This window comes from Drosophila melanogaster, chromosome 3R, assembly GCF_000001215.4.
Source record: "Drosophila melanogaster chromosome 3R".
Classification (NCBI taxonomy): Eukaryota; Metazoa; Arthropoda; class Insecta; order Diptera; family Drosophilidae; genus Drosophila; species Drosophila melanogaster.
The window spans coordinates 25,630,698-26,168,093 of record NT_033777.3 but is presented as its reverse complement, the minus strand read 5'-3'; the positions used below and the strand labels follow the sequence as shown (position 1 = coordinate 26,168,093).

General features: G+C 41.4%; 76 protein-coding genes, 25 long non-coding RNA genes and 5 other non-coding genes across 193 annotated transcripts, besides 4 other annotated features; 51 read left to right on the top strand and 55 right to left on the bottom strand.

The window, feature by feature from the left end:
- Positions 1-16,597: 16,597 nt before the first annotated feature.
- Positions 16,598-16,659: a mobile genetic element.
- A 14,286-nt stretch (positions 16,660-30,945) lies between these two features.
- Positions 30,946-34,940, bottom strand: CG6142 (uncharacterized protein). The gene is made up of 4 exons (NM_143209.2): positions 34,832-34,940; positions 31,905-33,110; positions 31,559-31,845; positions 30,946-31,504 (listed from the first exon to the last, which is right to left on the bottom strand). Exons 2-4 carry the CDS (start codon positions 33,097-33,099, stop codon positions 31,136-31,138), a joined length of 1,851 nt encoding a protein of 616 aa, NP_651466.1. The 5' UTR covers positions 33,100-33,110; positions 34,832-34,940; the 3' UTR covers positions 30,946-31,135.
- Positions 34,941-37,419: 2,479 nt separating this feature from the next.
- On the bottom strand, positions 37,420-61,226 carry Cipc (Clock interacting protein circadian). Of its 3 annotated transcripts, NM_001276054.1 has the most exon segments (5): positions 37,420-39,090; positions 43,437-43,659; positions 50,451-50,644; positions 59,217-60,509; positions 60,752-61,226. In NM_001276054.1, coding segments are annotated over 2 exon segments (795 nt in total). In that variant the 5' UTR covers positions 43,621-43,659; positions 50,451-50,644; positions 59,217-60,509; positions 60,752-61,226; the 3' UTR covers positions 37,420-38,479.
- Positions 40,226-41,435, bottom strand: CG14556 (uncharacterized protein). The gene has a single exon (NM_143207.3). It carries the CDS (start codon positions 41,365-41,367, stop codon positions 40,363-40,365), a length of 1,005 nt encoding a protein of 334 aa, NP_651464.2. The 5' UTR covers positions 41,368-41,435; the 3' UTR covers positions 40,226-40,362.
- Positions 42,671-43,285, top strand: lncRNA:CR46060 (long non-coding RNA:CR46060). Its single transcript, NR_133455.1, has one exon. It is a non-coding gene; the product is annotated as a long non-coding RNA:CR46060 (long non-coding RNA).
- Positions 50,688-59,214: a mobile genetic element.
- An 8,156-nt stretch (positions 61,227-69,382) lies between the features above and the next one.
- Positions 69,383-91,502, top strand: dysf (dysfusion). 3 transcript variants are annotated; one of them, NM_170258.4, is made up of 11 exons: positions 69,383-70,018; positions 71,527-71,905; positions 79,747-79,928; positions 82,914-82,984; positions 83,933-84,022; positions 85,903-86,202; positions 88,358-88,542; positions 88,621-88,727; positions 89,133-89,286; positions 89,412-90,622; positions 90,859-91,502. In NM_170258.4, the coding sequence occupies exons 1-11, from the start codon at positions 69,949-69,951 to the stop codon at positions 90,870-90,872; spliced, it is 2,763 nt and encodes a 920-aa protein (NP_733137.3). In that variant the 5' UTR covers positions 69,383-69,948; the 3' UTR covers positions 90,873-91,502. The 3 variants fall into 3 exon arrangements, with proteins under 3 accessions (NP_733137.3, NP_001097936.1, NP_001097935.1); NM_001104465.2 differs by lacking the exon at positions 69,383-70,018 and adding an exon at positions 70,042-70,071; NM_001104466.2 differs by having other exon boundaries at positions 89,412-91,502.
- lncRNA:CR44319 (long non-coding RNA:CR44319) lies at positions 74,372-75,244 on the top strand. The gene has a single exon (NR_125266.1). It is a non-coding gene; the product is annotated as a long non-coding RNA:CR44319 (long non-coding RNA).
- A 5,013-nt stretch (positions 91,503-96,515) lies between the features above and the next one.
- Positions 96,516-97,716, top strand: lncRNA:CR44950 (long non-coding RNA:CR44950). Its single transcript, NR_125265.1, has 2 exons — positions 96,516-96,689; positions 96,827-97,716. It is a non-coding gene; the product is annotated as a long non-coding RNA:CR44950 (long non-coding RNA).
- Positions 97,717-105,082: 7,366 nt separating this feature from the next.
- On the top strand, positions 105,083-106,826 carry CG14551 (uncharacterized protein). 2 transcript variants are annotated; one of them, NM_143205.2, is made up of 2 exons: positions 105,083-106,133; positions 106,446-106,826. In NM_143205.2, the coding sequence occupies exons 1-2, from the start codon at positions 105,865-105,867 to the stop codon at positions 106,780-106,782; spliced, it is 606 nt and encodes a 201-aa protein (NP_651462.1). In that variant the 5' UTR covers positions 105,083-105,864; the 3' UTR covers positions 106,783-106,826. The 2 variants fall into 2 exon arrangements, with proteins under 2 accessions (NP_651462.1, NP_001262982.1); NM_001276053.1 differs by having other exon boundaries at positions 105,855-106,133.
- Positions 106,801-108,598, bottom strand: Trmt61 (tRNA methyltransferase 61). 2 transcript variants are annotated; one of them, NM_143204.3, is made up of 3 exons: positions 108,346-108,598; positions 107,833-108,291; positions 106,801-107,157 (listed from the first exon to the last, which is right to left on the bottom strand). In NM_143204.3, exons 1-3 carry the CDS (start codon positions 108,512-108,514, stop codon positions 106,832-106,834), a joined length of 954 nt encoding a protein of 317 aa, NP_651461.1. In that variant the 5' UTR covers positions 108,515-108,598; the 3' UTR covers positions 106,801-106,831. The 2 variants fall into 2 exon arrangements, with proteins under 2 accessions (NP_651461.1, NP_001303484.1); NM_001316555.1 differs by having other exon boundaries at positions 106,827-107,157; positions 108,346-108,586.
- Positions 108,599-108,826: 228 nt separating this feature from the next.
- On the top strand, positions 108,827-109,674 carry RpL34a (Ribosomal protein L34a). 3 transcript variants are annotated; one of them, NM_001202366.1, is made up of 3 exons: positions 108,827-108,859; positions 109,043-109,114; positions 109,177-109,674. In NM_001202366.1, exons 2-3 carry the CDS (start codon positions 109,050-109,052, stop codon positions 109,598-109,600), a joined length of 489 nt encoding a protein of 162 aa, NP_001189295.1. In that variant the 5' UTR covers positions 108,827-108,859; positions 109,043-109,049; the 3' UTR covers positions 109,601-109,674. The 3 variants fall into 3 exon arrangements, with proteins under 3 accessions (NP_001189295.1, NP_651460.2, NP_733136.1); NM_143203.3 differs by having other exon boundaries at positions 109,040-109,114; NM_170257.3 differs by having other exon boundaries at positions 108,827-108,874; positions 109,040-109,114.
- Positions 109,675-109,870: 196 nt separating this feature from the next.
- Tcs6 (Threonyl-carbamoyl synthesis 6) lies at positions 109,871-110,747 on the top strand. The gene is made up of 2 exons (NM_001170272.1): positions 109,871-109,941; positions 110,005-110,747. Exons 1-2 carry the CDS (start codon positions 109,907-109,909, stop codon positions 110,303-110,305), a joined length of 336 nt encoding a protein of 111 aa, NP_001163743.1. The 5' UTR covers positions 109,871-109,906; the 3' UTR covers positions 110,306-110,747.
- On the top strand, positions 109,871-110,747 carry PIG-P (Phosphatidylinositol glycan anchor biosynthesis class P; the record flags this gene model as incomplete). The annotated part of the gene is made up of 2 exons (NM_143202.1): positions 109,871-109,941; positions 110,005-110,747. The coding sequence occupies exon 2, from the start codon at positions 110,271-110,273 to the stop codon at positions 110,745-110,747; it is 477 nt and encodes a 158-aa protein (NP_651459.2). The 5' UTR covers positions 109,871-109,941; positions 110,005-110,270.
- Positions 110,744-111,464, bottom strand: CG14543 (uncharacterized protein). The gene is made up of 2 exons (NM_143201.4): positions 111,312-111,464; positions 110,744-111,247 (listed from the first exon to the last, which is right to left on the bottom strand). The coding sequence occupies exons 1-2, from the start codon at positions 111,435-111,437 to the stop codon at positions 110,786-110,788; spliced, it is 588 nt and encodes a 195-aa protein (NP_651458.1). The 5' UTR covers positions 111,438-111,464; the 3' UTR covers positions 110,744-110,785.
- Positions 111,465-111,546: 82 nt separating this feature from the next.
- On the top strand, positions 111,547-112,437 carry Sld5. Its single transcript, NM_143200.4, has 3 exons — positions 111,547-111,713; positions 111,774-112,227; positions 112,286-112,437. Exons 1-3 carry the CDS (start codon positions 111,603-111,605, stop codon positions 112,405-112,407), a joined length of 687 nt encoding a protein of 228 aa, NP_651457.1. The 5' UTR covers positions 111,547-111,602; the 3' UTR covers positions 112,408-112,437.
- A 218-nt stretch (positions 112,438-112,655) lies between these two features.
- On the top strand, positions 112,656-113,857 carry Cmpk (Cytidine/uridine monophosphate kinase 1). The gene has a single exon (NM_143199.3). The coding sequence runs from the start codon at positions 112,758-112,760 to the stop codon at positions 113,517-113,519; it is 762 nt and encodes a 253-aa protein (NP_651456.1). The 5' UTR covers positions 112,656-112,757; the 3' UTR covers positions 113,520-113,857.
- A 108-nt stretch (positions 113,858-113,965) lies between these two features.
- Positions 113,966-115,273, bottom strand: Vps2 (Vacuolar protein sorting 2). The gene is made up of 2 exons (NM_143198.2): positions 114,865-115,273; positions 113,966-114,804 (listed from the first exon to the last, which is right to left on the bottom strand). The coding sequence occupies exons 1-2, from the start codon at positions 115,175-115,177 to the stop codon at positions 114,347-114,349; spliced, it is 771 nt and encodes a 256-aa protein (NP_651455.1). The 5' UTR covers positions 115,178-115,273; the 3' UTR covers positions 113,966-114,346.
- A 563-nt stretch (positions 115,274-115,836) lies between these two features.
- Positions 115,837-118,363, top strand: Exo84 (Exocyst 84). 2 transcript variants are annotated; one of them, NM_143197.2, is made up of 6 exons: positions 115,837-115,904; positions 115,965-116,120; positions 116,177-116,507; positions 116,562-117,334; positions 117,394-117,923; positions 117,979-118,363. In NM_143197.2, exons 1-6 carry the CDS (start codon positions 115,865-115,867, stop codon positions 118,162-118,164), a joined length of 2,016 nt encoding a protein of 671 aa, NP_651454.1. In that variant the 5' UTR covers positions 115,837-115,864; the 3' UTR covers positions 118,165-118,363. The 2 variants fall into 2 exon arrangements, with proteins under 2 accessions (NP_651454.1, NP_996299.1); NM_206576.2 differs by having other exon boundaries at positions 115,965-116,123.
- Positions 118,183-126,358, bottom strand: gro (groucho). 10 transcript variants are annotated; one of them, NM_206575.3, is made up of 14 exons: positions 126,193-126,358; positions 124,715-125,099; positions 124,485-124,579; positions 123,721-123,784; positions 123,468-123,650; positions 123,058-123,090; positions 122,431-122,625; positions 122,267-122,365; positions 121,502-121,558; positions 121,185-121,361; positions 120,849-121,120; positions 119,925-120,598; positions 119,659-119,858; positions 119,195-119,596 (listed from the first exon to the last, which is right to left on the bottom strand). In NM_206575.3, the coding sequence occupies exons 2-14, from the start codon at positions 124,748-124,750 to the stop codon at positions 119,489-119,491; spliced, it is 2,193 nt and encodes a 730-aa protein (NP_996298.1). In that variant the 5' UTR covers positions 124,751-125,099; positions 126,193-126,358; the 3' UTR covers positions 119,195-119,488. The 10 variants fall into 10 exon arrangements, with proteins under 10 accessions (NP_001247309.1, NP_001287539.1, NP_001262981.1 ...); NM_001202365.2 differs by having other exon boundaries at positions 122,431-122,619; NM_001260380.2 differs by lacking the exon at positions 121,502-121,558 and having other exon boundaries at positions 118,183-119,596; positions 122,431-122,619.
- Positions 126,359-127,085: 727 nt separating this feature from the next.
- Positions 127,086-127,854, bottom strand: E(spl)m8-HLH (Enhancer of split m8, helix-loop-helix). The gene has a single exon (NM_079789.3). The coding sequence runs from the start codon at positions 127,768-127,770 to the stop codon at positions 127,231-127,233; it is 540 nt and encodes a 179-aa protein (NP_524513.1). The 5' UTR covers positions 127,771-127,854; the 3' UTR covers positions 127,086-127,230.
- Positions 127,855-130,074: 2,220 nt separating this feature from the next.
- Positions 130,075-131,056, bottom strand: E(spl)m7-HLH (Enhancer of split m7, helix-loop-helix). The gene has a single exon (NM_080505.3). It carries the CDS (start codon positions 130,929-130,931, stop codon positions 130,371-130,373), a length of 561 nt encoding a protein of 186 aa, NP_536753.1. The 5' UTR covers positions 130,932-131,056; the 3' UTR covers positions 130,075-130,370.
- Positions 131,057-134,046: 2,990 nt separating this feature from the next.
- E(spl)m6-BFM (Enhancer of split m6, Bearded family member) lies at positions 134,047-135,183 on the bottom strand. The gene has a single exon (NM_079788.3). The coding sequence runs from the start codon at positions 135,108-135,110 to the stop codon at positions 134,898-134,900; it is 213 nt and encodes a 70-aa protein (NP_524512.2). The 5' UTR covers positions 135,111-135,183; the 3' UTR covers positions 134,047-134,897.
- A 3,175-nt stretch (positions 135,184-138,358) lies between these two features.
- E(spl)m5-HLH (Enhancer of split m5, helix-loop-helix) lies at positions 138,359-139,240 on the top strand. Its single transcript, NM_079787.3, has one exon. The coding sequence runs from the start codon at positions 138,442-138,444 to the stop codon at positions 138,976-138,978; it is 537 nt and encodes a 178-aa protein (NP_524511.1). The 5' UTR covers positions 138,359-138,441; the 3' UTR covers positions 138,979-139,240.
- A 4,274-nt stretch (positions 139,241-143,514) lies between these two features.
- On the top strand, positions 143,515-144,273 carry E(spl)m4-BFM (Enhancer of split m4, Bearded family member). Its single transcript, NM_079786.3, has one exon. It carries the CDS (start codon positions 143,601-143,603, stop codon positions 144,057-144,059), a length of 459 nt encoding a protein of 152 aa, NP_524510.1. The 5' UTR covers positions 143,515-143,600; the 3' UTR covers positions 144,060-144,273.
- A 693-nt stretch (positions 144,274-144,966) lies between these two features.
- On the bottom strand, positions 144,967-146,271 carry E(spl)m3-HLH (Enhancer of split m3, helix-loop-helix). Its single transcript, NM_079785.4, has one exon. The coding sequence runs from the start codon at positions 146,072-146,074 to the stop codon at positions 145,400-145,402; it is 675 nt and encodes a 224-aa protein (NP_524509.2). The 5' UTR covers positions 146,075-146,271; the 3' UTR covers positions 144,967-145,399.
- Positions 146,272-147,017: 746 nt separating this feature from the next.
- On the top strand, positions 147,018-147,615 carry lncRNA:CR43644 (long non-coding RNA:CR43644). The gene has a single exon (NR_074062.1). It is a non-coding gene; the product is annotated as a long non-coding RNA:CR43644 (long non-coding RNA).
- Positions 147,616-148,784: 1,169 nt separating this feature from the next.
- On the top strand, positions 148,785-150,067 carry lncRNA:CR43643 (long non-coding RNA:CR43643). The gene has a single exon (NR_074061.1). It is a non-coding gene; the product is annotated as a long non-coding RNA:CR43643 (long non-coding RNA).
- Positions 150,068-150,623: 556 nt separating this feature from the next.
- On the top strand, positions 150,624-151,580 carry E(spl)m2-BFM (Enhancer of split m2, Bearded family member). Its single transcript, NM_079784.3, has one exon. The coding sequence runs from the start codon at positions 150,732-150,734 to the stop codon at positions 151,386-151,388; it is 657 nt and encodes a 218-aa protein (NP_524508.1). The 5' UTR covers positions 150,624-150,731; the 3' UTR covers positions 151,389-151,580.
- Positions 151,581-151,606: 26 nt separating this feature from the next.
- On the bottom strand, positions 151,607-152,578 carry lncRNA:CR45040 (long non-coding RNA:CR45040). Its single transcript, NR_125264.1, has one exon. It is a non-coding gene; the product is annotated as a long non-coding RNA:CR45040 (long non-coding RNA).
- On the bottom strand, positions 151,607-153,373 carry Kaz-m1 (Kazal-type protease inhibitor m1). 2 transcript variants are annotated; one of them, NM_001276051.2, is made up of 2 exons: positions 153,068-153,373; positions 151,607-153,005 (listed from the first exon to the last, which is right to left on the bottom strand). In NM_001276051.2, exons 1-2 carry the CDS (start codon positions 153,276-153,278, stop codon positions 152,746-152,748), a joined length of 471 nt encoding a protein of 156 aa, NP_001262980.1. In that variant the 5' UTR covers positions 153,279-153,373; the 3' UTR covers positions 151,607-152,745. The 2 variants fall into 2 exon arrangements, with proteins under 2 accessions (NP_001262980.1, NP_524507.1); NM_079783.4 differs by having other exon boundaries at positions 152,642-153,005.
- A 3,152-nt stretch (positions 153,374-156,525) lies between these two features.
- Positions 156,526-157,201, bottom strand: E(spl)malpha-BFM (Enhancer of split malpha, Bearded family member). Its single transcript, NM_079782.3, has one exon. It carries the CDS (start codon positions 157,129-157,131, stop codon positions 156,715-156,717), a length of 417 nt encoding a protein of 138 aa, NP_524506.1. The 5' UTR covers positions 157,132-157,201; the 3' UTR covers positions 156,526-156,714.
- A 3,819-nt stretch (positions 157,202-161,020) lies between these two features.
- On the top strand, positions 161,021-161,592 carry lncRNA:CR45039 (long non-coding RNA:CR45039). The gene has a single exon (NR_125263.1). It is a non-coding gene; the product is annotated as a long non-coding RNA:CR45039 (long non-coding RNA).
- A 478-nt stretch (positions 161,593-162,070) lies between these two features.
- Positions 162,071-163,048, top strand: E(spl)mbeta-HLH (Enhancer of split mbeta, helix-loop-helix). The gene has a single exon (NM_079781.3). The coding sequence runs from the start codon at positions 162,201-162,203 to the stop codon at positions 162,786-162,788; it is 588 nt and encodes a 195-aa protein (NP_524505.2). The 5' UTR covers positions 162,071-162,200; the 3' UTR covers positions 162,789-163,048.
- A 364-nt stretch (positions 163,049-163,412) lies between these two features.
- lncRNA:CR45038 (long non-coding RNA:CR45038) lies at positions 163,413-163,816 on the bottom strand. The gene has a single exon (NR_125262.1). It is a non-coding gene; the product is annotated as a long non-coding RNA:CR45038 (long non-coding RNA).
- Positions 163,817-165,629: 1,813 nt separating this feature from the next.
- Positions 165,630-166,893, bottom strand: lncRNA:CR45037 (long non-coding RNA:CR45037). Its single transcript, NR_125261.1, has 2 exons — positions 166,733-166,893; positions 165,630-165,937 (listed from the first exon to the last, which is right to left on the bottom strand). It is a non-coding gene; the product is annotated as a long non-coding RNA:CR45037 (long non-coding RNA).
- Positions 166,894-167,332: 439 nt separating this feature from the next.
- On the bottom strand, positions 167,333-168,243 carry E(spl)mgamma-HLH (Enhancer of split mgamma, helix-loop-helix). Its single transcript, NM_079780.3, has one exon. The coding sequence runs from the start codon at positions 168,149-168,151 to the stop codon at positions 167,534-167,536; it is 618 nt and encodes a 205-aa protein (NP_524504.2). The 5' UTR covers positions 168,152-168,243; the 3' UTR covers positions 167,333-167,533.
- A 1,217-nt stretch (positions 168,244-169,460) lies between these two features.
- Positions 169,461-170,473, bottom strand: E(spl)mdelta-HLH (Enhancer of split mdelta, helix-loop-helix). Its single transcript, NM_079779.3, has one exon. The coding sequence runs from the start codon at positions 170,360-170,362 to the stop codon at positions 169,841-169,843; it is 522 nt and encodes a 173-aa protein (NP_524503.2). The 5' UTR covers positions 170,363-170,473; the 3' UTR covers positions 169,461-169,840.
- Positions 170,474-171,097: 624 nt separating this feature from the next.
- CG43116 (uncharacterized protein) lies at positions 171,098-172,215 on the top strand. Its single transcript, NM_001260379.2, has 2 exons — positions 171,098-171,341; positions 171,563-172,215. Exons 1-2 carry the CDS (start codon positions 171,202-171,204, stop codon positions 171,918-171,920), a joined length of 498 nt encoding a protein of 165 aa, NP_001247308.1. The 5' UTR covers positions 171,098-171,201; the 3' UTR covers positions 171,921-172,215.
- Positions 172,216-172,356: 141 nt separating this feature from the next.
- On the bottom strand, positions 172,357-185,081 carry Nf1 (Neurofibromin 1). 5 transcript variants are annotated; one of them, NM_001014668.2, is made up of 18 exons: positions 184,746-185,081; positions 184,359-184,502; positions 183,875-184,259; positions 183,678-183,819; positions 183,028-183,621; positions 182,645-182,966; positions 182,030-182,582; positions 181,438-181,975; positions 179,791-181,382; positions 179,128-179,734; positions 176,719-179,074; positions 176,409-176,663; positions 176,249-176,344; positions 175,605-175,694; positions 175,084-175,286; positions 174,835-175,021; positions 174,610-174,775; positions 172,357-173,527 (listed from the first exon to the last, which is right to left on the bottom strand). In NM_001014668.2, exons 1-18 carry the CDS (start codon positions 184,800-184,802, stop codon positions 173,520-173,522), a joined length of 8,295 nt encoding a protein of 2,764 aa, NP_001014668.1. In that variant the 5' UTR covers positions 184,803-185,081; the 3' UTR covers positions 172,357-173,519. The 5 variants fall into 4 exon arrangements, with proteins under 5 accessions (NP_001014668.1, NP_001262978.1, NP_001262979.1 ...); NM_170253.2 differs by lacking the exon at positions 172,357-173,527 and adding an exon at positions 174,103-174,429; NM_001276050.1 differs by lacking the exon at positions 175,605-175,694.
- A 276-nt stretch (positions 185,082-185,357) lies between these two features.
- On the bottom strand, positions 185,358-198,014 carry fid (fire dancer). The gene is made up of 5 exons (NM_143196.3): positions 197,803-198,014; positions 197,158-197,253; positions 195,052-195,587; positions 190,017-190,427; positions 185,358-189,949 (listed from the first exon to the last, which is right to left on the bottom strand). Exons 2-5 carry the CDS (start codon positions 197,231-197,233, stop codon positions 186,797-186,799), a joined length of 4,176 nt encoding a protein of 1,391 aa, NP_651453.3. The 5' UTR covers positions 197,234-197,253; positions 197,803-198,014; the 3' UTR covers positions 185,358-186,796.
- A 3,131-nt stretch (positions 198,015-201,145) lies between these two features.
- boss (bride of sevenless) lies at positions 201,146-206,100 on the bottom strand. The gene is made up of 6 exons (NM_080709.3): positions 206,051-206,100; positions 204,479-204,652; positions 203,705-204,175; positions 203,196-203,645; positions 201,615-203,074; positions 201,146-201,553 (listed from the first exon to the last, which is right to left on the bottom strand). The coding sequence occupies exons 2-6, from the start codon at positions 204,528-204,530 to the stop codon at positions 201,296-201,298; spliced, it is 2,691 nt and encodes an 896-aa protein (NP_542440.1). The 5' UTR covers positions 204,531-204,652; positions 206,051-206,100; the 3' UTR covers positions 201,146-201,295.
- Positions 206,101-206,407: 307 nt separating this feature from the next.
- Positions 206,408-208,815, bottom strand: CG14540 (uncharacterized protein). The gene is made up of 3 exons (NM_143194.2): positions 207,680-208,815; positions 207,499-207,622; positions 206,408-207,431 (listed from the first exon to the last, which is right to left on the bottom strand). The coding sequence occupies exons 1-3, from the start codon at positions 208,616-208,618 to the stop codon at positions 206,653-206,655; spliced, it is 1,842 nt and encodes a 613-aa protein (NP_651451.1). The 5' UTR covers positions 208,619-208,815; the 3' UTR covers positions 206,408-206,652.
- A 3,008-nt stretch (positions 208,816-211,823) lies between these two features.
- CCAP-R (Crustacean cardioactive peptide receptor) lies at positions 211,824-244,595 on the top strand. Of its 2 annotated transcripts, none has more exons than NM_001382065.1 (7): positions 211,824-212,440; positions 226,445-226,837; positions 242,191-242,326; positions 242,390-242,587; positions 242,779-243,039; positions 243,124-243,409; positions 243,501-244,595. In NM_001382065.1, the coding sequence occupies exons 2-7, from the start codon at positions 226,469-226,471 to the stop codon at positions 243,814-243,816; spliced, it is 1,566 nt and encodes a 521-aa protein (NP_001368957.1). In that variant the 5' UTR covers positions 211,824-212,440; positions 226,445-226,468; the 3' UTR covers positions 243,817-244,595. Both variants share the same exon structure in this region, with proteins under 2 accessions (NP_001368957.1, NP_996297.3).
- On the bottom strand, positions 236,078-236,693 carry lncRNA:CR34024 (long non-coding RNA:CR34024). Its single transcript, NR_048496.1, has 2 exons — positions 236,501-236,693; positions 236,078-236,419 (listed from the first exon to the last, which is right to left on the bottom strand). It is a non-coding gene; the product is annotated as a long non-coding RNA:CR34024 (long non-coding RNA).
- An 864-nt stretch (positions 244,596-245,459) lies between the features above and the next one.
- CG14546 (uncharacterized protein) lies at positions 245,460-247,052 on the top strand. The gene is made up of 2 exons (NM_143191.6): positions 245,460-246,095; positions 246,194-247,052. Exons 1-2 carry the CDS (start codon positions 245,597-245,599, stop codon positions 246,859-246,861), a joined length of 1,167 nt encoding a protein of 388 aa, NP_651448.2. The 5' UTR covers positions 245,460-245,596; the 3' UTR covers positions 246,862-247,052.
- On the bottom strand, positions 247,048-261,072 carry kumpel (kin of rumpel). 5 transcript variants are annotated; one of them, NM_143189.4, is made up of 11 exons: positions 260,965-261,072; positions 259,902-260,547; positions 257,908-258,067; positions 250,928-250,993; positions 250,822-250,873; positions 250,692-250,759; positions 250,476-250,630; positions 250,168-250,417; positions 249,727-250,107; positions 249,493-249,662; positions 249,090-249,422 (listed from the first exon to the last, which is right to left on the bottom strand). In NM_143189.4, exons 2-11 carry the CDS (start codon positions 260,429-260,431, stop codon positions 249,158-249,160), a joined length of 2,097 nt encoding a protein of 698 aa, NP_651446.2. In that variant the 5' UTR covers positions 260,432-260,547; positions 260,965-261,072; the 3' UTR covers positions 249,090-249,157. The 5 variants fall into 5 exon arrangements, with proteins under 5 accessions (NP_651447.2, NP_651446.2, NP_733129.1 ...); NM_170250.3 differs by lacking the exons at positions 249,090-249,422; positions 249,493-249,662; positions 249,727-250,107; ... (3 more) ...; positions 250,822-250,873; positions 250,928-250,993 and adding exons at positions 251,126-251,394; positions 251,451-251,623; positions 251,681-252,061; ... (3 more) ...; positions 252,924-252,975; positions 253,033-253,098; NM_001144639.3 differs by lacking the exons at positions 249,090-249,422; positions 249,493-249,662; positions 249,727-250,107; ... (3 more) ...; positions 250,822-250,873; positions 250,928-250,993 and adding exons at positions 253,254-253,535; positions 253,595-253,782; positions 253,839-254,222; ... (2 more) ...; positions 257,168-257,219; positions 257,326-257,391.
- Positions 261,073-261,327: 255 nt separating this feature from the next.
- On the top strand, positions 261,328-265,248 carry asRNA:CR43259 (antisense RNA:CR43259). 2 transcript variants are annotated; one of them, NR_048494.1, is made up of 5 exons: positions 261,328-261,432; positions 261,527-262,022; positions 262,088-262,124; positions 263,484-263,875; positions 264,882-265,248. The 2 variants fall into 2 exon arrangements; NR_048495.1 differs by lacking the exons at positions 263,484-263,875; positions 264,882-265,248 and having other exon boundaries at positions 262,088-262,384.
- Positions 263,916-265,451, bottom strand: CG31089 (uncharacterized protein). Its single transcript, NM_170249.2, has 3 exons — positions 265,254-265,451; positions 264,461-265,186; positions 263,916-264,399 (listed from the first exon to the last, which is right to left on the bottom strand). The coding sequence occupies exons 1-3, from the start codon at positions 265,395-265,397 to the stop codon at positions 264,004-264,006; spliced, it is 1,266 nt and encodes a 421-aa protein (NP_733128.1). The 5' UTR covers positions 265,398-265,451; the 3' UTR covers positions 263,916-264,003.
- A 470-nt stretch (positions 265,452-265,921) lies between these two features.
- CG31091 (uncharacterized protein) lies at positions 265,922-268,191 on the bottom strand. 2 transcript variants are annotated; one of them, NM_170248.3, is made up of 3 exons: positions 267,336-268,191; positions 266,555-267,280; positions 265,922-266,488 (listed from the first exon to the last, which is right to left on the bottom strand). In NM_170248.3, the coding sequence occupies exons 1-3, from the start codon at positions 267,498-267,500 to the stop codon at positions 266,105-266,107; spliced, it is 1,275 nt and encodes a 424-aa protein (NP_733127.1). In that variant the 5' UTR covers positions 267,501-268,191; the 3' UTR covers positions 265,922-266,104. The 2 variants fall into 2 exon arrangements, with proteins under 2 accessions (NP_733127.1, NP_001247307.1); NM_001260378.1 differs by having other exon boundaries at positions 267,336-267,539.
- Positions 268,192-268,349: 158 nt separating this feature from the next.
- Positions 268,350-270,618, bottom strand: Mco3 (Multicopper oxidase 3). Its single transcript, NM_143184.2, has 2 exons — positions 268,814-270,618; positions 268,350-268,746 (listed from the first exon to the last, which is right to left on the bottom strand). Exons 1-2 carry the CDS (start codon positions 270,602-270,604, stop codon positions 268,504-268,506), a joined length of 2,034 nt encoding a protein of 677 aa, NP_651441.1. The 5' UTR covers positions 270,605-270,618; the 3' UTR covers positions 268,350-268,503.
- Positions 270,619-270,919: 301 nt separating this feature from the next.
- Positions 270,920-272,272, bottom strand: Sodq (Sodesque). Of its 2 annotated transcripts, none has more exons than NM_143183.2 (3): positions 271,954-272,272; positions 271,391-271,615; positions 270,920-271,326 (listed from the first exon to the last, which is right to left on the bottom strand). In NM_143183.2, exons 1-3 carry the CDS (start codon positions 272,212-272,214, stop codon positions 271,000-271,002), a joined length of 813 nt encoding a protein of 270 aa, NP_651440.1. In that variant the 5' UTR covers positions 272,215-272,272; the 3' UTR covers positions 270,920-270,999. The 2 variants fall into 2 exon arrangements, with proteins under 2 accessions (NP_651440.1, NP_001247306.1); NM_001260377.1 differs by having other exon boundaries at positions 271,391-271,612.
- A 795-nt stretch (positions 272,273-273,067) lies between these two features.
- CG5913 (uncharacterized protein) lies at positions 273,068-274,599 on the bottom strand. Its single transcript, NM_143182.4, has one exon. It carries the CDS (start codon positions 274,522-274,524, stop codon positions 273,160-273,162), a length of 1,365 nt encoding a protein of 454 aa, NP_651439.2. The 5' UTR covers positions 274,525-274,599; the 3' UTR covers positions 273,068-273,159.
- A 224-nt stretch (positions 274,600-274,823) lies between these two features.
- Lnk lies at positions 274,824-279,552 on the bottom strand. 6 transcript variants are annotated; one of them, NM_170247.2, is made up of 4 exons: positions 279,029-279,552; positions 277,816-278,439; positions 276,060-277,376; positions 274,824-275,645 (listed from the first exon to the last, which is right to left on the bottom strand). In NM_170247.2, exons 2-4 carry the CDS (start codon positions 278,314-278,316, stop codon positions 275,292-275,294), a joined length of 2,172 nt encoding a protein of 723 aa, NP_733126.1. In that variant the 5' UTR covers positions 278,317-278,439; positions 279,029-279,552; the 3' UTR covers positions 274,824-275,291. The 6 variants fall into 6 exon arrangements, with proteins under 6 accessions (NP_733126.1, NP_001287537.1, NP_001287536.1 ...); NM_001300608.1 differs by having other exon boundaries at positions 276,027-277,391; positions 279,203-279,552; NM_001300607.1 differs by having other exon boundaries at positions 276,060-277,391; positions 279,203-279,552.
- Positions 279,553-279,863: 311 nt separating this feature from the next.
- On the bottom strand, positions 279,864-286,110 carry SppL (Signal peptide peptidase-like). Of its 6 annotated transcripts, none has more exons than NM_001170269.2 (8): positions 285,819-286,110; positions 282,775-282,975; positions 282,265-282,712; positions 282,074-282,214; positions 281,596-281,787; positions 281,075-281,528; positions 280,863-280,983; positions 279,864-280,796 (listed from the first exon to the last, which is right to left on the bottom strand). In NM_001170269.2, the coding sequence occupies exons 3-8, from the start codon at positions 282,554-282,556 to the stop codon at positions 280,728-280,730; spliced, it is 1,269 nt and encodes a 422-aa protein (NP_001163740.1). In that variant the 5' UTR covers positions 282,557-282,712; positions 282,775-282,975; positions 285,819-286,110; the 3' UTR covers positions 279,864-280,727. The 6 variants fall into 6 exon arrangements, with proteins under 6 accessions (NP_001163740.1, NP_651437.1, NP_001287535.1 ...); NM_001300606.1 differs by lacking the exon at positions 282,775-282,975 and adding an exon at positions 283,839-283,992 and having other exon boundaries at positions 280,023-280,796; positions 282,074-282,199; NM_170244.2 differs by having other exon boundaries at positions 280,530-280,796; positions 282,074-282,199.
- Positions 286,111-286,666: 556 nt separating this feature from the next.
- Tsp96F (Tetraspanin 96F) lies at positions 286,667-295,194 on the top strand. Of its 3 annotated transcripts, none has more exons than NM_079776.3 (5): positions 286,667-287,078; positions 291,368-291,562; positions 291,970-292,149; positions 292,220-292,435; positions 292,855-294,560. In NM_079776.3, the coding sequence occupies exons 1-5, from the start codon at positions 287,013-287,015 to the stop codon at positions 293,002-293,004; spliced, it is 807 nt and encodes a 268-aa protein (NP_524500.1). In that variant the 5' UTR covers positions 286,667-287,012; the 3' UTR covers positions 293,005-294,560. The 3 variants fall into 2 exon arrangements, with proteins under 3 accessions (NP_001262977.1, NP_524500.1, NP_001262976.1); NM_001276048.2 differs by having other exon boundaries at positions 292,855-295,194.
- A 229-nt stretch (positions 295,195-295,423) lies between these two features.
- CG5890 (uncharacterized protein) lies at positions 295,424-311,940 on the bottom strand. Of its 3 annotated transcripts, none has more exons than NM_001370037.1 (7): positions 311,871-311,940; positions 311,121-311,532; positions 300,635-300,994; positions 299,881-299,950; positions 299,571-299,641; positions 299,307-299,501; positions 298,302-298,556 (listed from the first exon to the last, which is right to left on the bottom strand). In NM_001370037.1, exons 3-7 carry the CDS (start codon positions 300,788-300,790, stop codon positions 298,359-298,361), a joined length of 690 nt encoding a protein of 229 aa, NP_001356889.1. In that variant the 5' UTR covers positions 300,791-300,994; positions 311,121-311,532; positions 311,871-311,940; the 3' UTR covers positions 298,302-298,358. The 3 variants fall into 2 exon arrangements, with proteins under 3 accessions (NP_001287534.1, NP_001356889.1, NP_001163739.2); NM_001300605.1 differs by having other exon boundaries at positions 295,424-298,556; positions 311,121-311,940.
- A 2,164-nt stretch (positions 311,941-314,104) lies between these two features.
- CG5886 (uncharacterized protein) lies at positions 314,105-316,462 on the bottom strand. Its single transcript, NM_143178.2, has 4 exons — positions 316,290-316,462; positions 315,774-316,174; positions 315,520-315,666; positions 314,105-315,277 (listed from the first exon to the last, which is right to left on the bottom strand). Exons 1-4 carry the CDS (start codon positions 316,359-316,361, stop codon positions 314,350-314,352), a joined length of 1,548 nt encoding a protein of 515 aa, NP_651435.1. The 5' UTR covers positions 316,362-316,462; the 3' UTR covers positions 314,105-314,349.
- A 340-nt stretch (positions 316,463-316,802) lies between these two features.
- Positions 316,803-317,684, top strand: CG14545 (uncharacterized protein). Its single transcript, NM_143997.3, has 2 exons — positions 316,803-317,061; positions 317,131-317,684. The coding sequence occupies exons 1-2, from the start codon at positions 316,903-316,905 to the stop codon at positions 317,404-317,406; spliced, it is 435 nt and encodes a 144-aa protein (NP_652254.3). The 5' UTR covers positions 316,803-316,902; the 3' UTR covers positions 317,407-317,684.
- Positions 317,685-319,639: 1,955 nt separating this feature from the next.
- Positions 319,640-319,996, bottom strand: lncRNA:CR45657 (long non-coding RNA:CR45657). Its single transcript, NR_125260.1, has one exon. It is a non-coding gene; the product is annotated as a long non-coding RNA:CR45657 (long non-coding RNA).
- A 459-nt stretch (positions 319,997-320,455) lies between these two features.
- Positions 320,456-320,855, top strand: lncRNA:CR45656 (long non-coding RNA:CR45656). The gene has a single exon (NR_125259.1). It is a non-coding gene; the product is annotated as a long non-coding RNA:CR45656 (long non-coding RNA).
- Positions 320,856-321,015: 160 nt separating this feature from the next.
- On the bottom strand, positions 321,016-321,316 carry lncRNA:CR45655 (long non-coding RNA:CR45655). Its single transcript, NR_125258.1, has one exon. It is a non-coding gene; the product is annotated as a long non-coding RNA:CR45655 (long non-coding RNA).
- Positions 321,317-321,775: 459 nt separating this feature from the next.
- lncRNA:CR45654 (long non-coding RNA:CR45654) lies at positions 321,776-322,416 on the bottom strand. Its single transcript, NR_125257.1, has one exon. It is a non-coding gene; the product is annotated as a long non-coding RNA:CR45654 (long non-coding RNA).
- Positions 322,417-323,715: 1,299 nt separating this feature from the next.
- Positions 323,716-324,176, bottom strand: lncRNA:CR45653 (long non-coding RNA:CR45653). The gene has a single exon (NR_125256.1). It is a non-coding gene; the product is annotated as a long non-coding RNA:CR45653 (long non-coding RNA).
- Positions 324,177-325,215: 1,039 nt separating this feature from the next.
- Positions 325,216-335,864, bottom strand: alpha4GT2 (alpha1,4-galactosyltransferase 2). Its single transcript, NM_143177.4, is given in 2 exon segments — positions 325,216-326,222; positions 335,352-335,864. Coding segments are annotated over 2 exon segments (1,188 nt in total). The 5' UTR covers positions 335,846-335,864; the 3' UTR covers positions 325,216-325,528.
- Positions 326,225-335,348: a mobile genetic element.
- Positions 335,865-336,194: 330 nt separating the features above from the next.
- Positions 336,195-336,519, top strand: Mst57Da (Male-specific RNA 57Da). The gene has a single exon (NM_080167.4). It carries the CDS (start codon positions 336,218-336,220, stop codon positions 336,443-336,445), a length of 228 nt encoding a protein of 75 aa, NP_524906.1. The 5' UTR covers positions 336,195-336,217; the 3' UTR covers positions 336,446-336,519.
- A 660-nt stretch (positions 336,520-337,179) lies between these two features.
- On the top strand, positions 337,180-337,374 carry Mst57Db (Male-specific RNA 57Db). Its single transcript, NM_079775.5, has one exon. The coding sequence runs from the start codon at positions 337,190-337,192 to the stop codon at positions 337,310-337,312; it is 123 nt and encodes a 40-aa protein (NP_524499.2). The 5' UTR covers positions 337,180-337,189; the 3' UTR covers positions 337,313-337,374.
- Positions 337,375-337,865: 491 nt separating this feature from the next.
- Sfp96F (Seminal fluid protein 96F) lies at positions 337,866-338,033 on the top strand. The gene has a single exon (NM_001170267.2). The coding sequence runs from the start codon at positions 337,883-337,885 to the stop codon at positions 337,982-337,984; it is 102 nt and encodes a 33-aa protein (NP_001163738.1). The 5' UTR covers positions 337,866-337,882; the 3' UTR covers positions 337,985-338,033.
- A 362-nt stretch (positions 338,034-338,395) lies between these two features.
- Mst57Dc (Male-specific transcript 57Dc) lies at positions 338,396-338,773 on the top strand. Its single transcript, NM_079774.4, has one exon. It carries the CDS (start codon positions 338,410-338,412, stop codon positions 338,638-338,640), a length of 231 nt encoding a protein of 76 aa, NP_524498.2. The 5' UTR covers positions 338,396-338,409; the 3' UTR covers positions 338,641-338,773.
- A 4,109-nt stretch (positions 338,774-342,882) lies between these two features.
- lncRNA:CR44949 (long non-coding RNA:CR44949) lies at positions 342,883-344,388 on the top strand. Its single transcript, NR_125255.1, has 2 exons — positions 342,883-343,007; positions 343,065-344,388. It is a non-coding gene; the product is annotated as a long non-coding RNA:CR44949 (long non-coding RNA).
- A 7,131-nt stretch (positions 344,389-351,519) lies between these two features.
- On the bottom strand, positions 351,520-352,615 carry CG14354 (uncharacterized protein). The gene is made up of 2 exons (NM_143176.2): positions 352,102-352,615; positions 351,520-352,046 (listed from the first exon to the last, which is right to left on the bottom strand). The coding sequence occupies exons 1-2, from the start codon at positions 352,534-352,536 to the stop codon at positions 351,585-351,587; spliced, it is 897 nt and encodes a 298-aa protein (NP_651433.1). The 5' UTR covers positions 352,537-352,615; the 3' UTR covers positions 351,520-351,584.
- A 2,344-nt stretch (positions 352,616-354,959) lies between these two features.
- Positions 354,960-356,183, bottom strand: Acam (Androcam). 2 transcript variants are annotated; one of them, NM_001170266.1, is made up of 1 exon: positions 354,960-356,183. In NM_001170266.1, the coding sequence occupies exon 1, from the start codon at positions 355,448-355,450 to the stop codon at positions 355,004-355,006; it is 447 nt and encodes a 148-aa protein (NP_001163737.1). In that variant the 5' UTR covers positions 355,451-356,183; the 3' UTR covers positions 354,960-355,003. The 2 variants fall into 2 exon arrangements, with proteins under 2 accessions (NP_001163737.1, NP_476988.1); NM_057640.3 differs by having other exon boundaries at positions 354,960-355,555.
- CG17770 (uncharacterized protein) lies at positions 354,960-356,183 on the bottom strand. The gene has a single exon (NM_143175.2). The coding sequence runs from the start codon at positions 356,103-356,105 to the stop codon at positions 355,611-355,613; it is 495 nt and encodes a 164-aa protein (NP_651432.1). The 5' UTR covers positions 356,106-356,183; the 3' UTR covers positions 354,960-355,610.
- Positions 356,184-356,318: 135 nt separating this feature from the next.
- Positions 356,319-356,998, bottom strand: CG5024 (uncharacterized protein). Of its 2 annotated transcripts, none has more exons than NM_143174.2 (1): positions 356,319-356,998. In NM_143174.2, the coding sequence occupies exon 1, from the start codon at positions 356,887-356,889 to the stop codon at positions 356,392-356,394; it is 498 nt and encodes a 165-aa protein (NP_651431.1). In that variant the 5' UTR covers positions 356,890-356,998; the 3' UTR covers positions 356,319-356,391. The 2 variants fall into 2 exon arrangements, with proteins under 2 accessions (NP_651431.1, NP_001163736.1); NM_001170265.1 differs by having other exon boundaries at positions 356,356-356,998.
- Positions 356,999-359,414: 2,416 nt separating this feature from the next.
- lncRNA:CR45652 (long non-coding RNA:CR45652) lies at positions 359,415-360,050 on the bottom strand. The gene has a single exon (NR_125254.1). It is a non-coding gene; the product is annotated as a long non-coding RNA:CR45652 (long non-coding RNA).
- A 1,082-nt stretch (positions 360,051-361,132) lies between these two features.
- BG642167 lies at positions 361,133-361,649 on the bottom strand. The gene is made up of 2 exons (NM_001043293.3): positions 361,564-361,649; positions 361,133-361,430 (listed from the first exon to the last, which is right to left on the bottom strand). The coding sequence occupies exons 1-2, from the start codon at positions 361,625-361,627 to the stop codon at positions 361,174-361,176; spliced, it is 321 nt and encodes a 106-aa protein (NP_001036758.1). The 5' UTR covers positions 361,628-361,649; the 3' UTR covers positions 361,133-361,173.
- Positions 361,650-370,315: 8,666 nt separating this feature from the next.
- lncRNA:CR43847 (long non-coding RNA:CR43847) lies at positions 370,316-371,503 on the top strand. Its single transcript, NR_074060.1, has 3 exons — positions 370,316-370,533; positions 370,666-370,896; positions 371,022-371,503. It is a non-coding gene; the product is annotated as a long non-coding RNA:CR43847 (long non-coding RNA).
- A 1,404-nt stretch (positions 371,504-372,907) lies between these two features.
- On the bottom strand, positions 372,908-373,246 carry lncRNA:CR43634 (long non-coding RNA:CR43634). The gene has a single exon (NR_048493.1). It is a non-coding gene; the product is annotated as a long non-coding RNA:CR43634 (long non-coding RNA).
- A 426-nt stretch (positions 373,247-373,672) lies between these two features.
- On the top strand, positions 373,673-374,028 carry lncRNA:CR43633 (long non-coding RNA:CR43633). The gene has a single exon (NR_048492.1). It is a non-coding gene; the product is annotated as a long non-coding RNA:CR43633 (long non-coding RNA).
- Positions 374,029-374,790: 762 nt separating this feature from the next.
- On the top strand, positions 374,791-375,494 carry lncRNA:CR43632 (long non-coding RNA:CR43632). Its single transcript, NR_048491.1, has one exon. It is a non-coding gene; the product is annotated as a long non-coding RNA:CR43632 (long non-coding RNA).
- Positions 375,495-375,709: 215 nt separating this feature from the next.
- On the top strand, positions 375,710-376,452 carry lncRNA:CR43631 (long non-coding RNA:CR43631). Its single transcript, NR_048490.1, has one exon. It is a non-coding gene; the product is annotated as a long non-coding RNA:CR43631 (long non-coding RNA).
- Positions 376,453-377,622: 1,170 nt separating this feature from the next.
- On the top strand, positions 377,623-378,275 carry CG31093 (uncharacterized protein). Its single transcript, NM_170243.1, has 2 exons — positions 377,623-377,684; positions 377,753-378,275. Exons 1-2 carry the CDS (start codon positions 377,639-377,641, stop codon positions 378,142-378,144), a joined length of 438 nt encoding a protein of 145 aa, NP_733122.1. The 5' UTR covers positions 377,623-377,638; the 3' UTR covers positions 378,145-378,275.
- A 363-nt stretch (positions 378,276-378,638) lies between these two features.
- Positions 378,639-380,097, top strand: CG31380 (uncharacterized protein). The gene is made up of 2 exons (NM_170242.2): positions 378,639-379,647; positions 379,772-380,097. The coding sequence occupies exons 1-2, from the start codon at positions 378,642-378,644 to the stop codon at positions 379,981-379,983; spliced, it is 1,218 nt and encodes a 405-aa protein (NP_733121.1). The 5' UTR covers positions 378,639-378,641; the 3' UTR covers positions 379,984-380,097.
- A 698-nt stretch (positions 380,098-380,795) lies between these two features.
- CG4960 (uncharacterized protein) lies at positions 380,796-381,765 on the top strand. Of its 2 annotated transcripts, none has more exons than NM_001300604.1 (1): positions 380,796-381,765. In NM_001300604.1, the coding sequence occupies exon 1, from the start codon at positions 380,872-380,874 to the stop codon at positions 381,394-381,396; it is 525 nt and encodes a 174-aa protein (NP_001287533.1). In that variant the 5' UTR covers positions 380,796-380,871; the 3' UTR covers positions 381,397-381,765. The 2 variants fall into 2 exon arrangements, with proteins under 2 accessions (NP_001287533.1, NP_651429.1); NM_143172.2 differs by having other exon boundaries at positions 380,796-381,560.
- An 8,023-nt stretch (positions 381,766-389,788) lies between these two features.
- CG4956 (uncharacterized protein) lies at positions 389,789-390,826 on the top strand. The gene has a single exon (NM_143171.2). The coding sequence runs from the start codon at positions 389,865-389,867 to the stop codon at positions 390,771-390,773; it is 909 nt and encodes a 302-aa protein (NP_651428.2). The 5' UTR covers positions 389,789-389,864; the 3' UTR covers positions 390,774-390,826.
- Positions 390,827-390,895: 69 nt separating this feature from the next.
- CG17195 (uncharacterized protein) lies at positions 390,896-391,818 on the top strand. The gene has a single exon (NM_143170.2). The coding sequence runs from the start codon at positions 390,913-390,915 to the stop codon at positions 391,762-391,764; it is 852 nt and encodes a 283-aa protein (NP_651427.2). The 5' UTR covers positions 390,896-390,912; the 3' UTR covers positions 391,765-391,818.
- A 38-nt stretch (positions 391,819-391,856) lies between these two features.
- On the top strand, positions 391,857-392,806 carry CG17196 (uncharacterized protein). 3 transcript variants are annotated; one of them, NM_001276046.2, is made up of 2 exons: positions 391,857-391,944; positions 392,014-392,806. In NM_001276046.2, exons 1-2 carry the CDS (start codon positions 391,888-391,890, stop codon positions 392,716-392,718), a joined length of 762 nt encoding a protein of 253 aa, NP_001262975.1. In that variant the 5' UTR covers positions 391,857-391,887; the 3' UTR covers positions 392,719-392,806. The 3 variants fall into 3 exon arrangements, with proteins under 3 accessions (NP_001262975.1, NP_001163735.1, NP_651426.1); NM_001170264.2 differs by having other exon boundaries at positions 391,857-391,983; positions 392,059-392,806; NM_143169.3 differs by having other exon boundaries at positions 391,857-392,806.
- CG17197 (uncharacterized protein) lies at positions 392,725-394,760 on the top strand. Its single transcript, NM_143168.4, has 2 exons — positions 392,725-393,636; positions 393,715-394,760. The coding sequence occupies exons 1-2, from the start codon at positions 392,813-392,815 to the stop codon at positions 393,761-393,763; spliced, it is 873 nt and encodes a 290-aa protein (NP_651425.2). The 5' UTR covers positions 392,725-392,812; the 3' UTR covers positions 393,764-394,760.
- CG17198 (uncharacterized protein) lies at positions 392,725-394,760 on the top strand. 2 transcript variants are annotated; one of them, NM_001300603.1, is made up of 2 exons: positions 392,725-393,636; positions 393,715-394,760. In NM_001300603.1, exon 2 carries the CDS (start codon positions 393,763-393,765, stop codon positions 394,660-394,662), a length of 900 nt encoding a protein of 299 aa, NP_001287532.1. In that variant the 5' UTR covers positions 392,725-393,636; positions 393,715-393,762; the 3' UTR covers positions 394,663-394,760. The 2 variants fall into 2 exon arrangements, with proteins under 2 accessions (NP_001287532.1, NP_651424.3); NM_143167.2 differs by lacking the exon at positions 392,725-393,636 and having other exon boundaries at positions 393,695-394,760.
- A 10,228-nt stretch (positions 394,761-404,988) lies between these two features.
- LpR1 (Lipophorin receptor 1) lies at positions 404,989-426,746 on the top strand. 10 transcript variants are annotated; one of them, NM_001104464.2, is made up of 13 exons: positions 407,772-407,891; positions 408,809-409,302; positions 413,609-413,749; positions 418,705-418,824; positions 418,951-419,067; positions 419,869-419,991; positions 420,861-421,087; positions 421,702-423,114; positions 423,212-423,410; positions 423,552-423,728; positions 425,569-425,702; positions 425,779-425,940; positions 426,082-426,746. In NM_001104464.2, exons 2-13 carry the CDS (start codon positions 408,918-408,920, stop codon positions 426,112-426,114), a joined length of 3,231 nt encoding a protein of 1,076 aa, NP_001097934.2. In that variant the 5' UTR covers positions 407,772-407,891; positions 408,809-408,917; the 3' UTR covers positions 426,115-426,746. The 10 variants fall into 10 exon arrangements, with proteins under 10 accessions (NP_001262973.1, NP_001262974.1, NP_001097934.2 ...); NM_001276044.1 differs by lacking the exons at positions 419,869-419,991; positions 423,552-423,728 and adding an exon at positions 404,989-406,852 and having other exon boundaries at positions 407,416-407,891; NM_206573.2 differs by lacking the exon at positions 418,951-419,067.
- An 882-nt stretch (positions 426,747-427,628) lies between these two features.
- LpR2 (Lipophorin receptor 2) lies at positions 427,629-469,367 on the top strand. Of its 9 annotated transcripts, none has more exons than NM_001104458.2 (12): positions 427,629-427,849; positions 428,472-429,039; positions 445,538-445,678; positions 454,133-454,252; positions 457,947-458,069; positions 458,577-458,803; positions 459,881-461,278; positions 461,609-461,807; positions 462,059-462,163; positions 466,433-466,569; positions 466,639-466,785; positions 468,068-468,870. In NM_001104458.2, exons 2-12 carry the CDS (start codon positions 428,484-428,486, stop codon positions 468,107-468,109), a joined length of 3,195 nt encoding a protein of 1,064 aa, NP_001097928.1. In that variant the 5' UTR covers positions 427,629-427,849; positions 428,472-428,483; the 3' UTR covers positions 468,110-468,870. The 9 variants fall into 9 exon arrangements, with proteins under 9 accessions (NP_001097928.1, NP_001097930.1, NP_001097926.1 ...); NM_001104460.2 differs by lacking the exon at positions 457,947-458,069 and adding an exon at positions 454,438-454,557; NM_001276041.1 differs by lacking the exons at positions 427,629-427,849; positions 428,472-429,039; positions 445,538-445,678 and adding exons at positions 447,977-448,128; positions 449,471-449,696 and having other exon boundaries at positions 468,068-468,246; positions 468,487-468,870.
- On the bottom strand, positions 429,405-430,067 carry lncRNA:CR46102 (long non-coding RNA:CR46102). Its single transcript, NR_133454.1, has one exon. It is a non-coding gene; the product is annotated as a long non-coding RNA:CR46102 (long non-coding RNA).
- Positions 433,109-442,210: a mobile genetic element.
- Positions 469,368-480,723: 11,356 nt separating the features above from the next.
- On the top strand, positions 480,724-482,858 carry CLS (Cardiolipin synthase). Of its 4 annotated transcripts, none has more exons than NM_001276040.1 (5): positions 480,724-480,843; positions 481,228-481,779; positions 482,111-482,326; positions 482,392-482,527; positions 482,594-482,858. In NM_001276040.1, exons 2-5 carry the CDS (start codon positions 481,279-481,281, stop codon positions 482,707-482,709), a joined length of 969 nt encoding a protein of 322 aa, NP_001262969.1. In that variant the 5' UTR covers positions 480,724-480,843; positions 481,228-481,278; the 3' UTR covers positions 482,710-482,858. The 4 variants fall into 4 exon arrangements, with proteins under 4 accessions (NP_001262969.1, NP_733116.1, NP_651418.1 ...); NM_170237.2 differs by having other exon boundaries at positions 481,080-481,779; NM_143161.2 differs by lacking the exon at positions 480,724-480,843 and adding an exon at positions 480,945-481,112.
- A 184-nt stretch (positions 482,859-483,042) lies between these two features.
- RpL27 (Ribosomal protein L27) lies at positions 483,043-484,471 on the top strand. 4 transcript variants are annotated; one of them, NM_001276039.1, is made up of 2 exons: positions 483,043-483,135; positions 483,578-484,471. In NM_001276039.1, the coding sequence occupies exon 2, from the start codon at positions 483,592-483,594 to the stop codon at positions 483,997-483,999; it is 408 nt and encodes a 135-aa protein (NP_001262968.1). In that variant the 5' UTR covers positions 483,043-483,135; positions 483,578-483,591; the 3' UTR covers positions 484,000-484,471. The 4 variants fall into 4 exon arrangements, with proteins under 4 accessions (NP_001262968.1, NP_651417.1, NP_001262967.1 ...); NM_143160.2 differs by having other exon boundaries at positions 483,043-483,069; positions 483,578-484,087; NM_001276038.1 differs by having other exon boundaries at positions 483,043-483,076; positions 483,578-484,087.
- Idh3g (Isocitrate dehydrogenase (NAD(+)) 3 non-catalytic subunit gamma) lies at positions 484,314-487,249 on the bottom strand. 4 transcript variants are annotated; one of them, NM_001104452.2, is made up of 7 exons: positions 487,071-487,249; positions 486,896-486,973; positions 486,049-486,828; positions 485,803-485,989; positions 485,663-485,738; positions 484,711-485,036; positions 484,314-484,621 (listed from the first exon to the last, which is right to left on the bottom strand). In NM_001104452.2, exons 1-6 carry the CDS (start codon positions 487,125-487,127, stop codon positions 485,006-485,008), a joined length of 1,209 nt encoding a protein of 402 aa, NP_001097922.1. In that variant the 5' UTR covers positions 487,128-487,249; the 3' UTR covers positions 484,314-484,621; positions 484,711-485,005. The 4 variants fall into 4 exon arrangements, with proteins under 4 accessions (NP_001097922.1, NP_001097923.1, NP_651416.1 ...); NM_001104453.2 differs by lacking the exon at positions 484,711-485,036; NM_143159.3 differs by lacking the exon at positions 484,314-484,621 and having other exon boundaries at positions 484,930-485,036.
- A 294-nt stretch (positions 487,250-487,543) lies between these two features.
- CG4743 (uncharacterized protein) lies at positions 487,544-488,852 on the top strand. The gene is made up of 4 exons (NM_143158.2): positions 487,544-487,703; positions 487,756-488,022; positions 488,086-488,501; positions 488,614-488,852. Exons 1-4 carry the CDS (start codon positions 487,608-487,610, stop codon positions 488,726-488,728), a joined length of 894 nt encoding a protein of 297 aa, NP_651415.1. The 5' UTR covers positions 487,544-487,607; the 3' UTR covers positions 488,729-488,852.
- CG5039 (uncharacterized protein) lies at positions 488,565-489,411 on the bottom strand. Its single transcript, NM_143157.3, has 3 exons — positions 489,195-489,411; positions 488,936-489,121; positions 488,565-488,880 (listed from the first exon to the last, which is right to left on the bottom strand). Exons 1-3 carry the CDS (start codon positions 489,315-489,317, stop codon positions 488,854-488,856), a joined length of 336 nt encoding a protein of 111 aa, NP_651414.1. The 5' UTR covers positions 489,318-489,411; the 3' UTR covers positions 488,565-488,853.
- Positions 489,412-491,022, top strand: CG4730 (uncharacterized protein). Of its 3 annotated transcripts, none has more exons than NM_143156.4 (3): positions 489,412-489,498; positions 489,557-490,566; positions 490,628-491,022. In NM_143156.4, the coding sequence occupies exons 2-3, from the start codon at positions 489,557-489,559 to the stop codon at positions 490,794-490,796; spliced, it is 1,179 nt and encodes a 392-aa protein (NP_651413.1). In that variant the 5' UTR covers positions 489,412-489,498; the 3' UTR covers positions 490,797-491,022. The 3 variants fall into 3 exon arrangements, with proteins under 3 accessions (NP_651413.1, NP_001262965.1, NP_001262964.1); NM_001276036.1 differs by having other exon boundaries at positions 489,547-490,566; NM_001276035.1 differs by having other exon boundaries at positions 489,412-489,509; positions 489,663-490,566.
- Positions 490,880-502,285, bottom strand: Lgr3 (Leucine-rich repeat-containing G protein-coupled receptor 3). The gene is made up of 11 exons (NM_170236.2): positions 502,105-502,285; positions 500,852-501,281; positions 498,620-498,901; positions 498,377-498,557; positions 497,936-498,220; positions 497,280-497,351; positions 496,220-496,291; positions 492,536-492,607; positions 491,973-492,416; positions 491,650-491,924; positions 490,880-491,590 (listed from the first exon to the last, which is right to left on the bottom strand). The coding sequence occupies exons 2-11, from the start codon at positions 500,937-500,939 to the stop codon at positions 491,064-491,066; spliced, it is 2,298 nt and encodes a 765-aa protein (NP_733115.1). The 5' UTR covers positions 500,940-501,281; positions 502,105-502,285; the 3' UTR covers positions 490,880-491,063.
- On the top strand, positions 491,316-492,317 carry lncRNA:CR45225 (long non-coding RNA:CR45225). The gene is made up of 2 exons (NR_125253.1): positions 491,316-491,592; positions 491,652-492,317. It is a non-coding gene; the product is annotated as a long non-coding RNA:CR45225 (long non-coding RNA).
- Positions 502,286-502,453: 168 nt separating the features above from the next.
- RASSF8 (Ras association domain family member 8) lies at positions 502,454-506,299 on the bottom strand. Its single transcript, NM_143154.4, has 5 exons — positions 505,608-506,299; positions 505,087-505,460; positions 504,224-504,944; positions 503,846-504,156; positions 502,454-503,784 (listed from the first exon to the last, which is right to left on the bottom strand). Exons 1-5 carry the CDS (start codon positions 505,677-505,679, stop codon positions 503,439-503,441), a joined length of 1,824 nt encoding a protein of 607 aa, NP_651411.1. The 5' UTR covers positions 505,680-506,299; the 3' UTR covers positions 502,454-503,438.
- Positions 505,431-506,382, top strand: asRNA:CR45208 (antisense RNA:CR45208). The gene has a single exon (NR_125252.1).
- A 425-nt stretch (positions 506,383-506,807) lies between these two features.
- Positions 506,808-515,003, top strand: Tnks (tankyrase). Of its 2 annotated transcripts, none has more exons than NM_143153.3 (7): positions 506,808-507,502; positions 509,897-510,679; positions 510,744-512,624; positions 512,685-512,842; positions 512,907-513,199; positions 513,268-513,424; positions 513,485-515,003. In NM_143153.3, the coding sequence occupies exons 1-7, from the start codon at positions 507,307-507,309 to the stop codon at positions 513,560-513,562; spliced, it is 3,546 nt and encodes a 1,181-aa protein (NP_651410.1). In that variant the 5' UTR covers positions 506,808-507,306; the 3' UTR covers positions 513,563-515,003. Both variants share the same exon structure in this region, with proteins under 2 accessions (NP_651410.1, NP_001262963.1).
- asRNA:CR46101 (antisense RNA:CR46101) lies at positions 509,820-510,701 on the bottom strand. The gene has a single exon (NR_133453.1).
- Positions 515,004-516,219: 1,216 nt separating the features above from the next.
- On the bottom strand, positions 516,220-530,251 carry jigr1 (jing interacting gene regulatory 1). 8 transcript variants are annotated; one of them, NM_001347754.1, is made up of 6 exons: positions 530,022-530,251; positions 521,351-521,412; positions 520,441-520,757; positions 518,982-519,208; positions 518,597-518,909; positions 516,220-518,530 (listed from the first exon to the last, which is right to left on the bottom strand). In NM_001347754.1, exons 4-6 carry the CDS (start codon positions 519,193-519,195, stop codon positions 518,047-518,049), a joined length of 1,011 nt encoding a protein of 336 aa, NP_001334702.1. In that variant the 5' UTR covers positions 519,196-519,208; positions 520,441-520,757; positions 521,351-521,412; positions 530,022-530,251; the 3' UTR covers positions 516,220-518,046. The 8 variants fall into 8 exon arrangements, with proteins under 8 accessions (NP_001334702.1, NP_001097920.1, NP_651409.1 ...); NM_001104450.2 differs by having other exon boundaries at positions 517,697-518,530; positions 520,441-520,595; positions 530,061-530,251; NM_143152.4 differs by having other exon boundaries at positions 517,844-518,530; positions 529,565-530,251.
- Positions 516,537-517,522, bottom strand: lncRNA:CR45917 (long non-coding RNA:CR45917). The gene has a single exon (NR_133452.1). It is a non-coding gene; the product is annotated as a long non-coding RNA:CR45917 (long non-coding RNA).
- On the bottom strand, positions 516,597-516,696 carry mir-92b (mir-92b stem loop). The gene has a single exon (NR_048488.1). It is a non-coding gene; the product is annotated as a mir-92b precursor RNA (primary transcript).
- Positions 521,494-521,588, bottom strand: mir-92a (mir-92a stem loop). The gene has a single exon (NR_048486.1). It is a non-coding gene; the product is annotated as a mir-92a precursor RNA (primary transcript).
- Positions 530,252-537,396: the final 7,145 nt, after the last annotated feature.

Genomic DNA, 537,396 nt, shown 5'->3' with positions numbered 1-537,396 from the left:
AGGCGATTACCATAATTAGATAATCCTGCTCAGCTCTATAAAATTCAAAACTCATCGCTCGACACAACACCTTCAAATAAGGATGACAGGAAGTGTGTGTCAGGGATTTCCAGTGCTTAAATATTTACACAATGAAAACGATGCCCACAGAAAACCGCAGCTCTCCCCTCTGTAACCCCTTAAAAAATCCCACAGGTGACAGGATGCAAACTTTGTCTTAGCAGCCACACATCAGGCTTAAACATTACCATCAACTTTCGGTGTTGGGTTTCCGCTTTCCCCTTGGGCACTTAAACACCTACTTAAGTGCTCAGGCAGAATTTTCACAAATTCCTCGTAAAATTTTAATTTCATCACGCATATGCAGGATTTAAGATAGACTTTTTCCAGCATGAGCATATGTGTTTCTGATCTGAATATTTAATCTACACTTATAAGTTTATGAGAAAGTGTTCACAATCAAACTGTATTAGTTATTAGTTCCTTAACAATTTGTTTGTTGTAGTTCGAATATTAAATTTTAATCCCTGTGGCTCTAATATCAATCATATTTTTACTAAAGAATCGAATGATATACGAAGCGTTTACTTTTCATATATCAACAATCTGCTGACAAAATGAACGAAGTTCTAATGAAATATTTTTCCACAATGCTCAAACTCAATCCCATATGAAGTTCTTACTAGTTTTCAGCTCAGCCAGCTATTAAATCCCGTTCCGACATTTTCCTAGTTTCCCAGAGATTTCCCCGAGGCATCGGGCTGTTTTCAGCGTCGCCTGTTTGAGTATCCAAGTGGAGAGTGGGTCAGACAACAGAGGGTAAACAAAATTGTTTTGTTATGGCTCGGAGTTGGATATAAAAAACTGAAAAAGCGGCGCAGACAAACAAACCGATAATCATCTCCAGTGTCCCATTTTTTGCATACCCATAAAAACTTTTATTTATTTTTTTCACATAATGTAGATCGCATCAGGACTTAAAAGTTTTTAACAAAATTTTAATCAGTGCCAAACCGTATTGGCCTGGCCTTGTAGTTAAGCTTAGTTAAGTGAGTCATTCCGAAATTTTAAGGAACTTTTGCAATCCGTGCTGCATTTAAATGCTGCACAAAATATGCATGACATGGAAATTAAAAGCAAATATTTGAGAATTCTGAGCAATTTGCATGCCCAACTGTTGAATTTAAATATTCACTCCACTCTGCAATTCATACGTCTCATATATACAGTAGGAACAAGTATAAAGTTTATGACCAGCTTTGAGCTTTTCTCTGTTACCATTGCCATGGGTGACATTTTAGCTGACCACGGGTAAATGAGGGAGAGTTTAGTACCAGTGAATTGCCTCAACAATTATTAAAATGGCTGGCAGAAGTCGCCCATATGCACACACCGCAGAATATACTGAATATTTGGCAATGTACACACTGACTAACTTTGAGTGTGAGGAGGGTTGAATTTACTTTTGCTACGTGACTATTCGTAATTTTTTCTGTTCACGCTGCGTATACGTAATGCGAAGCGAACTAACCCATGGCATTTGCAACTGCCTTGGCCCCTTGGATGGTCCTCCCGCCTGGATCTTTTTCCCCTCGTCGTGGTCCTCCCCTCCATTGTCATTGTTTGTATGCTAATGTCACCCGTCTGTTCTTGGGGCTCTTTTCGCATTCTCATATTCATTATTATGCTTTTTATTATTTCTTTGTTTTTGTGCTCTCAAGCACACTTTTTTTTTTCTATCACGAATAACATCTGCTATAGCACGGAGTATAAACAGATGAATTAGCCGCGGAAAATTACATGTGACAACGCACAGCTGAGTTTGAAAACGAGCTTGACATCCTGGGGAGAATTTCAAGTTGATAGCTGTTCAAGAAAGATTTCCCACTTGTATTATAAGCTCTAAAGTTAAGCTAACAAAATGTTTCTTAAAATTTGGAAAAAGGTAAATTCAAATAAACTTTTTACCAAAGTATGTATATTCCTCCATACAGACCTTCAGGTGACAAGCTGACATTATTGATCTGTGTGTGATTGGAAATGAAAACCTTTCATGGCAGTCACAAATCGAATCTTCCAATGGCTTTATGCTTATTGCCGAGATTCCTTTCTCCTTTCGTTCCTTCTGTTCGATGAATAGCAGGATTGAGGCTTTTGAGCCTGACATTCAGCTTTTGGTTTGCCAGAGGATTTCATAAAGGTTTATGAAAGGCATCTAAGGTAAGCCCATTTGGCATTGTTTGCTTACACAACAAGTTGGCACCAAGGCACATTTGATTTCTTAACGAACGGAAATGTAAAAACATAAATCCCAATTTTCCGTCCATATTCTTACTAAATATGTATATAAATGGAAGCTTAAACATTAAATAGCTTTCTTCTTAAATATATCAGAAAATGCTGAACTATGAAGCAAGACGATGATTTGCAATACATAAAAATGCAAATGGCGTGCCAAATTGAAAGTTTACCTATAGAATGACGCGCTTGAGTAAATCTATTTGGTAAATGTGTTGCATGCACCATATACTTTGTATACATTTGAATGTATAGATAAATCGCTGCACGTGCATTTCAGTGTTTTTGTGAAGGAATTGCCAGGCTAAACTTTTGCATAGTTTTATTGACTTCACTTGCCAGGCATTTCTCTTGCCAAGAGGGCCAAAATGTTTAGCACGTGATGTCAAAGCCCGCAGCTGAGTGGTATACTCCACCCACACTCCCAATACCAAATCGCTCATACGCAGTGTGCACCCGAGGTCCTATCTGTTTGTTCGACTGCCGGTCAATTTGGCTGCTTGTCAGTTTTCCCGGACTGCTTCCATTGCAATTTCCCCATCCGGCGGACTTGTCTTCCATTTCCGTGATGCGCTTTTCGCCTACGTAATTGTGCGTGCAAACGACAATGGCTAAAACCCGCTCTAAGTCGGCCTAAAAGAGCCGCTGCATGCAGTTCACTCTCTGGCCTATTTGAGCACTTCCTACACACCGCACAACACTTAATTGCCTGTTTCCCTTGCGAGAATGTGCGGGGAAATGGACACACAAATGACCCGTAGGCTTTTCTTCAGTTAAAGCTAGAAAGGATAAACACTCAAGCTAATACCTTCTAAGGAGTTTATTGCATACACGAACATAATTTTTCTTGCAATTTAAATTGTTAGTATTAATCACCATCTGTTGAAGTGTTCTTCTGTACAAATCAAAGTCTGCCGCAGTCTTAATCAACTCGCAGATACATCACCTACAGAATCCGACTTGATTGCTTTTCACTGCAGCCATTCGATTTCAGCGAAATCCACATTCGATTCTACATTCTACAGCCAGTTCACTTTTCCGCTGACGGCCAATCTAACGCACGTCCTGGTCATAAAGTGCACCGCTCACTAAGCCAATTTTAGAGCGTTTATAATTGAGAGACGCCACCGGTGGTAAGGGATAAAAATAAGAGATACTACGGACTGAAATAAGATACTAAAATGAGACATGTTTAAAGAAAGTTAGTTGAAAACTCAAAATGTTCGACCACTGATTAAAGATATTAAGATTTTTGTACTTGGGACTCTGAAGATACGGAATCTGTCCTACGAATCTGTCCGTTCTATATCCACTTATCATTATATAGGTATACTTTGGAATGCCGCATTGCATCAGCAACACAATTGCTAAAGTTTTTCCGCTGCATCGCTTTTTGTGGATAGTTCATTGCCGCAGAATGAACATGGAACTTTCTTTCAAGAAATTAGCAAAACAACATTTTTTCCTAGGAAGGAGAAAATGTTCCTTGAACTTTCACTTGAGATAAAGGTGTAGTAGTTGCTAAGACTACTGCGTTACTTGGAAGGGCTGTATAGCACACCTTTGTTCTTTTGGCAGCAAAAGAGCGGAAACGACATTCAATTACACTAGTTGAGGAAACGGAAGTTGATGCCATTCTCAGCCCAGTAATGTTTACCTATTGCCTTATCTGTTTGCCCAGCTCTCCATATTATTATTGTCCCATTATATTTGGTCTTTGTCGATGACATCTTAACAGGAGTTGGAAGGACAAGTATTGTCCTTGCATATCAAGCATCTATGTGCAGTCGAAGAAGCTTCTCTTAGTCAGTTTCTTGCTAACATTGTGGCATTTAATGTTTTAATGTTTTAGCCAATCCCTCCTCAATTAGGACTTTTAATTGATGTTCTTTCATGTCTACTTTAATTTGTTCTGCGGACTACATTAAGAAAATTTCCTCATTGTCCCATTCAGATGGCTTTTAAGCTAATTGACAAAAATTACGATGTCCTTGGGAATATTAGGGAATGTTGCTGTCGTTACATTATACTTGCTAATTCATTTAATTAAATTGGTATTCTTGTTATAAAGAAACTTGTTGACAAATTGTTAACTCTATGGGAAGCTATGGAAATCTTATAATTATTTATACCTTAAACCGTGTGCAAAAATTGTATTTTCTTAACTAATTAAAAAGTAGTAAATAAATTTGTCTTGGTCCCTAAATGCAAAAGACTTAGAACTTTCTGTGAACAAGAAAGAATTTAAAATGTTGTTAAAAACGCCAAAAGTTGTTTCCATCAGGCAAAGCTTTTGTCTCAAGACGTTCCAAGGATCTTTACGGTGTAAAGTTTTTCAATTATCGCCAACGTCAAAAACAAGGCAATACAAATACAGAGAACTAAAAGGACTTAATAAGGAATATAAATAAATTAATATTTCTTGGCATTGTACAAAACGGGTGCCAATGATTGGAAAATAAAAAGTCGGATATAAAGCTGGAAAGCATATGAGTTCTTGCTTAAGTTTCGTAGAATGGGCTACATCAGGCAAGGTGTAATACAGAGAATAATTTTACTTACATTACTTTAGTCATTTTATGTAGGCTGTAAAGTGCCCTTCATAAAGCACGTAATTTATTACTTGTTAAGAGAAGTACGAATGCCTGTACTGTCGTTTTTCTTCCCCTCGTTGTATTTCGAGCATTTCGCCATCTTTAAGGACAAGGATGTTAAACTTTTACGCATTTCTGGCATCACCAACTGCCAACCACTTGAGTCTCGTTCATGCGACCACAAAAAGTTAAGCGTGTTAAATTTCGCAGCTTCTCTGCTTTGAAGCTTTTGAGGTTTGACGGTGTGTTGTTTTAAATTTGTTAGTCCTGAATCACTTTAAACATGAACTAAACTGGAACAATAATTTATGATATCCTTCATTGTAGATTCTGCATTACCAGCGGTTATACACATGCATTATTTCACCCACCTAATCAAAAATGCGGCAAATTAATAAATTTCGCATTAATTCAATTTACAAGCTTTTGTGGCTTACCATAATACATTTTTAAAATGCAAGCTCAACAAAAGCTGGTTGCTTGTTTATGTCTGGTGTACGCATAATATTAAACCAATTTTAGTTAATAAAAACCACAGCCTGAATGCAAAATATTCATGTTGTTATGAAAAAAATGGAATAAGCCATTCCATTTCATCAACAACCGATGGTATACATTGTTATCAAAAAGAGAAGAACTGAAAATGGACACCATTCATACGAAATGGCTTTAATTTTATACTTTTCATATATATGAAAATTCAAAATTCAAAAAACTAACTAGGAATTAAAATAAAATACTAGAAAAAGAGCCTCTTTTTTTCTTCGTGCATTAGTCCTGATCCGGAGTTGACTGACTCTGCTGTCATTTCTAGCAGACTGTGCACCTTTCAGGTCCTTTCTCCAGGGGCTTCGACTTGTGGCATAAAGTTTGCGACCACAGCAAAAGTGAAGCCTGCCTGAATAGAGCCCACTCTCCATTTCGTCCTAGTTCTCTATTCCCCGCTCCTGGCACTCCTGGAAAAGTTTGATTAAAAGGCCAACAGAGCAACTCAAGTTGCAACGGAGCTCACCGGTCTGGGTCACAGCCCAATTCAAAAGTTGGGTGAGGTGGGAGATTGGTTTTATTTCGGGCACGTAGTCGGATGAGGGAATTTGCAATTTGAGTGCAGTGGCTGATTCAACTGCAGGTGAATGGAATGTAAATGTGGTTCGCACTGGGAATCGGTTGTGTGCGAGGTAATATAAGGCCTTATAATATAAGGTATATAAGGAGGTATATGGCCTTTCGCTAGTCAATATCCAATTTGAATACTTGGACAAGCTAATGGGATAGTTCGTTTTATTTCAACAAATTTTTATTTTTCACTACATTTGCTACAAATTTTAAAACCAATTTTGGCAAAGTACCTTTCATTGAATTAATGTAATGAATTTATAGAGCATGCATTCGTCATTTGCCCAGAGGCCAAAGTAAAAGGACAAAAAGAGAAAAACACGGAAATGAAAAGTAAAATCGTGTTGCTCATGTCGCCCTTTGGGCATTTCATGTGTAATGTTGGGTAAATTAAAAAAAAATTTGCTAGTTAAAATACAATACTATCACTTTCTTTCTTATTTATAAAGAATTTTCTTTAGCTAAAGCTGTAAATTCTCGATGTAATGTCATGAAGAAAACTAGGAATTATTCAATGATTTAAGAAAACAAATTTCATTTTGTTTTAATATGTATATTTCTATTTGTCCTTATAGTTCGTAGGTTCTAAGAATATTATTTTTCATTATCAACAAAAACGTTCTGTCAGTACACTGTTCTTTGTGCAACCATTTAAAAAAATTTGCAAATTTTTATTGAAGCTGGCTGAAAGTCCAAGCCTAACCTAAATACTGCGTCACATATAAGCCTGCCATTTCTAGGAACGTGATAAAATTCATGGCAGGTCAAGTGGAAAAGCGAATGTAGAGGGAACCGGGCCGAACCGAAACCCAATTCATAAAGCAAGCCCAAAACCGTCTGGCCATCTCAGGCTGACCGTAAAAACTTTCTGCTGAAGGCAAAGCAAAACAAAACTGTGGCAAAAGCATAAAACACAGCAAGAGGCATAAACAAACAGAGCGCAAAATCATAAAGCGTACAAGGCAACAGCAAAATTTCCAACTTTTGTAATCGAGACCCCTTGATGGTGACAGGACCAAGCTTTCGAAGCTGCTGTAGTAGTAGTTGTGGAAAAAAAAATAAACAAAAATATAAATATTTTACTTGTAGTTCCTCGGAGCAAACACCAACAAACTACAGCAAGCTAACGCAAACTAGCCGAAAAACAAGCAACAGCTGCCAAATGGGAAACAATCAAGCCCAGAGCAGAACCACTAAAATATCCTGTGAAATTGTTTCCCAGACACTTTCCCCAATCCTGGCTTGCCGTAGTTTCGGCTGGAGACTTTTGACTCATCGTACGCCCAGATCCTCTGGCATCATTATTCATTTTCGGTTGAGTAGAATTAATGAGCTGACCGAGCTAAAGTGGTGGCTTATTCTCTCTCATTTTGAAGTGCTCAAACGGAATGAACTCGTTAGTTGACCTTAAATGGAGCTCGAGTAACAGGGAACTGGTATTAGTTTCCCGCCAGTACAGGGCATAATTGAATGAAATGCGAACAAAGTTATGGCCATAACAGGATTTTAAGGAATCGAAAGGGTCAAGCCCCGCACTTGTCATTGTCATTGATTGGGTGCAAATCGATTCCATGTCATGGAAACTGGGTCACGATGAGCAAACAAACAGTAAAACCCAGACAGCAAAGAACAGTTGAAAACACTTTTATCCATTCAGTTACGGCTGTTACGAGTTCAGGCCATTCAACCCAACAGAAGCCGACGAGCAATTTATGTGCCGTGGTTAATACTTCGGTATATACTATAGGTTTTCGTTTGTTGTCGCGGTTACGCCCGATTTTGCGAGCAATAAACGCGTCAACCCGAAATTAAGAAAGTAACAATGAATAGAAAAAATGTAGGAAAGTATTTAGTATCGAATGTACTACTTTTTATTTGTTGCATCTGTATCTGCGCGTTACAAATCGTCAAACGATACCCTAAACGCACTTCTATGTATCTTGACTTGAACGAAGTCCTTAATGTGGAGCATGTCAATTGCATCATTAATAATGACAATGTGGCAGATGGCCACTGGCCATTCCGCATCCTGGCGTCCGCTCATATATTACGAAACGTGTCCAAGGATCCGGTGTGTGTACATCTTTGAGTAATGGTTGGAACATGCAGGACGAAAATCTTATGGTGAAGTGGAAACTGGTGTTTTGCTAAAATAATTGTTTCACTAGCTTCTTGATATCGACCATTTGGCAAGTGGCCTAAGAATAACCCTTGAAAATGTGCACTATCTGAATGAAGCTTTATTACATTTCGTCTTAAATGTGTAAAAGCTTTCACATTGTTTTTCCATGTCGTCTGACAGAAGTTAACAATAACATTATAAGGGTGAATACTTGCAAGGATACTTGCAAAACGCCGCCAAGAATTTAAATTGGAGTACAGCTGGTTAAATTCAGACGTTGAATACTAATATTACTTCGCCTGCCAACGAAGGGCCGCGAAATGTATGCAAACGTTTTCAAGAGCAGAAAACGAGCGTTTGTTGCGTATACGCCACGTGGTCGTAGGGACAACGTAAGCCACCAACGCTGCCAACACATGCATGCCTTTTATGCAGCCAAAGCCATAAATTTTCCTAGCCAGCATGTCGAAATTCTATTTTATTTCCTTCTCAAACGAGACTGATAAAGTATGTGGGAAAAAAACGAATTTATATGAATTTAGACTATACAAAATGATAAAGCATGCTTGCCCTAACGGAATTAAAAAGACTATCTTTTTTAGCTAAACACAATTTGCTAGAGACATATTTATCTTGAAAGACGATAAATATATGGTTTTTAGGGGAAATCACGAAGAGATATAATGACAGCAACGTTTCATAGTCACATCAGAAAACACGTAGAACATCCATATCAACATTAATTGGATTACACCACCAAAAAGTGAGTAACATCCCACCTGCAAACTGCAGCGTCATCATTTCCGACTCGAGCCATTTTCTTGCTCCTTTCAGGCACAAGTGGATCTGAAAAAGTGGCCAAGATGTTGCAAGTATTCTGTAAATCAGTTAAGTTTCTTGCCACACCTCTGCTACATCATACTGGCAAATGATGATGTCACGGAATGTTTCCCCGTCCGGGTTATGTGTTCACTTATGCGAGTACTTGACATTTTCCGCGTCCCCGACTATCAGATGCCATTCCACGACCGACAGATGTCTGCGAATATAAAATGGCTGAGGGCGTGGAAAAGTGTGAAACTGTGCACATGGTCATTTGGCATGGGTATGTCAGCAATATGGGAGACATGTCAACCAACTGGAGCATGAATATTGCACGGTTGAAATTGGCAGAAATACTTTTACAAGATATAAGACAAAATATCTGAAAACTTTGAAAAGAACTTGGTAAATGAAAAATGGTACCTCTTTTTTTCTAAAATAAACTGATTCAAAGTTCCTTTAAGTAAAAAAAAAACTAAAAACTAGCCTATTTTTTAAATATCAATGTGTGGCGTTATCAATAGGGCGGGCAAATTGCTTCACCAGCTGGAATGAAGCCAAATAGGAATCTCTTTGAACAGAATCCGGGGCAATTTCGGCTGCTATGTGCGGTATCCTATTGCCAGATGCTGGCACAATCATAACGAGTAATAAAAGTCTAGCACTGAATGCACTTGAGCCTCAGCTCGGAGTAATGAGACATCACAATGGATATTTTATGCGAGGTGTGATAAATCATGTGCTAACGGAAAAATTGCAAAGGGGTATAATTTAGCACTTCATTTTTATTGTCACTTGCCGTTTGTGCTACTTTAAACTTTAAGCATCTTTATATAAACCCATATTATTTGGCCTTTGCAATTTAAGCTCACATTTTGTTTGTTTAACAAATTGAAAGTCTCTAAGTTGCTTTGAAACTGACCATAACAAGAGAACATTGCCTTACTAGAAACATCCAACAAATTAAAAGATGAAGTTACAAAGTTTGGGGTGGTTAGAGGTTTTAAAAGTTTAATCCTTCGAATGCCTGAAAAGCTTTTCGTTAGAAAATATAGTGTAAAATTGCAAGACTCTAATTGCAATTGAATATAGCAATCCGCAAAAGAGGCGGATGAGTAATTATTACATATCGATTTTTGTTTGTTGGCTTTGTGACAGGTGGCAAAGTGACATTAATTCATATCACCGTGTTTAATTGTGGTCATATTAGTTTTTCGTCGCTGATACTTAAGCAAAATACACAAAAGCTTAGGATATTTTAAATTTAAATTTAAAAGAAGAATAATTATAACAAGAACATTAGTCTAGTAATATTAAACATAGTATTTAAGCACAGTAACTAAACTCCCAGTAAATGAACGCGAGGCTATTAACATAATTAGATAAGCCCTCTTGGATTAAAAAAAAAATGTTACACACAAAGCTTGACAGCACTTTTCAGATAAGCTTTCCAGCAGCTTGTGCAAAAGTATGTAAAAGGGATACACAATGTCAGGGTAAATATGCAAAATGATAACCAGGACCACAGGAAACGGCGTATCTCAACCACAGACTTTGTGGAAACATGAGGCTAACTTTATCCTATCACGCTCGCACAACACTCCACAGCCCCAAGTTGTCCCCATCCTCTGGGCACTAAACACCTACTTAAGTGCTTAGACATAATTTTCGAAAATTCTGTGTGAAATTTTGATTTCTCACGCACACACGGCGCAGAGAATATTTGAGCAAGGGCATTAATTAAGCTTAAGTTTACACGATTCCATTTGGGAAATCCACATGTGGTAATTGCACAAAATTAATAGGATTGTTTGTTTGCGATGAGATGTGCGCTGCTCTCACCTTTAAATTTAGAAAATGTATCATTTTATTTGCTTTGCTGAAAATTAGGTGCGCAGCTGCTCAAAAAGCTTTTTGTTTTTCGACCTCTCAAGGCAGAACATAAAATATAAAATCAAAATATGGTCAACCATTAGGTATGCAAAGAAATATGAAAAGTTCTTATAAACTGAATCCACTTAAAATTAATGTGTGCTGGAAGCTGTTCAGTAATGTCCAGATTTCAGATAATTTTGAAAAATTTTGTTTGTTTAGGGACTCTTAGCAGCAGTGTTCCAAGGATTAAATTGGAACGGAATAGTACAGAATGAAACAAAGCTTCTAGGGAAAACATTTTGTTATCACATTGTTCGCTTTGTCATAGCTGTTGTCTTGACAATAGAGGCTACTCAACTTTCCCTTATCTGATAATAAAAAGAAGCCAGAAAATGAAATAAGTAGAAGTTATACTTCAACCTGGAATGTAAGATTTACGCTGAGACTGAGAACAATGTAAACCATTTTTGGAAGCCAGTCAAATGAGTACTCAGTGCTTTTTATTAACAGGGGAATAGGAAAAGTTAATTAATTTCAGCAAAAGTTAACAAAAGGGGAGAACACATTAATTTATACATTAAATTAATATATAATACACCATACATGGTACACTTTTAAAGTAATTACTTGAAAAACAATAAAACTTATACATATTATTAGAAAATAAAAAATTAAGAAGTCTGACCTTTATGCAATGTAATGTTATTTTGTCTGCTTGTTGTCCAATTTAAACAAAGTGAACAAGAATGCCACAGCATTTAATGGCAAACATTTGCGCAACTAACACCCTTCCCTCCCAGTTTTCCATTTTCCATCTCAACTTGCTGCTGCGGGCAATGTCAGATTGTCAGACAAACATGAAGAGTGGTGGGAGACTGAGTGCACAATGTCACAGGGCCGACAGGGCGTATAATCAATTTGCTGATGTGATAACAAAACAAACTTGAATCTGTATAACAAGCAGCTTAAATATGTATGTGGCTCCAACAAGTCAAACAAGCCAAATATACCGATTGAAATCAACAAATATCATCTTGATTGCAAAATCATTAGCTGATCAAGTGTCAAGCGAATTATTTTATGACCGGGTTGACTTTATAAAAGGAAATCAGATATAAGCAAGCATTGACAAAGAAAATCACAAAGCCACCAAGATCAAATCAAACAAAAAGCGGCAAGCGACCACTGAAAGGTCATGTGAAATAGAAACGGAAAATACTGATAAAATTACTTTGTCCTTTTAACCAAAAGTAACCCATGACTACTATACACGTACAATATATCGTTACATGATTTTCTTGCTTGTCAAAAAAGGTTGGCTTATTTTAAAAAAGATTTCGATGTGGGAGCGCACAAGCTTATTGTCCTTTTCTTTTTAGCCATCCTTCTGGCAGCAATTGAATTTGAGTGTTTTTACCTTGCTTTTGTTAGTGGTGTCGCAAATTGACATTATTGATTTGCTTCTGATTGAATGTGGCAACTTTTTTTGACTGTCTTAACGCCTAAAGTGGCATTAATTTTTAAAATTGTTTGTTTCCATTAGTTTGTTTTAGGTTATTTAAGTAAATTGTTAAGCACAGTACGCGTACCATATCAAAGGCGTTCAAGGGAAATGGGCTTATCAAACAATCAACCCAAATGTAAAAGGGTTAGGCCACCTGGTCCCAAATGAATCCTGGAAAAAGCGTGGCACCCTAAATTAATTTAAAATTCGGCAGAAACATGTATATTTACTTTGGACCCAAAGACACGAAATGCCAGATGAAAAGGATATGGACTGCTTAAATTAAAGCGTGTGGAAAATTTAGATTTTAATTAAACATTATCTTGGTATCACATCAAGTTCAATTAACATTTTCCCAAAAACTTTAATTGCACGAGAAAAAACTTTGACGGACATCCAAACGGGAGTTACATTCCTAATTAATTGGTTGATTCCCACGTGAATCTGACCTTTATTTGGCATTTATTATCTGCTTCCTCTATAAATAAATTATATGAAATCCCCTGCTCAAAATACATAACTGGGCTAAGGATGGCAACTCCATTTAGAATCCTGAATGCTCTGGTTTCCGTTCTCGCAAAGTTAGAGGTCCTTCAGGGATTTTTAGGCAGTTTTATGAGCTCTAATTAATTTACTACCATTATTATAGCTTTGAATCCCTTATTTTTCGCGTTCACTCTGTTTTAAGTGCGGACGCCTTTAAAAATACTAAAACTTGTTCAAGTATTCACGTTGAAGGCCAAAACAAAAATCATTTTACAATCGATTTGAGTAATCGACTGTATTCGACCTGTCACTTTCAGGCCAATTACTCAATCACTTGAATTGATCTGCTTGAAGAAAAACATTGTTGTGTTTTGCTACAGCACTTATGAAGAAATTTTTCATCCACTAGTTGCCTATTTTGTTGATGGCAAAAACTTTATAATACAATTTACAAAAAAAAATTTTAGTAGGAAAAGTTTGAACAACATTGTAACAAACTTCTTGAATAGTTTGTAATACTTTTTAGCTAACCAAAAACATAGAACTAATTTTTATCGCTTAAAATTGTTACTCTTTGGGCTGAATTGATATTCAGTGTCGTAATTACTTTTTGCTGGTAAACATTTTCGCATGCCGCATTGCTTTCCCAACTCGATTACAAAACTTTCGACCAGCTTTTTATGGCAATTTAATTATCACACTAAGCACATTGTGAGCCCGTCTGTTGCAAGTGCAATTTCCGTTCTAAATTTTTGCCAAAATAGCGGAAAACTTTAGTTCGTGTCCCTCATGCCCAAACTGCGTTTTCCTTTTATGGGTTTTCCTTTTCTTTGTTGCAAAGTTTACCCAGGCCAAATAAGTCTAATATCTATTGTGTATAGTGTGTGTGCCCTTTAAATTTAAAAAGTATTTGTCAGTCGTTATATGGTAATATAAAAGAATTAGTAAACTATTTCTTCAGCTATTGATTACAATTTTTCTGCCTTCAATGCTTTAGGGACTAAGCTTAAAAGAAACAACTACGAACAGGTGAACTTGAAGGAAACCCACTCACCTTTCACTCCGTTGAATCCACGACTTAGAAAGCACATTTAATTGTTATGTTTTCCTGGGTGGTTTACTTAGCTCTTCTGCCTGTTGGTCAAGTAAATTAATGGATTCCCATTCCCTCCAGCTCATTCCCAGCACTTTCCCATCGCGATGGTCTGCCTGTTGATGTTTGTTTCCCCCACTTTGTTGCCTTTCCTTGTTCAGCTGCGGTTTTCAGCTAATTGACAAAAAAGTATAAAACCATTTGAGAATGTGGGGCGTGGTGGCGGCTATGGAACTTTCATTTTAATTAATTAAATGACGTTGGAAAATATTTGTGCCTTTTGCTTAAGGGACTTTGTCCATTAAGAAAGATGAGCTTGTGCAAAAGGATATCTATTACAGATTTTATTGTTCCTTCCATTTAATCAAATTAATCGCTTCAAAGATTAAATACACGAAATGTAAATATGAAAATCATTTATAAGTAAATATCATTATAAGAAAATACAAGTAAAACTAACTTTTTCCAACCCAATTCATTTAAGCCAATAAGTGCAGCTCGAATAAATATATTTTATGCTAAACAAATACAATTGGTTCAAGTCGAGCTTTGTAGCAATTTCATGCCATTTTGACAGCCGCCCGGCAGAATGCAAATCCAATAGTTGCAAGCTCTCAGGCAAGCAAAGGCCAAAGGATGCACCGGGTAAATGGCTTCTATATTGCCAGAAATTAAATGGTTTTCAACAGGATATCTTTGGGTGGAGGGGGAAATTTATGCACGGCAGGACCTGGGGTTATACTTAGAAAGGACAATTTACGGCACAGTCATTCTTTGCCCCGGCAACTGTATATTATATTTAGCAGCCACAATATTGCCCTGGCGCAACGGTCTGCAGTTAAGCCAATGAAGTGGAAAGCAGCTGCACTTCCGACCGAGATTTTGTGTGACCATGGTATTTCCCTCCAATCTCTACATCCACTTCACGGCTAAGCTATTTGAATTTTAAAATAATTGCTCAGTCATATTTCATGAATCACAAATAATTCAAATTCATGGTCACTCCTTTGGAAATTGTAAATTTTTTTGCCGGCTGACGTAATTAATTTTACAAGATTTTCTTCTAATACACATTAAAATGTACTCGCACAAAATATCACCTTTGTGAGTTCTTTAAAGGACTAACAAATACATAATTCTTAACAACCAAATACTTCAATGTTCTGATTTTTAACCTCGATTCGTTCAATTTCCGTAAAAATTTAAATCTTTTTATCTGTTCCGCCGTTAAAGGCCAACCCGAGTGACATGAAAAATGATGACTCGTTTTGTATGTTGCTGATGATGAACAAAACACATTCCCCGGCGGAAGCAATCTGCACAATGCAAATTTGTAAGTCAGCTCCAAACTTCCTTTTTCCACCGCCATTTCCTTGATTTTCCAGGCTTGCAAATTATGTGAACTCTTTTTGTGCTGTTCTTCTTTCTTGTAGTCTTGAGCAAATTTCCTACACCTAATGGGAAATACTTATAAAGACCGCAGGTCAGTTGAGGAATACTTTTATTTTACCTAACAAAGACTGTATTTGTCAACAATTTTTCATAGTTAATGAGTTTCTCAGGCCCTTGCCAAATGAGATATATTTACGATTTCTTTGCCAAGTCTACCATATTTTCATGGCTATATAAATGTTGGTAATTTAGCCGTCGTTTTACCTTGTCCTTGTAGCAACTGTCGGGATAAAGCGCAGAGTAGGAAATTAAGTTGTCACCAAGTCAAATCGCTTTATATCCGCTTTCACTCCGAAACCCTGACTTTCTCGACCTGGCTCCACTTCCAAGTTCCCACCCCTTCAATTTCAATTATAAACACTCTGCAAATGGCTTACAGACTTAAGCTTTATGGCCAGAACGTGACGGGAATTGGCGACAAACGGAAGTGGCTGCTTGACAGACCTGGCAAAAAGATAATGACAGTCAATTAAAGTCTCGCTTAGCGAAGGGCTTTGGTTGCAGGCTCATTATATAACATATACTTAAACCATTTCAAGCTCAACTAAATAATTTGTAGTAAGAATATAATAAGCTTTTCTTATAATTTTTTAAATAATACGAAATAGTGCGCGTTTGCAATAAGTTTCTAAGGCATTTAAGAAAGTGTTCAGTTGGTCTTTTGTATTACAAAGGTATTGGCTTTTCCGAAGAAACAACAATGTGAAGCAAGCAGAACCTTCTTAGCACAGAGAAATATCTTGGCTTTTCCTCCTTTTCTATTTGTTTGCTCTGCCACAGCAGCTTGTGGATTTTTCCAAGGGGGTATGAGCAGGTGATGGGGAAACGTCTCCTGCCAACTGAGCAACAACTTTGGCCTTCCTGGCATGTATATGTTTGCTTTTCGCCAGGGAAAGTAAAGGTTTTTTTTTAAGCAGGACTAACATTGCAGCAGCATCGACACCGTTGTAATCCAGTTACGTTTTATGCGAGGCGCACTAACCCCATTGCCCTGAATAAGTGTTAACAGCCTCACTTATCTAGGCTGCAGCTCATTTTCCACTTCTCGTGCTGTATTTCTCGCCGTTCCTCCATCAGTACCTTTTTGCAAAATATATTACTTTGCTCCATTTTGACTTCCCCGTTTGTCCTCTGGTCCGACAAATTGAATTGATGTCCTGCATGTACAATTTTACGCCCTCCGGCGAGGCTATGGCCCAGAAAACCGGTGCGCTTCATATCTCAGAGATACAAAACAAACAAGCAGAAATGCTAAATTTAAGTACCTCGAATATCAGATACCCGTTAGTCAGCTAATCAATAATAAATATACGGACTCATGGCCGGACAGACATTGGCTCCATTAACTCGGCCAGTGATCCGGATAAAAAATATTATGAGAAACTTTCTTAAACTAGCATACCCTACAAGTTAAGGGTATAAATTGCGATTGAAGTTTTTTTTCCAACTGGCTATCATCCAAAAAGGAGCAAATATTGACCGGGCCTAGATTAGCATACTTCTATCCAAGTTTCGGCTTCGCCATTAGGGTCCACTTAATAGTCACATGTGATCTTATTAGCCGTCTCTTGAGTGTTTCCATTAGGCAAATATTGTGCCAGTATATGGACAGAAAACAATGGAATAGGCATTCAATGGCAACAACCATCGATTAACCCAGAACAACACGTACTACGTTTTTATTGAATTGGACGCCCGAGAGAAAAGTTGCAAAGGGGAGAAAATACCTAGGGGGTAGACAGGAAAATAAGAAAATCTATTACCAAAGCAAACAGTGTCAACGAAATGTTCAGATGGGAAACCTGTGGCTGTACAGAAAATTTAAAATAAATGATAGAAGACAGAATCAATTGTGCATTACCAATCTTTAAGATTAATCTGTTTTATTTAAGCCATAAGCTTGAAAAGTGTACTTAAATAATGAACTGTCATTGCAGTAGTTTGACTTCAAATGGAATTTCCGAACTCTTTACTGCTTTCGCGCATTGACAAACGATTCGTGACTCTGTAGTTGCCTTTGAAGTGTTGCCATATTTCTTGGCCACTGCATGCTGGCCATGTCAATTGCGTCATTAATAATGGCAATGTGCCAGATGGACTTCTGGCATCTGGCCCACTTGATGGCCAGCAGCTGTAATTCCGAGGCCTTGTCTCCGGTCATATATTTCAATACGTGACGGACAAGAAGACAGGATTTCTATTGCAGAGTGTCCAAGCCTTTGAGTAATGGCTCGTACATATTGACTTCCGAAAGATTTGCAGACAATGAACTCAACAAACATAAAGAGCAAGGAATTTCGTTCTTTTTTTCCTTCTAAGTGCATGTATATTCAGGTATTTAATACATTAATATAAATAATTTTATGATATCCTTTATAAAATACACTAAATTTAAGTTTCATTCCTTAAAGAACTACATGTAAAATAGAAAGATTTTTAAAAGTTCCAAGCAGCTGAGGGAATCCTTAACTATCGAGACTTCTGTTGGGCTATAAAATAGTTGTGGCCTACTTCTTGACGTTCCCATTAACGTGGATCTATTTAAATATTTAAAATACCATTTACCATGGGGAGCAAACGAGCCGAGGCGTCTGAATAATTCATCATGCGACAATAACAATGGCAAGGATGTGCCCGGGGTATCCTGTCGGCTAAAGTGCTTTGCATATTCCTTAAGCGAACATATCGAAGGAAAGGTCCTAAGCCATACCAGGAGTACGAGAATATAGCGAGATGTGCCGGGATCACTATAAGGCGCCATCACATATGTAAATTAAAGTGCAGCTGGGCGGATTCGGGCAGCCAGTGAATGCTAATTTTCGGTTCGCCCGCCAGCTTAAGGCGCCGCAATGTATGCACACATTTTCATACATTTTCATCAAACGGATAAATCGCGTTTGTTGCGCATACGCCGCGTGGTCCCAAGGAAGCGTAAGCCACCGACTGCGGCTTCTCGTACGAGGTGAGTGTTCGAGGCAAAAGCCATAAATTTCCCAAGCCTAGCATAGCGAAATTCTAATTTACTTCCTTGGCAAAAAGAAATCGTGGGCAGAAGTGAAATGAAGCAAGAAAAGGCTTTGCAGGAAAATAACTAGAAAAACATCAGCATTCTACTGACTGTTGTTGCTTTAAAGAAATTTGAATTTGGCTTATAAGCTAGAATAAATACCATAGAATAGGTAAAAAGGAAATTATAAAAATGGAGAAATCATAAAGTGGGTTCCTAAGAATTTGTGTTCTTTCTTTGTAAATAAGTACCAATCGTAACCCAAATACACAAAGTAATTTAAAAAGCATACGAAACCGTCAAAACCTGTTGTGTTCATTTGCCTTAGCATCTGTCATTCCCAATATAAAATCGGCACAAATAAATCAATTGAAATGCTCAGTGATAAGAAAACCACTAGAAATCCCATCTATGCAATTCAATTTGTTATGTGGCAGTCCCAAAAGGCTTTCATATTCAATCTGACGCCGATCAATGATGTCAATTTCTCACCTGAGTGGCGCAAACAATGTGGAAACATGGAAATCCAATTGCTGCCAAGACACAAACTCGCACATTCAGCATGAAAATCCTTTTTAAGGACGAGGCGGGCGAAATGCGGAATCCGTCAGCCTCACCTGCCAGTTGCCCTCAGCCTGGTTTTTCTTTGCCTTTCGTTTCAATTTCGAAATCTATTTTGTTTCGTGTGAGGTGGCGCGGGGGTAGGTGGGGGAAAAGCTGGAAAATTGTTTTGCACTTTGAAGCGCTTGCCATCAATCCTCAAATGGCTTGCTGTTAAAATGATAAACACGTTTTTGGTCCGGTTGGTAATACCTGGCAAGGTGATGCCTGTTGTTGTGGTTAAGTCGAATGAAACTTGGCAAATGCGGCAAGGGGTTTGCGGTTAAATGGGTTGCAATGTTTCTATTTTCAAATTAAATTAACCCATATAATTGAAAAACCGAATTTGGCCTAAAGCTCTGTAAATGAAGAAATCAATTACAGATGCCACCTTTTCTCTTTGTTTATGCAGTAAAACCATGTGGACAGCCATTTTAAAAACAGTAGATGTGACTCGAAATAATGCAGTATTAGGTTTTCCTGCAAGTATAAGATATTTCAGAAATGAAGCTTCAGCATTTATATTGTTATACTTTGCAGCAGCGCATGGCACTGCAGTCAAGTCAAAGATAAAGAGAACTCAAATCAGATGACATGGCAGAACACAAACGGGATGCGTAAACCAAATGCCACAGCCTGGCCCAAAGAAACTGGCCAGACGGACAGACTGGCAGACTGGCACAGTGACAGACTGACGCAATGACAGCCGCACTGAACAACAAACGTTCCCTGCATTCCTTCAAGCCATCTTGACAGTGAGAAATGTGGCATTGTGGGTGCTCCGTGCTTTTTTTCCTGGCTGCGTGACTCCTCGCTTTGCTTTTTCTGGCAGCAACATCATCATTACGGCACAGAAAAAAGCCACAGCTGTTCCGTGGCACAAGGATCCGCGGGCTAGATGCCACAAGCCATTGGGGCAGGAACAGGGGCTTCTTTTACCGGAGCGATTGAGCTGAAATGTGGCAAATCAGCGCTGCTACCTGCCACACCTTCTTCTCGTTCCCGTGGTTAATGATGATGAGGGCGACAGGTAGTGGCGCTGATGGTAATGTTTGTCGGGCTGTCACCAGCTAGTTGGCATTTTCCAAACTATCAAATAAATGTGGTTTCGGGTGACAAAAGTCTACGAGTCATTCTTGGAACCAAAGAAAGTCTACGTGGAATTTCGTCCTTTTAAACTACTCTATTTAAAATCATATTTGAGCTTTCTTTTACATTTTTATTAAATGATATATCTAAAATGTACTTTAATTCTGTAACTGCGTTGATTGCTCCAATCATGCAACCAATCAGGCGAAAAAGTCGGAGCCATATTTTTTTCCATTGTTTAACCAGCTGTGATGACCGAACAAAAAATAAATTAAGTTCGTAATGCTGTCGAAACATATATATATATAAAATTTAGTGGACATTTCGTGCCGTGGTTTGCGGCAACATTTTTTGCTGCCGTTAGTTGCATCAAATATGCATGGCAAATAACGATACGGTGTTAAACTGAAAGCATGCAAATTTAATTGCAAATAGGGGACAATGAAAATCAGACAGAAAAAACATGTGGATGATGGCAATCAAAATGCACATCATGTTGTCATTTGAAAACCATTTCAGCAAATTTGCTTGTTATGACAGCTAAGTGTGCTAGTAATTACTTTCATATATGTACATATATTTTTTACTTCGTCGTTTCGTTGATTAAATTAGAGGTAATATATACAGTAATTACACATTCAATATTAATCAAATTAAGTTTAATTTATTACAATTAAGGCACCATGAACTAAGAACTTATATATAAATTAAATTCTTTTAATAAAACATGTGAAAAATAAATGAAGTGCTCACGCCCACGTGTCAAAATTCGTAATATGACAAGGATTCTTTTCATTTCAGTTCCTTCACGTTGTGTTTCCTTAGAAAGCCACATAAATACTAAGAGTCTTATCGGGTCTATAGATTGTATAGTCTGTTGCTTCGTTAGCAGCGCTGCCGACTGAATCGAATCCTGAGTTTGCGCAGAAGATATCAAAAGTAAACTATAACACCTTTAACCCGATTACGGTGCCTTAAATTTTCAGCAAATAAGTTTGAAAGCTAAATATATTGAATTATAATATCAAGATAAGCCGCTGATGGAGATTAATATTAAACAAATTCTGAAATCACTTGTTAATTAACTTCCAGTTATTTTTAAATCATTGATACCAGCAATAATTAGTGTTATGTGGCCAAAGGAATATGATATTCCCAGTCCGTGACAGGCATGTGTCGCCACATCCGTATCCAAGGACATGTGTGACTTCAGACTTGGACTGACATATGTCTGTGGCATTATGACCACGGACAGTACGAGGACAAAGCGGGCTCTGAACATATCAAGTGGATGGGTGACAGGAGCACAACCAACTTTGGTTGTCATCATCATTAACAACAGGCGACAACCCAACAACCCGACAAAGGTGGGGCTTTCGGCTGGGAGCCACACAGATTTTAGGAGATAGTGTCCTGGAATGTCTATCGGCCCGATCCATAACAGCTGCCTTTGCTGCGGGTGCTCCCTGAATGGCAAATGCTCCAAGGACCCTGCTCCCCTGACGATAATGTCCTTGTTTCTTGGCCCGGCACTTGCTCACATTGCTCAGTGTCAAGACAGCCCGAAGGAATGCACATTGTACATGATGGGGCCTGTTTGCTGCGCTCTGTGACTGTCGACTGAATCCTTAAATTTATGCCAGCTTGTACGGAAATTTTAACAACTTAGCTTTTAGCCTTCACAAATGTTATTGCTGTTAATTGTCCAAAACATCATATAATGTAACAACATTTGAACAACTGGCAAGTGAGTTATGCTTGCCAAGATAAAGCAAACAATTGTTGAAACTTCGTAAATAATTTCGGTCAGATCACTTTGTACATGAAGCACTATTTGAATCTAAACTAAATTGTTTTGCTATAACCAATCAACACTAGGAATTTATCTTTAAGTAATATATAAAAAACATATACTGAAATAGATTCTGCAGATAATCGTACATATTTTAAAGCCCCCAAGGACTTCTGATTCTCTTCGAGTTATTTTACTAGAAATGCGTGCTTCCAGCTCGCTGCTTTTGTGCAGGTGAGAAATCGTCATCATTGATCAGTGTCAGATTGAATATAAGAACCTTTTGGTCGTGACACATAACAAATTGGGTTTTACTTTAACCTACAGGTAGACTCCGGTTGCAGGTGATTGAACATCCTTGTTGGCAGCATTTTAATGTTTTTAAAGTACATTATTATCTGCAATTAAGTGGCTGAAGATGTAAGCCGAGTAAGCCGGCGATAAGGAAAAATCTAAAGACGATGGGATCCAGTCCATTACAAATCAAAATCACAATGCCCGAAAATGACGACTGGAGTGGGACTGGAATGTCCTTGCTGTCTGGTGGAGCTCTTTGTCATCAGCCTCGTGGGACTTAACGAGCACGTCCCTGCTCTTTGAGGTCAGGGACCCTAATCTGCTTTATGCTCAGCGGCAATCTTGAGTTTGTTCTTCCTCTGCGGAGGTTAACAACGTGAGAATTAATTTAGCTTATTTTCATGCGGTTTCAGCTTGTCTTTTCGGCTCCGGACCGAGTTTTTATTGTTGTCCCGGGACAATGAGTATATAAAATTGAATGAATAATTAATGAAGTTGTGATAACTTGAGACTATTGTTTTTTACCAAAAATTTAAGCATTTTTCAGTCAAGTATTGCTAGACATCTCTTTTGCCGACAAGACATACTGAAAGAATTTAAGGAATATCCCATTTGTCGACTGTTGAATAATTCAGTTGAGCAACTCCACCCCAATGGGGGGGAACCCAACTGGCCTTTGCCGAAAGGTAAACGATATTTTAAATATTAAAATGGTTTAAAGCTAGTTCCAATCAAAAGACCCATCCTTTGCATTTGCTGCTGCCAGCTGGATTTAAGCCAAGAGCGACAGAACATATTTCCATTTCCATTCAACCGTTTCTGCCACAATTACTGGCACATTGTGCGATGTCTTTTGGCCAGATGTTACCACAATCACGAGGCCAGATTGTACTCAGAATAATGAGGCATTACAATGGATTCACTTTTTTGAAGGGCTTCGCCTTATTGGCTGCCAAGAGGATATTTGCTAAAGGACGATGTTTGGCGCTTCATTTGTATTCCAGACAGTGAGAAGTTTGACAATTTCCCAGAAAATCAAGCTCAAGTTATGTTCGCATCTAATTTTAATCAATTCATTTCCTTTGTGGTGGCAGCAATTGTATGTATTTTCAATGCAAAGCTCTTAATAATGATCAAAGATTTCTTGCTTGGCAGAGAAATCAGGAGTTTCGGTACAAAATGCATCTACATATCTGGGAACAAAGTAACGTCCTACAAAGGATGTTGCTATTTAACTATACCGTTAAATCCGAAATTAATTTATGCGCAATCTTTAAATAGATGACATGTTTTGGGCTACAAATATAACAAAAATATAAACAGATTTGTCCTTGACTCGGACCTTGTGCACCCTTGTCAAGAAAGTGAAAGGCGGAGGAGGCAACTCAGCTGATGCCATCAATTGTTTAGTGCTTAATCATTGTGCCTCTTGTCGGGAGGGAAAATTCGTATAATGTGCAGATTATCAAAGTCGATTCACTAATAAATCAATTCAAGTCGGTCGAAAAGAGCACCATTGACAGGCAGTGTAAATATGTGCACTTAGAAAAACGTATTACATAGAGATAATACTATGTCAAAAATAATTACTAAAGAGAATACTAATAATAATCTTTATATTCTCAAACCTAGCCATAAATTATAGACCTGCAACAAGCAAAACCGAAAATATCCGCAGGGACAAAACAGATATTCAATTATGTTTCTGATTTTGACAAATATTTATGCGACCTCTTGCCGGAATATTTTTGGCCATATTAAACCTCCAATCCCGCATAGCTCCCAGATAGCCCAGCCAGAAATTCCAGCACCCGCAGTGCGCCAGTTTTCCTCGGAGCCCCGAGGCTCTCGGCCGTTGACAGCGGCGTCTGTTTGAACATCCAAGTGGAGTGGGTCAGACAACGGACTCCAGGGGATGTTACTTTGCTTTGGCTCAGACCTGGCCGAAATGGAGAAACGTGGAGAACGCAGCGTCATCGCATCTGGGTCGAACTTAAATTCAAAACCTACATTTAATTCATGAAATTTTTCAAAATTGAAGTAAATTTAAAATAATGCATATCGGACAATATACGCTTATTTGTTTTTTTCACATAAATAATTCAATTTTTTAAGCAAATTAACATAAAACAACCACTCAACCACTCTCAACGCTCCAATTTTCAATTGCTGCAGGCTAAAACAAATTGAAACGTAAACTGGGAGCAACAGAGTACTTTTTTCATTTACTAGAAAAGCACGCCTTGTTTCGTGTCGCAAATATTTATAAACATATACTCAAGACTTAAAAGAGAAGCTCTGGTAAATAAAAATTATTTCATATACTATGCTTGTCACTTTTATACATTTAAAAATATTTTCCGCTTAACAAAATGGAAAATGTTGCTCTTGATAAAAAATGTGGTTACCCCACAGGGTTGGTAACATCTTACAGAAGCCAATTTGCATTCAGCGACAGCTTTTTGGCGAATGGTTTCAACTTTATTTTGCATATTTAATTACAGCCTTCAGGTAAATGATTTTCATTTATTCGCACAGAAACCTTACAAATTTCAACACGGAATCACTTTCAGCCTTTTGTTGAGACAGTGTCAAGCACTCGGAACTAATTCCGGAAAATCCGCTTTCATCTCGGGGGATTTATATTTGCACCTCATTTGTATGCGAGTTGAATAAAGATTTATAATTTAACAGCACTTTGCTTTTACTTTTCCTTATTGCGTGGCTCTGGGCAATCGTACTCTAAAGTAATCGATTTAATCCTTAAGCCAGTACACCGTTTCATTTATCGATTGTTAAGCCCGATGAGTGGTAAAGGGGCAAAGCTTAAAATAAGCTCTAATATCTTTGACATTTTTGATCAGCAAATAGCTACGTTACTTATCTCACAGTTTTGGCAAAAAAATAAATATGTATGCCATAACACATCATCACCGTTAGAGGGTGTAAGGACCTCTTTACCGTTTCGCATAAAATTTGCCAAGTGTCGGGGCATTAAAATGTAATTAGGATGCCAGCAGCACAATCACGAAGTGCCAGTAAGTGCCTCAAAATATTTATGGCTGATTCATGTTCAAAGCAGACTCAAGGGTTCAGTAAACTGGAGTGAAATATCCTTTCTCTTCAACCATTATTAACGACCACATAAGCCGCTTCACTTAACAGCAGGCAGTTAATGTCGCATTTACCTGTCGGGAACAACTGCGTCTGGCTGACTAATTGGCCAAATTAAATACTAAATCAGTTTAATACTCATAATTAAAACATTTAATTATAAGGTGTGTGCCATTATGTGCAGCAAGTATCCTAATTTTGACGACTCTTAAGCTAACAGTATTTCTAACAATAATTTATTTTTCTTATACTGTATTCTTTTTCTTTAAAATGTTGCCAGAGTGATTGATTTACAAACAAATTAGGCATCGCACCTAGTTTATTTACCGCAGCACTGTCCAATTTCATTTTCAATCGAACCGCTTATCTGCTGGTGGGTTTTCCTGATTTTCCATTTCCTCAAATGCTCGTTGCTAATTTCCTGAATGCGCTTTTCGTCCGTCTAATTTTGCGTGGTAAAGTCAATAGCCAAAGCCCGCAATAAAATGACCTAAAACAGACACTAAGCCTAGTAGACCATCGATAAAAACACCGGTAATGTCAGCACAATGAGACGGTAGAAAAATCAAATCATTTTCGATAGATGTTTTATTGCGCTGCGAAAACACAAAAAGTGAAAGTGGAAGATAGAAAATATGATTGAAACCTAAACGATAGCCAATCTTATTATTTTTTAAAGAATTAGTTTCTCATTTTAACTAAATATTTACCACCTAAAGTGTTAGGCAAATACATCTCAAAGCCGTTCCTCCAACTTTCAGACCTGTCAGCAACCGCACTTTGCTGATGAAAGGCTTAAAAGGTATGGATGTTGGTCCCGTTTTTCGGACAAAACCCACCCAAAAAAAAGGCTGCATTTGCATCGGGAAATTAATGAAAAGGAGCCGAGCGACGAGTCAACAAAGGACCTACAAGGGTTAACGCCACCTGGGCCCAAATGAAAACAGGACGGATTTGGGCACGTGTTCGTGAGTTGTGGCTACCGTAAACATGCAGCCGAAATCCCTAATTTAAAATACGGCAAGTAAATATTAGCCTTCATGTCAGCTGAGTCAGAAGGCTGAGTTTCGGATTCGAAGGCTTTAGTCCTTTTACTAAGCTAAATACTTTGAAATGTGGGATTATTAAATTAGAATTCATTATTATTCGGATGCTCCTGCATCTGTATATCTGTGTATCTTTAAAATGAAGTAAGACATAAGTCTTTAAATTTGTTGTGAATATTCGAATTTTCTTACGAGTATATCCGATTCAAAAGCAACAGGCCCCTATACTTACGCATCTCAATAAGAGAAGGCTATAGCCATGAATTAGCCATAAATTAATTCGAGTAGCAACCCTGCATGTCGCATGTCCAAATGGCAACAGTCTGAACGGCAAATATGGACACCCGGGACGAATTAAAACAGGAAATTACCATTTATATTGCATTATGTCTACACCAAAAGCAAAGCGTCCGAGCGTATAGCAAAATTTGTTGATTGCCCCAGAGTCCGACGATGGTATTGACCAATTTTCCACACGTCCGCCTATTAATTTAGTCAAATGTTCGCCAATTAGACAAGCGAGTGAGATTGGATATGCTGTTAATCACCCAAAATCTCGTCAAGCAAATCATATGGGTTTTATCATGTGCTCACAGAGCTTTGGCATTTATTAGTCACCAAGGTCAGTCATAAATAATTCAAAAGTAATCCCAGACACGCATTTTTTATGGAGTTAATAAATATAACCATTAAAAGCACCGAAAATATGCGTACGTGTTTGCGGAAAATCTCTTGCCAAGGGTGGGAAAATACTCAAAGGAGTCTCTGCATTAGCAGAGTTTAAAACTCAACAATAAAAGGAAAACCAAATATCCGCAGAGGGTATCAGAATGTTTTGGCTTTGATTTATGGGCTTGGAGTCGGATGGCGCAATTTGCTGACTCTGCTTAAATGTGATATCATAAAAGCAAGATTTTCGTTTCACCAACAAGATAAGAGCCACATGCCTTTCGCAAAATCTTAAAAGGTTTTTGTTCATAAATTAGATTAAAAGTGGTGACATCCCTTTTTGCATCTTCTCTAATTTGTACGCAATTCTAATTAGTTAATTGCTGTTTTTTAGGATTGTAAGAGCTCAACTTGAAGTTTTCAATTATATTTTTGCATTTGAAGCACAATCAATTTCATGGTAGCGTTATAAGCCTATGCCAATCACTCAATCAGCCAGTTTGCCTAAGCTAAACAAAACGCCTTTTTTTGTTGGCCTCTCAATCAAAGTTTTTGTGGAATAGAATGTTCTTTGATGTGGCCGTCGGTGACAAAAACTTTCTCCCAACGCATCACCAAAATCTTTGACATTCCTTTCGACCTTTTGACAGGTGACTGTCATTTCGGTCAGCTGAAAGGGTGGCATTGTTTTCAAAAAGTTGAATTTAATTTGAGGTAGGATGCTCGAGTTTAAAATCATTGAAGAACCATAGGTTAGTATTTCAATCATGTTCGGTTGTGCTCTCAACGTGGCGACAAATTTCGTTTAACCATTATACTCACTTTATTTGAAATCGATACAAACAGCAGTTTCCTCATCTAATATTTTATTTATTTCAAACCTTTCACACAGTCCCGATACCCAAGGAGGCCTCCTTCAACTTTGACTTTCTCTGCCAGAGCTCTCTTCGCCATTTTATGGCTCCGTTTTTTTATTGCCAGCCATTACTTGAATATTCCGGTAGCCTGGTTAGTGCCAGCTCCGATTTCACTTCGATTCCCTGGCGAAGAAATCGATGAGGAAGCCAAGGAGTTGCCTGTTGTTTCAGCCAGACAAGGACATTTCTGGGCCAGGCTCTGGGCTCTGGCCTCTGGGTTCAATGCTCGCCATTAACCGCTGCCAGTCTCAGGCGGCATGGCATTAATGTTTTTCAATTATTTTTATTGGCTTATCATAAATAATAACGCCCTCCTAACCTAGGAGGCCATATTTTGCGAGCACTTACCGCCTTGACGTGTACTTCGCCAAGTTGACTTCGACTTGAAATGCCTCGTAAACTCGCCAAAATTCAGCAGACATTGACGCCAACATATGTTTGGCCAATTTGCCCAAAATCAGGAGAAAACTTTCTGCGAAAGTGTGCAAAGTTTCAGTTTTGTATGGCCCATTTATTATAATGGAACGCAGGACTGACTGCGATTTGGTTATGCAGAAACACTTTGAAATAACTCACCCATTTAGTCACTGTGACAAATTGAAAAGTCTTTCTCTTTATCCATTACACTTTAATGCAATTAGTCGCAACACACCGCAACTTGGGTGAAAAAGTTTCGCTTCCTGTGCGCATTTAATTATCGCGCCAGAATCCTTTTGGATTCTTTTCAAGGACTTCTCCTGTTGCAAGTGCAATTTCCGTGCTAAATATTTGCACACAAAAGCAGGAAACTTTCTGCCAACTTTCCTGCTCCTTTTGCAGGATTTTTTACTGGTGCAAGTTTTTCCTTTCCTGTTAGCGAAACATTTTTAAAGTAACTACTAAGCCGGAACGCCTTACTCGCTTTCATTAAACCTTTGACTGGTCAGTTCCTGAGACCTCACTGGCCGCTCTTAATATTTCTTTTTTTTACCAAGTTTACAACTTCTCAGGTTTTGTTGCATTCTTTGAGGGCTTCGAGCACTTTTGCAAATAAGCCAGGCAAACGATACAAAAAGGACAAACTATGGCAAGGGAAAGTTTAACAACTATAAGAGAAATAGTTCAACTACTGAGTTTTTCTAAAAAAAAATGCATAACTCGGTCTAAGAGGCTAGTAATTGTTTAAGTAGAATGCAATATCGCTCCCAATAAAAGACAAAAAGGAAACAGTTTAGCTGCTTTTACTTTATTTAAAACCTTTTGTCTCCCCTTTCAAAAGAAACCGTCGATGGTCAACGAAGCATGTGAGGAAAATGATTCACTACATAGAAAAATTTGCAATGTAGAAAAAGCTGGTCCTGATTGCACAGTTCATGGAGCATGACATTATATGACCCATTCACTCGGCGTCGCCTTCTCACGTCATGAGATACCTAATTAGATCAGCCATGGAAGATGGGGCAGAAACTCAGTGAGCTGCTTTGCATGCAATGAAAAGATGCAAACGCTTACCCCTCTGCTTTTAAGTGCAACATTTCCAGTCTTATCTTTAAGTTACTCCACTTGAGTGACATCCGTTGTTTTTTACCTCCGCTTTTTACAACAGCAACTTAAAAAAACAGGTATGAAACGTGGGCTTAAAGAGCGCATAAGAAAGACTTGAAAAGCCGCGGGTATAATGTAGGTATATAAGCACAGTAACGCCCTTAAATTTACTTTATTTTTTGGTTTTTTACTGATTTCCCAATTACCAAATCACCTCCTTTTTTTCATTAGGGTTCCATTTCATTATTTCGGTATTTTCGAAATCAATTACCTCGAAAATCGCTGGCACCGGGCGCGTAATTGGATTGTTTTGCGGCTGACAGTGTGTATTGCGAATTCGAGCTGTAAAATGTCGCTTTGTTGACCTATGACCACAGGCACGGGCAAGGCCGTAATTTGAATAGGTGGGCGTATGGCATCAACAGACATCCCGGTCCGCACCCGCAGAAATATTTCACCGCAAATACGCCAAATCTTGCCCACACCAGCGCTCGACAATTCCTGTCTGTTAAGGTTGGCTTAAATATTTAAGCAATGCCAATCAGTCGAAAGAAGGTAAAGGCGAACTTTTCACTTTCAATTTTTCTTGTTTAAAGTATGCATTAATCAAATAATTCCGTTAAAAGGGCCAGCTACTTGCGCAGAATATAGAAGTGGAAAAGCTACAATAGAAGTTGGCTTGGCATTTGTAAATCTTAAAATAATAGAATACCACGGGCCCTTAATGACAAACATTAGCTCCCGCCTACGGTTTAAATATTTAATTAAGCTTATTTCCCATACGCCACGTGGCCATGGCCGCCCATACGAGTACGTACGAGTATGTGACCAGACAAAGTGGGTTAGCTTTATGGCCGGGTTAAGGAACCTCTAAAACGCAACGGTTGCTAGGCGGGAGCTTTGTCTATGCTTCTATTTTTCCAAAGAGGGAGGTCAGCAATTACCCGGCCAGCGGTCATTAAAAACAATCCTCAGCGGAGCACGCAAAGCCATTGGTATTAGCCTCATGCTGGGTCTCAGTTCCCATGTGAACTAAAATATGCCTCTGCGTGACATTACTTATTTCAGTAACACAAGAAGCCAAATTTTGGGTTAGCCTTAGTTAGAGAATATTCAAGGCGGAATTTAGGTGCTAACTTTACCTTACGACGTCCGTTATAAAACGCAAAGCTAAAAACGTTAAGCACGCCATCTCTTACGTTTTTCAAATGTAGCGCCACTGTTCTCTACATGTAAAAAGCGAGACGTCAAAAGTTAAGTTGTAAGGGTTTTACATAAGCTAGTCAACATATAACATCCAAATTTTTATTTAAAAATAAAAAAGGGAAAAAAGTGTATTAATATTATGTGTTCTTGTCTTGTCAATTTAATTTACACCAAAAAGCTTCGAGCCTAAGTTACAAAAGATGCCTGATATGAAAAGTATTCGGTCAAGGCTTTCAAAAGCTTACTAGCCTGGCGCGAAATTTAAAATACCAAAATGCATTACAGCCACAAAAAATCTATAAAATTGTAAAATAACCGATTTCTTTAAATTATATTTATTTGGAAGAGGAATCTTATTTTTTAAATATCTTAGTGGAAACAATAAATTGTTTAAAATATAACCCATTGAGACAATAAGGAACCCCTTAGCTACTATATAAGCTATCACATGCGAACTTAACCTAATGGATTGTGCGACAACTAAATAATAAATAACGATCTTAATGGTAAGTCTATGAGCTCAAGGGAGTGATCGGCATGCGCCAAGCATCCTTAATCATATCCCCCGCCTTTTCGGCGACCATGATCACAATGGCATTGGTGTGACCAGCTGGGACATTAGGTAACACAGAAGCATCAACAACCCGCAATCCACGGATACCGTGGATCCGCAGTTGGGCATCCACCACTGAAGTATTATCCGTTGCAGGACCCATTTTGCAGGTGCCTGATTGATGCTGCAAGCTGGAGCCATATCTTCTTAAGCAGCATTTCCAGTACGCCTCGCTGGCGAATTTCAGGTTCTCGCAACCCGGAAATGGGCGGTCATGGAAACGAGTACCCATCTTCGCCATAGGCTTCGATCTAGAAAGCTTTAGAATCTGAAAATGCCAAGGAAATTAATTATGTTTCGGATTCAAACAGATTAATCCTACCATTTCGATTCCCTCGATCATGGCCCTCACATCATCCGGGTGCTGCATGAAATTGGGTTCCATACGGGGCCAGTGGAAGGGATTGCGACTGCGCAGCGATATTCTGCCGCGACTTTTGGGTCGCAGGAGCACTGGAACCAGACCAAAGGTCTCCTTGCTCTGCAGATCTCCAAACATGTAGTCGTAAAACTCGTCGGTGATGCCCAGCAAATTTCGCATAGTGCCAAAGCGATCTCCACTTAAGGATCCGGCTCCTAGGACCAGTTCCATATCAGGATAGTCCTTTGCTATAGAAATTTCATAGGATTAAAACAAATTTACACATTTGGTCATGATTCATGCGTACCAAATTTGGAACTGGGAGTCCGCACAAAGGCGAATGCTTCAGCTCCACCTGGAATTGTATATGGTCCCTGTCCTGCGAAGATGTACCTAAATATGTCCGAGGGATTCAGCAGTCGAGCATCGTTTACCGTCGAATCATTGACCACGAACACAAGACCATTAAGTGTTATGTGATCCTGTAAGTTGTAACCAACTGGCAAATCCTGCATTACTGTTATGTTGTGCTCCCTAAGATGCTCTGCTGGACCGATCCCGGATAACATGAGAAGCTGGGGACTGGCTATGGTGCCAGCGGAGAGGATCACTTCTTTTCTGGCCCGCACAACGTAGCGTTGACGTTGCTTAACGAACTCCACTCCAGTGGCAGTTTTAGTGATCGGATCAATTATCAGTCGGGTGACCCAACTTTTCATCGAGATATGAAGATTCTTTCGATTCACAACTGGCTGTATAAAAGCCTTGCTCGTACTGCACCTCCTGCCATTTCGGATGGTGGCCTGCGATCTTGCAAATCCCATGAGGTGCTCTCCATTTGGATCGGTAATTTCGTAACCCATTTCCCTGCCTGATTTTAGAAAAGCCTTCAAGAGTTGTGACCTGTAGTCCGTATACTGCACATCCAACTGGCCATTGCGTCCATGATACGGGGATTTATACAGCTCCGGTATTCCAATCCTCTCCGATTTTCGAAAGTATGGCAACAACTCATCGTAGGACCAACCTGAGTTGTTGGCCGCCGCCCACTCATCATAATCCCTTCGATGACCGCGTGTATATAACATAAAGTTGATCAAACTGGTGCCACCCACGCCACGCCCCTTGGGCCAGTTGCAAACGCCTCCCTTTAATCCTTGACAGGCGTGCTCCGTTGGCTCCGCCTTGTATCCCCAATTATATCGAGTCATTTGGGTGAGAGCCGCTGTCAGAGGAACATCGCTGATGAATGTCTCCTGATCACCGGCCTCCAGGAGCAGAACACTCGCCGAGGATATCTCGCTCAGCCGATTGGCCATCACACATCCAGCACTTCCTGCTCCCACGATGATGAAGTCATATTCCGGCAGGAATCGTGTGGTGTCCGGGATCCTATTGTTTAGAAAAGAAGTCTCGAAATCACGAGCCAAATCCACAAGAAGTTGGGACCAGGTGACTTGAATATACCACAGGCAGATAATCAGCACTCCACAGAATCTCATCTTGGTTTAACCTGAAAGGTTGAATATTGCGTTTAAAATAAACAAAAACTGGAAACAGTTTTTACGATTGCATGTGTGTTCAAAATCTATATTATTCTTCAGTGAAACGAATTTTAGTGACAACCTTGTTAAAAATAATCGTTATTTCTTGCGTGTTGTTAAAATGTCAAAAGCGCACTTTTTTAAAAACTTTTTGCATTGCTGCGACATAAGTTTTTTTTACCACATATATATAAACATTGTTTATGACTCTGTTTTTAATAAAAAGTAAAACTTCCTACTCAAAACATTTCAATTAACGTTCAGAAAATAGAAAGTCAGAATATTCTGAGGAAATTAGCATTCCCATGCGAGTGTCTGCGACCTTGAGAACGATTTCACTTTTTTCCTTTTCATGTTCTGAGCCCTATTCACAACCCGATGCACTCCGATTCATCCTGAACGTGTTTTGAGCTCAAGTTCAACAGGTTTTGGGGTTACAAGAAAACCAAAATCAAAAGTGCCAATAAAAATAATGACTTGGCAAAAGGAGCGAAATTCAGTTAATGCTAGCCAACCGGTTCGTGGTCAAAACAAAACTAAAATGAAGAAGAAACCAAATCAAGGCAAACATTGCAAATAAAATCAAAATAAATCGATCGCGAAGACGCAGCAAATATTTAAGCGTTGACCCATAAACCGCACACGGATGTTCATAAAAAAAAAACAATATTGCTCAAAAAATCCTCAAAAAAGGTCGAAATTAAATTACTTTAAGTTGTGGGCGCCAAATGTTTTTTTATGCAAATTATCTCAATTTGGGAATTTTCGAAGCGCCAACAAAAATTGCACAAATGTTAATAAATCATTTCAATTAACCTCAATAAAGCCGGCAAGTAGTTGAATGAGACGATACAGTAGCCAAGTTGAAAACTGGTTCATCGATTGCTTAAAATAAACCACAATAATGAGATTCCACGACTCTGTCTTTGTTCAGTTAAGTTCTATTTCTTGGCCATGGCCTTGTAGTCGGATTCACTCGATCGGTTACGACGATTACAGAACTACTTAAAGCCGGTTTCACTTTGGACACGCCTTCCGAAGGGCGATGTATTCATTAAGGTTCTGGCTATCAAAATCACTCCAATCAATGTGGGTCATTAAGCCGAACTTAATTGGCTGAGACGAACGGGCTAAAGATCTTGATAACTATAACATGAAATTTGTTAAATCTGATTCGAAAAATAATTATGTTTATGAGTAATTAAGTTGACCATTAGGAAGTATTAACAAATTGCGGTTAGGTTGCTCAAAAATTATCTCAAAACGAAATCATCCAGCTAATTAAGTTGATATTGTAATACAAGAAATTTTATAAATTAACTTTTTAAGTTCAGAAAGTGAGAGTAATATATAGAAAATATACGTATATTTATATATATCTTTCGGTAACTAATACTATTGATTCCAAATACCGAGGGTGAACAATATTTTCCATTTAAGCCTGCAACACAGATACATTTCATTAGCCAAAAACCGCAGAACTGCATTTTTTGTCGGTCTAGCAACTTGACAAGTTCTCACAAGAAAAAACCACTTGCTAAATGCTTATAAAGTTTACGTCAGTAGACCAGATTGAAACACACACACACGCACGTTGCAGCACCGATTGTCACAAATTCTCTTATGAAATTCTAAACACGTTTGCCAATGCAAAATCCATGCAAATCGATTGGCTATAGAATGCACTTACGAAATGCTCTGTATAAAAATGGGCCACTAAAATTCACAGATACTCCGGATCGATTCACCTATTCACTTGACGAATGCGCATGCGCGCCCGCTGATGTCCGGCGCTTAAATGAAACGTTGCTGCCCGGCCTGCAGCGTTGAAGCCTATGCGAGATCAAAAAGTAAAAAAGTAAAAAAAAAAAGTTTCAAAAACTGAGTTAACAACACGGGTAGCTGCCGGGCTAGTCGGTCAACGCGCTACGTTCGAGCGATCACGAAAGAAAGATACAAGATACATTTGAGCGCCGATCCACGATGGACCATTTATTTTCAAGTTCATCGGGTGAACTTGCAAATTTTTTTGTCCGATTTACGAGCTATTTTTGGGGAATTTGCTGCATGTTGATTAGCGCCACGCTGATCGAAAGATCGTAAGCCTAATCATGCTGGACAAGTCGATGATCAGCGATTTGTCGCCGACTTATTAGCGCAGAGGTGCGAACGCTCAAGTAGGTGAATTAAAGTGCTTCCGCTGTTTACGGTTTGCGATCTTTGAATTAATATTGGAACCACAATAATGGAACGAGTCATTGGACTGCCCCTGGTGAAGTTCAATGTCAAGATTTGAATCGCAGAGACGCTTTTCCGGCTACGCTAGCAACCTTACCAGATCGTCTTGGTTACATGGGTCTGCTGATCATTAAGATGGCATTCAGGGGATTACAAATGCTTGACCCAGACTCATTTGCATACGAACAACAGCCAAATCGTTTCTTTAATGGGCAACTGAACACATTTTTTTGGCTTTAGCTCGCCCGATTTCGCAGTTACTTTCACAATACATTTTTTATCTAATTTTTGGCGATTTTGGTGAATCGTAAAATCAGTGACCTTGAGTACAATACATATGTTTCTTTTTATAGCTACAATCTGAGCATATGGACATGAATGCATTTTGCATTGCTTTATTCGATATTTGCCCAGCTTTTATGCATATTCATTTGGCATGACTCGGCGGCAAGTGTAAAATAGCCTGGCTCGTTCATTTCTATGGAGTTCAAACACGTACTCCACCAAGTGCTCAACTACTCAAATGGTGACCTGATAATTGATTATGGATCAGGAAACAATACGTCTTGCTAATTAAATTTTAACTGCCAAACAAAGGGTATACATGGATAATTGCAAATCTGGAATTTCCAAAAAGTAATTGCTCAGGGCAGAAAGTGAGACTGCACTTTTTGAGATTTTTGTATGAGATTAAAAAAAAAAAAATTAAACAAACTATCTGCTTATGTGTTGCACATCTCTCAAAAGAACCTTCTCATAATTAGCACAGAATATATGAAATGTTTGCTAACGAATTCACATTTTACATACTTGATTTGCAAATTAGCAAACTCAAATAGTTTCCAATGCCAACGCATAGTGTAAAAATTGGCTCAAGCAAACAAGTAACACAAGTGCATTATTCCCAGCAGTTGTGGTGCCAGTGCTAAAGTTATTTATAGGCCAGCTACTTCAATGGACTCACTACTTATATTATAAATTTTAATCACTTGGACAAACACTCCCCAAACGCACTTCATGAACGACCTTGTCAAGGCAACAAGCATACAAATCTGAGTTGATACAAAAAATGCTGGCGATTTAACGCTCCGCAGCCAAAGACAACAAACGGTGGCTGCTCAGACGGATATCAAATAATACAAATTACCAAATACGAATCCGAATCACGGCATCAAAATAAACCAAATCAACAGTTTCTGCACCGCTTGCCGGGTGGGCAATAAAAACTCTTCAGTGTCAAGTGGGCCGGGTCGCCCAGCACTTGGGCCCCATAAATCACGTGTCTCAAACAGATGAAGTCGTGACCGGAGTGCGTAAAAAACCCAATAAAACAATATAATGCCTGTAAACTAACAATAATAATAGCCCCGCTGATGGAGCACCCGCAATGCCATAAACGCATCACGATGATTGACCAACGTCACCGGCGCTTTGGAAAAATTATGATTTTGCATCTGAGGGCTGAAATTGAGCCGAGTGCTTTGAGTGTCAAGAGTGCGGTTAAAAATAAAATTTAAGAGCCGAGTTGAGACTTGGTCGACGTGCAGACAAGGGTGTACCACCATCGTCATCAAAATCCAAGCCACAAATGACACTCAAAAGGTCTTAGCCAGGCTAAAGAGGGCCGACTTAATTGAATGATCTTGAAACAATTGCTGAATAATTTTATGTCTATTGAGTGGATATGCATTATAACCAACAATTGATAGGGAGTTCCGAAAATGTGTAATCTAGATTTTGTTTTACCTAAGTGCTTCTACATCATTTTATGTCATATTAAACCTTGTCATTTTAAAATGTTTGAATAAACTTTTTAAATATTTCCCACCACTTATTCAGCGTTTTTCAGAACATCCATACCTTCGTGACAAACTCGATGACAGACTCCATGTCAAATCTGTGCAGCCGAGATGGTCTTTGAACGCTTTGATTGGGTGTTATTGACACGACCAAAGTACACACAGCCATGACTTGTTTACTTTATGGTCGGGCTGCGTGTGAGCCAAGAAACCCCAAAAAGAAATAATGTGAAATATGTTTAATTGGTCACTAATTTTATTGATGAATTCTTTTGTTATGAGTTGGATGATTTGTTCCTTTAGGTAGGAGGAATATGCCAGAGAGGTTTATTAAAAGATTTAGAATTGGAAAGATTTGCTTTTAGTTGGTATTTTGGTTTTGCTTTGATTTGTGTTGCTTTGTAGCGTTTTGATAGTTTCGATATACTTAGGCATATTCATTGAAATATATCAGTTAGTTTAATAATACCGAAAAAAATTTACGTATTTTTCTTTAAACCAATTGCTTTGCATATCAATTAATTCTCACTATATCTATTTGTTGTATAAAGCGAAAAGCGTAGTAGGGTTCCATTGATTATGCTGGGGTTATCTAGATATATGTATTAGATAGATTTATTATAAATTAATTCTTGAGTGTAGAGACTGTAAAACATAAAATTTCTTAACGACTACAGATACACTTTTGGACTTTTTGGATTCGTATAAATATTTTCTTTTTTTTTGTAAATGTTAGCATAGCGATTTCTTCATTAAACCTTGATGAATATGTTTGTATATTTAATCAGTACGAATTTTTCAAAACGAAGCCCATTGAAATTTGGATTTCTGGACGTGTATAATGTATGTATTGTGGACAAATTTGAAAATACGTTTAAAAAAGGAATCTATTCGATTATGGTAATAATAAATTAAAGGTATTAAATTAATAAAAATTTTTTATGCATATCGCATATAAAAGCCAAAAATTGTAACAAGGAATTTCAAAAATATAGGCAGCGAAGCATTTACAACTTAATACATTACGTGTATTCATGATATTCGGATTTTACATATATTTTCCATGTAATTTACACGCTCAGCCCAGAAGCTGGCAATATTTCTTGGATGTTGCCTAAAATGTTGCCGCAACATGCCGAGCAATGCGAATAAATACGTCAAATCTTTAAGCGACAGAATACAAATGCTCTGGGCGAATACATAAAAAATCAAATACAATTCGCTATGACTTAAAATTTGTTTTCAAATAAAACTCTTATCACGTCCAGAAATGGGGCCTGTTTTGACTTTTCCAGATCAATTTAGTGGCGCAGCAGCATGTTGCTGACCTTGGCCTCTGCCTTTGGCGACATTTTGTCACGGAATTGGCGATTTTCCGGGTTGGCCAGCACCGAGGCAATGAACTCCGAGGTCTCCAGCTGCAGTTGGGCCAATCGCTTTTGCAGCAGCTTGTTGCGCTGCACCAGCTTGATAGTCTTGATGGCAATGGACAACAGGCCTTCGCTATTCTGGTGGTACATGTGCTGCTCCTTTATGGGATCCTGGCTGTACTCGTACCCACTGTCGCCATCGTGGTCGTCCTCTATCTGGAGCGGCACCTCTCGATCACAGTTTTTGGCCCTGGCCGATCGGTTCTGCTTGCTACTATATCCGCTAGCCGTCGTCGGCTGTAATACTGTCTTGATGTTGTCGCTGCTGGAATGTGGCTGTTGCTGCAGTCCCTGGATCCTGGCATCCGAGTAGCGGTCGTCGTCCAGCTGCATCCTCTGCTCGGAGTCCATCTCCACCTCCGTTTCCACGCCGCTGCTCGTGTCCGTGGAGAAGGAGGACACGCGGGCAAGGATGTGAGGCATCCTGCGCTGTAATCGCGCCGGTCGACGGCGGCTCATCGAGTTCATCGAACCTTTGGCCACTGCAAACACAAAAAGAGGAACAAAGAAACTTAGTTAAGTAGTGAACAAAGAAAAAGCTTGAAAGCTGTACAGTGAATGAAAATCATGTCTAATTTTTGTAAAACAATTAATAATATAGCTAATAATTAACTTTAATTAATTAATCATTTGAGTGTGTAATTCGCAGCTCAAAGCTCGTGAGCGAACTCAGGCAATTTAATAACATGACCTCGTTTTTATACATTGTCTACAAATTGTTGCACGTAAGCGAAATACAATGATTTTAACCCATTTAATGAAGTTTAAAATTAAACTCGTTTCCTGATTTAGAAAAAAAAAAACTAAAAGCACAGCGATTTTCCGAGCCCACGGTGCAGTTGTGTGGTCAAGTGCTTAGCTAATCAGTCGATGTCTACAACATTGTCTGTGTGCATGTGTCTCTGTGTGGGTATCTGGTATGTAAATGTGGTCATCGCGTGTGGGCAAAAAACGTGACCAGCACCAGGGTTAAGCGTTCCGGCGACGACAACGCTTTTTGCACCAATTAGCAGTCGCAACGCTCATTGCAAACATCAGCTGTTGAAAGTCACGAAAAATGAAACACAACCAAAAATATATAAAGCTAAATGTGCCTTACATATAGAAAATGAAATGTAGGTCATACAAACAAAAATATTTCTGCAATTAAAAAATGTAATGAACAAAGAATATATTATAATTTTCATTAGCTGGCTCTACACAATTCATTTGGAATAAGCATGTACACATAAAGTTACAATTCTCTAATGAATATGTATACCTCATATCTGTATGTAAGCGCATAATTCCTGCACACAACGATTGGAAATAGACTGTGTCTATGGTCAGGGTCATGACGCATCTCCTAGAAGTTTACGCTGCACATGGCACTGCACCCGAGGAATCGCTAAAATTGGAACGAAGTCGTTGTCAGGTTGGCCAAATAGAGCTTACGTGATAACGACACCTTGCCCCAGTGCAGCGAAACGTGAGATTGGCTCCGTGAAGGTAGCAGCCAACTAATGACGCCCTCGTGAAAGGTGAAAGGAAATGAGAGAAAGTCGATGACGTATTGTGCGAAGCGGGCTAACACATCATCAGGGACTTCCTGCGCCAGAAACATTTTACGTCCATTTTACGTAATTTATTTTTATTGTTTTTAATACGAAGACCGATTTATATATTTTTATTATTAGTAATTTTTGGTCGAAATAATGGTGCTAATATGAAATATTTCCCTTAACAATAAATAAAGCTATTTTAATGATCAAATTCTAATTGGCGCTGTCTTCAAGTTTCATTTGTGACTTCCGGAACTCATCGGATAGTCTAACCGTCACAGTCAAGGATGATAGAAACTCTTCTGGATCATCAAGAAAATTCGAATGCCGTGATTCGAAAACAGCCATATTCCGATCCAGTTCCTTGTGCAATTCACTCATTAGATTCACAAGATCCTTGACCTCGCCATTGAAATCAGCGATTTCGCGCTTTAGACGACTTTTGGAAAGGCAAGCTGCATTTTGTTTAAGGAATCGTGTGGTGTGAGCGTGGTCTAGTTTTTTTGCATCCGCTTTGGACATCTTGGCATTGACAAGGTAATTGTATCGCTCCTGGCACAACTTCAGTTCCTTGGAAACTTCGCTGGACCAAGCTACATACTTAACGGCTTCAGAATTTAAATCTATAAGATTGCCTTCCATGCAGCGAATCCTTTCGCGCATTTGGTGGATGATTTCGCGGAGTTTCCTATACCTGCAGATCAGTTCGTCTATTTGCAATTGAATGCGATTGTGGGCCTGACGAAGACTCCTGGCTTCCAGCAATTCATTGCCGCACAAAGGTTGGTTATTCGGACAAATGGCTACAGACTTTTCCTTAATCTTAATGTCGATTCCTTGGTTTTTCCGCTGTTTGCACTTTACTTGAGCACCGGCTTCTATTTCTATTTCAGCAGTTTCTTCGCTAATTTCTTCGCTGCACTTCTTAACTTGACGCTTCCTAATCGCTATTTGCATAAGCTCAATCTGTCGAATCAGGCAGTCAATATCGTGTGCCATTTTCACTGGTCGATCATCAGACTGCTCTGAACGATCGAGAATATCCATTTCTTCCTCCTCACCTCCATCATATGAGAAACTGACCTTCTCATCGACGTCGAAGATTTCTAAAACACTTTTTCCACATTTCGAAGTTCGGGATATGAGATCCATTTCGTTTAATGGCATCTTTGCACATTTAGCAATTTCCCCCAAACTTTTAACGTTTTCAAGTTCCATGACTAAGAAAGAACTCTGTTCCTGTTTTGTACTTTAATTTTCATGCGAGTGAAATCAAAAATCTCCTACTACTATGGTTGACAGTTAGTAACTTCATTTGAATTAAAATGGGTTTCTCGTAAAAAACTAACTAATGAAACTAATCGAGTTTTTCGCTTGCGCCTTGGGCTTGGAATAAAAAATTGCAGTTGCTCAACAGAAATTTAAGTTATCTAAAAGATACTTCAATATTAAGAACAAACTATTTACTTAACCCATTTTAAAACCACACTGATAGTGTGTATCTAACATTGGGCTGTATCTAACTTCTATTCACACACTTTAAAAGTACTGGAGTTCTCTTGCCTCGTCATCGCCGCGCCATTGCACGTGCCTCGCTTCGTTCTCTGTGAATTAGTCACCGGTGATGCTAAAATGGAAATAAAATGTTAAATACCTTCAGTGATGGCAGAGGGCGAGGGCATTGGCCAACATTCCAACCCTCCGGCTGCCACGCCCCTTTCGAACGCCGCCTCCCCAGGGAAGGCTGACGAGTTTGGGGGGTTTTGAATTTGTAGCGTCATGAGGCTTGCACGTGGCCTCGTCACACCCATTTTTATTTAAGGCTTGTGTCGGTGTATTTCTTTCAGTTTATTTTTATGTGTTGCTGCAAATTAGCAGGCAGCAACGAGCACAAATAAAAAGGCAGCAACAACAGTGGTGCTTTCAATGAATTCACTTTGGAAATGGCACCAGCAGCAAAGAGAAAAAAAATAGCAAACTTGGCTAAAAGCAAGCGAAGTAAATGTGCAAAACATGTAAATAAAGCTCCGGCAAAAGTGGCACAGCAGCAATAACAACACTGGAGGTTATGACACACACTTATGTGGAAGCCCCGCAGGCCGACGCCCCTGGCTACGTGTGCTTGTGAAATATTTCTTGGAAAATATCTAAGAAAATGTTCGGGCAATTGCACTTGGCTAATGAGTAATCAGTGGGCATCATTTGACTGGGATGTGTAAAATATTCTAAAGACTCTGCAAGTATCTTTTAAATTTCTTTCTAATTGTTGCTCTAAATTTGAGCAATGATCTCCAGAACGCGGTTTGTTGTCTGTTTAATCTCGAATTAATCTTAATAATAATCCATATATTTTAAATCGACTTGATCTGAAAATTTCTATTTTTAGATACTTGATAAACTGTCTTGCCTTCTCGCCTGCTACTCGATACCCATTGCATCCCACTGAGCCCATATCCATTTCGGTGGCAGTCATGCGGCATTAGATCGCTTATATAAATGTGTCAGCCAGATTTGCGAGCCGAGTCTGTCTTACCCAACAGCCAATGCCGGCGGAAGAGCAGCTGGAGCCAATTGCTGACGCAAATTGTTGTGGCATAACACCAAACTCGCGTGCCTTCCATGGAGCAACATTGGCAGTATTAGCATCAATGAAACACCGGAGACCAACACGTGAAGAACCCGATGCGAACCCAATTGTGAACCCATCGCAAAACGCCCATCGCCCATCGCCCATGGCACGTGCATTTGAGCATTCCAGTTCTCTAGTCGAGCCACACATATGCATGGTTATATGGCAATGAGGAAGTGGGAAACGAGGACAGACCTCCGAGAACGGAGGTGGGTGGCCGAGTTTACATAAATTAATTAAACATGACCGAGTAACGTGAGCAGCTCGGCAACTGGCAACTGGGAAATGGACTTGTAACAGTCACAACACCAACGACATCAGCAAATCAGCAGGGGATTCTGAATATAAAGGGTATACCAAAAAAAAAAAATAAAGTAAAACAGATAAGAGACAAGGCGGATATTGCAATGAATATGTAAGGCTATGTTACGTATACGCCGCGTGCGCCCACCGCAAGCTATTGGCACTGAACAAAATTGACTTAAGCTTCTATATATGATAAATTATAAATGAGAGATAGATTTAATTGCGCTTAAATTAATTAAAATTTGAATGTAATACAGTCGTGTGAAACTAATAAAATAAGAATATTAAACCTAACGCGAACTATTGTATTTTCGCTACTACATTTTACTGAGTAATCTCAGTGTTTACTCACCATGGTTGAGCACCGAACTAGCTTGTGTGGCGGCAGCTGCAGATGTGGATCCCACGGACAAGGACGAGGACGATGATGCGGTGGATGCGGTTGCGGATGCTGATGAAATGGCGGCTGTGGCCACGCCATGATGTCGCCGCGTTTCGCGCAGCTGCTTTTTCTCCGAGCATATGGTGGGCGCCATCTTCTTGAGTCTTCTTTTATTTGGCAGCGTGTATTCACACTGAAAGCAAATGAAAGTAGAAGCACAAATTAATTAGCCGCCGCGTTGATTAATTGATAAAACGTTTTAGTGCGTAATTAAGCTGCCGATCTGCACGCGCCGACCAGTAAACAAATTAAAATTGAGTATTCGAATGCAGAGAAACGAATTCCTTTGGGTTCGTTTAACTTTGAGCAATCTGAAAATTATCTGCTGCAGTGCAGTGCGATACTTAAAAGATCTTGTGTTTATTGAGCAAAGGCAGGATATGACGTCGTCATAAATTCGTTTATACTTCGGGGTCGATAAGTACTGGAACCGAAAACTGCCTGGCACCATTATGATTAAATTTTAACAATGAGTGCGTAGGGAATTCCAAATGATAAGGAAAAGGCACCGTCTTACTGAGAATCCGCTGAAGATATATGAATCTTTTAAATTGTACATCTTCCTTGCGTTTCTGTTAATCACCATGAATTGTTTATTTAATCCTCGCTAAATCCAGTTCATTGTTTTCAGCCAGATCAGATTCACTAATACATTAAAACTACATAAATCATTCGAGCCAAACAAAGGTTCAAAGCTCAAGTCAACGTCGTTTCCCTTTCTCAAGTTGACATTTTGAAGCAGTCTGGATATCGAAGCGGAATTTCAGACGAAGCACCCGCCAGCTAAAGCTCATTAGGTGGGCTCAAAATCCTAACTAAAGACCAGCCATCGGCAAAGGTAAACAAACTCACTTGAAGTGGATTTGCAGGGAAGGACGGGTCGGAATATTGATGGACGGGCATTTCGGCGGGCAGGCAAATTTGCTCAAGTGCCGGGAGATGAGTGGAGATGAGCCCCGCCTGTCGGCAGTCAAATTCAAATTGAAAAACGCCCCAAAAACGAGCGGCTGTTGGCGGCACGTGTATCTCTTGAGTGTAATTACATTTGGTAAAAGCGCTCGCGACGATGATGAAATGTTTGTGGCCCTTGATGGCATTTTACCAACCTGTCCCCAAGCCCATTTGCCCTTGTCCGCAATGTAAAATACTTGTGGGCGGCTAAGACGATATCCAGACCCCCTTCCCCTGCCCACCTTCTACGCCACTGACTGTCGGATTCAGGTCGATGTCAATGCGCCAATATGCGCTGAAATTGCTTTTCATTATTTATGCCTTATCCGTCATCCGATAGTTAAAGTCTTAGATGGCTGATCTGCGACTAGGCGTTTGCTCAGTCCACTTAGAGAAAAAGTCGAATCTAAAATATAATTGAAATTTCATTCCGAATTTAAATCTCTTAAATTTGCGCCTGGAAATATAAAACTTCGAAATATTTGGATACGCGTTATTTTATAACATTTCTAATTTATTATCTAACTATCTCTTGCTATATTGAAGATATATATTATGTTAAATAAAAAAGTTGTTATTAGTAAACGCATGCATATTATTATAAATAAATTAATAAGCAGGATTGGTATGCTAAATTTATTTTCTCGGTGCCCATTTGTCCCTTAAGCGGAGCCCGGAAAATGCCTGTAACAAAAGACCAAAATGTGCGTAACAAATACTAAGCCTCAACGAATTGCCCCAGTGGCAAATTTAATGCGGCGCGTGCGGGCCTGAAACGAAAAACAGGGAGGCAGAATCGTAAGGAGGTACCAGGGAAAAAGGACTTCTTCCTGTGGGAAACGCCATGAGCCAGGAAAATGTACAGTGCTTAAAGCATAGAAAAGATTTAAGGCTTAAAGGGAGATTGTGCATAAATTTCAGACACGTTTCACCAGAGACACCTGTAGCTCTGCCACCTGCAAGCTGGAGGTCAAGTCAATCAAGCAACTTTGATGAGATTTCCCGCTGCGTGCCTACAAATTAGCCAATAATTGTTCAACATAACACGCCACAAAAAAACGCCAGGAGAACCAAAAGCAAAAATAAATAAATAAATAAATAAATAAATAAATAAAAAACACACGCACAGTTTGTCAGCTGTCAAAGCAAGAAGTGAAGACAAAACAATGGAATCTGCTTATGCCAATGACTTTTCACACGCCACCAGAACGGAAGGGAAATTCGATTTTGTCTTTTATTTTTTTTTTTTTTAGAGGGGTATCTCTTTGTTCCTTTATGTTTGGGAAATTGTCGTGGCTTTGTTGTGACCGGCGGCTGCAACCCAGACACATGAGCCAGCCAAGTATTGTCAACGCGTAACTGACATAAAATTAGAGTTCAAGGCACTCGTTTTTTTTTTTTATATATATGTTTTTTACAGGAACGTGTGCGCCCGTCTGCAAAGGCGTTGCCATTTTGAAATTTATTTGTCATGCGTAACGCTAAACGCTGCGGGCTCTACAATGCCCTCATTGTTCGTTTACATAGGACGCAGCACTCCCTCTCAGACATTAGAGTACACATGGGTACACACTGAAAACATATTTAAATCGTCCCATAACTCATTTGTTTCGGCAAAGTAAACGAAAATGTTCCGCTCTAAGTACCAAAATTAACAAATTTTCTTTTAAGTAAAAGCCCGTTAACTCTAAACTTAAAGACAATTTTTTGCTGTGCATAAATACTTATAAGCACTCATACATGTGGTTGTCTTTTGTGTGCTCGCTGCGTAAGCGGTTTAAGTTGCACTGGGGTCTCGTTTTACTAAATGTTTAGCTCCATCATCTTCCAATGGCTGCATTAGCCAGGAGGGTCTTGGAATATTGATAACCCAAATGATCCGGCTTTTATTTACGAGGAAAGTGCTCAAGGCAGCTTAGATTAGAAACGCACGCAGGTGTAGATAATATTTCTAATATGTCATACGGGGCGTATACTTAATATTGAGTAATGCTGTTACCTTGCATTTAATTTCGCTTTCTTTTCTAATTGCAAACTCACACGTGTATTTCTATTGTTTTAATCTCTAAGGGGGAATTCCGCACATTTTTGACCTTATCTCACAACTTTACACGCGCGGGACATTTTAAAGACGCCGCAAGCAAACAGAAATCTCATCTATATGTACGAATAAAACTTTCCGCAGCATGTTTACTTTATGACTGTGTCTTACATTTATTGTTTACACGAACCACGTTTGTTTAAGATTTGTGTATTTATTATCCTATACTCTTCCTCTATTTTTCAAAGAGGTACAATCGCTATTTTAGTTTTCTTAAGACAATAATAAGCCACCAAAAGGCTAGGTAATAATTGAATTATACTAAATAATTGAAAGCCTCTTGGTCTCACAACTCAACTTTCAAACAAGAAACAATTTAGTTTAATTTAATAAGTTATTGAGGGTATTTTCCGTTCAGCTAGCCTTAGTTTTATTAGAAGTGCAAAACAGCTCATGTTGGCCCATTGGCAAGTCATCAAAGTGCTAATTTTTCTTTCTTATCTCGGCACATGCGCCTAAAAGCCAGACAGCAACAGTCACAGCACAAACTAAACAAACTGAAAATGAGCCAAAAAGACTATCAAAATGCGTCATAATTGTATTTAGATACGCCTGGAGTTGGAATAAACGTGCCCATTGTGGGTTTGCGCCTTGTTGGGGGGAGCGCAAGTAAGTGACAGGTTATATTCACACTTCTTCTGCATTTCGTTAACGTGATCTAAGTCTAACAACAACAAATAGATGATGAAATTTCGGTAACCCGATTGAAGCCGACGAAAATGGCAATAAAAAGTGCCGATGGCCAACAATTAAATGAGGTACACGTGTGCCAAATTATGACTTCTCGATAGCAAAAATTCAATAACACGCAAGAAATGGCAGGCATAAAACAACGACCCGGAACCATACAAACACATTGGCCCGAGAAATAATGACGGACATTGTCTGGCTTCCATCCGCAGTCCCGAGTTGAGTTTTATCCAAGACCACTAAATAATCATTCGCAAATCTTCAGCTAATCTTACCGCATATATTCTAAGAACCATCCATCATAGGGCAATGTGTGTTTTTCAAAATACCGGCTAGTGATGAAACCCTATTGGAATTTAAAATTCAAATTCGGTAGCCGAAAACTAATAAGACTCTCTCAAGCTCAAAGTCCAAAAACATTACTGAAACACAAGAGTTCCACTTAAAAATTGGTTGAATTTCGATTCTTATTTGGCGCATAATGGACATTAAGCCTTTTGTTTTCTGTTCCCCTTTTGAGACCGACTTAAATTAATCAACAGCCTTATTAGCTAAACGTCTGAATGCCTAAGGCATTCATAAAATTTTTATTGTTAAGCCCACATATCGAAACAAGATCTCCCGAAGACATAAAACATGAATGTGATTGATAAAGGTCGTGCGTCACTAATTGATAGAACGGCATGAATTTTATGCATATCGAAAACCTGAAGTTGTGTCTCAAAAACATAGATGTCTATCGGAATATTTCTGATTTTATTTTTCAACTTTTATTGGACTCCATTATGTCGGCTAATTAGATCGTGGGTAAAGGAGATACACAAAGCTCGTTGATTGTATTATTTGGTTTTGCTTGAATTAATGATTTGCGAACATAAATTTCGTCTTTCAAGAGTGTTTGACGGTTTGACATTTTTCAGCAATAATTATGTTTGGCTCGTTTCATTGGCACGTCATAAAAACGTTAAGCACGGCAATTAACATTAATTAATGACTTTTAAGAGCACGTGTGGCTGATTCTGCCAGGCAACAGGGCGTATACTTGTTGCGGCAAAAACAACTGAATTAAAATCTATTTTTTTGATGAATAAAATGTATTTATATCATAGGCAAAGAATACTTTTACAATTCAATGATAGTTTTTAGCCAATTCACGCTCTACTCAATACGCCAAGCCCACGAAATTGTTCATTCAAAAAACTCAATTAACTTTATTAATAACAAATCATATTTGGCAGGTAAGCCGCAGCAATTATCACGGTTTCTTTATTTCTGGCAGTAAAATAAAACCAATTAAATACAATACTCGTATTGCAACAAATTATTGTTTGACAAAAAAATATTTTAGTTTATTTTAGATAAAATTCCCAAACCAAATAACTTTACTTAATTACACTTTCCAGGAAACTTGAATCGCACAAGCATTTGATTGTGATCATAATAACTGTAGCGCTCGTGATTGATTGATTGATTTAGTCAGAAATCAACTATTCTGTAGATAAGTAACTAGCATGACCCCAAGTTGGCATAACAAAAGAGTGCCCAAAACAGTTCACTGACAGAAGTCAGTAGTCTGCAATGGGGCATCCCCCAGAAAACAAAAAACAAGGGATAACCAGAAGCGGCGCGTGTTGGCCAACTCCTACCAAAAGTTTTGGCAAGGCTTTGTTAAATTCATGTTTGCCTAGTGTCTGTCTATACGCTTTGAATGGCAGTGAAATATAATTCGCTAATGTGGTCATAAAACGAACGGAAAATATATGGCGGAACGGGAGAAGTAAAGACAATAGAAGCCAACCGACATTGAGCGCATATTGCTTGTCTCAGCCGCACGTGTGGCTCATTTATTGGATAAATGTGTATATACATATAAATACATATATAGTATATAGTATATTGGGGATGGGCAGCGTCGGTTTACTTTTCCCGAATCGAGTGTTTCCTCATACAAATAGTGGCGCGTGCACTCATTTACGTTAACATTTATATTTATTAAGGCGTCGTATGTCCCTCGGTATTGGGTCAGCAATTAGTTATATCGCCCGGTAACGAATCAAGTGTTTGCCAGTGAGTTGGCCAAGTGCAAACAGCTGTTGTAGGGCAGTTCAAGAGTCCACATTGATTGATAGCCATCACGCCGTAAGAGTATGTAAAGTACTATACCAAATTAAACGTTTTTTTTTTAATTTCGTAACTGAATAGAAAGAATATTACAGGTGGAAATTCCGTTGCAAACCAAAAAACATTACGTATACGACCTGGAGTGTAAATTTACTCTATATATTTTCCCAACCGAATCGTTTGGCCTATAAATAAACATTAAGTTCTACCGGAAGCGGATAATTTATGGCGTGGGATTTAAATAAATCTCTATGAATCCCACAGTGTAATCCTCTTAATAAGCCATTATCCAAATTAATTATACCATAGAAGATTAGGCAATTAGGCAATTTTTATTGTTATATCTTGGTCTCAAGTTTCACATTTGGCATTCATGAGCGCCGACAGAAGCCGTTAGTATTTTCAGATGTTACAGTTTTAAATAAAGGCCATCCCCACACACGTGCGACCAAAAAACACAGACAAATGCCTAACGACATGACCAAAAGCCAACCGAAAAGAGAATTAAATATTGTAGTTGCCTGAATAAATTAAAACACAGAAAAAATTAACCAAGCACACTAGAAAACAAAGAAGACTTTGTCATTCAATCGCAGTCGAGGGCGACTTAGAATCCGGCTGCGGTAGCCCACTTCGCGATAATTTCACAGACACGAGCCCCACGACTAGGCAAAGGCGAAAAAATTGACATAATGCCTCAAACTTGTGATTCGAACGGAAATAAAGAAAATATTTAAAAATAATATATTTTGAATTTTAATCCAATAATAAAATTTAAATTGTAATTTTGCTCCATGAAGTTATTCATATAGAAAACGACATTGTTATTTTATGGTAAATACACAAGATTTTAATTTTGAATTCATAAACAAATGTTGTATTAGTATATATTGTAATATAGCCCCTTTTCTTACTTTCGCAGGGACTCACATTTTCCCTGAGTGTATTTAGGCTAGTGTGCAGAAGGGAGATAAAGCCGCTCTCCCGTTAATCGTAAACACAAGCCACAAGAGAGCGGCATAAAAACAATGCACACAGACAGCACACAAACACAAGCAAACAGAGGAAAGCTCACATGCCGTTAATGAACTTTTATGCTATATCACTATCTCCCTCCCTCCCACACGCCCACTGGCCTAGAGAAAACGCTCGAGTGGTCGTGTGTGTGTCTGTGTGTTGCTCTTGTTCTTCTGCCTTTTTTTCGCTGCTATTATTTATTATTTTTTTGTGTATATTTTTTTTTTTTTTTTTTTTATTGAATTAACGACGCACGTGTTGCGCCGTCCGAGCTGCGCGCGAGTTAAGTCCGTGATCGAGGGTGGAGCCTTTTGTGAAGATATGATGTGTAAATGTATGAAGGTTTTTAAGTTTCAGCAGATAGTTGTAGTGTGAAGATTTCCAATAAAGAATACGACTGACTTTCTTGAAGTTCAAAATCAGTATGAAGTTTATTGTCAGAGAGTGGCTACTCGAGTCCTCCGTTTTCGTCTTATACATAAGTACATAGGTTCTTAATTGTAAGCATAATGAACATGCCGACTCGGCATGTGGCTGGCTAGCTGGGGACAATGTTGCAGTGCGACTTTTGTGTAATGTCAGCATTCGGCCGGAATGTCAGCATTCGGCCGGATGCGGTGTTCCAGTTGCCGTCTTCCCGGTTGAGTGTCCGATGATTTGTTTAGAGGCGTGGGGGTTTAGGGGGTGGGGTGGTAACTCCTCCCCCCCCAGTTCGAAGTGACGGCCATAGCGAAGGTATGGATGACGCGTAGATTGGTACGTGATGATCCTCGTGGATGTGGACGATGTGTTTCGTTCGTCGGTGCAGCCATAAGATGACTGCTAGGAACGTTACCAATCCGAGCAGAGTGTAGAGTGTCCAGGTGTGCTGTATAGTATTGTGATGGACGGCCAGGATTTTATCCATTGTTTGGGTGGCTTCGAGGTGCAGTTTTTCTAGGCTTAGTACCGTAATAGTGGTATTCCTAGTTACTTTTCGCATGGGGGGAAGATCAAAATCCGTCTGTTCAGGGAACGTGTCAACCGTGCCGTCGTAATCGATACCGTTAATCTGTATTGTTTCGTTAATGTATCTGATGATGGCTGACCCCATTATTGAGAGCTCGGAGCCGTTTGTTAGGGATACCTTCAGTTTGTTCACGTTGAATGCGAAGATGTAACCTCTCTCTGCCTCGAACACGTCGGTGATGGGGCCGGTTTCCCGTACATCGCAGGAACTGTTTTCTCCGTTCAAAAGGTGTTCCAGGCATGTGTTGTTCTGTGGTGTATCAACGTAGAAGTTCTCGTCGCACAAGAATGTATTATCCAGTTTGGGGCATTTACGGGTCATATGAAATTTCTTATTATTAATATTATAAGCTAGGTAATTTGGGGTTATTACAAAATATGTGTTATTTATTGGTAATGGAACTAGTCTGGCGAGGGTATGAAAAGGTTGTTTAAAAATTGGGACTTTGATATTAAAAATAATCTTTTGTTCGTAATTTAGTGTATTCATTTGTAGGAAATTGTATATACTTTGTTCATTTTTGACTGTGATATTTTGTTTTTCCAGTATTGTTTTTATTTTATCCATTTCTTGTTCATTTAGGATGAACTTGGGAATTATATTTATTTTCGCCAATAGCATACTTTCTGTTATGTCGTTTAGGTGGTTAATGAATAATTCTATGTTATAATTAATCCTATTTAAATATTGTATTTCTTCCAGAAGGGTATCTTGTAAGTTTAAGTGTTTGTATATTTTGTTTTGTGAGGTATCAAAGAATTTACTTATCAAAATTTGTTCATTATTTATATGGTCCGTGATATTTTCGAACCGGATAAGTATTTCGTTGTTAAACATTACTTGTTTTTGGAGATTGTCGTTACTGACTTCGGAATTTTTCTTTATATTGTCAAGTTCTTCATGTATTTCTTTATTGTCGTTGGCATCCATGTTGCCGGTAACCACCTTTACTAGACTCCCCAATCCGTTAATCAAACCCCGTTTGTTTCTATATGAAGGTGTAAGGGCTTTGAGCTTTACTTGGGCTTGGGTTAATTTGGTTTTTAAAATTGTGACGGAGTCCGTCAACGTGGAATCGGGGTTAAATTTATTAATGGTCAGATGGAATTGTTCCATACATCTGCTGTAGTCTTGTAGGTTGATTACATGACTAATTATTTTGTACCTCTCAATTAGTAAGGCTTTCCCTAGTTCTATCTTGGCTATAGGGGCGTTATCATTTAAATAATGGACATGGATAGCCTGAGTTGGCACAAGGGTGAACCTGAAATGGTAAGTTAAGAGGTAGTGGGGTCAGTTATTATCAGTGTTGGGTACGTTGTTGCTTTTGTCTTTTTTCAAAACTGTTTTTCGAATTTTTGATTTGTGTAGTTTTTGATTCCTAGCAGTTATCAATGTATGACCTTTGTCGTGTTTGACTTTGTGAATCGAAAACCTGGGTGTAATCTTATTACGTCTGTTTTCCTTCCTAAGGACTAAAGTGTCTGGTTGTAGGTCTACGGGGTCTGTTCGGGTTTCATTTAATTTTAGGGTTCTCCTAACTACGTCATTTGAAAGTTTGTCCGTGATGAGGGGGTACAACTTCTCGCGAAATTCATTTAATTTCGTTAAGTAGTCGTGTTCGTTATTGAACTGGATTGTTTGGTTGAATATATGAGTACGTCCGTTAAATAGTTCAAAGGGGGTATGTTTAGTTGCAGAATGAATAGCGTTATTATATGTGATTAGGGTTTCGGACATTATCTCGTCATGCTCGCTACTGAGTTTCTGTTGTTTCCTGACGTCAAGTATTATTCTGTAAATCTCAGTTAGTGTCGAGTGAAGCCGTTCAACGGGAGAGTTACTAGAGGATTGTTGAAAGGACGTAACGTGTAGGTCAATGTTAAATTGAGTGCAGAACTTATTGAACATATCGCTAGCGAATTCTGCTCCCTGATCATAGATCAGCTTTTTGGGAATACCAAATTGGGAAATGAAATGTTTTAAGGCTTTAACTACGTTAATGCAATTCCTATTAGTTATAGGGTAGGCAGCCGCAAATTTAGAAAATTTATCGATAATAGTAAGGTTATAATTTTTGTTAATAGTATAAATGTCTATATGTAAGATGTCCAACGGTTTTGAAGGTAGTTCGGATATTTGGTAAGTGATCTTTTGAGGTTGTCTGTCGTATTTTAATTTTAAACATGTTTCACATTTTCGAATTAACTGAGTTATTCTCTCCTTCATATGTGGGAAGAACTGTTGTCGTTTTATGTGTAAATATGTTTCATCGATCCCTCGATGGTTACTATTATAGTGATAGTCGGTTATAATTTTTTCGATCTCCGTACTATCAGTAATTTCGGGGAGGAAGATCAAACATCTAATGAGTTTAAATTGACTGTGGGCTGAGAAGTAGGTTTGGTAGGCTTGTTCCACCATTTGAAAAATGTGGTCGGGGGCAAATACCGCGCATGTCTTGTTTGGTTTTAACGACTGCCTAAGAATGCAAACTACGTCGTCATACTGAAAATTGGGTTTACAGAATTCCCTCCTAAGTTTGTGTTTAAACGGGGTCAGTGTGGCGTTATTTGTATCTGGGGTTATTTTGAACAGGAGCTGAATATTAAAATCATTAAGGGGTTTCTCTGAGATGGGGCAAACATTTTGAGGAATTGATAGGGCTTCGTTATGGTTGACAGAGGCCTCTGGTCTACTGAGAGCATCAGCAATTACATTTTGAGAGCCTTTCTTGTAGACGACTTCGAAATCGTACTCCTGAAGCTGGAGTCTCCACCTAACTATTTTAGAATTTGGTTGTTTGAAATTCATTAACCAAGTTAGTGGTTTGTGATCGGTGATTATAGTGAATCTCCTGCCAAAGAGGTAGGGTCTGAAGTATTGGACCGCCCATATAATGGCCAGCATTTCCTTCTCAATTGTGGAATAATTTGTTTCCGCAGCCGACAAGGTTCTACTAGCAAAACATACGGGCCTATCACTATGCACCGGACCTTGGGATAGGACAGCTCCTATTGCGAAATTACTTGCGTCCGTGGTTAGTGTGAAAGGTTTTGTAAAGTCCGGGTATTGGAGGATTGGGTCGTTAGACAGTAAGGTTTTGCAATATTCAAAGGCCTTTTTGAATTCATCATCTATTATGATCGATTTATTGTTTCCCCTTAATTTTTGTGTCATGGGTTGGGTAAGTCTCGCAAAATCTCTGATAAATTTTCTGTAATATCCCAACAAGCCTAGGAAAGACTTAATTGACTTTTTACTGTGGGGACATGGAAAGTTTTTTATAGCTTCGATCTTATTGGGATTTGGCCTAACACCTTCTTGTGAAACGATGTGGCCAAGGAATTCTGTCTCCCGCCTGAGGAAGTAGGATTTTGTGAGTTGGACTTTAAAGTTGGCAGATCTGAGTCTTCCAAAAATAGTTTTCAAGTGTATGAAGTGTTCTTGTAAGGAGGTTGAGAAAATTATTATATCATCTAGGTAAACTAGGCAGATAGTTCCGATAAGGTCTCCAAAAATATTGTCCATCACCCTTTGGAATGTGGCTGGGGCATTTTTGAGGCCAAACGGCATTCTAATGAACTCGTAGTGGCCCCCCTCTACTGTAAATGCAGTTTTGGGTGTGTCGTCGGGATTCATTTCTATCTGATGGAATCCACTTGCCAGATCAAGTGTGGAGAAATATTTGGCTTTGCCCAATCTGTCTAAGATATCCGCGATGTTAGGTATTGGATATCTATCGGATATAGTCTTCTCGTTGAGTTTTCTATAATCGATAACTAGACGCCATTTTTGCTCTCCCGTAGGAGTGATTTTCTTTGGGACGACCCAGACGGGGGCGCTCCACGGGGAATAACTGGATTTGATAATGTCCTGATTTAACATTGCCTCTATTTGTTTTTTGACCTCCTCTTTATGAATGTAAGGATATCTATAAGATTTTGTATGAATGGGGGTGTCGTCCGTGGTTTTAATCGTGTGTGTAATCTTGTTGGTGAAGGTCAATGATTTGTCTTCATTGTAGAAGATATCTAGATAACTTTTGCAAAGTGAAAGTAGGCTTTGTTTCTCTTCAGAGGAGAGGTGATCGACGCCAAGGGCTTGTAACGACGCTGCGGAGTTTTGGGGCTGTGGGGTGTCTGAAGTGATACTGAAAAGTTCAACATTGTTGGCCGTGGAGTATGGCATGCCTTTTATCGGGCTCTCGAGGTACAATAACTGATCCCTCTCGCTATAGTTTGTGATAACGAAATTAGCAATATTGTTTTGGGCATTATAAATCCCGTCTGATATTATTAAGTCATCATTGATTGTAATTGAATCGATGTAGAAGTCGCCCTGTTTGGTTTCCACTGGTAGTGGCAAAATAGTTTTCGTATGTCCAGAGATATTAAATACGTTTGAAGTTGAGTTACTGTGGGTCCATAAGGGTATAATGGTACTTGGGGTTTTTAGATTTAGGTTAAGTAAATCTATTTCTGTTTTTAGGTAAGATAATAAGTCCATTCCTATCAATCCGTCAAAATAAGAGTGGAACTTGAAAGGTAGAAGGGTCATTTTGCCCGTGATTTGGAATTCCGGTGGAAATGGTATAGAGACGTTTTGATATATTTTAAAACTGTTCAGGGCTGTTTTGAGTGTTATGGGCGTATCTAAGGTCACACAGTTCCTAGGGTCGACATATTTTGGGTCGATGAAGGAGTGTGTAGAGCCTGTGTCAATTAAAAACTTCAGGGGGTTTGTCTGGGATAGTTTGATTTTTATAAAAGGAAGCGAGGGGTTGTGCGTGGCTGGGCTTATGTACCCTGTTGGTTTCCCGAGGCCGTTTGCTGAAAATTCGAATCAGGTTGAGGGTTCTCCTCTATATTATTCAAACTATGTGAAGGTGCTCGAAAGGGGTTTGATGTATTGGCCCGGTTGTCCTTGGTGCCGGATTGGGGTGTGCGATTGTGTGAATTAAATGGTCTATTTTGGCCAGAGTTAGAGTTAGAGTTAGAGTTAGAGTAGGGTCCCCTACGGTCATTTCGGTCGTTACGTCCGCTGCGGTAATTGCTGTCGTAGCTATTTCGGTAGGTTTTATTGTCTGATCCATTGGGTCCCTGCTCTGGTCTGTTGGTTCGCTTGTTTTGTGCCCTATATAAGGTCTGCTCTATTTGGCATTGCTCGTACGCCTGTTCAAGTGTAGAAGGGGACTTTATCCTGACGAAAGTCTTGAGAGGTTCCTTCAAACCAGTCATAAAAGCATTGAGACAAACCTCGTTGTAGACAACCTTTTTTGCATCTACAACAGTGTTGTTGTGTTCGCTGTTTTTGAGTATGGAGAAGAGTTGGCTTCTCACCTTTGATATACCAAAGAACAGTTGGCCCAAGGTCAGGTTGTCCGAAAATGTGTTAAGCTCGCTTAACAAGTTGGCCTCGCTTTTCTTGCTCGAGTAGAGGCGGATGAGATTGCTTTTAATCTCATCCCAAACCAAGGGGGTATTTGCCAGTTCCAAGGCTTCGTCGGCCCTATCAATGATTTTGTTCCTGATGGTCCTCAGAGTAAGCAGGCCATACGGTGTTTGGTCAGCTCCCCTGATGAGCATCAGGATTTCTTCTACGCTAGTGATAAACCTGTCCAATAGACGAGGTGTACCATCAAAGGTTGGCAAATGCTCAACAAATGCCATGATATCTTTAGGCTTGAACGTAGTTGAAATTAAGGAGCTAATACCACTGACAGTGGGCGCCAGAGGGGATGGAGTGGGGCGGGCAGAATCGTTTCCCGAGTCCATATTGGGGGTTTGGGAAGATATTGATTTGGGTTCTTCCGAAATCGGGAGAAGGGAGTCAGGACGTCTAACGGGATGTGGGGGCCTATTAGTGTTTGGTGGAACTCCAACAACTGAACGTGTAGTTTTCCTAAGGTTGTAAACGAACTTTTTTGACATTAAATTTGAGGTTACTTAGTATATTATGTATGATTGAAAAATAATGAACAAATTTCTTGTTTACTAGAGTGTATGGGTGTCTGTCTTTGGCTTTATATTTTCCCTTTTATATTCTGCAATGTGATTGGTATTAGTATTTGTTTGATATACAAAATTACACAATGAAAGGAAACAAAATATATCTGTATATGTCGACTTCTTTAGTACATTTGTTTTGGTTATTTTGAATGTGCAATACATGAGCGTAGCAACCCATTGTAGAAGAGTGAAAGGCAAGAACACTTGACGATACTCAAGCGTTTTCCCCTTACCTCGGCTACCCAGACATGGGTGCGCCACTACACATGCAGTGTCGTTGTCGTTGTGGTACGCAGAATGAGCCTCGCTTGGTTTGAAATGATTTTTGCTTATGTTTTGATTTTTCGCCGACGTATGGCAGTGTGCGTTTTGAGTGTACAATGTATTAGAGAGGCTTTGGTGCTTTGTTTGTTTACCACGGTGGCATGGTGATCAGCGTTTGATTCCATGCCAACGAGGCGGTACAGTACGTGGATGTATTGGATTGTAGTTGATATTGTATGCTCACATATATAAGTGTATATAGAGGCTTTGGCGATGCGTTGGCCAGCGTATGTAAGTGCCGATGACGTGATGATCAGCGATAGATTCCACGTCAGCGCGGCAGTACGGTACACTTGCACTCTTTTTTTTTTATAAAAACTTATGACGTTTGGCAGAGTATGGACATACCGATGGCGTGGTGATCAGCGATAGATTCCACGTCAGCGCAGCAGTACGGTACACTTGCACTTTTTTTATAAAAATTATGACGTTTGGCAGAGTATGGACATACCGATGGCGTGATGATCAGCGATAGATTCCACGTCAGCGCGGCAGTACGGTACACTTGCACTTTTTTATAAAAATTATGACGTTTGGCAGAGTATGGACATACCGATGGCGTGATGATCAGCGATAGATTCCACGTCAGCGCGGCAGTACGGTACACTTGCACTTTTTTATAAAAATTATGACGTTCGGCAGAGTATGGACATACCGATGGCGTGATGATCAGCGATAGATTCCACGTCAGTGCGGCAGTACGGTACACTTGCACTTTTTTAAAAAAATTATGACGTTCGGCAGAGTATGGACATACCGATGGCGTGATGATCAGCGATAGATTCCACGTCAGCGCGGCAGTACGGTACACTTGCACTTTTTTTTTGTATATTTATTTATTTTACATTTTTCCTCTCTCTTTTTTTTTCCTGTGTTTGAATATATGTTTGAGTTTCATTTGGTACTTCACAACTTCAATTTTGTTTTATAAAAATTTGTTCCTAGTCACTTTCAGTCGACATCTTGCATATAGTTTGTTTCGTTTCTTACATGTTTACTTACAGGTAGGTAATTATTAATAGGTAGGACATCCTACCGGCTGCGCCAGTTAAGTCCGTGATCGAGGGTGGAGCCTTTTGTGAAGATATGATGTGTAAATGTATGAAGGTTTTTAAGTTTCAGCAGATAGTTGTAGTGTGAAGATTTCCAATAAAGAATACGACTGACTTTCTTGAAGTTCAAAATCAGTATGAAGTTTATTGTCAGAGAGTGGCTACTCGAGTCCTCCGTTTTCGTCTTATACATAAGTACATAGGTTCTTAATTGTAAGCATAATGAACATGCCGACTCGGCATGTGGCTGGCTAGCTGGGGACAATGTTGCAGTGCGACTTTTGTGTAATGTCAGCATTCGGCCGGAATGTCAGCATTCGGCCGGATGCGGTGTTCCAGTTGCCGTCTTCCCGGTTGAGTGTCCGATGATTTGTTTAGAGGCGTGGGGGTTTAGGGGGTGGGGTGGTAACTCGCGCTCTCTTTTCTCCACATTTGGGGCCAAAGCTGACGATCCGCATATCAGCTCTACATATATATTTTGTTGTCTTTTATTTATTTTTTCTTTTTGCCTTCGCCCGTGTTGTTGCTTGTTTATATTTATATATCGGATGGGGCTAATATTTTTTCCAATTTTTTACTGCTTTGTTTGTTGCTGTAATGCGGAACGCGCGCGCTCGAGCAAAAATGATAAATCTACGATTATGGGCGTCATGGGGTGTCATGAATGGAGCGGCCCCCCCGAAACACGCGCAAGAGTTACCTATCAGAGATATAGATATGCTCGGTACCTGTTTAATGTCCACGACTGCCTAAAGCAATTTCCGGTTGGAAATACGCCCAGAATAAATGGGTTCAATAGTGCCAATGAACCGAAGATAATAATAATACCCAGAACTTAAGCTCATTTCGTTGCACTGTTTCTCACTGACTTGAAGTAATCGTAGTTAGGCAAATACAAAGTCTTCAGAGTGAGTAAAAAAAATAAATAAACAAACAGCTGTCGATTGTGGATCACAGCTTGAGCTTGATTCACTTTAGCTGAGCCATCGCTTCTTTTAGTACGCCGTAAAAACCAGCTGCAAAAGTGGCCCAGAAAAATCTCCCTACTTTTCTCTTCTTTCAAATCGCAGACAAAGCTCTATGATTACTTTGTGCTTATTTCAAGAATATTTCACACGATTTGACCGAACTCTTAATGGCTGATGTAAAACCAAAACATATTTACGTAAAGGAAGGAAGTACTTTTTTATCTTAGTTCTTGGAATTCGACAGCACAGAAACAAATAAAGGGCTAACACATCAACATGTTAAAGTTTTGTTTTCTTTAAGTTACACTTTGTTTCCCTTGCGAAAATTGAGTGCGTCTGGCAATATATGTAAACATTGAAAGTCCCTGAAGCCCAAAACATTATTCGAACTTTATGCTTTATATTTCCCGCGAGTATTTGAGGTATATAATAAAACAGTCGCAGAGAGCATTTATTTTTTTTTTAATTTTAATAGTAAGCCGTATTTAAATCTGGTTAACATAAGTTTGTTTCGTAATTTGTAAATTACTTTAAGTACGAGCTTTAAAGGTCACAGTTAGTGAGCTTAAGAAATCAATATTGCGCATACGCCATGTGGCCCGCCGAAATGCAGATGCAAGCGCAGCACAAGGAAGCCCAAATGCCAAAGGACACGCCATGAGTCATGTGATAAGGCCCACGGATCCTGACCTAAATTCGTCCTTCAGAAGGTGAGGCACGAAGCTTGAAAAAATCTCGCCTATACGGGGAAAGGAAATTCAGGGGGGATGCAAAAAAAAAAATACAGAGAACAGGAGGACAACCTCTCTAGTTGGCAGGAGAGCTTTCAGCATCGGAAGTCGGCTGTCAAGTGCAATTTTGTGTTTTTTTTTTTTTTTTTGGCTTTGTATTATTATTTAGCACCGCACGTGTGGCACACAAATGCTGATGCTAATGCCGGGAGATTTATGGCAAACCTTTTCGCGAGACCTGCCGACTTACCCAGACGCTGCGGGAATGATGTTGATGTCGTGTTTCTTCCGCTCTAGATACCCTTAATTTAATGCACCCTCATTGGGAATAATGAACATTATCTTTTCTTCTTATTTTCTGTATTTTTTCGTATTTGTTTTCACACGCTTTTAATCTATTCTAGGTAAGGGAACGTGTGTGTGCAAATTCGCAGACGCCAATGGCAACACGCGCGCCAAACAAAACTTTCGCTTTCGTTGCGCGTGTGGCCGTCACACCACTACACACAGCTACACTCACTCACACGCACACACACACACACACACACAGTGGCACACACGCGCGCTGGCAAACAACAAACACGGATATGCGAATACTCGAGTGCGACTGCAAAATACGTAAACGCTCGTGTTCAGCGCGAAATACAAAGCTCTCGTAGCTTTTCCAGTTTTTTGACCAAACTGCGAGACGAACACCTCGACCGCCCAAAGCAGAATGAACGCGGTCCGACGAACGAGCGTCGTTTTAATAGTAGCTCAGCGGGCACTCACTGCGCACCCCACAAAAGTGGCCAAATGTGTTAGGAAATTATTAAAAAAAAAAAAAAAGAAAAATAAATTTATTTTTGGTTAGATCATATTTTTAATCAAACATATTAAATTCTTAAAACCATATTTAACATTAAATTAGTTCTAAGTTCTAAATTTAGCAAATTTAGCCGATAAGCAACGAAATAATAAGTTGACTTTACTCGCAGAGTAATCAACAAATTACTATAGCTGGCCTTATCTACAGAAAACGGTTCAAATCATTTATTTGCACACACTCATGCTCGAGCATCCACCAAAATAAAATTATTTATAGCATCAGTGAAAAACTGTTGACACACATTCGCATTCAAAAGTCGCCAACGCATCTCAATCAATCGAAAAATGTTGCCGCAACATTGTTGCCAGCAACACGCCCCGAAAATGGGGAATCCCAGGGGAGAGCTGCTTTGCGTTTGGTTCGGGTTTGTTTTGGTCGTGCCTTTCTGGTTGCCTAAATCCGGACCCTCGGGCCAGGCCATCACCTCCCACTTCCACCCCCCTCCCCGTCGCAATAGAAGGCAATTTTGTCGCACGTGTCGGAAATTTTGTTACGGCCGATTGCTTTTGCTTCCTCTCCCTCTGCGCGATGGCTGTGAGTTTCAATGAGTTGTGTTTGCGCTGACGGGTTGCTATATATATATACACAGAGTACGGGGGAGATTCTTAAACCATAAAAAATAGATATAAATAATATAAGAAGTGTTGTTTAAAATAATAAAAGATTCATTTATTTTTGTACAATTTTAAAACCCTAAATGAAAGCTCTGTACTAACGTTCGACATTGCGAGGTCTTGCTGTACAATATGCATATATTTTTTCTGCTCGAAGACCCACTGTCTTGACAGATACATTTTCCGAGCGACCTTTCGCGCTGTTTTCGTAATGAAAAGGCAATTCAATGGCCTTTGGCTGTTGCCGGCGCAGCCGCCTGCGACACTAACGGTAAACGGGGAACGATGGCTGACTTCCGGTTTGGCTTTAATCGTCTGCTGCTGTCGTAAATGGCAGCAAAATCCGAGCAGCGAACAATAAAAGAGAAATTAGCATAACACATGAGACAACGACAACGACGCTCGTTGGAGGCCCCCTTGCGGAACCGCTTCCCCCCGATTTTGCCATGTTCTTTATGTGTGATTTTAATGGGCTCGTGGGTGTCTGGGCCATGGTCGCTTTTCTATTTCAATTGCCGACACGTGTACGCCGCGTAAAACAAAAGGAACACGACCATAAAAGCATCACGCACATGTCTGGCCATTTGCATTTTTTCCGCCCTTAAATTTCTGCACCCAAAGTGCCATTTAATTGCCATGAAGTGTAGGGGCGTGGCCACTCTTTTGCGTCAATGCAAAAGTTCCATAAACGTGGTCGTTATTATGTGGGCTGTCCATCCTATCAAGACGCCCGTTAAATAAAAGTGCGTAATCAAATCTAACGAGTATAGCCCGAACAACACGAATAATTCAACTGATTAGAAATAGACGAAAATAAACTGTACCGAAATAGCCTAAACACAACCATCTTGCCGTTGACATATTTATTGTTTTATTTTTAATTGATAATGGCATTTTAAGTGACAAATTTTATTATCTGTCCTTTAGTATTAAAATAATTGTGCCTAATTACTCCAAAAATAGCTATGTCGTGATAAAAATAAACCACAATATTGCTGGCTAAACACTTCAAAAACCGCAGATTGTATTTCAATTCTGCGGTTAATGATCGTGCGGCGAACACATTTGTTTGTCAACACTTTTACGTTCAGTGTATGCTATTGGATTGCCAAAAATAAAACATATTTGATTTGTTTTTGTCTGGGAATTTCTAGGGAACACAATTACTCAGCGGAAAAGCGGTTATCAATTGATACGGCGGTCAGCAATGATATGTTTTATTTTTAGACATTTCAGAGTATCGAATTTGCAAATGCTTTGACCGTATGTGTGTGTGGGTTGGGTGTGTGTGTGTGTATGCAAGCGTGTTCGTTGCGGTTGTGTGGGTAACAATAACAATAACAGTAACATGCGCCGACCGCTCGGTACTCATGGTGTTCGGTTTTTTATTTGGTTTTTTTGCCGGTTTTTTCTCCCGGCATGTGTCAGATTTCCAATACCCTTTAATGAGGTACTTCAATTTGTCAATGCTATTACAAAAATTAATGTGTTTTTAAAATCGATATTTTCAAGAATATCAACTAAAATTTGCAACATTCAAGGTTTTAGAGAACTTAGTTTAATACTTTAATACTTTTTTACCTAATAGAGTATATAAATAGCATTGTTCCGAATGGATATTGTTCTCAAGTTATTTCACTCCCTAGTGCCTTTTATAATTATTTTTATTCTCCGTAGTTGACTTTTGTTGTTTCCCCACACATGCCCAATGTCAAGGCCTCTTCGATACAACTGTGAAAAGTCGCCGAAAATACGCCTGTAAGTAAATTTGCATACAAATATTTGCATTATACATATGTACATATGTATGTACATAAATAGTCGCTGCTCCAAATGCAGGGTGGGAAATGGTGAAAACAAAAGGCTGCCACGCGCTTTTCTATGGGGAGCAATACGTTGGAACACAAGCCGATGGCCCCCAGCGGATCAACATACAAAAATACATATAATACCCACTGATACCGACAATTTGATAACATTTTGGCAGCGAAAACAAAGTACGCACCTGTCGCAAAACAACTGGCAGCAAAACAGGTTGTTAGTAATATTAAATTATATTTTCATTCATATTTTTAGTTAACTGAAATATATACAGCCATATCTGTAAGTGCAAAACAATGAGTATGCAACCGGAAACCACTTCACATTAATATATTTATAACCAATAACCAATAACCAATGTTATGTACGATAAATTTATACTTTATATTTTTATTATTTTTTTATAACTTTATATTTGTTAGGCACTGTTTTATTACTTAAAGGAGCCCATACATAAAAATCTAAACAGCTTTTAAAGAAAAATCATGTCAAATGGTTCATATTCGTATCTCTTAGAATAAATATGATAATTTCCCAAAAAATACCATATATATTTATTTATAAAAGAAACGATTGAACGAAAGTTGTGCATTTAAAAGTCGCGGGCTCAAGCAGTACGCAAGCAGTTGATTTGAACTTTTTTGTGGCGACCTGCTTGTACGCAGATATTCGACAAAAGCTTGGTGGGTAAACAAAGCTTTCTCTGCTAGCAAGCAGTTTTTCGCGGGAAGTTTAAAATGATTTCGAAGAATTGTTTATTCACAATAGAAGAAACATGTTTATCATAGATCCATTTTATTCAAATCAAACTTTATTCACATAAAGTTAAGAAGTTTCTTTAAAGGAGTTTAAAGTAATATAGTTGTATTGAAAAACTAACTTACATTATACATATATTGACAATTTCTATACGTTATCGCAAACGCAAGCTGATCATTTGCAAATGATTTACAAAATTTCCTGTTGCAATCACCTTGTTAAATTCTAATTACCAGATCAGCAAACCACATGATTGCCATTTGCCGCCGGGCCGTATAAAAGTCAATTGCTAAATTAAAACATTTCAATACGTAATGCTAACAACATGAAATCTGAGACTAGCTGAAGTCATTAAACCTCCTCATCGCCCTGGCGAAAATCCAAGTATCCAACCGCGTCTGAACACCCAACAAACATCAATTTCGCCGCCGGCGATGATCGAAGAAGGGGCGGGATCAGAAAAGGAGGGGCAACCCAGCGCTGCAGATCCCAGACAACAGCAATGTGAAAAACTAATCAAAGCAGAACTCATTAAGCATAGTAAAAAATTATGCTATTGTAATAAAATGGTTAAGGCGAAGCCGAAATCGCGCTGGCAATCGAATTAAACGGCCGATGGCCAAAAGGCAAACAAATTGCAGGGAAATCCCGGCCCTGCGCATCGCGCTGCAAGTTAGTTTTCATCGATAGCGAATTTATTATGCAAAGCAGAAGCGGTGAAAGATCAAAGCGCAGCGATAGCAGATAACACGCTTTGCTGTCCGTTCGCCAGCCTCCAAATGCACTTAAAGAAATTTTAACTGTAACTAAAATTGAACACAAGTTAATGATCAATGGTACTTGGTTTCCTTAGATATGCTACAAGATACCACATACCCAAATATTCGTTTTAATGAAAAATATTTTCATCCATTTCAGCCATTTAACTGGCTATAAATGCGAAAGAATTGATAAATTTGTAATTTTTATGCGAATGAAATTTTCTGTGTGCACCCACCGCTGCTTGGGGATGGGGATGATCCCCGCGATCCCAGTCCGACTAGGCAGGCGGCCCTTTTTGCCGCACAAATAGATTAGTTTCACATGGCCATGGAGCTGGGGTTTCAGGGCGCCATAATGCACACAGAGGGCCGCCAGGCGCTGGCCGCCGCAGAAGTTATGAAAAATTAATAATAATGTCGAATCGATTGATTTCAGAGTGGGCAGGGGCCGGCACCACCGCACCACCGAGCCACCATAGCAAGAGCACCACCTAGACGGCTGGTCGTCGTCGTCACCACCATCGTCGTCGTCGTCATCGTTGAAAGCCGGCCTCCGAGGATCGAGGATCTGAGGATTGTCTTGACCAAGATCCAGGCGACCCCGGGGCGTCTGCCCGGGTATCTTGTTCTCGCTCTCTTTGGGTGTGTGTGGAACTGTAACTAAATAAGAGGAATGAGATAACATAGACTAGGCGAAGCACTGCATACTCTTACTAAGCTTTTTGTACATTTCACATCTTTGATGGCTTATATCAGTAAAGATGAAGTCTGAATACCAAAAAATAAACATATTTCCTACACGAACTCTAAAAAACTCTAAATAATACGGCTCTTGTTTATTAATTTAACACATCATTTTAGTTTTACTGATATATATAAATCAATCTACAATGTATTAGATGTAATAAGATAAGATAAGATGCTAGTTTTGAGTAGTACTGTTACATAAGTCAACCATCACATCGAAAAGCTTAATATACCCTTACCCATCCGCATTGCCATAAAAAGTGAAATATTTTCTGTAAGCTCACTTAGCGCCTCGAGCCAAAGTCGTACATTTTCATCACCCGGCCGGGAACAGGATCAGTCTCCTAGGCGAAGCCACAAAAAGGCAGTTCATAAGCCAGGTTGTGGCCAAGTTCTGGCCAAGTTGTCGTCGCCATCGTCTGGCGGCTGCAAACGTTTTATGGTCTGCGCCCTGGTCAAGTGATGCATTTTTCATGACCAGTTTGTACGATTTCCTTTCCGCAAACGCATCGAGCATTTTCATGTAATTCAATTCTGGATTTTCCCGCTTTGCGCTCCTTATTTTATTTTCTTGTGGGCGAGCATTGGCTCGATGTGTTTACAATTCTATTGGCGCTGGGCCGGAATGGGATATTGGTTTCGAAATCCGAATCGGCTGTGGGGGATATTGAGGACCCAAGACACCGCTGCGTTAACATGAGTTGAGTCTAATGAAATACGACATTTGACTCGTGCTGGAGTCTTGCCTACGTTTTATAGGCGTGGGACTGCTCTGGGCCAAAATAATAAGGAAAAACAAAGGAAGGCTCTAATGGCATACAAGCAAAGTGGAGCAACAGACCAGCACGGGAAGAAAATGTTTTAATTAATCTACCCATATAAGATATTTCTCTAAAAAGAATATACTATACTTTCAGATATTCAATATGATTATCAGCAAGACCAGTTTAGAGATGCTACAATTAAAGATATATAAGTATATTAGATAAATTAGTGAAAGTCATTAAAAAAAAATAGGAACTAAATAAAATGATTATACATTGTATTTCTCTAATGCCAGAATAAATTGTACTTCTTTTCTTTAAGTAGTTAATGAAAAGGGTTATTTTTCTACATTCACGGTACTTCCAGCAATTATTTGGTCAGATCTATTGCCGATCGGTTAAATCAAAAGTACCGAATGCAGCGCGTGCCTGACTGACTGACTTCCGCCATGTCTATCGTTTGACCCAAAACATTTCGATGCGGGATAGAACATTCTGTTACCTTTTTTCCTAGTTAATATTCAAGCCATCTTTCGATAGTCCCGACGTGTTTGAGTCACCAAAAGTGCAACTGAATGACTCGTTCCTGAGCCACGCGACCGCCAAGAGTTCAAAGAGCAGCCGAAGGTCTTAACTACGAGTTGATATATGTGTAACCCAATGACTCATCACAGCTAGTAAGTTTAGCTGTTTATAAAACTCTTTGGATTATAAAAAATCAATTTACTTCCCAATATTTACTTTCTTTAAGAATAATACTGTCAAGATTTTTATATAATTTAAATTTCCCACCACAGTACATTTTTAAATATCATCCATTAAAAGTAATGGACAAATTAAGGCAATAAATTATGCAGAAATATCAATAAACTGTTCCCAATTCGGCAGGGCTGGCAATTAATATAATAATTTGTATTCAATTGTTGGACTCTTGCTGTCTTACACCTCCACAAATCGATTGGACCGAACATTTTTGGCTAATCGAATATTCATTGCATATAACGCACGACTTGTTTATGCTTTGGTTGGTTAAATGGTAATTTCCCTACAAGTTCCATAGCTAAAATTCTTAGCCACCAGGTATGAAAAGCAAAAAAGAAAGACACGAGTCCTGTAACCAAGTCATTGACAGCAATTTGATGTTAAGTACGTCTGCCAATGATTTCGAAAGTCGTGATTTATTCGACTATTTAGGCCAGACATTTCAAGAAAACATAAGCAAAGTAACAAAATAAATTGTTTTCAAACTGTTCGTAACTGAATTATTCATTGCAATGTTCTGAACGAGTAACCCTTTCTTTAATCTACATAGTTCTTCAACCAAATATACTATACTATACTAATAGCACGAGAATCATATAAATATCTTTCACCAATCGTGATTAAAACGTTCTACAATTTCCAATTATAATCAATCTAAATTTTCACATTGGAAACCCCAGACCAAAGTCTTTTAGCTAATCGAATGTAATTAAGCGGAAATTTCTACGACTAAGTTACTCTCACACACACGCGCGTTAAAAATGAGAAATCAAGAAAAATCGAGTAAAATCTGATTGCGATTGGCTCGCACAATTTAAGCCGCCTTTTGTGTTGACCACAAACTACGAAAGTCAGGCCAAAGCGAAGCGAAAGAGGAAAAAAAATTGTAAATAGTTTTTAAACAAGCATAGCCATAGGCAACCAATCAACGAGCAGCTCGACACACACTCACGAACTCAAAAGTATGTGTTAGCCAAATAAATGAGCAGAGTTGCCAGCACATCTTAAAACTGGCCAAAGTGCTGACTAAGCCATCGACTTTACTAGGAAATATGTAAAATATTCACTGATTATATCTGTATTTTCCCCATGCGATTCAAGTTTGGTTTGTTTTATTATAGTATTTATCGGCCTTAATTGATTTATGGCTAATTTGAATAGATTTACAGCTGAGTGGGCAACGAAAACGGGCAAGAGCGCACGCTGTGTGTTTGATTGTTCACATGTTGTTAGTGTTGAAAGAGGCGTCTACAAAATGATCGCTTCGCTGCTTGTATTGGTCAGTTGGCTAAATCGTTGAGAGTGTGCGTTAACTTGTTTGTGAGTAGCGGAGCATGATTAGGCGGAGTGCACTGAACCCAATTGGGAGGGATCTTAAAAAAAATGGTGTTATCCTATTATTACTATCTTATTTATCAGTACATAGAATAAATTATAAAAATGAAATAGGTAAAAATGTGTATAAAATATGTAAATTGATTAACCCTCTTTAAAACGCTATTAAAAAATATATTTAAATATTAAATGTGTCATAAATTATAACACATGCCTAAGCATAAGAAATTTTCTATATATTTTATTTATATTATTTATATTTATATATTTTAAGAAATAAAATCTGTTTATAATTCTTTTCTGGCAGTGTATGATCAGACATCTCATTGGGCGATCACTGCGCTTGGCACCAACACACGAGCACTTCCAAACAGGGACATGCAGAGCCCGGCTTTGGATGTTGGCCAGATCGGCAGACTGGCTGAAACTGAACGAAAGCCACCTTACCTGTTTCGAAATCAAGTTTGCCGCTTCTGTGTCGCTCCGGTGATCCGCACAGAAAGGTGCACGCGCGCATTCAACACGGTTGTGTGGCCCTCGATCCGAGGTTCTTGTGTGATTTTGTGGATTTATACGATCGGAAACGGAACGGATTTGCTTGAGCCCCAGAGACCCAGAGGTGCTGAGCCATAAAGCCGTCGGTATTTTATTAAATTGTGATCGCCAATTGGCTTTGCTCTCGTCGGGCCATAAGTTATTACTTAACACGATAGGTTGTGCGTCATTCGGGCCATTTGATTTGCAAATTATAGCCGAGCTTTTCTGAAAAAGAAACCCCATAAATCTTGATTTAATCAAAGTGATGAATATGCAATGATTCTATGAATACCTATGTAAAGGCCAATACAAAGATTAGGCAATAATCAAAGCGAAAAGTGTGCAATAGAAGCCCCACATTGGATCTAATAATATAAGTAAATAGTCTTACACATACCTAAATAAATAAAATAAATACAAGTTATTCATAAAGTGTCAAACATTGTGGCGGATCGAAGTGAATTATTAAATAATCATTTATGCCAAATGCTATTGGAGCTAGCTCTATAACCAAATGGATATCGCAAATTGAATCTTTCGAGCAGAGAGGTAAGTTGAGATCAAGGTCCATGCCCGAGTGCCCCCCCACCCGCACCCAAATCGTAATTTACCAATTTCATTATTAACTTTGATAGAAATCAATAACAACAAAATACTTAAAAAGCGAGCAAACCAAAGCCGTTAGCCCAAAAAATCAAATGCACACAGCCAAAGTCGCTCACAATGAGATATATCTGTGGAGTTCTTCATTTCATTCAATGACTTTTGGTGGTCCCTATTCAAACAACTCCAAACAAATTCAAGCATCGACTCGATGACACTCCAAACGTCAACTCGAACAAATTTTTTTATCTCCGTCGTCTCTGCTTGTTTCCCTCCTCGGTGATAAGTTCACTTGACAATGAGTTGCAGCAAAGACCCAAAAAGCCAGGCCAAGACGCCGGCACCGCAGACGGTAGTGAATACTCGAGATGGAAATTTGAAATTCACTCAACAAAACTAATTTCAATTGTTGCACTTTTAGGCCGGGGGCCACCAGAACCCAGAAGAGATTTTTAAGATTCTTCTTGGCGCCATCACAAGTGGCCAGGAAATGGTCCGAGTGTGCTTTCAGTTATAAGAAAAGTGATAGTGACCTTTTTCTGTTTTAGCCAAAACAAATTTGGCCAGGAAAAGTTGGGAGCCAGTTGGGAAAACAAAAAGTTGTACAAAAATGTAGGTCACAGCTCTGAAGAATTATTATAAGACCAACTAACTTAGGTGAAATGCTAGTATTGGACTTACATTTAAAGCATTACAAATTTAATATTAAATAGCTTTTATTCGATAGCTATTTTTTTTTTAAGTTTTATAAAGCTTACCTTGATAATAGTAATCAAGTAATAAAGTATTACAGTAAATTCAGATTGACACAAATTTGTTTACACAAAGACATTCAGATTTCCCTTTTCAAGAAAACACTTACAAGCTTCGGTCGCTTCTTAGAAAGCCAAATCATAAATTGATTGATCATTATTTAAGACTTAACGAGTTTCAAATGTGATCAACACAGATCGTAGCCCAACGAGTGTTTAGTATTTGTGTTGTAAGACATTTCATTAACCCCTAGTTACTTATCCGCCATCGCAGAGCGAAACGCCGAGCAAATGCTATAAATCATTTTCAACTCCTTATGCAATCGAAGTGCCCAAATAAAAAACACGTCAAAAGCGCCAACTCATTGGAGGGCATTGGGGATACTCCGAGCACAGCGAGCAATTGTTCAAATAGGCAATAACAATACAAATCAGTTCCTTCAAAATATGCTTTTTGTGCCGCAGACAATTCAAACAATATCTTGGACTATTTCCAACGTATGAAAAAAACAAACCTAATCAACAATTGTTGTTTCATTTCATTAGCAAATCGAAAAGCTAGAGTCTGCAGACTTTCATTAAGATCTACATATTGATTGATATTATCATTATTTCGCATTGTGATTCGCCTAAGATTTTGGCCAAATAACCGTGACAATCCGAGACTCAGTGCTGAAAACGCCTTGTCATTTCTGCTTTTAGAATTGGTAACAAATATTTGCAAACGTGCGATCGACGATATGTATGCGGATAATAAACGTGGCCTAGACAAGGTGACGGCAGCAACCCCGCCCACCCACGCCCTCCAGCAGCAGCAGCAGCAGCAACATCCCCACCAGCAGCAGCAGCATCTGCAGCATGTCCTGCAACTGCAGCAGCAACAGCAGCAACACCTTCAGCAGCAGCAACATCACTTGCAGCACCAGATGCATACGCATCATAACTTCCAGCAGCATGAAACGTCGCCAACAGTGTCGCAGCAGCAGCACATGCAACAGCAGCAGCCGCAGACGACACAACAGCAACATGCAACACAGCAACAGCAGCAGCAACAGCAACAGACAGCCGGCATGTTTACAAGGTAAGTTCTTAGCGCCAACATTCAGTCTTATCTCCATTTTCACACAGCCACGCATCGCAGACAGCGCAAACATGCAAACTTTTAATTTCAATTTGTTTCGCACGCTTCGATATTTGTCAATTCGAATTTGAAATACGGGGCCAAGTTCGCATTTGGCGACAGCGAAACTCCTTTCGGCCCATTCGCTGCCTGGGCCAAGATCCAGACTCCTTTCCATTTCTTCGTCACTGTTTTCCTCCTGGATTTTCACTGCTTTTGTTACTGGTTAGTTCTTCCTCTGCTAATGCACAGCAAGAAAATAGGCAACTAGTCGATTTTTACTAGGTTGCCACAATATTTTATAACCTTCTATAAATCTTTGAATATTCATAGAGAGGTTTATCTATCAAACGTGTTTATTTTGAAATATTTTACTTAAAGTACTTAAAATCTATAGATTATAGAAGGCTAAATTATTAAGAGGTATTCATATAAGATATAGTCTTAATTGGCAACCATTTCGAAAAGAATCCTCTTTTCTCTGTGTACTGATGCTGCTGCTCCTGCTGCCGGTTTTAATGGCCTCTTGTATTGGCAACTTGTAGTTCGCAGTTATCTGGTCCTCGTAATCTCTCCGGTCGGTCTGCGTACCCGTACCCACAGCGCCAATTCGCGAAGAGTCGAAAAACGCGCAAAATTCACTGCCAGCTAAACTGAGCTGAGACGCTGTGCCATTTTATTTAGCTCCAATTAATTAGTGCTTCAAATGTTTTGCCATAAGTTAAACCCGCACAGTGCGATTGACATTACCACGTTGGCAATCGGACGTCCACGAAGACGACGACGATGGGGCACCAAAAAAGGCGTCTCCACACCAGGAGAACACCAGGCACAGAATCCCATGGAATCGACGACAAAGTCGGGAAGATGCCAGTAAAGTTAGCCACATCTCCTGGCTGCCGTTGCTTCTGAAATGTGTAAAACTCACGTGTGATGTTGTTGATGGCTCGTTCTTTGTCTGTTGAGATTTTTCCCCTTTTTTCTTCGCTCTTAGTTGGCAAATATCCTGCCTTTGTGTGGGAGCTTCTTGGGTAGGTGTTGCCCTGCTCATGCGTCTTTTTTTTTTTTTTTTCTTTGGGTGGGAGTCATTTTCCAGACTGTGCCGGATGCGGTACCACCGTCGAAATTAGAGCATTTTGTAGTAGCAGCTCGAATGGACCATTAAACAGGCTAAGCCAGTTGCATAATTATTTTGAAGAGATTTTAAGGACCAACTAATTAGTGAAAACGGTGTGGTATTCGTATTTCAGAAGAGCCACAGAAATTTCCTCTTCGTGAAAATGATTTCTCTAAACAACAGATTGGTGCTCTTCATTACTGGCTTAAATCAGTTCATTCATCTGAATTTTACGTGATCCATGGAACTATCAATTAGCACGTGGATTTGTTGGAATTCCCAGCTATCGAAAACTAAGCTTCAAACTTTTTTCGATCCAAAAAAAAAAAGTTCATTGTTCGCGCGCCGAAGCACGCGCTTCTCGACATTCACAGGCAGAGTTTGTAAAATTTGTGGTTTAGTTGTAGTAAAATCGGGCGGATTTCTATAAATATTTTCCATATGCTCGAACGAGAAATGCCAACAACACGCCTCGCACTGAAACAAACAACCGTTAAACAACGAAAACTATATCAATATGCTCTAAATAATAAATGGCACTAATTAAAACGAAGAAAACCTGGCGTTTGTTGTTTTTAACACATCCAGCCGTAGAGTCAATAAACCTGGCCCCACTCGAGCCACCACAAAAACTAAAAAAAAAAAAAAATTCTACAAATTGAAGAAAAGGTAAAGGAAGCCGAGGAAAAGTTCAGATTCACAGTCAAAGCCAAAGATATGTACGTTTGTGAAGTGCATTTGTCGGATGCTTCCTGAGTGAAACTAACCGAAACCGTTGCGTACGGATTCTGTTTGAGTTTGTGCTCGTATTTGCTTTCGGGCCTGCGCCGTTGGTGTTAATTTTGGTAATTAGCATGCCGCGGACATTTGGCTAAGATACAATTTCGTTCGGGTATCTGTAACACACTGCACGGGGTCTAGCTCTGGTAGCAATTTTATGCTGCTAATTTCATTAACACATTTCACGAGAAAAGCGATCAGCCGAGCGAACCGAGCTATTTGCCCAACTCGGCTATCGGTGCAGTAAACGCTGCACTAGATCTCAGTATGGACAATGCACTGCAAAAGATTCTATGCAACTGGTTGGAAACATTTAAGCCAAACACTTGGCAGTCTATATATGTACCTTTGGATCTTTACTAATAGTATTGGTTCATTTCCAAGCCAGTTTTCTCGCAGTGGCTGACTTCCGTTATCGTCAAATTGTTTAGATCAATATTTGGTGACGCGAGTCAAAATCGATTTCGGTATGCACCCCTATGACCAGGCATTATCTGTCGGATTCGAATTGAAAACCGTACGAAAAGCTGAGCAAATAAGTGCGCCACCTTTGCCGCGGGTTTAGGCCAAGATCGATGGAGCTGCTGCCCTGGGGCTTACCAAATTATTTAGTTGCGGCATCCCTGTGCTAATTGCCTGACGGTAAAGTGCAACGGCAGCAAACCATCAATCCCGAGAGTTCCAAGCCGATGAGCCATTCCATACCATACCAGAGCAGACCAGACCAGACCAGAGACCATACCATAGTTGGGGTAATTTCTGGCCAAGCCACCGCCGGGCACAAAGTATACAGAGTGCCAGCGATCGATCCAAGAACCAAGTCATGGGAAAATTTCCGTACACACACAATTTGGGGCTTGGCTTACGGGCGGAGGAAGAAAAAACTCAGTTTCGCACGCAAATTAAGATAATCGAAAGCAAATGCAGCAACGGTAGCCGCTCTCCATGGTTAAGCTCAGACTAAAAAAAAAACCAAAAACAAAAAAAAGGAAACCTAAAGAAGAAAATCAGCAGAAAGAAACGGGTTTAGTACCCGGTAGCAACAAATCATAAAAATATGAAAAATTATGCGGCGGCGTCGGAGGAGATTCGCAACTCTCAACTCGCAGCTCCCGCAAATGACGATGTCCAAGAGCCAATCATCGAAGTGTGCTTTTGGCAGTCCATCATTAAATTGTGGCTAAGATTCCAATCAAACATACAAGAGCATCGGCATCGAACGGCAGACGGTAGCAGCTTGATTTCATTTCTTCTGAGGCAATGAAATCTCAGCTGCGGTCGCTCTGTGGCTTATTTTCGGTGTGGTTTGCTCCAGAGTGGTGCCGCATTCGCATTGTGGGGCAGAGTGGTGTGGCATGGCGCGGTGGTGGTGGTGTGGCTCGCATTTTTGAAATATATGCGTCAAAATAAACACAGTAGCTGCCCGCCAGACTTCTTTATGAGCTTTTGAGAGCAGTAAATTATATGTCCGCAATTTACGGACACACAAGCTCGTAAGTAAGCTAATTGATTGAGATAATTGAAGGATATAGATTTTGGTGTTTCATCTTAAAGCCGAAGTGTATTTATGGGAGAGTGAAAATATAAACAAGCCACGCATTTTAAAATTACTCTTTATTCATAATTTTATCTAATTCCTAGTATAGTGCAGTATTGCAATTTCGAATTGCCTCACTTTTTAACGGGCTTTAAATGTGCAAAGATACTTACGTCGTAATTTTTAAAGCATTTTATAACCATAAAACCCGAGTGCAGGCCGTATAACACTTAATGCTCACCCGGGGCCACTTTTACCTATGGCCTGGCATATAATTTGGCCAAAGGCCGTTGAGCTGCCCATGGTTATTAGACGGCTTGCCTTTTTGTCCAGCTCTTTTTTTGTGCTAAACGTCGCCGCGATGCTAATCTGTAGGTGTGCGTTTGCCAAAAGGTATCGATTACTGCCACCGACTTACGCAGAACACAACGAGGCACCCGCAAAGTCCTGCCACACAAAACAAGTGTTTGCATCCGAGTGAACAAAAAAATTCCGAGAAATCCTCGAAAGCGAAGCCAAATGGAAAGCATTGTGCGGCGCCTGGGCAATTAATTTGCCTGGATCTTGAATACAACCAAAAAAAAACTATATACCCCGGTGTGGGTTCAGTTTGGGTTTAGGGTTACCCGAAGCTCCGACTTTGGAGCTGCCCGGCGAACTGGCCATCAGTTTGAGAGGTCTGGCATTCATTATACGCCGTTTTGCACTATTTTTTGTTGTGTGCGCCCAGAGATCTGGACAGAATGGCGAAAGGGCGGTACGGAGCGGAGCGGCCAGAAATCATTAGAGCTGCCCGCAAGCTCAATAGCCTGGCCGAACTATATCGTGGGAATATGGCAAATAAACTCGCCCAAATTACACACACACAGCGCTAGAAAGGAGAAAACCAGAGGGGGGAGGACTGCTGGATTTCAGAGGGAGTTATCTAGTCTGCAACCAGACAATTCGCACAAGTCAAGTCAGCAGAGGAGAAGACAAGACGCTCCGGGAAAAAGTGCAATAAAAATTTGCGCAAATTTCGTGTTTCTCTTGGCCTGCAATTGGTATTGACTGACTGACTGACTGGTTGGCTCTGGGACTCGATGGTCTGCCGAGTGGACTGCGCCGGGATCGGGATCCGATTTGGGATCCTCCAACCCGACTGACGCCCCTGATGCATATTAAAACTCGCCTTTGGATTGATACGTGCATGGGGAAAAACTAGACATCATAAAAAATAGATCGAATGATATTATATCGATCGTTTATGATCTTTTTATTTTTTTAAGGGACAGTTTTTTATCAGTTCACCTTGATCTTTTGCCAATCAATATATGTTAGGGCCAAAGAAAACATTAATTATTATTTGAATTTGTAATACTTATTATTACCTTAAATCTTGAATTTATTTATAAACCATATTTTTTAATTTCACTCTTTTCTCTCTGTGTAGCCCTAGCGGGTGGAGTTCAGCTTGGGGTGGGTTGAGAAGTTCAGCGGTCTTGTGATTTATTCGCTGCCCACATTTTTACGATGGCGCTCTGAGGGCTCGGGCCCTCCATAAAAATCAGTCGAAAAGGAAGGATCTGAGCCAGCCCCATAGATGCGCATTTAAAATCCATTTAAGTTAATAGTTTGGCATTATGTTACCCTGTCGGTTTATGTGCTAATTAGTGAGGGATGGCGATTGGCATTGAGATCACAGGAATCGGAATCGGAAGAATCTCAGCCAACAAGATTTGTGCCTAATTTCTGTGGAGCACGTTAAGTTTTCCGTCGCCAGTCCGATGTATTTTTATCTAGTCAGAGGGCCGAGGACCAGAATTCAGGCTGGACCAGACTTGATTAAGATCTTTTCCACTGCGCCAAAGGATCCCCAGTGGCAGATTAAGCATGTGGCTCCAGGTTTCAGCCACCGGTATCCAATGAGAGCCACCAACACAGTGGCCACTGGATGATCCCACAACGCTAAGAATCGTGTTTATGCTTTTAATTAGCAACAACAACTTGTACAGTAGTTGCCACAACGGCGAACGGCCAACAAGTTGGTGCTACTTAGTGCAGATTTCAAGGTAGCGATAGATATATTAAGAAATGTTGACATGTCTCGCTCACTCAGATAAATTTTGATGTAGATTACAGCCGGCAGTTGGGCTCCCCATCCTCCAACCTACAACCTCCACCCGCAACAGCTTTATATATCTGATGTATCTCTCCCTGGCCATTAACACGTTTTTTTGGATTTTTATTTTCCTCACATTATATATATATATATTTTTTTTTTTTTTTTTTGCTTTTCGACCATGCATTACGAAAGGCTGATGGCATTATCATATTATCGCCTGCACCACTGGCATCTTGTTTATGATAAATATTTGAGAAACTTATTAATTATGCCACAAATAGCCAGCCAGATAGCAGATCGCAGAAGCCTTTGACATTTTTAAGTAGCTAATTGGGAGAGGAACCTTCCCAACTGAATGTGTGGGAGGATCTGTGTGGATTAGCTGGGGTGGAATGACCAAAGTTGGTCTTTGCCAGATACCAATCAACAGGAGGTCAAGAGAAGAGCAGCTAAATGGGAGACTTATATTAGAGTAGATGGTATATCCGTTGACAAGTTAAGTTTGGCTTATTAATCACTAATAATATGTACATATATCTGGATGTATTATAAACGAATGTTTTTTCCTCAAAGATATAGAGTTTTTGGATTTTTTAGATTGTCGGTTCTCTGGTTGACCCTTCACCGCAGCCCACACAATCAGACCGCCCAGCTAAAAGACCAAAACATATATGTCAGCCGGAGCACAAGTGAGCGACTCGCAATCGCAGCATTTAAATCAATATTCATTTTAATTGTACAAATCACCTTGACTTAAATGCGCGCCAGTTGGCCAGTGAGTGAGTGCGAGCCACTCGACCACTCAATTTCGATTCTGGGCTCTGGCTAAATCTGTTCTATTATGTATGGTCTATTCGGATTGCGAGTGGCCAAGAGTGAATAGGCCTGAAGCATGAATATATTTTCAAAGCCAGAAGGCGAACGAAGCGTTCGATTTGGTCTCGGATTCTGTTTCTTTTGAGATCTTTTTTTTTTTTTTTGTTGTGTTGTATTTGTTTTATTGCATGCCTCTGAAGCGGTTGCATGCAACTCACAGTCACACGGACGCAGTGAGATTGTTTTAAATGTTAACATGGCCATTTAGAGGCAATAACAGCGGCAAAATGGCAGACAGTCGAACGAGGAAAGCCAAAAAGGCGCGGGCACTTGCTGTTATTACAACAATATTACCAATATTTATCATAAAAAAGGCTTGCAAAATAATCGCCGACAACAACAGCAACAATGGCCCGGCAAGAAAACGTCAGCATAAATAAAAAATACTCATACGCCGCATACGCCGCATGCGCCGCGGCCGCCGACGCCGACTGCATAAAAAGACAAATTTATGATTTATGATTTCAACCTTGTAAATAATATGCTCACAAAATGACACACGGACAGTTTCTGTTTCGAAGTCTCCGCTAAACGCTTTTGCCGCTTGTGCCCAAAAGCAGCAACAACAATTGCGCTGACCAACCTACTTGCACAATTTTTCCGCACAAGGCGCATGTGGCAAGTGTGCCCCACATCAACCACCGGCCGTTCAGCCAACCACTGCACCACCATCGCTGCATCGAACCACAGCCACATACCGCTGCTCGTATGATTTTTAAATGCGCGATGAGTTATTTATGCGAGGTATGTGCGAGCCATCCTTAACCCATTGTGGTCAGCGGATCGAAAGGCAAATAAAGTGGTCTTGACTGAATAAGTACTGATTGGGATTTGGGATTAAAATTGCGTGAAATGTTGTGGTCTTACAATGATTAATTTGGTTATCTTTAAATATAAGAAAGGCTAACTTTATATAATTATAATCCTTAAAACTATCCCATTAAGTAAATAACCAATTTATTTATTAATATTTATTCTTCTATAAACTAAATTTTTATTATCCACGTTTTCTAAGACACATACACTCAAGTTCTGTATAATAAAAAAAAAAGTATAAAATGTTAGCTTGCTCATTTATGTTGTCAGTAAGAGTTACCTGCCACTTTGTGCAAGGCAATTAAATGCGAATAATGTTGGTGGCAATAAATGGAATTCCCAAATGGCCATAACCACTGAGCAATGGGTTAATAAGCCCAAGAGCGAAACGGAGACACACTTGGTGTGGAAACACGCCCGACTGTTGGGCTGTGAAAACACATGCCCGGAGTGGTGCATAGTCTGGTGTTGCACTCGGTCTGTCCACTCTGCGCACTTATTAAGCCGTAGCTGTGAACGAGCCCATATATTCTAATTGTTTAACCATATCCATTTCCATTTCTCCATTGCAGATTCGATGCAAACAAATCGACGAAGGGCGCCTCGAAGATGCGACGCGATCTCATAAATGCGGAGATAGCCAATCTGAGGGATCTCCTGCCGCTGCCCCAATCGACGCGCCAGCGCCTCTCGCAACTGCAACTGATGGCCCTCGTTTGTGTCTATGTGCGGAAAGCCAACTACTTCCAGCAAGGTAAGTTGCAGCCAAAGCCTCCCCGGATCCCAATACCCAACGAAAAATGCATATATGCATGCTGATAATTGGCTGCACGCTGATTGAATATGCATGAGTCATGAGCAGATGGAGATTGCGGCTGTGATTGTGACTCTGTGCAGCCGCGAAGATTGAGACTGCCGAGTGCAGGACCCACCGCCGTTGCACTTCAAAACTGCAATTGCCAAAATGCCATGCACTTGGGGAAAATATGTCTAGAGCTTCCACAAAGTCCGTGTTAACAAAGTAACTAGCTGAAAGTTCTTAGTCGGGGAGTAAGCAATTGATTAGCACATTAGCACGTATCTCTTACACTCTTTCATATGATTTTAATTTGCACAAATGAAATGTGAACGTTATTTAAAAACTGTTTAGATTGCTAAACTTAAGATATTAAACAAAGGTTTGGTATGTGTACCACGTAGAGATCACTTGAGATGTCATGATAGGTTTTTCCTTCTATGACTCCTTATCCAAACTCACCAATTTTTTGGGCAGTGCACCGCCGACTTTCATTTAAGCCGGAATGAAAAACCGCTAGGCGCATGGTTGCGCTTCGGTTTAAACCAACATCATTCATATGTCGAGTGTCCCTCTATCATGCCCCCAAATGCCCGGCTGAAATTGTTTTTGGCCAAGTAATTGCCGCACCGTCTAGGCACGCACCCAGTTCCAGGCGGGCCAAAATTGCTGGGGGCCCCTTGGATCCGCCGATCCTCGGATCCTCCAAACACCGAAGCCTACGGACCCATTCCGATCGGTCCCCAGAGGTCCCATCCTCCTTTAATGCGCATGCGCGCAGGTCAACGCAAGCGCAACCGAACAAGATCGTTCGCTCTTTACTTACCTATTTGCGCTGCTATTTTTTTCATTTTGGTTTTGTTTTTGTGTTTTATTATTTTTTTTTTTTTTTTTTTTGTGGATAATTACGAAAATTGTTTTTCAAATTAGCGTTGTGCGGTACATAGGCCCATAGATAACACACCAGACTGGGGAACTCTTAACTCTCGGCTCGCATCTCAGTGCGCAGACAGAAACGAAACGGAACGAAAAGTTGGAGGAAACCCATGTGAAACTGTTGCAGATCCGTGGCATAGCAGCATCCTGTACCATACTAAGCTACACTATACTATCTCATCGACGAACTCCTCCAACTGCAAACTGCAAAACTGCAAGTCGGGCCAGGCAATTTCACAATTGCAATGGTAACAACGAGCGTCTGCCTGGCATTGCTATAAATATTGCGATAAATCAAAATGTGCGATTTATGTGTTCTACAAATTGCAAAAAATTAAACTTAAGTACTGCTCTTTTCTCCATCTCATTCCTCCGCAGCCCCACATTCCCATAAGTGTGAGAAATAGTCGGCGTTCTGTGGATCTCGTATCTTTGGGTTATTTGGGTGTGCTTTCGCTGCCGCTGTTACTGTTGCTGTTGTTGTTGTTCATTGTCATTGCACCGTTTAAAAGCATTTATAATCACAAATTGTGTTAATATTGGCACGCCATCGAAATCGCTTTGTATCTTTGTATCGCCAAGTTCAATGGATTCGTTTGCTCTCCGTCTGAGCATTGTAGATATGTGGGTGGGTGTGGCTGCTGCGATAGTCGCGATTAATGAAATACATATTTATAAAACGAAATTGAGTTTTCAATACAATGAGATTCTTTACGTTCTTCGTTTGTATGCAAGATCTTGAGCCCGGCGGCTTCGATCTCAGATCGAAGACCGTATAATTGGCCAGCATTTAGTAGTGTCGTGTTTGCTAACGAATCTCACAAAAAAGCCATAAAGCTGTGAAGTGGTCAGTGACTAAAAATAGTTTTCGGTTGTAGTTCAAGGTGTTTAATTCAGGAAGGTTGATTATAACAATTATACGTAAAGTGCAAAATCATAAATGCACATTTCTTTAAATTTCTTTCTAGATATTTTTAAAAATTTTACTTCAAGTTATGTTCTAATTTGTTTCATGTCACACTTGTTTCGTCTCTCGATAAATCATAAATATGCCACTTTGCAGGCTTCTTTTCTTGACGACCTTATATTGAGTTCTGTTCGGCAAGCTAAATATCACTTATAATAAAGCTACATTCCCTTGCCCTTGTATATTGTAGCAAAGTGGAAAATCATTGAGCTGGCCGCCACTCCCCTTTTATTTTTATTTTTGGCTGATTCAGGTACGCTGACGACAGACTTCGTGGCAAAACGGATTTCTGAGTATTTTGCCCGGATAGTGGATAATATTAAGGCCCAGCGAAAATCTGACTGAATTCATGGCCTTTCCGTTCAAGTTCAATGAAATTACCAGTTGCGGTGGCTGCTGTTGCAGTTGCTGTTGCTGCTGCTGCGGCGGCTGCTGCTGCTGTTGCTGTTGCCGTGGTGATTGTAGCCTGATGCTGATTTTGTGGCTGTTTCTCTTCGGTTTTTGTTTTGTTTGCCAGGTGCGGGAGTATCTCGTAGTGTTTTAAAAATAATTGATCTTGATGCTGCCTGCAATGCAGCTGCAAAACAGCAATTGCACTCGGCGATCGCAGCCTGATGTTGCTGTTGCCACTATCGTTGCAGTTGCTGCTGCAGTTGTTGTTGTTGCTGCTGTTCGCTCTTAGTGACAATGACACATTTTCTTTTTGTGATTCACTTGTTTTCGTTAGGCGGCAAACATCGTTGCTCATTGTATGTAGAATATAATCAATGAATTAACAATCAAATGCATCTAACAAACGCCGTCACAAGTTAGAGAGGTATCGAGTCTATTATTAACAGATAGTTTTTTAATTAGCCTGGCTTTTGCATACAAATTACCGCCATGGGAAAATACTCATATCCACTTAGTGAATATTTTTCATCCGTACTTCATACGGATGTGTTGATCGGCAGGGAGCGCCTGCGCAAGACACAAAAGGTCAATTAACTTAATTAGCATTATTTTCATGAATCCGTTTTCTCTTCCCCCCCTCGTTGCAGTTTTCAAACGTCACAATGCGATGCATCATCTCCATCATCAGACAGCAACACCAAATATTGGCTTCTCAAAGGTAAGCATTTAAGTTTTAGTTCATTAATACTCTAGTATAGTTTTCTGCCTTATTTCGTTTTCACTTTCTCGGAAATATTGCCCACAATTCATATTCAATCGGAGCGTAATTAGGAAAGCGATCAGCGTGATATGCGTTCATTTACCATATAACCTCGGCAATTTTCAATCCCGATGACATTTCGATTGGGCTCCCAGGGAACCGAGAGAAACAACTCAATTTAAGCCAACGCGGTGACAACTCAACCGAAAGTTCCCGGGAAAACAACTCTATTAATGGCACAAAAGCTGGCCATATCATAAGTCAGAAATCGTTTTGCTCGCCGCCACTTGCTGCGCCAAAAGCGAGAAGAGGAAATCAGCCAAAAGCCAGCGGGCCGAACAATAAATGCCCGGGAAAAGCCACAGATTTACAGGAGCAGCCACCAGACAAAACCAAAAAAGCAAAAATAAAAAACAAAAAACACAGAAGACAGAAGACAGTAGTCAGTCAAGCTGCCTGGCACTGACTGCTCCAGTCGGGCGAGATTGATCTACATACCTGTGCACACTCGTGACTGAATTAAATACTATAACCACGGTAGGAGTACTACTCATACTCCCCCTTTTCGGCTCTCATCGGGAGCTCTGCTGCGGTTGTCAACGTGGGTTTAGGCCAGGCTTTTGGGCTAACAATTTATTAGTGCTCAGACGCGAAAATGAATTTGCATTTCCGACACAAGATTCAATTTATGCTTTTTCAACTAGGGGGTGTTAGAAAAGAGGTAGCGTGCTAGCATGATAGGGTGTTTGAATGAACATAGGTGCATTTTAAAGTAGGTTGTTATTATTAAAACGAAAATAGAATCCTCTTTATTTTAAGTAAGTTAATATAGATATATTTGGATTAAGAATATTTTGTATTCATTACCAATCACCCTGTATTCACATATACGTATTTGTCTTACAGGCACTCTCCGGCTTCTTGATGATGCTCACACAAAATGGCAAATTGCTTTATATATCGGATAATGCTGCGGAGTACTTGGGCCATTCCATGGTAAGTCTTTTGCGAAAGTTGCGGATTGTTTTGGGCTGGTTTTCTGTTTCGGGGGCCAAAATTGTTACAATCGTTGATACAAATCTCTGACAAGCGACAACAGGCAAACGACGATGCCTGTCGTCGTCAGAGCATGTCATAGTCTCCTAACAGCAGCAGCAGCAACATAAGCGCAGCAGCAACATCAACGATGCAGCAGCAGCAGCAGCGGCAACAGCAAACATATTTGTTGCAGTTTTTGTGCTGTACTAGTTGCTGATGTTGTTGCTGCTCCCGTTGACAAGTTAGCAACTGTCTAAAGACCTAAAGAGACCCGATTCATTGAGCTTATGTAAGTCTGTTGGTTCCTTAAAAACCACAGCTCGATGTTTGCCGTGTTGCCCGTGTTTCAAGCTTTGTTTATTGCACGCTTATACCGCTTAAATAGCAAGGTTATACATGTGGATATATATATATATATATATATGCGACTCTATTTACTTGGCCTTTCACTTTGCATTTGAACCGACGGTTTAAATAAATCTAGCCGACCGGAGCACATGTGACATATCTCCGTTCTACACATAACATAACCGACATTGACAAAGGTACCACAGATTAGGCGACCAGGTGATTGTCGGCTCTTCGATGTCGAAGTCTTCGAGTGCCAGTGCAACGGGGCGTATGTGCAATGTCTGTGCCCCACCAAAATTATGCCATAAATCAGAGCCTGGCCTGTGATCCCAGGAATGGGATATGTTCGTGGCCGAAAAAAAAACTTGATCAGCTGCTTCATATCAAAAGGAAACACTCCACTTGTTTTTTCGCGGCCAGACAACCTTTCATATCAACTAAATGTTGCACTTCCCCCACTCCGCAAGTCAAAAGTTAGACAAGAACAAGCCAACGGCAAGACAGCAGAACCAAAAAAAAAATATGCAGGAAAAAAACACAACTAAGCCAATTGGCAACCATGACATTTGACAGCCTTTTGGCCTTTGTGCCGAGCCTTATCAGGAGTTCGGAGGAGTTGAGGGAGTGGAGAACTGGGAGACACCCACCGGCAGCAACTAAATGGTCAGTGAAGTTCATAAATTCACTCGTATGCCATGTGTTGGCATAATTACGGGCACAATAAAAACGGAATTGGTGTGCACATGGACAGGCCCAAAAGTGGCTTGCCCAACCTTTTAATTTGTGGCAAGGCTCGGAGTTAGTTAGCGGCGGCAAAAGCTGAAAAACGGCAGCAGTAACAGCAGCAGCGGCAGCAACAACTACCAACAGCCAAGTTAATTAACAAACTGCCAAAAATGTCAATAGATCTTGGCAACATTGTGGATGTTGTTGGTGCTGCTGCAGTTGCTTTTACCATTGCCGATGTATCTGCTGTTGTTGGGCATCATAATTTGAATTCGATTTTTGCATATTCCCATAACAAGTTGCCATTGTCATGTGTCATGTAGTGACAGTGGCCATAAATAAATTACAACCACATCGGCTTGCCATTATAAATTGGTCGATCGCTCGATCGCTCTCTCCTTCGCTGTGGCCATAATTGTCAACAATAATAAAAGCTCATGACATAAACGGCCAGCAGGCAACTGGCCACAAACATCGAAGCTCCACAAAACGGCGATGAGCATGCGAATTCCGTCTGACATATCATTAACAAATTACCACAATAGGCTGACTAATTGAAATTTAGATCGAATGGAAAGATACGGATTATATTTAAAAGTATTCCATTTCTAATTGATTTAAGAATTGTGTTAAATTAATAAAATTATTTCCCTTTGCCATTATATCGACAGTTGTTAAGTAGTAGTCGAATACCAGTCGCTGTTATTTTCAGACCAGTGTAAACCCATGTTAACCATGTTCCTTTGCCGTTCTCGTTACAGGAGGATCTGCTGATACACGGTGACTCCGTTTACGATATCATTGACAAACAGGATCACGCAAACATCCAGGCCGAGCTGAATAGGAACGTGCCACCGCAGCCGGGTGGCTCGAGTCAGGCGAGCAGCGGTGGTGCCGGTGGTGCTGGCGGTGCCGGCGACTCAACGTCCAGCAATGGAAGTGCCGCTGGTGCCGGTGGTGCTGGTGGCGCCTCCAGTCTCGAGGGCGAGCATCGCATGTTCCTCTGTCGCATGAATGTTAGCCGCAATGCGCGACGGCAAATGCGTTTCGGCGATCAGAAGGTGAGTGTTCAATACACTGAAAAACATTTAATTTTATTGCTACCGAAAAGTCGACATTTAATATATTATATAAGAAAATGAGTTCTTTGCACCATTTCTTCTTTATTTAATAACCTTTCTTTTAATTATGAATTACAAACTAATTAATTGCTCGCATATTTTTTCTCCGTGCATTCTTGCGTGGATGAGTAAGCGCGTGTAAGTCTCTGACAGAAATTGATGAATGAATCACCTGGGAAGCGTGTTGCGTGTAACACTTTACCACACTGCAGGCTCCTCCGCTCCGCTCCGCTTCAATCCACCGCTCAACATCGACATCTTGCTCTGGCATGAATTATGCATGAGGGCAGGGAAATGGAGATGAAGATGGAGTTGGAGTTGCGAGTTTGGAGTAGAACTCGTACCATGCGTTTGAGCCGTCGGCCAACTGGTCATACATCTTGCCAACGAGCCGGGTTTTCTATAAGCTGACAAACGATGACAGTTGATGGGAAACGGGTGGGTGCTGGTGGCATTGCTGGCACTGGTGCTACAGACCCCATCCCACCTGGTTTCTTAGCTGCTCTGATTGGCCGCCTCCCTGCGCAATGATGATGATGTGAATAAAACGAGGCGGCCATATGAAGTTGTCTTCCCAGCCATCTCAGCCGCAGGTTGAACAAGACAAGACCAAATCTGTCAACGTGTTGAGCGAAGCGTTGGCTGTGGCAGCAACTCTTACCCGTTTTGGTCATGGATGTTGCCTCTGTTGGATCTGCTACCGTGCACCATGTGGTGGTGGGCGGTCGCTTCACTTTTATTCATATCTTCGCCGATCCGGGCCGCGTCCATTTTTTTTCCTCGCTTTTCGCAGATGTGCAGTGAGCAAAATTATGGAGATAAGCCCAGGCGTTGACAGTTGGCTGAAAACGTTTTTAATTAAGTTGAGTGTTGGCAGTTTAATGAGGTGCAGGAAGTGCTGGCTGTGAGATTTCGCATGACCCTTTTCTGAATAAATGTGTTATTCGTTGGCTTAGAAAAGGCAATCCACAATAAGGAAGAAGGTTTAGATGTTACAATATTATATAAAAAGTGGGGAATACTGTTACGCTACTACTGTATCCCATATTTCACCCTGTTAAATGGTATATCAAACAGCTGGGAACTAATGTAGAAAAATAAAACTAATGGAGGGAAAAGACACCAATCACTATGACTGAAAACCATTTAAAAATATCAAAGACCAGAATATTTAAGGAGACCAGAGTGTTTTGAATGTCCAATCCATTTCCAGCCTTGCACAGAACCTAATCTAATCCTAAGCACACTCGACGCTTAAGACCCACATGAACTGAACTGGCGATAACCCGCAAAGTCAAGCCCAGAGCTGCGGAAAATGCAAGCACATTCACTCCCAGGCCGGCACTCGTTAATATGCAATAAAAATGGACCAATAAATAATTATGAATGAGGTCAGGCATAGTTCAGAGCTAGTAACCAGTGTGCCAGACGGCCATACCCCATAGACAAAAGGCCCAAAAACAAAAACTTCGAATTATAAAAAAAAAAAACAAAAGCCAGGGAAAAGAGAAGAGACGGCGACAACGTCGGCAGTGGCGCCTGGTCCCAGTCTAAGGTCGTCTCATTTACCAAAAACCAAAAAAAGAAAAAAAAATGAAGAAAAACAAACCCCACAAACGACTGTGGCGTCTGCGTCATCCGACGGGTTTTTTGGGGGATGGGGAGGTTTAGTTTTTTTGTTTTTTTTGTTTTTTTTTGGTATCAGGATCGTTGGGCTGACTGCATTTGCATTTAAGCAGAAGAAGCTGCGACGGCGGCGGCCCATAAGCCTCGAAAATGCAATTGCAGTTGGGTCGAAATAAATGCAGGCACGTTTTAATTGGGAGACAATGGCTCCGAGTCGACGAGCCTGAGACTGCCTGGTGGGTTTTTCTGTGGAGGAGTTGGCATACAAACATTTCTGTGATTGCCTTTTTTAAATTATGGAATCAGAGTAAAATGTCTATGAAAGAGTCGCCGGCATGCCGGTCCAAAAATGGCCAAAGTAGGTACTCCCAGCTGCCCCACGTTGGGCGCCAATTTTCGTGGGAGCCGATGTCGAAACAAGGGGCAATCTCAGAACAAAGCTAAACGCGCTGAATCTCTGTATTTGCAGGTTGTCTTGGTCCAGGGTCACTATTTGTCATTCCTGCCGCTTTGCAGTCGCAACGAGCCCGTCTTTTTGGCCACCTGCACTCCGATTGCCATGCCCGAAACCAGGGAGTGTGTTGTACAAGGTGCCACCAACGTCTTCACCACCATCCATTCAATGGACATGAAAATAGCCCATATCGATAAAAAGTGAGTAGCGGCGATAAATGTAAATTGATAGCTAGTATTAAAGTTAAATTATGTTTATCGTTGTTTTATAACTTTCAGTGGCGAATTTCATTTGGGCTATGATAAGTCGACTCTGCAAGGCACATCCTGGTACAATCTGATCCACAGCGATAATCTGACGGAGGCGCAAAAAAAACACAGTTTAAGTAAGTGGCTTGGCTTATTAACAAAATAACTCGTTATTTAATTTGATAAGGCTTTAATGCTTTTTATTTTACTCGAAATAATTTATTGCAAATGGTGAATAAAACTGCCTATAATCCATAAAAAAAACTTGTAAAAGCAATATGGTTGCTATTAATATAAAATACATATATAATTAATCTATAATACAGCTTAATTTATTCAAAACAATTCATAAGGCATAGGCTTTGATAAAAACCTTCCTATCGAATGGATTTTTCCTATGAAATTCTAATAAATATATTTAAATTAAGCTTACTTTAAACCAGTTAAACCACAAAAGCCCCAAGACAAAAAACTCTTTTAAGTCGATTTCTATTTATTATACATCAATTCTGAACGATATATGTATTTGTTAACTTTTTCAGTTATCCAATCGGAACAAGATCGCAGTTGTATCCTTCTAGTACGAATGCAGAGATCTAGTGGGGAATACACGTGGGTACACGTGGTTTTACAAGTGCGAGATAGTCCCGACTCCACGCAACAACCTGTTATCGTGTGCACAAACCAAGTACTCAAGTAAGTATACGTATCTTTAATACACATTAAGCCAATCTACACCTTTGATAATATACAGATCAGCTAAAACATAAAATTGAACTTATTAGATGAAAACATGAAAACACTTTATTATATTTTTGCAGCGATCGAGAGGCCTCAATTATGCTGGCCAACTCCTGGCTGTATCACTACTATACCGTCCAGTCGAAGATCCAGTTCGGCATGCCGCTGGACAGTGGTATCCGTGTCCCACCGGGAACTCCCTCCAGCGGCTACTACAGTCCCCATTCATCCCATCCACCGGCCACTCCAGGTGGTGCAACACCCAATTTGGGCATAGCCAGTAGCTTTGGCCCGCACCATCATCCACACCACTCGCACCACCCGCACCACCATCATCACCATCACCATCCGGCGACTGCTTACCATCACCATCCGCATATGGGAACCTATGGTGGAGTCTATCATGCGAAGGCAGCAATCGAGCTTAAGGAGGATCAACCGCTGTTTTGCTTTCAAGAGCCCGTGGACTATAGCCAAGTAAATAGCCACGTTAATCCTCCGAATGCAACAAGTACTCCCAATCCGCCTATCTCCAAATCGTCCACGCCCCCACCGCCCAAGAAGCGGGCTCGAAAACTGGAACCACTCTACTTACACGCCGAACGCTCTCCGGCGGCGGCGATAACTCCGGAACCGGATTGCTATGCCATCCATACTCATCCGGCTGCTGCCTATGCCACCTCATCGGTGGTCAGTAGTGATGCTTCAGTTATATATGCCACAATAGTGCCGACGAGACCGAGGTTACCCAATAAATCACTGCCTCCGGATCCTGCGGATTTTATAGAGCAATGGAACCCCAGTCCACCCTGGTCGGAATCGGCGCAAAAGGCTTCGTTGGATAGTTTTGGATCCTCCCACGAGCTGAGTCCCTGCATCACGACCACGCCCCCCACGCCCACAAGTGCTACACCGCATCAAAGTGGCTTGGGCACCACCCAGACCATAGGACCTGCTTTCAGTTTTGAATGGATGTCAGATCCTTTGGTACCGGTCACGTACCAGCAGTGGCCACCAACTGGTGACCATCATCAGCATCTTTCGCAGCACTTAAGCCAGAGTCAAAACCACCAAAATCCCCTCCAGCAGCAGCAGAACGAGCAGCTTCTACTTGGACAACAGCCGCATCTCCACCAGCAGCACCAGCACTTAGCACTTCATCATGGACGTGGGGAGCACTCCCTGGAGGGGGAAAGTCAGGGGGTGGTGGTAGTGCCACCGATACCCATTTCGATACCGATACCAACGGCCACGGGCCATGGGGATGCCGGCGAACCGGTTGAGGATAGAGGTTAGTATTAAGTGTGTATTGTTTTTTAAGTTTCTGGCACGATTTCCAAAAAACTGCGGCCAATTGGCACTCGATCGCTAAGTAATTAAGGCCGCCAAAACAAAGCCGAGAACTAGTAAAAGGCATCTTAATTATTGATAAGCTATAGGCTTCCGCCAAGCACATGCCACGCTTATGCTAATGCCTCCTCCGCCCTTCATCACATACATACATACATATGTACATGTATCTTGCAGATCCCAAAAATTAGTGACCGACCAGCAAAGCTTGGAAATACCCAGCGATCAGAGATCGGGGATAGGAGATGGGAGATGGGATATCTGCCATGGCGGCCAGGTGATAATCACACTTAAATTAATTGCCACTTGTCATCTTAGCGTTTAAATTATTTTTATCTAACGAAGGAAACGCAAAACACATTCGTTTCCTCGATACAACAGCTAATTTAAGCGATTCCCGTATAGCCCTTTTGTTTTCCAATTCCCATTCTGTATGTGCAATCTTGAAAAAAACAAACACTTAAAAATAAGTATGAGTCTATGAAAATAGCGCTTGGAAATTAGTTTTGCGATTGGCCCGCAAAATACAGAAACAGAAGCGAAAAAAAAAACATAGGCCATGCCAAGAGAGCTCTATTAGTTGTAGCGTTTTCATTAGCGACATTTTTATGGCGCGTGCTTAAAGTTTTTTACGATCATTCGTATTTTTGTATCTCGCGTTCTCGTAACTCCGCAGATATATGTGCATCTACATTTAAATCTAGGTTAATTATATTACTTTATTTTATTTATTAAACACTTATTTATACACATATTTATTACTGTGCTTTCGTATTTTGCCTATTGAATAAACAAACTTGTAAAGTATATTCGTTTGAAGGAAATTCCAGAAGTTGTTTCTTTTTAGTGGGAAGAATAAATTATGTCATCGAAAGGGGGACTGTAAAACCTGCACACAATGATTGTTTGCTTAATGGGCAATTATATAATTTCTATTGCCAATAAACTTGTAAGCGCTATAAATTCCGATTAAGTCGTAAACGTTTAGGTATTTTGAGTCTTATTTGCATGAAAATGTGCACTTTTTCCATTTTTAAATGGAGATTTTGCTAAAGTGCCAATATAAGCCCATTAGGCTTTTAACGAGCCTCACTTGACCTAAATTCCCACACATATCATAAACATAGCAAATATCTCAGCAATGTGTCTGTTGATCAGTGATCATAGAATGATTACCATAATGACGCGATGGGGAAATGTCATGATTTTCCTGGGTCCTGCACTAATGCCTTGCACTCTGAACTACCAGCCGAATTCGAATCATTCGCTTTCGCCCAAAAACTAAACAACGGGGAAAAAAAAGAAAATTTAAGCCTGAAAGCCACTCCCCCCACATCAATGCTCCAAGTTTGGGTAGCATTCATAGACATTTTCAATTTCAAAGTACTCGTACTGGAGGCACCACTTCATGGTGACGACGAACCGCCGTTGAAACCCCCTGAAACCCATGAAACCCATGAAACCTCGATGAAACCTCGGCGACGACGCAGAACAGACGCCAGACAGTTGGATTTCACACACAGGCCCACTCGAGAGTCGCCCGTTGAGGAGGCTGGCTCCTTTTTTCGGCTGCGGCTGCTGTTGCCGAGATCTTTTGGTGATATCCAACAAATATTGTAAGTAGAATGGCCAACAAAATAACCAACAAAAAAAAATAAGGAAAAATACAAAGCAAACAAAAAGGCGAGAGAGCAGTGAAAAACCTAAGCTAAACGGAACGGAACGGAACGCTGACGATGTAGACGCCGCAGCTGGCGCGATTGAATGACTCCTCGTCGTCGTCCGTTGTCGGTTGTCTGAGATACTGACTGGCTATGTGACTGGCTAGCTGGATATGGAAGAAGGCACTTGGAGAAAGAGTCATCCCAATAGGAGCTTATATACAAAAAAGTACTCTCTACTGAACATATATGAGCATTTTCAAAGTACATAACTAAGGTATTTATTCTTGTGCGCTAAAAAGAATCATATCTATATATCTTTCGAATCTCAAATATGTTATATTTAGCATGTAAGTTAGGTTCTTTAAATTCAACGTACGTATTTTTCACATGTTCTATAAATTTCTCACCGTGTACAAGTGAAGCTACAGATGGAGACCTGGGACTGGACGACGACGACACACTTCCAGGCGACGACGTCGGCCAACAGCAGCATTCTCAGAAATATTGGTGTAGGTCACAGTCGCAGATAACATATGGCACTGGGGCGAGGGGTTAGTTGCCACGGTGGGGAGGGGGAGGGTGTGTGCCGCAGTCCTGGCCTCATTGTATGCAAATGTGCCACGATCACCACCCGCCCAGGCCGATTCGATGATCCTCCCGTCCGATGCTCCCCAAATCCATCGGCCACTACTGCTCTTCATGGGTGCCAGAATCGTTTTGTGTGCAAGTTACTCGAATTCGAATTCGCGTTCGCGTTTTCTGTATTTCAGCTTTGGCTGTTTTATTTTTTATACGATTTTTTTGAGTTGTGCGATTTTTGGCATTTTTGCATTTCCTTTGTCCTAGCCAGGGATGCTTATGTAAGCGACAACGGCCGAGGAGACGACGACTCCTGGCTGAGGCTGCAGGAGCAGCACGAGGACTGTTACACATTTCCCCTAAGGCCTTAATATTACCAAATCAAATCGAAAGTTTTAAAAGGTATATACTTTATGAAAAGTGTTTAAAAGATTGTAATAGATTCCCTGTTTTCATTTTGCATGGGAAGATATATGCATTAATCAATTGAACTATTTCTTTTTTCTAAATAACTCTTCATTCTTTAAACATATTTTTAAAGCATGCGCTCCAGCTCCATTTGAAATACGAACTCTTTTATTTAAAAGAAGAATAAGAATGTAAAAAATCTTGGTTGAATTATATTAACTTAGTTACCCGAATATGAAGAGTATTTCAAAAGGTAAACAACGCAAAGAAATTTATAAATAAACGTCGACGACAATGGGAATGCTGAGCGCACAAAACCAAACATTTCAACAGGAACAACATGTAATTTTTTTACCGGCCGACCTCCTCCAGCTCCTCCAAACTCCTCCAGCTCTTTAAGCCTCCCACAATCCTGGCCATATGCAATGCCTTGGCCGGGGTCACGACACTTTTTGTGGCAGCAGCAGCAGCAGCAGCAACATAAACAGTCGCAGGAGCTCAGCGACCGAGTCAAATAGTGGGAGAAGTATGGCAAAAAGTCCCTCCCGAAGTCCCCAGGCTTTTGGCTTATTGTCTTGGGCCAAAACAGTTGGCCCGGCTGGATAGCTTGGACAATTCGAAGACCCTGGAACTGAACCCGAACCCGAACCCAAGCCCAGTCCAAGTCGCAGTCCCAATCCAAAAACTCAAAAGCCAAAAGCAAACCCGAGGCGACTGCCTGGCGTCAAGAGAATGCGTCGAGCTTGTTGCCTTTTGGCTTTGATTTCGCATTGTGGAACTTTTCCTAGGAAAAAATGTTACATGAAATTAATAAATAGGCAAATAAATGTTAAACAGCTGCTGTTTTGTACGTGTTCTGTTGCACGCGCACGGTAGCCATTGTGCTGCACACAGGGTGGTGCCCATAGTGGTGCTGGTGGTTCAGGCTGTGGTGCTGCTGATTTTGGTGGCGATGATGTTGCCCCAGGTATTTGCATAACACCAAGGCGAGCTTAAGGATTTCCAAGCCCGAGGCCTTCAAAGATCCATTTTCTATGGATCTTTCCCAGGCCCTAACCATTTACTTTCTGCAAACTTGAAACCACCTACTAAGCAGGCCCTCGAGGAGATTTCGGTGATTTCGCTGCTTTCGCTCTGCCACTGCATGCCAAATCATTTTTATGCAGTTCACAGCAATTGCCAGCGTAACTAATGCCCCAGCTCTTAAAAGCCAAATATATTCCACTCCGCCCTCACCAAGAGCTATGGATGAAAGTCGTAACTAAATGAAAAAGCCGGGGAGAATAGTTGACCATTAGGATGGCCTACAAGTTAAACGCCAAGCTATAAACCTGAAATACATTTTTATTTGTTACAAAAATTTAAGCCACAGTGGAACTTCAATTTAAGCCATTCACTGCACACTCTTACCATCGTTTGAATTTCAAATGTTAGGAGTGCTATATTAATATGTAAGCCGCGCCAAAACCGAACAGCAAACATAATAATTCGTCTATAATTTATACACAATTGTGGGTAAAATGTGTACAAGCATAATTTACACATAAACAAGCCACAAATCCAATCATCCATTGCACCTAACAAGGCATAGAAGGGGAAAAAGAAGAAGCAGCAGTAGGAAAACCAGCTAGAAAAGAAGAGGACCAGGTGACTAAGAAATTGATCAACGCTGTGGCGGGACATAAACTAAAAGCTTATTTAACATTAATTTCGCCACGAAAATCACAGAGCAATTTTAAACATCGGTTACATGGACTTGTTGGCGCGCAAGGAGGGACTTTGGTTTTTCCGGGGGGATTCCGACGATCCGTTGGAAGCTGCAGTCAACATGCGAAGCTCTGTTTTTCCCCATTCCCCACACACCTGCCCATCGGAGTCCAGTGTAATCTAAGCTGCCATTAAACAAAATACAAGAAAAAACTTACGAAAACATATGCTACATATTACCTCTGCGGGAAGGTGATGCATCTGGAGATGGGGCGAGGTGACGGAAGTAAAGAAGCGAACTGCACCATGGGCTAAATAGTTCTCAAAGTGAGTAATATTTCAAAAAAAGTTGAAAGTAAGAGAAGTGAGGGAATTGTTATTTTCTTCTTTAAACATTATTATGAAAGTTCTTGCATTGCTTTTAATCCCTAAAATTTTTGACCGTTAACACCCATTGTTCATCGACCTGCCCGTGCTGTTTGGAGTTCGGCTCTGTGGCAGACAGCCGGGCCAGCCTTTAGTGGGAGACCCGTGCGCCGCAGAAACATCTCTCCACGCTGAGCAATTGCACCTGCCTGGGCCAGATCTCCTCTCCTTGAAGCCACTATGCTCTGCTCTGGTTTGGTTTTGGTTTTAGTTTTGGATTTGGCTGGCTTTTGGGGCCGCTCCAGTGGGATGGCTATGGAAGATGGCTGGCAAGCGTACCCCGGCAAGCGAGCTACAAAGATTTAGAGCGACATTAGAGCAGTCAATCCATCATGACTGAACATTACCATAAATTACACAGAAATAATTGATTATTACGAGAAGACGGAGCCGAAAGACGGGGCCAACTTTTGCACATGCAACGGCTCCCACCGCAGCCACTCTATTCGCATGTGTGTGTGTTGAGTGTGTGTGTGTGTGGCTTCCCTGTCCGTGTTAGCCATTACACTGGGCCAGACCTCGACTGGGGATCTTTCGGTGCTCTACGCAGTTCGGCCAGCGAACCGATTTAGTTTAAATTACGCTGGGAAGATGCGCGGCGACCTGGTCAACGAAAAGGTAACTCCCCAGTCAAGTCCTCCACTCAGTGGCAAATTAGCGAACTCTGGAGAGGGCTAAAATTCCTGAGCCTGCACCGAAAAAAATAGGTCAAAGTGCAATCCGTGTTTATATAAAGAAATATTATATTTCATCTAGTATTTAAGACTCCTTACTGATCAATTTAGTATTCCTATTATTTATAGTAATAATTCCAGATGGATCGTAAAATTTCATAGGGGATACGTATATATATTTTCTAATATCACCAAAAACATATTTTCTTTTCTTTCTGTGTAGCTGAAGCTGCAATTCTTTCCACAGTCTACTAAGCACTTTGAACTCGCAGAAATTGCAGTCAACATGGAAGGTTTTTCAGACTTATTACGCTCGCTGAATAATTGCAGAATGAAAGCGCTTTAGACGTCGAAATTTAATCAAAGTAAACAAGCAAATATTTGCCAATACTTCAACTGAAGTGATCTATCAGCTGAAATAGAGAAAAAAAAATGTTAGCATTACCGTTTGCCAGCTTAGTTACTTTATGTTTGGCGGCCTAGACAAATTACCAGCTATTTGCTTGATGTTTAAATGAAGTCGAGCTTGCGGGAGTTTCAAATTTAAATGGTACGCCTTTTGGAAATGGGATTTGTGCAAAGTCAATAAAATGTTAACAACGCTATTAAAATATTAACAATTTATTGGGCTTGCCCGGAAAATAACAATAAATATTTCCCTTTTAAGCCTTTTCTAAAACCCAACAGCAACACAAGGTGATTAACCACAAAGTGAAATTTTCCAATTTATACGGACGCCAATGCCAAAGCTTTTTGTGTTGGGCCGCCTTATAAATAGCCATTTTATAATGAGCTTAACAACCGTATGCAAAATAAACCGATGGTATCTGCAAATGAAATCGGAAAAACAAAAATAGAGATACAGATACGAGGACCATTGACGAAGCTACGATGAATCTTTGAATGATTGCGAAACGGCGATAATAGGAGTAAAAGGAAAAGGATATTCGGTCTGTCGACTTGTCAATCTGCGATCGCATTGACACTTGAAGTTTATTATCCGCTGACATTTCAATTCTGATTGAAAATGGTATTCGGACGAGTATGCGGATGGTTGGAAAACAAAAGCCCAACTTTCGATGGGAATCTGCTTCGCCCGATGGCTGATATTGATTGATCGTTGATTTTTTATTGAGTGATTGATACAAAAGAGAAATATAAGTGAGCCAAGCCAAAACAATCGTTTCAATTACAATGGCCCCAACTGTAGAAACTGGATATGTAATTCGAAGAAGTTCAAAGCCCCATCTAGATGAAGCAGCGCCCTCAAAAATATTATTAGGCAATGAAATATGGATTTTCCAAGGTGTTTGCACGCTCGGCTTCAAATCGACTCTGACTTCAACTTTGTCTGGAGTTCAACTTTGGCTCTCCTTCAGCTAAACAAAAAACGTAATGTTCGCCTGCCGTTTCTCGGCTTCTTATCAAGATGCTTTCAATGTTTCGTTTAGGATTTTCATTTGTAGCATTTAGCTGCTCTATAAAGAAAAAAGCCCAGGCGACTCCTCTTCTGGCAATGTCAGTGCTATATGCCTGTGCCCATAAAAATATATATACTACTTGTGGCCCGCTTTAGCCGACACTCGTAAATTACAATAAATTATGTTGAAACTGATTATTCCATACAATTTATGGGGCCCTTTTAAGTGGGCGTGTGCACTTTTATTTTATTGTGAATGATGATGTAAATGATGCTGGCATCGAACTAAGCTAAAACTTTGGATGGTTGGAAGTACGTTGGAGTGAGCTCGGGTCAAATTGTTTTCGGGTGGCTGATGGGTTAATGAGGTTCAAGTTCTTGTTGAGCGGCCAAGTGCACGTAATGGCTCCTAAGATTGTGCAGCAAAAGAAGCTGATTTTGATGTTTTTTTTTCGCTTCGTTTTTTGCGTGTTTTTTTTTTTTTTGCCAAATTTGTGAATGCACTTTTGGCGAAGGGAATTGTTGTGGGAGTGTGTTAACTGCGGCAACAACGAGCTCAGCCTATCAAGGGCCTCAAATCAGCGACTGAGCCAACAACATTCGACTTATAAAACACACACATCATCCCCACCCCCATTATCATCATCGGCGGGAGCCGAAGGATCGGGAATAGCCTTGGCAGCGGCGTAGCAAAAAATTTAATTAAGAAAATCAAGTCACAGGCCCAAAAAAAAAAACGAAAAAAAAAGCTTAAGTAAAGTAAAGCTGCGTTGCGACAACAACAGCGAAGACGCGCTCCAGCTTTCATATCTGATTGAAAAGCGCAAAGAGCAAGGAGGAGACCCGCAGACACAGCCAGCCAGGCACAAAAAATCGAGGGGAACAGCAAAACTGAGCTGAAAACGAGTGCAGCGAAAAATTTGATGCGATTTGGATCAGTGCGACACAATGAGGAGGCCAATGAGGTAGGGACCACCAAAAGAGGCAGGAGGCACAGGGCCATGTAGCGCAGGCATCCCATTTTTTTTTCCTCCACGCAGAAAAATCAGATCATTGGCCAATTGACACTAGCAGATCTACATAAATATATAAAGAAGTACTTCTACATACATAAATATGTGAACAATACTGTGCAATAAAGTACCTACAGCCATACCCATCAACTAGTTTGGTAACTAAACTTATTAAAGGTACTCAGAAAAATATGTGTGCTGTTGTGAATTAAACAAATACTTTCAAGAACTAAAATCTTTTTTAAAGAAAAAAACACTACCACAATTTTAAAGATGTAATTTCTCTTAGTGTCGCTTGGCTGTTGTTTGGTTTTGTCAACGAACGGATTTCAATGATTATTCATTGGGCATGGCAGCCGCAAGCCCGCACACAAGCACACTTGTCTGTGGCAAACAATTTCAGCAATTAGAATATCAAGCTATGCAGATCTTTTTCTGTTGTCTCAGCGATCCGCGGGCGATGCCAGCAATTGACATTGGCTCAAAGGAGATCAAATCGCGCTTGCACACCCAGCCGCAACGAAGATCTGTGTGGCGCTTTAATGACATTTCTGGGGAACAACAGCAACAACAAAAGCAACAGCAACAGCGGCAACGACAACCCCAAGCTGCCCCACCCCCTGCCGCCCCCCTTTCGACTCCAATTTAGCCTGTGTGTGGCAGGCCGAAACGAAAGACTTAGGACACAAACTTGCAAATTAAAGAACATTAATTTTCGCCCAACTCGCGCACAGAGTGCAACAGAGAGATCCTCAACCGAAAACCAGACCGGGAGTTCTACCATTCCGCAGCTCCTTCAGCTGATTGATTACACCGGCCAGCAGGGCACAAAAAAGCCAGTCTGCTCTACAGCCTTTTGGCCTGGGAAAAAATCATAATAATAATGATACATAATAAAAATGGAAAACTTCTAGACGCCATATAAATCAGAGCAAATATGAATTGCTGTTTGTGTCTGACTCTACTGACTGTTTATTTGTTTGTTACTCGCTTTTTGTTCTTTTCACTGCAGTGGTTGTTGTTTCTGTTGGTGCCGGAGTACTCGAGGCTTTTGTCAATTGCTATGGCACAGTGGTCGGAGACTTGGAAATGAGAGAAAGTTTACTGAATTTATTATATATTTTGATTGGAATTTGTGTATTATTCAATAAAATATAAAATATCTAGATGTTATCCTTGTTGCGCACTTTAGGGTACAACTTCGACCAGCTGCTAATAATAATAAAAGACATCGAACTGATCTTATTGAGATGAGAAAGGTTTTAATTATGTGACCCACTGTATTCAATTGAACTGCCTGCATTTCGGCATTGTTCCGCAGCCCTGCTCTTGTAATTCCGTCTGGCTCCTTGCGAGCTTTTGTGATCGCTGCTGCAGTTGCAGTTGCACTGGGAGTCGATTCAGCATCGCTCCTCATATTGCACACGATGCGGAGAGATCCGAGACACAAGGCTCAAGCCCCGAGACCAGACCGACCAAGCCAGACTCAGTTGTCGCCGTTTTGGCCCATTGTCTGTGTGGGAAAAAGCGCGCAACTCTACTGGCTGGCCAAAAAAAAAAAAACAAAAAACAAAAAAAAAAAACAAATAAAAGGAAAACCAAAGAGACAATGTATGCTAACCGATAGTTTTCAATGCCAAATGGTTTATGCATTCGACTGCTCATGGCAATCATAAAGCGAAAATACTTTGGCCGGACAATGCTTAAACGCCGCATAAATTCACTTTAAGCATCTCCCGGGAATCGGATAAGCATATGCGGCCAGTTTAACCCACATCTTGGAGTCCGATTTGCCCCGACTCCGGCTCTGGCTTCGACAGCAAGTCCATTGGTGCCAATCATTATATTTTAACAGCTTGTTTGCTCGCTTGTTTTACAAATTGAAATCGCCAACGAAAATGTTACAATAAATTTAAATAAACACAAGCATTTTGCCGACAACAGCGATTGGGGAATACTTGGTGCCGTTTGTTGCGCCTGCCGTCCGTCCTGCCTGCCTGGTTTTATTTCACTCGATACAGACCGCTGTATCCCGAACCTAATCGCTGCGTTTAATTTACTTAAATTATACTAATGATCTTCAGCTGCCCCGGGTCCCAAGAGCAGAGCAGAGTCTCCGCCGCAGTCGCAGCCTCTCGAGGCAAGTCGGAGTCATTTGTTTTGGCTCGTTTATGGGGGAAGGCGGCTCAATTGATTTGGCCAAAGCAGCCGCCAAAGAGAGCCGACAACCGGAGACCGGAGTAACCGAGAGATGTCCAGGTCCCAGTACCAAAGACCAATCCGATCCCCGGCTAGTGCGAATCCGAGTGTTGCGAGTGTCGCTAGATATGGCCTGACATTTAGATGAAGTGTCTGTGAATCTGAGCCGAGTCGGCGGCCCCTCGATTTCCAGCTGCGTTGGCTCGGCCAAGCTGCTCTTTTGGCCATCTAAATGTCGTCGTGTAATTCCATTCATAAACAAAACTTTAATTTTATTGGGCACTGTAACAAAAAAAGGCATACCAAATAATGCTAATTTATAATAAAACTTTAATTATAATTGTAAATGACTATCAATTGTTAAATGTCATAAAGTTTTATTTGTATAGCCAATTTTTCTAAAATTTTAATCTTGCTTACTGTGCAACTTCAAGTTGACATAGTCTGACTCTTGGGCAATGTGAAGGCGTTGGCTTCGTTTGGATGCCAGTTGGATGCAGCCGGCTGCTGCATCAAAAACGATTATCATAGACCTCGAAATGGCTCAATTAGTTCTCATGGAGCCCCGAGAATTGAGAATTGAGCAGCCTGCGGCTTCTCTGTGCGAAAGTTTATTGATTGGCATTGCATACCTGTTGAGTTGTAGTTTCTGCATAGCTCAAAGTTGTTTTGTGCCAGAGAAACTTTTTGTGCATTTTTTCGGTGTTTAGGATTGAGCACATAAGGAGCATATTCCCCCACTCACTTTCAACATTCCGAGGACACTAAAATCCAAGTCCATGGGAGCCAAGTATGCCACCTAAGCATGCCATTGACACCCATGCGATTGTTGTTAATTAATTAAAAAGAAACACTCATAGGCGATTGCGTTGACAAGATAAAATGGTCGAGCCACACAGATGCAGGCAAATAAAATAATATACATAAAAATGGCAAATGCTCGACTCCAAGCCGAATGCAATAAATTGTGACAAAAAAAAAGCTGGCTTCAAAATCTATATATTGGCTGCAGCTTCAAGGTGCGACATTGACCCTGGTGCCACTATATTTGCTTTTGTGTTTCTCTACTACGGCTGTGTGTGGTACAAATCTAAAGAAACAAAGCTGAAAAAATAAAAAAAATTATAACGTTATCGGGGCAACTACAATAAAGCATTGCATTTAAAAGTGCATAAAATGTTTATTTGAGTTGGAGTTTTCGGTTTTCCACGCCACGACAAATGAACTACACTGAACTACACAATTTTAAAGCTGCAAATATAAATCGCTAAAACGTTATCGAATCTAATGGTAAATTTTGTATGATTTTCAGTTGTTCTTCTTTTCCTTTTAAAGCCCCCAATTTCACTAGTTAAATAGTATTTAAAGCTTTATGTTAACACTAAGCACTGTTTCTAAGTAAAAATTAAATTTACTTTTCATAAAAATGGTGTCTGTATTAAATGCATAACTTTTACTTTGCTGTCCACTGCAATTAGGCAGTCAGGGCCCAACTTAACCTTGCTAAAGCAGTTATTCTTGCCGTTGCAGTTGCATTTGTACGTTGCTGCTGTTGTTGTTGCAGCTGCAGGCAATGGCACTTGCAACAACAGCAACTATATAGAACACAGCTGTGCAAAGCAAAATATAAAAAAAAAAAACAAGAAAAGAACAAATTATAGCCAAGTATTGGTACTTGAGGTAAAAACAAAACGTAGAAACAATTATTGCCATTAGCAAATTGGAAATATTTTCCGCTGTTGTTCGACTTTGCTATATTTTTTTTTTCTCACGGCTCGGGGAAAAGGCTTTCCTTTCACCAGAGCCAAAGCCAAAGCAAAAATCATCATTGGCATTGGCCAATTGGTTTGTCAATAAGCACAATTGAAATCAGCGATCATCTACGTAATTAGCCAGCAGTGGAAAAAGAACCACCAAGTGGTGCTAAAACGCGAGAGGGCGAGAAGAAATGTAATTTGTTTTCACACAACATAATCAACATGATAACCCCGGCCGAAAACGTCTTTAGATTGAGTCTAATGATGATAAACGCTTTTACTGTGAGGTAACTACAGACTCCTGACACCGACGCAAGTCTCTCCGGCTGGCCAACTCTGGATGGCAGACCCGCCAGATACATTTGCTGGCAACACCACCAGCGTAAAGATACAGATACGGAGGCTGAGGACGTTGCGGCGGGTGGTACGCGAATGGTGCTGCCTGGGCCAATAATAAGTCAACATTCCAAGGCGTGTTAAGAGATGCTCGATTAAATGCCTCAATTGTGGCTCATATTGAACACCAACGGGCAACGGGCAACGGGCAATGGGCACTGGGCGATGGGCAACACACAGTCTGAGCCAAAAGTCGACGATCCGGGCAACATCGACACCACACACCACCTGTCCGCAAAAGAAATACGAAAACCAAAAGCAAAACGGGGGTAGACGGAGTGAAAGAAGCAGCGGCAGCAAATAGCACGCCCCCACCAACGGTCAACTTGCAAGTCGGTGGTGCAGTCGGTGGTGCAGTTGGTGGTGCAGGTATTGTCTGCCTGACTTTTAGCACTGCTGCACCGCCGTTGCCGGGCGACTGGGCGAAATCGTTTAGTGTCGTACCTAACTAAGGAAACGTATTTTCAATATCGAAATTATTATTATTAGCTGACAGCAAATCGCAGTTTTCAACTGACTTTCCGCAGTTGTGGCTGTTTGCCGGCTCATGTTGTAATAAATGGACAGGACCCAGATCGCCATATACTCTCTGTATACACTTCGTATGCTGCGCGGAGTGCTAATCAAAACAAAAGGGTTCCCTAAATGTAGTCAGGTTTATCGGGTCAATTGCAAAATTGGGTAAATGGGAATTGCCATATCTCGGAATCGATATGTTTTTAAATAGTTAAAAGAGTGCGGAGTAATTTTATTAACCGTGTTCACACATCGAAATATGCACTTTCAAATATGTGGTATAATTGTAAAATTCTTTTATAAGTATAGGTGGTACGTAGTAATTATTGTTAACTGCAAGCCAATCAAATTATAAACATTGCACAGCGGTTTCTATATTAAGTTACTCTTGTATGTATAATAGCATAAAATATAACATAACATATTTAACGTTGCAGGTTACTAAGGATTGAAATTGCCTTGTTTTCCTAACTTTTTATTGAATTAAATACCTGTAAAAGGGTATCCCCATAATCACTATTCCCAGAACTCACAAAGCGGCACTCGCTGCCATCAATTTTGCGCTCGTCCCTCGCTATCGGAGACTTTGGGGCCGGCTTCTAAAGGTGAGAAACTGGCCATATTGCTGGCGGGCGTAAGGCTGCACCCTGGTAACACACACACTGCACACTACACACACACACACACACACCCATCAGCGGGACCACAGAGCCAGGCCGGCACAATTATATGGCATTTTGCGAGGAAACTTTCAATAAAAATAATCATAAGCAAATGAAATTTATGCACAACTAAGCAGGTGTTTAGTGACGAGTCAAGCGGCGCGGTCAGCGATTGTGATTTCGATTTCGATTTCGGCCAAAGGTGAAAAGTGACGACCCATGAGACTCCCTCCGGAGCTGAATGGTGGAAATTCGTAACAGTTGTCGATTCATCAAACAAGATAATCCCACTTATAATGGCCCAGCGTCTAACAAGGCGAGCTGTGATAAGCAACACGTTGCCATTGTAGCTATCGAATTACCAATCTTCCAATTAACTTACCAATAATGCGGCGTGGACCCTTTAATTTTCCCAATACTGCCAACTCACGCAGTATCCACCGATTGCCCGCTGCAGCCGAGCACAATAGACACATTTTGTTGGCCACAACGGGGGGCTAATCAACTTCAAACGAGAACAATTGCGCCGAACTTGGCTTTTTTGACAGGATCGATGGGAATTGCAAGTGGTTGGATCAGCTTGGTCAGCTCGCAGGAGGCAGGGGGATAAATAGGGCTCCTACTATTTCATGCAAAATGAGTCAAGCTTATAATAAGTACAAAGAGCACTCAGATCTCCGTGGAAAATTCAAATTTGTTTCAATTGTTACAAGAAATCAGGAATATACCCAGGTGTCAGTGTAACAATTATCGAATCCAAAAAGAGCAAGTTAATTTAATAACATTCAGTTAAAGTTATTTTCAAATCTGGTTTTAAATTGCGTATCACAACACATTTAATCGAAAATCTCAAAAATGTAAATTCGATTGAACGTAAAAGGTCATAAGGCAAGACTTTGATAATAAAAAATGAATATTTATTTATTACAAACTAATAGGCTAACGCTTAGCAAATGGGTGGAGTATATGTTTTTCAATTAATATAATATCGTTAGCTAATCAGAGAGGAGCAATGAAATTCAGGGCTTTCAGATCAAAGCGAGCTGCGAGAACTTTGAAGATAGGAAAAACTGAATGACTACCGAGAACCCACTGACTGCCATCGATGCAAAATGATTGAATTCAATATGGGGCTGGCACTTAACATCCATCAAAACACTAAACGAGGAGTATTTAGAACGGCGGCAGCAGCGGCAACCAGTTGTTGCCGGTTGCATGTTGTTGCCGGTTGACATATGAGCAGCAGCAACATCAGTTGCAGCAGCAACAGCGGCAGCAGCAACAAAGAAGAAAGGAACTTTTGCCGCCACACCAAAGTCCGGTGTTTTTCGATGAGAGCGGCTACTACACAGAAATCCTGGGCAACTGGGCAGAGACCTAACAAGCTGCAGAAGCGGCCCAGAATTATGTAACAACCGCACTGGCAGTGGCCCGCAAATTTGCAAGTCAAGAGTCACTGGAGATGTCACTCTGCGCGGATGGACAACTCGGCGACAGCTGAGCAAAGCGACCGCCGTCGCCTGGACTTCTTGGTTCATCGTTTTCAGCGTCCGTTCGCCCGTTTGGTTGTTGAACTTAATCCCAGCATGATGGTGCAACATTCAGCGAGGGTCCGTTGTCCTGGCAAGGTTGTTATGGACGCACATCGTCACTTGTTTGTTTGTTGTGGCAAACACAGCGGATCTCAACCGGATTAAACAGTAAGCAAGCAAAAGCGCTAGACCATCAACATTTGCCCTCCGAGAACCGAAAACCACCGAAGATGATCTCACGACGCGACAAATTGCTGCAGCAGCCGTGGGAGCAACTGCGGTACGCCCAGCACCGCGAGAAGGTCATGTCCGCCCGCCCAGCCATTGACACCCACTCGCCGCGCGCCCACGAACACGTGCAGCGCAAGTGGAAGAAGCAGCAAGTGGAGCGGGAGCGCCAGCAGCAGATCGAGCGGGAGAACCTAAGACTCCTCCAGAAACTGGGCGACATCATGCGCACCAAGCGCATCAACAATCTCTGGCTGGAGCCGCGGCCCAAGTGAGTAGTCTTCTCTAATCAGCCTAAATCCAAATGATTGTTATTTGGTTTTGTTTAAATACGGGAATAGTTTTGATAATGAATTAAAATTTTAGCCAATTTGATAAAAGGTCGAAGTACTTATTACAGATTAATCGGTCGGTAGTCTCCAATACACGAAGCTATTCTCATTTCTCCTTTATTTTTCACCCTAGCAACATAATTATAGTTCAAATTAGCAACAGATTTAATAACCTATTGATCAAAGTAATATGCATTTGTTTTTTTTTTTTGTAATTCCCCATGTAACATCTTCTCACCTGATTATTTTAGTTTTCTTAACCGCGAGAAGCTTTTTGCCACCCGTCCGTACTCCAGCCTCCCGGAAGTGGTCACCATTTACGGAAAACAACCGCCGGGACCACTTATCTATGGCATGCTGCCCAAACCGGCGGTTGTGGGTCGGTGTCCCACCTGCAGCGGCAATCCGGAGCGCACCGAGGTGGCCATACCCGAGCAGCGAACTCCTTGGGCGCCCGAGAGAAAGTCCTGGAACCGGAAGACCCAGGAGCAAGTAAAGCCGCATCGATGCTACCACTGCGGATCTGTAAAGACCAGCGAACGCAAGTACTTCGAGGAATTCTCCTACTCTTACTCCTACGACGAATGATGTAGATCGTGGTTCGTGGGTCAAATAAAAGTAAATTCAAGTTTATTCATCAGGCCTTGGGTATATTTGGTGGCAAAGTGGCGAAGGTGAGGAAGCCCGTGTGACCGGGCAGGGTTTGGGGATTACTGGAGGTCAGGTACTTCTTCACCTCCTTTGGCGCCTTGCTCTCCAAGGCATTTGTTGCCGCCGTCGTCTCATCGGTTTTGGGCAATTTAAGGAACTCAAGATCGATGACGGGCAGCGTGCGCGTCTTCACCACGTTCTCCTGCTGCAGCACCTCCAAGGAAACAATCTCGTTGAAGCCCAGCTTGGTTAGCTCTTGGATGCAGCGCTGCGACTGCTCAATGCAGGGCGAAAACGAACAGAAACGACCTCCTGGAAAGAAAGAGAATGGGAAATCCGGTTATACATTTTTGGTGCCTTTTCTGCTCGACCTCAATTGTAATTACTACATTATAGCTTCTTAAAATTTAAATATATTGGTGGGCAAGCTTTCCCTAACTCTTTTGGTATTGGATATGCCTGACAATTTATTTGTGCCTCCAATACAGTAGCACCCTAGGTTTGGTGCAAACCTGCTGTACATTGGAAGCTCCCATCCGCCTAATGACAAACTCGCCCGGTCAGCCTGCCTTGGCCGCATCAAGTGTCAAAAGCGGGCTCATTCAATGTCAAACACAGTGAAATGGCAGCCGGACTGACTAGCTGACTGGATCTTTGGCTCTTTGGATGGATAACTGACTGACCTACCGACAGTGTTGCAATATAGAAAGCATTGAGGTACCTTTTATCCAATTAGGTACACTTAAGCCCTTTTTTCTTTTTAAAATGGAAGTAAGTTTTTGTTAAGTTATTTTACTATAACTAAAATTTAAGCTGTCTAAACAAAGTTGTCTCCTAGGTACAACTTAGTGTACCAATTTCGACGATTTATTGCATGTATGTGAATGTACCTGGTCATCCCAGTTAACCCAACATATCCGCCTGATTGCCGGATTGCCCGCAAAAGGGCGCTGACAACTAGTTGTCAACGCGATGTTGGCCACTCACCGGACAGCTTCAACGCCTTGAAGGCGTGCGGCACAGCGAGATCGGGCGCGGGCAGATCCAAGAAGACCGCATCGGCCTTTCCGTCCAGTTCCGCACCAAAGCCCAGATTGCAAACGTCCCGGTGATAGACGGTGACGAAGTCAGCGATACCATGTCGCCGGAACTCGTCGCGTGCCTGATCCGCTCGAGCTTCGTGGAAATCGAAGGTGTGCAGGTGGCCAGTGGGTTTCAGTGCTCTTAGAAAGTAATGCGATAGAGACCCCGATCCCGTGCCCGACTCAACCACCACGGCACCGGGTCGGACCTCCAGCTGGTGGATAATCATACTAATATCCGGCGTGTAAATAATCTGTGTGCGGTGGGGCAGTGTTTGTGTCCAGAGTTCCGGCGTCGGCTGAAGGACATGGGCCCAGCCCTTGGAGAGCTCCACTTTACTACCATACTCCACGCCGATGATATCTGGAATAGGAATTGGGATTAGGAGAATCCGTTAAATCTATAACTTTAACTTACTTTCAACTTTTAGCGATCCATAATTGGTCTGAAAAATATGCGGTATTGTTTCGCCCTTTTTGTTCACTATTTCGGGCACCGCTTCGATGGCATGCATGGAACTGACACTCAAATAAAGGATGACCACATCGCCCTTTTCTATGTGGGTCTTGGGTTTCAGAAAACTCATGTTTTTAGTTAAAAACCGTAAGAAGATTTTTTTATTTACAAAATAGCCGCGTGTTTAAGCAATAGAGATGGAAGTTTGGTAATCAACAGGCTATCGATAAGTTTAAGTAAAGTGGCGGGTCAGGGCTACACAAAGTCCAATAATGCATATTTGTACTTTTTGGAAGTTTACATACTAAAAAGTTTAGTAGAACGAATAAACAACTGGTTTTGGTACTAAATAATATATATTGTGTCAGTTAAATGTGTTCGAGATAAATGTTTTGAAATTATCGATAGCAATTAATATCATCAATTTTTCTTCCAGCTCTAGCTTCTCTTCTTCCTTCTTTTGATTTCCGGAGAGGTTTGTGTTTTAATTGTAATGATTATTTTGATTGCAAAAAGCGCTTTAGTGACGTTAATTGCGATGCAAAACTAGACTACCATGTAGTGGCAACGCACTTCTGATGTTTCGTCTTTGTTCTGTTTTTTTCCATGAATTCCTTGGAAATGGTGTTTATTCCGGGTGGTCAATTGGATTCAGAAGCTTTAAAATGGTCCAACGCTTGACTCTGAGACGACGTCTGTCGTACAACACCCGCTCCAACAAGAGGCGCATGTGAGTAGCAGGAGATATGCTGTATATCCCACGATAACTAAGGATTTTCCATTTGTTTACAGTGTGCGCACTCCCGGAGGCCGTCTGGTGTACCAGTACGTGAAGAAGAACCCCACTGTGCCACGCTGTGGTCAGTGCAAGGAGAAACTCCACGGGATCACCCCCTCCCGGCCCAGCGAGCGTCCCAGGATGTCCAAGCGTTTGAAGACCGTCTCCAGGACCTACGGAGGTGTCCTGTGCCACAGCTGCCTGCGAGAGAGAATCGTCCGCGCTTTCCTCATCGAAGAGCAGAAGATCGTCAAGGCTCTGAAGAGCCAGCGCGAGGCTTTGGTCAAGCCCGTCAAGAAGGTTGTGGAGAAGAAGCCGGTGAAGGCTGCCGCCAAGAAGCCCGCGGGAAAGGCAGCCGGAAAGCCAGGTGCCAAAGTCGCCGGCAAGAAGCCCGCTCCCAAGGGCGCTCCTAAAGGAGTCGTCAAGTCCAAGAAGTAACCATTTACCAGAAGGATTTGTTTGGAGCAATGATATTGAACACCTTTTTTTTGTAATAAAGAAACCACAAATTGAAGAAATTAACGTTTTAATTGACAGCTTATTTCCCATTGTTATTAACTTCAAAAACTTAACAAGCGCTTAATTTAAAACATAAATGTGATTATGAAGAATGCTCATTTTTAAACATTTGAATTCTTCAATCAGCTGTTCACGAGATAAACAGCCGGTGAATGCTTCTTCTTCATAAATTGTCATTAACTTTCTCCGTTGACATGTGAGCATTTCAGATTGGTTAAAACTTTTATGATGCCACAAATTGCAAATAAACCAAATGAATCGTAAGTTTAACCATTTAACAAAGAAATAAACATAAATTTAGTAATAAATATTCGCCTCATTAGCATAATAAGAGTGCCGTTTGAGACGCCACGATTGGCCGAGATCGCCTACAAAGTCCTCGGTGTCGACCAGGAGCCGCGCCGGAATTTCGTGAAAAAAACTTTGAGCCTGGAGAACGATGTTCTGGTTGTGCACTTTCAGTCGGATCAAGTGAAGAGCCTGCGCACTGCCATCACCTCCTTCTTTGAGTGCCTGCTCCTGTGCCAGGACACCATCAACCAGTTCGGAGACTCCAAGAAAGAGAAACTAATCCCCGAGAGCAACGACAATGCCGGAACACACTCCAGCTCCGACTCCCCATAGGGCGGTCTATGGTTTCGCCTTCTATATGCTGTTCACGGTCCTCTTCCTCGTATACGTGACTTGGGCGCTGCTGCCAGTGGAGTTTGGTCTGCACTCGTATCTGCCGGACAAGTATTTTGCCGTATTTGTGCCTTTTCTGGTGCTGGTCTTCGCCTGGTTCTTTGCCTTCCTCATCTATCCTGCCATAAATCTATCGATGACAGTGGATGTTGATTCCATTGCCTCGGTGGTGGATCCAAAGCTGGCACTGCCCAAGGGGACAGAGTTCACCTCCTGGTCGCAGTTGCAAAAAGGCAAGGTCAGCCAGGATTCCGCATCAAAGAAGGCCTCTCCAGTGAACTGCAACCTGTGCAGGACTTTCCACCAACCTGTGACACGTGCACCTATTCCACCACTGCGTTTTCTGGACCTCCAGGAAGTAAATACAGCGTATTATAACTAAAAAACTAGCAGGTTTCTTTTTAATCATCCCGACGAAATTCATTTTCTTCGCACGGTGGTCCAGCCGTCTTCCGGTTCCACAAACTCCTCAGCCTGCTGCTTTCGTGCCTGCGATCGCGTCATCCGACCACTGCCGCTGGGAGTTTCCTCGTCGCCCTGGCCCATTTCATTATCGTCCTCCTCGTCGCTGTCGTCCATGTCCTCATCGGATGAGGAGTCCCCATCGATGGGTGTGTAGGTGATCTTAACATCCGGACGCAGCCACTCCTTGCCAGCAGGAAGTTTACTCAATTCAGCCTCTATTTGCGGAAACTGGTTCTGCTGGGCCATCAATTTGTAGCGCAGCAGATTCCGGCAGATCTCCGGAATGGAGTCGTCGTCGCAGAGGGTGTTAAACTCCTGGTCCATCAGCTCCTCCAGGACCTCCACCAGTTCGCCTTGCGTGATATTTTCGTTGGACACGCAGTACTGGTAGGTGTAGTCCATGATTTCTATGGCCACCTACAAAACGGACACTCCGATTAGGTTAGAAAAGAAGACGGTTTCAGGGTATACGAGCAACAACCTGTTGGCCATTGCGTCCGCCCATGCCATGCTCCACCGCCAGCCGGAGATCCTGCCAGTGATTGAAGATCTTCTCTACAATCACTCTAAAATTCTTTTGGAATTCAGTTTGTTGTGCGGCTGCCATCGCATGCTTTTGTGATATCGATAACGGTTAGACGTGCCATTCACACGGAGTAAAAACAAATGAAACAGTGATGAAAAACGTCAACTGTATTACTGGAGTGACATTCCCAACGATTCCCAAAATTTGCGCCAAAATCTGCAAAATAATAAACAAATAAATAAAACCATGTCGGATGTAGAAGACGTGCCCGAAACCCAGTTAGAAATCGATGTCAGCGATGGCGCCGGACTGGAGGATGAGGATGATGACGATATGGAACAGATTACAGCTCAGAAGGTAAGGTAAATCGTAACACAGCTTTTTAATACGCAAGTAATCACATTCTGATATCCCTAGGTTCTGGAAATCATAGAAACCGCGTGGATAAATGAAATGTGTGCGCCGGAGATCCTGCCCAGCCAGACGGACATGCTGGAGCTGATGGTCTCCCAGGTGGCCCACATGGAGGAGCAGATGCGCGATCTGGACAAGAACGATTTCCGAGCGGTGGTGCACTCCATGGAACTGGAGAGGGTGCGCTACATAATGGCCAGTTATCTGCGTTGCCGCCTGCAGAAGATCGAAACCTTCACGCAGCACATCCTCAACCAGGAGGAGAGCCGTGAGCCGGATGACAAACGTCTGTCTCCCGAGGAGACTAAGTTCGCCCAGGAGTTTGCCAGTAATGTGGATGAGTACTTCCACAAAGTAGCCACCCAGTACATGCCCAACCAGCAGAGAGGAGAGGCGGAGCAGAGGATTGTGACGCCCAATCTGATGAGCCATGTCTTTCTTAAGGCAAATGTGGCAGGTAATAACCTTTTGTCATCTAATTAAGATAACCGCTTAACTCTTGTTTTGCTTTCCAGTGCCCGCTGTGATCGTGGGCGTCGATGATGAGGAGGTGGACATGGCGGCCGGCTCCCAGCATATTATTCCCTACCAACTAGTGGCCGACTTGATACAAAACAACCAAGCGCAGCTAATTTAAAAGACTTATTTAGCAGGTAATATACATGATAATAAAAAAAATTAAAAATCAAACTCTGCAAAGCTGCATGTTTAAGGGTACATTTAAAAATGTTGTAGAAGAATATTTAAATTAAATTTAATTTATTTAATATCGAACCGGAAGTAAACTGCATAAAATGCCATTCAAATTGGTTCGCTTCCCGCTAAAGCCGGCGCCAGTGTTGCCGAACGGACGCCCGCGAACAGCTGCGCTTGTGCGTGACGTCACAGGGTGTTACGTTTCCAGTGGAAAACAGTGGTGAGGTGTACTGCAGGCGGCATACACATAAACCACGCATTCAATTTGCCTTCAGTTTGGTTCAGTCGTCAATGTGGCGGGCTTTGGCACGAACGACGTTGAGAGCAGTAGCCAACGATTGCGGTTCACCAGGAGTCGGTCTCGCACCATCAGCGCTGACGCAGCACCAATTGCGACATTCCAAGGCCAGCAATAGGTTCATCACCACCACCTCCACAGCCCCACCACACAATATCGGAATCATGAGCGTAGAGAAGCCAAAGATTGTCTTTGTTTTGGGCGGTCCCGGGGCCGGCAAGGGCACCCAATGCTCCAGGATCGTGGATCGCTTCCAATTCACCCATCTCTCGGCCGGCGATCTCCTGCGCGAGGAGCGGTCGCGGGAGGGCTCCGAATTCGGTAACCTCATCGAGGACTACATTCGCAATGGCAAAATTGTGCCCGTCGAGGTCACGTGTTCGCTGCTGGAGAACGCCATGAAGGCGTCGGGAAAGTCGCGGTTCCTCATCGACGGCTTCCCACGCAATCAGGATAATCTGGACGGTTGGAACCGCCAGATGTCCGAGAAGGTGGACTTCCAGTTTGTCCTCTTCTTCGACTGCGGCGAGGATGTGTGCGTCAAACGGTGTCTGGGCCGCGGCCAGAGCGGCTCTGGCCGGACGGACGACAACCTGGACAGCCTGAAGAAGCGCATCTCGACATACAACAACGACTCGCTGCCCATCATCAAGTTCTTCGAGGGCGCCGGCCAGGTGAAACGGATCGATGCCAGTCCGGATGCGGAAGAGGTGTTCGGGGAGGTGGAAAAGATATTTGTGGCCAGCGGCTTCTAGATTTCCTGTTCATATTCCGGTTATGTGTGTAGTGCTATCCTTACCTTTCATTTGTACCCTCTAAAAAAATACATATATACGCTTGTTAATAGTAATGCATAAGGTACTTTTTCTTCACCCCGATAAGATACAAGATACACATGAAGTTTAGTATACCCAATCAAGGAAAGCGGAGGTACACACACACTTTTTAATATCGAGTAAAAAATGGAGCTAGGCAAAAGTTATTCTGGAATTATATGTTATCTAAAGCAAATGGATTGAGAACTATTTTAAATGTAGGAACGTTAAAGAGCAATAAACAATAAATTAAATCCCCTGTTCATATTATGACATTTAAAACAAGTTTTCTTATTTATACAAGTGCTATGTGATTTTCATTTTTCAAGTGTTTTACATATTTCTATAGTACCCAATAGTACAAATTTAGGAAAGTACTTCTTTTTATTCAGATAAACACAATTTTGCATTTATAGTTAAAGCTGAATATATGTATATACATATATATATAATTTCATGATTTGGAAATTCCTTTTTCTTATTTTATTGAAGACAGGCATGAAACGTACATATCTTTTAAAATACCGAATATTGTATAGCTCTAAAGTAACAAGTATTGCGAATTTGTTTGTAGCTAGGCTGTGCGATTGCAGCACTACCCAGTTCTTTCCATTATAGCTTGTAAATGCTAATTACTCATCGATTTTTCAAACACGCAGGGAACGAAAATCACAAGCATTCTCTTTAATATAACATTCGCTTCTGGGAGATACAAACGGGTGGTGGCTCTTACATAAAGTGGACAGGCAGTGGTTCTTAGTAGCGGCTCAATCCTTGCGCAGCTTATCCAGGCGCGCCTGAAGATCCGCATCGGCATCGGACATGGGCGATGAGGCACCACTGCCACCGGGAGCTCCCGGACCACCAGCGCCGCCACCACTAGCTCCACCTCCGCCGGCGGCTCCACCGCCGCCAACGCCACCAGCGGCCACAGCCTGTGCTTTCTGAGCGCCAGCGCCGCCGGCTATGGAAAGGGAACCGGAGGCGGAAGGAAGGTCTCCCAGCTGTTCGCCCAATTGCAGACCCAGTTCGTCCAGCACCTGGGACACAACAGCATCCGTCTCCTCCTCGTCGCCCTCGTCCTCCATGGCGTCATCGATGGCATCGTTGATCATCTCCTCCTTCATGTCCATCATTTCCGACTGTTTCTCGAAGTCCTGCAGGATCTTCTGGATTTGCGGGAGATTCAGCTGGCGGTTCATGTTCTGCATGGCCTTCGTGACACCTGGAAGATAAGCATAATTGCTTGATAAGCGGGTGAATCAGCCAAATAGCCAATGTTTACCTTTCATGGCCTGTGCCATTGTGTTCTGCGACTTGAGCGTCTGAATTTTGAGGGACACCGCCTGGATGTTTGCCTTCATCAGCATGAACTTCTTGGCATACCGCCGCGTGCGCACCAGATCCTTGGCCATGATCTTCACGGCATCCATTTGACCCTCCTTGGCCATCTTCTTGATATCCGCGATAATCTTCTTCTCCTGCTGCTCCATTTTCATCCGCTCGCGGTCCAGATCTCGCATCGCTTTGTTGAGCGCCCGCTGATTCTTACGCAGCATCTCATCGGGGCTGATCTTCTTGCCGAATAGCCAGTCCATGTTTAAGGATATCTTAACTGCAAGATTTAATTACGAAGAATGACGGAGTTTCCTAAAGATTACTCATCAACCAAAACAATAAGCGAAGGGTGTGCGCGATTCTAAGGTGGCCAAGACGTGTTGGCGCTTACATGCGAATAGTGCTAGTGGGAAGAAGAAGCTTTGCCGGTGCACTCTGAAAGAACTGTTCACACTTCAACTTAGTGAATTAGCAACAGGTGGAAAATAATTTTAATTTATTACAATACAACACACACACATTGTAATGAATAGTATACATATAGACATATGTCTTCTTGATTTTTAACGTAGATCTTTGACGTAGTCGTTTATATTTAAAAGTTCAGTTCGAATAAAAAGTATTCAGGGCTTCAACGCCTAATCATACCTAAGATGAAAATCCGAAATGTAAATGCGAATAAATTTGTTGATCTCTAAAAGGTCTTTGACGTAGCCGTTCAGTTCGAATAAAACTTTTCATAGGTTTTAAATCTTAATTAATCTCCTATTACTTAAAACTAAATAAAAATGTTCTAGATTTATAGATTTATCTAATACCAGGGAAAACTGCAGTGAAAACATGGCATTTTCTATAGCATCAGCAACCTTACAATCGACACCTCATGATGACGCTCGTTCGTTGTGAATGGCTCTGCGTCAGCTGCAGTTTACATTCCAATCAGAATCATGAAGGAGTTCGACGATTTTAATTTTAGCGTTGAGAAATGTAAGTATTCCTATGTCTATTTAGCATTAATCAGTCTACTAATAAGTACAACGTTCCCAGATACCAAGGACCTGACACGAGAATGTGTGGGTGGCAGCGATTTGCAGCAGCGAAAAAAGGAAATCGAGGCCTACAACGAAACGACGGCAGCAACGCTCAAGCAAACATGCAAAAAGAACTATATGGAGTTTATACAGACGGCCAAGGAGATATCACGTAGTTTACGCCCCCCAATATCAATATACATTTATGTTAATATTTTCGCATCGCAGATCTCGAGTCGGAAATGTATCAACTGTCGCACATTCTGATTGAGCAGCGCAATATTCTGGCCACCATGACGGATGGCAAGACTTCCAGTCACCTGAAGGCAGAGAGTTTGGAGGCGGAGAGCACTACGGCGACGGAGGATCTGGAGAATAGCCATGCCACGCGGGCGGTCAAGGAAATGGTCCAGGGCTTCAATGGCAATCTGGAAGGCAAGACCTTCCTCAACGAGGGAGCTCTAATCGAGTTGGACAGTAATGATTATCGACCCATTCAAAGGGTCTTCTTTTTCCTCTTCAACGATGTACTGATTGTCTGCAAAGTGAAGCATGATAAGTAGGTTTTCCTATACTAAAGCATATAGCAAAAACTAATAGTAATATTTTTCAGGCGCTTGGATTTCCTCACCGAGTACGACCCCAAGAAAATAGCCGTGATTAACATTAAGGACTTGGATGGCGTTAAGAATGCCATTAATATCATTACTCCAGATGGTTCCAAGATCTATCAAAGCATCACGGCTGCTGGGAAGACGGAGTGGATAGAGAAGCTCGAAGAGGCCTTCCGCTTTGACCAGCAAAAGAAACCAAAAAAGGGCCAGGCGCCACAGCCTCCAACTCGGGCCAAACAGCAGTCAAAAGCTTCGACTCCGGAGAAGGAAACCACACCCCAGAGTCCCGGACAGCCCAAATCCCTGGAGGATGAGACGCCCGAGTGGCTAAGCACGGCCAGTGAAGAGATTCAGACCCTGGTGGCCCAACGGCATTTCGAGGATGCCCAGGAGCTGATAAAGCGAACCCAGGACTTCTTGCGAAACGAGAACCGAAAGAAGTTGCCACTAGCGGACGCCATTGAAACCAAGGTGAAGCAGCAGGAGCTGAAGCTGATCAATGTGCTGCTCAAGGAGTTGTCCAACAGTCACAATCGCAATCTGCAGATCGCTCTGAGAGCAGCCAAGCGGCCTCTGAAGATTCTCGTAGAGATGGGTCGCTATCGGCAGGCGAGTGCCACTCTGCTGAAGGTCTGCGCCGTCAGTTTGCGGGTGGCGCAACGGGAGGCGCGCAGGAATAATGCGGATATATCGGAACTCTTCTTTTGTGACCTGACGCAGGTGGCCTGTGATTTTCTCACCGCCTTTGAGAAGCAACCGGCGTGCGTTAGCGGTAAGCTTCATTCCTATTTCTGTCTACATTTAAGTATTACTACTATCTAATTCTTGCAGCGCTCGTGGTTTGGTGCAATGCGGAGCTGCAATATTTTGCCAGCCAACTGATAAAGCATTACCTGACCAAGGGAACCTCCCTGGAGTCAGTGGCCAAATGTGTGGAGCGAGTGCGCAAGCCCTCGACAAAGCTCACAGAGATCGGGCTGGACATTAGTTATCATTTGGAAGGTCTGTTGCGCACTACACTCGAGTCGCTCATAGAGGAATCCAAGGAGCGACTGCTGGACTCCGTGGGTCGCACCGAGGAGAGCTGGCAGCCGTACAATTTGCAGACCAAGTCGAACCTGAAGCGTCTGCTCCTGGAGCTCGATGTCTTGGGTATCGATGTGCGAGCCCAGGCGACGGGCGACACATGGATTAATCTCACCCAGTCGACAGTGGTTTTCATCAGACACTTCCTGCAGCTCACCGAGTACTGCGGCTGTCTGGCCAAGTGCGAAACCCTGCTGCAGAGCCTGGAACTGCTTCTTAAGGAGCTGTTCATTGCCCAGCATTCGTTGAAACCGCCCAGCGACATGGCCGTGGATGTAAGTTAGAAAGCAGCTTAAATAAAACCGCTCTCTTCAAGAATGCCATTTTCAGCCCAACTTTGTAATGAAGAACAAGATTTTTCTGGTGGACAACCTGCTGCCCATCGCCATCGACAAGTTTCGACAGATTTCTGGACGCCAGTGCGAGGGATTGCGCGAGTTGCACACGAAAATGTCCCGCCAGCAAGGTGCTCCAGTGCCGCGCCAGCGCAGCGTCTACACCACAGATGTGTTTTAGATGCACGCCGTGGGATTTACTTTCGATTACATATAATTTTTTATTTTTTCGTTTTGCTTCAATTATTTATAATATAATTATATACATATATAACCACAATAATAATAATATTTGTAAAATTAAAAATCGAAGCGTGTGCTGCACTCTATCTCTTGCTTATTACAATTTCGCCGCTCGCATTATATATATAATTGTAAATATATATAAATCGATTCGTTTTCTGTTTTTCATATATATACTCTAAACACTAAACAATTTAGCTGTGTTCTACTTTTCGGTTTCGGTTGTTGATGCGGCTCTCTCTGTGTTGGGTTTAGCTGCTCAAAATATAGGATTTTACACTTGGTTCTGAAGAGTTGAGTTTGATTCACACAATTAATTCCTCGATTTTCTCATTACACATTTTCTCAAATTACATACAAGCAAAGCGGACTGCTCTGAGCTTCTAACTACTGACCCCCAATGCGAGTGAGTGTTTCGAAAGTGGTTTCCGTGTTTAATTTATAATGTAAAACTCTTAACTAAAATGCTTACTAAGTATATTCATTTATAATTATATATATATATATATATATATACCTTTTATGCAAATGTGTTTTGTGTTTTTCGTATGTTGTGTTTGTGTGTGTGTGGTGTGTGTTTGGAGGGACGTTGGGAGGTAAGGAAACTGACAACTTAAAATTACATTTGTTGTTGCATTCGCTGTCTGACTTTTCAGCTAAATTACAAAAACCGCTCACATAAAACAAACTAAAAGCACTCGCATCGTATTTGTATTTAACTCCTTTTGTTCAGCTGGTAATCATAATCTCAACGCTCCTGCAATTGCAATGACTGACTAATTCCACTTATCCTCCTATTTGTTTTTATGTTAAGATGAACGTAGGTAGGTATCGCCGACTTTTTATGTTTCTGTTTCCGGTTTCATTTTGTTAATTTTACAACATACTCGTTTCTGTTGCTCGCATGCATTATCATTTTATTTCGCTCTGGTTCTCATTTTACTTGAATTCTTCTTTACTTGCAATTTGTGTGTTCAACTTGTTGGTTTGTTTTTATTTATTGGACTTAGCTTAGGCTTAGTAGCTACAAGTACGCTTAAAATTTTAGTTTTCCTTTTTCTTGTATATATATTATAGAATTTTCATTTTTGCTTCGCTTTTTGATGCGTTGCTACTGCCGCCTTTCTGCTTTTCTTTTTTTGTTTTACTGCCGATGCTGCTGCTGTTGTTTTTGTTGTTGTTATTTGCATGATTTCGAACATGTTGTAATAAAAACTATACGAGCTTATTACAAAATGAAAAAACTGCATGGTTTTGTGGATTTAATAAATAACTTCGTAGACAGTAGCCTTCTTATCGCCCGAACCCGTCACAATGTATTTGTCGTCAGTTGATATGTCGCAGCTAAGTACGGATGATGTTTCCTTCGACTGAAAAACGTCCAGTATTTTAATTGAGGATTTCCTTTAATATGATAAGGATGTGTGCTTACCTGGAATATGCTGGCACCGTAAGGTGTTCGCCATGCGTTAAGCAGGTTGTCTTTGCCGGTGGAAACGAACCATTTGCCGCAGGCGGCAAAGCGCAGCGACAGAACGCAGCTCTCGTGCAGATGCAGTTGATACTTGTCCGGTTTCGATGCGTGCAGCACCTCCACATGCGAGTTCTCCATACCCACAGCCAGCCAGTCGCCTAATGGATAATACAAATTATGTTATTTCTAGATGATTATATCTCGTAAGGAAGTCGTCATCATACCTGTGGGACAGTAGCCGAGCGAGAATATTTGAGAGCTGAAGTCGTGCTGTTGCAGCTGGCGACCCTCGCGCAGATCCCAGGAGCGCACCGTGTTGTCTAAGCCGCCCGTCCACAGCCTGGAGCCATCCGGACTGATGTCGATGCATGAAGCGCCGTCGGTATGGCCCTGGAACTGGCGCACCAGGATCTCGTTGTGCAGGTCCCACACAGCGATATTGCCGTCGCTGCAGCACGAGAAGCACACCTTCGAGTCAGGGCTAATGGCCAGAGCGTAGCAGGCGGGCGCCGCCGATGTTAGTTCCGCCTTTATGCGAGGCGTCGGACTGGCCAGATCCCAGATAGACAGGTTGGACGCCTCACCACCCACGATCAGCGTACGGCCGTCGGGCAGCAGCTTCACCGAGCGGATGTAGTTGTCGCGCTGCAGACAATCCAGCTGGCTAACTGGATTCTTGTTGCCCGGTTGCGAGATGTCCCATACCTTGACGCAGCCCTTGCCGCCCGTGTACACGTACTTTGTGGGATTAGAGATGGTTACCGCACAGACGACCTCTCCATGCGACAGCGTGTTGATCTGACGGGCGTGCCGCGGAATTCCAACACCCACCAACGCGTCCGGCGGGAACGGCACCGGTTGTAGACTACCCTCGCCGTTCATATGGAAAGAGTATGCACTGCAACGGCAAAATGTGTTTATTAATTAATGTAACCATTTAATTAGTGATAAGACGTTTAACGTTCGTAGAAATAGCGATATTATATACTCCTATCTGTGCCGATTCATACATTTATCATCTCCAATCGACTACATTGCACTTTGCATTTTAATCAGTTGCATTGAATTACTTTAAATACTTAATAACAATGCACGACAAAATTCCTATAGTCTACTTTTCGGACCGTAAATTGACATAAATGACTTACGGCTTTCCACCCGTTAGGGCCGAGGGATGTGGAATGCCATTGGTTCGCACATGGGCGTGCGGATCGTACGGCATTGGTGGCGGTCGTCCATAGGCTGGATCTGACGGTGGACGCTGGTAGGGATCGGCCGGCCTTTGATACGGTGCACCCGGATATCCGGCTGGCGGTGGTCCCTGCGGCATCATTTGTTTAGGATTAACGCCTGGCGCCGGAGCAGCGGCGTTCGGTGTCGGTGTGCGTGCCTTGGCGCCCGGTGTACCCGGCTTTTCCATCTAAATGAACGAGATTCAATTAGCTCTAACACTTTCTGGGTTCGACATTTGACATTTGGCTCACATCTTTTGTCTTGAGGCTGGGTGTGGAACGTGACGAACTGGAGCCGGAGCGTGAGGGCGGCCGTTCCTGCTTGATGCCACTACTGCTTGGCTTCTCCAGGCGCTCGCCATTCAAGCTTTCCCGATCGCGCACCTCCATAGACACGTGCTCGCCGTTGGGACGCGGTGAGTGGGATTCCTGCAAGGCACATGTATGCATTAAGTACTGTTTTTGCATTTGATGATAAATGTAATAGCAAAGGTGTGGTTTTTGTTTCTTTTTTTTTTTGGGGAAATTTGGGAGTGGTTGCATTGAATCTGGGCCGACACTCAACTCACCATTTCATTTGCAACATCTACGACTAAATCTTGATCGCTTTTCTCGCCTTCATCCTCCTGGAAATAATTTTGAAAAAAACACAAAAACAATATAAATCAAAATTCATACAAAAACCCACAACGAACAACAGCAATAACAACAACCACAATAGAAATAGTTAGTATCTAAATTTTAGGCCCTGTTCTGGTTTTCACATCATTTTACATGGTTAACAATTTAAAAACGCAAACAAACCATGAAGTTACGATTAGTGTTCCTTTTTTAAGTAAGACAATAAAATCAAAGAAATAAAACTAGTTAAAAGCATAGAAAATGTATATAGTTTACACATGTTCCACACTACTATTAAAATTTATAATCTAAAACAAAGTAAACCAGTCATAATTATAAATCATCTCCAATTTACATTTACACATTAGCTTTACAATTTGTGGAATATTAGAAACAAAATTCTATAAGTTGAGATACACCTTAAACCAACTACTAGAAATTGAAAACCGGAACAGGCACCATTAGATCGTGATGTTTTTTTTGTCTCTTAAAAATTAGCAATTTAGGTTTTGTTTAGCATGATTTTGGGGTAGAGTGTTAGCAGAATTAGACAACAACAATGGGTAAACTACGGAATTGAGTTTCTGGTGAGTTGAGAGACAGCAACAGCTCAGATGAGATGACAGTAATCGGTTATGGCAATCACCATCAACGCGATGATCTATGATACTACAAGTGTATAATGCTAACACTGAAAAAAGCTCGATACTCACTTGCAGTTTCTCATCTTTTCGACGCTTCGAGTCGTTCTCGATGTCCAGCGGCGAGCGTGTGCGATACTTCTCACGATCGGCCGGCGAAACCGAATTGCGCTGCAAGATCAGCATGAAAATTAGCTTGAAATATGCAGAATTTTGATCTAGGGCGTGGTACTCACCAATCGCTCCTCGGCGGCTGCTGGCCCCTCTAGACCCGTCGGCTTGATGTCCGGCCTGTGGTGTTCGGGCGGTTTGTTCAGCAGACCTTGCGGTCCGTGTGGCAGGCCCATGGTGGCGCCCAGGGCGCCAAACGGATTCAGTGCGCCCATCGGCTGAGGTGGTCCACCTGGCACCTGCTGGGCGTGGATCTGTTGCTGCAATGGAACCATGAGATCGTATGAAATCGGGCGTGCGCGTTGCTGGCTTTCGGAATAATGAACATCGTGCTTAGTGGGAATATGAAAGCATTGAAATGTGTGTACATATGTGTGTAAACACAACAACGACATTAACACTAAATGGTATTTGCCATATTTTTATTTTGTATCAAAATTTAATTTATTTATCTTTCGATTCATAAGCATAAGCAAAGACCATCTGGGGTTAATGGAAACAGCAACAACAATTGGCGGCATTTGAAGCGTTATTCAAATAATATAAACGTTGACAATCAGAAAAGGAAGAGGAGGTAGTGAGGCACTGGAGCTGTTGTTGTAGTTGTGGCAGTGGCACATTCGGCGGATGCAGCGGCAGACGGCAACAGTAAACAAACAATAAGAAATTAACTTGCAACGAAACAAACTTACTAAAAGTTGCTGAATTCCATGTTGCTGCTGATGCTGCACAACGTTGTTTGGATTGGATTGGTCGAATGCGAAATCATAACAAATTAGGAAGTAGAAAAACAAACTCAAATCAAATGCGGCCCAAGGAACAAACTAAACCGAAACGAAGTTCCCACTTAACGGTTGCCACATTTATGATATGTACTGTTTCATATATACGTTAGATTTCTTATTTTTTATACAATTTTCAAGATATTTGTTATTCTTTGAAAGACTGTATTACAAAGTACCCGGCAAACTAAATTTCTCTGCCTTTTCGGTGTGGCAACCGAATTTCCAATCGGCCATGCCCCCATTAGTGTCTATCTGAGAATGGCTGAAACCGTATTGCTGCTGCCGCAGAATCCATCATCCGTCCTCGATCGACTTACCCCAATGATCAGGTTGAGCTCCTGCATGGTCACCTGCTTCGCCCGCTCCACCGCCTGCAGCACTTGCTGCTGGTGGTCGGCCTGAAGGAATGGAAGTAGCTGGTTGATCAGTGTGTTCAGCCGCTTGGCGATCTCGGTCTGCTTGTGCATCTCCACGTTAAGGCCATAGGACATCTCGTAGTACTGAAAGTTGGAAGGCAAGCCGTGGCATTAGCTAAGGGATCTCGATAATTTGCGGATCATGACGACTTACCATAACATAATGGCGCTGCATCTCCGTCTTCTCGTTCGACAGCTTCTCGCACTCCAATTTAATGCTGGAATTCACAGGAAAAGTGATCAACGGGCAAATTAGTTGGACGACGGAAGCGAACTGAATTCAAGAACGCAAGGAAGCGGCGATTGTGGAGCATGGAGCATTGAGTTGCGGCTGGGGCGGCGCAGGTTAATCCTATGACAGCGGCGCATATGGCGCGCCAAACCGGTTTGCTCAGCTTTTTGTTTTACTTTTCGCAAAACGCAGACGCAGCATCCATCCACACTCACACTCGCACACTTCCATACGATGGCGGTTAAGGCTAAGGCTTAAAATGTGATTTCTTTGGGGCATGTTATTGTAAAGGCTTCTAATAGGTTTAACCTCAACTTAATTATTGGGGCCTAATCTCTAATTGCGTATTGCTTAACCCATGAAAACTATGCCATTGGATTATTTGAAAGTGTGAAGAATTTTACTTTTATCTGACATAAATTTGCGATCATAGCAATTTTAGTGGGCCAATAGTTCTTAGGGCCAATATTCAATGTAGTTTTTTCTTGACATAGCAATTACAAAGATGACATTTGCAGAGAGTGTCATTATGATGGCAAATATTTCCTTGCAAATCTTTATAGTAAAGATTTGCCTTGTATTCACAATTATAATGATAAACCTTGTATATCCCTTGTAAATATGATTCGCGTAATGTTTACATATGTAAACATTGCCGTGTATAGAGTATTCCACCGGATACTTGCCTGTGGTACTGCGCCTGCAGGAAGTTGAACTCCTCCTTGATGCGTTCCAGTGTATCGGCGATGGTGAACTTGATTGGACCCTGAGGTGGTGGTCCCTATTTAGATGTGAATAGAGGTGGTTGGTGTTCCGTACGTGGGCGGCACATGGCGCGGCGTGGTGGAAAGAGACATAAACACAATTAGCACGGATTCGGGGGTCAGAGGTGGGACCCACTGTCGGGTGAACTTACCCCGGCGGCGGGGTGGCGCACCGGTGAGGGATACATGTTGTTAGGCTGGTATGTTGCCGGCTAGAGCAAGAGCGATAGTTCCGAGGTGGACACCGATTTGCCGGAGCGGAAGTCCTGCTGCTCCTCCTGCTGCGTACGCCGCTTCCTTCCTTCCGGTTATCCCTGAGCACTCCACTCCTGCACAGAAACTCCTTGCAAAACGTGGACTAATATCTATCTGTTTGCCAGCGTTTTATGGTACTTGTTTTTTAGCTATTCTTTTTCTTCTGTTTTTTTTTTTAATAATATTTTTCGATGGCAGTTGATCCGCTTTATTAGTATTCCCACAAACGGAACCGGCACTTAGTGGCACTCCATGTCCGGGCTACTTCGCATTTTGCATATCCTGCGAATGGAATTTTACAACAACATATTTGCTTAGTTATGCTTTTTCATATTTTTGCACCATTTTTTTCGATACGTTCGCACGCACGTACATACACGCACACACACAGGCGCGCTGAGCCAGCGAGACACACGCACACTAGCACAGGAAACGGGAGCGAGGGTACGAGTGTGAGTGTTTACCGCCGAAAAATCAAGCGCACAGTTGCATGTGGCCCATGAAATTGTTACGCAAAATCACTGTTTGATTTTCGGGGGCCGCTGGACGCACTAATCCGATTGTGCAGTTAACCGGGCGGGATTAATCCAATGAAAATAAAACACTTTTCTTTCGTAAAGGCAGCACACTCCGCACAAACAACATGCGAACATATACAGACAGACTGCAATTAAACAGGGTTGCCATGCCGTTTGAAACGCGCACAGCAGCAGAAACACAGTTTGCACATTACTTTGATGTTTATTGTTTGTTATTTTTCCGCTTATCCGCATATAATTCACTTGCTTGGCCCTTTTCAATATTTTTCAATTGTACAGCCAATATATTTTTTATGATTTGCCCTGGAGGCGGCAACTCTGTTCGGCGATACGGGCACATACATAGAAACCAGCGAGTGGCCAAATCACACACACACACTCACTCACACGCGCGCAGCGCAAAAGAAAAATTATACTGTGTCCTATACAAAAAATAAACAAAAGCAATTAAAAAAGCGAGATAATGGCAGTACCAGTTTTATGCCCCGGATTAGCACGCTTTATCGCAAGATGTTTCTATGTTTTGCACTTAAATCTCTGGTCCATTTTTTACAGTTTCTTCGTTTTCGCCACCGAAAAGTGGGAAAATTATTTTTTGTAACTTTTCGCCCGTATAAAATTGCCTGTTTCTGCCGACCGACCGCGAAGTGTCTAACATTCGTGTATGTGTTGGGCAGCTTTGGCGGCGGCGCTCTCTCGCTCTCTCACAGGCACACACACACGCAGCGGCTCTCTCTCCGGCTCTACTACACGCGCACTCGCTGTACAAACGCGGCTTGTAAATGGCGTTCTCGTCTCAAATATTTTTGCAACAATTTCGGCACGCCGATTTTCACCTCGGTAGCACTTGGTATCCTCGCCGATTGGGGCAGCTGGCAATTGGGTGGCTTTTGGGGCATCGGCACGGCCCGTTTCTATTTATAATTTCCTATTTTCCTATCCGCGACACACAGACCGCGTCGGTCTCAGGTATGCAATTTGCGCTATCGCCTATCGATGTGTCGAGGGTCTGTTATCGCGGGCCACTCGCTTCAGCGGCGCAGTGTTGCATGCGCCAGTGTTAGGAAGTGCCTGCGCTGAAATCGAACTAGTTACACTCTGCGAAATAATAATCCTAATGTTCAAAGAACTATTACGTATTAAATTATTTATTTACAAACACTACGGTTGCAGAACAACTAATTAAATAGATTCCATGCTAACACTCATTTTTTGCCATGATCTTGAAAAAAAAGTGAAAAAAGTTCCGCAATAAATACGTAACTTAGATCTGTACATGTTCTTCAGGTGCAGTTGGCGCGCTTTTTAAAAATGAATAAATAATTATTCAGTTTATTATTATTCAGTCTGATTTGCTATTTTCAATCTTGTGAACCGTTAAGGACATTACCGATTCAAAAAACTTAAAATTATCAGTGCTAGTTTTCTAAAACACTTTTATTTTAATTAAGTGAAATATATTTAATTTATTATTAAATAGATATAAATAAATAAATATAATTTATTTATATTTATAAATAAATATTTATTATTATAAAATAGATTTCACTTCGGTCATTGCCAAAATAGATTTCCATTGTCAGAGCAGAGATATATTATTTGATATTTCCTAATTGGTAATAATTTAATTACCAATAAGGATTCCAATTGCCACCAACTAAGGGATTGGTCCCTTAGATCCCCTCCCAACATCCCAATAAAGTAAATTGTTTTGATATTTGTTTAAATTGGTTTATATTTGTTTTGCTAATTGCTTTTTTAATTTTGCTATTTTGTTGCCATCACAGTTGGGCTATCACAGATGCGTTGTTGGTTGGTTCTTCCATTCCCATTGCCACTCCACCCTTACCTTCCTGCCACTTAACCCCTTGTTTTTACCAGGGGCGCCACAAGGGCTGCTGCATGGGCTGTGGCGAGGGGGCGGGGCTGTCGCAGTCGCTGTGATATCCGGAGGAGGCGGGGCTGAGCGGAGCCTTGTCCATTGAGGAGCAGTCCATCGAGTTCTGGATGAAGTCGGCGGCGGACTGTGCTTCGTGGAATTGCTGCAAGTTCTTGTAGACGCGTCCCAGGTGAGTCATCACCGATTTGCCCAGGTCGACGCTCATGCCAGGTGTGGAGGCCATGACACGTGACACCTCGTTGACGGCATTCATGTAGCCATTCTTAAAGCTGTCCAGGGGGAGGGATTGTTCTTCCTGAGCCACCTTCTTTGGTGTCTTTTGCTGGCGCATGAAGATCACCGCTGACTCGAGCATCTCGGCCTTGTCCATGCGCAGGATGCCATCATCACCTCGTAGCTCGGCGACAAGTGTTTTCAGGTTGTCCAGGCACTTGTTCATGCGGGCACGTCGCTGGCGCTCCAGCATTGGCTTCTTCACCTTCTGGTAGATCTGGGTCTTGGTGGTGTATTCCATTTTTGTTTTGGTAGTAGGTTACGTAGTTTTAAAAATTTTTGAAAAATTTTGTATTCGGCTTGTTGCTGCCTGCTCGACGGCGTAATCGTGAGTGATATTCTGCTCTGCGAGGTCCCGTCCTTTTATACCGCTCCCTGGTCCCTGAAATCCACCCTCTGATACGCACCTTTCCTGCCCTCTCTTTCGCTCGCACGGCTAAACGCCGGTGTTGTTGTCTTTTTCACAAGGAACAGCTGCAACTTCGTAGGACGGAGGACAATCCTTGTGGCTCGTGGCGTGGGAACCGAGCTGAAAGTAAGTTTCTCACACAATTTTTTCTCGTTTGTTTTCCCTTTTGGCCACATGCTTCGCTCCGCTCCGCTTCTCATTTTTTTTCGAGTATAAGGATCAGGGCACATTTTTGCAGCTGTCGCTGTTTTTGGCTGCTCGCATTGCTTTCTGGGCCGGTGTTATTATCCTTAATGCATACTTCACTGCCTCATCCTGTCGTGTTTGGAATGGGAACGTTCATATATGGGTACATGGGATCGAAGCATGATGAGCAGGGGCAGGGGATCCGAACTGCTTGTGCGTGGGCCGCTCTGGCATTGTTATCCTGCCGTGCCATCTACTCGCTTATTGTTTCATCAATGCCAGCAGACGATGATTGTATAAGCCCCTACTCCTGCTCCGACCTCCGAACTGCGAACTCTGAGATCTCCTCTTTCCGTTCCCACAGTGCCCCGTCGACGAGTGTTTATTGGACACAATTAGTGGATGTGGCATATTGGCTTCGTGCCGGGTCGCCTTGGTTGTTCGATCGTTCCATCGTTTGGGCTGTCTGATCTCGGGTTTTTGGGTGGTTGGCAGGGGGACGTGGGTCAAACGGGCGCAGAAAGTGTGCCCCGCGTGCCACACTCGTGGCCGAGGTTGAGTACTCAATGCCCAGGCTGAGGTGAGGTGGGCCTTGTGCCGGAATGTCTACCTATGGGATGCACATAGTTAACTTCCTGCAACCCCCTAATTGGTAATTAGTAATTTTTCACCGGTTAATTGATGTGCACTTTTCAAATATCTTGTCTTATGGTAAATGTGGTTTGTTCAATGTGTGGCTCATCCTAATAAGATTGTTAAAGTAATCATAGGATACAAAAGTTTTCTTTGAATTTAGTTAATAGGAACTTATAATGTCTGGCGTATCTTTCTAAACCCATTTTTAATTAGCTAATATTAAGTGCTTTTGGTTTCGGAATCTTGGGTTTCGCATGCAAGTATGGTGTATTAGAATTCCATTGAGTAAATTTCACTTTCGAGTTAACTTTTATAAACTCTGTTTCTATTAGGAAACTAATCGACCTCTGACATCGATGCCTACCTATGGGATTTGTGTCCCTCCCTTGCAACCGCCTAGGGTATGCTACTTCCTCACTTAATAATTGAGATGGATTTGTATATCTCCCTTACAAATCTTGAGGGTTCTTAATATTGACATTTTATGGGTGGAAAACAACGTCATTGATTATTGTAATGGGGAGGGATACTCTCACTTCTTATAGTATTTTGGGTGTCAGAGGTTAATAATGTGGTATGAATTTGGAATTGAATACACTTACCTATGATTTTACGTAATGCTATTGCAACCCTCAATATGTGATGTAATTTAATTGATTAATTGTAAAAGAATAAATTTTAAGGGATTAAATATAATAGGGTATAATGTGTGATAAGTAATCGAGACGCGTGCTGAAACTCATTTGTATGTTTCTTGACCATTCTTATTGACCTTTTATTGGTGGAAAAATTATAATGCCGCATTTAAGGTTTATAACAATGTATTGTATTGTGCTAAAGGATGTCAAATACTTTCATTTCATAGTCTGTTGACAAAATAGTTACTGAAATAGAATATAAGTAAACACATCGTGCAAATGAAAAATAACGACCATTAAAAATATGAAATTAAATTCCTTTTTATTATTAAATGCATGCTTGACAACTAAGTGCACATTAGTGGAGCATGTTTTGCTATTATGTTTAACTGTTATTGAAACTTGTTATTAATATAGCTCGTTTAGGATAATGATGGGCTTTAAGATAATGAACATAATTTATGGGAAGTCCATTTTTTTACACGTGTCCTAAATAAGCTAGTGCACACGATCGTTTTATTATATTGGACCTTAAAGTTCGCGCATACCAACATTAAATATTTTCAATGGAATCTTCTTCCTATTGGAATTTAAAGACAAATACTGAAGTTCAATATCCCCTATTGGATTGTGCTGTAAAATAGATTCCCCAAATAATAAGATTCTTGTATAATTTCATTTCATATTTTGATTTGTATTTAAGTTTTTCATTTTGTATCTTTTCATATTGTGTTCTTGAGATCTCTTAGCTGGTAAACATTTGTATATATGTAGAGTAAAAAACAGACTTCTGCTCGATTGATTTAAGACAAAAGTTAATAAAGCGTGCCCTATCACAGACTTAACTTAGAAACCTAAAACTTGGTAACGTAACAAATAAATGAGGATCATTGTAAAGCATTTTTTCTAAAGCTGCGGTTCCAATTGCGTGATTGCCCGTCGGGAATTCAGTCCTTCCAAGTAGATCTTTGTTTACCAGGGACGCCACACCTGTCCGGGGCTGCTGATCTGGAGCAGAGACTCGTTGTCGCTGGCATATCCACTGGAAACGGGACTGATGGAGGAGCAGGAGCTGGCACTGGAGTAGGTGCTGGAGCTAGAGCTGGATCCACAGACGATACTGAGTGGAGTGTTGACGGCTTGCGGTTGTTCCATGGGCTGCTCCAGTTGGTTGAGACGCATGCCCAGATGGGTCATCAGTGTGGTTCCAAAAGCCACATCCACTCGGGGAAGGGAGGCCAGGGCGCGGGACACTTCGTTGGCTGCCCGGATGTATCCAGCACGGAAACTCTGTTCGGGATTGGCCGGAACATGCTTCTTAGACTCTTTCAGCTTGCGGAGATGCTGCACGGTGACTTCCAGGATGTCGGCCTTCTCGAATTTGGCATCGCCAGTCTGAGCAACGCACTCGGCCATCAGATCCTTGAGCTCGTCCAGGCACTTGTTGATCCTGGCACGACGCTTCCGCTCCAGCAAGGGCTTCATCACCTTGCGGTACTGATAGGTTTTCGACATCTCGTATTTGGTGGCCATTGTGTGTTTGTTTTGTTTATTTGTTGCGTTTAGGTAAATGGAAGAACGACTTGTTGAAGAACTTCTTCGATCTTTCGGAGGAGGTTATCCTGAGATGTTGACTGCACGACGATTGCGTTCGAAATGTTGCATTCGTCTCCGGTTACCGCTGCTTTTATAGCTGCACGTGCCGCCGCGAGAGCGTCTCGTGCTCAGCGCACGCTGCTCGGAGAAAGAGAGAAGAGAGAGCTGCGGAGCCTCCGAAGAACCACCACCTGCGGAGCAAACTACTTTTACTCAGTCACTGGGACACGATCCTCTCGCCTGCATTTTCGGTGGTGGGTTTTTCTCCACAAACAAGTTTGGAACACACCTGCGGTAAAAATAGTATGAGAAATGTGTTTAAAGCAGCTATAGTTCTTCGAGCGAATATACAAATTTGTTGTTATATACCTAAGAAGTACGTTACGTTTTTAACAATTACTTCAAATGGGTTTCCCTTAAAGCACTTAAATGTCGTTTTATTAAACAAAAAGAAATTAACATAATGTTATACGTTTACACCTAAAAAATTAAATTAGCACACTTCTTAATAGTAGTGATTTTGAAAATATAAACATTATCTAGAACTTTAAATATGTTCTCAGTACTATTGCTATGGCCACTGGTGTTCGGTGTAAGTGAGTCTCGGCAGGGGATGAAGATGCGATAGTGCAGTGGTGGTGGTGCGACGGTGGTTGCACATGCTGCTTCTCTGTTTTCCTTTCCACTGACATTCGAATCGTGGGAAACACTTTGCCCTCAAGTTTCCCACAAGATTTTTCTCGCTCGTTGGTGTTATAAGTTATAATCGGAGGTAGCCCGTGTGCGAGTCCCGAGTCCGAGCTCCGAGTTCCGAGCCCTTATGCACATGGCACAGTGGGCCAAACCGATGAAACACATGCGGGAATTTTGAGGGTGCCTTGCTTGAATGAATTCTTCAAGGCTTTTCCAACTACGTGAAATTTAAGGTTTACGGAATTTACGCATACTGTTATCTACTTGCTAGACAAAGTTTTAGCAATTTCTGTAGGGATCGTGGGAATGCGAGTTTTGGGATGTCGGAAATGGGGTTTTCCAAGGCGAAGATGTGTGCAATTTTGGGACTCGCAGGTTTGGAAATCAGTATCTTACGGATTTTTTGTTGCCTGTTCTCAACTTGCTACGGTTAATTTGAGAACCTCTATTCAAAGTCGTGGGAATGTGAGTTTTCGAATGTGATTTTTGGGGTTTTACCAAACGGAACATGCGTGCAATTTTACGACTTGCAGGTTTTAGAGTAAGTGTTTATGGATTTCTCGATGTGTTTCTACTTGTAAAGAATTTTTACTAAACTATCTGCTATGTTGGAAAGGTACATTTGTTCCTAGAGGTTTTTCTAGGCATATATAGTCCGAGTATAGGGACTTTTGTGAAAGGTGTTTTCTACTTGCTACGGATAATTTTGTTAGCTGCGACGGTGAGTGGGAACCTGAGTCTTGAAAAACATTAAGGTTCGTGAAGGTTGCAGTTTACAGAATATCTATGTATGGGATTACTGTACCCAGATGGGTGAAATAAAGAAATATTTGGAAAAGATGTTCTTGTCAGGTTATGATGTTTAAAAAATTTCTAAAAAAAGAAACCATTTTGTAGTTTGTAGCTAAAAGCATCTAAAGATTGTGACAAGACCCTAAATTGTTTTCAACCAATTTTCGTTCCATTCGAACCACTGTAAATCTGACCGAGCTGCTAGTGCGAGTCACGGGTAGTGCTGAAAAAACTACCACCTGCCCTTTATTTTATTTAATTTTTTCTTGTCCATCGTGGGCCCTACACATATCGCCCTCTCCCTCGCTCCTGCTCTTGTCAATTATGAATGCTGAATTGTAGCTTCTGTTGAACACTTGGGCCCTGGGTTTCGTTTCGGATGGCATCGGTTGGGATCGTCCATCGCTAAGTGGCATACATATACGCGTATGGTATTCCTGCTCACGTCGGGACATCATCATCGTGGGACCCAGGTCCCAGAAAAAGGGATGATTGTTCGATGGATCGACGAGGGACATGCAAACTAAATGACTGTACGGCAAATTGACACACACTAAAGATTAAATGTATCGCATTCGTTAACTATATAAACAATATACGTGGCCGGTTTGAGGAACGCTGGCTGCGGCAGGAAGTGTGTGTGTGCAGTGCACTGCGTGCTGAGAGTGTGCTGAACAACGGGCCGTTACAATTTTTCTGGCGACTGTGAGAAAATTTCTCGAGCTGCACATGGCCAGCTCCGGGCTTTTGTTGTTGTTTTTTCCACTTTTTATTAAGTAGGGGCAACCATTTGGGCACGCATCGGGGTTGGCTTATTGTCAATGCATCGCTATAATCGCTGCTGCTGCTGGGCAACCGACGTTGCTGGCCGTGTAATTGAATATGTGTGCGCATGCTTGGCACGCCAAACGCGCGACAGACGCGGGCAGCTAAAAACAAAAGCCAAAGGGCCCCAACAGAAGCTTGCTGCGCGCCACGCATGCGCAATAAAATCGCATGAAATGCAAAAAAGAAAAACAAAAAAAAAAAAAAATAAATAAATAAAAAGAGTTTAATTTTTTCAGGCCTGAAGCTTGAGAATCGGCGACAGGAAATTATCATTTTGCGCGGAATGACAGGGCGGCGATTATCATTTGCTGCGATTAGCTTTGATGCCCCGGATATGCGGGGATGTTGTCAACTTAAGAGGGTTTGACTTTGATTTGCATTTGGATTCGTTGGAATTTTAATATAGAAAAGTGTTTCTTTATAATCTAATCCTATTATGTCCAATGTGATGGTATTAAAAGATGGTTGATTTAATAATTAGATCTCAATTAGCTACAGTGTTAGTTTGTTAAGGGGTTTCTTCATTAACAAACTTCAATTACTTAATGTCGGAAGGTGAATATAAAAAGGTAACAATCGATCTAATTAACGTGTGTTCAAAGCTTTTTTAGAGCCGTTTTAAGCCGCCTAAAAGATTTGATGAAGCCCTACGCTGACTGATTTTCTATTGATTAGAATCCAATTGGTTACTTTTCCTCCTAACTACCCAACTTCCCACGTAACAAACAGTGACGATTTTAGTGGATTTTCTTTTTAATTTATTTTCTTATAAGCTAATAACGTTTATACTACAACACTAACTAGCTTGAGTTGATATCACAAATGTATTTATTACTGATCATTGGCAACCATCGAGGGTCTCCAACTGGAGAGGATGTCTGAGTGGCATCCTTTGGACTAGTTGGATACTTGTTGCTGGCACGCAATTCGATTCGCACGATCGATCGTCAGCTCCATTCATTCATCGAATGATATGTCTTGTATTATTCATTCATCCATCCATTCAGTCGCTTTGGTCGCATCTAACTACCGGTTTTTGGCCCATGGTGTTGTGGCTTTGGATAATGTTGAGATTGTTGTGGTGCCTGCTGTTGTTGTCATCGATGCTTTGATTTCTTGAGATGTTGCCACTGTTGACATTGCTGCAATTGTTATAGTTCATGTGGCTGCTACTGTTTCGGCTGTTAATGTTCTCGCTTTTTGACAAGTTATTGTAGATATTATTGGCAATTTTTTGCGGTTGCTTCGTGGTTAGTCATTACTCATGTTGCAATTGGTTTTTTAGCTTCTTGAGGTGTGGCTGGTTGACATTGCAATTATAATTGCAGTTGGGTCTTTCAACTGAAGTATTCCTTATTGTATTGCTGTATAGTTATCGACGTTGAAGATGCTACTAATAATAGTAGTTGTTGATGTTTTGTAGCGTTCCTCATGTTGCAACTAACATTGAAGGTGGTTTTGCTCCACTATTTACTATAATTGCGGCTGTTGACATGATAGCAATTTCGAAATCGGATGTTTTGGTTCTCAGCAATGATTCCTTTCAGATTGGTCGTGCAGGTGGTGTTGCTGCTGCTCCTCCGTTTGCTGCTACTGCGAGTGCCAGTAGAAGCTGCCCGCTTCCGTCTCCAAGCAGATGACCAGGTGCTCCTCCAATCCCACTTGAGTTGCCCTCAACATCCTCTCGTTTGCCTGGTTCTGGGCAATCTCCTCCAGGCTATCGTATCGCTGACTGTCGGCTTGTGAGCTGTTTTTGCCAAATCGCTGCAGCATTTTGGCCAATAAGTTCTTTACTTTCGACATGGTTACGACAAGAGTGTAGTATCACTTTACAGATAAGAGTTCTTAGCGCGTTGATTCTCGAATTGCAACTGTTGTGGGCTGATGGCAAGTGGCGCGCTTTTATAGCCCGCCAGATAACCACCACCCAAAAGTCCAACCACCCAACACAACAAGTGCCACATGTGGCGGACACATGTCCAAACTGTGCGCAGGAGCAGCAGCAACATCATCCCAACTATCAGCCCAACGTTCGCCTGCCACGCTTTCAGCGCAAGGAACCACGCAGCAAGCTCAACACGTGCAGGATAATCTCGTTTCCCCCCACTCCGGTGGTGCATCCCTTTGCTTTTTGTTTTTTTTTTTCTCGAACCATCCTCATTTTTTCCATTTCAATACAGAATAAATATTGAGAGCGTTGAGCAGTTGTGGTTCCCATGGATAAGGTTCGACAGCAAAGGGCCTTCCTTCCCCTATCCTGAGCGTATATCTCGATTTTTTGAGGCTAGGGGAAAAAGTATCCCACGGTTCGAGTGGCAGCTGTTTGCAATTTAGGCCACAGCCCCGCTCATTTCGTTGCCTTGGTGGTGGTGGTTGCTTCTTGTTGGTGTTGCTGTTGCCGTTGCTGTTGCCCCTTTTGACACATATTGCACTTGCTGCTGATGTTGTTGCTGCTGCTGCTGCTCCTGCCGCTGCTGCCGAGTTGATTCAACTTTGGTTAATTGCTTCGCCCGCCACGGGTCACGCGTTGGCTTCCCAATCGCTTTCCACCTGATTGATGTTTGCTTTTGGGCCTGGAAAGCTCGGCGGTGGGCCAAACGCGTGGCGGAGAACAAGTGCTGCTCCTCTGATTGGACGTGGGTTGGTCACGTGTGTGGAGCACCGCTGCAAATTTAATCCTCGCCAGAGCAAGGTGCTTTCACTTGTGGTGGCGTCTTTTGATAGTGTTTTAATTCAACTTATATGGGTTCATAATTCTGGAGTGCTTGTTGTCTGTGGGCCAGGGTTTGGGAGTTGGACATTCGGACGAGGGTTGTTAGTTGGCACGAGCTGCAATTGAAGTGGGTTTGTGGTTGATTGCTGGCGGGGAGTCAATTGAGTTTGAATGGTAAGCGATTAGAATGATTGACTGTGTGGTATTGTTATTGAGAGATAATAATAAAAGGGGTATCTTTTCTGTTGAAAATACCTTTTAGATAAGATATGTTGTATAAGAAAGGCATCATATACTTTGCATATTGGACAGAGTTAATAGTACTTCAAAGTTTTCAATCTATAAAAGCATTAGTAATTATAATATCATTTAACAAAAAACAAAAAAAATACAAGAGAAATCGGTGCTTGATTGCAATGTAAAAGTGCTGAAGATCCTCTCCTCCCATTAACTTCTTGGGTGTTTTTCCCATGATGTGTATTATAATGCCAGAACAATCACATTAACACCAGGAAGTGACCATTCTTCACAAAGCTAACTTTGAATTATTCTAAGCATCCCACGGATTGTGGGCTCTGAGCTAATGTCAGCCAACAATTGTCCACTTATCGTCTGGCTAATTTATGGCTGCGCAAACATTTGCCGGCGACATTTACCTGACAAACAAACTGGTGGTCCGGCATACATAAATCCCTCAAAGGATTGGTCCACGAACGGACGACGTAAGTCAGGCGATGGGATCATTGAAATCCATCCAGTGGCTGTCAGTTAGCTGGTCACTGCTACTGGGGATTCTCACTCACCTTGGATACGTTAATGATTTGATTGCCCATTGACAGGCCAAATCCCCACGTCCCCGCAACTCCCATTCACCACTTCAATCAATGACAGACGGCTCGTTAAACTTCTTCTGCGGGTGCGTTCGTTCAATTAGCCCATGTCGTAAAGTACAAATAACTATTGCGTACAAGTTCCACGGAACTTGGATGGCAACTCTGGCTCTGGCTCTGGGCCCGGCCATAATCATTAAGCCCGCCGACTGGTAGCCGGCAATTTAAATTAAACAATCGTCAATGACGGCGACAAGAGTGAAAAACTAAAGTAAAGCAGGCAGTAATCAGTCGGTTTCTCAGTTCGCCAGTCAGTCAGTCAGTCAGTCCGTCCGGCAGTCATTCAGTCATTCAGTCGAGCAGTTTAGTCAATCCGTCAGTGCATCAGTCACTCACACGACGATTGCTACTTGGGCTGATAATAAGCGTCGCGCCGGCGCAATAAATGTGTGCCGACAGATAAATGTGTGCCCTCATCTGGTTGTTGCTTCTGTATATTTACGGCCAAGTGGTTGTCTGTGTGGAGTATCTGTGTCTCGCTGGCTTTCCGTGTATCCGTGCCTGTAATCGTAACCATATAAGCGTCTTAAATGGCAGGTGTGCACATCGCGTGGGAAACACACGACGCGTCTCGAGCGGTTCTCACGATATGAAAATCGAGCAAAACAAACGGAAAGACCCCTCAAGACCCTAACAACGGTGACAGCCACTTTCTCGGGATTCGAATTGGATCTGGGATGGGGATTGGGGTTAGCGTTAAGGGTTGTCAGTAAAGTGTGCATGGGGATCGGGCGAGCATTGGGTCAGGATTTATGGGGCAGCGATGATGGTGAAGGGACCCTAAAAAACCATGACTAGGACATATATCTAAGTGCTTGTTTGTAATGAATTGGATTTTATAATTACTTGCATGAGCAGATGACGAATCCCTAAAATTTTATGTACTTTGTATCCACCTATTTGATTCCTTATTGAGGTATAAGTGTTTGCTATCCATGATTACATCAACCTCTAACATCCCATATTTAGTTTTGAAACTGGCTAAAGGATCTAAACGATCCTCCTTCTTTCCTTTCAGCGATCCAAAGATCAGTAAGCCACAACAAGACAATTACAATTTTACCGAGTTTGATTTTCATTTGCTGGCCCAAACCGAATCAGTTTGTCGCAGACAATTGGGCCCAATTCTGAGCACCACGTTCCCACGTCTTGGCCAGCATTTTACGGTTTAATTGCAGTTACAATGCGTCGCCAGGACCCACACTCCTTGGCTAGACAATTGAAAGGAATAAAACACACAAAGGGAGCCAAGAAAAGCAGCCTGAAAACTCAGTCTTTGCACAACGATTTCCTTGGTTTCCTTTCCCACGCACGCACAGCATAGCAATAAGATTTCGAGATCTTTACGGTGTTCGCAGGTAGCAGGTCCTCCAGCAAGGACCTTCTCCACACTGCTGCTGCTGCGGCTGCTGCGGGTATAAAAGCCGGTGCAGTCGAGGAATCCAGCATCATTCGAGCAGCATCCTGCAAGCAGTTCAGATCAGCTCAGCACATTTCTACAAATCTTCCAAAACAAAAAACACATTACAAAATGGCACCACAGAGCAACAACAGCACCACATTCGTCTCCAAGACCCAGCACTATTTGAAGGTGAAGAAGCCCCTTTTGGAGCGCCAGCGTCGGGCCCGCATGAACAAGTGTTTGGACACCTTGAAGACCTTGGTGGCCGAGTTCCAGGGCGATGATGCCATCCTGCGAATGGACAAGGCCGAGATGCTGGAGGCGGCACTCGTCTTCATGCGCAAACAGGTCGTCAAGCAGCAGGCGCCGGTCTCCCCACTTCCCATGGATAGCTTCAAGAATGGCTACATGAACGCCGTCAGCGAGATCTCCCGTGTGATGGCCTGCACTCCAGCCATGAGTGTGGATGTGGGCAAGACAGTGATGACCCATCTGGGCGTCGAGTTCCAGCGCATGCTGCAGGCCGATCAGGTCCAGACTTCTGTTACAACCTCCACCCCACGCCCACTCAGCCCCGCCTCCTCGGGATACCACAGCGATAACGAGGACTCTCAATCCGCCGCCAGCCCCAAGCCAGTCGAAGAAACCATGTGGCGCCCTTGGTAAATCACCATCACCATCATCATCGACATCGAATCCAGTCTTCCAGCTGAAGAATCTTCTTCAGCATCGACATTGAATCCTGTCTTCCACCAGCAACTTCTGCTGCAACGAATCATGTCTTCCAATTGAATCGTTAACAATGTGATAACAGCTTTACCTAGATCATAAGCACACCTCAAGCTTTATTAGTTTATTAAGGAATTTATTTTAAGAGAACAACACAACAGCTTTAATAGTTATAAAATACAAAACACACAAAAACCTTAATACTTTGGTCTATTTATTTACTTAAATTAACAAAAATCATAGGCCAAAATTCTAATTGGCTTTGTGATTTTCGGCTTGCAGATATCTCATTAATCTAATATGATTTATTTGTTACAAATCTTAAACAAGGAGAAAATATTGAATCAAATCCAAAAATATCATCATGATCATGGATGATCAAGACGAGTGTTGTAGATTTTGCTTAGATTTTAGATTAGTAAAATAAACTTTGCAGAACATTCAAGTAATTGTAATTCTGAAGAGACAATGTCAAGTGAAAGTAATCCCTCTCTGTGTAGATATAAGATTGTCAAGAATATTGTTCTGCTTCTTTGAAAAATAATTACCCTTGTTGAGCAATTCATTAGAATAATTCCACAGTTTTTGTGTAAAAGACACACATTAAGCAGTACCTCCCCCGCCTGATGATCGATCTAAACAAGATCCGTGCTTGACAACCCAGCTGCGACCTCCTCGACGAAGAGTTGAACTCCCCCGGGTCCAAGTAGGAGGTCCTCTGGCCATAAACCCAGTCAAACCCCTAGCCAAGCGACGCCCCCGAGGACCGGAGACAAAAAAAGACACAGACCTGTCTACGCCTCGATCAACAGCTTAACACTGTGGTGTTGCACGTGTTGCAAAGTGTTGTCGAATCTGCATACCCCTCGAGCCCCTGGACAGGGCTCACATATCGTTTTGGGACTTTTTTCTCTCGTGTTTGTCAGCCAGGGGAGGTTCCGGGCCCATCGAGTTAAACCGTCAATTACGACCGCTTTTGTGCCCTGCACGTGCGTGCTGAGTGATGGGCGGGGATCGAGGAACGGGACTCCTTGAGGCTTGGATCGATGATATCCTAAACCAACAATGACAATGGCCACGGCATTCCTGGAACTCGCCTCCCGCATATGCGACACACCAACGCACATACTAATTTGTAAACTAAAAAATAAAATCCAAAAATAAGAAGACATGTCTCGCTGCCTCGTGTCAAGTGCAATGTCTTTGTGTAACTCGATGATCCAAAGGACCCCACATGTGTGGTGCATCACCACACTGATTACTGTCTATGTTATTTTATCATTACAAAACCAAAGAAACCGCCACGTAGGTCCACCAGCTCATATTTAAATTTAAGTACGGGTCACAGATAGAATTCTAATGAAGACTTGGGTATATCTTCTTTGTTGAAAATGAAACAATATAATATGGAAACACATACTTTAAATTACAGCAATAAAGTAGTGTAATCGTTTTTAATTTATAAGGCAAGAATCTATCAGAGGAATAATTAAAAGTGCGACCAAATATAACTATATATTGATAATATATAGTTGGATTTCAAGCTAAATTTTTTCGAGGTCATCAAGTATTCGTATTATCTCAGTTTCTTAGAACCTATCTATCGATTCCTTGTTATTGTTATGCTTACGGTTGTGCACATGGCTCCGACTAAATCCCTATAGCTCAACTAGCCCGTCTGTTCAACTCAAGTGCAGAGATCATCTTTCGTTCTACGGAATTTTTCGCACGCCTCGTTTGATGTTCACGCTGCTGACCACGGAAAATGTAAACGGAAATACCGTAACAGATTCGGGCAGTTAGCACATCCTCCGGTCGGCGTGGGTGTGGAAGGTCCTGTCCGGTGTAACTGGACCTGCGGAAACCGTAGGAGGAGGGAAGGCCTCAATGATCGGTGGGCTTTTCCCGTCGACAATCAAACGCACATGTGTGAAATTTTCACGTTCGCAAGTTGATCACGTTGCCGCACTATCTGTAGTTATGGTAGATATGTACATGGGTTTTGGATGGATAGTTAGGTGGATGGATAGGTGGTTCGAGGGACGTGACGGGGCCGCAGTTTCGATCGTAACACCCTGCTGTGAGCGAAACGAGGTCGTCACGTGTACAAACACCATCATTCCCACCCCCCTTTGAACACTTGGTAGGGAGACAATGGACAGCCAGGGTCAGGTTGATTTTATTTTTATTTTATTTTTTTTTTCCTCTTTCTCCGCTTTTGTGTGCGTCGGGCTAATCCACAGTTTTGGAACCTTAAATGATCGAGCTGAGATAAGAAATCAGTGCACGTGTTCGGCCAAAGATTTCCCTGGAAGATAGAAAAGTGATGGAGAAAAAGAAGGCACCACAGTAGTCACCGAAAACCCAGAAAAAAACCACTGCAGGGGCAGCCAAAATTTAAGACCCCCAGCGGGGCTTTGGTTTCCCATCCAAATGGTTAACTATTTTTATTTGTTTTGCCCCTGCACGTGGGCACACAATAAAGTGCAGAATAAAAAAAAAAACTAACACAAAAAAAAAACCATCAGAAGGAAAACTGGGGGCAATGAGTCAACCGAAAAACTAAAGGACCAAAACACAATTAGATCGACACAATCCGTGCATAATAAGGCCGAATAATGCGGTAGCATGAGTCAACCAAAAACGATACGAGGAACTGGGAGAATCGTCCAGGGCCATAAAGGTCAGTTTCCTGGAAGTAATTCAATAATTTGGGACTGTTGATACAGCAAAGGATATTCAAAAGATTGAAGGCAACTCTTGTTGTGATAAAACACAGGGGATTTTATAGAAATATTCTGCCTCAATATTAAAAAGATACTTTGTAGCTACAAAAAGAGGAGGGACTTTATTGAAATGGCTTTAGCTCTTAATCCCGAAAATTGGTCCAGTTCTCTGCCAGCATATTGTCTTTTTAGAGGACAAAATGAAGCTGTACAAACTTGGAATTGAGACTTACATTTTATGAACCCATTCTATGTTGTTGAAATGAATAATAAATAATATCATATTTATGTTAATTTTTTGGTTTTTACCCAAAGGAGGAGGATTCAATTAACATAAAACACATTTTCTAACTTAAAATATTAACATAATTTCAGATATCCCCAAAATTATAACAATTATATTACTACAAATTATCTTACATTGGTGCTCTAATTTTCTTCGAAGTAAAGGATCCAATAGTATCCACCAATAAAACCAATTATCCCATCCTTTGACCCGCTCATCGATCCATTATAACAACCATCCAGCCAACAAAGCCAACCATATAATCATCATCACCTCCACAGCAGTTCAATAGATCTGAGATCCAGGACGATCTGTTAACGCCAGCCTACAACTTCTCACCGAGGAGTCCTGCTTAATTTGTCCCAACTCACACCGGGTTCCAAATATTTATGGTTAAGTCAGAGGACAATCCATTAAGTACGCCAAAGATATCCAGAGGGAGCCGAGACACAAAAAGCCGAAAGAAATCCTGGGAAACCTTGGCTTCAGCGCCTCACGCGCCATCAACGATCCACAAATAAAAAAAGAAGAAGGAGCCACACAAAAAAGATCAGGCGCTCGCTGTGCGTGTGCTCCTCCAACGATGTACTCGTGGTCCTGCTCCTCCTTCCCTCTTACATATTTTTTACCCATCATAATACGAATCGGTCCCCTGCTAATTGTGTGCCATCAGCAACAGAAATTAAAAGCAACTCCTTCGTCGACGATCCTTGTCCTCCAGCTCCTTTGCCATCTCGCTCCTTCGGGCAACGCCTCGCCTCCACATACAATTTGATAAATTTCAAATTACAGCGCATTAAATGCTCGCAGTTAAGGATTCCTGGTCCCTCGTCTGGGATCTGTGTGCCCCCTACTCCATCAAATTCTACGGATTGTTTGCCTATTGAGCTATTTTATCTTCTGGTTTCGGGCATTAATTGTTCGCCTCCGTTCGAGCGTTGAAAATTGAAAATATTCTCCCACGTTCTCGAGCTGCACACGTGTTCGAGAAATGGAAAACGGATTTCCCCCGCCCCCCGGCTCCATCATTGTCCGTCCCGCTCGCACTGCCTACATAATGAGATAAGTGCACATAAAAACCAAAAGTGATCGGCAGAAAAAGGGAAAAAAACGAATCTCCTTGTCAAAAAGGATCCTTTCGAACCGAAACTGTGGGAACTGGTAGAAAGTCTCGTTTCTCACGATCCTGCAGCAGGATAAAATTGCCCGCACCTTCAACAGGTGCGAGCGGAGCGACACTACATGCCGTCACACTCCGACGCACGCAGGTTAATGCCGATGCAGTCCCTTTTCGAAAAACACACCTGCCGTTTTTGTTGTTGCCTCGCCATGTATCCGCACTGTGTATAGGATTTTTCGGGACACGTATCCTTGTAGTTTCCCACACTCGGTGTTTTGTGACCTGCTCGGCTTCGGGTTTCTCCACGTCCTGGCGAGTATAAAAGGACCCTGGCTCGGAGGATCAGGCATCATTCGAGCTCAACGCTTCGTACAGTACACATCTCAGCTACACAGCAGCTAAACACAAAATTCCAAAACACATCATCATGTGCCAGAACAAGATCAACACCAACAACACCATGACCATCAAATCGAACAAGAAGCTGTCCTACAGCGTGAAGAAACTGCTGCAGAAGATCTTCAAGCAGCAACAGCGCGTCGAGGAGGAGCAGAACCTCAAGAACGCCCTCAAGGCCAACTCTTTGGAGTCTCTGGAATCCATGGAAAACAGCCGCAACGCCGATCTGGAATCCGCCTCCATCTGCGCCTCTCTGGAGTCCTGCGAGAACGAGGCCAACGAGCGTCTCTCCCAGTCCTGCGAAATTGAGGACTACGACTTCGAGCAACTGCCCACCGTTCCCGTTCACTTCGTCCGCACCGCTCACGGCACATTCTTCTGGACCGCCGTCTCCGATTTGCCAGCCGACAACGACCTCGTCGAGCCCCTCTACTGCAGCACCTCCAACGCCATCGCTATCCCCCAGGATCGTTGGGTTCAGGCCTAAAAAATATCAGCGTCCTGCAACCTGCATCCATCATCCGGCAACTATGTCTTCCATTGGATCTCCAGCTTTAATCAACGTCTTCCGTTAATTTTTGAAACCATTCCACAAAAATTAACACGCAAGCCGATCAACTCAACTGAAGAGCTTTACAAAAATTGTGATACATTTTACTTAACAAACACAAAAAAATCAAAATATATATACAATTTAAATGAAATCAACCACTGTTTTTTTTACTTTTAATCATTGATAAATCGTATGAAATGGGCCTTCTCTTAAATCACACATTTGGAAATTGGTAATCTTTACCAAAAATTGTGTTACATTTCACCCAAAAAAAAAATAATTGAATAGGAATCTAAATTCTTTGTTTCCCCCTTATTGTTCCAACAATTTTCCGTTTACAAATCAACACAGAAAATAAATGGGGAGCGAAGTCCTTTCTTAATTGGCATGACTCATTTGAAAAACGAGCGGACCCTAATCCGATTCGATCCTGAACCTTTTTTGGTCTTATTGTTGATCAATTTACCTGCCAGCAGGTAGTGCATATTGACGGTTGTTGTTTGGCCTGTTGATTTGGACCACAATGCCAACCAGTTATCGGGCAGGTAGAGAGGATCTGTTGATTGCCGATCAGATTGGTGGTAAGAACAGGCTCCAATTAGATGATCTGCTTATGGGAATGAATCAGGGTCGAGTCGAAAATGTGTTGCATACATTTGAGGTGATGTTCAATTAAAGGTAATTTATTGGGGCAGTAAACAACATTGGCGGACTGGGACAAGAATGAACAGTATTCCGTTAGGTTTGCATAATATCGTTCAGTTTGTTTATATTTATTAATATAACAAAATAAATATTTTATAAAATTTTGAAATCCCGCAAAAGAAAAACATTGTGTTTTCAATTTAAATCATTTATTTTATTTGGGTAGTGTATTTTTGATTATTCTTTCTCAACTAATCATAAATTAACATTTATAAATTATTTAAAGCTTAATATATGCTAAACAATAAAGAGAGCGCAACGAGATATTAAACTTAGGGAACTTTTGGAGTAGGAAAATAGCGCACTCGAATATATATTCACTGATTGATTGATCAACGTACTTTAGTTATATCACAGTTGAAATTAAACAATTAATTTACAAATTACCATTATCGGAACTAAAACTAAAAGTATTTCAAAACCATTCAGAAATCGATTAGACCTCAATTAACTTAGGTTGATATGATTTACTTTGGAAGACAACGGATCTTGTTGCAGAACGGTCAATAGCCATTTTTTTGGGTTGCGATTATAATATTAGGGATAAGATCCATATTGGGCACGCCCAATTACCAGGGCCTCCAGACGGGCTCAGAGGCGCCGGACTCCTGCGAGCTAACCGACGCCGTCTCGGATAACGCATTGCCATCGACGGATGTCACATCGATCAGTTCGTCCTTGCTGGTCAGGAAGGAGCTGTAACTAATGGCGGCAGCGGCGGCTGCCGGTCCATATCCTCCCAGCAGCGGGAAGGCTAGGCGGCCTGATGATTGCGGTATTTGCTGCTGCTGGTGTTGTTGCTGTTGCTGCTGCTGCTGGAGCAACTGCGTCTGCAGCTCAATTAGTCGCGTCGATAGGAATTTCATTATCTTGCGCCCAATCTCATCGGTTTGCTGTGTCTGCAGCAGGACCTGGGTAATCTGATCGGCAGCATGCACATAGCCGGAGCGAAAGGACTCCACGTGGGCGGTACTGGTTGAGGTGGGTGGGCTGCCAACACCAGCCACTACTCCCTGCAGCGAAAGACCACCCCGCTGCTTGAGTTTCCTCATGTGATCCACGGTCAACTCCAGGATATCCGCCTTCTCCAGCCGGGTGACGTGCTCGCCCTCCTGCTGCAGGCACTCCACCATCAGATCCTTGAGATCGTCCAGACACTTGTTGATCCTGGCTCGCCGTTTGCGCTCCAGCAGCGGCTTCATCACCTTGCGGTACTGATACGTCTTGGACATCTCCATGACCATGATCGATTGGGTTGTTTTATGTTGTGTATTTTAAGGATTGTTCTTTTGTATTTAGTCTCTCAACTGCACATTATCACTACTGATTTTGGTTGGTTTCATAGATTGGTTACTTTTTGACGAGTTTGTTGCGCGTGCGTTGCGCGTTCCACCGATTGCGGTGCGTTCGAGTGGCGGCACTTTTACGAAATGAGTGGCAAACTAGTTCCCAGCCCTACTTTTATATGACAGCCACGCTCTCCCGGCAAACGGGGATCAGGCTCTCCCGGCCACAAAGCTCCCGCATGATCACTCACACACGCTCCCAGGCACTCGGGCCCAAGATCGAGTTCCACTTCGGTTCTTTTCGGTCGCGGATCGGTAGCGGCGCTCGGCAGCGGCACAAAGAGAGGCTACTGTAGGCCATCGATGATGGGGGTTGTACCGTCTGCAGGGGGTACAGTGGGACCATCACCATGGAACTCTTTACCTTCTTAATTATGCTTATTATAAAAAATAAGAAATAATCCATTTTAGCAATGCGAATATAATATCAATATTTTTCATTTCCAATAGTGTTAAATTTGTGTTCTTTATATTTTGCTACAACTATTTTTTATATGACTCTCAAAAGTATGCAACATAATTGTTCAACCAAAAGGACGATTTAAAAATTTGCTAAATTTTAAGACCTGAAAGAAAGCAATTTCAAAAAATATTAATCACTTACAAAGTTAATAAAACTGCAATTATTTTCGTAAAATCTGCTTATTGAAAGTAATACTATTAGTCCAAAATTAGTATTATTAACCGAAACTAGTCGACTTCGAACCAAGGTGCATGCAATGGGAGCGAGCGAGAGCGTGCCCCGCCGCAGATACAAATGTATCTGTATCTGCAGCTTTGGTGCTCTGGCGCGCGTCGTCTTCAATTGATTGCATGGCCAGAGGGAAACTGAGCAGTCGGCAGTCGACAGTCGGCTTTCGGATTGGATCTCATTCTCGGCGACTGCGCGTGTCTCTCAGGCCGCTCCACCCCGCCCTCCATCCCCCCTCATCCATGTCATACTTATTGTCAATGATGACAGTGCTCGGCTCCCATTCGCTGTCGAAGTCCGCTGCTCCGTACCGCTCACACCAACAATGAGAATGAGACACGAGGGAGCCTACGAGGCAGTAGCCTATGTGATTGTGGGTCCCATGGCTCAGTGGATGGGGATGGGTGTTTGTGTGTGTGTGCGGTGTGCCTACTTTACGAGACCGTGGGAAACAGATTTGTCGTGTGTTTCCCACACGTTGGACGGATGGCTGGATTGTGATGCGATCCGATGGATTGCTGAAATGTTGTTGCTGTTGCTGCTGGTTGATTTCAAGCGGGTTGACTGTCAGCCGCCAATGGGGGGCAGTGGGCGAACTGGTGAGGGATGGCTGGGTGGAGGGGCAGCCTTAACTCGCGCAATTATGTCGCATGCTTGGCTGATGATGATGACTGCGACAACTGCACGTGGACAAAATGTGCGGTCTTTTTGGGAGTTTAAAGTAGATTTGAAACAATTTCAATAACAGCAACTATGTTAATTACCAATAAATATAGATCACCCCATTTCGGAAGAATGGAAAATATATATATTTTGATATTTTACTTATAACCGAATTCAAATGTAATCAGTTTTTTTTTTTAAGTTTTCAAATATTTCTCACAGTGCACAACCACCACTATGGCTGGGGCTGTGGGTTGACTTTTCGTTGAAGCGTATCGATTAAGTGTAACAGTTTCGCTATCTCGGCGCATTGGGGGTTCCAAAATGAAAGAAATAAAACTCTTTTTGCATAGTCCGATTACCAACCCTTCGGCATTTGTCGCCTTTCGTAATAAACTTTAACATCCGGTTGTCGTTCTAAGATTCGTTTTTCGCCCGTCCTCCACATATTTCTTTTAATTCGCTGATCTCAGGGCTACTGGTCAGCACTGAGTGTATAAAATGTTGCCTGTTTTTTATGCCCCTTTTTTCACAGCTGCTGTTGGGCCGACTTTATCACCATCGCAGCAATATGACACTTGTGGTTGGACGCCTCGGAGTTATTTTTTGTGGCCGTGCTTTTTGCCTGGCTAAGCATTTCCCATGATGCTGCAGAATCGCTCTGTTTGTTTGTCTTCTGGCCATGACTTCCGTTAGCCGTTTGGCTTGACTTGGCTTGCCTTTCTGCTGACTGGAGCCATAACAATTAAGACTCTCAAGGCATTTCGATGGTTCGCCTTTCAAGATGCCTCAACTTTCAACTCGACCGGCACACGTGGCGTATGAGTAATGCGAATATGCAAAATAATCACGCAGACACCGATGGACAGAAATAGAGAGACCGCAAAACCATTTTCGACTAACCTCAATGCACACTAATTGCTTGTCATATATGCCCGTCTGTTTGTCTGCCGATGTATATATAGTTTTGCACAAAACTTGTTGCCATCGCCAGTCGTGTGAACCAAAAGCTTAAAAGCCAAATAGTTGCTGATGGGTAAAGGCAGTCTTGACGGGTCATCGATTAGCGAATTGCCAATGCTCTTGAGAGATATAATAAATTACATTAAGTCCCCATTAAGATAACTAGTACTAGTCTGTAAATTAAAAAATTTTAAGTAAACATATGATATTTAATATTAATATTATAACAGCAGTTTCCTAGCATATCATGAAAGTCATATCTTCCTGAATCTATGTTCATATGTCCCAAAGACCCATATAAGAGAGAGTATGAATCGCCTAACGACTACCAGAGTCCGTTGCTGAAAGGCACAAGCCCAGGCACAAGCTGGCCTCTGTTGGAGCTGCAATCGCAATCGCAGTTGGAGTCGGTGCTGGCTTGGAAGTCGCGCTACGAGTTGGAGTCTCAGCCGGTGTCCGTGTTGCCAAGTCAGTCGCTTTCAATTTGGCAAACGTGCAGTTCAAAGCCTAGACGCTGATTGGGGGCAAAAGTGCGCGGGCTGGTGGGGTAAGGGAAGTGCTGGTGGTGTTTCAGCCAAGATTAATAGCGGCCAAAGGCAACAGAGTCAAGTCGCGTCGAGAGATCTCTGGTGCGCAAGCGTGCGGTGCACACGCGATTGGCACGAGTTTCGGGCACAAAATATATATATGAAGAAAATTAAAACCCGATTCGTAGCTGAGCTGGCCTAACTAGTTATGGCAGCTAACTCCGATTGTTGTGCAGTGTGGGAACCTGCGATCCGGCAAGGACTTGCTGCCTGAATGAGGTCACGGCCTCATTAGATCCCCCATACCGATGGCCATGCCCATTGCCATGGCATACCCATACTTATGCCATCCGATTCCCATCCCGTTTTCCGTTCCCAGTTCGGAGCGTGTGAACCACAACATGTCATAATCCCCTCGTTGCGACTAGTCCCTTTTAAAATGAACTTATCAGCGCCGGGCTCTGCGAGCCTGATTATAAATGACAACAAACAGGCCAACAAGTAGCAATAACAGCTGCTCAGCCGAAACAAAAATCACATCGAAAGGAAACAGAAATAACAGCGTCAGCAGCAGAAGCAACAACAATAATAGTGCCCCGAAAAAAGCCGAAAACCCAAGTGAAATTCTTATAAGCCCTTTCCCACACTCGAAGACATCGACATCGAACAACGGCGACGCCTGCGCCTTTTGCCTTTGCCATTGCCTTTGCCCTAACCATTGCCAGTTCCCCAGGACGGAAATGCGCAGCGTCTTAGTCCCACGCTCGCAGAAGGGAACAGGTGCTATTCGAGGCCCCTTCGACGACGGCTCTGTGGCGAGCCCTAACCCCTCCTCCTCCCACCGCATCGCCCGAAATCCCGAAGCCTGAAGACCGGACAACAACCCATGTACTACTGGGCTCCGGGCTCTGGGTACCGTGTGAATGTGAAAACAAAGTCAGTCGTGCATAAATGACGAACAGGCGATGCGCACAGTAGTTCTAGGCTAATAACAGGATTATGGATAACTAACATTTACAATTTGGTACCTCCAAAAAATAATTACATCTGATGTAAATATAAAACTTGCAAAAAGAACTACAATGTTTTTTTTTAACATAAATATATATATGCATATAATTAATCCTTTATTTTTTCGCAAATTAAATATTATAAATTGCATATTCCTTTATCAGGCTATAAATTACAATTCCATATATATTTGATAACAATTTTTCAAGCCCGCTTGAACCACTGTGCGGAAACGTGGTTTCATCTACCTGCAGCCAAAACTCATCAAGCGGCCCTTGTCGATTGTACGTGCATGGGAAAAGTACACACACAGAAGACTGGAGCTTGTGGATTCCTGTTGGAATTTATTTGGGAAATACGCGCACATAAAAAGGCCTTAACTCCTCCCCCGCCTCCTCCAGCGGGCTCACCTCTCACCCCGGCCTGGCTGTGGTTCAGTGTTCTGTGTGTGAGAGTGCACTCAAATTTCGTACGGTGCTTGGGTTATAGCCGCTCGTGAGATCAGCCGGCGTACGATTTCACTCTTGACTGGCCATCGGCAGCGCAGCAACTTCGCCTCATATATAAATATGAGCGACGCCGGCGCAGCAGCATCAGTAAACGACCAGCTCTTGCGAGGTGCGCACACGCAACGCTCGCTGTCCACGAAACAACATTACAGCAAGATTCAAGTAAAAGCTCCGCAAAGCACAGCAGCAACATGTATCTGGATACGAAAAACCTGACAGCCAGCAGCACTTCAGCGCTGACAGCGGCCACAGCATCGAACTCAAAGTCAACACGGCGCATGCGTAACGTGTGGAAACCGCTGAGTCGCCTACTGAAAGTGGGTGGCAAAGGTCGCACCGCACAGGCGACCTTGGCCCATCCCAACAACGTGGATCTCAACAACACACAGCAGCAGCAACAGCAGCAGCAGCAGGAGTTGCTCATTGAAGATGACACCAAGTCAACGCCAGAGGAGTCTATCCACAAGTACGGTCTGGAGCTGAGGCAATTGCCCGAGGAGGAGCAGGTGTCCCTCACCCAGCCGCCCAACACACCCACATTGATTAGCAGCGTGCATGTGGACAAGGTCAGCGCCCAGAGCTGCGGCAACTGCCAACACGGACGCAACTGCCAGCATCGACATCACAGCAGCAGCAACATCAACAGTAGCAGCAGCAGCAGCAATATGAACAGCAGCAGTGCAACACAGTTGCCCAGTAATCTCTGGGATCTGCAGTTGCCCCTCCAATACATCAGCACGGACAATGGCACCTTCTTCTGGGCCAACACCCAGGATCGGGTGGACGATGATCTTCTGCACGCCTTGCTTTGCCAGAGCTTCAGTCAGCTGCCCGGAACGCTCTGCTAGTTGTACTCCGCCCACAATCACCTCATCCCATCACTGAATAGATCTCATTCTCATGGGGGTCGTACCCCCCTTATTATTGTAATTTCATTTATTTATTTCCCTGCGCAATATTAACGTTGTTGATGTGATACTAATTTGCATGTAAAATAAAACATAAACAATCATTTTGTACAATACAGATGAAAAGAACATGAAAAGGATATGTTTTATTATTGATTGGGCTTGCGAGGAAGCAGCCTGATAATAAAATCCAGTGTATTTTAGTGTTTTATGGTTAATAGGGCTGTGAGTAGGATTCGTTGTTAATGCAATTAACAGGTTGGACCTTCCTTTGGTGTATTATCACCTTGAGAAGCAATTCAAACTATATAGATCCATCATCTTGAGGATGACTTAACAGACATAAAAAATTGATAATAGCACCTATTCTGCTTTATCACTCTTGGGGATCAGAAAGAAGAACCCGATCTCTTGAAGTACTGGCATAACGGAAGAACGAAGATCAGAGCAAAGGATAACGGAAGCAGTGTTATGAGTGGAACCTAATGAACCCTGACAGATGAGCGGTCTGCCCAGACGGGTTGGTAAACCGATCAAAGGAGATGAAAGGAGTGGTAGATGCCAAACTGGTATCATCTTGCGGTAACTGTCACATCGATGCTCCCAGACTATATGTAAAAGAATTAAGGTTGATTGCAGACAATATCCTGTGTTAATATCCCCAGTTAGGCGCTGACGTCAATGGGACCTGTAAGATGGATCTCTTCAGTGGAAGGAGGATTTTGTATGTGGGTATATCACAATAAGTCATTGATTAAATTTGGCTCATACTCTAGAGGTAACCACGATTGGGCAATAATAACAAAAAGCTATCAGGGGAACTGATAAGCTTGCCCCATTCAGGAAAGTTGGATCCGATAATTATCAACTCAACCACAAGACACGTTGCAAAAACGGACATAAAAAAGAGTTTTGGGACAGGAAACCCGAAAACCACAAGCGCGAAATTTGCGGTTAAGCTATAGTATATTTTTAAGGAAACATTAAAATTTGGATAAACGAAAGGAAAAAAGTTATAAGATCCACAAAGAATAAATAGCTATGCTGAGCAAATGAAAAAATTTGTCTAAGACTATTATTAAAATTTCTTAAACCTCTTCCTAATTACAAATTTGCAATGCTGACCATATCGAATTGTAGCAACTGAAATCCATTTCACTTTCTTCACCCCAATTAACCAGTCGTTTACGCATGTCTCATAAATTCGTAGGGTTGTATTTTCATCGAAGACAAAAGGATGACTTTGACGAACAAAAGATGGTCCTGTTCATTGTTCCGACTTTACGACCGATCCCGTCTAGCATTTCTCTTCGCGCAAAAGACGGAAGAGCTCAGCGGGTTGGGCGCCGGAGACCTGCAGGGCGCAGTTGAAGTTCTCCAGCAGGCAGGAGTTGGCCAACTCGGCACGATACTTTCCATTGGTAATGCACACCGGCTGGTAGATCATCGAGCAGGGCTTGAAGCATTCCTTGACCTCCAGCTTGAAGTTGCCCAACTTCTCGTGCAGATTCTCGACGAACTCGGAGCTGCACCAGGCGGCATCGGTGGCAGCATAGGCTATAGAATCATATAGATTTTAGAGATAGGAATCTTTACTATTTTATTTATATTTTACTCACCCTGCACGCTATTCCTTTCGCGGCGACAGTTGTGGGACAAAAGATTGCAGGTGCTAGCAAACTCCTTGAAGTTCTGGCCATCAGTTCCGCATACTGGCTTGTAGATACTGGGGCAAAAAGTTGGACAAGCGGTATCGTTGGTGGACACTGTATTTCCGTATACACATGCCACCAATGCAAGGCAGCAAAGGGTCAAAGTTTGGCTCATCATTTTGAAGTTGTTTTTTTACTTTCGTTTTTACTTTTTGGGTTTTTACAGACGAATGCGTTCTCTCTGTAGTAGCTATCGATTTCAATTGGTATGACTGTCTGAAGTTTCATTGATTTTTATATATTTTTATGACTCTCTCTAGCTACTAGTAGATAGTATATCAGTTATAGAGTGCTGATAAGAGCGGCTTCTTATCGGCGGACCAAAACAAAAACTCGTTTATGCGGTCTACGAAGTTCTACAAGATACTGGCACTGTTTCGAATAGGAACTGTGTTTATACCCTTAAAGAGGGTATACTTATTATGATTATATGTTGGTTAGATTGTTGCTTATATGTGAGATTTTACAGATTACATTTACACTAATAATTTATGCAGGCTATACGTATCACACCATATATTAAAATTGTATATATAATTAAATTTTGTTTTAAAAATACATTGTATATCAAGAGCAAAGAAATTTGTTTTTGTCTAAGAAAGGGTATCTAAAAGTGGGCTTTTAAATGTATGCTTACCTTCTCGAAGGCAAATTTTTGTTGTCTGCTGTCTGAGAGAAATCTATTTTCATAACAACATCATCAATATTTTCGTTACTATCTTGTTTATTACAGATATCGACGATTCTGTCTGAAAATTTTGATAATATCGGGGAAGAAATTTGTCTATGATGCTCTTATTGCTATGTGTTTGATATCATTGTTTACAGATGCTCAAGTTGAGGTAATGTTTTTCTTTCGGTAGATGACTTATGTTTTTTTTAGGAACTGCGTGGTACTTTTTTCAGCATTCTATCGGATGTTTTGATTGTGCACATAGTGGTGTTTTGATTATGTTATCTCATTCTAATAACTTCATTTCAAACATTGAATAATTATTTTCCGCTCATTATAAAATAGCTATCAAGACCCAAGTCCCAAAAAATTCACCATTCCCTTCACATCCAATAGTTGTGACAAATGATCTTGTTTCTTTCCACACATTTCGGTCTAATTCGGTTACAACATTCTGACCGCCCACATGGTTGCACAGTTCATCGAAACTGCCGATCTCCATGGGGCATAATGGTAATTGAGGCCTCTCGTCGCGCCACACAGAAGACGAGATGGGAAGGGGGAATCCCAATCCCCAGCGCTGGCCAAGGGAGCGTGGTGGCCGGGCCTAATCACCGTTTAATGGTGTTCACACACTTGTTGCTGACGGCGCCCTCCATAGACCTGGCCAAAACCAACAGGCCTGGCCAATCAATGACCGCTAAGCGAATGCTCGTCACGCACGCGAAGGCCGCTCCGCTGGTCATCGAGAATTGGGTACACACGCGTCCATTAAACCCATCGACGAAGACTACGAGCCACAACCCATTCCCATTCCCATTCCCATTCTCACTCCCATTTACAATCCCAGATCCGAAGCTAAACATAAAGAAGCACGGACAAGACAGCTCGGCACAGGATCAGGTTGACTCGGTGCACAGGTATGCAAATGAGCCACGGCCCATCTAGATAGCCATCGGAGTTTCGTCCCCCGGACTCATCGCTATCATCGCCCATCGGCATGAACAGTGTCATCAGCATTATCAACGGCATTCCATGATGGGTTCTTTCTTCCAATTTTCAATTCTTTCGTGCAGACAAGCCTCGCTTTGCATACGAAATTAATTATGTGCTGTCAAAGGCAATTTAACAAAAACTTATATTGCTACTTAATTTACGTCACGGCGCTACCAGAAACTCCTCACTTGAATGGGCATTCGTGTTTCAGCATTAATATAAGGAATAAATATTTCTGATTTTTACAAATACCATTTTTTAAGTAAAATTTTACTCATAATTAAATTTATGAAAAATAGTATTAAAGCTAAATCTGTTATAATTAAATTCCAGTTTAGAAAGAGTATTTAAAGTCTCGAATACTTTCGATTTGTTCTCGATCTTTCTGGTTATTCATGTTGGTCTCTTATTTGATTTTATCCAACTCCTTCGCTTGCTCCTCCTGTGCTGTCGACATCAATTTGCATTTTTAGTGTAGGAGAAATGCGTTTGAGATTGATAGAGAAGGACGGACAGAGTGTGTGAAAGAGTGGGCATCGTGTGAGGGACCTGCGTCGGATTGTGATTCCCTAGCCAATGTGATTATCTTTTGCGGCAACTGTTTTTATGCCCAATTTCAACGTCCGCCTCGAGACGCCTTGGCATGTGATTCGATGTCTTGAGGTGTTGACGTCTACATGTTGCATTTTAATTGTGGTTTTTGGTGTTTGCCTCTCGGTTCTGGAATCTTTCACCGGGTTCTTGGGGTTTTCCCCGCCTGCCGGCCTTTCTCCACTCCCTCACCGACTCATAAATAAGTTGTACGACAAGCGACAACCAGCCCGTTTGCCAGGAGCTGCCGTGAAGTTATGCGCACGACATCCATATTTGGACGCACACAGGTGGCGATGGTGGCCTTAGCCAAGGTGATAGCCATAACACTTGGCTCTTGGCCAACTTGGCTTGCGGCCATTTCGCCGAAGTGCGAGCACATCACACCTTCTGGCCACAATGGCCACAAGACAAGGCTGGCCACAAGGTTGTCCATTTTGGGACAGCGCTATCCGAGGAATTGACTATCTTGTGGAGCGTGGGCTGGTTTCTAGCAGGATGTGCCCGAGTCGCACTTTTCTTCAATGACCCAGTTAGATAGGCATTTTAATTGCGACGAAGTCAATTATAGCATTCCTTCTAAGATTCTAAAAGATCTGGAATTAAATAGAGATTCCTGGACAGCTTGTCCCGATCAAATAACCTACCCTACTCTTACAAAAAAACACGATAAGCAAATTTCTATAAAATCACTTAGAATACTGGTAATGATACTCATTTATAACAATTTTTACTCTTCCCATTCATTGTCTACTTTTTATTACCCAGCTTATATTAGTAAACAATAAACAGATACATCCAACACTCATTGTATATTTAATAATCAACTCTTACTGAGTAGTAAACTACCCCGAATTCATAATCAAGTAATTCGAGTGTTTTCTCTTGTTTATCATTCTCTGGAAATAACTCGAAGTATCTCTGCCAGCGGTGGTTCATATCTGGCACGTTGACTTCGGTAACAATATTTATGCTAGGACAACAAGCGATTCATTCATGTGGTATGCCAAGCGAATCATAACAATCTCAGAGAAGATAAATAAAGTGTTTCCTACTTGTTGTGTGTAACCCAAAACCCAAGCCCAATTATAAGATGAATGAATTTGATTTTGATATTTCTTGTTTTGTATTTTGTACGAGTGTTTTAAAGCTCTTTTTGTTTTATCACAATATCTTAATAACTAATGGAAGCGCTGGATCGCCGAGATTGTTGGGGGAGTTAAAGCCGCTGGTGCTATCACAATGTTTGTAGAGTTCTTAAAGCTTGAAGATCAAAGGTTGAGGCAATGGATTCTTAAGCCTGGGCCCAACGATCCTGGAATTGCATGGAGTAGCACATGGCGGGCTCAACGCTGGCGACTGGCTGAAGGTTGGTGGTCCAGAAGAAGGTGCCGGCGGTGGTGCGAGCGAAGCGAACTGGGACATAGACATCCTCCTCGTCCTCCTGCTCCTCGACAATCTCGAACTCCTGAGAGTGAGCCAATTGGGCCAGCTTCTCGTTGGCGGCGTTCTCATCGATCTCGGCATAGTAGGCCTCCTCAACCTGGGCGTTGCGCAGATTGTCGACGGATTCTAGCGATTCCAGAGATCCCTGAGGCTTCTGCTGCTGCTTCTGTTGCTTCTTGAAGAGCGTCTTCAGGACCTGCTTGATGCTGTAGCTGGTCTTCATCTTGTTGTTGGTGTTGGCGACGACAACGACTTGTTGGCACATTTTTGGTTGAAGTTATGTGGGTAGTTTTGTTTAGAGTGCGTGTTGCTTGAAAGGCTGACGATGTCAGAATGATTTCCCAACCGGCAAACGGACGGCTTTTATAGACGGCCCGGCTCGAAGTGCATTTCCTGTGCGCTCGAGCGACAGAGAGGGCGAGAACGGACCCCTGCCAGCGACACGCACCGCAGACAGGGAGGGGAATACAAACAGAGACAGAAACGGAGTACGCAGACCCTCGCCCTCAAAGAGCCGAGATAATCGGGGCGGAGAACCTGAAATACGACGCTCGCCAGGAGTCGGGGGAAGTTCCAGGAGCAGGTAAAGACGAGACGGGATGAGACGAGAGAAGAGTGCATCGGCAAAGGAAACAAACCCCTACAAAAACTGCAACTGTCCGACGAGTGTGGGAAACAATTTTTCGCTGGCCTCAAAATTTTCGGAAACGTATTCAAGTGCTGCGTGAAATCCCCAGAGGACATGAAAAAAATCACCAACACACTGGCAATCCAGGACACACCGATACGGGGCAGGTGTTCCTTGGTAAAATTTCTCACGACACCGAAGGAAGCCCAGGATCAACAAGGGGATCACATCATGGAAAAGGAGTTGCAAATTGTATTCCTAATGGGCAATCAACATAAAAGCAGGGATAGGGGACCGTTTCTGAGTTTCGAATCCCCAGGACCATTCCCACGCATTCCCACACATTGCTTCGTCCTGGCTCTGGTTTCGTGCATATGAAAGGGCATAAGGGATCTTGGGGTTGGATCTTCTATTTGTATAGGCATCTCGAATCACTTGTTATGGTGTTTTGATTTCCAACTTTCCCACAGGGCTCGATGAATCCATTTACCACTATTCACTAGCACCATCGAAACCACCACCAATAAAATACGGACTTGCCACTTGTCTTCAATTTGGAAACACTCCCCAGGGGTGAGCTGGGAATCTTATAGATATTTTAATTAATTCCCTTTCTTGCGGCCCAAGTGTGCTGAACGTGTGGAGCGATAGGGAGGGTTTCTTCAATATTGTTTCAAGGGAGAGGGATTACCCGATAAGGCGCAGGGAGAAAGTGTGTGCAAAGCGAGCTGAGGGCGAGATACGAACGCGTACTTAGAGATACGTTTTAATGACTTGTTGTTTGGCTAGGGGATCCCGTTTAATGGTTCGCTTTTTATCAGTGCCACTAATGGATCGCACAGATTGCACCCCCTGCCAAGAATAGTTGACTAGCTGTTTATGTGAAAAATCGAATGAAATGAGACTCAAGATCCAAGCTATAAAGTGGGAGTCTTTTGGGGGGATCCTATCCACTATCTGGGAGCCTCCTGTCAAGGGGCCATTGACAGCTTACACTTGGCGGAGGCCTGGAATGATGATGCATCTCTGCCTGCTGGTGGTGGTAATATGATATATGCACTCGAAATCTTTACAAAAAATAAAAGCCACAGACTCAGCTTCACATCCAGTTTGAGTTTGAGATAATGGGCAACGTGCCAAGTGCCCGACCGTGTATACACAACAAACAGTGCATAAAAGCAGGCGGAGGAGCCATTCACAAGGCGGTGGTTAGGGAGGAGCTGGGGGAACCACGAGGGGGTCTGAGGCTGCAGTAGGAGGTGTGCCGGGTCTTTTATGTGATCTCCAAGCGGAGTATGTGTCGGCATCCCAGCAGCCACAGAGCAGAGTCCACTGGCTTTGGCGGATGGCAAACTGGTTTGTGGCTTTTTGGATCTTTACATACACCACTAGAGATGCCAATGCCAGCATGCGTGCACTGTGAAAAATATTCAAATGAAATATGAAAAATATTCAAAAATGTTCAGTTATTTAAAGTGCAAGTCTGATTTGCACTGAACAAAAAGTTATCGCAGACCAACAATAGAAATTATAGTATAACAAACTTACTAATGGTTACAATGGTTACGGATTGCAGCGAATGATCTGAAGTGACAACCCATAACTCTTTTTATCGAGTGTAGAGACATGGACACACATACTTAACACGCGGCTATGACGAACAAATGTGTAAAGCATTAAAAAAGAGATCTGAAAAATACGAAAAAAATGAGAAAAGCTAAATAAAAAAAAAACACAAAAGCGTCGACCGCATCCTAAACAGCGGCAACCAGCGAATGAGGGCCAACGGGACGGACACGGAGACCCGGAGCGGCGGACTGAGCTCGGGCCCAAGCCCCAACCAATCTTTTCAAGTTGATCCCCATCAAGATATTATTTGACAGCAATGAAACGACTGGCACGAGTTTGTTTCCCACGGTCTGGCGTTGCCTTGGTGTGCGTTGTATCTGTGAGCTGTGGTGTATCTGTGGGTTTGCGGGGGGCTTTCAAGTGGGGCTTAAGCGGGGGGCTTTTTGAGAGGGGGCAGCCCCACCGACGACTGCTGACTTGGCTGGCTGCTTTTCGCGGCGCAATAAAGTTGAAAGCGCACTGTTGGATATAAATTAATTCAACAACACGCTATGGCCATACACACTGCTTGGTGTTGTTGCTCTGGGTCTCTGGTCTCCATCTCCGAGTTTTGCACGCTCTCGTGCCCCGCCCCTTACCGCTCCACCCCCTCGGGCGATCGCTCAACTCCGCGGGGGCACTGAAATTCGCGCGTGCGTATGCCATCGACAAAAAAAAAATGAAGCACAAAATTTAAAAAAAAGCAAGCAAGAGAAATAATAAACCGAGAGAAATGAGGTCTTCGCGATATATGTTTTTTTGTATGTGTAGCTGTATCTTTGGATGATTGGGTGTATAAAGGCCAGTTGGTCTTAAGCGACTTGACCATATGCGCTACACCCCAACGAGCATTGCAGAATCTGATGAAATTTGTGAAATAACTACCTTATTATTCCATATTATATTTTCGGAATGGGCAGCAGATTAGGTTTCTGCATTTCAAGCTATAGGGGCACACTCGATGAATTCTATTGGGGGCACGTGCTCGTCCACTGGGTTTCCTCTAATTGCTACAATTGGTATTAATGATTCGAGTTACGACAGTGATTCAGTTGTTAAGCTAGAAAAGTCTTTCAGTGGCGTTTAAAGGCATTTATAGCTACTACATGAAAATTGGAACTTCCGAATTACAATTGGAGCCCCTATACTATTTAGCTTTTAATTTAAGCTAGTTGAATGAATGGATTATATAAATGGATTATATTGTTATTACAAAATATTTCTTAATTTAACGTGTTATCTACAATTGTAGCTAAATTGTTTTTAAAAATCTTTAAATTTTTGAAATATTTTTTCCATATTTTTTATAGTATTGTTTCTTTAATAATCCAATATGAATTACTTCTTAATTGGTTGTTGCAAATATCATGCGACTAACTCACCCCAAAAATGCAACCACCACCCTCTGACGAACAGTTTGACACACTGCCGACCCATAAAATCCAATTAAGCATTTCCGGAGCATTCAGCTTTTTGACATCAACAGTTTAAGTGTCCCGGTCCAGCGGACAAAACGTTTCGGTTAGATAAGTTGTTAGCCGTTTGTGTCTTGGCCCGTTTATCACCGTTGCTGCTTTGTTTCGGCTAACTGTAGCTCATTTCGAATGCGTCGAGGGGCAATCTTAATTTGTCTTATTTGAGTTTGAATTTATATACACATAGTGATCGAGTAGCTGCCGTCTCGGAGCTTTTGTTATTCCTTATTTGTGTGCCAATGAGCCGGGCTCGTGTCATTTTCAATGAACGCCAGCGAGCGTCATCGTCGCCGGCACTTCTAATTAAATGTTGAGAAACCCGAGCTTAGGATCCGAGATGTGTCAGATGCCGGCGGATGGAGATCTAGCATCTCAAGCTGATGAATCACGACGATATAGCGTTAAAAATAAATACCGAATGTGCTAAATGTGTATACATACATATACATATATCGCGTATAGCCCACGAGCCATAACATTTATAGCGTGTGCTGGCAACAGCCATTACGATTGTAACCGACTTTCGCGCACACGTCGACTTCGATCGGTTCCCAGCCCGAAGTCGCTATGGTAATTGTCTACAAATAGAAGCGAGCGACGACCCAAGATCCCCAAGCGAACCCAAAACCCCCAACCGAACTGCAGCTGATCCCCAAACGATCCCCAACCGACAATCAAGAATAATCATGTAAACGAAAAGCGTAATGCTCGTCCCACGAAACCCACGACTACCACGATCCAATCAATGATCCATAAAGCGCTAACAAAAAAGCAAGAAACAGAAACACTGGCCCGTCTCGGGTTGGCCCGATGACGATTCCACAATTATCAGCGTGCCATAAGCTACTGCAAAAGGGTGAAGGCACATGGCAAGACTTGAGACCGAACCGAACCGAACCCAACCGCACCGAATTGAAGCCCAAAAGACCGGACCCCGACCATAGTCGACCATACAAATGAATTGAAATGCAAACATCTTGTTATGGATGGAAGGCATGTGCTCGCCTCGCATCGTATCTGGGATCCCAAGTCGCACAGACCTCTTAAAGGCGGCCCGTCCATCCGTCCGTCCGCTCAAGAAAGACGGTGGACGGAAAGACGAGGGACGAGGGATCGTACAAGACCCCAAGCATGCACAATCAGAAGAAGTCAGGCCAGCCGTCGTCATCGTCGTCGTCGTGGAAATCGGCTGCGAAACAGTTTCCCACGGTATAACAATCACAGCACATACATAAGGAGGGAGGGAGAGAGAGCGAGAAGGCGCAGCCCGCTCAAGTCATTTTATTGCCCTCACATATACAGGCAAAAGTATACAAAAAAACAGAAGCCACCACCACCACTACCACAACCAAGCACCACCAAGCCATCTGAAACCACCGCTGGCAACAGCAGCAGGCCGCGCACGAGGCAAAATGAGTGTCCCGCTCGCACTCACTGTCCAGTTCCCAGGGCGGCAGAGGCTATATAAAGCCGATCCCAGAGCCAGCCGACTCATTCAAAGCTCCGACTTCGTTGCGTGCACACAGAGTCTCCGAGTCCGAATCTAGTGGAACGTTGCGACTGTGGATTACGCGAGTTTACTTTACCCCCAATAAAAAAAAAACAAAACCAAACTACAACAAAATGGTTCTGGAAATGGAGATGTCCAAGACCTATCAGTACCGCAAGGTGATGAAGCCCATGCTGGAGCGTAAGCGCCGTGCCAGGATTAACAAGTGCCTGGACGAGCTCAAGGACATCATGGTGGAGTGCCTGACCCAGGAGGGCGAGCACATCACCCGGCTGGAGAAGGCCGACATCCTGGAGCTGACCGTGGAGCACATGAAGAAGCTGCGTGCCCAGAAGCAGCTGCGTCTGTCCAGCGTCACCGGTGGAGTGTCTCCGAGTGCCGATCCCAAGCTTAGCATCGCTGAGAGTTTCCGTGCTGGCTACGTTCATGCTGCCAATGAAGTGTCCAAAACCTTGGCCGCTGTACCCGGAGTGAGTGTGGATCTCGGCACCCAGCTGATGAGTCACCTTGGCCATCGTCTCAACTACCTGCAAGTGGTGGTTCCCTCGCTGCCCATTGGAGTGCCTCTTCAAGCTCCAGTAGAGGATCAAGCTATGGTCACTCCACCTCCCTCGGAATGCGACAGCTTGGAGAGCGGAGCCTGCAGCCCGGCGCCCAGCGAGGCCAGCTCCACCTCTGGCCCCATGTGGCGTCCCTGGTGATCAACTGGACTCCGGATGATATTCACCTGAATCGCCTTCAAGCGGAAGGCTTCTACAAATTTGTTGCCCCAAAGAGGTGCTGGACTTGAAACCGCACCGAACTCCTTGGAGATCATCAATTGCTGCCCAGGAATAGCTTTCCCAGCAGCCCAGCAGAGCCACCGATCATCTCTAGCAGAGCCTCAAATTTCGGCTATAGAGATGGCTGCTGCTCACTTCTTAAAGTCATAAAGAAATGAAAATAAATGAAATTCCAACTCAAGAATCTCTGCATTTACTTATTTCCCATAGAGCTGATTACTCAGACTTCCCAGACATTTAGTGGGCGTCCAACCGCAAACTAAAGCAACTAAAAAAAAGAAACCCCTTAAAACAAGAAACGAATTGGAGATAAACTCCGTGGTGAACCGAATCGCAGAGCCCACAGCCGGAAGTCGCTGAATATTTTCCCACACTCGGACTATCGTCTGGTCTCTCCGGCTTGGCCTCATTATGCCCCGAGAATTCGGATTGCGAGGGTATGCGGGGCTTTCAGGGGGCATACAACATACATACGTATATCTGCGGGAAGTTTTGCGCCGGCGCTGTCGCAATTAAATAATAAAATAAAGCAAAAAGTCAGTTCTAGGAAACGGCATTTATTATGAGGCCCGCCGAGTGTGAGAACCGCGGCTCCGCTGTCAATGGCTCAGCATTGTGGTCATTGTGTTTCGCTTTTTTTTTAAGATTTTGCTCTTTTTTAGTTTTTTTTTGTTCAGGCTTTGACAGCTTTAACTGCGCTTGACCGCTTGGCACATGCGCGGACGGACCGGCGGTCAGACATTGCAAATTAAGCCCGCGACCGCGACCGTCTCGGCACTTAAGTCTTAAAACTCCAATACTGTATGGGTATGGATAGGGGCTGGGATTGGGGTAGGGGTATGGGGTATGTGTATCGGAGTGCGGTTCGATTACGGAACCTCGGATTCAGCGCCTTTGTCTGGCGGACAACTATGATGATGACTACTTACCAGGTCGTCTCGAGTCTGGGACCGTTCAAGCCGTCGCTGATTGCTGTTAATCTTCAGAAAATGTTATTAGTCACGTAACATTGGCATCGAGACGGCCAAGTTAGCGCTTCTCCGCTTATTTTGTGCTTTTTTTTGTTGTGGACTACAAAACGGCTATTTATAGGGCTCAACGGTAGTCTGCTGAAAATGGGTGATCTATTTTGCGATGGACCAGTTGAAAGGCGATCAGTTCACTCCAAGATTGACTAAGTGCCGCAATGTTGGCCATTGCCGGGGGCTAATTGGATGGCTTCGTTGGCGAAACTGATCTAGAGGGGTTCCCATTCAGCTTGTCGGCTTTGGTTTTCATTTATTGCCGAAACGTGCGTCATTCATAAGAGGTTATTAAATGTGATGTTTGCTGACTTCAGAGTGGGTATCATTTCCATATCTATCTAATACCTGATTAACTCAGGAACAAAAGCCAATGATGACTCAAAATTGGTTTGCTCATAACTAGAATATTTCGTAAATTCTACACTGTAGCTTGCAAATAGCTATTATTAAACAGCATATAACGATTGCAATAATTTTTGAAGATTTCACCAAAGGTTGCAATTATTGAATGATCCCATTCCATGTTTTCGACCTCACCCAACCCACTTCGTATCTTGTGACAGGAGGTACAGTAGAGCCCACACGTCATCCATCACGTGACCTCTGTGTGTCGGTGGACCCCCAATCGCAGGCACCGCGGGTCCGGCCACCTACTTCAGTCATAATACTCCGCACGCCGCTAAGGTTTAATGCAGCCATATTAAAGTAAGCGCAAGACCACCACTTAATAAAAGAGAGGCGGCGGCAAACCGGCCTGGCAATGGGCTGTGCATGGAGGCTGGAGGATGGGACTGGGATGGAGTCGGCACTCGTGCCTCGATCTTCATCCACTCCCATTCCCATTCCCATTCCCATACCCATATCCAAACCCATTCCCCATACGATCCCATACAAACACAACCTGTGGGCAGCTTGTCCAGTGGCAGCAAGAGCGTGTGCCAATGTAGTGTAACAACATCCCATATTAAAGATATTACAGAGTCAATAGCACACCATATAAGTGTGGTTGGGTGCCTCTCCAGCGCTCCAATGCTCCGACGACCAACTCCTCAACTCCCCAACTCCCATACTCCCCAACGAGCATCTCCCACTCCGATCACCATAACCGATCTCCTCGTGCATCCCGCTCGCTCTCGCTTTTTGGTCATAAACCAACTAAATTGAGTTCGTTCAACAAAACAGCGACGCATGCGCCGAACCCCGAACCCATAGTTGTAGCCCCTGAAACACCTCGTACCCCTTTTCCTTCACAGATCACACGGCGCGCTCTTAACGATCGTGTGTCCACAGTCATTACAATGTTGGCCAATGCACAAAAGTCGAAGCTGAAGCTGAAGCTGAGCTGAGTCTGCGACTGAGACACACTTACCGCACGCTGCTTTTCTCTTTCATGTCGATCCATAGCCATATAGCCGCAGCTCGAGTCGGTCGTGATCTTGCCCGTAAGTGGTCTTGTATCTTGAATTCGTAAAAGTACACACACACACACGCATTGAGTGGTGGCCCAGCCAGACACACACACACACATACAAAAAAGGGCAGGTGTGTCGATCGTGTGAGAACCACGTTCCAAACCATTTTCTCACGATCTTCGCTTCTGATATTTAGTTTTTTTTTTCTGGCCACGGTCCCCGGTCTTCAGTCTTCAGTCCCTTCCCCTACCTAAAAAATAAGACCCTTTCTTTGGGCCTCGGTCTTCGAGTGATTCGTATGCAGTTTGTGTATTGTAGTTTTTAATGACTTGGGCTTGCGTTCGAGCTCGATCGCCGGATTGCCGGATTGCTGTATCGGGGGTTCGGTTACGTCGCCGCCATTCGTTCATCATTCATCGGGTTTACCTATAAGATTAAGTATCTTTTGTGCCAGCATTTCCTTTTGGCATTTTGGGTGCGATTCCTCCGCATGTCCCTATAACCGACTTTTTCTTATTGCCCATTGTATGGTATGACAACTGGGCTTGCTTGGTTTGGTTTGGATTGGTGTTGGTCCTCTTATTGTCGAGTCCATAGTTGTGTCGCCTTGATCGGATCATCCAGGAATGGCCTAGGATCGAAAGTGAGCTATAATTTAACATGGCTCTTAAGGAGTGTCCATTATTACACTTTATGTTATCCCAGGGTGGAAGTGACATCCAAACATTGAAGGAAATGATCTTGTTCAGTACATTATAGGGTTTAAGATTACACAGAATTTGCAAGTGAAATACAAATATTTTTAGCGTATTATCTACAAAGGATATCTCAGAAGGATTTAAACAATTTAAAAAATTATAAACGTTTTTTTTTAGTTATTTATAAGCTAGTAACCATAAGCTATAAATCTTATTAATTTCCATAAATAATTGCTGGCACACAAGAAAACAAAAAGGACGGAAATGTAAAATTAAGTATAAACACTTAGGGCTGTTGTGAAGAAGATCTTCTTAAAGATAATCTACTTTCGGCTTTAGCAAGTTAACAGAATTTTAATCAGCTGAAAAATCTCTATAAATTTAGTTCCTTTTTAAATTTATTACACCCCGCCAGCACAGACTAGTCCCAAGCCAATCCTGATACCGATCTCGTTGACTATTCCCTCGATCTGCCCTGCGTCGATTTTTAAGACAGAGGCGTCTGTGAATCGGCTACTGGTCTTGGCACACAGATAACCAAATGATGCTGGGTCAGCCAGATCAGAAAAAAAAAACGAAAATCAAAAAAGGCTCGGGCAGAGCCCATAAAAAAGAAACAACAAAAAAACCGATATCCTGTCCCCGGCTGGAGCTCCTCCATCTTAAAGTTGCCCTAGGGCAAGGCAGTCATTTACCTGATCCGAAGCAATTATGTGCCCATAGCTTACCTTGACCATTGTGCACACGATTTTCTATCCGAGTGGCCAGGGAGAATCACGGCAACAAAAAATTGAGGAGAACAAAGCGAAATCAGGACGGATGCGGGATGAATGATGACTCGATCCCTTTTTTGGTTTTCGGTTTTTTTTTCGGGTTCCTTGCCGGCTCTATGCCCATTTGTTTTCTTCTAAGTCTGAGCGACATTGTCGTAACTCGATTAGATACGCTCAAAGATAAGACTCTAATATTTTCTGTTACCTTCGCTTATTGTCCGCACACGTGTTGGAGTTGCAACCACCAACTGGCCTATAGGCTATGTCCCGGTATCGGTAGCCCCGGCTTTGGACTTTGGACTTCTTTCTTCTCTCGTTCTTCTGCCTAATTCTTCTTGTTTCGGCCTTGGCATTGTTTTCGCTTTCTTTTGTCCGACGATCGTGTATGTGCATCCGTGGGGCGATCGAATAGTTACAGGGGACAGAGAGAGGTGCTATTGCGTTTCTAGCGTTTCCGTTCTAGACCGCAGACAATTGGAAACTGTCTGGACATGGGAGTGTCTGAGCAATTTGCATGTGAGTCACTAGATAGTGGCAGAAAAAGTCGTGATCTTTCAATTTTAGCTATATAATTTATTATTTATTTAGTTATCACATGAACTGCGCGTCCTCATCTAAAGCTTTGTGTGTTTATGGTGTTTACTTATAACTAGGTGGGAGTCGACTGGTGGAAATCCAGTGACTCGGAAGACTTTTACTTTCTATGATCTCTCCTTCGTTTTTTTTTTTTTCAGTTGTGGTGTGAAGTAATCCTATCTACCAGGGACGCCAGACGTTCTCCTCGTCCTCGCTGTCGTCCTCCATCTTGGTCACATCGATGGTGGTCAACAGGGAATGGCTGGTCGAACTGGTATTGGAGTTGGGACTGCCGGCGTAGCTGGAGATTGGCGAAATGGGCACGGAGTAGGCATCCCGATTGGCGATGTGCACGGAGAGTGGAGCGGTCACCGGCAAGACTTCCTTTTCTGCTGGCTGGATCTGATTGAGGCGCTGTCCCAGGTGGGTCATTAGCTGAGTGCCTAGGCTGACATTCATGCCGGGCAGCTGGGAGAGTGAACGGGAGACCTCATTGACGGCATGGATGTAGCCGGAACGGAAGCCCTCCGCCGGAGTCAAGCTCTCATCGCCGGAAGCCCGCTTGTGCTGACGCTGCTGCTTCATCTTTTGCAAATGGGTGACGGTAAGTTCCAGGATATCGGCTTTCTCCAAACGGGTGACGTGCTCGCCCTCGGACTCCAAGGTGGCAACCATAAGATCCTTTAGCTCGTCCAGGCACTTGTTGATTCTGGCACGACGCTTCCTCTCCAGCATGGGCTTCATCACCTTGCGGTACTGATAGGTCTTGGACATCTCGGACATTTGTAGCGACGACATTTTGTGTGTTTCTTATTGTTCTTTTTGTAGTTTCGATGTAAGCTGAGTTCTTTGAGCTCTTGCTGCTCCGACAGTCGAAGTCGTTGTGTGTTGCTAGACCTTCGGTGATCGGCCTTATATAGCTGGCCAGAAACAACCCCCAAAAAATGGGCCAAAGGGATCGTCGTCGTCGTCGTGTGTGCTGGCATTCGAGGAGCAAAAGGGACGGGGACACGCTTCGTGTGCTGGCATGAGGGTTGCTCGGTACCGACCCTTCCGCTTCTTGAGACCGCTCCTTATTGTTCGGGCGATTTCTTATTGTTGGCCCCGGCACCCTTATCAAACGGGCCAGGGAGCAGGATCGCTGCCAGGATCGTGGGAAACACTTTCCTACTCGGTTTCTCACATCGACTCGCTCACCTGCCCGCAAAAAGCAGCCGAGCATGGCCACGGCCATGGGCATGGGAATTTGCAGAGCGAACAGCTGCCGTTTCTAGATTTGTGTGTTATGATTTGACTATGGCATGGCAGGGTGAGGGGCATAAGGATAATGAACTGCTTGCATTATGCCATCTCATCGGGGTCCTCCGGGGTTCCCACGATAGCGGGGACCTCCGCCGGGGGATGGGGATAAGGATAAGGACGAGGCGTTGCGATTCCTCGACAACTTCCTGTTTACCGTTGGCATTCCAAATTGGATCGGGTTCGTGTTTGGTGGCAGAGGAAGGGACAAGGACAGAGGCATCCTGCACTTGTTGGTCGGCTGTTATGATCCTGTGGGAACATTGCTCGTGTGCGTCGAGTGCGCTTAATGCGTGTACGACTTCCCGATCCCCCCGACCCGGCAGGACCTCTGCCTCTCCCTCCATCCGCCATGTAAAAGGGGCCAGCGATGCTGATCCTGGAGCGCTGCTCGCGTGTGGCTCGCTGTGGACACACTTTCGGCTGTAAGTTGCTCGCGTTCCAGGACCTTTGTAATGGATGGATGGTTGGATGGGTGGTGCATTACAGGGATTTGTAAACGGAGTGGGGAGAGTTCAATTGACTTGAATTCAAGTGGACAGTATAACGGTATTTGGTATTTAGAATTATAAATTATTAAAATTCCAAGGAAAATATATATTTTCTATATATTTCAAATTAGATTTTAGAAATATATTTAAATATATCTGATATATCTTTTATATCGAAGAAAGCTAAATAAGAGCTTATAAATTATAATTATAATATAATAATTATATATATTATAACATTTTGTACCTATGTACCTATGGATTATAGCAACCTTGTTTATGTTCATATTCCAAATAATATAAAGCTTTTAAAATTTCAGTTTACGTTCATTTTATTATTCAAATGTTCATGGCTTATACTTAATGGTGTAAAGCGAAAAATATAATTTTAAAACATACACAAAAATTTGTTCTTAATGAGGCTAAGTGGAAGCTCGGTGGGGAAGCTCTTGCAAAGTTGATGAAATAAATTACAATGAATTAAATACATGAATCAGTAAGCCTATGGGAGATCAAATACAAAATACGAACTTAAGAACTATCACAGGAACATCACATCATATCAAATCAACTACCAACTAAATACGATTCTGAGGCAAATGTTTACACTAGACCTTGGAAAACTTGGATTGTTTCTTAATGAAACTGAGTAGTAAAGCTATCAATGTTAATTGGTTGCGTATATATGGAATGCCCTTCACCAGGGGCGCCAGACTTCTTCGCCATGATGAATATCCTCTTCTCGCGGAGACTTTGAACGTTTTTGGTCGGCTAGATTAACTGGTTCTTCGGCCATATCGATGATTTCTTCTTCCTGTTTCATGTCCTTGAGCTGGTGACCCAATTGCTTCATCAGGTGGGTGCCGAATTTGAGATCCAAGCCGGGAACCGTAGAGAATATGTGCGAGACCTCGTAGGCAGCCTGGGTGTATCCGGCCCGAAATTTGTCCAGGTTAACTTGGTCGGGTGGTGGGGATTGAGGATTGGCCACTCGCTGCTGCTGTTGCGCTTTCAGATAGTTGACGGTGAGCTCTAAGATGTCAGCTTTCTCCAGCTTGCTGACCTGTTCGCCCTGCGCATCCATGGTGTCCACGATGAGATCCTTGAGTTCGTCCAGATACAGGTTCATCCGGGCGCGTCTTTTGCGCTCCAGGAGGGGTTTGGTCACCTTGCGGTAATGCTGAGTCTTGGTCATAAATCTCTGACCCTGAACGGCCATTGTGTATAATGGGTTTTGATTTGGTGTGGTGATTGTTTGTAAATAAAGTTGCGATGTTGCGATGTCGCTGCTGCCGCTCCGCACTGCACGGTAGTCACTTGAGAAATGATCTTGCCGCAAGGTAAGCTGATCCTTTTTGTAGCTGCTGGTGCCGTACACTTGCGAAATCGAAATCCTCCCCTAACTGCCACCACGCACTGCGATCACAACGCTCCTACACGCCGACGATCACAACGAAGCATCAATCGGGTCACTCTCTGCTTGTGGCAAGATTCCCTCGGCGTTGCACGTGTGCAACATCAAAAAAATTGGATCGGGCGGAAGCCGCTGAGGCTCTCTTCTTGCACTGAAAACAATCCATATGTGGCAGAGAACAATTTTTAAAATCTATACTTTATATAAACTACTTTTAAAATATACAAGTTTCGAAGCATACTCTTTGGATGTCCATTCTGGAAACCAAAGTTTCTCATGCATCTAAAGTATCTTACAACGATAAGTATAAACAAAGAAAAAATAGTTTTATTGTACTTTAGAAACTTTTATATATTTAGAAATTAATTTATTTTTAATCAAAGCTTCTTTAACCTTGGTCATAATAGTAGAATGCCTTAAAGTTATTTTCAGTGTATTGACTAGGGTCCAATAACACGTTCTTCGGATCTTCGCCCGAGCTAGTAGCGCGCTCTCTTCGGGCGTCTCTCTTCCTCGTGCTGTTGCCGTGCGCCGGCGCAACAGTCTGAAGAAGGGTCTCCGAGGAAGAGCAGGAGGAAAGAGTCGGAGCAATCAACCACCACCACCAGCAGCGCACCACACGCACACACGACATCAGCAGCGACATGACCTCGACCTGCCTGGCAGCCATCCGTGCTCCCTGGTTCCCACTTCCCTCGAGAAAAGAGAGCCGAGCCCCATGCGTGCCGTCCTCACTTAAGCCAAAGAGCCAATCTTGTCGAGGCAATGCCATTGTTGCATATGGGTGTGGGTTTCTGCTTGTATGCGTGCAGGTGCACTGGAAAAAATGTTGTTTTGTAAACTGAAATATAATATTCAGAAATATGCAAAATGTGCATAAATAATATATTAAATTCTGTAACTAAACTATAATTTGCATTACTTTGCTTTAAAAGCAATGCAATCCCGAAGTCTTTATAAGCCATCTTTATAAGTTGCTAGTTTAGAGTTCGAATTTTCTTGCAGTGTGGCCTCTTCCCTTTTGGCGCACAGTCACACAGACCTCATTTCCTCTTTGGCGCGACATTGCGTTACACTTACGGGCACGGAGCACCATCATCAGCAGCAGAAGCAGCAGCAGCAACCACCGCAACAACCACCACCACCAACGGGACGGCAGCATAGCACCACCCAGGCAAGCGGCAAACAGCCGGTGCTGCGATGGGTCGGTCGGTGCATGTGCATCGTGAGAAAGTGTACTGGAGACATTCCCACAAGTATTGGGATTGTGCCGCACTTCTGCTGCCGGTTGCCCGGTTCCTCGGCCTCGGTCAGCTGTGACACTTGTTTGGCGCATTTTGCGAGATTGGGTATTCGGGGATAGGGCCATTGACGAAATCCACCTGCCCGAGGGTGAGTTCCAGTTCAAATCCAAGACCAGGGGTCGCTGCAATCGCAGCCATGAAATCGAGAAGTTAACAAACAGTGCAGCAAGGCACCGGCGACATTTGCTGACATCTGATGGCACTGATTTCGTACATTTCGTTTCCAGTTTTCTTCGTGGGGGAGGTTTCTGAGATCATCAGAGTGGCAATGTTTTGATATGGGTATTGGGACGACTTAAGGAAGACAGCCATATGCAAAAACAGGGATTTCAATTGCGCCAATTTCCATGAGGGAAAGATTTTAAGAGAGAGATTTCAATCTGTTGACAATGATGAATCATCCTACTTTTGAAAGTAGAAGAGGAGGATCAAGGATCATAAAACAAAAATTAAGAATCGTTCCGAATTTTAATCTTTCCCAATAAAAGAATCGTTCCGATACTCAATAAACATTTTAATTGAAAGTATATTCATTTGTTCGATATTGTTGTACATTGATAAATTTGGGACATTAACATTTCATAAATATCTTCAAGTGGCTGTAATTTACAAAGATACATATTCGTTTAATACACATATAGCAACACACACATATACATTTAGATTAATAATAATGTATAGAATCCAGTTCCATTTTTGCGCATCTAGTTTAAAAAAATGTTCTTGTTTAATGCGGATAACGCCAAATACAGTTTAAAATCCATGTGCTAGAAAGTAAGTGTAACGGACTAATTTGCTTCGTTTATTGTTTAATAAGAGGTACAAATGTGTAACGTTCGTAAGTTTTTATTTTGGTTCGATTCATTTCGCTTATCATTTCTATTTCGATTAAAATCTTTGTTGTGCTTAAAACTAAATTATATTTAAAGCGGACTGGGTCGTTTTAAGCTTATTATCGATTAGTTTTTGGTGTTTCGGAAATTTCTTGGAAAATGTGCTGATGAAATAAATTAGTAAGGACTAATGAGAGAGGTGAACTTGGTTTAAAAGTAAAATTATATAGAATAAAAAAAAAAAATAAATGCCATCAGATACATTTGCTGCGGGGAGATTCATCTATAATACAAAGTAATGCAAACGACATGTGCAACATGCCGTCTTCTTAAAGCTTTAAGTTATTCTTGTTCTTGTATTCGTTTCGTTTGATTTTGCCTTTAATCGCTTTCATGGTTAACTCCGTTTCGCCTGGTCGCGGTCATCCTTTGAGGAACTGGTGGACTTGGTGTGCCTAGTTGCAGTTGTGGGTTGCAAGCATTAAAATGTACAATCGGTAATCGTTTAAAAATATTTCCATTCGATATCTTCTTCTACGGTGCTTATAGTATCCTCGATCCACTCCCTTCTACACATACAAATATATACATTCTGTTTACATACATCAATACACGCGTTCATTTCCTTCTTTCGCATTCAGTGGTCATCGCTTCTGGACATTCTATACATACATACATACATATATATATAAATATTCTATGATTTTGTACGACATTCTGTGGGGGTTTTCACGTTCTCTAAAAGCACTTTTTAAGCAGATTTAGGAAACGCATTACTTTTGCGATAAGTGTGGTACGTCTAGTGCGCGGGTTTGTAGTTGTTATTCATGCAGCTGAAAGTAAGACAAAACTTGCATAAACATATCGAGGGAAGAACAAATTGGGGCGAAAGGATATTTGGGGCAAAGAAGCAGTGAAGATTATTCAATTTACTTAGACTTACTTCAATTATCTATTGGCTCGTATAAAATATAGTTGTCAATGAAAATATATAAAATCTTGATGTATTTTCTGTGCCTAGTAATTGTTTTTAGCTAAATTAGCAGCTACCGATAACTAAAGGTTCTCAGCTATTTTAACTTGCATTAGTTTTATATACTCTTGGCATGCATTTATCAGAAATATATTTTGGGTCTTTGTTTTAATTTAGCTATCGTGAATTATTTTTTTTTTGACTGTGTGTTTTAATTTTTGAACAACAAATATTTATGACAACACTACTCTACGCTACAAAAGGTGCTTTCAATTCACCTACATTATGTCGAAAATATGTTGTAAATGCTTCAAGGTACCAGATTTATCATCAATATAATTCTCAAATCTTCAACATCAATTTGCTAATGCGTGTAGGATAAGGTGCATTATCTAGTGTAAATTCATTGGATTTTTTTTTTTTTTGAGATTAACAATTTGCATATTGGATATTGTGTTCGATATTACAAAAGTGAAATCGTTTGGAGTGTTGGGACAATAATTCCATTTGGCAAAGCTTATATAACTACGAAATACATATGTTTCCCAATCATGGTGTTATTTTGTTGCATTGTTTTCAGCTATTCTTATGTTGTCTTAAGTTGCAGTTTGAATATTTTCGTATTTTACTTGTGGAACGTTCAATGTGATGGACTGTCGTTAATTCGATGTTTGGCGCGTGATTTGCTGTGTGAGGCGCGTCGCAGGCTGCTGACGCTGCCTGGGCAATTGTCATAAAAATCTAATGATTCCGATGAGAATGCTATATATCGCAATTGGTGTGATATAAAGAAAAGGTTAAGTTTGAGTAAATACTGTTTGTAAAAATCTGTGTTCATTCAATGGGTCTTGCTATTGAAAAATAAACGCTATAGATTAAAGCAATGAATGCATTACGGTATAGCTTGGGCAAAAGCTAAAGATAAATCTACAGGATACTAACCTTTATCCGTGGGTGATCCCAGGGTCAGGCTACTCAGACTGGAGCTCAGGTTGTATGGACGCGGAGATGGTGGCACCGGCGCGGATTCGTCGCCTGGCAAACAGGTCTCAACCATGGCCTCCAAACAGTTGACAAACAGCTCCGAGGACTCACCCATCATATTGTACTAAAAATCAATCAAAAATAAATCATATATTCTTCGGAATACGCATTTAAAGCACCCACCTTGGTGAAGGGACCAGCAAATCGCCAGAGTCCGCCAAATCCACAACTCTGCAGGAAGTGCAGCTGCTGCTGGGAAGGATCTTCGCTGGCCAGCATATTTTGTATAATGTTCTGCACAGAGTTGAGCACCACTTGGTCGTGTGACACTGACAAAATGTTGTTTATCTTTTGGTCCAGCAGTGAATGGCTACGGTATCAAACATATTAAAATAAAATTTGTCGAAAAACGTTAGAATTGTATAGACTCACATAACTGGAAACACCTTTGGAAAGACCACCGATCCTTCGGCCAAATACTGATACAAAACCCGCGTTTCGCCTTCATCCGAAGAGTACTTGACCAAGGTGGCCAAAACAGTCAGTACCAGGGCTTGAATGGACAGGTCAGGTAAGACCTCGGGATCGAGCAGTACGTTGGACTCGTTGGACACCGACGAACGCGAACCGCGTTCCTGTTCAAATACATATTGATTTGTAATACAATTGATGTGATATTTAATTACACACAGATATGGTAAAAAAGTACTAGTGAAGATGAAAGATCTACGATATATCCGAATTGTGCATTTTGGCAATGGGTATAGTGAACTGGACGGCTTTTTGACTGCCTTCATTCGGTGCCATGCAAGAGTAACCAAAACAAATGACATTACAGCGAAACATTAATGACCTCATTTTAGTATGGGTTTTAGTAGCAAACTTAAACATTTGATTTAGTGGGGTAGTAGTTAGTTAGTCTTAGCTAAGAGATAAGTTTTGTTGAGCAGTACCTGACGTTCTTCGATGCCGGTGGCATTGTTCGGATCTTTGGTCGTCGGCACCGAGAATGAGCGTTGAGTTTTGAACAAAACTCGCGCGTTCTACGGAGTTTAATTTTGTGTTCGGGGTGGTTGTTGATTTTGCACAGTGTTGATGTTGTAGTTTTAGCGGGTTTCGGTAACCAAATCAAACGTAAATCAAATGACAATGTTCATGCGTAGTAGTAGTAGTAGTAGTAGAAGTGGCAGGTGGCAGTTACAAGTTTGGAGTTCATATAGGACATATAGTAATATCGATATTGATGAGAGTTACAAGCACCAATTAGATGTAAGATTCGGCAGGCAGATTATGGCATAAATATGGTTTCAACGAGTATACATTGTGATTTATATGTAACGTTTTTTTTTTATATTCAAATCAAACATAAAAAGAGAAAGAAAAAAATCATTGAACGATTATTAGTTATGCAACGGCTGATCTCAATAGATAGTTGATATTACATAGTAGATGGGATATATAGGATATATAGGTTTGAATATATAAACTCAAATAGATAGCCAAAAGTTACCATAGCAGATGGTTATAACAACTTTTGCACAGCAAATTTCGAACAAGTGGGAATTACAGCTTGGCTGGATAGTTCTTATAAGCTCACCTGAAGAGTGGGAACCTTGTGTTGGCGGGCAAACTGCAAGGCGGACTGATCCAGGATGTCCCAACTTTTTTGACGGCGTGACAGGGGCAGGCCGATCTAAAAGGAATGTCAGAAATGTCATTGATCCCCTGTATGATTTCATTTCTTTTTTTCAACTAACAGCTTGCACTCCGCCGGATGCTTCACCATTTTCCACACTACTACTCAGATCGGCTGGCCAGCGGGGAAGGGCATGTTTTACGTGACATCTGGAACGGACTTCCTCGGAGACAGCCACCAGCGCAGTCAAATAGGCCACACTGTCAGGTGTTACTTCGAACTTGTCCCGATGCAGGGGTTTGGCTATTATGCCCAAGAGCATCGTCAGCACACGAGAGGTGCGTGAGACGGTTGTAGGTGTAGGATGGCGGAAGCCCTGTAAATTATGATATCCGTAGATTAAGAATAAGTTCGGTTAGTTCAAAACGTACCTTAATCAAGTGTCCCACTAGGGCAAAGTGGAAATTGCTGCGGAAGGAGAGGCCGACGGCGTGATCCAGTTGCTTGAAATGCCACTCCAGCTTTTCCCTTGTCTTCATCATGACCTCGGCTATGGTCTCCTTCTTGTCAAAACAGCCCTGTGACTTAAGCGTGTGTAGATTTTGTTCAAGCAGAGCTAGTCCAGCGCCGTACAGGGTAATCTCGTCCAACTGCAGCACCGAAATGGCCACCCAGAAGAGGGCCCGATGAATGGGCGACTCTGGTCGGAGTAGTGGTTGAATGCGAGTTAAGCACATTACTAGAGCCTCGATCAGAATGAGATCGTTGAAAGATTCGAGGGCCTTAACCAGGATGCGTAGTAACTGCTTGACCTCGTGATCGGTAACACTCTTGCTGATGCACCCGTAAACTATAAGGGCTCTAGGCTGTAGCGCTGGATTGTAACAGAAAGCAAAACTGCGAGCCAAAGAGGTCCAGGTGTTGAGCCATTCGCAGTCCGGAACATCTCGCATGCAAGCCTCCATGATTTCCAGCAGGGCATCCGTGATAACCTCAAGCGATGGTAGGGATAAACGCTCTCGATCGGCGGGCAGAGGCTGGGTAACCCTTTCATTTCCTAGCCATTTATCTGTAGGGTGACGGCAGCTGGAGCGGAAAGCGGTAACTGCTGCGGACTTGACCTTGCTGATGCCGAAGAGTAGATAGAACTTGGGCAGTGAGAATTCATCCAGGGACAGTCGGAGTACTCGCTGCGCCTCCTCTGAAAATGAGGGATTTGTGCATGTGCACAGCGAGTGGATGATGTTGATCACTAGGCCATGAGTAGAGGCTCGCATCGACAGGGATCCTGAACATACCAAAAACGTAATGGTGTGGAATAGATATGGCACCGATGTGGCCACATCCAAACAATTGTTGAACGACAACATGAGCAGGTATCGACCAAGAATTGCAATATCGTCCCACATCATATGCTGCTCCAGATATTGTGTGGGATTTGTGCAGGATTTGTCCATGACTCGGCATATTCGCGTTATGACCTTTTTGGACACCAGCTGAACATTCGCTGAAGCGAGAGCCACTGCCGTGTCAGCCATAATCTCCACCTGTGGTGATCCCAAGCCATATGTGATCGATTTGTGCAAAAAGTTATCCAAAACCATGTCGATCAGCTCGGGGATCTGTCCAATTGATCCCCAGATCTTGGCCTGCACTGAGGGATACATTTCCTTTTGGTCAATAGTTAAATTGATGAGCTTGTCCAGAATTTGGGAGACCTTAAGCTTTTTGGAGTCATCGTTGGACTTGCAAAATTTGACTAGGTTCTTTAACCATGGCGTCATGTACTCCAAACACAAATGTTTCAGCTCTATGGTGCTGCGCTGGAAGCCCTGAATGGACTCCTCAAGGAATTCCAGAGTCAGATGCGGTTCATTGGTGGCCAGCTTTTCGCTAACGGATTTGATAAATATGGTATTATTTGAGGGTATGCAAAGTCCTTGGGTCTCCAACAGTTGACCCTCAATCTTTAGATCAAAAGTAGCGGTCAAAGCACACAGCAAATTGTAGGCAGCAGTCCTTAGATTGGGGTCACATGATCCCAGATTGAGTAGCGCCATGTTCAGCAGCGTTCCAGGCACATCTTTTGGTCGGATCTTTTGGTGAACCGTCACGGAGTCCGGCTGACTAAGCTCCCATCGATTTCGGATGTGTATGATGGCTTGAACAATGTTGTCGCAATCGTTGTGAATAAAGCTAAGCTGGCCACTTTCGTTAGTTATAGACAGGGTGAACTGGTTATCGTCCACCAAGCACACCTCCTCAATTTCAGAGGCGTAGTATACATCGTTCAGGAGCACGGAGTGAGCCAAGACCTTTGTCTTTTCGGCAGATGTAATTTGCAATGCGGTGGGACCCACTTTGATAGCCACCTTTGTGTCTTTATGGCTGAGCTTCAGCGCGTTGCTGAATACCTTTAAATCTTCGTCCAAGGAAAGAGTTGCTCCAGGCAATTTCTGTTGCTCCGCGTCGATGAAATCAGTAAGTTTGTTGGGTGACTCCAGGAACAGAAGTTTGCGATTTCCCTTTAATGGTGCCAGAATGCGATCGTGGAACTTGGTATATTCGCGCACCCACGAGTTACAGTTATAGATGTACACAGCATGGACATTTTCGTAGGCTACCGTGGGCAGGACATAAAACCACTTCTGCAGAAACTCGGTGCGGAACCGATTATCTGAACAGGTGTGCGTAAAATCGATGACCACCTCGAAGGGCGAGTGGCAGAATGGTTTCAGAGTGAGTATGACGTGATATATAAGTAAGTCTCCATTCGTTTCTCCAATCCTGAAATAGAGTTAGTTACTAAGTTAAATATGTATAAAATGCGATTCACTTACTTGTATCGTCTTGCTATATAGTAAAAGACAGGATAGCCAGATTTGCTTGTTCCGGCCTGGTAGAATATGTTCATCGACTTGAGGGTCTTGAATTCCTCCTTCTCGTGCATTTGGTGCTTGACCATGATCTCCTCGAAGTTTGTCGACGACATGTCAATGGAGCTCCAGCGTGCATACGAGCTGAACATCATGTGCGAATCCACGGGCTTGTGCTCCGGTGGTCCCAGGTATGCTAGCAAAGTAGCCATCTTGTCGAAGGGCCGCCTTCCAACCGCCTTGTGGTCTCGACTGCTAGACAGATAGTCGCCGATCTTCTCCTGATGCGTCCACAGCAACCGATGCAGTGCCAGTACGTTCGCATCTGAAATAAAACTCATGCTGTGCGAGGTCTGATCCACGGTCTCACAGTCTGATGCAATCTGTATGAAGAATCGCCGCCCAGCTTCAAAGTGATCGCGCAGAAAATCGTTGAAACACAACATGTGCTGCTCCTTGGAGAACTCCACGTGGTTAGCAATGTTTTGAAGGATCTTGGACATTAGCATTAGACCTCGTTTGGCCGAGCTGTGCACTTGTTTGTCAACGATTCCCAATTCCTGTGGGGAAACTGAAAACAAAGCAAATATTAATAAGAGGTATTCTAGAATTTTTCTATAATCTTACCTATGGCGGGATTGATGAACCGCAAGAAGATGACTGTGCCTACAGCACCGATATTGTTTTGAAGAAGATTCGGGAAGCGTTTGCTTAGCACTTGGTACAGGCAATGGCACATGGATCGCAGCTGCGGGGGAAAGCGATCCGACGAGTTGATAATAGCGTCAAACACCTTCTGCGTTAGGGCAATCAAGTTGTTCCTGTGCTGTTCAATATCTTCTGTTGGATCCAGACGAGCTGGATCCACCTCAAAACAGGTCTCCTCCTCCTCATCCAGAAGCGGACGAATTAAAGGCTCTAGTAGCATTTGGAGATAGCTCGCGCCGTATATTTTAAAGCAAAAGGCCATGATTTTGCTGCCCAAAGAATTTCCACGGAAAAGTGTCTGCATGCAGTCTGAGACCTCCACCTCGCGATAAAACATATTCCATAGGAGTGGCGATAACAGGTGTTTGGCGTCGAATAGGGTGACCAGAACCCTAGCCAGCTCGTCCATTTGGGATGTAGTCACCACATTAGCCAAAGCCATTGCTATGGGAAGTTCTCCTTTGTCGCTGATCATTGTAACAAGTTGGACCAGTTGCTCAAATCGATCAGCTAAAACAGTTTCGGCCAAGGTATCGAATTCGGTGCCTTGTTGCAGGATTTGAGTCAACACCTCCATGAAAGCGGCACGCGTTTGCAAATCAGGATTATAACCCAGATCGATGGAGTGCATCAAACCAGAGTCAATGTTGGCACCCAACAAATTAGACATGGCTAGAATAGTGGCATTTCGCAGAGCGGTCAGTTTTCCAGCTGCCATTCGAGGGCGCGGAGGCAATAGTGGGGTATTATTCATTTCCTTCTCCGCCTCGGAGCTATCGATGCAATCATTCAGCAGGTTCATAAATAGGGTAAAGTACTTTAAAAAGAGCGCACTCTTTGCATCCATCAAATCGCCTCGATCCGATTCCTCAGGCTGAAGGGGAAGGCCCCGAAGCAAGGCAGCCACTGCCTCCATGCAGGCTTGGTCTAGATCGCGAAATATGAGGGATGTGTTGGTAAGAATAGCGGCATCCGCCGAGCTGGGCGGTGCAATCTGATGGGAGGTGCCCATCACCCAGTCGGTCAAGTATTCAACCAGTTTATTCCGGAACTTCATCTCCTGGCGAAAGGCGAGGTCGTCGCGTCGCTTCATCATTACTTCCACAAGCTGGCACAATTTTGTCTTGATTCGAATGGCATAAACAGTCATATCCAGGTGGCGAACGTAGCGCACTATTCCTAGCATCATGCCTTCGATGCTTGTAACACCTAAATGTTCCGATGGCGAGGGTTGATCGTTGTTGGGATCCTTGTTGGCTTTGGGATCCAGAATTGATTTCATTATGTAGATGGTGTGCTCGATAAACTGCGTGTTGATGTCGGTCACATTGACGTTCACCTGACCTTGCTGATCGAAGAACTTCTCCACGATGGCTCTAACCTGGTCGAAGAGTATAGGATACAGTTGGGTGGACATCTCCTCGCCCACCAGTTCCTTCACATTTTTCTGAATATTAAGTCCAATTTTTTCGTTGCTGCAAACTAACAGGCGCAATAGTTGGCCCACGAATCTAAATTAAAGTTATAGGTTATATATGGGACATGTTAAAATAAATAAAACCTTACTGTGTTACAGGACAATAGCTGACATCTTGTGGCGGTGCTGGGGGAAGAGTGGATAGTGAAACCGTGCTAGGATGCAGAGAGCCATGTCCAGAACTTGTGGAGCTTGAGTAAAGAGAGTTTTGAGCAAGTGATCCCAAAGAAGCATTGTTCTGTGATTGCTGCAGCAGCATTTGACGACTGCTGCTACGTTTATGAAGGCAGACGCCACCCAAGGCTAATAGAAACCATGTCATATTGGCCCATTCATTAATTTGTTCCTCCAAATCGTGCTCTGAGCTTTGGTGACTCGCTCGCCGCTTGCCCATGCCACGATGGAAAACCTCCGCTTGGCCATCTTCTCCTTTACATTTGGGGTACGTTTGCAAAACCTTGCTGGATACTTCCCAGTTGCGGAAGGTTTCCTCCCAGGCGGGCTGAACACCATGAACACAGTGCTCGATCTTGCGCAATAGGGTCATTATGCGCTTTTGAAGTGTAAGACGGCTCAGCACATTGCCGTGCGTGTTGTCAAAAAAGCAAATGCGAGAGTCCGTTGCAGCTAAAACGAAATTATTATTAATAAAAATATGTATGATGAATTTACCAAACTCACATGTGGACAACTGAGCCAGCTCCTGGTAAATGTGGTAATTCGGCATAATAAATCCGACTGTCAATTCATCAGAACTGCAGCAAATCTCAGCCTCCTCGCATAGTAGTCCAAAACACGATAGCGATGTCAGCACCGCATCTAAATCAACACTCCACAGGTACATGAAGAAAACAACTTCCATCTTAATGTGAGCCTGCTTGCAAATGGCAATCTGACTTCCCACATGTGCATAATCCTTGTGTCGCTGAAGAAAAGTATTCCGACAGATGAGGATCTCGCGTAGCCACTTTAAGACATCAGTGTAATTGGCAATTTGGTGTTGAATGAGCTTTTGCGAGATTGAAAACAGTACTTGGGAGCTAACGTCCCAGAACGTATTGATCGGAGCCTCTGGATTCCAAACCTCTATTTTCTCCGGGGCGTGCAGAGCAAGCAGCGCCTCCATAGCCTCTTGTGCCACATCGGGCATGGTAGTTTGATGCACCAAACTAACTAAGCCGTTGATGAGCTCCAATGTGGAGCTCTGCACTTCATGTGCCACTTTTCCTTGGGTCTATATTACAAAACAATTGTTAAATATGAGACTATTATCGATCAAATTATCAAATAACTCACATTCAACAAAAGCGTGGGATCTGCATGAATTAGCCGTACGAGTAGCAGTAATAGCATTTTGTGGGCGGGACCCTCTTCAGCGCGGGTTAAACCTTTCTGGGTATCTTTAGATTTGAGCGTCAGGGAGGTTATGTAGCGCAGTGGCGTATGGGCTATATAACCCTGGGTGGCCTTGTTGAGCGTATCCGTAAACAAAGCTCGTAGCTCAGCAGAACGGTAGTGAACCACATCCGTTTGCGGCCACCAAGACAATCTCGGTTGGTTTACTATTCGAAAGGGGTTCTTGTTCTGCAAACGGAAGTCAACGTATATGTGAGCCAACCTATAATGGAAAGTATACATGTAAAAGTCAAGAGTTTTATATAGCTACCCAAGTAAATTACCTTAGCAGAGAGCACACAATTACAAAATGGTAAGCCTGCGGCGAGGACAAATTCAGGCAAACCTTTAGAGCCTCGATGTTGTGAGGATTAATCCGGAAACAAGACACCCAGCAGTCAATCATCAGCTCGATATCAGCGAAGTTGTACCCCTGACCGCGCGAAAAGGGCTTTGCTGGATTAAAGAGCAGTGCCTTGAGATCGTTGATAAAGAATTGCACCAACTTGAAGACCACATTATTGGAGTCGGTGTTGTTGATGTAGGTGGATGCTTTGCACAGCTTTACACAGGCAATTGCCGCAGATTCGGTCACCTGTTTGGATGGTGAGTGCTGGCCCAAGCCTCTCTTGATACTCTCGATGAACTGCTTGGCCGAGAAGTCCTTGTCCCGGGACGTGGATTGCGCTGACTTCGAGGCAACCTTTTCCTTGTCCTTTTCCTTCTCTTTCTCCGACTGCTGAAGTTCGTTAACAACAGCCTCAAGGCAAGAGGGATTCAATATCAGCAAGAGCATTTGAAGCGGCCAAACAAGAGTCTTGCTTTTCTTGTTTTCGGTTTTAAAGTACTCTACAAAGTCCATCAGGGGTTCCCAGCAGCTAAACGAAACAGGATCAATTAATGTGACTTTAAAAACGCTTGTAATTCCTCTTACGTTGATATATCTCGATTGGTTCCTCGTTGCAAGTCCTGGAACTCTTGTGGATGGTACTCGATCCAGTTCCAAATAGCCTTCTCCAGCGAGTAAAGCAAGATCAAAGGTGGAGCACGCTTCGATCGAAACTTTGTGATGGTTTCTGGAAACGTAAAACGTTGTTTAACCTTTCCGAAATATTAAAAAAGTTAGTTTACCTTGTAGCAGCTTGGTTAGCTTTATCATATCCATATCGATGTGTTGAATTAATTCTATGTCGTTGTAGTCCGGGTTTTCCTCGGAACAGGATGTCAGCTCTTGAATCCTGGCCGATATGCGATTGAACACCGCCGAGAAGTGATTCTGGGACAAGGCAAAGAGCACCTTGGATGCCAGGGCCTTGAGCTGGGCGGCATTCGGATTGCTGTCGCTCTGGACGTCGACAAACTGGGAGATCTCGCGCAGCAGAAGCTTCACATTCATGGCCTCTTCAAAACGTGCTGTGTCCTTGGTCTGGTTGGTCAGACAGCGTTCCAGAGTGGTCAGTATGATGACCAGCGACTCAAAGTAGCAACGCTCTGGCTCATGGCGATTTTGAAGGGCCTGCAATGAAATTTTTGTTTAAGTAATTTAATCGTATCCTAGCCCCATAAAATAAGGCAACATAGTTTAAGGGTTAACAATAGAGAATGGAGTACTTACCGCCTCATTGACCCTCTGCAGCATCTTGGTGAGACCGGATATGACAAGGGAGAAGCGGTAGCGCGATATGTGGATCAGACAGGCCACCAATTGGTCCTGGCTCATCCTGGCCTGCGTGCCATAGGCACCGATTCTGTTTGGCAGCTGAAAAAGTAAACCATTGATTGCTCAATTCCACTTCATTCATGCGGGAACCGGTGTTTTTGTTATTGTTGCTATCTCGCTCTCCCACGCATTTGATTGAGAGCTCACACTGACAGAGCGGGTGAGGCACGCACACTCGCAAGGTCGCTGTGAGCATGTGTGGGGGAGGAAGAGGCAGAGCAGCAGGTACATTTTTTCGCTTGCGAAAACGCAACTGCGGAAAAGCGATTGGAAAACACTTGCCTGATCCTCGAAACGTGCCAAAAGGGCGCTAGCCCACTCGCCTGGCTTCTGGGTCATCTTGTTGTGGTGTTTTAACAGTTGTTTATGCGTTTTTTACTGCATTTCAGCAACTAAATAGGGCAGCTTTTCGTTGAGCTTGGGGAGTGGCAATTGGTTGAGTGGCATCTTTGTTCGTTATCCTTGGTGTTTTTTTCAGTTCCTGAGACGTTCACTTCCTTCTCTTCCAACAATTTGGATGGTTTGGCTTTACAAAACGGGCACTGTTTCTTTTTTTATGGGAATTTTCTAAGGGCTTACAGGCTGTTATTTGGATGTTTATATTGTGTGTGTACCGCCTTCCATTTCTTTCACAATACCGAAACGCTTTTATAAGTGATAACAATTACATCCTATCGATATATCGCTTATTTTCAAATAGTGATGGCATCAGACCAACTAGTACTGAATTCATTAGGGTGACCATAAGCCACAAGTAAATGCGCGCGCTCACAGGAGCGTTTAAAAATTCCAAAAATATTTGGCCTTCATTTCGTTCTATCTCATTTGATGCTATTATTTTATATGGTCTAAGTGTTCCAATTAGAAATATAAATGATTTTTAAAACAGATTCAGTTCAGTAAGTATTATTAGTTTATTTAATGTTGTTGTTAATGCATTACAAATTATCAATATTAAATATTTCAGATGGTTTTGTAGCTTGGGTTTTGAGTTAATTCCGTTTGAGTGTGCCTGTTTGGCTCTGTGCAAATTATACATATTTTCCAGCAATACTTAATGTTTATAATGTTTCAGCATTTCGAGCAGTAATAGGTTCAAATCGAGTTCTATCTGTTGTAATTTAGTGTTGCGTCCAACGTTAGTTAATATTTATTCAATTGTTCTATTATTTTACGGTATAAAGTTAGTTTAGCTAGCTAAAAAACACATGTACAGTCGCATATAGGTATATATATGTATATATTTGGTTTTATTGAAAATGTTTGCGTTATTTTTCAAATAACCCTTCTTAAGCTGACAAAAATTTGAGTTTAGGCATAGGCTTATGTTACAATCGTCTTATTGGCCGTTTTTGGGAAGTGAGTTGGGTACTTTATCCAATCAATTAAAGTAAATAAAAAAGTGCTTTAAAAAGGTGAAAAATTTATATATGTGGAAAATTGTGAGCTTGCGGAAAGAGTTTCTTAAACTGTTTTGTGTATATATTTTTGATTTTACTTTGCATTCGATATATGTACGGTTTTCTCATAGATTTAAATGCAGTTATTGATATTTTTAGAGGGTTCTATTAACTTTGCAGTTTTAAGGAGTGTATACATGCACGTACATAGTTGCTATATTACTTTGTTCTAGCTGCTTAACTGGTATCTTGATTTTCTCTTGTATAAGTGGTATATGTTGGCTGCAATGGACGTTTGATGATTATTCGCTTCGAAATTATAGCATAAAGTGCTTGAAACTTAGTCTGCAGATAGCGCAAGATACAAACAGATGATCGTTGTAAATAGAATATGCTCGTATAACTAGTAAGATTTGTATTTAGCTTGCGTTGTTTCGTTATCGCATTCGATTCGATTGGTTTCGTTCTTACAGCTAAGTTTTCCTTTGAAATTGGATTTCAATGCAGTGCAATCCTGCGTTCGCGTCCTTGAGCAGGCCTGCTAACAATAAATTAGTGCTGGATAGCAGGACGGGCCTTCCCCGCCCCGCACCGCCAGCCGACTAGAGTAATAGACTAAATTTAACAATTCCTTTGGGGGCATCAGATCAGAGACTACAGCTAGGAAATGGGCATTTGTTTTAGATCAGGGATTCAAACGGGTAAACGGGTACGCCTTGAAAAAATCAAAAAAGCTGCTTGGATTTTGAATGTCCTAAAAAGATATTCAAGTGTTTTTGTAGAGCAACTTAAAATGTATTAGATGCGTATAAAAAAATGTAATTCAAAGTAATTTAACGTATATCCTTTAAATATTTGGTATACATGCTTCGGTCCCAGTAATAGCAAATAAACTTAAGTTTCGTTTCGAATCCCCGTTTGAGAGTTGGGTGCTTAGATGGTCCACACCTGAACCTTCTCGGCCACCACACACCAGCTGGCCCGCTCGTAGTAGGAGCTAACGATGTGCAGGCTGGCCACATGGTGGTTGATCAGTGCGTCCAGCTCGCCCTCGCGGAACACATGGTAGTAGCGGTGGTGTGTGCTGGCTCCGCCCTGGGAGGGGCTGTCCAGGGAGTTGGTGGAGCTGTTCGAGTGCTCCAGGGAATCGTTGGAGGGACGCTGCTGGAGATTCGGTGCCTGGTTTGGCTCCTTCTGAGGTTGCTGCTGCTGCTGCTGGGTCGTCGGTGGTTGGACCTTCAGGGCAGCCATGTTGCGCCTGCGCTGGCCATAGTCCGACATGCCTTCGCCCAACTGATCACCGCCTCGGGCCTCCAGAGCCTCTGCCTCTGCATCCTCATCCTGTTCCTCCTGCTCCTCCTCCTCTGGTATGACATCGTCTTCATCCTCGCGCACATCACTATCCCCATCGTCCTGCAGCAGGTAGGCTGTCTCCGGATTCAGCTGATAGTGTCGATTCCTCTTGTAGTTGAACTTGGAGATCTTGCAGTGCTCATAAACGCCCAGGGAGTAGCTGGACTCGTTCTCCTCCTCCTCCTCTTCCTCACCATCCTCTTCCTGGATGGTGAAGCTGCGGGTTTGGGAGGATAGTGATGAGGTCGATGAGCTCACCGGGGATTGCTGCAGACTTGGCTGCGTGGAGAGGTTAGCAAGCATCAAGCGACGTTCCCTGAGCTCATCCCGGAAAGCACTCAGATCACCATTAGAGCGCTTCTTACCGCCACCCAAGATCTCGGACAGATCGCCCATTCCGATCCCATCCAGATACCGGCACTCAGTTCGATTTGTTTTGTCATCCAGTTCCCGCTGCAGTTGGGCACTCAGCTGTTCCGCGAATTCTGCGCAGTCCTGCTTTTGAACGGCCTCCCTCTTTTCGGGGAGGAGAGGGGCACTATCTGCATTCAGGATTATATCATCTTCGGCATGGGAGCGAGAACTATTGATCTGAAGCTCCCCTTTATGGTACTGCTCCTGCTGCAGACTGATGAGCTGCGCCAAGCTGGGTTCTCCTTCGTCCTGCGAGGCCGAATTGGAGTTCGCGGAGGCGGCTTCTCCTTCCTCACTTCCCGAGGGTACTTTGGCCGATCTTGGTGCACTTATAACGCTGTCTATGGAATCAGGGGAGGAGGGCTCACTGGAATCGCTGTCCAGATCATCGGTGGCTGGATTAAAGAGCTCCAGGGAGAGCAGCTTGGTAGCCAGCGATGTGGTGGATGCTGAAGTAGACACGCCCGATCCCGAAGCTCGCCTAACGATGGGAAAGCTCTGACGTTGTAGCTGTAGAGATTGCTGTTTCCGGAATTTCGGAATGGGTGGCAGATCTCTAATGGCCTGGCGGGTGATTCTACGTACAGGTGGCGATTCCTTCAGTGGTTCCTTTGGCAGCACCTTCAACGGCTCCTTTTTCTCCTTGGGTAGCTCCTTTTGCAGATCAACGTGCTGTTCCTTTTGCAGCTTGATGTGGGCCTCATCGAAGCTGAAACGAGCGGGTTTCGAGGGTGGCGTCAAGATGGCCATGGCAGCGGAAACGGCCGATGTGGATTGAGGCGGAGAAGTCACCGTGCCCTGGATGGCAGCCGGGGAATGAGCCGGAGTGGGAGGGCAGGGCATGATGAGCGGCGACGTTGGCACTGAGTGAGTAGGCGGCAATCGGGAGCCGGGATTCACCCCCTGATCCCGACCAGCAGCTCCCTGCGCCCTTTGTCCATTGCTGGAGGATGAATTGCTCGAGCTGGAGTTAGAGTTCTGGTGTTGCTGCTGGTAGTTCAACTGCTGCTGGTGCTGCTCCGGCTTGGGTATGAATATGACCGAAGCGAAGCTGTCCTCGGACTCAATACTTGTGTCCGATTGCAGGCTGCTGTCCTTGGAGGAGTCGGAACCGGATTCCCGGGAATGCCTTCTAGCCTTGTCACCCTGACCGCCATCCGCACAGGCGGGACACTCTTGCTGGTACTGGCTGCAGTGACAGAGATTGCTCATGGTGCACTCCACACTGCTGCAGTACGTCACAGGTGCCGAAGTCGAGGATGCGGGCAGAATTAAGTGCGACAGGTGATGAACAGGATGGTGGTGGTGGTGATGGTGGTGTTGATGAGCCGTCGCCGCCACTCCCTGCTTATTGTTATTATTCAGCGTGGCGTTTTTATCCAGTTGAACTGGATGCTGGGCAGGATTCGTCTGCGCCTGCGGTCCACTCTTGATGTTTTGGATCAGTTTACTTATGCCCGTCTTTGTCACCCTTTCTAGGCTGCCTGTCGAGCTCTTGATTTTGGTGGTGAAACCCTCACGGATTACCTGCAATCTTTTGGAGAACAGAGCTGATCTGCAGAGGAATGCTTCATTTAGCGAGGTTTGCTTTTGAATACGCTTGCGCACCCTCTCCTTTTCTCTCAATCGATTGCAGGCCATCAGATCCTCGTTAAGGGAACTTTGTTTGCGCAGGAACGTCGGCCCACCAGTGGGTCCGCCAGTTACTCCTCCTTCACCAGAATCACCCGAAGGAGGCGTGGCCGTCGCTGAGGCATGCTGATGGAAATTCCCGGCATAGCAGCCACTCTTTGTGTACAAACTGCTGCTTACCACGCCATTGGAGCCATTCAGGCTACTTACCACCTGAAAGGATTCGGGGGCGGGTGGAGTGGCAGCGTCATCATCGCACAAGGACTGCTTCTGCTTGATGAGCTTTGGTCTTCTGCTCAACGTATTCCCAGCACTTGCCGTGGTGGTGGGTGAATGTCTTCCATTCAGTTGGAGTTGCAGCTGAAGCTGCTGACTCTCCGGATTATTGAGTAGCAGAGCCGCGGCACTGGCTTTAGATTCACCAGGAATCAGAGGACCACCCAGACTGGGAACACTGGAGCGTGAGCGGACAATCTGGCGGGGTGGTGGCTGCAGAATGCTACCCAAACTGCGTGATTTGAGGCCGGCTGATAATGGCGGATCGGGAAAATCCTCAAAGTCCTCCAGGCGACGCAGCTCGATGGGCAGATCCTTGGCATCTTCGTAGTCCAAGCTGCTGTCGTTCTTGGTATCCTTTGACGACCACGAGTCCATGAACCACGCATGCCGGCGTCCACGGGCTAGTTTCTATGGTTTAAGAACATAATAATAATTACAAAATTATCAATTATGAGCGACAGAATCTTTGGTTTACCTGAATGGCCCGGCGAACAAAGCTGTAACAGGATTCCCCCGGCGAAGACGAACTAAGACTTGAGCTATCGCCATCTCCGGCCGATCGACTGGAATTCGTAGAGTCCTCGGTGTAGGCATGGTAAGGCGGCTGGAAATTGTCGTCGTCCTCCTCATCCGAGTAGGAGTAGTTTCGATTCTTTGGTGGCTGCCAGGGTATCAGCACATCCTGCGACTCGAAGCGTCGATGTCGTTGTTCCAGCGCCCACACGGTGATCACAACCCGACCACCGATCCTTAGGATCCTAGCCAATTCCCTGAGTGCCTGGACACGTCGCTCGGTAGTGGCAAAGTGGTGCACCACCGCCAGCGACAACACCGCATCGAAACTGTCGTCCCGGAAAGGCAGTTCCAGATTGTCGCACAGTGCCACCTGGAAAACATAACAATAAGGAGGTTTTCATTAACGCACATTATTCTTTGATATTAGCATTATTGGCATATTTAGTTTTCTCATGATTTTAATAATTTGATTGATTTTTGCGGACATAATGATTTCCCCAGGTGGTAGCCCAACACCACGAAACCAGCGATCCCCAGGGAAGCCATGCCAATTAAGCTGTGTCAAAGATAAGTCCTCGCAGGAGTCTCTTTGTGGGGTCAGAGCTGCCGACATCGTGCTCTTGTCGTTGAAATCGAGTCCTTGCCAGAAACCTCCCACGGGTGCTGCCCGCAAAAGTATGCTATTGAAATAGTGTAAGCTGCAGTAAGCAAAAGGAGATGATGCAATTTCAAGCTCCGGACAGGACCATCAATCGCCTTTGAGAAAGTTGAGCATTCAGGATAGATGGCAAGAAATAGAAAATTTCCATTTCAAAGCGATGCAACCTGATTGAATAATCCACAAGCAGTATCCCTTTCGGTTGGCTACATCATTTGGCAATTAGTAACTTTTCCTCGCTGGAAAAACAAAGTTATCTATGTGGGCGGCTGATTGCAAGTTGGCTTCGACCATTTGTCATTCAAATGTACGCTGGGGGAAAAGTCCTGTTCGTCGCAAGTTGAATAAAACCGGTGCACGTTCAGACATATCCATGCCATTTATATTCATTTTCGTGTCATGGCCAGAACTGATGGTATCAATTACCATCATTGGGATGAAGGGGAGTTAAGCAAACAAAGGTGTATTTCGTTCGTTCAATATAATATCGGGTGATAAACTGCTAAACGCGTCAATGGAGAAATTTAATATCGATTCAAGCTGTTCCAGGAAATGCAATTTGCAGCCAATATAAATTCACAATTTCCTTGGAAATTTCATTGCTCTCAATCCTCGTTTGCGGAATCAATGTTAAATTGCCAGAGCAAATACTAGATTAAATATTGGAAAAAGCTACATACGTATTATGCTCATTTTTCCGATAAAAAGCCATCTTATTTGCTGCAATCTTGTATTTCCGCTTCCTGCTCAACTGTTATCGCAAATTTCTGTGTGTATTTGCACTTTCCATGGATGTGGGTGTGTTCTCCTGCAGAAATAAAAATCCTTGACCCGCCTAGCCTTACACTTTGCCCAGAGTTTTCCGCTTCAGGTGCTGCTGCCAGGTGGCTAGGAACTCAGACTGAGCCATTACAAGCTCGAAGTCTTTCGCAAATATCAATTAACATAAGTGTTTTTCGGCCTCTGAGCTTTGGATGGGCATTGAGCGTCTTGGAATTGCATTTCAATGGCAGAAAATATTATAGTATATTTCGAGAGCTAAATAGGTTGGTCAAACTTCAAATAATGGCTTGCCATTGCAACTCAGCAACGATTTAACTCAGCAACTAAAAAAATTTAACAAGTCTTAAATTTTCCTCCACATACACAATGAGAAGTGAATCATTGTATTTTCCTTGCGGAAACGCCCAGGCAAACAAACGGAATCTCATGCATTTTAGGTAAGCAATCCTTTGTTTTCTGGTTATGAGCATGACTCTTAATGCATTCTGATGCAGCCCCATTCATCTGATCCCCGATAGCAGCATCCACCGCCCACAACATATCCCCAGCACTTTAGTTTCTCCTTTCGATGAATGCGCACGCTGACAGTTTTCCTTTATTTGCAATGTTTTTCTCTAGTGCTCCATACAAATCGTATTTATAGCAGTGGCCATTTTTCACATACGGGGGCTTGGGCTTTTGTGTGTGAACGCGATGTGTGACACATGACGCCTTTGGAATTTATGTTGACGGGTCTTTCAGGAGACGGGCGGAGGAGAGTGTCAGGTGAGAGTGAAACACGTTACGCATACGCCACGTTGCACGCTAATGAGGCCAAAGCGCAGCGCAAAAGACGAAAAGACGGGCGGCATCACTGTGAGCCAAAAAGGAAAATATATAGTATGAGTATATATATTCGTCCTTTATGCAGTATCTCTTTGCGGCTTATTTAAATGGCGCTTTAGCAAAAGAACGGAGCCTCGGGCCGACTGAAAATTGCAGGTTTCACCTGGCCCAGAAAAACCAAGAGCTCTGCACCTGCCATTATTGAGTTTTACTTTTTATGTTTGCGGCGATGGTTTTCCTTTCACCCATTTGTATGCGCCATTTTTTTTTTTAGGGGCGGATGGAGATTTACGAGGATGTCTCGTGCTGTGGAGTGCGATTTTTGGCTGCTCCAGTTGCTCCGGTTTTATTGCTTTACAAAATTATTGAAAATCAGGCCATGCACGAGCTGCAGAAATCAGAAAGTTGCAACTTTTGTGCGCCCGGACCAAGTTAAATTGGTTTTGCATAAAGTTGGCAATTCCGCAGCAAAACTTGCATTCGCTTGCATGTCACGTGCGCATTTTGTGCATTTGCTGTCGGCTGTATTTTAAACACATTAGGCAAATAGCAAATAGATATAAATTCCGATCGGATTCGTTTTGCTATGCAAATTATCGGGCAACAGTGATTAGAAACACATGTGGGCAATCAGCGATGGCAAGGACTAAATGTCAAGGACTCGCCGGCGAACAATAATAATTGGAGGCACCTCAACTTCAGCCGGGTCATGGTAATGTGGCACGTTATTAAATAAATTAAGTAAACGGTGGGCGAAATGCAGCAGCTGCTCCTGCAACCTTGCTGTCAATTCCACGCGAAAGCAATTTAAATGCGAAGAATGCGTGTTGTCGATTACGGCGAAGTGGAAAGCAAATGAAAAGCCCGTTCTTCTTGGGAAATGGTACTCGGTCTGTGCTTTCCGCCTGCAAATGGCACCATAAATAAACGCCCAGCGTTAGTAATAGATTATGGCAAAAAGCATTGCATACCTCAGGCAGCTGGCTATATACCACTATAGCGTCGGTTTCACGCGGCGCAGGAAGGGGGATCGCAATTTATTGTTGTTCCTTGTAAAAGGAAATGTTGGGGGTTGCCAGGAGCGACTGCAGCAACAGCGGGACAAAAGAAAATGGCGAAAACTATGCAGCAGAGTTGTGTCATTGTTAAGCGAATATTGTTCAGGGGGATAAAAACTAAGTGCGCTGTACTTCATGTTCATTATGACATAGCCGAGCGTATCACTTAATTGTGCCCAGAAGTTCGAGGAGTGCTCTTCCACCCCATAAACCTTACAATTTCTGAGCTTAATACATGACATATTGTTAGCGCAATTGTCCCAAAGAATAGTAAAAGCCTTTCAAACTGCTCCATAATAAGAAAAATGTACGGAATAAGGCATTGCTAACAGATTGGATCAGTATACTTTTAGATTTTCCAAGAAACCTTTTTAAATATGAAAAGAGAGCACAAGCATATATTTATAAAATATATCCACAATTTATGAACCCAAAAACGGAAGTCTCTAATTCTCCTAACGACTTTTACAATTTAGCCAAATTAGTTGTCATTTCAGCGTGCATATTAGATACTGGTAAATAATTCACTCATGCAGAATGCATTTACTCATTAAATATAAATCCTAATCCCACTTAGGATCTAAATTAAAACGGAAGCTGCTGCAGCTGGAAGTGCATTAAATCCAATTGGCGATTATGCATCCCTTTTGGCTGCCAACCATGTGCAGTTTATGGGATCCGCCTGGTTAACTGCTCCTCCAAATGACTCGTTTTACGGCACCGTTGTGGACCATTGCAATTATGAGGCACTAAAAACTCCCAATGCAGCAGGCGAGCGGAACATGTGCATATAATACCCAATGATAAGCATAATTTATGCGTTCTGCTAATGGCCAAGTTAAGTGGAGCAGCCGACATTTGAATCTAGCGAATGTTTTACACTTCTGGTTCTCTCACTTCCCCTTTTCCACCTTTTGCTGGTTAAGGGGTAAATGGAAAATGGGTCAATTCTATGGCCAAGAGAACGGAACTTCAAGGAGAACACGACCACAGCAAACACATGCAATTAGCAGCAGGCTGCAATTAGATTGCACATAGACTTGATGAGTTTATGCGGTGCTCATTTTGCGAATTCAGTTTATCAAGAACATACTTAGAAATTTTTGGGTAAGCTTAATCCGAGTTGAAAACGTGAAACGAATTATTTCATTCTGCCCAAAACCAAATTAATGAATTAAGTTAAGAGAAACTTTTAGAAAAATGTTGCTACTTTGCAAATATGAAAAGGGAGTAGGAGTCTCCTATCTCCGGTATATTATACCTTTAAAAATATTGTGAAGGTAATTATACGGATTTTAAAGTAGCGGTAATGACATTAGTTCCATTAAAAAGCTGTATAAGAACGCATATTGCTGGAAAGATTTACATTACTTTAATATGAATGCCAATTTTGGAATTTCATATTTTTTACTTGCGACTTTTGCGATCACAGAGCCTCAACCGCCTCTCAAATGGTCATGGGGACCCATTAAAGATTGGTATAAACCACCCCGAAGGCCTTGCAATCCTAAGGCTCCAAGATGTCCTCTGTATATATACGGCTAAACATTCATAAACAATAGTTACTTATCACGAAACACAACGATTTTTTTCTATATTTGTATGTGAAATGTTATTAGCCGAGGTGGTTAGCTGGAATTACGAGCTGATTTCTATAATAAAGAACTTACCTCGCCGCCCTTTTCGTGGGCTACTTTGCTCAGGCGGTAGCATCGCTCCACGCCAATGGTGCAGATGGCCGGATTGCACTGGGTGAGGTACCTTCCACTGCCGCAACCGACGTCGCAGACCACGGAGCCGGGATCGAGCCCGCTAAGGAAGTGGGCCATACGTGGTCGGACGGGACCCGTTGGCTCCTCACAGTGCTCGTATACATCGTGCACATAGGCACGCTCCAGAGCCGCCGATCTGCCACTGGCATCGCTACTCGAGGGCTTCTCCTCAACGGGTTGTGGTGGTGGCGCAGTCTTTGTTGCCTCGCTGACAGGTGAAATGGTTCCACCTGCTCCGGCTCCTCCTGCTCCGCCCGTCGTTAGTGTGGATGGCGCGGTTGGGGATATAACTGTGGGGGCCAAATCACCCGGTTGTCCTATGCTAGATGCCGCATTTGTTGCAGTTGCCGTTGTCAATTGCTTGGTCATTGTTGCTGCTGCTGCTCCTGTTGTTGTGTTGCACTTGTCATATATTGTCGAGGGGCAAACTTCATCTGCAAGGCATGTAAGCATAGAAGGCGGATGTTAGTGACTGGATTTTACACGATTTATGTGTCAAGAATATGACGCCTAACAATCCCGTTTCAGCATGTAATAGGTTAGGAATGAGGAAAAACTAACTTATGAAAATTTATATTTTCCCACTAATAAAGGTTATAGGTACCGAAATGGAAGCAAACACCTTCAGGAGTTCCTATCTGGCTGATTCTATTAAAAAACTATTTCAGGACGATGGATTTGGTTTCTCGGAAATGTCCCTTTTACCAACTTCGATATGCAAACTGCAGTGTAATTTATAATCCGCCAAACAATTTGTATAATTAGACCAATTGCCTGGTTGAATGCAGACCATAAAGTCAATTACAGCCCGACTCCTTGTTGCATGCCACTGGAAATTTTGCGAAAAACGAAGGTGGACGGCGGTGCATGACATCAAACCGTAAAAATCGTTACAAAAACGTCAGCAAAACCCACACAGACACGGGCGAGTTGCATACCGGATGTGTGGCAACTGTTTTGGGTTAGCATTGTTGTTGACATTTTATAACCATACTTCCGGTGGCACTACGAATGGAAATTTTAACGCCATCGGCGCAAGGAACTGCCCATTGTCAGACCCCATAAATTGCGTTAAAATGCTGTTGCACAAAGGGGAAATTACAACGAGTGGGTCGCGCTCCTGATGGGCTTTATCAGGTGGGTGGGTGGTGGCAACTGAATGTGGATAGTGGGTGACTCGAGGCCATTCACAGGGAGCCACAGCAGCCGGCAGTGGGCGCCAAACGACATTAGTGCAGTAAAATGGAATTATAATTGAAATCAGATTAAAGGCAGTTGTAGTGCCAACAATGACGCAGCATTCGGAGTGAGAAAGGAACTGGGAACTGGGACCACGTATCAACTCATGTCCTAGGGGGCGTTAATGAGTTGGCGCCCATTTTGTGCATGTGTTAATAAGCACTGTAAATGAGTTATAAATGTATTTTATGACATTTTGATTGAATTTATGAGATGGGAAGGGCAACTAGAGAACCAAAGGAGAGCTTGTCATAGTTCAGGCAAGAGAAAAGCGAATACGAGTGTGTATTGCTATGTCATATGATCCTGTGAACATTTAATCTATAAAGGGGGAACAAAGCGAAGTAAATCCAAAACTTCTCGTGAAATTCGCAGACTTTTTTAGTTGGTAGGAGAATAAGACAGCATCGCTGAAGAGCATGTGGCACTTCTAAAAATATTTAACTTAAGTTTTGGTTAATAATAATTTAAACATAGAAAATAAAATATTAAGAATATAATAAATAAATATATCTCAAAGCCTATTAACCCAAATCATACTTAAATTATATACTCGAGAGCGTCCTTAGCTTAGACCCAATTTTAAGAAACCTTTTCTGCTTATGCCTACTCATGCAGCTTATCCCAGATAGCTTTTCTTTCATTTTAAGCCTCCGTTGAGCATGATGAGCACTCATTAACATTGTTTTCGTGTGCCTGCCGTGGCCTAATCAATAAAGTGCTCTCCCATTACCCATACGCCGTGTGGTCCAGGCGGATGCTTACCTTTTGCGGGGCCGTTGCTGCGCTGATAACTCGCATTCAACAAAGCCGTCGAGGACGCCAGTTCCGCTGATAACATGCGACAACAAAGCCGATGGCCTGGTGATATAGATATAGATGATGGGGATATAACGACGGCAACGGAAAATCAATGTGCATGCATAATTTAAAGTCTGTTGCGGCACTTTAGACCCTTCGACATCCACAACCACATCCACATCCACATTGGCTGTTGTTTGCCTGATGATGGGAATAGGGAACTTTGGACTCACGACAACTTGGCGACGCGCGATTATTTTTAGACTTTCGAAACGGGGCACGTTCTCTACGATAATTTGCTCAATTTATTTTTGAAATCTATCATTATGGCAACTACACGATGTAATTGTAATTGTGTTGTGCTTGTTTTTGTTGGCCACTATGGCTAAGGACACGCTCTCCTTCTCCTGGCGCTACCACACAAAATAGGATACACAAAATGCGGGCTCCACGGACTCCTGTCAATGCCTCTGGCATATGACGTTTCCTTTGTGTGCGTGCGTGTGTGTATGAGTGAGTGATTTTGTGTGTGAGTGTGAGAATTTCTTCTTCTTACTGTCACTTTTCACTTGCACTTTTCCTTTATTTCGTTTCATTCGCGGGCCTTACCAATTAATTTTCCATTATCGCCTTTGATTTGAATTTATTATCGTATTGTGTTTAATTTCTAGGACACTGGCACTTGGCGCTTCACTTAAACTTATATATATACATATATAATATATATAGACGAGTTGGGACTTTTGTGTGTGTATGAGTGCGCGTGTGTGAGAGGTCCTGTCTCAGCGTTTATCCCGTTGCGTTATCCGTTTGTTAGCCCTCGTGTCCGTTCTCTCGGAGTCAACGTCGCGTACTAACGTGAAAAGCCCCATGGACTCCAATGCGTTTGTTCAAGGATGTCGCTGCTGCTGCTGTGGATCGCATTGGAAAAGCTTCACCAACTTGACGAAAGCTTTGCGAAGTGGGGGCCACCAGCTGACAGCTGTTCGCAGAGAGGGAAAGTGATGCGGAGAATTGGAGCGGGAGAATTCGCCAGTCTTTGAGTTATGACCGCTGTTCTTTAAAAGGACTTTCACTATTAAATGGAACATCTAGCTTGTTTAAACAGGGCAACCTTATGAATTTTCGATGTTATTACTAACGTTGATTTTTAATTCAATATTAAATTTAACTTTTTAATTTTACCTTTTTGGTAAAGTTGTACGTTTTCCTGCTTATCATATGAAGAAGCTTGGCTTTCAAGTCTGCCTTTTGTTAAAAATCATTACAATTTTAGCATTTCTCATAAATAATGGTCACAGATTATAATGTGTGCTTTAGAGATCTACAACTCAACCTTAACCAATTAACGAAACCAATTATAAATTTTTGAATGAGATTGTGCAAAACCTATAATATTGTATATACAATTTATAATGTCAAAGCCCCATCGCGAGCTCAATGGCTATCCAAAAATAGCCAACCCAAAGCAATTAAAATGACAAAAGAAAGAAAAGCTCGAAACCCGTCTTTGTTTGGTTAACGCGAGTCGTCTTGTCAAATTTCATGAATGAACCCCATAGCGCAATTGAAGAAGTCACAAAGTGAAAAACGGGAAAAGCAACAACCGCAGAGGAAAAGCCACTGCACAGAAATAGAAGTTTCGTCGAGTTGGCCAGTGAAATGTGTCGAAAATAGCAAAGAGCCAGCCACAAAATGGGCGAAAAATAGCTCGACGAACTGCCAAATGGCGCAAACTCAACCTAGATTGCATCCCTCTTCCTCTCGTATATCCTTCTCACTTGCTCCCGATTACTTTTGATGAATGAAAAGCTTTTTGTTTTGACTTTACCGCTATCTGTGAGTCGCGTGGAAAATTGCCAAGTACGTCGGCGGTGGAGGCGGAAAACTCCCGCCAATGTCGGTGTAGTTGTAAAGTAGCGCCATCCTCTGACGTCTCCGCATAGTAAAAGCTTGTGAGAGGGAAAGTGGGGGCTTCCTGGCTTCCTGGGAATGGGTGGCGCTCGTATCTCGGGCGTCACATGTCTTTTTTTGGGCCGCATGACTAATATAGGCAAATGGCAGGCGACTCGCAGGACGTGGCGCACATTTGGCGACATGCCAGAGTAGATACGCATTCTTAAACAATGTTCTCCTATACTTAAAGAAATATTTTTAAGCACTTCAAACTGCTTTTAAGGGTTTCCAAATATTTTTTTTTTTAAATTGTACTTGACTAACTTAGTGATCATATATGGGATATTTTTGATTTTTTAAATTCTTTTAACAGGCTTTTGGTATAAAGTTTTTCTCTCAGTCTCGAACTTTAACTCGAAATGTCTGATTCTGATTTTTACCGGTAGATGGGTTGATGTCGTCACACCGATGGAAACGCAGCTGAATGATTCACCAGTTGGTGTGCAAGGAATGGTTGTTACGCAGAATGTTTCGACAAAGGAAAAACTTTTCTTTTGCCAGATTGAACTTAACTTAGAAGTTTAGAAGTGGAAGCGACTTTTATGATTGTTTTGGGCTATCTTTAGCGTGGGCCAAGACGTCACAGCCGGTGACGCGTTGAGCTTCGACTTGATATTTTTATTGTAGAGACAGAAACACATCCTGCAGCATAATATATGTGTACATATATATAAATAAATAGATGTCCATGTGCCATTTGATGATTTCTCGCCTTTGGGCGCACGCCTGCCATCTAACGAATGTGGCATCATTAGTTTTGTCATAGTCATAAATCATACGCCCCGTGGACCGCTGCGTAGCCGGCAGCACGCCAAGCAGTGAAGGACGAGCGGAATTGCGGCAGGACTGCATTGCTAATAATGTCACGTAGCACAGCTTTTGACAGTCAAGTGTCACACACACTCCAGCCAGAATCCAAGATTAGGCGCTGCTCAACATGGCCAATTATGGGAGGCGGTTACAAGGATCTGTGGTGCCGCAAAAGTTCCCGTCCATTTACATATTTCTTCTCTAATCTCGCGCAGAAGCACAAAATTTAATTATAAAAACTGTTCTGAAAATTATGCCAAAGCATACGCAAGAACATGGCGGCCATACGAAAATAAACAGGAAAATGGCAACGGGAAAAACTCATTTCGCAGTACTATCGCCGCCCGGCAATCAGAGCCAACCGCCCACGAACGAATCCTTATCCTTATCCCAGTCCCTGCCCAAGACATTTCCTTTTTGTGTGTCGGCAAATGAAGTGCAAATTATGCCAGCGGCCAGTGCAGGGAAAAGCGCGGAAAACAAAGCGCTTTTCGCGTTGCCCCAAAAAGTATGCCATCCACAAACCACAGATTGTGAGGATTTTTCGGGGGGATTTCGGGCGAGATTACATGGTAAAGCATAACTTTATTGAGGTTGGCCTGGATCCCTACAGGATCTACCTCCCACCTGTCACCAACCTTAACCCTCTAATGTTTTGCGCGTGGCATTGTCAGCAAAGTCGGCGCCATTTGAAATGGTCGCGTGTAGTCGGTAGTTTGTGGCAACCTCGCTTTTTTTTTGCCGGCCTTTGTGGCGGCTTGATAGCATATCTTGTTGCGCATTTGTCCATGTACCATGGTCAATGTTCTTGCCCCGGCCAGTGTCACCCTGACGTCAGCGTCCTCCTGGGGCCCCCTTCCACACACCCACTCCTCCAAGGCCAAACAAATGGGCGTCCAATGTCGCGTGACGCACAAGGATATCGGGTCCTGTGATTGCCGTCGTTGTTTCGCCTTAGATGAGTTTTCCTATAGCTCGTCTAGCTTTCGCTGTTTGCCGCCCTGTCACGTGTTTGCCCAGCCAATTAGAGTTATAGGCCGATTAAGCAGGAGCAAGAGGAGAAAGTCGCTGAGCTTTCGCAGCTTTCATTTAGCAGGCGCACAAACCGTTCTGATAAAAATATCTGTTGCGATGAAAAAATTACAGGAGCGGCTCGCTTCAGATTGTGGGCAGAAAAAAGGTTCTTGTGATTATATTAATTTGTATCGATTTATTATTTATTTTATCAACTTCAATAAGTTCTTGGTTCGTCAGTGATTCAAAATGTTGGACAGTTCTTAGCTGAATTCACGTACTGGGAGCGTTGACTAGAAGTGCCACATTGTACACTCGTGGGCTAAAACCGGGTGATCTTGTTGTGATCGGGCGAGGGCGGCAGCGAGGACACCGAGGATCGGGAGGGACTCTGCTGGGGTCGAGGTGGAGGACGTTGTGGATTAATGTTGGCATTGGCCTGGCGGAGATTGGCAAAGAACTGCTGGCGACGTGGGCCACCTCCTCGAAGGGGTAACGTGGGAATCTCACTAGGCGACTGGTGGTTCACCTCATCCTGGGAACAATGGCGCATGGCGGGATTCACGCACTCGTAAACACTCTGTAAGAATAGATTTTAAAGTTAATCAGAAAAGTTTCTTGCTAATTTTCTAGGAACCCACCTGTTCCGAGGAGTATTGATTGTTCTGGGCAAAAGCCAGCGAAGTGAGTGAAGGCAGAGCTTGGGCAATATCCGACCGCTCGATACCCCTTACGATGAGGAAGGTGCGTGGTATCAGAATGCCCACCAGTACCGCCCAACCAGAGGCCTGCAATCCCAATGGAATGGCCGCATCCCTCCACTCGTCCCCGAATAAGGATAGCGCTATCCAGGCCACCCAAATTACCATAATTAAAACCGATCCAATGACAATGAGTATTCCCTCGCGATAGTTTCGTTGGGATCTGTATATAGAGGGTATCAAGGCGCCCACACAGCACAGTAGAGCAAAGTCGTAGGCCAACAGTCCCCACAACCATCGACCATAGTAAATATTCTCACAGGACACAGTCTCCGAGGCGACGTGCATCACCACCAGAAGTTGCACGGACATGCCCACTTGGGCCACAACACTAAAGGCGCAAATCACTGCCTGAATATATCCATTCACATGGGATAGGAAGCCACCTTCGGAACCAATTGAAGCCAACATCACGGCGCGACAGAGGAGCAGGGAAAAAACAAAACAGTAGACCAGAGTCATGATGAACACCCTCACCGCGCACAGGGTATTCAGAGTCTGGGCATCCTCGAAGGTCACATGCGAATTGCGCTGCTCACCCACGTATTCAATCGAATAGGGCACAAAGGAGCAAAACACTAAGATGAGGGAGAGTAGAAGGAGAATCGAGGTGGTCGGATTTCCCTCGAAGACATCGCCCAACGAGATGCGCACCACAATGAACACCAGGATGGCGAGCGTGGCAATCAGGCCCAGGATAGCAGCCGTCAGCCCAGTTGCCACCCATGTGTCCATCTTGATGCGCCAGAACATAACGGATTCACCATCGAAAAGGAATGGATATCTCCTATTGTCACCAGCACTGTACTGGCAGTTGAACACCTGACCAAACTTGGTCTTCAGCTCCAAACTGGTGTGATTGTCCCGATTATAGTGATAGTACGTGGTCACATTGGTCACAAAGTTCTGCGACGCAATCTCGCGCAGTTCGGTACGCGATTCACCTGTGATCTTGTCCAGCGTCAACACTTTCTTCTGGTACATCTGAAAGTTCATGGCGGTGCCCAACTTGCGCATCAGCAGCAGCGACAGGATCTCAGCCGTATCATGGGCTTGTCGGTACTCCGAGGTTCGCCAGTCCTCGATGAAGTTCAGGAAGTTGAAACAGCTCTCCAGCACATACAAGTCGTGCTCCTCACCACGCTTACAGTGCTTGGACAGGGATCCGCGCAGCCAGTTCATCAGGTCGATTATGGAGCCGGCAAAGCTCAGGACTCGCGATGGTAACACACTCTTCCCGATCAGGATCTCGTCCAAAGCGGTGGGCGTGGCGTCCAATTCAACGGCGGTGCTCAGGTCAATTTCGTTTTCCATTAGGACAAAAGCTCTGTTTGGTAAGTCTAAAAAGAAAAGAAGAAATTAATGCGTAAGTAAAATGTATCAGTCTTAATCCTTAACTTAAACAATAAATCAAAAGGACCCACAACTTTAGTAATCCTGTTCGTTGTAGTTATTACCCACCTGCCAGAAATTCATCGTCCGTTCTATCGGTGGGCACGGAAAACAGAGTGCCGTTTTCCTTGAAGTGACTAGCTAGCTTATTGCCAAACATTATGTAAACATTATCGTCACTTTTGAAGTGCATGAGGCACATGTGCTCCTGGCGAGCGGCTTCCATGAATTCATTGTACATCTCCAGCGTTTCGGTTGCTATTTCCACGGATGCGATTTTTTCGCCCCAAGGCATTTGATGCAGCAAGTGCGCAACTTTGGGAAAGAGGTGCGCCCGCGTTCCCGGTATTGGCCAGATATTGTATTCCAAGTCCTTGATAACAGACTCCAGTTGTTTGTACAGCTCCCAGTCAACGAATATGCCCATCGAGTACGTCGTGCACTGCTGCAGAAACTGAACTTCTTGAATAAGCAAGTTCTCTGCCAAGCTGGCGTTGTCGATGCTGATGGCGCGAATTCCTGGAATTCAATAAGAAGGATTTGATTTAGGTGCATATAAATAGCGGAATTTTACAAACCAATTTCAAAGTCTGCCATTATAAGATTCGCCTGGTTCACACGATTGATTACGAACAACGCGGAGTCGGGGTCCTTGGTCAAGACACTGAGCACCACATCTCCTTCGAGTATCTTGACAAACTCCTCCTGCTTCCGTATAACCGTTCCCTCATCCGCACTATTGACCGTCAACTGCAGACCATTGAGACATATTTCCGGCACTAAGCTGGCAGTTGTTCCACTGCTGGGTCCCTCGGTTGTGGATGAGATGAGCGGGGCCAGCTGACCATCGACGGAGCTGGAGACTTCATCATCGGTGGTTGATGCCACCGTTGTTGGGGCCCTTGTGGTAATACTGATGGGCTTGGCCTGCTGACTTGTGGGCTGTGGTTTGGTTATTCGAAGGGGAGCGGACTTCTTGGTGGGTGATGTCAGGTCAGCTCCATGGCACTCCAAGACGCAGAACACAGTGACTAGGATGCATAGAAGAGCTGCAGAGGACAACAATGAATTAAATCTTATTCGTATAAGATGGAAAATATCGTCGTCCTTAAATTTAAAGTAACTTTGTTCTGGTTAGCATGGTTGATTGACTAGTTAATTGATTGAATTACTCAATAAAGGAATTCACTTAAACCATATTTGCAATGGAATTTTCTACACAAACTCAAGCTTGAATGGCATTTTGAGAAAAATACAGGTCTTGAAATATTCCCGGAAAAAGAAATCCCCTCAAGTTGCCATTCATTCCATTGCACTTCACTTCTGCCTTACGACATTTACTCAGCACTCACCCACTGGTAATGGCTTTCTCCGTCCAGATTGCAAAGCGTCCATGACCTTCATTTCTAAAGTTTTAAAGGTTTTACAATTAAATACAAAAAATGTCCGTTGATAATTAAGCAATGCAGCAGTCTTTCCTTCAACATGTACTGATAATTGATATCATTTTATTTTTATTTTGATAGCTAGAAGGAAGAAAGAAAATGGTAAGTTGGATATTAGCCAGTGTGCAGAATTGTATTTTTTATTTTTTGCCGGCCACTTCAACCATTTTGCCGACTGCGTGGAGAGTGCTGCACTTTAATCGCATTAAAAATTGTCACACTAACACAGACTTTGTTGGCTTGGCATAGTTTCCACTTTTCCATGTCTGTTTCTTCGTGATTTTGCCCACTATCAGTGCAAAGTAATACGGTGGAAAAAATTTCTGTTTCGCATATTCTCTCACTTCGGGAAAATCAATAGAGGTTTTTTGTGGAAGCCGAATTCTGGAATTTATGGCACTGCACACACTTATTGCACAGATTCACGCACTAGACCCACTGACAGTCAGAGCCACAATAGTTTTGGGCAACAGCAATTGGCAAAAAAAAAAAACAAAGAAAAAACAACAAGGGAACACAAATTGAACGCCTCAGTGATTTTAGGGTCAATTAAACGTTTCTCGTTTTATATTTGTCCAGTGATGTACGCAGCACTCAAACCGTACATATATATTTATTGTTGGCCCACGAACAACCAATTTGATTTGGTAAGCCCCTGTGTTAACGGGTGCAGCATTGCAGTTGCCCGCACAATGCAATTATGTTCTATTCGATTTTTTTTTTGTCTCTATTTCAGTTTATTTTATTTTAGTTTTTCCGTTTTCGAACCCACCCCCTGGAAAACCGAAGGCGGAACACTGATGTGGCAATGTTTTGCACCTGTTTTGGCCGTTTTGTTTTGACTAACTTGGCTGAGGCCCGGCACTCGCTGGTTGTTATGGTTATTGGCTCAAACAGTCACTCACGAAATTGAGTGCTTTCCACGTCGAGTGTACAATTTCCCATAATTATACAAATAAATATGTACACCCCGAAGCCAGTTCAAATATTGGTCATTGCAATTAGCCAACTTGCTGGGCAAAAGGGTTTCGGGTTTCAGGGTGGAATAGGGTGGCCTGTCAAAGGTGCCGATCAGTAATTGCAATTTGGCCAGTCTTACAGTTCGGCACTTGTGGATAGCTTGCACAATGTTTGCTATCCTCGTTGGTTTATCAAAATGTTTTATTTTATTTTATGGCTATCCAATGCAAACTGTTCAGTGGAATATCCTTGAAAACAGAACCGACACTCGTGCCTTGGGCTTTGACATTCGTATGGCACTTTTCCGGGTTTTGGGGCTTTGCATAACACTTTTAATTCACGTCAAACGCAACATCAGTTGAAAAGTAAGCATTTTCATTTGGCCACGTTGCATAAGTTTAATTTAGAGCTCAATTCCTTTAGGGGGTTTAACTTTAATTGCCCAAAAAGCAACTATATGGCCTTATTAAGCTGTTTGGCTTTTTATTTAAATACTCATTTTACTTTGAATAGACGCACCAATATCTTACCGACGGACCACGTCCACGTTTAAACTGTTTTGGCCAACTGAACTAGCGGAAGAACTTGCAGAGCCGCGACACTCGTAAGCCCATAAAAATGCAGCTGCAGGTTAGGGCTAGTGGGGGTGGTCTTAGGCCTTATTTTCCACTCGACTCAGTTTTACCCGGTTGCCGGATGGGGGTGATGCCTTGTTTTGGCCAGCTCAGTTGATTCTTGCTTTGCAGTCAATATAATATGCACTTATTAGTGACACCAATGGGCATTACTCAGCGAGAATCGGGATTGCCAAGGGCCAAATAGGTCAGTTTTATGCTCAATGTAAGCTGTTCACATAACATAAATAAGAATATGAAAGCCAGTTTTAAATTTTGAACATAGTTTAATTGTGATCCTAAAAATGAATTAAATGAATACATGTACGCCAGGTACGATAAGTTATAGTTAATTTGTCGAAACATTTGATCCAATTTTTTTTGGCTTTACATTATCAGAAATAATTTAGGTCATGCCAAAAGTAATATTTAAATAAGTATTAAGGCGATTTCTAGGAATGGGTTCCCCTTCAGTTTGAATGCTCCTTTATCTTCACTCCAGTGGCTTTACTGACCATCTCCGGCGCCTTGGTTGGCTCCCCTTCGATTTAATTTGCGGTTGGGCCGGCTCGTAGTTGCTCCACTTGGATACTTGAGGCCACAGTCATCGTCCTCGCTGCCGGTCGAGATGTCCGAGGAGAGCTGGAAGTCATCCACTTCGGTGTAGGTCTCATCCGTACTATCGTTGGGCGTTTCGATCTCCGTGTCGTCAACCTTTTTATTTTTCTGACTACCTGCGAGGGTCCTAGAGCTCATGGCTGCTGGCTGACAAAGTCCACCGTTTGAATTTTTCTTGGGTATCAAGATGTCCTCGAGACTGGGCAGTTCAGCCGACATCTGACCATTCATATCCTTCACCTGATTGCAGTAGCGCTGGATATTATCCAGGACTTCTTGCACGCCCACATCAGATGATTTTACAACTAAACTTTGCTCCGATGACGACTTTTGTGCAGCAAGAACTGGCTGCTGAGCTTTGCAGATGCTACGATAGGCACTGGAGTTCATTAGGGACTCGTTATGGTCTTTTTTGGCGCTAATAGGCATTTTGCTTTGATTCCTAATCACTTTTCCTGGTTGTTGTTTTAAACTATGCGACGGTTTCTGTGTCAGATTCTGACTGACTGAGGCCGCTGCTTCTAAGTTCGCCTTCGAAAGACTCAGCATTTCCTGAGTGGGCTTTCCATTCATCAGCGATTGATGCTGGTAAAACATTTTATCGTACTCGGATTTCATGCACAAGTACCGAAAGTGTCGCGAATTTTCCTCACCGAAGTAAATTACCTCTGCAGATGCCAAAAAATAGTTACATATTATAAATACCAAATAAACACTGAAAGTAAATAAACTCACTGCTAATGACTTGTTCCTGCAGCTTATCCAGGTTATCGTTTGTCTGCTTCAACTCGCCCGAGAACCTTTCGATTTTGTGGCTCAGATCGCGAAAGTTCTTTGCCAGAGCATCGGATATGGTGTTCTAAAGAAAGTGCATAGTGTATTAACTAATCAACTAAGGAACTTATGCGAAACTCACGCCAACGGCCGTTTTGACAGTCTGGCGGATCAGGTCAAAGAACTCCTCAGGATCTTCCTCCTTATCTTCATCGTCATCGGCGGTACTCACGTGCACCTTGCTCGCCGGAACAGGCTGTCGCCCACGCATCTGCTTCTGATGCGGATGCGGATGCTGATGCTGATGCTGATGCGGTTGCGAATGCTGGAGGCGCTGCTGTTGCTGATGCTTGAGGTGGTTGTGAGTAGTCATCTGCTGCTGCTGGTGCAGCTGGTGTTGCGGCGGATGCTGCATTGCTCCGGATTGCAACTGCATTTGCATTTGATGGGCATGAGAGTGCGGATTGTGCCGGCGCATATTTCCCATGTTTCCCTGCTGGGGCACCATTAGTTCCTTATCGGAGTAGTCGTCGTTGTCATCCATTGGATAGTCGTTCCTCTGGGTATTGCCCTTTTCGCGGTGCTTCATTCGGTATGTCTCCTTCGACTTGGACATGCCATAGCCATTAGGGTTTACCGTGCCTTCGGCCGGGCTAAAATGCGGCACCTTGTTCATCGGCGCCTGACGAGCACTGGCCTTATTGGCCATTTGGTTTCGCCTCGAGGGCATGGCGTTATATGGAGATGGCTGGACATGGCCGGGAATCATTTGCGATATTGATGGCTGCGCCATCGAACCGGGGGCATTTCGCAGATTGGCCGCCGTCAACGGCAGATTGGTGGTGATGTAGTAATCATTTTCGGTGACAAAACTGCGCTGAGTGCGAGCATCGACTTGTCGGGAGCTAATGGTTCCTCCACCGCCAGTTGCACCGCCTGGACCCGATCTCTCAGCCCTTGCTGTTTTCTTGGTCACACCTGCATGGGATATCGCTACCGACTTTACCGGATGCAAGGAATCCATTTTGGAACCATAGACCTCCTCGATTCCCTTGCGACGAATTGGGCGCACCATCTTCATCCAAAGGCTCTTTACTCACCGAAACAAACTTTCGTTGGCCTCGAGTTGCACCAATAAACGCAAAAGCACAATAATGTATAAACTGTATTTGATATATTTTACATCTATTTATGTTCTTTGGATGATTTAGCTAAAATGAATGAGGGATATAGAAAGATAGTGAATGTTATAACACCAGCCTACTGGATAGATAGATTGGATAAATATTACTCGTGTGAATAAACTGAAACATTAACGACATACATTTTCGTCGCATTTCGCATTTATCAAAATAATCAGAAATAATCGTTATTATGGTTATTTGTCAAATTTTGATTCACTTCCTTATACGAAGAGTATGAGTTGTACAATATATACATATTTACCACGGAATGATAGATCTCTGCACCTAAATCGCATTCATATTGATTACTCACTCCAGCGCTTCGTTTCTACCAAATTTATTTTCACACCTCAAACACCTCTTCATTATTCAAACCACAGGTGGTGAGGGAGTTTTCCCGTAAATTTGTTTACCTTTTGCCGCTCAACTAACCGCAAATGGCAATGACACAGAGCAAAGGTTCAATGTTTGCCCGCTTTGCCGGAAATATTTCTTCGGTTCGACGCCAAATCAAATGCTAATGAGCTGCATCTGATTGTGAGTGCGAAAGTGGTTTTGGATACCACTTGCTGTTCGCTTGGAAGTGGTTCATCGTTCAAGAAATTATTACAAATATTTATCCGATTATTTACCTTTGAACCTCCTCGGGCTGCCGTGTATCCAAGGCGAATGATTCGAATGCGTGGCATGGCCACGCTGGAGGAATCCTTAAGTAGGCAACTAGCTTTAAGGTCATGTCTGGACTGCTGAAAATAGACCGCTTAGCCTCAGGTTACAGACACTTAAGACATAAAGGGAATGCAAAGCGAAAGGGATTTAGAAAGGCGCTCAATAAAGTGCTGAAGGACCCTTAAAAATTGGGTCATCTGTCTGTGGGGACGGTGCCTTGAAACGGAAAACCCATGATGCCCATGCCAACTCCTTGTCTCATGTCCTCATTATGCAAATTGCGCATACGACGCGTGTGCTGCTGCCCACTGCAGGAGGCCTTCTCCCCTTTCCGCAAGCAAATCATTTTGTTGACAATCTGTTGCATGCGAATGCTATTAGGAACGAGATGATATCTGTGGGAATAATTTTCATTTAATGTACACCCTTTTCATTTTCTCTTCCCCTAAACGACCCCAAGAACAGCTCATTTAATTCGTTTTGTGTGTACCCTAGTCATAAATATAAATGAACCATGAACGGCCGACAACAGTTGACTATAATTTAAGATCCTGGCCTGCAGTTGAGCCTTGAATTTCCATCCTCTGCATGTGTGCGCATAAATATTGCAACATTCGAGGAAGCAACAAAGGTCAGACAGGCTTTATTTGTTGCAAATGCGCAGAGAAGCTGCCATTAAGCCTTTGAGTCCCATCTGAATGACGTTCATGTTGACATTGTCATGGTGATACAAAAAATAATCACCATTATTAGTTGTTCCGGCCAAACTGACTTGATTGGCCACTGATTCTATGCCATAGACTGTTTGGACTGATTATCAGCAAAATGCCAACTGACTTACAGAGCAAAACGTGAGCCATTCCAAAATTAATATAAGTCATTAGCATTATGCGGAACGATAAATTTTAATGGGACTCGGCATTAGAATTGCTTAAGGCGGAGATATTTCCAAGAAATTTATCACCCAAAAAAGTCGCCCCGCGGCGCAGATAAATCATCCAAATGGTGACCACAAATTGTACAGCTTTCGTAAGGCACATGAAATACGAAATGTTTGCACTGGCACTTCTTTATTTTTAATTGCAGGCCCAGTCAATTAAAAGGCAAGTGAGTGTTGCAGCATTTCTCTCACGCATAAATTTGTCCCCTGTCAACAAGATCCTCAAGACTTTTCATGATTTTCCGAATACTTTGCCACTGCCCACCCATAAAACGTCACTTGCACGATTTAAGGTATCTATTTTTGGTTTGATGGCAAAACATTTAATGAGAATTTCTAAACAGAGCACTTTTCTTGTTAAATTTAATCAGTAATGATTAAACTGAGAACCATTTCTTCTTAAACGAAGGGAAAAAATTGTAAAAAAAATTAATTAATTGAGGCAGACAACAAGTAAAAAGAGAATTAACCAAAAAAATATGTGTATCCATAAAGAGCATTCAGCTATCGAATAGCTAGTGATTGTTCATCTTTCCCGATTGTATTTATATTAAAAAGTACATATATTAATACGGCCGGAGAGTAAATAATTGTACGCCTATTTATTTGCTTAATTTAAGAGCTATTTATTGCTGTTTATTTATTTATAAGTATCCCCGCTGACAGACGAACATGACGAGCGAGAATTTCCTCCTGTTCTCAGTCTTTCTGGGCCGTGTGCTTTATGACAAAATGTTCACAATAAATAAATGCTACAACGAAATAAATTGCCGCTACAGATATCATACAAATAAATTTGCTTATTTATGCGATGCTGCCAAAGTTTCCAACAAATTTTTGCGATTCGAATCGAGTGGCTCATTGGCGTTCTCATAAATGCAGCTGCTGTCGCTTTGTTTTGTTTCGGCTTTTAATAAAAAATTACCGACTCGACTTTGATTGTTGATGATTGTTTTCTGAATTTTGATGGCTTTTTGTCACGAATTCAGAACGCAGCATTTCTTTATGTTGCCCATTTTTTATACGCACTGAAGATCAGTGGGGTACGTGTTTCCTTTTTTTTTCTGTATTTTGCCTGTTCGCAGAAAACTGAATGAACTGAAAATACAATTTTTTGTGGTATTTGGGTCAGCAGATTTTTTTTTTTTTTTTTTGCCTCACTTCACTGGGATCAATTAAAGTCATAAACAATTCGATGCATTTTACAGTAGAGTGCAATGCTTTCAATAGGTATGTTTCTTAACTGAGCGATGCAATTAAAAGTAATATGTTTGTGTCTTGTTTTGCATAGGTATAACTGGTATCCAGCTTATCAGCGCGTTTGATAAGAAAGCTCGCAACCTGCAAAATGTTGCTCAACAATAAGCTTTTGTAAGCCGGCAGCAACATAAACAAAGAACAGCTGGTTTAGCCGGCTAACTGAGAATGAAAATGTGGGGTGAAATCAGGCAGGTCACTTGTCGTGTGCCTTCGTGTTGCCATCGTCGGCGCAGCAGCAACAGCGGCAGCAGCAACACTAGCCGCAGCAACAGCAGCAACATCAGAAGCCGCAGCAGCAGCAGCAGCCCAAACAGGAAAATCCGCACGACGATGCCACACACAGAAATTCAGTTCAATGCGAAATTTTGTTTGAACCAGACGCGAAATCTGTTAACGCCGCGTGGCAAAAATCGCGTTGGCGAGTGCGTAAAAATTGTCAACAACGACAGGAGCTCAAAATAAAACATTAATTAAAAATTAGTGAACTGTTTTAAAATATTAAAAAAAAAAAATATATTCTAAAAAATTATATGAAAAATATACAAAATCAAAAACAACTACTCAAGCGTGTAAAAATTTGTTTTGCATAGAAATCAAGTCAACGCGTGTGTGGATCTCGAGATACTCGCTTGTAAGACAAGATAGTCCGGCTAAACGAAGCTCATCGAAGTCAATCGCCTGCAGTGAAATCGCTGGCCAATTGACAGTGCCGCTTGTTTAACACATTTCTTAACACCGAACCCAGTTGCAATTTGAATTCAAAGTGTAATTTCAATTTCCATTTCGAGTGCACAATATTCAATTGGAATTGCAATTGCAATTGCAATTTATGCCACGGCAAGTAGTTTGAGTGAGTATCGCGCCGCGATTGCGCAATTACTAAGCGCCATGTGCCTTGGACTCCGTGTCCATGTCGCCCTCTTAGCGCTTAAGTATCTATTCAATTTATATATTCGTTCGCATTTAGTTGACAGTGATTAATCTTAACATTTGAATGCGAACCCATGCTAAGCTCGCCAATTAATTTGCTCGCCTGGATTTCAATTTGCGAATGCGACTCAGTTATGCTTGTTACACCAGGATTGCAACTCGCTTTTCGCAAAATTGTACATTTTGTACCAGCAATGCAAACATAACGTTAACATAATTGATCGGAATAGTGGTTGGAATTTCATTTTGAAATTAATAGCCGTGCTGTCATGACCCTTTCACTTACTTTTAACACTTAGTTTGCAGCAACTGTTCTGGGAAATATTTACCACTTGACAGCTGAAGTTTATGTAATTAAAATCGTTAGTAGGCATTTCATTAAATACATAAATTTCGCAGTGGCATTATTAGAAAATTCGTTATGAATTATTTGAAGATTATTACACGAGCTTATTATGTATGCTATCATACATAAATCCTATTTATTGCGGGTGCAAACAAATTAAATTGAATTTCATTTTTTTTTGGCGGATTAAGCACCTATCAAAATATTGTATTCGTAATACGATCAAAAATATTACAAACTGTTTATCAAAGCACAACAAATCTTCGGTTTTTACGTGGAAAAATGTTGAACAAGTTGCTGAAGTTTACATTATTAAAATTCAAATTAAAATGAAAAAAGGGATTACAAAATTTAATTTTATGGCTGCTTTGCAGGTCTAAAATATTTCAGCCATGTCAGCTTATGTATGTAACTTGTGGTGGCCAATTCAACAAAAATGCTTGAATAACATACAAAAACTGTGAACTTTCAGCAATTTTTAATTAATATCAATCAACTCTGAAGATTTATCCAGAAATGTCAAATCGTTTTAAGAGTTTCTGCTTAAAACACTTTAATTAAACATTGCTCGAATTAATTGAATATACGACAGTTATATAAAATTGGGTTCAAATAAACAATACAGGAAAACAGAAAACTAATTATTTTCAATTAAGAACGAAAGCCTGCGTAGTAAAGTAAAGAGCAGGAAAATAAAGCACTCCATTAAATTTACAAAAGTTCTTCTGAGGATAATTACCACAGCTATGCATAGGAAAATAACTTTGTCAGATACGTTTTGACCCATTTAAATTGCCGAGAATGTCCGCAAGCTGTACAAATAAATGTACTTCAACCTGAAAAGACCTCAACTACAGTTGTGAGTTATAGAAAGTAAGCCAGACTGATGTGCATGAATAAACCAAGGCAAAGTCCCCGCAACTTGACATAAAATTAAATTTACTTCGAAATGTATAGTTGACAATTTCTCTCAAAGTGGCGGTTACACCAGCCAACTGGGAAAAAGAAGCGAAACCACCATGGCTGTTTGCTGAAACCGAGCTTTAATGGTGTTTGCCAATTAATAGAGAAATTAAGGCCAGATAAAGTTGAACAAGTGCACTTGTTGGCAAAGAAAAACTTAAGTTCCTTTGTGCTTCATTTGTTGTAGCAGCAAGTGCGGAAGTTGGCGAAATAGCGAGGCACAAAACACACAGAAGGTCGAGTAAATAGAAAACTTTGTTACCCAAAAAAAAAAAGGACTCGTGGTACACTATCAGTGGAAAGTCAGTTATGAGCAGTCAACGCTCAACCGAATACTTGTACAACTTATATATGTATGCATGTACATATGGACAACTCAATTCCCGACTCAAAATCAATCTCTAACCCCTACCCCACAACCACAAGTCATGTATCTTTGTGGGGATATGTGGGTCAGCGGTGTTGATTGTGATTGATCTGCGTTTAATGCCATTTTGTTGTTAGACGGAAGCGTAAAAATGGTCAGCCAGGAGCGATGATGTGGCACAAATCTCTGCCAGAGGGTCCCGCCATCCGAGGAGGAGAACTTTTCTGGTTCTGGTTGGGGATGTCGAGTTGGGGCCAGTCATCCGAGCTACACATGCTCGACATATTTATGAAGTTGTTGACTTGGCCGTGGCCAGCGTTGACATGCAATCCGGCCGACATATGCGGGGTCTCCTTTTACACAATTTTACGAGCTTATAAGTTTTGGACTAAGGCTAATCATGTCCTTGTGTGGCGGTAATACGGCCGGAAAATGCGCATAAATAACATTGCACGCAGAAAAATACTATACCCATTTTCCCTACTTGTATGCTCCCAAAAATTGATCATTAGGAAAAACACTATTTTAGGGAAAGAACATTTGGATATTAGTCAGTTAAAAAGTGAGCCTAGCATGTTTTTACTATTTGTTTGCTGTGTAAGAATATGTTAGGTGAAGTTTGTCTTAGAGTACTCCTTAAAAGATATTGTGTGAATTGAAGCAGAAATCCCTTTCAGCTCCCAAACGACCGTATTCACTTGCATCCCAACCCATTCACGTCAAAAACATTAGGCAAAATGGTGGAGCAGGAGCGATCCGAGCTCAAGACAGCCAGTCCAGATGTATGCAATGGAAGTGCCAGCCATATCACGTATGAGCTCTATTTGCCCAATCCAATCCAACGCCATTCGCATCCCATCCCATTCCATTCCCAAGATACATATTTGCACAGAGATACGTGCGTGTAAAATTGCAAATCGCATTCCTCTAGCTTTGGTTTGTTTCAATTTCCAGCAACTGACATTTTTGATGCATTGATTATGATATTCTCGGTTTTATATTTGTACGTTAGCAGCTGCTTAAGCAAACTTCATAAATCAACACGTAGAAAACCGGGTAAGATCTGTATGGAAGCAAGGCACAAAATTTCCATTTAAAAATCAAAGTTTTTTTTTTTTAAGTCGCGCCCTACTTTATCGAAGAAAACATTAGTTTTTCGAAAGCTATCCATCTACGGAACTGAAAACCTTAAAAAGGGACAATGATTTGCCATTCGTCACGTTCTTATCAGGGAAGAAAGCCCCACAATTTATTTGTATCCATTTACCATTGAACTTCAGGCTAATCGCAACTTTACGTGTTCCACAGACATAAAAAGAGGACCCAAAATAAAAATGAAACTCCGCCATTGATTTGTTGACTTTTCGGGGTTACTTTACACTTCACAAATTTTACATGCCGATGGTTCGAAAAAAAAAAGAAAAAAAAGAAGGGAGGGACTGACATGGGATGGGCCGGCAATAACAGGAAGTTGTCTATAATACGCCCACGCTTCTTGGCGAAACACATACTTTCATGATTGCAGTAAAGATACGCAGACAGACTGTCTATCACTTTTCCCGGGTTTTCCATTTCCACACGAATTTATTTTCGTATGCTGCACCGCTGCCGGAAACTTCAGCCCAAAGTTTATCATCTCCAGCTGAATGTGCCACTGATTTGCTGCCACTCCAATATGCCTAATTGAATCTTCTACATTCTGTTTCGTTGTTCTGCTCACCCGAATGCAGATAAATGTAGCTAATTTATTTATTCAAGTTAAATCGTTTGAGAAATTGGGTCACAATGCCTAGAAGTACACACTGATTTACATTCTTTTAAATGTATCCGCAATGGGCGTTTTTACTGTGGCCACTTAATTTGACACTGGAAACTCAAACAAAACAAAATGGTCCATTTTGGCGAAAAAAAAACAAAATGTTCAACAAAATGACCAGCATAAAACATATGGCTGTTAATTGCATTCTAACAAAAGCCCACATTTAAATACAAATGGTGCTATAAAAACTTAGCCGATTAGAACAGCATTTCTCTTGTTGCAAAATCGCTACAAAAAATATGAAATCACTAATGCGAATTTAATAAAATATTTCAAATAATAATTTGCACGATTCACATTCAATTTGCTATTTCTGCCATTTTTTGTCAACTTAATGTGCCCACGACTTAACTCGTGGGAGCTTAAGCTTAAGCAAAAAACAAAAACCTTCTGATTTATAGTGGCAAATTCCTCAGCAATAAAAGGAAAAAACAAATGTCTTGAAACATGGAGGCAAAAAAAAAAGTTCAAAAAATGCGAACAATGAAGAGCACCGCAAATGTGTGGCTGCTGTGCCAGCTGTCAATGATTTGTTTCAACCATTTCGCCTGCCGAGTGTCTCGTTAAACGCACATAAATATTGTGATTACCTTTAATGTGCTGACTGCCAGTCTGTCCATATCCCAGCAAGGACGACTGTCTGAGCTGTCTGCCGCAGGACTCGCAGACTCCTTTCTGCTGCGCTAGCCACATTTTTAATGATCTGTCGGCTCCGCCTTTCAGCGTCGCCCAAAAGGCTTTAACATAACAATTTACTTTTAATTCAAGCACTCACGCAGCTTAATTATCGAAGAGGCTGGAGGCCAATAATCGTTGCTGACATTTTAACGGGCATTTCATACGTTTTATTGGCCGTGCAATTATGCATGAATCGCTGCGCCCGACGACTCGATAATTTTAAACTGCAATTGCTTCGCCATTTATTATATCCCGATGATGATGATGGTGATTTTAAGCAGTAGCACAATCTGTATATGTCAAATTATATCAATTTATTTTACTTTACATTACATTCAATTGACATGAAAGGAATGTAAAAATATTATTAATTAAAAGTAAACCAACTTTTAACATGAAATGTATGATACCATTTAATATTTGTGTATGTTTAACTACAAGCTTGACGACCCAACTCAATGGTGCTATTACTGCCATTACTCATATTAATCAGATAATTTTTATCACGAGTGGAATGTATGTCCCATGATACCGTTGCCCTTTTTCCATTTTTCTTTTGCTATTTTTTTTTTATCGTCATTAAGCCAGCAGGCTTATAAATAACGTACAAATATTATAATTAATTTTTTTATGTTTTGACAAATAGTGCTTCTTAAATCGTTTCGGAGACTACTCAAAGCCTAACATATAACTAAGCTTAGATAAAATTAGTTCAGGTCAAGCATATTCATTATCCTAATCCTGGCACATTTTTCAAGTTAAGAGCATTTTCTTACCAGCCCGCAGGAGTCAGAGACCCAAATCCGTGCGAAAATGTCACATAAATCTCAGATGGGCCATGGCCAAATTTATCGATGGCCCCCTTTATCGGTGCCGCCAACTGTCTAATTAGGCTTTTAGTAGGACAGGCCAACAAAAACGGGGATGATAAGCGATAAGGCAGACACATGTTAGCAGGTTGGAGTTTTGGCAGCACGTTCTGGCCGTTGACGTTGGCAAAAATGGCAGCGAAACAAAACAATAACAGCTGGCCATAAAGATGATGTTACTCGCACTTTTTTTGGTTTTTCGAAGCGTGGGTTTTCACACCAAAATTGAAATCCGTCCCACGCAACGTGCCAAAAATAGCAAACAACAATATAGAAAGCGCCAGAAGCGAATTGTTTTCATGGTAATTTTTGCACAAATTAACTTGCAGATTGAATATCGTTCATAAATGCTTCCTGCCAACTCTGCAAAACGAAATTTGTTTCAATTTCGCATTGAAACTTTAGCCAAATATCATCGCTTGGACACACATATAATTTATGGAGTTATTCGCACCATGCTCACACTGTTTCAATTGAAAATCAGAGAGTATCAGAAATCGAACACCAGTCAACTTTGTTGCAACTTATTTAAATGCAAAAACTTTTCCCACCCTGTGGAAATGTGGAAGCTGCACTGTGTTTTCACAGGGTGAGTGGCCTTGTGCCAGCTGACTGAATGCTTGAACTTCAATCCTTGACGCTAATCGATGGGAAAGATTGACAAGAGAGTGACTTATGAATTATGAGTGAATCAGAGTGCTCGGAAAAGGATCTGAGGCGCAGGAAGTGAGATTGAAACTTCCCTAGAAGTTGTATACTTATTACTTCGTTCAGTATAACACCAACAAACAAAACTTTCTTTAAGACCCCCAACTTTATACGTACATAATACCATCCGGAAACGTTGCTTATACGCCTGCATGGGTCATTTTGTTTTATGATTTTATTATTCCTTATATCCCAGTCTATATGCAATCCAAATATTGCTCCATAAATAGTCCGCATTACGTGATTCATTTTGTTGACGATTTCGGGAGTCAAATTCGAATCACATTTTATGTTTATGTGCACATGACAGATGAACTTTGATAAGTTTATTAGTTTGACGAAATGGTTGGGCCTCACGGAAAAAATGAGAAATCGCGGACAGAATGTTTGAAACTTTGCATTAGGATATCACCATCTGATAGATTTTTAAGATCATTGTCAAGCCACATAAAAGAAAACACCATCTTGTTGAAATCTACATTTTCGAGAGGTGCTTAAAACAAACATAGGCAAAGTCATGCACGTTTGTCGCCCAATTGTATTTACATCTGGTTGATTGTGTGTGCGGACAAAGTGCTGCAATCAAAGGTGAGACACCTGGCAGCCAATGCAAAATCACAGGTGGGTTGGCAAAGGGTGATGAGCCCACATGAAAGGAGTAAGCGGTAAGCAGCATTTGCAGTCGTCGGCGCGTACGTGCCAGGCATTAGAAGTGCTATTCCCTAGATTTTCGAGACCAAGAAGTCGTCGCAATTATGCTGCTGGCTGGGATGAGGTGACGAGGTGCTCCACTCACCTGACACCGCCAGGTGCTTGCTCTAATGAGAGAGCCCAGGAGTTCTGCTGCCTTCGGTAAAGTTGATTGCCGAAAATGGCATTTGCAGCATCTTGCCAAACGGCGTTTGGGTAGCGGGTAGCGGCGTTTATTGATTTTATTCAGGCAGAAGGGAATCGAGACAAATTATTTTACACTCGAGCGATTTGTGATATGTCTGCGACCTGCCCGCCTAACGCCAACCGCCGAATCAACGCAACGCCTCCCCGTGATTGACAGCATTTCCAGAAATCCCAACATGAAAACAAAACATACACTGGGAAAAGAAAGGGACACTAAAAATACTTTTCGAAACAAGTCGTATACTATTTTTCCTCCTGTTGATTTATAATATTTTAGTTATGGCGGGGCACAGTGAATAAATTATTACTTACCAGGAATGGCCATAAAATATTTTCGAGTGCACTCAAAAATAAAAGACGCTCGGAGTTGCCTTTAAGTTTTTGGCGCCTTCTGATTTCGAAGTTCATTGCTTCAGTCAAATTAAAATGCGTGTTTTGTGCCGCACACCCAGGGGCGCACCAATAATTACAGGGGGCTAGCCGGTGGCCCACGTGTGGCAGCTGATTGAAATCAACGTTGTAGGTGTCAATCTCTGTTTGTGCGTTTGCCAAAAAAAAATATATACTTTTGGAACGCCCGTTGACTTATCTGCTGTTGACTTATTTGCTCATCTGGCCCCGTGCCCAATTTAATTTCCCTTTTGCAAAAATTTTCAATTTGCCTTTGGCTGCAAGTTTTATTTGTGCCAGCAATACATTCGTAATTGCTTTTCATAGTCGCTGCCCAGTGACTTTCTGGACACTTCCTGGCCGCAGCACTTGCTGCAATATTCAGCTTTTAATTAAATACTCGCGCGTGACTTTAATTGTTTGTCCATACGCACGAAGCGACAGTTTTCCAGCGGCAGCGGCAGGTTCGTTGACCAGGCCAAAAGGAAAAAGAGGTCGGGGAAAACCCGCTGACAGCAGCTTCGGTGGTAAGTATTTTGATTAATTAACGAGCGACGGCCTTTGGGAGCAATAGGCACCGAAGGAGCAGAGCTTTCAGCTGTGAGCTCCTATCTCAGGACACCATGACACGCGCTTTACTGTGAATATTCACAGTCAAGCCGCAAACGCAGGACTTACCATCGAGTGGAGCTGCTTACTTGGCCTTTTTTGCAGTAAGGACAGTATGGACTCCCCCTGCGAGTTAGATCCTTTCTATTTCAAAGTCGCCAGATTGGGCGCGATACTTGATGGGGAAACTATAAACTTGAATTTGCATTTTTTCCTGCCAGCGAAATATGGTATAGAATTTGGACAGCCGCCTTCAATACACATTATTCGTGGTCGGAGGACTTAAAAGTATTTTTATACTCGTAGATAATCTACGAAATAAGCTTACTGTGGTCATAAAATTCCAGTTTGAAAATTTGAAATTTCGTTTTCCTTCTTTAAAATTTGTTTTCCTACTCAAAGATTATCTGTCGATGGGCATAAAAATACAGTTTTAAATTTTAAATATATTCGTCCACAGCATTTTAAGTGTATTGTTTAAACATTGGTAGTTAGGAAAAATATTTAAATCGACTGAAAATTGTTTTGAATTGACTTACATCATTCTTTTTTGAATTTCTTATGGATCATTGGTAATTACAATTTCACAAATCAAAAAAGATGCATTCAGGATTTAAATTCTATATAATATTTAAGCCATATGTATAAACACATAAATAAGCCAAAACTTAGACTTCGCATCACTGCCATCATTTTCGAATTTTCTCGGGACTTGCGGTTGTGGCGTTTTCTATTTTCTGCATTTGCGTCTAATTAAGTCAAGTTCAAAATTCTACTTAACACAGAACGCGTTGCTCTCAGAGCAGTTAGCAATGTATGTGCCCTGCATAATTTATACCCAAAGCACGCGGCATATAGCTCACTCTTGACGTACTATACTTCACAGATATAAATGCCCGATGATGGAAAAGGGAGGGAGACGGGGAGTAAGTGAAAGAGACAGACGCCTGGGGCTGTGGTTAAGCTTTCGTGGCATTTGATTTTCATTAGCTAACTAGTAGAACCCATCAACTAAGTGATTTAACTGTTGAACAGCAGTATTTGCGAATACCGAATGCGTTGAGGTTACTCCTTTGGAATTCTTAAGGGCTCAAACTAAATGGAAATTTATTACTACACCCACACAACTCATTTGCCAGGAGAAACAATTACCTGCAGTGCATACCTTGAATACGCATAAATAATAATAATTTCCCAGCAGAACTGCGGAATTTCTTCCTCATTTTTCCCCATCTCAGGTAATTAAGGCCCTCCAGCCACTTTGGCGATTACTTTTACGCAGGAATCAGCAGGAACTGAAGGCAGCATAATTTATTTATAATTGACTTAATGGACTTAACCATTGCCTTTCACTCGACACCCGGTATTTATTTCACTCGAATTAATTATATTCACCAATTTGAAGTGGCGTTCTTCCTATCGCTTGATGAATATAAAAATAAAGAAAGGGTTGTTTCCCTTCAGCCGATGTGGATATCAATTTTCAGGGACTTGTCATTCATGTTTTGTTGCCAAATATCAATCAAACGCTAAGTGTGTTTACACATTCGGGAAACTTGACAGACGACAGGTAGACACGGGGTTAAAAGTATTTATAAATTATTGTATTAACTCATAATAAATGGTATTGTCTTCCCATTTGAGTCTCTGCGTAAATATAGAAAGCATGAAACAAAAAAAATGGCATTCACTCGATGGCAAATGGCTGAGCTGCCCACGCCAGGTGTCAAGGCAACGCGTCGTATACGCAATTCTTTTAGCTTTTCTTTTGTCTGATTGCCAGGCGAGAAGAAACTCATGTCTATGGCTTTAGACTTAGCTTAGCACGCGCCCTTCAAGTTCTGCCCCTCATTTCATCCATAATGTCTGGTCTCCGGCTGGCCGATAAGAAAGTCAAACTTTAAAACATATCATGGACCTGCCCAACTTAATCTCGTGTGGCAAATGTTTTGACGCAATTTCGCCCAGCACATTTTCCATTTACATACATTTGTCTAACTTTTGGCATTCGGAATGGGGCGGATCCAAAAAGGTTGATGGGGCAGCAGCTGACATTCCCTCACCAGAGACTGGCTGCGTCTTCATTGTTTTGCAAACTGTTTTACAGGTGCTACAAATTTGAATATAAATACACAAGCAGCCAGCGCGCATGCTGTGTGCAATAATAAAATAAAATGCCATTCAATGCCGCTCCAGCACTGTGGTGTATTTTTTCGAGCTTTAAAGGCAAGTCAAAATTTAATGTCATCTTTAGGAGAAGTTGTGAACTCTTATCGTATTATTTCATCAAGAAAGTCTGCTTGCCACTTTTTTGAATGGTTGAGTATGTGCAATGAATGGATTCGTTTAATAAAGTGCGCACGTTCTGACGAAAGATGTTTCTTGAGAAATTTTAAAAACAAATAATATTGCAGAAATTAAATTAAAAATGGGAACTTATTTGATAGTCTCTTTAAGCAATTTATTTATTTATTATATATTTAATATATTTTATACCTATAGAACTTTCAGACTTAACCCCTTACTTTAAAATTCGCCAAGAATTTCTTCTCAATGGGCCACAGTGCCTTGGCAGCCACGTTGAAAAGACGAGTCGGCATTTTTGGCCAATGGGGACCATGCCAAGGGGCCGCAAATTTTGTAGACACACACTCACACCCATTTGCCACTACCTCGCTGGCTGCAACTTTTCAATTTGCTCGCCTCGACTATTTACAATTTTGGGGAAAGCAAAACGAAACACGGGTGGAAAATATTTTGAGACAGCCGAACGAGCCTCGATATCCAGTTTCTTGGCTACCATTTCGAATTTGCGTGTGTTTCGGTGTCTGCTTTTCAGTCGACGACGTGCGACAATGCTGTCATTTAGATTTACATTTAGTGGCTACTTAAAAGACTGTAGCGCCTTAAGTGGATTTTCAGAGTCTGATCGCTGCTATCCGACAATGGTTTTCGGATTGTCAATTAGTCTGCTGTTGGCACAATCAAAAGTATCGAATAGGAGACATGCGCAAGCATAATGAAAATAATCCCAGCCATTTTTCCCAATACAATCCCACTGGCAATTATCCTTTGGACACGAGTCACGCTCCATAAAACTGAAATGAAATACTAAACTTAGGTCGTTATGACGCTGATTGCCATGAACTGCAAGTGCATACGGAGAAAGGCACCGCATGCAACGTCCCAGCCATAAACATAAGGCGGAAAAGTGGAAAAAAAAGAATGACCACGGTGGAGTCTTGGGGTGGACCTTGTGTTTTACTGGCCAGGATGGAGTGACCTAATAAAGTTTATGCCGTTTGCCTTTTGTCGCTGCCATATTTTTCGCTGTGAAATCAATTTTTCATTTTGAGGCAGCATGACGACGCCATTTTCCCCTCCCAGGACAATATATGCTCGGCAATTGTCATGGAGGACATTGAAAGTGACTCCGGAGCAGACAGTGTAATGGTTTATATAATGCCGTCCAAAACTGAACAACAACATAACATAAATATGCTGCAAGTGGCTCCCGAAGAACAAAAGCCAGATGCTTTCGACTTTTATGACTCATACGCAACGTTGCACAAAAGTTCGTCCAAAAACAAACTGCAGCAAACAAAAGAAAGTCCTTTGCCAAGTTGGCAACTGAGATTTGCGAGACACAGATAGCACTCAACTGAAGGATCCGAATCTGAATACGAAACTCATGCTGGGACCTTAAAGGCTTAATACTAAGTCCTTGATCCGTTGGTAATCCTGATTTTCTGAGATAAGCTAGCACTGGTGGCAGGATTCACAAATGTCAATTAAAAAACTTGTTTTGTTCAGGCCCTAAAAATGACTTCAATTACATTTGCTGAGAATTATTTCACTTGCTTTAGATTTTCTAACAATTTCTCCTGTCATAGTCGCGTTCCAACCATCCAAGTATACCCTCCTGCATTTCGAACTCGATGTCCGTGTAATCCAATGCCATCAAAGCCACGCGGTGAAACGGATGCTGCTTCTCCGGCGGGATCTCTCGATTATAGAGTCCACCTCGTGGAAGAGCTGCGCATCAGTTTACCTCGAGTCACCTCGAATTTGGAACCCACAATGTTCTCCGGAGGCATTTTCGGCTCCTGAGTTCTTGGTGGGAAGGATGGCTCCTGTTTGAGGAGTCGCAGGATTAAAAGGGGTCCTTTGCGACTCAGTTGTTTTAGCCAATTCCAGGAGTGGTCCTTTTTGCAAAGGCACAAAGTCATATTTTCAACCAAGTTTGACTTTGCAAAGAATGTTGTCCTTGCAAGTATACACTTACTTATACCTTTTAAAAACACATTGATATATTCGATTTTCAAATTAAATCTTTTCAGCTTGTCAATTGTTTTTTAACTGAAAAGCTTAACTTCTTGTAAATGAATTTTCTGAGAACACTTAAACTTATTTGTACAAAACACGTTTTCGCTCTTACGCTACAGACTGCTCATTTTTCGCAGTATACTTAATTCAGGTTCATTGTTGATAAACTTTCTGTCGAAATATCGGAATCCTCTTGAACGCTTCTCTGATTTATTCACAAATTGAATGCAGCTCGACGGCTTAGGCGTCAATTCTAGAACAAAATGCCAACGGCAGTATCCTGAGTCGATTCGGGCGCCAAGAAAAGTGTTGGCTCAACTGACAGCTTACTCAAAATATGTCAATCAAATTCAGCTTTCGCTTTCCTCTTCGCCGCAAAGGTTAGGCCACATATAATGCCAAGAATCCAGATCTGAGTCTAGAGTGAAGCCGCCTACCGACTAGACACTTTTCTGGCTATTTTGCATGCAAATTAAATGCGCATTAACAGCAGCCTGAAACTTTAATACCGAGACGAACTTATGCAAAGCTCAAATGGGTTGATTTGCCAGTCAAAATACTTCAAAGCTTCTTGAGCCATTTACATATGTAAATATCGGGCAAACTCAGCTAACGGGCTTCCCTACTAACAATCGTCGAGTTTATGGAGTAATTACTGTTTTTAATTGTTTCTTGGGGGTCAGTTTCATACTTAGTTATATACAACTTTTAGTTCGATTTTCATGTCTCAACATATTTCATATTTCTGTAGAATATTACAGCCCTCTCACATGATAATTATACATTTACAAAAACATGCGGCATGTGGTGCCGCTCATCTTCCTCCCCCTCGCCTGAAAAAGCCCAGGAAAATGGCAACTAACCCGCTGAGCAGCTGTGCCTGACCAAATTGAATGTGTCAGATGGAAAAGAAGCGACCCAGACGGGTGTTTTTCATATAAATCATTGGCCAAATAGTTGCGTGCTCGCATTAGTGGGCCAAATACCTGGCTGCGGCGAACAAAAGTTTTTGCACATTTTAAAGGAGAACTTATTTGCGAATTTCGGGCACGTCGTTCGAGGGCTGCCCTCAAAGTTGCGGCTAATCAATTTAAAGTTGCAGCCAAAGAGCAACGAACATGGACAGATGGATCCCAGACTCAGGCACATATGCATGCATAAATTTTCGAGAGGCCGCATCAAAGTTGAGCAGCTCCTTTGTTTGCCACCGGCGACGTGACAATGCCATTTTTGGTTTAAATGTCTATTGTTGCCTGCTAATTGCTCGAGTTCCTGTCCCTAGGGTTCAAATCGTGTGCCAGTCTCATCTATTCAATTAGGAACACGTTCTTGGCATGACTTCGCACACGCTTGGTGTCATAAATCAACCCAAATCACTGAACTTAGTTGAGGGGTTAAGCCAAAATGGGTCACGCCTAAATATCCCAATTAAATGGTTTATTTATAGAACAAAAAAATAGAAATTTATTTTTTAAATTAGTATAAAATTCGTATTGGTAAGAGCACTAGTTGCTTTCAAAAGCTAAAACGGCTTCTAATGGCGTCCCTTTGAGTACTTATCCAACTGGGAAGTAATAAAATATGTTAGGCTTATTGCCCTACAGTATCAGCCCGGTGGTATTATCTTACAAGCCATTACTAATTTCCAAGGAATCAGGACGACCGAGATACCATACCCAAGCACCAGTCACCCCTGGCGTATGCGCGATATTAATAACAGGCCGAAAATCCGGCACCTGCTGGGTACCGAAATTTACACACAGAAGCCATGTTAACTGAGGCAAATATTTTCGTATTTTGCTGGGAAAGTACTTAAAGCATTTATTACGCAGCTTTTCATTTCGGATTTATGGGTTTTTAAGCAGCACCCGCTGGCTGAGGCCATATATTTTAAGATATATACACTTTTAAGCACACTTTTAATTTTCGCTGTTAATTTCCCCCTATTTCAGGCGATGCCAGACTGAGGCGCAATCATGCTGCACTTAAGGCTATTCGATAGCTCACTCTACTACACCCTGGCCTCCGCCTCCGAATCCTCGGGGCTGGCGTCCTCCACCTCCACGGAAAGGTCGTTCAATGGCACCCAGGGGGCGGGGGGCGTGGCCGCTGGCGGCGAGTCCCTAACGCCAACCGACGTGGCTGCAGTTAATCTGACATATTTCACACCTGCGATATCACACGTGATGCTGGCGCCAACAACGATAGCAACCACGACAGCCTCGGCCACAATGGTCCAGATCCAGACGACAGCGGCGCCAAGTCACGACTTGGAGACGGGCGGCAACTCCACATCCAGCGACCCCGGCGAATTTGACAATTTAAATTCGTTCTACTTTTATGAGGTGGGTGTGAACCAAATAAAAAAATGAAGAAACGGAAAAAAGTACGAAAATATTCGCACACAAACTAATTTATTTATTGAATTTGAAGCCACAGCTGTACTACTCGCATGCAATTTTGAATTTTAACTTTTGAACAGTAGTACAATAAGTGGCAATTTGTAATACATGTTTTATTCCGCAAAATGCGATTTAAAAATTTAAATTCATTTCACGTTTGGGGAAAGAGGTTTTATTCTTTCGTGGGTATTAGGTGGCAGGGGATACCTTTTTAAATACGAATTAAAATGATTTACGTTGCGGAATGAGTTTTATGGTGGTTGAATATTAATGATGGAGCCAAAAGAATTTGAGATTTTTCTTCCAAAATGCAATTGGCCTTTGAAAAATGGCACTTAAATCCAAACTTTGTTGATCGCTGCCAAATGCCTTGCGTTGTAATAAGTGCTGCACATTTACTAAGAAATACCGATTTTCACACTTCGGACAAGTTTACTTCCTATCAATTTAAAAATAAACAATTTCAATTCGATTCACTTTTATGAGGTGGGTGCGAAAAAATAGAAAGAGTATTGGCCATTTATGCGATTTATTTATTGTGTATGAAAGGCGCAGCTGTGCGATTTGATTTCCATCTTAATCGACTCACTGCAAACAAAATGTATCTACATTACTCCTTATATTTTAGTGTTATATGTACAATATAAAAACCATTAAATGCTGGCAAAAAATGTTTTCTATATAATGCAAAAGCAGAAAGGATCTTTGGAGAGCAAAAAAAATAAAATACTTATTTTTCCCAGAAGCTGCAGCATTTTTCTCTGTAGTTCCTAGCCGAATTCAAACAAAGGATAACTGCGTGGAAAGGGTCACAAAGTCACAGCTGCCGACGCTGCTTGTTGCTTGACGGTACAATTTTCAATTTGCTACAATTTTCCCTTTTCGCAATGGAAAAGCAACGAACTGGGCAAACTTCATTTCAGGCTGACAAGTCAACCAGCCAAGTCGCAGAAAAAACAATAAAACGCCAAATGTCATTTGGCAGTTTGAAATTAAGAAAACCCAAGAAGAGGCGAAAGTTTCTGCCGGCGTGAAGGATTTGCATATTTTTTTTTTATTTTTTTGAGCGTGGCTTGGTAACAGAACACTCTTTATCAATGAGGGGCAATCAATCAGAGGGTCCAGCAGATCGTGACAACAACTTCGATTAAACTAAACTTCCGTTCGTCCTTCTGCCTCTCTCCCCCGCTAAAGAATGCCATAAAGAGCACACCATGAATGTAATGAAATTTCCATACGCACCATCGTATAAATCACACCATTGTTGGAACGGAAGTATCCCTCAGCCGAGCCAATTTCCAGTCAGCCAAGTTTAAACGCGCCAATCACTCAAAGTGTGAGTGTGCGTGTGTGTGTGTGCGTGCGTATGTGCGTGCCATAAATTCGGGCTTATTTAAATGAGTCCTTTTGCAGGACTCGGAACCACAGTGAAGAGGAGTCGCGTTCGGGATTTTAGGAGCCGCAGCACCATATGGCATCTTGGTTGACAAAGAGCGATGTTAAGGGTTTTGTCTCCCCGCCTGAGCAACCGATGTCACAATAACATCACGGCAACTAAGTCTTATTGATTCGCTGTTTGCATAGTTGGTTTCTGGTAATAAAAATATTATATTCATATTTTGGTACTATACAGCTGTATTCTAAGTAAACAGTTGTGTAGTATGTTCGTTCATAATCCATAACATAAATATTATCCTGCCTACATGTTAACAATTTATTATAATATTCCTAATTTAATCAAATAGTATGAACTTTCAAAGTTGTATTTGAGGATTATTTTAATGTGGTTCATTCTCGATGCCTAGATAGAATTTGTCTGAAACAATCCGGTCTAAATAAAATAACCAAAAATATATGTATGTATTCTTCGACTCTATTTAGTTTTACCCTTATTAACAAGCCTTTGACAACTCGCAGCAAATGAAAAATAAATAAAAAATATTTTACATGGGTCTGATTCAGTTCAAAACGAAAGTTGCTTTTGGTAATCTGTCACACAGAAGGCGTCAGAAAAAAATGTGAAGATAAAAGCGGTGGCATAAAAAGGTCGCTGAACTGGCAACATTTTTCTTAATGCCGTGAGAATCCCGAATGTTTGTATGTTTTTTTTTTTTGGGTGCTGGATCCCAGGCGTAAAGGGGTCTCATATGATTTGCAATTCAAATGGCTTAGTTAGGGATTTGGGCTGACCAGCGGTCATCCGTGGCGCAATTGTGATTGGTTTTTCCCATTGCCAAAGTCTCACGAAATCCCCTGTTAACACTATTAAATCATGTTTAAGTTGATCAGTGAATTCGAAATCTCACCTTAAAGTTGAGGGTTCGGACATTAAGTCCGCTTGGCCCAGATATGCCAATTACAAGTGCATGGGGATGGGTCAGCTGGAAGGTTGGCCAATGTCACACTGTTGACCATGGCCAACTGCGCATTGCTGTCCAATAAACGAGAATGCGGATCTGGGGGCATTAGACGACGCAAATAAACGGAATCGAACGAATTTTCCGACTCAAAGCCACTTTCCCTGAAAGAATCGACAACATTGCGCCATTTTATGTTTGTTTGCTGGCCGGAGGAAACGATGGCATATTATGCAGCCGCACATTTTGTTTGGACATTGAGGGAGATTGGTGCGCGTGCGAGGAAAATATTACATCTGCGATAGTCCTTGGCTTATCCTTCACACATCGCATCTTAGCTTATTACTCTATAATTACATATGCTCTAATGAGACCCCCGCAATTTCCAAGGCACCCACGTTCTGATTTTCCTACGTATGAAGTGGCACTATATCTAATTTTAGTCCGGACCTCATGTGGTTCGTGTACACATACATACATAAATATTAATATTACACAATTTATCTCAAACAATGATGACCCTGATGAGCGGGCTAATGTGGCCATCAAAGGACAAAATTAATTGCCATTTTCTAGGGTGACAGCACAAATATTTGCCAAAAAAAAAAAAAAAGAAACCTACACTGCCTGTTTGCCAATTTAATAATAGTGGCTAAATTGGCCTTCCCAAAAAGGGTGTATGCGTGTGAACACAAAGTTTTTTGTATAAAATCATATTTAGACCTTAAACAAAGGTTTTTAGGAGATTAAGCTTAAATTTTAAGCGTTAAATTCTGCCGTTTAAAAAGGCTTTCCTGCCAGCAACATTTTGGCCCACACCGCAATTTCCTTTGCTTTGGCAAATATTATTCTGTGAAAGAGCGTCAATTCCAAGAACTCATTAATCTAGCGTAAAAATGTGTCTTAAGCTTATTTGCTAAGGAAAATTAAGCATGTGAAGGCTGCGGAACGGCGAGACTTGACGCATGTAAAATATAGGACACATGTCCTTGTCGGCGTCTGGGTTCTGAACCGAACCTGTTTCTGATTCAGCAAGGTTAAACACTTAGTGGCCACAAAGCGGCGTCATTAACAGACTGGCTGAGCCCCTTTTTCCCACTTAACGCACAGTTTTTACCATTTTTCCCGCTTTTTTAAGCAATTTAATTTGCCTTTGTCAAGTTCGTTGGCGGCTTGCGAAAATAAATTTACCCAAGGAATGGAGCTCAGCTGAGCTGCTTGTTTATGGTACCGGGCTTTGAGTGTTTGCCCAGCCCTTGAGGCAGTAAATAAACATATGTGCGAACTGAACTGCTTTTTGCTGCTCCCACCAAGTCGAGGTGTAATTATACTTGCCGAGCTTTAATGCAAATTAAAGCATAATTCCAGGCGGCTGACACGCGTGGCTGGGCTTAATTACACACTGTTGACACAACAAAATGCCCACAAGGCCATCAAGTGCTTGAGTGGCCAATGGGCCAATGGCCAATGGGCTGCCCTCAAATGTGACCATGGGGACCGAGCGTCGCTTACTTGGCTAAAAATGAGTTAACAACATTATTTGCCCATTGGCCAGCCTATGCGACCACTGTGGCTCTTCCAACATCAATTTTATTAAGGCAGGGCGGTCAGGATGCCTGGATGGCAGTATGGCCGCAGGTCCTTGATGACTTCTGTCGCTCGCTGTGCCTCCTCGAATCCTTGGGCCTAGCTCATAAAATACGTTTTGACAAGAGTTTTATCTGGCACGTCGCCTGTTAGTTGGATGTGTCATAGCGATTTATAAGGATTTGTTACCACCAGGAATAACCAGTGACAGCTGCAGTGAGAGAAAAACAGATGAAATGGCTTCAGCCTTTTCTGGAGAAATATTGATAATCCGCTTAGACTGGAGTTATGCATGCATTATATAATAAAAACAAAAAGCATTCAGTAAGCCTGCGTCACATTTTATCGCCTAAATGTAAACCGATAAAGAACCTTGAACATCAAGGAAATTATGTATACCATTCCTTTTTCTCAGTGTGCCATTTCCCGTTTTGTGTTTGCGTTCGATAAAATATGAGAATTGTATTTCATTTGGCATTGAAAGTCAATGCACTTCCGCCACTTTAATCTAACCGTAATGAGGTCGCCGGACAGGTTTGTTGACACTTCAGCTTCGCCGATTTCTGGCAGCTCATCAAGCGTTCACCGACACCAAAAATTCACAGGCTGCTAGTAGTTCAGATCTCAGGTTCAATATCGAGTTCAGTGTACCGTCTTTGAATGGTGGTATTTACGAAAAGACTCTTCAAATTCCCCAAAGTGTCACTTGACCAACAAAATCAATAAGCATCTTCAGCCAACTAATTGTTATAATTTGCCTGCTCGGCATCGAAAGTCTGCCAGAATTTGAGCCAGCTCGTCAGGCAATAAACTTATGCGAAACAATGAAAGTGTTAATTTCACAAATATTTTGCAGTAAAAACGAGGGTGGAAGATGGATGGACGGATGAGGAGTTGACTTAATGAGTGTTCAAGTTAATTGTTGGTTTATTTGTCACGCTCGAACTTTGAACTCGGCACAACAATTAAAAGGGGAGTCTGCCTCGGAAACTTTTAGTACCCTCTCCCGCCATCATGGGTTGACTTTTATGGCCAGGCAATAAACAGCAAATCAATAAAGCCAGGAGAGAGTTGCCAGAAGCGATGCTTTTGTGAAAGAGTGAAAGCCATTTACATATGAGCTATATTTTCCTGGAAAATCTACCAAAGAGGAAGCAGAGTGCTGGAAATAATAGGAAAGGCCAAAAGGCACTCAAAAATTGGTTCAAAGTTTTTATTACAAAGACTTCTTCGTGCCTTTCGTAAGCCGTAAAAAATCAAATAAAATGTAAACTTCCCCTTATGGACGGGAAAACCTTTTTACTGTCCATAATCAATCTTTGCGGCTGTCCTCTTGGGAGAGTTAACCGCTATAAATAACCACAGGACCAAAACGCCCAAGTCTGGCCAAATCCAATGCCACGCCCCAGTCGTGTCTGCACATAATTTGTGAAATAAAATACTTGCTGGCGAGGCGAAAACCCCAAATTGAAACCAAATTAAATTGCAATAAATCAACATGGCGTTAATAGCGTTCCTCCAACTGATAAACATTAAGTGGGCGTCGTCATGGGAGATCGCCATCACCATCGCCATACTCGAAATCGAAGTAAACAACAGAGGGGGAAAACCTATCCACATGTGGGTTTTGGTTAGGTGCCTTGCTGCTATTTGTGCTTCCTTTTTAACGTCTAATTGATTTGTTTTCCCCGCTGTGCCGAGTCGGAATTTGGGGAGCTTCATCTGCTTCCACGAATCACCCAATCCAACCTTTGGCATCGATTTCAAGCTGCTGTTTGTTTTCCATGACTCCCAGTTACAAGTATTCCTGCAATCAGCGAGGCGCAAACAAAGCCCAGGGCCATTCCTGTTACAGATTGCTGACAAATGTATGCTTTATAACTACAGTGGAACTTCCATAAATCGATCCACCATCAAACAACAAGAAAATTATACTTATTATTCAGTTTTAAAATTCATAGTACTTAAATGTGAGTACAGTTTATGCAATTTATTATTTAATTGTTAGAGATAGGAAAAATAATGGCCACCTTTGACCGTTTTTAAAAACCATCCCTAGCTCATCCTATTGTCCCACAAAAACTTGAATTATGGAATCTGAACTGTATTTGCGTTTAGCCCGGGGGATTGCTCTCATAGGAAAACAAGAACATGCCCAAAACAATATTACAAAAGAAACGGACAGACCCGCATTTATCACAACAGATAAGTGCGCACATATCCTTGTGGCTTATTTCCCATTGCCCCATTCCTCATAGCTTTGTAATCATTCTCCGGAAGTGAACTTAATGACTGACATCAAGCGACATTTTGTGCAACAATAAGCTGCGACGATAAGAGCCCGAACAATGGGGCGTTGCTGTCTGCGGGGTGTATCACCTCCCGCATACTCGAAAAAAAATTTAATTTCATTTTCATAAGCAGCAAAACGCCACTCACTTCCGTTGACAGCCCGCAACACACATAAAATGGCTCGCAAAAAACGTCTACATATTTTCAAGAGAAAACGGAATAGTGCTGGTGGCAATGCTGGGTGAAAAGCCCGCAACTACATTTTCGCATCATTACAATTTGCATGCATAAGCAGTAAGAGCTGCTGCACACAATAAATTTTGCATAGCCCAAGTCAATTACAGCTCCACTGCCACTGCTACTGCTGCTGCTGCTCGGTGGCCACACTGCGTATGAGCAATGCAAGGCGGCAACCCAAAAAAGCAGGGTACGTAACACACGACTGCATTTGGGTTACAAAAAAAAACACACCGAGACGAAGGGTGGCACTTAAAAAACACTAAAAAAAAGGAGATCGCACCCAAAAAAAATACGATTGTGTAAATTATGCAAATCGTAAAAGCGCTGAAATCCGCGCCTAAGGGACCAGATGACCCCCCCGGCCAGATAATTGCAGTAGAATGTTTGGAGTTTTACGACACTAAGCCGCATGAAAATGCGGATTGGATGCCGGGAAAATCCCCCGAAGCGGAGAACATTCATCTTCAGCTCCATCGCCATCTGGTTTTGTGCAAGTGCGCGAAATGCGCTTAATGAGAAAATGCAAAAGGCGACAAACCAACAGCGAAATTATGCTCAGTAAATAGTTAAAGTGCGGCAGTCTCGGAAAAAGTGTCAGCACGCAGAGTGAATGAAATAGAAAGTAGAAAGTGGAAAGTGGATGGAGTGATGGGTATATCCTCCGGCTGAGACTGAGCTATTTACATAGCCTGGCAAGTACAAGTAGGTCAACATCCCACAACGCACCGAAGTATGCAATGAATTGTGCGGCACTTTAAGTGAAATTAAGTTACGAGTAAATAGCTGAAAAGTGTGGTTAAAAATAGGGAAAAACTAAATTGAAATTATTCTTGTTAATGTTAAGTTAGAGGTATACGAAAAATTATCTCGGCGCTTATTTAGTGCCTTATAAGCACGTCTTCAAATATTTAGCAGGGAATGACCTTTAAAACTTTACCTCTTAGCTTTCACTTCAAGCGCACTGAATTTGCCTGATCTGGGACTAAACAAAATAAGGAAACGTTCCCCCTCATAAAATCAAGTTTTAGTTGAAATTCACTTAAAGAATTCCTCGAATTTTTCTGGGTTCTTACTTGTAATATACTCCAACTAGGGGTAGCACATATACATATGTATGTCAGACGGCAGGCAGACACACCTAAAGAAAAACACAATTTCTTTCGCCATCGCGAGTGAGACCGAATACGCCACATCAAAGGACGGGAAGTACACGCCAAAAAAGCTTCAAAGTGGCAAGACACGATGTATTTTTGATGGGTGGAGGTGGAGGTGATGGGATTGCTGGATAGGGGAGGAGACACGGCAGCGGTGCAGTCGATGGGCACCGTCATTTACGCAATGTCGATAAAATTGGCACAAACATCCTCGATTTCAGCAGGCACTTTACGATTGGCTCTGTCATTCGCAGGTTGAACGACGTCGAGATGTCGAGAGATGCCAAACAGCTTCCGTGTGTTTACATCATGTAATATTCTCTGTGTTTTACAGTGCACACAACCCGTTTACAAAATTAATTAAGAGCCATGTTTATTTCTTGTTGATTTTTGGCTTTACACCTGGTCCGTTTTTCGCATGAATTTTATCTATCAAAACTGTACAGCTAACTCAAATTTAATTCGCAATTAAATTAATTAATTCTATAGCACGAAACAAATTTGCAATCTTGTTAACGTAAAGTACAACACGTGGTATTTGTTTTTAATTAAAAGTAATACACGTAATCTTTGGTTTGAATAGTAACCGACCATGCCAGGTTTGATGAAAACAAATGCATTGAAAGTGGATTTATACAAGGCTAAAGTCTAAGAAGGATTTAAATACAAAAATATTTTTGCCACTGCGAATATCCTTTTATAAGTCCTAAATAATCATACGTCAACAAGTTTATCGGCTAGTTTGTATTCGTAAGTTATCTTTATGACATTTGCTGTTTCCACTAAAGTAGTTTCAGAATAAACTTGAAGGCAGAACTCTGCCAAGGCGTGTAAAAGTCGCGTCCTGATGCCTTTTTCTACGTGAGCAATGTCAAATGTGACACACACAAACACAGGCACATTATCCGACAATGTGTGTGTGTGTGCATAAATGATTAAGTGCGTGCTTGCATTTGGCTTGCACATCACGTATACGCCATGCATTTTTGCCTTTGACACAAAGCGCTTTATAATGCCAGCTCACACACACATACATACGCTTACGCTTGAGCAGTAAGACATTTACTGTTGCATTTGATTCGCATTTCACATTTATAGTGAAGCACTTTTTCAATCAAAGATTTCCATTGTATTTATAAATTACGCTTGAGTATTCCACTTAGATTCAATTTTCAAAGCGTATTAGAGAAATCGAAATTGCAACAAAAAATTTACTTTTAAAGTGTTAGCACTTTAACACCAATTTTAATCAAGTGGTTTCATTTATAGCCTAACTGTAGTCCTCATTTGCTAAATTTTAAACTTAAATTGGATTTAATAGCTGTGCAAACATCGCAAATTACGTGTGGTTTACCCAAACGAACTAGTAACACTTGCTGGGAATTTAGCTGAACCTACATTTATACCCGTTCTTGCTAACTTTATGTGCGAAATCCCTCAACGCGAACAACCGCAGCAATTTGCATAACAGAACATGGCAGCACACAATTATTCGACTTGACACCTTCGGAATGGGTTAGTGCCAACAGAATCAGGTCTTACTTTAAATGGAATCAAATCCAACCACCAAGTGCGACTCTACCATGTAGAGTACGTATATACAGTACACCGTTCCCGACGGTGTGAAAAAAGCGGAAAAATAACAAAAAGGAGCTCAGCTGCAGTTGCAACAAAATCAGAAATAACAATTCTGGCGACTTGTTCTTGCTCGAAAGTCCGGAGTCGGGAGTCGTGAGCACTTGACTGCCTGCCAGACAGTAGCCTTCCACGTCTGACAGTCGACCATCTTTGCCAACTTGTCCGATCTGCTTCCTCATGGTGCTGCTGCATTTCCGGCTGCCGGGCATTCTTCTTCTTCCCCCATCGACCAGTGCTTGCTTAAATTCCCTGAATTCCTGCGGCGGAAGGGGCAGGAAATGCCATTTGTTGTAGTCAAAGTTGGAGTTAAAGCCGATACATCAACAATACAAACTTACATTTTCCACCTCTTTGCTTTGCAATAGCTTTAAACAAATGTTGGCCCAAACTTTGTAGTTGAGAGTTTCTATTTTGGTTAGTCTTTTGGATTGCTGTTGTGCAGAGGAAGTTCTAGCAAAGTTAGACAACAGGCTTCTAATGATGTCTATGGACATTAGGTGAGCTGCTCGTTTAGCTAAAAACTTTTCAGCACTGAAAAAGTTCTTTACCAATTTTAAAGTGGATTCTTGCATAATTTGTACGTCTTCAATTAATTGGGTGCAGAATTTTTGATAGAAAAAATTCCTCAGAATTATAATTACGTTTTATTCTGTATATCACTAGGAAGGAAAAGACATCGGTATCGTTAAGTTGTAGAAACAAGTTGTAGTTTGAACAGAACCAACTATTCTGAGGAGTGCCTTGAATTTATGAGTTCGCCAGACAAATGAAGTTGTCTGCAGACGCATATTAAAGTGCTTACTTAGTGACTGACAGGCAGTGTCTAGTTAAAATCTGGCTTCACTTTCGACGCCCAGTTGCCTGTCAACTTATCTGCTGACCACACAAATAAAACGATTTGGCATGGCTACTTAATGCCCTGTCCCTCAGCTCATTTGGCAGAAGATGGCGATGGCCAGACAAGGATAACAGGATACATGTATACATCGAAAGGGGGGATGGCAGGACATGTGTCTGATGCTTATGTGTTAATTATCGCCGGCCCCAAGGGAAACCCTACTCAAGCGATAAATGGCTGGGAAAAATATTCAAATTTATGCCTGACTTGACTTTTGGTACGTATCACAAATGCCTATGTTGTTTATGCAAATTGCCAAGCCCGCACTCACACACACAAACTAGCGAGCACTGGCATGTTGGCCATAACTTCCGCCAACCGCAGCAGATTCTCCGCATCCCATTTCTGGCCAGGGGGGGGAGGGTATAATTTGTTTTGCATAGTTCTAGGCGCGTGCTTGTATTTATTGTTTCTCTGTTTGCCTCTGGCTTACAAAATTACACCTGAAAAAATGGATATGAATTATTTAATAAAATTCGTTTAAGCCGCCTAAACACATTTTAGCTGTTAAGACGTATTTCGTTTATTTGTATTCTTCACAGATATTCAATATTTTGCCTCAATAATTATCCATTATTGTAATTAGATAACTTATTTTATTTGTGTCCAGTGCAGTCCAACCGTGTCTTTGTTTTCCTTTTGTCTGGTCATCAAGGCTGGCTGCGCCTGCTTTATCTGTTATTTTTGCCAACACACTTAATTCGGCCCTCGCAAAGGTTATCTAAACATCAGTTCGGCTCAACTCATATTTATGTTTTGGCTTTTAATTTATTTATATACCGAACGCATTTCCATTGCAACAACAGTCCTCTGACCTATCTATCTGTTACTTTTTATAGCCGCCTTTGGAGCAACTAGCTTAATTTATGTTCGACTCATTTGATTAATGTGTTTTGTTGGTCCGAAAATTTACGAGTCACTAGCGTAACTATTTGAGGCTTGGCCTTTGGTTCTTTTTGTTTTATTTTTTTTTTTCTTGCCAAAAATTTATCGACTCGTTTAGTAGGTCACTTGTCAGTGGGGCTAAAAGATTACTAAGACTCATTCTGCTAATCTCTTATTAGCCAAAGCTATACATACTTGGCTTAAATTGAGTTGTCCATCGGGTAGTTGAGGATAAATTCTGAAACCAGTTTAACATCCATTATGTTAGCCAGTTGGTCTTTATTAGCTCTACGCTCCACGTTTTCATAACCGACCGCAATTATGTTGGCAAATCTTTGGCAATTTTTCATATTTTCTACACCCACGCTCCCGAATTTCCACTCAACAGTTTGTCAACAGCATGTACACACAGCTCGTTTTGGCCGTAATGCCGGGCTTTTATTAATTTCAATTTTGTGTCAACATCAACGCCAAATATGCACGGACAAGAGGGAAAGATTTAAGCCAGCTGATGACAAAATGTTTGGCCATTAGGCGAATTAAAGGGCAGTCCTTAGCAGTGTCCTTTGGTTTTGGCTTTGGTTATAGGACAGTTCATAAACCGGCAGCGACCAACCATTGTGTCTGAAAAGCCGCACCGACCACTATAAAAACCATGATTGATGTGCTCGGCTTGACCCAAATGCATGTTTTTATGCCAAAATAATACGCTCTCATATCCTACCAGCTCAAGTGTCCTTCTCCAACATATATATAAATATATGTATGAATTTTTATAGCAGGAATAGTGTCCAGGCTACAGAACAATATGCTTTGGCAGAGTTCGTTGACCTGGGAAACTTTCTGCTAATGCTTTTTATCTAACCATTTGCCGGCTGAGCACTCTGTGCTTATACGTAATATGGAATTTAATTTTACTTTATGCAACTTCTTCGGAGCCAAAACACTCAGGCACAATGTAATCGCTATTAATGAATGCCCTGAAAAGTGCGAAGGAAACGCAAACAAACAAGCAGACAAACAAAACACATTTCCACATCTACACACAGACACAATCAAAATGCCACACGAAAAACCCACACACTCTAAAACACAAATGGAACTACATGCGTAAAAACTTAAGCCAGCAAAGAAACAACAAAGTCAACAATGGTGGCCATGTGCCATATGCTCCGTGTCCTCAGCTTGGATGCTTTTTAAATATGAGCTACGAAAATAGAAGTTGATTAAGCTTATGGCGAAAGTATTGCAGACTCTTAAGTATCCTATAAAAGCAGACTATCCTTTGTCGCCGCTATTTTCGATATTGAATGGATTTTGCTAATCCATGACAATCACTGCTGGTTGAGTTTCTGAGTCTCAGCGGAAGTCCAAAATATGTGCAATTAAATTAATAATATATTTTATTTACAGTATATATTTATAAAATTACCTATTTTTAATTTTTAAATTTAATTTTAAAGGAATATCGATTTCTAACTCTAGTTTGTTTTTGCATGGAAATTAACTTTAAATACAGTACAGTGTACATTGGGACCACCTTCTCTGTATTGAAATAGAGTCCGCAGGATATACTATATTTTGTGCAGGACTGCCGCGAAGTTCTTGTAGCCATGAACTGATTTATAAGCGCAGTTGCCGTTGGCCGTTACAAATGCAACAATGGGTGTGGGGCGTGGAAATGGCTCCTTTTCTTGTGAAGCGAAATTAATTTCCCATTGCCTTTGTTTGTGGCCACCCATTTGTCTTTGTTGCTGCATTTTACGATTCGCAGGCAGCGGTTGAGATTTGTCAGCACGGTCGATTTAGTGGGATTAAAGCCATGAACCACGAGCCCCAAAGCCGCACAAAGTGCACTTAAAGTCGCTAGGAGGGGCTCTTCTGGGTTAAGGAAAGCGGATACCATCATTTTGCAGCGCGTGGCTCTCCAGTGCCAAGTGGATTCTATTGTTATGGCTGTGCCACTTAATAATCAGACATAATAGTTTGCGGCAGATAAAGTTGCTCCATAGCTCCAAGTGAGCGGCAACAGGTGCTCTGCAAGAATTGCCTTTTAATGAGGATTTACGGTTGCTGTGGCGGGTCAAAATCCCCATTCCTGCCCAGCTCTGCGTTCTTATCCTGTATCCTTTGCCTTCGGCTTGTGCGTTAAACTCTTTTTTCCTTTGGCTGAAATTAAATTTCGCACTTTTAATGTTCTCCCAGCAAAAAAAAAGCAATTTCCTTGAGGTGCAAAGCCAAATTGAAAAAGGCATAATGACTTGCCAAAAAAGGCACACAGACACACACGTAAAAATGGTGGAAAAGTAAGCAAAAAAAAGGCAACCAGAAATGGTCGATCATTAAAAAAGGCTTACAATGTGCCGTTTATTACATTTTTATGGCGCCCACAGCATGGGACATAATAAAAATCTAAAGCTGTCTAAAGGAAATCTGACAAAAGTTATTTTGTGTTAAAAAGAGTAGGAAAATTTATTACTCTTATATTTTTTATGCATCCGTCAATATGGTGCGGATATCATATATATCATTTTTAGTGCTAAATAAACCAATATATACACCTAAATGTTCAATAATGATTCATCTAAAGCGATACCTATGACTTTTCTAGAGCAAACGATTTTACTAGCGTTGAGTGTAAAATACATGAATCTGTAAAGGCAAATATTTTCGATGACTTCTTGGTTTAAAAAAAGGCAGACACGTGCGAAAATTTTCAAGCAGAAATGCTGCTGAGCCAACATCAAATGGGAAAAAGTTTTGCAACGCGTGAAGAGTTCCTACTGCCTTAACTTTACTTTCTAGAGAGTCATTCTAGAAAATTGCACTCGAGGTGGAGGGCTCAAATCCGATAAAGGCTTAAAGGAAACGAGCCAAGTCATTTTCTGGTAAAACATCAAAATCAAAGTCCGGATGGAGAGATGTAAAAATGTTGACTCCTGACAAATGAAGGCAGCCACATTTAATAATGAACGCGACACCGGCAAATAATGAAAAACGGTACTGTGCGAAAAATGAGTACAAATAGCCGTTTTGCTCGTTTCTTGATTTATGCGCCAATTTGCGCAACATGATGAACTGGCTTGCCAGACGGCGCTACCAGCGCCCAAAAGTCGCCGGAACAAAATATCTTCATATATATACTATATATATATATCTTTCTATATATACAACTCGCACTTAGGCCGCAACAAAAATAAAGCAGACAAAAAGTGAATACTGCAAGTTTGGTATGGACAAAAAGTTGTAGAATAAGGTGGGGCGTCTTCAGTCTGAGCGCAGTTCCAAGGACGAAGCCTGTCAGGATTTCAGCTTTTTTTTCGGGACAAGTTTACTTGGCCTGCCCTTAAGTAAGTCCGCATCAACATCGGTGTTGGCGTCAGACTGCAAGACCCCGAGGCCATAATTCAAACTTAACTTCAATAGACGTGGGCATAGGGGGAGATGCCTTGAGAGCAAATTTAATTTGCAGCAAAAAACTTTGTAGATACCATGAAGAGATCATTAGTCATATTAGCATATATGCGATATTCTGCTATATAAACTGCATGCGGGCGTATAAAGAATATTTCATTTTCTTCGGCAATAAGCTAGAACTAGCAGAACTACTCACTGTCATATCTGCACTTCACACTGTTTAAAATATTTTTAAAATAATAACAGTTCAGTTAAAAAAGTAAAAGTAATAAGGGTTCATTATTCTTTATCTACTAGTTTTCTATATAAGAATTGTTACAATTTTAGATTTGAGTGCTATGAATTGAATTTCGAATGCCTGGAGTATAAGTTCTATAAATTAAATACCAAGCCACGCATTTTGAGCTGTGAAACTGCCTTAAAAGTCGAAAGAAATATTTTTCGAAGTGCAGGTCCTTCATCTTGGCAGCAATTTCCTGCTGGAATAACGGTGGCTGTCTGTCTTCCATCACGTCTGGGTGTGTGGGTGAGCGTCCACGGGTGTTTGAGTGCAGGATGTCGTGTTGTCCTAGTCTTGTTAGTACTGAACTGGAAGAAGCAAACTTCCGCCGGCACATCCTGCCCGCCGCACCAACCAGCTTGAATTCATAGCTCTATCATTTTTATGGCTATTTAAAGAGCCATAAACAAGGCGTGTGTGTGTGTGTGTGCTTGGATGGCATTAAATTGAGTTTTATGCGTGATTTCCGTGCTTAACACTTTGTTGACAATGAACTTGATAGGCGTTTAATGAAATGTGACCACACTTTGTTCTTTGCACTCTTCCAGACCGAACAGTTTGCTGTGCTCTGGATCCTGTTCACCGTCATCGTTCTGGGCAATTCAGCTGTTCTGTTCGTGATGTTCATCAACAAGAATCGCAAGTCGCGGATGAACTACTTCATTAAACAGCTGGCATTGGCAGGTGAGTTTTGGGATTGGGACTGACCTCTTCCCTTGCTTCTAATGCCCAGTCCATTATTTCCAGATCTGTGCGTGGGACTGCTCAACGTCCTCACCGACATCATATGGCGCATCACGATTTCGTGGCGGGCAGGCAACCTGGCCTGCAAGGCCATCCGCTTCTCGCAGGTCTGCGTCACATACTCGTCCACCTACGTGCTGGTGGCCATGAGCATCGACAGATACGATGCCATCACACACCCCATGAACTTCTCAAAGTCGTGTAAGTTAAGTCGTCGTATGAAAAGTTTTCTAATTGCCAAATGTTGTTAGCCAAAGATGAGCGCTGTTTGTGGCTTCTGCTTACACTGCTTGGATAATTTAGTTCGGGAATTAACCAAAAAAAATATACAAATTTAAGTTAAATTAGAAATATATTTCACTTAAATATATATTTAAATTTTATGCTTTTAGGGAAAAGAGCCCGTCACCTGGTGGCTGGCGCATGGCTCATCTCGGCGTTGTTTTCGCTTCCCATCCTGGTTTTGTACGAGGAGAAGCTCATCCAAGGACATCCGCAATGCTGGATTGAGTTGGGTTCACCGATCGCCTGGCAGGTGTACATGAGCCTGGTGTCGGCCACTCTATTTGCCATTCCTGCGCTGATCATATCTGCCTGCTATGCGATCATCGTAAAGACGATTTGGGCAAAGGGTTCCATTTTTGTACCCACGGGTAAGATATCTTCTGGCTATGCATATTGCCAAATCGGAGTTCCCAAAAATAATTTTATTTTATTTGTTAATTATATTTTAACAGAACGTGCTGGTTTTGGAGCTGCACCTGCCAGGAGGGCCAGCTCGAGGGGCATTATTCCACGGGCAAAGGTCAAAACGGTCAAGATGACATTGACCATCGTGTTTGTGTTCATCATCTGCTGGTCGCCGTATATCATCTTCGATCTGCTGCAGGTCTTTGGCCAGATTCCACACTCACAGACCAACATTGCCATCGCCACCTTCATCCAAAGTCTGGCACCGCTGAACTCGGCGGCGAATCCACTAATCTATTGCCTCTTCTCATCGCAGGTCTTTCGCACATTAAGGTATGTTAAGATTTCATGTTAAAAAATCTTACACATTTTCTTATGCTTTAATTTACTTACTTTGATATTTTTATTTTTATTATATTTCCAGTCGCTTTCCGCCTTTTAAGTGGTTCACATGCTGCTGCAAGTCATACCGCAACAACTCGCAGCAAAACCGCTGCCACACGGTTGGTCGTCGGCTTCACAACAGTTGCGATTCGATGAGGACACTGACCACTTCGTTGACGGTTTCCCGAAGGTCCACCAACAAGACGAACGCCCGTGTGGTAATCTGCGAACGTCCCACCAAGGTGGTTACCGTGCCAGCCATGTCGGAGGTATGATAGCTGGCCCACACCAGCCGGAAAAGATCCGCGTTCTCGATTCATGGTCCCACGTCCTTTAGCGACGCGGAGTTTCTCTAAAGGGGAACACGGACATCCTGTGAAGGCACCAGAGGCTTAGACAATAAGTTCGATAGTTATACCAGGCATGGGTAAAGCCAAATGTATGTTTCTAGTCGTAAGTACGCCAAGTCTACGCTACGAATTTCAAACCTATTTCTACTTCGCAATCTATAGTTAAGATAACATTTATACGGCATTTAATTAACTCTAAAATTAAAAATCTAAAGTGTCAAAATGGGTAATTGAATCTATTCAAGATTTTGATTTTTATTAAATTTTAACTAAAGAACCCATTATAATTTGATATTGGTACAAAGGTTTTATATTTCCAAAAAACTTACCTGAAACATTTAATTAGGCATTTTTGCAATCAACTTTAAACTGGAGAAATTAATTTAAGTATATGGTATCCTAATGAAATAAGTGTTTCGAAAACTATTAAGATTTTTTGTCCACCACTCAGAACCTAGGTTTCAATCCATTAGTAGCTCGGTTTAGTTATATTCTCTTAAACAGACTGATTTTACTTGTATGTGAATCGCGGCCATTTATCAGAAATTTAAAATGCATTTCTTTCCAGTCCTAACTAGCTATTAAGGCCATTTAAATTCCAACTCATCCGTGTATATAGCCACTCGTAATGGTGGATAAACATGCCCAAGCATCTTAAACCAAAACCCATTAAGCATAAGTAGACCATAAGAGTTAATAGAGCATAACGTTGTAGTCAATTTGGTTTAAGCTAATATTTATTTCATAATTATGTGTGAAAGCAGAATAAAGGCAACGACTTCAAGAATGTCCCGCATTTTCATTCATTTTCCTGGCACGCGCTGGAAAATCCACTTTTCAGTTCGCCCCACTGAACAATGGGCACAAGGACGTTTTTTCGCCACCACACCATTTATAATTGTTGCGATGATGTGGTATTGTCTGTGGCCTCCACTGACGTCACTGTTGGAAAGTCAACATCACAAATAAATTGAGCGACAAACCGGGCAGACAATGAAAACATATTGGTTGCTGTGGGCTCTGCAAACAGCCAAAGGTTATGTGCTTTACTCTTATTGTCTGCAAATGGCAATTTTAACATGCCAACTCTGGATATTCATACTGTTTATGTTTGTTTTGAGGCTGGTTAAATTCATGATACGCATCAACCCTTGCGAATTCACTTGCTCCACTTCCTGACTGACATTTAATCGGTTGGGCGAGCAGATGGAAACTATGGTTACTTAATGGGATGGTTGGCAAATAAATTCATTTCAGGTCCTTTCGCACAAATACTTTTCCCTGTCGGCCATCCGCCTCATTGGACTCGACGGAGGAGGAAAAATCCATTAAGAAGCTTACTTCGGATGGCGGACAGTTGCAAAATTTTTGCAATTATGATTTTGCAATTTAATTATTAACTTTTAATTGAATTGCTATTAGCGAGTTAGTAAACAATGCCGAAGTCTTGCGAAAAAAAATTTATGGAAAATTATTTACTTAATTGGTATTCATTCTTATTTACCATGGATTTTATAATAAAAAATGTTGATTTTGTGAAACAAGTACAAAACGAAGATAAATAAATATAGTTGAACAATAAATTATGCAAATAGGAAGATATAACAATTGTTTTATAGCAATCCCATTTTGGATTTATCTTTCAAAATAAATATCTGAAAAAAAACAAGCTATTTAATTTCAAAAGAGCTTACATCCACATGATGCGAAGGCAAAGATTTCATTACAATAACATGAGCCGCCAATTTTAAATCGATCTACATCCTAAAAATTCGTCAAAAAAGTCATGTTTCCAAATTACTGCTTTACGAAATCGGCCAGACAGTCGGGCTATGATGTTTTGAAAAGAAAGGTAGTACGGCATTCCTCTCCCTCAGTGACGTCAGCCGGCAGGAGAAGGACTCGCCATCGAACGGAGCGCCAACGGAATATATCCAAGTCGAGCTCTTTGCGGGACAAGGATTCGTCCTCCAAAAGCGTAGGATTCCGGGAAACACCCGTGATTTGTTCGAGTGAAAAAGACACTCGCAATTCTGGTGGCGACGATAGAAAAACGGATAAAATGACCTCCAGTCCCAGCAACGATCCCAATCGCGATCTGCAGGAATCCTTTGCCGACTTCTTTAGCATCATTCACGATAATGTCCTGGAATCGGTACAGGATGCTGTGCGGCGAATGGTGTCCAAGAGCTTTGAGCAATCCGTGGCCAAAATGGAACGACTGTCGAAGGACCTACAGAATCAGGAGGCGATGCTCAATAAAATCTATCACGATGTCACCAACAGTAAGTTCGGTTAAAAATTTTTATTAAATAAAAATCAATTATTATAATGTAAGAAGCGTAGTAAACTGTTATATCACAACTTCACCGATGTCCTTTAGAAATTGCCGCTCAGAGTGAAGCGAGCTTGAACCAATTCAAATTCGTTACCCAAATGCTCATCGACAACCAAACCGTGCACTACAGAGCGCTCAATCAAGCGAAGGCGAACAAACAGCGGCGCAAGGAAGAGCAAGATCTGGAAAGGGACCGGAAGTTGGAACGAGAACGGAAGCGGATGTGCACTTGCAAGGAGGTGCGAAATGCACGGGTTCGTAAAAGTAGAAGTTCCAGTGTGGACCTCTCGAAAAGAAGCACTGGTGGCGAGGCAAAGGAACGAGTGCCGAAAGCCCCGCAACATCAATTGTGCCAACAGCAGGTGCCATTGGTTTATCATTTGTACAATTCCAGTACGGATCAGGAGTCTACCGCCAGGAGCAATCAGGTGTCCCGGTCGTCTTCAAGGCATGCAACTGCTCCTGATCTCCCAAGACAATCCACTTCTTACAGCATGCCAGACCTTTCCGGCCGTACTTCCCCCAATCCTACGCGGTTTAATCAGAACCAACATGCTTCAAAAGTCTCTAGAAGCAGCTCATCTAGATCTTCTAACCACAGACAGGATAATATTGTCTGCCTTCCGGCCATGACCTATCCACCTTACGTCCGCAATTGTCCAATTCCCCGGCAAAAGTTAATTCGCAAAACTGGTCAGAATAAAGGCAAATAGAAGTAGTCTTTTATGCAGCCCCTGAAACAAAAATCTGTTAAGACTCCCAATTGCATTGCACGTATATAGGAATCAAATGAATTGGGAACCCTTTTCGTGTTTTGCAATTGGTAGTCTTAGCAGCCAAAGCAAATTGAGACATCAATTTTATAGTAAAAATTTTAATAAAAACAAACAGTTTTAATTAATCTAAAATGAATGCAAGCTACTGCTGTATTTATTTACACTTTTTTAAGCCTCTTAAGCTTTTATTTACCTTTTAGGAACAAACAAAATCTCTATCGAATTATTAGGAAATATGTTGATGTATGAACTAATTCATACTTATCAATAGGAACAAAACTGTTAAGCAATGGTAACAGCAACTGCATTGCTCAACAAATCGCTTAATCGGAACTTTCACTGAGTTTTGGTACCTCAACTTTCTTGAGCTCCACGCTCTGATAGTAATTGTTTTTTCGCAAGTAGCGTTGAACAACTGGTGCCAGAAGATTCTCATCAACGTTCTTGATATCCTGACGTCCGTAGACGAAAGTAGCCAAGTTTGAAGTTATAATTGTAAGTAGGGCTCCCAACATAGCGTATAACAGGAATGACATGTGATATATAGATGATCCACTGTGAGGTTCGCTATTAAAAAAGATGTTTAATAAATATAAAAGTTTTTACCGGAAACACGAAATGTACTTACTATTCTAAAGTGGAGTTTAAGTAACGATTCATATCGAAATCATAGTCACAATTGTCCACGGAAACTGGCAGCTTGGTGTGTCGGAAGGAACCTGTTATGTTGGCAATTTGAGCATTAACCGCTATCCAGGCCATGGTCAAAAAGGAGGCAACGCTGCCTATGAAAACGCACTGCAAATAAAAAAATGTTATGTTAAATATCATAATATTTAAAGGTGTATTCTTACCTTTTCGCCCACCCATGGCATTAGCATTCCCACCGTGAAAATGCCCAACATCGGTCCATATAAACTTGACTGAAGTGTCGCCGACAATTGCAGTACCATGCCCAGCTTTTCAACCACGTAGACCATAAAAATTGAGCTTATGCCAAAGGTTACCACCACCACTCGCATGGTCAGAGCCACGTGGTTCTCCTTCATCGATTTTCCCATGCGCGGCCTAACAAAGTCCTCCAGGATAACAGCGGCCAGAGAGTTGAGGAGGGTGGATAACGAGCTCAAGGCCGCGCTAAACACAGCTGAGACAAAGAGTCCTGGCAGACCAGGCACAACCCCCAGCACCCGCATCACTAGCAGGGGAACCAGCTGGTCCCGACGTCCTGCAAGCTAAACGAAAACTGTCATATGAAATGCCGAACCAATATACAAACTATGAACTTACTCCTGTAGACATGGGATCGCAATCATAATAGGTGGCATAGCACACCAATCCCACATAGACGCATCCCATGTAGAGCAGTACCAGTCCAATGGAGAATGTGAAGAGGGTCTGTTTGATGGCTTTCAGGGATGGCAAGGACATAAAACGTTGAACTGTTGCCTGGTTGATCGAGGTGCTTTGCAACTTAAAGAAAGTTCCACCAACAAACACGGAGAAAACACTCAGTCGAACTGTGGGATCCAAACTCCATCTAGGGCATATGCAAATGCATTAGAGGATGTTAAATATTTCTCATTTTCCACTTACTCCGGGGTATTTAGGCGTCCGCCCTCTTGATTAATCCTCCACACAGTTCCAAATCCACCTAAATCCAAGGTTCCCTTGATCATGATCACAATCAAGGATCCATACATAATAACGCTCTGAACCACATCTGTGTAGACCACGCCCTTAATTCCGCCCACGCAGGTGTAGAAAGTACAAATGATGACCACTATTGGAGTGATGATATGAATACCAATTCCGGACACTTGATTGAAGGTCAAAGCGGGAACATAAACGGCAATGGGAAGCCAAATAATCTAAGATAGTAAAATCATATAAGTTAAGATTTTTTTTGTGTTTTTTACTTGTACTTACCGCTTTGAGAACAAATAAGCTAGCTCCAAACAATCGCATTCGCCGGCTAAAACGCCTCTCAAAATACTGAAAGAGTGAGTGTGTATAAGTAAGGATTCGTCAAGAATTGCTGATCATAGAACAGACCCAGTTGAAGGCTGATTATAATAGTTAGCTAAAAAAAATCAAACTTAAGCATTCGATTAAGATTAGGTACAAAACAGATTCATATAACTAAAAAGAAACTACGATGTTTTGGTTTTGCAAAGGCGGTAAATGTATTTACGGGATTATAGTAAAATATAATTATTATCCCTAAGCCTTTTCAAGGCTGCTCCAATTTGAGCTGAGTTTCCGACTCGTGAAGATTAAAATTGTTTTTCTCTTCACTGGCCACACTTTCGTATTTTCCATACCAGAATTTCCGCAGGACAGGGCTGATAAGTTCCTTATCCACCACTCGCGGATCTTGTCGTCCGAAATAGAGAGTGGCCAGCAGAGATCCAAGTACAGTACCCACAGAACCAACTGCGGTGTACCACAAAAATGAGATCTCATGAATGCCATGACTGGTAGATTCAGTTGGGGTTCTGTATAGAAAGAAATACTTTAGGTAAACAAAGGTCCAATACAATTTAACCACGTGGAACAAGTACATACGCCGTGGTTGTGGCATTCCAATTCGCAGGTAGATCAAAAGTATAGTCACAGTCTTGTATGGAAACTGGTTTTGCTGGAAAAGTGAGAGATCCTGTGAAAATGGCAATTTGAGCCCGCACCACAATGTAGGCAGTAAAACTAGAGGCGCAGGAGATTCCTGTGAGAAGACTCTAAAAATATATGTACATATTTTCTTTAGTATTTTCCCTTCAATTAATTTAAGTTCAATCAAACCTCTGTCTTAACAAATGGCAGTAGCATGCCCACACTAAAGGCTCCAAGGAGTGGGCCACAAGTTATGGCCGCCACTGTTGAGGATAGCTGCATGACCAGGCCAAGTCTCTGGACAATCGGTACACTGGCCATCGAGATCAGGCCAAAAGATATGACCACTCCTCTCAACAAATAGGCGGTTTGCCGTTCGGTCAACGGCTTCTTCCTAAAGGGTTCCACAAAGTCTGTGAGTATCACTCCGGAAAGAGAGTTCAGAGCCGTAGAAAGTGAACTTAGGGCGGCACTGAAAACTCCAGCTACAAATAGTCCAACCAGACCGGGAATATGGCCAACGTTTTTGACCACATAGAGGGGTATGACTTGATCCTTGGCACGAGCTAACTGCAATGAGAACATAAGATAGTAATATAATCGACACATTGGGATTTTATTTTATCTTACCCCCGTTGTAATGGGATCGCAATGATAGAACTCAGCAAATGCCAGCAATCCGATATAAACGCACATCAACATCACAAACATAAAGCCAATTAGTGATAGAACTAAAGCCTTCTTTACGTCCTTATTGTTGGGCAAAGTTAAGTAACGCTGGACAATAGCCTGATTTATACCATTTGCCTGCAATTTGAACAGGGCGCCACCAACAAACAAGGCAAATACGCCCATTCTTGCAGTTGGATCAAAGGTCATGCTAAAGTTTATTTATTTAATTAAAATATATATTTAAGTACTATATGAGAAGTACTTACTCTGGACCCACCAGGCGATCGTACTGACGATTATGATCCAGAACAACGCTCAAGCCACCCAAATCCAAAGTGCCCTTTATGATGACTATGAGCATGGATCCGATCATTACGGTGCCCTGAATGACATCCGTCCACACAACACCCTTAATTCCACCCTGGAAAAGATGTAAGTAATCACACTTTGTAATATGGGACTTCCTTGACGATATTACTTACCACGCTGGTGTATAGAATACAAATAAAACTTGTCACGGGCACAATCTTGCTGACACTTATCCCGGAAACTAGCCAACAAGTATAATATATATAAAATAGAATAAAATGATATCTCAAGAATTATAGTTACCTTGATTTAGCGTCAGAGCCGGGACATATATGCAAATGGGTTGCCACAAGATCTTAAAATATTATTTTAAAATAATCTACCACTATTTTCTTGCTAATTAACTCACATTCATCACCACAAAGAGGCAGGAACCAAAGATCCGAACTCGTCGATCGAAACGTCTTTCGAAGTACTAAGATAAACGAATTCAAACAGAAACAAGAACGAAATTTTATACATATGATTCATGGTTATTTACAGGATGCATTTAATAAATGAAACATGCTTGGACACATTCATAAATAATTAATTTAAAAACAGATTTGCAGAACAGAGAGTACATGTTTTATTGACAACGCTTATTGGGACTCAATTTCGTCCTTGCGCTTAAAGAGATCCTGCATTTTAACAGCCTCATAGTTTTTATTGGGCAAAAAACGCCGCATACAGGGCGTAATCAAGGCTGGATCCATTTTATTGAGATCCTCCCAACCGAAAACGAATCCAGCCAACACTGAAACCACAGTGCAAATAAACCCGCCCAATGCTGTATACCACAGGAATGACAAGTGATAGATGTTTCGCTCCGAAGGTCTAAAATATACAATACAATTATATTAATTAGCTGAACTAAGATTTCCCATACTTACCTGTACTCGTGGATTGTTTCGTGAACTGTTTGATTATCGAAATCATAGTCACAGCCATCCACCGATACGGGAAGTTTGGGATAACGAATCTCTCCATGCATTTGAGCCAACTGCGCCTTGATACAAATCCACGACAATACCAAAAAGGACACTACACTGCCCAGGAGAACGCTCTGCAAAGTTATTAAACATTATTAAATAAATTAAATATAAGAAATCATAAGACTTACCTTTCCTTTTACCCAAGGCAAACCCACGCCCATGCAATAAATGCCCAATAAAGGACCCATCGAAACCGCCGCTGTGCTCGTAGCCAGTGGAACCACTTGTCCCAGCTTCTCCACGACGTTGACCATTCCCAGGCAGCAAAATCCGCAAACAACGACAATTGCCCGCAACCAAAAAGCCGTCTGGCGCTCGGTCATCGGTACTTTCAGCAAGGGTCTTACGATATCCTGAGTAATGACACATGCCAGCGAGTTGAGACCCGTGGAAAGTGAGCTCAGGGCAGCGCTGAATACGCCAGACACAAAGAGTCCTGGTAATCCAGGTAAAGAGCCCAGCGTTCGCATCATTAGCAGAGATGGCAGTTGGTCGACGGCAGCCGCTAACTGACACATAAATATTGTAAGTAAATATTAGTATGGACTAAATTTGACGACTGACAAAATGTTTTTAATATTTTTTAATTACCTTAGTACTTATGGGATCACAGTCGTGATAGACGGCATAGGACACCAGGCCCATGTAACTGCAGCAGCTGAGTAGGAAGATGAGGAGCACTGTGAAAACCAGCATACATCGCTTGGCATGCTCATAACTCGGGAGGGATAGGAATCGCTGAATGGACACTTGGTTGACATCCGAGGACTGGATCTTATGCAGAGTGCCACCCAAAATCACGGACAACATGGACAATCGCACTGTGGGGTCCCAAGTCAACCTGTCGGTTGGAAATATAAAAAAAAAATAAGAAAATTAATCATCCGTAGACATACTCCGGTGCATTAAGACGTCCGCCATCTTCATTGCGTTGCAGAACCACGCCCAGTCCGCCCACATCGAAGGTGCCCTTGACGCAAACCGCCAAAATGGAACCAAACATAACAAAGCTCTGAATGACATCTGTCCAAACGACGGCCTTAAGTCCGCCCTGAAATGAAGAAAGTCTTTCAGATAGGCCTCAAAATGTTAGCCAAATTTAATTAAGCCTCACCACACACGTGTAGAAAGTGCAGATAGTGCACACAATGGGCGTAATTACATGGATGCCAGTGCCAGTCACTGAAATATGTTAATATTTGGAAGATATACACCTCAACAAACTTAGATTAAGTTATAATTTAAACTAGAGAAATGAAGATAGTTATTCAATGCGTGTTATATAGTATTGGTATACTCCCATTTTCCTTAGTGCATGTATAAGCAACCAGTTAATGAAAATTATTATGCTTAATCGAAAATCAAACTCACCTTGATTGTAGGTGATGGCCGGTACATAAAGCGCAACAGGAAGCCAGAGCATCTGTGGGATGTACCAAATAAATGTGAATATACTTAAGCTAAATGCTTTTCCACTCACCGTGCCCACAATAAATAGAACCGAGCCCAAATTGCGTATGCCAGCGCCATAGCGCAATTGAAAGTACTAAAGGTTCAAAATGAGTTAGTTGGTTAGAATTTACATATTAATTATAAAATTAACAAAGAATTTGTATTCATGCTAAAATGAGCAGTGGTAGCTGGTATTTACAGGCCTTGCAAGGGAAATTCCTAACTTAACTAAACAAAACTTGAAGTGCTGCTTATTAATGTATTTTATTTGAAAGTACATGGCATGGAACTACTTTCTACGTCTTCGCATTGAAACTCTTCAAGGTATTCTCGTCCAGCTTAACGCTGGAATAGCTGCTCTTTTGGAATCTGCGAATGCAAGGTGACAACAACTCAATATCCACATCATCGGCCGTATTGCGACCAAAGACGAAGCCAGCCAGGTGGGCGGTAATCACGCCCACCGCGGCTCCCATAACGCTATAGAACATAAAGGAGACGTGGTACAGCTCCTGCGCGAAACTGAGCGATCTGTGGAAATAACATTAGGAGTTCACCTTTATACTAAACTTGCATTTAGAAAAACTTACCCAGATTCAGTCAAGGGAATGGTCACGTTGGCAGGAGTCACCAGGTCGCGATCAAACTCATAATCACAGCCTTCTACGCTAACTGGTTTGCTTTCGAATTGCATTTCGCCGGAATTAATGGCCAATTGTGCAGATAGGCACAGCCAACCCATGAAGAAGAAGGAGCAAAGGGATCCCACTATGGCGCTCTAAAATTAGTTAAACATTTTAAACTAATAAGATAAAGATATTCTAGAACTGATACCTTTGAGTTGATGCTTGGGCACAGAAGGCCCATAACGAAAAGAGCCAGCAAGGGACCCTGTACCACCGATCCAACGGTCATGGAAAGCTGCATTACATGGGAGCCCATCTGCTCCACAACAAAAACCAGGGCCACACTCATGACTCCAATTAAAACCGTACAAACACGCATGATAACAGCAGTTTGGTGTTCCGTAAGCGGCTTCCTCGTCAAGGGCCTGATGTAATCCTCTAGGAAAACAGCGGCTAGGGAATTCATGCCCGTGGACAGAGAACTGAGGGCGGCACTAAACACTCCGGCCACAAACATGCCGGGAACTCCGGGAAATGCGCTCATGGATTGCACCACGAGCAGGGGAACCAATTGATCCTTGGCCACCGCCAACTGTAAGTAACTTTCAGGATTAGTAACAATATGCATGGTTTTCTAATAAATACCCACCTTCGTGGTCAATGGATCACAGTCGTAGTAGGTTGCGGATAGCAGGAGGCCGTTGTACATGCAGATGGCCATCAGAAGAACCAATCCGGAAATGAAGAGGAACGAGCACTGGGCCATCTGCTTTAATCCGGGCAGTGACAGGTATCGCTGGGTGATGATCTGATTGCATCCGAGGTTATACGAGTTGTGTGCCACGTTGCCCACCATCATTGCCAACATGGACATTCGCACCTTGGGATCCAGCGTCAATCTGTTTCGAAAATGTACCATATTATACCATATAGACCAGCGAGCGGAGCCCATGCACCACACATCCTGGCAGGATTACATGCCATGTGTGGTACCTGCCCTAGTAAACAGTTTTCACCCACTCAGGCCACTCCATGCGTCCGGTGTCGAAATTCCGCTGAATAACCACGCCCAATCCGCCCAAATCGACGGTGCCCTTGATGATGACGAAGAAAATGGCTCCCACCATAATCACGGTTTGGATCACATCTGTCCAGACAACGGCCTTCAGTCCGCCGGCTGCTGTGTAGAATATGCAGACGAGGCACACGATTGGCGTGATGACATGTATATTTATTCCAGTTACTGGAAAAGTGCACAAAAGTCAGCACGTGGCGCTCGATTTGACGGAGCCTCTATGTTCTGGGTATAAAGTGGGCTTAAACTATATTCAAAACAATAAAGAATGCAGTTGCAACGAACTTTTAACATTTACATATATGACTTGTCAAGAACCCATAAAACTTAAAGCAACCCAAAGACAAAAATAATTAACTTCAAACCAAAATACTTAGGCTATGGTAGTGTAAGTCATTGAAGCTTTATTTTTAAGAACGTAATTGAATGGCTAACTTTCCTAAACGAAAGGTCTGGTATTTACATTTGATCAATCTTATGGGTAAGTCAAGAAATTAAGTGGCAATTAAGTATTTCTTTTTAACCATTTAAGTACCTTTTAAAACTTAAGTTTTTAGAGTGAAACGGAATCGAAATATAAGAAAATTGAATGGATTAGTAAATTAAACATAGGTTAGTCAAAGAATGCTCTATGGTTTCTCATCAGAACTCCTTAAGGAGTTCTCATTTAAATTTACGCTGGAATATTTCGACTTGTGGAATCTGCGTATGCAGGGTGATAGCAAATCGTCTTCCACGTCGCCGGGCTTATTGCGACCAAATATGAAGCCGGCTAAATGGCCCACAATCACACTCAATATTCCCCCCATTACAGTATAAAACATGAAGGATATGTGGTATAACTGCTCGGCGAAACTAAGGGACCTGTGGGATTAGGCTTCTATGATGAGAACCGAATAGAAAAGATTTTGGCGATTAAGGATATCGCAAACTTACGCGGATTCTCCACTATGAAGAGTGGCATTTGCAGATGTCAGCAGAGAACGGTCGAACTCATAATCGCAGCCTTCCACGCTGACTGGCTTTTCCTCGGGATGAATTTCCCCAGAGTTAATGGCAATTTGGGCCGAAATACTAAGCCAACCCATGAAGAAGAAGCCAAAAATTGATCCCGTGATTGCGCTCTTAAACAAAATGATTATTTGTTAACTTTCATCCTAACAACTTTGAAGGAGGAGGGAAAACTCACTTTTGAGTTGATGCTTGGGCACAGCAGACCCATCGAAAACAGACCAAGAAGCGGACCTTGGACCACTGAACCAATGGCGATGCCGAGTTGCAACACATGGGAGCTCATCCGCTCGACCACAAAGACCAGGGCCACACTGATAATGCCAATTATTACCGTACAAAGTCGCACGGTGACACCGGTCTGATGTTCCGTAAGGGGTTTCTTCGCAAGGGGCTTAATGTAATCCTCCAGGAAAACAGCAGATAGGGAATTCATACCCGTGGACAAAGAACTGAGGGCGGCACTAAACACTCCGGCCACAAACATGCCGGCAATTCCAGGAAATGAGCTCATGGATTGCACCACGAGCAAGGGAACCAATTGATCCTTGGCCACTGCCAACTGGAATTTAAATCTAAGTTATAAGCATACCATACCCATAGTGACCGGAATACTAGCGAGCTTAAACTCAAAAATCGCTATAAATTATATTCTATATATAGTTGAAACGATAAGCGGAGTTTAAAATCGTGTTTTTCCATTTAATGGATAATAGTTCCCAACCTTTGTTGTTAGCGGATCGCAATCGTAGTACGTTGCGAACAGAAGGAGTCCATTGTACAAACAGAGTGAAAACAATAGAACCAATCCGACAATAAAAATGAATGATGTATGAGCCATCTGTTTTACACCAGGAAGGGACATGTATCGCTGGATCATCATTTGATTGCAGCCAAACTGGTAGCAATTGTGGCCAACACATCCGACCATCAAGGCCAACATGGACATGCGAACTTTGGGATCGAGTGTAAATCTGTTTTAAAATTACTTTCATTTAATATATGTCGAGACCCTTAATTAGTTTTTACCCACTCAGGCCACTCGATTCGGCCGCTGTCGAAATTCCGCTGAATAACCACGCCCAGTCCGCCCACATCCAGGGTGCCCTTTATGATGACAAAGATAACCGCACCTATCATAATGACGGTTTGGATCACATCTGTCCAGACAACGGCCTTCAGCCCCCCAGCCGTTGTATAAAATATACAGACGAGGCATACGATTGGAGTGATGACGTGGATATTTATTCCAGTAACTGGAAAAATAATTTAACCTTTACTGGGTGGAACTAAGAGCCCGGATTAATAAGATTACAATTATCCCATTGTAATATCTATGTAGGGTTCTTGACAATAAGTACGTATTATAGACCATTAAATTTCATATTTGTTCTTTAAGGTCCCTTTAAAACTTGTACCCCTTTTACTTCGATGCTCTAAGATAATCTTACCTTGATTAAAAGCCAGCGCTGGCACATAGATGACGATGGGCAGCCAGATAAGCTAAGAAAAAAAAAACACTTAGCATCAAAATTGCTTTAAAAGTATTCCTTCAGGATCTGAAGGAACGTAACGATTTTCTCTTCACTTGTAATTGGATTAGACTTACATTTGCACCCGTGAAGAAGGCGGATCCCAGCAGACGAACAGATTTGTTAAAGCGCATCTCGAAATACTGTAAATATTTTTTTCCCAATGGTTTGTTGTCTTTCGTTTAACACACAGTAAGGATTGCTCAAATATACACACACACCCACTGCCACACGCAGTGGTCTCGTAAATGTGTGTGTGCGGCAACGCGGCGCATACATAATCGACTATTACTCATACGACATGTAGCCAACACCAACTTATAAACTACGACTATCCGTTTGTCAGCTCGTACAATTGGTATTGTTCGGGCTTATTGTAGCTGTCTTTGTGCGCCACAACCTCGTGCATGCAAATAAACAGCCATACAAAGAGTTCTTACAGCTGGTTGCATACCGATTTTGTCCCGTGTTTTTTTTTTTCGTACCGAACATGTACTCCCTGCTCGCAGTTGGGCTTTGGCCTTACTTACACATTAACATGCCGTCGAATATCAAAAGATTCCAAATTCGTATACTCAAACCAATAGAATTAATGCGTAACATGCAGTTCAATAGGTAAACACACACAATATACTTGGATTGGACAACGTTCGGCTTACCTCATAGGTGGATGTCAGCTGGAGATTGCAGAATACAGGCAGGAATATATACCACGAAATAGCTCCCGAAATGGCCAGGGTCACCAGAATGAAGGCGTACTGCGTGCCATATACATAGATTTCCGTTGATGTTCCCAGAAGCGAGATTCCAGACACGAAGCTAAAAGTGAAATACCAACAATTAGTTCACGCTAATTATGTCTTAAGCTTAAAGTTCAGCTAATTGCCAGTCGATTGATCAAGATCTATTTTCGCCCCGCCAAAGTTTTTTTTTTTCATCTTTGCCATCCCGCAAAGCAAACTTGAACAAAATTTTTTAATTCAATTAAGTTATGGTCACTTAGTCGTTGGTCAAAGTTATAACGAAGGTAGGCCAACTTTTGTAAAATAAATTTAACGTAATCGATTGGCGAAGGTTAAGGGCATTATGGCACCATATTGAATCTTAAAAGTTTGTTTGCTATGAATGGTAAAGATAATATTTTGGTATTATATATTAAGCATGTGTGCTGCTGCTATGAATTTAATCCAATCCGAAACAAATGATGTCTAGTCGCATTTGGCGGAGAAAACTTTTTCCTTGCCCTGCATTTGGTAATCTGATTTTAATGATTAATGTCCATAACAATCATCATTTCAATTTTGGCCGCAAAACAAAATGAATTGCCACCATCGGTACAGAAAGTTGACGGCCGAGAGAAAAATGCCATTAAAAGTTGATAACAAGCGACGTTAAAGTATGCAGACACACACACAACAAAACAATTTGTTTTACAAAAAATTGAAAAAATCAGCAAGGAACAAAGGGCGTTTTATAGAAAGAAAAAAAATTATGCCATGTAATTGTAATTCAAGGCACGTTGGCTGAATTTGTTGCAAAAAGCAAACGACAACAAATAGAATGCCATAACAATAAAAGGCTCACGAAACAATTGTCATTGGGCAAGGCAAATGACCAAGAGCACGGCCAGGATTTCGGGGAACAGGACCTGTCGGCCTGGTCATTAATGCGTCGAGCACACGGCTAAGACAAAGGGACCGCACCCTTCGAAAGGTGCTTGACCAAAATGTGTCAAATACAAGGCACCCCACTCCGCAGGACCAAGGTCACTTGGCCGTCCGAACAGCAAAAGAAAAAGTAATTTGGGCAAATTATTTGAGTTTGCGGCCGAGCACAAGTTTAAATAACTTCAATCCGGCTTAGACACAGTGAGCTGCTAAGTTGTATTTATATGCCAGATATATTTACTCGCAAAGTTCCGCAAGCCATTTCAATATCAGCACAAACCAAAGGCATCCAACCAACCAACATAACACCAAGGCACTCATCATCCATTGACCCTGACAATGAATATTGTTTACGCAATGCCCTGTCCGGAGTCGGAAACTTTTAAATAAAATGCTTCACTGTTTGCCCTTGCCAAACAATTCGCCAGACAATGCTGGGCTGGGCCAGATTATCTATTTTGCCTAGATTACGTATACGCACGTTTGGCCAATGGCATGGAATAAGGCGAACTGACTGAAAGTATTTTGATTGATCTGCCTGGGCTTGGCTTAGCCCATTACGATAATTTGTGCAAATATTAGCCGCATTCAAGCGAATGCATAGCATTCAATTTTTGCGGATTATGCCGGCTTAAAGCGGGATCGCTCAATAAATTTGCAAGCTTCCTTCCTGTCACACTTTCATTTAGGATGCTCAACCTTCTCTGCGGCCGTGTCAAAAGTAATTAGGCAGGTCTGCACAGCGAAAAATAATGGCAAAAAAGTATCCTTATTTTGATCAGCTTCTTTTCTCCTGGAGCTGAACTCATTTTTTTAAATTTAAATTAACAAAATATAGTTAGATCCGTATTTTCTTTTTGAAACCCTGCCAAATGTATTCAAATTGTTTCCCGTGCACATCCCGTTGGCCAGCCAGGATTAAATTCTCCGGGCCAATTTACCATTTGCATATACATATATATACCCCAGCCGAAGCTGTAACTCACCTGGCCACAAGTGACAGCGCGACCGGAAACACTTTCATTTGCCGTCCGCCCACCAGGTAGTCCAGCGCCTCCGAGCCACGCCTCTCCTCGACGCCCGCCGCCCCACCGCCGTCCTTGCCGGCCAGCTTCTGTTTCTTTTGCTTCTTTTCGATAAAGCCGAAATAGAAGCCGATAACGGCGCAGACCGCCAACATGGCGATGAAGACCAAGTAATCAACAATACCGAAATGCTGCAGGGCCTGGCTTAAATCCTTCACGCTGAGTTTCTCCTCACCATCCTCCAGGGATGGGGATGCTGATTGAGTGGGAGTGGGCGTGGGAGTGTAGGCGAAAGTGGTCGAGGTAGTGGGTGTGCTACTACTCGTTGAAATGGTGGAAGTGGCGCCAGTTGTGGAGCTAGTTGAGACCGTGCTGCTAATTACGGCCACTGTCTTCGCAATCGCATTGGCCACCGTTGTGGTGGTTTTGGCCACTACATCCTCCACGGGGGAGTTTACCCCCAGCGCCACGGGATCGGCAGTGGTTGACATTATTTCCGGCACCGCAAGTTGCTTTTATGTAGTTTATTTTTATGGACTTCCAGCCGCGTCACTTTAATGTGTCCGGCTTTGATTACTTTTGCATTAGTTTAACACGAGCACAATCACTGTGAATTAAATTCGACTTTGCGTTTAGTATGGTTCGTTTTTACGAATAGAAGGCCACTTCCGACTTAAAGGGCTTTTTTTAAAGATAATCACTCGAAAGTTTCTAGCTTCTCAATCGCAAGGTAATTAAAAAATAGTTGAATGTTAAATAAAATCAAAACTCGCTTTCTTTACAGAGAAATAAAAAAAAATTATTAATAAAATGAAATTTTTTTAAATCTTTAGAACGCAAGTGTCGCAGACGTATTCAAGGTCAACGGATTCTATCACAATAGCTCTTATTAATGTAAATGTGTACTTTATCAAAAGCTATACAAAATTGTTTTAATTGCAATCAGAAATTGAAGTCGGGCAAAGCACTTCTAAAAGTATAGTTTGATATTAACAAGTCTCTTTTAAGACGATATATAACGCACACGCTCTCGAGATCCTTGAGTTTCGGATTCAGGACAATTCCAATTCGATTTGGATGAGAGCACACACAAGTGTTTGATCCAAATCACCGCCGAGCACTGAACTAATTTTCCGCCGCAAGCTGCGTTAGAAATCTCCGGAGATCTTATCCAAGTCAGCATCATCGTCACATTGGCCGATCGTAATTCACGCAAATCTTGTAAGAGTGTGGGCAGAGGCTTTGTGTAAAGCTTTATCGCCTAAATTGCCAGGGGCATGTCGGATCTGGATAGATAAGCGCACATATGTGCACACCCCCCATTCGGTGTGTGATGGTGTGTATCTCTGGCCAGCCCAAGATCTGCCAGATAGTAAATTACTTTCTTTGTACGCGGACGTGTCGCGTCGGTGGCTTTATTGCCTGGCGCGATGCTGTATATAAAAATGCATATCCCTTGGAATGGATTTTACAACTTTAAAAAAGAAAAAGGGTAAATTTCCACGATAATACGCTTAGCTCGCTGACTCAAACGGGCTGCTACTGGTTTTAGATAAAAATTGAATGGTGATGTGGATTTTTTCCAGAGGTAACACGGTTATCAGGCGTTGGGGCGTGAGCCAAATCGCTGTGTCCGCCGGAGATTAAACAGGAATACTAAATATTTACCAAATGCGATCAGTCAAGGTTAAAACGTGACACATGCGTGATGTACATGGGCCTATAAATTAATACTAAATTCCCTAAGCGCCTGCCCATGTCGAGCATGAATTTCACCAATGCTGGCATCCATTTCGCAGTAATTTGATTTCTAGAATCGAATTTACGAAAATGTCCAACCAAGTGTGCTGGCATGGCCATATCCGATCGGCAATGACTAGCAGGCAAATCAAGTTAAAGTTCAGCACAATAAATAAATACATAGAAACAGCCGAAAAGCGAGTCAGATGTGTACGCCATTTTATTGGATTTAATGCACATTAATGGGCGCACAATGGCAATGATATCATCGCTGGAATTGTGCGCCAATTACTCGATTGCACTTGCACAAAGGCTATCATTTCCAGCGAAATATGTTGTAAGGTATTGTACTATAATATATATATAGCCAGCACACCAACTAATTGATTTTTGACAATCATTTGCAGCAATTACTTACGTCTGCTGCAGGGTCGAATGTAGGAGGTAAATTCAATTTGCAGAAACCTACAAAACGCACACAACGTGACTTCGGCTTTTCGGTAATCTTTTACGGAGCTAATTCCCTGTAAGGAAGGATAGCCTTCAAAAAACGAAGGGGGCAGCAGTAAGAGCTCTCTATTATTAGGTGTAGTGCAAAAAGGACAGCTTAAAATATGAGCAAAAGTCAAAAAAATAATAATAATTAGGTACAAATGAATTAGCTGGAAATATAAACTTTGTAAATAAAAGCCCTGAATTAATCGAAATAACGTTGCATAGTGCAGATTAGTAGTCTATACTAATTCATGTTATAGTAACGCTTCCCCATTTTGTGAATACTTATATTCAGACATGTTCTATAAAAAGATATAGTCTGACGTACTAGCTACCAGACGGAAACCAATAGTAAGATAATAAAGATTAAAAAAAGGGATGAACAATGTAACCGTAGCCATAAAGCAAAAGATAAAATCCGATTTAAATTCGTGTGTAAAGTACTTATGTGTGAAATTTAGGAGCCAAACTAACTCATAGATAGTGGCCAGTGTCAGCCGCAATATAAAACCAGGCCACTGTAACTGTGGCGCTGGAAAAAAAGAAAAACAGAAAACAAAAAGCAAAACAAATGCCACAAAGTGCGGCAAAAATTTAATTATTTTTATACGACCGACGAGCAAAGTGAAAACCAGGCGAAAATGAAAAACCGACTTTGGCTCAGTTTTTCTTGTGTGCTTTTTCATTTCTATACCCAGTATTTAAAAAGCTTAGGGGTAAACTAAATTTCGGAACAGTTAACACCATATATATTTCCTATATAGCCAATATAGCCTATTTTATTTAGTTATTTTATTAGTTTGCCTATCTTTTCCTTTACCTTAGACCAAGTATACCCAATTTACCCTTTAGTAAGTATCTTAAAGTCGCAACCTCCTCCTTTTCTTATATCTTTATAGTTGTTGTGTGTGTTTTTCGATGTGCACACTTGAGCCAATTTAACGCTTCCGTGTGTTTTTTACTTGCCACGCCTCGTTGACTAAGTGCTAAAGAACATTTCGCGGAGGAAAAAATACTTTAATTTCTACCTAAATGCCGAAAACACAATTCCAAAATTAGCACACTGCCATGTAAACTTCAATTAATCTAGTTAAGTAATCGCATTCGTATTTCTTGGCAGACTGAACTATTCAGTGCCATTGATTACACGGCCCACAAATTAAGACCAATTAAATCAAATCCAAATTCGGATCCAGGGAGTATCCATCGCCCACGCAAGTCGTGGCCTTGAACTTGCCAGCTACCAGCATCCATTAGCCAGAAGCCAGACTCTGTTTTAATATCTTGCTCTGCCTTTTTTTTTTTTAGATATCCACCCGGGCCCATTTATGCCCAGACGAAAGCCCAGAAATCAACTTGGCCCTTGGGGGAGTTGCGATGATGCCAAGAACCATGAAATGGGAATGAAAAGCTTGAATATGCATTATTCCTTCGGCTGGCCGGCTATCAACTGGCAATCAGAAGTTGGCCGAGTGGAAAAATCAAATGTATTTCTCTGTTCGAATGTGTGAAGAGGCCGGGGGGAATGAAAAGCGATTGTGGTTACAAGGAAAAGCGTCTGAAAAGTTGGCCATCCATAAGCTAAAGTTCGTAAAGAGTTAAGCTGCACATCTTATCGTCCGAACTTGTTTCTGTATTTATTTTAATATCGGCTTTCGTTTGTTGAAGTCGATTAAACTATATGCAACGATATATAGGTTGTAAGTATTTTTTAATATTTTCTCTCTGTAAATAACTTTTGGTTAAATGTGACTAGCTTATGTGTAAACTTAAAATAAATCCGACTACCGCAGGTATAAGGTATATTAGAGATTAGGGAACCTATTTATCACGTGCCAATGTTCTTTAACTCGTATTCCATCATGATGTCAATTACTGGCTCGTTGATATATTTACGAACCTCCCAGTTCAGGGCGAAATCCCCATGATTCCATTCCGTATCCGCCATGCGGTGCATAACCTTATTGGGCAATCTTTCGGCTATTTGCTCGACATCCTCCACAGCGGCGAGATTGTCACTATCGGCATACCACATGTGCACCAAGGAATTGATCAACTCTACAGGATACTCTGGAGGTTCCTGAGTTCCGTAGACTTCTAGATTCTTCTTGGTGCCATGATCAAATAGACGGAAGTAACCCGATTGCTGTTCCTGTAGGTAGTGCAACATTTGGTCGGTGGAACAGCCTGCAGGATGGGTGGCCATACCTTCCGGCATAGCAGTCTAATGATTTTACAATTATTAGAATTTATTTTACTTTTTTTTTTTGCAAAATAATACTCACCATATTCACACGACCTCCTGCATAAAGTTTCTCCATGGCACTTTCACACACTGGACGCAACATAAAGTCCGGTTGGCAGATATTAAAGAATATGGCCATGAGGAACTCATTATGAGGCAAAAACTCCTGTGATCCAAAAAGCACCGAATATGTGTTCCTATGACCCAAATATGGACCCACAGAACGCACTAATCCGCTGGACAAGTTTTTCATTATAGCCACCGGGGCAAACATGTGAGCGGTTTTGATCTTATCGTTATATTCGGGAATCCAAGACATTAGTGCAAAAAATACCGTTGTACCCTGCGAATGTCCAACATAATGGATGGCATCCTGGCCCTGACCATTCTCCGTGCTAAGGGCGTAGTCAATAATGGCGGTTATGTCGTAGATGCCGATCTCATGCCAACTGAATTTCCAGAAATTTGGATGATCCGGGGAGAGCGTCGTGTGATTTCTCGAATAGGAAGTTCCACGAGCATTGCCCATCCAAACATCGAATCCCGCATCCGCCAGTAAATATGGCAGACCATCATTGGGTCCTTGCAAAATCCAGGCATCCGAACAGCTCGTCAATCCGTGTTGAAGAAGGACAATGGGTCGCTTTTCGTTCTGGTTCTGCAACTTGTGGGAGTAGGGGATTCGGAAAACTCCCAGGATGTAACCATCTTCGGTAACTATGTGATGGTGCTCCGAAGGATATCCGTGAGCGGCAGTGCGGTCAGCCTAAGGTCGGCAAATATAATTAAATACTAATTAAATTTCATTAAATTCTAATTTAAATCAAACTGACCGTTGTTATCTTACTCTTGAGGCTAATGTGAGCCTCTGGATTGTCATACAGTTTGTAGAAATCAATCGGTCCATCTATGGCCGCGGAGTAAACTCCCACGGCAAGAGCAACCAGGACAAGTAAACTTCCCGTGAATCGGTTCATTCTATGTACTTATGTCCTCGATGGTCCGATGTGTACTGACTGTTGGTAAACACATGACTTTCAGCTTTTGTAGAAGTTCCTGGGTGGTTTAGTTTCAAGTAGCTCTTACTATCGGTGCTTTGATAATATATATTTAGACTGTCAAGATAATCCACAAATAACAGAAAGTGCTAATCTAAAAGTAATAAACAGAACGAAATAAATACTCAAATAGTTAATAGTTAGAACATTTATATTTCATGAATTTCGGCAAATTATAAAACATAAAATTCTGAATGAACAATAAATTACCTATTTTAAAAGTTATTTAGTTTGACGTATTCAAAAACGACGTGCCTCATTAATTCTAGCTTATCAACTATTTAGCCACTTGACCAGTCCAGAAAATCTAAAAAAAAGTGTGCCCCCTTCAAAGGTTTAAGATTAAGAAACCACTTTTAGATTTAAAAAGCAGTAGTCGTATATTTTATAACCCAAACTTGTTAATGGGGAAGTTACTTTTACTAAGAAAAATCGAGTGATTTCTTATGATTTGAGTAAGCATGTATGTGTACATTAAGTATGAATGAAATAAATGTCGAGCTTGAGGTGCAAATCTGTTCAATGCTAAAGAGTTATACATCCGTTTATGATATGATATGATAGGATCAACCGAAGTGGACCTAGATTAAAACTAAGTTAAGTTAAGCACCAGGACAATGTCCGTATCACTTCCCCTCGTACTCGTTTAGAATGGCTACAATCGGATCATTGATATATTGGCGCACCTCCCAGTTGAGAGCGAAGTCCATATGATCCCATAGTGGATCCTCCATATGGTGCATCACCTTGTTGGGCAGCGTTTCCGCCACCCTCAGGACATCCTCAACTGCGGCCATCTCATCGCTGTCCGAATACCACAGATGCATCTCAGCCGTGATTAGCTCAGTTGGGTAATCCTCTGGGGCTTCCGTTCCATAGACCTTCATATTCTTTTTGGTGCCAAAATCGAACTGCCGGAAATGTCCCGATTGATGCTCCTGCATGTAGTGCAGGATTTGATCCGTGGAAACACCAGCAGGCATCACTCCAGAAGTCAACGCAGAGGCGGTCTTTTTGGTAAATAGATAATATGAATAAATAAATACATAAATAAGAAAGGAATTCGATGTACTCACCGAATTAGTTCTTCCTTCCTCAGTAGTTGTTTCATTACTGCTGCTGCAAAAGCTGTAAACAATCGATTCCGGAAGACAAACACTGTACATCAGAGCCAGGACGAAATCGTTGTGGGGCAAGAATTCTTGAGAACAGAAGAGGGTCGAGTAGATATTGTTAAAACCGAGGTAAGGAGACAAGGTGTTGACCATAACATCGTCCATGTGATCCATAAATGCCACAGGAGCCAGCATGTGAGCCGTCTTGATCTTGTCGTTATATTCCGGTCTTGAGGACAGCAGCACAAACATAACCGTGGTGCCTTGGGAGTGTCCTATGTAGTGGATACCCTTCTGATCCTGTCCGTTCTCCGTGGACAGGGTATAGTCAATAGCTGCGGCAATATCAAAGTATCCAATCTCGTGCCAACTGAAGCGCCAGAAGTCCGGATGACTTGTCAGACGAGAGGTATGGTTTTTCGAGTATCTGTTTCCACGAGCATTGCCCAGCCAAACATCGTATCCAGCATCGGAGAGCAGGAAAGGAAGTCCATCATCCGGTCCCAAGCTTGGCCAAAAGTCGGAGCTGGCAAAAAGACCGTGTTGAATGAAAGCAATGGGCCTCTTTTCTTGCTGGTTTTGGATATTGTGCGAGTATGGAATTCGGAAGAGGCTGATAATGTAGCCATCTTCAGTGGTCACATAGTGTCGCTCAACTGGATAACCATGTTCCTCGATGAAATGGATCTGCAGAGAGCATATATTTAATACAATAATCTAAAGAAAGGTGAGTCAAACATACCGTGTCGGGACCATTGGTCAAGGATAAGTGTGCATCGGGATTATTGAACAATTCATAGAAGTTTGGGACCTCTGCAGGATCATTGGAAAAAGGAGCAGACTGGACAACTGTCCCCACGAATATGCCCACGAAGGCACAAATGACAGCGATGTGTGATCTATACATTTTGCGACTCAACTGGTGAAAATTTTCTGATAACCATTCCCTTATAAACAGTTTAGTCAAGCACTTTAGTTAAGTACTTAATTTGATACGAGCCGATCAACTACATAAGCCAATTAAAAAGGAATAAACTTAAGTGGGGTCGGAACATAAGAAACATTATCGGATAGTAAAATAAGAATCCATATATCCCTGTTGATGAGGCACATGGGGGATTTCCGCGCGAGCTTAGAACCTACTTAACTTGTGTACAGGAAAGTTTCAATTTCTCCATCACTAATACTAGTGATAAAAACGGTTTTTTCGAGTGCCAAGTGGTATTCTTGAGTTTTCGCGTGTATGCTCGACACTTTTTGCTCTCAAGATTAATTATCGTACAACCTCCGACAGTTAATTTAGTTATAAGTTACCAAGAGTTAATATTATGTAAATCTAACTAAATCCAATCTTATCTTCAACGGATGCAACTTAGACATCTCCAAGTAGACTCACTTCAATGTTGAAAAGCTCAATCAGATTTATACTTCACTTCATTCAAATTCAAATAATTCGATAGATGTCAGCCGACTTTTGTAATCAAAACCCAATTTTCCCCAGTAACAAGTAGAGGCCGTAAAATATACAACTACCGCTCTTAAAATCTATAAATGGGGCTTAATAACCAAAACAACGCCCCCATTTGATGGGGGTAAATTCTCCATTTTGATTATCAATACATTTTGAAGTGCCTCTGGCCGATAAGTTAAGGCAAAGCGATTAGTTCTTGAATTAACAAGCTTTTGCGTAAAGGAAACCTTTTATTTGATTAACTGGAACTTGAGGAGGTTACAGATAAAAAAGGGAAGTACAATTAGTAACTTTAATCACCAATTTATTTGTTGAATAATTAGTTAATAAATAAAAATGATATAAATAATCTGTAAACTCTATTTGGCAAAATCAGGTCACCCAGATACATAAAGTGGGCATTTTAAGTGGGCGGAATGATTATATTAAAAATAAATACTCAACAGCGCACACGTGCCGGAATGTTTTTCATCTGATGATCCTCACCGATCTTCAGCACCGCCACCATTCCTTGGACGGCGTGTGCTTCAACATGGCAATGATATAGCCAAAATCCAGGATTGTTTGAGATGAATCGAACTATTATGTATCCCTGTCCAGGAATTTGCACAGTATCCTTGGCAACGGCAGCGCTGTCTTCCGATAAACGAGGAAGACGTCCTCTGCGATCCAGCTCCTGAATCTATAAGAACAGAACAAGGATAACGTATTTCTAGAAGACCCTTCGTAAATCTACAATCTCTACTCACATTGCGCAAATCGTTGAGATTACCCAGCACTCCTTGGCCCACCAAACGGAATGTAAATCCGTGTATGTGGAAGGGATGTGTGCTGTCCAAATAATTGGCTACAACCATCTCCAGAGGACGATAGGCCGGAAGCCTCATTACATTAACACACTCGCAAAGCTCACGCTCACAATTTCGTCCTTCTGCGGCCAGGGAGCTCTTGTTGCAGAAGTATCTATCGTCCTGGTAGAGATGCCTGCCCTGCAACAGTGATATTCCCGGCGAATTGTACGAAATATCACTGATTTGAAAGAGTACCTCTCCGTTTGGCGCTGTTCTCGAACCGAAACTGGAGTAATGGGTCAAGAACTTGGTGTAACGAGTCCAGGGCACAGGATCCACGGATCGCAACGCCACGGTACCAACATTGTTATCCTTATCTAAGGATTGGCGAAGTGACGATATGGCCGTGGAATTTGCAGGCTTAAATCGGAAATCGTTGACCAGGATTAGATCCTCATCTGCAGCCCTGCTACTTGGCTTATCCAGGATATCACCCTGTGGCAACTCAGAGCGAGCAGATCCGCGGTAACTGAGCACGGCTCCTTGATAAATATTTCGATTCTCACACTGCTCATAGCCTTTGATCCTGATCCAATAGTTTTTCTTGTACTGATTAGCTTCCAAAACGAAATCAAATCGCTCCGCGGAGGTCAAGAAGAAACCATCTGCCAGCACGGGTTCAATGTCATTACCATCGGTGCTGATCATCAAGAGCCTGTGCTGTTCGATGGAGAACTCCACAGGACAATTGGCTATTCCGTTCAGGATAACTCGCATCCTATAGCGATAGCCTGGAGTAACTCGAAGTCGTTCATACCGATGACGGTTATCATTGTCGGGCAATTGGCTGAGATGATTGCGACCCTTTCCGTTCACCAGAATATTCCGTACATCCTGCAGGTTGTATTCGTAGAATATATCCTGGATCATAAGGGTGTGCTCCACAAGATCATAATCATAAAGCTGTGAATGCTGATTCTCCTGACTGGTTTGGCGCACTACAAAGGCACCAGCCACTCCGAATCCCCGCTGCCAACCCACATGGCTGTGGTACCACAACGAACCACTTCGATCCACTTTGAATTCGTGGCGCTGAACCTCACCGGGCTGCAAAGGATACTGGGTAATGAAGGGTGCTCCATCCATTTCGGGAGTTCTATGCATATGCACTCCATGCCAGTGCATCGTTGTTGGCTCACTTAGATAATTCAACACATCCACGACAACAGTATCGTTTTCGCAGAGCTCTATGGAAGGTCCAGGAACCATGCGATTAACAGCCATCACTGGATTTGCCACTCCATCGCCATAAATACAATGCTCCGAAGCACAGGCCCTCTCATCGAACTGGCATCTCTGGCACTCCGGTCCGAGTCGCTGGTAATTGTGCACCACCAGTTGGTAGTAGCAGTTCTGCGATTGGCCCTGCTGGCAAACTCTTCTGCAGGGATGACGATCAAAGTCCCCAAAGTTGGCCAACTCCATCTGGCTGTAGTCGTTCTTCAGATCCAACGCGGGTGTACCCTTTGTGGTTTTATTTCGCATCCAGGCAAACGAGGGCCATTCGAACTTGGCCTGCGGGAAATCGTCCTTGGAGGACTCACATTGAGACGGGTTTGAAGCGAAAATCAGTAGTACTATCAGCACCAGGCTGGCAAAACTTTTACTTTCGCGTTTGGACATCGCGAACCGCCACGGGCAACTGGCCACTCGATTCGCGGGCAGCCGACGAAGAAAGTTTTGGCCCATTGGGCGACCCAGACCTTTGCGCATGCGCCGCACGTAATGGCCATTAAAGCTGAGCTGAATTCGATAAGCTCGAAAATAATATTGAGCGATCAAGTTGAAATAACCCAACAGTTTGGCCACTTATAAGACTCTGGCTGTAATTTAAATAAATATTATAATACCATAAATATATTTCGAATTGATGAAAAATAGGCCACTGATGCTTTTCATAACAACTATGCCGAAAAATATGATTTGAAAGCACTATATATATGTTTGAGCTCGCAATGAAGCATACAGATTTAAGTGAACATAACATAGTAAAACAAGATGATTGGACACTGATCACTGACTCTGATCAAAGCCTCAATTGAGTAACTACAAATTATTTATTAAAGGAATGATATAATTACAAGTTAAATCTCTGGATTTTCCATTGCAGGTGGTGCTGGTGCAGCTGTTGCCATACCTGATGAACTGGCGGCTGTGCTCATAATACTTATAACCCCACAGGCGATGGCAGGACCCAGTGAATTCTCCTCGTTCTGATAGGCCAGGGGATTTGGCATGGCTTGCAGGGAGGAGGAAAATACCTCTGCATTTAGGGCAGTATTCAGATCGATTGCTTTGCTGTGTATCACTATGGAACGCCCAACGATCCCATTGATGCCAAACAATTGCAGGTAAATGCTCTGAAAGACCGCCGAGATGCTGCCATCATCCTTGGTGTCCACATTACCGAGCTGTACAACTCCAAAGGCTTAATTAAATCACATAAAATTTAAAATCATTTCCACTGGATCTTACAAAGTTATTGGGAAACTGTCCACCGGTGGACTTGCAACCATCGCTGAGATCGCCAAAGGTGTGAATATGCAGGGCATGTTTACCGGGTGGCAATCCAGTCACATTGATCGTCACCCTAATGTCCGAGTTGTAGGGCAGCTGCACAAAGGATATCATTCCGGCCACGCCCGCTCCTTCGCCATCGCCCATCAGTTTTGCACCCGCCTGCCATTGAGGCACCAACTGCTGGAAAATATAAATCAAATATAATAAATATTATAGTATAAAAATCAAGATCAAACTGCTTAAACAATTCAAATGTTGGGGTAAAAAGTGTATGGCTTGCAAAAAAGAGAATAGTTATATGCAATTAGCATTTCACATCATTATAAAATTAAATGGCAGTTGCAAAAAATGTGCGAGTGGGGGAAATACACATTCTTTCATTGAAATTGAATCTGCACAATATAATGTAATTCTATGGCTGGAGCACAAAAGAAATCTAAACGCTTAGTTAAATGACTGTGTAATTTACAAATTATGACGGGGTCATAAAGTTTAATTTGAAAACCATAAATACTCACATAGGTGTATCCCAAATACGACGGCTGAGGAGGCAGCAGAGGTCCCAAAAGGCCAGCGGCTCCTGGAATGCCGACAGGACCACCCAGCGGAACCGTCAGGCGCTCATAGCGCTTCACTTTGGTGCCGGAAACGACTTTAATGCCATCATCGAAGCGGGTCATATTCACCGGACGCAGTCGATCCAACAGATTTTGTGCACTGCCAGGCGCAAAAATGCCGCCATAACCAATTACCAACGCCAATATCAGTTTAATGAGCATTCTAAACTGGTTAAGTTAGGACTCGAATGTGAGAAACTTGCGACCTCACCGTTCTGGGGCTTCGGTTGAACTGATCCAAGCGCCCGACTCGGCTCATCCATGATGACTTCGACATGGTTTTCACGCCGATTGACCACGTTAATTGTCACCGGCCTGCGGATCGCAGTGGTGGCGATATATAGACAGATATATAGCCGGCACATTTGATGACTAGATTGGAAGCTAATGGCAATCGAGTGTCGCGTGTGTCTGGGTCTGATGCCTGGTTACCTGCCACATGGGCGTACTTCTTGCGGGGATTGAGGGCAAGATCACAATCCCATTATTGAGACGTTCAGAAGCGGTTGACAGTTCAATAATATCGAAGCATAGGTAAGCTATTATAATTATATTACCACAAATTGGAACAAAGTACTGATGAATTTATAATATAGTATATATGCGTTGACGGTCTATAACTAAAGTTTAACTAGATCATCGTTAAAGTGTATATCTAGTATGCAATATTTTGTAACAAAGCGTTGACAGTAATGTACTCTATTGAATATTTAATTTTTAAATTAAACAAATGGTAATACCAAATATACGTCACAAACTATATAATATAATGCTGTAATAATAATTCATTAGACTTAGTCCGTTGCCCTCATTATCTATCTGATTAATTTGACTATAATGTGAACCTAAAATGGCTAATCACGAACACATTGAAAGTGAAACACCTAACCCAGATTCCCAAAAAGCGAAATCGACACGCGAGATTTGCTGGCAAATAGATGGCATATTTAGTTTATTTTATAAATACCTGCCCATTTGCAATAATTAACAAATTCGTTAAATTTCGCAATAAATTAAACTGGGGTATGCGTGCGATTAAAGACATGTAATGTTAGTAGTTTACAAGAGGATCAGTCGTTTATGGTCTACATTTTTGGGAATTAGGGATCATCGGTAGCCGCCACGGTATCCTCCGCGACCGCCTCCACCTCCTCTGCCTCGTCCTCCTCCATCACGTCCTCCTCCATCACGTCCTCCTCCATCACGTCCTCCACCATCACGGCCGCCTTGTGGATTCCAGCCTGTACCCTGCACACGGCCACTCCCGCTGATCCATTGCTGATCATTTCTATCGCTGCGGTCACGTTGTTCGTAACTTTGGTTTTGATGTTGCTGCTGCTGCTGCTGAGGCTGCTGCCAGTTGCCACCTCCACCTCCTCCTCCACCTCCTCTTCCTCCACCGAAGCCGCCACCGCCGCCGCCGCCCCTGCCTCCTCTGAAATTACCTCCTCCACCGCGTCCGCCACCTGGAGGACCACTAGCCCTTTGCTGCTGCCACGAGGGCATCTCTGGTGGCGGAGGAGCATGCTCATTGGCCCTGCCTCCGCGATCGGGTACCCGACCAATCACATGCTTTTGGATTTTGGAAGCCGTATTCTTTCTCACATTCGCTGAGCTTGTCTTCTCAATGATGGCCAGATCTGAGCGAGCTGCCAACAGGGCGACCAAGTCGGTTTGCTTTCCGCCCACTTTAAACTGATCCAGCTCCCTCATCTTGCGATTGAATCGATCCATGATCTCATTGGAGCGCTGACGCATAGACTCCGACCACTGAAAGCTTTGTACAGTGGCCTCCAGACGCGTGGACATCATCTGCCTGCGCAAATTGTACTCCGCCTCCAGTTCTCGGTGCAGGGTCTCCAACAATTGCCATTGTGCATCAGTCAAGGGCTTCTTAAGCTTCAACAGCGGTTCGCTGAGCACTTGGGGATTGGTTTTTTTAATGGCCTGCTCCAAGCGGGGAGTTATCTTCTCGAAAAGCATCTTGGTATTGATGTTCTTAGGCACTTCGCCCAGCTGAAGATCCTTGGCTAAGTTTTCGACAACCTGTTGGACATTCGTGTCCACCTTCGATCGTTTGCAGGGTGGACCCACGGGCTGGGCCTTCAGAACCATTTTGGTGGTCATCAGTTCGGATGTGAGGTACTCCAGCAGCTGCACCAGTGCCATACGGCTCTTGAATCGCTGCTCTATGGGTCCCTGCACCAGCTCGCGGTACGGGCAGCCAAGTTCCGTGAGTAGCAGAGACAGCTCGAAGGAAAAGTCTTTGTTAAGGGCTTTGCCCTGATTCACCCGCTCATCGGTTTTCCGCAAAATGTGCAATTCGTGGGCGAGCCAAAGAACCACCTCTTGCATGTCTGGACTTTCAATACCCGCGTCCAGGGCACGACTCAGATTTTCCTGCTTTTGGCAGTGCCCTTGGAAGGACAGCGCCTTCAGGGAATCCACCAAATACAGTTCCAGATCTTCCATATCCTTCGAGAGTTTCAGCTTTTCCTCGAATTGTCAACTTTTTGCCTCTCACCGGCGTGGCAATGTGACCATTGCTTTGTGGGTCGGAAATATCAAAAACTTTTCCAAAGCCAACCTGCCAACTTGTCAAAATAGCGCTGCGAGGTTAGCACGGGCACATACCATGCAAATATTTTGAAAAACATTTTTCGTTACCTTATTTCAAACGAATTTATATATAATATAAAGACTTGGTAAAAGTAATTAAAATAACCACTTTAAAACCCAAAGCCCAAATGAAAGAAGACCGACGTTGGTTTACTTTTACATAACTTCATTTATTGTAGTTTACCAATTTCAATATATATTTATGTATATATAATTTATATTTATAAGTATGGTATATATGTATGTATTTTTGTTTTGTAAAGCAGGAAGTTTTAGGATTCGCATGAGTCGCACCTTTGGTGCCCACAAAAATCGTACAATTTTCTTTTGCGTTTTTTTTTTTTTAGGTTCTTCTTTTCTATACATACAACATTGATGTACTTAAAATGAACACACACATTTAGCTATATAATGTATACATAATAATGTTCAGTTACTTCATGTCTTCCAAAAGAGGTACTAACTAAAATAGAAACAAGTGAATCAAGAAAGCAAAGAACGCACATTGATGCGAAAAAAAACACAATTTTCCTCTCCTTTAGGACAATGATTAAAATGGCACAAAAGTAAAGTTCCGCTGGTTAAGCCGCGAAATGCAGTTGATGATCGATCGCGCGGACTTAGGTGAAGCTGTACTGATTATCGACGGCCCGTCCGGTGCACTCGGCTCCTCCACTGGATCCCGATCCGCCTCCTGCTCCGCCGCTGTTGCTGCCGCCATCGCTGGGATGCCGGTTGCCGGAGGAACCCGCCTGATGGTGGGCAGCTGCCTGAAGGGAGGCGTTCGAAGCCCGCAGATGTGGCTGGTCCAGGAAATTCTGGGCCGGTGGCGGTGATCCGTGCACTGTTAGCGTTGTGGGATCCAAATGGAAATAGACTTGCTCCGGAAAATAGACGTGTGTTGGCTCCTGTGGCAGTTCGATTTCATTTGTCTTTAGGCGAACACTCAAATTCATGGTAATCACTTCGTTGCACTGTTGGAAGAGTATTTAAAATAAAGTTTAGTTAGTCTGGAGACTTTTTCGGGGCGGTCTGGGGTGTGTGGTGAAACATGAAGCATGCGACAATCAAATCAAACTAAACACGAACTAACTAAAATACAACATATTTACTTGAAACAAAGGGTTCCAAAATTCATTTATCCGGTTTTGAAATATGCAAGTTATAATTTAGAATTTTAGCTTCATTGATTGATTAAAGTTACTATTGGAATCAATCTTTGGATTTTTAAAACAAAATGTAAGTTAGTTACTAAGCTCTAGATTCATCAGTTCACAGTTCAAGCCCCATCCCAGTTGATATGAAATGATAACAACTTAATTGAAATCAAAGTAAAATAAAAAACCATCACTGACACTGAATTGACTCCAAAATTTTGGCTATCTCACATGTCTCGGCGACGGATGGCCACCGCCAGCAGCTCCCGATGCAGTTCCTCCCGCCGCATTCGATGCCGTCGATGAACCCTGACCATTATCGTAGCCATTGCCGTTCCCATTGCCATTCCCATTTGTCGAAAGATCGTTGAGTTGTCCTGAGTCATGATTTGCTGCCGTCGTCGGGTCATTCAGTCTGCTGTGTGAGTGCACCCATTCGGTAAGAGTCACATCCGAAGTGCCGCCCGATTCCAGTGGTATCGGGTTGTGGCGGAAGTGTTCGAGCATTTCCTGGATCGAGGGAAACCACAGGTGCTGCACCCGACACTGACCCTTCTCCGAAATGGTGAGCCGCAAATGCTTGGCTCGTCCTTGGAAGTTAAAGGTCAGAACGAACTCGCCGCGGCGCGTTTCGCTCTGTCGCACCAAAAAGTATCCATGTCCGGCTGCATCCGAATGGAGTACCATTCTGGCAGCTTCTGATCGCGTCAGTGTGCCGTGGAACCAGGGAAACACGCTCATCTCAGCCGTCAGATCCGCCACATCTGCATCATTTTCCGTGCCCTCGATGCCATCGAAGTTGCTTGAGGCGGACAGGCGCTGTTCACCTCGATGGGGTCTTACAGGTATGTCAGGTGGCCCGGAGGTCGGTGAGGTGCCCAATTCGTTGATGACATTTAGTTCGCTGGCAGAAGTGGCTCCTCCCTGGCCCAAAGCACTGTCTGCAGACAGCGATGAGGTGAGCGGAGCTCCACCTCCCACCAGATTGCCATTCGAGCCGCGCTGCTGCTGGTACTGCGGATTCTGAATCCCACCAATGGGATTGGGACTCGGAAGTGTCGGCGATGTTTGCATGGCGGACGCCATAACACCATCCGACTCGATCGTTGGCTGCTGAGTGGGTGGCGTTCGCATGCAGTACCGTATTGTGGCTAGCCAACTCCGCATCTCCTCCGCGCTCTCCGCCTCAATCACATACTCCATGTTGTTGTCTGCCTTGAGGACGAATGTGTTCAGCCTGTCCGGCATCTCAAGTGCCGTTGTTTCGCGAGCCTCCGAGATGAGGAAACAAAAGACTCCACTGCGCGGCTTAGTCGCCTTGTGCGGCGTGTAAAACTCTAGCATGTAGCCACCCACGGCCTTGACCAGTACAAGTCGACACTTCTCCCACTTTTGGGAGCCCGTCGGTTGATCCAGACTTTCCGGCGTCAGGTTGTTCACTGTGCCCTCCTTCCGGCACTCCACAACGATCTTGGCCAGCTTCGTCTTGCTCTGCTTGCCGCTGCCACCGCTGCCATCCAAGTCATCCGAGTTCTTGTGGAAGAAGGCCTGCAGCAAAGAGATCTTTGACAGTTAAAACAAGTGGTGACAATATAGCCGGAGTTTCCGACTATAAAACATCCTGGCACTGAAAAGCTTTTTAATCAATGTGAAATACTTCATGATCTGCAAAATTGAAAGAAAGACTTGCATAATTGACAGCATGTTCTGATAATCATGACGTATTCAACAAATCAAATAGAAGATAATAATACCACTTCAGTGAGGTCTAATCGGACTTATGGACAGAATGCAAAGAATGCTAAAGTGAATGCTTTTATCTGCATACTTTTAGTTCGTGATTCGTGACCTTCTTAATGGGTATTATCGGACAGAAAACAACAATCATGTCTAAAAAAAAAGTATAAGCATCAAGTGTGGCCTCGAAATAATCAAAAATCAATCTATTCAATGATTTCGAGAGGATTTGAGAAGAGCATCAACTCACCTTGCCCTTGCGCAGTCCTTTGAATGATAGTCGTCTTAATAGAGACTTTGAGAGCAGTTTTGGCACCTCGTGCTCCTCCTCGAAGTCCAGCGAGCCCGCACCTGATTTAAGAGTGCTCCTCCGCTTGAAGAACTCCGTGTCGTAGTGCGCCGAAAAGGATTCCACAAATTTCTGAGCAAAGCTGCGATGCTGGATGTTCCTCGCCTCCTCCGGCGGCAGATTGCCATTAATGTACGTGATGCACGCCTTGGCGAAATCCGAGGCAGCCACTCTGGCGTGTCGTTCGCAGAACTCCTCCCAACTGGTTCCACCGTATGCATACGAAGACACTCCCATGGCGTTGCCCGTGCCAATTGGTGCGGGTATCAGGTCACTTCCTGCTGCTGCTGCCGCTGCCGCCGATGAAGTTCCCAGGCTGTGATGACTGCTGGCCGACGTGGGCCCAATGTAACCGCCAGCGCTGAAGGCGCTCGTATTCGCTCCTGTGCTATTGCCACCCATTTGGCCAGGTGGTTGCCAGTTCCGCTGGTCCAGGTCCTCCTCCTGCTCCTGCTGCCGCTGCCTCTGCCGGTTCCGGTTCAGTTTGCCACACGAGTTACCCAGCTGGAGTCCGTTTCAAAAGCGCTGAAATGTTAGACAAACAATGCGATCGCGGTTTAGTCGAGTTACTTCGCAAAAACAGCGATCATTGCTGATCGCTTTGAAGAATACAAAAGCATTTATAGTTTAGTTGTTATATGTATTATATATTGGGCCGATGTGCAACGATCTATTTCTATTCTCTGACTCACAGGATTAAGGTTTTCAACGAGTTGGGGGAATTTTGGCAACTTTAATTCTAGAAAACTTGATAAGAATTAAGTGCTGACCAAAACAAAACAATAAAAAGTTAGCTTTGCTTGCTATTTAAACACAATATTGATTTTACAAGCCTGTTTATTGAGTTATTTAACAGCCTGACTTATTGATGGCGCAAAATGGTATATTTTCTTAAAACACGGGTATGCAATGTATATAATGATAAGCGCCCAGACTTAAGCACATATTTTTGTTCATAACAATGTACACTGAAGAATTTTGCATTTATGTAATGAATATTTACGCATGTTTGCACATTACATTAAGTAACACGCATTTTCAGTGCCACAATTAATCCTTTTTCTCGGCAATTAAAAGTAAACGAAAACAAACTTGCGGCGTAGCCCACACACACCCACTCACACAAATGCGAGGGCAGACACACACACCCACACAGCGGCGCGGTGGTGAAAAATTTCCCACAGGAATTTCCACGCCTACGTCACATCGCAATATGCGCGTGGAACACGCTTATAATATAATCAAAAATACTATTGAATTTGCCACTCGACACATGTAAATAACTCACTTTGCGGTTTAAGTATTATCTAAATGCTCGGCATCTTTTTTATGCTTTTATTTTTCTACACAAAGTGCATGATATCTCGCTCACACGCACACACACACAAACACACGCACATCCGCTCAAAATATTCTTTTGCGTTGTTTTGTTGTTGCGAGCAAAAGGAAGTGGCGAGTTAGTCAATAACTGAAGTGCACATACACTTGTTTGTTGTTAATTCGTAATCATTGGTTGCCAGTTCCGCTTGAGCTACCGTCTGGTTGCAATATTATTTATCACTGATTTGTTTGTGTTTTTTGCGATTTAAAACGAAAAAACCTCGACCGTGAAAATTAGAGCCGGACGAAAATCGATATGCATAGTATATATCTATCGATATTTGTTGTATCGATGTTCTTTCTGGAACGTAACCCCGCTAAATGGAGGTGTGTACTCGCTAACATGAATTTACCCGCTAAGTTGTGACCGCTCGCCACAGAAAACCCGATTACCGCAAGGTTGTAAACTTTGGTAAGCAAAATGGTGGGAAACTTAGGAATATTTTGGCGCCAACATTTAAATGTAAGGTTTCAAAAAAGATCTACCTACTACATTACAAAAAGCGTACATGCTTCCAATTTTTGTAAAAAACGCTTATAGGCAATGTTGTTTTAAATCTCACATTTTTATTGTTTCTATACGTTTCGAAATTGCATTTACTTAAAATTAATATGTAACTATCGTTTCCATATGCATACAGTATTTATTTATTTTTAGCTGCGTTAATAGTAAATAATTAAAATTCTTGAAACTTAATTTTGTGAAACACACGCAGTGCAACAGTTGTCGTCTAGCATTATTAATTGATTTATTGTTTGCAACGAACACATGCATTTTGGCAAAACATCATTATGGTTGTGAAGATGTGTGGGAAACATTGGGTGACAAAACGAAAAAATCGAAGGACGGAAATGAGCGTGTGAAACGGAAACGGATCTCGATTAAATGTGTATGAAGGCGAGCTTACTAACTATTATTTGTTGCATGGTGGTTTGTTATTATTACACATAACTTAAGTATTTACAGAACGTACTGCCCGGAACAGATTTCGAGTGGATGATGTATGATTGAAATTCGAATCTCAAACTGTCTTCTTGCTAGTCTTTTCGCTATGGTTTACAGAGTTATTAGTAATGCCTATTAGTTAGTAACTAATATTTCGCTTGACCTTTGTTCTACTCGCTAGTTATCTGCATGATTGGAGACATTAAAGCCAATTTGAATGAACTCTCGTATGAAGTATATATATATGTGAATATATAAAACCTTTCCGCTTAGGCTAAAAACTATAATTACTCGGTTTTTGCTTTTATTTCACTATGAAAACGAGGATCACCTAACTTAAAACGAAACTTAGTTAAGTTGAGTTAAAAAATACATACTCAATACGTTATTTAAGAGACAAACGTTAGTATTAGATCTTATGTGTGTGTGTTCTTCACATTGTATGCTGTTGGTTTTTTGTTTTTCTTTGCTTTTAGATAGAGTACACTCAGACTTCCAGTTGTTTTGATGGTTGTTGCGCGATAAACGGCTCGCTCCACATGCGCCGCAGGTCGCCCTGCAACAAGTAACAAAACATTACAGATATCGACCAAATTCGGAACTATTCGAGCATGGAGTATACCTTCAGATACGCCATCAGCAAGAGCGGCAATAACGTAAAGGGCACTAGATACAGCAGCGCCGGCTGGGCCGCCTTAAAGACCTCGGAGCTGACCGTCGCCGTTAGCAGGCCCAAGAAATAACTGCAATGTAATGGAAATTAGTATTTATATATATTTTTATAAGTAAGCAATTTTTCGTATACTCAAACATTCCATTTATTCAACAACTTACCCCAATAAGGAACAATGAAAGTATGTCAACCGGGAGCCAACTCCTCTGGGTGGTGACAATGTGGGATCCGATGTGACGCCCTGCGCCTTCTTGTACGCATCATACCGCAAGACGAAGCACAGCAACAGGCCCGGCATCACCACATCACCCAGGCCCAGCATAGAGAAGTGACCGGTATTGTGCAGGCTGGGAAAAACAAGCTTTCCGGGCAGATTCAGCTTTGGTGTGTCCCGCACAATGCCACCCAGATGCAACTTTCTGGCCACGATGCCCACGGGATTATCGGCGGGTCGCGTCGCCACCTTGACCATCACGTTGGTGCTGAAGATGTACGAGGAGAGGAATACCCAGAAGACGTCGTAGATGAGCAGGCCGGTCAACAGCAGCGTGGACACCTTCAAGCTGGGCAGACGCACAAACGCTATGAATGCCACACACAGGCCCATGCCCATTGCTATAAAAAAAAGGGGTAAAACTTTGTTACAGGAAACTCTTTCGTACTTTTTCACATCGTTTCTTACCATCCATTAGCAGCCAGTGGCCAGTGAGCACCCATATGCACACAATCGATACCGAAAGCGTAAAGCTGAAGAGCTCCGCGGCTGTGAAGCGACCGCAGAATCCGAAGGAGAATCGCTTTCCATCTGTGCATGGCCTGATGATGTACTGGCACATGGGCAGCAGCAGAAAGGCCAGCGCCACGGTGGCTATAACTGTGGAGAGAGATTTCAAATTATTGAATAAAGCAAAAAATTCGTCATGTTTTGAATAAGTATGCAAGCTGAATGGTTCTGATGGCTTTTATCGCTTTCGAGTTGAAAATTAAAAGAAGTATGAGTTTATCAGCGCATAAATTTATAATTAAAAAGCTTGAATGTGATTCGAAGAGTAGCTTGTGACTGCGTTACTGCATTGTGTGGATCCCTTTTATTAAATATTTTTGAAGGAAACCATAAGCAGATAAACGGGTAGAAATATATATAATTTAACCACACTTACTCGCTGTGCAGACGGCGAAGAGCAGCTGCATCGAGTCGAAGAAGAAGAACATGATGAGCAGTGAGATGGAAGCTCCGAGGGGCAAACAGAGGGCATGCATCGTGTCCAGAGTGGCGAATTTATCCGCTGTGAAATACAGATCTGAAACTTATAAAACATTCCTTATGCTTTTAGATCCATTTCACACATACTTGGTTCCTTCTCGACGGGCTCGCCGGTAAGAAGATTGGTCATCGATTCATTTCGCTTCTTCTGCTCCCGCTCGCGGGCCTCCTGCTCGATGTTTAAGGAGCGAAAGCTGCCGTAGACTATCAGCAGCATCGATATGAGGCAGGTAGAGACCCGAGACGAGTCCATTACGCTTGAGACCGTCCAGTGGAGTTCGCGGTATTCTCCACCGCCAGCTGCCGCTGCACCGCCTCCAAGTTGGCCGGCTCCAACAGTTTGAGCTCCCAGACCGCCACCGGCTCCACCGTGCGACATGCTCGCTCCGGTTCCTCCGGATGCGACTTCAATCTATATCGCAGATATAGTTTCAGATATCACTTGTAGTCGCCAGTCGGCTGGCTTCTTCGCTTATCGGTCGTCCTGCGCTGGATTTATCGCGTTCTTATGTCAGCTGCACCGCTTCAATCCAAACTGAAATGAAAAGTATTTTGGTTAGGCATATTGATTTAACGATAAGTATTTTGTTTGCCGACCTTATCGCACGTAACCCCGTATACTTTTTTACCTTCTTCAGGTTATTTGGACAACTGCGATTAGGCTATTCGGAGCACACACTCACTCCCAAGGTTTATTTTCCACGATGTCGCCTTAAGTCGAGCGCGGAAACCTTGGGGTCAACTTTCACGCGCCTCACGAATTAGGTAATGAAAGCAAATTAGAACGCCATACACACTCTAAAAAGTGAAGTACAATTTAGAATCGTCAGCAGCCCGAAATTCATTTTAAGCACCAGAAAGTACTTGATCTTAAGAAACTTGAGACATGCAGCAGGGCTATGTGCACATTTATTGTATCCACAAGATACATATCTTAAAATGAGAAATTTGTATACGCTTATAAATTGAACATCATTTAAACTAATGGATAGAAAACTAATAAATGTTTATATATGACATTCATAAACTGCAAATGTCATTCCTGCATTTTTAATTTGTTTATTATAGCTTTTTTTTTTTAAATATTAATGAATATATCACACTCCTGTAACTGACCCCCTATTTCAAGGCAATAAACTATGTAATGAAAATAAAACTCAGAAACTGCGGAAAACGCAATGTTGTTTTTGGAAGAATGTTTACCTTTACACTTTTAAAAATAGCGGTAAAAACGCGTCCAGACATATCATATAAACATACACATGTATGGACTCTGTCTATATATAGAAATTATATTTTATTTCCCCATTTCTTATTTAAAGCTACAAATGCACCTTTCCTTTCTAGACATTGAGTGAAGAAACAGAGAAAAATATTATACCACATCATTTTGAAAGTTAATTTTATTAAAATAATTATCAAAAACGTTCATCATAAATTTCCATATTTCACAAATAGATATCTCTAAAACAATAAGAAACGTTTTTTTTTAAATTGAACACGTTTTGTTTTCTGTGTAGGGAAATTATAATAACAACAACCGGTGTGAGAAAATAACAGATTGTCCGCATGGGATTTACAGGCAGCAATAACAACAATTAACAGACAAGAAGAAGGCCGTAAAAAGCAGTTAAAATTGGAATAAATTATAAAAGCGTTACCCAGTTTTCCACGATGCCAGTTTTCCATTGTTATTGCCACCAATTCTATAGTATTTTCACACACACAACGCACTCATACACCCACGCAGGGTTGTTGCACTTGGCAAATGGAAATGTAAAGGCGCTGTTATTAGAGCGGCGCTCTGCTAACTCGCTAATGACAATAGGGAGACAGAGCGGGATAGTTGCGAATGACAATAAGAGAGACAAAGCGGGACAGTTGGCAACTTCCTTGGTCGGTGTTGTTGTTGCTTCAATCATGTCGCTTTTGTTGCTATTGTTGCATGTTGCCAAGTGCCGTTGCTCGCACTAATTTATGTTGACTGTTGGCAAATGTAGGTGCATGTGTATTGGTGTCTCTTTTCATGTTTGTGTGCGGAATGTAAATGATTGAAATTCGTACATATGTACATATGTATGTAATAATGTATAAATGAAGCGATGGCCAAATTTATAGGGATTCTTTAAAGCTCCGAAATCAAGAAATATACAAAATGTCACGTATTTTTACAGGTTAATTAAAACTTGTTTGAGCCCAAATAACCCACATTTCTTCTCATTTTATATTTGAAAACAGGTTTAATCCATTTTAACTACGCTTTGCTTAGTGCTTTAAATAATCCTGATATAGAATTCAATATTCATGTCTTTCAAAAATTGAGTTTAAAAGTTTCTGTTAATTAATTAACAATTGTTACACAACTGTATCTGTGTCTGTACATTTCATTTTGCATTTGAATTAGTGTTGTTCATTTAATTTTTCTCGTCTCCCACAGTTTCTATCTCCCTCTTTCACCTCCTAGATGCAACAAATTAAGTTTCCCACACATTGCAATTTCAAGAGGGCGACAAAATGGAGAGGGGAGATGGAAAACTGTTAACGAGCGCTAATTAAAATGAAATTATGTGGCGGGTGTAAAGTTACAGTATCCAAAGTTGACACAATTTTCACAGTTTAAAGCGGTTATCGAAAATGAGCTACATAATTAGCCAAAATCATTGAGAAAACGCCGCTCGCATCACTCACGCATAAACTTACATATGCGCACACACACACGCAAACACTTTCTAATTTGAAACGCCCCAAAGTGGGGAACAAAAACAAAATAAAAGAAGTACCAAGCAATTGGCTTCGCTGTAACTGCCCACGACGAATGTGAAAGTGAAATTGGCGAAGATACAGCATTCGCAGTGGCCAAGGGGCGAGGGGTATACCTCTAACATAGAAGAGAGTGGACTTTAAACATAAATATTTACCGCTACCTTCTACACAGTAGTTTATTTCGTGAGAAAGAAACACAATATAAGGGTAGCTTTTAGAAAAGCTGTACTTTTTTCTATTAAAACTTTTCAAAATATTAAATGAAACCGTATATATTATTATTCACATTTTTATTAGGATTTCTAGCAAGCTACTACATATTACTAATCCAATCTTGCTTGTAAACGTTTGCTAATATAATTATATTTACGTTGAAAACAGTGAAATGCGCTACATTAGCACCGCCGACGGGGGAACCAATTAAGTTTTTAAGTGCACTGAACGCGGAAAGCATAAAAACAAGTGCGTAAAGTGGGCGCAACGTTTTTCGTTTATTATGCAAAAAGAGGGGGGGGGAGGTAGGGGCTTTACTTTGGCAAAGACTGGCTTGCAGCGCTTGAGAAATTTTCAGTACGACTAAAGCTTAGGCTGCGCTTTAAGGTTTTTTCCTCGTTTTTCCATTTCGTGTTTGGTTACACTCCACTTCGTTCCACTTCATTCCATTTCCATTCCACAAAACTCCAACTTCGCTCCACTGCGTAACAAAATTACAAGACACACTCACACAAACTTGCAACAAGCCGACAACAACAACAACAGCAATAAGGGAAGGGGGGAAATTGTCATGTTTCTGATTTCAATGCAATCGAAATATATATTGAAAAACGTATGTGGTGCACTCGATACTCCCCAAAAAAGTTGGGGGACTTTTCGCTTACTTTGCCTTCACATTCACATTCGCGTTTGGCTGTATTTTCCTTGGTTTTTGTTTTTCCCTTTGCACCGATGTTCGTTTTCGCGATAAAAAGGTGTCTGCTACATTTTCACGCGCCTTTCATTTGCCTGCGAGCCGCTTTTCATGCATATTTCCACGATCTTCGGCGGTCGCTGCACTTAAACGTTAGACAGCCATTTTGCATTTGTTTCTATTAGTAACTATTGCGGAGGAGAAACAACAACGAATTAAACATTTCACGCTTTAGGCCATTTTCGCCTGCGCGAACAGTGTGACCGTTTCGCAGAAGAATGAACAAAGCATGAACTATTAAGGTCACATTTCAAACTGTTTACATTTACAGATTTAAATATTTTGGGAAAATCATAGCCAAAGTAAATCAAAAACCTGGAATATCCTAATTTTCAATTACCCACTTTCATAGTAATAATTAAATAGACATGTTAAAATAATGTAAACAACCACAAATTTATACTTTAAAATGAAATCTACTTTAAATATGGTGATTATAGCTGAAACATTGGGGATAATAGTTAGTTAGAATATCTAAATTTTTAATTTTTAACTTTCATAATAACAATCAAAAGGTTATTTGAACATTATGTAAACACTGAAACTAAATTACTTTTAACATTCAAGTGAAGTTTTTATTTTATTGGGAAAATTGGCAATAGAACTTATCCAAAATATCGATAGGCCACTTTGGTTTGCGTATAGGCTGCAAATCCAAGCAGGTTGCAAGCCATGCTAAGCCTCATCAAAGTTATTCAACCACTTCTTTGGTATCTTCTAAGGGTCACCACTTTTCGGTTTTTAGCCTTTCTATACCCGCTGGTATATTTGAACGGCCGAGCTAATGGTCGCACTGATACAAGAATTTTACGTTGGACGGACGCCTCGATGCACAAATAAAATTTTTAAAACAAATCGGGTGCAACGGCCAATCGCGCAAACAGTGGCTCAAATCGGTGGATTTTAGCACGGGAAATTTTAAAAAAATTTGAAAAATATAGTACAATCGAGCGGGTGTTTTGAAAAAGTGCAAAAGGTCGAAAAGTGCAGGCGACACTGCAGTTCGGGGTTCCTTGGAAAAAGAGCATCTCCAAGTGGTTGAAAAACCAGTTAAATTGCAGCTACTTTTTAAGGAGTTACCTATTTAAGAATATCAATCCGCGCCATGGGTCTCAACGGCTGCTGTTCGTGCGTCAAATATCTGATGGTCCTTATAAACATTTTATTCTGGGTATGTAGATTCCAGCAGCAGCAGCAACAACAACAATGCGAGATTCGGTTCTCTCCCATCACAACAACAACTGGAACACACGGACCTCCTTTTCGCGCGCGTGTGTGTGGGTGTTGCGTGAGCGAATGTGTGTGTGTTGTGTATTCCCTACGCCCCTCTTTCTCACGCTTGGCGCGCGGGCGGAGGGAGGAGCCGTGCGCACGCTCTTTGGAGTCCTACCGCTCTTTCAGTCCCTCTTTCCACTCTCTCGATCCCAGAGGTGCCCAAAACATAAGTTGAAACTTATTTAAGTACGGCTTGAAATATTTAATCGAAAAGGAAGTAAAAAATATAAATAAATAAATAATAAAATAAATATAATAATATATTAACTTAAATATTTTTTTTTTAATGAGCGGGCTTAAAAACATTAAATGGACAAGATTATATAAATATTCAAGTACGCGGTTAATTAAAAACATTAATAGAAGGGTTTTTCTTTTTGAAATTAAACAAATCGGTTTTGTTTGTTATGAACTATTTGACTTTAAATTATTTTCTACCATTTATAACTTCAAAACTTCAACTGGCTTTTAAAAGCGACATCACTGTATCTCTCCATCTCCCGCTCGCACTCCCTACCGCTCTGCTCGTACTCCCGCATAAAAACAATAGAAGTTCCGTTGTGGGAGGGGACACACACACACACAGACAGATAAACATTTAAGCATCTCCATTCCCACCTCCCACTGTTTTCTTTTCCCTCCACATGTTTGTTCAGTTGTTTTTCTTTTGCTTCTGTCTCTTCCTGTCTCTCTTTTTTTGTTTTATTATTTTTATAACGTATACGTGCCGTTGATATTTTTACAAACTTCGGTTGGCTTAATTCGGTAAAAAAGGACCTCTCCTCACCCCAAAAAAAAGGGTTTTACTTTCTTTGGCCAACTTATCTGCTTGTTGTTTTACGCAATTTTCGACTTTCAACATAGCCTCGTTAGGCTTTCAATTGTTTCCATTCAATTACTATCTGCCACAGCGATTGTTTGCGTTTGTTTTGAGTTTCCTTGAGTTTTTCTTGGGGTTTCCTCTTGTCTTCCGCGGCTTGCGAAATCAGTTTCGCTTTTCCTTTGGGCAACAAATTTAAAATTTTGATTCTTATGCGGGCTGATTTCTAATTTTTTTTTCGTTCGTTTGTTGATTGTTGCTGCCTTTTTTCGATTTCTGTCTATAGTATTTATTAGTCAAAAGCTATTTTCGAATACGGGCGAGGAACAACACAAACTTACGCGTCCGTTCAGTTTTTCGTTGTTGTACACAGAAAGAAAATACTGATGCCTAGCCAAGTTTCGTGTTTGGAAACTTTCGAATACCTTTCAATTATTTTTCGTTTATTGTATATATGTCATGTAAAAAAAATTAAAATTAACCGATCCCAATAAGATTATATCCAATAATTGGTTTCTGTGTAATGTTCCTTGATCTGTGATGTTTTAGTATTCATCGTTGTTGTTGTTGGATGCACAGTGGTGTGTTTGATTTCAGTGGAGGAACAATGAGCGATAGAAATTGTGATGTGTTTGTGATGCAGTTCGTTTCACTAATCGTTTGAACTATTTTTAGAGCGATTTATGGATGAAAGTGCGTCAGATATTATTTTATATAAGACTTTTTATACATTGTTTTGAGGCTATTCTTAGCCAGGGCATGTTATCAATTACCCCACAAAGCCATAATAAATTTAATAATAGTATTTTTATATAACTTCGCAAAAAATGACCACTGTCCGATTAGTTTTGAATCTCGCTCTCCACTGTGCATCGATTTCCAAACATTTCCATTTTCATCGTCGCCGTGGGGCATCGTGATCAAACGCCACGATCTCTGAGGACGCTGACGCTCCAATGGGGCCGATATCCCACATCCAAGATGCTGGGGGAGGCCTATGCCATAAGCGTCTAAAATGCTAAACGGCCGGCGCTGTCGTCATTGAAGTTGACAGTGACCAAAACTGAAAGATTTCCAAATATTCGGTCGACCATCTGACAATCCTATCCTGTCCACCCACTAAAAAAACCATTTATTTCAGCACAGTCAGACTTCCATAGTGCAGAATTCTTAAATTCCTGAAAAAAATGTAATCTTTTGCTGTGAATAAAATAATATTTAAAAATATTTCTCCAAGTAACGAAGCTGGCCTGTATCTATTTTCAATTCGCTGTGACATGTCACATCTACATACTTAATTCGCTGTGCTATTTTTCACTCAATTATTCATGAGTGGCGCTTCATTCATTTTTCAGTTTGTATTTTCAGCTTATGGCTGATGCATGATGGCTGTTGGCTGCGATTTGCCATCGATGCGGTTAATTGTGGGACAAAACTGTGACTGGACATGCAATGCAAGCCCAGCTGCCTTTTGGCCCCATTTTATTTTTTTTTTTGCAATTTAGCAGCAGTAAAATGCTCTCTCGTTTTCCGCTTTCGACGCCTCGGCTCTGAAAACTGGGTCAACGAAGGACTCTGTACATTTATTGGCCCATTCGGCAGGATTTTTGTTTGTTTGTCCTGGACACGCGACATAGTGTCAGATGTGTAAAAATATATGTGTGTGAAAACGTTCGGGGAATCGTAAAAATTCCAACAAACAGAGCTACAAACAAGGCGTGGATTCAGTTCGTTCAGGGATAATGGGACTGATTCAAAACGAGGTCAACTTTTGTTCCCTAAAAGGATAAGGGAATTGAGGTTTATCCAAAGTAGTATATACATACACATACTTTATAAGAGCTCTAGGAATAAACCTCTTCTTCAGAAACATTTTTTTTTTTAATTCAACACATGAACAAATTCAAGATTATGTTACTGATCCATACCCGAAAACCTGACCTGGAAAAATAAGTAAAATCTATGCAAACAAGGGCTTCTGGTTACAATGTACTTACTCAATAAACTGCCCTCGAATGGGGCAACATTGTATTACGTTTCCATGAGTAGTTTTTCCGTTAGCTGCACACATGCACATTCATGAACTTTAGGGCCAGCATATCGTGCACTTTGTGGCACACTTTTTGTCTCGCTCACTTTATGGCAGCTCTCTCTTTCGTGGACCACCCACATAAAAGCCGGTCTCCGCTTCTCTTATATTTCATAAGATTTTCATGAAATTTACGAGACTTCCTCATGCTTTTTCATCCGTTTTTCCTGGGCGCCAAAAACTGTATCTTATATTTTGCTGTATCTTTAAGTTAAATAGATATTTGCTTATTGCGAGATCCACTGCGTAATCTTATCGGAAAGCACTGATGCTCTTGGCAATTACAAAAGCTTGCGGGCTGAGAAAAAATACGAGATAAGAAGTGTTTTGTATTTGGAAATGCTTCTCAGTTAGCCATCGGTTCTTAAGTGGTTCTAAATTTACATATTTCCCATGTAATATGTGCACTTGTTTACATCTCTTGATTAGCTCTCATCGCACACTCAATTTCCCTGCGATGAATAATTTTGCTGAATAATTAATGAACTTGCATAGACACCTCGACCAACCCATTAAGTCATTACCTCTATATTAGATTCTCTTACTCATTGCACGAGCGGAACAACATTTTTCTGGTGGATGGATTGGCAATAGCAAGTTTAGTGTTTAATATCTGGGTAGGAAAATTTAAGAAGAAATACATTACCGGAATTCTTTTAGCGGAAATCCAAAGAAAAGTTCATATTTCGTTTGCTGATAACCCGAGAAGTGAGATAACACGAGCTCGCAATTCTCATATTCTCGCTTGGGATCAATGTCTTGCCACTTCTATATGTATATACATACAGTATGTCTTGGCGATGAAGGCCAAAATTTAACTTTAAACCAAATTTTATCGCATCATTGATTTTCAAACTTAATGGGCCTTTTCTTATCGGGTTTTGAAAGTTCGGAGCTCAAAAAGCTGCCTTTGAATCTGTATACTGGATAGAATTACTGATTTTTTTTTTAACAAATTGAATGGAATGGGGAAAATTGTAATTTGTACTTGGTTTCTGTTTACTGCCTTTAATTAAATTAAAAGAAGCGCAACAGCAGTTGCTATGTATATAGTCTGCGTCCAACTAAGCTGACATCATATGTATGAAACTATAGAAGTTTAAAGCAAGGCGAAACTGGGCGGGGCAGTCTCCCACTTTAATTGCCGCCTTGCCGCCAGATGGCGTCATTGACGCGTGTGCCCAGCGTGAGATGGATGCAACAATTTGAGAATTACAGCGAAAATGTGTAAAAATAGGTAATGCTCTACTATATTTTGTATTCTTTTCGCTTGCAGCTCATCGGACTGACCATCGTGGTGACCTCCGTTTGGATGCTGACGGATCCCACATTTATGCTGTCGATGACACAGAACTACAATCATTATCACATAGCCCTGTATGTTTTCCTCGCCATCGGCATACTGATCACATTGGGCGCATTCTTTGGCTGTTGCGGAGTCTGTCGTGAGTCGCAATGTCTGCTGGTTTCGGTAAGTGAAAAGTAATATCATAACCAGTGTCTGGGAATTCCAATTAAAATGCATGCAAATGTGTGGCCCACACGGTTCCGCTCATATGATTGCAACGGAGGTTCGCCCACAATGTCTTGGCAGTTTGGCAAAACGATGCACTTGCCAAAATAATTTTATACCTAACTAAATTGGACTGTGAATACAGAAAATTTATCCAATAGTATTGCCATTTAAAGTACTTATTAAATATATATAACAGAAAGTATATCTTATACATATAAATGATGTAAAGAAAACAAAAGTTGCACTTAATTGGAGTTCCTTATTGCGAGTGCAAACATATCTGTCTTAAATCGCAACCAGTTTATTTACTCAACGCCCACGGGCCGGACTCCGTCATTCATAAATCTGAAATTCTCTTGCAGTTCTTCTGTGTCATACTCATCGTGATGGTGGCACAAATTGCAGCCGGAGCATGGGCCTTCCACAACAAAGACAAGCTGGATGACATCGTGCGGGCGGCTGTCAAGTCGTCAGTCCAGGAGGAGTACGGCCAGTCCACGATGAGTTCGCGCACCGTCACCTTTGATACGCTGCAAAAGAATGTAAGTACTTGGACATACCCACCACGTCGTCGGAAAAACGATTTATGCGAACTTTCCTGATCTGTTTCAGTTGAAATGCTGCGGCGCCGATGGACCTGGAGATTGGGCCACGAGTCGGTTTAATAATGTGGATCGCACAAATATTGTGGAGATCGCCGTGTCTTCCATGAATGTCTTCTATAACATACCCGAGTCCTGCTGCAAGGATAATCTAAAGGATAATGAGTGTGAGCTGTCCAGACGCCTGAAATTTGGTGGCCCATTGAACAACGCCATTTATCAGCAGGTAATGCCAATGACCAACCAAAGAGTTTTTCGATTCCGTGAGTCATATGAATTTTACCAGAAAAGATCGTTTTTCGATTCAGTGAATTTCCAAAAAATCATCAAAACTCAATTGATAGGTGTGCCCGAATCATAATTTCTTGGCCTACCGATCGCTATCGCCGCCTGGCCATAAAAACTAATAATCCTTTTTTTCTGCGGTCTGAAAGCATTGGGTTAATAAACATTCACGCCCGCCAATGCTGAGACGATAAAAACGTATTAATTAATATTGATATTCAACACGCATCTCAAACTTCTGTCTGCCAGTCTGGTTGGGTAGTAGATCCAGAGATTGCGAGCTGTAAACAAACTGAATGAAAATCGAGCTGACTTTTACACAAACCGATTAATGAGTTTCATATTAAACGTCTCTTGCAGGGCTGCGTGGACAAGCTGATTGAAATCATCTACGAGAACTGGGTCACCATTTTCGCCGTCACCGCCGCTGTCATTCTGCTGGAGCTGCTGTCCCTGACTTTCGCCCTGAGCCTCTGCTGCGCGGTGAGGAATCAGCACTACAAGGCCTGAGAATTACAGAATTCCCATAGGGAAATTACGGACGATGAGAAGTACTAACAAACCAAATCGAAACGGATGCATAGCGAGCGTTATCACTGAAGACGTGCGAATGGGGAAAAGCATTTAGCAGCGAAGGCTAGCGAGATAATGTACGATGTTCCCTGGTCAATACTTTAACAACACTACTGACGACAGAAACAACACACTTTTGTAGTACTTTTAACAACAAGACAAGCGAAAACAACACGAGACAGATGAGCAATTGTATTAGAGATGAGGCAACCATTTGGAATTTGTAAAACGTTTTTAAAGCACAATCCACAGGAGCCTCAGAAGCGACTTTATATATGAACTTGATATGCCAGGAGAGCAAAAACATAAAACTCTTTTTTAACAGAATATTTCTACCACAAAAAACACAGACAGTAAACTTCATATATGTACGAACAACATAAGCAGCTCCATAATACTTAGCCTAGCGAAACAATTTTGAATTCATAGATACATACTATATATTAAATATATAGATCAAAGCATAAGCACAAAAGTATAATGTTAAATGCCAAAAACAAATGGGAAAATGTAAAAAAGAAATCATGTACATTTCTCTTACGATTTGTTTCCTCCCATAAGACTTTTGAATCGATTACTTTTTTTTTTTGATGTTGCCATTTTTGTATGCTAACACAATGCCAAAAGAAAGAGATATGAAATCATATAGACGTATGATGTAACATATGATTATAGCATTCCACAAGAATGAGAATGATTGACAGATTTTTGTTCTGGTTAAAACGCATTGCCATCCAAAGACCCAGCCGAAAATATATTTTCAAATCACTTCTGAACCTTGTGCAAAATGTTGTGCTAAAATCGAATACCATTCAATTTGTAGAGCTTCGCGAAATTAAATGCCAAATATTTTATGTATTTACAAAATTGTAATTTAATTTATTTATGATCTATTTATTTGAGCATAAGCTAGGAGCAAAAGCAAAACGTTAGGAAATTATATGTAAGTGTTGGCCATTCTGTTGACAAACAGCATTCTGTATATTTACTCCTCAAACGATCCCCAAACAGTATAATGGTCAATATGATCGTACGTCTATCTTAAACAGATGTTTGTGTACCCTTGCAGATATAATTATTGATTGTAAGAACTGCAAGGATATATAGATAAGTTCGTGTGATTGTTGACCATGCTGTGAGTTCGAAACCTTTAAAATCACCCACACTTGAAACGAATTTTGTCGAATCCAACTTACCTGCATCGAAATAATTTTTGATTTTTCCCTCCTTGTGTCAGGGGAACTTATTTATATGGGAAACCGTTGAAGCAGCACAAAATGTTAAATGAATAGTACACACGAACGAAACAAAAAGTCTCTATATTTACATTGTATTTTTACCATACACCATAAACTAATTGAAGGATATATATTTTTTGTAACATTTTCATTTTATTGTTGTTATATGTGAATTTTGTTGTTAGTTAAGCGTAGCCTGAACGTCACACTTTGTACCCCTTCACAACGTTTAAATAAATTAAATCTACAAAAATCAACATAAGGACAAAATTATATTAAATTTACAAAGCAATTTGCAATAAATATATATTGTATTTAAATTTACACATTAACGTAAAATATTTATTTTAACATTTCTTAGTAAGTAGTTACGAGCGGAATTTCATGGAGTTGAAACACATATACATTAATAATAAAGTTTTAGGCTAAGAATTAAACCTCATACGTTCATCTGTTGGATTTGTAGCAAATCATTGGAATATTTAGGAAATAAAATCTTCAAAATTTAATGTTCTCTAAATATTAAGCAGAATTGAACGTAGCTAAATATTTATAGCATAAAACTACATCAGCATCTAAAATCAAAACCAAAATAAGTAAACGCATCTACTCTTCAAACAAAGATACAATCAACTCAGCATCTTCATAACGTACGGAAATTACGTAGTTTGTATGAAATAAAAATGCACATTTAGCAAGGCATCTAACATGAAAACGGAAAAGTTAAGCAATATTAACGATGCTCAAGATCTGTATTTAACACCATAATACCAACAAAGAAGGTTCAGATAATACTAAATCATTATGGATAATTGAAATAAATTATAGAGAACCGCAGCATACAAACTGATATTTCAAATAAATAAACATACAATAAATCCAAAATTTTAGTTTTATTTTATTTATGGTTGGAGTATTCGTAAAAAATAGTGATTTCTGGCGGGAACTTCTACTACCAGAGTATCGTTTATCTGCAATTCGAGGATCCAGACTGTAGCGTTCAATCTTGTTTTTATTTAGTTAATATTTAGCCCGCCTAATAAAAAGACGAAATACATAATTAAAGTGTTATTTTTATTAAAATTGTTTATCTCTTTTACTTTGTACCCAATTTTTTTGTTGGGCTTGTTTTTAAATGTGTTTTCTTGGTTTTCATTTTAAGTGGCATGAAAACTGGTTTGTTGTTTTATTAAATTGTATGTCTTATTATCAGACTAAAACTGAAGTACAACACAATTTTAAATAAAATATTCGAGAACTTAAGCCGTAATGTGATTTACCAAAATTAAATTCCATTATGTATTTTCTAAGTAGACAATACTTAACTATAGGTACATTTTAGTGGTTTTAGATAAAAACACATTTTTAGGTTCTTTTAAGAAAAGCTATCCATTAATGTTAATTTGAAATGTTTACAACAAATAGCTTTACTTTAAGAATAATAAATAGTTAAGGGCAATATCAGCATCTTTGGTGAATAATAATAAAATAATGAATTTTTCGCAAATGGTTTTGTAGTCATTTTATAGATTAATTATTGTAGGTGTTTTATATAAGTAATCGCTTAAAGAGCTTACTATAATTTACTTATAAACAATCCAAATCACTAACCACGTTTTCTTTGTTAATTAATTTGTTGTTATTTGTTATTATTATTGGGATAGCGCAAACCATTTATATTGTTAACAAAAGGTTTAAGATTCCATCATGTTCTATGGAATCTTGGCTAAAAAATTATTATCGTAATTTACATTTACTATAGGTACATTTGGATTAAATTTATTTTTAACGAAATACGAATTAAACGTTGTTTTAAAAATAAGTTACACCACTTTAGTTACACCTATTATGTTCTAGAATCGGAAACTGATACCATCTAGCTAGTACAAATTAAACGTCGATTTCGACATAGCTTTTGGATAATCTAGATAGTTATCTTTTCGGACATTTAGCAGCTAAAACCGATTTCTAAACATTATCTTCCAATTCGACTGGTTAAATAAATATTCTTTAGTTTAATATTAAAGTTTTTAACATTAGTATAAGCGTTTCAATTTCATTATTTATTATGTTGACTAGTTAGACACATAGCTTTCCTCAATTCGAATGATAGATTAATATCAATTTGTTGCTTTTTTGTAATTTTTTTTTTTATTTTTGGACAGTGTACGCTCATATTGCATAGATCGTTTCTTAAGAGTTAGAAATCGTGGGTGGTTTAACGAGTAGGTCGCATAGGTATTTGTTTAGACAAGAATACTTTTATATTCAACAAAATGTTCTTGTTCAACACATTTACTAATGCTAAGATTATTTGATGATGGAATCGCTTTAAATGGCTTTGCCGTTTTGATGGGAGTATCTTTAACTGATCGTTTCGTTTTATATTTGAACCCTGTCTGAAAAATGGTGGAAGAATCCTTGCCTGGTTAGTATGCTTAAGAATGTAAAATATTTTTATGCTTAACCAAGTTGTAGGCTTGCTGAAGCTCCGATTCAACCTAAATTAAATTATGGTTGAATCTTTATAAAGCCCCTACGTGTAATAATTACGGTTGGCATAGTTTTCAAAGACCAACATTTAGATATTTCTCGTCTAAAACACAGTTAACACATTTCAAACGACACCTGATAAGTTGAGTATTTAAATTAAAAGCTTGTGACGTCATTAAACCACTGATTCCTGATTTTCATTTCATTTCCTAGTGTCCTTCGCTTAAGGCTTTTTATACAGAAAAATGTTTTTGTTTAAAGCAACAATGGAAGAACAATGTGTAGAACTAAAAGCGGAAATAGGAAATATCAAACCACATTGATTGTCTTGTCTTGTTCATGCACAATTAAGCATTCAATGTATTTATAAAAACGTTCGCTTTTCATTATTATTTTATTATTACATTTTCATTTCGCTGCACAAGTTTTCTACATTCCCAAGGACATTCCTTTTGAAGTTTTTTGGGAAATGATGAAATGAGTGTACAAAATATGGGGACACCACGAAAAACCGGGCAAAGCGTCGCGTGCTTGTGTGTAAATATGTTTTGGCAAGTGTAATTTAATAAAAATGTAATTTAATTGAAGAGTCATGTCGAGAATTGCATTTATCATTAAAAAATCAACACGACCTTGTATAAATATTAAATCAAGCGTAATTGTCAAGTGCTATTTATATATCGGTGGTTGGTCGGGCACACAAAACCCAGGCTTTATTTATTCATCTGTTTATGTAGTATCTATTTTTTTTTTGCCGTTTTAAACCAATATGGCTGGGCGATAGCTTTATTGAGACAAATTGTAAATTCAATTAGTTGATGCAAAACAATAACACACACATTAAAACATATGGGGCTAATAGAACTATCCACAATCTGAATTAATTTAATTTATACTGCAATTCGCGTATTGGACAGCAAAGCAAAAAAGGATTAAACAGTTAGGATCTTTTAAAACAATTAAATCGAAAATATGACTATCAAGGTGAACTAAGGAAATACCCTTTGTTTGGTAACTTTTCATTTAGCTAAGTGTAAATTTATACTTTAGTATTCTATTATTTGTTATGCGTAATTGTAGTAAAGTAAATCGTGTTGAGAGCTCGGTTTCTCTTGTTGTCGGTATACCAATTCCATTCCTGAATCAAACATTTGGTTTGGTGGTTTAGTTTAGTTCTGTTGTCGAAATCAATTTCATTTACACATATATCATATCATACATGTACATATTTATATAGTAAATACATATATATAAGACCAATTCGCTTTTCACGGCAGGATTAAATTCATAATATGCTCAAAAAATTACATATTCTTTATATTCAATCTTAGTCGACCTCTTCGTTAGTTATATAATAACACACTCATAAAGTTTAAAGATTTCTTCCTTCGATATTTGCCTAAACTAATTTTAATTACTAATATGTTTCATTTCCTCGTTTTCCATCAATTTCACTGGTGTTTTTCAAGCTTGCTTGGGGTTCTCCCCCCTCCTTTTTTTTTTGTAATATTTTTGTAATTTTTTTTAGGGTTGTCACTTCCTTAGAGTTGCTTATTGCACTTATAGATCTATAAGAGATATTATAGTCCTGGAATTGCGTAGCCCTGGCTCTAGCTCCCCCTCTTGTCATCAAAGGTCGTTGTCGAACATTTGCAGCGATCGAGTTACCAAGTCGTCCTTCAGGCAGGCCTCCAAAAACTCCTCTATCGTTATAATGCCATCTTGGTTCAAGTCCAGTTTGCGAAACACACGATCAACCTGAATAATAAAAGATCAAACACACAATGAGTTACTAAAAGACTCTTTAAATAGCATACATAAATTTTTTAAAGACACCAAAATATCCTTATTACTGATCAATTAAATTAAGTTATAGCCCCCTTACTCTCATTTCCGTTTATTACTCTTATAAATTTCGTTGACTGACACAAAGCCATTTTCAATTTAATCGCTCATTTCAATTTCAGCGACTTTTCATTGGCATTTTCGTTTAAGTATTATCCGCGGGAAAAAGTGAAACCTTCATCATTAAGTAAAATATCCGCTGCTGTTTCCGCACATGAATGCATCCGTTTTTCCCTGCTCGCTTTTTCACCAACCGTTGCCGTTGCAATTTCGATTCCCGACTTATGCATTTCGTATGTATGCGCATACTTCTGTGTGTGCTCCCAATCATAATTACTCATACGCACTGTGCGCCCGACTAACGTCAGCGGATGCTGCACGTTTCATGAAGTGTGGCTTTTGCATAAAGAATGAAGCATACAAATCTGCGCCAGAGGAAGTGCGATGAATATGCAAATAGACATTTCAACAGAATGGCCTAGAACATAATGCTCATTGCGGATAAGCAGAGATTTTCTTTTGTACCTCGAACAAGTTGATTAAAGTCTAGCATCGATTGTTAAAGGCCGTACTAGCCGAGTATCAAGGTCGAGACTTGTACTTACTATAGTTTAGGCCAAGATTTTTTAAAGAAACTTTTATATTTAATATATGCTAGCTTACCTGATCCCTCGCCTTGCGATCGTCCTCAGGTTGATGTGGTCTCCGACCCATAAGCTCGTGAATGGCCAAAATAATTTCACTCAGTTCGCCGCGACTGATCCTTCCGTCGCCGTTCAGATCGTACAACTTGAAGGTCCAACGCAGACGCTCATATACAGAACCTCTCAGCAAGGTCGACAAGGTGACCAGTAAATCCTGATAAACATTGAAACGTATAAATATACGTAATACTGTGTAGATGTTAATATAATGAGAAATAATTACCCGAAAACTAATGGCGCCATTGCAATTAACATCGAACGCTTTGAACACATAATGAGCGTATAAACTTGAATCTGTATAAATAGAACATAAGCAAAGTAGGCGTGTCAGGGTGATTTTTTTTTTAACGGTTTCTGGCTATTTGGGTATTTTGGCATTTCGGTCGCAGATGCTGCAAGGACGAAATGCTCGCTTAAATGGCGCTTTATGACGCGCTACTATAAAAAGGAAAAGCATAAGACCTTAGCGACAGCACCCGCACACACAGACACACCCCAAAATGGGCGACATTTATCCACACACAAATACTTACTGCCATGTGGAAAGAATTTGGCGTAGATATCCTTAAAACAATCCTCGTGTACCACGCCCTCGGGGCATTCCTGCGAAAAAAATGAAAATGAAATCGCAATGAAAGTAAGTGTTTGCTCGGTTAATAAAGAAAAAGGCAAATGTAGGGACAGTGAGTTCCAAAAGGGCAAAAAGGATTAGCAAGACCTTTGATATCATTTAATTAAAAGTAATGCAGTAGTCGAATAAAAAAAGCTATGCTCTACTTTCGTGCTTATCATTTGCTAAATTAAAAAGTTTGGAATTCCATATATTTCCTAACGAAATCCAAAGTACAAGTCACCAGCCAACGAAACTCATCAATAAGGTAAACTACCAGCGAGCAGCCAAATATCACAAAGGCAAACTATCAATGGGGCAAACTGTCAATAAGGCGAGCTCTCTGGCTCAAACTATCCATTTACTTGACCCCGGAGCTCATCTCTTGTTGACCCACATATTGAAACTTTTTCGCTGAGTTGGCCTTTTTCCGCACTCTTTGGTGTAAAAGTGCTTGGACACACAATCGCTTGAAAGGAGCGAATTCACGAATTCATTTGCAATGAAATTCAAAACGCGTGTGCATTAAAATGACAGACATTTAAGTAGCTCTCGTTTTTACATCGCAGCTGGTCAATGAGTTGTTCTTGGCATACAAAGAACTATATTTTTAAAAAGTGCTAAAATAATAGTATATTTGGAACCCATTGACATCCAACATCAATTTGATTTCCTACCGTTTTGAATCCTCTGTACATGACGCGGATTTCCTGTTTGGTGAACTTGGTCTGCCGGCACAGATCCTCGAGGGCAACGGGAATGGGCTTAGGCACTCGTGTGTGTTCCAACTCATAGACCACCTCCTCGATGGGACTCTCCGGTGGTGAGGCCATGGCGGTTGCTTGATTATTGTTGACTGTTAGCGGGTTTTTAATTAATATCGGTGCTGATTATGATTGGCGGCTTAATATCAATTTGCATTTGAGGTGCTCGGTTTTTAGGGACGCGACAGCGAACTCATTATGCCTAAAATTCGCTGTGAGTATTCAATTTCTTTGTGCTTTTTTATGGGCTCTCAACCTTTTCAGTGGCTGCTGCTCCTAATCCCTTTCGGCGTATCCTTTTTTTTCCCGTTTTTGGTGGTTTTTGGTTACGGTTTCCTTTGCGCCATTCTACTAAGTTGCTAATGAGGCTACCAATGCTAAAACGAAATGGAAAATAGAAAGCAGGTGAGATTGATACACAGCGAATAATATTGCGAAAATTATACATTTCATCTTAAAAATGTAGAAAATGGCGGAGTCTTTAAATTTAAATGCTTAGGCATATACATTTTAAGCCTGCGCAATTTAAAAATGCTGCCGTACGACTTTTAAAATACACCCACAAATTATAAATATTTTTTCCTGTCCACATAAATCAGTGCTGAAAGTCGGGGCAAGGACACTTGCAGCTGCCGGAAGCGCAACTCGTAGCCGCAGCTACACCTGCATATAATGGCGTCGAGTATACGCCCTGTTGACTCGCGCCGCCTGAGGCAACATGCAAATGAAGATTATTATTGCGTACCATAAATCAAAGGCGAATCGAGTTATGCGCGCACTTTGGTGCACTTGCAGCACCTTTATTTCTGCCGCAAGAAATGGGCGCTGGGTGTGGTGATTTTTGGGGGCGTGGCAATGCTGTTGGCCAGATGAAATTAATGAGCACTCAACATGCAAATGAATGGAATGCGAACTCATTCTGACTGTCGTATTGATTCGTTTCGAACGCACAAACACTATGCAAATCAGCTTAGGTTGTTATTGAAGTGTAATTAGAGGTTATAAGAAAGTAAATAAACTTTAAGCGATTATAGGAAATGGTCTTAAAATCTATGTTCTTTAAAGCTTTTCCGTTCGTATCTTAGTTGAACATATTTCTTGTCTAATTCCCATTTGACTATTCGATTACGTTTATTGCGCATTCATCATAATAAAACCAATTCGTAAATCCAATCCCATAAATCCACAAATTGAATTCTCTCGCAATGACTCGCCTGCATCAGCTTAAATCAAATCTTTGGCGAACTTTTTGCTCTTCTCTCTGACAAATTTCAACAGCACTTCAATATTTATCAGCGAAAAGTCAAAAAGTGTGTGCTGCGGACTATTTCCACTCTATTTCCATTTTGCATTTCCATTCTATTTGCGCCCACACTCACATAACACACAGGCAGGACTCTTGTTAGCTTAGGGAGGAAAAGCGGCGCGGCAGGGGGTTTTCCATTTCCGACGTCACGGTTATTTTTCAGCTGGAATTGATTAAGCGGCAGCTAGCCGAAAAACGGGGTCACTGCGAAAGGAAATAGCTTTGACAGTTTTAATCCAAGTAAAAGTATTTATATTTCTTTTGCACAGCTCCAAGTACGTCGTAACTTTTTCTATTTCTTTTCAATGATACTCATCATATATTATTTATACATTCATCTAAATGCTAAGTGTTGCGCTATCGCCTACTGTTATATGTATAAAGTTAGAAATGAATAAAGCTAACCAAAATATTTACTTCATTATGTACCTTCTTTAAGCAGTTTTAACCTAACCGTAGAAACGCAGTTGCCAAAATCAGAATTCGCTAAATCTGCTTGGCAAAACTTCCAATGCGATACTTAATTTCCCAGTAGCTTTAGGGCTTTCAGGCTCCTCCGAACTTTCTTGTTGAATACATTAATAATTTATAAATCGCCAAAGTAAGTCTTAAATATTTATGCGGCCAAAGTAAGAGTGGAATCAATAACTTTAACCCGACGGAGCCGTGAAAATGTGCTGAGTGAGCTCTTTAAGCCAAGAGCAACTGCTAAATGTTGCCTGCCATTAGCATAAATAGCATTAAAAGCGAAGAGAGCCATAAAACCGAATACAATGTCATACTTAGCTGCTCGAGCTGCAGCCAACTAATTTCATGACTCTATTTTGCACAAATCTCTGTGGCCCAGTCGGTGGGAAATGTGGAGGAATATTGGGGGGAAAATGTGGAATAAATGAGGGTAGGGCGGAGCATGCAATTGCCAGCATTTTACAACATTTGAAATCATGTTGGAGTCACGCCTTTAGCACGGTCAGGATTTCCTCACATGCACTTAACGAAAATATATACCCACACTAGAGCACTTAAAAGTTTTTTAAACGCTTCAACCAAGACCGTAATTAGTATTGGATTAAAGGAAAAGCAGTAATTGCTTAAGACATACGTTTAAAAATGAATGTTCACACCAGCGTAATTTTTCTAAGTGTCACATTCCTTTTAGCACACCACACACACCAGCACATGCAGATTTTAAATGCAGTTTTGGTGAGGCCTGTATGCGTTTGTGGGTGGATGTGTGCCTGTGCATGTAAAATGTTTGTCAAATATCACGTATACGACATGTGCTTCCGGCAAAGAGCGCACGAACACCCTCGAACAGACGGCCAACCGAGCGGGTCGAGTCGAAGCCATTCATTGCCAGGACGAAGCTAATTAAATATTAAACCAGGTCATAGTGTAAACGTAATAATGGGAAAATCCCTATTAGCCAATTGCCAATTGCAAATACGAACACGAAATACTTTCGCACACAGAGGCCACAAGACACTGAAGTGCACTCAAGTCCGCTGGGAATGGGATATGCAAATTTTCTTGCCAAGAACGGTATGTTTATTCATTTGTCTAATTGTGTTGTTCTTGTTGCTGCCAAGATACGGGGAATTGCGACGGACTTTTAGGGGGCTTTGCGGGTCCTGGTTCCCGTGGTTCTGTGTGGCATGTCAGGACTTAAACTTATAAATGGCAACGACAACAGCAGCAGTAGCAGCAGCAGCTTTCGAGGCAAGGACAAGGCTTGGCCTGGCCAGAACCAGAACCAGAACCAGCTTGCATGCAGTCATGCAATGCCACTCGAATGATGGAAAAGAAAGCTAAAACTAAAACTAAAACTGAAACTAAACAAGAACGCACGCCAGGCCTCCCACTCTGCTAAACTGAAATTGTCAACAGTGGTTTATGTATTTATACAAAATAATATTTGAATTTGCTTTCAACGAGGGTATTTGTATAATAAATACAATTTTGCAGCTGCAGAGATGCTCCTAATGATTTGCAGTGAGCAAATAAAACGAATATTAAATTTAGCAAGAAAACATGCCACAAACTCACCAAGCAGCCACAAAATTTAAACGCAATTTAAAATGAAAAATCCAGTTAAATTCACATGCCAAAGCATAAATTCACCATTAATTGATATCTCCTAAGTCAGGTAAATTTGTACAAATATCTATCGATTATTGAAATTTGTTATTCTCTTGGTTATCTCTCGGCATTTTTCACAGCTACAATTAAGCCATAACAATTTCAATCTGACATGTTTGTGTGCTTTCCTTAATTGCTAAAATTTATTTCAAGCTCTGGTTTTAAATCGCAATGACACTGTGCGGCTTTCATGTCTCCAAACAGGTTCCATTGTCATTTCCTGCTGGTTTCATGCCACTTTCACGGACAACCCAGACAATATGGCACGATGAGAGGAGTGGCAAGCTCGAAAGGCAACGATATGATAGGAACTCCAGGACCGAACCGATTCAGCACGCAACCAAGAAAACCACAGAGCCACTAGAAATTCGAGAGCATTATTAAATTGCGAATATATTCACGGCATATCTGGGTATGTATATCATTCTTTTTGGGCCAATTGCCGTGCTGCAGACTACAACAATTGAATTTTTTTGCCTAAGCTTTGGCTGGCACTCGCCCATAAGATTGGTGGGCAAATCTCGTTGCGCCTACAAAAGACAATAAATCAACGCCAATTATATGCCATTTTTTACTCCCTTTTCCGGCTTTTTCGTGGCTTTTCACCAAGGCAAGTGATGACGACAGCTGATGAAGGGCTTTCAATCCGGCTTTTGGCCAGGTCCAAGGCCAAATCAGGCCACAATGTTGAATGAGAAAATAATGAAGTACGTTTCCCGTGAGGAATATTCGCGTGTACTCCACCCAAAATGCATTTGCATTACCATTACGCTATCCTAATTATTGGCTGATCAATTGTGGGCAGTTTGATGTTGACGTCGTGTGCCTTCTGGGCATTGCAGTTTATGGCCTAATTGTTTTGCAAACTCTAATTATTCAACCTGATTGCACTGAACAAGACACCCAAGTTATTGGTTTGCAGGCCGATGTATGGTTTATGATAATTATTTATTTATTGCTAAATTGTTTTCTCACATGAACACGTTGACAAATAGTGTCACAAAATAGTGTTAGATCAAAAATAGTTTACTGCTAATTTCTGATTTCACTCTAAATGAATAATTGATGATGTAATTGAAGCGAAAGACTAGGGAAAGTGTCTACTCATGTTAAATATCAATTTATTTATAAATTTTATCTTGTACAAATCAGACAGCATGACGCATAATTAAAGTTGGTAATTGTGCCAAACTATATTCTGCCGATTGCCAAGAGATAGGAACTTGGCCCTGATCCAACATACAAATACATACGAATGGCCTATCAGCGAGTTATGAGATAGTCAAAAGGAAGTCATTATTCACTATGAGGATGCAACAACGTGCTTTTGAGCTCTATTAGATTCGCACTGCATAAACTTGGCTTTAACCCCACCATTTGACATTCACTTTGAGATTCGCTAATAGGGGAGCTTGGGGAAATCAGCTAAAAGCTAAAAGTGTTGATGAAAATCCCCTCCCACTTAGCAGTTAGTTTTCGGTTGTTAATGGAAACGAGTGCGATAATTTAAGAGGGTATTTTCCAGCTGGCAGCCACAACATCATCCCAGATAAGCCCGGCCAGCTGAATGCTCAAGGCAGCAATAACAAACGACTCCCAGGAGCAACGAAAAGCAGCGTGCAGCATATGGTTTTCGCTCTCAGTTTGCAATAATTTTTTAGTTAAACATAAGAGAGAGAGAAGCAATTTGGGCAAAGCATTTTCATCTATCTAGAATCAACAAAGGAGCAAACCCAGCTCCGGGCCATTATTAGTCGCTCCTGATGCTCTAATCGCACTTCCGGCACGCGACACGTAATTGCCGGCACCTGGATATCGTTAGGGGTATATATTATAAAGAGTACCCGAACTTGTGGGTAAAGCCATTACCATTTGGGATATAAATAGGAAATAACGTGAAATGTTGCTTAAATAGATGTTAATCATAGCGGAAGTAACTATTTAAATTTATTTTTAGAAGTAGTATCTGGGATACTTTAGTTTCAGTATGTGTAGCTAGTATTCTCTGAAGAAATCGTACATAATAATTGAGTGAATTTCTGATAAATTGTGCTCGAAAAATGCCTATGAAAAACAACATTTTTATAGCTGCACCAATGTTTGTACACTTTTGACTTAAGTCACATCTGAAAAAAGCCTTTCAAGCGTGACTGCAGCAAAATGGTGAAGTGCTGAAGCTGAAGTGGTCTCATCCAAAATAGAGTAGCAATCACAGATGAGCAATTCCTGCACTTAAAGTCGGCTGGAATGATAAACTTAACCATGAACTGTATACATTTCGAGTGTTAGGGCCACTTGGATTCAGTCGAGCATTAGATGGCAATCAGCTCAGGATACACACATGTCTAGATTCTGAGGGTTGAGGGAAATTGTGATGGCGGAAGCTTGTTACTGACAATCTCTGGTGCAATCAGTATTCATTAATTTGGCAGCCGTTAGGACTTACTAAAAATGCAATCTATGGCAGCAAGCAGAAATTTTAGAGACTTCTATGCAAACTGGCAGGCAAGCAATAAAAAAGTTTCCACGCTGCACTTCCGGGTATGGGGAAAGTTTTACTAACTCCCTCGTCCAGAAAATGCAGTTATTTTTGGCAATGGCCAACAAGAAACTGACTTCATTGTTGGCCAGGCCAACAAAAAGCCTTGTAAGGAAACTGCCAAAATAGTTGCAACGACTTCAAAATGGGGAGTAGTTGGGTATTCACAATTTGGTATTCAACTGTGCGAAATTCTGAACAATAAGTCGTTACATCGGCGCGCACACACACACAGATCTGTAAAGAGAGCCACGGATATTCGAGGATATTTCCACCCGCTAACCCTGTTGGCCCCCGGAACTTCCGGTTCGGCGATATGCGCCAACTTGCAGACAATCATTCGGTCTGTGGCTGTGCCCTTTTCTTGGCCAAAATGGCAAAAGCTTAGCGGGCTTTGGCAAAGCTATAAATATGCCGAGATATGTTCATGAACTTATTGCTGCGTGGGTGTATGAGCCGCGAGTCTTGCCAGGATTGGTTTAATTTATGAGCTGACTTAATTTATTTCCGCCAAGGACAAGTCAAATTCGATCGAAACAAGTTAAATTGGCTTACACAACATAATTGCTTAGAAGTGGCATAATTTGTCTCCTTATATCCGTTAAACTTGTCAAAAAGTAGTCGAAATTTTTGTGATTCATTTTTAGATACTTCTACTTGCCAACTCTTAAAACATTACGAATATTCAGAACTATAGTTACCCGCCGCACTCAAAAACCAATTACATATTTGGGAATTTGTTTTCTCAACTTAACGTTGTTCTGCGAAAAATCCACTACATAACAAACTTTTTTTCTTCTTCCTCAACATTTGTTGTTCGCCATGGACATGAAAATCTACAAGAACAATATACCGACCAAATAATATAAAAATGTTGCCAAAAACAAGAACAACGGGCCACAAGAGCAACAAAAACAATGGCAATGGCAATAAAAAGAAACATTCAACTCTCGCAACTCATACAACTTGTCAGAAAACAGAGAGAGAAAGTGAAAAGCGTGGAAACTGCCCAAATTGGGGGGAAAATTCCGAAAAGTATGCAATATTTTTTTCCAGTTGGTCCTTCAACTTTTCGTGGCTCGTTGCTGACTTGGCAGGCCCGACATAGTAATTAATGCCTGTAAGTGGTCCGCGTGGGTGGCTGAGCATAGTTGTTGCCACTCTTTTTAATAGGCTACTTCAAAAAACCTAGTGTATGATTTAACTATGGAAGGAATGTTTATTATAGTATGGTTATACGAAAAAAAGATTTGTTTCAAGAATGGAATCATTTTGTTTTTATAGATAGAGAAATACCGGGTATGTGATAGTCGAGACCTGCACGAGCTATCTACTCATCAGCAGAGTGCTTGGACTTGGCTTGTTAATTGCATGTTACCAACATATGTTCGCTTGTAAATGTGGATTTCCGCCCATCCCCCAGTGGGGCAATTAAAAAATGTTACCAAAATGCTCGGCTGCAAAGACATTTAACTTTTCTGAAATTGCGGGTAATTTCGTTTCGTTTCGTTCTTTTCTTTCTTGCTTTCCATCGGATGTTTGTAACACATGGCGTATGTGTGTTACGGCTACAGGCGCTAACTTTCGGACAAACTTTGCTCTTATCAGCTGGTGATAAAAATATAAGAGGGAAACAAAGAAAGAAAAAAATTGGAAAAACCTCCGTAAAATGAATGTTCGTATGGGATGAATGGGGATGTGCAAGTTTTATAGACACATCTGGCGGTTGGCTATATAAATTTCAAGTTTGTTGCTGTTTGAAAGCTAAACGATTCCTTTTTTTCCTAGCTGTTGCATATGTGTGTATGTAGCACACCCGATGCCTGCACACGCATGTTTTATGGCTTTAACCATGGGAGGAGGAGTATTTTTTTCCACGATAAGTTGACCATTAATGGTCGCCAAATGCTAGCAAATTGATGTTCACGCTGGGAATGGCTTGCGGTTGCCTTTGGTGGCATAAAATGCTTACATATACATATTTAAAGCCCTTTAAATGGTTCGTGGTTATATTATGTACGAAGAAAATATAACACAATAATATTTAACGCAAATGTATGGTTTCACTTAAAAAAAGTTAAATGCGAACAACACTTTTGGTATTTTATTATAATATTCTTTGGTAACTTGATACTTGTGTGGCCTTTGGTGCAAGTTACTTAACTGAAAGTCAGTTCGTTTGAACAGGCTTAATTATTCAACGAGGTCTGGACGTTTGGCGATTGTCACGCCCTTTGCTCATTACTCACTTAGGCCAAGACAATATCATTCGATTGGGCCAGTAATTACCAGTGTCATTGAATGGCCCACACATCTAACACCCAAAGTGATTAGGCACTTTATAGCCGAAAAGCGTTGAATCACTTTGCAGCTCACAGCTGCGGTTCTCGTTTGGTATTGCCTTGCGTGTCTTTGCGTTTTCCTTAGAGTTTCCTTTTGGCCAAGGCCAAGGTGTTTTGACCTTTAACCGGTAAGTAATAGTGCCCAGATGTGCTGCACAAAATGTTTAAATTTAACATATATCATCTACCAATATTTATTTTGTGTGCTGTCATCGATGCTCATTCCAATAATTGAATATTTGAATGATCAGCCATTATATGGCGTCCACTCACCAGGTTTTTATTATATTTTATTTTATTTTTTACAGTTTCCAAGTTCATTTTTTCAATGTTGGCTCGTGTGAATTTTATTTATAACTTTTCTATTTACAGTTTCGTGTAGCATACATCCCGGCGACCGCCCCTTTGCCCCGCATTCACCCACTTGCAAAACAACAGCAGCCACTTTTATGTAGGCTCTGTACCTGTATCTGTGTGTGCGCCGTGTGTGTGAGTGGGGATGTCTCTGTGTGTGGATGAATGAAACTAGAGCGCACCTTGATTCTATTTTTAAATGCCACACAAAACAACAATTGTCGCTTAGTTGCGCGTTAAGTGTTTTTCATCCAGCTTCCCGCGACCAAGTTCATTTTATTCTTAGGATGCAGATGCAGCTTTTCTCGGCTAGAAGCACTTAAAATAGTTGGCCAGGGATTATATAAATAGATGACAGCGAATTTAGTTTGGCAAGGACCTTGTCGTGTAAAATCGCTTAAAATATATATATTAAATCTCCATATATTTGATTAATTACATAATGTGATTTACACTACTTGAAGTTACTTTTCAAATCGGTGAAATTAGATTACAATATGACCAAATCAATCACGAATCAATGTCGCACGAGTTGGAAAACTATGCCAAGTTGACTTTTTAATCGGCTTGTGCATCTAAATGGAATTGGCATTTATTTTATGGTTTATTGCCAAGCGGCACGATAGTTGCTTTTGTTGCTTATCAATTGTTGCGCACAACTTTTGTTTGTTTGTTTCCTTTTAACAGCTTGTCACGGATTAAATGACACGGAAATTGGGTTGAATAATGGGAATTTTTAATGACGCAATTTAAACGCCATGTAAAAAGAGTTTTACCACTTCTGGGAATAATTCATTTTGTAATATTGTTAAAGAAAATAAAACAAACAAATCGTATACTCAAGGAATATGTTAGTATATTCGATTCTCACCCATATATTACCGCAATGCTAAAAAATAACATATGTAAAGCTTCACTATTTTGGAAAATTATAAACAAGTTGTCGACACTTCTGCCAAAAGTTAAAAATATGTATGAACAATTTAATATATTTTCACAGTGCCGTAAACAGTAAACAATTGCAGCCAGGTGCGTCTTCAAACACAGATTCTTATTTGTTTAAATAAATATGAAAATTAACATTTCAATAGTAAATCGAAGCCTCACATCCAATTTTAAATATAATCTCACAAAAATACTCTTTGATGCGTTTTTTAAACATTTTCATTATTTTCCTCAATTATTGAATGAAAAACCTGGCACAGCTCAAACTTCAAATAGAGCCCATAAATATTTTCCATAATTTTGCGAAAAATAAACAAAATATTCCAGACTGTTTTTTCGCATTTTTCAAGGTGAGTGTGTGAATTTTCACTAGCCTGCGTGTGTGTGTGTGTGGGTGCCTCTGCGAAAATGCGATGGTGTGCGTGCGTGCGACTTTGGCGCCTAGTCAAATAAATCGCATGCGATTAAAATTTTATACAAATAGCTTTAGAAGCGTGCGTTTTGCTTTGTTGTGTTTCATTTGCCGTGCCATTTCCACCTTTTCACTGTTTGTTTTCCATTTTTTTTTTTTCATTTCTAGTCTTAAGCTGCGTTGTTTTTGGTTTTTTTATGGGGGCATGGCGTCAGTTAAATGAGTTGTTGTTTATAGTTCTTGAGCATGTGTGCGAAAAATTTGCATTTGTAGCGTAACGCTTTTGTTTACTTTGTAGGTTAGTTTGTTGGCCCATTGACTTATATACACACACTCGGCTAAAATATAACATATATATTTACCTTCGATGCCTTTTGATGGTGACGGCAGCAGCGGCGGCGGCGGCGGCAGCAGCGGCGTTGACGAAGAAAGCGGCGAAAGCAGACGGAGAAATTGGCCAAAACGGAGATGAGGGAGGTAGGAGGAGTTGGTGATGGCTGATGGTTGAGATGGGTGGTAGTGGGCGGTTGGGTGGTGGTGGGTGGTATTAACCTCAAAGCATGTCAGCAAACAGCTCCTCGAAAGCACTTGACTTGACTCCTTTCGATATTTATATTTTCCTGCCCTCCTTTGCGTGCCTCGTTTTAATTTGTTAATGATTTGGGCTTATTCATTTATTTGCATTATTTGGCGCTCACTCTTCCTAACTCTGCTTATTTGGTGTTATGTTACATTTTAGCAAAACTTGCGGTCCTGTCTCAACGATTGTTGTTGCTGTGCGGAAAATGCCAAGCAGCAAATGTAGCACGAGCAGCAGCAGCGGAAAAAGAAACAAGAGGAAAAACTGTATCTTTTAGATCCGGGCATATCCTTTATCTCGAACAGCGACTGCGACGCTGGCTGAGGCAGCAGCTGTAGCTGTAGCTGGAAAATTTCCTCCAACTTGTTTGTCTAACTCTCGCGTTGCTTTTCAAAACGATGTTTTAGCATTTAAGTTAAATTTAAAGCTGCAAGCTGCAATGATACAGCAGCAACAATCGTTTCCATATATAAAATCCAGCAAAAGAAGAACTCGATAGCAGCAAAAACCGCGCAGCGTTTTCCCCGTTTACCGTTTCGCCGTCAGACACACACTTTTCCCACAAATAAAGCCAGAAACCGTTCGACGCGCGCACGCGAGTGTCCTATACACAACTGATTACAGGACTGCGAAAATGGAAAATGTTTGCCAGCAGCGACGCTTCGGCATTCGGTTTTCCCTCGCTCGGAAAATCTCCGGCTATCGCAGCCAGGCTTCTGTTGCCGAAATATCCGGAGCCACTCCGCCGGAGACGGAGAGCGAGTTCGCCGGAGAGTGGGTGCGCACTCACTTGGGTTGCGGGCGGCACATAGGGTATAGCATAGCCCTCGGCGGTTACAGTGGACTAAGTAGCCACATAACGCATATAATTAGTTTGAATTGTAATAATATTGGAAGAGCTGTTTTAAATGGCAAATATATTTACTTGACTGACAACGTGGCGTATGAGTAATTTTTAAAATATGTTACTAATGAAAGACAGCCTGTTTGTGACATTTAAATTCATGACAACTATTATTATATTGTATATTATAATAAAATAATTATTATTTTATTATAAATGATTTTGGATAAGAGAAGGAAATATTTATTTACAAAATCTAGAAATTGTTGAATTTATATCTCGCACATAAGAAGTACTGCTGAAAGCATCTTTAAGATAGTTATGAATCTTCCAACACCCTTGAAAGTAGCCCACTGTGCAAGCAACACTCATATTCCTCATTCATCTTGCTCAGCCCGCACAATTGGCTGCCAAAAGTATTGCCACACCAGTGTCGGCGACTTCGTCCTTTCACTTGAACGCCAAAAGTGAGGCAGTCTGGCAGCCTCTACTTTTCTGGTCCTGGTCCCCAGTGAGGGTCTTCTTCTGTTACGCTGCTGTTATCCTGCAGACCGCGAGGGTCCTGAGAAATGACACCCATGAGTTCAGGATGAATACGACGCCACGACAGCCAACCAATCCTCCATTTCGCACATATGTACATATGTACATACATCGCACATACCTATAGTGTACATATGTATGTACATATGCTCGTCTGTTGGACATTTGCACTGTTTTTTTTATACCAACGAACGGACGCGTAGGGTTTACAGCCAAATGACAAGTGCTTAGTGTTTTGCATATGCGTGTGTGCGTACACTGAGAAAAATTTAGTTTTATTTTTTTGATCTTTTATTCGTATATAATTCTCATAAATAACTCGAAATTATTTTATTTCACATATCTTACAAACTAAATGTATATTATTAAAAAATAAACACATTTCTATTAAGTTGATGAAAAATTTTTCAGTGCTGGATTTAGCGGCTTGATACCCCCATTCTCATTATTCAAGCTGGAAAATGGGCAGCTCGGGGATGGGGACAAGTGTTTGAAGCACTTGGCGCACGCTTGAGCGGCTTTCAAATTTAGCGTATTAACTCATTAAATGTTCAAAAGCTCATTGCCTGCGAAATGTGCACACATTTCTGTGAATGCGAGCGAGGGTGTGAAATATGCACAAGTATGACACTTTGGCACCGAGGGGAAGACAGTTTTAATACCGCTTAATGGGCAATCGGGCGGAAGAAGCTTGAAATAAATAGAATTCCCTATACTCCTAACAATATCAAAATTTTTAATTAAATTTCTAATGACCATGGAAGAACGCTCGGGGACCTAACAATATAGGGTACAGTACATAAAACATGCTGTGAAAAAAGGGGTAAAAACAGTTGTTGCCTTGAGAGCTGGCATAATTAGTCCTTCTTTCGTATGCACCTCTTTATGCAATTTAAATTAATTTGTGTAATTATTTTAGTGACTTAACTGGCCTTATTTCAACACCCTCGCCCGCACCGAGTGACCGCTGGCAGCAGTTGGCGTTACGCATACGCCACGTTGCATGCGTCTTAAATATTTGATGGCGGAAATCTGGGGCCCGGCAAAAATGACAGCTGCGTGTTGAAAATAATTAAGGCGCAATTATAATGACCCTGGCCACGAACCGCAGGCACTCACCACTCATCACCACCGTTGAAGCCACCCCCATCCGTTCGCCTGTTGGCATTGCAATGTGTTGCATGCAACACTAGACTTTGTGGCGTCGCCAACAATGACGAAAGCAATCCATGGCCATCGAGCTTGTGCGCTCTGGCAGTTTCCCATTCCACTCCACTTATGCAAATTGATGCGAAATGTGGGCTAAGATTTATGCTTAAATCTTTTGGAAGGACATTCTGCAAATATTTACCCAAAGAAATAATTTTAATATTCTTATTCTGTTTGCAGGAAACACGTTTTACTCAATTTGTTGTTGAACAGCAATACACGATCACCGACGACATCCTTTAAATAAATACAATATACAAAGTACAATAAATAACTAGTACAAAATTCGGACCATGTAGGTTTGTAATTGATGACGTTTTTCAGTTGAGACATGGATGACACAAAATGCTTTGCAGGGAAGGCTTGGTGGCCGCCCGAGATTTGGAGATGGGACTATAGGCGAACAGTCAGTAGTTTAGTTGGCATTGGCATCGATTAGGGGAGGCACTTCGGATATATCAACAAGTGACTTTGCGGTGATAGCGTCGCCATCACCTACGAGCTCCTGGGTGTCTGTCGCAATGTCAACGGTCTGCTCCTTTTCGTTCTTAACGTTTGAGGCATCACCCGCTGCCTCTAGCTCGGCCTTTGACTCCGTTGCGGCTGATTCCTGAACGCCGTTCGCCTCACCGTTCGTTGTGGATGCTGCAGCTTCCGCCGCCGCTGCAGCTGCTGCCTTTGCCTTGGACTTTTTCTCCTTCTTGCGTATATTCTTCTTGGCATTGTTCGCCTGACGCTGCTCCTCGGCCTTCTTCTTTTCCTCAATGGAAGTCTTCGATTCATTCGTCGTTAGCAGCTTCATTTGGTTCTGCAGATTTGCCAATGTTTGCTTCAGTTCCGCACAATTGCGAGACATCATTTCCATTTTAACATTTTCAGCACTAACTGGCTTGACGTTTACTGGCTCTGGTTCAGGAGGCAACTGCGGCAGGGCGGGTATTTCGATCTCGTGATCCCGCAGGCACTTGTGCAGTGTTGTCCTCTCCAGCTGTAGAGCACGCAGTAGCTTCTGCAGCTGCTGTATTTGCTTCTGCAGGCGCTCTGAGTGCTGCGTCTGCAGACTCTTTTCTGTGGCTAAATCGATCACCATGGCATTAGCTTTCTCGTACTTTTGCCGCCAGCCCAGCGCCTCCTTCTCGATCTTCTTAGTGTGCTTGGACATCTTCTCAAGCTCCACCTTGTAGCTGCCGAAAACCTCATTGGACTTCTGCAGCGACTGCTGGAAGTCATCGTACTTGGCGGTGTATATGTTCAGTTGCTCCTTCAGTTGGTGCTCCCGATCGGTGAGATCCTTTATGGCACGTTGCGCTTGCATCAGTTTCTCCAGGCCAATCTGGTTTTCCCTGAAAGAAATGTGGAGTTTAGATATTTTTCGTGTGGATTAAGCTTTGACTAAATCATATCAAGTGAAGAGCAAACCGAGTAATATGAATTATATGCTAGCCACTCAGCTGTCCTCAATCAAAACCAGTAATCTCAGCGAGTTTGTTAAATAAAAACTTGTTTTCTAATGTGTGACCATCTATGGTCCGTTTATCGCGAGATGCAGAGAAGCGCCGGATGACCCGGCATGTTGTGCACATACTTGCTCAATATCTCCTTTTCCATGGCAGCCTCCACCTGGCATTTTTGCAGCTTGGCCTGGTGCAGCTGGGCCTCCAACTGAACCTGTTCATTGAGCTTCTCCAGGTGCTGCTCCCTCGTTTGGTACTGCTCGGCCAGCAGCTTTAACCTAAAACGGGAGACCAGATGGTTAGGGAAAATCGGAAAACAGAGAACGTGCGTGTGCAGTGGCTATATTTAGAACGCGGATCCCCGCAGCGTTGCGGCGATGCTTACTTCTTGGTCATCTCGATGTTGTAATCGCGCAGCTTGATGTTCTCCTCGTTGTTCTTGGCCAGCGACTTTTGGACATCGTTCAGGGAGCTTTGGAACTTTGTCTGGCTCTCCTTGCGCCGCTCCTCCTCCACTTTGATTTGCAGCAGGCTCTCGTTCTTTACGGACTTTATGATGCGCTGCTGTTCGCGGCACACCTCCTGCAGCTTGTCTCGCATCAGGACGCTCTTGTTAAGATCCCGCTGAACCTGCTCCTTCTCCCTCTGCTGCGACTCCATTTGGCGCTGCAGGACACGCAGTTCCGCCGTCAGCCGGCTTACATTCTTTTCGCTGTCCACATGGCGTTGCAGCAGAAGTTTCACCTTCTCCTCGGCGGAGGGGCATTCGTCAAGGGATTTCATGACCTAAAATAGATATAATTCCGCCTTAAATTTTGTCTATTTATTCCCGTTTCCATGGATTCTGGCAGTCTATGGAAATAGGGTTTGGTTCTGGCTTTTGGCCATCACGCGCTCTTACCAACTCCTCCAACTTCTGGTCGCGCTGCTTCTCCTCGCGCGCCACTTTTTTCGCCTTGCTTAGCTTCTCCATGGTCTATTCAAAAATCGGTGCTATATTTAACTTGTATTCTATTCCTCTTTCGAATTTTGACTATATTTGTTGTTGTTGCTTTGCTTATATTTATAAAACAGTGAGACAGTTTCGTTTTCCGGCAAATACACTGAAAAGCGGTGAGAAGTAATGTTACGTTTTTATTTCGCATCCAACTGGTCACACTGAATTTACGATGCTGCCGGAGCGTCAGCCGGCTTCTTTTTCCACAAAACCTTTTAAAGTGGCAAAAACTTATAGGAGTCCAAAAATATTTGATAGTGTGTCAAACCAAAAAAATGGTTTTACACATGCTTGTTGGCGCCGAAAAACATTTGAATTATAGTCTTGCGTGCAACAGCCCACTGTTATGAGTTAACAGCACCATGTTTCAGGGTACCGAAATCTACCGCCAGGTGCTGCAAATTGCGGATTGCAAGTGCAGCCCTCGCTTTACAGTTATTCCCGCCACCACAAGATCAATTGGAAATTTCACAATTTGCCAAATTTATTACCAAATTGGTCGTTTTAAACACGTAACATGTCGGAAAGAGAAGAAGAATCGATTGCATACTTGATGGAAAATGGCATTTTCCCTCGACTTCTGGAGATTTTAAAGCAAATGGTGGATATCGATCCGTTGCCATCGGACCCTCTGATGCACATTTTGCATTTTCTGGGCTGTCCGCTAATTCCGCAGGTTAGAGTTGAAATTTTAACAATATTTTAAATAAAATCGTATATGCTTGCATCCATTTTGTATGTGCAGGCCCAAATGAAGGCCCTGGAGCGGAAAGTGTCGCGTGCCCATGATGAGCTGCGCCATTTGCGCCGTTTGATCATCGATTTGGATGCCTTGGATCAGCTTTACGATGGCGAAAACGAAGTGGAGGAGTATGTGGGCAATGTGGAGGAAGCCGTCTCATCATCGAGCGAAGATTCCATGGTGGAGAGCATTGAGACTACGATGGACTCCACGAAACCGGAGCTTGGGCTATGTACACCGATGTCATCGCTCAAGGATTCAAATCCTTCAAATCCATAGATCGCACAGTATCGAATCACATTTGTCGTTGAGCCTTTATTATGTACTGGATACATATCTTTGGCAACTGCATGTGAGTTTTGGATGCATATTTCTATTACATTTTGTTTATTCGACGCAATGTGAGATGTAACCTCGACTTTTTATCAAGTGAACGTATAACATTGTATTGTGTACATGCCATACTTATCCATTAAAAATTGTTGACCAGCATGATGTATGGAAAATGTTTTGTTCCTTTTCATATTAAAAATACTCAATGGATTTCTCTTAAAACTAAACAAATGATGTCTTATAATACAAACACATAACTATCGAATACCTTATTATCTTATTATTATCAAGTATAATTTAAATTTTTAAAAGAACTTGTTAAAATTGAATCAGTTCGATGAGGTTGATCTTCTTTATCATCTCCCCATGTGCACAGTTGATTAAAACAAGGCTCCTGTTTTGACCCATTTCGAGTTGAGTGCCATTAAACCTCTCAACCTGTGGGAAATCAATAACTAATATATGCTACATGGTTTGCCGGCAATATCTAGGGCCAAATAAAACAACATTTCAATTAAGTTCAACATGGTGAGGTGTGTAGCTGCTGTTTGGCAGCAAAACGGGGAAATTTAATTTGCGACTGACGTCATAGATTATAAAATAAAGGTTGCAATTTAATTTAAGGTTCAGGGGATTAGTTTGTTCATAATTATTGGCTTGCGAAAAGCTGCTAATTAGGTCGGGCCTTTAGTAAAATGCAGTGAATTAATACATATTTGGATTTGTGCTCAAATGCATTTCAAATAACGCGATGTAATATAAAATAAATTAGTTGACGCACGTTAGTGTTTAATTATTTAAGTTTGGCGCTTTTGCCTAGTTGAATATTCTCGTATTCCTTTAAAACAATTCTTTTGCAAAAGTATAACATAAATGTAAATAATACTTTAAGTAATACAGTTTAAATTTCCATGGAAACTTAAATCATACATACATACATCATGTATAAAATATGTTAAAGGTTATTCATATGTGAAAAGCACTTTTCACATGAATTTAAACATTTTTACGACAAAGCCAATAATACTTTCGTTTTTATGCTGCACTCTTGCATATTTAATGCACCTTTTCTTGCGTTAAATTTAACACGTGTGGAGCAGCCTGTAGAAGCAGGCAGCTCAATGATTTACACCGTATATTTGTCACAGTGCGATAAATCCATCTAATCCCCCGACATATGCATGTCCGGCTTGACAAATAAACTGCAGCAGGGCTTACATAAATATTACTCCCAAAAAAGAAAACATATTTTGCCACATAAAATAAACATGAACTTTTCTGAGGCGGGGCGGAGCGGAAACGGGGCGTGGCCGAGCAGCAGCTGCTTTTAATTGCTTTTGCTGGTTTTTCGAACGTTTTTGCAACTTTTTAGTTGACATTGAATAATCGCTGCGGAAATTGTCGCTTAACGGCAAATTGTGGTAAAAGCAGAGTGGACTCAGCTTGATAATTGATTGGAGCTCTTTAAAATTGTTTGTTTGACCGCTGCTGCAGGGCATTTCCCTGTTTTTTTTTTTATCTCCTCTCCGCCGTTTAATCTGTCCACGCGTGCCGACTGCAAAGTGGCCAACGGCCTGCTCTTCTTGTTTTTTTTTTTTTTGGCCAAATCTGCATGTCAGTTGGTTGGGAACGTACAACTTTGGCCACGTAAAATACGAGACCCCTCGTGCTCTCAGCCACAGGCCAAACCCATGCAAAACAAACAGGAGACGGAATCAAATGAAGTGCAGTATGCCAAGTTGGCTTCAAAGGACTGCAGGCGATCATTGAAAAATCGCGAGAGGGACTACACGAATTTCGCAAAATCCTTAATAGCTTATATAAAGCTAAAAATTGTTTTACGTTTATATGGCAACTGTAATTAATTGAAAAGAAATTTTAAGCAGACTTTTTTAAAAATTTGCTTTTTTAGGCACAGCTGGGAATGTAAATAATGTTTTTTTTTTGTTTATTTTATAGTAAATGCAATATTTATTCCCCTCCAGGGTGCCTAAAGGCCATTATAATCTTGCAATAAAAAAGCTTTGCATGTCATCAGGAATTTAATTTAACTTTCCACGTTTATCAGAAATTAATGGTTCACTACAATTTGTAAAACCTGATTATAGCATATATTTTATATTATATATGTATAAAAATGTATATCTTTGGTAAAAATTTGAATGCATTACGACATTCTGTGAGAACTGCATATTGAATGAATTTCCACGGGAAAATGTATCGGGATGTGGAAAATGTATGGAAAGGGTGGCAAGGAGCAGCTCTGCGCCGCTTCAATTTCATGTCGAGTAAATTTTAATTTACTGCTCTTTTGTGACCGCATGCAAGCCAACCAAACTTTGGGTTACTGGGGAGCTTTTTTCGACATTTTTTTTTTTGCTTTTTTGGGTGCTTGTTTGTGTGAGTTTGTTTTTTGGCTTGTTGGTCAAATGATATATCCGTATCCGGTCGGTTGGACGGTCCATTCGGCCCGAGGCCAGATGTGAAATTTTTAAAGCCAGCGGATCGCCGAGCTGCCATTAGTTTTAATGACCGCAAAAGGCAACCGAGAACAAAAAATAGAAAGTGCTGCAAAAACAAAAAAAAAAAAAAACAAAAACAAAACAGAGGGCGAAATAAAAATTCAGCTATTGCCGGCAGGCTAATTGCAGCCTGTCTGAGTGGGCGGAGGGCCGCGTGGGGGCGTGTCAAATCTCAAAACTATGCTTCATTAGCCAAGCTGCTAACTCTATTTGCCTAATGGGCCGCAGCCCACCAGAAAATGAAAATAAATGCAAGAAATTTCTGCCATAAAACGTGCACGGCTTAAACAACGAAACGAATTGAAAATTCCAAACACAACAATTAAAAAGCAATTAACTATGCAAATTTAGCTCTGTTAATGAGCCGGAAAGTGTATATACACATATATCTTGAGTATTTTTCGTGGGTGTTTCCCGTTTGGGGCGAACGGAAAATAACCGGCCAGCATCTGACCCAAATACATCAATGTCTGGGAAATGTTTTGGCCAAATGCCTCACTCTCACACTCACGTACGAAAGCATTTTATCATTTTCTGTCATTTTTCATGCCACGAAAAAAGGGTTAAACAATTTTTATATGTCAACAAGAATAATTTCTGACACTAACACGGCAACAAAGCGAGGCAACTTGGCTTGGATTTCTAGGAATGTGGGACAAAAGGCATTTGTAGTATTAATAATGACAACGAGAAGAACAACGCAGAACTGGTCGCGATACAAACTAAAACAAACAAGACAACAAAGTGTCACAAATGTCAACAAAAAGTGTAGCAAAAAAAGGAGGCAACTTGGAAATTAATACTTCACACCTGCACAGGTGTAAAGTGGCATAAGTGCAACAACATATATGCTACGTGGCATTATCCTTGGTCATACAGTGCTGAGATACAATTGGCCAAGATGGTTGTATCTATTGTTAAATAGATATTATATTACATATTCAGTAAGATTAGGTATTTTCTTTTGGTGTTATAAACTAGACAAATGATTCAACTAAGTACATAATATATGTATGTAATTATAAATCAAATTGTGTTCTTTAAATAAAGAGATTCCTTCTAGGCACTATATATTCATTTAATTGCAAACGGGATAAAACCAACCCCTGGCTACAATTTGTTAACTTAATTTGCAGCACTTGAGAGTTCTGTAGAGTCGATAGTATTTCATCTTAAGGCATCCCTTCCTCGGTGGGGATTTCAAGTTTAACAAATAAATAAGCAAATTTTCTTACAAAGCAGCTGAAAGACTTGGCAAGTAAAACAATGCCAGCTGAAAAGCAAAATGGGGGAAGCCAACAAAGAAGTCCCCGCCTTCATTGTATTAAGTTCCTAAGCGAAATAAATATGCTGTGAGCTATAAAATTGCAACGTTTATCAAGGCATTTGCACTGCTGAGCATGCCAATGGCAGAACTAAACTACTTAGCGATGACCTTCACAGATCCTATGACACCCGCCACCCCCAAGTGCACTCAGAGAAAGGGGAGATATATTTTCGCAATATTTTAAGAAGAAATCAGTTAAATATTCTAGCATAAAATTGAAGGAAGAACTTCTCTGATTTTATAAAATACATATATTTAGTTTGTATGTATATATAGTTGTGCCCATTATTTATCCCGAGTGTTAAGCTAATTCTCCATCAAATCAATGCCAACCACCCCATTTCCCAGCATGTTGCACGGCAACAGCCTGGCTTAGCGTCCAGAATCATAATTAATACCAATTAAATGGTCTTAGGTCTGCTCTGTGAGGTCGATCATTGAATGCTTATTACGCATACGCCTCGTGGCCGTGGAAGTTTACAAATTTATTGCGTAACCATGACAAAGGCGAAACTTTTTTAATTGCAAGAAGTGAGTGGAAATATTGGCGGCCAGATAAGCCATGAGGGATTGAGGAAAGCCTCTAATTATTCGGCATAACGCTTCATTAGAAAACCGCGTTAGGAAAATGGCCTCTTAGTCTGTCGCCGCCGCCTGATGAATGACTTAATCACCCAGAAAAGCGCCACACAAATCAACGGGCCCAACGAGATCCCACTTTTGTTGTCCAAGAACTTTTTCCTGGCCAAAGCAACTCCGCTCAAAATTAATGGATCAAATCAAACGAGCAAAAAGCAGACACCACTTCGGCCTCAAAGTCCAGTTGAGGTTGAGTTCGCAGCCATGGCCTTTAATAATGACTAGATTTGTGTGGGCTGCATACAAAATTAGCGGAAAGTCGCCATTCCATCGCATCGCACTGCCTCCAACTTTAAGTTTGATGGTCGGAGCTCATTTATTTTCCTCTGGACGAACATTTCATGGCTTTCGCGGGCCTGGGTTCCCATTCTTACTACTTTGTTTCGCATCTACCCTGTCCGAGGTTAAAGTGGTTAAGAAACACGGAATGTACCTGAAAGTAAATGTAATAAATAATTCTATTCATTATATATAACTGTTATATATTAACTAAAGAACAATATCAATACAAAAAAAATATTAAGGTGATAGAGTATTTGATGTTTTGAATGGCAAGCCGATTCGGTGTGTCTTTTAATTTAAAGGCAGGCGAAATTGCAAAAATATTAACTTCCTGTTCAGCCGACAAACAAGCAGCCGCGAAGTCGGGTCATCAAGATTTTAAAACTTCATTTTTGTGGCACACTCTGTGGCGTGGCTTAAAAATTATGGCTTCCATTTTTGGCCCAGGTCGGTGGCTTTAATTAAGCCAGGCGAAACTAAAGTTTCCGTCAGTTTTCCTTGGGTTCGAGTTCAGAAATGCACACGGAAAATGCGCTGAATTGGCATAAAATGTAATAATAATTTCGCAGCATCTTCTTGGGATTTCTGGGATGGGGGATGGGGGATTGGGGTCTGGGGCTACGGGGATCGTGTCTGTGTAAAGGAAACAGCTGTTTCCGCAGGGAAAACCAGGAACGGTTGGGGTTAGTCGGCTGGGGAGTGGGATAATATTCGGAAAAGCCTTTGTGGCATTGCGCGAATAAGCGTGTGGCGCAATTTGCTATTCATTTGAGTTTTCAGCTGGTTGCCTGCTTGTTTCCCGCTGCCGTCCATAAACTGCAAGAGATTATGAAAAGTGCGCTTTTGGCCACTTCCTTGTGCTGCCACAGAATGAAAAAAAAAAAAAAGAAAATAATATTTGGCTTTATATTTTCGCGCTACCCGCTTTTCTTCTGCCGGTATTGTTGTGAGCGTGGCCACCGCCACAATAATAATCATAATGCAAATACGTGCTGCATTCCGGGGCGCTCATTCGTAAAATTTCAATGTGCCACAGCGTTCATTTCGCTGTGCAATCATTGTTGGAATTTAATCAACTCTCCTTTGCAAGTTTCATTTAAATTTTAGATTATGTTTTTCGGCGCACAATATAAAGGTGTGCGTTCAATTTGATGCGAATTATGATTTGGCTGGTACGCAGATGTTTGTCATCATCTATGCCAATATATGCATACAATAAAATGTAATAGCTTAATAATGCAAACAAATACTATAGCTTTATAAGGTGTTTTTCGTTCAATGTATCTTATTTTAAATTCTAAAACAATAGTGGTAGCAGCATTTCTGTAGGCATTTATTTTATTTATGTTTCAAGAGATTTATTTCGAGTTATTTTCTCCTTCACTTCACTTCAAATCATCTTGCTGCCACGAAGTCCTTTTTGTGATCAAGAGCAAGTCAGACTTTCGCTTTTTCTCATTTCCAGAGCTTAGCAAAAGCCAAAGGATTTCAGCCCAGAGAGCTTTCCTTGGGTGTTTATACTCTGCCTGCTGCCAAGTACAACCAGAAGCTTGAAAACTATTACAATAATTTTTATATTTATTTATGAGCTCAAGGACCAAGAGTCCCAAGTCCTGTGATGTTGTCGCTTCTGCGTTACATTTTTAAAAATACATTTCTATGCCTGCATTCCGGCGAGAACAGAACTTTTCAGCTTAGTAAGCATTACTTGAACTTTACTCGGCGTTAGTTTTTTGTTTTTGGGTCCAGTGAGGAATTCCGGTCACGTGACTGTCATTGGATATCGAAAACTACGTACTTCCCATTGGGAATACCGTAGGACTAACGAGCGTGACAAATGCAAATGAAGTAACTGAGCCAAATTACATGTTGACCCTGTTGTGGACATAACACAGGCGAGAAGTTAAGAGCCCGAAACGAAAAGGGAAAAATCTAATCAAGTATTTTGATTGCTTTAGTAATTGTTATGAATATAAGTGCAAACCGGGGATTTCCCGGGACATTTACAGAATTAAAATGGGTTAAAAGGGGAGAATAACACGTTTATCCTTGTGTTGATGTGTTTTTTGAAACAATTAAATAGTTGCTGGATGGTACATCCAATTATTTATATGCTAAAAAGCCATCTACATATTAAATGTAAATGTATATATAAACAAATAAATTTAATTTTTATTTTATTAAGTTTCTATAAATAGAGTAAGATCGAAAAATGTAACTATTAATTTTATCAAACTGAAACTAGCCGACTTTAAATTCAAAGAGTTGTGAGATTTGCCCAGCCAACGAGTTGTAAATGAATGGGTTTCCTTGCCTTTTCCAAATTTTTTTGCAATTTTTCACATGCCATTTTTTTTGTATTTTGTTTTTGGGCTGACTGTCGTGTGGCCCCAAGGGACCGCTGCAGTTGCAAATGCTTGAAATTACATTTTTCGCATTAATAAAAATGAAATAAAAATAAAAACGCAGCTCCTCCTGTGCACGAAATATGCAAATGTGCCGCGTGCAGTGCAGCAGATAAAACTGAGCATGAGACTCATATGTGAGCTTTGGTCCTTTTTCTACATATCAGTTTGTTTTTTTTCCATTTTTGGCTGGTTGGATTGGAGTTTTGGGTGACACCCCATAATGTGAAGCAGCTGTTGCAGGCAGTGCCAAAAGTCACCATAAATTCGGGCATTAGTTGCCTACACTTCTGTTTGCCCAATCCATAGTCCGCTGGCCTCTGAAATGTTTTGAATTCATATATATATATATATCTAAGGTATAAATAAATTGGAAAATTGCGCTGTGCATAAATAAAGCTTAAATTTAATGATGCGAAAATATTTATTCAAAACTTGAAAGCGCCGCGAGATATCCTCGAAAATGCTAATAATGCTCTGTCTGAAATTGCCTCCGGCTATTTACTTTGGCTTTATTTGGAAACAATTAATTAGTTCTTCGTGGCGATATGACAACAAAAATGAGTGTAGGAATTTGAATGGCCCTCGGAATTTATCATAAATATTTCAACAGACAATTAGTTCACCCGAGTATGAATCAAAAATATAATTCGCTTTATTACATTTTAAGCAGATTCAGATTTCTCTCTGCTCGGCTGATCCGATTTTCTCTTTGCGGATACGTTAATGTTTTAAAAAGCTAATTCAATTAGCTTTCTCCATTTGAGGAATTTACTATGATAATTTCGAAAGTATTGTCTAAAATTACTAAATATATATTACATTAAAATGACTTACTACGGCTTATGTATTTAATCGAAACTTATACCTAACTCTATGAAGTTAATAATTAATTAAAACAATTCCCCCGCTGCTGCAAATGACCTGGGACAGTGAATTTTGGCCAGTGTGGTGTAGGCACAGTTCGACTTCGTTTTCACTTTCCATCCCTTTGAGAATTTGTTCCAAACATGAATCACCGGAGATTTGGATACTCTTTTCATGGTTACGTTATGTCTGTTGGGCTGAAAGAAATCCTTCCATTGCAGCCAGGAAATGGCATAGAATGCATTTGCATCGAAGACCTTGAAGCCATTGCAGCGTTTCGGATTGTTAATCACTGACTTGATATTATCTGTATTGCACTGCTTTTTGACCACTCGGGTTATGACCCCGGGTCCATTGGTGCCCCATTTATTCGCATTGTAGTTGGCCTCCAGATCCCGCAGACACATGGTGGCAATCTTATGGCCCAAACCGCCGGGGGACATCTTCATGACACCACAGGCCACAGATATGTTGCTCTCAGCGCCCGTGAAGTTCGGTGGCAACTTCTCCAGGTTCTGCTGAACCACAACATCGAGATCCAGGTAAAGACCGCCATACTTGTATAGGCTAACATAACGCAGAAGATCCGAGACGTGTGGAAAAAGAAATTTCGATTTGAATAGTTTTCCGCTTTTTAGCCATTTTGCGATTGGAGTTCCGGCTGCATAGCGCCACAAATTGAGATGCCTCAGTCTTATGTTCTTGTAGTTATGCAAAGCCCTTGTAAAATCCCAAATAAGAAGACTTTACTCGTTGAGTTTTTGTAAGAAACTGATTTTATTTGGAAATATCTTCGGTTTAAATAGGTGACATGAGAATCGCATCTTAAAGTAAATGGCCTACGCAGAGGCCTAAGTAAATAGTCCCCGCCTTATCGAGGTCCCACGCTCGGGCACATCTGCCTATCTTGAGCGGCGAGGACCTTATCTGTGGTCTCCCACTAAGGGACTATTTTAGGAGGCGGGGAACGATCTCAAGTGACTGACTCATGTAGTGTGCACTTAAATTACATGTTTTTGAGCAATGCACCCATGTCGCCTTAGATAACAAAATCCTAAATATAATTTATCGCTCTCGATTCATTTACATAAGATATGAACGGAGCCCAAAATTGTAAGTCTTTAAATATATTCGTGTTCATGTGTGAACATTCTGCCAAAGGGCCAGCAAGCTGAGATGTACATTAGTATATTAGTTGCATTTATAACAGTAGTGGACTGTATTTATTTGATATATGTTCATTTATTTTGCAACTAAGATTTCAATGGGCCTAGTTTTTCTGGCTTTTAATTTTATTGGATTACAATTATGGTTTATATTATTTTTAATTCAACAATTTGTACTCAATTAACTTATTTTAAACATTTTGCTTTTTCTATGTAGAAGTACATTTTCTATTAAACAACGATATAGTGGACTGTATATTTTTATTTGTTATATTATTTTATTGTTTATTTACTATTGATATTTATAGTACTGGCAACGGACCTGCAAAGGTTATTGCTTGCATTCTTTGTTGCACAGCACATTTCCGTATGAAATATATTATTAATACTATCATTAGTATTAAAGCAATAATTAATCCAGCATGTCCGGAAATATGATGGAAATGTAAATCTTTCAATTTTTGATGGTTCTCTTTCATAAATTTAATTTCATTATTCAATCGTTCAAATTCCTCAGTATGATTTAATATTGATAGTTTCAGCGGATCCCAAATAATCTTCGGCGCTTCACTAACTTCTCCTATATAAGGTGTTGATAATAATTCTTCACTTTCGGACTGAATGTTATGGTGGGCAACTAGAATTTTATCGTCGGTTCTTGCCGTACAATATGGCGCAATGCTTAAAACTCCTTGCTGAGGCAAATCAAACAATTCAATTTGAGAGCCAGTACATTGCAGACGGACTTTTGAATTCGCAGGAACCTTAAACAACCAACTACTTTTCTTTTCTAACTCTACCCAGTAACTTTTAGAGTCGACTACTGTTTTATAGATGCAGTTCGCCGCTTTATCTGGCTTTAGAGGCTGAATCTCACATGCATTATCATTCGCTGAATTCCAGGGCCAACTTCCTTTGCATATTCTCTTATTTAGTTGCCATTTCTGACATTGATTTAATGTGGCTTCCGTCATTATGTGATAGGAATCTATCTCAAAATTATAAATTAAATATTCGGACGTTGTATGCACCATTATTATCCGATCTTCATTTCGAATTGGCACCGGAATAAGCCTGAACAATTTGGATGGATGCCTGCTAAACAGAGGCACTTTTGCACTAATGATCAATTTATCGTCGATGAATAAACCCCTGGCTGTTAACAGTGTATACACCTCCTTAAGTTCCGTACCTGACCGTTTTCCTGGAATTACTAGGTTCTCCGAAAGACTCTGCTGAATTTTGGCAATTTCTTTTTTAAGCTGATTTGGCCTGAGAATATTTGTATTTAGCCTACCGTGATTAATATCAATCAACAGGCTTATAATGCCTGCTTGAATTTTTTCGCCTTCTTCAATCAATGAGTGTAGCTGTTTCGTAATCATAAAGAATTTTATTGATTCCTTATAAACATAATAATTTTCTTTAAGAACTTCTGTCATGTTCTCAATTCTTATTTGCATACTTCTAAAATTGGAGTTAACATCTTCTGTTGTTCTCTTTAATAGATTAGAAGTTGAATCAACCACAGATGTTTGTTTTTGAATTAGTTTATCAAGGTTGTTCTGGTTATCTAACAAATTCTTCATATTTTCTTCTAATTGCTCTCTATCATCTTCATCCATTATACCAAATAAAATATGATACAAGGAACCCATAAATTCGAAAGGAGCACGCTTGCTTCTAGATCTAGACTGTATCATAAACAATTTATTGTTTTCTTCAAGTTCCGATAACTGACTTTGCATATTATCTAAGACTAGACTACATTGCTCTTCAAAGCTATGAAGTCTTTCGCAAACTTTCCTCATACTTTGTATAAGCGCATTACCCTTTGTTAACATTTTAAAATATGGATCCATTTTATAATAGATAACCAAATTCCAAGAAGTACTCACAATCTCAACATCTCCTAGCGGGTCTAGATATATTGCTGAGGTTTTATTTATTTTGTCTATAGAATATCTTGGTGCTATATCTTTAGGTAATGCGCTAGAAACTTGACAACTTAACACAAACAACAACATTGCCATAATGATTCCGATCTTGGACATTCCCGATGTCGCTCTAGTTCGTCTTTTTGGCTCTTGGTCAGCCTCATTTTTGTCAACAGACTTTATTCCTTCCAAGGGACAAATTTTAGTAATGGGTCTAGTGATATATCCTTCCTGCATCTTTACTTTAGCCACTCGGACCTTATCATCATTCCCCTTATGCACCTTTTCCACCTTTCCTAAAGGCCATCTTGCAGGATGACAATTCTCATCCTTTAATAAAACTATTTGCCCTTCTTCTATATTAGGAATTTCCTTTTTCCATTTATTCCTTTGCTGGAGCGTATGCAAATATTCACTTTTCCACTTAACCCAGAAATCTTTCTTCATTTTTTGGATAAGTCTCCACCTATCCAAATTTCCGATTTTTTCATCTTCCATTGGTTCGACTATTTCTAAAGGTGGTCTTCCAATTAAAAAATGACCTGGTGTTAAAACTTCTTGTTGGTCCTTCTCACTAACTATAGTGTATAATGGCCTTGAATTTAAGCATGCTTCTATTTGACATAAAAGAGTTGACATTTCTTCGTAAGTCAAAATAGTGTCGCCGATTATACGCTTTAAATGGTATTTCATTGACTTAACTCCAGCTTCCCAAATACCTCCGAAGTGAGGTCCTGCCGGGGGAATAAAATGCCAATCAATCCTGTCCTTTTCAAGCTGCGCTGCAATCGTTATATTTTCTTGTATTGCATTAAATAACTCTTGATCTAATTTTCTTGCAGCTCCTACAAAATTTGTTCCGTTGTCTGAATAGATATTGGAACATTTTCCCCGTCTAGCAATAAATCTTCTGAGTGCTGCTAAAAATGCGTCTGAAGTTAGATCGCTTACCATTTCTAAGTGTATGGCTTTGGTGGCCATGCAAACGAATACAGCAACGTATCCTTTAAATGTTTTTTGGCCACGATTTTTTGAACATTTAACATAATAAGGACCTGCGTAATCTATTCCAGTATTAAGAAACGGGAATGTCATCGTCACTCTATATTTTGGCAAGTTACCCATTATTTGCTGAGCTGTATTTTGTTTATACCTTGCACACGTTACACATTCTCTTAAATACTTTTTCAACGAATTTTTCAACCCGAAAATCCAATACTTTCTTTGGATATAGTTTCGCATTAGGTTTATCCCTCCATGCAATGTTTCCTTATGAGCATTTTTTATTAATAAGCTTGTTAGGTGGCATTTTTCTAAAATGATTGGATGTTTAACATTAAATTCTGCATTGGAATTTTGCAATCTTCCTCCAACTCTTAGAACCCCATCCTTGTCCAAAAATGGATTCAATGACAATATTTTATTATTTGTCTTGATTTCCTTTTTGATTTTAAGGCACTTTATCTCTTGCCTAAACTGGTATTCTTGTTGTTTCTTAATAACAACTGTTTCCGCTATTCTTATCTCCTTTACTGAAATAATTGATGAATAGGCTTTATTTCTTGTTTTCATCTGCACGAATCTATTTATGTATGCTATTATACGTATAAGTTTTTCTATACTGGAATACCTTTCTATTAATTCGTAAATAGGATCATCTATTTTGTCATTTAATACCGTATTTATTAAGACAGGTTCTTCTACAGACTGCTGCCGAGGCCAAAGTTCTTTTGGGTCTGCTAGCCATTTCGGACCTTTCCACCAAAAATCACAGTTGATCAACTGGTTAGAATCCACTCCCCTGGATGCTAAATCTGCTGGATTATCCTCTGACTTAACATGATTCCATTCAGTATTTTTTAATTTCCGAATGTCATCCGTTCTTCTTTTTATAAATTTGATCTTACTTTGACCACTGTTAATCCATGCTAAGGTAATCGTGGAATCACTCCAAGCATAGATCTCCATTATATTGTCAATTGATCCTTTTAGTCTTTGGATTAATTCACTAAGCAGGTGAGCTGCACACAGCTCGAGTTTGGGAATTGTCTTCCTATTTTTTATAGGGTTGACTCTACTTTTGCTAGCTATTATATTAACATGAGGTCCTACTTTAGCATAGACTACTGCAGCATATGCTTTTTCGGAGGCGTCCGCAAATCCGTGAATCTGAATGACTGAAGAACTGTTTGAATTAATCCACCTTGGGATTCGAATATTCTCTAACAATAATAAATTTTCTTTATATTTTTCCCAATAATTTTTATCTTCTATGGATAATTCCTGATCCCATTCACTTTTATTTATCCAAAGTTTTTGAATAAAAAGTTTTCCTGAAACCGTGACTGGTGCCAACCATCCTAACGGATCAAATATTTTTGCTAGCGTTGATAACACAACGCGCTTATTTATATTTTTTGATTCATCATTACAATTTACGCTGAACTTAAATAAATCCTTTTGAGGTTCCCATTTTAGTCCTAAAGTTTTAACACATTCATTTTCGATAATATTGAGAACCTTATTGTCCCCTGTGTCCTCCACAGTGGTTAATATTTTGGAATTGTTGGAAATCCATTTCCTTAAGTTGAATCCAACTTTCTGCAATTCATGGGGAATTAATGTTATTAATTTATTAGCTTCTTCTACCGAATCAGCTCCAGTCATTAGGTCATCCATATAGAAATCATTCCTAATTATTGCACTAATAACTTGGTTTTTACATTTATCTGCAATATCTACCAGAACCCTGGTAGCCAAATATGGTGCAGATGCAGTTCCGTAAGTGACTGTGGTTAATTTATATGTTTTAATTTTTTCTTTTGGAGAATTTCTCCATAAAATATATTGATATTTTTGATCATTATTATCTATTTTAATTTGTCGGTACATCTTTTCAATGTCTGCCGAAACAACAAATTCCCATTTTCTCCATTTAATAATAATGTCAAAAATATCTTTTTGAACTCGTGGCCCAACCCACATTATGTCGTTCAAACTTTTGTTATTCGTAGTTTTTGCTGAAGCATCAAAAACTACTCTCAATTTGGTCGTAAGGCTTGAATCTCTAATCACTGCCTGGTGCGGTAAAAAATATTTGCCTTCATCACTCACTTCAATCATGTGTCCTAAATCCATGTATTCATTCATGAATTTAGTGTAGTCAACCTTAAGTTTTTCATTTCTTTTTAGTTTTTTCTCCAGATTCATGTAACGAGCTATCGCTTGTTTCTTTGAATCTCCTAAGGTGACATCCTCCTTGAATGGAATTGACACAATGTATCGCCCATCTGAATCTTTTTTTGTCGTTTTGATAAATTTATTTTCACAGATTTCAGACTCGATATCATCTTTTTCTTCTTCTTCCACTTCCCAGTAGCGATCTAACTCTTTTATTTCTATTGTTGTGGCTACAATGGTTTCTTTTCCTTTGGATTTTTTACATCCAGAAACTATCCACCCGAAATCAGTTTTTTGCCCAAGGAGACCGTCTATTTTTATAACTCCATTTTGCAGAATGTGAGTATATACGTCTGCTCCAATGATTAAATCAATGCGACCCGGTTTATTAAAATCGGGGTCGGCTAATTTAAAGTTCTTCCATTTTTTCTGATCAACATTAATCGTGTTGACTGGAAGTGCCTTCATAAGTTTTGGGAGAATAATTGCTTCAATTTCTAAATTTTTCGGAGAATTTCTTATCGAAATAACCGCTTTGTGCTTGGAGATGCACGTTCCTGTGGAAGATACTCCACTTATTTCAGTATGAGACCGAAATTTTTTCAATTTTAGAATCTGTGCAGACTCTTCTGAAATAATTGTGCTTTGAGAGCCACTATCAATCAATGCTCTTAATTGTTCAAAGCCTCCATACCTCGACTTTACTTGAATCAAGGCCGTGGCCAACAAGGCTTGACCTGTTGTTCTACACGTATTCACTTTTTCTGGATTATGACCTGCAAAGTGAAGTAACGTGTGGTGAGGTTTACGACAAGTCGAACAAAGCTGCTCGCTTATACATTTTTTACCAAACGGATGCCTCAGACATCTTAGGCAAATCCCATTTTTTCTTACCCAGTCAGACCGTTCTGCTGGATTCATTATTTTAAATTTATGGCATTGAATTAAATAATGCCCTGGTAGTTTGCAATATGCACAATTGTCACTATAATTTTTATTCTTGTTATTATTAATCATTTTCTTTACAGGTTTTACTTCCTGTGAGAATGATGATATAGAATTGAGCCTTTGCTCTAAAAAGTCCATGACATCAGAAAGTGCCTGTATTTCTTTTGTCTTTTTAACATGGCTTTCATATAAATTGAGTGATTCTTTATTGAATTTCCGAAGAATTATGTGAGCGAAAATTGCATCCACATCTTCTGGTAATTGTGCCTTTAATTTTATAATATAAATTGACTCGTTAATCGTGTCAATAAATGTCTTTATTTGCTTATTGGATTCTAAATTTAAATTTGGCATATCCATAAGCCTATTCATATGATCTGAGAATATGTTTCTTTTATTCTCATATCGCTTGGTCAAAAACTCCCAAGTGGCTTCATAATTTTCTCCAGAGCCGAGCAGTAAATGAGTAACCACATTTCTGGCTTCTCCTTTTAATGCTGACTTTAGATAATTAAATTTGAGAGAAGGACTGAGATCCTCTCTCACATGTATGAGCTCTGTAAAGAGTTCATTAAAAAGATCCCATTCTTTGGAATCACCAAAGAAGGTGGGAATCTGTATTTTAGGCAGGGTTGGTAACTCCTCCGCCTTAACAACCGTCGACATTTCAGCTTTATTTATTGTGCCACTGAGTCGACTATTAATGGCTGTAAGAATATTTTGTTTGTCAAATTCAAGTTCGCTAATTTCTTCTTCGAATAGCGAACTCTCAAAATGACTATTCACCTGTTCAATCAGGTTATCTATTTTATGCCATAAAAATTCAATTTTATTTTTCCTTATTTTAAGGAAATCTGGACTACTGTCTATTAGTTTAGACGTATCTTCTAGATATACTCGAAATTGGCCAACATTATTACGAAATGCCTGCTCTACTTTTAAAGCGTTGTTTTGTGCTATACCCTCTTTTTCAGGGTGACCACGCATTTCAAGGTTTAATGTAGGGGGAGGGTTTGATTTAGGGACAGTGTTTGATTTAGGGAAAGTGTTTTCTACCGACTCGCCCTTAATTTTTTCATTTTTATTTTTAATTTTTTCTAACACCATCATTATTAAATCATACTGCTTCGCGTTAAAATATTCATGATCGACAACGCCGATCTTTAACAAATTGCTATGATTAGCAATGAAACATTTTTGAAGCTCATTTAATTTTAGAATTTCTACATCTGTTAATGTTGGTTTTACTTCCAACTTTCTAATTTCCAAAATAATTTCGGACTGCTTCTTAAGGAATTGAATAGTCTTTTCTGACATCATTTTGAAAATTTTTTGTAATTTCTTAATATATATAGTACGTGTATATGTATTTTATATGTATTTATATATATATGTGTGTTTGGATAAACAGAAAATTCTTGTTTTGACTTAGCTGATGTCGTTGTTGTTGCTGCTGCTGTTGCTGCTGTTGTTGCTGCTGTTGCTACTGCTGTTGCTGCTTCTGCTGCTGCTGTTGTTGCTGCTTCTGCTGCTGGTAGAGGCTCCTTTGAATTTGACTTCCTTCTCTTCTTTAAGGCTCCGTCGATGTTTAAAGATGATTTTTTTTTTTTTTTTTTTTTTTTTTTTTTTTTTTTTTGGCACGTTTTATTATTTTTGTAGTCCAGTCAGATTTTTTGTTTTTTAGCCATTTATTTCGGCATTTATGCTCTTTTGGCATATACACTGCACTCTATTTATGAGCTGATTTAATGCTATTAGAGCATTTATAAGGCACTGTTTTCAGGCACTTTTTATTTAATTTATGCTCTTATGGCATATACACTGCACTCTATTTATGAGCTGATTTAATGCTATTAGAGCATTTATAAGGCACTTTTGTTATGCACTTTTTAATTCCACAATTGCTGATGTATGGCCTCAAGCACGCCTTACCACAATTTATAATGGTACACAAAGCAACCTTTAGCTATAGACTATAAGGTGCTTGTTTTAAAACATAAAAGATTCTTTTGTATCTTTTGCTTTTTATATTTATACTCTGTTCCTTACCTTTGGTAGGGGGAAACAAGAGTCACTTATTTTTGCTACCTTTAGCTGTAAGATGCTTAAAGGAGCTGGCCTTTCTCTGAGTTCCTTACCTTTGGTAGGGGGAAACTGCAGAGTCGATTAAAGGCTCGATTGACCAAATGTAAAATCCCAAATAAGAAGACTTTACTCGTTGAGTTTTTGTAAGAAACTGATTTTATTTGGAAATATCTTCGGTTTAAATAGGTGACATGAGAATCGCATCTTAAAGTAAATGGCCTACGCAGAGGCCTAAGTAAATAGTCCCCGCCTTATCGAGGTCCCACGCTCGGGCACATCTGCCTATCTTGAGCGGCGAGGACCTTATCTGTGGTCTCCCACTAAGGGACTATTTTAGGAGGCGGGGAACGATCTCAAGTGACTGACTCATGTAGTGTGCACTTAAATTACATGTTTTTGAGCAATGCACCCATGTCGCCTTAGATAACAAAATCCTAAATATAATTTATCGCTCTCGATTCATTTACATAAGATATGAACGGAGCCCAAAATTGTAAGTCTTTAAATATATTCGTGTTCATGTGTGAACAGCCCTGATCAGCGGATCTCCACTTGATGGGCGATGAGTGGCGCCGGCAAAAAGTACAAATACAGTGAGGCCTGGATTGTGAAGGGCGGCCGATTCAATGGCACAGGCCTCCCGTGCCGTCAATTGGACCACAGAGCTCTTTTCTATCCGCTTGAAATTCGTGGTTTCATGGAAGAATATATTTTGTCCACGACTTGGCTGCTTTTTGGCCTTAAGAACATCGAGCAGGGGTATGACTGGAATTTTCTTAGAAACCTTGTCCAATTTGAACTTGGATTGGTTGGCCACCGACTTGGCTGCCTTTTTGGCTAAGGAATTCTGCACGTGCTTTTTATTCTTAGCCTTGCTATCGATGAGATTTGCTTTCTTCGTCGAATTCGTTAGTTCTGTTTGTGCTTTCGGGTAAGCATGATTGTATGCTATCCATTTGTAGGTTAATACGATGCTGAGAATCAGGAGCAGAGAACCTACAACGATTAAAGTTCGTGACACTTTCATTATGAGATTTTTAGACTGCACTTCAACGTCGTAGCTTACGGTTAACTAACAGCCAAATTCGTTTCACTTCACACACGAAATTGTGATTGTAACAGCAATATGCAAGAAAAAAATATTTTGTATGATATTTTGAAAGCTTATGCTCTATATTTTAAGTAACTTATGCTTGGGTTCCACTTAATTCCTTTTTTTATATATCAGCATAATCAAACACATGCCAATGATAATTACATTATTTTCCTCGAATGAACCACGTATAATAAGGTCAAGCGTGTCGAATTTGAAGATTTGTTTCACTTGGCGATCTTTTTTGCCTATATAAGCGGTCTTGCATTTCCTCATTTCTTTTAAATTGACTTCCAACTGGCCGATATGAAGTTCCTAGCTCTTTTCGTCACTTTGCTGGTTGTTCTGGCTTTGGTTAGCGCCCAAAAGAGCCAGAATACAAATCACAACGTCATCGTCATCGGTGCCAAGAAGCCAGGAGCTGCACCTGCCGCAGCAGCTGCTGCTGCTCCTGCCGCACCTCCTGCCGCAGCTCCTGCCGCAGCTCCAGCTGCTCCTGAAGCAGGACTCGCAGATGCTCCAGCCGAAAGTTAAATATTATGAGTCAGAGGTTATTTTCTTCTAATAAAATGGATCGCTAATCACAATATATGTTTATGAGAGTGTTTAATCTATGTATTACAATATTAAACTACATGGACTGACTTTTGAAACCCCAACCAGACATGGGAGTAGATAGTAACCAGACCACTGCTGTCATAGATCCTTCTGAAACAGGTGTGATTATGAATTGGAATTCAAACAACAAAAAGGTATCTTCGGTTCAGTAAATTTCATTTACGTTTCCCAATATTGTTGGGAAAATAATAATTTTATTTTAACTGACTATTGTTATCACGACAAGTCATTGAGAACTGTGGTAGATAGTAACCAGACAACTGCTTTCTCATATCCTTCTGAAACAGGTGTGATTATGAATTTGAATTCAAGAAGAAACTTTTTTTTTCGGCTTAGTAAATTTCATTGGCGTGCTTTTTAAAAATGCTTGCTAAAGACTAATACTAATTTTATGAAATCAAGAAAGATTTCTATCGCCGTGCCAGGTAAGTTCAGATTATATAAATGTTTGTCAGATTGACAAAAGGAATCAAGTGTTATTTAAATTGTAATCGGTCTATTATGTCTCGGGTTTAAGGAATTAGTTCCACTTCTTTTTCTTTCATCGTGCAATTAATTTCAAATTGTCTGGCATTTAGATTAGTATCGCTTACGCAACCCAGGCCTTATAAGAAGAGCACTCCCCTAGCTTGTCATTACTTCCAATTCCAACTGGCCGACATGAAGATCACCTCTGCACTTGTTCTGCTCTTTGCCGGTGTGGCTTTCGCCCAATCTGCGGATCCGAACACCAACGAAAACAAGAATGTGATCCACATCAATAGTCCCAGCGCCGCAAAGTAAATGAGCTTTTGATAATTGCAGGCACAGAATTCAATAAAACATTTACTTAATTGTTTGCATGTAATAGCAATGGCCTATTTATTTTATTTTAAGTTGAAATATTAAATCTATTTTAGTATACAAGAATATACCATATATATTTTTTCATAAACCTTTTGTTCGAAGCTTTGTTTGGCCAAAACTTATTAATGGTCATGGCTTTTACGACTAGTCACAATCTGACAGTATATCAGATGTTTTTGCCTAATTATATTAAATATAAATTTTAATATATATATTTTATGCTAAAAACGCAAGTGTTTCAAAAAGCGCTGATACCGAAACCAAAGGTGCCAATGCCAAATGTACCAAAACCAAATGTACCAAAACCAAATGTAGCAAAACCAATTTTACCAAATGTAATATTCAAAAGATTTGATTTTCGTACGACCGAAAGAAAAATGATTTAACGATATTAAAATTGGCCACCGTTTAAAAGAATTAAACGATTCGCTTGGCTTATGCAACACTTGGCTTATAAACTATATAAAAACCGGGTCTGTGTTTTATTTCTATTCTCTTCTGATAGACATGAAGTTCCTTGCGGGTTATTTTTTGCTGCTTATTGGCTTCGCTGTGGCCCAAAAAGATGCTGATTCCAATGTGAATCATAATGTAATAAATATTAATTAAACAACATTCTATGTTGTGAGAAAAAGAATAAAAGATTCTATAAAATGTGAACTTATTATGTTTTTTATTTATTTGTTATCGTTTAATTTGTGTACAAGCTAATTATTTTATTCTCAAATTAATGTATATTAAAAAGCATTGATCAAGGATTTAAATATATAGTATATTTGGAATAAACTGGAGATATAAAATATAATTGTCCTGGTATTGGATCGATAATCGGTTGATAAATCCGAAGCAGTAGAGAAATATGTTTTGGTCATATACTAGGTTATATAACCCCTATTGTAATAAACCATTTCGAATATCTATAACATATTTTCCTTTAACCAATTCAATTTGTTATGCCAATTAACGATTTCATCTCATGTTATTTAAAGCAACTACAAAGAATATCAATCGTTAGCATTCACCAAGTTGTAAAGATGCACGGAACGCACTTTTTGATCCTGCTTCTGTTGTGTGGAGTCCTGGGATCTAACGGTGTGACGCCCGACATTAAAAACGTGGCAAAGGCCGAAAGAAATATGCACAACATGTTGCGTTGTTTAAAGAAGAACGAGCCAATAGTTAAGTCCAGGATTTTAACCTTGCCGCCTAACTGTAATCAATATGTTAGCGCGGTCGTCGAGACTTGGAAACCGGAAGGAGTGTAAAAAGCCTCATCATAGAGAATTTTATAATAATAGTAAAGATAATGCCCAATTAAAACCTAGACCAAAAAGTGCGATTAAATGTTTGAAATATGTGCTACAAAATGTATTTAAAATATAAACGTAGTTAGTAAGCAGCTTTACATTACAAACTAGATTGCTATGGCTTCATGTTTTGCCAGTTAGGTGTAGAAAGTTTATATTTTATTTCTCTTTCTTTTTTCATGGCGGCATAGGGAGTTGTCCACATATACGAGTATCTGTATTCAACAAACTTTTTATTGTTGTTTCAAGTGGCATTGTTGTTCCAGTTGCTGCCATAGGTAACTACGTGCTAAGAAATGTATAGCGAGCTGCACAGGCACAATATATATTATACAATATATACTCGCTCTGAAGGCGATAGGGATTCATGGAGGAGGAGGCTGCCAGACAATGGCTGGCGCCCACGTCTCCATGGACGCATTCTAATAAAAAGCAAGCACAGAGAATGCCGTTCTGTGTTGCCGTTTTCGCCATTGGCTCGAATGTATCCAGAGTTTCTTCATATTCCTGCCATAGTTCGTTATTCCCATACCCTTCAACAGAGATGGGCAAAGTTTTTCTAGTGTTTCAACATTTACAAGAAAGAACTACCACTGATTTAGCCAGATATAACATATTACAACTATATATGTGATATTTTTGAATTGTCTGTACGTTATTTTTATATAGCCCTACCATGAAGGAATACATAATATATTCCTAATTCGTTTCTCATCACTAACTGGCTTTCTGGAAATCCTTCTCCACAGCTGAACTCCTGCCGTTGTGCTCGAGTTTTTAGGCTTTTTTGTTACTTGGGCAACATTTGAGTTATAAATGCCGCACTACTTGAATGAATCTCCTGGGCGTAATAGTTTTCAAATGGCTTTACGTATATGACTGTCTTCTCTCTTCCTTTCAGAGATTCGTTTCAGTCTTTGTGGCAAACGTATCGCACACAAGTGGCTCGCTGTCTTTGGGCCAAAAGCGCTTGCCAATGCGAAAAATGGCCCAATGAATCTGGCGAGAGTAAGTTGTTGCTGGCCAGCAAATTTGCCGTTTTATGCCATTCAGTGGACGAGACTACTTCAAGCCCATAAATAATTAAAGTTCGACTTATTTCCGATTTAATGGCAACCAAAAATTGGAAACGAAAGTTGATTGGGATTTTGTTGTTAGACGATTGCTGGCTAAGCAAATGATACAAATTCATAAACTATGCCAACTAACGAATTTGTGTTCATTGTGTTTCGGAAGAATTTTATGTTCAAAAGAATGTTCAACTATATTAATAAGGCTACCCAGTACTACTGTTTAATACATTTTTTTTATTTACTATACGTCTCTCCTTACTTTGGTCTTTGATTTGTATCAAGGCTTCGACAAATTTATAAATTTCTTGGCCTACGGAAGTCGCTTTTCAAACAGTCAATTGCCCTTGATTATGTGCCTGGCTTTTATCACAGTAATGAGACCGAGACGGCCCAAAGCCCAAGCAAATAAATCAATTTTTCTCGTTTCCGGTCAATTAGTGGCGTGCGATGGTTTGCAAAGGTTGTGAAGTTAAACTAATCGCCTGATTCTATGAAGAGAGCAAACAGGGGGCAAGTGAAATGTTTACATTTCTGCTTCGGTTCATTGCTATTTATTCTTTTTCTTTATCTTTTCCTTTCAACTTGTTGCAGTTTCCTTGTGCCTTGCACTGAGTTGGCACCCTTGGCTGGCCAGTTGCTTTTTGAAGACACTCGGGCGTATTAGCAATGTTAATGTTCATGGCCCTATGTCCCATATTAAATGCTAATTCGCATACGGCACACGATCCCAAATGGAGTACTCCACTCCGGCATTTTTTCCCCTCGTTTTTTGATAGAGGACACGGTTACGCTACATGACATTTACAAGTTATTATTATGCAAAGGACACGCTGCGGAGTCTCTTTTCCGTTACCCCTCCACCCTGCCCACATCGCTGCCATCCGCTTTTCTTTGCTCATATGTTGCAAAATCTGCTGTGGCGTTGGGAAATTTGCATTTATTCATGGCATAAATAAAGCATCCGCAGCGTGGACGGTATGCCGAAAAAAGGGATATATTTAATCTGGTCACCCCGCCCAGGCAAAGAGCTTGCGTGCTTCGTTCGGCAAAATCATGACAGCACTTCGTGGGCATCTGGATGGGGATGTGAATGGGGATGGGGATTTGGACGGGGATGGGATGGGTATGTCGATGTGTTTTATTTATAATTTATTTGCCGGAAAGTGCAGCTTACGAGGGCGAGGCAAACACCTGCCGTTGACGGCCGCAGGTGCAGCCGCAAAAGTGACGCAAATTTTGTTTGGCCAACGCTCTTCTCTATAACAATTACATGCATTTAAAATCTGGTTTCGGTTTAGAGATTCGCGGTTAGGCTTCCTCGCCAGTTTTCGACATTTGGATGAGGGATGTACAAAATATTAAGCTCTCTGAATAAGTAATCAAGATTTAATTAAAGGAAACTACATTTTTTGGGTAAGGTGTGTATAGAAGATATATTTAAGATTTTTGGTAAATTCTATTATAAGTTTGTATTGCAACTTCATAGGTATTTCTGCATCCCTGGCTAAATCAGCATGTTGAGCAGTTTATTCTGTGGCCTGAACATCACTGATTTGCATGTGCACGGCTTAAATCCCAGATTAAATTGCTGATAGTAGCGAGTTGCGAATTACGTTCCAATTTGTTAATGGGTCTAATCAACGTGTTTTGTTGACAGCAACACCCGTAACTATTGGAAGCCCCCATTATTGGGCTCTAAAATCATTAGCAAGAAAATAAGGTCACAAACGTATATATTTTATTTGCCCACAAACCTCAAAATACACGTGGGCCAGCTGGTTCCTTGCACAGCTCTCAACCCCACAACCGGAACATAATAATCCCATAATGCGGAGTTAGAGGAGCGTAAAATTAGCCCCAAACCGATGTGGGTGTTTCCCCTCCTTGTGCATGCATAATAGAGTATGAAAGTGAGGGGAGCCATAAAGTGAAGCTCAGAGAAGCACCAATGTGCAAACTTATACGATTTCAAAATTTAAATTTAAAAAAAAAATTGTAACCTAACTTGAATGCCTTGCCTTGGCTGCATTGTTTGCTGAAAGCGACAGTTGGCCACGTGTTGTCCTGTACTCATTACCCTTTATGCCCTTCACTCATTGTTTTTCGCCCGTTACACTTTTCCTTATCCCCGAATGCGTCTCCTTTGAGGCGGTTTATTTTTCCGGAAAAGCGTGATCTTTTGTATGGGCACCGATTCCTTTTCCATTAGCACTTTAATATTTAATGACTTCTGTTTATCGCACATAATTGAATTCTGTGCTGTGGTCTGGGGCCTTCGAAGCTTTTTCTGCAGATGGCCTTTATTATTTGCCTTTGGCTTATTGCTCATTATATTATTATCTTTTGTTTGTAATATCCGTAATATGGCTTGAGCCCCGCCATTTTTATGAGGCATCATTATTTCGGTTTTTTTCTTTCTTATAAATAATGCAAAGGAAAATCTCTTCTCTCGCATTCGTTCTCTTCGGCGTAATTCTCAATCAGAATTCAGACACACATGGCCTGGCATGATTTTCTTTATAGGTCTCTTGCTTCTTGCCAGCTTCCTCCGCTTCTCCCCTGATGATTATCACTTTCAGTTCGTTAGTAAAAGTTACTGCGCCCTTTTCAGTTTCCTCTTGGCCAACGGAGGGCATAACCAAAAATTTAATTAATGTATTTTCTTCGTGTTTTCGCATATTCATGCCTCAAAAATTCGGTGCATGTGTGGCACGTTTTGCTCATTAGCCATTTAGGTGGTATAAATATGCATTAAACCATCTCGCCGAATCCTTCCTATCCCGAGACGTTAGTTACGATTTATGGCCAAGACATGAAATGGACAAAAAACTCACACACACGCTCTCTCCCAGGAAATCTGTAGCGAAAATTCAAGTGCAAGGCAAATTTAAGGAAGCCGGGGGGCCAAGGACAGTGGCCTTTTGTCCTAATGAAAAGACAACAAAATGCGAAGGATAAACGACTGGAGAGAAAGCACCAAGGTTGTTTTCTTTCACTCCTCCAAAGCTTGGCCAAAAAGCTTTGTGCCGCAATTGTCGAAATATACATTTGACAGTTAAATAATTGGCAGTAAACATGGGCTCTAGCCCGGAAAAAATGCTCAAAATTTAACCTGCATAAATTAAACGAAAAATTGTTGTATCAAAAGGGACAAAATCCGTCCACATTTATTTATTATGCGGTGACCCGGAAGAAAATATAAATAATAAAGCAAAAGAGTTCTGTTGAAAGCCAAAAGCGGAAAAGGAAAAGGTATAAGCCGCCCACAGCCATAATTCAAATTTGTATAAAAATGTTAGCTATTTCTAGAGCGCTGTGGAAACCACAAAATGGCCAGCGACACGCCGCCCCAGTTAACTTTGCCTTCAAACATCATTTGTCAGGGCGAGCACACAAGGCCAAAAGGGAAAATGGCACGAAAGGAAATAACTACCAAGGCAGAGGCGAATTTTCACGGCTCTTTAAGCGCCCAGACTTCGATACAAAAATGTGTTTTGCTTATTAGATGAGCCGGGCAACCCTGGCAATCCATCAGCCGTGCAGCAACACTGACGCCGCCCTGACGTTGATTGCCCACCCGCTGCTCCCCTCACATAAGTGAAAGATCACACCAAAGCAATCTAATCCGGTGCCGGGCAAATTGTCCAATGCTTTTTGTGTTGTGTCTTGTGGTTGACAGGCGGGCGAACATTTTGACAGCTACCCAAAACCAGAGGAAAAATGGAAAAGTGGCATACACCAGAGATGCAATTCGCTTGGGTTTGGTTGTTCTCCAAATCCTCTCTTGACCAGTTGCCTTTCCTGGCCAATAATTTTCTACAATTATTGAAAGTTCTGGTGTTGCAAATGGTATGTTATAAAATTCTTGAGATAATACGACAATTTCAAATGAATTTAACAACTTTCGGATATTAGTTTTGATTCGATTTCGTATCAGCATCTCTGTTTAAGCCAAGCTGTAGCTGTGAGCAGACTCCGAAATGTATGCTATGGTTTTTGCTATACTTTTTGTATTCCACCTAATCAAATGCATGTGTGGACGCCGTGAGGTAGTTGCTGCAGAACCCCATAAAGTGCACACGTGTGGATGAGAAGTCGCAAATGCCATTCCCAGAGTTCACAGTTCATGCGAAGCCTTGACATGTTTAGCATAAATTTTGCTGATGACCTCAATTTCGGCTTAAAGGCAAAAGCCGAAAATATGCTGCTGCTTATCCGTCCAGAAGACCAGAGCAATTAATGGCAAGCATTTGCCAGGGCATTTTAATAAAATGATTAAAACTTATTTGCCAGCTGACAGCTCAATTTGTGACCTCTGGCTCAAAGGCATTTTCCATCAGGCTGACCTTTCAGTTTCCCGCACTTCGGGGACCAACCTTCGACCTGTGAGCTCTTAATTTGCCCCTCGGGCGGATAACTGGCGGCAGTCGGCGCCATAAATAAGCCCCAGACCCATGCAATTATGCGCTTGAGCTGTCATTGCAGTGGCCCTGCTCGTTGGTGTGAAAATTGCATATTGGCATAAATTAATCAGCAGCAACAACGCCTGCGATTGCGAGGCCATCAGCTGGCCATGATTGCACCGGGCCAAGCCAGTCCGTCCACGTGTACCAGTGTCCCATCTGAATGGCATACTCACGGCTCCATGGGACGGACACCTGCAGGCTTTTGCTCCCGCTGCACCGGAATTAATATACATACGCACCCAGCCGAGCTGCGAAATGTGGATAAGAAATTCGTATTGACGACAGATTGAGTTGTGCTTGATTTGAATCAATCAGAGAGTTAATCACGCTTGCAGCTCAATATGAATATATGATTGATACAATTACGTTTGAAGTCCTAACTAGAGCCATAATTGCATTGGCTTGTATGATTTGTATTTCTTTTCGATTTAGATTTACTAACGTAAAATCGAAATAACTATGAATATAAATGCTTGGTATCCATGAGGTTGGATTTTCCAGATGAATTAATTTTAATTTAAAATTGTTTATAGTTTGTGCGTTTTCTACTTTTTTGTATTGTACAATAATACAACTCATTTGAAAATTTTTTTGCGTCTGAAATAATGTTTATTAAATCTGTCTTAATAGCTTAATCAATGCGCACGCTTTCGCATGTTTGGTTTGTTTACAATTCACAGATCGTATATTTTTTTCCAGATGAAAAATCAACTTTGTTTAAAGGGTAAACAATGCAGTATTTAATGGCGTTGATGAGCACAATTTTATTTGAAGGTCGGAAATATTTAATTGAAATATATTTAATGATAAAACATATTGGGATATTTAGCCTAATCTCGTTTATCTTACAATATTACAAAAATATGTAGGTACAGAAATCGTTTTTTTGTGTGCACATGACAATATTTAAACAAAATATTTTTATCGCAGCTCTCACTCTTCTTCAGTGGCCAATATAGGAGATATTCCTTGACCAATTTCAATTTCCCCTTTGACGACAGTTACACTACGGCAGCTTGCTCTTCAATTTGCGGCTGGCTCAGCTTAATTGATTCGCTTTAAGGCTGGAACAAAAAACTAGTTGCAGTAGGCAAAAAGCAAAACTTTGCCCCAACTGAAAGAAAACGGCAGACAATTAAGCCATGGGCTTTACTCTATACGTGTGTTGTGTGTGTGTGTGTGTGTGAGAAAGGGTGGAATTTTCCGGCGATGGGTAAAAGTCGGGGAAATTGAGAACTGCAGCAATTACTTACTCGAAATCTGTTGGGCGAATGGGTCCTGGGGTCTCGAGTCCCGACTCTTGTGGCTGCGGCGTGAAAGTGAAATACTTTGCCAAGGACTTTGCCATTGTTGCGGTTTGGCTGCTGCATCTGTTGTTTGTGCAAAAAGATTGTGCCATCTTCCCCGGCCACTGCCAGTTATCGTGAACTGTGTCAAGCGTTTGGTTTGGTTTCGTTTTGATTTGCAATTTTAATGGACTTCTTTTTTGTCAGAGTGCAAATTGCGTAAGGTTCTTCCGGAGTTTCGGTTGCTGCGGCTTTAATTTATAATTACAACAATGCCACCGAAAGTGGCTGGCACTTAAAACCCTTTTACCCCTCGCAAAAAAAAACGGTCATTTCGAAATGAACATCGAATTAACAATTTTAAAACGAGGCGTGGAAATTACATTGGTTACGTACACAAAAAAGTGCATAAAGCCGGCTATGGAAAAAAACAAACATAAAAATCACTTAAAAATGTGTGAGAAATTAATTGCAGTTTCGACTCGAAATGATAACCACAAACAAAAGCGCAGAATTGTCGATTTTATTGTGTGGTCAGAATCGAAAAAAAATAACAATTGGCCGGAAAAAAGCGCAGCTCAACCAGTTGAAATTATTTGAGACAGTGTGATGCAGATATTTTGATGATATATGAGATATATGAAACTAAAAAAAAGCAATGTTTACATTTGAAGTGTTCAGTACAACAAACAATTCAATGAACTGGTTGTTTGTTTGTAAAATATAGCAACGTTTTTCTGACATGGGTAAATGATATAAATGGTTTTAAGCTCAAGGCAATCTTACATAAGCTGACAAATTTTGGGCTTAGTCTTTGTTTTACTTCATCGCACGTAGGAGATTTAGGAGCAATTCAACATTGTTTATTTATGGTATCAGTGAGGCAGCGAAGGTAATTTGAGTTAACCAAACATCCAGGCCACGTTTATGCAAACGATTTCGAATCAATTTGGCCGCAAATGTTTTTAAATGTCTCGATGCCATTAGATGGCTGCCATTTCTGCGACCTTTCGGCATCGTTTGGCATTCCGCCAAGAAGTGGCTGTCAAGTCAAGTTCCTGTCTTTTAAGCGCTTGCCGTGCAATCACTCAAAGTTGTTCGCATTTGTATAAACACTTCTAATCCTAATGCCATGCAAGCTGCAGCCGCCCGAGTGCTGAGACCTAAGTCCTGAGTCCTGAGTCCTTCGTCGTTTAAACATCCGGTTGCTGCCCCTGCCACAGGTCCTGCTCCTGGCTACTTACAGTCAATTGCCCCACCCGCCGGCCTTTCGAAGTTGAAGTGACATCGCCAAACTGACAGACAGCCAACAGAGTGGTGTGTGCCGCACAACTCCTGCGCCTCATCAACGCAACTGGTCTGTGGTGGGGCAAATGTTGCGTGCCAGGACAGCGTTTCCTTTTTCCTTTTGGCCCCTCCACTCAGCTGCGATTTCGTCAAACAAACGTCGAGTGGGCTGAATGGATCACGCACACAACAGCCATGCATGTCATTCATTCTCAGCCTCCGCAGGACTCAAGTTCGAAGCAATCATACTCAAGTTACATTATTGATTATCATTATTGTTATTCCTGTGGCAAAAAAAAACTACTTCAAAGTTTTCATTCAAATCATGGCCAATTAAAACAAGTTATCACTATACAAACACCACCATTTAATTGAATAGAGCAGTTAGTTATCTATGTTGATTTAATTTTAAGCAAGTTTTGCTCCGTGAAAGGAGCTGGCGGACATCCTGGCCAAGGAGCTGTGGAAGCTGGATGCTGTGGAAGCGCTTAGGGTGTCAGTCAGCGTGTCAGTTGTGCGGCATTTCATTGGTTTTGGCTCCTACACGATGGTCTCGGCCCCAAAGTTGCGGACAATTGACAGCCGGGCAGGTCCCTTCCAGAAAGTGTCCTTTGTCTCTGTCTTTAATTTCGACCACCGTGCCAGGACTTGTCTTAAAGTCAGCAACTAGCCCGATTTTTGCCCATTAGCTGGCCTTCAGTTGCAGCTGCTGCTGTTGCAGCTATTTGTTGGCTGCTCATTAAAAACTTTTTGGGCCAGCGACAAAAATTTGATTAAGTCTGACAAACTGGGGTTAATTTAATGACATGGCTATACTCCATCTCAAACTTCTTTAGTGGCAAGCATGTGAAAGTAAAGGTCATTGCTACAAAGTAGTGTATGTAACTATAATTTCTACACTTAATATACTAGCCCTTATTAGTGTGTGGTTTGAAAAGCATAGCGACTTTGCCCCAGTGTCCTTCCTTTAGTCTCGATTTTTTATGAAAAACTTTTGCAAAATAATTCCAGTTAGGGGTCGGAATTCGCTCTCAACTGTCGAGCTCGCACTGAAATTACAATGCACTCGAAGTGCCTTCGGTGGGCGGGGCAGTTGGGTGTTTCGGATGGTAGTTGGAGTACTTGTCCCCTAAACTGGCGCACTTTGCATAAATTTCAACTTGAAGCATTGCACTTACTTGACACATTTCGTTTACCCAGACCGAACCATCCAGCCAACCATCCATGACTAACCTTTCGACCCGCTCACCTCATTCAACTTTGTTGTTGTTCATTTGGGATGAGGAAAAAGAAAGTTTTGTCTTTTGGTCTCTGGTTCTAGCAACAATTTACCGTTAAAAGCTCAACATTGTTACACTGGTTTTTCACTTTTCACTAAGTACCGGGTTTGTGTTACCCATAAAAAAAAGAGGTGAGTTGCACGAGAAGAATACAGCCGCGGGTGGCACGAGATCCGCCCAAGTGCGTTGAGTAATCTGCTCAAGTTTTGCCGGCGTCTTTTGTGCAACGTGCGAAGTTTGTCACTCCGTCAGTGAAATGGCAAAGGGAACACAGCAACACTTTGTCCATGTTCAGTGCCATGCCGCACCCATCTCCACTCACTCACCTTTCGTAATCCACTTTCCTGTAGAGACATCAGCATACACCTGGCGAAGGCGGGAGATCTAAGGCTGCCCCGGGGGGCGGGGCAGTTGTCGTGTCAACACAAGTTTTGCATTTGGCGATGTGTTTTTCCTCGGTATGTCCCTTTTTTTCTTGGTTTTTTTTCTCACTATTTTTGTTTGCACCCTGCAAGTTGTTAAATGAGTTTTCATAGTTTTTCGTGGGTGGTAAATGCATACCCTTTTGCTGTCTCTGTTTGCGGAAAATTAATATTTTTCCCTTATCCCATTTCACTCGCTATAAAGTTCACCATTGCCACTGGGGTGCATTTGCTTAGCGTCAAAGTTTTCTGTTATAGCGGATTTTTATTAAAACCCCAGGAAGAAGTAACATTTTCCGAGCGAAAGTTTCAAACAAAATGGAAGTTATACTTACCAGAGGGACTCTCAATTTATTAGGGGTAGAATATCTTAGTAACATGTGTTTAATATAGTATACGTATGGGACTGGAGAAAAAGTTATTATTCCCTCATATCAATTTACAATAGAGCTCTAAATGTGTGCAGAGATAAATTCATTTTATGAAACTACGATTTGTTTGGTTTTCCGTAAGGGATCTACCGGTAAGTGGTCAATTAATCAACGCATTTATAAACTTTAATCAAGCTAATAGCCATCACCGGAACAACATTGGCAATAATTAATCAGTGGAAATATAATAACCGTCATTAAACTAAACAAACACATTGCGCCATTCACAGTTCGCTGTTCGCAGCAATTTCAATATGCAAACGGGTGTACATAACACTTAACCCATGATACCCCACCTGAATACATTTCCAATTAACTGGGGGGAGCTACCACTTTGCCCAACTTCCGGTGGCGGGGCATGCCGTTTGGTAAATAACAATGCCCCTGCAAATGTTTAATGATATGAAATTAATGCGTAAATATCCGAGGCTTCTTTGCCATTAAAGTGAATAGTAAATGGGATACAATTTCCCGGGTGGAACCGAACCAACGGGAATTTTCACAGCTGCGGTGGTCGCCGTCAGGTGAAAATGTAAATGATATGCCATGATATCGGCCTCAAGCTGAGAGGAATAAATTGACTCTTTGACTATTCAAAGTATTTTTCGGTTCTGACAGTTTGCCTGTGGAGTTTTGCAACATTTGTATTTGTTCAAAAGTCAATTTAAGACCCAAAAAAAAAATGATGGCATTGTCGGTATTCATTTGCATGCCACTCGCACAACTTGAAGAGCCCGAGAAATGAGGATAAATTCACAAATTATGTTGTTCCTCGAGATTTTTACGGTCCTTGCCACACACACACACACACACACCCACTTAACGCCCATTTGCCACATCGAACTCAACCATAAATACAATATTCCCGCAACTTTTCGGGAAAACAACAACAGATTTGATTTTACTCAGTTTCGGTTTCGTTGCGAGGCCGAAAATTTTTATTGTCCAGCAATAAAAGGCTGTGGAAAAGCTGGGCAAAAGCGACGGAATACGCATGAAATTTGATTTGCTTCATTGAATTGATTTCATTTCATTTGTTTTGATTTGTTTCCCCCGAAAAACGCAAGGACGCAAATTGGAAACCGGACCCCGGATAACAAAAACTGGCACCATCTGAATTGGTGTATTCGAGTACCGAAATGAATACATTTCGGTTCACTTCGAGGCGTGTCCGGGGGGCAGGCATTTGGATTTTGATTCGGATGCGGATTCCTATTCCTATTCGTATTCGGATGAGGGGGCGTGGCATTGTGGTTTATGCTGATACTGTTGACTGACATCGGGGTTCTGGGCCTGACTTTTAGTAGTAGTTTATTTAGTTGTTGGAACGATCAACACTTGCCAGATTGCTTTGGCATTAAAGTGTCAGCAAATATTTCGGATTCTGGTTGGCTGTATAGAGTGGAATGTTGGGTCTGGCATCTGGCAGCTGAATGTCCGGAGTTGGGGAAATGGTCCTGTTCCGGTGATGATTCGGCCACATGCGGTTTAATGCCCCCTAAAAGCCTTGACTCTGGTCACCATTCAGAGAAACGCAATAGCTGAATCGAAATGAAAGAGCGAAATATGCGAAATTTAATTTAAACTAGAAATCTATTTTTAAATATATATTTTTAAAACTAGCCCACTAACCTAGAACTGCGAGCTCTATAAACAAAGTAAGCTAATTTGTAAAAATGTAGGAAATATTCTTGCAGTGTAACAAAAGAGTAGGCTTGACTAAGTCCCACGGTAAGAAAGACAAAACCTGCCTCTCAATTGAACCCTTTTAGTGAGCTTGTCAACGACGGATGGCGCAGCTCTTAAAACGTATCCAAACTATAAATTGGGTAGTTATTTGGGCTCAGTTTCCTATCCAAGATACATTGTATTGAGCCAGATCATAAGCCGAAATGGCGATAGCTACCATCGATTGCTACTTGATGGCTGATAACTCTTGTCTCAAGTACCAATCGCTTGTTTTCCCTCGGGGCATTCGTGTCCAAATGGACGCCACAAATAACCAAAAATCCGCATCGTTACTTTAACCGCTCCCCAATGAGCATTTTACGGGTGGAAACCTTTGGCTTTCCAGCCAACTTTCACGATATCCCAACTGATGACCCAATTAATACGGTGACAAGCAACATTTATTTATTGCCATTTCTGCTTATGTAAGTAAACTTTTGCAAGCGAGCGAGAATCGAAAAACTTTAAACTTAATGTTCTTGGCAATGTTCTTTGTCAATTCCCCAAAGAGAATACCGAAACTAATCATTATTGAAAACGTGTGGTGAAAACTTTAGTAATGCCCCCTATTGTGTCACGCCTTTTTCCACTGTCACTGTGACCGCAAAAAAAGGAAAGAAAAATGTGAAAACAAAAAAAAAGAGCCAAAAGTTATAACAAAATAGCTTTGGTCAAATTGTTTTACAAGCCAATTGGGTTTCGTGTCCCTTTTTGGCTCTGTCATTTTGCCTTTTTGGAGTTCGCTTCGATTGGCGTTGCCAAATCCCCCAGGCGTTTGGCAGAGAAAGTTCCAATGTGCCCACACTTTTCACTCGAAACATGGTCTCATGCTGCTGATAAACTTTAAAATAAAGTCCGGAATTTGGTCCTTTTAATACATTTTTTTTTTAAACTATTTTAGCAAAATAATATGTATTTTACAGGGCACATCAATTAGAAAATATAGCTTTACCCTGCTCATTATACTCCCATCCCTCCACCTGTCCTTTAACTTCTGGATCTTGGAGATTTCCTGGCTGGTCGTGATTGTGCAGCATTTGTTGCTGCTGCTGCTGCTGCTGCCCAAAAGTTCCACCGATGTCCTCCTCGTAGGATCTTCGGTCCCTTACAGCCTTGTTCCTTGCTTCGTTGGCGGCACAGGCAGCCCTGTAGGCGGCCTTCCTCGTGTTGGTATAGTCCAGTTTGGCGGAGCGCAGCTGCTGCATCAGCATCTCTGCTCTCTGGCGAGCGGTTTCCACCAGCTGGTTCTTTTCGCACAACTCCTGCTGGGCACCGGATGCAGCTGCCTCAGCATTGCTCACTGCCTCCTCGGCAACTTTTACTGAGCTCCGAAGCGATTGCAACAGCGTTTGACATTGCTTCGCTGTGGCAACAGCGACATTGACATTTGTCTGAAATTTAGCATATCATAATAGAATTGGTAATAAAAGGGGGTTTAGCACATACCTGTGAACCAACCAGTGAGTAGGTTTCCTCCTGCACAATAATCTCCGCCTCGTGCACCTCGTCCTGCAGCTGCTCCATAAGTTGTTGTTTCCCCGCCAGCGCCGCCTCAGCGGCCTTGGCCGCAGCAATGGCTTTCTCGGCCAGCTGGTGTTTCACCTGGCGGGCAGCAGCCAGAGCAGCTGGTGCCTGAGTGTCCGACGCCTTCTTGGCCTCCTGGGCAGCCTTCTGGGCAATATTCGAGGCGGTCTGCTTGGAGTTGCCTTGTCTTATGCCCATGGTGAGGTCCGCGGACTGGTCCAGAAGCTGGGATCTGGACTGCTGCTGGTTCTGCGGGCAACTCGAATGACGTTGGTAGCAGGCTGCAAGGCTGGACGAGATCATGAGCAGGTGATAGAGAAGGATGTGGCACAGGAGCCGTGGCAAGGCAATGCGCATAATTATGTGAACCTTCAAAGTTGCTGCCAAGTTTGCCTTTTCAACTCAAGGCTCGAACATTTTTACATTTCAAGTAGTTCCGCTAAGCCAACGTGGCAAGCGTTCTAGGGAATAAAATGTTTAACAAAGTTTTTTTGTTAGAGAAACTCTGGGTAACGGGGACGCATAACTTTTCCGCGCAATTTAACTTAACGTTCACGAGTTTCTCATTTTTATTTTCTTTTGTACCTTATTCACTTAGTTTTTTTTTTCTCAGCCGTCGCTTTTCCTTGACATGAAAAGTAGACTAACAATGCATGTGGCAACAATTTTTTTTTTCGGCCGGTTGTTGAACAAGAATTAATTGGGTCGTCAAAGTCCTTCAGCCCCGATAAGCTTCCAGCCTTATCGGAATGGCAGGGAAAATCAAGAAGGAAAAAACTGGGAAAACCCAAGACGATTGCTCGGGTCATTTGTGCGTTGATCTGTTAATCCGAAAAGGGTTTTTGCCGGCTTCCCATGACGAAAGCCCCGACATTTCCTACCATTTGATTGAGGACCCGAAAAAGCTGCGCCATTAAGCGGGCAAGTTTGTTACGGCCAACATAAGAGGCCATGGCTAGAGCCACTAGGCGTATGCGTAATAAAATCAACAACTTTAAATTTGAGCCCCCACACACGCACACACATTTCTCTCTCAATTAGAGATAACAGATAACTTTAACTGCTTAAACTGTGTATATATGTGGCCAGGACCACAGTCCAAATTTGACCAGAGTGCGGTTGTTTACCAAAGTCGTCCCCTGGCGCAAAAGTCCGTATTTCGGCCAGGACACACTCTCGGCCTTGTTCATGGACCTCGTCACTTGCATTCGCCTTTTTGCGTATTCAAGTGCCTGTGCGGAAGTGTTCCATACCAATACCCACTGCCCCATCCTACGCACATACCGACTCCACTCAAAAATGACACTCCAAGTGCGGAACGTGGGCGGCAAACCGCATAAAAAAAGTATCCTAGAAGAAATTCATATGCATGCCAGCAGAATGCTTTCTTTTTGCCATACACTTAAAAAAAAATTGTGTGCAAGATAAAAATATTAGAATATGTATGCATATGCATATGTAATGCATTAAATGCATTAATCTTACGAACTATGAATATCGCAATAACGAGTTTGTCTCAAAGTAAAGTCAATATCAGTGTTTCCAAGTGTATGGATCAACCAAAACGGAGTTGAAATAGCCTCATAAAAAACCGAAGGCATAGTTTCTGTGAGAAATATGATGTCTTAAAGGCTGGAGAATGAAAACAAACACATCAATTTTCTGAATGTCTGGTCTTTGCGAAAAACACATAGATCAAACTCAAAGAGAGCTCCCTTGTATACGATGTGTTTTCTTTCTTATTTCTGATTTACTTGCCACTCAAATATCCTTCTTCGATATTGCAGAGCCCACTGCCCCGTCGCCGACACCATCGGATGAACCGTCTAGGGAGGGAGGTCCTGCCCACAAATTCAATTTCCTCTGCAGCCAGTCCATCGAACATGTCCTGTGCCTGCTGCTAACTGAAAACTGAAGCTGAAAACCAACTCGTCTATGCGGCGAGGTGGCGAAGTGCCGATGTCGTTCTGGTGTTTGAACCGCATATAGACATATATATTTGCCAGCTCTCGAGTATATATAATATTTATGCCACTGTAAGTGCTTATTGATGTCAGATCTGAAATTGGAATCTGCTTGGGCTTTTGTTCTTATTCCATGCGAATGCACATTGAAGTTAAGGTCTCGATTCGATTCGATTCGATGCAATGCGATGCAATGCGATGCGATGCTCGATGTTTTGCGGACTCTCAATTAAGCAAGTTGACATTTTGACATGTCTGAACTGAAACCGAAACTTGTTCAAAAAATTGAAAATTCATACATGCGCGTACACAACACACACGAAATATTTATAAAGTCAGACACAAGCCCCAAAGACCCCAAGAGGTTGCTTCCAGCAAGGAGTACGAGCCGGGCCCGCTGAGGCCACAGTAAAATTTAATTTTAATGCATAAGCAAATTGAATTTAAGCAACAGGAAAATTGTTCGTCTGGCCACAAAGGTGCCGCATGTGGAAGCAAAAACCACTTGCCAGGGAAACGAAAAGGCGGACTAAAACCACGTCGAGTGTTTCATGCTGAAAGTTTTCACCTGAAGAAGGCGAGGCGAAAATTCCTTAAACCAACCACAATTACCGAAATGGGGTGCCTTCATCAAACATTTTTAAGAGCAGGACATGCTTGAAAAATTCTCGGTCTCCGAATTAGGCAAAGGAAAAACTAGCACACCGCAAAAATATAATTGAAATAATTGGGGGCGTATTAAAAAGTGTTCGAAAATAGTTAGACCGCAGAGAAGTGTAAATTGTATTTTTTGAAGAGAAATACACGATTTTTTTTATGCAGTGACCCCAAATATTTTTATTTCATTTAAAGTAGCTGTACTACTTCTGGCTTATCATCCATACGAATTCCTCGTAGTTGATCATGCCATCCCCATCAAAATCAGCCTCGCGAATCATCTCATCGATCTCCTCGTCGGTGACCTTTTCGCCCAGATTGATCATCACAAAGCGAAGCTCAGCTGGTGATATAAAGCCATCGCCATCACGATCAAAAATCTTGAATGCCTCACGCATTTCCTCCTCAGTGTCAGTTTCCCGCATTTGCTTGGCCATTATACCGCAGAACTCAGTGAAGTTCAGTTGGCCATTGTTGTTGTTCTCGGCCTCAGCTATCAAATCTTGCAACTCGGCCTCCGTTGGATTCTGGCCCAAGGTGCGCATCAATGTGCCCAGCTCACGGGTGGCGATCTTGCCGGTTCCCTCCTTGTCGAACTGGACAAAGGCATCCTTGAACTCGGCAATCTGCTCCTCCGTTAGTTCGGACATCTTGATAAATTTTCAAAGATTTTCGGTATTTATCGAGATATTTTTAAATGCTTGCAGAGCTATAGACTGTTGGAATTTACGAAAGGGAATGAGCCGAAACTGTTTTGATGATACTGATACTGACAGGTCGGGTTCCCAACCCCTAAAGCCTGCTTTTTCCTTATGTAGTGGACATCATTCTGACAAATCGCACATAGTCTATATTGCCTTCCAAATCAGAATTTGCATCACGGATGATCTCCTCCACCTCATCATCCGTCAATTGCTCCCCCATGTTCTGCATTATGTGACGAAATTCCGATTCAGATATTAAGCCGGTTCCTTCTTTGTCAAAGACTCTGAATGCAGCTATAATTTCATCCTCGGTAGACATGTTTGCGTACCTCTGAGACATGATGTGAAGGAAATCGCTGAGATATAACTCACCGGATCCATCAGCATCGATCTCGGCCTGAATTTCCTGCAATTCCATATCACTGGGATAGTGGGCCACAGACAGCATTAGTTGCCTGAGATTTGTTATAGGAATAACCTTAGTGTCTTGGTCGTCAAACAGGGAAAAGGCAATCTCCAAATCCTTGACCTGTTCTTCGGTCAGATTGTGGGTGCGAATGGTCCGTTCCTCTGGCGGCGGAGTAAGGAATTCGAAATCCATGGCCAAAGGAAGGGGTTGGGGGTGGGAAAATTTTGGGGTCACTGAACACTCACTACAAATTTTCGACAAACTTTAGTTCACAACTTCATATTTATAATTTAATAACAAGAAAAGCCTACTCTTGTTATCATTTTATCTATTGTATATTGGCTTTTTTTTTTTTTTAAAGAATAGTCCAAACTGGTGGTATCCGATATTTCAAGATCTTCGATTCCATTGGCCATGCTTTTGAAATTTATTGATTAGATCTACAATCGGTTATGTTTTTTATTTTTCAAAGAGAGTGTTACGTCTCCATCATCATGGTCACAAAGCGAACGTAGTCGATTTTCAGTTCCGTGTTGGCGTCGGCATCACGTATCATTTCCTCGATCTCGTCCTCTTCCATTTCATCGCCATATTCAGTCATTATCTGACGGAACTCATTCTCGTGTATAAAGCCAGATCCATCTTTGTCGAAGACTTTGAAAGCGAGGATAACTTCATCTTCGACGGTCAAATTCTCGTACCGTTTCGACATGATGTATAGGAAATCACTGAGATAAAGCTCGCCGGATCCATCCGTATCAATTTCGGTTATATAATCCTGTATCTCGTTTTCCGGCGGGTTGTGGGCCACGGCTCGCAGGCAATCTCTCAATAACTTGATCGGAATGACCTTGGCATTATCGTCGTCGAAGAGGGCGAAGGCCGCCTCACAATCCTTGAGCTGTTCATCATTCAGCGTGTGGGTATGAACTGTTCGTACCTCCGGAGGTGGACTACTGAAATCAAAGTCATCCATGGCAAATTGTAAGTATACCTTGGGCTAAAATTTGGATTTCCCGAAAAGATGAATTTTAAAATTTAGTTTTTCGAAAATAGTTGTGTTTAAATATTGTCTTTTCATTGACAGTTTTCCATTTAGACTGAAATTGTGGAAAATTCAAGGCATTGACAACAAAAGATTACTAGTTAGTTTTTTAAAATTTTTTTTTTGTTAGTTGCCCCACGCTCTTTTCTGACATGGTTCTTAAACTCATTTTCAGTAAGATAAATTTGTGAAATGGAAAAAACTACAACTGCTCCGTGATGCAGTAACACCGCAGTAAAATATAGCAGGATTTAACAATTAAATTTGCAACAATTTTCCGAATAATGTTTTCATAGCCTCTGGCTACCGCTTCGAGCAATGTGGCTGTTGAAAAGCATGGGTAATTACATTTTTAATTAAATGCGTCGCAGTTTGTTCTGTTTTTATATTATTTTTATTTTTGTTGGTGCATTTATACAACTGTTCAGTATTTTTTCTGCTCAGCCATTTGCTGCCATCGTTGGTCTCTTGGGTCATAAAATGTTTTTTGTGTTTGTATTTTTTTTTTTTTTATTGAGCATTACGGGCAAATAGGGAAATTATCCAATGCAAAATTTCGAGCAATTTGCATAATTTGGGAGCGGAGAAGGCGAGAACCAAACTGCACAAACCCATGTCCCTGGCCATCAACCTTTCTCACACGTGCTCCTCCCAGTGGAGCGAACAATGGGGGCTTCTTGGTAATGAGAAGCAAATCCTGGCCACGAAGGACACAAAGGATTTAGGATTGGGGCCAAAGTTGAGCCACACAACAAGGCACTGTCAAGCATTTCTCTGCATAGATTAGAGAGGACTTTTCGGGCCAGAGATGCGGGATTATATATTTGTATGGAAAACAATAGTTCCAAGTATTACTTAGCAGGTAATATATTAATTAGGGCTACTAACTAAATAAATAAAAGTTGTTTGCGTTAAAGGAGAGTAAAAACAATTTGCTTAAAATAATTGGCAGATTTGTAGATCTCCCAACTAATAAATTCTATTCTGATGACCACATGTGTATATGTTTATACGATTGTCTGGTAAATGCAGCTCAGAATATGTTTGTTGTTTGACTTTAATCAGGCATAAACAGGACGATATAGCAACAGCCGAGCCGCAATCGAAATGGCAACAGACCTTTGGGGGATTTGGATAATTTGCATTTCTGTAGTGGGACAGGACACACATGCAAAGGGTTTTCATGTGCAAATCCCTTTATGCCAGTTTTGGAACCACAACTTCATATAGTATTACGTATATTCGCTCGGGTAAGTAGTATTCGTATTATTTTGAATGGAGAATGCAGATGAATTTCTTGTATTCAGCTAGATCAGTTGGAAAATTAGATATTTGGAACAGTTGTACAAATAAAACTTACATTTATTTTACGTCTCTACTACGTTGTAATATTGAAACCCAACTCAATACAATGATTAATGGAGAAGTAATAGATGATTGACGCATGGATGCACGGAATACCAATCTGATACTGACATGCGACGTTTCAATTAAGCATATAAAGGCTGGGTCTGGCCAATGACCACACAATGGATGCCTTTGGAATCCAATTGGCAGACGGACGTCCAGCAGCTGGATATCGCAAATATGGAGCCCAGTCGACCAGTTGCAAAGTAATGCCATTCAATAACCGCGGGTTGCAATTCGAGTCGCAGATTTGTCTATGCCAAAGCGTTTTCAGTATGGGAATCCGGGACGGAGCTCAGTAGCAAGTGCATCTATGTGAATGAATTATAGCCACCGGTTGCAATCAGTTGTGGCCCACAATGAACGGAGGCATTTGTGAGAAATGAATGCCGGATTGAATTGCCTTTTTGTTTCCGGTTTCAATCTTGTGCGTTGCAGCTGTCGCTTTTCATCGGGGGCCAACATGAAGTCCGACTTCTAGAGGTCCTTGTTTATGGATATCAGCCCGCTTTTCACCTTGGGCATTGTATGGTCTATATATACCCAGAGTCAGCGCCTGGGCAAACAATGTACTTAAGCCAGACGGCAAAGGAAAAAGCGTAGAACAAACCTGGCTCCTTGGGATCCCTGGGATCCTTGGCATCCCATTGCCTCTCCTGTTTGTTTCTATTTCACTTTGATGGCACGTGCGTGGAGTGGTTTTCAGACCAGGTGAGGTGGATGGCGGAGGTGGGTGGATTAAACTGGAGTGGAAACGCAAATATGCAAGTCAATAGCAGAATGTTGCCCCGAGGTGAAGTGACAAGGTGACGACTGGGAGTACAACAAGTAAAAGCCACAGGAAAAGCGTCTTTAAATCGAAAGTAAAAGTAAATTTATTGACTACGTCCTCGATCTATACTACAAGCAAACCCAATAGTCATTTACTCTTTAAACTACATACAACATTTTTAAGTCCCTTATCCCGATTTATTATTAAAGTTATATCTTTAAGTATATTAAAGAGCTTAATAAACAATTCAAATGGAAAATAAACTGAGGATGCAGATATTTTTTGTTTTATTCAATTTTAAGGAGTAAAGAATTTTACAACTTGGTAAACATACGCATTCCCCTGTTTTGTTTCTTTCGCTCTTATTATGCTAAAAGCATCTGCCAGGCTGCAACTAATCCGAAAACTTAAAATCCAATCTGGAATATAACTTTGTTTGACTTTTGCTTGCCGCCTCGTATTTTCCCCCATTTTCTAAGATTTTCTTTGTTTGCTTTTGTGGCGCAAATTGCATTTTGTGGGTGTCAACAAACGCAGCGCTCTGGACCGACTTCACTTGGCCAGGACAGCATGAAACATGATTAAATTACTCATACGCCTCGTGTGTGTGCTTGGACAACAACTTCTATGGCTATTTTGTTTTAGCTGTTGTTGCGCTTGCACTCATTTAGTTAATTAAGTTTTACAACAGCTTGCCACATGCCCACCACTCGTCCGCCCCTTTAATTAGTTTTTAATTATTTCAGAGTTGAGCGTTTTCCAAAAATTTCCCGGTAAGCTTTTGGCCCAAAACAACAACTACAACAGCAATAACAACAATGGATGGATCCCCGTGTTGGACTTTAGCTCAGAGTTTGCTTTGAGTTTGAGTTTTAGTTAATTTTATTTGTATTTTGCAAGTATTTCTACGCCCCCTACAAAAAGGGAAGTGGGGCTTTTGTTCATTTAGCACATTATTTCTACACGCTTTGTTTTTACTGCAGTTGGTTTGTTTGTTGGCTCGTTTGTTTTGGGCCGGCTAAAGTTTTGTGCAAGCCCATTAGCCTAATAGCCCAAACAGAAGTCACTGTCAACCTCTGTTTATTTATATAGTATAATTAACTTTTGTTGCATGTGAATACGGTCAGGGTATATATTTCTATGGCACATCGTGTTTAACTAGATACTTATATTCTATTAATGGGGATTTAAATAAATAGTCTCTTAACCTACACCTATTATAACGAAAATTCTTGAATAATATCAAAAGTTATATCATACCAATTAAATTTTGATTTAGTTTCCTGCTCTTAAATTTATTTTATAGTTTGAAAACATATTCTGCTTTCCGACCAGAACCCCACGTTGCTTTAAATAAAGTAATCTGTGTGGAAATTGCGAATATTACTCAGAATGAACATGGTTTTTGCCTTTTTATAGTTCGGTCGGTTATCAGCATAAAACTGATTGAAATGGGACAGCAAACATTTCACTTTATCAACTTGTGCATATTTAAGCATGCTCCTGTAACCGAGTCTGTGTTTGTGTCTGTGAAAATTGGCTCAAACGAAGCCCTGATGCTGGGCAAAATGCAAAGGGAATTGTGGGGGACACGGCCTAGAACAAATATTTACACGGCTCGTTGTATGGCATTTGCCATAAACTACCGTAAAACAATAAAATTCGCAATAAACCAAATGGAAAGCGGCAACTGCCGGCTCATGTGAAATGCATGCAAAGCAACAACGCAAACAAAAGCCACAATGCCGAGCAATTCAACAACAAAGCCAAACGAAACGAAACGAAACGTTTTTCATAACTTAAATTGCAAAATGCAGCAAGGGGTTATGAGTAAAAAAAAAAAAAAAAAAAAACGCTGAGAAAATAAAAGAGTGCTACTGGCTGAAACGTCAACAGAACAGTTTGGAACAAAGCCGTAAAACAATAGCTAAAGACGGAAAGAAAGACTTGACTGGGATATATCCTGCAAAAAAAAAAAAAAAAACAAAGCAATTTAATTTGCAGGATCTGTGAGCAGATATGCCCTATCGCCTTTATTACTTCCAATTCATCCAAACACTCAGCACCAGCCATATAAACTTGAATATCTTTATTATATTCTGAAATAGTGGCAACTGAACTTCTGAATTCATGCTGTCATTGTTTTCCACTTTCTTTTTCGATTGCCTTATAATTGGATCATTTTCAAATGGATCTTCCTTCCTATCATTATTTATCGAGGCTTGAGTGCAAGTTCCTTCGTCCGAATCCGTATCATCCTTCCAGAGATCGGATGTTTCTGCGCCGCAGTCAGCTGGGAAAATTCGTTTCTTGTTTACAAATTAGAGTTTAAGCAAAAAAAATAATTTAAAAATCAAACTCAATACATTATTTTTTTTGTTTATTAGGTATTATTTCAGCAATTTAACACACAAACTTGCACTTACCAACTGCCTGATGCTGAAAGGAAAATCCACAGAGTACTAGAAAAGTCAATACAGCTAACGACATGACTATCTTAAACAAACTGTGTGACTTGGATATATCTGAGTTCTACTTATAGATTTTTACTGCATACATACATATAATTCGTTAGGCTTGCGGTTGGGACTAGAAATAATTGTAATGCCACGGTTTTCTAGTTGAAGTAAACTTTTTTCCAACTTTCTGTAAACTGCATAATCTTGTTAGCCTTCCGCCTGGCAACACTCTATTTTTAGCTGCTCATCTTGATGCTGATTTATCTGTAATCCAACTTACGTTTCAGCCACTTAAGGCCACAATCTGCCTTTTGCCACTTAGCAACTTGCCTGACCCCCGTCGGTGGCTTTGTAGCAAACTTAGTTCAATAAAGTTCGCCCTTGTCTGGAGCCTTGTGCTTTGATCATCGCATCACATGCGTCTAAAGTGGCTTTCTCTCTCCCCTGAGAGCACTTTTAAGGCCTTTTTATGCCATCACAACTGGGGTAACATATCCCGACTTAGCGGCTTTTTTCCGGCAAACTCTTTGAAGTGAGATTTGGTTTGGATTGAAGCAGCATCCCCATCGAAATAAGCAACTGTATCAGCTGTTTATATTTAGGTCTGGTAATTTATTGCCTGTCGGCCTGCTGGTCAGTTCGGTTGATAAACGGCCTTAGCCGTTGGCCAGCAATTCTCTCTTTCATTTGGCTGCCTATTTCGACATTTGGTAATTTGCCTTTGTGCAAAAATACACAGGAAAATACATCCAAATACATTGTATTCAAAAACAGAATACTGGAAAAGCGCCACAAAGGTTTGTCAAAATCTTACGAACCAGCAAGGTATTTTGGTTCAGGAAGCCTGAATAACTGTCTTTTTGCCATGCATACATTTAAATACTTTTATAATTATTTTGAAAATCTCGCTTTGCATATTTTATTTTATTTGTGTATGATTTGTAGTTACTTTCTCTCTGTGCAAGCTAGCCATGTGAAACTCGCTTGCCTCTGCAGAAATAAAAGCCATGAAGGTCTCACTCTATAAGTAGGAAGTTGTTAGTTGCTCGCAACATGAGAAACAGCAGCAAGTGCAACAGCAACACCAGCAGCAACATCCAACTTGTAGTGCACTCGTTGTTGCTGTTGTCGAGTGCACGTCGCCGTATGCAATTATCACCCGAAAAAATACTAGAGGGCCAAGAGGGCTCCTGCTGGTCACAGGTAGGAAAAATAAAAAGGGGGGCAAAAAGGTGAAACTACTAGCTACAAATTCTGCCAACATTATGTGCTCAAAATGTAAATGTCATTTGTGTGCCGAGCATGGGGCACGAGCAACGACAGCAGCAACAACCGTTGCACAAGTGTTGCAACATTTGAGAAATGTGTGTTGCCAGTGAAGTGGCATCAGCACAGCCAGCACAACCAGGACACGGTCCAAAGACCACTTGCCCACACTCCATGAATAAATGTTAAAATACAATCGAGAGCCGTAAATTCTGAGCAGTCATCAGCTGAAATAGGTGTAAGAAAATGCAAAGGCGAGCGAAGCCCAGGAATGAAAGGGCCAACACAAAGCAGAAATGGGAAAACGAGAAAATTCCATCCGCAGGGAACAATGGACCCGGGAAATGTCTGTCACTAGACAGGAGAATGAAAAAATGCAAAGGACGAAGGCCTAATTGGTATAATAAAATGTCATAAGACGAGAGAGCAATGCAGCAGGTTCAGGCATCAATAATTCGCCGGGGACAATGGGAATTACTCTATGATGATGTCCCCTGATGGGCCGATTCCAATTGATTGCAGCCACTATCCCCATTGATTTGGCCCCGATTAGACAGCTCCACTGAGGTAATTCTGCCCAACGAGACAAAGAGATTTCAATCAATTAAAGATAATTTCACAACAGCTACAGCTAGCTACACTTTCTTCCAACATCTCACTTGACAGGCAACCTAATGGGATGGGATTAGTGAGGAATGTTGTGAATGGACACACAGATACCCAGTAGGAAACAAGTTATACATATCTCGTAGGTATTTTTAGTGAAATTATTGTACGACCACTTGCCATACAAGATACCCATAAAACACTAGGTATGTTTACAAAAAAAACCAGAAAAGATTGCTCTAAACTGGCAGGAGCCACTAAAACCCGATGCCACGCCCCCAACCGCCCATATATCAACTGTCGATGGCTATAAAGCTTCGCATCCTCGCATCTGCTGGTGCTCCATTCCTCCAGCGCGAGTGTACAATCAACAAAATTAGTTTCATTTGGGCAAATGGCATGGCTAGCAGTCGCAGCATTTCGACCCACATAACAAACTTGGCTTAGATAGGAATTTAGAGGGCCGCAGTGTACGTTGAGAAATTGCAAACTGAAGCCTCCTTTTATATATAGTATATATCCCTGCTTTTGATGGCTCACCTCGCTTTTGATCTTCCCCGACTGCTGATAAATGATAAGATGCCGGAGCTAAAATGCTGAAAAGTGTGGAAAATGGCGCCGCAGGTGTGCGCCCATCATCCGTTTCATCGAGCTACTTCAAGCGTGCTGGTAAAAAGTGGTATACTAATTAAAAACTTCTCTCAATCTTTAAGTAAGAAAATTAAATTCAAGGGAAACCCTCAATGAATGGCGGCTCGCCATTGCCAATTAGCGGAAAAATATAGAAAAAAAGTAGAGTTCGGTGAAAACCGTCTAACCTGTAGACCACCCACCGCCTGGTATCCTGGGAAAACAGGACGACGCTCCGTAAACTAAGGGAAATCGGTTAGCGAGAAAGGAGAAAATGTCTGTCAACCCACAGCCATAAATTATGGCCAGCTGCTGGCTGCTGCTGGCAATTTATAAATCTGTTTATTGTAACATCCGGTGACTTGCGCGCCCGTAATTTATGTATCTGGAATCTAGTTAAGTCCGCTGAAAAGCAGCTAATGAGCGTCCGATTGCAGCTCAGATGGGCTAAAGAATATATTTGCATAAAAAACCAAATTACTATATGTGCCCCCCGGCCAATAACTATATAACTTGTGTCTTTTTTTCGCTTTCGTGTTTACACAAAGTTTTCCGTTGGCTACGTTTTGGTCAACTGGCTGTCAATATTTTATTGGCTGCATTTCGTTTTTATATTGCATCTCATGCAAGGACATAAAGTGGGGGCGCATATATGTACATATATACATATAAAGCTACGAAATCGCAGAAACGAATTTTTCGCAGAACCGACCAAATGTGCAATTTAATTTATGTCATGCAAAAACGGTTGAAAAAGCAAGAAAATTCCATAATACTCGTACATATACTTTGCGCAATGACGCGATGAAAGGACATAAAGATGATCATGATCATGATCATCATGGTGGGGTTAACATCAAAATAGCTATATTTTTAAATTCATTTTTTTAGTTATAAGTTGACTGTAATGTTACTTATGTTTATTATTAAACAGTACCAAACGCCGAAACACTGCTAATACGAGCTTTCCAAACATTTCCCCTTTTCCATTTTCCTCAATTTTCCGTCTGTTTCCGTTTTCTGTTTACGTTTGCTCGCTAATTGTATATTTTCCCGTATTTAAATGAAATATGTCTTCTCATACCCATTATTCCCGCTTTTTTAATCCATTTTATTTATTTTTTTTGGTCCGTTTTGTTCCTTCAACTTTCCGGGTTTTCTTTCGGCTTGCATTATCTTCTTCTAGTTCTCGGCTTTTGTGCGAGTGCATAGCCACTTCGATGTCCCTCGTTTTCTGAGTCCTGCGTCCTTGGTTTCCATCAACACTCTCATCATTTCTTTTGTTTTGGAATTTCCCTTTTTTTTAATGTATTTTTAGTCATGTCATTCAGTAGGGTTCTTCCTTATCACCCATTCCACCCGACCCTACATTTTTTATGTCCTCCCCCCATTGTCCTTTTTTGGATGTTAAAAAAAAATAGGAGGAAAGAACTGGAGCACTTTTATATGACGGTACCCCGGCTGCAGCTCTGTTTTACATTGGCATACATATTTGCATTTTTTCGAATGCTTTACAACCCTTTAACCCTCCGTTCCGCTCCGCTCCGTACTCTTTCTCTTTCCTCAGATCCTGCTGTTTGTTTTAATTTCTTTGGACCGAGTTTTATTCCTGGTTGCCCCATTTTTTCATTTGTCAAATGGGCGGGGTTTCGATGACAGCATTGCAAAACTCCATTTCAGCCCCGCCCACCGAAGTTGCATTTCAATTGAATTGTCAGCGTTTTGCACTGAAAAATGTGTCATAAAATGTTGGCTCGTTAGGCATTCAATTTGTAGGAATTTTATTTTTCGGCCTCCGTAAAGTTTTTGTAAATGAAAATTTCAATTTGCTGATTAAGTATTCCCACTGTATGTTGCCGATACAAACAATAGTGATGTTATGCAAATTCAGTTAATCCCCTTTTTTTATGTTTCATATGACTCATAAATGAATTAGTTGTCTAAATGTAAACAATAGTTTCAACAGTTTTATTAAGTTCTTGGTCCGCTTTTGTTTGTGGTTTTTATTTCCTCAATTTTTTTGCAATTGCCCTTCAAACCCATACACAGCTCAATTAATTTATAATTTAACTGCACATTGTGCGGTTTAATTATGCTCATTATTGAGTCATCGCCGGCATTGTTCGCCGCCTGTCATGAAAGTTGGTCGGATTGGTGTTACAGCAGAAATAATTAATGTTTTCATTGGCAGAGTAGTGGTAAGTGGTAAGAGTGACTATATGTCAGCTATTGGCCAACTTTTCCGGGCGAAACTTTCAAGCAATTGAACAGCGACCAAACTTCCACACAAATCCCAAGTGCAGCTGTCAAATCTTCCCCTTCGAAAAATCGACAGCAAAAATGCTATCTCGAAAAAAGAAGGCACAAAAAAAAAAACGACGGCAAACCAAGTGTCAAGTTGAAATAAACTTTAAGACACACTTGACATATTGCCAGTTGCTCGCTTCCAGCTCACAACATAATTTTCCATTAGTTGGATAACTAGCAGAGGACATGGATGCCCGAAAAAGCTGAACTGACACTTGGTGGTTTTACTAGCGTTGGCTGCCTGGCACATAAATAAGTTAATAAGCGTCAGCTGAAAAATTGTCCGTGCCAGGTGATTTTGCCAGCTTCATCATGGCTAAGACGCAGACAAGTGGCGACCAGAGGCGAGTTGGCTAATCGAGGATGGCGAAAATTGTATCCTCAGCAAAACGTTATTTTCCACCTGCTCTCAGCCAGCGACTGTCAATTTCAGATCTATGAATTTAAGATTTCATTGTAGCTGCGTATTGAATAATTTCACAGGAAAATTGAGATCCAAGATTGTGATTTAAGATTTAAGGGAAGATAGATAGTGAATGAACGAGATATTGATTGCGTAAGACAAGTATGGATTTTATCTATATTTCAATACATTCATAAGTTTGTAAAGCAAGCATATTAAATATAAGTTCATAACCTGAACGCTTTAATGGGTGACTTACTAAATCAAGGCTGTCCATCAATCATATTTTCCCCGTGACATTGATATCTTAAAGCCGCGCTTTAAGTGACATGCCAATGGAAATCATTTGGAAATTTCAAACAATTGTCAGATGTAAAACAGTTATTCATGCACCGAAGCGGACATGGCCCACGCACACATACGCACTCGGTGGCATAAATCACACAAGTATTTGTGCATTTCCGGTCAGCGCACGGATGTTCCGGTGATCAATTTTCAAATGCGCTGTGTCAGTTTGGTTCAGACCCCTTTCGCTTCGGTTTCAGAGTCCTAGAACCACCCCAGCCCAACCGCTCAGCCGGACTCGAAAGCCGGACAACTGAACAACTGGACAGCAACTGCTCAACCTGTCGTAGAATCCTCGCCATCCACTTGGCTACCATTTTTGCGGCTGCCCGCTCGGCAAGTTGTGCGCTTGCAAAATTGAAATACAAATTCACAGTTTTTGCATATTTGCCTGTCCGGCGGAACGGACATTTCCTGGATCCTAACTAACCTACCCCTTCGGTTTTTTCTGACTTGCATGTTACGTGGCTTTTATTTGTGAATTTTAAGCACAATTTTGTTTTTCCCTCTGCGCTATAGTGAATATCTCTTTTTTTATTCGCCTTGCAATTTGTGCGCTCAGGGGATTACTTTTTTTCTACCTCGTTTTCGATTCTCTGACTGTGCAATTTGTAGTCCGGTTTTTTTTTTGTCTATCGACTTCGATTTTCAGGGGAAAACCGCAGACATTAGGGCTGTGGGTAAAAGCTTTACAAAATTTATGGCAATCATTGTTGTGGAAATTATAAGCAAATAAATGCAAATATCAAGAGCGAAACTCATTTGGCAATAATTGAGCAAATGAATTATGCAACGAGTTTCGGCATTTAATAGACATCAGTATCGCTTACTTTCCGGGATATTGCACTGAAAAAAGTTATGTCAAGTAGAAATAATGTAATAAAGAACAGGTGAATAAAATTAAAAAAAGCAAAACCGTAGTGTGTTATAAGTAGAGATTTCCTTGTGATAATATACTTTCTTAAGTTTTGCTAAACTTCTTGTTAAGTGGTTAAATTTCGCTGAGTGTTCGTATGCTCCGCACACAATTTCTGACAATTTCCGTTCGCAGCTGTCGGAAAGTTTAGCGAACTAATTGCGATGCCTCCGCCCATCGGCCGATTCTCGATGCTTTCCTTGTCTAATAATGAAATTAATTAACGGTTAATCAAATTGGCAACTAGAAGCAGTTGGCCAACTGCCATTGGAGCAACAGAGCCTTCGCAAGTCGTTGGCAAATTGTTTAGCTCAACTTAATTAGCCTCATTTTGGCCATTTGCTATTTTTAGTTGCTTTTAAAATGTTTGCCAACATCTTGGGCGTGGATGCCGGTAGTGGAATGTGTGTCAGCAGTTCCATTTGAGTTGACTAAATGACAATTTTCCCGGCAACCATTTAGTTAAAGTTCCGCCCTCATTTTTTCAAGCCCACCGGCGGCTCAGTGCCATTTGCCTGATCACCTCTGTCATTGTGCCAAATGAACCTTTTGTTTGCCCGCCAGCCGTTGCATACGGGGAGTTGCAACAATTTGCCTGACAATTGTTTAATTATGCAGGACAAACATTAAGCAAAGTGCTGGTGGAGAACTGCAAGTGAACTTTGCATAGTTTCCCAAGGCATTTGGCCAACAAAGGGAAAAGGTAAATAACACTTTTGGCTGGCCTCCGGCGAGACACAGAAGCAGACGACGCAGACGCATTCCTCATTCCATCAGCGCCTTTTTCCACTTCTCCACCGGCCAAAAGGAGCAAACTTGGCACTAAGGAACTTGCTCAGATTTATTTCAATGCTTTCCAAGCCCGAGGCAACGAGCAGCCAGCAAGGACCTTCGGCAGGACGAAGGAGACGTGCATAAGTTCGCTGCAAAACTATGTCAGTCAGCTGCTGAATTTTCCCTCAACGATTCTCAGCACTTCCCTTGCCAAGTCTGCCTTTATTCGGGCTAAGCGCAAAGAAAAACACATAATAAGTAAAGTGTTTGGGGAAGGGAAGCGGAAATTTATGTTATTTCACCAAGTGGTTGCATACAAAAAGCGAAGCTTGAAATAAGTAAAACATAAGTCAGCAAATAACAAGAACGCAATGACCAACCTATTGACATACTTTAAAATGCGGGTAAATATGTGGATAACTGAAAACTGCTAACTTTACCTTTTTCTTTTCCTAAAAAAATATTATTAGAAAAATATTATTTTATTTACCTTTTTATTAATTATTTGAAAATGACATTCATTGCTTAAAGTGTATCCAGAAAGATACTAGCGTTTTTTTTTTGGCACGGAAGATAGTTTTTTATGAAGCTAAAAATTGACTTAAAGTTGCATTCCTTGTTTGCTGCTGGAAGCGCTCTCATATCTGGCAAACATTTAATTTGCAACAGGAGCCGCGTGACGAGATCCTGGCTGTTTCCTCTGCAGGATGATGGGTCCCTTGGCTTTCGCTCAACTCATTTGCATGCAACATGACAACAACATTGAGTCCCTATGACTCGCTGCTTATAAATTTACTGGCGCTATCACAACCATTCTGCCACTGGCACTCACTCCACTGTTGGCCATCCCAATGGGGATTCAGAATTAAATCCAACACCATGGATCCGCCAAAAAAATTTGCATCTGCAGATGAAGTTACATTTTTTTTTCCCGACAAATTTATTCTTATTTTTTTTGGTTGCTTTGCGATTTTGACAGCGGACAAAGGAATTGCCTTTTAATTAGGCAACTGTCAACAGTTTTCAGGGCGTTTTCCTCTGGAACTTCAGGCCTCTCAAACTTCTATCAAAATCTCATTAGCACAACGCGTGGCACAAACCACAAAATGGCTTCTGTGAGTTTTCGGCCTGTGTGTGTGTGTGTGTGAATATGTGTGTGTATGCGTTCTGGATTCTCTGTACTCCATACCCGGTACTCTGTTTTCTGTGGTATCGGTTGGTTTCGCTGTGTGTATTTATTTAGCCGAAAATTGCCGAAGTATCAAAACAGGCCAGCCCGTCGAAAGTTGGAGGGCAAAAAAACTTTTTTTAATTAGTTTGCCTGCCATTTTATTGTTCAACCTTTCCTCATTTCTTTTCCCCTTCCTCGCGCACACACACACATACACATTCAGTTGCCTGTAATTTGGCATCTAATTGCATTAACCAAAGAGAACAAAGTTCGGCCAGGTGTCAGTTGCAATATTGCATTACTCATTCGCCCCGTTCACCCAATCTAGTTTGCTTGTGAATAATTCTCATATTGCCTTTTCGTGTGCGTTTTGCTGGATTTTGGTTGATCGTTGTAGTAGCTCTAGTTTTGTTGATATTTAAAACGAGTAATCAACGTCAGTCGTGTTGGAAAATTGAACTGTTGGCCACTGGATGCCAGAAACTAACAATGCAGAGAACAGGATTGTTTAAATTTTCGGTATGCCAATTAGGATTGAATTCAAAACGTATTATAACAAAACTAATTAAATATTAGCATAGATCTTTTACATATTGTACTACATTTTTAAATGGATCACCAAGTTTTCTGTGTTTTATCGAATATTTTCAGATAACTTTAAGCCAAACACTTAAAAATTAAATTCGCCCTTCTCGCGCTGATGCTTATCTCTTTGAAGGCACGTCTGCTCTGGTTTTGGATAAAAAAAAAATTAAATGCGGCAGTAACAACAATTTCAGTTCAGTGGGGTTGGCGGCTGGGGGGTCAGGGGTCGAAGGTCGCATCCCCTTGGGCCATGCGGCTGTGGGAACAGCGCAATTTGCGAGCCACAAAATGTCTAAGGTAATCACTAACCGCAAATGGTTGTTGTTTCTGCTCTTTGCTCCGCTTGTTGTATTATTATTGTGCATTATACGGAAATTGACAATGAAATTTTCCTCTTATTGTTGCTACCAACTTGAAAATAGCAAAAAAAAGGAAAACAGGCAAAGGGCCCGCACAAAATTCGACTTCGAATGCCAATTGAGAATTTAATAAAAGAACAAAAAAAAAAGAGGCGGAGAATGGCAATGAAAATGGAAGATACAGCCAGAAAACTTGGAATTGTTGTGCACAAGTGCCGGTTAAATATTTTAGGCAAATGCCTCAACCTCTGAGCCCCAAACTCCGTTCGGGCCTCAAAGAATCTGACGAGTTGCCGGGCCAAAATAAATCAGCTGGGGCGTAGGCACTTGAGTTGATTTATGGCAATGACTGCTGGGGGCAGAAGCCTCATCATGGCGTAGAATCATCAGGTTAGGTGATTCCACTTTTCCAAATTGCCTCGAGCCCCGTTTTGGAGCTTCCTCAGACATTGACAATATCTATGCAACTCGAAAAACAAATTTTGAAGTGTAATTTTAGGAATGACATGTACACATACGCCTTATAAATATGCACAAAATTATATAAAACCTTTTGTATTATTTAGTTGAAATTTGTGCTAGTTTTTAATCCTCAGTGTGCCTAAAAAATGAAGGAAAACCCTTATTTGTTTATTTTAAAGTTGAAGACTTAACGCCTTTCAGTTCTCAGACACAGCCAATTTTCGACTCAACTGCAGTTCATCATTCAACTTGAAAGTTACAGACTCGACCAGTTTGTCAGTCAAGCAATGCAACATTTCGTCAATCTCAGGCTCGTTTTCTTGTTGCCACTTCAAGCCTAAAATTGTCTTTGATATTCAGTAACCGATTCTGCAGTGGCTTCGTTTTTCCCACTCAGGCTCATATTCCATTTTGCTGCTCACCTTTTTCTCAACAATTTGGCTACTTGGCCTGCCCGCATTTTAATTACACACTCATTAAAAAAATACAACGAAACAAAATTAATTCTCGCAAGAGTCTAAAAAGGTGGCCCAAATAAGTGTACAAGCTGTCGGCACGTGGACAAACTTGAGTTGAAGTGGAATCGATGATAACTGGGGTAGTCACGAATTTTAAATGCACTATTTGAATATAATAAAAGCTTGAACAACCTGTTTCTAAATTATTAAAGCCTTGAGGAAAAATTATATAAGTGCAGGCTATAAGAATGGTAGTTTTAGACTTTTAAAAGACCTGATCAAAATGTAGAAGTACTCTTAGGAAGAGCAAACAATATATTTATGGCCGCAATTAAAGGTAAATGTCTTTGGTGGGCCACCTGAAAGTAGGCAGCACATTTTAATGAGCCTTGTGTCCCCGAAGACAGAGTCAAATATAATTAAAACAGTGAGTTGTGGACCGATTCCGGTGGCCAGAGGCATTGGGAAATTGTGTCGGCCAGCCACTTTAACTTTTATGGGATGAAATAATGGTAAGTTGGATATTTTGAGTGCTAATATTAAGGTTGGTAGCGTAAAAGCGGAACCCTTTTTCGCAGTCGGCTTCAAACATGGAAAAATTTCATTAGTCTAATGTGTTGCATGTCACATCAATGTCAGGCGTTGCACTATGTGCAAACTGCATGTGGCAAATGTGAAAATCCCAAACAAGCTGGATGCAGATGGCCAGGACATCCCGGAGCCACGGATATGTAGACCGGGTTGAGTGTCGTCTGTTTCTGTTTGTGGCTGTCGCTCAGGATTCTTCTCAGCTTGTTGTCGCTGTAGTAAAAACAGGCGAAACCAACAGCTTCACCTGCTGCTCCCCTACCATTTCTTTCGGGTAGGGGGAACCCCTATTCTTGTAACCATACGTCTTCGTCATTTCATTGCAGTTGTCAACCCAACAATGCAATGCAAAGTGCCACAACCTCCTACCTCCGACAGCGTGATGCATTGTTGTGCTACATTTGTCATACCGTGTAGTGCAGGGTGTTATGTGCGTCCTTTACGAGTATCGTTTATAAATTCAGTATTTAATAGTTACATTAGTAATATTGATTTCTTTCCAAGCTAAGCGAAATTAGAACACTTGTGACACGTTTATTTAAACTCACTTTAGGTATATAACCTTAAGGTCTTCCATACTTTACTTATATTCACTATGTTTTTCTAGGTTCTTGTATCATTAAATTGCTTATAGAGCAGACAGGCAGGATTCGGTGGATTACACACATATATATAGGGAGCGGAACCACCTTCAGTCTGCGGAGCACACGAAATCCCAGAAATTGAAGCCAGAATGAAAGCCAGATATAGATTCATCTTGGTTATGAGATGGTGGATTAGTTTATAGTACTCTTATGGCTAGACATTTAAAAAATTGAGAATGCATGCAAATCTTATTTGAAATGGTTGTTAAGGGAAATAACTGTCTAAATTAATATTATACGAAACATATCTGCATTTATAAAATGTTAGTCTAAATCTTACACAATTTTACACTTCTCGTTGCGAAATAAAACTAGTTGCTCATCCGAAAATCAAAATATAATTTTAGCTTTTAGTTAAAGTATTTTATTTTGATCCATTTATTGCTGCCACGTTTCGACGCTAACTGACTCAAAACAATTTCGGTGCACACGTGTTTTGGCTGCCATGACGGAATTAAAACCAAAACCAATTGAGATGCGGGGAAAATGGAGGAAATGGCCGCAACTAAAACAAAGGTGCCTGCAGTTTTGGATTAGAATATCTGATATCTGGGTGAGTTCGGCACCGAATCCCTGTTGTCTTTATGGAGCCACGTGCTCGCTTGGCCGGCAGCCGATGCTCACTGGCCGGGAAATTCATGGCCACTTAAATGCTGTAAAATGGACCAAGCTGCCGGCACTAAAAACCAAAAGTTGCTCTACCAAAACTTTAGTTTGGCTTTCATAGACACACAGGCGCACACACCTTGGTCGCTTTTATGGCTCAGAATTTTTTCTTTTTGTGCTTCTCGACATAATTTTTTCTGTTTGGGTCAGTCATAAAAAGTTAAAGTTGAACTTTTTCTAGCCGAACGGGTAGCTAGCGGTAAATCAGTTTTTATTGTGCATAAATTAAAAATGTTCAATTAAAAGCAGATGAAAGAAGAAGTTTCTTGTTGGTTTTCTAGTCAGGAACACGTGGCTGGTGGCTCAATTTGAGAACAGTTTTTCCTGGCAAACTTTTTCGGTCTTTCGTCATCAAAAGACTAAAAGTATAACAAACTTTCGAACATAGATCAAATGGTTGCACAACAAAATTTAGTTACGCAAATACGTTAAAATTGCGTGGATATCGAAATTAAGAACATATGGCTGGCGCACATGTCGTATGTGGAATATTCAAGGCACAACGAATTGCCCCAGCAATTATTTATACATTTGTTGCCGATTAATGCATAATTATTTTCAATAATTAACACAATAAAAAAAAACATTGAATTCTGCTTCGAATTACAATTGGTCTTTTTTCATCCTGATTCATTTGTGCTGCCATAATCAGTTGCAAACACATTACGCTTTTTATTATCTTCATTAATAATGCAGGTCGAAATCCAACTCGGGCACTTAATTTTGTTTATTCGCGTTCATTAAACGTGTTAAGCTTAAAATGACTGCCATTTGTTGATTAACAAAAGGAGTGCTTGATCTGTGATATTTGAACAACACGAAAACGGATATCGTCTGATAAATATAAAAAAATGTGCGTGTTGTTAGAGTTAAAATAATTATAGCGCTAAATAATTTTGAAGAATTTTAAATTGCTATCTTTTACGAACTCAATTTCATATAAAACGTTGTCAAATTTGATAATTAGAATTTTGTTGAAAAACTCATTCAATATTCGTTTTCTAAAGCTGTCTTACACTTTTTGACATTTTCGAGTCGAAACTAACAAACTATAAAATTCCAACTGAATATCTGTCAACGAAACGAATGCATGTCCACAAGGCGATGAAAATCAATTTGCAATGCAGCGTACCAGCAAAAAAGCCGATGGCAAAAGGAAAAATATCCAGAGACACATGCCAAGGCGCACAGCCTTTGCATCTGAATCTGAATCTGCCTCTGCATCTGCATCTGCATCTGCATCTGAATCTGAATCGGATGGAATCAAGGAGCAGGAATCAGCGAGCAGAAGGAATGCCAAGCAATGCAAATAGCTCTAAATGCATTTGACGATGCTGTGATTTGATTTCGATATCCACCCATCCTCGCTGTGTGTGGATGTGGGTGTCTATGTAGACTTTCCATTTCTGTTCGCGAGCGTAAGTTTTTGCTCCGGGTTTTCGCCAGTTTTCCCAAAGCCAACCTGATTATAATTCGAACGCATCGACTTCTGGCATTGGCAAAAATGTCATTCGAAAGTTGGAAAACTCGAATCTGCTGCCTGCCTGCCAGCATCCGCTTCCGTTTAATCATTTTGCTCGCTGTTGTTATGCCGTTGGCCTGATTGCCGTCGTTCACTTAGCTGATTGCAGTAGCTATCAAAAATTCGCTGCGACAACGTGTCGTATGCGTGATATTATGCCAGGTCGTGCTCATTCGCACTTGTCTCACTAGCATCTTCATTCATATTGTGCGCTGCACTGAGAGAAATGCAGCACAGCACTGTTATCATGTCAAACCATTTTTAGAAAATAAGAAACCGTGAATGGTATCATGAGTTGTTTCTAGTTTTACCTCTAGTATTTTTAATCCCAAAAATTTGTTGAGTGCATCAAATGAAAAAGAAACAATAAAAAGTGAGGAACCTGAGGAAAAACTTTGTTAATTTTCGAGCAGCTCACGCAATAAAGCAAGCGCAGGCAGCGCATCACGTGCGCATTTAAGTTGCAAGTTACAACGGCAACGTGCCGCTTCCAAAGATACACAGATACCGCACAACCGGCACAAGTACAAATACACACACACACACACAGCCTAGAGATACTCACTCACACCGGGACAAAAACAGGACTAGTTAGCTCATGTCAGTGTAAATTTTACACACAGGCAAAACCTGATGCCGCATACAAAAACCCAAGGCTCTCCGCTCCTCACCTTTTTGCGGTTTATATTCAAGCGCGCGTGTGCAATAAAAAGATATACACCCATTCGGGTGTATACCCAGCATAACGGAAGTCGAGGCAAGTTTTTGGCATCCACGGCGGATGCAGGACCAGGAGGCGCAAGGCAGGAGGCAGGTGGCTCCACAACGGTTGGTGGCAGTCGGGCAGTGGGAGAACACATAGCTGGCTGCGCTGCATAATCAGGCAAAGGCGACGGCGACAACGACAACATTTATCAAATGAAATGCACGTGCCAAGCGTTTGCCTGGCCCGCTTCCGTGTGGCAACCCGTTCGGATGGGATAAGGTCCTTCGAGGTGCCACAGCTCCGGAACTGGCTTGTGCACGAGGGGCGGCAGAGAAGTTGTGCGAAGCTGCAATATATTCACGGGGTGTTTGTGAAAACTCTCGGGACTTGACAGCATCACTAAATCAAATTAAACACATGAATTTGTTTATGGCAAAGATCTAATAATAAAAATGTATTAATCACATGGGTACAAGACGTCTTAGTAAATATCAATTGTTTGGAGGGAAGAATTATTGAAAATTCAATTTATTTCAAATTCAAACTTATCTATTTAATTTGTCTCCCCTCGATCTGAAAGTATATATTTTCTTGCTTATGTATGCTCATTTATTGTATGAGTATTTATTATCAAAATCAGCTGTCAAGTGCACTGTATTTCCGTAATTATAAATGAGCAAACTTTCTGGCTTTGGTTTCTTTTTAGTGAATTAAATGAGAGGTGATATGGCTATGAATGGGTAAATTGTTTTTTGTTAAAGTTTTTCACCGTACGCAATATTTAGATTTAGAGAGATTTAAGTTCTACATTTGTAAATTTGTCCTAGAACTGACTTTTATGACGCATACGAACTCGTAAATAACGGAAAGGGATCATAAAATGTCTTTAAAACTCGATTATAATCCCTTCGACAAGCAGCGACGTCTGCCTCCCTTTTTGGCGTTCCTCCAGAAATTGCATTCTGCTGTCGTGGCAGGATCTGCACCTTGCAACCAAGTGGCTGCCACTGTTGCCACTGCTCCTTCAGCTGCTTAAGTGCCATGCATTGAGATTGAGTTGTTTTCCTTGTAGCCACAACCCCACTTCGCATCGAGGCGCATTCCACTCGAGAAAATCGATGATGTCTTGGGTGCTTTTGTTTTTGCAGCCGCACTGCAACTTGAAAATGTTTTGATAAACTATCTCTCTGGCTATGCAAAGAAGGGAAAAGTGCAGGAAAATTGAATAAAAAGACGGTAGCGGCAACTTTAATCTGCAACAAATGCAGCAACAATGCCAATGCCACTAGCAGCAGCCGTAGCAGTTGTCAAAACGTTGCTGGGGAATGGAGGCAACAAACTTTTTGGCCAACTGTCGAAAAACAAGCGAGATAAAATTGGTAAAACAATTGTCAATGCGTCAATTTGAATGGATTCCAGATACAGCAGAAGATGCAGCCTCAGAAGATAAAAACATCAACAAAAACAAGTGTCGAAAGTTTGGCCAAGAAACTTTACCAAGGCAATGCACAAAAATGGTCTAAGTATAGAACGATTCTGTAAACCTAATTTGGATGAAAGTAGTCCTTGAACCAAAAATCTGTAAATACATCGACAAAACAGTGTGAGCTCTTCAACTGGCAACAATTTACAATATGAACTGCATATTTCTTATGTGCTCCCTGCTTGGCATCTCTTTCGGTAAGTGGTCTTGAGCACTTTAATTAACCCTCCACAAACCCAACTCAAACCCTAACTAATCCGAGTAGCTATAGTGATCGAGGCCAACTGTCTGCGGGGTACAGGCCACATGTGGCAGCAGAAGCCACCCACCAGCACAAACAGTTGCAATCGACCGTTATCTCTGGCTAGAAATGGAACATCAATGGGAAAACGAGCAACGTCTGCAGTCGACATTCCAGTAGCTACAATGGGAGCACCAGGTCCGGAGGTTGAAGCAACCTTAGCTGCTCCTCCTGCGGTGTTTCTGGCCAACTACGTCTATGAGTGCGCCATTCGTCGCACTGCAAACAGTTGCAGCAGACCACCAGGGTCGGAGCCGGAATCGAAGCCGGAACTTGAATCCGGACCGGAGGTGCCTAAGCCCCGAACTGTGACACTGGCAGCCGGCGAACTGGAAGGGTTCGGGCCAACTGAGTGAAAGGGGTTTTGCATGCGATTAGACCAGCTGATGGGACGGGTGATGTTAGCCCGGTTTTTTACATATATATACACTGGCATATATTTCGTACGGCAATAAAGTTAGGCAAAACAAGTTGGGAAACTCGTGAGATTAGTTTAGGTATGTTCTTTTAACGGAATAGCTAAAGTTTCGATACTAATTTGTTAATGGATAACCTCGAGATTGGCTTTCTGGCACTTGCCATTGAACTGGGCTTTTTCAAAGCGGTATGGCTATAACTAAATCAATCCCCATCTGTGTTTTCCAAGCAAACATCTGTTTGCATTTATGAGTTTTTTTTTTTTAAACCGAAAATATAAACAAAGTGACTGTAATCGCAGTCACAGAAAGTGTGCTTATATTGCGATAAGACATGCAATTATTATTCAGTTGTAAACTGAAAGCTTTTGAGTTATCAGTGGCTGCTGCTAATCTGTGTAGCTAAGTTTAACAATTTTAGTCTGATTAGGGCAGTCATGGCAGCTTGGCTCACAGCTGAATACCTGGAAGCGGCACTGCGTCGGTATTACCAGAACAACGAACTTCGAGTGGAATCGATGGTTATAAATCCCGCTTTAGGGAAAGGAGAAAACTATGGTGCTATCCTAACACGCATACACCTTGTGTACAGCAGCATAGTCGAGGAACATCTGATTGCCAAGACTGTTCTAGAGTATGAAGACGCGGAGACGAAAATGAAGAAAGCCCCATATGATATTTACAATCGGGAACTGGAGATTTACGAGCAAGTGTTACCAAAATTGCAGGAACTAGCCGGCGAGCAACTATGTCCTAAAATACTACACATCGATCGTCAAAGAGGAGCACTCATAATGGAAGATCTGAGCTACAAGGGATTTGTGATGGCCCCGAGACTTCAGAGATTGGATGAGCAGCATGTGAGTTTGGTTCTTAGGAAGTTGGCCAAAATGCAGGCAGCATCAGCGGTTTTGGAGAACAATCTTTTGGAAAATAACTTCTCTCTCACTGAATACGATAAAGGCTTCTTCAATAGGTATACAGAAAGCTTTAGTGCCTACTTTCTGGGCTGCCTCAAGTCCTGTGCCAATTACCTTAAAACTCAGGCGGGTTATGAACACCACGCAAAACTATTAGACGAACTGGCTCCCTATTATATGGGACTAGGACTCCGCTGTTTTAAGCAAGAGCAAACGCACATTAATGTCCTTACCCACGGCGACTTGTGGACAAACAACATGATGTTCAAATACGAGGCGGGCGTGCCGAGCGATGTCCTTCTGATTGACTTTCAGTACGCCTTCTGGGGTTCGCCCACCCTGGACATCCATCATCTGCTCAACACGTCGGCTGTGGAGCAAGTGCGGAGTGAGCTGCAAATGAAGATGAGAGGTGTCTATCACGATGTCTTCGTGGGGGAGCTGCAGAGACTTGGCTTCAAAGGTCAAAGGTTGCCCAGTCGAAAGCAGTTTCACCTGGAGTCAGAGCAAAAACGATTTTACGGTGGGTAAACTTAATTTCTAAGAGATTAGCAAATGAATATGCAAACAAAATATATATACTTCCAAGTCTTTCGTACTTTTTTTTTTTTTTGAAATAAATAAAGTGATAATCTATATTCCTTAAGCCGTTCATTGTGGCCTGCTGCTGCTACCTGTGCTGCTAAACACCGATGAAACTGATGCGGATTTCGCCGCCCTACTTTCGGATCAGCCGCGTGGAATGGATATGAAAAGGCGGCTGTATCTCAACCCTGGCATCCAGGACTCTATTAAGCAAATGGTGAAGCATTTCGAGCTGGAAGGGCTCCTGGATCCGTGGCAATACGAAGGCCTCTGAAGCTGGTGGAAGCGGATTTTCCGCTTTTTTCATAAACTCCCCCATTAGACATTTCAATTAGACGAGCTAATAAACATAAAACATGGCAGCCACAGCCGCAGGCATTTTAAAGCCAGCCGTCAGAGGCTTTTGAATTATGAACCGAGTTGGTACTCGTGGAAAAATATAAGGAGAAAAAGGCCGAAACGAAAATACATTCAGTTGGCCTAGACAAAAGCGCAACACATTTAGCTGCTGCGAAATGGAAAAATGGAAGGTCGGAGGCGACGAATGGAAGGGCGAGGATAGTTACACACATTTTTTTGAATTGTTTAGCATTTTGAATGAGTGAATGAATGGAAGCCATGCAAAGCTGTGAGTGCGTGTCTGCCGCAGAAAATGAGTCTGAAAAGAAATGGAAAATGTGAATTTTGATGTGGATAAACGAAAAGTCGGACTAAATGGGGTATTCTGCGCGTGCTCCTGGCCTTTGCTTAATTAAAACTTTGGCGCGAAATGGTGGGCCAAGCTGTTGGAAAATCACCAAATTATGACGTGTCTGCCGCTGGCGTTGCTTTATTCACAACTGCATTAAAGCTGAGTGCAATTAGGCTAAGCTATGCCATTTAGCCCGGCCTGCGCCAAAAACTAGGCAACCGTTTATTATACTTAATGGAGGAAGAGGAAAAACAGAGGTAATTTCTATAAGAAAAAAAAGAACGGAGCTGATTCAAAAATATAAATTTTTAAATTTTCTATACAAGATACCATTTTGCGGCTTTTACCTTAATTTAAGGTCGTTTTTGTAATGCAAACAAAAAAAAAATCGACTGGCATTTAGAAAGCCGGCGGCGTTACACAATTTTGATTGACAATTAGATACATACATTAAATTCTCATTTGTGCAAAATGGCCGCCCAGGTAAGTCAGGTGCAGCGGTTCTTCAACGGCTACAAGCAGGACATTAACCGATCACTGCGCGATGCGTCCAAGCCGTGGACCAAAGCCTTTGATAGCCTGGAAGAGAAGACCGGTGTGGAGAGGGTGAATATTTTCGTGGGTAGTATTTTGTTTTGCGCTTTCTACCTGGTCTTTGGCTGGTGCGCTCAGCTATTGTGCAACATCATTGGGGTTCTTTACCCTGCTTACATTTCCATCCATGGCATCGAGTCCAGTACGAAGCAGGACGACATCAGGTGGCTGATCTACTGGGTCACTTTTGGCATCTTCACTGTGATTGAATTCTATCCAAGTCTGCTAACTTCGATGATTCCCTTCTACTGGCTGTTGAAGTGTACTTTCCTCATCTGGTGCATGCTGCCCACCGAACGGAATGGTTCTACCCTTATCTACCACAAGCTGGTCCGACCATACTTCCTGAAGCTTCACGATCCCGTCGACATGATGTCCGCTGGAGTGCCAAAGGACGACTAGGACAAACATTTGCGTTAACTCCATGCATTTGGTTTACGGTCTGCAAAACAACCTCACCTCGTATCGGATACATTTCGCAATAAATTTTAATGATGTATTCATTTTGTTGTTGGAAGGAGCACCAGTGGTCGCTGAATCCTAAAAAATCTATCCTGGTTAAAGGTAAAAATGAAATCTCACCACTTGCGCGGCTGCTTTTGTGGACTCGAATTTAAACTCGAAGAGGTATTCCGGCTCAGAACGGCACTTCCATCCTTTAAGTGACATTCGAAAAGAAATTATATATTTTGGAAGTTTCACAGTGATAATGTATGGGGAAAATCTGAATAAAAGTCTAGAAAGTCTATGCCTAATGCAAGCCATTTACCGATTGTGTGCCATTTTGTAGGTGTGCTTGTGTGTGTGTACCTCCTTGTGTGTATGAGTTTGATATCTCACTGAGAGACGTCCTCGAATGCGAAATAAATGTTGCGCGTAAAAAGCATCCCGATGCCACACATATTTTGTCGCTGCTCATTGTTCTTTTTCCGGTTCTTACTCGAGTCAATTTCAGCTTTTTTTTATGTGCCAGTGCATGTTTGTCAAATATATTTACAGAATAATAAACATGCTGGAAAAATGGCAAGTTATGCAACTCGAAAGAATGCATCAATAACATTTGAAATATTTTACATTGCGTTATAATAATTTTTAATAAATATTGTTTTGCATATTTTGAACTTATCACTTAAATTGCTTTCAATATTTTATTCGCTTACATGAATACTCACTTGAAAAAGGTGCAAATATGGTTTATATTTAATGGAACCGTGAGTACTAACTGGATAGCATAGTTTTTTCACTATTGCCTTTAGTTAAATTTTGCAATGTGTAATGTTTTTTTTAAATGAAAATACGAGCTTGTTGCATTTTCCTCACTTTAAAATGCCAGCATGTAAACATGCTGAATTTTTTATAGAAACTGTTTTTACGTTTAACCCATGAGCTTTATGTGATATCATTTTTACGTACGATTGCATTATCCTGACTGGCAGAGTGGGAATTTTGTATTTACCTTGTTTAATTGTATTTTTGCTGAAATGACAAGTTCAGGCTGAAAAACTTTCTATGCCAGAGAGCCAAAATTTGATTCTAGCCATTCCATAGATTAAAACTTTGGTTTGCCCTGAGCACAACTGGGGAAAAAAGAAACAAAATGAAAATCAAAGTTTGCTTGCCGCTGGAGGGGTGGAGTGAAAATATTAAAATTGCTGTCCAGCCATGGCCAGGATTTATTTTCTTAATCCAAATAATGTCAAAAAGCCACAAACAGGCGACAGCCACATAAAACAACTTAGCAAATGAGCACACACACACACACACTCGCATGAGGGGAAAACCCGAAGAAAAATGTAATTTATTGTTATTACGAAAATAAATAAGAAAGGCAAGAGCACAGCAAGCACCGAAATGAATCTGTGGGCTGGAGGAGGCGTGGCCACGCCCACCTCGCACACAAATACACATAAACACACACCCAGATTCATGTGGCAATGCTGCAATGCTGAAATTGTGGCAAATAAAAGCGAAGAAATTAAGCAACTGACCGCTGGCAAATAAACCTGAAAAAACTGGAACACAGACGAAGAAAAAGCACAAGAAATGGCAAAGGCAGCCATTTTATATGTCATTACATTGTAAATAAAGTATTGTTTATTTCTGGACGTATTTGTGCGTGTGTGCGTATGTTTAGTGAACTATAACAAGTGGATTTATGTGAAGTCGAACTTGTGCCAATACCACATTTACTTAATAACCCAGCAGCCAAACTCAGGTCAGGATTTATTTGTCACCGGTTGGGCGGAAAACAACTTATTTGGTATTAGCAAACTGATTTTTCGAATTTCGGGGAAGTAGCTTTTAATCCAATCAACTCGATACCACACACAGAAAGTCAGAAAAAAGGACAGTGGCAAATATTTTTCCACAAATTGCATAACTTCATCAGTTGCAATTTCAACCGCTTGGAACATTGTAATTCATATTTAGCTTACAACTTCCCCCTGCCGCTCTGTACAGCAAGACCGGAAAATTTCAATTTATCTGCATCCAGCTCAGCCATCGAGTTGATTTCGCCCGGCCGGACAACCCTTCGGGTCAAGTGTGAGTAATTACCGCAGTTAGGCCGATCCGGCCGAAAGGAACCTGAGCAGGCAAATGAAATTTCCATGAGTCCAAGAGCCAAGCTTTAAAAATAGCTGCCTCCAGGGGAAAATGGGAAAAGCGCTTGTTTTCCCATGTATTTTCTGCTGCTCAGTTGAGCATGTGCTCTGCGTAAGTGTGTGTGTGAGCAGGAGGTCAGGCAACACTTGACTAAACATTTTCATTTCGGCCAAGGGTGGCCAGAAGTCAATGAATTTTGCCACATGGCGTATGCTTGATGTTGCGTGTTGTGTTTTTCTGGCCCCAAATGATTTCATTAAGTGCGAACAACAACACGCTGCGAAATCAATAAATCGAATTTCCAATGCTTCGAATATCAATACCAGTATATATAGTAAAAGACGCATTTCTAATTAAGATTTACGTTTAGAACCATTTGATTTCTTCAAAGATGTTAAAGTATATTATAGAAATTTAATACTACCCAAACACGCCTATGAAGTTTAATTGCCATGAAAATCGAATTATCATTTTAATTATAATCAAATATTGTTGAAGCAATAAGTGATTTTCCCATGCCGGACAAAGTCAAAAGTTGTGACCTCTTGAGGGAAAGGGCGGCGTCAATGACACACGGAATGCGACATACATTTCGAGCAAAAATGTAATTTATTCAGTGCTGGAAGCTGAAAGCTGAAGCCGAAACAAAGACACTGCCACGCCCCAACAAAGCCCACATAATGAAAGACAAACAAAGCATTCTTTTAGGCGCCGCTGCAGCTGTTTGACATGGATAGCTGTCTTCGGCTGTGTCCGTGTCTCTGGGCGTGTCAAAGTTCAAAGGACGTGGCGTAAGAATTAAAACGGATTAGTTGAGCAACGATACAGGGAACGACCAGCCAACGGCCCCGATCCATCATCTTGGCACCAAGGGGTTAATGTCCTAATTGCATTAACGGTGTGCGTCCAAGTCTCGAGCTAAATCCATTTTCCAGACAGTTATTGAGAACTTATTAGCCTGCAGGCCAGGAAAGTTGTGTAACCAGCAAGGACACTTCGATATAACATGTAAGTAAGTCTACATTTTGTCAATCGAGTGGAATTTAGATTAATTTGATATTTACTAAATAAATGGCTACTGAATCCAATTGCTCTATTTAAAATGGATTTTAATTGCTGCCAGATATCTGCAGGATATAATTAGAAAATGTGAAATGGCTGTAGAATTAATAATTGAAATGCCTATATTGGTTTACAATCGCTGTAACAAGTATGCCACCTGAAGGAACTCTAAGAGCACTGGTCAGTAAACAAATTCCTTCAAAGAGAAGAATTTCTTTTTCTCTCAGAGAGAGAGAGAGAGAGAGAGAGAGAGAGAGAGTTAGAGAGAGCGTATGTGTTTTTCCATTCTCACTGGTTCTCTCTGCAAAAAAGCTTAGTCTTACAGCTTTTAGCTCTCTCCGCTCAAAGGATGCTGGGCAGAAAGGGCTCAAGCTCTGGCCGCATGAGTCCTGTCATTGAGTCCTTATTGAGTTAAGCACTCTTCACACTTGATATCCTTTGGCATTGCTATGCGTTGTTGTGTGTGTGCTATCCCACTTCGCTTAAATTTCATTTTCCTATGTCTTCAGCATTAGCCAGCACATTCATTCTATCTTTGCCAACAATTTTGTTTTTGTTGCCACTTCATTTTGGCCCAATGAGAGCAAAAAGAACCTTCACAGCCCGTTTGCCTTTGTTTTTTATCTTGCTGTTTGCCCTGCCTTGGATTACCCGTTTGCCTTCTGCACCTTATCTCTGCCCCTTTATTTTTTGCTCATCTCTTGGATCTGTTTTTGTTTTTATTGAACAGCGCTTTCATTGTTTGATTTTTGTCAACGCTTCCCTGGCTGGGCTTCACTTTGCTTACATAAGTGCTGGTTCTTTGGTCCTGCTAACTTGGCCAAGATGGTTTCGCTCGAGGATTGTGTGCCATTTGTTTCTGTATCCTGCGTGTTTGATTCTTTTTTTCTTGTTATTTGGCTTAGCCAGTGGCCATTGTTCATTTCTCGGTTAGTTGGTCTTTTACTTGCCTGGCTTAGTTATCCTGCCAAATGATTTTAGCCGTCTTTAGCCGGGTTTATCATTTCAATTAGTCAGAGAGCATTGCTTAAAGTGCTTTGCCTGTCCTGCTAGTCCTGCCGACTTAATCCACGTGCTAATGCCTTGCGTTTGAATTATTAGGGTAATATTTAATTGACATTTTCCGAGTTCAAAGTCAGGGTAGCTACTTTATTATTTCTACCTAGGCTTAGCTGCTCAACGTGCCGGGACTTTGTTGTGTCGCCATTGATACGCTAATTACCAGCGATAATTTATCAAACACTGCGCACACATGCTCACACGTTCGCCAAACTGCTAAAAATTCAGCTGCAGTGGCAAAAATTGCTACTTAATTATCGCATCCTTTGTGCCACACCCATCCCTTCCCTCTGCAATCCTGCGCCATCCATCCTTGGCTCATCCTCGTCGTCAATGTCACGACTGCATGCCGTCGTTTTCCCCTCAATTGGGGTAACTTTACAATTAACTACTAATTGCTCATACGCCACGTTGCCCGGATAGAACAAAGTCAGGTGTGCGTGGCGGCAGCCGTTTCTCCTCCCCTTCCCACCCCTTGTATTTTTCTTTGCACGCCTTTTCCTCTAATTATCCGCGTTGTCACCCACCTGACAGCGTTGTTGTTGTCGACATCGCTGTCTGGCATTTACTGAATTAAGTTTTAAATTTTTATTAAATGCCTTAGCGCATTTTTCGTCCCCGGCATTCATCTACTGTAATTAGTTTTTAATTGCTTTTCAGTAAGAGTAGCGCGGATGCGAGACTACGACCCAAACGTAAATAGTTCACGACTCTTTTAAGGATTTTCCCATCTCGGCCATTTTCACAAGTTTTATGCGCCATCCAGCTGGGGCAAAGTCAATCAGCAATTGGGTCTGATCCACATTCACATAAACGGCTTGTTCGGAAAATGCCATGAAAAATATGCGAACAAAAAAATGAAAATATCCCCCAGCAGACGAAGGCTGCTGGGATAAAAAGGAAAGTAATCACAAAACTTTCGCAATAAATCTATGAAAATAATGAAAAACCCAAAGTGCTAGCCGGCATTCTCCCTCACTATTAGGTTTTCAATATTTCACACATATGGGAAGATGTCAATATGGATATATATAGGTGGCCCAAGAGGTCAGGACGACAGTAAAACACTCTCAGTTCAGGACTAACAAAAAGGGGCGATGATTGGATAGAAATAAGGATATGCATAGAATTATTATTTTAATTATTTATAAGTGATCTAACGTTGTTATGGATAATTATACTGACTCCTGTTCAATACCATTTTGGGCTTAATTAAATTGTGAATAGTAGAAAAGCATTTGCTGCAGACTCTTCTGTCGCAACTCTAATTTATCAGTTTACAAGTATTTTGCATGCTAATATTCAATCACTGAAGTCCGTATTAATCAAACCAGAGCTCAAATTCCTATAATTTGTATGCGTGTAAACAAATTATGCTCTGCCAACTTTTGGTATCAGGTAGCTTTAATCACATAAGGTAAATACTTTACGCCCACAGAGTATCAATCATCAGACATTGTATCCGAAAAGGTCCTGCACACAAACACAGGCCATGTTCGTTCCAATTTTTGCACACAAGCACGCTATGCTGCCACCAAACCCAAACTCACCTCATGCAAATTGCAAACACATGTCGAAGGCGCAAAACATTGACATGCAAAATGAAAAATTTATGAAAACGAAAATGAAACAACAACATGAGCAGCGAAAAATATGTCGCGACCGGCTACAAAAACGAAGTAACCCAAAAAAAAAAAAAAAAAAAAATAATAATAAATAAAACATATTTTGCAAAGGCGAAATGAAAAAAAGTAAAATTTTCGTTTCGTTTACGTGAAACTTCCAACTCATTTCGCCCAAATGACAAGCCATTTTGTGTGGCAAGTGCCAAATATTTTACATGCCATACAGGCACACATATTTTGGCACCGAGGCAACTCAACAAAATGGAGTTCTCGTAGAAAAGCATCCACTGCGAACGAGCAGAACAGCTGGCTCGCTTTTGCGAAATCACTCATACGCAACGTTGCCGCCGAGCATTGAACAGCTTCAATTGCCGTTTGATGGTTCATTACAATTTTGCTTGCTGCATTGGCTCGGAGCAATCGAGCACAATAAATCGAGACCAGGTGCCAACCGAGCATTCTGATGCAATATCTTCAGAGCAGCATAAAGGTTTTTGGGCAGAAAGCATCCCATTTGCCAGGGGCACATATGTTAATTTAATGTTTTGCCGCAAGCTTAGATAAATAGCAAAATAAATTAAAGTGTGCAACCTGGCCTGCACAGTAATTGCTGAGTATGGTTGAGACTGAAAGGGATCTTAACCTAAAAAAAGAATATTCTCAACGTAGAATAATATTAATGGCATACCTGGCACACGTGCGCCAGTACTTACAATCATTACTTATCCTGAAATGGCAAAACATTAAATGGAGTACTAAGAAGGCAATTCTATAAGCTTGTGACATTCGAAATTGCTCAGATTTTGTGTTCCTGCTAAAATTTTGAATCCTCTGTAAGTTAATTCCTCTGAGTATAAAGTGAATGGGAGCACTAGTATATTATTCAGTACAATCATAGTCATTTTTTTTAGCTAAACAATATTTTAATTGCAACGTCATAAAAAATATACTCAACATTGTTCATACCACGCGGTATTTCCCCGTCGATTATATGTGGATAGACACACTTTCATCTGGCTTTTCACGCAGGTGCTTTCCTGGCTTGAGACACGCACATATCTAATTTTACACATTTTCCAAACTCAATTACATTCCAAGAAGTCGCGCCGTGAGATCTGGCAGATATGGGCTAATGGGGGAAAGTTATGTGGGTTGCCCCTACCAGGTAATTGCTTGCAAATTACACAGTAATACTCCCGACCTTCCCAGGGAAATAAAAACGAGGGGAGACAAAATGTGCAAACTCCTAACTGCGAAAAACTTTGCGGCACAGCTGTCTGTAGTTGAGAGTCTCCGCTCGTAATGAAATCAAACAAAGACACCGAATGCGAGCTGACTGCCATGGGGGCAAAGCATCTTAAATTAGCAGCAAAACTCGGCAATTATGCGAGAACTTGGCCAAAAGCAGTTGCCAACTCCGCAAGCCATTCTCATTTTTTGTATGCCCCTCCACCTACACCAAGCAAATGCTAATGACTCGTAGTGCCCACAGAAAGTCAAAGAAAGAGCTAAGCGAAAGTGGGGGAAAGTCAAGCCACAGGTTGACTGACAAACACATCGACGGCGCCGAGTGGCTGCCGGAAATGGCTGCGTCGAATAGCAGCACAAAATGGCTGTTTGTTTGCTTCCGGTCTAGGCCAAAGACGGCAAACACATTTAGCCACGAAGTGAGGAAAGTCCCGCCCCGCCCCATCGTACATATTTTATGCAAACGAAAAGCAAACTGCCACTCTACTTTACGGCAAAAAGAAAAACCACCTCAATAGGTGTGCCATACACCTCAGTGAACTTAAAATGAAAAACCGCGTCCTCACCAGCTTTCCCACCCGACCAGGCCACATTCAAAATGCTTAGTTCATATTAATAATTCATAAAAATTTATGCGAAATAGACAACATTCGTTCCTGCGGTCTAAACCTGGCCGACAGCTGCCATTTTGCGGTCGCTGGGCTGATGAAGTCGACTTAACCCAGCTGTTTCCTACATGTATTTGATATGCATTCCTCGTTGTTTTTATTCTGCTCTTTGTTTATACAACATACAGCTGCTGCAAAATACCATATTTTGCCATGCTGATGCCCTTTTTCCCTCCATTGTTTTTTTTATTTCAATTTATTTTCTGCTTATAAGCTTGCTTTATAAGCAAGGTTTTGCCTATACTGCTTTGAAAATGAAGTAAAAATTTGAGAAACTTTTAGGTGAAAACATTCCATAAGCCAAATCTTTTGAATTGTAGAATTCACTTAGAAGCGCCACTTAAATAAAAATTTTCTGCCTTCACAAATGACGCCAGCAATTATAAAACGTAATTTCGCAATAATCCGCTTAAAAAGGAAAAGAAATTGAATTTGAAACCACCCACCAAAGTACACATACATACAATGCCAGATTTTTACAATTCAGTGGGTGATGCGATTATGTCAGTTAGATACATATTTCCAAATCAAGGCAGTTCTGGTGCCCAAAGTCTATTAAAAATAATTTATTTGATAAATTTAACAATACGTCTGTCATTTATAAATGCTTCGATTTCGAGTTTTATTAAGATCTACTTGCGGTTGGAGTAGAAGAATGTGTTTTCGAGCCGAGGAAGGGTTTCATCGTCACTTTCAACTACATCGCATAAAAGTTATGGGCCTACTTCATCCGTTTTGTGCAATATTTTTACTCTGTCTGATTGGATTGCTGTTTGTCTATGAATTATGCTACGTTTTGCCGCAAATAACTGATCCCCATGGTATATGGCACAAATTGTGTTGGTTTATGGGAATTTATACAGTCATCAATATATTGGGCAACTGGTGGCTCGGCTGTATGACCAATACCTCAGTCGATAGCTTAGTTCTGGAAAGACAGTATCCTGTGGCAGGTGAGGCTCACCTGTGGCACTACTGCTCCACATGCCAAAAGCTGGTGCCACCGAGGTCCTGGCACTGTAGTTTGTGCAACATTTGCATTCTGAAGCGGGATCACCACTGCACCTTCTTTGCCAGTTGCATTGGCCATAAAAATCAGAGGTATTTCCTTGCCTTCTTGTTTCACCTGAGCTTTGGCAGCGGACAGGCGCTCGTCTACAATGGCATTTTGAATTGGACAAACAAGGCCTTTTTGGTCGTCGATCCTTTGTTGCTAATGTTCCAGGATACAACCCAAGATGCTGATTTCAAATGGAAGTACACAATCGCCAACCTTTTCAAACTGAATTTATTTCTTTTTGGCGTCCCCCTCTTCATGTTCGTCTTTCAAATGATAATGGTATATCGGAATAGTACATGCTATAAGATGCTCGATCGCAGCTATGATGTTGGTTGGAGAAGAAATTTTGATATGGTCTTGGGAAAACGGCGCTTCTGGATTTTTTTCTCTCCAACGATCTCAAGTCCTCTTCCTACCGATGGCACTCAGTGGTTCCAGAAGCAGACAGTGTAAATTTTGTTTGTAAAAACTTTGAATATAAGATAGCGAATAAATTCTATTATAATATGTCGGGTTGGCGTTTCTTCTTCTGTGATGTAAATGTTTCTATTTAGTCTATAATTTACAACAGAAGTTTTCAAAATCCTAAAAAATGTGCTACGTGAATAGATTTTGCCATTACTTTGCCAATCGCTACCCGAAGAACTTTGTGAGGATAGTGCATCCACTTTCGATAGTTTTCGTCCTGTGCAGCACAGCTTTCTTCTTCTCACTGCAGATGTTTTACATTGCGCCCAAAGTGTTTGGCGACATTGCTTACAAGCTCTACTGGATATTGGTCACCTTCATAACGCACAACATACTTGGTAACATGCTGGCCTGCTATATGACTAGCTCATCGGTAAACACCTTGTCCAAGGACTCCCGATGCCCGAATCCAGAGGATGAGCCCCTGTGGCACTATTGCGAATCGTGTAAAAAGCTGAGATCGCCACGATCCTGGCACTGCGTTTTGTGCAACACCTGCATTTTGAGACGGGACCACCACTGTATATTCACGGGCACTTGCATTGGACACAATAATCAACGCTTTTTCTTCTGGTTCACATTTTATTTAACGCTCGGCTTAGTCACAAGCTTTGCAACATTTTGTATGTTTATCCTGCAGAATGGCGGTAACTTCATGAGTCTCTCGTCTGTGATTTTTAATTTAATAACTAGGACTTTTTTCCAAAATTATACTGGCAATACTTTTGAGACCATTGCCTTCCTCTTGAATATAAGCGCCAGCTATATGCCTGCCTTTATGTTGGCATATCAAATGCAGATTTTAAGCCAAAACTCTACCTACTATAATATTTTTGATTGCACCTACGATCTGGGTTTCCGAAAGAACTGCCAGACAATAATGGGCCAACGAGGACTTTGGACTTTTATATCGCCCTTGCTGAAGAGTCCTTTGCCCCATGACGGTGCACATTGGCAGATGAAGCAGTCTCACTAAATTAATAGACGTATTACTAAATTATTGAAAAATATATATCGATTTTAACAAGCCAATCATAACTTATTTTCATCTAATGTCAAGTTGTGGAAAATACGGTGTTGTATTCAAAATCCTACAATCATGTGTATCGTAAATGATTGGTGCCGCGAATATGCCAATCTCTATCCTAAGAAGGCCGTGAGCATAGGACATCCTTTGTCAGTGATTTTTTTACTGGTGAGCACGGTTTTTTTCTTCACGCTGCAGGTCTTTTATGTGGCCCCCGATGTGCATGATGGTTTTATGTATAAGTTCTTTGTGATATCAGCGATTTTTACAACATACAATATCCTGGGAAACTTGCTGGCCTGCTACCGTACAAGCTCAGCAGTGAAAAGTCTGCCTCAGGAGCGGCAAATTCCGAAACCGGGAACGGAGCACCTGTGGCATTATTGCGATATCTGTCAGAAACTGATGCCTCCACGATCCTGGCACTGTGCACTGTGTAAATGCTGCATTTTGAAGCGAGACCACCACTGCATCTTCGCAGCCACTTGCATCGGACACAATAATCACCGATATTTCTTCTGGCTTACATTCTATTTGGCATTTGGGATTTTCATGAGCATGGCAACCCTATTTGTTGATGTGGGAAGGAGCTTTTATCTTTTGCACAGAATGAAGGCTGGTTTTGGAAACACAGTAAAATCTTTAAGTTACTTTCGGTACGTGTGCTTGATTCTCAATATATTTGCCCTCGGATTCCCTGCCCTCATGTTGAGATTTCAAGTGCAGATTCTAAAGTTAAACTCAACGTACTATCAAATTTCCAGTCGCCATCACGATTTGGGTTTCCGAAATAACTGCCAGCTTATTATGGGTCAGCGAGGACTCTGGACTTTTATATCTCCCTCGCTGAGAAGTCCTTTGCCGCATGATGGAACTCACTGGAAAATTAAGCAATGTTTTTAAAGAAAATTTTTACGTAATGCTTAACTCGTCAACATCAAATCAGAAAACACAAGCTTACACTCTGAATTATATATAATTTTAAAATCGGAAAATTATGTGTTTGATATGGGCCTGCACCAAGTACTTGGCGCGTCGAAATCCAAAGATATTCGTTCGAATCTCCCATCCGACCGCAGTACTATTCGTAATCGTGACAACGATCTTTTTTGTGGTCCTGCAAATGTTTTACGTGGTACCCCAATTGTTTGATGTTCAAGGATTCATGTACAAGCTCGGCTGGCTAGTGGCAATCTTTATAACATATAATATCTTTGGCAATATGCTTGCGTGTCATATCACAAGCACTTCGGTGGAGAGCCTGCCAAAGGATCGGCAAATTCCGGAGCCGGAAGAGGAGCACCAGTGGCATTACTGCGATGTTTGTGAAAAACTAATGCCTCCAAGATCCTGGCACTGTATATTGTGCAAGTGCTGCATTCTGAAGCGGGACCGCCACTGCATTTTCACTGCCAGTTGCGTCGGACACAATAATCAGAGATACTTTTTCTGGTTCACCCTCTTCATGGCTTTGGGAACTGGTGTGGCCTTGGCTACCCATATTATTGCCACCCTAAAGTATTTTAGCTATTCGGACCTGATATTCCTAAATATCCCTAGGGATAACTTACCTCCATTTTGGCTGGTCATCACTCTTATACTAAACACCTACGTATTTGCAGCCCCTGTATCTTCGGTGCTTATGCAATTATCTGTACTTAAAAATAATGGCACTTTGCATAAGTTTTACAGTGATACCTACGATCTGGGCTTGTGGGAGAATTTCAAGCTGATTTTGGGCGGAAAAGGCTTTTGGACTTTCCTCTCACCCACCGTTAAGAGTCCTCTGCCCCATGATGGTGCCCAGTGGAAGATCAAACGGTACGACATCAGCAAGTTTAAAAATTTTAACTATATTGAAACTGACATGATATACCACCTTTTGTATTTTAATCATAGTGTTCAGCATCATTCACCAAAATTACAGTTTCTCCGTGTATCCGATTGATGAAAATTTCTCATGTATTTGTACAGCTTCGGGGCATCATGCAATCACAAGTTCAAATGCAGACCATCAACATCCCAAGACGCGTGGGGGCCATCAAATCCTGGACAGATATCATGGGAGTATCCATAAATGTCTGCATAATCTTGTTTTTCTACTTCTTCGAAGCTTTCTACGTAATGCCACAGTTTTTGGGATTGTTTGGACAGGCGGTTCATTTTTTAGTCACCACTTGGATTGTCTACAATATTCTGGAAAACTTAAGGCTGTGCGTCACGACGTTGAACACTGTGGACTCTTTGCCGCCGCAAATGCAGCAGCCAATGAAAGGTGAAGAGCACCTGTGGCATTTTTGCAAAATATGCCAAAGGAATGTACCGCCAAGGTCCTGGCACTGCAACATCTGTGATGCGTGCATTCTGAAACGCGATCACCACTGCAATTTTGTGGGCAACTGCGTGGGACACAATAATCAGCGATATTTCATATGGTTCTCATTTTACGCGGCCATCGGTAGCGCAGTGGCCTTATTTGATAACTTCATGTTGGCCCATAAGCACGGTGTTGGATTTTTTGATTTAGTCAAAGCCAATTACATTATTTTTAATGCTTACATGAATCCTGGTAGAAAAGAATTAGTGATATTCTATCGAATAGTCAGTGTCTTAGGTGTCAACATATTCGCCGTTCTCTTTCCAGCAGCACTGTTTTGCACCCAAGTAGTGACGGTCATCAAAAACTCAGTAATGCACGATTATTCTGATCGAACCTATGACCTTGGATTAGGGAATAATTTGACCCTGATCCTGGGAAGTCGGCGATTATGGACTTGCCTATCGCCAAATATCAAAAGTCCCCTGCCCCACAATGGCACCCGATGGAAATCGAAGCGTGCCGTCTAGTCCAAATTTGATATCATCTATCTATTCTTGACCATTAAGATTATATTCTATTTCCGTTATGTTGTATTTGTCGCTAAATAAAGAATGTAATAGACTATAAATAACACGGACAATTTTCTTAGTTCAAAAATAAACGTGTAAAGGTGTACAGTGACTTTATATCTATGTATAAAAATTGAATGCAGACAAAACACAAAACAAAAACAATTCGCCTAGATAGAAGTCCTTAATTCAAGCCATAAACGCCCTACATTTGCATATCTCTCCGCCCACGAAAATTGCTGAGAAGTACATCCTGCCCAACGAAATCAACCTCAAATCTGTCCATGGCTTGTGACACCTTCTGCCGCAAGTCGAAAACACTTGTCAAGTGTCGAAAAAAGCTGAAATCCGTTTTGAAAAATGAAAGCGGCTAGAACAACAGCTCGGTCGGTATAGACAATTCATGGGAGTCCAGGGGGCTGGGAAATGGTAGAATTAATGACGGCGCATGCCAGTGACATGCCCCAAAACATGGAATCAAAGTCCATGAGTGGGCGTTTCCGTGTTTCGGTGCATGAAAAATGTTCGAGGTGCGAAATCTGCTGCGAGGTCTAAACAACATAATTGCCAAATAAAAAAGTCGCCGCCGGCTCAAACCGCCTGACCATTAATCAAAACTGGCTGAAAAATGAACAAAACCATTCGAGAGGAGCCATGGAACAGATGCCTTTGGCCGTGAGCGGGATTCCCGCCCGGGGTCCACTGAGAAATGGCATTGTCAACACTTTTTGGCCAATCGGAAAAGGCGGTGATTCTCCGTTAGCGACATTTGTTCCGGCAATCGCTTATTGCGACGGTCATATCTAAGTTCACGATTCCGATTCTCATTCCGCCTTCGCCTCCTGCGGACAACTGATGTCTGATGACCTCTGATTCCTGATTGCAGCGCTCTCAATTGAGCAACTTCCTCCCAAAAAAATAAAACTAGTAGGGCAGGAGAAAAATAACAGCTGATACGTGTGCCTGGCCTTAAAGATCTAACCAAGACCGCAAAGCAGTTTACCACACAATTCTGAAGTCCGGTAATCATACGCCGCATTGTCTACAGACCAAGAGTGGGAATTTCAGGAGTGGAGCCAGTCCTGGCATCTGTTGTGGATATTTGAATGTGCCGTCAACAAGGTCCATGGAATACGTTGGCATTTCAGCAAGCGGAATGGGTTCAGATATTCGATGTGGGTTTGGGGAACTTTAACTGCGGGCCCAACTCCAATAGAGAAATGGAACTAAGTCCTTTGGTCCTCAGACACAGATAGCAACCACTGCCAGAAGCCGGGTTGGCCGACTGTATCCTGTCCCTCAACACAAACGCTAAAACTCATCATAGTCCTGTGTGCAGGACTAAAATTTACCGCTAGGCATTTGCCAACAACGTGCGAGTGCTCAAAGGACAAAGGGGTTTTTTTTAGGTTGGGGTTGGTGTGAGTAAAGCTGGAATGACACAGGATCATGGGGGTCATTGTAATCATAACGGCGTCTCTCCTCGCAAAAGAAGACTTTCCCAAAGTCTGCTAAAGGGTGCCTTAAATACTCGCTGCATAAGCAATTCTAAACAATTTCTTATGGAAATTAAATCATTTCAGCCCTGACCAGTAACAATTTTAATCCCATGTTCGCCGAATTTTTGGCAGTCCAGCGAAAGCAATCGAGTGAAGCGATTTTTTTCTGCAGATTTCGCAAAGAATTTTCTCTGCTCGCTGAGACGTTGGCTTCGCTGCCGCTGCTCTGCCACGGATCTGATTTCTCTCTGCTCTTCCGCTGCTTTTCCTCTGCTTTTCTGCTGCTTTTCCCCTGTTTTTCCTTTTGCTTTTCCGCTGCTTTTTTGGATGATGGACAAATGGCATTGCCAAGTGAGCAACTAAGCAGCGACAGTTTTTATGATTTTTCGGTTGGGACGCGTTTTCCTTTTGTTTGTTTTGCAATTATTTCCCCTGCCGGTAAAAGTGGACTCTAATGTTACTATAGCCGTCTCTTTCACTGCTGCCTTTGATGTTAACTCACCCCAATTTTCCACAGTGCTACAATTGTCGCATTCTTTGTTATTCTCTGGACGGGGGCATACGAATGAGTTTTTCATATTTTCTTTGAAATTCGAGAACTTGTGTTTGGTGGCATTTCCAACATTTGCATACATTTCATGTGGCTTGCACTTAGTTTCATGTACAAAGTACATATATGTTTCACTGCTTCTCTGGGTCTTTGGGTAATTTCATTTGCACGAAGTGGCTCACCTATTGCCATTCAGTATTTCTTGCCTTTATTTGCATTTTCCTGTGCCGTGACCCCTTGATATTATTCCTTCCACCCATTTATTTGCCCGACACTTCACACGATGCCACTTTCCCATTTCACAGTTTCCACATTCCACTTTCCACCACCCCCTCGCACGTACGCACATTCAGTTTCCCACCCCCTTTGTGCTTCTCTTTGCGGTCATTTAACTGATGTTTCTATCTCGTCCAGACTTCCTTTGTCTCCGTCTCGCTTTCTCCATTGCCCCATCTCACTTGCTCTTGGCCTGCGGCTTTTTCCCGGGCAGCAAACGGCAAATGCTGAAATCGTGCGAAAAATTAAATAAATGACCAGCTCGATTTGCCCATTGCCATTTCGGATCGGGTTCGCCTTTATTTCCATCTTATTTATGGCTTTAATGTGCTATAATTCTGCATTGATTTCCATTTACCTTTGAAATTTATAGCCCAAGGGCACCTGAGCAGATTTAGCTGCTTGAATATTTGATATTTTCTTTAAGGAGGGTATCAATCGAAGCTTGGCCCCATTTCATTTATGACTTTATTGGCTAAATTCCGAGACCCGCTGAATATTGAAATGGATTTGATCACATGAATGGTTTATTTTAGGTAAAAGGTACCAGACATTCGATAGTTTCGACTTTTCCACATATACATACATACGTTGCCATTTCCTTATCCCTTTCGCACTTTTCAAGCATCTCGTTTTGCATTCAGAAGCAAATTGGCCAACAACCTTGCAGCTTGTAGTCCGAAATTGCCTTTCATTGCGTCAATTCCATCAGCAATTTCCGCGCCAATTAAAAAATTGTTGCAACTGGCCGTTTTCGTTTTCTGGCCCTTGGCATTATTCGCCACTTTTCCATGCCGAGCACGCACTGAATTGGGCGGAGAAATGGTGGGAAAATTCCAAAAGGGTGGGCGGAAAATGCGTGGGTGGTGCGATTTTCAGGCGAGGAATTGCGAATGAGCTTCATCGGGATCGCCGTTCTTTCTTTTTGTTGTTCATCATAAATAAATACTGTTAATTTTTCAATTGTTCGCTTGGGCGCTTAACGCCCCCCGCTTTCCCGCCCTCGTTTTCCCGCCCCTCACCAACAACAACGAGACACGTGCAATGCCATGCACATAATGGAGGCTTTCCCCGGAAAAATTCTGCTTGCAAAATCCGATTCACCATATGCCGGAGTCAAAATATGTGCTGTCCGGAAGTTTTGGGCTACGTGGTGACGGAGATTGACAGACGAGACAATCACTACACTAAAGTAACTCTACTAAATATTAAAAAAATGTTTTTTTTTTTCAAAAAGGCAAAGAAATAATATAAATAATAAATCCTTATTGTTGCCTTAGACGTTTTCTATGTGAATTAAGCTGAGTTATACATAAAAAATGAAATGAAAATATTTTTTTTTTATAAATGCTGTTTTGTTTAAAAATAAAAATTAATTATAAAGCGCGAATATTAACAATAACTTTCTATAACATGAGTATAGAAATATTAAACAATTCGTTCTGTGTATGAGCAATAAAGTTGACAGTTTTCCATCAGACGGCGACGTGACAGCTTGGAGAAGGAAAAGAGCTGAGGGCCAAGGATCGAGGAGCCCGAATTGCGGAGGAGGACGGCGGAAGAAGTCCCGGAGGGCACGTGGTGTTGTCTGGACGACGGAAAAGTTGGAACCGGCGTCGCAACCGGATATAAAGCAGTTTTGGCTGTTTGCTGGAATGTCCTGTCCTAATATGCAATATACAATATCCAAATATGCCACACACGCACACACATACACATGCCAGCAACAGCTGTCACACTGGGAGGTTGATCTCCTTCTCGCGCTTATCGCTCCAGAACGGAACTTGATGAGCAAAAGCCATTTTAATTTTAAACGCTCCCGCCTCGACTTAATATAAATCTGTCAGCCATGACAAGGCACATCTGTCAGTTCCCCCCACCAATTGGAATGCCTAATCGAAGTAAATTGAATCACATAAACGCGGCAATGCGCCCGAAGGATCTAGAAAACAGGATAGGGAGCAGCGACCTTATCGAGGTCCTTGTGCGCACAGGAAGTGAAAGCTGTTCGGTTGAAAGGGAATGGGTCAATGATTAGCCTTCGGCTAAAGTGACACGCTGAAAAGGATGAAAGGTTTGGGTTTATATGGAAAATATTCGGGAAACTGAAGGCTTAACCGGAAACTCACGAATTCACTTAACTCATACATAACTCATACTGTTGTAAATTTATGCAACTTGACAACTTGCTTATTATTATCAAAAGCTGTTCTTAAATTCTTTTTAAATATATCTTAATATGTTTGGACAATGAATTAGATATACTTTATATTAAGCATATGGTATGCAGTAGGCACTTTCCTTTTAGCATTTGTGAAAGCACAATAAAGGACTTTAAGCTATTAAGCTGCAAGAAGCTTAACTGTTCGCTGCACACATGTATGCATACAATTGCATTACAAAAATAAATCAAAGGGCATTACAACATATCCAATCAATGGTCGGTATATCTCACTCCAATAAAAGCGAAAAACCATTTAAATAATATCGCACTCGTTCTGGTAATCCGCAAATGAAAATTAGCCCTGGCCAAAAAAGAAACAATTTGCATATTTAACAAATAAAATTATCAAATGAAATAATCGAAATGCAAATAACCACACAATTTTTGGTTTAAATATTGGTCGTTTCGTGTCATTGTTTTATGTTCGCACTTTATTTTGCAGCCATTTGGATGGAGGAGTAATTAATTAGTTCACAAATCCCTTTGACCTTTGGCGGAGGTCGTGTCTTGAGCAGAATCTACCCTTTCCCCTCATTTTCCATCCCCTACACCAACACAGACACTCGAACAAAATGTATCTGCTTTCCAAGAGGTGGAGAAATTAATTTACGAGGTGAAACTTATTTGCGAAACCCTTTTTGCGCTCTAACGGTTCAGTGGGGTGGGTGGTGGGTGTTGGCTTGAAGGCCATCGGGCGGCGGCAGTCCATTGAAGCGTTTAAATTGCTGTCAACAAAAGGCAAACAAATAAATAAAAGCCAACAGCCGAGGGCTGCGTGGGCGGTAGACGTGGACTGCAAAGTGACAAAGTGGGCGGACCGCACGACAAATATGTCTACAAATGGACGACAACCAAGGGAGATGGACATGGCAGGGGGTGCTGGAGGGACACACAGGCAGTTCTGGCCAAAATTAACGGATTGGGGCGCCCCTGAAAGGAAGACCCTCAAATGACCCAAAACAGCCAAGACGAAACGTGCGCCAAGTGAAATGATTAACACATTCTGAAAACCTGCGGGGCCCACAGTGAACAAAACTTGTCTGTGCTACAGGATTTTCATTTGCAATTTACAGAGAATTACTACAACAAATAATAAATATAATATTACATATTACACGTATAGAAATTAACATGTTTACAGTTTATGACAACTGCTTTCTCTCTGTGTAGAATAAAGCTTTGCTGGAATGTTGATAACTAAGATCTCTTGAGTGTCGAAGTGACTGCGCTGTTTCAGCTAACACGCAGAATATGCAAGCCACTAACCGCAGATAGCGAAGGACTTTAATTACAAGCTAGTTGGGGGAAATGGGAAATTCCTACCGCCCAAGGTCAATGGGAAATTGGTGAGCAGCATCAATCGAGCAGCTCTGAGTGCGCCCAGCTCCATCCGTCCGACAAACATGACAGGCACTCAAATGGCATATAAGCACGGAAGGATTCGAAGGATGGGAGAACGGAAGTGGGATAGGATTGGAAAACACACGGAGGACACGAAAAGAAAATGGTTGCAAAGGTTGCCCAAGACGAAAGGATAAACTGAATATATGCATCGCCAGACTTTCGCTTGTGTTAATACTCTTTTGAAATAGAAGTTGTGAGGTTCGGATAATCAATAAAATGTTTTATGTAAAAAACCGACAATTTTTTCTTCATGAACCGAAAACAATTTTACAATTTTTACCAATTAAGTGCAGGCCAATTCTTTACATTGTAACCTACCCAATCTCATCCCAAAGTGGAAGTACTCTTGCTCTTAATCGTCTTGAAATTCTCTCAGCACAAAAATGGCAAACATGTGGCAAGGCCATCCCAGGTGGGCGGTGGTTGTACCTTTTTTTTATGGGTTTTCGGCCAAGGACTCTGCAATCGAGTTAACCGACGACTATAAATAGACGAGCATCGGGCATACATGCAAATGGCCAACGAAAAAAAAGGCGAACGCAAAAAGCGGAATCCACTCATCAATAATGCATTCCGCATTGAATCAGATACAACATCAGATTGAGATACAAAGGCAGATGGAGATTGGAGATGACGATGGCGATGGGCAACGGAAAGTTGACATCGATATGTCAACTAATCCGGCAGCACTTTCGTTTGGCGACCTGAGGTCACCTCTTCGCCGTTCACCTCCCCCACTTGCCGAGCTGGGTCCAATTGCCCAGTTTTCTCCTTTCGCCGAGTGCCGGCAGGACATAATCGCTTGTTGATCCTTTATAAATACCAGGCGAGGACAGCAGCTGCCGCAACATCCTGCCGAAAGTGAGTGACTGTGGGACTGAGTGGCTGAGTGTCGGGCCAGCGGGTGACATAATCAAATCAATAATTTATGAGTCCACTTCACTGTAAGCGGATTTACATTGGCCAACACTTGGTCGAGCTCCCTGGGGGATCAGAAACTTTTTGGCCACTTGGCGCTGAAAGGGAATCGTCAACTGATATCAATTAGGTGGAAAGTGATAAGTTCTCTGTTTGTTTGTCTATTTGCCTAACTTTTGACTGGTCGTTTGGGATGGGGCAGGACGACTACTTAGAAGGGCTGATAATAATGGTGCGCACACTCTGTTCAACTGTGGACAATAGTACCAGGACACCAGACACCACCAGAAAAGGATAACAGAAGCAAGCTGTTACCGTGAGGGGAAATAATTGCAAAACAAACAAGAGAAATGCGGGATGAAACCGAAAAATCATAAAAACTGTCGCTGCTTAGTTGCTCACTTGGCGATGCCATTTGTCCATCATCCAAAAGCAGCGGAAAAGCAGAGGAAAAGCTGCGGGAAAGCAGCACTGCTGCAGAGCAGCAACGTCGCAGTCAGCGTCTCAGCGAAGAATATCAAGAAAAGCCGCTCCACTCGATTGCTTTTGTTCGTCTGCCAAAGGCGATGAGTATATATAAATGGTATAGGGCTTAATATTGGCAATGGTTAGGAAAGTATTTCGAATTGCCAGCTTCACATTACTAAGATATTATGCAGCATGCACCCTGTACGATTTGCCCATTATACGATTTGACTAATTTGGCGCCCTTTCAGTGCACTTTTTCGTCCTGTTTCGGGAAGTCTCAACCGGAGGGCAGGGCCACCGTTATGATTACAATGACCTCCATGATCCCGACCAGTAGTCGCGTGTCATTTCAGTTCCCTTTTTTCCCCACCCCAAAAGCCCCTTTGTCCTTTGAACACTCGCACGTTGTTGGCAAATGCTTAGCGGTAAATTTTCGTCCTGCACACAGGAGCAGTGTGAGCACGACGATGTGGTTGAGGGACAGCAGACTACTGGCTCCTGGCAGTGGTTGCTATCTGTATCCGAGGACGCACTCACCTCCCCCATTCCACCCGCTCCTTTGGAGATAGGCCCGCAGTTTAAAGTTCCTCTATCCCATCATACCCAGTGTCGTTCCTCTGATATGAAAACGTTTTCCATGGACCCTGTTGATGGCACATTCAAATATCCACAACAGATGCTGTGACACATGCCTCCGCCTCTGCATACCACCAAATTCGTAGGCCCAGGACAATGCGGCGTATGATTATTTGACTGCTAATGCGAGGGAAGTCCTCGCTTTTCGGCTGGTTTGTGGTCTTGGTTAGTTCTTTGTGTTCATCGTGTGGCAGCCACAGCTTTTTGAAGCCCTCCTACCTTAAAGAAAAACTGCTGGCCTGGCAAACGTGGGTAGGTAGCAGCTGCTGATGTACGTTTTTCCCCATCGAACGGTCAACGGAAGTGGACCAATTGAGTGCGCTGCAATCAGAGTTAAGGGTTTGAGGAAAAAGGGGCAAAAGGAGAAGTAAGAGGAAATCAAGTTAGTACATAGCTTTGCTTAGATATACGTCATCATCAAAACATGTTGAGATTTATTTAAACTAAACGTTAAGCTTAAAGAAACAAGAACTAGCCGGTGTTTTAAAATCTAAAATAAAGCGCAGAGCACACAGATTTTATAGCCACTCATTTATTCTATGTAATCAACTAACTTCTCTAAAGTGATCTCCCGCAAATGCTTGGGTAGACAATTGAATTCATCATACGCCACGTTGGCCGCAACCTTTTCGCACGGTTGCCAAAGGGGCGTGCTACGTATGTGGGCCACAGCACACACAATGCATGCCACAAATACCAGCAGAACGCCCAGAACATACAGTGAACACTTTAGATGAATTAAAAAAAAAAAATCATTATAGCCACAAAAATGTATATATTTTGAGATAGTATAGGAAACTGAATGCTTACACATAGTTGAAAATTTAAAAATCCGTTGCCATTAGCGAGTAACCACTGCCAATTCATATATGTACTTATTTTTAACGATTTATGGTTGAAAATATTTTGTCCTGCTTATTGAAATTCAAAAGGGATAAACTGCTGACTTCTCCTCCCGTCGCCACGCCAATGTCCTCTGGCAACACTACAAATAGTTGGGTGAGTGGAAAGTAGCAGAAGCGACCAGACCAAGTCGCCGCGGGGCAAAGCAAATATACTACCAACAAATACCAGCCAGCAAAAGCCAACAGCCGACACTTGGCCAGGACTTAGTACTACTGGTGCACAAGGGGAAAATGTATTATACTACTTTTTGGAAAGGAAACAAGAAAAATAACATTGCTAAATAAATAATAAATAATGAACATTAAACAATGGCTGTACATGTACAAAAACCAATAATTGTGTTTACTTTCAATGAACCTTTAGTTTTAGGAATGACCCATATACGATTTCAAAAACTTACCACAGACTTGTTAATACAAAGTATCTTTTGGATACAAATGCATCTCAGCAGTACAAAAGTATCTTTCAGCTAATAAGTTACATAACTTTCGCTCAGTGTACCTACTCCTTTTGCTTCTGTTACTACTTTTGATTTTGCTGGTGGTGCTGCTTGTATGGTTGTTGCTGCCCTGCAGCGACCGCAACGCCTCCTGCCGCAACTTTTGCTGCCACACTATAAATATAACATTAATTTTTATGTTTTCATATTTAGCAACGCTTCGCTGGGCAGACAAACACACACACACATAGTCGAATACCCCGAAGCAGTAGCGCCCATAAAGATATGGCCATTGAATGACGTTTATGAGCGATAACGCTGACGTCGCCGCTGCGCAACACTCACTGTTAAGCGGTTAGCAGTGGCTTAACAGCGCTTTTCCAGCAGCATCCACAACTGTTTCGTTTGGTGGGAAAACCTCTGCTAATGCGCCGCGGTCGCTGCGACTGCGACGCCGGCTGTGGCAGAGGCTGCTGCGTCGGCGACTTCTATTGTCATTTGGCACATGTGAAATTTACCGTTACTTCTTCGCTCATTCATTCGCTGTTTACATTCGGATTCGAAGACTTTTTCCAATCGCGCGCGACTTTCGAAAATATATTCCATTTGAATTTTCGATAACATCCGCGCCACTGTTACTTCCATACGATCATAGAAAAATATATTTGCTTGTTAAAATTTTCACAAAGTATTTAAAAAGTGAGAATATATGTAAAAATGTTGAAAAACTATTTCTAAAATTCTTATCTAAGAAAAAAAGCATGTAAAAAGAAACGCGTGGAAAACTTTTCGTTTCTACCTAATGCGTTTGACGTTTTTTTAATCAAACTCACTGCACTATGTTAATTAGCCAAATATGGTAATAGGTAATTAAAGCAACCCCCTATGGGGTGATGTGATTGGAAATGGTAAAGAGACAGACACTTCATATCCACTACACAAAAAAAACCAACGACGAACTTTCAGAACCGCGTCGATAGTCGAGTGGATCGGAACCAACAAAGTGTTAAGAAATAAAATAATGAAGATACAATGCATAATATGAACTGTGAAGTGCAAGGACCACACAAAGTGTTCATAACGCAAACAAAATAATAATCAGTGTATATCAGTGCAAACAATACTAACGAATTCCCTGGAAAATCGCAGCAAAGTTCAATTAGACCTACCACAAATGAGGTGTAGACGCCACCGAGTTGAGATCTTCAGACATTGTCTATACGTAGACCAAATCGAGACTTTTGCCATAACAACAGCAAACATTGGGTCATGTAATTCCCAACTGCTCGTATAATGCCCTGGTGTTGAAAGTGTAGAAAGGGCGTATGGAATTTGGGCTTAATTTGATAAAGACTTAAGTCAGAATTTCCGCTTTGGAATTACTCGATCAATGCACTTAAAATATTAATTTAGTTCAAGTGGAACTACAGTCTTACCTAATTATCATGAATTTTCAATAAATACGACAACTTTTATGATCGTTTATTTCTAAAACTAATTAGTTTTTTATGTTGCGATGGTTATTAATATTTCTGCTCGCTTAATTCGATTTTTTTAAAATATTTCTTATATTTAAATTATATAGCCAAGGGACTCCTGTTTCGGTATCCGAAAATAGCGATTACAGTCAGGCCACTTAAAGATTAAAGAACACTGATCATTATCTGGCCAAGCGATAGTTGATAGATGGGCTGGCCCTTCACGCCTGCCAAAACCACAATAGACACATATGTATGTATTGGTGTATATATATATGTACATATGTTTTCCTAAACTCACACTCGACAAAACTTGAACACACGGCACGGGGCTGCAGGGCGATAAAATGCAGTGTCAATTGAAGTGCTTGATTAGGCGATTTGCGAGCGATTCGCCAGCGATTTCCAACGCCTGCAATTAGAGACGGCGGCGCACTGCAAAATATACAGAATGGTTGGCAGGGGCGTTGGTTTGGTGGGGGTTTTCCGACGGCTCTGTCATTCACAAGCATCGCGGGGTGGTGCTTGAAAAATGATTTACACGCGCAAATCATAAATTATGCCCATTTCAAGTGGACCGTTACGCCGGAGAATCCATGACAAATGCAGATGACGCCCAAGCACCGATGACGATGGTGATTGCAATGCAATCTAATGGCTGATATGATGGTGATTGTGATTGCGGGTTTGATTGAGATTTCCATTGGTACTGGGATGCTGCTAGTGCCGATAATTGTTTTGAAGATGACGCATTTTAAATGACTGACCCTAACCGAACCCATTGTCCGCTGGCTGCGATTTTTCACCGCCTCTTATCATCGACGTCAGTCAACGCAACTCTAACCAAGCCAAAAGCCAATGAAATCAAATCCACGACACTCCAGTTCAATTTCGAATTTCACACCACTTTCAATCGGACCCACACCTGGTTTGATTGAAAGCGGCGACACTTTCAATGCTAATGAGCTGCGATTCCGTTTACCAATCGCCGAAAGGCATTTCAGTTCGCATCGGTCTTCGCTGGGCATCACACCGTAAAACCTTCCGGGTCCCAAAAAAAAATCAAAAGAATTAAGTATATTCAAAATACCTATTTGATACCTGGATATAGTTTCGGTGGGCCCATGCAGAACGTCACGACTGTCGTACGATTATCGGCACAATTCTCACGTCCGGTTGTCCAGCTTAATTAAAAAATATCTTTGTTTTTCGCACTGATAAACGCGGTGGCAACGCAAAAAGGAAGTCTAGATACATACAGTCTGAAAAACGTATTTTCGTACAGTACGATGTTTAAAAGTGATCTCTGTGTGCTGATTGTGATCTCCTTGGCGTTTTCCTTACATTCAGGTTGGTACTGTAGAAAATAGGATTTTTTCCGAGGTCTGAAACTGCTCTTAATTCGGAGCCCTTAACCACTTATTTTTAATTAGACTTTAATATCAGATTGAATAATTGGCTGACCAATTACATGTACATCTAAGTACACTTTGTGCGATTACCCTATATAACCTTTGTTGGTTCGCAAACATCATTCTCAAGTTAGCACTTGAGTCCTTCTTTTTCTTTCTCAGGGGATATTTGCCCAACTTGAGTATAAAATAACAAAACGTATTTTTAAATTAAAGTGGATTCTTGGCATTACGACAAGATAATTATCACTACTTATTCAATATATTTCCACGGAATTCTGTCTAGTTGTGAAATCAGTCGCAATATTCCGAAAGTAGTATGATCCCTTATCATAAAAAATACTTTAATTTCTAAGGCGTAGGTTTATAACTTAAGAAATGATTGATCGATTCTTAATAGCTGGGATTCGTTAGCATGTTGCTTTTGTTTTTTAAATAAATTATCTCAGTTGAAGAAGCATTTAAAATTCTTGTAGTTTTTAAACAATGCTTCTGTAATAGTTGTATCTATAGATCGCCCAACGATTCCTTGCCCAATCTATCCATTCACATCAACGTACGCTCCATTGATCACTGATCAACTGGTTTGCCTTAAGAGCACCTTGTACGTTAGTAATCTTTTGGGGAGCTAAGAGTGGAATACAGCATCGATTAAATTCAGAGAGTGCTCCGATCTGCCAGATCACTCTTTATGTATCTCTTCGACGGGGTCTGGTCAGTTTCTTGTCAGTTTTGATAAGGCCACCTTAAGACGGTGCAAAAACAAGCACAATCGCAAACGACAGTTACTCTCGGCTCTCGAATTAAAATCGCTGGCGATTCGCTTAAATTTGCAGGCCAATTCTCTAAGCGAATTCAGTTGAAAAAGGCGCGTTGTGCGAAACGGGCATCACAGTTTTTTGCGGTTTATTTTCAACTTAAAAACCAAATAAAAAACACAAAAGAAACAAACAAAGCGAAATAAAAACAAACCTCATGTAATTCAAACATTCTACAGATTTAAATGCAATGATCTGTTTCTGAAATAAATTTGGAAAGACGCGATTAGCACGTGCCGCACATTCGCAGACACCTTGAAAATACCGCAAAAATAAATCAAAATAAAAGGCAAAACTGATAAGAGTTTATTTATCCGGGCGATTTGACGCGTGCTAGCTACAAATATCGGCAACAACAATATTTAATTAATTTATTTGCGCGATCGGAGGGGGCGTGGCCGTCCGCTCAACTAAATTTTAAATTATACTTCGGCTTTATTAATTGCCAACGTCAACAGAAACGTTTTTGTTTCTCTATAAAAATTAAGGGAAAACTTGTTTTTCTTGCTAATATACAATTATTATCAAATATTTTACTTATCGTTTATAATTTCCATATTTTACTCAAAATAAATGTTATTTCTCGTTAAGTACATATATAATTATTTTCAAAGTTTAATATATAAATGAATTTTCTGTGTAATTTTATGCGTTGCTTTTTTTCTCTCTTCGCATTTTTCGGTGATTTTGTTGTTGTCCGATATTTTTGCTTAAATTTTTTTTTTTCGGCCTTTTCGGTTTTTGTATTTTTTTTTAGCTACGTCGCGTTTTTGTGTGTCGCACGATTTTCAACCAGTTTCTTCAGTCTTCTCATCTCGAAATAAGAAATGTGAAGAGAGACGAAAGTAAAAGAGAATTGGCCGGATCGTGTGTTTATTTTATTTTTTGGCTGGCAAGCGATTCTTCCAATGTTTTTGCGTTAATGCTTGCGTTTATTTTTACGTTGACGCTGGTTCTTTTGGCCATTTCTCTGATTAGATAATCTCTGGCGAAGATCTCACGCTTCCTGCTTAGATAATCTATTCAACCAGGGTCACCAGAAATCACCCCACTTAATTTTCCCCTATCGAATACAGTGTCTATACAAACCTTGTAAGATCGAAGTGATAAAAGTGTGAAAAAAGCATTAAACAGACAGCATAAATTAAAGCAAAAGAAGAGTGAAGGCAAGCAAAATACCGTACCATGGCCATAGAGTCACGCTCTACGAGCACTGCAAGTGAAACCACAAAAACCGCCATAAAATCAACCACAAGCTCAAAATCTCCAGTAACATTCGGTAATCTCGGCGAGAAAAGACGCGCCGAACAGCTGTTCCGCTGCGCATGCGCCAACTTCAATCTCCTGCTCCTGACTTTAATGCTCGGATTCGGCAAATGCTGCACTGCCACGCCCACGCCGCTGAACACGCCCTCAACGAACACGCCCACCTCGGCAGTTAGCCCACATAATCCACAAACGCTGGACGAGAGCGGATCGCTGAGCAAGGTGATCGATGGCAAAGCCTTCATCAACATGGGATTCAAGTTCCTCAACGTTTCCGGAAAGATTGGCACACCCCTCGGCATAGGTGAGAAATGCATTGGCTGATTGAAAAAACCGGCGAAAATAGCGAAAAACCAGAAAAAAAGATCGCACAAGGGGGGGCACAAAGTGCGATGTTTGTTTATAGCCTAGCTTGTGCTAATTTTAGACCACAGATGTCGTCGAGGTTGAAGTCGAAAATGAAGTTTGGATACCCTGGCTTGGGGTATATATAAAATGATTCATTTAATCTTTTCAACTTGATGCCTATTTACAAATATGTAAAATGAAAAAAAATTTGTATTAATAACTGCGTTGTAGAACAAAGTAAAGTACTTAGCTTGAGCTGATAACTTAAAATTAAAGCGCGTGCAATCGAATTACAATTTAATCGTTAAAGAATTATCAACCAATGCTAAGAAGCTTTTCATTAAACTTTATTAAGCTGATAGTGTTTGAGTATTTAGTTATTAAATTATCCCCAAGCCATTGAGCAATGTAAACGATTATTTCAAAATATTACATTATCTTCGCAACTCCAAGCAATCCTCTTTGAATGGAAAGTAAGCAGTTTTGACTTATATGAGTCAATAATAACATTTAAGATATATGGCCTTTCCATTATACTGCTTAATTTATAATCATCACAATCTTGGTCACAAGGGTATCACCTGCATGTCGAGTCATTCAAATGGCTTTGCTCACTTCACACTTCGTGCACTTAAAATGGGCTCAGTTAAAAAGATACAGATACAAGCACTAATGCAGTTGCAGATACAGATACAAAAGTGCACCTTCCACTTGTTGCACACACACAGACGGTATGCGGACCTACTGTTACCGTGGTATCGAAATAGCCGAGAATTTTTTATCCACTTCCGCATTGATTTCCGCCTGGCTGACCATCGAGAATCTGTATCTTCTAATGGCTAAGCGATAGGAAAAGCGTTTGGCGTCTATCTGTGACGTTATTTTGTGGCGCGGGGCATTCCAATCATAAATCTAACTTTAAATCTAGCCACCTGTTTTGGCCAATATGGATTTACGTTTAGTGCTAGCCCCGAACTGGGGATTATCTTATCGGTCAATTTTACGATTTGTTTTTATGCATTTTTCGACCGCCGGGATTTCGCGACTTGAAGATAAGTGGACAATAAAGGGCAGTCAGACAATAGAAATTTCCTTCTATAAATCAAGAATTAATGGATTGATAGTGCAAGGAGCTTTGAATTGGTGCCATAAGTCATTCAAATGATCTTGAAAACATATAGATAAAAGAATATGAAGTGTGAAAACTACGATTGTTATAAATTAATATTTAATTTTTAAGACGTATTAGAGCAGTTATCCTAACCAAAATAATTTATTTTTATTGTTCACACATTTTGGTTTGAAACTATTTTTAAATAGCTAAATTTTTTAAGCAGTTCGCACTTTTGAAAATCAATCAACATATTGAGTGCCAAAAAATAGTCTTAAGGCTAAATCTGCCACATTTACTTGCATTTTTGTACTTTGCTCTTGGGAATCTTGGACTTTGCTCTATATATTATAAATTGTTGACAAAAAAAAACACACATTTTCTTAAACATCTCACAAAAAAACAAGGCGCATTTCAGAGATATTTGTATCAGAAATTGACGTAGTTCAGAAAATCGGTGCGCCATCCTACTGCGATGCCTAATTTAAATTTAAATATAATTTTTTTTTTTTTGGCTTTTCAGTATGCAGTGTACTAGGAAAATTCACATAAATATAGACCGAGTCGAGCCCCCAATTCTCAGTCGATTTGCGTTGTAATGCTGCCCATCAAGGGGCATTATCTCTTTGATATTCTCTTTTTCCCTGCTGACTTATTGTTAATTCCATTTGATTTTTCACGCTTGAAAGTTGCTGTCAGATAAATTAACATATGCTTGATATGATATATGTACATATGTATGTTTGTTTGTGCATATGTATATGTTCGCATCTATATGCGATGTGGCAAGGTCGCCGAAGAGAGGCAGAAGTTGATTCAATTTTTATTCGTACGCCCCATTTCGATTCAGTTTTTAATTTATTCGCTGTGCCAACAGATTTCTCTAGCATATAGAACTAGCTGGTGCCAGAACCGATGGCAAACAAACAATAACAAATTAATAGTGGGCGTGCTCATCTTACGTAGAGAGAATGTTGATGCAGTTTAATTGTTTTGTTTGCTTACTGTAAACATGTTTTGATTGATTCAACTATTCTTGGGAAATTGTTGATGCATCAAATCATTCTCTATACGGGCCGCATCCCCCAGGAATCACGTGTTTTGTCATTCCATGTATAACATTAAATTCATTCAGGCAATTATCAATTATCAGGTAATCCATTAACCTTGATTTTGACGCAATCGGGGCGCTGAGTTTATCAAAGGCTGTGCTCCCAGTTGAATTAATATTAATTAGTGTTAAATCGGGGAAAAAGAAAATAATGAACTGATTTCGTTTTTTTCCCAGCAATTAACACCTTGCTCAACCAATATAGTCATATCAGTTTTTCCCACAGTTATGATTACTTCTTAGTCTAATATGACCATGTGATAAGGGCTTATCAGCAATTTTTTGGCACGCTGTGTCTATTGCTTTTTATTTTTGTTTTTGTTATATACTAAAAAATAATCGTATGATGATGACAACTTGCAGTTTCTGATTTTCGAGCGGCGAAGTGAAGTTTATTGGGTTAAGCCAACCGGATTGTGTGTGGACTTGTTTTCGCCTCTACGATTAACAAAATCATTAGCTATGCTAAGCAGTTTGCCTATCGATATGGTTTATTTATTCATAGTCTCGTATTGTGTGTGAAGTTTGGCCGAAGTTGGCGGCAGACAGGCTGTTGTTGCCCATAATGGTGATATTGATCTGGTTTTTCGATCTGTGGGGTGTGTCCGCCTCATTACGGAAACTCGGTAATCAATAACCACCGACTGGTTCAATTTAGTCAAACTCAATAGGTTTAGATTGTGACAAGAAAGCAAAGGAACTTAATTGATAGGTGGCAACCGGCTGGAAAATCTATTAGTGGGTTAATTGATGTGCAAACTGACGGTTTAAATCACTTTTCAAGGATGTTTTCTGAATTCATCTTGAGTTTTCTAGCAAAGTTTAGCAAAATTCTTCCAAGAAAAACCCTTATCAATCTCAAGCTATGCTAATTTATTTAAAGGCGCGTTCAGGGTCACAATTTATAAGTACTTATTTCTGTTTGCCTATTTCTACTCGTAGAACCTCCATATTATTATTTTTTCATTATCCTATTCAAAATCCTTCTGTGAGCCGCAAGCTAATATTTATTTTTGTACTTTTTCATTCAAACACCCGCCGCATAAGGCAAAGGAACTCATTCATCGTCATGCTTGACGTCATTTGGAATTATTTCAACGAAATTCCCCCATCTGCCCCATAAATACATATATGCATGCATTTGCTCGAATTATAATTTGCCATTTTGTTGACTGTCATCATGTATAATTGAAAACAATTCCCGACCAGCCAGCGCGGCGACATGAAATCGAATTGATTTGACCTTATTGATTGACGGCTGCAAATCGGAGATATCCCATTGTTTATTTTGCCACACGCACGGCTCCACTTCAATATTGCCTCCTTCATTATTATCGCTTTTTGCTGGCCCTCTGTTTGTTCAATGGCAATCTATTAAATTCATTTTTTTCATGTGTCACATTTTGTTTTACGTTCTTACACTAAGAAAATGAAGAAATAGTCCACCAAAAAGGCATAAGTCAATTTAAAAAAATAATGAAATAAAATTTATCCTAAGTATTATATACTTATATGAACGCTTTCCCATTATTAATTTTTTTTTTGAGCTACATATTACATTATAATAAACATTCGCTATTTTTCTCTGTGTAAAACTGTTGACATTCCTTGGGTTTTCTGGCCGTCTGTCTGATGGCTTGTTTCGTTCCGAATATGTGTATTGCATATTTTCAAGGGCTCCTATGTTTTGGATTTTCCGGGGAGGAGGCAAAAAACTTTGTGATCCATTTTGTTTGAGGCTTTTCTGTTGATTAAAAGCTCCACAGCCATTTCCCTCCATTTTATCGTTTAGTATGCAAATTACTTGTCACACTCACACATATGTAGGCAAGCGGATATATATCTGTCTGTGTCTGCAGCTGATTGTTTTTGAAGTTTTTAGCCCTAATCAATTTGAGCCTTTGTTATTTTTCCTTTAATGAGAAAAGTTTGCTCTGTGCATGAGTGGCCCGTTGAGCCAGTAAGTCCGTTACTCGGAGTCCCTATAATTGGCTTAAAGCGCTTGTTTGCCCATCTAAATCAGCTCTGTTTATGTTGCAGGCCAATCCCTGGAGGCCAAGTGCGATGAGAAGCAGTTCCAGTGCCACAGCGGCGACTGCATACCCATTCGATTCGTTTGCGACGGCGATGCGGACTGCAAGGATCACAGCGATGAGCAGATTAAGGAGTGCAAGTTTATAGGTGAGTTGCACTGATAAATATTTTAACTGGTAATATATTTTCATAAAATCTATATATATATTAATGACAATGGTTTTCAGTAAGTTAGTAAGGAGTAAATTTTAGATTAAGCAATAGTATCATATTGTAGGCATCCATTAAAGATGTAGCAATAATTTTGGGTGGGTAGCTCCATTATGATTGCAATCAAATAAGCGAATCACTTGCAATCGTAATTTGGCCGCCGTTTTTGATTGCATACTTCCAGGCGGTCGTTGAAACAGAGCGCCCACAATGGCGTCCGCGTAATTAGGCATGGTCAGCATTTGGTCATTTGTCGGTTTTCCTTTTGTTTGAATCAAACCTGAAACTGCCATCGAAATGGAAACCGAAACTAGTTTGCAACATTTACGCATCGCAATTGTCGCTGACTGGTGACCAAAAACTGTGCCATGGCATTCCCTCGCCGCGAGTATCTTTGTATCTGTGCATTGGCGAGCGCTTTGTATCTGCAACGCACTTAGCATTTAGCTGACTGCAACATGCCGCTCTGTTGCATCAGCAATTTTTTTGTGCCACTGTCTGCCGCTTTATCATCTCGCCTCGCACGAGACTTTTGCGACTTATGGCGGCCCAATGATCGTAAAAGGAAACTATGTGAGGTCGTTTGCTCTGCTTGCGGTTGTTTATCTCCCAACTTTAACCATCCAACTAGTGCCAGCCACCGAAAACTGAGCAATCGAAATGAGTGCATCCATTTTGGGATTTTTGCGGCGCATAATGCAATGCCCTTATGTAACTCGCTGCTAGGGGCGAAATGCAGCACCCAGGAGAGAAATTGATAATGAGCAGCAGGATGGGGCAGGAAAAAAATTGCATTTCTGTTGAACTTGGGGGAATTCGATAAGAGTGAGCTTGGATTTCCCAAAGAATGCCACGCGTAATTATGCAAAATGCTATAAACGGAACTGCATTATCTCAGTTTATTTATGTTACTGCGACATTCAAATAGTTTTGTGGTGCAGCGCAAAATGCGTCAAGGGGGTAGGTTATTAGGTTTGCCTTGCAAAATAGTTAAATACAAAAAACTAAATAAAATAATTATATTCGAATTTTTTAGTTTTCTGTATCAAAAGGATACGTATCCTTCTAGGACTCATCCTGTAATGACTCCAAGTTCACACTCATAACAATAATCGAGAGTGACTCAAATGTTTCACTCATTTCAAATCCACTCAAATCCAACTCGAGTCGGATTTTTGCACTCGACTCGCTGAGTTTTGGCAAGCTTTCGATTTCTCGGCTGCTGCGGAGGCTGCAAACAACTTTGGGCGGAATTGTTTTTAAGGATAGCCGCTCTGCAACCAACCACTCAGTTGGCGGCGAACCTCTCAACCAAACGGATGTAAACGCGCAAAAGTGTGAAAGGACTGCCTCCTTAGCTGAAAGGGGAATTTGCATATAAATATATATATATATACTATATATAAACATAAAAAATACGGGGAAGCCCGAAAACTCAAAGAAACGTGTGAAAAGCCAGGCAGCGAAAGTGTGCCAAGTGTGTAAGTGTGTGTCAAAATGAAAGGATATAAAGCCATGAAAGGATAAACAAATTCAGCGAAAATATTTAAGGCTAATCGGACGACGACCAGACGTAGTCTGCGCTGCCAAGATTCGTTTTATCTCTGACAAACCGCCAGCAGCAGGACATGGAAATCCTGGGTGCCACCAAGCACCCCAAAGGATGTGCCAAAGAAGCCCTGTGCTCCTCGTCTTGTCCGGGCCAGACTTATCCTCAAAGTCAATCGGTGACAGTTGATGGGGCTCACATCCATAAGCCCCCAACAAAACAGCCGCTCCTCTTGCCATTTATCATTTAGTTGAACATTAAATGAGTTTCCGCCATTTGGCCCGACGTCTGACCCCAAAAATGGATTATCATGTTTACAATTCGTATGTCTGTTTGTCCGCTCTGCTCGTAATGAACTTGAAATGTGCTGCTCGAGGGCAATTTTTGTTTGCGGAAATTATGCAATCAATTTGTGCAAGTTGGCTGGACACCACTTAAATATGTCACCCGAGAGTCCTGGCTGGAAATTGTCGTGTTTTGTTTGTCAATCATAAACGAGAGTCTTGGCCAATCGAAGTGCTCATCGCCTAATCTTCTGCAGCTCCTCAAGGAAAGCACATTGTGAAAGTCGCGGGAAAAAACTACGGAAAATGGGGCGCATTTGGTGTTTACTCTTCGTTAGCAGTTTGCTGCACACTCAGAGCCAAAGTTTTCGCGTTCTGGCTATAAATGGTATGAAAATTATGTTGATTATTTCGTTTGGTCCGAATTTAATGGTCAAACATAATATTTGCGTTGACACTATTATAAATTAAGTGAACTGTTTATTTATGGACATTAAATAACTAAAATACCTAAAATAATCGCAGAAATATACGCCATACTAGAGTTATTTAAATAGAAACTATACGCATAGACGAAACATAATTTATGCATATCATGCATAATTCCAGCTTATTTGCCAAAATGAGTAGTGCTAAATAAATAAACTAAGAGCTCGATGGATTTTAAAATCCAAACAATTTAATTTCATATATTCCAGTATATGTACTGTCACTACGACTAAATATTAAGTACTCTTTAAAAGTCTGTAGTGTTGCTATCATGTCCTTTTATCAGCCTTCTTTAAGAGACCCAAAACGAAACTGTTGAAAAGCTGAAGAACACTCGGTTTAACTAGTCCAAGTTCGGCGGGAAACTTTTAACTATTATCAGGTGGAAAACTTTTCGACACCTTTTAACTTAAATTAAACACACCAAAATCCCAATCATCTGGATTTACAGAAATCCCGAGTTCTCCTCTGCAGTTTTTTTTGCCAGTTTTCCGCATTTCCCGGAGCCCGTATCCTTTATACAGGATTCCGGCTATGCCTCGCATGCAACAGAATATTTTTGCAAGCGGCGCTTAACATTTGCATACAAATTGGCTGAGAGCAGAGAGACTGAGCGGGAAAATACACGGAAACATCAACTGCCAAAGGCCAAAGTTTTTTAATCAACTGAAAAGCCGTTTAAACTTAGTTAAAAAATAAATTATGCCGCAAAATGCTGCATGACAGCGCAACTTTCCTATTTCTTCCATTTTTTTTATTTATGCCAATTTTGTCTTTTTTTTGGGGGGGGGGATGGCCTGTTAAAATGCAATCAATGAAGGATTCGCCCTGTCATGTCAGACATGATGCAAAAAGTGCTGTAATTTGATTTTTAATTGGAGACCGAGGCGACATCCCAGTTTAATATGAGCGGACCAGTAGATATTACCAATTTACCCGCTGGGCACAATTCCCAGAAAATAATGTCACATATTAGCAAAAACGAAACGCAAAGAATAACAACATAAAACCGAATCGACAATCATTGAACCAAAAGTGGGCGTGGGGAAAATGTTTTTCACTCCCCTGCACTTGTTTCCTTTCATTCGATTTTATACTTTTTATTCTCGCTCGGGTCACACATGTGGCCAATTTTTATTGTTCACTGAATGTGTATTTATATTTGCCTTTTTTGTTTTGCCATTTTTTATTTTATTTTTTTTTTTTTAACAAATATTGGCGCACATCAAAGTTTTGTTTTGCGCCAGTTGCCTGCGCACACAAACAATTTTTTTGTTGCCACATTTCGTTGGAATTCATAAAAAGTTTAGAAAAGTAATCATATAAAATGTTATTGATATGGCCAACACAGGCCTGACAAGCATAAAAATTGATTAAACTTTACAGGCCCAAATAAACGCATTTCCTTTGGTGCTGGCCAAGATTTGCATAATCAACAGCAATTCTCAAAGGCCACAAGGCATTTTCCAATCATTTACACCAAAAATATTCCCAATTCCATTTTATAGTGATCGTAAAAATAGCCCAAAAGTGCCCGAAGAATTTGTTAAATGCCAGGACTTTCTCCTTCCAAGAAAAAGTTTTGTGGCAAGGAAAATTTCTAATTGCCATGGCTGTTTGGCGAAAGTATGCAATAGAATTTTGTGACTGCAGAGCGGTGGAAAAAATCGCTGCGTTTCATAGCAACAAGTCAGCGGAATCTAAAACCGAATAATCCGATTACAAGCCATACACGTACTCCATATATATGTATATATATATATATATATATATATGTTTATACATATATGTATCTGTGTACACGCGCGGTGTAAAATAAAAATGACACATTTTTGCTGCCCCTTGGAGTGGCATTGAAAAGCCATTGCAGCGCTCTTTTTGTTTGTGCTTGTGGGGTATTTTCCCTGCTCAGCACGTGCTCAAGTGCGTGTAAATAAATATGTGTGTGGCAGTGTGTGTGTTTATAAACAGGGCGTGTGGGCGTGGCCACACATACATACATATACTCACAAACACGCGCATACTTCTGAGTGGCCCCCATTTCCTCTGCTGTTTGTTTGGCTTTTGTTTTTGATACGGGTCGCCTGCAGAGTTCAAAGCCAGGCAAACATACAACTGCGGTCGAAGTAAAACATACTTCTCGCAACAAAAATTCTTCAAATTTCAAATGTTTTTGTGTGTCAATTATGCCTATTTAAATAGGGCTATTCAAAGTCAATCAAGTCAAACCGCCATTTGACTTTATATGGTTAATTGCTGAATTAAAACAAAAAGGCGCTTTTGCCAGCTCTGTCAGAGTTTGAACAGTTAATTTTTGCAAAGTTTTTTGTTTAATATCCTACTAAACCTACTTTTAGAAAATATGTATATGTAGAAAAAGCTCTGCCAACTCAGCTTAAGTTTAAGTTTGGTTTTAATCCACTCACCAACTACTTACTAAACCAAATTAAGTTAGTTTTACATTGATGAGCAGTATATAAAGTACCTCAAAATAAATCACTTTAGTCTATTTATTTCAACTGCAACATCAGAGTAACCATGATTTAATCGGATTTTTCTGCTTTTCGCAGAGGCCACTTGCTCGTCGGACCAATTCCGTTGCGGGAATGGCAACTGCATACCGAACAAATGGCGCTGCGATCAGGAGAGCGATTGTGCCGATGGCTCCGATGAAGCCAACGAATTGTGCAGTAAGTATTGCGCCGCTACCTGGCGATGAAGTCCTTTGAATCCACGTATACGGATACGGGGAATCCCGTGGAGAATTTCGCCAGTCATTTAGCTAACCGACGACTATTTCGATTGTGTGTGTTTAGTGAACGCCTGTCCCAACAACGAGTTCAAATGCCAAACGGTCGACCAGTGCATTCCGCGCAGCTGGCTCTGCGATGGCAGCAACGATTGCCGCGACAAGTCCGATGAGGCGCACTGCAGTAAGCTTAGAACTAGAACCACTACGTCCTTGCAATCGATACGAAACAAAGCAATAACAAATACCACACACTGCCCACCCACCCACTGTGTGCCGTTTAATCGCTTTCACTAACCAACTTGCCGCATAACTCATACGCACCCTTAATGGAGTGGCGCGCTTGCATAATTTTCGCAACAATTTTCGCCCCTCCCCCCCATTGTGCTTAGAAGTTTAATCAAGTCATTGAGAGTGAGAGTGCTGAGTGTGTGTATGCTGTACGTATGCATGTGTTTGTGTGCTTGTGTGTTGGTGCGAGTGCGCGGGTGTATTGTGTACTCATTCCCAGCGGCTCTTGACAACAAGTATACGACGCGTTGTCGCTGGGGCACGGCAATATCGCATGAAATTCGTTTAATACCCACCCGCAGACAAGTGTGCTGCTGCCACAGGATGCCTGTCGCTTTCAGGGTTCAAGTACAGTCGAGCTTCTACAAGAGCAACTTGATTTGTTCTTAAATAAAATAGCGTTAGGACTTGTAAGCTCCTTGCCAGGAGACTTTACCTTTTGTTAGGCACATGTAGAAATGTTTTACTTTAGTAAAGTTCTGATGTACTAAAAGGTGTCACTGCATTAAATACGTTGCTAGATATGTTCGAAAGCCAAATATTTGGCAATGTTTCCCCTATGTATATGTTAGCGATAAATCAATGGTTAAACATGGCGTATGCGTGATGTGTCGAAAGTAATGACAACTACAATCCGATGCTTTCTCTTCCCTTTCGCCCATCTTTAATAAACGCTGCACATCGATATCGTTAGGAGCTCGAACCTGTTCACCGGATGAATATGCCTGCAAGAGTGGCGAGGGGCAATGTGTTCCTTTGGCCTGGATGTGCGACCAGAGCAAGGACTGCAGCGATGGCTCCGACGAGCACAACTGCAGTAAGAATTATCCACCAGTCTTTCCTTCTTTAAGTTGGAGTAGAGAAATTCTTCTTGTTCCATCTGAAATTCCTACAATCTGTCTTTAGTTAACTGCATTTTTTACCAAGCTTCTTAAAAATGCTTATTTTAATTTAGATTTCTTAGAATTTTTTCCTCTACCTCAAGTGTTTTATATATTTGTTTTCTACCCACTGGAGCAGTTTAAATTTATCTATATTTACTTGCTTCGATTCAACTTTAGTTAAGACAAATGCATTGAGTTCTAGTTAAGGTTTCCCTGGATGTACAAATACAATTTTAGTAGCTGCCTTCCGCATTCAACTGGCATCTGAGCTAGCCCCATTCACCCTCTGAAAACTAAACCTCATTGCTAACTTACTCCAACTATTGAGGCAACCGCACTTCATTTGGCTTTTGGTTTTTAGTTGCCTGCCATTCGAGCTTTCAGCTTACTGTGGCAAGGATTCCGATGACCCCGAATGGAGTGCGGATAATCATTTCTTACTGTACTTAGAATCCAGATGTGGGAAAACGGTAGAATAACACTGCATTCGTATTTGATTTGTGTATGTTTATTTTCTTTGTTAGAAAGTTCAATTAAAAGGTTCCACATCATTTGAAAATATATTTTATTGTTTACTTGTGCATTTCTTGGAAGTTTCTCGTTTTACGAAGTGCATCGTAACTTCAACTTACCTAAACTTCATTTTCCAGCTCTAGCCCCACGCCATAAAGTAACTCCCATTTCCAACCCATCATAACTTCCCAGTCACTTCATTTTGGCTTTGAGTTCTATTGTTTGCCTCGTATTTGTTGCAACTCCCTTTGTGGCGAGTTAAGCCTAAATATTTTTGATAAATTCGCAGACCAGACCTGTCGTGCCGACGAGTTCACCTGCGGCAATGGACGGTGCATCCAGAAGCGATGGAAGTGCGACCACGACGACGACTGCGGCGATGGATCCGACGAGAAGGAGTGCCCAGTGGTGCCCTGCGACTCCGTGGCGGAGCACACCTGCACGAATGGAGCCTGCATCGCCAAGCGGTGGGTCTGCGACGGTGATCCGGACTGCTCCGATGGCTCCGATGAGCGGGTGAGTGAATAATGCCAGCCATAAATTTCCATTCCTTGCTAGTCCGCAGAGAAACTTACCCTTATCCTTACTCAAACCGAGACCCAGACACAAAACCCTGCCCCTGCCTTTGAAACATCCTTTCGTTTTTTGGTGCTCGCCTAAGCCACATGAATTATGGCCATGTTGGGCATAACTCAGCGCCCTGCCAGCTTTGGCAGCTTTTGTTGTCAACGCATGGCACGCATAAAATTGCATTTTTGCATGCTCAGGGGGTGCATAATTTCCCCTGTGTGCGGCCATTTCCCCCCCCCCCCCCCCTTGCATACTTTTCCGCAGGAGAACTTGCCAAACTGAGGGCCGGAAACTTTGCCTGGTTCCGCAGCCTAACCCTCGTTTTATTTTGCACCTTTCCCACAAAAGGAAAATGTCAGCAATTTAAGCTATTTAAGTTGAAGTGCATCCTGGACTCCTCAGCAGTATTGTTCGAATACTTTTGCGCAAATTACTCTTGAATAAAATAAATTAAAGTGATATCAGCACATTCAATAACTTACACGAAGAAGTATTTAAATTAATGGAATGTTTCATATTGAACAACACTTATAAAAACTTCTCGTTTCTTTTTATTTCAGTCCTGTGCGAATGTGACCAAGACGACCACGCCCTGCTTATCGCACGAATACCAGTGCAAGGATCGCATCACCTGCCTGCATCACAGCTGGCTCTGCGATGGTGACCGCGACTGTCCCGATGGCGACGATGAGCACACAGCCAACTGCAAGAACGTCACCTGCCGGGCGGACCAGTTCCAGTGCGGCGATCGCAGCTGCATTCCAGGACATCTCACCTGCAACGGCGACAAGGACTGCGCCGATGGCAGCGACGAACGGGATTGCGGATTGAGTCTGAGTCTGGGGATCAACCAAGGAGGATGCAACGCAACCAGCGAATTCGACTGCGGTGGAGGTCAGTGCGTTCCACTCTCGAAGGTCTGCGACAAGAGGAAGGATTGTCCGGATGGCGAGGACGAGCCGGCAGGAAAGTGCGGGATAAACGAGTGCGCCTCGAAGAACGGAGGCTGCATGCACCAGTGCATCGATCTGAAGGTGGGCCACCACTGCGAATGCCACGAGGGTTACAAGTTGTCTCCGGACAAGCGGAACTGCCAGGATATCAATGAGTGCGAAGTTCCCGGAAAGTGCTCTCAGATATGCGTGAACGAAATAGGAGGCTTCAAGTGTGAGTGCGAAGCGGGCTACATGAGGGATCCCAAAAATCACACCAGATGCAAGGCCAGCGAGGGACACGCCTCCCTGCTCCTGGCCAGACGCCATGACATCCGCAAGATAGCACTCGACCACATGGAAATGACCTCCATTGTGAATAGTACAAAGGCAGCCACTGCCCTGGACTTTGTGTTCCGCACGGGTATGATCTTCTGGAGCGATGTGACCACCCAGAGTATATATAAAGCACCGATTGATGAGGGAAACGAAAAGACGGTAGTGTTGACTAAATCCTCGGTGACCTCGGATGGCCTGGCTGTCGATTGGATCTATAACCATGTCTACTTTACGGACACCCACAAGTGCACCATCGAACTGACCAACTTCGAGGGCAGCATGGGTAAGGTCCTGGTAAAGGACTCCCTGGACATTCCTCGTTCAATTGCTTTGGATCCCATTGAGGGCTGGATGTACTGGTCCGACTGGGGCGCCTCTCCGCGCATCGAAAGGGCGGGTATGGATGGCTCCCACCGCACCACCATCATCAGCTATGACGTCAAGTGGCCCAATGGTATCACCTTAGACCTGGTTAAGAAACGCATCTACTGGGTAGATGGCAAGCTTAACGTTATCTCGTCGGCGAACTATGATGGCTCGCAAAGGAGCCAGGTGCTCTACTCCGGCGAATACCTGCGACATCCCTTCTCGATCACCACCTTCGAGGACAATGTCTACTGGACCGACTGGGACAAACAGGCCGTCTTCAAGGCGAACAAGTTCACCGGGGAGGATGTGGAGCCCGTTACAGCAATGCATATGGTAAGTTGCTTTGGATGATGATAATAACTTATAAGTGAAACCGCAAACGCTCCTTCAAAACCTATACTTATAGATTAATTATTAATTTTCTTTACAGCTCCAGCATCCAATGGTGGTGCACGTGTACCATCCTTACCGCCAGCCGGATGGCGTGAATCACTGCCAGTCGGTGAATGGCCACTGTTCTCATCTCTGCCTGCCAGCTCCCAGGATCAATGAGAGGAGTCCTCGCATATCCTGCGCCTGTCCCACCGGTCTGAAGCTGATGGTCGATGGCCTCATGTGCGTCGAGGATCGTAAGTACTCGAGAACTTTTAGTAACTCTTTAGCCATTTTGCTTTTAACTTAACCAGCATGGCTTTGATTATGATTTTATGCTTACTAATTAACCCCCAAACCCGATTACCCAATCCGGCATGACTTGCATCCGCATGTAGCACTTTATTTGCCTCCAGTCACGAGACCCCCGCGAGCCCGCAAAACGAAACCGAGGCCAAAATCCCCGAGGAGGCGGCTGCCCACGGGTGTCCAGGTGGGACATGCTGACATTCGGATTGAAATTAACGATGATCTCCAGCTGAGCACCAGGCTACCCCTGTTGCCCACGACTTTCGGTAGGAGTGACCAACTCGTTATGTGTCATGTCCTTATGTGTCCTTTTGTGGTCCACCCTAAAAAGGGGTCCACCCCATCTAAGTGGTGTGCCCATTTTGTCCTCGAAAGTCATTTTTGTTTTTGTTGTTCTTTGTTCCACATTTAAATATATGTTTAATACATTATAAAAAAGTCTAACAATTTCTTTGAATGCTCAAAGAATAATTTTATCACGTTTGCCACACATATATTTATTGTAATTGTTTTGTCATACATAAAAATAAGTGGATTTGTCAATTTGTCTTCAACTTAAAGTTGAAGAAATATCCCGATAAATATGTTAAGCTGATTTAAATTTATTTTGACACGCCAATCATTCAAAGATGTCCCAAAAAACACATTCGACTTGCACACACATTACCGTCGCTCAACTTTAGATTTTTAACTGACAAAACGGAAGCGACGAAAACTTAATCAGCGCTACGTCAACGTAAATTTTGATTAATAAGACTCTCGAGCAGCTTGATAGTTATCCTTTCGGATGGGTTGACAACCCAGCGACTTCCTCTCAATTTATAAGTTCGACGTCTACCCTGTCACTGTTTTTTTCTCGATTCACGCACTGTTTATCAACACTTTCGTGGGATTCTGATTCAGATTTATTGCAAGCGTATTAATCAAACTGCTCCCCAAGATCCGCACGCCACCAGAGCCCCTTTTGTGCGGATGCAGCCAACCCACAACATTGGCTTTGTCATGGCCCACATTAATCATCATCAGGAGCTCGGAAGAGGTATATACCCATATATCCTTGACAGTTTCATAAATGCCAACGCAGTTGAGCCACTTGCATTGCCGCCAACCGCAAGTAGGCCCTCGCCTGGCACAACACTGCAATTGAAACCTCTAAAGAGAAGCCATCAAGCACCACCCCAAAACCGGCATCCCATCCTGTTCCATCATCCCCAGCCGCAAAGTATGAGGTTAATATCGGTGGTTTCGAGTGACGCCTCCACCCAGAGGAGTGTTTGCTTTAAAGTGCGGCTCAACTTAATGTTGATAACTTTTAATGTTTTGACTAGGAAACTGAAAGAAGTCCACCCGCGACGCCTGACAAAAATCCCATTAAATGCGCTGCGCAAACGATGTCATTAGGTTACCATTCCCATTCCCATTGCCATTTTCATTCCCAATCTAAGTCGGCGGCAGGCCGCTTCTTTCGCATAAAAGTTAGCGCCATCAAAGGCGCGAGCGCGTTTAAGTGTTTATTTGCGCCTAAATGCGCACTTTGAGCGATTTGATTGAAAATTCCTTCGCTGCTGTGGAGAATGGAGGATTTGAGGGGGATTCTAAGCGGCTTGGATTTTGATGTTGATTCCCTTTTTTTTGCTCTGCTTCTTTATTGCAATGATTTCCGTTTGCCTTTTTATACAGTTTTCCCTTTTGTTTATCATTGCCGAAGGTGAAGTAGCGTTTAAGCCCTGTCATAGTGCGACAAAATCTGTATTAAAGGGTTGGAAAAATGTCGTAGTTGTTCAAAACATTAAATTTAGCATGCTATGAAAAGGATTGTTTTAGATCCTGATTTAATTCGCTTTTAATGTTGTGTGTCAATTATTAAGAATTTTTGAACTTTTTGTAGCATGTTCACAGTTTCAACTATTTCAATTTATTTGTTAGCTCTAAAAATTTGTTAATAACGTATGTTGTTTTTATTGTTACATATTTCATAACACGTTTGAATATGTTTATAAACTAATATAAGTTTGTGGCAGTTGTGTTCATATTTGTTCGATCGTTTTTTGTTCATCTATTATTTTATTGAAAATTTGTCTAATTCCGACTTAATTTTTTCCGCAGTTGCCGACCAGCGTCCAGTGAAAAACCATACTCAAATCGAAAAGACCACAACGCCCAGTGAGCAGCCGGATTCCGGCTTTATTGCACTGGTGGTCATAGCCAGTCTTAGTGGATTCGCTGTCCTGCTATCGGTGGTAAGTTGATTGGGCAGAGATGTGGCGACGTTCGGGGTATTCAATTAACTAATCAATTTATGTGGTGCCCTGACAGCTCCTGCTCATTGGCTACCGCTACTGCAGCAAGCGACGCATCAACTCGATGAACTTCGAGAACCCCATCTACCGCAAGACCACCACCACAGAGGATCACTTCAGTTTGCGCAAAAATCTGCCGGCGCGGATCTACGACCACACCAGTGTCATGGATGAGGAGGTGGGTCTCCAATTATTAATTACCATAAAAATCCAAGTATAATGATAAGCATTGGGTTTAACACACCCGCAAATGATTTAATTTCCCTTCCATAATATTAATCGGTATACTTATTATAATTTATCTTAATTTATCTTGCAGTACTCACCCGTCATAGGCATATCCTCGTATTAGATTGATTCCTCTGGAATCGTGTGAAATGTGGATTGGATGATTGTTGCGCTTGGTCGCTGGGAAAATTAGATGACCAATGCTAACTCGAGACCCGCGGCAGAAACACACACGCCTGAAGACTGAGCAACTCTGTGTATTGTGTAAATTAATTATTTTAAAATTTTAAGGCACGGCAAGGACGGCGGGTCACCTTGGAGCGCATCCTTAAAGGATGCTGTACAAAATACTATGTCGCAGAGTTCTATCACAAATAAACAAAAGAAAAACAAAACAGAAATAGTTACGAGAAACGTAAAAGGAAACGAGAAATCTAATTGCTAATTATAAATTACATAGTTCCAAACTGTATATAGCTGTAAGTGTGCATTATTTTTAAATGACGCAACTTAATATTACTATACGTAAACATGACAAAGAGATCATTGTGCTTATGGTCTACTATTAGAGCAAGTTGAGAAATTATATTTCTGTTGTCAAGGAGCAGAGTCGTTTTATTATATTAAAATTATTACTGCATACGTATTAGCCTTTTGTTAACTGTATTTGTTAAGTGTACATACATATGTATATGTTTCCCCACTAAAAAGAAAATATGATGAATAATAAACTCAGAACATACTTATGTGTAGCGTACTCCTGTGATATAATTACATGACTTTGTGGATGGGATTTTAATTTGATTGATTTCAAAGTGTGAGTGGTAAGTTGCCAGCTATTTTTCCAGTTTTTATTTCCAACATTGTCCAATTTACAATTTTTTGCTGAATTTGTAGCATTTCGTTTCATCTTCAGATGCACAGCTGTTAAAAATGCACATATATTTCTGTTCCTTGAAGAAATCTCAATTGGAAATGTACCGAAGGGGAATAATTCATCAAAGCTTGATGATTTTACACTTTGATGATATCCAGACTTGCTAAAAGCCCATCGTGTTTCTCAAGCATCTTTGTTATTCAAATGGAAACCATGTTATGAATTGAAATGCAGAGGTACAGGTGCTGTCAATAGATCAATTTCCGCTACAGTAAATGGTTTAACATTTATTGACCAATTGTGATTTACGTGTGTCTATGCTACAAAGCCCATTACTAGTTTCAATCGAAGCCTTGACTGATTGACCCGGGCCAACAAACAATTTAGACCTGTAATTTTAGAAATTGCTACCTCACTAATTGGATGCCGAAACGACAAATAGTGGAACACACCTCCAAAATAGATTGATACACGTTCTAAGAGAGCGGCCGAAGAGAGAACCACCTGTTAGCTCTGATTCAATGTCAGCTTATTTGCGCACTGGTAGCTTTGTCTTCTCTTTGTGTTGGAGATCGAGGCTTTTGATTTTCAACGCTTTGGGGCTCCCCCCGATGATGACGTCGACACTCTCTTTTCTCTTCGCAGGTGTGATATGGTACGCGTGGCGATCGTCGGTTCGTTGCCGAACGAAAGACGAGCACTGCCGAAGTTTCTAAGACGGTTCCATTGGTCCGCTCACTTCGGAAGCGATATTCCGGCAGTTTGTACTCGCAGTGCGTGTCGCTAGGTCGTCGCTGGTCGCTTATCGCTCATACGCCCCATGCTTTGGATATAACTTCACCGTTAAACCGAGAAATTTCGGAATGCGAAAAAAGTTTCGGAAAGCAAAAGTTCAAAGCAAATAAAAAAAAGTTCAAGCCGGGGCTTTAAGGCCAGCTCATCGCATTTGTCGAGCGGAAATAAGTGTTAATTAAAAAAAAATGTATGAATCTATTTTGGCCGAACGTTACGTCAATATGTCATGTGAAAAAACAGCATAAATTTTAGTCCAACATGTGTTTTGCCATTCAATAAAGTAAATACAAGATTTGAACAACCAGAACCCATTCCGAGCTGGAATAATGGTGTCAATGGGTAGTGGCTGCGCATGACTTACCAGGCTTACCTGGCTTATCAACCGTTATACCGCTGATAGCAGATATATCCAAATAAAAAATTATTTTAATGTTTTAAAATGAGTGAGAGGGACAGCATAAGGGGCTAACCCTCGCTTTGACCAAAGGCGTCGCCCTTAGCTTGCAGTTTTATGTGTGTATTTCGTGTTTTCTGTGCTCTTATGCTGTTTTTTCGCAACATCGTATGTTTCTTTTTCCCTTCATCGCCTTTTCCGCATGTTTATCGTACCTATGCCTTACACTCTCATCCCGATACAGTCGATTCATTCTCTCACTTTTGTGAACGTTTTTTTGGCAAACGTTGCGTGTATTCGCCTAAACTTATTATTTAATGGACGTGTATAAATAAGTTGGCAAATCGAACCAGAGTGAAAAGCGTGTGTGACCCACTGAGCCTAAAGTGCAATTTCTACCGTATATATATTCTAGCAGCTGCAAAAGATGGCCACAACCTGCATGCCGCATTTCACGGAATATTTTCAAACCACCACCCAGTCAGAGTTAACAACAAATGAAAGTGCCAACAGCAGAAGCAGCAGCAGCAGCAGTGGCTGTAGAGAACCGTCCAAAACCAGTGGCTTCTTCTACAGCGCCAGCACACATTACCAGAGCAAAGTGCAGCAGCTAATCAGCTTCAGCTTCACCTCATCGTTCCACCTGCTCTTCATCACCTGCATACTGAGCATCAGCAAATTCTGCAATGCGGCGGCGGTAAATGCCGCCCATGTGACCGCTGCCACGCCCACTGCCAGCGAGATAATGCACAATCTGAGCGGATCGGCGCTGCTAGAGCGTCTGAAAGCCAGTACTCTGGGACCCACCCTCGATCAGCTGAAGCATCTGGCTCCTGCGGCAGCCAACAGCATTAGTCCTGGTACAGGATCTGGCATGGGAATCGGGATGGGACACTTTGGCAGTTCCATTAATTCGGTGCTAAACGGAAATCCTTTAAAGTTCTTGAATGTGTCAGGAAAAATCGGCACTCCTTTGGACATATGTAAGTTTTTACAAGCCCATAAAAATGGTTTATTCCTAGAAGTTCTAAATGCTAGAGGTATTTGTAGTTATAAATCTTTTAGTCACTCTTTTTATCAACTTGTATTTATTTTTATGATTCATGAAAGGCTTAAACATTCATACATATTGCCGGCGAATTATTAGAATTAGTCAACTATTAACATCACGTCACAAATTAAGCTTTCCATCATATCAAAACTAATCATTTTTGTAAGAGTTGCCGTATTTTAAATATCTATTAAAAAGCTATGAATATAAAATTCAAAACTAAAGTGCAGAATAATCAAAATTTAAACTGAAAAATAATTTAAATCACAATATACTTTGCAGCCTTAATTGAGAGTTGTAAACACTTAAGGCTCGTAATCATGGTTCGACTTTGTCGGATCTTCTTCGATTTCTCCGAGTGTAAGGGGATGCGGTGTTTATAGTTGGTGGCTCCAACTCCAACTCTCTCATTTCTGGCGATCATGCCACCAGCCATGTGTACATACGTATGCATACCCCGATTTCCAGTCCGACTCCGATTTTAGCTAAGGCTCCGACTCCGACTGACTCGGCTCAAGTTTTATTTATGTGAATTTTGTTGCCAGCCGAAAGCCAAAGCGTCTGGCAATGCCAGTAAACTGCACTTCCATTTCCATGTCCCAACATTCCACATCGTCATACGATTTCCAGACTGCAGAGCTCTTTCCCTTTTCTCCCCATGCTCCGTGCTCTTTTTTGTCGGCAGAAACCTTTTACTTTCCTCTACAACTCGCCTCTGCTTACACTGTAATAAAAGTTCCACTAAAACTCATGCTTAAAGTGACTAAAGTACCGGGATAAAATCGAGTGTGGCATACTTTTTGGCGTGCTATATATGACATTAAAAAAAAGGGTTCTTTAAAGTTCAGAATTTATGCATTTTCTTTCGGTGTACACTCTTTGCTTGTTCTGCTTCCCCTTATAATTATTCCATTTTATGCTTATTTTTTGTACCGGCCGGCATCGCTACATGAAGCGAATGGAGCGCCACTTGAAGACTTAAACTCCGGCGGCTCTTGTGAAATGTACAGAGAGAATACCGAGAAAGAGAGAAGAGGAGAGAAACCGTGGTAGACGGGGGAGCAGAGAACAAAAAGAGCAACAAGTGGCCGATTCTTGGAGTTTCTTGGCCTTGCACATTGGTCAACGTTTTTTTGTAAATCGATCCGAGCACGTGGCAGATATATGTACATTCTACTCCAACATAAACTGGAAGTAGCTCGACTTATTTATAAACATTTGTTGTTACCAAGCTGATCTCGATATCTATTTTGATTATCCCCCACCCAGAAGTAATTCAAGCACTTTAAAAAATATGGCTTAGCTTTAAAAAAACATAAACAGAAGATTGACTAACGAAGTAATTTTAGCTTCAAACGCGGCTGTTTGTAAATGACATTGAATAAGCAGGCAGTTTACATAAAGGCCTACGTAAAACATTCAAAGAACATTCAAAACATTCAAACATTCAAATTGGTAAGAAAATTGCTGAATAATCAATTATTTGCGCAAATTAAAAGTACAGTGTAGAACCAAAAATACAATAGACCCTGATTAAATATCAGGGCATAGTATCGACCATTTCACCATTGTTAGTCGCTTTTAATCTGAATATTTTAGTCCATCATATCGAAATATGAATAGTTTTTGTTATGTTCGCAGTAAGGGAATAACAAATGGTTGGACTCCAAGCAAGTTTGTTTTTAATCTTCAACGAAACCTTCAACTTGGCTAAAAGCGGAGGGTTAAAACGCTTTGGATTTAAGCCAACGAATGTCAAAGGTAAAAACAAAATTAATAACGCTGGGTCATGATAATAGCCGTAGCTTTAAGGTTAAAAGCAGATGATTGAAAGTGGGACTAGCGAATTATAAACCGTTGCATCAAAAGATAGTTTGCCATCAATCTATGTCAAATTTATTTTCGTGCTTTTAAGTGGTTTCTGGTCGAGAATTATCAACTCCTGTGAGTAAATGCATTTCCGCTGTACTTTTGACAGTTTTAATATAAACCAATAGCTCAGGTGCCAAATAAATCGTGAGACAGGATTTAATACGATTTATAGGTCATGGCATGACAGTAATTTCCGCCCAACTAAACTTGTAGTAAGCCAAAACGAAATCATTGCAAACTACTCGGGAGGACAAAATTGACAACTCTCATTTGGCAGCAAGTTCTGGGCACGTCCTTGACAGCTTTAATGACTGCTTTTAAACTGCGACAACGCAAGTTTCCCAGGCATCGACTTCCTGGCCGAGCTGATTTATTTCAAAATCGAATTTAAACAAGTTTGCAGGCGACGATGGCGAGGAAAAAATCACCCGGCCAGTCCCAACTTGGCCGGGACATTTTTAATTAACTTGGCTAATTACGCCTGGAATTTGCACGTGCTCTCTGGATCCCACTGTCCCCGATACAAACTTGGTCCCTTAACTGGAGTTGGCTGCATTACAGACCGTCTGCCTTAATTACAAAAACATTTGCCATTATGTATAATTATGAGCAACGAAAAAAAAATTATTTTCATTTGTGCTTTTGTTGAAAACTGGTTTCCAACACTAATGGAAGCCAACAAAATGCACTGCAATTGTTCGTGCTCGAGTGACAAAATTCATAAGCGATGCATGCAAAACACAATCTAACTGTGTTAACTGTATCTCAATGCTGGCCTGAAATGAAATGAAATCTGCCAACAAAGTGCGAGGGTCAGACCTTCGTTAGCCTTCTATTTCCCACACAGCCCAGCGAATTTCTCTTCTCAAATTGGTTTTCTATTTTCGGGCATTCAATTAAAATATTACGCATACGCAGCGTTGGCGTGGCGCATTCAATTGCAAAGCAAAAAAGGTGGCGTGATTTGTTGGCTAGCATTAGCTGGGCTGTCAAAAAATTCCCACAATAGATACTAGGAAAGTGCATTCATTAGAAAATCAGCAGAGCATATTCTCGCCCGGCGCTATATCTCACAACAAACAGATGATGACGTTGGCGAAATTCCGAGCGCCTGTAAGGAACATCATTCATTATTAGCAGATAGTACTGAGTCATCTTAATGCCATTTTCGACGCTCATGCGACTTTGGCCAACAGATGTGTGAATAATTGTTATTGTTGTTAATAATGTTGTTTGACTGTTTTGGTCGGCTATGACGTTACCGATCAGGCCACCTTTTTTTCCACATTCAACAAAACTGAAGCCAAATAAGCAGCTACAATAACAAGACACTCGTACTGAAGCATATCGAACGAATTCACTTCTCTTGCCAACATTTAAGAGCCGTTTCAATAGTTTCTCTTATGTTTTTTTTTAACTTTAAAGAGCTCATGTGCTGGTCGGTTTTTTGTTCTTAAGTTCAGAGTTGACGATCCCCTTCGGAGAGGGCAAACTGTGCTGGTCGGTATCCAAAGCGCAGTGCTCACATGATTATACAATTATTATTTGTTGATTATTTTTTATCGTCGTACCAAAGGTGCCCATTTTTATCAGCCCATATGTTATCTCCACAGCAGTGGAAAAAAAATCACACGAAATTATTAAAATTATGAGATAATACGTTATGAGATAAAAGACCTAAGCTACTATGTAATTGCATAGAGTAATTCTGACTCATCAAATCTATTTCATGCACCTTATGAATGACTTGAAAATTTAAAATTAAAACCAACTACGTAGTTATGACTTGCTTTCAGTGATTATAAGATAACAAAATTTATTAATCTTCCGCTTACCTAGGAACTGAATTTATGAGTAAGTCGAAATCTATTTTTGCAATAAAAACTAGTAGGTACCAAACATTGATAAGGCGTCTGCAAAATCGTAGTATTCGTATCTTTTGATAGTGCTGTTTAGTTTTGATTCTGCTCACCCAGAAGGTTATCAGTCTTATTTGAAGTGCCTAGCAGGCGCTTACAGATAGTCAGATAACAAATCTACACGAAATAGTTGTGATTACAAATCGAATACGTATTCAATTCAAAAGTTCTAATATGAAGTTTCTACAACCATTTGGTTGCCATTACAGTTGTTCACACATGAACACGAATATATTTAAAGACTTACAATTTTGGGCTCCGTTCATATCTTATGTAAATGAATCGAGAGCGATAAATTATATTTAGGATTTTGTTATCTAAGGCGCCATGGGTGCATTGCTCAAAAACATGTAATTTAAGTGCACACTACATGAGTCAGTCACTTGAGATCGTTCCCCGCCTCCTAAAATAGTCCCTTAGTGGGAGACCACAGATAAGGTCCTCGCCGCTCAAGATAGGCAGATGTGCCCGAGCGTGGGACCTCGATAAGGCGGGGACTATTTACTTAGGCCTCTGCGTAGGCCATTTACTTTAAGATGCGATTCTCATGTCACCTATTTAAACCGAAGATATTTCCAAATAAAATCAGTTTCTTACAAAAACTCAACGAGTAAAGTCTTCTTATTTGGGATTTTACATTTGGTCAATCGAGCCTTTAATCGACTCTGCAGTTTCCCCCTACCAAAGGTAAGGAACTCAGAGAAAGGCCAGCTCCTTTAAGCATCTTACAGCTAAAGGTAGCAAAAATAAGTGACTCTTGTTTCCCCCTACCAAAGGTAAGGAACAGAGTATAAATATAAAAAGCAAAAGATACAAAAGAATCTTTTATGTTTTAAAACAAGCACCTTATAGTCTATAGCTAAAGGTTGCTTTGTGTACCATTATAAATTGTGGTAAGGCGTGCTTGAGGCCATACATCAGCAATTGTGAAATTAAAAAGTGCATAACAAAAGTGCCTTATAAATGCTCTAATAGCATTAAATCAGCTCATAAATAGAGTGCAGTGTATATGCCATAAGAGCATAAATTAAATAAAAAGTGCCTGAAAACAGTGCCTTATAAATGCTCTAATAGCATTAAATCAGCTCATAAATAGAGTGCAGTGTATATGCCAAAAGAGCATAAATGCCGAAATAAATGGCTAAAAAACAAAAAATCTGACTGGACTACAAAAATAATAAAACGTGCCAAACAAAAAAAAAAAATCATCTTTAAACATCGACGGAGCCTTAAAGAAGAGAAGGAAGTCAAATTCAAAGGAGCCTCTACCAGCAGCAGAAGCAGCAACAACAGCAGCAGCAGAAGCAGCAACAGCAGTAGCAACAGCAGCAACAACAGCAGCAACAGCAGCAGCAACAACAACGACATCAGCTAAGTCAAAACAAGAATTTTCTGTTTATCCAAACACACATATATATATAAATACATATAAAATACATATACACGTACTATATATATTAAGAAATTACAAAAAATTTTCAAAATGATGTCAGAAAAGACTATTCAATTCCTTAAGAAGCAGTCCGAAATTATTTTGGAAATTAGAAAGTTGGAAGTAAAACCAACATTAACAGATGTAGAAATTCTAAAATTAAATGAGCTTCAAAAATGTTTCATTGCTAATCATAGCAATTTGTTAAAGATCGGCGTTGTCGATCATGAATATTTTAACGCGAAGCAGTATGATTTAATAATGATGGTGTTAGAAAAAATTAAAAATAAAAATGAAAAAATTAAGGGCGAGTCGGTAGAAAACACTTTCCCTAAATCAAACACTGTCCCTAAATCAAACCCTCCCCCTACATTAAACCTTGAAATGCGTGGTCACCCTGAAAAAGAGGGTATAGCACAAAACAACGCTTTAAAAGTAGAGCAGGCATTTCGTAATAATGTTGGCCAATTTCGAGTATATCTAGAAGATACGTCTAAACTAATAGACAGTAGTCCAGATTTCCTTAAAATAAGGAAAAATAAAATTGAATTTTTATGGCATAAAATAGATAACCTGATTGAACAGGTGAATAGTCATTTTGAGAGTTCGCTATTCGAAGAAGAAATTAGCGAACTTGAATTTGACAAACAAAATATTCTTACAGCCATTAATAGTCGACTCAGTGGCACAATAAATAAAGCTGAAATGTCGACGGTTGTTAAGGCGGAGGAGTTACCAACCCTGCCTAAAATACAGATTCCCACCTTCTTTGGTGATTCCAAAGAATGGGATCTTTTTAATGAACTCTTTACAGAGCTCATACATGTGAGAGAGGATCTCAGTCCTTCTCTCAAATTTAATTATCTAAAGTCAGCATTAAAAGGAGAAGCCAGAAATGTGGTTACTCATTTACTGCTCGGCTCTGGAGAAAATTATGAAGCCACTTGGGAGTTTTTGACCAAGCGATATGAGAATAAAAGAAACATATTCTCAGATCATATGAATAGGCTTATGGATATGCCAAATTTAAATTTAGAATCCAATAAGCAAATAAAGACATTTATTGACACGATTAACGAGTCAATTTATATTATAAAATTAAAGGCACAATTACCAGAAGATGTGGATGCAATTTTCGCTCACATAATTCTTCGGAAATTCAATAAAGAATCACTCAATTTATATGAAAGCCATGTTAAAAAGACAAAAGAAATACAGGCACTTTCTGATGTCATGGACTTTTTAGAGCAAAGGCTCAATTCTATATCATCATTCTCACAGGAAGTAAAACCTGTAAAGAAAATGATTAATAATAACAAGAATAAAAATTATAGTGACAATTGTGCATATTGCAAACTACCAGGGCATTATTTAATTCAATGCCATAAATTTAAAATAATGAATCCAGCAGAACGGTCTGACTGGGTAAGAAAAAATGGGATTTGCCTAAGATGTCTGAGGCATCCGTTTGGTAAAAAATGTATAAGCGAGCAGCTTTGTTCGACTTGTCGTAAACCTCACCACACGTTACTTCACTTTGCAGGTCATAATCCAGAAAAAGTGAATACGTGTAGAACAACAGGTCAAGCCTTGTTGGCCACGGCCTTGATTCAAGTAAAGTCGAGGTATGGAGGCTTTGAACAATTAAGAGCATTGATTGATAGTGGCTCTCAAAGCACAATTATTTCAGAAGAGTCTGCACAGATTCTAAAATTGAAAAAATTTCGGTCTCATACTGAAATAAGTGGAGTATCTTCCACAGGAACGTGCATCTCCAAGCACAAAGCGGTTATTTCGATAAGAAATTCTCCGAAAAATTTAGAAATTGAAGCAATTATTCTCCCAAAACTTATGAAGGCACTTCCAGTCAACACGATTAATGTTGATCAGAAAAAATGGAAGAACTTTAAATTAGCCGACCCCGATTTTAATAAACCGGGTCGCATTGATTTAATCATTGGAGCAGACGTATATACTCACATTCTGCAAAATGGAGTTATAAAAATAGACGGTCTCCTTGGGCAAAAAACTGATTTCGGGTGGATAGTTTCTGGATGTAAAAAATCCAAAGGAAAAGAAACCATTGTAGCCACAACAATAGAAATAAAAGAGTTAGATCGCTACTGGGAAGTGGAAGAAGAAGAAAAAGATGATATCGAGTCTGAAATCTGTGAAAATAAATTTATCAAAACGACAAAAAAAGATTCAGATGGGCGATACATTGTGTCAATTCCATTCAAGGAGGATGTCACCTTAGGAGATTCAAAGAAACAAGCGATAGCTCGTTACATGAATCTGGAGAAAAAACTAAAAAGAAATGAAAAACTTAAGGTTGACTACACTAAATTCATGAATGAATACATGGATTTAGGACACATGATTGAAGTGAGTGATGAAGGCAAATATTTTTTACCGCACCAGGCAGTGATTAGAGATTCAAGCCTTACGACCAAATTGAGAGTAGTTTTTGATGCTTCAGCAAAAACTACGAATAACAAAAGTTTGAACGACATAATGTGGGTTGGGCCACGAGTTCAAAAAGATATTTTTGACATTATTATTAAATGGAGAAAATGGGAATTTGTTGTTTCGGCAGACATTGAAAAGATGTACCGACAAATTAAAATAGATAATAATGATCAAAAATATCAATATATTTTATGGAGAAATTCTCCAAAAGAAAAAATTAAAACATATAAATTAACCACAGTCACTTACGGAACTGCATCTGCACCATATTTGGCTACCAGGGTTCTGGTAGATATTGCAGATAAATGTAAAAACCAAGTTATTAGTGCAATAATTAGGAATGATTTCTATATGGATGACCTAATGACTGGAGCTGATTCGGTAGAAGAAGCTAATAAATTAATAACATTAATTCCCCATGAATTGCAGAAAGTTGGATTCAACTTAAGGAAATGGATTTCCAACAATTCCAAAATATTAACCACTGTGGAGGACACAGGGGACAATAAGGTTCTCAATATTATCGAAAATGAATGTGTTAAAACTTTAGGACTAAAATGGGAACCTCAAAAGGATTTATTTAAGTTCAGCGTAAATTGTAATGATGAATCAAAAAATATAAATAAGCGCGTTGTGTTATCAACGCTAGCAAAAATATTTGATCCGTTAGGATGGTTGGCACCAGTCACGGTTTCAGGAAAACTTTTTATTCAAAAACTTTGGATAAATAAAAGTGAATGGGATCAGGAATTATCCATAGAAGATAAAAATTATTGGGAAAAATATAAAGAAAATTTATTATTGTTAGAGAATATTCGAATCCCAAGGTGGATTAATTCAAACAGTTCTTCAGTCATTCAGATTCACGGATTTGCGGACGCCTCCGAAAAAGCATATGCTGCAGTAGTCTATGCTAAAGTAGGACCTCATGTTAATATAATAGCTAGCAAAAGTAGAGTCAACCCTATAAAAAATAGGAAGACAATTCCCAAACTCGAGCTGTGTGCAGCTCACCTGCTTAGTGAATTAATCCAAAGACTAAAAGGATCAATTGACAATATAATGGAGATCTATGCTTGGAGTGATTCCACGATTACCTTAGCATGGATTAACAGTGGTCAAAGTAAGATCAAATTTATAAAAAGAAGAACGGATGACATTCGGAAATTAAAAAATACTGAATGGAATCATGTTAAGTCAGAGGATAATCCAGCAGATTTAGCATCCAGGGGAGTGGATTCTAACCAGTTGATCAACTGTGATTTTTGGTGGAAAGGTCCGAAATGGCTAGCAGACCCAAAAGAACTTTGGCCTCGGCAGCAGTCTGTAGAAGAACCTGTCTTAATAAATACGGTATTAAATGACAAAATAGATGATCCTATTTACGAATTAATAGAAAGGTATTCCAGTATAGAAAAACTTATACGTATAATAGCATACATAAATAGATTCGTGCAGATGAAAACAAGAAATAAAGCCTATTCATCAATTATTTCAGTAAAGGAGATAAGAATAGCGGAAACAGTTGTTATTAAGAAACAACAAGAATACCAGTTTAGGCAAGAGATAAAGTGCCTTAAAATCAAAAAGGAAATCAAGACAAATAATAAAATATTGTCATTGAATCCATTTTTGGACAAGGATGGGGTTCTAAGAGTTGGAGGAAGATTGCAAAATTCCAATGCAGAATTTAATGTTAAACATCCAATCATTTTAGAAAAATGCCACCTAACAAGCTTATTAATAAAAAATGCTCATAAGGAAACATTGCATGGAGGGATAAACCTAATGCGAAACTATATCCAAAGAAAGTATTGGATTTTCGGGTTGAAAAATTCGTTGAAAAAGTATTTAAGAGAATGTGTAACGTGTGCAAGGTATAAACAAAATACAGCTCAGCAAATAATGGGTAACTTGCCAAAATATAGAGTGACGATGACATTCCCGTTTCTTAATACTGGAATAGATTACGCAGGTCCTTATTATGTTAAATGTTCAAAAAATCGTGGCCAAAAAACATTTAAAGGATACGTTGCTGTATTCGTTTGCATGGCCACCAAAGCCATACACTTAGAAATGGTAAGCGATCTAACTTCAGACGCATTTTTAGCAGCACTCAGAAGATTTATTGCTAGACGGGGAAAATGTTCCAATATCTATTCAGACAACGGAACAAATTTTGTAGGAGCTGCAAGAAAATTAGATCAAGAGTTATTTAATGCAATACAAGAAAATATAACGATTGCAGCGCAGCTTGAAAAGGACAGGATTGATTGGCATTTTATTCCCCCGGCAGGACCTCACTTCGGAGGTATTTGGGAAGCTGGAGTTAAGTCAATGAAATACCATTTAAAGCGTATAATCGGCGACACTATTTTGACTTACGAAGAAATGTCAACTCTTTTATGTCAAATAGAAGCATGCTTAAATTCAAGGCCATTATACACTATAGTTAGTGAGAAGGACCAACAAGAAGTTTTAACACCAGGTCATTTTTTAATTGGAAGACCACCTTTAGAAATAGTCGAACCAATGGAAGATGAAAAAATCGGAAATTTGGATAGGTGGAGACTTATCCAAAAAATGAAGAAAGATTTCTGGGTTAAGTGGAAAAGTGAATATTTGCATACGCTCCAGCAAAGGAATAAATGGAAAAAGGAAATTCCTAATATAGAAGAAGGGCAAATAGTTTTATTAAAGGATGAGAATTGTCATCCTGCAAGATGGCCTTTAGGAAAGGTGGAAAAGGTGCATAAGGGGAATGATGATAAGGTCCGAGTGGCTAAAGTAAAGATGCAGGAAGGATATATCACTAGACCCATTACTAAAATTTGTCCCTTGGAAGGAATAAAGTCTGTTGACAAAAATGAGGCTGACCAAGAGCCAAAAAGACGAACTAGAGCGACATCGGGAATGTCCAAGATCGGAATCATTATGGCAATGTTGTTGTTTGTGTTAAGTTGTCAAGTTTCTAGCGCATTACCTAAAGATATAGCACCAAGATATTCTATAGACAAAATAAATAAAACCTCAGCAATATATCTAGACCCGCTAGGAGATGTTGAGATTGTGAGTACTTCTTGGAATTTGGTTATCTATTATAAAATGGATCCATATTTTAAAATGTTAACAAAGGGTAATGCGCTTATACAAAGTATGAGGAAAGTTTGCGAAAGACTTCATAGCTTTGAAGAGCAATGTAGTCTAGTCTTAGATAATATGCAAAGTCAGTTATCGGAACTTGAAGAAAACAATAAATTGTTTATGATACAGTCTAGATCTAGAAGCAAGCGTGCTCCTTTCGAATTTATGGGTTCCTTGTATCATATTTTATTTGGTATAATGGATGAAGATGATAGAGAGCAATTAGAAGAAAATATGAAGAATTTGTTAGATAACCAGAACAACCTTGATAAACTAATTCAAAAACAAACATCTGTGGTTGATTCAACTTCTAATCTATTAAAGAGAACAACAGAAGATGTTAACTCCAATTTTAGAAGTATGCAAATAAGAATTGAGAACATGACAGAAGTTCTTAAAGAAAATTATTATGTTTATAAGGAATCAATAAAATTCTTTATGATTACGAAACAGCTACACTCATTGATTGAAGAAGGCGAAAAAATTCAAGCAGGCATTATAAGCCTGTTGATTGATATTAATCACGGTAGGCTAAATACAAATATTCTCAGGCCAAATCAGCTTAAAAAAGAAATTGCCAAAATTCAGCAGAGTCTTTCGGAGAACCTAGTAATTCCAGGAAAACGGTCAGGTACGGAACTTAAGGAGGTGTATACACTGTTAACAGCCAGGGGTTTATTCATCGACGATAAATTGATCATTAGTGCAAAAGTGCCTCTGTTTAGCAGGCATCCATCCAAATTGTTCAGGCTTATTCCGGTGCCAATTCGAAATGAAGATCGGATAATAATGGTGCATACAACGTCCGAATATTTAATTTATAATTTTGAGATAGATTCCTATCACATAATGACGGAAGCCACATTAAATCAATGTCAGAAATGGCAACTAAATAAGAGAATATGCAAAGGAAGTTGGCCCTGGAATTCAGCGAATGATAATGCATGTGAGATTCAGCCTCTAAAGCCAGATAAAGCGGCGAACTGCATCTATAAAACAGTAGTCGACTCTAAAAGTTACTGGGTAGAGTTAGAAAAGAAAAGTAGTTGGTTGTTTAAGGTTCCTGCGAATTCAAAAGTCCGTCTGCAATGTACTGGCTCTCAAATTGAATTGTTTGATTTGCCTCAGCAAGGAGTTTTAAGCATTGCGCCATATTGTACGGCAAGAACCGACGATAAAATTCTAGTTGCCCACCATAACATTCAGTCCGAAAGTGAAGAATTATTATCAACACCTTATATAGGAGAAGTTAGTGAAGCGCCGAAGATTATTTGGGATCCGCTGAAACTATCAATATTAAATCATACTGAGGAATTTGAACGATTGAATAATGAAATTAAATTTATGAAAGAGAACCATCAAAAATTGAAAGATTTACATTTCCATCATATTTCCGGACATGCTGGATTAATTATTGCTTTAATACTAATGATAGTATTAATAATATATTTCATACGGAAATGTGCTGTGCAACAAAGAATGCAAGCAATAACCTTTGCAGGTCCGTTGCCAGTACTATAAATATCAATAGTAAATAAACAATAAAATAATATAACAAATAAAAATATACAGTCCACTATATCGTTGTTTAATAGAAAATGTACTTCTACATAGAAAAAGCAAAATGTTTAAAATAAGTTAATTGAGTACAAATTGTTGAATTAAAAATAATATAAACCATAATTGTAATCCAATAAAATTAAAAGCCAGAAAAACTAGGCCCATTGAAATCTTAGTTGCAAAATAAATGAACATATATCAAATAAATACAGTCCACTACTGTTATAAATGCAACTAATATACTAATGTACATCTCAGCTTGCTGGCCCTTTGGCAGAATGTTCACACATGAACACGAATATATTTAAAGACTTACAATTTTGGGCTCCGTTCATATCTTATGTAAATGAATCGAGAGCGATAAATTATATTTAGGATTTTGTTATCTAAGGCGCCATGGGTGCATTGCTCAAAAACATGTAATTTAAGTGCACACTACATGAGTCAGTCACTTGAGATCGTTCCCCGCCTCCTAAAATAGTCCCTTAGTGGGAGACCACAGATAAGGTCCTCGCCGCTCAAGATAGGCAGATGTGCCCGAGCGTGGGACCTCGATAAGGCGGGGACTATTTACTTAGGCCTCTGCGTAGGCCATTTACTTTAAGATGCGATTCTCATGTCACCTATTTAAACCGAAGATATTTCCAAATAAAATCAGTTTCTTACAAAAACTCAACGAGTAAAGTCTTCTTATTTGGGATTTTACAACAGTAGTAAAAAGAACGTTAAATTAAATCTATTTAAAATACTTGGAAAAATAATTAAAACCTATTTGTCACTTTTGACCCGAAACAACAGCTTAGAAACAGTTAATAAAATTAGGAATTACAGATAGGAAATCTAAGTGATTTGTTAGCACCTAACTAAGCAGCTGACCCCTATTAATGAACTTAAAGTAGTAAGATTAAATTAACTACATGAATTTCAACAAACAATGTTTTAAGACACAATTAAGTAGGCACGAGGCATAATAAAAACTTACATTTACGCAATTATAAGCAATTGAATTTGGTTACCCAGTCTGCCCATCCTTCAATACCTTTTACTAGTCAGTAAAAACCGATTGAACTTTTTGAACCAATGCGTAAAACAGTGTTATCACTTTGAACTGCTGTTTAGGTGCAAAGTTCTCGCTATCAAAATTGGCTGGTTTCACATTTTATCTAAAGTGGAAATATTTCGGTTAATTTGCGTAATGCCATACTGTTATTGCGGTGTAGTTGACCATGGTCGAATCGGTGATTAATCACCGACTATTAATAGGATTGCAGTTGTAATCAAATCGGATGGTCGACGGGGGTGGGTTAGGCACAATCGCCGACAACCTTTCGGGCTATTAATAAAACATTTATATTGATTTGAACTCTGATTGACTTTTGCGCTGATTTCTGTTTATTATTTCGCCCTCTTGGCTAACCAAGACAGCCCTCCTGTCATGCTGCCTTTGCTGTCATTGAATTAATGGTGCGAGATTTTCATGTGAAATATACTCTTGACCAGCATTTTCTTTCCTGATTGATTCCTGCTCCAAGTAAAATAAAACTGTTCAATGAACTTCGCATTAAGCATTTAATTGGCCAGTTGCCTCTGCGTTGGACGGACATTCGTGATTCTGTCAATCAAATTGGCGGCTATTGCCCACGGAGGCAGCTGCTCCATGTACGCAGTCTTTGTGGAGCACACCGCAAATTATTGCCCCACTGATTTAATTTGTATTAAATAGATGGCTGTGAGAATTGGGTGAAATGCCCTGGAAATAAATGCCTGGAGAGGATAACTATAGGATTTTTCCGAAAAACATTAAATTAAATATCAAAGAAATTCGTTTTGAGCATGTACTGTTATTCAATGTTCAACAGAGAGGAGAAAATATCAAGTTACATCTGTACTATGTTTTTCTATGATTTCTTTGAGTATTTAAAACGTAATCAAAAATTCCGTTAGCAGAATGATTTTTCATTTTATTAAGAAAGTCGATTTAAATGCATTAAGCTGTACAAAAGTATTCGCTTGCTTACCTTTGTGCATAAAAATAAGCTGGCTTCACAGTTGAAAACGATGAGAATAAATTTGAGAAAATAATTTGTGGGTGTCCATTAACCAATTGCCAGCTATAAAATGCATTTGCTAGAAATGCAAAATAAATGGCTTGGAGATGTATACATTTCTTTTTGGTTTATAATCCAAGCTCTGTCAAATGAATTGGATGGGGCATTCTCTTTTAATATTTATTTCAATTAAGCTACTAAACGACTCACTTAAAATGCAAATTGCATTGCACATTTACATACAGATTTGTCTACAAAAGCAATTGCAATTTCTGAGCACCAAACAAGTGCAACCCTACACACACACACACACACACACAAACAAACACGTACGACAGGAGCAAACAAAACTCTTTTCATAAATTCAAAATGTGTGTGCACATTTTTAATAATTTACGGGGACTAATAAAAAATATTCATCCAGCAAAAGAATGAAAAGCTGCAGCTAAAGGCAGGAAGAAAATGAAGAGTTGAATACATTTTTTTGGCAAATAAATACACATGCTTGCATAAGGAAAAGGCAAAATGCACTGGCAAGCTTAAAGCAAGAGCCAAAAATACAATCAGCGAAAAATTTGAGGCGATGGAAGTTGGAATTTGAAGCCAGCATGTCTTGAAATTCCCATGATAATGAACCACTAACACACTCGTCAAATGCGTGTCACTCGGGTTCTCTCTCTGTGTGTGTGTGTGTGAGCGTGTGTGTTAGTCCTTTTGGACATGTGTGCGTGCCGAGGGCAATGCATGGCAGGTCTGATTTCGTAATTAAATGCGTGTGTGTCAAAAGGAGTGGACCAATGTGAGCTAAATTGGAAATTCTAAACAAAATGTGTCCTATATTTTCACCAGCTAACCAAAAAACTACATACAGAAAAGCTTTCAACACAATTTTCATAAAAATAACTCATACGACCAGTCGACCAGTTCAACATTCTGTTCTACGCATAAGTTTTCTAATAATGCTGAATGTTGTTAGATAAATCTGGGAAAAGTGAAAAACCCGAGCAATTGTTCTGAAGAAATAAGTAGCTTGCATACAGAATTCACATTTGCGGAAATTCTTTATACATATATAATATTTGTTAATACAATAATATATCCAACTGGATCCTATGTCTTTTGCCTACAGTTTAGGTCCACTCTTAGGAGATTCTGTGCGTGTTCGTGACTTTTTGGGTGAGCTCGTGCGTGATTGTGACGGTGCCTGAGCAATTGTCAATTTGTGTTAAATGCGCGCAATTAAACGGTAAATGCTACGCGAATAGACCGTCTCACACACACAAGCGCACACACACCGAGACACTTTAACATAATGACGTCACATTAACGGAAGTCGGTTGGCTTTAGCATATTTGCTATGCTCGATACTAGCATACTAGCATATATACGTGCATATGCTAATCGGTCCAAAGACACAGAAAATGAAAGACAGATTAGGGCGGCCGAGTAAAATGTCAAGTGGCCCGTAAAACGATTGATGAAGCCATCACATCCGAAACTTTCCAACTAGCTGCCATCAAATTCTCGCTTATTAATTTCCCCCGAAAACTTTTCGCCTTTCATTTGGGGTCCTTTTGCGGTCCGCCACAAGAACATAGACCGCAGAAACACCCACTTGGCCACTTTTATATACATAGACATGTGTAAGCCTCGCCCTTCGGCTGGATTTCATTATTTACAAGTTTTTGTTTATTGTCAAGTCTCGGCTTTCATTAAAAAGGGTTTTAAGGCTTGTCAACAAACGCCTTTTCTCCACAATTTCCCCCTCCCTTTTCGACCGAGCATCGCTATCTCGCTTCCTCAGTGTGTGCTTAACGAGCCAAAGTTTTCAACTTAAATTTTAGTTATGAATTTTATTAGGCCCTCCCATTGGGACGTACAAACTCCAAGCACTGGTCGCCGACGTCTCCCGTTTCCGTTTAATTATAGTCTGCGGCTAACCCGAGGATTTCAACTTAATTAATTAATATGCATTTGATTTTGCAGCTCTCGGTCTGAGCAACTACTGCGATGAGAAGCAGTTCCAGTGCTCCACCGGCGAATGTATCCCCATACGGTTCGTGTGCGATGGCTCCTCGGATTGCCCGGACCACAGTGATGAGCGGCTGGAGGAGTGCAAGTTTACAGGTGAGTGCACAGCACGAAAAATCCCATTAAAATGCAGGAATAAATTACTCTGATTTGACGCGAAATGGATTTGTTATAATTGTAAATTAGCGTTTAAGCACTGACTGGCATTCGATTGTTTTAAAAGCTTATCTAATTTCGAAATGTGTATCGCTGAATTGAAAGTATTTGTTCGAGTGTGTAAATCAATAGCACTGACATTTTCCATCTGTAAATGAAATAACCTGCAAGTTTCAGTTGAACTTTGATTTTTTTTGTTAGCAACTCGACCCTGCGAGTTCATCATGGTGCTTCCTGCATTTGTGCACAAATAAATCACCCGAAATTCTATAGAGCTCTTCTGCCCTTGCCATTCTCCATTTCCATTCCTTACAATTTTTATCTTTCCGGCTCTGATTAGGCCTTCACTTTAGCTGTTGTCTTATTCAAATACACTCGAAAGGTTGCACAAAACCTCGCACTTGAAAGAAATCAACAGCCATAGCCGCAAAATGTATTTGCAGCCCGGTTTTTTTTTTTGGCTGTATCTTTTGCTGCTGGAGCCGTTTTAAAGGAAAGAAGAAAGTTTTGCCCCAAGCTGATGTTGCTTTTTCATCTTATTTATTTTGCTATATATGTGTGGCCATGGGCAAGAACACGGACACGAAGTATCTACAAAGTCAAGCGCTAGCTCCGCAATTGGGTTTGGTTAAGGGATCGGGATTTAATGGATGGACGTAGGTCCTGGTCCTGAAAGCCCAGCTGTTGCCTGCGAACTACGTGCGCTCTCGCTCTAATCTGTTGTCAGTCATTTGTAGTTTTTCAATTTAGAAATGTCACAGAACTAACCATTTACTTCGCTCTGCGTGTGCTGTTTGCCTCGTATTGGTTTTGGTGTTTTTGTGTTTTTCAGCTTTTGTGTGTTGGCCGTTTGTTTGGCTTCGCTGTTGAGTAAGTAACAACTGGCTGTTTATTTAGTGTCATGTAGGCAGGACTAGAGCTTCCCCAAATCCCCATGACTCACCGAGCTTATTTTCATTTAATTTTTACACTCTGCGTGTATGTGTGGTATTTTTTATTAGCCTCTCTACATTTAATTTAAGTTTGGTTAGCAGACCAGTCTGTTTCGATCCACGGTTCGTTGGTTTTGTTTGGCCTGGGGCTTCCCGAAAATTTTAGCATTGCCTACTTTCGGGCAGCAGTGCTTAAAACACTGCCAGCCGTAAATATTGGGCACGGACTTGCGTTTGGGGCTTAGTCTTTAAGCACAGAAACCAGCTGAGCCGCAATTATATATAGTATAGAGGGTCTTAAGCACACGCCTGATAAATTACCACCAACCCAGTTCCAGTTGCATTCGAGTTGAGTCTAATTGGAGGCACTGCAAGCAAGTCAAGTGCAATTTAACTAAACCATTGCATCAGCTTTTGGGTGATAAACTGAACTGCATTCAAACTGCTCAAACCAAATGGATGTAATCACTTAAAGAATGAAAAGCTTATTGAAACTTGATTGCTCCAAGTATTCAATAAGACTTGTGGTACGAAATCTTCATCCCCATCACCAACACAAATATGTAAATATTCTACAAATATTCTGATGAACTTAACTTTTTAACTCATTTGTCAAATTTTTAAAGATAATGTACATGGAAGTACAATGTATAAATGTACGTTTCTATATTTGCAGTTTTCGATTATAATAATGTTAATAATCAAATCACTGCCAAATTAAGCATTTTTTCAGATATATATATTTATACTTTGAAAAAAAAATTGTTTGTTTCAATTAAAGGTCGTTTATATGCGCCTTAAACTTTTTATCAACCGAACGAACAGTCGAGAAACAACAAATAATGCGTATCCCACAACAAGGAAATCCAGATTAAACTTGACCTAAAACTTATATTGAAGTATAAGTTCTACACAAAGCCAGTTCAGCCGGATCTCTAGCTAATAATCTAGGAGAGTGCAGTAGACATACCTTATCAGTGAACTTATAGTTCTAGTGAACTAGCAAGGCGTCACTGAACACATTTGAGATTATTTATTAGTGGCATAGGGTCATTAGGTTTGGGTATTTTTCTTGTTTTGACAAATTACAATTAAATTGCGCACAAAAATATAGATTCACTTGCTAAGCTAATTCAATTGAAATGCCTGCGAGTCCTAAACTCATTCGCTTGAGTGAGAGTTAATTGTGAGTGGAAGCTTTGAGTGGAACTCTTATCAATCCGAGTGCAAGCTTCTGTCGCGCGGAGTCTGCGAAATACTGGATGCCAGTACATCTGTTCCGCATCCGACGAGGACCAAACGCGATTCAGTTTGCTTCGAGCTCTGCAAAGAAACGGACGTGTGTGCTCTCCGGCCAGGATAACTGAGATTTCAGGACTCCGAGGCGGCAAACATAAAATCAGTTTCGTAAAAGTCAAGGCGAGAGGCATATAAAAAATAAAGTGCAAAATTCTTCAAGTACACAGTGATTTGTAATTAAATATTTTAAGAAAATAAATACATTTCAACAAATTCATTAAAATAAATTTAAATAAAAGCAGTTATCGGCCAGCAAAAATCAATGGCAAGGCCAAATTGTGCCGACAAACGCTGGCAGACAGATTGAAAACAGTTAGCTGGCGTCTCTTTGGCGGTAACATCAAAAGGCAGCAACAGCAGCTTTTCCCCCCAAACGCAAGCTTTTCCGCAGGATAACTCTCTCTGTGTGTGTGCGTGTGTTTTTCCTTTTCCGTTTTTTGTGTTTTTTTTTCACGCTTCTGCGCGCCACTTTTTATTACATTTTCATTTAGACCTCTCTTTTTGGCAGAATCTCTTACAAACGCTCTTCAGGGTCTGGCATAATTCTGTTGAGATTCAGCAAAGATTTGGCCTTTGTTTTGCATTGCATTGCATGAACTTGACACCGAATCCGAATGCAAACACTTTAAAATGCAGAGGAATCTGGAATTGCTGTCCAGCTTAATCATAATTAATCTTCACACATTACTCGCACTTTAATCTGTTATAATTGGTTTTAATATTTATTAATTTTCATTTGGAATTCCCGGTTGTGTGAGAGTTTGTGAGCGTCATAATTCCTGTCGGCATGTCAAAGTAAAAAATTGCTATTAAATGTAAACACTCAACTCGGCTTAACTCAACTCCCCTTAAAATACAAAAAAAACTGCTTCATGCGAGGATTCGGTGAAGTTCTGCAAACGCATCCGCATTAATAATAATTCAACAAAAATATGACAAGCGTTAAATACGTGGAAAACTGTGAAAGGGGGCTGCATAAAGCATAATTAAGAACTTTACCATGTGAAAACATTTAAGTACATAAAGTAAACACATGAAGTGCAACATTTACTACACTTTCATAAAATTCAACTATTCATCTTTAAAATGCGTGGCTAAACAAGTAAACAAAGTATCTGTTTTTAAAATAGCAGAAAACCTTACAAAACAAGCGCAATCCATTAAAATAGTTATAAACCAAACAATTAACCATTGGAATTGCACACAATATTTACAAATATTTTAAAGCAAGTCCATTGAAAAAAAGACAGTAAATAAATTCAGTTTCCACGCTTGAGAGGAAAAACTTTAGTGACTTCGTTGAATATGATACCAATTAAAATGACATTTTCGCCAGAATAAATTCGCATATTATTTGTGAGCGGAAAACAGTTGACTACTTTTGAGTTACTGCCACTGCTGTTAACCGTTCTGATGCTGTGATGATGTTGCCTGTTGCCATTTTTGCTGGCAGACCACTTGACTGCCATTTAAAATAATTATGATTACACGTTCGCAACAGAGAGCCCAGTGCAAACATTCGCGCGACGACAAACCCGAATAAACAGTAATTTAATTTAATAATTCAGCGGAGCACTTAGGCAAGAACATTATCACACTGCCGTGCAGTGTACAGTAGAGCCTCCAAAGAACCAACATGGGACCAATATGCCGCATCCTGGGCTGCTCCTTTCTGCTGCTCATCGCCGGATTAGTGCCGCACCATGCCTCCAGAGTCGTCGGATTGGGTATGATGGGGAAATCTGTTATGGTTGTGGAATGATAATTCCCGCAAATCAGATTAGCAACCAGATTAAAATAGGGAATACGCTGGTTTTCGCTTAATATAGTTTTTAATTGCCGATCTCGAACAATGGGTAATCTTCTGTTTCAAACAATACGCCTAAATAAATCGACATTCGTAACCTTTTTTATAATAATGAAATTAATAAAACGTACATACAATATTTTTAAGAACGATACGCCTACCACATACGATTATACACTTAAGCCTGACATCATTGCAAGTATTCCAAGTACAGTAAATGTCACTTGTCCATTATCTTAATAATGTAAATTCCCATGAAACAGAAAAAAGCCCAATCAGGAAATGTTCGGTCAAAGTTTTTCGCTATCAAGGCGCGGACCCATTAACCGCTTCAAGTGAATTTCAATTTACTGTTATTGTCTGTGCGACGTAATCGCTGAGTGGGTGTTATCCCTTATGCATGGGCGTGGCACAGTAGGTGGGCAAAAATCAATGGCAATTCCACAGAGATGACAAAAAATAATGTCTTAGGAGGCAGTAAATAAATAAATAACTTATAGGCAACTAAACTGGGGATGGCCATTAACAACAGAGCTGATCGAAGACATCGAAGAGGAGCGCTAAGTGCCCCGCTTCCTTGGCGTTGCTCATACGCCGTGTTGCCAGCATACACCGCTTTACCCATACGCCGCGTAAACAGCCAGAGACAAAGGACGAAAGACGCCGTAGACGCTTCCCGACTTTTAAACAGCTTTTATACCATGTGGTGCTGGATGCCATACATATTGGTCATGGGTATGCTAGTGCTCGATATCGAGGGCATAAATATTCATGCAGCACATTTGGAAAAAGCAGACAGCTGATAAGCCTGCCACCCACCCAAGGAATAAAAATCGAGAAAAATATGTGACGAAGCAGGAGCTGAATCCTCTATATATGTGTGTATTTTCTGTGCGCCGAGTGCGGTCTTTAGATAACTTCAGTCACATATCCTTGGCCTTGTTCCTTGCCCCCCAATCCGTGTCCTTTCCGGAAAGCCATAAATTATGTATTCCGCACATTTTTAAGCGCAGCAATCCATCGAATTGGCTGTATCCTAAGTTGGCCAGGAATTCACAGAAATGGGAATTACTTTTCGAATACTTCACAGAGCCATCTATTCTTCTTTTTCCATTCCGCGAATCAATTTGTTTGCGTCGCTTCCCGGAACAAGTTTATTTAACATATAAATGGGCAAACATTTAAAGTGCGATTACACTGTCCAAAATTTAGCAACAGTTGCCAAGCCATATGTAACACAAAACTTTGCCTCATTAGAGCGACTCGCGTCTGTTCTGGGAATGATTTATGATGCCGACATTGTCTCATGTACACCAGACCAAAAACAAACCCTTAGCCGCCCCATTTGCCTGTTCCTTTTTTTTTATTGAAATACTTGAGGCGGAGTACAACTTCAATAAAGTGGAAAAAGGTGCCATAAACAAGGAGCGGCGAGCCTTTTTTTTACGACACAACCCGCTGTGTGCGGAAGCAGATACTTGTCTAAACAAAGGCCGAAAATAAATAAATAAAAAAAACCGGATGGGGAAAACAATTGTAAACTGTGAAAAAGGAAAATCCCCTTAAATGTGGCACAAATTTTTCATTTATTTATTGAGACGAGACAAGCGGACAATGGGCAGTGAGAGATGAGGGTTAGGTGGAGTTTGGGGAGAAGTGAAATTCACTTTCGCATTTCTCGTATACTTTTTGTTTTCGCTTGCCTTTCGCCGTTTAAATGAATCGGACAATTCAATTTATGCTCTGCCAGACAGACAAACTTCATTAGGACATCTTTTTGCCCCGGAACCCAAGAATCAATAAAAGTAATTCCATGTTATATTTCTATCTGTGCGTCTGTGTCTTTGTTTTTCTATAAATGTGAATATTAGATTTGAAAAGTGTTTAGACAACTTAATTCATGCAGTAATTTATAGAATATATTTGAACAAAGGGCACTCGAATGGATATTGGAAAACGGCAAATATCAAAAAACTTTTAATGCGCCAAATCGATGAATGACCGCAAAAACTTTTCCTCCATTTTCCGTGGACACTTCCCAAGTACAAGGCAACTTTTCTAGCACTAAGCTTTTGGCCTGTAAATGAGCTTGGGGACTGTTGTCCTGGAGGAGGAGGAGCAGAAGAAGGACCTGCATTGTTACCAAACTTTGTCGAGGTTAGTTCCCGGTGTCTGTATGGAAAGTTTTCGATGTATTTGCTTTGGCTTAAGTCGGCTGACTTTGTCACTTTTGTTGTCGCCAGTTGGGAACCTCAATTTGTGATAGCCCCCACACTGGAGTTTAATAAATATTGGCGAGCATTCAAATAGACGCCACCAGGTGTGTCATTCATTATCGCACGACGTGTCGTCAGATTTTCTCCCCTCGGCGAAAGGACTTTAAATGAATTGCACAATCTGCAGTGGGGGTGTCGGTTTCCCGCGTACACCAATGCTAAGGGGAATTAAGAGCCTGTCTGGCAGTAACACCACACTTTCCCGCCCACTTGAAACACCCAGAATATCCCATATCTTTTGCTTCATGTTGTCGCGACGCGGCAGACTGTAAATAATGAAGTTTGCATCTGGGTGGCAAGTGGCAAAGCAGCTGCAAAAAGTGCTTTTAGGCACGGGAACAAAAAATGCATACATTTATTTAGATATATGCGTAATCCAACTTATATTCAACACACATATATAATCTTTTGGCGAAAGGTCAACAGCGAAAATTTGTGAATATGGTATTCAGGCATAAAAAATGACCATTCCAAAAATGTTGAAAGCATAAAATAACGATTTAGGTCCCTTACGAATTATTTGCTTTCTTCTTTTGTAAATACAAATCATTAATAAATCAATAAGATTATGTTCTAGGTTTATTACTTTTTTTTATTTTATTTATCATCAATTTTCTCACCGTGTAATAAAGCAAAACAAATTGCTTGTAAAAAATGTCTATTTGTGCATTAGCTCAGAATAATGTCCTTAATTCTGTGTGTAATATTCTGGCGATGACAGACTATTTATGGTTTCATAAATAAATCATTCATATATTTACTTTTAGCATAAAAGAATTGTAGAAAAATTGGAAATGCACTTGAATGAACACTACACCAAGCCACAATTCGACTATAAATACTTAATCATTCCCTTTCGAATTCCGTTGATGCGTTAGCTCATTAAGCCCAGGCTAAATCAAACCGAAACCAGACTATAACCCACACCAGACCCCGGGAAACTAATCCCCCGACTAAACCCAATTTTAATGTTCTTTTTTGGGCGCTAAATGCCGCTGTCTAGGTAAATACGAACCAGAACGTTTTCGCCATTCAAGCTCACTGTTTCCATTTCCCAGTTTTCCCAGTTTCGCCGTTTTCCCGGATCCCCAAACGCAAAACGCAAAACGTGATGCGCATTTTTCGCACTGCGGCGGCTGTATGACTGAGTCCCCTGGGTTTTGGCTTCCACTCCGGGTGGCTGTTTCGGTTTGAGGTTACCGGGAACTACCGGAGTTTGGGATTGCCACAAAAGTTGCGCTTAAGTTTATGGCAAACGACTCCCGGCCGTGTGGGGGTAAAACTTCACCCAGCGGAGGAGCCAAGGATCCCCTTAAAGTGATGTCAAACCGAATGCAGATGTCATTCAGAGGAATTCGTTTGAATTAAGCGCCAAATTGTCTGCACTCTTGTACAAGCTCTCAAAAGGTGCAAAGTAAACACTTAGGAAAAAATTCACAAATCTGAAAACATTCTACATAAATTACAATTAAAAATCCTTAGACTACATGTTTGAAGTTTTGCATAGATATAAGCTAATTATATAAAATGTTATTCCAATTTTACAGCCTTAATTGCCATTTTACGGCTGTTAAGAAATAGATAACCACTTCAAACAGTAGCATTCATCACATTCCCCTGTCAATTGGCTAACAAGCCAAAGCTAACGTGATCAGGAATTTCCTTTTATCTCGTAATTGCATTACCATCACTCAGCCAGCCAAATAAATTGTTTTCCTTGCAACGAAGCATCCTGAAATAATAGGAATATCCTTTAGTCCTTTAAAAGAAACATCTAAGCGAGTAAAGTCATAAAATAAAGTAAGCATAAAATGGCAGAAAAACTATTTCAACTAAAGCATAAAACAAAAGCTAAAGCGGAAGCCGCAGGAACATAAAAATCACATTTATTTTTGACACACTTAACCATTCGAGCATTAAAAGTTTGAAAGCCATGCTCTGCATAAATGTGTGCATATATATGTACGTTTAGAAACATTTATATCTAGTTATGGGGTGGGGGAGGGGGGGGGGAATATTCTATCGAAGCCATTATCTTCGACAGTTATGTAAAATTGATTTCGAACATTTACTCTTGCAGAATCAACTTGCAGCCAGGAACAATTCCGCTGCGGCAACGGAAAGTGCATTCCGCGAAGATGGGTCTGCGATCGGGAAAACGACTGCGCCGATGGAAGCGATGAATCGACGTCCCAGTGCCGTAAGTGTCGGTTAATATCTTTGATATAAGCAGTAGATATCGGACTATATGCGATTGAAAACGTAATTGAATCGAGCAAGTGTGGCTAACCAAAAGGAATCAAATTTTAAATGGATTTAATTATGTCTAAGAGTTTTTTTTTTTTTTGAAATCCTAATAACCCAAAAAAATGATAATTTGCTCAGGGGGCCTGTGTTCCTCCTTGATGTTCATGTGTAAAAATGGTGAGCAGTGTATACACCGGGAATTCATGTGCGATGGCGACCAGGACTGTCGCGACGGATCCGACGAATTGGAATGTGGCAGTAAGCTAAAAAGAATGAATTATTCCATCTCACATTTGCATACTAACTGGAGGATTTGTCCATCACTAAAACGAGCGAAAAAGCAGAGTCACTTAATCGAAATTTAAATGCATGGAAGACAGTTGCCGGCCTCTGAGATCTCGGGAGGACTTTATGACTTGCCAGGGACTGACCAGGACATAAATTAATGTCACCTCTTGTGGACAATATCGCGACGTGACCATCGGCGGAACTAATTTGTATTTATGCATTAGGCTCACTTCGGCTCACTTTTCCGTTTTGGGTGTAGTTTCCGCTTTTTACACACTTTATTCCTCGCATTTCTCTTGCTGCCGAGCAACTTGTTTAGTGGTTTATTGTCTGTGACACAATTTTCCAACTATATAAAGAGGAGAGTGCCTGGCGGAGAAGAGCAGGGAAAATGTTTTTATGTCGGACGGAATTTCAGCGCTGTAATTGAAAAAATGATGCGATTTTTATGATGTTATCCTTGATGAAAATAAAAACCGGTAATCAAAAGCCGAACGCAGCGCCAAATTGAGCCTGTGGTTTATACGCGGGGAGTCGTGGCTCAGTGGTCGGCTACCAGGATGTACAGTGGTCGCCAAAATACTAGGGCTTCAAAATGTATCTAATATTTGGAGTGTTTTCATTTATATTTCTAAAAGTAAATTGCACATTTACATACATTGCAAATATAATTTTAGATCCTTATAACAACATTTTAAATTCAAGTATATATTGTGTATATTTCCATGTTCACAACTGTATGTTGTACGAGCATAAAGCTACGTCTGCTCATGTGAATGGATATGTTCGCCTTTTTATGACTTTTATGTGCTTTAAAATTGTCATCAAACCTTGTTGACATTTTCGCTCTTACTCAGTTACCCTTGTGAATCTTAATTTAACTTGTTTTTTTTTTCGGTAAAAAAAAGTTCAGCTCACTGCTGTGGATTTCTCGGTATAAAAGTGCTATTTTCAGTAATGGTGCCCGCCCCGTTTATTTAATTCCATTTAACACTCCACTCGGACTCTTCATATCTTTGTTTACCATTATGGGAAAAGCTCGGCTGGCCATCTCACAATGCGACCAAGGGTGGATAGTTGAATAATAAACAAAACGCAAACTGCCCCACAAAGGCATTAAGCTTCATTGGCTTTCAAGTGCCCGAGAGTTGGAGGCGGAGACGGGCGGCGTGGCCACTGCACTCGACCAGGACATGTCTTGTACATGGTCTAAAAAGCATTTTAAATAAAATTAAAATCAAATTGCAAGTATATGGGTTTTGGCGTCAGATAACAAGAAAATGCTATTGAATACAATGCCAATGTTCTGCCAGGATGTGTGTGCGTTGAGGAAGGAGAGCCAGAGCCGAGCATCCTCGGCGGTCCATTGACTGTGACCCCACGATAGCAAATTGATTCTGCCAGGACTCACAAAAGCCGAAGCCGAGATGGAAGCTGTGTCCCTATGGACACACAAGAATGAAACGTCCATTCAGCCAAGTAGTTACCTTCGAATGGATAAAATGGAAAGTTATATGTATATATACATACATATAGTTAGTTATATGGAAGGACCCCAGGCGAATATTTTCCTCACCAGCGATGGAGAATTTAATGAAGCCATAAATCATGGTCGGCGAAATGATATTGGATAATTGAATTTATATCAGGTGCATGGTGTGCGGAGCAAACGAAATAATCGAAAAGTATTTTCAACTGAATATGAACGATGCTTAACAGAAAATGATTTTAATGCTGGAGCTGCCATTTAATTATGAAAAATGTAAATGAAAGTCAACTGATCCAATAATTTTGAGGAAACCATATTCCCTGAAATGTAATTCACTGCAGTGCACTGGACACCCAATGGAGCAATTATAAAATAAAGCTAGAACTGCTACTATAGATTTAATGGACATTTATGAAAGATATTCAAATATAGGTGTAGCGTATAAATAAACCAATTAATTGATTAAATTTACTAGACAAATTGCTTTGAACTTATACTTACAATTTAAATTGCATTTTCGGGGCTGAAAAAGCGTCATTTTATTTATTTATAAAATAGCTAAATATAAAAATAAGTTACCTAATATTTTGTTAAATATTTCCGAAGCATCCTAGCAATTTCAGTAAATATTCAGCAGGCGAACGACGAATAATTTCTGTAAGCTGGTCACAGTAAATTCCAATTACAGGCATATCACGCATACGACCCGTTGTACATGCTAAGCAACCGCCAAAATGGCGAATACCAAGAAGAGAATAATAATAAATTAATTTATTTGCAACGATGTCAGAAATTTCCGCCGTACGCCGTGCACGTGTAAACGGTAAACAAATAGACGGAATGAAGCAAGTATGAAAAACAGAGGAGAGGAAAGGCAGGCGGAGATAGACAAAACGCCAAAAAGCATATTCAAATGTGTGGCTCAAGCATAAGATTTTATTGCTAGCACGCACACACACACACACACACAGAGAGTCACCGCGGCAATGTATGTATGTACATAATCATATCAGGGAAAATCACTCCCACACGCACTCACGGCGTGAAACAAAGGGCCGTGTGGTAGGCAATGAAATGGAGAAAGAAAGCGAAAGAAAGCCCAAAAGCGAGGCGCCAAGAACTGGCATACTAATACGCATTAAGGGTTAAACACAAGCGTTTTAATGCGCCAGTGTGTGTGCGTGTCTGTGAGTCTATGTGTCTATGTGTCTATGTGTGGTTGTGTTGTCAGCTTTGTTTAATGTCCGTTCCTTTGGCAAGGATAACTTCAATGGAACTTCCCGAGTGTGAGTGTGTGCGATAATTGCTTTAATGCATACGCATGTGTGCGTTTTAACTTTATGGAGTGTTGGCTGATAATGTCTTAATTACTGCCTAGATAAAATGCCAACTGTTTAGCCCCCGAATGGTTGTTGGTTGTGCCAGTGTGGTGTGTGTGTGTGTGTTGGCATGACAACTATGTTTATTACTTGGAGAACGGTTGCTGTCCCACTCCCTCTTATATGGCAGCTGCTTATAAACTTAATTACAGGACATCCCTCGCTTGCCTTTAAGGATCGTTTCCTATCTCATCAAGACCAAGTCCCATTAGCTAGGCAGTTAGTGGTTTTTTTCCGGCACCCTTTGTGATTATAGCCTTGAAGTAGGTGCTCGGGATTTTATTAAATTTTTTACCCGTTGTGGGTAATATTTGCAAAACAAGACTCTATATACCATTATTTGATATATTTAATAAAACAAAAAGGATTTTTCAAAATGCAATCGAAAATTTTCTTCTTCTAGGAATTACTGAATTATGAACAAAGCACACTATAGATTGCCTCTCGATGTATCTTTAAATTACGTATTTCCATGATCTTGATCTTTTTAGGAAGCCACACATGTTCGCCCGAGGAGTTTGCCTGCAAGTCGGGCGAGGGCGAGTGCATTCCCTTGTCCTGGATGTGCGATCAGAACAAAGATTGTCGCGATGGAAGCGATGAGGCGCAGTGCAGTAAGCCATAACCGAATATTTCCTAGCTCTCTGTTACCTGCTTTGCTTTGCTTGGTGTTGGTTGCCGTAATAATTGAAATTATCGTAGATTTTTCCCTGCTTTCCTTTGGTGTTGGTTGCTTATTTATTTCTAGATACTGTAGTGCACTATTCCCCGTACTTGACTGTGCCATGAACACATGTCCCTGAGACTTGTGTTGTGACATCGTGAAGCTCGTATGCAATAATGTACAAATATTTACGCACACACAGAGGGAACACTTTGGTTTTCTGTGTGTGCGCTGTTTCTGTTGTTGTCACTTTCACATCTCGCCCTTCTCTATATGCTTTCTTTGTTTGTTGGCAATTTTTGTAATGGTGTTGGCTTTTCCCAAGCCTTAAAGAAATGGTCTTTGCGGCTTTAGCTTTTCCTCATCCCATCCATGCTCACACTAATCACAATCATCAAATCCTCCCGCCGATAACCCATAGTGAAATTAAACTAATCATTGGAATGTACTTCGGCAGATAGGACATGTCGCTCCGACGAGTTCACCTGCGGCAATGGACGTTGCATTCAGAATCGCTTCAAGTGCGACGATGACGACGATTGTGGTGACGGATCGGATGAGAAGAACTGCGGGGAAAAGGCGAAATGCGGATCCAATTTCTTCGCTTGCAAAAGTGGACCGTGCATTCCCAATCAATGGGTTTGCGATGGAGATTCAGACTGCAGAAATGGCGAAGATGAAATGGTGAGTTAACTAAAATAAAACACAAGTTGATAACAAGGGAAAACACAGAAACCGTGCAAGCAAGATATATTTATATTTTTGCCGTGTAAAGTCCGGAAATCTTTTCCCCTACCTTCAACTTGCAATGAAAATTGATATGAGCACATTATCAAACCACATACACACAAACATGCACACATACAAATGCCAAGTTGTTTAACAGCCCTCGCATATAAATATGTATTTATATGGAGCAAGCTAGGAAGCATAAATTATGCAAGACGCGAGCATTATTCAAAACTGGCAACGACGACGAGGACCATGTCGGCAACTGTTTCCCATAAACATTTATATGTATGACGCATGGCTTTTGTTGTCCGTAGGGTGGTGCCCGAAATTGCATGGCTCCGAACAGCAATAAAAACAGTGCAGAAACTATCCGAACAGTTCGCAAAAAATACTCTTTTACGAATTTACTGAGAAAATATTTTATAGTAATTCTTTAAAGCAAAAAATCGTATTAAAATTCTTAAACTGTTTGATTGCCAACAAAAAAAAAGGTTAAAATATTTATTATCTTGCATCACAAAAACATCACACAATATCGAAACACAATATAAAAACCAACTTAAAAATTTCACCTTTAAAAATCCGATTAATTAAATTCGTAAAAATAAACGGGCTATTTACACACAAGTACTCCTCTTTACAAAGCGTATAGAATGTGGAAAATGTTTTCTGGCATCTCCTAAAAGTATGCAGTACAAAAAATGCAGGCAATGGCCACAGGGACCTCTATATAAGTGTGCATGTACGTATGCTCTCGTGTGTATGTGTGCGTGCTGGTGCATAAGGGCTTTGCGTGTGCGAGAGTGTGTTTGTGAACCGGGCTTAGCTGCCTGAATATTTGGTTGGCACTTAACAAGAAAAGCAAACTGTTGTAGCAGCAGTAAAGTTAACTTCCTTTATCCTCGCCACGGGTAGAGATTCATCTTTTAAAAGACGACCTTGTGAAAAACTTAAGCATTAAGCTCTGACTTTTAAGCAAACTTAATTTTAAAAGTACCCATTTTATCTATATAATTCATTCACTTTTAGCAAAACTGCACCGTCAGTCTATTGAACTTCTGCCAAGCGGGTGAGTTCCAGTGCTCGGATAGAATCACCTGCCTGCACAAATCGTGGGTTTGCGATGGCGAGGCCGATTGTCCCGATGGCGAGGACGAATCGCAGTCCAACTGCCTAAAAGTGTCCTGTCGTCCGGATCAGTTCCAATGCAACGATCAAAGCTGCATCGCTGGCCATCTGACCTGCAACGGGAAGAGGGACTGTGCGGATGGCAGTGATGAAATTATGTGCGACATTAGTGCGACGCCAAGGACTTGCAATGCAACCACTGAATTCGATTGCGGCGGTGGTCTGTGCATCCCGAATGCCAAGGTCTGCAACCGCAGGAAGGATTGCCCGAATGGCGAGGATGAGCCGGCCGGAAAGTGTGGCATCAACGAGTGCTCCTCGAAGAATGGCGGCTGTATGCACCAGTGTGTGAATCTGGAGGTGGGTTACCGCTGCGAGTGCCACGATGGCTATAAACTGGGCGCCGATCAACACACATGTGTGGACATCGATGAATGTGAGACTCCTGGCATTTGCTCCCAGGTGTGCGTCAACGAGATCGGAGCCTTTAAGTGCGAGTGCGAGGCGGGCTACATGAGACTCCTGAAGAATCACACCAGGTGTAAGGCCAGCGAAGGACATGCCTCGCTACTTCTGGCCAGGCGCCATGACATCCGGAAGATAGCACTGGATCGACCGGAAATGACGTCAATAGTGAATAGTACAAAGGCAGCCACGGCTCTGGACTTCGTGTTCCGCACGGGAATGATCTTCTGGAGCGATGTTGCAACCCAGAGTATTTACAAAGCGCCCATTGATGAGGGTAACGATAGAACGGTGGTGCTGACAAAGTCCTCGGTGACCTCGGATGGCCTGGCTGTCGATTGGATCTATAACCATGTCTACTTTACGGACACCCACAAGTGCACCATCGAACTGACCAACTTCGAGGGCAGCATGGGCAAGGTCCTGGTAAAGGACTCCCTGGACATTCCTCGTTCCATTGCTTTGGATCCCATCGAGGGCTGGATGTACTGGTCCGACTGGGGCGCCTCTCCGCGCATCGAAAGGGCGGGTATGGATGGCACCCACCGCACTGCCATCATCACCTACGATGTTAAGTGGCCAAATGGCATCACATTGGACCTGGTTCAAAAACGCCTTTACTGGGTGGATGGCAAGTTGAACACCATCTCGTCGTCAAACTACGATGGCTCGCAAAGACATCAGGTGCTCTACTCCGGCGAATACCTGCGACATCCCTTCTCGATCACCACCTTCGAGGACTACGTCTACTGGACCGACTGGGATAAGCAAGCCGTCTTCAAGGCCAACAAGTTCAATGGAATGGATGTGGAGCCTGTTACGGCGACGCATATGGTAAGTGTATTTCCCAAATTGTTTCTTTTTAAGATTACATATATCGAGAATTTTGCAATCGTAACTGCTTGCGATGATAGCACACTTCCTATTAAATTTAATACATAACATATCCGGAGGAATGTGACCTTAAGTACAAGTGTCTGATTGCCTGGTATGTAAGTCGTCGCTTGGGAATTATGGTAGATAATTGTGAAACGTTTGAGCTTCTTATCTAAGCTACTCATTCCAAGAAACGAGAAATTAAATACATTTAAAAGAATATATTTGTAAGGATAGATAGAAAAAGTATTTTTATAACCAAAAAACTTTTACCATTTCCAATTCTAGTTGGAACATCCCATGGTGGTGCACGTGTACCATCCTTATCGCCAGCCAGATGGCGTGAATCACTGCCAGTCGGTGAATGGCCACTGTTCTCATCTTTGCCTGCCAGCTCCCAGGATTAACGAGCGGAGTCCTCGCATATCCTGCGCCTGTCCGACAGGCCTGAAATTAATGCCCGACGGGCTAATGTGCGTCGAAGATCGTAAGTAGATTTTACTGTGTCCTTTGGGTATTTTACGGCGGATTTCGTAATTGCATTTGAACATTCCGCCGCGATGGCACCGCTTTGTTGTCCATCTGACCAACGGTGGAAAATCGATGCGTGGAGATGCAGAACGCTTTCCCGCTGCGGTTGCGGCCATTTAAGTGGCCATCTGCACTGCGCTTTTCATTGCATTGCATTTCCAACTTTTCGAATTTCATTATACCTATGAAATAACCCTTTGTTTGTAGTGGGTATCCCAACTGTGCGTCCCACTGCACCGATGCACCGGACAATCGAACAGTCGTCCAACTCAACCACAAAACTACCTCAAGATGGGTACAGTGAAACGCCGGGTATGCGACACTTTTCTACGAAACTTATGGTGGTGGTTTATTTGGATTAAGTAGGGTTCCTGAAAATTTCAATAACGTAAATATTAAAGCAAAATCAATGACGACAGCGTTATTAGCTATATTTATATTATTGAAATTTACGAATCCTGCGAGTTAAAAATTAATAGAAATTGGTGTCGGTTTTATCTAAGCTTCTCTGTTTCATGTACTCTCATGCTTTTATGTCCCTGTGAGCATAAATTTCACCTGTGTTTTTCCATGTTTTAATTTCATTTGACATTTTTTGCGAGAATATTTCAAGCAACACTTACGCGTATATACAGCCATCGTCATCATCATAAATCAACATCAATGATATCGACGTAATCACTCAAAATGCACACGCCAACACACACACACATTTTCACACACGAACTTTAACCCCAATACTCATGCAAAATGCGGAGCGTAAAACATAAATATCGGGCTCACACACAGTGCAAAAACCACAAAAGGGAAGCATTGGTGACATGTTTAATGGCAACAGGACCACCCAGATTCCAACCGACCGATTCCCTCCGCCGACTTAAATCCAACATAGCACTTGCCGGAGCCCGGGACTCTGGGAGTCCCAGGACCAGAAGCAGACCCGGATCCGGGCGAATTTCTCCGTGCAATTTGCGAACTGCTCCCTGACAGACATGACATGGATTCGGATGGGAACGGAACGGAACGGAACCGAATGATGAACGACTGACAACCGCAACGGCAGCAGGGCAGTAGGAGCATGGCAACATTTCAGCGGCAGTCGTCAACAAATCGCCATGAAATTAAATTGTACATAAGCAAAAGCAAGCGAAACACCAACGCATGCGGATTGATATGGAGCATGGCAAATAGTTAAACCAGAAATTCGTCATCCCCACTGCTATCAGCCTCATCCCTTTCATCCTCCTCATCATCGTCATCCTCGTCATCATTATTATCATCACCATCATCATCATAGCGATTCTGATCCTGCCAGCAAATTGGCACTGTCAACACCTCGAACTGTCGACATTGGGCAGAAATGTTTTCATTGGCCGTGTGGCAAAAGTGAGTTACAACCCAACTGGCCTGCGGTTTATCCCTTAAAAATATGTCCCTACACACAGTCCATTTCACTTCGCCATTCCAATGCCAATGTGGGTGTCCAGTGTTGTTGCTATTGACTTGAATTAGAATGATGGGCTCCGCTCCTCTTCTAAATGCTGTATCATTATTTTTAATAATCCCACATTTAGCAAAAGCACTTTGATCATTGATGAATGCGAAATTGTTCAGTCCTCGAATATTAAAAACAAGCCTTAGCGGCACGAAATAAGATATTTTGCCATAGCAACCAGAATTTTTTTTCCTATTTTTCGGGCAACAAATAAGGCCAATAAAGGGTATTTGCTCTGGTTCCTTGGGCATCGAAAAGATACTTGAATTTTTAACGAGAACAAATATGCGTTCTTCTTATTTTTCGAAATATTTTTTTAAGGAGCTTTTGCTGCAATGAATTTGGTTAAAAGAGAAACTTCTTATGCAATTAGAATAGCAAATTAGTTGCCCACAAACGAAATGAAACAAATCCCCTTTATTCTGAGCTCCATTTTTAATCTTACTCGTTGCCAGTCGTTATACTCTTTCGTTTTCCTGCCGGCTTAGAAGTGAAAAGTGGCCAAACTTCCGGGAGCTTTAAAACGTTGTCATGCCTACGGGGTGAAATCAAGTTTCCTGGAAGAGCTTAGCAAGAAGCCCACACAATTGCGCCTAATTACGCCAATTTGAAGAAGTCATAGTGGCGTTCCTTGCCGATGGGCCAAGATGAGGTTGAAGGTCGAGAAATCTGCGCTCTTCTTCTGCTGGCAGAAGATGAAAAAAGCTGCAACACATTTGCGGCCAAAGAATGGCGACAAAGAGGGCTTAAGCAAAGTTTGCCGAGAAGCGCGGGTCAGTAAATAACTATAAACTAGTTAGGGACTATTTCAATTAGATGGTCCAGTCCGGCATAACTGCAATTTCAATTAGCGGTTTGTGCTACTTTCTCTATGGCCATCTTTGCCCACTTCAAATTGCTTAATTAAGCGCAGGCAAAGTTTCGCAAATACCCCAGAGTCCAAGAGAGACATATATAAGCATAGAGCAGGGCAGCGAAATGCCAGGGTGAAATCCAGATGGACAGAGCGCCAGTAACCATAAACTTTGAGCCGTCGAAGTAACGACTGCGTTTTTAATAGCCAGCCACATCACGGCGGGAAAATCGGGTGAAAGCGAGAAAAACTGGGTGAACAGCTGCTGCTCCTTGCAGCATTTTATGACTTTCATTTGCCTGCACCTCGGTCAGTCCGGTCGGGCAAATTGTTATTGTCCGCCTCTAACTTTACTGCATATTGCCTCCGAACTGAAGAATACTAACAGGAAAGCCGCCATTTTGTTTATTTGCCACACCATTTTTGACTTTTCCGACTGCTTTCTTTTTGTTTCTGTTCAAAACTTTGAAACTTTTTTTTATTTGGTCTATCTAATCTGTTTACAACCCCTCTCGGATACCCAAAACAGGTGACGGAACATATTTTATGCGTTTTTATTTCATTTGGGAGTGAAAACGGTGGCACGGCAGCCATTTTGTCGTACTTTTTATGACACTTCCGGTGGCGCGGAATCTAGGGGTTTCGGGTTTTGCGGGTGTTCCGGGGCTTCCGAGCACCTGCTATGTGTTATCCTGAGTTGGAGTTTCGAAATAAATATGAGAGCACATGTGTGGGATTATACAAATGGGCGATGAGGAATAACTCACTCTTATACATCTGCATGTTTTCAGGTCGGTGTGCGTACTTGTGTGTATGTGTGTGTGAAGCACGGAAATTGCATTTTGTATAGATTAGAAGTACGCAATCATATGTGACATTTATAGGCAAGCATTAAACCAGTCGTTAGAGAAGTGGATGGTATATGGCGAATAGAAAATGCAATTTTGTGAAGCACTTTTCCGGTGGAGAAATAAATTAATCTCTTTGAAATAGGTCAAACAATTGGGGAATACGAGTTCCATACATGTATTTTTCTGTTCTAAATATAAATTCAAATAAGAGTACGATTTGTGCTGAGTAAATTTGGAATATTCCCGAAAAATATAAATATATATTTTTTATATCATTTGAATTAATTGATATATTCGGTTTAACAAAGAACAATTGCTGCTTCTACAAATATAGCTCAAAAGCCTGAAAAAGTTGTACAAAAAATTATAAGGCAACAGCTGTCCGGAATTTCATGGCGTCTTTGCCTCGGAAGATATAAACAACCACACACTTAAACCGAAAGAAAATCGTGCAATTAATATGCCAGAACAACGTGCAACTTTTCAGATGTTTGCCCTGCCATTTGACTGTCTGTTAATGCCACGGAAATAAATTTGCAGCTTCTTAACGCGCCTACACCGAAATTCGCCACAAATCGATGCCGTACAGCTGTTGCCCCGCTATCAACTTTTAATGATAATTCGCTGCCACACGCTCTCGAGCGAATCCAAAAGTCCTCCTTGTGGACAATCGTTGAGCAGAAATTAATATCAACAGCAGAAGTGTGTATCCTTGGAGGAGCAGTGGGATTTATACGGCTGGTGGGTGGTGGGGATGCGAAAAAGTTGGGGACCCTCTTAAAAAGCGACCCATATCCTTTGCCAGACGAACGCGCGCGACTCTTGTGCTTAACTTTGTGCGCTTTTTTCTGCTGTTGAACAAATTCTAAACGGAAAAATATGAAAACGAATTATGATGACAGCGGAAAAATCCTACAACTTCCTGCCAGGACAACAGCGAATAGCAAAAGGCAAAAGGCACAAGCCGCCGAATAAAAGCGTACAGCAGCTGACAGCAAAACCAGGGAAACCCCGAAAGCGGAAACATTCGCCACGGGATGTAGTCGTCGTCGACTAAAGCTTCCCTGCTTTTCCTATTGCCGCGCAAACTCACAAAAAGACAACATTTTAATTATATTTGGCCATAGGAATTATCAAATTATGGGTAAAAGCTGAAGAACTGCGGGGGCATATTTTATTAATATTTTGCGAAAATGCCTTTGATATTGGAAATTGTGAAATGTTCGAGGAAGTTCAAATTTTCATCATTAATTGGTGGTAATGGTTTCATTTCTTTCACATTTATTCAGATTGTGCGTACGTGGTGTTTATGTCTCGTTCTATATGTTTTTAGCTCACATTTTCTAATTATTTGACTTTCAATTACTTTTTCTTGCCTATAGTTGAAACAAAAACTGGAAACAACCGCACAGACACATCTAACCAGGTCCACAAATCTGATGCCGAATCAGAAAATGATTACGTCGAAATAGCCTTGCATGTGATTGCCAGTTTAGCGGGCACAGCTTTAGTAGCAAGCGTAAGTTTCGTAAAATAATTACAATCAAGCCATAATGTATTAATATTTAATAATTTCAAAACATAATAGGTCATCTATGTCGTATACCGACGCTGCACGCGCGCCGTGAACTCGATGAACTTCGAGAATCCCGTCTACCACAAGACCACAGAGGACCACTTCAGTCTGGAGAAGAATGGGACGCCACACATTTACGCCGCAGCCAATGACGAGGAGGTAAGCGGGTCGGCCCCACCGATGGCCACGAATCCTAACGATTTTAGCTATGTCAGATTCTAGGAAGTGTTCTAGGCAACTAGTTGCTAAGTTAATGTTGTACATAGGTGACTTAAGTGGTCGTATCATAGTTGTATCTAGTGTTAAGTTGATGCAAATAAGTTTAGGCATAAGTCCCCAAATTGTTGTGAACGTCGTAGCCAAGTTTTCCAATTTGTAAGCCCCTTTAACCGAATTCATTTTTTCAATTACTTTAATCTAAAATGCCGCGAGTAAAACGGAACCGCAGTACCAATTTAGATATTAAAAACGGTAAGTTGTGGTCACAAAATCCATATTAGAACATTATTAGCGTATTGTTTTACATAATTATTGTCTCGTGTGCGCAATTTAATTATCATTTTATTGGCCTTTAATTTAATTTAATTTACCATCGATTTGAGAATGGCAGCGCCCGCTTTGAAATGCGTGCTCTTTGAATTTACTGCCCGTGGGTCTCGCTAATTGCAGAGCTGCAAATGCAATCAAAATATGCATATCAATTGGCCAATTAACTAAAAGGCCAATTAAATGGCGTCAGTGGAGCGTCAAAATATCCCACAGCCCGACAGCTGCCCAACTAAAATATAAAACATAAAGCGACTCACTTTGGCAGCACATTTTACTAAAATGTTTCAATTAAATTAGCGTTTTTTCCACCTTGACGCACTTTCGCAGCTGCTTCGTTGCCAATTTTAATTAAAGCGGTTAATTAATAATTAAATAAAAAATAAGACAAATCCGAGCGGAAACCGACAACAATGCAAAACAATAATTACGCAAAATTAAACAAAATGGCATTAAGAGAGATTTTCCGTGCAGCCTGGCAACTAATAAACAACATCAAAATTTGCATATAAGCAAGCAATTTTGGTGGCTGCAAATTCACAAGCCACAAGCTTAGCGGTCGGCTGTTTTCATTAAGGTTTATAATTAAAGTGTTTGGGGTAAATCTCTTTTTTATTGGCATTTAGTGGTAATTATCATCGGGCAAAAAGTTTATAAAAACCATTTTTTTTCTTATCTAATAGGATTATTTTGATTTATTTTTGATAAGCGGAGATTATCTTTGTTTTTTAAGTACTATGAACAATATTTGCTGATAGATTTATCAATAAGAGAATAAGATTTATTTGATATTATTTATTAAATTTTTTTCCCCTGTTTTTATTATATATGTTTCATACAAGCACGAAATATTTAAACTTTACTAACTAAATATTCTCTTTATGACCCCGTTTAGGCCGTCAACCCCCTCTTCAAATCTGGCACCGAATGTGTTTAGGCCAAAGACAATGTTAGCTGCATATCCTGCTAATTCTGGCCGGCTGACCGCGAGCATCTAAAACTAAAAGCATCTCCTAATAGTAATTCCTTGTTGGACCAAGGCCCAAAAACTGAACTATTGAGTGCAAGTTTTATGTGAGAAATGCGAAGAATATGAAACTTATGTGTAGCAGTAAGAATAGAAGAATGCCAAAAAGAAAATAGAAAAGACAAGAACGACATCAGCATGGGGAAATTGAAAATACTCAACAAATTCAATTTGTTGCCTAGTTTAAAATTTAATTTAAATGTAACAACACTAAACACACGCACACATATACATATACATATACACACTCACACCCATAAACTAATAACAACGTAAAACTTTTCTAGGCGCAACGTTTTGACATCAACTAACGTCGCACCCACCCACACAGACATCAACGCATATCCTTCCACCCACACGTACACCCTCACAAACACACACACACGCAACACACGAACACACACATACACACAGAAGCCCAGAAGAACTCAAAGAAGGAACGAGCCAGGATTCAGAGCCAGAAGTCCAACTTTCCTTTCACGTCCATGAAATCAATTGTAAAAAGTTAAGACATTTCGTTGAAGTTTTGGTACCAAAAGAAACATTTTGTGAAATCGAAAAAAATAGGGATAATAGCTAAACTAAAACTGTTTATAGACCTAACAATTATTGTGATTAGGCATAGAATATTTTTTGTTATCAAGGAATTAATAAAAACAGTTATTATCTTGAAACTAAAGTTTTTAGCACCAAGTTGGATTACTTTTTAGCAAAATATTTGAACAAAATACCCCACTGTAAATATATAAAATGAGATGAACTAAAATATTTAGACAAAATTTATAACGAAAAAAGATAAAAGATTTTTAGAGTACTTGAAATTTTATTACCTAAATATGTTGCTCCGTTTTTCTTTCTTGGGTATTCAAAACAATTTGCTGTGATCAGTTTAAAAGCATTAGACCTGCATTAAATCATCTTATTCGTAGTGATTTTACTATTCTTCATTTATTTAGTGTATAAACAAGCTTTCAATCATTTTAACTTATTTACGAGTTTTACACAACATGAAACAATTTTAATGTGTATTGGCAATTTTTGGTTCCTGTAAAATGTATTTTAATTTAAGCATGAAAAGTATTTGCTTTAATGCTTTTTTGAAACAAAATATTAGCTAACTATAAATGGTATGTGTGAAAATTTGAATAAAGCAGTTTACGCTAGTAACAAAAAAGAATTATATAGAATATTTTAAATTAAAGTTTATTAATAGAAATAAAATGGAATTTGAAAACATGAAATATGAGCCTGTTTTACTTTTAAGTTCAATTACTGCATAGTTGATTACAAATCAACTGACATTCAATGGCATTCGATTAGTTTAACTGAATTATCATTATCAACGTTGATAGGCATACCCGCAAGTCCTACAAGTCGTGGTTACACATTGAGCCTGATTGCCCGAACTTAATAGCCGCAATGCCAACACACAGTTTTGACTTTTGCCGGCTCACAAGCACACACGCACACACACATGGCCACGCAGCCATGAATTATTAAATGCTAATGGACAACTACGGCAATTATTTCGCATGAGAGGGCATCAATACGTAATGAGCTACGTCCGGTTCGAAGTTTGAGATCGAACAGTCATCAATGGGCGTTTTTTGGTTGCTTTTCGGCCAGGATAATCGCCAGTGTGTGCAAGGACAGGTTTTAATTTGATCCCAAAGTCAGCTTATAGAGGCCACCTATGTATATATTTAACAGGCTCCAACTTTTGTTTGCCTAATTTATGGCTGGGAATTATCGGTGTGGGGAAAGTGCGACGCAGCGATTTCCGGCGAATAAATAAGAGTTTTATGCCTCTCGGGGTGTCCTTAATGTTATAATTTATGTAGCGCCCTCGCAAGCAGGACGACATTATTTTTGTTTATTGCCTGCCGGACAGGCGGCTGTCAGCGAAATGTCGGCATATTGTGAGCGGATTTCGGCAGTCGCATCGATTTGAATCGATTAACGTGCTGCACGGCTCACGTTTGCCATGAAAATAAAATGTAAATAAAAGGCGACAGCGATGGCGACGGCGACACATTTGACACACGGCACCGATAACTTTTTCAATTTAGATATGATCCCGAAAGTATGTCGCAAAACGGCTCGGATAATCCCAAATCCAATGGGCCAGGTGGTATCCATGCTGCTTTCCATTAGCAATATGCGACCAAAACCAAATGGCAAAACACTGTTCCTTGGCGCCGCGCAGCTCCCCATTTGCCCCAGCAAAGTGAAATCAACGAGGTGGGGTGCCTTGGGTGGGTTCGGATCCCCCCTTTTGCACATAAAGGCGCACGGAATAAGCGACTCGGTGTGTGCTAGTGTGTGTGCTTGGGGGCGCAGGGTGCCAAAGGATGAAAATCTGCAATTCAGCCGGAACATAGCATACATTTTGTCGTTTTGCCAGCCGCAGGCGGCCACCAAACAAAAACCCACACAACCCGCTCAAAGTCGCGCACTGAGAAAAAGTGCCATTGTGTTTTTAATAGTCTGGGTTTATTTTGTACACTTGGAAGGCTTTAAACTTGTGTTGCATTTCGCTGAGTGTATTTTCGAAAAGCCAATGAGCCTCGGCAGTTGGGCAAAAGAAATAGAACGAGGAAACGTGGCCAGAATTGTGTGTGGCTCGAAGGGATGTGGATGAGGATGTGCATATGGAGTGGGATGCGGGGGTGGAGTGCAACTGAGCGACAACTTTGTGCAACTCCTGATGCAGGAAACATGGCTGTCATTGGTCACGGCGACGCCACTGTACTTTGTTAGCGATGCGCATCCAACGATAACTTTCCCTCTCGGTTTCATTTTTGTCCTTTTATTTCTTTTTTTTTTGACTGCCTCTTGGGCTCGTGTCCTTTGTCAAATGAAACTGGAAATGCAATTGAGTTTCACGTTCGAATGAGATGTGAAATTGTCGTCTAAAATGGTTCTTTTATGAAAGCCAAGCTAGCGGTTTTCATAGTAACAAAGCTTTTTGAACAGATATGGCTTTAAAATTGTACAGAAGGAACCCAGACGGTATTGGGCTCACTTAATCCAACAAAGTAATTACAACACAAGATTATAGATGCTCCACTTAAAGCAAATAAGGAGCTGCGATATACTGCTCTTGCAGCGACTGTACCTGTGTCGCCATTTGGTTATCGAGAGTGGCAAGTGGGGGAACTTTAATTACAGGCCAACTCCACTGGCCACCAGCCCAGCGAATCCATTGCAGCCGAAAGGACCTCGCCATGTTTGCACATTCTTGCAGTTGTTGTTGCTGCTGTTGACGATGCTGTCGTTGTTGTTATTATTGCCACGTTATCCTGGGGCCAATTGCATGGCACATGCACACAAGGTTAGTAGGCAAGTTCACAAGCCAAATATGCTATGCGTATGCCATGGAATGTGGGTGGTGCTGCAGTGGGTGCTGCAGGCGTGCTTTCCATGAGGAGGATGATAAGGTGCAGCAGAATGCACCACTGTAGCCAGTGCGTCTTACACGCAGCAGGACGTTGTTGGCTTGTCGGTCGAGTTGTTTGCACCACGTCCTGAATAATGGATACGTTTCGTGCCACATTGAATGCCCAGCTGTGAGTGACATTGGACGACGAGTCGGGGTTTTTCGGGGGCATGTTTTCGGAATTGTTAATGTAATTACGCCTGAGAGCCCTACGTTTTCACCTTTCAGGTGGCGCCTAATCAAAGGCAAAGTCGATAAGCATGTGGGAGTTTAAAATGGACCCAGACAATTTGCCTAATTGCCGTGCGAGAAACTCAGCTAATCAAGTGACGAATTCCATTGCATACGAGTTTTCCACAAACAACTTTTTACACGGTCGTTGAACATGAATAAAATTCATCAACTTCAAGTCGACAAAAAATCGGAAAAAAAAGAAAAACTTAGAACAGGAGACAACAGAAGGACAACGGGAGGCTGTAAGCCGCTTTTGTTTGCCATGATAAAATGGCTACAAAATGGCGGCAGCTGACTTAACTCTGTGTGTGACTGTGTGTTTATTTGTGTGTGTGTGTGTGTGCGGGGGCGGAGTGTGCATGTGGCACACACTCGAATCCCGAGTCCTTTGGCCTTGGCGCAAAACTGTCGTCTGTCTTCTGCTCTGCGTGTGTGGCTTAAATTTCACTTTTTTATTCGCTGCCCTGGAAAAAGTTGTGCGATTTTCTTCCCTGACCTTGTCCCGGGTAAAATTACTTTCGCGCAAAGGTTGCCGCTCGCTGCAGGGAACATGAAAATTGATGCTGCATCGCAATGTAGAAAAAGTTATTATGGGGCACAAAAAAAAAACGAGTTAATGTGTGGAAGCAAGCAAACTTCTACCATGTAAATTGCAATTTATATTAATTAATGAGCTGCAATTTGTTTATAACTTGGGAAAAACGTTATAATTATGTGCTGATTTGACAAGCTTAAAATATACAATAAATGCCCGTTAAAAGTTTATGTTTTTCTGCTTTTTTTTTCAATATTACCAAAAAAGGGAATTCAAGCCACTGCATAAAGCAAATCCCTTTAAATTATTCCATTTTTTTTTTTTTATTTCATGTAATATGCTTTCGTCGACCACAACTTAATTTCATTTAATTTCTGTACGTCTCTCGGCTTGTTTGCAAATTTTCAACTTGAAACGCCATCGCCAGATGCCGACTGTTCGAGTTCCAGCGCAGCGGGCAGGATTTCTTTTCACTTTTTCCATTACTTAAAGCAAAAGCAAAAGCGAGGGGAAACTGAAAAGTTCACATTGCGGTTGGCAGCAGATTGCACTTTGTATGTGTGTGTGTGTGTTCGCGCGAACGTGTGTGTAAGCGAGTGTGTCCGCCATTTTGTTAACATGCTAACTAGTGTGCGTGACAGGATATGCAATGGCGATGACAGAATAGACAGAAGAAGACATCTGTAAGAAACGAAGTGTTCGGCGATTATTCAGTTCACTAAGACTACCAATATTTAAATAATTAAGAAAAATACACATCATGTTTTGTTAGGTATATTACACATTCTGTTCAAAGCTTTTCGACGTTCACTATTTAATTATTCTAACTCAACGAAACTGAAAATGATTAGTTTACTGAATTGCACAATTGAAATTCGTTCTCCATTTTCGAAATGTAACAAAATAATGGATATGGTGGACGAAAAATTCAATCGACCAAAATGTTATTTAATTAAGTATTATAATTGCTGACAGTGTCCATTGCTTTTGGCAAATAATGCGAAATATTTTTGTTTCGGTCAACCAATTAATGGCGAACAAACAAATCCGAACCCTATTAGAGAGCACATGCGAATGGACGACAAACCAATTCGCAAATCGTGGCGTTGTGCTGCGAAATTAATTAGATCTAATCGAATGCCAGTGGTCTGTCAACATTCGTTTGCCAAAGTTATTGAAGGAACTCCCTAGCAGATGCGCTTAACTCGGCTGTTGCCGCAATACCCTATGCGATTTAAATGAGGGGCATGCTAGAATTATGAAGGATTAATGAAACAATAAGCTTATCATTTAAAATGGAAACTAACTGTATTAAACCCACCTTTTCGTACTATATTATCATCAAACGAAACATTGAGTACAGGGTATATCCCAGTCGAGCCTTTGCCACCCATGATGTTGCTGTGGATTTGAGTGCGTGTGGCAGCCTTTGCAAACAGCAAAAGCAGGCCAAGTCCAGCTTGCGAATGACAGTCAGACAGAAAGGAGGAGATATGGGAAAATGGGGGCGGGGCGGTAGGCTGGCAGGCGGAAACGGCAGGTGAATTGGCAGCCAGCACGTTTAATACCAAAATTGACATTAAATTGCTTGTGACCCGAATTTCAACCCAGTCAGCCAACCGCCCACTGGCACTGTGCGCCCAGCCTCCAGGCTCTGTTATCGACTTTTACGACAATTCCAATAAAGAAACATTGCCGACGTTGTCCTGCCGCTCCTGTCCCATGCTTCTGATCCTGATATTGACAGGGCGCAGAGCGGTGTCACCTGTAGTGAGCGGACGCTTACTCTATACAAAGTGAATTTGCTGTGAATTTATGAAGGATTTGCCGGGATACACTGGCCAGAAGATAATGAAGAACCACAAACGGGGCCACGGGGGAAGTGCGACTGATTGAAAAGTAAAGAAAATAAGTGCAACAAAAATAATTTAAATGAACGAAATAAACTTTTTTGGATTGGTATTTAGTTTGAGAATATTTTAAATTCTTACATTTTCTTGAACAATATATACAGGCAATCAACTGACAGGTGCCAAAAAATGGCACGCACCGCCTGGCAATATTATTTTATTATCATTTTTCCTGACTTACGTACCCAAGATGGGGGGACAAGCACAAGTTGTCAACAATTGGAGGAGCCACCCATCAGCCAACGGATCACCCGGGAGTATTGGCAGCCATTTACCCCGAATGAAGTTGTTGATTATGTTGAATACTGTTACACGTGGCTGTGCATACACTCGTACCTACCTACATCGAATAACATACATACACAATGACGAGAACAGGAGGCATATGCACAGAATGAGCCGGCGATTCTGTATTGGCCCAGTCGGCATGAGTATGAGATTTCCTCGCTGTCGCTGCTCACTTACGTGACGCAAATGCCTAACGTAATTGTCATAACGGCAGCGTCGGGACCACGGGGCGTATGACTATTTTAGCCCACAGAACCCAACAATGTAGTGGGGCTAGTCCCGAGGCAGACGTTGTTAAAGATCTACCAAACAACCCCTGTAAGGGATAAGCGTAGGAACACACTCGAATCGAAGGATGCGGCAAAAAAAGTAAACACAACGAAGCTGAAGTAAAACTAATTTAAAATGACCTTCGACATGTGGGCCAGTCGGCACAATAGTCCGGTCATGTTACAATGTAGTACAATATGTCTCCCTTGATGCGTGGGTTGCCTTTTTCGGCCGCAATGTATTTAACTTTATTCCGGAGGGCGAGGGCAGCTACGAGAGTTGCATGCAGCCGAAGTATTTGTGGACTAGCATGGAAGTAGTAACTTAAATCGATGGTGTTGAGATTGGACAATAAAACCATTTCGTTGGTTAATTATGTGCTCATAAAACTTCGTTTTTGCTATTATATATATATTAAAAAGATTATCAATTTGCTCCAAACTACACGTTCCACCCTCTTGTTTTGTTTTTGTAGCCTACTTTTTGGGGCAAAACAGCAGGGACTGCAGTGCAGCAATTCGCATTCATAGAACAGTGCCTTCTTGAGAACCCCCGCCTGCGGCCAAGACAAAAACAGAATCGCCCGAATCCTGGCTTTAAGACTCATCCAGCTGCCTTTTAGCATTTTTCCATTTCCCATCGTTTTCGGGCTTTTCGCCGAGCGCAGAGCACCGAGTGACCAAACGGATGCCCCCAACCCACATTTTCCGCCCACCGTTTTTGCTTGTCCTATAATTTTTCCTGTTTTCGCCTTACTTTGCGGTGCTTTCCTCGCTGCTTTCCTCTACTTTGCTTGGCCATGCTGGTCTTAGTTATATTTTCCCCATCTTCCTGGTGGCTTGCTTTTCCTATTTTAGTTTTCTAGCCAACAAAACAAATTGAATCACGTTCGCCTAGGAGGAACGTGAGTATTTTATTTTTTCCGTTAAACATTTTCATTTTTCTTGCCCAAAAATGGATGATGAATATACGGCAGACCGAAAACGTTAATACCCTTTGGCTTACATAAGAAAATCTGATAGGATTAGTACTGTTTACGTAAGCTTAATTTTCTGTGCCTTATGACATAGTAAATACATGTTATACTTTACTAAGCAATATTTATTAACCGGTAAATGGAATGCTATATTACTAATTGTGTAAACTTATGGTATCTTGATTATAAATATCTTCATATTCATTATCTTAGTAAACTAAAATACATAAAAAGTTAAAAATCGTTTAAAACACAATGCATTTTCTTCGATTCCCGCTGGTATATATTTTGTTAGAACTATTTTATAGATATCCCAAATAAACACTATTGAAGAGCATTGAATAAAAACAATTTCTACAAAGTCCGATCTGAACTGGGACCTCAGCAATGCAGGACGTTTTCCCCGATAATGATGCCGCTGAGCCATCGCATAGCTTTTACTGCTATTTTCCGACTTGCCGTTGAGTGTTGACCGCTGGAGCATACAAAACACAATCACTTTGTTGCTGTGTGTTTTGTTTTCCACCGTTGTGTTGTTCTGTGTTTATTAAAAAGAGATTGGAGTGCAGAAAGATGCCCAGTTTTGTCATGGATGCCGAAGGACTCCTCTGCCACTGGTGGCCACTTGGGCCTACCGGCCGACCAGCCGACCATCCGACCAAGCCAGCCATTCATCATCATTCCGGGCTGATGATTTTATTTTGATTCCGTAACGTTGGGGGATTACCAGGCTAATGATTTTATTATAGTTTTTTCATACGGCCCTCGTCAAAATTTTGATTGATGGTTTTCCCACTGCCTCCGCAAGCGTTCAGATTGCAGATTCTGGTCTCATTGTCTTGACATTTAAGCGGCTTCATTATATTAAAAGCGAATTAATGTTGTCGCCATGGCAATGCGAGGACTTCAAGTTGAAACAAAATTACGCTTTTATTTCCCATTCGCAAGAATTTCATTTTCAGGCACCAACAGACGAGAGTTTTGCTCCTATTTTTGGCTTGGTGAAATTACATTTTTGTGAAAGCGAGACGAAGTTTCAATGGGCTTCAGAAAATTGTCGACGAATGCTTGAAATCATCAAATTAAGACGAAGTGTTGGCAACTAATTCGAGTTGTAAACTAAACTAAATTGGTTACTAAAGAGATTTTTTAAACATTGCGGAAGTTGAATTTAGTATTTAAAATGTATTAAATAATGTTTTCGAAATTTTTAAAGCCACTTTTAAATCAACCTATTTGGCAATAGCAACATAAAATGTAAATACGCCAATCCTTTGATCCTTCCCTTATCAGTAGCCCTTTCTTAATTTGTGTGTGGTTTCTCCTGCCCCTTTTTCGGCACAACACCTATCATCCTGCGTGAAGGACCCGCATATTATGCCCTATATCCCGGGGTTCCCAGCATCAGATTTTAGGCATAAACTAAAGTGGGTCCCTCGGCGGGAAACCAGGCCGAAACGCCCAACTTCAGCACACTCCCTGGATGCCCGCACATTGCTATAATTACGCGTAACTTTCGACAAGTGTCGCCGGAAAATCGCCAAACGTTCGCATTTCAAGTGCCGCTGTCCAGGCAAAGTTGTCGCTACCCTTGCCATAAAAATTGTAGAAGGGGAATCCCCCGGCAGCTGCGGTTTAATCTTCTTTTAAGTTGCCCGCCCCGCCTCCTTTTTTCATCGGGCAAAAAAAGATGGCGACACCGTAAAGCAAAAGTTTGCCGCCACTTGTGGGTTTATAACTTAGAACAAAGCAAAGTCGGGCCAGGGGGCGTTAGAAAGGGATATGGCACTAGGGGCGTGGCCGTTGGGAGTGGGATGGTCCTGAAACGAGGGCAGTCCTTTGAACAGCTTGGAAATAGTTGGAGTTTTCTGAAAAGTCATTGTTACTCTACTCTGAAGAGCTCCTGCCTTCCCACTTCGCTTTCTGCTCTCTAATTAGTCGTCATTGGCGTGTGATTTGTGGGCGGGCCGTCGAGTATTTTCGAAATTGGAGAAGCAAACTTATTTCCAAAACCTGAACTTCTACTGGCCACAAAACCAAAGTTGTAATTGTGCACAGATTTTTGATTTACCTCAGCATGGAAATTGGATTGCATTCCACTGGGAGAACATAGAGAATTTAATTTCATAGAAAATAATACAATTATTCCATTAGCTACAGAAATGTGGAGGCTATTTAAAGATGAACAGAATAGAAAAACTTGTCTCAGTGTAGAAACACCTTTATTGCGATATGACCCATAACCACACCTGCTGGAGAAAGCTATAAAGAGCGGTCTTTTCTCTCATTAGTAGTTGAACCAATTGCCAGTTCATGTTCAGTTCATATGGTTTATGTTTCGGGCCATGGCGATATAGCTGGCCACAAATGATTTAAAGCCAAATGAGCTGGCCACAATTTATGCTGACCACATTAACCATTCTCGGCCGAGAGAGGGGAAGAGGGTAAAGAGCAAAAGTCCGAGCAAGTATTTAATTAAATTAAGCACAAAGGAAAACACCAAAGTCCGAGAAGTGAGCGGCCAGCTGAAGTTGGCTTCTGTTTTTATGGCCCGGCCTTTAAAGCACTCGTAAATCATTTAAGAAAACGCCAGAGCGGATGGACCGAATAGTATAGAGATGGCCGCTAATGGCCAACGGTTCCTCATTGTCCGAGCCGATCACGCCCGCCAGCCGCTGGAAGCGCATTAAAATAGGCTAAAATGCCCATCGTTCGGCTGCCTTTATGGCCACTTAATGTAAAACAGTTAATTAGCCCCACTCACCCACACACACAAGCACACTCACACCCTCTCACCACCACTCACACACACGTACAGCAAATGTCCAGGCTTAATGCAAAATGGCTGCCATCATTTTGTTTTTTCCAGCCATTTCCTTTCCGTTTTCTTCCGCCATCGCCGCTGACGTTAGCCATCTTCACTAGGAAGCATTTACCAGGTGAAATCAGGGGGCGTTTGGGAGCTGACTGCTGTGAAAGGCGGAAAATTACTTTTGATTAATGAAGCGCAATGAGGCGCGCTGGAAAAAAAACCAATAAAAATTATAAAAAGCAATGAAAGCACACGGGCTAAGGTCGAACATCAAGCTGAAATTCCCTCTTCAAAGGCATAGTTCGCTCGGAAGTGTATTATTTCATATGCCCTATCAGTTTAGAGTGCATTTATATAAGCAATAAAAAGTTTAATGAAGTATCGAACTACAAAAGCATTCAAAGTATAGTTTCTAACTGCTTTTAAAGGCACAATCCAGTTGCAAACTGATATCAATAGTTTTACATTTTTTGCGCCATACCCATTGAAAGGGCATCACAGAAAGTTGTCAATCTCTTCCGCTGTCGCGCATTTTCCGCATTTCCCGCCCTTCCGAAGCTTCCTGTTTATGGCAGACAGCTACTGAGTAGCCCTGAGTGTCATTCGGAAAATCGGGAAAAAGAAAGGAAGGAGGTTTCTCGAAATTAACATGCGGACTGACGGTTGACATGCCATGGACATTATTGGAGCGAACACCTCTGCATGCAGTTCATCATTATGCCGATGCATTGTCTTGCTGCCCGATGGGGGAAAATTCCGTGTAAGTGTCATCGCCTTGTCCCCCGCCCTTTAATTACTGCTCCAACCAGTACGTGACTCATTGCTCCACCCCACAAACAAAGATGATATATTTCTAAAAGCTTGCCCTGGCGAAAATGCAACCTGGCAGTCTTTCATAATTATTTGCCCTGGCTCGTCTTTATTAACCAATGGGAGGGCGTGTCCATTATTATGGCCATTAAACGTGGAACAGATTCGGACTGGCAACTTTCGGGAAAATTCATTAGCCGGCTGATGGGGTCAGGTCATGGTCGAGCCGCTGCCAAAGTTTATATTAAGTAATAAGCGTTAAACGCGGCTTAATTTGCATATCCAAGACGGGTGCCGAGCGGCATTCGCCTGGGTTAAGTGGCAGTGTAATTAAATTTAATCCAATTAAACGACTGACAAGTCCAAAAAAGCTTGCGGTCGGGCTTATTACAATGACTTCGTTAAATTTATACCAAGCCGGGCTTAAAAAAATGAAAGTCGCCGAATTTTCCAAGCCATCTGGTAGTTTGTGAATGTAACCACGTTGAGATCAATTCTTCCGAATAATAAGCAAATAAATAGATGGTGAATGGATATACATTTTTTATTGTATTTACAGATTATCTTTACTATTAATTATCGCTTATTGGCTCAGTTATTTTGTTGGCTTCGCATATGTAAAAGTTCTCTCAAAGGTGCCTGATCTGTTTTGATCTTTTTCTGTACAGAGAAGAGCCTCTCCTGCGAACCGCCGTATTTGGTATTAAAATTCTTTATAGATTCCTGAAGATTTTTCCAATTGTTCTCAACTCTTTTCTTTTCAGTAATATAACCAGTAACAAATTTTTAAACAGTAACTCTGAAAATACTTTTTTTTTCTAAATATGTACTTTTAAAATTTTTGACTAAAAGTTATTCACATTTACAAGAAATTAGGAATTCGTTTGGGGATCAGCTCTTCAGTTAGCTTGAATGCCAGTTCCGACCAAAAAAGCTCTGCATGTTCGTTTCTGATGTCGCTCTTATCTCTACCTGGTTTGTCCTTTAAAGATGATAATTTAAATTATAATACAAGAAATTTCGAAAAGACTTACCGTGCACCTAAGCTATTTTGACAAGCTATTCCAATCAAAACTTAAACAAGAAAAAGTTTCGTATTTTCCATTATTAAGAACTATCCAGCATAAACAGGATATGTTAACTATAAAGTTTTTCTCGTCCGAGAAACTCATATACAATAGAATATAGGGTCCTTTGTGTTTTATGTTGGCGATAAATCTCATTGACGCACAATTACTTTTGAATTATAAGTTTTTTATCTCTCATTCCTATGACCTCAGTATTGCATATAATTTTATAAACATTTGAATAAAAGAAACGTCATTTCATTTTGCAATCACAATTGAATAGTATACACTTTCTTATATAAGGTAAGCATTTCAAAAAAACCGCTCTATGTTGGTTTGGTAGTTTTGGTATATTTAGTTAGCATATTTTGGCACATTTTGTCTATTGCAATCGCTGAAATCGATAGTGCTGTCGCCGTATCAACAGTGTTATCGGAGACGGCTTGTGTAATAAAAACAAAAATTGAATTAAAAATTTCCGTAAATGCAGGGCAGTAACTTGTAATCGAATAAGAATTCAGATTTCGTACTGCACTCAGGTGCCATCAGTGAACAAGGATTTCCGACCAATGGTGCGTGTTTGAGCTGGTGATAACAGATGGCCAAGGGTCGGTGGTCGATCAATTTGGAACCAAGGTTACGAATCTCAATAAATTGAAACTGATTGGGCATTTTGTGTGATTACAGTGCTCGCGAAAGAGTCTGGACTTGAGACAGGGATCGAACGTCAATTAACCTATGCTGCCCGCCATCATTTTCCGGCAGGTGCAGCGCCCACTGCACCATGGAGCCGCCACATTGGAGCACGTTTTGGGAGTCGGCGGAAGCAGCTTCGTGAACTGCCTGAATCGCTATGCGGCCGCCACGGGATTCATTCGGATCTCGTTTCTGGACATTAAGCGGCGCAGGAACTACGAGTTAGCCAGACTTCGCCTCTATGCCGATGAGAAGAAGCAGTCGCTCCATTTGCGCACCTTGCAGGGACGCCATCTCCTGCAGGGTGTCATCGAAAGGAAGAACTTCCTGGTGGATGACATCCGGGAGGCCAGGCACAAAGTCCAGGAGCGGGTGCGCGAGAAGATCGACGAGATACGCGAAGAGCGAGAGAACATTATGACCATACCCAACATGCTGACCATCAGTCGTGCCGTCCTCTCACCCTACATCGGATATGTTATAGTCCAGGGCGATTTCACCCTGGGCATGAGCCTTCTAGCGTTCGCCGGCATCACAGATCTGGTGAGTTTCCCAGGACCACCATTTTCAACGGAATAGATCCTCTAGTATTTAAGAAATGCTGAAAACATGATGTGGTGTGATCTAATGCATTATTTATTGTCTTGTTTTCTGCCCGGTCTGTGTTTTGTTTTCCTCTACATTTATAGTACTTTTTAGAACCAAAATATCTATACATACTCTTGAATTTTTTACCCGAATTGCCCAGACGAAACCAAAAATAGTTCGTGTATCTAAATAACACACACACGTTTAATTCCTGTAAGATACTTAGATAAATTTGAAACATTGAAACTTTCTTGGTAATGACATTTGTTTTTTCCTGTTTCTTTAGTTGGATGGACAGATCGCACGACGGTGGCCTTCGCAGGCGAGCAAGTTCGGTTCCTTCCTGGACCCCATGGCTGATAAGTTGCTGATGGGCTCGCTGGTCATCTCGCTGTGCTACACGGACCTGCTGCCCATGTGGCTCATGGGCATCGTGGTGTTCCGGGATGTCTTTCTTCTAGGAGCTGGATTTGTTATACGCTACATAAGTCTGCCACCGCCGGTAAGTGAAGGATTTACCTACATTTTTGTGGCATTTGTTTATAATCATTTACCTTTCCTCGGCAGAAAACCTTTTCGCGCTACTTCGACGCCACCCATGTTACTGCCCAACTGGAGCCCACGCTGCTCAGCAAGATCAACACGGGCGTCCAGTTGGCCACCATTGGACTGAGCCTGGGAGCTCCCATTTGGAACTATTTGGGTGAGATACAGCAAACACTTTTATCACTACTGATGGATTAATCAATTCTGTATCATCCCATTCCAGATCACCCAGCTTTGCAGGGACTTTGGTATCTGACTGGCCTGACTACGGCTGCCACTGCCCTCAGCTACGTCATGAATCGGCATAATACCTTTAAGATTATCCAAAAAAAGACGTAGGGCCGGGCATTTCCGCTAAATATCTGAGTACTATGAAGGAGTAGTATCTCTCCTTAAGCAATGATTAGTATGTACCATGTTTTCTAAATGATTAACATATTAAATTTAAAAAAATCTATTTTGTTAATAAATTTTAAGTGTTTTTCCACAATTATATGATGTTATGAATTTACAAAGGGAAAATTTAAAATTGTGATAAAAAAAAATACTTGTGCCAGTGTGACCAGATAGTAGGAAACACAGCCATATGGTAGAGTGACCGCCTCAAAAATACCGGAAATGTTGCCACTAAGTATCGATAAAAAGACGACGTTTTGCCATCTCTAAAATCTCCCCTTCTTTTCTTTTCGCCCGTTTCCGGTGAGTGGTGTGTTCCGCGTGTAAATTTTGTTAAATTTTAGCCAAAATATAAATTTCTACGCTGCGGTAGGAATGCGAGTGGCGTGCAATGTACAGGCTATGCCCCCTCAAAATGGATAATGATTTTAAAAGGAGGAAAAATACGGTTTTAGTCCCGTAGAGCAGAAAAAAAAGATTCTATGGTGGCTCTGCCTCCCATCTCTTCTATGAAAAAAACAATATCTGGTTATAACTTACCACATGGTTTAGCCGACTATGACTTCTGAGTTGCATATGATTTGTGTATGCCAGTTTGAATATATTATGTGTGTTAACAGATAATAAGTGAATTCAAGACATCCGGCAAACTAATACTACAATACCAAGCACACAATGACCAAAAACGTGTTGCTTTAAAAACCTATTTTGGTTTACTTGCAGATGATGTTATAAACTCTGCCGCCAAATAGTTATTAAATAATGTTTTGAGATCTGACGATTTTACTAACGTTTTTCCCTTAATTTACAGAGCAAACCGCCAAGATGAGGAAAATCATGAAGCAGGGCAAGATCGTAATCGTCCTTAGCGGACGTTACGCCGGTCGCAAGGCCATCATCGTCAAGACCCACGACGATGGAACCCCGGAGAAGCCCTTCGGACACGCCCTCGTCGCCGGTATCGATCGCTACCCGCGCAAGGTGACCAAGAAGATGGGCAAGAACAAGCTGAAGAAGAAGTCCAAGGTCAAGCCCTTCCTGAAGAGCCTGAACTACAATCATCTGATGCCCACCCGCTACACGGCGCACGACATCAGCTTTGAGAAGCTGTCGCCCAAGGACCTGAAGGATCCCGTAAAGCGCAAGACGCACCGCTTCCAGACCCGCGTCAAGTTCGAGTCCGTCTACAAGGAGGGCAAGAACAAGTGGTTCTTCCAGAAGCTGCGTTTCTAAGCTGCCCATTCGCTACTTGTGGTTACTGGATTTGTCGCTCTTTTTTAAGGTTTAATAAACAAAGAAGTAATTCTGATAAAACTGACCGAAGTGGATCCTGTGCCTTCTTATTAAGTGTGCAAGTGGGACAAACGTGCCTATGGTGATGAAAGTATATAGAATACTTTGAGTAGGAAGTGTACAAGAGGTATTTGGACCCAAGTCATCAACAAATTTCAAAATATAAGGCAAAATATCAAATTCGCTTCTGGATCATTTTAAAATATAGTGCAAATTCCATAGCCTTAACCGCCCGAATCCAAAACATAATAGTTACAGTGTCTTTTTTACTTTTTCCTTTACTAATAAATATTCGAACAGAATAATACATTTTGTTTGAATCAACTTTTCAATATTACAAATCTTTTGGAAAATTTACAATTTAATATCGCTTTGATTGACTACTTGTGGAACTTGCTTGGCTTTTGAAGAGCTCAAAGTGTGTTATTCTTGTTGTTCATGAACTGTTGCCTTAGGGTATTTTGGAAATTAAGTAAAATAAAAGAAAATATACAGCTTTCAGTAGGGAGTTTAAAAGAAAGATTCAGAGTGCAAAAACATTGGATAGGGCCGGCAAGAAAATCTGTGGAATATAAGATAAAACTGGATTAGAATCTTATCAATCGAACCTGGGGATAAATGAAGCTAAAAAATATTTGGAGTTTGTATTACCTGAATTATCACACTTGGACATCGAATGAACACACAATGGACATTTAGCCGGGGTAACATATTTTGTTTGGGTTAAGCAGCGGAATAATTCAACCTCGATTTGATTATACCGATTTTTCTGGGCATCACATTAACGCTGAATGCATTGGCTTTGGGGTACAAGATGTCTCAAATTGGCTTAGTTGTGGGGTTAATAAAATTTTGACTTTTTTTTTTTTTGTATTAGACTTGGTTCGATTTGGTTTATCTTGCTGAATTTGTTAGCAGTTGGTTGAATTCGGTAGTGCGATAGTGCCTAAATTTGGCTAAAATAGTTTCCATGTGGCCTGCGGAGCGGTAAAGCGTTTTTGGATTTTCAGGGAGAGGAGAAAAAACAGAATAATTTTGTTCATTAGAGCTGCACAAGGACAATTTGGTTACACGTTCAAAACGAAAATACTACATACTTGTGTGTACTGAATGTGTGTGGTAGTGTGTTCTACTGGGGCACTACTTAGGACAAATATACAATAGAAAATAGTTCAACGAAGCAATTGCTAAACATAAGTCCAATTTATATAAACAAATTTTAAGTAGCCTCTTATAGGTGACAATCGAGCATGTGTCACCCAAGAAGAAGTACTTAAAACTAAAAGATATAAGGCAACCAAAAAGTTAGTGATTAAGTGAAGTCTGTGGTGTGCTGGTTGGTTAGGACACAGTTAGGCCAATTCGGCAATAACACTTACAGTTCTGCTGAAGTAATCAGTAAGTAATTAAAATAATACAATAACAGCATGAAATTATAATACAAGAAGGCCCGCCTACGCTGGGCCCATCGCGACAGTGAAGTAAAAGGGGACAAGCGATAGATGTTTGTTTGCTTAAAACTTAATAGAAAATACAACACTTGGTTGTGACAGCGAAATAAAAGAACATATAGAACTACTCTAAATGCAGACGATTATTTTACCAATTCACGCGCTTGGCACTCAAGATCTTGAGTATATTCTCAACCACATCGGTACTGGAGTTGGTGCCGCCAATATCTGTAAGAGATTTAGATGATAAAGGTGATTCTGTTTATTGAATAACTACGAGAGACGTGATCACCTGGCGTGCGAATGGCATCGTTGACAATGGTCTGGTAGACGGCCTCCTGAATGACATTGGCGTGCTCCTTGTGGCCCAGATGGTTCAACATATCGATACTGGCACTGATCATGGCCACAGGGTTGGCGATATTCTTGCCGGCAATGGCGGTTCCGGTGTTACGGGTGCCAGGCTCAAAGATGGCGTACTAAAATTATATGACAAAACTGAAAGACTATGGGTTAAGCAAAAGAGAAAGAGACTTACATGGTCACCGTAGTTCCTGCCGGATATGAGGCCAGCTCCGCCCATCAAACCGCAAAGAACATTGGACACGATGGTGCCGTACAGATTGGTCATGTTCATCACGTCGAACTGGTGAGGATTCGACACGGACTGCATGCAGGTGTTGTCGATAATCATGTTGTTGTGCTCCAGTTCGGGATAGTCCTTGTGCACACGGTTGGCAACCTCCAGGAAGAGACCATCGGACAGCTTCATGATGTTGGCCTTGTGAATGGTGGTAACCTTCTTGCGATTGTTTTGGCGGGCGAACTCAAAGGCGTAGCGGGCCACACGCTCGGCATTCTCGACGGTCACCACTTTCATGCTCTCCACAATTCCGGGCACAGACTCATGTTCCAACATGGCGTACTCGCCATCGGTGTTTTGGCGGATGAGCACCACGTCAATGTCGTGATGGCGGGCCGGAATGCCCGGATACGACTTGCAGTGCACCACATTGACGTACAGATCCAGCTCGTTACGGATGGCCACGTTGCGGGAGACTTCGGTCAAGGATTGGGACTTGGTCTCGATGTTGCCCTTGAGTGCCACTCCGTTCCTCTTAATCGATGTGATGGCATAGTCCAGATCATCGTTGCCCTCGGTGGAGGGATCGATGTCGATCACCTCGAAATCGATGGGTGCACCGCAATACCGGAAGATCTCGCGCACATAGCCCATCAGTTCAGGACCAATGCCGCCGCCCGGCAGCATGGTGACGGCATGACGACCTCCGTACTGTGCCGAGGGAATATCGGTGCCCTGTTCACGAAGATATATACGGATGCTATAACCTCAATTGGGGGTGAGCTCCAGAGGTTGCACTCACCGTGACTTTCTTCTGCAGCGCCGATTTGGTGTGGGCCACATCCTCGGTCTTCTCCTTGGTCACCAGCAAGGGATAGCCCTACAATTCGAATCGATAAGTACGATCAATAGGATCTGGCAGGCGCGCATTATGTAATTTGCCTTTGTGGGCCAATTTTCCGGCCGAGAAAACTTACGCGAGTGAGGAACGGCGTCTGCGTCTGCAGCAATCTCTGGGTCAAGCGAAGGGCCATGATTTGATCCTTGGATTATTGTTTTCTACCGCTGCAGTTGGTATTCTACTATCAGTTAAATCACAGCCAATTTTATTCCACTTGGCCAAAACGGTGCTGCTGGCTCTTGCCCAGAACCACGGCTTTTCAGGGTTGTCAAGTAAATGGTATTGGTTTTAAAATAATTACTTTGGTGTAAAAAAAATGTATTATAATTATGTGTTTTTGTGAAAAAGCTAACATTTCAATACCATCCTTTTTTTAAGTAACACTTTTGACCAAATAATATATATCTTACATAGAATATATTTATTTGTTATGGTTTCAGCATCTTGGCAACTCTACACCAAGCAGCTGTTATCTGCAGACCTGCCAGATCAGCAAAAAGCAGCTGACTGTTACGTTAACAACCACATTTTATGTTTTTGTTTACTAAAACAACTTTAGTTAATACTCCGACGGGATGACTTAAAGTGGATGCCCCAACATCATTTCTAGGACATGGCAGCGGAATTGGGTCTGGAATCGGCCGCGGGGTCCGTGGCAATCAAAATGCAAGAGCCGGTCAATAAATTAAAATTTTTCCATGCACTTGTTGTAAGTAGATGAAAATTAAATGAAAAGTTAGTTCTTAAATAATTAGTTTTAGGCAGGAGGAGTGGCTGGAATGGTAGTGGACATAGCGCTGTTTCCCATAGATACAGTGAAGACCCGACTGCAAAGCGAGCTGGGCTTTTGGCGGGCAGGAGGATTCAGGGGCATCTACAAAGGACTCGCTCCTGCGGCTGCAGGAAGTGCTCCCACGGCGGCCCTGTTTTTCTGCACCTACGAGTGCGGAAAGCAGTTCCTTAGTTCGGTCACCCAAACCAAAGATTCACCCTATGTTCACATGGCAGCGGCTTCAGCAGCAGAAGTGGTAGGATTTCATATAAAACTGAGCACCTCGTATTTAGATCTGAAGAATCTCTGTATCCAATAGTTGGCATGCTTGATCCGAGTTCCCGTGGAGATTGCCAAGCAACGCTCCCAAACATTGCAGGGCAACAAACAGTCCGGCCTGCAAATTCTACTGCGTGCCTATCGCACTGAGGGATTGAAACGTGGTCTGTACAGGGGATTTGGTTCCACTATCATGCGGGAGATTCCATTTAGTCTGATACAGTTTCCGCTCTGGGAGTACTTTAAGCTGCAATGGACTCCCCTGACCGGCTTCGATTCCACTCCTTTTTCGGTGGCTCTTTGTGGAGCTGTCGCTGGAGGCATTTCAGCGGGATTAACTACGCCGCTCGATGTGGTCAAAACCCGAATTATGCTGGCTGAAAGGGAGAGTCTCAACCGACGTCGCAGTGCCCGAAGAATTTTGCATGGCATTTACCTGGAGCGAGGCTTCAGCGGGTAATTATTTCCATATTAGACGCAACTCAAGCTGGTCCTAATATTTAAACACAAATTAACTTTACAAAACTATTTATTACATTTATTAATGTACTTCGATGTTACTTTTCAGTCTGTTTGCTGGCTTTGTGCCGCGTGTGCTGTGGATCACACTGGGCGGTGCATTCTTCTTTGGCTTCTACGACCTGACGACGCGAATCCTTGGCGCCACCAGTACGGATCATTAAAATTAGGGTTATTTTCGTTGTACTTGTAGTAGAGGCACGTAGTTTGCAGTAGTAACTAAACCGATGACAACCACCGTTTGAAGACAACGTGGACAATAAAGTGTATGGAAGACTTTTGAGATTCACTAGGCATTGGAGGCGTTATTCGCTCCCTGTGGAAGAAAAAGGGCTGTGATTGTATTGGGACATTGTCACGAGCTCACTGACATCCTGAATGTGGAGGCGACCAGTGAGGAGAGTAGCAGTAGTCCTTTGATCTCCCAGTTCATCTCCGCAGTCCATGGGCACATCGGAATCCTCCTCATCCACATTGATGTATCCACTTCGCGGAGCCTTCCTGCTCTTTAGGCAATCCCAGGAATTCCGACAGCGACTACGTGACATGGCGTAGACCTGTGTACACCCAAATGCATAAATTAAACAAATGTACATCCACTTAAACAAACAGACTGTGGCGATAACGCACCAGTGCAGCCAGAACGAAAATGCCAACGAGCACGGAAATTGGCAGCCATATGTATTGACCGTCGTCCGGATGCAGTATGTCCGGTTCAGGACTAATGGTCGTCTGAGGCTCAAGTAACTTCATCGTTTTCAGGGGATGTACAAAGAAATCACAACAACTACGAAGCAAAAAGTTCTCAAAAATTTCAGCGCTCCCAAGTGCTGCCAGACCTCTCGTGAAATAGGTGGCAACCCTAGCACAGCTATGTTTAGTTTTTCTTCACATTTATGGCTAAGAGCGGGGATTTTCAACTGTAAACAAAGAAGTATTTATTAGGTAATCTGAGTAATCTTTTCAATTTGATCAAAATAAGCTTTGCACAGATGGATCCCCAAACATCAAAAGTATGCCAAACGCTTAATTTTACAATAGCAAGGCGAACTGCAGAAGCTCCCGTGAAGCTTGTATCCCATGAAGTCTCACTTTCAGACAGTACTACTTCTTTGGAGCTGAGCAATTGCTGCCGCTTGTGTTTGGAGGAGCCGTATCCCAACCAAATGCTGGACATGACCGTCATCTATGACCAGGAGGCGGCGCTGAGTTACTACGACTGCTACGAGATCTGCACCAAGGAAGACCTGCGGCAAAATCCCAAAAACGAGCCACGAACCTTGTGCAAACGTTGTGCGGTGGAACTGAAATGGGCCTACGACTTCCACAAGAAAATGGCCATTGCCAATCAGCAGTTGAGGGAGATATTTGTGGCAACCGAAGCCAACACGGAACAGGAAGACGACGTGGAGGATGAGGAGAATGAGGCGGATATGAATGAAGAGTTCCTGATGGAAGAGATTGAGGAGAAGCAGGAAACCCCTATCGACAGCTTAGAGGACATTGTGCCACGCAATCGGCATACGGGAAAATCCAACTGCAAGTTCTGCCACAAGGAGTTCAGGAACCATTCCCGCATGGCCAAGCACCAGATGATTCATTTGGCCAATCGTCCCAACTTTCGTTGCAGCCAGTGCGACCGGGTTTACCTCACAAAGCAGGCGCTGAAAGTTCACGTCGATTCGAAGCACAGGCAGTCTGGAGTCCACTGCGACACATGCGGCAAGGTTTTTGCCATTGCCAAAGCCCTGGAGATTCATAAACGCTATCATAACAGAGACTTTCCCTATTCCTGTGATCTCTGTGATCGTCGTTTCGCACAGCGATCCCATTTGACTGTCCACCAGCAGGTTAAGCACTCTGGATCTCGCTTCATTTGCGAGTTTCCCGGCTGCCAGAAGTCCTTTACCTCATCTTCATCTCTCAGGAATCACGAGTGCACGCATACGGCCATGCCATTTGAGTGCGCCCACTGCCATCAGAGCTATCCAGCTCGTAACAAGTTAGTTATTTTGTTTAAAGTGTACATTATTTGAAAGTAACACTCCTTAATAATTTTTTAGACTACGCATGCACCTGGAGCGTAAGCATAACATGGTGGTGCAGATGGAGGACCTGGAGGAAATGCGAAAGTTTCACATCGTGCGCTCCAAGTTGGTAATGGCAAAGATTTACTCGGACCAGAAAGAATCACACCATGCCAAAAATGATAGCGCTGCTATTTCTAAATAAAAAGTATTTAAAACTATTACCAAAACTTAGATAATAGCTTAATCTTACACTAACTCGCATCCCATTTTAAATTCCGTAAAATTGCCTTACAAATATCACATTCAATTTATTTCACACTTTCATTTGGTTATCTTACACGGACAGGGATAGATATTCACATACATATATAGATTTTCGATATCATAGACAAAATAAATGCTGCTAAATCTGGTGGTATACAAGTTCGATCTGCGCCACAAGAATCCTTCAGTTCGACAGCGTTAGGACCTAATGGCATCTCATCGCGGCTTTGGCAAAGATCGTGAAGTCATCCGGATGCTGAGAGGATCCAGTTGCCGTGCCCGTCGTTGTGGTGGCCACATTTCCATTGCCAGCCTCCGCTCGCTTTCTAGAAGTTATCTTCTTCCAGCCGCGAAGGAAGATTTGATTTCGGTACTTGGGCGTGGTGAAGGTGTACAAGAGAGGATTAACCGCCGAGTTAAGTGGCAGCACAAAGACCACCAACCAGGCGTAGATGTCATCGGAGATATTGTAGTTGAAAAAAACCCAGATCTTCATAACGATGATGGGCACCCAGCACAGGAAGTCGGTCAGCACGATGAAAAAGAATCGCACAGCGAATTCGCAATCCAACAGAGTGAGCGGAGTGGCGCTCCTCGTTCGCCATATCGAAATAAGGAGTGCCGTGTAGAGCATCGCAATCATCACCAGCAGCAGCAGATTGACGCCCAGGAACACGAAAGCCGAGTAAAGCCAGCCCATCGGGAAGGCCTCGTGGATGTGCAATGGAAAGCCTGTTAAGTTTAATTTCGTCACTTGGTAAACTACATTTTATCATAAACATTGTGCTCACAGGTTCCGGAATAGGATCCGTAGTAGGGTAGGGTACTGGTCCGCCACAGGAGCACCGGTGCCACAGCCAAGCCCACGCCCGTAATCCAAATGCAAATCAAAGCCAGCCACATCACCCGATTTCCAATGCTGCGATGGCCGCGAAAGGGATCGGCGATCAAGAGAAACCGCTCCAGCGACATAAAAGCCAGGATAAGCATCGAAACCTCCGAGGAGCTCACGGCCAGCGTTCCAATCAGTGTGCACTGCCACGAGGTTATCCAGTCCAGCACAACCCTAAAAGATTGGGGCGTAACAAATGCCAATCCATCACATTTGACTTACTTGTAATACTCGTTGCGGTAGCGATAGTCCTGCACTCCAATGGTGACCAAATAGAAGCCCATCAGCATATCAGCCAGAGCCAGATTCCGAATCACCATTGTCACAGCCACATTCTCATCGCGGTAGATAAAGCGTCCCCATAGGACTAGCACATTTCCAGCTATTGTCAACGTGGCCATCACCCAGGCGGAGTAACGTAACACTGGTTTGCTCAGAAGATCTTGAAAGGAGCTGACTCCATCGGTGGACGGCTTGCACATTCTCACCCGCGGCGTCATTGAGCAGTAGAAGAATCGATCGTAGATGATGTACGTCAGGTTGCGCATTGAATTGATGGCCTCGAAGTCGATGTGATCATACCGAATTCCCGTGAGATTCAAAAACGATATATTCAGTGGCTCCATTAAACTGCTGCTGATGTGAATCGGCATTAGGGCCAACGAACTTAAATATTGGTGAGAAATTAAATGAAATCATATATTCAAATCAAATTCAATCCCGTTTTAACAACTTCATGATATATTTTGTGATTTTTTAAATTAAAACAAACAAAGTATACTCACAGTGCCTCCAGTCGAGTGTTGTGCAAAAATGTTTCGCCAGATAACTCCTTAATGGGATTACCGACAAGGCGGCTGTAAAAAGAAACGCACGTCTTTGAATTATTCGCAGATTTAACGTTGCTCATACGCCGCGTGGGCCACGCATAATGGCCCTGCATTTGGTGCTGATAAAGCTGACTTTAAAAGGTTAAAATAACAATTTTCAGCTTGGCGCGGCTTTAAGCCAAAGCCACAACAAGTTGGCGGGGGCTTTTGAAAGTCACATAATAAAATCCCCGGCAGCGTAATAACGAAAATTCTTATTTAATAGCTGGCTGAGTATAAATCAGTGCACAAACATTGTCTATCAGTGTGTGGAATAGATGCAACTGGCCGGGGCTTTATGTGCTGGCAGGAAAGGACGCATCATTCATGGCAGACAGGATGCGGCACAGTGGTTCCAAAACCACATTCTTTGTTTAAGAACTCTAAAAGTTTCCTTTCAAACTCTGCGAGAAACAACCGATTTATTGACACACACTACGTGTGGAGAAAGTTATTCGGCTTTATTATTATTATGATGATGTTTTCTCCACCGCTCCACCGTGTCACGTCCATGGGAATCGCAGCAGCTGATGCGAGATCTGAGGAACTGAATCTGATGAAGATGCTTTTGTGGATGTGTGTGAGACAGTGGATACTGACGCTGAGCTCCATTGCTTGCACTTGTCTGGTCAATCAATGCCCGAGCGCCAACTGTTAACAGTTTGTTTTTATGGTTTGTCGCCCAAAGACAATGGCCATGCCCACCACCCACGACCACCCACTCCCACCAAGGAGCCCACCAAGTTGGTAATTGGTGGCTGGCTATAAAGTTGCAGCGCGGGCAAAAGCTTAAACTAAATATTTAACTTGGCCCCAAATTGAGCCGTCGAAAAATGGATCCTACCCGGCGGCCAAATGATTTTTATTATGTAAATTTCTAATTAATTATTGAGGGGCAGGCCTCTTGGATCGAGTGGCCTCATGATTTTGCCAGTGCTTCCAAAAGACCGCACTTAATAACTTCATAAATATCCGGCCAAACCAGACGACACACGAGCACAATTAACATATTTCTCTGGGAGGGCAACAAGTTGCAGTGCCTCGTTTATGGGCCTTCGCCCCAATAAGCCCCAAGTAATGCCCATTGTTCATGGACGAGCACATCCTCCGGTGGCCACATTCACGTGGCCCATTTCGTTGGCCCATCGCAAGTGCGTCAGAATCAAAAGGCCTAAGTAAACGTTGGAGGGCCGGCTGGTGGTCATTGCGCATTTAAGAAAATGACAAATAAATGCCCCCTAGTTGGTTTTTGTGCGCTACGTGCAAGGAGCGAAAAAGCATGGCGGAGAAATATATCTCCAATGATCGAACAGGTTTATCTATACTCTTTTTCCAAAATCCTGGTATAATAAAAATCTAAGAATTACCTTAAGGCTAGCATATACTAATTAAGTTTATATCTAAGTTATGTAACTTCACGTGTAAGAATGTACAAATTATCCAACTTAGCATAGCCTAGCATATTGTTAGTACTTGTATATCCACCTGTTTAACTCATTCAACGCACCCCATTTCGCTCCAAGTGCATATTAACCAAATGAAGCCATTTGCGCTTCCCTTGCAAATGACACGTTTTAGTTGTGGATTCTTTTGGGGCAATGTGCTCCGCAGAGAAACTGCGGCATTTGTTGCACTGCTGTGGGGACAGAGGGCGGTGGGCGGTATCAAGGGATTATATTGACCATAATTAACGTCACGGCCGTGTCCAGTGGACAATGCAGAACTTGTGGGTCTTTAAAGCCAATGGAGCATCCGAATATCTTCGTAATGACCTGTCAGTGGCTCAGTGGCTTGACAGCAGGAATCAAATTAGTGCAGCGATTTCTCAAATATTTTCGCTTTCGTTTGTTTTATGGCCACGTTCCCCTCGCCGAAGCCCCTGGGGTATGCTATACCAAAGACAAAACAAATCAGCAGAAATTGCTGAAGGAAGACAGATACATGAGCAGCATTTAGATGCGTATCCGATAGATACAGATACACGGACACACAGATACGCTGGCCAAAAGGAATTTTCGTGCACTTTATTCAAGTCGATGCACATAATTTATGAAGTATTATTCAAAATAAATAGAAATATTTCAAATATAGTTATGCATATAAAGAAATAAACAATTTAAGCGCAGCAACTCAAAGCTCTTTTCCAAATGAATTAACCCCAATCGATAGTCATTAAGTCGAGCATTTTCTTTCCGTGTTGCTACACTTGGCATACGAGTTGACTGGAATGCTGAGAAATTCCTAGCACGCCAACAAAGGGCAAATTGTTTACATGGCTTGGGGGGTGGATGGGTTGGTGTTTTGGTTAGTAGAAAGATGGTAAGATGGTAAGAGGTGTCATCAACAGGCGTAAAGGATTTGCAGCTCGAATGGGGGAGTGGCAAGATCTAATGAAGCAATGACGATTGGGGAATACCGCCCCAAAGTCGATTTCAATAAACTCCTTCATTATTGGCCAACAACTTGGCCCGGAGTTGGTTACAGTTACTGGCCAAGGCTTTGGCGAAATTGTTTTCACATAAAATACAAATTTATTTGCATTTTTATTTGGTCATAATAATGTTTGTTTATTTGTTGCGCTGCTTGCTGCGGTGGCCAGAAGTCAAAGTCCCAAAAGATACAAAAATGCCAAAGCCAAAGTTCGGTTTCCATTCTGGCCAATCTGGTCAAGAGTGGTATGTGGTATGTGGTGTTTGGTGTATGGTGTATGGTGTGTCCGTTATCATCCTTGATATGCTGATGTATGTATATATGCTGGATGGGTTTTGGTAAATTTATTAAGGCCACAGCTTGATGCTAGACGATGGATGCTGAGCTGTCCGAGACATTTATTGAATGGTTATGAAAGCCAGAAAGCAACATTCGATTCCTATTCCAGCCACACACATTCCACAAGCCGCGCTTAAAGCTCTTACTATTAAATATTGAGCATACGCCATGTTGTCTGAGGCCCCTCAAATTCCTTCCTCAAAGCGTTAAACTATTTGTTTTCGTTTTTTACGACTGCCGTTTATAGATTTCGCCCACTTACTTTACAGTTTGCTATTACTTACATAAAAATAAACAATGACTATAAAGGTTAGATTAGTTGGCCCAAGGGGTAAACTTTTTTATGGAGCGGGCGTGGTCAAGTTCATAAAAATATTTCTATCCTGGCAATTGTTGGGGATTCCTTTGGTTAAGCATCCCAACTGGTGATTATTTATCTGTCTGTGGGCCCAAAAGTTTTCAACTTGAATATTTCATAAACAGAGTGAGACTCGCATTTCGCATATGTAATTGCGCATTAATGAACTGAAAATTAATATCATTGAATATGATTTCGAATCACAAAGCAAATGTCCAGTGGGGTTGGAAATTTCGGGCTTGGCTGCTTGAAATCCTTTGCCAAATTAGGATTTACTTGGGGGGAGCATTCCTGCGGCTTTGTGTTTCGGTGCTGATTCTTTGGCCAGAGCTCGAGTTCATTTACTTCTGTCGCAGCATTATTCGTATTATTATGCTAATTAGCTCTGTGTGCCATAATTCATGCTTAGTGTCGGTGTTAAACTTTCAGAAATCCAGAGTGGAGTTCATCCCAAACCCATTCGGAATACTCACATATCTCGCATATTTGTTAGATTCGCAAAGGCTCGTCCATGGATGTGCGTTATGAGGTTGTGCTGCAGATCCCTGTGAATAAATAGTAAAGAAGAGTAAATACTCAACGAAGTACAAAACTAACTAAGCTAATCCCTCACTAAATATTCTCAATATATATTGTGTAGCTTTTCTTGAACTTTCCATATGCTCCAAATCACCAGATAAATTGCCAACACATATGATGTGATGATGGGCACAAATATTGCGACACAATTTATCCCATCTAAATCTCATCGCTCCCACTCGTTTCCACTGTCTGTAGAGGTTAACACATTTATTTACGTTGGGCAATTTGGGTAACTGATTTATTTTCAGTTAGCAGCAAGGCGTCGGCCACCCAGACGACCCATTGACTTATATTGTCAGCTATTGATGCATAAATTAATGATTATGTATGCTCCGTCAGTCGGGGATTTTAAGGGGGCAAAACCTAGCCTACTCGACATTTAGGAAGACTCCTAAAAAAAATACTTATAAATTCTTGTCGGTGCCTTACGTCTCTTCTGCTCTTCCAAAAGAAAAATAAAATTTATCCATTTATGAGAAGAGTATATCTATCTTCGGCTATCCAGTTCACTTTTTCCGCCTTGTCACTCTTCGTTTAAATATTTGTTTAGCATATGTTATTTGCGTACACAATAAAAGTGCCAATTTATGGTTATTCGTGCATAAATTTCATTGTTTTTGGTTTGCCGGTAAGAAGGTGTCGAAGTATCGAATATCCACCTCAGTGTCATGTCAACAGTGCGTATACGCAATGCTCCATCCATCTTTTCTACTGCCTCAGCAACAATGTAACCCACATAAATCTCTCGAAATAAACAAGTAAAAAAAAGATCCGAGTGAAAACGAACGAAAGCGAAATGCAACGAAGAGTAAAAATTACGCATACGCCCCATAAAATCTAAGTACAACATATTTCAATAGACTTTTCGACACTTGCTGGCATCTTTTGCCATGTTTTTTGTTTTTTTTTTTGTTTTGGGACGAGTGGGTGAATGTTGATTGTTTTACTTACAGCAAATGTAAATTATCCAATTGGGAAAAAGTTTCCTCGCCAATGTATTCGATTCGATTGAAATCCAAATAACTGTAAAAGTAAAGAGATATTTATGCAGGCATCCAACAATCTGGCTAAGCTGTAGGCCTAGTTTGGTTTATATATGTATATTTTCGGATCTGTGTTCAAAGACAGCCCTAAGCTCATTGTGTGTGCTTGTGTGGGCAAGTGAGGAATGTGAGGCCTGGGCAGACGGAAGATAATCAAAGTTGATGCAGGGCAACTAGGATTCTCTTTAAGAATTTATATAAAAATGTTTCTTGGTAATGTGTAGATGTAAGCCTTTGAAGAGAGCTAAAAACTTCAATGTTGCAACCTTAAATCGTGAACTTCAAAACCACTAAAGGACATCAAACGGACACTTTGGTCGCCAAGTGAGTTCAACCACGTTGACAACATTGTGTGAGTCCTTAACAGAATCACCGAGCAGTTGGCTCGGCTTAGGGCCAACCAGCTATCCGCCAGGACACCCAATACTCGAGTAACCCAATGAGCACCACTGCACCAGCAGCTTTTAGCAGCATTTCACGCTTGAATACATCAGCGTAGCTGCTAGTCCTTTCAGTTTTTAATCTAGCAAATAGAAGAGCGAGCGCCCAATTCGATTTACTCACACTTCGTAGAGCGTCGGGATTTTCGGCAGCTGCACATTTCGCAGTGTGAGACGATTCCTGCTCAGCACCAGCCACTCCAATCGTCTAAAGAATCGCAGTTGCTCCACGGGCAGGTGGTGCAGATGGTTATTGACCAAGAACAGCCACTGGAGGCTGTGCAGCCCCAGGAAGACACCGTGCGGCAGGTGGCTAACGTTGTTGTGGCTCAGCTCCAGGCGTTCCAGGTGAAAGAGGCCACTGAAGCTGCCCAGCGGGACACGTGATATGTTGTTGTACTTAAGCGTCCTGAAGGAAGAGGAAAAAATCAGGTTTCTAGACAATTGAACTAATTTACTGACTGCATTGATTTTACTTTACTTAGCAGAGGAATGAAATTTAATCAATCGAAACAAAAGTCATGGTTTAATTTAAATTTTTATAGATATATATAGTTTTACTTACAGCTTCTGCAGACGCGTGAAATTGGCAAAGATATTGTCGCGCAGGGTCAGATTGTTGCGGATGATGATCAGATTGGTGACCTCCGAACTGAGACGCGGAAATCGCCGCAATTTGGCATAGCGACCGCAGTAGAGGATTGTTCCCTGGCCGCACTGACAGGCCTTCGGATATGTGACGATATCTAATGGATTTATATATATAATGTATCAATTTTTCGAGTGCAATTGAGGCGCATTCACTCACCACAAGTCATGTTTAAAGTTAGGCTCTGATTCCTTGGCACCATCGACGTCGTTGAATCCGCACCGCTCGCATTTGAAACGGCGGAGATTAGGCGCTGTTGCTTCTTTTCAATCGCATTACGGACAATCTTGTCGGCAATCTCCTTGCTGCCGTAGAGGAGACCGCACTCCACCGGATTCTCGTCGCTGCTGTCGGCGCAATCGTTCCGACTGTCGCACATCTGGCGCCTTGGAACGCACAGCGTGCCGTTGTCGCAGGCGAAGCTGGCCGCGGGGCAGGGTCCTGGGAAAAGGACGATCCCAAATTAATTATCACTCAAGGACAGCGGAGCATATTGCATGTGAGTTCAACTAGTTTCTCAACAGCATTTTGGGGGAAATCAAAACAAAATCTAGTGATGATTTTAACCAAAATATATATTTCCTAGAGCTGTTAGCCATCAAGCAAACATTTGTGTCTTTGAAACATTTTAATATCTTTTGTTTGTACCTTTTATAATTTCCTAGCCCACACTGCGTATGAGTAATTACTTTAATCTCTGACAAGAAAACTTTAAGCTACAATTGACAACTTAATTGTCATAACCTCCACCCAAAAACTTATATCAGTTTATTGTTAGCATTTTTGTCAACACATGGCAATTAAACTTAATGTGCAAAGTTGACATTGATTTTTGAGAGGTTTGCTTTGTTAGCAATATGCTTTTTCGAGCGTTTAAATCAAGTACATGGACATCGAAATGATTGGCTTAAATAAATTAATGTGCTATTGCAGCTAATTTCACTTCAAAAGTTGAGCTAAGTTTTAACAATTGAATTTTCTTACTCTTGGCCTTAATTTATACCGAGACTTTTTCTGCCTGAATGCCTACAACTTTTTTTTTTGGGTAATTGTCGTAAAACGAAATGACATTCTTGTTTTGCATTTTATCATTTTTACGATTTGTTTGGGTACCATGCGTTGAGAGTCCTTCCGAAAATTGAGCAATTCAAATTACTAGATTATGGAACATAGTTCGTTAGACAAATGAGCAAATAAAACTGGAAGTGGAGCACCTTGAGGAGCTTTTAATCCGATTGCACGGATTGCGTCAGAAACATGTTCTTTGGGTTGCTGGCTCATTTATCTCATAATAACTTTACCCTTTTGCACGATTGCCATGGCACTGTGTAAATAAAGATATTTCAATGTGAATGCTTTTAATTAGACATAAGCTATAGTGCATTCGATTTGATATCTGCATTTAAAGTGAATTGAAATTAATCTTTCATTCGTTAAGCTTTAAGCCAAAATGCATTTCGTTCAAGATAATAGCCATATGATTCACATCAAGCTGCACAAATTTATTTCCTCATATCCTTTTTCACATACATACATACATATTTGTATGTGTAACTTCATTAGGAAGCACTGATTCACACACAAAAGCATTGTGCATTAGGCGAGACTTTCAATTTCATTGTGTCCATGACAAGGCCACATGTTCACACACAAATCCTGGCTCTTTCCTCTTTAAACTTCCTGCTCCGTGGCTGATTTAAACCTAAGCCAGGACAAATTGTATCTGGCAGATAAATAATTTGTCGTGATGCATGTACTCGGAATCCGAGGCGACAAAAGGGCATAAATCAAACATGTTTCGCCCATATTCCATAGATGTGGCATGGCAAATCAATACGCAAATTGGCATAAAAAATATAGCTGTGCGAATTTCTCGATATTGATACTCGTAAAACAAGATAAAAGCCTCGAACGAGGAAGCAAAACATTCAGGACCAAAGGCCCAGAAATATATATTTATACCCATACTTCCATGGATCCATCGATGGATGTGCGAAAATTGTTTTGCGCTCAAGACAAAGTTTGCGCCGTACTCGTATTTATTTTTTTATGGTCAGCCGTTTGTTGTTTTTTGCGCCCCGTTTTTTGTTTCTTGTTGCCTTATTTTTATCGTATTATACAACAAATTACTTTCAAATACTTTTGAGTATAAAATTTATGGCCATTTTGCAGTTTGGAATTTGATTTTGGTTTTTGCTTCAAGCGAAGGAACCCTTTAAGGATACGAAAGTATATATAGAAATTTACAGCAGCTCAAGTTTTAAAAGAACTTTAAGTAGTTTCACAAATTATGCGTATAATAATTGCTAAGATTTTGAACATTCTTGATTCAGAAATTATTTAGGTTTGCGAATGATGGAATTTTGAAAGGACATCACTCTAAGGACTCACCCAAACTCAAGTAGAATATCACGGCGGCCAGCAGAAGGACGACGGTCATCAGACAGAAGCCTACGGCGATGCTCCTGCCGTAGACCATGGCGATTTATCGGTTTGCTCCTGTTTTGCACGCTCGCTTATCTAATTACTTGGCCACCATGGCTGCACTGGCTCCTTGACCGAGTTCATCATTAGGAGCACTCAATTCCCACTCCGGCCACGCCCCCACAAACAACAGCAATAAGAAGAACAACAGCAGCAGGAGCTGATGCGGTGCTGACTCATTGAGTTTTTATATTATTATTTCTTATACCGCTCCGTCTTCTTGTTTTATTTTTGCGTTAATTTCTTGTCACTTCATTTGGCTAATGTTCACAGCTCGCGGAGAAGAGTTTTAAGTGCCAGGATTACACAGCTGATGAAGCGGAAGGAGGATTGGGAGCTGGAGCGGGAGTTCAAAATTAATATTTCGGATGGCAAGTGCTTTCCACTTGGTGGGGTTTCGATTTCAGCGCTGGATAAAATTGATTTGGTGTCCATAAAAAATATATGCATAAAGCGCCATTTTGACAGACGTCGGGCTTAAGTTTCACAGACGGCTTAAAGTTATTGGGGATATAAATTTATTAAAAGTATTATTTCACGCGTCTGAAAGCTGCTATAATAACTAAAATTTGTGATGCAAGAAAAAACCAAGATATAAGTTAAAAGGAAGTCATAAAGATTGGCTATACTTGTTCGCCCCGCTGAGTCTAGCAAATCGAAATGAATAATTTTAGTTGGCTCCAGTCGGAATGGTTCTATTTTTAAGCAGCCACTTGGTTCCCCAATTTATGCAAGACATTAAGCCAAACTCAAGGTTATAGGTTTGCCAAATGTACTACGAAATGGAAGTGCAATATGTGACCGGCATTAGAGGGTCCTTTTCCGAAGCATTTCTTGTCCGGCTGATTAAATTTAGCTTAATTGAGTCGGCGGCAAGGGGGGGGGGGGGTTACATCGCCCAGCGGGGGGGCTCAAGGTCAGCCGGAGACAAATCATAATTTCCGCAAAAGGTCACATTGTCTCGGCGATGCATGATCCCCAAAACAGAGAAACTGGGACTCTCATTATCGCAATCATCGCAATTGAACATCATTTGGTGTGGAAGAGGGCCATAAAAACGGAGCGCTCCTTCGTCCTTTTTGCTGGCGGGCCACTTTAACGCTCTCCCTCGACCACTTTGTCGATTGTGTCAATGCGATAGGATGCCCCCAAAAACGGACCATTCAAATGTATGCTCCTTTGCCTCTTTATTTCCTACGGGCCACTTTCACTGACCCGTTCACTGGGCGACACTTTTTGAAAATTGAAAGTAGCGCGCGCTTCGCCAGGAAGTCTGAGTCGCGAGCGAAGGATATCGACAAGGACAAAAGGACCAAACGCGTTCGAGCACAGCGGCCAACTGAAGCTGGTGGCAGCATGTGTTGCTGATTTTGTTTTTCCCTCCGCACAAGAAAAGCGGCCGAGCAGCTAGCTTCGTGTGGCACAGGACTTCGGGCTGACCGTTGATTTCATTTGCGGAAAATTCGTGGTGTTTCAAAAGACCAAAACCAAATGTAAATACAGACAGTTCGTTTCGAGAAAATCATAAAAATGTATTTATTAGCTAATTAGATGTAATGCAATTACAATTTGTTCTAAATCGTTTTTAGTTTAAATGTAATAGTAATATATAATATTCGATAAATTGCATTTCCGTTGGTGTTTTGTAGTTCACTATCATCATCAGTTTGTGTAAATATTAAATATTGCTAATTAAAAACATAATACATCAAAGCGACTTGTGGGTTGTCTTTTAATTGTACGCTAGCAATTATGTATGTACTAATGCTTGATACCTTTGCAATTGTTAATGCTTCGGTCTTTTGTTTCGATATCCGGTGGCTAAGGCTAAGCACTTTAAAAGTTAAACTTTTCAACAAAGCATTGCTAATTTGTTTTTTTAAAGCTGCGCTAATTGCTAAGTACAATAAGTTTTGTGTAATTCGAATTGTGAATTCTACAATGAATAATTCTGTAGGAGACAAATCACTAAGGGCACTACTTATTCGTTAGAAAGGCGTTTTTAAATTACGATACTCTCGAATTATTGCAACAATTAAAATTCATTGTCAAGTTAACAACTAATGGCGAATTGTAGAGATTGGAAAGGGTTTTTGTTAACACGTAGACTAGCAGCAAAAATTAACCAAAAGTATAGCACACAAAATTAAGATTAGGGCATGTGAATATGGGACTCATTAACTACTATTAAATACAAAGTACAGTGCGGAATGTAGAGTAATAAAACGATTGTGATTTCAAATTTGTAACATATATCATTGCATTGAGAGATCCATAGAGTGTGATTGGAATGTAAACATACTAAAACAACAATCAAGCACGTTAATTATTGTAAATATTTTTAGAATATTGTTTAAAATTGTGATATTCATAAGGAATCCATTTCGTTTCAACTCCATTATGCATTCAAGATATGTTGATCAATTTGTTCCCAAAAACATTATTTTGTTGGAGGAGAAATACGTTTAGAAAAATAGTTCTGGGTATGTGTGACTTAAACCCACACACCATGAGGATTTTTACTGGTTGGAACCGCCGTTTCAAGTTGCCTGGGCGAACCGATGATCCGCCGGCTGCTGCCCTGCTTGTTGGGTCCTTCCAATAGATGCTTGATCTCCTCCGTGGTGGTCACAGTCAGGCTCTGCAAATTCACCTCCTTCATCTCGTTGACCAGCTGCTCCACCTGCCGCTTCTTGTCCGCGATGGCATGCTCGATCATGAGTAGTTCCTTCTTTAAACTATCTGCAGTTTTGTTTGAAGTGTCAGTGTTGTGCAGAGCCTGGTCGATTTCACTCTGAATGCGCTCCATTTCCATCAAGAAGTCTCGCTCCACAGTTTGCCTGAAACAACCAAGAAGTGTGAAAAACTTAAAACAAAGCAAGTAAATTGCTATGCACTCACCTATTGGTCTGCTGTTGATGTTGCTGCTCCAGCTCAATGTCATCCATCAGCAAGCGCATTTTGTTCTTGCATTGTAGCAGCTCTGTTTCGCAATTGGCCAGCTTGGATCGCAGTAGAGCTATTTCTGATTTCAAAGTCTTCTCTTGCTGCTTGACCAATTCGTTTTCCTCTTCCACATACTGCAGAGTCTGGAGCTGTTCGCTTCCTTGCCGAAAGATTTGATCCGCCTTGGAAATCTCACGCGAAATAGCATCCAACTCGTGGGCGTGGTCGCGTTCTTTGCTCTCCAAATAAACTATTTCCGTATCGAACTAAGCAGATAAAACAAAAATAAAATAATAACATTCCAAATCAATTTAGAAACTTGAATATTTGTACCTTTTGCAATTCCATTTGCTGGGCTGTGATCTTCTCCCGCTGAAACTTGATGAGCTGCAGCAAATCGTTATACTGCGTGGTCTGGAACATGGGCTCACCCTCCTCCATGGCCTGGCTATTATTGTTGATGCTATTAGTGTTGTGGCTGCTATGCTGATCGTAGTCGCTGAGAAACGGATTCGTCGAGGAGGAGGCATTGGACATGGTGTCCGCATTGCTGCTGGCCAAACGCTGCCCCTGGCACATGGGGCTGTTTCTCGGGGGTGGCGGGTCACGATATGGTGGTGGGACTAGAGCTCCATTCGCGGAAATCGTCGGCGTTTGCTTGTACAGCTCCGGTGAGTTGTTATTGTTATTAACAATATTGTTATTATTGTTGTAGTACATTTCGTTGGGACTGGAGCGTCGGAGTTCATTGCTGGATTTGCTCAGCTGGCTGTATATATGCTGATTACTGCTGCTGTTATTGTTGTAGAAGTCATTGTAGCCATTTGTAGGTGCGGGTGGATTGCTACCCGTGCTGGTCATGTCCAGCGGATTGGACAGCGATTTCTCATGCTTTGGCACCAGTGGTGCTACATTATTGTTATCCTGCGGTGTCAGCTGCTCCTGTGGTGGACTCGCCGGTGCTCCCATGGCCGTTTGTTGTGACTGCAATTGCTGCTGCTGCGGAATTCCCTTGACGATTCCAATGTTGTCAAACTGCTTGGCATCGTGGCCCCTGAAAGAGACAAGTTTTGTCAGTTGATGGTAGCCGCACAGGTGCATATTTAAACACAGTTTGTTAGCCTATTAACAATTAGGGCTAGGTAAGCGCTTTAAGGGGTAGTTTCCAAACTAACTAGCATATAAAAACCACCCACCCGAAACTTTTTTTCAATTCCTTTGTGCGGTAGCTGAGTTCGACGTTCGACTTTTGCTTTAGCAAAGTGGGCGCTGGCTTATTATTGTTATTGTTGTTCGGCCCCAGCGGCTTTTTTGTTGTTGTCATCACAGCATAGTTGTTATTATTATTATTGTTCTGCTGCTGCTGTTGTTGTTGCTGCTGCTGCTGCTGTGTTTTGTTTTCCGAACGTTGTAATATAAACTGCACATCATTTGCATACTCGCCCCATTTGAGCAGCAGCTTCATTGGATTCTCATTGGGGGCCAGGTGGCGTTCGTTATTGCGCCACCTTTCGATTAAAGTGAATCTGCCCACTTTTCCAGTGGCATGGGCCAAAGCAAAAACCACATCCTGTGGAAAATAAAACGATAATTAGGGCAAACTGACTAGCAAACAGAGCGCATACAGTTCGGGTCACATTAACAGCACTGCAGCAGTGTAAAATGCTTTAACAAGATAATAGTGCTATTATTTTGACCTCTGCTGTAGCTCACATACCTGACATGTGGTGTTCACTGTAACGCCGCAAACTATCCGCTGGATGCCCTCGACCCAAACTTTCAGCTCCATTCCGGCTAATTGTCGTCGAGTCGAGTCTCTAAAGATCGGCCAATTATTTTCGTTTCTTGGTGTTTCTGCTACCAGAAAATTGCTTTCTTGTGCCGCTCCAGCTGGAAATGGGGTTCTACTAATGGTTTTTGGCGCTTGACTGGCGTTCTGCTGTCGCGCAGCCAGCGAAGCGTGTTAGCTGCACTCCGCCTTTCCACTTTTCCGTCTGCTTTTCCCCAACCCCACTTTTCCTCGCCTGTTTTTCTTTTTTGCTTAATTTTCCGATCACAGTTTCTGCTTCTTCTTCACTTGCACTTATTCACAGCAACAACAACAACACGACTGGTTCCATACGCTTGCATGAGTGTTTGCTGGGCGTGCGGGTATGCGCGCGTGTGTGTGTGAGCTAGAAAAATTCTGATTCACTTTTCGGATTTCCGATTTGGTGATTACTTTTGTACTTCCGGCGCGGTAACTCCGTGGTTCTTCACTTTCTAGTAAGCACGATAATCTTGTTGTGAAGCAGCTCCACTGCTTTTGTTTTGATTTCACGGATTTTTAACGGATTTAATCTAAATTTTAAAAGCAAACATTGTTGTTGGCATGGGCATCCAGTCGATGCCAAAAATCGATTGCACCAACAGCCAACCAGGGATGGCCAAACAGGTGTTTTTCAAGCTATCGATAGCAATGCCAATTGGGATTGCATGTTGTTGTAACAGGTACTTGCTATTATTTTAAAAAATTTTTTTGAGATTTTTTCCCTAGTAATAGGCTTATGTGCTTATATTAGGATAATTGAAATTCCTACATGGCCTTTTCTAATTTAAGAATTCTAATTTAAGCTCATAAAAATGATGATCTTAATTTTTGTACCACCAATTGAATATTGTCTATTTGGTTAACAAAAAAAATTGTTTCTTATAACACAATATAGATGCAAACGTCTTTTCGCTTTTCACCAAATAGTGAGTGCACACTGAAGCACAAATTTGTGTAAAACCTTGTGAGAACATAAGCTATTAAATTTAAAAAATATAATTAATGGAAAAGCTTATGTGATTCGAGGACTTCAGTATTTTTTCAGAATGGCTTGCCCCGTCGCCTGGTCACACCGCTTGACTCAACCTGGAATATTCGACCACCCCGCGAACGGTCACTCTTACTCGGTCACAAAACAATGCAATATTTCGCGGAGCAGTGAATTAATCCGGAAATAATCGTCCGTGCCCAGAGCTTTGGAGGCCAAGTACCAGGGAGCTAGTCCCAGAGTTGGTCGCAGTCTCAGTAAAAACGAATCGTAGCCAACCGCGATCCTTGCAACCGTGCTGTGTCGAACCAAAGAAATCCTATTGATTTTGGGTCTGCAATTGTGCATTAAATATTAAGCAAAAACGAGGGCTGGTCGCGTGGCAGCCAGTGGCAAATTGTTGCTCCTGCGGCATAGGCAGGACACCTGGATACAGGATGCGGGCAAGCCAGCGACGGACAACGGCGAGGCTTGTGTAGGACGGGCAGAGCAACTGCTGGAGGAGAGAACTGGACTGGGAGTGGAAAACCCGAAAGCCCACTGAATATTGCGCTTGTTTTTTGTTGCCTATTTTTTTCGGGGCGTGTGTGTGCCAAAGCGTAGCAAACAAGCACAACAATGGCCAACAGCAGCCGAAGTCGGGCCATTTTGAGCGTTAATCTCGATGCGGTCATGGCCAACGATCCGCTGAGGGAGCTCTTCGAGGCCTGCAAAACGGGCGAGATCGCCAAGGTGAAGAAGCTAATAACGCCTCAGACCGTGAACGCCAGGGATACGGCGGGACGCAAATCCACACCATTGCATTTCGCAGCGGGTAAGTGAGATGCGATGCGGTTAGATCCCATCCAAATCCCTTCCAAGGACGGTCTAAAAACGGCAGCCCACCCCACCATTCGCCCAACGAAAGGTTGAAGGACTCGCCCAAACCCCCCGCTGCAGTGCGGATTTGGCCTTGAGCTAGTTGCGCCTGGGTGTGACGGGCGTCATTGTCGTCGCTCTCGGTCGGACACTCGCCTGCTCCAATGGCGTCGAGAGTTGACCTAGTTTCCATGTCGCTTCTGCTTTTGGCTCTGCCTCCTCTTCTGCTTCTGCTTCTCCTTCCACCACCGTTCTATGTGTTCTATATGTTTGGCTTGTTTCCGGAAGACCCCCTCTCAAAAGGGGAATCCCCCGTGCTGCCCCTTTTGCCGCTGCATGTGTGCGTGCGTGCTGCATTTAAGCATTTTCTATTTTCAAAAAAGACTCATACAGCTGCGGTCGAGATAATAGCACTGCATAATTAGCCATTTCAATGAGAGCTTTCACTGTCTCAGCACTGGAAATTGAATGTTTAACACACATATATCATCTGATTAGCTTTGTTTGTTTACACGTAGAATCCCATAGATAAAGGTCTGCAACATATGGTCTGATTGTATAGCTAACCTGTTTCGCAGGGTTTAGTTAGATGCTTGGCCTTTAAATATTAGATTGGGTAAACAAAATAACTCGTGCTAACATATTTATTTTATTTACATTTTTCAACTGTGAGTGATCAAATGATTAATCCTTCGTAATACAAGCATGCATGTTTTTTAACTATTATTTCGACTGCTATTGTGTCTGTTTTTGTGGGGGTGACAGTGATAGTGGGCGGTGGGCGGGGCAGTGGGCAGTGGGGCGACTTGTTGTGGCTGCTGCGTTGTATGCGCCATCCTGCTGACGTCTTTGGCTCAATATTTTCGCGTCTTTTGTTGTGACTTTGGCCTAGTTAGCATTTTATGCATTGCGATTTATTTAGTCAGTCGGCAGCATCGAATCAAAAGTGGAAAGAAACGTCTTTCCCTTCCCCATCCCCCATCCACATTCACCCCTTTCGAACAATACCCCAAAAATGCCATCAAGCTTTTCTAACCGTTTCACTCGACGCCCCTTGCATATCAATTTCGCCTTTTGGCCATTTGTGACTTCTTTTTTTTTTTAAGTTTTGAGCACTTTTTATTATCTGGCGGTGGGTCTTTCTTTCTTTCTATAAACTGGTTTTCCATTATTATGTTCGTCTGTCTTTTTGTCACGTTCTGTGCACAAAAAGTGAGATCTTCGAGGGGTCTGTTATTGTCGGGTGGCGTTTAAGTTATATATATTTTATTGCGGCTGCTTTTCACCTCGTTGAATGTATGACATTTTTGGCCACTCGAAGTTTTACAATACCTGTTGCGGTGGAAACCAAAACGGAGCTCACGTTTCCTCCTTCCTTTCCCGCAATCGTGACACATAGTAAAACGCAATCGCTTTACTTCGCTTCTTTGCGACTATCAGATTTTCTGACATTGGCCCGTTATCATGGCATTTATGTGTGTGTGTGTACATATATATAGTAAATATAGTCGATAAACCCGGAGAGACCTTCCCCTCCATATCTTGGCCATATTCGAGATACTTAAAACATACGTTTATCGCTGGCCAAAAAGTTGTGCAAATTAACCTTCGGGGTGGTAGTTGCAAATCAAGTTGAAATTGCATACATATATCTCAGTTTTTATTCATATATTGTTCACAGTCCCAAGGATCACACTTCCAAGTGGCGAGCAATTGGCGCTTTGACGCTCCAAGTGCAACAGTTGGAATTAAGTTTTCCATTCTATTAATTTTTAATGCAAAACTTTCGTAATTGTTTGCCCACAGAAAAGTGAACGGCACAAACGTTTCGCAAACCACTTTTTGGTGGGTGGCTCAAGCTTTTGTTTGCCCAGATTTGTAATTCGATCCGGTTCTCTTTGCAGTTCATTATAAACGTAGCAATAAGTACGATCATAAACATTTATTTTATGTTGATCATCTCTGGTGTGACCAATTACGGTACCCTATTAAGATGACTCAGATTTCTGGCATTGACAATGCAAAAGTTGCCAAAAGTATGTTTATAAATCGGGGGCTCGGTTGGATCATCACAACTGTCATCCGTTTATATTGATTATTATGCGACTTATTTTGATTATTTATCATTTAATTGTAAGGTTTACTTTCAACTGAACATAAGCTAATGTAAACTTTTTTGAGATTTCCTTGGGCAACAGTTCTGCAAATGCGGAAAACATATCTTTCTTTTCGTATGCCATGGACAAGGTTGAAATCCCCGAAGGCAAGACCTTCTCGCTCATTTGTAGGGCTTTCCCATCGACCAATACATGACATTCATCTAATAACCTATTCGTTTTTATTTTACCAGGTTATGGACGCCGGGAAGTGGTTGAATTCCTGCTGAACAGCGGCGCCTCCATACAGGCGTGTGACGAGGGTGGGCTGCACCCGCTGCACAACTGTTGCTCCTTTGGCCACGCCGAGGTAGTTCGATTGTTGCTGAAGGCAGGTGCCAGTCCAAACACCACCGACAACTGGAACTACACGCCATTGCACGAGGCGGCCAGCAAGGGCAAGGTGGATGTGTGCCTGGCTCTGTTGCAGCATGGCGCAAACCATACGATCCGCAACTCGGAGCAGAAGACACCACTGGAGCTGGCGGACGAGGCGACGCGTCCCGTATTGACCGGCGAATATCGAAAGGATGAGCTGCTTGAAGCCGCACGCTCGGGGGCCGAGGATCGCCTGCTGGCCCTACTCACGCCACTCAATGTCAACTGTCATGCCAGCGATGGACGACGCTCAACGCCGCTCCATCTGGCAGCGGGCTACAATCGGATCGGCATCGTGGAAATTCTGCTGGCCAACGGAGCGGATGTACATGCTAAGGACAAGGGCGGTCTGGTGCCGCTGCACAATGCCTGCTCCTACGGACACTTCGATGTGACCAAGCTGCTTATCCAGGCGGGCGCCAATGTCAACGCCAACGATCTGTGGGCCTTTACGCCGCTCCACGAGGCCGCCTCCAAAAGTCGCGTCGAGGTCTGCAGCCTGCTGCTCAGTCGTGGAGCGGATCCCACCCTCCTAAACTGCCACAGCAAGTCGGCCATCGATGCGGCGCCCACCAGGGAGCTGAGAGAGCGGATTGCCTGTGAGTTATAAGCTGTCTGCGTTTTAAATATCTTAGCTCTAACGTCATTCATATTACTTTTCAGTTGAATACAAGGGTCACTGCCTGCTGGACGCCTGTCGAAAGTGTGATGTGTCCCGTGCCAAGAAGCTGGTATGCGCAGAGATTGTTAACTTCGTGCATCCATATACAGGAGACACTCCGCTCCACCTGGCCGTTGTCAGTCCGGATGGGAAGCGCAAGCAGCTGATGGAACTGCTGACCAGAAAGGGATCCTTGCTGAACGAGAAAAACAAGGCTTTCCTCACGCCCCTGCATTTGGCTGCCGAGCTGCTTCACTACGATGCCATGGAGGTGCTGCTAAAGCAGGGCGCCAAGGTTAATGCATTGGACAGTCTTGGACAAACGCCACTGCATCGGTGCGCCCGTGATGAGCAAGCGGTGCGACTGCTGCTCTCGTACGCAGCGGACACGAATATCGTTTCCCTTGAGGGACTTACGGCCGCTCAATTGGCCTCGGACAGCGTGCTGAAGCTGCTCAAGAATCCTCCGGACAGTGAGACACATTTACTGGAGGCAGCCAAGGCGGGAGATCTGGACACTGTGCGCCGTATAGTGCTCAACAATCCGATTTCGGTCAATTGCCGGGATTTGGACGGACGACATTCCACACCTTTGCACTTTGCTGCTGGGTTTAATAGAGTGCCAGTGGTTCAGTTTCTTTTGGAACACGGCGCCGAGGTTTATGCGGCTGACAAGGGCGGACTGGTGCCCCTGCACAATGCCTGCTCTTATGGGCACTATGAGGTAACCGAACTGCTGGTCAAGCACGGAGCCAATGTAAATGTATCGGATTTGTGGAAGTTTACTCCTCTTCATGAAGCTGCCGCCAAGGGAAAGTATGATATTTGCAAGCTGCTCTTGAAACATGGCGCTGATCCAATGAAGAAGAATCGGGATGGCGCGACACCAGCGGATTTGGTTAAGGAATCTGATCACGATGTTGCAGAGCTGCTGAGAGGACCGTCCGCTCTGCTAGACGCAGCAAAGAAAGGAAACTTGGCACGGGTACAGCGATTGGTTACACCGGAATCCATTAATTGCCGGGACGCGCAGGGCAGGAATTCCACACCACTTCACCTGGCCGCCGGATATAACAACTTTGAGTGTGCCGAGTACCTTCTGGAGAATGGAGCCGATGTTAATGCACAGGACAAGGGGGGACTAATACCTCTGCACAATGCCAGCAGCTATGGGCATTTGGATATTGCGGCACTGCTAATTAAGCACAAGACGGTTGTCAATGCGACAGATAAATGGGGATTCACACCGCTCCACGAGGCTGCACAGAAGGGGCGCACTCAATTGTGCTCGCTCTTGTTGGCCCACGGTGCCGATGCCTATATGAAAAACCAGGAGGGGCAGACGCCCATTGAGTTGGCCACGGCAGATGATGTTAAGTGCTTGCTCCAGGACGCGATGGCCACCTCGTTGAGTCAACAGGCGTTGAGTGCTTCCACGCAATCGCTGACAAGCAGTTCCCCGGCACCAGATGCAACTGCTGCTGCGGCTCCGGGCACATCTTCATCGTCCTCATCCGCAATCCTATCGCCCACCACGGAAACGGTGTTGCTGCCCACCGGTGCCTCCATGATTCTGAGTGTTCCTGTTCCACTTCCACTGTCCAGTAGCACGCGCATCAGTCCCGCCCAAGGAGCAGAGGCCAATGGGGCTGAGGGCTCCTCTTCGGATGATCTACTGCCGGATGCGGATACCATAACAAATGTGTCCGGATTCCTAAGCAGCCAGCAGCTGCATCATCTAATCGAACTGTTCGAGCGCGAACAAATCACCTTGGACATTCTAGCCGAGATGGGCCACGACGATCTCAAGCAGGTGGGCGTCTCCGCCTACGGCTTCCGCCACAAGATACTCAAGGGAATCGCCCAGCTGAGGTCCACCACAGGTGAATATATGAAAACATTTATAAGTTAGTTATATGAAAAATCATTTCATTTCACCCAAGGCATTGGTAACAACGTGAATCTATGCACATTGTTGGTGGACTTGCTGCCGGACGATAAGGAGTTTGTGGCCGTCGAGGAGGAGATGCAGGCCACGATTCGTGAACATCGTGATAATGGACAGGCTGGAGGTTATTTCACTCGATATAACATCATTCGGGTAAGTCTTTACCAAAATGGTAAACCGAATTCCAATCTAAAATATTTGTTTGTCATAAAAACAGGTGCAAAAGGTACAAAATCGAAAGCTGTGGGAGCGTTATGCTCATCGACGGCAAGAGATCGCCGAGGAGAATTTCCTGCAGTCCAACGAGCGTATGCTCTTCCACGGTAGTCCCTTCATCAACGCAATTGTGCAACGCGGATTCGACGAGCGCCACGCCTACATTGGCGGCATGTTTGGGGCTGGCATTTATTTCGCCGAGCATAGCTCGAAAAGCAACCAGTATGTGTACGGAATTGGCGGCGGCATTGGCTGTCCCTCGCACAAGGATAAGTCCTGCTACGTGTGTCCTAGGTAAGGATTTGATAATCATTTTGGGAAGATCTTCCGACTCATTCAACCCTTTCTTCCAAAATTTGCAGACAATTGCTGCTGTGCCGAGTGGCGTTAGGCAAATCCTTCTTGCAATACAGTGCAATGAAGATGGCCCATGCACCGCCGGGACACCACTCGGTGGTGGGCAGACCCTCGGCGGGTGGCTTGCATTTCGCCGAATACGTTGTCTATCGGGGCGAACAGGTAAATTCCATACAATCTTTGCGAGTTCAGTAATGCTACAAGTATGTTATGGTTTTGCAGTCTTATCCGGAGTACTTGATAACCTACCAAATCGTCAAGCCCGATGACAGCAGTAGTGGAACGGAGGATACAAGATGATGGATGCCCTCTGTCGGGTCCACGCCCACAACCACGTCGCCCGCGCTGCACCAGCCGCAAACGCAACAACAACCGCAGCAGCAACAGCAGCAGCAGCCGCAACCACAACAACAGCAGAAGGCACCACTGCCGTTGCCACCGCCACAACAGCAGACCTCAGCTCCAGTTGCCAAGAGGCGGCCGAAACATGCCAAACCATCGCTGCAGTTGCAGTATCAGCCCTATCAGCCCCAGCACCACCCGGTTGTTGCAACCGCCGCTGCTGTGACCACCACCCAACCTTCGCCCGCTGGCGTTTTTGCGCACAGCAATAACAACAATAATACGAGCAGCGGAAATGTGAATAATAACAACAATGACATGTCGCCGGTGTCGAACAGCAATAGCTACTCCTCGGTGGACACCAACCAGACGCTGCTCAACTCGCTGGCCAACCAGCAGCGCAACCATCGACAGCCACAGAATCATCATCATCAGCAGCAGCAGCAGGCGAATCGCAGCCAAAAGTATAGTCAATTTATGATCATCACACCCGCCGTTTCCATAGATCGCGACTTCGAGTACGAGTCGCATTTGGACTTTGAGGATTTCGCCAATGCGGCCCACAACAATGGCAATCTGTTTCGACTTGGATTGCGGCGGAGTGATAGCAGCAGCGACGACAGCGGCCACAGCAGCGATAGCAGCAGTTTCCGCTCGAATTACAATCCCTACTTGCATCACAGTCGCCAGCATTTGCTATCGAAAGGTGGTAATGGTGGTGGCGGCGGTGCTAGTCGTCACTTCTACGCCTTCACCTCGTCGTGGCGCTGGTGCAGTCTTCTGTGCGCCGCCATGCGCTGCTTTGGGGCCGGGGGAGCCGGGCACGGGAATGCTCCGTACAGCAGCTCGCTGCAACATCATCGACTAAGACGCTGTTCGTCGTACAATGCGGAGAATGCCTACGAGCACTTTGCGGCCCCCTTCAAGGCGCGCAAGACGCGCGACCACATGAATAACATCACCTACGAGTTGTGACGGTGGTACGACATGCTGGTGGTTATTGATCTCTATGTCTCCGTTGGCCTCCCGTCTATTTTATTACAATTACTAGCTATAGATGTCGTGTCCTGTGTGTCTCTCTCTCTCTCGTTGTTTATTATATTACTCTATAATATATCACGTAAGGGCGAGCTAGCGAGATGGATTCGTTCGGTTTGGATCGAATTGGATTGGATTCGATTGGGTTAATCAAAAGTGAAGCACAGTTTTTGAGTGATTTTAATTCGAAATACGGAAAATGCGATTCGATTATACGAGGTTACAAGTTCTTTGCCGATGAATGCATTACATTACATTACATTACGCTCGCGCGTTTATTTAAGTGTTTAAGCTTAGTTAATTTAAACAATAATTAAAACTCCAATTAAATTTAAATATACAAATACATATACATCAATCGAAAAATGTTTTTTTTTTCTTTTTAAGCAATATATTATGCGGGTTATTTCATATGTCTCATAACCGGAATTCATTTGTTTTGAATATTTATTATAAATTTAATAATAAGTACAATTGGTTCACTAAAATGGCGCCTTAACATTTTCAGAAGGCAATCAGTGAAGAGCAAGGGTCAAAAACTATATGCGGTATTCTATTTATAATCCGGCCATATGGAGAATGACTCCCAGTCATGGTAGTGATGTATAAATACGTAGGCATATGTTTATTAATTTTGAAACTAGCAATCTGCTTGACATTGAACTTTTAGTTGAACAATTTCAGTCACTACACTTTGTTTTAAAATGAATTTTGCATTTATGATTGCTTGAGAATTGGATGAGAGATGAACTCTTCACCTATGTAACCCAAATTAATTTTTACATCTATAAACGCAATATAAAAATCTTAAACAATGTTTTTTTTTCGTTATCATACTTTTAGTAAACACATTCTAAAATGTATATTATAGAGCCTTATCTACACTGTATTTATTTTATTTCATTTTAGAATGCTAATTTAAACCATCTTCATATTTCATTAAGTAAAGGCTACTTTGGCTTCAATATTAGTTTATTAGCTTTGATCAAAGTAGTTAGTAACGAAAGCTCCATCCTAACGATTATGTCGCTCAATGTTAAAGCTTACTGTCATTTCATTATCTTAAGCTCTCTCTTTTTCCTTTAGTAACGCTACTTTGGGAAAACTATTAGGTGATTAACTTTGAACCCAATAGAGGGTAACGAAAGCTTCGTCGTAACGACTATTGCGTGCGTAGCAGCTAGCTTTTGACCGCCAGCAGATGTGCTTGCAATTTGCAACTGTCAAGTCGACCGACACGTTAAGCTGCGCCTAAAAGTTTAAAATGCAACCGCAACGGAAGAATAATGATGATGAATGCTAAAGTACGCAAATATCTCTCTTTCCCCCTCCCGATTTCCTCTTTTACCGCTGCAGAAAACGCACGCAGGCACATTTCACTGTCAAAAATGCGGCTATAAACCATTTTGGAGCCGCCAGGAGCTGCTGTCGCAAGCATTTATTTTTATTTTCATTTCTCTTGCCACTTATGTTGGCCCGCATTTGGCCATTTCTCAAGTCTTTCGGCCCGCTCCAGTGCGTCTCTTTTTCGGGCCTTAGTTTTTTGGCATTTCCTTCTCTTATTTTTTTTATTTTTTGGCAACATATGCAAGTAATTTGATTAAATTATATAATTACAGGGCCAGACATTCGAGATGGCAAGATGAGTAGACGGCAACACGGTCCTGACTTTGACGAACAGCAGCACGCAAAACGCAGCACAACCGCACCACATTATGGCCATGGTGGTTAGCATTAAGTTAAAGTTAGGCTTAATGGCAAGCTGCTCGCAGCACCGAAAAAAATGGGCGTCATTTTGGAGCTGATACGATCAACATTGATATGTTTGTAGATCGTTTTATAAATTTGTTGCAAGATTAGTGATTAGATCCCACACAAAAACTAATTTAATAAAAAAATCTATGAAGTTATTATTTTTAATTATTTTTACAAATTATTTTGCACTGTGTAGATCGTCGACTGCGACACTCATTGCAGGCCGGGACTAGTGCAATTTGTATTTCGAAAATGCAACAAATAAGCACTGGGCACGGCCTACATCAGGTGACGTTTTAATGTACCACTGCACTCACATCTCGGATGCAATCCGCTCCAAACTCCAAACTGCCCAATCCCCATACCACTCACCTTTCGCGTTCCTTTTGTGGGCCTGGGCCTTATCAATACGCCAAGTCAGCCAACTCCAGCTGGGAAAAGGAAGAGAGGAGCCAGGAATGTCCGAGTGCCACATAAACACTGTAATTACACACACATACACACACTCACTCCCAAATGCGAGAAGCTGTAATTTAATTAAGAAATATAGACGCATTATTAAAGAAAAAGGAGTAAACAAGGGGGCAACGCACATAGAAATGGCCTGGAGGCCCCACCCAGTTTGGTCAAATGGAGATGTGCCTACTCAGACTTCATTTGGCATTAGGCATTCGGCTGTGCCGGCAATTCCGACTGCAGGTTCCAGTTTTCCCGGCACATATTTTCTCGCCATATCCCGGGATGGGAATGATGGTGCGTTGGACGTCCCACAACATCGATCAGCAATCTACGTGGAAACACCTCCAGTGATTCTGGGTGGCCTTTAAGACGGGCGTAAAATTAGGTGGTAGATAGTTTATTAGCATGGTCAGCTATCCATTGCATTATTCATGGCCTACAGTTCAACTGGCTTGAATAGCTCTTCCTCAGTGAAACTATTTCCTTGGGATAGTAATCAAAGTTTAGCTTCAAGGGCCGAAGGTGGAAGCTTTCAGAAGCTTTAGGGTTGGTTCTCGCATACAGAAAGTAATAAAACTTAAGGACCTTTTTGTTTGCTTTAAGTCTGCCAAGGGAAATGGAAATATGTATATGCCCCTTAAAGGGGCAGATTACTATTGTGTAAGATAATGATGGCCCTTATAGAGGTCCGAGTTGCGCAAGGGGAACGCTGACTGAAAGACGCTCACATTCGTGGCGAAGTCATAATTGCGTCTGATCCCACAGACTTATATACATAATGTATATTTGCATTTCAGTTGACGCCTTAATGAAACCATGAAGTGAATTATTGTTTAAAATATGTATGGTCCTTTATGTAGGATTTATAGGATTCTATACCATTACAGATGTGCATCTTACAGATAGAGTATTATGCTCTTGCCGAATCTGAAAATTAATCAATTTGGATTAGTCGACCCGTTCCCCTGCCTTTAAAACAAAGCAAATAAGTGTATTTTTCCATTATGTTAATAAATGAAATGCTTGGATCTTCCACCCCGGTTACTGCGAGGCTAGAAGACTTAAAAGAGTATAATTAAATCATAAATGAATTAATCGAATTTGTCATCAATGCAGCTTTTATGCTATACGCATAGATGTAGACACGCGTGCCAATATCCCTACCCTCAATTTAAAAGTGTAACTTAAATCTACTCGTCCTCCTCCTGCGACTCGCTGCTCTGATCTACCGGATCGACCTCATCCGTCTTTTCTTTGCTGCCGCTGTCCTCGTTGCGAAGCGAGGACTGGACCAATTCGCGGGTGAACTTCTGCACCAAGCGCAAGGCAGTGGCCGCTGGCATATCGCACAGGGAGTGGCACATGAACTCGCCAAATCCCCGGAATTTGGCGTACGCCGGTGGCAAGGGGGCTAGAGGTTGTGTTGGATAGTATCCGGATATCGACAGACTGTCGTCGACTCGGCGTTTCGACGGATGATCGTCCAAGTGCTGTGATCCACGCTTATTGCTCCTCATGGGATTAACAATTGGACTACTGATGATGTACTCCGGCTGGTTTTGGTGTCGTCGGTGATAGCTTTCCGCAAAGTGATTGTAGCCCTTGCCATTGGGCATTTCTCCATTCGTCGAGCGCTGGCTCTTGTTGGCTTCGTCAGAGTTATTCAGGGGAATCCTAAAAAGAAATGATGTCTTGTTATTAGCAAATGTTACGTTAGGCAGCAATGGATCATGGACTTACCCTAACACTGTGGTCACGGGGAGTGCCTGCTCGCAATCGAAGATCTCGGAGTCGTCCTCCAGTTCGTCCTTGATGCTGTTCATATGCCCGTTGCTGTCGCTCCGGCAATCGTCCACCTCGTAGGTCTCCTCATCCTCCTCCTTTACGCTCATGTTCTTAAAGCTGCGCCTGGGCCGTATGTGATCCCCCAGAAACTGGAGGCTTTCGAATAGAGGCCATTGTGAAGACTGTGTGGAAAGGCCATTCTCGACGCGTCGCTTCTCGATGTTATATCGATTCCTTAACGTGGTCATCCGTTCCCTTATACTGGTGGCTACGAATTAAGATGGGAATATGCCTAGAATTATTTCCTGTCATCTCAAACTGGTTTAATCCCCTTGCTCACCATCGTAGCCCAGTTTGTGGGCTATCTGTTCCCATATATGGGCCACATACAGCTTGTCCTTGAACCGCTTGTTTGACCTATCGTACAGCACTGGGTGCGATCGGTATTCCCGGATCAGACCCAGATCAAACTCGCCCGTTTGGGCGTATGTCGCTCGAGGCCGACCACGCCCCTTTGGCAACTGCGGTGGATACAAGTGCGACAGGTTCTCCATTCCTCCTCCAGCCCTGCCATGGTTATTTTCAACAATGAAAGAATTATTATTTTCCATTTAAATGTTATTTTGTGATTTGTTAAAGTTTTGATTTTTCAGTTTTCTCTTTTTTTTTAACTAAAAAGTTATTCAAAGCGAACTGACTTAAAAAACTAAAAAATTAAAAATACATAATACATGAAAACTTGAATGTTCATATTTTTTTACTTTATAACCGCTCTTTTTCTAAAACATAATTAATGCCGCTCAAAGGTCTAAAAAAAGAATCGATCCAGCGAAAGAAAAGAACACAAGAAAGAAGGAATACTTTTGAGGATATACATACACACTTACTTAGTTACCGGTTTTTCAACAAAAGGGAGCATAAACAATTAAAAAACAAAGTCTGGTCGAGCAGAAGAAGACTATTAAACGAAGCATTGGCGTGTGAGAACTACTGAATGTTCGTAAAACTGCTTGAGGTTTTGATGCTGGATGGATCGTATCCTGCATATTATCACTTCGATAAATCGGTGATCTTTTAGGGATACGGATCGATTAAATACAAAGTAAATTAGGTGCTCCCAAAGCAGAATTAAGCGGCATAATAGCTAAGCAACAAAGTAATTGGACTTCGGACAGGTATTACTGCTCACAAAATCAAGGCTAGATAGTAATTAAATTTAACGATAACCGACCGATAAATCTATGCTTTCCATCCCTAATCTGCATCCGCTTTAACGGCGTACATGCATTTTACACAGCCGCAGCCGTTTACATGTATATATACGCGTGCGTAGGTGTGTATATAAAACAAAACTGCATCTTCAGTGCTCTCTGTCTCTCTCTATCGCTCAGTTTTGGTGCTAAGCGAACGACGCGCACTGTCGGCGTCGACGCCAGCAGCGCAATAAAAACAAAGCCAGCGAATACCGTAAAAATATCAAACTACCTAAAAAAAAAAGTACAGAAACGCGCTCGCAACTGCTTGATATTAATTTTAAGCGACGCCAGCTGCGCTGCTCTGCTCACACAGATAAACATAAAGAGTCGCCTTATAAACTTTAAATAAACAATTGCAGACTACCACTAATTTACGCTGTGCGAACGGAATAAATAAATAAAAAAAAAACTGAAGAGAAATAATAAAACTAAAATAAAAAGAAAGCAGACATTACCGAGTAATTGAGAAACTGGTATTATTTTTGGCTGGCTGGCAATATCGAATTAACAAATATCTTAATTTATTTTTATAGATTTACTCACCTCGAGAAATACAATTTAGATTCGCCTCAGGTTGGTTTTAGTGTGTATTTTTATTTTTATACCTATTAAAACGCGCGCTCTTTGCTCTGCGTTGCGCTTGGGCTTGCCTCTGCTTTCTAGCTGGCTATTATGGCTAACTGTAGCTGTGGCTGTTACTTTAAAAAATCAATATAGACGTAAATAAATTAATTAAGATTGCCTGCGCAACACACGACGCTCCGCCAGTGCGATGTTCGCCGCTCTCTTTCGCTCGCGATGCTCTGTCTTTTTGCCTGCACGCACAACTAGTCGCTGTGAGAATATTTTTTAAACTGAAACTGAAAAAATTTTTTATTTTTATATTTTACGAATTACGGACGAGGCAAGCCGCAAGAGAGCGGCACTCACACAGGGACAGGCACTCACACAGACACACAACCGCACGACCACGCGCGCACCAACCCTCTCGCTCACACAGGCGCCGAACCCCATGTAGTAGAGATGCGACCGTGAGGCGATTTCTTTCGCGCGAGACGCCCGACTTTGAACATGCAGTCAACCCAGTTAGCACCACTCTAACTTCTGCTACGTTTGGGTTGTTTTATTGTAGTTTATAGTATTAACTTTTCGTTTTTAATCATTTTAAACTGCATTGCACCATTGGGACACTTTTTATTCATTGCACAGACCATTCAATTGCACATCTCTAGCACACAGCCAACCAGGTGGCAGCGTTTTCGACTCAAATACAAGTGGCAACCACGGTCGGGCATTTTAATAACGGAAAAGGGATGAAAAGTACCAGAATAGCGCGCGCGCTTGGGAAATGTTTAAATATCAAATGTAACTGGGAAGTGTGGGATAATATGAACACGAATTGAAAGCGATTGAGTACACATAAGAACATAGAATAAACAAGAAGCAAACTCACCTGTATATATACTTTTATATAATTAAAATAACACAGATGTTCTGATATTGCGAATTCGAGATCTGAAACAACAGAAAATATTTCATAAGCAAAAATACGAGACATGACTTTAGTAATAATAAATAAATTTTATAGATTTTAGTTGTTTATTACAAACCGCCCATAGGCCGGGACAAGTGCAATGTTTATTCGAAATGCAAAACGTTGACACCTTCCCGTCCTACGGGAAATTCATATTTATATTCGGCTGAAAATCAGATCACGAATATTGAGTTTCAGCAAGTACATGGAACATCTTGATAAACATTCACAAATAATACCATCAACAGGTAGGCAGGTAGGCGAACAATAGGAGCATCGACCAAAGCCCAAAAATCTCGAATTTCAAAAGCAGAGAAACAAAAAATAAGCAGCAGTTCATATTAAATTTCCGCCCCTACTTGAGTGTCCTTTGTGCGGGTCTGCGAAATGCCCAACAATAGTCCTGGGTCCTCGAGGAGTGGGAGTTTCTGATCGCATAGGATCGGGAGCAGGTAAAACTAAACCCTGCACAAAATCAAGCGTTAAATGCCTTTTACTTACGCCTCACATCATTTTGCAAGAGGAAGCTTGTATGTATGTATGTACATATGTGAAAGTATGCTGCGGGGTCCATTAACAGTTGGCTAACATCAACAAAATTTGAAATCCAAAGCGTGACAAATTCGTAGAAACCAGAACCACTCGGAGGCGGGCAGAAAAAATGAACAAATCTGCTGAGCGGAAGAATTGCCAGGGCAGCAAAAAAAAAGAAGTCTACAAAAACACACCCGTGCTACCCCCTTTTTCCAGGCTTTTCCAAAGATTATTTACTGCTCCAACTGTTTGAGAGCCTCAGCTTATTTCGCTTATCTGCCCCAAATGAAAACCAGCATATAAAAATACTAATAATATCTTCTGGGGGGAGTGGAGAAGCGGAGCTTTGCTCGGTATTTGTTTATTTGATCGCTGCTGGCGGCGCTTTTCGTGGCCCAAGATGGCATTAGGTTTTAATGTTGTTCCCTGCGACACAGCAACAAATTCCGCACTGAGCAAGAGCTGCAATAAATTCATATTTATTTATTTTTGTTAGGCAAATACGCCCCCAACGGTTCGAAGACTCTCTTCAGTCCTCGGGCGCTTCTGCCCTAGCCTTCTCCATTCAGCAAACGAAAGGAAAGGCCCAGAAGAGACCCCAAGTCCGAGTCTTGGAGATCGGAGAGCGGAAACGCAAATAGACGCACGATAACAAAAAAAAAAAAAAATACGAGACGAGGCAGTAGAATAAGCATAAAACAGAAACAGCACGGCACATAAATTTGAAATAACTAATAATTCATTGAAAAAGCTGGCAGGGAGGGAATGGGGGAAAAACTGGAGTGGCTCGGCGGTGGGGATCAAGTAATAATATTTGCTCAAGCCAACAGCTGACAAGTCAGCAATAGCACACACTTTTCTCGATATCGCGATCGAAAATCACCGCAGGAATTGAAGGCGCTCGGTTTTAGAAAGAGGAGGCCTTTCGAAAATATACGGTGGGGGCTGGCAATAGACAGACATAATAGCCAGTTTGCAATTCTCCTTGATCTCGCACAAGGTAAATTAATTGCAGAGGTTTCCATTTGGATTTTGGATTTGAATTCAACTAATATAGCGTAATTTTTCATGGCTATTCATTACGTGTGTGTATCGTCTCCTTTTCTAACATTTATTTAAAATGCCCATTTGTCTTTTCTACGGTTTTCTTCTTGCACATCTGCGCTCATTAAGGGCATTCAGAGTTCGTTTCGCTGGCCTTTCTCCTGCACATTTATGATGGCTATTTCTCCGCCTCTGCGAAAGACTTGTAAGCTTTTTCGTTGCCCGTTGGTCTGTTCTAGTTCGAGTAGAATCGTTTTTAATGACTCGAGAGCAGGAGCCGCAGTGCCAAACCAAGCCAAACCAAACCAAACTTAGGAAAGCATCAAAGCCTTCGATGGCAGCCAGGGATAAGTGAACGGGAATGGTCATGGATGGCCATGACTTCCAGACAAAAACCGTTTGCATTTCCCATTGTTGATGTACTTGTTGCTTCTTCGAGAGACAGAGATACAGTGGACGCAACTTAGAATTGATCAAACACCTAAAAATCTCAACATTATCCAAGTAATGTTCGCAATTTCAATTAATTCATGAGGCATTTAAATCTCTAGAGATTTGCGAAAGAATGTGCAATGGTTTACATGTATAAAATATGCAAATAAACCAACTGTGGGCTATTAAAAACAAACTAATCATTTTATAGTCTACAGTTTAACAGCAAATAGAGTTTAGTACAGGAAATAAAAAAGAAATACCTGTTGATGATTTGAGAAAATGATCGTAAAGTCAGCTCAAGAAGATAATATTTATGCTTTTTATTGCAGGCCAATATTTCTGTCTAATTTTTTTTTTCATCATATGTCAAAAAATAAAAATTACTGATGAGAAAATTTCCTCCCATAGAGTTTCCACTGTAGATCGAGCGAGGGCCGCGAATAGAAATAACTGTATTAAATGGGCCCAGGACCAGTGAGAAAGGTCTGCTGCCTGAGAACCGAACCTCCGCTCTTGGCTGTTACAATTTCTAGGCTCCAGCAGCCGAGGCTGTCGGGTCGCCAGACTTGGCCATCGTTTTGGCCATGGTCGAAGGAACCTGTTTTGGGGTCGGAGGGGCCCAGCAGCAGATCGCGCAAAAGGCGTTCCAGAGATGCGGACTGGGCCGTGCCTGGCTGTCTCATCTGTTGTCTATTTGGCAGGCTCCAACTTCTACCAATTGCTGGGGGCCTGTTCGCAAGTGCAACATGTTGCCAGCAACATTTGTTGCCTCGGCAAACACTCACAGATTTGATTTGCTCTTGCTTCCAATTCTTCTAGATTTGCCAAGCCATTTTTTGGTTGGTTTGTTTTTGCAGCAGCCGCCGCTGCAGCAACAGCAAGAGCAGCGTAATCGAAATGCAATTAAGATGCGGCTTCAGAGTGCTGCAGAATTTTTGACTCGCACTCACCAAAGGAGCGAGAACGTGGCTGCAATTTATATTCCCGGACAGATTTTTAGAAAGTAGCAGAGGAGTTATACCCGAGAGTCCAGACCAAAGCCAAAGCCAAGACCAAGATCAAGACCAACCCATAGTGCCATTCGAAAGGCGTTGACGTGGAGAGGTGAGCCCGATCCCGAAATGCGGCTTAGAACGATCTCGGTGGATTGTAGACTCACTCTGTTGGTATTCGTATGTGGCATAATTAAAGGGTTACGCCACGGCCACGCCAATCTTCATTCGATATGTGGCGATCTGTTTGCGTCCCCCCCTGCTTTCTTCACCGCTCTACTGTCAGAATACAGTTCTGTGGAATTGTGTGGCTGATATGCATAACGGTGGTTTAATATGAGTTGGCGCACTAAGAGAGACTGCGCCACAAGTGGGCATGTCTCCGGTGATCCAACCCCTTTTCTATATTCCATCCTTGCACTGGGAAAAAGTCTAATTTAACTTGCAGAAACCAACTATCTCAAAGAAATTGATTCGGAAGTTACGCTTGGTATAAACTGTAGTGAAAATAATTGTAATTGTAGAGTCTGACTAAAGAATTAGGGGAAAAAAAGACGCAAATGAGAGACCGGAACAGCGAACGTTACAATCTGTTTTAAAAACCATGCAAATGGAGAGCGAACTTGATTTTTCAAAATCTTGAACAAATTAGTTTCCTGAAAATACCCTGAATAATTTTTTAAATTTTCCCTCAATGTAAAAGGCTTCTCTTGTAAGTCGAAGCACATTCATTTCGTTGATATCGTTATGGCGTAATATGGGCCACTTCTCCCTGGACGTGTGCAGTCATCAGTCGAAATGGTCGGCCATCAGCGCATCGTTTATTGGGGTTCGCTCCGCGAGTTCTCCAATTGATTGCCCACATCTGTGCAGGCTGAGCTCCAAAAGAATCTTCGCCAGACGCACGAGGATGACCAGAAATTATTGTTCATTGGGAAAACGTGGTTTCGAGTGCTAGTCTCTGTTTAATGGCATCAAACTTTAAAAGCAAGCAAAAAGCCAGTGTCTCAAGGCAAATAACCGCACTCAACTGGAATATTGACTTGATTCCATTACGCTGAATTGCTAAATAATAATTATCTCATTTCATTTGCTACTGGACAGGATTTGCCAACCAAATTCTCACAGCCAACTATCGTTATCTTTTTGCTGGTTAAGTGCGATATCCTGCTTCTCCAAATGAGTGTTTTTTCTCAGCTTTTTCCTCTGACTTTTTCCAAGAACTATGAAATCTCTATTTGTATTTTCATTCATATCGAGAATATGATTTCTTTAAAAAATGATTCACTTATTGTACACTTATAATGCAATTTCCTCTAGGGAACTGTCCTTAGAGAATTGGGATTTAACCGAAACATGGCAGTTAAAAGTTGAAGGCGTACTTGCAATTCCGCATTCAACTATTATACATAAATATACATAAAACTGAACCTTTCGTGATAACCAAGTAAAGCTCGACAGCGCTGTCTTTCACTTTACATTATAGAAGAATGCCAGAGTCGTGTCATAAAATCATACACCTTTTACAGGACGCATAGTGCGTAATCTTTTCATGGCATCTCCACATAAAATTTCTCATTATTTCGCAAATGTGTAACCAAATGTTATTATCCGCTAATTGCCAAATAGTTTGGCGTATCTCGTTAGCAATGGCAGGCAGATTGGCGTCTGAAGACTAGAGTCGGAAGACTGGGCCTGGACGAGGCTACAGCTACAACGGCTCAATTACTCCGCGTCTTCAGTGGCTCACAATCTGGGCGCTGAAGAATCGGGCTTGTTGCCAAGGAGTCTTCGGTCTAATAGCTAATGATCGGCGGTAAATATGCGCCATCTTAATCCCCCCGTCGTACCCTGATCATCAGCATCTTTAAAGTGAACGAAATCCCGAAGACCGAATGGGGCCAAGTTCTCACACAAATTAAAATTGCTATTCTCTTTTTATTTTCGGGCCGCTTCTACGCAAATGTGTAGGGTATGGGTTGCGGCATGGGATGTTCCGAATGGCATCTCATCGAGAAGAATTTAAGCCTCAAATTTCGCAGAGGGGAGACCGAGCTAAGCAAATTTTAAGCTGGTGCTTCATAGTTATATGGGGCATTGCCTATACATGCATGTGTTCATATGTATGTATGTGTATATGTGTAAACAAACGGGTATATGTTTGCCCCCTGTTAGGTATTCGATAGCGCCAATTTGATATGGCGGCCAGGAGCACAAATTAAGTTTCCCAGAAACGAAGAATACTACCTGAACAGCGTAGAATCCCCATTCCATTCTTCTGGCACTGGCAGTAGAGTGTTATCTTCCTTGGCTGCGAGTTTTATGTCTGCTCAGATCGTAAAGCTGTTAGCGACGCTATAAGGAAGAGAATCTCTCAAAAAGAAAGTTGGCAACAACGCAAATAAACTATGTAAAGTGGCTTCTTCAATGGAGAAAGAAGCCAATGCGAATAAGATGTTGCCGCAGGAACTTCATTTTGCTCAGCAGTGTTTTTTAATGCCCCTCAAGATAGTTAAAGGAAATTAATGAGTAGTAAAAGCGAAACGGACGGGCCAAGTTGCCAAAGAGAGTCACTCGATCCAACCACTCAGAGGCCACAAAAGCGAAATCAATATCCAATCATTAATCGTTAACTAATTCCATGAATTCTGCCCGACTTTGGGATCCCGGGTCCAGATTTTTTGGTCAGGTCCGTCTGTATTCGTTCCCATTTACCAAGTTCCAAAAACGCAACCAGACATGCCACACTAAAGACATATATTTATGCCCTGAAAGCAACTTTTGGCGTATTTAGAACAGCAACAACAACAAACAGCGGCAAAAAAACAGAAATATCAAGATAAAAATATTTTTTCGGGCGGCCCTTTGTGGCTCTTCGATGGGACAGTGGCTACACTGCCAAATATTACCCAGTCATAACGGTCAAATAAGATAATTAATAACCTCGCCAAATTTGAATAAATAATTACATATAAATTGAATAGACTGGAACCTTGAAACTATCTTTGCACCTATCAAAGTGATTTTAGTTAAGGTATGTCATGTCAATATTAGTCTTGATTGTTTCCGGTGTATTGGCCCGCCTAAACCAAGTATTTGCTGATTGCGGCTTTGTTGTTGTTATTGTCGTGGCGCGTCTCAAGTCTGGAGTCGTCTCTTTGGGCTCTCTTAAGGGATCTTCTTCTGGGATCTGGGACTTCCTCCCTCCACACACGCGTTTTGAATTCGATTTGCTGATTGCCGTTTGCTTCTTGGCGAGATTTCGATTTCGTCGGCAACAACAGCAACGACGAGCCTCGACCATGAAACAATTTTATATTTTTGTGCAGAAAAAACGAAGATCAATAAAATTTTACCGACAACTGTATTTCGCTCAGACATCGGAGTATAGGGCCCTAAAATTAGTGACCAAATTGTCAAAGTGTGGGCTTTTGGGAGGGGGTGTGGGTCACATTTTTGGTTACAGTAATCAGGACAGAATCGAGCAAAAAGAAATTGAAACTAAGCAGCTGGTAAAAATTTGATCTTAATTTTTTGTGCGCTTCGGTTTTGTAGACTCCGAAAGAGCTACAAAACAAAGTGTTGAAATTTATTTAGGGAATGTGGAGCTTTGTTGCGTTAGAAGGTTATGTTCACTCCATGGGAAACTAATGTGGCAAAAGACAGATTGGGACTGATTGATATGGACTACGATAAATGCTTACATGACCCATGAATTGTTATAATTAATAGTATAGGAAAGAAATGAGTGTATAAATAATATTTCACATCAAGAAAGTAGTTTTACTGCAGCATTTTCCTTGATTTCCTATTATCTACATTTGAGTTGAAAAGGTCCAGAAGTTTTGCCTATCAACTGTGAACTAAAAACACACAAAAAGAAAGTTGCCCCTAGGCCTTGTGCATAATTCTGTAGAAAAGCGAGAAACAAGGAGGCTTTGTAAAAAATGGGGATGAGAAGAGAGGGCGCCGTGTGAGTTCCTGCAGAATCCGCTGCAAGAAAGGTGCTCCAACAACAACAAAAACAAAAATGGCAATTCCCAGAAACGAGAGTGTGTGGGAGGTGGAGAAGGTGAAGATGGAGAATTCTTCCAAAGGAGCAAGAAGAGCAAAGAATAGGGGCCGTCACTAATGAATTTGTATGCAGAGACCGCAATGATTTGGCACAAAAACAAAAGCAACAGTAACGGAAATGCGAGGATTAAGAAAAAAAAGGAAAACGCGGGTCCAACGAACAACATTTTGTGAAATTAGTGCAGACAGTCGAAAAACGCACCTTTTATGTTTTGTAGCCTCTCTTCACATTTTACGATTGCCAGTTGTTTCTTTTTCCATGATTTTTGATTTATGCAAAAGCAATAAAAATTATTATAATGAAGGCGCTGACATGGCTGATGGCCAGAGCAAAAAGCGTGCACTGAGAGAAATAGCTTATACGAATCATCATCAAAGTTCGTCAAAATGATTATTCAATCAATCGGTTTCTTGAAGAAAGTGTGAAGATTTTGAAAAATAAATAAGTTATCCTGGTTTAATATTTAGTTTAAATACTTTTTAAAAACTACAACTGCCATTCTAATTTAAATTAAGATCCTCACATTTTATGTCTGTGTAGGCGAAGAACAGAGTTGGCGACACGTGATGATGGTAGGGATAAGGAGAAGAACTGGGGGCGATGACGATGCTTATGTTCCTTGTCCGTTACTTTAACTTTACTTGCTCTTTCTCCCGCACTGGGGCTCATGTTAAAAAACAAATAAAAGTTCAACAAAAAAGAGCGCGAAGAGAATGAGTCAGAATGTTTGTTTGACTTCTGCACAAAGAATGGCTTCTTATTTCTTTGTGCTTCTGCAAAAGCACATGTAAATAAATCAAAAGGCGACAGGAAAATCGCCATTTTCCCCGCCTATATGCACAATCATTTGGGCGCAAAAAGACTTTTTAGCAGAGCGCTTTAGTTTAACTTCCAACTATTAGCTATTTTGATGGTCAGCATAAATTCTTCACCTTTTTGCCGTAATTATCTGCAGGAGAGAGTCACTCCTCGCGGCTGCGCCCAAAAACGGTTAAACATAAAAAAACTAACGGCAGTTTTATAACGCTGGTCTTGGGAACTTGGGGAGATTACCTTTTGGGAGGCTGCGCCAAAAATGAGCGGAAAATGCCCGCAAAAAGAGTGGGCGCTCAGAGATCCCCGAAGATGATACACAAGCAATCAAAAGAAATGCAACGGCCTCATCGCGCTCCTCATCCTTCTTCTCCTCCTTCCTCCTCTATTCCATCTTCACCCATTTCTTCCTGCACTTGCCGATGCACCGTTACGCGGAGTTGAGCCCGGGTTCAAGATCACCGCACCCAGCCAAATGTTTTTTCTGTTATTTTTTCCTTGATTTTTTCGGGCGCATTCTCCGCCTTGTCTCTTTGCACTTTTACACAGATTCTTTGGGGGATATTTCGTCGGTTTATGATGTTTCTTTTCCTTTAGTTGGTGTTTTTCTATTTTTTTTTTTTTGTGAGGGCACTTGGGACTAACGGTTCTGTTTGGTGAAGTTAACAAATAAAAGTAGCGCGCGCACTCAACTCACCGACAAACAAACACAAGCGCACAAAAATGTTTAACACACCATCGTCGTGCCGGAGGCTCAAGGCTTTAACTTCCTCGATCCGCAGTAACTTGGTCACTTTTTACTTTTATTTCTTTTGATCAGTAGTAGTCAGGAGTTGGAAGGCTCTTTTGAGACACAACCGTCGCCGCCGATGGATTGCGCGCAATTGAATTTCCTCCACAGCGGCGACTCAGCTCGTCGCCTCAACGAAAACGACTTCAGAACTCAGACTCGAATTTCTCTGCCGACGCCGGCAGAAGCAGCGGCTGCAAAAAGGAACGCAGCTCGCAGGGGTGGCAACTTTTAGATACCTACTACCTGCCTTTTAAGGGGCATAGAATGTATAAAGTAACACTTCAAGTCGTGGAGTCTGACGTTAGCTAGACATAAAATATAACAACTTAAGTATACATACATATGTGTATAAATTATACTTTTGTTTAAGGATTTTCATAGTGTATTGGTTTAAATTTAAATGCAGAATAAGATGCATAGCTATATCCTTAGCAACTCGTATGAACTCTCTTACTCTCGAAAAATAAAGGGTACCTCGATCTTTGTTCGCTCTCTGCGCCGAATCGCTTGATACTCTCCCAGAAAGGACCAAAGGTTTCCCTAACAAGGCTTCTGGAATGTCGTAGAACAGGGGGATGTTATGTCATACGAGAAAGAGACTGTCTAAATAAGGATGCAGCCACTGATTTTGAAGGATTTCAAAAGCCTCACCTAATAGATTTTTTTAGGATACTTCTAGAATAATTTATAATATATTTTTAAATTTAAGAGACATATTTAGATATGGAAAGTTCTGCGTAAAGGATACACTTTAAAAGATTTAATGTATATTTATGAAAGCAAATTCATTGCTGACTTACTATAGGTACATATCCCAACATCAGCAATTGTATCCTTCCGAATGCATAGAAGATCCCCTAGAAGCCCAAAAAAGAAGTTTTAACTAAGACTTAAAGCCCAAAAAATGTTGTCCGTCGAGTGAGGCCTTCTGTCAGCTAATGATCGCCCAGAGCAGGCTGGTAAAAGTTGCGAACCTTGGGCCCGGGGACAACTCCATTAGGGCGGCCCACATTCGGTGGCCAGTTGGGTTTACATTTGGTTGGCGAGCAGGTGCATCGGCGGCAAGAGTGCGACCGAGAGTCGCGAGGAAAGTTGCGGCGCGTGGCTAGAGATCGATGAAGAAACCAGAAGACGAAGACCCGCGCTGCCCGCATATCGCGCATCAGGACAATCGCTGAGGCACGAGGCATGTCCGGACACATCTGGAGTGGCACAGAGTCTCATAGTCACACCTTGAGCAGAGCTGATCGCTTAGCTATGAAAAAGATACCATGAAATTTATTACATTTCTTTCAACCAGATCCTTTTTAAGCTTGATCAAAGAACTAAGAACTATAAATCAATTAATGGCATTTAAGATCATTTGTAAGATCAATAACATATTTCGAAAATGAAACCAACAAAGGATTTAAGTTTACTAACTTTTTATTCGGCTTGTAATTGTGCTTTATGCTTATCTTCAATGTGTCTGTACTTATATAATGAGGACGGCTAATATTTCAGCTTTTTTGCAGCGCAGCATAAGAGTCGCAATTTAGCATAAATGAAAACTGAACTGAGATCGCCGATGGCCAGGGCATCATTAAACACATTAACAGACAACAGACGATGGCGATGGCAGGTGATGCCAAACAGAGACAGGTTGGCAAACTGACTGAGTGGCTAAATGACTGACGGTATGACTGACTGACGGACTGAATGACTGACTAACTGAAGGACCGACTAAGAGCGCGGCTGAACGATCCCAATGGCAACTGTACACACAAACGGGCTCGAGTCGTTGGGGACTTTTAATGGGCTTAACCCGTGCCTCGAGGTCTCTTCTCACCGCCGACTCCACCGCACTCCTTTGTTAATTACAAAGGATGTGCCACAGGACAACATCTGCCGAATGCCAATCGATTCCCCAGCCCCTGGATGCTTAACCCCTAAATAAGCAAGCTACATTTTGCATATAAATAAACCCATCTTTGCTTATAGTTACAATGGTTAGATGATATACATACTTACATTTAAAAGTACTGAAAACATACTTTTGTTTATTAATATAACACGATAGGTTTCAAATGTAGTGTATCATAAATTTTCAAGAGGTCAAAGTTTACTTGTTTAGAAACCCCTATCCTTAGTGGGTTAAGCTTTGGTTGTATTCCGCGCAGCTGTACCATCTGTTTCCAGATCCTTCTGATCCTTGCGGCTTACGCACTCTCCTGCTTCTTCTTCTACTTGGTCCCTTCCCATTTCTGCTCCTGTTTGCCTGAATTTTCCATTTCTATTGTCAGGACGAAGGTATCGCAGAACGCAGCCATCGAAGGCCAACTATCCAGCGGCGAAACTAGTTTGCCACCTTTTGCGTCTTTAAGAACCGGTAACGGTACAAAGGTGCTGCCCCTCCCACTTTCCTTTCGCCCATTTGCGAAGCGTTCGAAATGATGTTTTGATATTTTCTCAGTTTTGGGCCCCAAACAAACCATACCAAATGGTCTTATCTCGCCCATTTTGACGAGTGCCTGCCAAAAGGGAAAATCGGGTACTCAGCCATGGCATTTTCTCTCCCCATTACATTATCGTTTACATGCCACCACCCCGATCAGGGGATATATGTATGTATATATGTTTATGTGCCTTTTCCCAGCGATCCCCTCTTCGGTTTGCCCTCTGGTCCATTAAAAAACCGTCGAACGGCTTTATTAATTTGCTGTAATTTGTTTATGTTTTCTAAGCAATTTGTTTTCCACATGCGGAGCTGCCACAGTAGCACCCAAGGGGCAACAAGGGGTTAAGGTTAACTATTGGACATACAAAAATGATCGTTGCAACTTATCACCATTTTCGGATTACCTCATTGTTTGGTATATGAAAAATTTTGCGTACATAAGTTAAGAGGTAGGGATATCCAGAATAGTATAATTGGCTAAATAAGTTAAAAATCAGAGTAACAAGTAGCATTTCTTTAATAAAACTAAAATAAATCACAGATACCGTGTTAGCTAAGTTGTTCGAAATAATTTATTCCAAACAATAAACCACTTTATGGGCTATCGTTAATATAATTTGCATTTCATTTTATTTCCTGTGATTGTGAAATGTCCCTGGCCAACAGCGAAATGCGTAATTTAAAGTGTCAGGGAACACGGCCATAAATGTTGGTCCTCTTGTATGTTTTTAATAAAGTTATAAATCTGAAATCAAAACATAAATGTGACATTGATCTACAACTGCCGAAAGTGGCTGTGTGAACCAATTCTTGTTTCTCGCCAAAATCGGCGAACAGAAGGAGATTTTTCAGCACATTTTTTTATTTTTTTTTGGCAATCGTTTTCCATTGCGTTTCGTCCAGGGAGGCAGATAAACTTTATGACCACAAAAGAGCATCTAAAATAAAGCAAAGCAAATAAAATCGGACAAGAACAGCATGTGAACGATTGCAAATTACAAGCCCAAGCTCAATTCAGCTGGGAAGCATCTTTGCCTGCGTCTTTTGAAGACTGCAGACTGCAAAGTGCAGATACATCCGAGTATCTGGGGATCAGGACCAGGCCATTTCGCTGCTGTTGTCTTGGCCATGTTTTTGGAACGGCAGCTGCTTCTTTCGGCTCTGTCGTCATTACCAAAAGGAAGCTAAAGACAAACGGATATGCGCTGCACATCAAGCAACTGCTTTTTGCTGCCCAGTTTTTTTTTTATTTCGTATTTTTTCGGTGGTTATTGCATTGCTTTTTGGGCTTTTTTGTATCTTGGGCGAAAAATAAATTGTGCGACAGGTGCGACAACGACAGCCGTCGAAGAAGAAGAACAGGCTCAAACACAGAGATGCATCTTTGGGCCAGAAGAGAGTCTTCCACACTGCAAGAAGATATTATACAATTTCCAAAACTGCATTCATTATAAGCTATACGTCTTGTCGTACTTAAAAAAAGGGGAAGAATCATAAATTGTTGCTATTTAGTACTTTGAGAACAAAGAATACTTTCAAGATGCTCGACTTTTTGTGGCAGTGCACCGGAACGATCGTAGCCGCAGGAAGCTTTTTGTGTGGGAGCGAAGCTTTCGCATTGATTCCGTCTTTATGGGTCTGTTGTTTTTCGGCATTTTTACAGCTGCAGCATCGATAATTGCCAACCCATCTTACATGGACCGAAAAGATGGTGATCAGGACCCAAGAATCAGCGGCAGCAGCTGTTACTTCCGCCCGAATGGATTGGAATGGACCGAGCCTGTAAGGGATTCCTCTTCACTTGGCGATCGGCGGCCAGATCCTTGGCGCATTCATCGATCCTTTTTCTAACGCTAATCCTGTAGACGAGCCGCAGACAGAGGATTTGAACTACCTGTACCTGTTTTGGTCCTCTTTACCCGACTGTTTTCAAACTTCAGGCTTTCAGTCTGCATTTCGATCTTTATTTTGATCCGCTGCGGTGATCTACATGCATGAACGAACCCACGATCCTCCTTCGTGGCCTATTGAATTAATGTGCGGCATTAGGCGGACCAACAGGTTTGGCCTAAGCCTTTTCGGGCTGCTCTGCTGGTAGAAATGCATGCATACGTTTGATCCTACGTGGTCTTGAGTTTTCTTGAGTGAAGATCGCGAGGCGCGCTCACGTAGCTAATAGTGTCCTAAATAACAGGTGTGGAGTGATTGGTTCCACTATGATCCTTACACCGATTCCTGGTAGATCACGTAGCTAATTGATGAGGAATAAGTGCGAACGAAGATCTCTACCAAATCCTCGGTACAGTTGTGTTCAGCGGTGCGGAGTGGTCGAAAGGCAAGTAAACAGGGCCAATGGCAGATGTTTGCATATCGCCAAAAGATCGGTCAGCATTTCTTCGTCTCAGCCTCCTTTCCCTTTTTGCTCATATTTTGCATTTCGAAATGCAAACAGTAGAGGAAAGCAGAAATAAAAGCCGAAAGAAAAACAACATTTCGAGCACAATGGCAGGGCAAAGACAAAAGGACACTGGTCCTGCACATCCTGCCGTGATTTACGATCCCAAAAATGATCGATCTCGAGCGGCAAACAAATTTGCTTGCGGCTTAGGCCCAAAAAAAGGACAATAGGCAGCAGCACTAAAACGGATGGATCATCTCGATACATTGGAACCCCTCTGTGGCAAATTGCATTTGCAGGATTCTTGCGCAAGACCGAATTTCACGACTCATTTGAGCCAAGGTGAAAGTATTTTTGATCGATCTCTCGCAATTTGCAATCTTGTCCGTGGTCCGCAATGAAGTTGTTAGCGCGAATAACCCTCCTCGGGCAACTGGCCCATCCATCCGATCGATGGTGTGCAAATTTGGCATTATCACACATATGGCTGCAAAGCGATCTAAGCGCACAATCTTCCAGTAGTGAGGCACTCGAGCATTCAATCTTGATGGATTTGCATTCTCAGCTGGGGGATAAGCCGCCAGATCAGCGGGAACATTGACTTAATAGCGGGATTTATTAGCAAGGCCACTAAACATACGTTATTAAAAGGATTACAACAAATAAGCCAGATGATGATAAAACGTCTTTTAAGTATAAAAAATCTGAGTGACTAGTTTCACATACAGATTCTGTTAGCAATGGAGATTAAGTAGCCCAACTGAGGCGTCAATGAACTTCACCTACGCCTGGAGGTGAAGCTAACCCCATCTCGCAGAGAAGATCTCACCCAATCTTCCACTGAACTCCAATGATCGCCGTTGTTTTACGAGTGCTGATTTATTTGTTTGCAGTGCGATCACCTCTGTTTGTTCAATACAAACAAATGCCAACTTAAACTCGACAAAAATGTAACAGAAATCGTATTTGCAGCGACTTGAAAGCAAATCAAGCGATCGAAAATCGAAATGGTACGCAAAGTTCAAGATCGCCGGTGAGGAGATCCTTTATTTCTTTATTTTATTTTTGGTCCACTCAAGGGCGTTGCATGAGATGATCTGTCGAAATTTATGAGAATTTGCGTGTAAATTAAAATAATAATGAAAAGAAAATGCCGCCAATGAAGTGGGCTTTTGTCTTTGTCGATTTAAAAGACGAAAAAACTTCCGGTTTTTACAAAATTCGATAGTCGTAATTTGATATGTTTATGCGTTTCGGGCGATTGGCATAAACTTGGCGAAAATAAGAGACAACAGCTGCCGTGAGCTTTTCGAATGATCATCGCGATCATCTCGTCCTCATCCCGCTTCCTTTCCATTATATGTTTATTCCCATCCTTTTTGGCCAGTTACAATCGCAGACAATTAAGCGGAAATGCGATCTGAGAAATGAGAAATGTTGCACTGCACCGGATTTAAATGTGAATGCAATGCGGTGGTTCCAGAACGGAGGCATAATTATGCCCACAAAGGCGAAACCAACTGAGGCCTACCCAAATCAAAAACACAACAAGCCAACGTGGAAAAATGCAAAGAAAACGGACCGGGCATCAGGCATCAGGCAACAGGGATCAGGGACAAGGGCAAGGACATGAATAAGGACACGGATAAGGGCAGGGCCAAGGACAGAAACTGGGAAAATCCAGCGTGAGAATCCCTCGACGACGCAATTGAACCAGGACTACGCAACAGACTTTTCTGGTATCCACCAGGAACAGCACCAGGCGTGCACTCAAAGAAATTCAGCACTTAAACTCAAGTAAGGATCTTTAAAAGATCATGGTATTTTAGTAAAGCGTTTTCCAAGTGAAATGTATAGAATAGCATATTTTTTAGTGATAAAATGCATGTATTGTAGGTCTTGGAATTTCCTTTTCTTAAGCATAGTCGCTTTTTTCTTGTGTACCATCCTGCCATCGAACTACCCCATAGATGGAGATGCTGCAAGGGGAGGGGGAGGGGAGGGTGGCGCAGCAGAGCCACCCCATTTCCGCCCTGCCTTTGGCATTGTGCGTTGGGGTTGGGGTTGCATAAATTATACAAAACAATGCTAGCGCACACATGTATGTATGATTCATGCCAGGATCAAATCCCAATGCGTAGTTCGTTCGATTGCTTTTGAAACTAGGTTTTACGCGCTTTTAAGCGATTTTCGGTACAGTTTTTCCAATCCTAGCAGTTGGTGAAGAGCTCAGGTCTTCCATTCTACGCTGATTTGCTTTTACACTGCAAGAAAAATACCTTCTTCTGATAATAATGTAGATTATGTACATATGTAACTTAAAGTAACATAAGTAAGTTAAGAAATTGTATTTAAAAATGTTTATAAGTAAATACTCTCTTCATTTGACAATTATATTTGACAGTTATGAACCAAAGGAACCAAATATAATTGCAGTGCATTTG

What these genes read in the sequence shown, in the direction of transcription:
- CLS (NM_001276040.1), top strand. Translation starts at nt 481,279, where the DNA reads ATGCTGCCCGCCATCATTTTCCGGCAGGTGCAGCGCCCACTGCACCAT. An exon ending in TCGCCGGCATCACAGATCTG is followed by an intron (nt 481,780 to 482,110) that starts GTGAGTTTCCCA and finishes CTGTTTCTTTAG; the next exon opens with TTGGATGGACAGATCGCACG. An exon ending in ACATAAGTCTGCCACCGCCG is followed by an intron (nt 482,327 to 482,391) that starts GTAAGTGAAGGA and finishes TTTCCTCGGCAG; the next exon opens with AAAACCTTTTCGCGCTACTT.
- Exo84 (NM_206576.2), top strand. Translation starts at nt 115,865, where the DNA reads ATGAAGGAGTTCGACGATTTTAATTTTAGCGTTGAGAAAT. An exon ending in GGCCAAGGAGATATCACGTA is followed by an intron (nt 116,124 to 116,176) that starts GTTTACGCCCCC and finishes TTCGCATCGCAG; the next exon opens with ATCTCGAGTCGGAAATGTAT. An exon ending in CCAGCGACATGGCCGTGGAT is followed by an intron (nt 117,924 to 117,978) that starts GTAAGTTAGAAA and finishes TGCCATTTTCAG; the next exon opens with CCCAACTTTGTAATGAAGAA.
- CG4743 (NM_143158.2), top strand. Translation starts at nt 487,608, where the DNA reads ATGGCAGCGGAATTGGGTCTGGAATCGGCCGCGGGGTCCGTGGCAATC. An exon ending in AATTTTTCCATGCACTTGTT is followed by an intron (nt 487,704 to 487,755) that starts GTAAGTAGATGA and finishes AATTAGTTTTAG; the next exon opens with GCAGGAGGAGTGGCTGGAAT. An exon ending in CGGCTTCAGCAGCAGAAGTG is followed by an intron (nt 488,023 to 488,085) that starts GTAGGATTTCAT and finishes TGTATCCAATAG; the next exon opens with TTGGCATGCTTGATCCGAGT.
- CG14546 (NM_143191.6), top strand. Translation starts at nt 245,597, where the DNA reads ATGTTTCCAAATTACTGCTTTACGAAATCGGCCAGACAGTCGGGCTAT. An exon ending in CTATCACGATGTCACCAACA is followed by an intron (nt 246,096 to 246,193) that starts GTAAGTTCGGTT and finishes GATGTCCTTTAG; the next exon opens with AAATTGCCGCTCAGAGTGAA.
- Idh3g (NM_001104452.2), bottom strand. Translation starts at nt 487,127, where the DNA reads ATGGCCCTTCGCTTGACCCAGAGATTGCTGCAGACGCAGACGCCGTTC. An exon ending in AGACGCCGTTCCTCACTCGC is followed by an intron (nt 486,974 to 487,070) that starts GTAAGTTTTCTC and finishes TTCGAATTGTAG; the next exon opens with GGCTATCCCTTGCTGGTGAC. An exon ending in AGTGCCAAGCGCGTGAATTG is followed by an intron (nt 485,037 to 485,662) that starts GTAAAATAATCG and finishes ACCGCTCCGCAG; the next exon opens with GCCACATGGAAACTATTTTA.
- CG17195 (NM_143170.2), top strand. Translation starts at nt 390,913, where the DNA reads ATGTGCTACGTGAATAGATTTTGCCATTACTTTGCCAATCGCTACCCG.
- Mco3 (NM_143184.2), bottom strand. Translation starts at nt 270,604, where the DNA reads ATGGGCCAAAACTTTCTTCGTCGGCTGCCCGCGAATCGAGTGGCCAGT. An exon ending in ATCTCAACGATTTGCGCAAT is followed by an intron (nt 268,747 to 268,813) that starts GTGAGTAGAGAT and finishes CTGTTCTTATAG; the next exon opens with ATTCAGGAGCTGGATCGCAG.
- CG4730 (NM_143156.4), top strand. Translation starts at nt 489,557, where the DNA reads ATGGATCCCCAAACATCAAAAGTATGCCAAACGCTTAATTTTACAATA. An exon ending in AGCTATCCAGCTCGTAACAA is followed by an intron (nt 490,567 to 490,627) that starts GTTAGTTATTTT and finishes ATAATTTTTTAG; the next exon opens with ACTACGCATGCACCTGGAGC.
- CG43116 (NM_001260379.2), top strand. Translation starts at nt 171,202, where the DNA reads ATGACCTCGACCTGCCTGGCAGCCATCCGTGCTCCCTGGTTCCCACTT. An exon ending in AATGCCATTGTTGCATATGG is followed by an intron (nt 171,342 to 171,562) that starts GTGTGGGTTTCT and finishes ATTTTCTTGCAG; the next exon opens with TGTGGCCTCTTCCCTTTTGG.
- RpL34a (NM_001202366.1), top strand. Translation starts at nt 109,050, where the DNA reads ATGGTCCAACGCTTGACTCTGAGACGACGTCTGTCGTACAACACCCGC. An exon ending in CGCTCCAACAAGAGGCGCAT is followed by an intron (nt 109,115 to 109,176) that starts GTGAGTAGCAGG and finishes ATTTGTTTACAG; the next exon opens with TGTGCGCACTCCCGGAGGCC.
- Tnks (NM_143153.3), top strand. Translation starts at nt 507,307, where the DNA reads ATGGCCAACAGCAGCCGAAGTCGGGCCATTTTGAGCGTTAATCTCGAT. An exon ending in GCTGAGAGAGCGGATTGCCT is followed by an intron (nt 510,680 to 510,743) that starts GTGAGTTATAAG and finishes ATTACTTTTCAG; the next exon opens with TTGAATACAAGGGTCACTGC. An exon ending in TTGTCTATCGGGGCGAACAG is followed by an intron (nt 513,425 to 513,484) that starts GTAAATTCCATA and finishes ATGGTTTTGCAG; the next exon opens with TCTTATCCGGAGTACTTGAT.
- CG14354 (NM_143176.2), bottom strand. Translation starts at nt 352,536, where the DNA reads ATGCGCATTGCCTTGCCACGGCTCCTGTGCCACATCCTTCTCTATCAC. An exon ending in ACTCACTGGTTGGTTCACAG is followed by an intron (nt 352,047 to 352,101) that starts GTATGTGCTAAA and finishes GCTAAATTTCAG; the next exon opens with ACAAATGTCAATGTCGCTGT.
- Mst57Dc (NM_079774.4), top strand. Translation starts at nt 338,410, where the DNA reads ATGCACGGAACGCACTTTTTGATCCTGCTTCTGTTGTGTGGAGTCCTG.
- LpR1 (NM_001104464.2), top strand. Translation starts at nt 408,918, where the DNA reads ATGGCCATAGAGTCACGCTCTACGAGCACTGCAAGTGAAACCACAAAA. An exon ending in CCTCATGTGCGTCGAGGATC is followed by an intron (nt 423,411 to 423,551) that starts GTAAGTACTCGA and finishes ATCCGCATGTAG; the next exon opens with CACTTTATTTGCCTCCAGTC. An exon ending in CCTGTTGCCCACGACTTTCG is followed by an intron (nt 423,729 to 425,568) that starts GTAGGAGTGACC and finishes TTTTTTCCGCAG; the next exon opens with TTGCCGACCAGCGTCCAGTG.
- CCAP-R (NM_206574.4), top strand. Translation starts at nt 226,469, where the DNA reads ATGCTGCACTTAAGGCTATTCGATAGCTCACTCTACTACACCCTGGCC. An exon ending in ATTCGTTCTACTTTTATGAG is followed by an intron (nt 226,838 to 242,190) that starts GTGGGTGTGAAC and finishes GCACTCTTCCAG; the next exon opens with ACCGAACAGTTTGCTGTGCT. An exon ending in CATGAACTTCTCAAAGTCGT is followed by an intron (nt 242,588 to 242,778) that starts GTAAGTTAAGTC and finishes TTATGCTTTTAG; the next exon opens with GGAAAAGAGCCCGTCACCTG.
- fid (NM_143196.3), bottom strand. Translation starts at nt 197,233, where the DNA reads ATGTTATCAGCGGAACTGGCGTCCTCGACGGCTTTGTTGAATGCGAGT. An exon ending in CAGCAACGGCCCCGCAAAAG is followed by an intron (nt 195,588 to 197,157) that starts GTAAGCATCCGC and finishes CATGCCTTGCAG; the next exon opens with ATGAAGTTTGCCCCTCGACA. An exon ending in TTGTTCGCCGGGCCATTCAG is followed by an intron (nt 189,950 to 190,016) that starts GTAAACCAAAGA and finishes CTTAAACCATAG; the next exon opens with AAACTAGCCCGTGGACGCCG.
- Vps2 (NM_143198.2), bottom strand. Translation starts at nt 115,177, where the DNA reads ATGGACTGGCTATTCGGCAAGAAGATCAGCCCCGATGAGATGCTGCGT. An exon ending in AATGGCACAGGCCATGAAAG is followed by an intron (nt 114,805 to 114,864) that starts GTAAACATTGGC and finishes CTTATCTTCCAG; the next exon opens with GTGTCACGAAGGCCATGCAG.
- CG14556 (NM_143207.3), bottom strand. Translation starts at nt 41,367, where the DNA reads ATGGAACTTGAAAACGTTAAAAGTTTGGGGGAAATTGCTAAATGTGCA.
- CG14545 (NM_143997.3), top strand. Translation starts at nt 316,903, where the DNA reads ATGTCGGAAAGAGAAGAAGAATCGATTGCATACTTGATGGAAAATGGC. An exon ending in GCTGTCCGCTAATTCCGCAG is followed by an intron (nt 317,062 to 317,130) that starts GTTAGAGTTGAA and finishes TTGTATGTGCAG; the next exon opens with GCCCAAATGAAGGCCCTGGA.
- CG31091 (NM_170248.3), bottom strand. Translation starts at nt 267,500, where the DNA reads ATGTATAGATCACACATCGCTGTCATTTGTGCCTTCGTGGGCATATTC. An exon ending in TGACCAATGGTCCCGACACG is followed by an intron (nt 267,281 to 267,335) that starts GTATGTTTGACT and finishes TGCTCTCTGCAG; the next exon opens with ATCCATTTCATCGAGGAACA. An exon ending in AGGAAGGAAGAACTAATTCG is followed by an intron (nt 266,489 to 266,554) that starts GTGAGTACATCG and finishes TTTACCAAAAAG; the next exon opens with ACCGCCTCTGCGTTGACTTC.
- CG5913 (NM_143182.4), bottom strand. Translation starts at nt 274,524, where the DNA reads ATGGAAGATCTGGAACTGTATTTGGTGGATTCCCTGAAGGCGCTGTCC.
- Nf1 (NM_170253.2), bottom strand. Translation starts at nt 184,802, where the DNA reads ATGACCCAGAAGCCAGGCGAGTGGGCTAGCGCCCTTTTGGCACGTTTC. An exon ending in GCTAACCAAGCTGCTACAAG is followed by an intron (nt 183,820 to 183,874) that starts GTAAACTAACTT and finishes TTACGTTTCCAG; the next exon opens with AAACCATCACAAAGTTTCGA. An exon ending in ATTGTGTGCTCTCTGCTAAG is followed by an intron (nt 182,967 to 183,027) that starts GTAATTTACTTG and finishes TTTCCATTATAG; the next exon opens with GTTGGCTCACATATACGTTG.
- CG4960 (NM_001300604.1), top strand. Translation starts at nt 380,872, where the DNA reads ATGGCCGCCCAGGTAAGTCAGGTGCAGCGGTTCTTCAACGGCTACAAG.
- CG5890 (NM_001300605.1), bottom strand. Translation starts at nt 300,790, where the DNA reads ATGGCCTCACCACCGGAGAGTCCCATCGAGGAGGTGGTCTATGAGTTG. An exon ending in TGTACAGAGGATTCAAAACG is followed by an intron (nt 299,951 to 300,634) that starts GTAGGAAATCAA and finishes TTTTTTTCGCAG; the next exon opens with GAATGCCCCGAGGGCGTGGT. An exon ending in ATGGCGCCATTAGTTTTCGG is followed by an intron (nt 299,502 to 299,570) that starts GTAATTATTTCT and finishes AATGTTTATCAG; the next exon opens with GATTTACTGGTCACCTTGTC.
- CG14551 (NM_143205.2), top strand. Translation starts at nt 105,865, where the DNA reads ATGATCTCACGACGCGACAAATTGCTGCAGCAGCCGTGGGAGCAACTG. An exon ending in TGGCTGGAGCCGCGGCCCAA is followed by an intron (nt 106,134 to 106,445) that starts GTGAGTAGTCTT and finishes TGATTATTTTAG; the next exon opens with TTTTCTTAACCGCGAGAAGC.
- Kaz-m1 (NM_001276051.2), bottom strand. Translation starts at nt 153,278, where the DNA reads ATGATGAGCCAAACTTTGACCCTTTGCTGCCTTGCATTGGTGGCATGT. An exon ending in CGAAAGGAATAGCGTGCAGG is followed by an intron (nt 153,006 to 153,067) that starts GTGAGTAAAATA and finishes ATGATTCTATAG; the next exon opens with CCTATGCTGCCACCGATGCC.
- CG5039 (NM_143157.3), bottom strand. Translation starts at nt 489,317, where the DNA reads ATGAAGTTACTTGAGCCTCAGACGACCATTAGTCCTGAACCGGACATA. An exon ending in TTTTCGTTCTGGCTGCACTG is followed by an intron (nt 489,122 to 489,194) that starts GTGCGTTATCGC and finishes GGGTGTACACAG; the next exon opens with GTCTACGCCATGTCACGTAG. An exon ending in GTCGCCTCCACATTCAGGAT is followed by an intron (nt 488,881 to 488,935) that starts GTCAGTGAGCTC and finishes TTTCTTCCACAG; the next exon opens with GGAGCGAATAACGCCTCCAA.
- gro (NM_206575.3), bottom strand. Translation starts at nt 124,750, where the DNA reads ATGTATCCCTCACCGGTGCGCCACCCCGCCGCCGGG. An exon ending in TAGATGTTGCAAATGAAATG is followed by an intron (nt 121,362 to 121,501) that starts GTGAGTTGAGTG and finishes TGTGCCTTGCAG; the next exon opens with GAATCCCACTCACCGCGTCC. An exon ending in ACGGTGCCAGCATATTCCAG is followed by an intron (nt 119,597 to 119,658) that starts GTAAGCACACAT and finishes GACGTTTTTCAG; the next exon opens with TCGAAGGAAACATCATCCGT.
- Cmpk (NM_143199.3), top strand. Translation starts at nt 112,758, where the DNA reads ATGTGGCGGGCTTTGGCACGAACGACGTTGAGAGCAGTAGCCAACGAT.
- CG31093 (NM_170243.1), top strand. Translation starts at nt 377,639, where the DNA reads ATGAACTGCATATTTCTTATGTGCTCCCTGCTTGGCATCTCTTTCG. An exon ending in CCTGCTTGGCATCTCTTTCG is followed by an intron (nt 377,685 to 377,752) that starts GTAAGTGGTCTT and finishes TAATCCGAGTAG; the next exon opens with CTATAGTGATCGAGGCCAAC.
- SppL (NM_001170269.2), bottom strand. Translation starts at nt 282,556, where the DNA reads ATGTCGCACGGTGGAGCCGGTGGCGGTCTGGGAGCTCAAACTGTTGGA. An exon ending in CTTCGCCGTCTGCACAGCGA is followed by an intron (nt 281,788 to 282,073) that starts GTAAGTGTGGTT and finishes CTCTCTCCACAG; the next exon opens with TTATAGCCACCGTGGCGCTG. An exon ending in TTTCATTGTTCCTTATTGGG is followed by an intron (nt 280,984 to 281,074) that starts GTAAGTTGTTGA and finishes ATTACATTGCAG; the next exon opens with TTATTTCTTGGGCCTGCTAA.
- jigr1 (NM_001347754.1), bottom strand. Translation starts at nt 519,195, where the DNA reads ATGGAGAACCTGTCGCACTTGTATCCACCGCAGTTGCCAAAGGGGCGT. An exon ending in CCACAAACTGGGCTACGATG is followed by an intron (nt 518,910 to 518,981) that starts GTGAGCAAGGGG and finishes CTTAATTCGTAG; the next exon opens with CCACCAGTATAAGGGAACGG. An exon ending in CCCGTGACCACAGTGTTAGG is followed by an intron (nt 518,531 to 518,596) that starts GTAAGTCCATGA and finishes ATTTCTTTTTAG; the next exon opens with GATTCCCCTGAATAACTCTG.
- LpR2 (NM_001104458.2), top strand. Translation starts at nt 428,484, where the DNA reads ATGGCCACAACCTGCATGCCGCATTTCACGGAATATTTTCAAACCACC. An exon ending in CGGCACTCCTTTGGACATAT is followed by an intron (nt 429,040 to 445,537) that starts GTAAGTTTTTAC and finishes TTGATTTTGCAG; the next exon opens with CTCTCGGTCTGAGCAACTAC. An exon ending in AAGCGATGAGGCGCAGTGCA is followed by an intron (nt 458,070 to 458,576) that starts GTAAGCCATAAC and finishes GTACTTCGGCAG; the next exon opens with ATAGGACATGTCGCTCCGAC.
- Sld5 (NM_143200.4), top strand. Translation starts at nt 111,603, where the DNA reads ATGTCGGATGTAGAAGACGTGCCCGAAACCCAGTTAGAAATCGATGTC. An exon ending in AACAGATTACAGCTCAGAAG is followed by an intron (nt 111,714 to 111,773) that starts GTAAGGTAAATC and finishes TGATATCCCTAG; the next exon opens with GTTCTGGAAATCATAGAAAC. An exon ending in TCTTAAGGCAAATGTGGCAG is followed by an intron (nt 112,228 to 112,285) that starts GTAATAACCTTT and finishes TTTGCTTTCCAG; the next exon opens with TGCCCGCTGTGATCGTGGGC.
- Mst57Db (NM_079775.5), top strand. Translation starts at nt 337,190, where the DNA reads ATGAAGATCACCTCTGCACTTGTTCTGCTCTTTGCCGGTGTGGCTTTC.
- BG642167 (NM_001043293.3), bottom strand. Translation starts at nt 361,627, where the DNA reads ATGTCGTTAGCTGTATTGACTTTTCTAGTACTCTGTGGATTTTCCTTT. An exon ending in CTTTCAGCATCAGGCAGTTG is followed by an intron (nt 361,431 to 361,563) that starts GTAAGTGCAAGT and finishes GAATTTTCCCAG; the next exon opens with CTGACTGCGGCGCAGAAACA.
- Sodq (NM_143183.2), bottom strand. Translation starts at nt 272,214, where the DNA reads ATGCTCATTAAACTGATATTGGCGTTGGTAATTGGTTATGGCGGCATT. An exon ending in CGTATTTGGGATACACCTAT is followed by an intron (nt 271,616 to 271,953) that starts GTGAGTATTTAT and finishes TATATTTTCCAG; the next exon opens with CAGTTGGTGCCTCAATGGCA. An exon ending in GACAGTTTCCCAATAACTTT is followed by an intron (nt 271,327 to 271,390) that starts GTAAGATCCAGT and finishes GGAGTTGTACAG; the next exon opens with CTCGGTAATGTGGACACCAA.
- Tsp96F (NM_001276048.2), top strand. Translation starts at nt 287,013, where the DNA reads ATGGGTCTCAACGGCTGCTGTTCGTGCGTCAAATATCTGATGGTCCTT. An exon ending in TTATAAACATTTTATTCTGG is followed by an intron (nt 287,079 to 291,367) that starts GTATGTAGATTC and finishes TTTCGCTTGCAG; the next exon opens with CTCATCGGACTGACCATCGT. An exon ending in CGCAATGTCTGCTGGTTTCG is followed by an intron (nt 291,563 to 291,969) that starts GTAAGTGAAAAG and finishes ATTCTCTTGCAG; the next exon opens with TTCTTCTGTGTCATACTCAT.
- Sfp96F (NM_001170267.2), top strand. Translation starts at nt 337,883, where the DNA reads ATGAAGTTCCTTGCGGGTTATTTTTTGCTGCTTATTGGCTTCGCTGTG.
- CG5024 (NM_143174.2), bottom strand. Translation starts at nt 356,889, where the DNA reads ATGGATGACTTTGATTTCAGTAGTCCACCTCCGGAGGTACGAACAGTT.
- CG31380 (NM_170242.2), top strand. Translation starts at nt 378,642, where the DNA reads ATGGCAGCTTGGCTCACAGCTGAATACCTGGAAGCGGCACTGCGTCGG. An exon ending in AGAGCAAAAACGATTTTACG is followed by an intron (nt 379,648 to 379,771) that starts GTGGGTAAACTT and finishes ATATTCCTTAAG; the next exon opens with CCGTTCATTGTGGCCTGCTG.
- Trmt61 (NM_143204.3), bottom strand. Translation starts at nt 108,514, where the DNA reads ATGAGTTTTCTGAAACCCAAGACCCACATAGAAAAGGGCGATGTGGTC. An exon ending in TGGATCGCTAAAAGTTGAAA is followed by an intron (nt 108,292 to 108,345) that starts GTAAGTTAAAGT and finishes TTCCTATTCCAG; the next exon opens with ATATCATCGGCGTGGAGTAT. An exon ending in CAAGGCGTTGAAGCTGTCCG is followed by an intron (nt 107,158 to 107,832) that starts GTGAGTGGCCAA and finishes CTTTCTTTCCAG; the next exon opens with GAGGTCGTTTCTGTTCGTTT.
- CG14543 (NM_143201.4), bottom strand. Translation starts at nt 111,437, where the DNA reads ATGGCAGCCGCACAACAAACTGAATTCCAAAAGAATTTTAGAGTGATT. An exon ending in GCGGACGCAATGGCCAACAG is followed by an intron (nt 111,248 to 111,311) that starts GTTGTTGCTCGT and finishes TCCGTTTTGTAG; the next exon opens with GTGGCCATAGAAATCATGGA.
- CG6142 (NM_143209.2), bottom strand. Translation starts at nt 33,099, where the DNA reads ATGAGATTCTGTGGAGTGCTGATTATCTGCCTGTGGTATATTCAAGTC. An exon ending in GACTCCCAGTTCCAAATTTG is followed by an intron (nt 31,846 to 31,904) that starts GTACGCATGAAT and finishes AAATTTCTATAG; the next exon opens with CAAAGGACTATCCTGATATG. An exon ending in TGATCGAGGGAATCGAAATG is followed by an intron (nt 31,505 to 31,558) that starts GTAGGATTAATC and finishes TGGCATTTTCAG; the next exon opens with ATTCTAAAGCTTTCTAGATC.
- RASSF8 (NM_143154.4), bottom strand. Translation starts at nt 505,679, where the DNA reads ATGGAGCTGAAAGTTTGGGTCGAGGGCATCCAGCGGATAGTTTGCGGC. An exon ending in CAGTGAACACCACATGTCAG is followed by an intron (nt 505,461 to 505,607) that starts GTATGTGAGCTA and finishes TATTTTCCACAG; the next exon opens with GATGTGGTTTTTGCTTTGGC. An exon ending in AGCAAATGGAATTGCAAAAG is followed by an intron (nt 504,157 to 504,223) that starts GTACAAATATTC and finishes TTATCTGCTTAG; the next exon opens with TTCGATACGGAAATAGTTTA.
- Lnk (NM_001300607.1), bottom strand. Translation starts at nt 278,316, where the DNA reads ATGGGTGGCAATAGCACAGGAGCGAATACGAGCGCCTTCAGCGCTGGC. An exon ending in AAGGACTGCGCAAGGGCAAG is followed by an intron (nt 277,392 to 277,815) that starts GTGAGTTGATGC and finishes TAACTGTCAAAG; the next exon opens with ATCTCTTTGCTGCAGGCCTT. An exon ending in GCCATCCGTCGCCGAGACAT is followed by an intron (nt 275,646 to 276,059) that starts GTGAGATAGCCA and finishes CTCTTCCAACAG; the next exon opens with TGCAACGAAGTGATTACCAT.
- CG4956 (NM_143171.2), top strand. Translation starts at nt 389,865, where the DNA reads ATGCTTCGATTTCGAGTTTTATTAAGATCTACTTGCGGTTGGAGTAGA.
- kumpel (NM_143189.4), bottom strand. Translation starts at nt 260,431, where the DNA reads ATGTCAACCACTGCCGATCCCGTGGCGCTGGGGGTAAACTCCCCCGTG. An exon ending in GCGCTGTCACTTGTGGCCAG is followed by an intron (nt 258,068 to 259,901) that starts GTGAGTTACAGC and finishes TTTCACTTTTAG; the next exon opens with CTTCGTGTCTGGAATCTCGC. An exon ending in GCGATCCCATTACAACGGGG is followed by an intron (nt 250,108 to 250,167) that starts GTAAGATAAAAT and finishes TTCTCATTGCAG; the next exon opens with TTAGCTCGTGCCAAGGATCA.
- Cipc (NM_170259.4), bottom strand. Translation starts at nt 43,620, where the DNA reads ATGGCGCCCACCATATGCTCGGAGAAAAAGCAGCTGCGCGAAACGCGG. An exon ending in TAGTTCGGTGCTCAACCATG is followed by an intron (nt 39,091 to 43,436) that starts GTGAGTAAACAC and finishes TTGTGTTTGCAG; the next exon opens with TGGCCAAAGGTTCGATGAAC.
- RpL27 (NM_001276039.1), top strand. Translation starts at nt 483,592, where the DNA reads ATGAGGAAAATCATGAAGCAGGGCAAGATCGTAATCGTCCTTAGCGGA.
- CG14540 (NM_143194.2), bottom strand. Translation starts at nt 208,618, where the DNA reads ATGAAGATGGTGCGCCCAATTCGTCGCAAGGGAATCGAGGAGGTCTAT. An exon ending in CTGTCAAAACGGCCGTTGGC is followed by an intron (nt 207,623 to 207,679) that starts GTGAGTTTCGCA and finishes CACTTTCTTTAG; the next exon opens with AACACCATATCCGATGCTCT. An exon ending in GCAGGAACAAGTCATTAGCA is followed by an intron (nt 207,432 to 207,498) that starts GTGAGTTTATTT and finishes TGGCATCTGCAG; the next exon opens with AGGTAATTTACTTCGGTGAG.
- Lgr3 (NM_170236.2), bottom strand. Translation starts at nt 500,939, where the DNA reads ATGGTCTACGGCAGGAGCATCGCCGTAGGCTTCTGTCTGATGACCGTC. An exon ending in TTGGATAATTTACATTTGCT is followed by an intron (nt 496,292 to 497,279) that starts GTAAGTAAAACA and finishes ATTTATTCACAG; the next exon opens with GGATCTGCAGCACAACCTCA. An exon ending in CGGATCCTATTCCGGAACCT is followed by an intron (nt 491,591 to 491,649) that starts GTGAGCACAATG and finishes TAAACTTAACAG; the next exon opens with GCTTTCCATTGCACATCCAC.
- boss (NM_080709.3), bottom strand. Translation starts at nt 204,530, where the DNA reads ATGAAGGTCATGGACGCTTTGCAATCTGGACGGAGAAAGCCATTACCA. An exon ending in GAGAAAGCCATTACCAGTGG is followed by an intron (nt 204,176 to 204,478) that starts GTGAGTGCTGAG and finishes TGTCCTCTGCAG; the next exon opens with CTCTTCTATGCATCCTAGTC. An exon ending in GGACGATGAATTTCTGGCAG is followed by an intron (nt 203,075 to 203,195) that starts GTGGGTAATAAC and finishes TTTTCTTTTTAG; the next exon opens with ACTTACCAAACAGAGCTTTT.
- CG5886 (NM_143178.2), bottom strand. Translation starts at nt 316,361, where the DNA reads ATGGAGAAGCTAAGCAAGGCGAAAAAAGTGGCGCGCGAGGAGAAGCAG. An exon ending in ACCAGAAGTTGGAGGAGTTG is followed by an intron (nt 316,175 to 316,289) that starts GTAAGAGCGCGT and finishes TATCTATTTTAG; the next exon opens with GTCATGAAATCCCTTGACGA. An exon ending in GAAAAGGAGATATTGAGCAA is followed by an intron (nt 315,278 to 315,519) that starts GTATGTGCACAA and finishes CATTTCTTTCAG; the next exon opens with GGAAAACCAGATTGGCCTGG.
- CG17196 (NM_143169.3), top strand. Translation starts at nt 391,888, where the DNA reads ATGTGTATCGTAAATGATTGGTGCCGCGAATATGCCAATCTCTATCCT.
- Mst57Da (NM_080167.4), top strand. Translation starts at nt 336,218, where the DNA reads ATGAAGTTCCTAGCTCTTTTCGTCACTTTGCTGGTTGTTCTGGCTTTG.
- CG31089 (NM_170249.2), bottom strand. Translation starts at nt 265,397, where the DNA reads ATGAACCGATTCACGGGAAGTTTACTTGTCCTGGTTGCTCTTGCCGTG. An exon ending in TCAAGAGTAAGATAACAACG is followed by an intron (nt 265,187 to 265,253) that starts GTCAGTTTGATT and finishes TGCCGACCTTAG; the next exon opens with GCTGACCGCACTGCCGCTCA. An exon ending in CAGGAGGTCGTGTGAATATG is followed by an intron (nt 264,400 to 264,460) that starts GTGAGTATTATT and finishes TAAAATCATTAG; the next exon opens with ACTGCTATGCCGGAAGGTAT.
- dysf (NM_170258.4), top strand. Translation starts at nt 69,949, where the DNA reads ATGCCAAATGCTATTGGAGCTAGCTCTATAACCAAATGGATATCGCAA. An exon ending in AGTACTTGGGCCATTCCATG is followed by an intron (nt 84,023 to 85,902) that starts GTAAGTCTTTTG and finishes TTCTCGTTACAG; the next exon opens with GAGGATCTGCTGATACACGG. An exon ending in GCAAAAAAAACACAGTTTAA is followed by an intron (nt 88,728 to 89,132) that starts GTAAGTGGCTTG and finishes TAACTTTTTCAG; the next exon opens with TTATCCAATCGGAACAAGAT.